Source organism: Rhinolophus sinicus, chromosome 12, assembly GCF_057876585.1.
Source record: "Rhinolophus sinicus isolate RSI-liver-muscle chromosome 12, RSI-T2T, whole genome shotgun sequence".
NCBI lineage: Eukaryota > Metazoa > Chordata > Mammalia > Chiroptera > Rhinolophidae > Rhinolophus > Rhinolophus sinicus.
In genome coordinates, this window is record NC_142512.1 from 23,243,438 (window position 1) to 23,744,391 (window position 500,954).

The window sequence follows — 500,954 nt, forward strand, 5'->3', positions numbered from 1 at the left end:
GGCAGAGTGGCCAATCCCTCTTGAAGTGCTCTCCCTGCTCCTCTGGAACCACCCACTCCCTAGCCCACTTCTCCAGTCCCAAAGATCTAAGTGTAACACAGCCAGCACCCAGCGGGTCCTGCAAATGATATCAGGAAGTATGTGTGTTGGGGTGGAGGCACTGACACTGACCTCAGGGGGACCAACAGGCCCCATGCTTCCCATTGTCTTTTGGGGCTTCATTCCACACAGGAGTCAGCCTCTCTTCTGTCCCCTGAAGGCTGTTTTCAAAATCACACCCTAAGCAGAGAGTTTTATTTACAAGGAAATCTTGGCAGGATCTTGACTTGTTAGTAGAGTAGAGATGGGGGAGGGTGGTGAGAAACAAAAATAGTTGAAATGATCACACTTTCTGAAACCAAGATGAAAATTGGTGTCTGTAGCAAACTCACCTAATTAGAACGAAGTTAATTTCCTTCTCTATGTTTAAGGGGAACAGTCATTGTCGGGTGAGATGGTCACAGGTTGGATCTAGGGCTGGAGTTATGTGCCTGCTTGATGGACATGACAGCATTAATTGCAACTTTCATTATTGGAAAAAAGCCTCAGTTTCTGAGCGGTAGCGAGAGGGGCAAAGGCCGTGAGTGAGTGGGTGGGTGGGCAGGTGATGAGAAGGAAGAGGGGTGGAAGGGACAGCCTTAGTATGGGCTGGGGACCGACTGGGAGACATCGCCAGGAATGAATCCTCCTGGGAGAACTTGGCACCTGTCCCAGCCGGCCACTGGCACAGAGCCTCTGCTTTGGGGAGACAGTTTCCCCTGGGAAACAGCGCCATTTTTTTTTCTTTAAAAGGTTGCTTTGCTCTAACTTCATTCCTACTTACTTTAGTTTTTTTACTTCCCCTCTCCCAGCTGGGGCTCTTCCCAGGGCTGACCTCAATCACCCCGGTCAAATGAAGCCAGGGCACCGTCTTATAGCTTTGGATGTAGGGAAGGCAAAATTTAGGGTTTGGGGTCTGGGACGCCCCTACCCGACGTATCCCATCCCCAAATGACTGGGCCTACCTGGACTGCCCAGAATCTGAGACCCAAGTGAAGAGAGATGGAAGGGTGATCGGGATCCTGTCCTCTCAGCATCCTGCCCCCAGCTCACTCCCAGTTAACCCCGACGTTGCCAACTTAGGGAAACCTCCTGCCTCCTTCACGCATCTGCTGCCTCCAACTGATCGTTAACCCGATGGGTCTTGGGAAGTGGGCACTGCACCCCCACCTCCACCCCCGGCCCCATGCGGAGAGACAAGCCCGGACCCGGGTTGGAATCGGGTGGTGATGGGGGCCAGGGACAGCGCAGCCCCATCCCCGCCCTGGGCCGTGCAGCCACTTGCCCGCCAACCCCGCCGCAGCCCTCCTCCCTCCCCTGGCCGCGGCGCTCTGACCGATTTGGCCCGGGTGGTGGCGTCCGGAGGGGGGGGCGTGCGGGGGATGGCGGTCCCCGGGAGCAGCCCCGCCCCCGCCTGCGCGCCGCCCGCTAGGAGTCCGCGGGGAGGAGGAGACTCCGGCGCGGAGCGGGGGCCGCGGGAAGCGGGAAGGGAGCGCGGGGAGCCGCGGGGCCGGGGCCGGCCCAAGGGCGCCCTCGCCTCAGAGCCCGGCGTGGGGGCTGGGACGGAGGCGGAGGCCCGCGGGCCGCGAGCGCGTAGAAGTTTGGCGGCGGAAAGGCCGGCGTCCCGGGGTCTCGCGGCGGCGCAGGGGTCGGAGCCATGGGGGCGGGCGCGGGCGGCGGGGCCGGCGCGGAGGCGGCACGGCGCGCACTGAGTCCCCCGAGCGGCGCGGCCGCCGCGGCGCAAAGTTAGCCGGGCGCTCCGGGACGAGCCCCGCAGCCGCTGGCTGGCGGTGGACCCCGCTTCGGCATGGGCGAACACCCCAGCCCGGGCCCCGCGGTGGCCGCCTGCGCCGAGGCTGAGCGCATCGAGGAGCTGGAACCCGAGGCCGATGAGCGGCCGCCGGCGGCCCCAGAGGACGTGAGTGCCCCCTCCCCCGCCCGGGCAAACTTTCTAGGGGGTCTTGGGGGGATAGCTACCCCCAACTCGCCCCCGTGGGGCAACTTGGAGGTTTCAAGGTGACGCGGGAGCGCCCGGGATTGGCCGGGTCCCCGCGGGCTGGAGAGGGCGGAGGGACCTGTCTCCCCTAAACGCGCGAGCGCCACCCCCTCTCGGGCTCTGGCGGCTTCCCTGCGGGACACAGCCCCCGTCACTTTGCTGGGAACCCATCAGCCTTTGGATCCCCCTCCCCGCGGCTGGTGCAGTGCCCGGGACACGGCGTTTTCCCGCAGAGGCGGCCGCGTCACAGCAGTGATTCCCCCTCCCCTCCCACTCGCGACCTGAGGGCTCTCTGAGCCCAGGGAAGGAGCGGGCGTCTCAGAGTCGCCTGAACCCGGCAGCGCTGACCCGTCTGGCGACCCCCTACTTGGCTCCCGGATTAGCTCTCGCCCAGCACCTGCCCTATCGCGACACTGATTGAAATTAAAGCTGGCTGCTGCTCCTGAACCCGGCGGGAGGAGGGAGAGGAGTGCTGGGAGAGGTTTTGCTCCTAGAAGGGGGCTGCGGAGTCCTGGACCTCGTCGGTGCCAGCGACGGTCCCCTGGCGAGGATGGGAAGTGGCCGCCCCACAGGGCTTCCCTGCCATCTGCTGCTCGAGACTCCCCTCCTTGGGTCCTGGGAGTCATCACCGCGGAGCGGGCACTGGGGAGTCCTGGGAACTGGAGTTTCTTAAGCTCCTGCCTTCCGAGGTTACCCTGCACAGAGGTGGAAAACTGGGCAGACGCTGGGCCCTGCCGCGTCGCTCTTAGCAGAGCGAGAGGAAATGGGAGTGAAGCTAGCGCCGACCCCTCCCCCCCCACACCCCTTACCAAACCTAAGCGGGATACTCTGAATGTGCCCCGGGGAGACTGAACACCTTCCCTTCCTTTGGCTCACGTAATCAAACCTCTCACTTGCCTCTGGTCCCAAAGCCCTGGTAGAACTTCGTGTTCTCACCACTTAGATTCAGTCTTGGAAGAGACTGGGTGGGTTTCAGTGCATTGGAGGAGCCCCTTCCTCCCAAACTGCAGGCAAAATGTTAGTGCTTGTGCAGGGGTGAGTTTTCCTGAGTAAGGGGTTTCTGGCTGCTAGCAAATTGAGACTGCTGCAGCAGGTCTGAGGGAATGAAACCTGGGCGTGCATTCCCAGGCCAGGGAGTAGATGTGGATATAAGCTTTACAGGTATTAGAAGTTATTGGAGGCCCTCGACAGAGTTGGACATCTTTGTTTAGTCATCTTTCAGAATCACCCTTGTTCTGCTCATCCCTCTTGCCCGCCTGTCTTGGAAAGAGGGACACTCCTGCCTCCTCCCTCACCTGAGTTCCCTCCCTTTACTCAGTGCAAACTCATTTGGGGAGCTCTTCCCAGGTGTTCCTTGGTCTCCTGTGGTGGGTCCCTGAACCTGGGGAGCGTCTGGGAGGCTATGTCAAAATATTAAGGGGCTGCAGAAACCTTGGTGATAAGTGTGTTTCTTTCTCTCCTCTTCTCTCCTGCATGGTCTCCCTCTCCACCAGCACTGGAAAGTCCTGTTTGATCAGGTACGTGAGCAGTTAAATCCCCCCACCCCTTCCTTCCAGCTCTCCCCGAAATGTCTCTCTCCCTGCTTGCGTGGGCTTCCCTAGCTCTGCACTCCTGAGATGGTGACGTTGGGTGGGGGTGTGGCTTAGTGCATCTCTGGGACTGAACGGCACTGCTCTTCACTGCTCTCCAGGTTTCAGGAGGAGCGGGTGGGCTCTACTGAGAAAGCCTTCCCTCCCTTTTACCCTCAGCTCCGCTTCCTAGAGCTGGGTTTATACTATGTGGAAATTGGACAATGCATATTGAAAGCCTGGGATGTTTGCTACATGCCAAGGGATTGCAATCAGGGCTGGAGAGGTGGGGGGAGGGCTTAGGTTAACTCCCTTCTCTGCCTCCACCATCATAAATCCATGGCCACCCCAAAGTCAAATCTGCATCCTTGGAGAGTGACTCACAATAGGGGTTCTTTTGAAAGTTGACTCTAATTTTGTGGCAGGAATGGAGGGGATTAGGGAAATTAGTAAGTGATTATTTGCCATGCCTAGAGTCTAGGTGTGGGGAACGAAGTTGGGAGTGCCAACTTTGGAATCTGGAGATGAACATTTGACCTTCATCAAAGAGAACAGGAAATGGTTCTCTTTGCTTGGTACTCATGTAGTGTGGTGCTGTGTATTTCTTTCTGTCTCTGTTCCACGATGCAGAAGGAGGAGAGGCAAGAGATGTCCCACGGTGGGGAAATAGTGAACATCGGGGTCCTGGGGTGACAATGATTGTGCCATGAGGTTTGTACAACTTTAATACACCAGTCTGGCCAGAGGGAATGTGTTTGGTCAGAGAGGGAGAGACAGCAGAAAAAGTAGCTTGGACCAGACCTTATCCTGTTGTAGGCAGGGGAAGCCTTTGAATGGTTTGTTATGGGATCCAAGCCATGCTTTGGAAAGATTCTCTTAATACGTGATAGTGGGATAGTGGTACAGACGAGAGATGCTAGCTAGGAGACTGCTGCAGTGCACGGACCTGAGCACCTTGGCGTAGAAGGTGACAGTAAGACTGGAAAGGAAGGGGGCATGGTGACGGGAGAATTGGAAGATCTCACTGGACCTGACTACCTGAGGTGAACCACATATATAACTTTGAGATTCTGAATCTAGGAGGGAAAAGGAGAAGTCAGGGTTGGGGGGAGGGGGTAGCAAAATGACAATTTAGGTTTCAAGCAAGTTCAATTTGAGGAGCTAGCTAAATGCAGATGGCCAAGTGGGACCAAAGACGTGGAACTGCAGCTTGAAAGACATGGCAGGCCTTGGGTGGGGATGTGGGGGTGTCACCCACTGTAAGACAAGGCCTGGGGTGGGTTTGGGGAAAACATCCAGCAGTTCCTGTCCCGATGGGGTGGTGCTTCTCTCCCTCTGCTCCTGAGCGCCACCCACTCTCCCTCCATCGAAGAGTACAGCAGCTGCTGGCCTGATGCCCTGAGGCAGGAGGGAGCCGCTTGCTGCCACTCACACCACGGCCAGCAAACTGCCAGCCCTTCGCACCTCTTGTCGGATTTAGAATCAGAACCTGGAACACAGTGTATCCTTCTTTTTTTCTCTGCTTGTGTCAGTCTCTCTCATTTGATTAACTTCCCTTGCGGGTCCCTGTGTGTGTGTTTACATTTTAAAATGAACTATTTGGCTGAATGGAGGAAAACTTTTAGCAGGAAGAATTTGGAACTCGAGGGAGCAGAGAGGATGTATAGCACCGAACAGCAGAGGGTGGGCTATGAAATCCAGTTTCTCCCACTGGAGGGAGGTCCTGAATGTCACAAAGACCATCTCCCTGCTTCTGAGAAGGCCCACTCAGAAACCATTCTGGACAAGCAAAATGAATTCTAGGAAAGAAACTCTCAAAACTTACTTTGGACAAACTATTCTTTCTCACAGTAAGTTTTGCCTATCTACTCTCTGTCCCTGGGGCAACATTAGAAGCCCATTTTTGTCATCTTCCTTCCTGTTGGTGCTTTGTATGGAAGCAGAGCTGCTCCAAAGCAGGGCTTGACCTCTGGCAGATATTCAGCCCCTCTGCAATTGTCCCCCAACTTTGTGAAGCCACCCCTGGACCATTCCCCTGATAGGGCTATGTGAAGAGTAGGAATGAAGCTGCACAAATGGACACACAACTTCAGAAAGATGCCAGATTATTCAGAAAGCTAAGTGTTTTATCCTTCTTGTCCCTTCCTCGGGGTCTGTTTAAAGGTAGGATTTGGTGATGGTGAACTTGGTGCATGTTGGAAAGCACATTTGGCTGCGGGTTGCAGGGCCTCCCTACCATCTCATACTGAATTAGACAGCCCTGCCGAGTCACACTGTGGTGAATGGTGTGGGACTCACACCACACCTGTCAGAGTCCCTGCAAGCTGATGCGACCCTGGAGTTCATTTTCCAGAGGTCAGTGGGGTGGGAGGCTCGCTCCAGTCAGTCCTCCTTGCCTCCAGGAGCAAGGGGACACCAGTGGTCACCTGGTTTTAAACTGGGATCTGCTGGGACCTTTTTCTAGGAGGAAGGGATAGAATTGGCCCAGTCCCTCCATGCTGTCTAGTTTTTCAGCACGTAGAGTAGTTTTGACCCAGTATGAAGCTAAGGACCCCGGGGACAAGAAGCCATGACCTTGCCTTTTGGTCTTATGTGGTCACCCCTCAACCAAATGGTCGGGATGCCTTTTGTGGGAGTTGAAGGTGAAGAAAACAGGTGTCCCCAGTCCCTTGGAAGTTTATCCAGCTGCCCCCCTGGCATTCTGGGCATTTGTCTGGTCTGCTCAGGCAGGTGTGTGGCATGGCTTCCCTCCTCACCCCTCCTTAGTCTTTCCCATGCATCCCAGAAGTTGCAGCAGGCAGGAAACCTGTCCCATGTATTTGTTTCCTATTTTAACTTCTGCTTGGGAATTGTCTCTTCATATCTTCGGGATCTTCATGGTTTTCCTAAATACTAGATTTTAAAGTTACCATAAATATTCGTCTATTGTTATATCATGGTATTTGTAGTGTGATAATACTATATAGTATCATATAGTATCATATAGTGTCATATAGTATTATCATACTGTAGTATAGTACGATATAGTAAAAGTGTCTTATTTTTCTATTGTTGAATCTGTTGGGCTTTCCCATCAGGATTCCTTCTGTTACTTCGGACCTGAGACAGTTTTCATCCCTTTTCAGATCTCATAAGTATACACTTCTACTTTCTATAGTTTTTCTATGATTAAAATAAAATCTCGTGCTTTACGCCCTCCATCCAGGTCTTATTCCTATCCAGTTACACCAGCATCACCTATGAAGAAACGCTTCCTTTATACGTTGTTTGAGAAATGGTATCATTTGGTAAATTTTTATGTGTGGTTGGGTGTATTTTAGGTTTCTGATCTGTTCCACTGATATTTACAATTTTGCTCAGGTAATGTACTTTTTAGTAATTGCTTTATACGCGTATTTGTTCCATAGCGTTCCTACAGGCTCCTCTTTTTAGGGTTATGCTTTGATAGTCTCACTCTCAGCCCCTTCCTGAACTCCAGGGAGGTGCCCTCACAGACCCAAGGTCAAATAGCCAGATGAATGGCAGATGTTGGCCCGGAGCCCAGTTAACCCATAAAGGGCTTCTGGGGCTGGAGAACCATTTCCAGGTTCACCCTCACAAATGCATTTAAGATCTGCAAATGTTTAATGAGTAAAAGCGTTTGGAGCAGAGTGGTTAATTCACACAGCACAATTGCTTTCAAGTTCAAACAAGCAAGAGGAAAAAGGAACTGATAATAACTTGATGTGTCTCCTTTTTTCCCTTCCCCTGGGGAGTATGCATTTCCCAGACCCCAAAAAGAGACCCCAACTTTGCTGATCTCCCAGAAGAAAAGTGGACAAGTCTTAATGGTTCCACTGAAATTATAAAGTGCGATAACCAGAACACTAGGCTGCTTAGGTGGGCTGCTGACGACAGAAGCCTGGATATAGAATCAGGCAGACCTGGATTCAAGCCTTACCGACTTTGTGATTGGGGGCAAGTGACATTAGCTCTCCGAGCCTCAATTTCCTCCTCTGTAAAATGGAAGTGATCCTCTTTAATTCCAGGGTGACTGTGGGAATTAAAAGGAAGTGGAAACTCTTCACAATGTCTGATAGCCAGTAGACAGACATTCACCAACTGTCTCTTGACTGGGAATCAGAGAAGCACAGGGCCACTTCTGAAATCCAGATCCCCACAGGAAAGGCAGCAGCCTCTCTAAACCAGCTCCTTCCCAGTCCAGGCCCCTGGGGAGAGCCACTTCTGAGCCCAGAGGGTTTTTCTGCTTGCTTTCCTCAGTGTCTCCCTTGCCCAACCCCCTTCCCTCCAGCCTGGTGGTCTTCCCTTTGCTTGACCCTGAAGCCCACCTCATTTTCAGTCCTTCTGCAAGCTGGCTTAAGGGGGTTCTAGTTGCTGGCAAAAGGTTCAGATGAGACTGCTGAATGGATTAGTGAGGGACCGCAGAAAAAAAACACCTGTCCCATAGTCAGGGTCACTGGGGGCTACCCCTGGAACACAATTAACTACAGAGAGGGGTTCCCAGAGAGGGACAAAGCCACTGCACCTTCAACCCCTTAGCAGGGCCCTTGAGGCTGTGGACTTCCCTACCCTTCTGCCCCAGTGACCCGTCACTCATGCTAAATTAACGCTTTTATTCCTGACCACTCACAGAAATGCACTGGATAGCGGTTGAACAGTGGGACCAAGGGATCTGAGATCGTATGCTGTCTGGCTGGCTGCCTGACACATAACAGGTACACACATGTGCAAGCAAACAACAAATCCAACTACAGCCCTGCATGAGTTGTCCTGGGTTCAAATCTCCTCTCCAGGAGCAGGCGCTGACTGTGGACCTGCCTCACTCATGTTGGCCCTCGGGGGCTGTTACCACCTCACGCACCATGGGTCATTAGAAGGTGGGTAGAAGCATCTTGTCCAAATCACTCATTTTGCAAGCGAAGAAACAGAGATCAGTGACCTTCTGAGGTCACATGGTGCAGTCGTGTCAGAGATGACTACGGCCCATCTCTGCTGAGTTCCTACCACCAGGCCCTGCAGACTTCTGTTCATTTACTTGTCACGCTGAGTGACTAAGGCAGTGGAGAGGATGCACATTCTGACTCAAGTCCCAGTTCTCCTCCTAGCTGTGTGGCAGTGGGCAAGCCAGGTAACCCCTCCGAGCCTCAGTTTTCGTTTTCTCATCTATAAGCTGCTTGGAATAATCCCCTCCCCTCGGGGTTGCTGTGAGACCTCACGAGATACGTGTGTGTATAGCACTTGGCATGGGATGTAGTGAGCACCTGATAAATATGGTTGTCGACACCCTGTTACTGGAATTTCAAGAAATTAATACTGATTTTAAAATAATCTCTGACATGGAGTAGTTAGGTCTTGAATCAGAGTGTCTAGACCTCCAATCTTGGGTTCTTTCCACCCTAGCAAGCTGACTTCTTCAGGACAGGAGCTAGACAACCCAGAGAGAAAGGAGAGAAGCTTTGGGAAGGAGGCTGCCTGGGGGAGTGCTGACGCCCAAGTGTTTCCCTGCTGCCCACTGGCTGGCGGCCTGCATGGCAGTGGGTGAAGGATGAGAAAGGTTGGGCCCAGGGCTCTCTCCAGTGTTAAGGAAATGAGTCACTGTGTATCTCCAGTTGTGAACCCCTGGTGGTAGCCCCCTCGCCCACTTGCCCCCCCATCAGCACTTTTGAAGTAAGATACAAGTTTAAGTTGGAAAATGTTTCTTTGAGAGTAAACATTTGAGTGTCTCCTGTGTGCACATACGTCCTTGTCTTATTTTAATCTCTCTGTAGCCCTGTGAGGTGAGTGGTACTTTCCCCCTTACAGAGGAGGAAACTGAGGCCCAAGGGGGCGGGGCTTGCCCAAAGACACAGCCAATGAGGACCTTCTGCAGAGGAAGGGCTGTGTTTGTGCACAAGGCAGAGGGCCACAAAAGGGGACAGAATGTGGTCACCCTTCGTCCTGCCCACCCTGCTCCTGGTCCGAGGTCTGCGTCCCACTCCCCCTTCTCCCTGGATTCTCTCCGTGCTCATTCTTTTGGTGGCTTCCAGGAGAAGCAGCAGGAGGACGTAGGTTTAGGCTGAAGGGGTAGGGATGGGCAGATGTGACATCCCATCCCCCCCTCCCGCCCCCCTCGCTCCTACTTCTCCCTCTCCCTGCCTGGGGCTCCCCTGGGACTCCTGCTTTGTGGCTGTGACTCGGCTTTAGTCCCCAGGCAGCTGTGATGGCTGGGCCTGGATGAGTCAGCACGGGCATTACGTCTGTTCCTGGGGACCCAAGGGGCCTGCCTCTGAATCACAGCCCTAGCTGCCCCCTCAGAGTCTGTGCACCGCCAAGGCCTTCTTGGGGGGCAGGGCTGTGAAAGAGCAGAAGCAGAATCTCTGTCAGGTGGAGGGGGCCAGGGCCTGGTGGAAAGAGGTGGCCCCCCACTCCTCAGTACCCACCTAATGCCAACTTCCTGCGTTTCAGGGGAAGCCTGAGAGCTCTTCTTCCCCTCACGGCCCGGGTATTGAGAGAGCTGGGTAGTTTTCTGGAAACATGCTGATTGTCCAGAGGCTCAGCTGGATTCAGGCCAGGATGCCTGATTCTTTGCTGAGGGGCGGGTGTTCTCGCTCCCTAATCAGCCTATGAATCTCAGATCCTGGGGTTTACTGTTTGACCTACAGGAGGGGGAATGCTCAGGAGCCTGGCTGGGGGCTTCTGAGAGAAGCCCCTTGAGAGAGATGAGCTGCCTCTGCAGACCCCTGCGGTGGTAGCTGAAGGAAGAGAAATAATAACGGAATCCTAGAATCACCCGAGCTTCACCAGCTGTCAGACGCCTGGCCAGTCCCAGGGGAACATCAGGGCCCCTCGTGCTCCATGTGGGGAGACCCAGGAGCAGGAGGGGTCAGACCTGTTTTATAGGAAGCAGTCCCTGTTCTTCCAGGGACACTTGAGGTCTTTGAAAATCCACTCCCAGCCCCAGCTTGGAACAGGCCGCATGGCACCCCATTCTACTCACCAGGAGTGGCTTCGGGCAGGTCCTTGATCTCTGTGTACCTCAGTTTCTGTATCTGTTAAATGGAACTGATCACACTTATTCTAGGATTGGTGTGAGAATAAAAGCGATAAAATATTGGCGAAAATCAGTATTTCAGAGGAGAAAAGTCAGGGGAATGGTGTGAAGTGGTTTTCTCTATGAGGTGAATTACCATCCTCATTTGTGAGGAAGGAGAACTGGAAGAGAAAGCTGGTACTCCCCTAACCTCGCCTCCTGACCCCGGCAGCTGCAGGCCTGGACCTAATTTATGGGGCTGTAAATATCCATGAATGGGCCACTATTCCCTGGTGGGCTCTGGCTGTTGGGTGGGGACAGCTCTGCTGAGCCATAACCCCCGGGCAGCCTCATTAATTCTTCTCTGCTGAGAAGCCGGGCAATGGTGCAAGGAGCCAGCAGATGAGCCGTGGTGACACCCCACAGGGGCAGCTGCCTGCACCTTCCCCCGTTCCAGCACACTTGCCCTGTGGTCATTTCCAGGGCTCATTCTGTCTTGGGGGACAGAAGAGCCAGGCTGAGGGTGGAAGCCTCCCTTTGATTCTAGGTCCCAACCTTTCAGACTGAGAGGCCTTCACCAGGTTGGCACCCCAGGTGCTGCCTTTGGGGTCCTTGAAAGTGCCCATAGCCCCTCACTGAGGTCCTGGGCCTCTCTAGATCAAGAATAGGGAAAGGGTCCTCCTGGGAGAGAGAAGGGAATGCAAATGCTGCGAGCTGGGACCAGACGTATAATTGTCCTGGGAGTGAAGTTTGTGCAAATCACACAGAATAGTTGTAAAATAGATGTGTTCCTTTTTTAATTTCTCTTCTGCTTCACTGCTGCTGGGTAAATTCTGAAGCGTCGGCCTGGCTCACTGGCCTGTGGGGGAGGGTGGGAAGGGAGAAGTGGTGCCGCTGTCCTGGGTGCTGAGCAGGCAATCCCTTTTGCAAGATTTGTTCTCTGAGAGCTCAGCCCAGTGGCCCATCAGGCCAGTCACTGACTGCTCAGCCTCTCCTGGGGCCTGCCATCCCCCTCCACCCTCTGACTGGAGCCTGGATCTGGCAGACTTCTAACTTTGCTGAAGGACTGCAGACAAAGCGTCAACTGCCTTGAAAGCCTGCGCCACTCATAAGATGGAGGCCAAAGGCTGGCTTGGAACCACCAACAACAGGGCCGGGCTTCACAAAAGGGAAACATGATTCTGCTATGGACTCATGCATTTTCCCCAAAGTGTGTTTCATGGAGTGTTGCCGTGGAAAAAAAAAATATACTATGATCAAAGATCCAGTAAGTTTGGGAAATGCTGGGCGGAAGAAAATCAGACAAGTTTCTCCGCTGCAAAACCTTATAGAGATCTTAATATGGTTTTCTGCATCATGCCCTTCCTAAAGGGTTTCCCAAACTTATGGGACCACAGAACCTTTATTTCATGTAGTATCTTGGGCCTGGTAAAGGAGAGGATTGAACTAGGGTCTCCCTAACTTTTTTTTTTTTTCAGCCACAGCACCTTAATGCTGTGAAAACACGCACTGGGAAATCCTGAGCCAGTTGTAGTTCATACAGCTGACCGGACAGAGAAAAGCAAGGCTGGACTAACCAGCCCCCATGGAGAAACCCCAAACTGTCCCCATCTGTTTTTTTCCTACGTCGTCCGTGTCTCACACTGTGTGCTCACCACCCAGAGCGCCTGTTCCCACCTGACCACTGACTCCTCCCACGTGGAACTAGTTTCTTTTGTTCTCTACACCCACTTCCCCATCCACACACTGAGCGTGATGCCTGCCACATAGTCAGTTCTTAGTAGATGTTTGTTGAATGAATGACAGGATTAAACTAGGGTCTCCCTAACTCTTTTTTAGCCACAGCACCCTAATGATGGGAGAGTGCAGCCTCTGGGCCCCTCCACCTGGATGTCCGTCCATCGGCACTAATTATCAGGCGTTCAAACTTGGCCAACCCAGCTCTCGATGCCCTGTTTTTCTACCCATGATAGTATCTGCTTCATAGGGTTGTTCTGAGGTTTAAAGGGCGGGACGATATAATTCATCATCCAAATTGGGACCATTTTGAGGGTGGATGGGGCACTAGTCATGTTCAGACAGTAGGTATAAACCAGGCAAAGCAGGACATAGGGTGATGTGAGGGTCCAGTAAAGCAGTGCCTGATACCTAGCAGGCATTCCACATGTACAGCTCTTACTGTACTGTTCAACCAGGGAGAAGGCAGAGGGCCAAAACATAAAACAACTCACGGGCTGCTCAGCAATCCCCGTCCCACCCCTGTGAACCCTGGTGGTCCCACAGCGCCTAGAACTCTGCAAAGTAGTGTGAAAACCATGGAGGTTCCTTTCAGCTCGACTGGACCATGGGTTATGATTCCCTGGCCTGCTGCCTGTCTCCCCAGTGTCACCAAGTGACAGCACAGACCACCCCCACCCCCCCCACGTGGAGCTGTCTGATCCTGATTCCGAATTTCCCATCACCCTTTGAGCAAGGATGCAGAATAGATGAGCTGCCCCCATGGGCCCTAAGCGTTGTGGGTTTCTCTTTCCCCATCCCCTGTTTGCATGTGGTGTGCTTATACGCTCAGGGGTGGAATGTACCCCCGTACACCTCCCTGAGAAGAGAGTTCCTACCATGTGACTGAGAGAAACTGAGTCAGTGTGCTTAGTGATCTGCACAAGATAGCACAGCATCTGGGGGCAGGGGTATCCCCCGACTCAGAGACGGGCGACGGAGCCCTAGGTGGCAACAATATAGAGAGACTTCGGTGGGTCCTTTTCCCAGCCTAGGTCATAAGTGTGTTTGTTAGGAAGGGGTCCAGGCCGGGACATGGGATATATGGCAAAGTGTGTGTGGGGCCCCTGGCTAGGGGAAACTGGCGACCTAGAGGATTAAGGGGCCAGAGGGCTGGGTGCTGTGAGGATTAAAGTCCCCTTGGAGCCTGCCCCCACAGAGCCTCTCGCTGCTTTTTGCATGGCCCAGGCAGGTGGGCAGGAGCTGCGGGAGGGGCGGCCCCTCACTGTGTGTCTTCCTCCTCCCTCTGCCGCCTGCATCCTCCACTCAGCCTGAATGTGGACTTGGCCTCCCCCTCCCTCCCCAGCGCCGGGCCCTATTCAGGAGGCAGCTGCAGGATGCTCCTGACCCCTGGCTCCCCGCTGGGCCCCTGCCTGTGGCCCATTCACAGCCTCAGGCCTCGGGCTGCCCCGCCACCCTTCTATCAGCCCGTCAGGCTGCCTCCAACCCACCCAGCCCAGACCTCATCCCAGAGCGCTCCATCGCTGAAAGCGGGTGAATCCAGGGCATGAGGCTCCTGTGCCTGGGAGCTTCCGGGCCTTCGGCGCATTATTAACAAGGAAATTGCATTGGTAGAGTGTTTCCCCCAAAGCTCCAAGCCACATAGCTCGTATGATCTCATCTCCCAGGGCTGCACTTGAAGGAAATGTGCTGTGACAGGGGTGCTCCCTGCTTTGCTGCGAGGGAGGCAGTTGGAGCTGGACACTGAGTCTGGGTGACCTGGGTCCTGGAGAGCCTTGCTCTGGGTTTGTTTTAACCCACCACAACCCAAGGGGACCCTACCCACTTGATAGATGAGGTGATTACGGCTCCACATGGTTACCCTATATTGCACAAACTGGTTAGTGGCAGAGACAAGATTGGGATTTTACCTTGCTCCTTCATTCGCTCTCAGCTTCCTTCCGGGGCACACGGACCTACCTCTCTCCCTCCTCTGCACACGTTCTCTCTTGGGCTCTCTCTCGGTTTCTTTCTCCCTTTGTCTCCCTCTCTGCGTCCCGCCTGCCCTGTGCCCCAGCCTACTGTCAGCCTCTGCTCTTGCCTTCATCGTCCCAGATGTGGGGGGTGGTGGTTGGAAGCTGTCCCGTGTGTGTTTGTGGAGGCCAGGCAGCCGGCCCCATCCCCGCCTCTCCCTCCCTACTGGTCACCCTCCTTGATTTCTGAGGCCTCATTATTAGGGTAGCGATGACCTGCTTTGTCTGGCTTGTCTGGTCCTGGCAAGAAAGGTAGAGTTTTGGCAGAGACGGGAGGCTCGGCCTGATTCCAGCTCATTCTCTGCAGTCTGGAGCCTGTAATGTGCTTGGGGCAGGGCTGGCAGGCCGCGGTGGGGGCTGGGGGCTGGGGGCTTGGGGAGCCACAGGGCAGCCCCTGTCACTAGGACAACAGCAGGGAGCCTTGGAGGGGGAGGGGGAAAGGGAGCAGGTGGTTCTTTGTCTGGAGCTGGAATGAGAGAGAGGGGCCCATGCCTGATCTCAGCCCCTCCACCCCACTACCCCTTCAAGCCTCTGAGGCTGCCCCTGAGAGAGGATTTATATCTCTGCTCCCAGCAAATAAATGCAAGGCCGTTGGGCATCTCCTCCTGGGCTGAGGTAGGAGAGACTCCATGCTGTGTAACAGACCACTGCTCCTCTGCAGCGCTTGTGGGGGTGGGAGAGCCAAGGGTGGATTTTCCCACGACTCTGGGCTGCTCTCCATCCCCCACCCCATCCCCCATCAGCCCACCAGGGACGACGGCCATGTGGGACCAGGCCTGGCCAGGGTCCAGACTAGTGAGTCCCCATGGCCTGTGCCAGCCTATGGGGATGGGATGGATCCCAGGCTGACATTGTCACTTTCCTGTCTGAGCAATAAGGAGGTGAGAACTATGCTGGTTTGAGGTTCCTTCCTGCTTTCAAAATCTCTGTTTTGAGTGGGCCTGTGAGACTCCCAGAGCCCACTCCTCTCCTGGGTCAACACTTGCCTCTTTGATCCTTAAACTTTTCTTCTGAGCATGAAGGCAGCCCTGGAGTCTGAGACTCAGTGGCAACCAGTGGTGGAAAAGAGTCCGTGCTAAGCTGTCTGTGTGGAACCCTGGCTGTGCCACCTGCTGGCTTATCACTTAACCTCTCTGTGCTCATTTTCCCATACCTCTATCTCCTTATCTGTGATATGGGGATAATAACAGGACCTACTTCAAAAGGTTGTTGTAGGAGGTAAGAGAAATTTTATACATAATGTATTTAGAACAGTATTGGCCTTATGAAAACACTCAGAAATATTAGGTATTTTTTTCCTTGACGATCTTTATGGAGCAGGGGTAGGTGAGTTTTCCGAAATGCTCTATCGTGTGGACCAGATGGGTGTCATCCCTGAAATCTGGTGTTTGGGGTTCAGGGTGGAAACACATGCAGATTTTTTTTTTTTTTTTTAAACATTACATGTACTTTTTTTTTTTTTTTTTTTTTTAGATTTTATTGGGGAAGGGGAACAGGACTTTTATTGGGGAACAATGGTCAAATTGTTGTCCTTTCAATCTTAGTTGTGGGGGGTTCTGTTCAGCTTCAAGTTGTTGTTCTTTCAGTCTTAGTTGTGGAGGGCGCAGCTCAGCTCCAGGTCCAGTTGCCGTTGCTAGTTGCAGGGGGCGCTGCCCACCATCCCTTGCGGGAGTCGAACCGGCAACCTTGTGGTTGAGAGGACAGGCTCCAACCAACTGAGCCATCCGGGAGCTCAGCGGCAGCTCAGCTCAAGGTGCCGTGTTCAATCTTAGTTGCAGGGGGGCAGAGCCCACCATCCCTTGCGGGACTCGAGGAATTGAACTGGCAACCTTGTGGTTGAGAGCCCACTGGCCCATGTGGGAATCGAACCGGCAGCCTTCGGAGTTAGGAGCACGGAGCTCTAACCGCCTGAGCCACCAGGCCGGCCCACATGCAGATTTTTAAGTAGGCCTCCTTTAGAGATGTCTTCTCTCATTGAGTTTTGGGGAGAATTGAAATAGTCCATGACTTATGACTCTTGGCTGTTTCTCTTGGATTGTCTGAGGGACGTCTTCCTAAGATAGTCTTCATTGCCCTTATCTATAAAAGGAGGAAACGTGGGTTTGGTCTTCTAGGGCTCTCTTGTCATGCACACATGGACATCACACTGTTTATCTTTCAAAATCTCAGCAACTTGAGGCAGTCGGTTGGATCAGCTGGTTAGAGCATAAGCTCTGAGCAGCGGAGTTGCTGGTTCGATTCCCACATGGGCCAGTGAGCTGCACCCTCCGCAACTAGATTGAAAGCAATGACTTGACCTGGAGCTGTTGGGTCCTGGAAAAACATACTGTTCCCCAATATTCCCCAATACAAATAAAAAGATCAGCAACTCACTGCAGCGTCTCCAGGATGCATGAACTCTTGTGGGGAAGCCTTTATGAGCAGGCAAGCTCTCAGTATCCACAAGACGTGATTAGTGTCATTTCCTAGCAGGGTATGTGCTGTGGGCGGACATTGGGTGGGTTCTGTGAGGAAAGAGGGGCTATGGAAGAGGGGCAGAAAGGTTATGGGCTTCTTCCGTGAGACGCATAAGATCCTTTTCTAACTGAACCAGTGAGACTTTCCTTGGAAAATAGCACCTGTCTGTTCATCCGAACATCCAGTATTTATTCACCCAACAAATCTTTATTGAACACCGAGCATGTTGGGCGCTGTGCTAAGCACCAGTGTTAAGTTGTGACGCCGCCTTCCAGGAACCAGCAGTCCCGTGAGGAGGCCAAAGTAGCCAATTGGAGAGCAGTGCGGGGTGGGGCTTGGAGGTCTGTCCAAGGTGCAGACCGTGTCTGAGGAGAGTCTTCCCAGAGCCAGGACGTCCGAGGAGATGGGAAGGGTGAGTCAGAGTCTCCCAGGGTAACCAAGGAAGAAAGGAATCCTAGGCAGAGGGACCCACATGTACAAAGCTTCAGAGGGTAAAAGGGCAGTGTCAACAGACAAAACTCAGAGCACAGTGCCTTTGGGGAGCCCCGCTCCACCCTGTGTGCTGGGGGGTGGGGTGTACATGGGTGTGGGCATGGAGGGGGCCAGCAGCCGGATGTGGAAGGACTCGCAAGGCTGTGTGGCCTGCTCCCTGGGCTTTGAGCATTCCCCACTGGGGTCCTGCCAGCCCAGACCCCCGATGTTGCATGCATCACCTTTTCATTCCCACTTTCCTCTTGTCCAGGGTCAGGAGTAAGGACGGAGAGGAGGGAGTTTAACCTCTCTGAGCCTCAGTTTCCTTATCCACACACCAGGCACCAGATGGTAGAAGTGGGTGAAGGTCTCCAGGGCCTTCTAAGATTGTCAGTGGTTGTCCATCCCCTATTTGGATGTTTCCCATGGGGGCCTTGGAAGCATCCCGGATGCTTGCCGCCTGGGCCTCTGTGGGCAGAGGGCTGGGGACAGGCGCTGGCCAGTGGCGATGGTGATGGGGCACCTGTGGCAGTGCTGAGTGAGGGGCAGAGCCCCGCTGACCCCCTGCCTGTCTGTGCTTCTCCTTCAGTTTGACCCAGGGAACACAGGCTACATCAGCACAGGCAAGTTCCGCAGCCTCCTGGAGAGCCACAGCTCCACGCTGGACCCGCACAAAAGGGACGTGCTCCTGGCTCTCGCTGACAGTCACGCGGATGGGCAGATCTGCTACCAGGATTTTGTCAACCTGGTGAGCACTTTGGGTCCCTCGCCGCTGGGAGGGCCCGTGTGGGGGTTGTGGCTTATAGGACCCTTGTGGACAAGGAAAGGGATCTGTTGGCCCACAGCACTGAAAGAGTCCAGGCTTCAGCCAATGAAAGCACATCACCAAGGACCCGTCTTCTCTTTGTCTCTCAGTGCTGCCCTCTGCAGTGTCAGCCCCTACAGAGAGAAGCCCCTGGCCTTTCCAGACCCTCCCATTGTGGCAGCAAAGTGGCTGCAGCTGTTCCAGCCCTCACACCTTCAGGCCTCGCCATGCAGAGGAAGAAAGAGACTCTTGTTGTGGTAGCTTCTGTGCAAGGCCTGGGGTTTCCTCCCTCCCATTGGCCTGGATTAGGTCAGTGGGATGTGTCGATTGACTCAAACTAATCAATGCCCACCCCTGGACCTGGGAGTGGGGTCAGTTCCACCAAAACAAAGGGCTGGGAGGTTATTGTTGGCAGGAGAGGAGCTGGGCAGTGGATATTGGGAGGGTCAGGCCCGAACTCACAGGAGCAGTGGGGCACATGGGTTACGGCCAGAGCTCGTCACCTGCTGGCAGATATCTGGGTTGTTGGACGGGCTGGAGATAGGAAGCCTGTAAGTCCTGCCCAGTGGCCTGGTGTCCTGGAGTGGATGCTTCCTCCTCGCTGAGGGTTACTGCTACGTTATTACTGGGCTACTGTGGCAGCCTTGGAATGGGGTTCACTGGAGTTAAGCAGGGAGCATTTTACCTACCATGGGATGGCTGGGATATCAATAGAAGCTGTATGAAGTAACAAGATGAATACAAGACTGGAAGTCTGCACTTGGTTTCCCTGTTGGTGAAATGGAGATAGACACCTCTCTCTTCTCGTCGCCTGTGGAGGAGGCGAGAGTGAAATGACTGGTGTGAAGTTCCCCGGACTCCTAGAATTCAAAGGCATCAGTGATGGGGAAGCCAGTACCACTTGTAGCGGTCATCGTTTCAACTGTGCTCTCTGATGTGGACGCCCAGACTTTGGAGTTGTTTTCATTGCCTCTTGGCTGAGGGCCTCCCTTTGCCCAGAGGTTAGCACGAGGGCACGGAGCAGCGGTCGGGCTTTAGGGGTAAAACATGCTACTGCTGTTCACAGTGGACCCAGGGAGCAGACCTCTGAGAGGGCAGGGGACAGAGCTGAGCTAAGCTGGGGAACGGTGCGGGTGGGGTGACAGCCAAGTATCATGTGATGGGTGATGGAGGGGAGCCCTGTGACTTGGAGCCTAGCAGTGCCACCAAAGACCAGGCCACAGGTTTGAGCCTACGTAGGCTCATCCACAGCCCCAGGACCAGGATGTTTGCTGCATATCCTGCTCAGTCTCAGGGCAAGGTGAGGGCATGGCTGCGCTCGTAGATGCTTCTCTCCAGCAAGGAGTCCGTGGGGTCCTCTGTGTGAACTCACAATAGCAAGTTACTTGTTACTGTCGGAATTTCTCTATTCAAGTTCTAAGCTGGAGCAGCCAGACCTAGCCTGGATTTGTGTGAGCAGGGCTGCCCTGGAGAACAGGACTAAGAAGGGGTCACTGGCAGGAAGCTCTGGGTGAGGGGCAGAGAGCTCAGGGCCTAGAGTCAGATGGACCTGGGTCCTGCTCCTAGCTTTGTCTTTGCCACTCACTGGTAAAGATCCTCTGAGCCTGGGTTTTCCCATTTGTAAAAAGAAGCCAACGGATACCCTCTTCAGGGCCATTGCATGGATTAAGCAAGATGAAGTATTTGAAAGCCTTTGTTGTCTCTAATGATTTTCCACCAGGTAAACTCTGCATCCTTTGTAAGCCCTTCCCCACCCCAACCCAGGATAAAACCAACCTCATCCAGAACCCGCCCTCACAGTACTTTGCCAAGTTTCTCTTATAGCACAGACTACATGTCATTACAGCTAAGTGGCCAGGGCTGTCATGTGTGGGTGTGCACGTTGTGCACTGTACAAGGATGCCTGGCAGAGGGATGACTGGGGACTAAAGCTGGCATGGGCTTTGTTCGCCAAGGCCTGGAATGGGCTCAGCCACCTGAAAGAAGAGGCTCCCTTCTCTAATTGGCACAAAAGTGCCAATTACGTGACCTCCAGAGTCAGGCTGCTCTGGACTTGAATCCTGATGCTGATTTGCTAACCTTGGGTCCTTGAGAAAACTACTTACCCTCTCCAAGCTCTGGTCCCCATCTTTATAATGTGAGGATAGTCCTGTGCAATTGTAAGCTCCGTGAGGCCTGAGACCGTGGTTACTACGGCGCGAGCACAGTTCTAGGCTCATCAAGGTGCTGGCGAATGGTGAGTGTGTGTGTGCTCGTGCTGAGTCCATCCCCACCACGGTCTTCAGGGCGCTGCCATGGGTGTGTTTGTATGCACATGCACACTCGAGGATTGGGAGAGAGGAGGATAGGGTGGCGACAAAATAACTTCACGACGTGATCCTGTCTGGGGCTTGCAGTGTGCATGCAGCCCCAAGCCCTGCCTGCATGTACAGAACTCCTGAGGCTCTAAGAAGAACCAGACCCAAGCTTTGGAAGCATGGAGGGGATGAGAATAGGGACTCTTTGGAAGGGGTTCATCCAGAAAGGCCTGCTGGAGCTTTAAGCCAGACTTGAAAGGTGAGAGACAGCAGAGCCCAGGAGGGGGCAAGGGCACTGCAGAGGGAGGCTCCATAGGCCTGGTCTGAACGCAGAGCCTCCCCGCTACCTTCCCCTGACAGGGCTTCACACCCCTGTGCCGCGGTCTGGCTTGCTTCACCTGGGCAGCCCTCTCCGGACTCCTGCCTTCAGGTTTAGCCTAATAACCACTGCGGGGCCCACAGTCCCAGGAATATGTGATCATCCCCACCCTGGCTTCCATGGAACAGCCACCCAGGCAGCACTGTGGACTCTGGGGTTGGGAGGACTATGTCTCTAGGACATCTCCCCATCGTAAGTGTCTAGAATGTGGTCGTGGAGGGCAGGTAGGAGGTGACGGAGGCCTTGGGAGGCTGCAAGTCAGCAAGGCTGCCTTTGGTGTGTGGAGCCAGGCTATCTGCTGGATGAGGCAGCCAGGGCTCTACTGAGGATGGGTGAGGCTCAGTCCTCACGCAGGGCTCTACGACCAGTCCCTGGGCTCACCAAGTGTTACACGTCCCTTGGAGGTACTCAGGTGTGGTAACCATCCACAGGCACAGCTTTGAGTTCTGGTTCTGTGGACCTCTGTACAAACTCGCCAATGGCCGCCCCTCTCTTCCCAAGCCAGTGTTTATGAGGACGCTAACTCCTACTCACCTTTCAGCTCCCACTCAGATACCCATTCCTCCCGGCAGCCCTCCCTGACTACCTTGGGACCCAGTATGGCTCCCTCTTATGTGTGTTACAGCAGCCTTCACTCCGAACTACTGGTTACTTATCTGTCTGGACCACCACTGTATCCCCTGTGTCTGGCCTGACACTTAGTAGTTGCTCAGGAAATTGTGGTGGGTGGAAGGAAGGAAGGTAAACTGAATGTGAACATAGGCTCAGGAGCCTTAACGGGCCTGAACTTGATGGGTTCTTAAAAGTCTCTGTGCTGTTTCCTCATGTAGTAGAAGGGGGATAGTCATAGCCCTGTGTAACAGGTAGACTAGTTGTATCAAATGAACCTACATGTCAAGTGTTTAGAACAAGCCCTGACACGGAAGAGCTCAATGCATATTGCTTCTCGTGAACTGCAGTAGAACAAAGGGAAAGATGGGATTAGGCTGGTTGGTCTAAGTATTGCACTGGCTGGGAAATGGGTCGGGGCTTCCCCGAGACGCCAGTTCTGACCCCGCCCCCCACCCTGTTTCCTGTGCAGATGAGCAACAAGCGGTCTAACAGCTTCCGCCAAGCCATCCTGCAGGGGAACCGCAGGCTGTGCAGCAAGGCCCTGCTGGAGGAGAAAGGGCTGAACCTCTCGCAGCGGCTGATCCGCCATGTGGCCTATGAGACCTTGCCCCGGGAGATTGACCGGAAGTGGTACTATGACAGTTACACCTGCTGCCCCCCACCTTGGTTCATGATCACTGTCACACTGCTGGAGGCAAGGACAAGGGTGGGGAAGGGGCTGTTCTGCCTTGGCGGAGTGTGGTGAGGGTGGGGCCAGGAGCATATCTGGGGTCATGTGGGAAAGGGCAGCGTTGTCTCCCCCCAAAGGCAATGGTGGAGGAGCTAATAGCAGTTGCCATTGCAAGTCAGGCCCCGTTACAGGGCATACAGTGTTATAACCCCTGGACCAGAAAGATTATTACTTCAAAGATTAATATTTCAAAGCGTATTACTTTAAGCAATATTCACTGCAGCAAAATCCCCATATAACCACCACCGCCAAAACAGCAGCAACAAACACAATGTAATAAGTTCATTGGTTTGGGGGATTTAGCCAGGCGAACTCATTAAAATCCGTTTATTTTAGTTCCTCCCCAAGTGAGTAACGTGGACCTGTCATTCACTCCCTTGAGACTCCATCCTCCACCGGTGAAGCAGGAATAACCAGGCCTGCCCTCCTTCTGCCATAGGCTTCCTTCTTGAGCGAGAGAATGGCTGGTAGTGCTCATGGAACACAAAAGCATCACGAAAATATATATGGGAGGGAACGTTCAAGAACAGGTCAATGTGGGCTTAACACCTTTGGAAAGGACATTCTCCCCTTAGGGAATCATCCAGACCTATTGTTCTAAAAGTCTGCTTATGCAACAGAATCCAAAGGGACCCCTTTCAGAATCTGTCCCTGTGTAAGGAACTCAATTCTTTGGGATGTTCAGCCCAAGAACCTGTGCCACACCATCACCACCACCACCACCACCACCATCACCACCACCACCACCACCACCATCACCACCACCACCACCATCACCACCATCACCACCACCCTCACCATCACCACCACCACCACCCTCACCATCACCACCACCACCCTCACCATCACCACCACCCTCACCATCACCACCACCACCCTCACCATCACCACCACCATCACCACCACCATCACCACCACCACCATCACCACCACCATCACCACCACCATCACCACTACCATCACCACCACCACCACCACGACCATCACCACCACCACCATCACCACCACCACCACCAATCTCAGCTCCTGAATAGAAGCTCAGCTTCCCTTTGGCATTTTATCATCTCTACCGTTTCTCTTCCAGAGCCATGGGCCTAATTACCACCCCTACATGTGTTCTTGTAAAGTTCCTAATCAAATGGCAGGATCGTTAAGTTTCATGGCATTCTTCTTCTTGTTTCCTAAGTCAGAATAGCTGGTCTGCGGGCCAGAGCTCCTCTGTTTGTTGTTATGGCTGCATCCAATATACGTTAAAGTTGCAATTTTTCTGAGATATTCTTGGACTCGGTCTCCAAATGCTTACTGTGTTGGTCTATTTATTAACTTCGATTTGAGGAACAATAATAACGAGCTGCCTTGGAAGCGGTAATGTTGCCAGGCCACCTGCATCCTGTTAGGTGGACAGAATGGCTCTCCAGAGAGGCCAGGGGAGTCCAGCTGCTGGGGGTGGGGGGGCCTAAGCCATTCCAGGCTCAGCCCAGGAGGTCTTAACTCGACACTAATTATAGCTGCATTCACAGAGTGCATGCTGGGCACACAGCGGGTCTTCGTGTATTTTCTCTCTTTTAAATCTCATGACCACCCTGGAAGTGTAGGCATTCATACCGCCATTTCCAGATGAGGAAATCAAGAACCAGAGAATTCAAATAATTTGTCTAAGGTCATCCAGAGGAGCCAGATTGGTTTTAGATTTCCGGAAACCTCACCTATATGAATTCAAAGCACCAATCTAGAAGAAAATGCTGACGCAACTCTTTCAAAGTCCTGTTCTAAAGCCCAAAGTTTTTGTTTTACATACAGTTCTAGTAACCTGGCTTTCTGATTCCATAACAGAGGGAAAATAGAAGGGACATGGAAGGAAGCTATTAGAAGTGACCCACTAGTAGCCAGCAATAAGAAGAATCTGGTTATAGTACCTGGTTAACAACCTGCTCACAACCTGGCAGTCTGGGAGAGGACAACACAAAATTTAAAAGCAGACTTGAGTCTTAAAGAAACACAAGAATTTGGGGCCATTTAGTATAGGAATGAAAACCCCATCAATTGCTGGAGAAGACATCACTCTTATAGCCCAGATCAGCACCTGAGGCGTCCTTAAAAGACTGTGCAGGGGGCGGCCGGATGGCTCAGTTGGTTAGAGCACGAGCTCTCAACGACAAGGTTGCCTGTTCAAGTCCCCGCATGGGATGGTGGGCTGTGCCCCCTGCAACTAAAGATTGAAAACGGTAACTGGACTTGGAGCTGAGCTGCACCCTCCACAACTAGATTGAAGGACAATGACTTGGAGCAACACACTGTTCCCCAATATTCCCCAATAAAATGAAAAGAAAAATACTGTGCATATATACTAAGTAAGAACACAGAGACATGAATGATGCATTTTAGGTAGTGTTCCAGAAAAAACACACAAAGTTAAATACTCTTTTAGGGCTTAAAGAAGTATGCTTCAGTTATCTGCAAAATCTGCTTATATGGAGTGTTGGTGAAGATGCAGAGAAATTGGGACCACTGTACATTGTTGGAGGGAATGTAAAATGGTACAGCCATTACGGGAAACAGTATGGCAGTTCCTCAGAAAATTAAATAGAATTACCATTTGATCTGGCAATTCCACTTCTGCATATATACCTAAAAGAATCAAAAGCATGGACTCAGTGAGATATTTGTACACCCATGTTCATAACAGCATTATTCACAGGAGCTAACGTGGAAGCAACCCAAGTGTCCATCAGTGGATGCGTGGATAAGCGATATGTGATTCATACATACCATGGAATATTATTCATCCTTTAAAAGGAAGGAGATTCTGACACGCGCTATAATATGGATGAACCTTGATGACATCATGCTAACTAAAATAAACCAGTCACCAAAAGATAAACACTATATGAGTCCACTCATATGAGGCACCTAAAGAACCCAAATTCATAGCGAATGGTGGTCGCCAGGGACTGGGAGAAAGGAGAATGGGAAACTCATGTTTCATGAGTACGGAGTTTCAGTTTTGCAAGATGAAAAGACTTCTGGGGGTGGATGCAGGTTGTCCAACATTGTGAATGTACTTAACGCCACTGAGCTGTACACTTAAAACTGATTGAGATGCTAAGTTTTATGTTATATGCATTTTACCACAATGAAAGGAAAATCAACTTATGTGGAATCGCCTCATCCCCCAAATGGGTGAGTGAATTATTACTGGAATCAAATTTGAAACTCCTCCAAACCTTTCCGGCTCAGCACCGGGGAAGTGTGGGCAGAGACGCACGTGACCATTTTGGGTGAACACCTAACACAAAATATTTGAACAGAAGTGGGGTAAGAGATCGTTAAAAGCTAGGCTGGGCGCTGACCATAGGGATGTCCCTCATTCTCTGAGAAGGAAGGATGACAACTTCCAGCAGGGATTCTGCATGTTAGCACAAGAGGGCTTCCTGGGCAGCTGTGCACTTAGTAACAGGTCATCCTTGTTCTGTGCGCTCATCCAGGTTGCCTTTTTCCTCTACAATGGAGTGTCGTTGGATCAATTTGTGCTTCAGGTAACCCACCCACGATACCTGAAGAACTCACTGGTTTACCACCCCCAGCTCCGAGCACAGGCTTGGCGTTACTTGACGTATATCTTCATGCATGCAGGGTGAGTACCTATCTTCTTTTGCTCTATCAAGAGTCCCTGTGGGAAAATAAGTGGCCCAGATAGCCTGGATTGGCATGTATTTTTTAGTTTATTTGAGCTACCTGGACACAAGATTTGAGGTAGCTCCTTGAAACTCATCTAATACCAAAATATAAGAGTTAATTAGTGAGCGCTCTAAAGGGGAAAATAGAGGAAGGAAAAATGATAAAATTCCGTGGTGAGATCAGCATAAACATACACAGCATGTAAGTCCATGTACTTGCTAGCAGTGGGTTATAAATTTGTTCTGAGATTCCCAGTGGCCAAAGCAAAGAGGGAAATGTGGTCAGCTACTAAATTCATTGTGCATAAACTGTGTGTGTGTGTGTGTGTGTGTGTGTGTGTGTGTGTGAGTGCCCCCTTAAGTGAAATAAAGGACAGAGCTATTGAAACTGCCTTCCTCCCAAGGTGCTCTCCATCTATGGTGAGTCTTCTTGAGGAATTCTGGCAATACTTACAGCTTCTGTTCACAGAGCCATGTGGTCCTTTTTAGGGCTGGAGTGCAATCAGTTCTTACCACATGATAAGGCTAGGTGACCATCCAGGTCCAAATCCCTTAAAAAGCACTGTCTTGGCTGGAGACCATTTTTACGCAGGAGAAGTGCTGAGTGGGGAAAGCAGAGTCCCTAGACACCAGACCTCTATGGTGTCTTTCACAGCCTCTCCAGAGAGAGAAGTGAGTTTACTCACCGTTAGTCTGGGAAAAGCCCTTGGGGGATGCCTGTCCCTGGAGATAGAAAAGGGAAGAGGATCCCTGTGGCCCCCGTGGCACCATCATTTTCCTTCCTTGGCAGAAAGGCCCACAGTGGCCAAGAGGGAGCCCGGCCGTGAGTCTCACTGCCTACTCAGCTTCTAAAGCAGCACGAACACCAACCCCTAATTGGCTGCATCTGCTGGCGGTGACTGTGGGGTGAGGAGACATTTTGATGGTGGCCGATGGATGTCTCCACTCTGAGCCAGAGGGCACTGTTGGCACAGGCTGTTCACCTCACCTTTTGTGTCCCAGGCTTTGCTCTCACAGGGCCAAGGAGCAGAGGGAGGGAGGTATGTCGAGTATCATTCTTTTCACAAGCCAAGAGCTGGAGACAACAGGATCCAGGGGGATTCCCTGCCCAGGCTGCCCAAGGGTTGGGACTACCTGCTATGTTGGCACGACTGCCCTCTCGCCTCCTCTGATCCCTTCAGGTGAGGAGGAGAATGGACAGAAGCTCCTTGTCCATTTTTTTGCCTCCAGGAGTGGACAGAGCACAGATGCTCTGAGCTGGGGTAGCCTTGGGCCTTTCTCCGGCCATTGCTTCTAATGGATGCCTGCCAGGCAGAGCCCTGGGAAGATTCTCCAGGCCTGTGATTTTGAGGGCGGGGTTCTTGGCTGCTGTAGACAGGACACAGGGACAGCTGGCCAGCACCTAGGGACAGCCCAGCAGGGGGACCTGTTACTCAGGCACACACGCTGGGCTGGTTGGTGAATTCAGAAGTCACTGTGGCAAAGAAGAAGGAGCTCAGGTTGGGAGGCAGGAGCTCTGGGTTCCCCTTACCCGGCCTCTTCTCTTCTAGCATCAGGTTCGAGGCTGTAAACCAAGGAGACAGGACCAGAAATTTCGGAGGTCTCTCTGACTCGGAGTCTGATGCTACCACCCAGTTCCTTTTCAATGAATTCTTCTGACATTTCTAATCTAGAATCCTGGCACAACTAATCTAGATGCTGGCACAGTCAGGGAGTGCTAGAAGATTCCCGGCATGGTGAGAATTTGGGACAGAGCCTCATCTGAGACCTGAGCTAGCTCACAGGTACCCTCCTAGGTAAACACGTGCCCATGTGCACTGCCCGTAGCAGAGCAGTTGGCCTCCAGGCCGGGTTCTGCAGACGAGGCCAGCATCCAGACCCCTTGGTACCTGCTGTTACCCTATAACTTAAGCATCCCCAGAGAGCTGTCCAGATGCTGTAGGCTCAGTTTATATGAGATAATGGATGGTAAAGTGCTTTGTAAACTAGAAAGCACACATTGATATAATAATAGTAATGTTACGACCGTTTCTCGTAACATTTGCACTCGGCTAGACACCATCTAGCAATGAGATCTGGTTGCAGGTATATGATAGGGTAAAAAGGAAGGCATTCACAGGGTAGGAATACCCAACCCTGAGAGTTTGGGGGTAGAACAGTTTCCTTCTTACCAGAAGGGAGAAGCCTCTCCTGTGAGATTTTAAGTGATAACTTTGAATGATTAAGTTCTAAGAGGTAGCGCTAGTGCTTGCACTTGTTTTGAAAACAGTTACTTTCTCTTTCCATCTCAGTAGCTCTTACAAACACAGTAGCCAGCCCGAGCGCCCTGGTGGCCTGGTGAATGGAGCAGGTTCTGCACATCCGACCCAGGCTGTGTGTGGTGCCAGCCTGGCCACTAAGCAGCTGTGTGACTCTAAGCTAGTCATTACCCATCTCTGATCTTTGGCTTTTCATGTGTCAACCTATGGAGTTGCTGGATCTCGACCAGGGTTAGCCCCTCTCCCTGTGGCAGGTGCAGACACTTCCAGGTACGACCCAGGCCCTGCACTTGTGTTCCTGTCTCAGGTGGCAGGGAAGGTGTGGAAGGAACACTCTTTCCAAGATGATCTGTCTGTATTGTAATTCCTGCCTCCCCCTTTGCACCCCCCCCCCCAAGATCTTCTCAAAGGCAGGGATAGGGTCTCATTCACTACTGGATCTCCAGCATCTTAGCATGCAGTGTTTGTTGAATGAATGAATGAATGAATGAATGAATGAATGAATGAATGAATGGAGTGTGGTCTCTCTGTACAGGATAGAACACCTGGGACTCAACGTGGTGCTGCAGCTCCTGGTGGGGGTACCCTTGGAGATGGTGCACGGAGCAACCCGCATTGGGCTGGTCTACGTGGCCGGTGTTGTGGCAGGTAGGCAGGTGGGCCCCGTGTCCTCAGGAGAAACCTCCCCAAAGAGGTTGGAAATGCCCGTGGGGTCGGGCAAGCCCCAGGCTTCCAGGAGACCCAGGACCTTCGTCACCAGGGCTCCTGACTACTATGGTTGTCCTCCAGTCAAATCTCCCTATCTCCCCTGGGAGGCTAGAAAGGGAACAGCCACCCAGAGAGGCAGACATGTGATGACAGAGGGGAGGAGAGCATACGGTTTAGAACAGGAAGACTGAGCAGACTTTCAGTCTTACACCACCGTGTTGGAGCTGTGTGAGCTTGGGGAAATTCCTTAACCTCTCTGGGCCTCATTAAGCTTTAAGGGGGAACTAATAAGATCTGAGGTGACAAATGGCGTAACAGCGTTATGTGAACTGTGCAGGGGCACAGTAAGATCCCTGTAGCGACATCCAAGTGTGGGCAAAGCCAGGTACATCCCTGGCCAGGCCAACACTTCTACCCAAAGGGAGATCTGACCTCTGCCAGGCTGGCCGCTGTCCCCTTCATTGGCCCACTGCTGACAGGAGAGAATCTGGCCTAAGAGGCAGCATTTGTGCCATCTAGAGGACTCTGGGTCCCCGGGCTGACTCGGCTCACATGGCAGGTGATCATGGCCTTGAGGACAGTGGCAGCGTGACTTTCCCCTTTCCCTCCCCAGTGGGAGGTGAAGTGGGTTGGGGTGAGCTGGGGAGAGCAGAGCAGATTTCTGCAGCAAAAGTCTGCATCAGCCGGGCTCCTGAACACAGGGATGTCCCTCGTGATGCTTCCAACTTTATGGCTGGATTTTTTTTTTTTTTTTGTAACGAGGTTTGCCACCTCAGCTCTTAACCTTGACAGCTGTGCCCAAGGGAGCTTTGTGTGTATGTTTAAATAAGATCTTAATCCTTTCTGAGTGGCATTAAAGTTGTCATCAGGAGAGTGGGGCAGCGTCAGCCTTGTAAACACTGGGCAGGCAGGGACCCTGGGAGTCACTGAGTGGCTTCAAGAATCAAGAGGAAGGGTCCCACCCCATCCAGGCGAGGCTGCTCTGCTAGTTTGTGAACCCTCCACCTGGGAGATTGGTGCAGCTCCGGCTTCCTCTGTTCCTCTCTGTGCTGAAGTTAAAAAAACTTGGCCCCCTCTGATAGCACCCACACCGGCTTCTCCCAGAATCCAGCACCTTCCACGTCCTTGAGCAAAAGTCTAAGGAGCATCTCTGAGTGTCAGACTTCCTCAGCCACCCACACAGCCCTGGGTCTTGACACCGGGAGATTTAGAGCCCCATTCTCCCCACCTGGATCCCGGAGACCCAGATGGTAAATGGAAGGAACAGGAGAGACACGCGGAACACTTGCAGTTAGCAGTCAATTAGATGGCAGTGCCAGTAACCCAGACGACAGAAAGAAGATTCCAAGTGACGCAGGCCTCGTCCGATCCAGATGACACACAGCAGGGACACAGTGCAGGCATCACTTCCCCGTGGTACCAGTGCAGAGCGGGATGGTGCCCAGACAGAAGTGGGGCTTGCCAGCTCCACACGAGGGTGAGGGGCTGTATCACAAAGCAAATGACGTGCCCTCTTCTGTCTCAGGCATTGATTCAGACCAGAGGGTACTCCGGTCACAACATATCTGGTCACAACACATCACGTTCGTTATCTCCAGGATTGAGTTGCCTGATCTCCCTGCACCCCTTCCTCCCTCTCAGCTCAGAATGGGGGCCTGTTCACAGACAGCCAGACCCTGACTGGATAGCCAGTCGTTACCAAGGGCCTGTCCTGTGCAGGCTGTATTTCACCCTCACACCAACCCTGTGAGGCAGGTGCCATTACTCCACCTGTTGTCGATACAGAAACCGAGGCTTAGAGAGCCCAAGTGACTTGCCTAAGAAGACACAGTCGGAAGTGGAGCTGGGCTCAAACCCAGGCTGTCTGACCTCAAAGGTTGTGCTCTAAACCACTGCCATGTTACGAGAACAAAAGGGCAGGCCTTTTCCTGTGTGCAGACTGTCAGAAACCAAGGGAGGTCTTAATAAACATGCGGCCCTGCTCTTTAATTGCTGCCCAATGACAATATTCCAAATCCAAGGCCATCACATTTTGTAACGATGACAGGTGACCTCTGCTGAGCATGTCGGGTACTTAGGGCATGTGATAAAGGGTTCCTGTGTGTTATCTGCTGTATTCATCCCAACCATCTTATGAGGTGGGTACTGGTACCCCCATTTTACAGGCAGTTCAGAGCAGTGAAATGGCTTGTTCAATTTGCTCAGCTAGGAAATACTTCCTCCGCCCTGTGCTTCTAACCAGTGCTTGAGGCCAATGTGCATTTTACTTCTGGCTAACAATTATATGGCTGCCCCACCAAGCTTTTATTATAGATTATAAACAAGGCAGGTGTGTATCCCCAGAGCCTAACACAGAGTTTAGCACATGTTAAGCAACAAATATTTGTAAATAAAAGAATACAGAAATAGTTACATTGTTCTGCTGATTTTGATTTTGATTTTGATTTGATGACCAAGAGAGATGTTAGAGAACACCTGCTTTAAATTTTCCAGGGTAAAATGATCATAGCTGTGCTTTATGGCAAAGTCAGCAAATTTTTTTTTTTTTTTTTTAAGATTTTTTATTGGGGAAGGGGAACAGGACTTTATTGGGGAACAGTGTGTACTTCCAGGACTTTTTTCCAAGTCAAGTTGTTGTCCTTTCAATCTTAGTTGTTGAGGGTGCTGGTTCAGCTTCAAGTTGTTGTCCTTTCAGTCTTAGTTGTGGAGGGCACAGCTCAGCTCCAGGTCCAGTTGCCGTCTCTAGTTGCAGGGGGCGCTGCCCACCATCCCTTGTGGGAGTCGAACCGGCAACCTTGTGGTTGAGAGCCCGCTGCCCCATGTGGGAATTGAACCGGCAGCCTTCGGAGTTAGGAGCATGGAGGTCTAACCGCCTGAGCCACTGGGCTGGCCCCAGCAAAGTCACCAATTTATCCACACGCTGCCATGGGCCCAGAATTTGGGGGGAACAATTTGTAGCCCTGACTCGAGTGACTCCTGTGGTGTGCTGCTGTGCAGAGGTGTGGTGTGTCACTTGCCATTCTGTCTCCCCCTGTGGCCTCCGTGGAATCCATACTGGCCTTGCTGAACTGTCATCCATTAGGTTCGGAGAGCTTATTAGAAATCCTGCTCGCCCAAGCTTGCTGCCCTGGGGTGGCCTTTATTGCTATACTGATAGGCACACATGCTGTGTTTGTATTTGATCTCTCCTAGACCCTCTAGGGCAGGGCCAATCTGCAGTCACTTGAGGAAAGTCTTCATGCCACAGAGGGAGGGCAGGTGGATCCAGATTGTTACCTTCAAGGTGCTAGAACCAGGGTCTGAGCCTCAGACCCAGCCCTGAGGCCAAGGCTCAGATTACCCTGGAGGTGCCCTCCAGTGGGTGGCAAACGGTGCTCCCCAGGCCCCACCCCCATTCAGCCAGAGGGCCTCTCTGTGTGTGCTCTGCTCCATGGGGTAGGGTCTGGGTAAGGTTTCCTTTCAAAAGAGGGTTTCACTGCTCAGAAGTTGGACAGCCTTAGACCTCCTCATTTCACAGATGTGAAAACTGAAGCCCAAAGAATTCAGGGGCTGTACCCAAGGTCACACAACTAGGCAGCCACACTCCCATTCCATGCTCCTGCCACAATCCCAGGCTGACCCCTTGCACTGGGGTTAGGACTCCAATCCACCGGTAGGGTGAGGGAAAGGTCAGTGTGTGGATGCTGGACCCGGGGGGCATCTCTGATGCCTCTGCCTCTGGTGGATCACTCTGGGGAGGCCGAGGGGCAGAATCTGGGCTCGTTTGTGGGGACTTGTGCTGAGGAAAGAGGCCAGCCCAGGGAGGCTGGGGTTCCTCTGTCCCAACGGTAATTAATGAGGAGCAAAGGGGCTTGGGCAGCCAGCCCACCGGGAGAGCGTGGGAACCCTTTGTCATGCAGATCCCGCTGCCTGTCTGTTTGCCACCCTGGGATTTTTTTGTTTTTTTCTCCCGTTATATATGGTTGACCCCGTGGCTCGGCAGTAAAAAAATAAAAAAAGAAAGAAGAAAAAAAAAAGGTTATCTGACAATAGATCAATACCTAATTAAAGCCGGAGGGAAGGCCTGAAAGGGGAGAAGAAAGATTTATAGTTGCCCTGGGAGGGCAGAAGGACTTGGGAGTTCTCAGTTGATAGTTTGTTCTTTCCTGGGAAATTACATCCCCCTTGAGACCAAGAATCTGTGGTGGGGATCTCTTCCTTGAAGGATCCCAGAGCTGAGGAGTGAGGAGAGAGGTGTGGCAGGTATGTGGGGAGAAGGCGGCTGATGTTACAGGGCCTCTCCATACCCAGGGTGTCGGGTGCTCTGGTTCCTGGGCCCAGCCATCTCCTTAGTAGGAGACCCTCCACCCCTATAGAACCTGCAGAATTTGGCCTTCTGCCTATCCCTCCTCTCAATCCAGGCAGCAGCTAATTGGCTCATGAGCCTGCAGGCATTTTCCAGTGGTGATTTCTGCACACTCACCCAGGCCAGCCATTTCTCATCCTCTGAGCCCATGGGCTCTACCTCCCAGTTATTTTTAGTCTCCCATGTCCTTCCCTGGAAGCCAAAGCATTGATCACACTTAAATGAGACCGGAACAATACATTTCCCATCTCCTCTCTGCGCAGCTTTCCTCCCAGGACAAAAAGTTTGTCATCCCCCCCAGACCAAGAGTCTATACCCTTCTTTCCCCCAGAGGGTATGACATCATCATCTCTCTCTCTTCCTGGGGACTTTGCAAGGACACTTTTCCTCCAAAGAAGCCCCCTTTGCTCGGGAGAGCCTGTTGGCCCTTTGTGACTTCACTCAGCTGGAGGAAGGTTTTGGAGATGATCTAAGCAGGTTTCTAGATGCTGTTGAGCAAAGAGAGTGACGGTAGAGGGTGGAGGTTGACCTCGGTACCAGTGTGGGGAGTCGCTGCTGTTCAGGCCAAGAGCACAGGCTTTGTGTCAAGCAGACCTGGACTCACATCCGGGGTCCAGCCGTCTCCATCAGGTGACTCTGGGCTCAGTCTCTTCATGTCTGCAATAATGCTACTAGCACCTTTCTGAAAGGGCGGTCTTGAGTGTTCAAGGGGAGAATGGATGTGAAATGCTTGGCCAGTGTCCCAGAAGTGGTAGCTGTTTCTGCAACAGTTTTTGTTACCGCTCCAGAACCCTGAGACAGCACATTGGGAGGCAGAGGTTGGCTTGAGAGGCAGATGCTCACTGAGTCTTTCCTCCACTGAGTCTTTGTTCCCCATCTGTAAAAGAAGTTTGAATCAAATGGTTCTTTGAGCCATAAATTAATCCTCTAGGAGGCTCCAAGGCAACATGGGATCAAGGAAGAGACTTTTGCTCTGGGGTCTTATCCCTGAGGCGGCAGCATCTGAGGGCCTAGGGCTGGGGTGGGGAACTGCCTCCAGCATTCTTGAATTCTCTGTCTGTCTGTCCCAGGATCCTTGGCGGTATCTGTGGCTGACATGACTGCGCCAGTTGTGGGCTCCTCTGGAGGGGTATATGCGCTTGTCTCTGCTCATCTGGCCAACATCGTGATGGTGAGTACCTCCTGCCCCAGAATGCCTTTCTTGGCCTGCCCTCTGCCATCACTGGGTCCCGGGGGTTAATCATCTGGGTTGGGTTTTGGATCCTCGTTCACGCTCCAGTCCAGGCAGACCTGGCTGGTAGCCAGGTCACAGGCACGCCTCACCCTCTGTAGGCCCATTGCAAATGGGGCCCCTGTATATAGGATTCGTGTTTTCTCCAGGCATGGCTTTTCCTGTGAATTGGCCCATGTCCCTATTCCACCCCTTTCTTACTCAGTGGCTTTAAAAGTGTTAAAATTCATGACCACTAGCATACATCATCATTGTAATCGTGGTTTGTCATAGATTGTTCAAAGTCAAGGGACCTTAAAGATCATCGCATCAAAATTCTCAAATTGGAAAGAAGGCTCTGAGAGGTTGCGTGATTTGTCCAAAGTCACAGTCAAGTTTGTGGCAAAATCGGGACTTGAATCCACATCTCCTGAAAACCGTTCAAGTGTTGTTTCTCCGTACCAGCCTGTCACAGTGGTGTGGTACCGCTGTTCCGTTTCTCACACCCTTCTTTGCCTTTTTCTGAAAGGCCATAGTGTTTAATGGTTACGAGTGTGGGTTATGAGTGAACCCCAGCCACTCACTTCCTAAAAAGTGACCTTGGGCGAGTGACTTAACTGCTTTGTGCCTCAGTTTACACGTCTGTGAAATAGGATGATACGTGATAAATGAGAGAAAGTGAAAGTAATCACTCAGTATAAGTGTTCACTTAATTTCCTGATTCTTGCAGGAGAGGCCCGGGTGGGTGCCACATAGAGACAGGGTCTTCAAGGCAAGAAATAGGAATCAATCTGATAGTCAGTCTCAAAGGAGGTGAGGGGAGACTGCTTCCTTGTTTTGGAAGCAGGCTGAGGTTTGGAGCCTGAAGGAGGAGTCTCTGGCAGTGCTTGGCTAACTCTGGCTAATACCCCTGCTGGCCTGGGAGCCTTCAGTCAGGGCCCAGGTCTTACTCATCTGTTTCCCTAGTGCCTGGCATAAGGCTGGGCACATGGTAGATGGTGCCCACGAAATTTTGGTAGATGAAGGAAGGAATGAATGAACAATATTCAGAAAAGGCCTGGCTTCTCTTTGGGGTCCTCTGGTACTCACCTCCCTCCTCCATCACTGTCTTCACCATGTGGCAGGAGCGTGAATACTCAGTGGCAACAGTTTTTTGGAGTTCCTAAATTCTCCCATTTCGTTTTTGTTATTGCCACTCTCACCGGCCCTGCTCCTCAACACCATCCCTTTTTCTTCGCCAAAGTCCCCTTTGTATGTTGAGAGAGAGAGCATGAGAGGGAGAGAGGAAAGAAAGGAAGAAAGAGGGGGAAAGAGACAGACACTGACTACACTTTATATCTGCCTGAATTTTGGCAACTTCCAGTGAGCGCTTGGAGAACTACAGCAGGTATGGGAAAACCTGTGTGAATGCGCAAGTCTGAGTGTGTGTTTGTGCCCGTGTGTTTACACACACATGGCTCGGTCTGCTGAGAACCAGGGAGCAGGGCTGCCTCACATGGCCCTCTTAAATGGGTCATTCTGTATTAGTGCCACCGCTTTCCCCAGACACAGCTCTTCCTCCGAGTTCCAGCTACTCCACTCTCCCCTCCCCCTGCCCCCATTCCTTTCTATAGGGGAGGGAAATGATAACCACCCACCCTCCTTTTCCCCACAAGATGTGTTTGTATGTGAGGGAATGAACACGCACAACCAGGAGAACATGGGAAAGAAGTAACAAACAGGAGTTCATAAAGATGCCCTGTTTCCCCCTCCTTCCCCACCACAGGGGAAACAGCCCTGATGCCCCAGGAGTTCCCATGGTGAGGGCAGGCCACCCCAAGAACTGTAGCGTGGGGCATGGTGTGGAGGAGGGAGATGTGAGAATGGTTTTGTTCCAGTTTACACTTCTCTCTGGCAAACGGCCCATGTCTGTGGCCGAGGAGATGAGCAGCCCCATCTGAGAGCCCATTGCCCTTCCAGAAGGACACAGCTTTCCCTGGCCAACTGGGAGCTTTGCAGTCCCCAGAGCTTGACATATGGTAGCCTTTTCCTAGAAAGCCGTGTGGTGCTTATTGGACAGTGAGAAAAACACCAACTCATTTTCTCATTTAAAAAAACAAAACACATTAGTTTCCTTTCATCAAGAGGTCACCTTTTACCCAAATTAGCTCCGTGCCCAGCAATTCAGAGATACCTTGGGTCAAACCCTATGAAATTGTCATTTGTGTGGGTAAGAAACATTTATTTAAACATTGGCAATTTCATGTGGTTCAACCTAATAGATATACTATTGATTTTAATTCTGAAATGAAGATTGGTCTCTATATGTATACACAATAAAACACCTTGTTAGTACAAAAAGGAAAAAAAGCAAGCACTTGACAGTCATGAAAATCTTGATAGTCGGGCTGGCCAGGTGGCTCAGGTGGTTGGAATGCCGTGAGGTCGCCAGTTCGATTCCCACATGAGCCAGTGAGCTGCGCCCTCTACAGCTAGGATTGTGAACAACAGCTTTCCCTGGAACTGGGCTCCTGTGAGCAGCCGGAGGTCGGTGTGGGCTACTGTGTGCTGCCATGAGACATGGGTTGCCAGTAGCGGCCCGCAGCTGGCAAGAGCTGCTGTGAGTGGCCGACCAACGACAAGACCAATGACCAGCAACCGACTGCCTCAGCACAAGGCTCGTAATACCAGCATGGGCCAGGGAGCTGTGTCCTACACAACTAGAGTGAGAAACTACAGCTTGAACCGGAGTGGGGGGGAGGGGGAGGGGGGAGGCGGAAGAAGGGGGGAAAAAGATTAAAAAAAAAAACTCTTGACAATCATGAAAATCTGGGTTTGAGTACTAGTGTCACCATTTTTTGTTTGTTTTTTTAATAAATTTTATTGGGGAATATTGGGGGACAGTGTGTTTCTTTTAAGTGGTGAAAGAGTAGTTTATTAGAAAAGACAGTACACTCCAAAGAAACAGGAGCAGATCTGAGCAGTAAAGAATGGCTCAAGGGATCATTATTAAAAGAAAAAGTACACTCCAAAGGGTTGGGAGCAGGCCCCGAGCAAAGGCAAGGCTCGAGAGGCCTGACAGTGTGTTTCTCCAGGGCCCATCAGCTCCAAGTCATTGTCCTTCAATCTAGTTGTGGAGGGTGCAGCTCAGCTCCAAGTCCATTCGCCGTTTTCAATCTTTAGTTGCAGGGGGCACAGCCCACCATCCCATGCAGGAATTGAACCGGCAACCTTGTTGTTGGGAGCTCACGCTCTAACCAACTGAGCCATCCAGCCACCCCCTAGCATCACCATTTTAACAGCTGTGAGTTCCTTATCCTAGGGCCTCAGTTCTCTCATCTATAATTTCTTCTTCACAAAATAGTTGTGAGAAACACATGAAAAAAAGTGGATGTGGAAATATTTTCTGTGTGGCAAATCACTATAGAGCTAGGAGGTCCTGTGTGTGTGTGTGTGTGTGTGTGTGTGTGTGTGTGTGTGTATTTTATCTTTATACATCCTGCCTTATCTCTGTACAGAGAATAACCAAAAAATGTGTCCTTTTTGCTCCAGCTACTACATAATAGAAAAATGTTTGATACTCGTGTTCTCAGGACTATCTGTTTAAATGAGAGATTTTGCTTAAATCAATGTGTGTCTTATTTTTCATAAAAACACTATGCGTTTCGAAAAGCTTGCAGTTTACATCAAGGGAGTAAATTCAGAAACTATTTCAACAAAAGATCTGGAGGGCAAAAGAGGCCTACAACCAACCAAGACTTCTTATTTTGAACACTGGAAATATAAAGATACACATCACTGAATGATTTATTCATTGTCGTTTGCTGGGACCCCTGGGCCTGATTTCCATTTTTAAATATACAAGATATTTACTCACACTTTGCTCCATCTGACAAGTGTTTTCCCAAAAATGTTTGAGATCTGAATTTTCATAAATTGAGCCATATTGTCAAAGCACAAGGAAAAAGTGTCTTTTAAAGACACAAAAGATTCCTGTTATAAGGTTCGCTTTATTAAGTAAAAACCCTTTTGTAGGACAAATAATCAGTCCCTAATTTATCTGTGTCTTGCTTTCCCGTTTCCTGTGTTGGGTTTTCTTAAAGTCATTTAACAAGAAACTGCTTCTACCCTGGCTATGGAATCTGTGTTGGAGAGCAAGCTCCCTGCCTGGGTTTCAGACTCTGAGCTCTTCACTGGCTGGGTGAGCAACGTGCCTAGGGAACTGGTTACAGCCTTGTTGGCCCCGGGTGAGTTACCGTCTCACTCGATGAGGCTCTGGGAGAGAATGAAATTAAAGGTCCTGCAAAAGGTTTGTATTCCCCAGGGGCCTGCAGGCTTTTCAACATTTATAGCAGCAGCAGTGCTGGCTGTGTGTGAGATTTTTTTCTTCTTTCCTGTTGTTTAACTGCACTCATTTTATTGGAGGGAATAATGGGTTGGGAAAATGAGGCAGCTGGTGGGAAGGGGTGACTTTCTAGTTTAACCCCTCAGCTGCTTGGGAGACTGGTCATTTATTGATATTTGCTCAGCTTTGGGGGGCAGCTGGGGCATCCAGAAGGGACAGAGCACAGACAGACTGAACATGACCCTATCCCAAAAGTGTGGGCAGACAGAGCCCTCACTGGGAATCCTGTCAATCTTGCCATTAACTCACTGTGACCTTGGACTAGCTTGCTTGGACCCTCAGTTTCTTCTTTCTTAAAGTGCAGGACAGAGAATGTGACTGGATCAGCTTGGCAAACTCTAGTGCCTTCAGGGTCCGGGCAGGTATTATAAACCAGGCTGGACTGGGAAGCACGGTGGCAAAACTGGAGGTCCCCAGCTCCATCCAAGGTCACTGAGACTCAGAAGTCTTAAAGCCGCTGTGCAGGGCAAAATCACTGTTTTTGCCTCAGATCTAGATACTAATATCAGACATTTATATGATGTTTACCATGTGCCAGACAGTGTTCTTGTGCTTTATACGTATTAATTCATTTGACTTTCACAAAAACCTGGTGAGGTAGTAACTGAGATAGGCATCTTGGTTATCTCAAATTTACAAATGAGGACATTGGAGAAAAAGCAGTTCTGAGCCACCCCACCAATGGTCTAAAAATAGGGATGATGCTTTCTAAGGTCCCAGACTGGGGCAAGAGGGGGCATGGACCCAGCTGACAGAGAGAGTAGCCAGTACAATCTGACTTTCTTTGCCCAATAGTATCGCTCAGAACTCAGTGAAAGAGACATCAGGTAAGATATTCAGGGTTTTTATGAGGAAAAGGGATGTTAGAAGTGTTTGGTATCACTTTTATTTTTAGTTGTGGTAAATTAACATAATTTATCATCTTAACCATTGTAAGGATACAATTCAGTAGTGCTAAGTGCATTCGCACCATTGTGTAACCATTACCACCACCCAGTCACATAACTCTCTTTTCATCTTGCAAAACTGAAGCTCTGTACCCCTGAAACACTAATTCTCCATTCCTCCCTCCCTGCAGCCCCTGGCAACCACCATGCTACTTTGTGTTTCTATGAATTTGACTACTCTAGGGACCTCACAGAAGTGGTATCATACAGTATTTGTCCTTTTGTGACTGGCTTATATCACTTAGCATGTCTTTAATGTTCATTGAAGTTTATAGTATGTATTAGAATGTCCTTCCTTTTTAAGACTGAATAATATTCCATTGTATGTATATACCACAGTTTCTGTCTCATTTTATCTGTCAAGGGAAATTTGGGTTGCTTCTTCTTTGGGGCTCTTGTGAGTAATACTGCTATGAACATGAGTGTCACTTCTAAGGGAACCCTGGGTGGACATCACAGGGAGGCAAAGTCTGGTAGGATAATAGGAAGAACTTGGCAGTGATTAGAGCCCCTTCACAGGGTTGCCCCAGGAGGTGATGAGCTCCCTGTTGCAGGAACTGAAGAGCCATTGTGTCAGTGGCTTGGCAGAGGGTGTCCCCTTTGGGAGGAGATGGTCCATCAGATGACCCCCAAGGACCCACCGACTCTAGGGTGTCGGCCGGGAGAGGAGCTGAAGGGCTGCCCACCATCGGGTAACGGCGCTGGCTTGGACTGGGTTGCCAGATCCAGTGGAGGGCACCAACTCCTGTTTTGTTCCCTGTCTCCTGGCGAGACTTCTCTGGGGGCAGATACCAGCGGGTGACAATGTTGTCCTGCCATCTGCTTCTTAGCACAGAGCATGTCAGGGAGCAAAGATTAGATGTCCTCATCTAAAGAGGTGCCGTGTGGCGCCCATCTCGCCTTTTGTGGAGAAGGGCTTTCGGGTCAGTGAGGAATAATGGGGGAAAGGCAAGCGATGGGCAATAAGCCCAATACTGCAGGATTTCTCCCCCTTTTTGGCAGCTTTCCTTGCTTGCGCCACTGACGCTTCCACAGACATTATTGTATGTGCCAGTACACAGGGACTCTGTAAAGTTCAACACATGTCCCCCAATGTCAAAGGGGTGTGAGACGTGCCCCCCCCAGTTGGGCCTGGGCCAGGCAGCAAAGGGAAAATGGATGGTGGGAGGGAGTGGAAGCCCCTGCCTGTACCCAGCTTGCCTCCTTCTCTGGGGCTGGTGTGTTCCAGGGAGAGTCCGGGCTCGTTTCTGTGTGTGCCCGTGCATTGGTGCAAATGGAGAAGTGCTTTGAATGCACTGCAGGAGTGCCCCTCAAAGGAACCCCATGGCGAAGTCTTTTGTAAAATGAAAAACCCCTTTGTGAGGTGAATAATTGTACTCTGTTCATCTGCTTTGGAGGTTCACAGTGTTCAGAGAGTCTCAGGGGAAAGAGGGATTTGTTTGAAGGCCATCTGGCCCACCCCCTTTCCAATGCTGGATTCTAGAGCATTCCCTCCAAGTGATGCAAAGCCCTGTTTGAACCCCTCAGTGATGGGAAACGCACCCTCCCCCAAGATGGATCATTCCATCTTTAGGCAGCTCTGCTTATTAGAAATGGAAACTTCTGTTGAGCTAAGGGGGGAAAAAATCTCTCTCTGAAATTTTCATCCATTGAGTCTTCTGTTTGCAAGTTACACTGAATGTACCTTATCTGTGTGTTGATTCACTTGATACCTGACAGCAGTGAACTTGACCCTTGCGTCTTCTCTTCATTCATTCCTCATATGCAGGCTTTAGAGTTTGTTTGTTTGTTTGTTTGTTTTTAATCATCCTGATGGTTCTGCTTTGACTTTTCTTGGTTTGCTGTCCTGCATCCCTTTGCAAGCATGGGACCCAGCCATTAATTCAACTCTCAGGTGTTGTCTGTGTGTAGAGAAGACAGGGACTCTCATCTCCCTAGATCTAGATTCTCCTCCTCTGTGCGTGCAGCTCAAGAGCTTTTTGACAGTAATAAACTAACCATGGCCTAAAGTCCCAAAGCCTTGCTGGTTGACCTGCGACTAAGCCACAACCCCCTCATTCAGGATTTAATGAAGATTATTTTTTTAAATGTCAGGTTTTCTTAAGCCAGATCCCTGTGCAGAGGAGTGATCTGATCTGGAACTAATGGAATTCTCTCCTTTTTTCCTAGAACTGGTCAGGCATGAAGTGCCAATTCAAGCTGCTGCGGATGGCTGTGGCCTTGGTCTGTAGTAAGTCCTGGTGGGGCAAGGGGGTTCTGCGTTGGGCCTGGAGGATGGAAGGATGGCACAGTCCCTGCCCTTCAGGGGCTTGTGGTCAAGAAAAAAAGGGCCGGCCTGGTGGCTTAGGTGGTTGGAGCGCGTGCTTGAACTGGAATGGGGGCGGGGGGAGGTGGAAGAAAGGGAAAGGAAAAAAAAAAGAGAGAGATAGTCCATAAAAAGAAAAAAAAGAGAAAGCCATGTCAATAACATGCAACAAAATAGGGATGTTAATGAGAGAAGTCTGGCCTACTCTGCTACTTCTCAACTTTTCTCAAACTTTTTATTGACACATAATATGCAGACAGAAAAATACACCCAGGGTAAGTGTCTAGCTCAATGACCAGCACCCCAAGAAAAATAATAACCTTTTGGGTGATTGAGTCATTCCTTTGAGAGCTCCTGTCGTAAGCTAGGGACCCTTTTCCCAGAAAAACACACCTATGCATATGGACACACACACACACACACACACACACACAACTGGTAGTTTTAGCAGGTTTTCCAACTATAATCCATGAACCCCTACAAACAGGGTGGTGCGGGCCCTAGTGGGGAGAAGTCAGTTCTACCTACAGAGGTCGTATTGAGTGTTCAAGACAGGCAGGTATTCACCATGCAGACAAGGGGCAGGAGGCCGTTTCCGGCAGAGACGCAGCATTAACCAGACAGGGGCCGGTGAAGGGTCCCAGCCGGCAAGTCAGTGAGCAGAACCAACCTGTGAGACCTGGGACTGTGCGTGGTTGTGATAAGAGGTAATAGGAGTCAGAGCCTGAAAGGCTTTCCATGCAAAGGGAAAGATTGGACTTCAGCCTGAATACACTAGGAGGCCACTGGGGGGCTTTAAACAAGAGAGTTACTGACAGATTTGAGTTTTAGGAGACCAGCCAGACTGCAATATGGAGAAGGAGCTGAGTGCTCAGAGATGAGACCAGAGGCCAAGAGGCTCATTCTGAGATAGCGATCATAGTCTGAACAGAAGCAATGGAGATAGGAAAAGGGCAGAGGGAATACACAGTCTCTCACCCAGTTCTCAGAATGCCGCTGTGAAGAGGGTATTAGTAGGCTTAATTTACAGGTATGTACTCAAGACTCAGAGAGGTAAGTTCCTTTCCCAGGGTCACCCGCCTAGAGGTGACAGAGCCAGAATTCAGAGCCAGCCTGTGCCATTTCGAATGTCGCACAGTTTAGCCAGGCAGGGTAGGAGCACCTTGGCTCTGTCCGCCTGGGTCGGCCACTGACTACGTGAGGAAGAGGAAGACTGAGCCAGAACAAGCATGGGCTGGAGGGGCCTGTGTGGGCTCCACTCTGAGCCACTTTGACGTCCCCTGCCTCATACATCATGGCTTTCAAGACTCTCTGGTCTCAGTTTCCTGGATGGGTTTGGAGGAGTTCTACTTCTAGAGAGGAACTTCCAGCCGTAAAGCCCAGAGACTCTTTGAGCCAGGGCAGTGGGGGTCGGTGGGGGCCAGTAGGGTGGGGTGCTAGGGTGACCATATCTTCCCTGTCTGCTCAGACTCTGAGTTTGTTTGCAAGGAAGGGAAGAGAAACATGAGTCTTGCTGTTTAAAAAAACAACTCTCAGCATCATAAAAATGAAAATGCGGTTTTGGAATGGGGGACCGTGTCTTTCAAACCTCCCTTGTGGAACACGGCCTGCTAAACAAAGGCAGGAAGATACCCCTGGGCCTGGGGAGGAATGGACACAGTGTTCACCCCTGGTGCTCCTTTTCCGCCATCTATCGGCCATCCTTGGAGTTGCAGGGCCGGCGACAGAAGGTTAGGCAATCCCCAGGGGAATGTACATCCCTGGAGTGGTTAGAATGGTGAGAGGGGCACTGTTAATTAAATGGTAACTGATCAAGGACAAAATTCCCCTCCAAGGGCTTTCTTTCAATCTGTTATGTTTGCCTTGGATGTAAAACAGCAATAAGAGCCCTTGCCCTCAGCATCCGTGGGAGGCAGGTAACAAAATGGCACACAGTTTCCCAGCATCTATCCTTTCCAGAGAGTACATTCCCATTGGATTGGCCAACCCAAGAAGTTCATGCAGGAAGGATGGATTGGAGAGCAGGATGTGGGCATTTTAGAATCTGTCAAGAGAGAAATTCCAGCAGTTTGTTGCAACTATTTATTTCCAGTCCTTCTTTTCCCATCTCCCCCTCCATCCCTACCTTCCAACCACAAGAGTAATCGTTCTGAGGGCTTCCTAAGTGTTTTGAAATAACACATAAAAACACTTTATAAACTGTAAAGTGCTACCACCTATTGCAGTTGTTATTAATGTTCCAGCAGGGTAGCCTGGTACATAAAGGCTGAGACTTCATACAGATGGGGAGACTGAGCCTCCAGGACCCGTGACAGCAGGGGTTCGAGGGCCTTTGGGCTGCTGCACAAGCCATCCCCTCTGCCTGGAATGTTCTTCTGAGGGTCTTCTCGTGATAGTCACATCTCAGCTCAAATGTCACCTCTTTACGGAGATCTTGCCTGACTCTCCAAACTAAAGAATCCTCCTTCTTACACCCACTGTTGATTTGAAATCACCTGTTTTTGTTTCCCATAGAATTTCTCATACTGAAATTATCTTATGTATGTAATTGTGTGCTGGTTTATTGCCAGATCCTGTAAGCTCTGGGAGAATAGAGGTTTGTCTTCTTCACGACTCTTACTCCAGCACATAGAAAAAACAGTGCTTGTCTCGTCGTGAATGAATTGATGGGCCAAGGGGGCACCTGGGTGGATGGATGGATGGGAGGATGGATGTGTGGGAGGATGGATGGATGGATGGATGGATGGATGGATGGATGGATGGATGGGAGGATGGATGGGTGGGAGGATGGATGGGTGGATGGATGGATGGATGGATGGATGGATGGATGGGAGGATGGATGGGAGGATGGATGGATGGATGGATGGATGGAGGGATGGATGGGAGGATGGATGGGAGGATGGATGGATGGGAGGATGGATGGATGGATGGATGGATGGATGGATGGATGGATGGATGGATGGGAGGATGGATGGATGGATGGATGGATGGATGGATGGATGGATGGATGGATGGGAGGATGGATGGATGGATGGGAGGATGGATGGGTGGATGGAGTGCAAGGCCTGTCCCTCAGCCCCTGCCCAGTGGCCCTCCTGTGACTTCTCTGTGCTTCTTCCCTTTGCAGTGAGCATGGAGTTTGGTCGGGCTGTGTGGCTCCGGTTCCACCCGTCGGCCTATCCCCCGTGCCCTCACCCGAGCTTCGTGGCGCACTTGGGTGGTGTCGCCGTGGGCATCACCCTGGGTGTGGTGGTGCTGAGGAACTATGAACAGAGGCTGCAGGACCAGTCGCTGTGGTGGATTTTTGTGGCCATGTACACCATCTTTGTGCTGTTTGCTGTCTTCTGGAATATCTTCGCCTATACCCTGCTGGACTTAAAGTTGCCACCACCCCCCTGAAGGGCTGGGGGACCAAGGTTGGGGAGGGGAGGGCAAAGCAGCATCAGGAAGGAGCATCTGTGTTCTTTTTCTCATCACCAGCTCAGTGAGGCCGCAGAGGACAGGACAAGCGACACTAGGCCGCTGTAATATTTGTGTTCAGAGTTGGACACGCACTGAAGGCTCTTTTCTGAGAAGCGTCTGCTGGAGAAGTTGGATGTGGCTACTGTTGTTTTCTGGACTGTTCTGAAGATAATAGGGCCAGGGCAAAGGCCTGGGGTGGGGTGACGGGCCGTCCTCTGGGCTGGGCTTCTTCCATGCGTTCAGTGGTCCCCTCCCCCATTACAGATCGGGCAGAAGCCTTATCCTCCACTCTGAGAGACCGTATGGGTGTAAGCAAGGCCTGAGGGGGTAGTAGCAGGCAGGCCCTCGTCCAGCCTAGAGATGACTGCAGGCCAGGAAATGCGCCCTCTCCAGCTGTAGGGTCTGGTGGACATGGTGACGTTGGCCTGAGGGAGCCCAAGGTGCCCTTCTGTGCCTGACGGTGAGCACTGGGTGTGGCCTCTAGTGCCTGGGTGGGTGGACAGAGGAGGGAGAGTGTGTAACTTCAGGCCTCACCCTTGCCCTGGGGGTACGCAGCAGGAGGAACCCCAGCAAGAGGGAACGAACTTCATCCCAAGTTCCACCCTGGGGAAGTCCCAGGACCAACTGTGCCGTCTCCCTCCCTCTCTCCCAGAACGCTGGCGTCTCACACCAGTGCCCCAACGTCCCTTCCCTTCCATTGCCCTGACCCTACATGATGCCTCTCCTTTGGTTGTGGAAACGATGTTCCGATGCGTGTACACTCGCACGGTTTGGTGGGCGGAGATGCCCGTGTGATGGGAAAGACCACCGGAGGTGCCAAGGATACTGCAGAGGAAGCCTGAGGGGCAGCGGGGTCTGTGGAGGTGTCTATGTGAGAGGAAGGGAGGGGCTGAGAGGTGGAGGGTGTGGTGCCTGAGGATCCTTGCTTTTAGCAAAGCTTGCCCCTTCTTTCCCACGCCCCCACCCCTATCCCTTCCAGGCCTCTGAGAATCACTGACCAGTGAAAGAATTGTCCCCAGTGGGGGGAGACCTCGCACCCTTCCAGGGCCTCTCAGGATCCTGAGGGTTTCCTCACCTTTGCCAAGTTCTGCTCTGGGGTGGCGTTCATATCTGAAAAGGTTCTGTTCTGTCTCCATTAGGAGGGAAAGGGTTTTGGGGGTGCAAGACAGGCTGGGGCAGGAATATTAAAGCCATGTTTCCTTTTGAGTCAGGAGGACAGGAGGTTGCAGCTAAAGGAATTCTAATTTAGGCGGTAAACTGCTTCTAAAGAGGAATTGTTGGGTGTTTGGAGGAGCATCAAAGGTGAGGGCAGCCCATAGAGTCAGCTGCTCGGAGCTAGGAGGGAACTGAACCCTATCAAATCCATCCCCACCCCCATTTCACAAGTGGGAATACGAAGCCAAGCGAATGACCCCCTACTAGGAGCTGGTGCACCCCGAGGGGAGAGTGTGGGGCCTTTGACAGAATGTCACTCCTTTTATAATGCTCTTGAACTCCGAACTACTGACAGCCCAGAAGGATGAAAAATCAAAGTCTGGGAGGCAAAGGGGCTGGGTTCGTGCAGGAACAAGGGCAGGAGTGTGGGGACCGCCTTCTGCCAGGCACGTGCTCATGAGAGCCGTTGTGTACTCCGAGGTCTGAAGTCAGCCAGGCCAGACATTTGGAGGTCTTGGGCCCCTGTGGCTTCCTATCCCCAGTGGTCACACATAAATGGGCAGTCTTCCTACCCAGGGCACCCCGCTCAGCCCCAGGCTATGCCAGGCCCTTCCCTGCCTTTGCCCATTGCTAAATAGTTTGTCCTGGCCCCACGTATGGCTCCCGAGGTCGTGCTGCACTGTGCCGGTCCTGTGCTGAGGACGGCCCACCTGAGGTGGCGTGGGCCCAGATCTTTGGCTGAGCTGCGTCGCCCTGAGACACCCTGTCTGTGCCCTTCCAGCCATTCTGTGTCCTCTTGAGAGAAAGGTGAAGCTGGAAGAGTCAGCTTCTCAGGAGAGGAGACTGAGTTGGAACTGGGGGCCAAGAAGACTTGGGGAAGGGTGAGGAAGGGGGCCTTGGCCATGCGCTGCAGCTGCTGCTGGACCCAAGTGGTGAGGTCCCTTCCTGGAGGAGCAGAGGCAGCTAGTACCTCTCCAGGTCCTGTTTGGCACCTGGGGCTTCTGGGTTGTGCGTGGAAGGAGCAGAGAGCCACCACTGTCTTTGTCTGGTGTGGCCTGGAGAGGGGCCTTCTTCTCAGGGGTAAGAAGACTGCGGACCAGAAGACTCTAGAAAGCCCTCAGAGAAGCATCCAGTTGCCTCAGGGCTTCAGATAGAAGCTGGTTACTGAGAACGACAGCCTGAGTTGGACATCCCACCTGCCGTCCTGATAACTGTCCTTCGAGGTCTGGAGCCTGCTCAGAGAGCCTCACCGATGCCGCCGGCCGCCAGCCCCAACTGCTCCATCAGTGGAGTATCCAAAGGCAACCCAAACGTTCTTTGGTCGGCCTGTCACCCACCTCCACTACCCTCCACCAACCATCCTTTCCAAGCTGGGATGACGACAGTCACTTCACACAACCCAGGTCTCCCACCCAGGGCCGGAGACAGCTGTCTGGTAAGAAAGGTTTCCTTTTTGGTGTCATGCTTTCTCCTCAGCAGGTCCCTTTTTTCCCTCGCTCCCAGTACCCTGCTGGCATCATGCCTCCTTCCTCACCCAGTATGGCCACCTGGCCAGTGTGCCGGAAAGTGAGGGTGCAGTGAATCTTCAGGCTGTGGACGGAGGTCAGATTTGCATCCACACGACACAAGAGTTGAAATCTAGGCATTCTGCACACAGCAGCCACAGACTTGCTCTCTCGTTAAACAGAAGAGGAATCACAGAAACGGGGGTGGGGGGGGGGGAAGAAAACAAACCTTCAAAGAAGAAATTTCCCTTCAATGACACCATTAATCATTCGTTTTTTAATTAGGAAAAGCTCCCTAATGAGGCACTTTTGCCTGCTAATAGGATTCTCAATTTCCATGAGAACTCTTCTTGCCCAGAAGATTAGGGGAATCAATTGCTCACAAAGCCCAGATCTTTCCCCAGTGTCCAATTTCGTTTGCGAATAATGCAGGTTCCCGAGCACAGCGCAAGCCCTTTCCTGGCATCATATTCGCGTTGCTCCCAGGGCTGGCTGGAAAGCGCCAGCACTCCTCTGCCTTAAAAAACAGCCCCCAACACTGAACTTCCTGCCCCCCCACACACACACATACAAGGACTTAAATGGAAAACAAAACACAAACTGCAATGTTTGTTTCTAAATATTTTTGTATTGTGTACATTCTGTATATTTTTGTTGTAACATATTATTTGAGCACAGATTCCATTAAAGATTTTTTTTTAAGGCCTTGGTTATTCAGAAAGTGACCTGAAGGGCTGGCCTGATTGGGGCCTGTTTCATCTCCATCTGGGTCAAGGTAGGGGGAGAGAGCGGGTAGCAGGAGTGGTGGGTCTATGATTTATACAATACAAATCGGGCATTGGTTCTTGGTGCCTGTGTCTCAGGTTTGGTGGTTCGTAACCTTTCTTGAGTTACTGAATGCTTTTGAGTGGTTGATGAAAGCTGTGATTTCTCTTCCTAGAAAAATGCACAGATAGACAGTTTTGTGTATGATGGGGGGAGGAATGGCTGTGAATAAGGAAACTGATGCATGGCTTCCGGGCCAGAACCTGTGAGCCTGCTGTCTGTCCCGCCTTCCCCTTCCATCCTTACTCTATACCCCGATGAGAAATGAACACTTGGACTACTATTCTTGGAGGAATCTTCTTTGAAATTTCCTAAGTACTTCCTTCTTTACCCTGATAGCCTAGTCTTTAGGCCTTTCTGGAGGCTGTCAACAGCCTATCCCCTGATCTTGAGGAACGATAGGAATGTTCTCCATGTAAAAGGGCGTGGTCAATTCATACACAGAAGGGGCGAACGAGAGGAGCATAAATGTGAAAGGTGAAATCTGGTGCTTGGTAAGGTTAGCGATCAAGTGCGCTTTGAGTAGAGGCAGCCTGAGAAAGTGAACTGTTTTCACCCGTTTTTCTAAACCAGTGGCAGGGTGTATAGTTTTGCCGTTCATAACTGTTAAATTTCATTTGAGGATTAAACTACCCTGTTAAATTCAGTATGGGAGTTGTTTCCTGTAATATTCTTTCATATCAGTTTCTGTGTATCATTTTTAAATATTTCTAAATGCTGCAGAAGTCATTCCAAAACAAACTTTAGAGAACAGTGCAGGCTAAAGGTCAAAGAACCCACTTCTCTTTGGAGCGCAAAGTGACTTCCCTTTAAGGAAAGTCGGGACCCTGTCTGAGACCAGTGTTCCCAGGTCAGTCCTGGGCTCCCACACCTGAGACATGTAAAGGCAGGCTCCCTGGACACCCCAAAACTGTTCAGTTAGCTTTGCCTTTGGCCTCCTATCACTTCTCTTTGCACTTTTCTGGTTCCTCCCTCCTACCAGATTCTCATTCTCCCGGTAACTTAATGTTTACCAATAATGTAATTAGGAAGAACATTTACTGCGTACCTACTGTGTGCTAGGTACTGGAGGAAGCATTTTCAATATCTTATTCTCATGTATTGTACAGCTACTTGGCGTGAAGTGTGTATAAATATTCCCATATTGACACCTGAGGGGAAGGCGTAGGGAAGTTCAGTAACTTGCTGGTCGTATGTCGCATGGCTGGATTCCTACCCAGGGCTGCCTGGTTGCAAAGTTCATGCTCTCAGCCCTCAGGTGTCTGTATAGGACGTCAAGGACTCTAACTCTGTAGACGTGTCAGGGAGTCTGTTTAAAGATCCTGTCTCCCTGTAGGAAGGCCATCCAGGAACAGTGATGAACCTTGGAACATTCACCCAGTGTTCACTTAACAGAATCTCCATTTTGTCCGCCCTCCTGGAAGTGGTTTACAAAAATCCACAGCTAGCCACTCATTACTGCTCCCTATCACCCGTGATTTCCAGAATCTAGCATTTATGCCAACTCAGAGTGATTTAAAGTTGGTGAGTCCCACTTAGGAAGTTTAGCAGTTACAGAACTGGAGCTGCCCTCTTAGACCCAAGTGGAAAGACTTGATTGAAGCCAGCAGTTTCCATTCCTGAGAAGACACAGGGTTAGGAAAGTGTAGTCCTAGTAACTGAATCTTATTTCCGAGAAGCCTGCAGGCTTTTCTGGCATCTGGTACAGTGATCCTCTGGTACAGGACAGGCATTCTGTCATGGTGAATAATGAATGAGAGTGAAAGGAAGTGACCTGGGTTATTGCGTGCTACAGGTGTAACTTTACTGGACAATGAATAAAACATTGTGATGGAAATTGCTCTTACACCCTGCCTGATGCCTCTTGTAAGATGCAAAAAGATGTATCCCCGCAGGTGATTTGATTTTCAACAAATTCTTTAATATAACAAGTATAATTTCCCCACAAACTTGTTGTGAATTAATTAAAATGTCAGGCCTGAGAATTGAGCTCATTAAATAAAAACGACTGCGTTGGTGAGAAGCTAAGTTGTATTATTATTATTATTATTACAAATATAATTACAGATAAACTGAAACCATTTTGATACATGACAAACATACATTCCCTCTGTGTGTATAGCACACAAATAATACATAAGTGCATTCCACACTGAACAAATTCTTTCCAAAACTTTAAAAGTTAATACATTTAGCGTATTAAGATTTGAATACAGTACATTTCTGGTCATGAGCTGTTTGAGTTTCTTCTCATGGTCAACAAGACATTCAATTCCATGTCACCGTTTTCCTTGTCTAAAGCAGTGATACAGTTTGTCACAGACTTTTAAAATAAGACTGTATTGTATACAACTATAATGTAGTGAGCCTACATTACAAAATATATATATAAAAGTACACATAAAGAATATGTAATTATCCCTTAACTATATCCATAAATGACTTAAAGTAGGTAATATATTTGCTTTCAAATGCCATTTACAACATGGACTCTTGAAAGACATGTTAATTTGAAAAAGAAAAATGTTTTCCAGACTCAAAATGTTGCTGTCCTAATGTTATTTATTTAAAAAATTAATTTCCAAGCAGGCCAACCAAGTACATTAGAAAAAGTCGATGCAAGGGTAGTGCCATAAAATTGCTTATTTCCCATAGTCATTCTGAATTTAATGCTATAAAAAATGCTACTTGGATTTTTTTTCCGACACTGCCTACAATCCAAGTTATTAAAGTTTAAAACCATATGAAAGCCTTTATGAAGATCCTAAATTGTATTTCTCATTAAAGGAAAAGAAATGGCTTACTGAATCATGTCCCTACACTTCTGTAGAAGAGAAGGCAGGCTGTTGTCAGTTATTTTGAAAATTAAAACTCAACACTTAATGTGAAGGTATATGAGGTTAGGAGAGGATTTTTATGGACTCGTGTGCCTCCAAGCATCCTGAGGGTGGTGAGAACATAAGACTTCTGATCTTCTAAACAAAATTCATTATCACATGGACTTATTAAAGAGCTATGCAGAACAAAGTACAATCATGTGTGTAGCTACAGTTGGTTTCCATGGGAGTTATAAATGGTTCTAGCTGCAGGCACTTTCAGCTGATTTCGGAGTAAAACATGAGGCTTGTAGAAAGTGCAAAAAACTGAAATCATGGGGCAGCCGGATGGCTTGGTTGGTTAGAGTGCGAGCTCTCAACAACAAGGTTGCTGGTTCAATTCCCCGCATGGGATGGTGGGCTGTGCCCCCTGCAACTAAAGATTGAAAACGGTGACTGGACTTGGAGCTGAGCTGCGCCCTCCACAACTAGATTGAAGGACAATGACTTGGAGCTGATGGGCCCCGGAGAAACACACTGTCCCCCAATATTCCCCAATAAAATTTATAGAAACAAAATAAAACAAAAACACACCTAAAATCAATGAGTAACTTCTATGAAGAATCTGTTAGTGTTCTTTATGTTACAGCTTGTAAAATGTATGTACTTTGTTTCATTTTTAACATTCTGTTTACAAACTCCAGCATTTTTATATAAAAGAAAAAAATACAGGCTCTGTGAACTAAAAATACTACCTGTGAACAAATGAATGACAAGAAGTGATGTGGGCCACTTCTCCAGTAGCTCTCCATCAGAGATGATGTTTTATCTTGAAGCAAGGGCATCTGTGTTTTAAAGCTCATTTCATTTGTTACACACTCATGATTTATCTGCATATTGACTTAAAAGCTGGCTTCATCATCCACGCCATTATCAACCAGACCAAAAAAAGTCTATCGAGCACCCACAGGATGCACAGATCTGTCTTTGAAACGGTGTCACGATGCTAATGTGTCCTAAGACGAGGAGTACACTTGTTTAAAGAAGCTATAATACATTTAGAAAGAAGTATTACGATTTTTCTGAGAAGAAAGATGGCTAAATACTACAGCAGACTCCTGAGAGAAGCCACTAAATCACCTCTGAAGTTTTTCAAGCAACAACTCCCTGAAGTCTAGAATTTATGGGACCAGCAATGTACTAAAATTCCACAACTCTAACATACAACTATCTAGGACTCAGAGAAGATGTTCCTCAGATTTTCATGTCTAAGTCAAATTTTAAGAGTACCAAATGAAAAAATCTGGAACGCATTTCAAATAATCGTAAACAGCAATCCTATGACAATTATAACTACTGCAATTTCAAACACCAATGCTGGAACACACAACTTCACAATAGTTATCTCAAAATCCATGATCAAAAACCTTGCGCAAGAGCTTCTTTCATAAATTCTTCAAGGACGGCTACCACATTTTTGGCTTCGGGCATTTCTTCATGTTCCACTTTAACAATCTTCAAAAGGGTATCTCCACTACCACAGTTCTTTAGGAACATGTAACATTTAAACAAAGCATAATGATTCATTTCTGCTTGTCGAATAAATCTCTTCAAATTATTTGTATCTTGTATTGCCTAGAAAAAGATTACCCAGTTAAATATGTGTTTAGTGAGACAATAAAACCTGAAAAATATGTCCTATCCAGCTGAAAACAATATATGTTGCTAAGATGTTTGCTTTTTATTTTAAATATTTGTCATTTTTATTGCTAATATACTTCACTCTTGGCAGAACAAAATCTCATATAAAGTAAAAATACTTTAAAAAATCTCCTAAATAAGGCGACAACACTTCATTTTGAACCCACAGACACTGAGCCACTTTTTTTGTGCTTTCCAATTAAGATATGTCACAAATTATAAGATTGATGTCCCTGAGATATAAGCAAGCATTCAACCCAATTAACTGGAAATGCAATAATATGTATGCAGAAGCCACTGAAAAACATAAAGTAAATGCCTTCTAAGGGTTCTAATTTTGAGAATGTCCTATTTAATAGACATCACAGCTGTAAAATAGATGTGTTAGTCTGTCACTAGTACTAATTAAAATTCAGAGTAAAATTACATGTGGCACTGGCACACAGACGGTTAATTACCTTTAGTTTAAAGTTCTCCAGTACTTGTCGAAAAAGAAAAGGGTTACCTCCTTCAGCACCATTCAAAAACGCCTGCATCCAATCCTCACAAAACCGGTTGCTTCCTGCAAAATATTTTAGAAAAATTAAATGAATAAAAATAAAATCCTACAAAGCACAAACATTCTTTTTCTATTTATTTATTTATTTAAAATTGAAGTATAATTGACATATAGCATTATATTAATTTCAGGTGTAAAACATAGTGATTTGCTATTTGTATACATTGTGATATTCTTTCTTTATAAAAACACTTACAATGAATTATTTATGACTTCTATAACAGTCTAAGAAAATAGTGTGCTCACCACCTGGCTAAGAAATACCAAAGTATTTGAGACCCCCATGTGCCGCTTCCCAATTGCATCCCCTTTCTTTCCCATTAGAAAGGATTATCATTCCCATGTATTTTTTAAAATTCTTGCTACATACTTGTTTTTTTAAATCTCTAAGCCTTATATAGTATTATTTTGCACGTTAAAACTTTATGTATTTTTCTTTAATGGCTGTTTCAGTAGTATGTTTGTGAGCTATACAGACACATGTAGCTCATTTGTTCATTTTCGTTGCTATATAGTATTTCATTGCCTGAACATAGCAGCATATCAATTTTCCTATTGATAGGCATTTAAGTTGCTTCCAATTCTTTGCTGTTTCAAACAATGCCTTTATGAATATTTTTTATTTGTCTCCTTGTATACATATACAAGAGTTTCTCTATATACTTAGGAGTGGAATTGTTAGGCATGATGTGATTTCCATGTTTCTAGAACTGCTATTGTTTTTGGTGAGTTTGGGATAAACATGTAAAACTGCACAAAGCAAGAAGGGTTAAGTTTGTACCATTTGTTCTCAGTGCAAAAACAGAGACTGCCAAGAGCCCCAGGACCCTCCCCAGAGGTTGTGGCTCACCTGCATTGTAGAACTGAGGCTGGGAGCTACTGCAGTCGATGACCACAGACTTACGCTGCTCCTCCGTCATGGCCATGCACAAGGATGTCATGGTGCCCTCGTGAAGAAGGCCTTGAAGACTAGCCACACTCAGAAACCTGCCACACACACAGTCCTTTTACACCAACAGTATCGAGGGATGGGAGGGAGAAAGCATTCTGCACTGGGGAGATTTTAAAAACATAAATTTCAGGTTTGCTGCAGGAAAATTCCTCTGCGAAACTGTTCTTTACCTGTTAATGTCTCTCTTTGTTTTTTCATCTGATTCTTTAACCTCAACAGGAGTATAACTCAGAGCCTACGAGAGAAAAATAAAGCCTGTTGATACACGTATTCCAGTTTTCCTTATTGAGCAGCTACACGTGATTCAACGTCACCTTCCTCCAAACCACAAGCCTGGTGGGTACCGCCCAGGAGCTAGCTCTCCAGAGAGTCTTGTTCAGCTGCTGCTCACGAGCAGTCAGAAACTTGGTTTTTCCCACCTGGTCTCATGGGGCCATCCAGTCTCAGCTGCACCTACCCACCACACATTGAAACGCAAAACCTGGCCGTTTACTCAAGCCTTCCCCAGTGTCTGGATATTTGAGTGAACTTTTCATTATTTACCTGGCCATTTTTATATAGTTAAAATCACTTTGGATTTTTGTTTTCCTTCTCAAATTATTTTGGAAATTACACCTCTCCCAAATCATTTCAAAAAGTAATTATTTAAAAATGTTTTATCCTATTAGGAAGACTTATTATTTGCAGTTCTACCTTAGTAATATAACTTTCTAGATCTGAGTAAATAGAGGGTGGTCTATCCTGATTGCAAGCATAGCTTGAATGAATATTCGGGGGTGGAGGGGAGGAAAGTCATGTTAAAGAAAATGAATATGTCTTTATAAAGAATCCAAACTCTGCCAAAGTGATTCTCGATTAAGGAAATGCTTTGTGGGCAAGACTTACGGCATGTAGCAGAAAGGTAAGCTTCTCCTGAAAGAGAAGAACTACCCGCTGGATTGGGCATACAACATCCTCAAACCAACTGCTCAGGTAAGACTTTATGTGGTTTTCCAGGCCTCTTTCCTAGATCAAGAAAGAACGTCACTTGCTTTAATATAAGCCTTAACCTTAGCAGGCTTAACACTTTCTCACGATACTCTTGACAGTGAAAAGAACTGGGGCCAGACACCTCCATTTTTTAAGCTAACACCACCAACTCAAAAAAACGAATTGTGATATCACTTCCCTGGGCTTGATGGGCAGCGCGGGGATTAATTTTACACTGAATTTCTTAAAAACACACTGAGGATTCATTATATAGAATGAAGAGACTGAATTAACAAGGTTCTATGCTACTTCACTGGGAGGAGTTGTGCATTTACAAGTCCATCTCCCCACAGTATACTGTATACTCACTGCAGATATTCTCTTAATAATCTTTGTCTCTCCAGCACCTGGGACAGTGTCGGAAACATCTATGTATAAGCTTATAAAATGCCTACTGAATGATTGAAGGAATGTAGACAACTCATTCACTCTCAGAATGTGACCAGGGAAAGATACTGGTTAACGCATCAAAGCACTCAAGCCTATTCGTCAGACATGCTGCCATGAGCACCTCTGGCTTTCGAGGCTGTGCTGCTCTCTGGGGACGAGTAGAACAGCTCCAGGATGGGAGAGCAGCTCTCCCTACACTCAACTCCCTGGCTCACTCCTATGCCACCCTTTCCTCTCCTGCAGTGCATAAGTGCATGATAAGTAAAAGGAATTATTATCACATGTAATGGGTAGTAAATTTGTAAGAGCTATGACTTTAACAACTGCTACAAGCTGAATGCATCGTTTTTAAAAGAGATGGACAAATGAATAGCTATGGATGTATCTAATTCATAAAAGATCAATTAATGAAAAATGGCAAATGTTTCTAAAAATCTTTGATGTTGAGTTCAAGGACGGTCATACCATTGCATAGCATTTCTTTGGTGCCAGAGGCTTCATGGACCATTAGTTCTGACTAATAAATCTTATGTGCCTAGAAATCAGGAAAAGGGCACCCTCTTCCTCACTTGGCATGCCACCATACACTTGAATTTAATGGACTGAATTTTTCATGGATACGAAACATCAGAAGCAGTCTTGTGAAACTTGTAGCACTTATAGGACTATGTTCCCTGCTTCCCTTAACAAGTACCTTTCAACTAGCCCACAAAGGAGCACGTTTTTAGAATTTAGGTGTCTTTGTGTCCACCTGTATGATTTGACAAGTATGGCAGTTACAGTATATTAATCATCTCAGTCTTTAAAAACTATTGAATGAATCATCTTACCTCACAGTTCATGTTATTTTTCAGCCCTTGAATGTACTTGTCCAATTCAAGCCTGAAAGTATGTTCTTAAGGAAGTCATAAAGGATGCATCAAGATAGTATCTTATCTCTCACTAGAAATATAAAATCTTGCAAATAATGCAAACTAAATTAAAATAAGCCAAGACAAACTGGTTGTATGAAGGTATGTAATTCAAGTAAATGCAGAAGGGGTAGGAAAGCTTTGTGAAGGTTGGTAGTAATATTCCTCCACTTGCCTTCTGGAAATTTCCTTCCTGATATCCTCAAAGACCAAAGAAAGGATATAGCTCAAGTCCTTTTTCAGACCCTCCTAAGAAACAGACCACATATTCTGAAGGATTCTGTTCAGAGTCCATTGTTGCCATTTCAGGAAGCAGTTTTTCTTGTTGGAAAAGGCAGTAATAACAACCGACCCGGTAACCTGGAATTCTAGAAAAGAAAGAAAAAGGTACATTGTATTATTTTGGTAAATCATGCACATAATTTTGTGGGCCGCTCCAAACCCTGGTCATCTTGATCTGGCAATACTGTTATATTGCCAACTAGGCCAGAACTTTCCAGACTTCTCTTTGGTTTACTTGTAACACCAGAGGAAAATGAACATATACCATGACGGGCTTTAGCTACAGCAATACCTAACAAACATCGAATTTCTTTGAATTTGGCTATGTGAAAAATTCATGCAAATTTCACTCGTGTTCAAAGTACACCCATGTTAAATAAATACAAGCATGTTCTCTCCCTCCCCCAAACTTTACAGGTCATTGAAGCTCTAGGCAGATGTGACATGTTTATCTTGTGGCCTCATCTTTGACCTGTGGCATCATATTCCTTAGTGGACTTGATGCCAACATCATGATCTGAAGTGAACAACAATCAAGGGGTGTAATGGAAAGACAGCTGGAACTCAACTGAGGATGCCTATATTTAAGCCTGAACTCCATCGATGTGACCAGCCTCGTGACCTGAACTCTGAGTTTATTTCCTCATGTGAAAATGTAAGTAAGAGTATCTGCTCTATCGCCCCTTTTGTAGGGAGAAGGGCATCAAAGTTCATGAAAGCACTTGACAAACTATAAAGTATCCAATTTTAGTTTTGGTAATTAATTAACTCTTTTCTTCCAAGTACAAGACTAAGTACACGTAGGAGGCAGAGTCTTGGCCATTCAATTCATTCCACTCCACAAACATTTATGTGGACGGCCCAGTGCTCGGGCAGGCAGAGAACAGAAAACAGAATCTTGCAGGTCTGGTGGGAGCTGATCTTTTGGAGTTTCTCATCACTTCTCATATTTAGGTCAGAAATAAAAACTTAGGACACAGCACATTTTATACTTACCTCAGCTCCACAGATGCAACATTACCCAGCCCTTCAAAGACTGCTCCCTTAGAAAGACGCTTAGCAATGAAACTGCGCAGCTCTGGCTCCACTTCAGATGGTAGATTAGTATCCGCCAAGGAGAGGCTTGACAAGTGAAAGACACACACTTCTTACCAGTGGCCTACTGCATTCACAACCCATAAATCAGATTATTACTAAAAGCCAGAGTCCCTTTAAGGACTTGAAAAACTTTCTGTCTGACTCCTGTTGGTGAGGCTTCTAGGAATGTATGTCACCAAGTATGAGCAAACTCATCAAACAGTTTAAAATTATACTCTTTCCAGCTCATTCTCTCTACTATTATGACTCTATTGGAATCCCCCAATCCACTGACCTTACCTTTTTTTCATAGTCCCTTAAGTTTCTCATCTCACTTCCCTTCTCATTACCTAGCTTAAATTCCATGGCTGGACGTTATAATCACACCCGACACAAATTCTCCTTTAACCCCTTTGTTGCTTTCACCTCACTGTACTTGCTTAGCAAAACTTCAGGCCTGATTAGTCCAGCTCTCTACCTGTTCTGCACCTGCATCTAAGCAGTTGAATCTGGTTGGACAAAAACTACATCCAGGGTTGGCCAGTTAGCTCAGTTGGTTAGAGTGTGGTGCTAATAACACCAAGGTTGCTGGTTTGATCCCCACATGGGCCACGGTGAGCTGCACCCTCCTTAAAAAATAAAACAAAACAAAACAAAACTACATCCACAATGTCTAATGTCATTTTAAATTAATGGTCACTAGCCTCAAGTGGGCCCTTACTGCTGACCAGATATCATTCCACTTCCTGGTTCACTCCCTCTTTTACTCTCCTAGGTCACTATTTCATGCCTCCACTTCTTTCCTCAATCCTCCAACTACCTACTATCCATGAATAAACACACTATCTTAGCAATTGTTTATGAGCTAAAAATAAAGATTTTAGTTTGGTTTAGATTATAACAAAGTCTCTAATTTGAATATGCAGGAAGAAAAAGTCTTCCACCACAAAACTTCCCAGTAGAGAATATTAACCTAATACTTCACAAGGTCTTTTGTTTTATATTAGGGAAAATTTCAAACATATAAAAAGTAGAGAGAATAGTATAATGAATGCACATGAACCCACTACCCAGTTGTGACAATCACCAGCTTATGGCGAATCTTGTTTCATCTGTACCCTCATGCCGTCTGCACCCTCCCACCTTCCAGATTTATTTTGAAGCAAGTCCTGGGCATCATATCATTTCATCCATAAATTTCTCAGTAGGTATCACTACTTTTCATCAAGTGTTAAAGTTCACTCATTCATTCATTTACTAAATATGTATTAAATGTCTACCCTGTGCCAGATACCACTCAAGGTACTAGGTAGGAGACATCAATGAACAAGAGACAACAATCTCTGCTGTCCTGGAGTCTACAGGCTAGTGTGCAGCAGAGGAGCTAGAAAAGGGCATTGTAATGGGGGAAAAAAGAAAGATTTTAAATTTTTTGGTACCCATATGATATTGAATATTTACTGGAGTTCCACTCAAGAAACTCAGAATGTCTTTGGCTAATCACTAGGGGCACTATCAGTATTTGGATTTGCCCCAGACTTCAATGAATGAACTAATGAGGAAATCAAGATGAGGTTCGTTCGAGATACTGTGTTTCCCCGAAAATAAGACCTAACGGGACAATCAGCTCTAAAGCGTCTTTTGGAGCAAAAATTAATATAAGACCCTGTCTTATATAAGAACCGGTTCTTATATAAGATCGGGTCTTATATAATATAGTATAAGACCGGGTCTTATATTAATTTTTGCTCCAAAAGACGCATTAGAGCTGATTGTCCCATTAGGTCTTATTTTCGGGGAAACACGGTAGGTGGGCTTGATGATTTGACCCAGGGAAAGCTGAGTGGAAATGGGTACGCATTGACATCTATAGGCCAGAAATGCACGGTAGACAAAAGCACAAGCATGGGTCATGGTCAAGCTGTTTTTACCTGAAATCATCACCAGATGGAGTTTCTGCATTTGAGCCACTTGGGCTTCCATCATCACCACTGTCCCCTCGCTGCAGGGCGAATCTGCACGCCACAAAAAGCAATAAAGCTATCAATGATGGGCTCTAATGCAAACGGAGTATATGGGGCCCCACCCGACAACAGAGTAGGGGCAAACAATCAACTAAAAATGCTGCCAGGCAGAAGTGCATGGATCCATTGCCTATCCTCATGACAAGGAAAACCCATAAAACAGTGCTTGATAAAAGCCCCTTCTCCAGGCCACCCAAGAGGTGGAGGAAAAGGAAATGAAATATTCAGAAAAGCCAAGGAAATTTCCTTAAAAACAAAACAAAACACAGACTTTAAAGGGCCAAGAGAGCCCCAGGGGAGTCTGCTGGACGGAGGAAATAGAGGCAGCAAGGATAGAGGATAACCAGAGGATAGGGTGGGGATGAGGATGTGGCGGGTAAATGGAAGAAAGTTGGGAGATAATGACAGGAAAGACAGGAGATGGAAATCGACGTCATTGAGCATGCGAGGCACTACGCTTAAAAAAAAAAAAATAAGCACACGGACGACAAGAAGGGGCTGAGAAAATGACAGGGGTAGAACGCAGAGCCTTGGAAAGCCCAGGCACAAGAGTCCCGGATGGGGGCCCAGAAGAACGGCGTGAGGCAGGGAGGGCCCTTAGGGCCAAACCCTCCTCCTCCGGGAAGTAGACGGCGTTTGAGAGCTGCCAGGCCGCCGGGCCAGGGATGCGATGCGGGACCGGGTCGGGGCCACAGGGACGGCCGGGCGCTGCACCTGCTTCCGCGGTAGCTGTAGAGACAGTAGTGGCTGCTGGGCGGCGGCTCGAATCTCCGCTCCTCGGCAGAGCCACCCTCTTCGCTGCTCTCTAGCTCCTTTTCATCTCCGTCCAGAGATTCCTGCAAGGAAGGGAGCATCGTGGCGGCCTCCAAGCGGCCCTGTGTCCCCGCCAAAGCGTTCCCCCGCCGCCGTACAGTCCTTGCTGGCCAGGCTCGTCCGGCTCCCGGCCCTCGCACACCTGCGTTCCGCTGGTTTCCCCCGGTTCTCAGGCCAGGAAGTTGGCCAGGAAGGGCTTTTCTCCCCGTAGGAGCTAGCGGGCATACTAAATTACCTTTGCGGGAAAACGTTTACCACTCCTCTTTTAACTCCTTTTACTCCTCTGTCTATCGTTTAAGACGCCTAAGACGCTTAGTTTGTGATCAAGATGGTATAACTAGCTAAGCACACGGAAAAGAATAAAGCTGCCCTCCTACCTCCTTTCAGGCGCGCAAACACACGCATACACACCAGTTTGATCACAGATTACAGAATTAAAACTGACGCCCCCTCCTTTAAAAAAAAGAGGTAAAAATATGGGAGAATTTTAAAAATTATTGAAGACGTCCTTTATAAACATATCAAAACATTTAGAAGTCATATGGGAAAAGATTAATCAGATTATGTAAGCACTAAACATTCCTGTGTGGCCCAAGTAAAAAACACAAATGACAAACTGGAAAAAATATTTTCAACATACATAATACATGTACGGTGCTGTTTGTCAATAAACAAACAAACAAAAAGACAATAGGCAGTTCACAGAAGAAATAAAAACGAAGAATACATAAATACGTATACTGCTCAACTTCAAATAAAATTTATGGTACATTGTACAATTTTTTTGCCTAGCAGATCAGTAGACATTTAAAAGTTTGATAATACCCTGTGTTGAGGTGTGTGAGGAAGTAGTCATTTTCTTAAACAGTTGGTAGGAATAAAATTAAGGCACATGCTTTGGAAAGAAATTTGAGAATATCTATGAGTATTTTAAATGCACATGACCTTTCACTATCAATGCAACACCAGGACATCATCATATAGATACACTCACGTAAGTGCAAAAATACATGAGTCCAAAGATATTCATTAAAGCATGGTTTGTAACGATGAAAATCTGAGTGTTGGTCAATAGGGGACTGATTACATAACTTATGGTACATGCGGTCATAGGCAGAATAATGTCCCTGAAAGATTTCATTGTCCTAATGTTTGAAACCTGAGAATGTGCTGCCGTTGCTAGTTGCAGGGGGCTCAGCCCACCATCCCTTGTGGGAGTCCAACCGGCAACCAACTGAGCCATCTGGGAGGCAGCTCAGCACAAGGTGCCGTGTTCAATCTTAGTTGCAGGAGGCGTTGCCCACCATCCCTTGTTGAACTGGCAACCTTGTGGTTCAGAGCCCACTAGCCCATGTGGGACTCGAACCGACAGCCTTCGGAGTAAGGAGCTTGGATCTCCAACTGCCTGCACCACCGGGCCAGCCCGACAGTTTTTTAATTTGCCCTTCTCTCTGCTTGGAATGCCCCATATATTTGCATGTCTTCTTCCTTCACATCATTCAGGTCTCTGCACACATGTCACCTCCTCAGATAGACCTTCTCAGACTATCATATACAAAACATATCCCCCACACACCTCCACTGCTGTCCCATCAGTCTATATCCTCTCTTTGTCACACTTACCACACCTGACACTATGTATTTTTTTATTGTCTGTCTCCCTCACTGGAATGTCGGCTTGTTCATTGCTATATCCTCTATCATAGCACATGGCTTACGGTGTTCAAAAGCTGTTTGCTGGATTAAGACTTTGTAACTCCTTGGGATCTTTTCCTTGCATATTTCACCTTACACCATATCAAAGACATTAAAGATACCCCTACATGCCATGTTAACTTTACATAGAATAATAACAGCTAATACTTACTGAGTATTTATTGTGTGTGAGGGTTCTTTTAAGTGCTTTACAAATACTCATTTAATTCTCACAACCCCATGGGTTAGATATTATTATCATCCCACTTTACAGATGAGTAAGCCAAGGCCAGTTACTTTTATCTATGGTAAAATAGGTAATAAATGGCAACAGGGCATTCAAACCCAAACACTCTGGCTCTCGAATTCTTAATACCACAAAATTGATTTGAGGATGACTTGTTGACCTAAAATTATGTTTTGTAGCCATTTAATTGAACAGTTAATTTCAGGTTGTTTTGTTTTTACTTATTTAGATCTTATTTAATTTCTTACAATAGTTTGGTGTTCAAAGTCTTGAACTTCTTTTGTTAAATTTATTCTCGTTTATTTTTTGATACTATTGTAAATGGAATTGCTTTCTTCATTTTCAGATTATTGATAATGTATAAAAGTACAATTGATTTTTGTATATTGATCTTGTATTGTAAATCTTGTTGAACACTTATTAGCTCCAGGTTTTGTTTTTCGTTTTTTATGGATCCCTTAGGATTTTCCAAATACAAGTGGATTAGTTTGCTAGGGCTGCCATAACAAAGTACCACAGATTGAGTGCTTTAAACAATAAAATTTATTACCTCACAATTCTAGAGGCTAGAAGTAAAAAAGTCAAGGTATCAATTGCAGGGTTGGTTCCTTCTGAGGGCTGTGGGGGAAGAATCTATTGTAGGTCTCTCTCCCTGAGTCATAGTGGTTTTCTTCCTATGTCTCTTTACATTGTCTTCCTTCTATGTATATCTCTGTGTCCGAATTTCCTGTCTAATAAAAATACCAGTCATTTTGGAACAGGGCCCACCCTAATGACCTCACCTTAGCTTGATTACCTCTGCAAAGACTATCTCCAAATAAGTTCATATTCTGATGTACTGGGGATTAGTACCTCAATTTAGTACTTTTTCTTTGTGTGTGGGGCAGACCCAGTAATCCAATTCTACCCATGACAAGATCATGCCATCTGTGAATAGATGGCTTTACTTCTTCCTTTCCAATCTGGATTCCTTTTCATCTCCTTATCTTGCCTAACCACCCTGGCTACACCACCGGTATAATGTTGAATAGAGTGACAAGAGGGGGCCGGCCCAGTGGCTCAGGCGGTTGGAGCTCCTTGCTCCTAACTCTGAAGGCTGCCGGTTTGATTCCCACATGGGCCAGTGGGCTCTCAACCACAAGGTTGCCAGTTCAGTTTCTCAAGTCCTGCAAGGGATGGTGGGCTGTGCCCCCTGCAACTAGCAACGGCAACTAGTTGGGACCTGGAGCTGAGCTGTGCCCTCCACAACTAAGACTGAAAGGACAACTTGAAGCTGAACCACACCCTCCACAACTAAGATTGAAAGGACAACAACTTGACTTGGAAAAAAAAAAAAAGTCCTGGAAGTACACACTGTTCCCCAATAAAGTCCTGTTCCCCTTAAAAAAAAAAAAAAGTTATGAGAGTAAACACCTTCTTTTTGCATTTGTTTGGTAGAGCGCTGGGCACTATCTAAAATTATCTTTCTGGCTTGCTTGTTTATTTAGAAAGAATGAATAAATGACCTCCTGCTACTATTACCCTACTTCAGACCAGTTTCTTCTCTCACCCAGATTACTGTCACATTCTCTATGACTGGCCTCAGCCTCCACCAGTCCACTGTTCAGTGTGGCCAAACAGCTTTTTCTAAAACTCAAATCGAATTCAGCTCCATAGTTACCAATTCCGTTACCTTGAGTAAATTACTTCAACTCTCTTAAGCCTCTTTCTCATTTATATTAACTAGGTGTTAATAATGGCACCTATATCACAGGCTTATAATGTAAAACTTACCACAATGCCTGGCACTCAGTAAGTACTCCACGGGTGTCTATTATTGTTTCCTTTTAATAGTAACAATTTACATTAATAGTTATTCCTATCTGCCAAACTCTGTTCTGAGTGCAGCCGCAGGAAGTGTAAGCGGCTTCCCCAAAGTCATTGAGGTAGGCAGTGGCACTGGTGGAAAATGACCCCAAGCACTGGACTCTTAACCACCAATACTACCTCTTAAACGTGCATTATTCTCTAATTGTCCTCTTAAAACTCCTGTGTTGTTTTGCAGACTTCAGCATGAAGTCCAACTCCTCAGACGGCTCCTGGGATCTCCAGAAGCCGCCTGTGCCAGCCTTCCCAGGTTTATCTCTTGCCGCCAGCCCCCTTACTACGAGCTCCAGCGCTACTTACTGGTGTTTTTCAGGCACTCAGCCTCAAAGACTTGCACTTTCTTGCTCCTATGGACCCCCCCCCCCGCCCCCATCACCGCGCTGATCACACACCCTTGTTTACTCATCTGTTACCAACCACCAACCTGTGTTACAAGGCAGATAGAGGCTACGATTTCTTTAACTTAGCATGGAGTAGGCAAATGTCCCAAGCTTACTACAGAAAGGATTCATCCGGGCAATGAAACAAAATTGAAAATTGGGCGCTGTCTCTATTATCCTTTACTTGTAGTCAGCCCTTAATTACGCTGGTAACGTTTTCTGTTTTTCGTTTTTTCCCCCCTTTAATTCGCAAGTTTCTCGGCATACTTAGGCAGCCTGCTGTTTTACTACGGAAACGTGGAGGAATCAGCAAACACAGTCAACCCAGAGCGGGAACCAATTAAACAGACAAGATGGCGGCCGCCCCTCAGCGCCCGCGAGCCTCCACCCACTCAAGAAGGAGGCCTGCGTCATGTGACCCTTCCCTATCTGGCACCGCCTCGGCCGCAGTGCCTGACGGGAGGCAGAGCAGCGAACGAGGGCGTCCGCCATTTTGTGTCTGTTTCCTGTGGAACGCGGTGGTGGCCGTTGGGTCCGAAGAGTGCGCGATTTTCGCCTCGTTTTTCCTGCTTATTAGCTCCTCCCTTTTAGTTTGTAGAGCGCAGTTATGGGTCGCAAGAAGAAGAAGCAGCTGAAACCGTGGTGCTGGTATCCTTTTGTCAGTTTGAAGTCGAGGCCGAGCTGGGGGCGCTTGTTGGTGACTGGGACTGAGGCCTGGCTTTGGCCTGTGGCGGAGGGTGTCTGGGATCTAGGCCTCGGGGTGGGGGTTTTGGTGGCTGGAGTCGGATTTGGGAAGTCTTCTCGGGAAATAGGGTCTCTAGGGCGAGAGGCTCTGGCAGTTGTGGGTCGTGGGACTCGGTGACTCAGGTTCTTGCTTTGGTGCGAGCGTTAACTCACTGGGAGGCGGCTTGGACTACTCCATCAAGGACAGTGTCCCCTAAGGATACTATTCTGCCATACTGTTGTTTTGGTGACGAGTCAACAAAGGGAAATTTTTCGAGTAAAACGCTGATTGACTCTATGGAGGATTAGGTGAGAGCATTCGGAGTCAGTCAAGCACTTTATCCTTTTTTTTTTAAATTTTAGAATCGGGTTAGTCAAAGCTTGTTAATTAACCCTGATTTGGAACCTTTTTTTTTTTTTTTCCCCTGCGCGCGTGTGGAGGGGGCGAACCAGCTTCCGCGTCTCACCCACAGGCGCCTTGACGTTCACGAAGCGTTCTCTTGCAGGGTGGAGTTTCTTGCATCTATTACCTAGCTTTGCAGGACTGAAAAAAATGCCTCTTAATGTAGCATCCGTTTAATTTTTTTTTCCGGAAGCGTTAATACATTTTACATTAAGTTGGTTTTATTTATTCTCTTGTTCCTAAAACCAGTTTGTTACAGAACTCCATTTATATAATAGTTGACAAAAGGTTAAGAATTTTGTAATGCATTTTTAGGAAATTCTTACTAGTGAGATAATTCTCAGTTTTATTAATGTAACTCATCTGTTGTTTAAATACATTCCTTGGCAACACAAGTTCATACGGAATTGCAAAAAACTGGATTGTTCATGCGAAATTCTGTGATTCTTATTCACTATGAACTTAAGATTCTAAAAAGTAGTATAAAAAATTCAAAACATTAGGTAAATCTTAATATTTCGATTATTTTTAATCTATCTAATGAATGCGTTCTGTCTTGAAATTCTGCCTTGACATAAAGTTGGGGATTTTTTAACATTAAACCCTTCCAGTCAGTAATGTGCATTTGTAAATGTTAAAATAGCGAGCAAAAGAAATGTTAATTTCACATAAATCTCTTAAACACAGAAATTTTACAAAACTATGCTGAGACTTACTGAATGTGTTTAGAGGTAGTGAAGAGAGATTATGGGCTTCCAGGGACTATGCTAAAATTACGTGGCAAGTTAATCCCTCATTGTTACAATATCAAAATCAAAGTTTCTGTAAAGAACCTTTTTGGTTTTAGCTGTTCCCATATTTTAATGTTACTCATAGTCTCTTATATGACAGTTTTTTAAAAAATGAGCAGTTTCATTATTGTGCTATTTTTGTACCTTAACGATATTGATCAGGTATTGTAATAGAGATTTTGATGACGAGAAGATCCTTATACAGCACCAAAAAGCAAAACATTTTAAATGTCATATATGTCATAAGAAATTGTACACAGGACCTGGCTTGGCTATACATTGCATGCAGGTAACGGTTTATCTTCTGTATTTATTTGTAATTTTTGCTCTTTTGTAGTTGGGGAACAGCATGGGAAGAAATTGTGAATATTTCTTTCACGATTGTAGGTTTTTTTTGTTTATTGAAAAGAGCAGATAAGATGGCCAGTCCGCTTAAAAAAAAAAAAAAGCTTGTTCTTTAGCCATCAAAAAGATAAACAATTGATTCTTCCTTACGTTTAAAGAGAATTTAGATCGGTATTTTAAAATTATTGGTACCTTTCATTCTAGGTTAGGTTGGTGACAATTAGGTTCAGATTATAAAATACCTCCTCAGTACTTGTGTTGGGAAACAAGGTTCGGTGATTTAAATTTTGTGGGCAATCTGACCAGTTCTAATCCTATAAGAATTAAGACATAATTAGCTGCCATTACTCATTATCATTGAAGGATTTGTTAAAATCTTTTGCTTGGGACCAGGCTTATTTCAGTTTATTCTGTGGACCCCTTTGGGAATGGTAGCATTATTTCATCTAATAATTTATTAGTTTCTTGGGTCCTTTTACTACTAGGTAGGGAGAGCTTTGTAATTTTTATTTTTAAAGCTCTAATAAGTGCCATTATGTCTTATTCAAGATTATTTCTTCTACTTTTGCGAGTTTTAGCGCTGCCTGAATTTTTGCCTAATTGGACCCTAGGGGGATGTGAGATGAGCAAATCTTTATTTATTGGAAACTACTGTTGGTAGGAAGCAGGGAGGTAAATTAAAACAAGCCGTTTCTTCCTCTAGTTTAAAAATAAATTTATATGGATCCTTTTCATTCCAGTTATGTCACTACAACAATAATATCCATTCAAAAATATTTGAGAGCCTACTACATGCGACCCATAACTTTCCACTGTGGTAGTCACTAAGTTACATATGGCTATTTAAAAGAAAATTAAAAATTCAATTCTTCAGTCACATTATAGTCACACTTCCAGTGCTCAGTAGCCACATGTGGCTGGTGAATGACTATTGTATTCGATAGTACAGATATAGAACATTACCATTTGTCACAGAAAGTTCCTATGAGACACTGAGTATACAGCCAAATGGTCACCATTGTCGAATTTAGATTTATATTGAGGAGGAAAATAACCTGTAAATATTGTGTCTTATTGTGATAAGTAATATTGAAAACTAAAAATAGGGAGGGCCATAAGATAGTTAGGAAAGGCCTGAATGAGAAGCTGACATCTGTAGCAGAGATCTGAAAGAAAGGGAGAGCTTCCAAGGAACAGCAAATAACAGGCCCTATAGCATTCTCCTATATTGAAGGAAACGAAAAGGGATGGCACTGTGCACTTTATATAGGGCTTGAAGGCTATTGTGGGCCATTTTCATTCTGAATGAAGTTTAGAATTAATGAGGGAGGTTTGAATAGAGATGTAACATGCTCTGGTACACAGTTTTGAAGGATCGTTCTGGCTGTAGGCTTGACTGTAGGGTACAGTGACACCATTTAGGAGATGAGTGTCCCAGGCAAAAGGTGGTGACAGAGATGAGAATTTGCTGATGGATTAGATGTGGAGTATGAGAGAAAGTGAGAAGTTAAGGATGATATGAAGGTTTTTTACCTGAGCAGTGAAAAATGAGGTAACCATATACTGAGGTGGGGAAAACTGCAGGAAGACTAGGCTTAGGCATGAGGATATCAAGATTGTTTTTATGTTGATTTTGAGTGTGGGTATGTTAGTTTTGAGAAGGTCTAATGAAGATCCAGTTGGAGATGTCACATTAGCAGATGGACCTCCAAGTCTGGAGTTCAGAGGGGTTGGAGCTGGGGATAGAAATTTGGAAGAATACAGTATATGGATGGCTATTTGAAGTGATGATACTAGATGTCTTCTCTTAGGGGGTGGAATATAGATAGAAAAGAGGTACAAGGACTCCATGTTGGGCTACTCCCAGTACTTACAGGTAAGAAGTTTGAAAGAAACCATTCAAGGAGATTGAAAAAATAGGAACACCCAAGATTGAAAAGTAGTACCATGGAAGCCAAATGAAGTGTTTCACCGTGAGTTGTTTAACTGAGTTTTCAGATGGTGGTGTAGGTCAAGAAGACTAAGATTGGATTAATCAAACGAGGTCATTGATCACTTGCCAAGAATGATGAGGGTGAAAGCTTGATTGGAGTACTTTCAAGAGAAAATGAGGGGCTGGCCTGGTGGCTCAGGCGGTTGGAGGTCCGTGCTCCTAGCTGAAGGCTGCTGGTTCGATTCCCACATGGGCCAGTGGGCTCTCAACCACAAGGTTGCCGGTTCAACTCCTCGAGTCCCGCAAGGGGTGGTGGGCTGCCATCCCTGAACTAACAACGGCAACTGGACCTGGACCTGGGCCCTCCACAAAGATTGAAAGGACAGCAACTTAACTTGGAAAAAGCCCTGGAAATACACACTCTTCCTCAATAAAGTCCTGTTCCCCTTCCCCAATAAAATCTTTAAAAAAAGAAAATGATAAAGTAGAGGCACTCTTTCCAGGACTTGTACTATAGAGAACAGACAAAGGGAGTGGAAGCTGGAAGGAGATTTTGCAGTTGAGAAACTTAGTAACATTTTTAATAGACTAAGTGCTTCTGTTTATATAGTCTTACTATCACAGCAACCTGTGAGATGGGCATGGCAGTTTAATCAGGCGCCCTCTAATTTTATAGATGATAAACCTAGGACATTAGTATTTAAATAGTTCACATCATGCTTGCTCCTGTCTTTTCAACCAAGCCCATACTAACTAACACTAGGCAAGATTCTAAGAAATCTAATTCTGACTGTACCATATGTTGGGAGGATTTTAAATAAATCATGTTTTTCCCCCCAACATCTTATTAATTGTTTTTGCTATTATCACTTACAAATGTAGTGGAGACTAGTTATTTATATGAAAGTAATTGTGTTTCTTTAAAGAACATGAGTTACTTTATTTGCATTTATCAAGAATAGTAACAGTCCAAAAAACTTAGAAGTCACTTGTTAAGTAGTTTTATTCATGGATCGTTTAATCACAGTAATCACAATAATGAATAGTTGTTAAAAATTAATCAGAAATTAAGGTAATTTCTGAATTTGTTTTGCCTGTCACTGTTTGAAATCTTTCATATACATCTCTAAAAAGAAAACACTTCTTTAATTACCTCTAACATGAAACTTTCTTGGGAGGATAGAAATGAATATTGCTTGGACAAATATATTCAAGTCATTAGGTTGAATCAGTGGTTCTCAAGCATGCATCAGAATCACTTGGAGGGCTTATTAAAATACAGGTTGCTGGCCCCACCACCCATTCAGTAGGACTAAGGTGGGGTCTGAGAATTTGCATTTCTGATAAGCTTGCAGATGCTGCTGCTAGTCTAAGTACTTGGATATCCTTTAGCCTAAGTTAATGCCTTTTATTAAAGAAACCAAAACTGACGGATTTTACCATATTGGCAGATGTTTGAGGGTTAGAAACATTTGAGCAAAATCCATACAGTGAAAAAAGTCCTAGATTCCTGATGTTTTACCATGACTTCTTTTTCTTTTGTGACCTACTAAATTCAGAGATGGATAATGACAAGCTCACTACTGTGGCAGTGCTAAATGCCCAGGTAACTCATTAGTTAGCGTAATGCTAATTGTCAGTGGCACTTTTGTAGTTCATAATTACAGGCTTGTCTCAACATCCATTCTTGGAAAATTTGCTTCTTCTAATTCTTAATGTAATAAGACTCATAAGCTTTACTTGATTCACACTTGAAACTTCTCTGATTTGAGTAGGACTATCAACCAGTTTATTGTTGATAATTCAAGCAAGCAAGATAATGTGATAAACTTGAAATAGTGTTTATTCTTGAGCCCTTACTATGTGTTTTTTATATATATACTATATATAATTGTAAAAACAACTAGAAGTTAGGTACCATATAAGTGCAGTAAACTGAGGCTTAGAGAAGTCTCAAGATTTGCCCAACCTTGCACAGTTGGCAGCAAAATAGAGGATTGGGTCCAGATAGTCTCACTACTATACTAAGTGGTCTTTATCTAAATAATTTGGAATTACTCTCGAAAAGACTTTTATGAGGTACTTTTGTCTGTTTGATGGGAGTTTTGTTTTTGTTTTGGATAGGTGCATAAAGAGACAATAGATGCTGTACCCAATGCAATACCTGGTAGAACAGACATAGAGTTGGAAATATATGGTATGGAAGGTATTCCAGAAAAAGATATGGATGAAAGAAGACGGCTTCTTGAACAGAAAACACAAGGTATGCTTTTTTTAAATACAGCTTCATTTGTGAGAGTATTACTACTACTTTCAAGTATAAATTTAATGGTAGGTTTATTCAGAATTACAATTTTAAGTTCTATTTTTTTCTTTTTGTCTTAATGTTTGGTACTGATTTGTATGTGTGTAATACCATTTGGATCATTCCAAATACTTTATTATAATACTTTTAGTCATAACTGAATACCAGGTGTTCAGGCCTTTGAAAATGAAGGTACTAGGCTTTGATTTATATAACCACTAATTGTAGAAAAATTTATTTGCAGCCATGTACTATATAGATGATAGGAGCTGTTATTAATCACCTATGAAATTTTTTTTTTTTTTTTTTTTTTTTTTTTTTTTTGGGAAAAACATTACCCCTTGTCATAGTTTACCTTTTGGGGAGAAATAGAAAGCTGTTTTCTAAAAATAAAATTGACAAAATTATTTTTACTTGTCATTGGATAGGGAAAGGAATTTAATATAGGTTGAAAACACATTTGAAGAGTAAAGAACAGTATCACTTGAAATATTTTTGAAAGAAAACAATAGAGCTAATTGCGCTGAAATGATTTTTTTACATATTGAATGTCTTACACTTAGTTTTTTTTTCTTTAACTGGGAAAAATTAATTAAAACTTTCTTAGCAGAGAGTCAAAAAAAGAAGCAACAAGATGATTCTGATGAATATGATGATGATGAGTCTGCAGCTTCAACTTCATTTCAGCCACAGCCTGTTCAACCCCAACAGGGTTATATCCCTCCAATGGCACAGCCAGGATTACCACCAGTTCCTGGAGCACCAGGAATGCCTCCAGGTAGCACATAGTGTTTCGTACAATTTAATATTCCTAGGACTTTGTTGATATGGTATAGAAGTATTACATTCTTCCTAACTTTTTAACATTAATTTGTGATTTTTTGTTGTTGAAATTTTGTTTCTAGGCATACCGCCGTTAATGCCAGGTGTTCCTCCTCTGATGCCAGGAATGCCACCAGTTATGCCAGGCATGCCACCTGGGTAAGAAAACTTTTAATTGGCTTGTGGGCTTGTGCCTAGTAATTACCTTTCAGCTTGGGTGTTATATGAAATAAATGTTTGCATATTCTTTTGCTTCTGAAAGGTATGGGCTCTATAAATATTAAAATTGTCTAATAAAGGGGTAAGGAATATAAATTTGCCTCTGAAGAGAATAGATTTTTGGGTTTTAGGTTGTATGTAGGCAGCCATCTGCTTCAATTGCATCTGATGTAATTAAAGCAGTTGGTTGTAGATTTGAGTTTCTGAGATTCAGAACAACTTTGTAGTTGTGACAAGAAGCAAACTGTAAATTATTTAAATATTTGTCTCATCATCAAGAACTGAAATAAATAGGTGCTCGTGCCCATCACTTTTACTTAAATATTGTTGGATGTGACAGGTAAACAATACACTTTCCCACTGTATTTTGAAAATCACAGTTAGATTTTGATTTTGTCATACATTTTCACAGATTGCATCATCAGAGAAAATACACCCAGTCATTTTGCGGTGAAAACATGTAAGCATCTCATTCATGATGTAATTCAGGAGGTATAATCATAATGTCATTTTCTTGTGTGTTTAATGGTATCTATTCAGTTGACTTCAGAAGTTTTCTAACCTTCCTCATTATAAAACTTCTAAAACTTGCAAGCTGATTGATGCAGGTCTCTGAAAGGAGGGAAATAAAACATCTTTGAGGAAATAGTAGTAAATCCATATATAAATAAAGCATTTTCCTAATGTGCAACTGTTTTCCCCTAAGTGCTAAAAGTAATGGGACTCAGTAAAAGGGTTGGTATTTGAGAAAGACTATATAGTCTTTTGCCAAATTGTATGCTTTATTATTATAGAAGGTAATTGAATTTTCTTCTAATAAAAACTATATAGAAGTTAACCTTCTGATAAAAGTCCTAAAATCAAAAATTCACAGACTTGTAATTTTTTAAGTGAATTGGATATTTGTATTTGCAGATGACTTCTTTAGGGAAAGGAACATAAAGAACGGGTTATGCTTTTAAGTCCTGGCTTAGTGTTAGCTATTCTAAGTAAAAATCAGGCAGTCTGAGTTTACTTTTGACTATCTTTAACATTGCTGGTAGTTTTTTGGTGCTCCTCCAAAAACTTACCTCTATGGTGTAATTTAGTATTTTCTTTTAGAAAAATCTGATGACTCTAAAATAGAGATTTTTATTTATAGTCTCTCTGGATATTTTCCAAGTGAGACAAAAAGTGATTTTGTTTTCCAATTGCACATATTTTAGATGAGGCCTCTTGTATATATTGAGGAGAGTATAATATTGTTCCTAATGGCTTTAAATGTATTAAAATGTTTTGTCAACAAAGACTGAGCTCCCCACCCCCAAATCTTACTAGTAAACTCAAGAGTTTGCTGGTTTTTAGAGGGTTTGTTTTAGTGTTGTATGTTCTTTCAGCTTGGTTTCAGTATTAGGGATCAAATTCAAGTCTTTTATCTATTGTTTCAGGATTTAGCCAAAATTTTTTCTAATCGTTTATACTGTTGATTAACTTTAGTTGTTTCTTAAAATTTGCTTTATAATAGAATGATGCCAATGGGTGGAATGATGCCACCTGGACCAGGAATACCACCTCTGATGCCTGGTATGCCACCAGGTATGAAATATTTTGACAATTTCCTTCTTAATATGGCTGCCATGTTTTATTCTTAAGTACTTTAGACAATACGTAGATTCGTGGGCACTGGTGCAGTGTTAATTTTAAATTTCTGTAATTTGGTGACTTTTTAAAATTACCATTAGAAGAGTTATGACATCCCGCCCCTTTTTTAGTCTTAAAATACGTAGTAAAAATGGGCTTCAAAACAGCCAAAATGAATGCATAAAGCCCATATCCTTAAGAGAATGGTTGTATTTGTTAGGAATATCTTAGACAAGTAATAGAGGAAACTCTAGCAAGTATTAGAGAACTCAAAGAAAGTAGACAGACATTTAACAATGTAGACATTTATTATCTCACTCAACAAAAATAAAAGTACCGTGTTTCCTCCAAAATAAGACCTAACCGGACAATCGTCTCTAATCAGTCTTTTGGAGCAAAAATTAATACAAGACTGGGAATATAATTATAATATAACATAATATAATATAAATAATACAATACTGGCTCTTATATTAACTTTTGCTCTAATAGATGCATTAAAGCTGATGGTCTGGCTAGGACTTCTTTTCAGGGAAACACGGTAGTAGATTTAATGGTTTTAGTGATATCAAGAATCCATGCTTTTTAAATTTTCTGCTTTATTAACCATAGCTTTTCTCCCTTCAGTTATGTCATTCAGTGGTAACAAGATGACTCAGGCAAGAACGGATGTCAACAGCAATGTGCTCTCCTTTTTCTTTTATTAGAGAACAAAGTAATTTCCCTGTATTATTGCCTAGAAATAGGTCTTATGGACCTTTAGCTGCAAAGGGGCCTGGGAAATGAAGTAACTTGACTTCTTAGACTATAATATGGAGAAAACGATTTGATCAGCCAAATAAGTGTGCCACAGAGGCCTTCAAGCCGCTCTCATTTGGTTGCCTTGCTTTTTTATACTTAATCCTTGCAAGTTTGGGTTGTAATCCATAGTAGATGTAGAAGTATTCAAGTGATAGTTAATATAAAAGGAACCAGAAAAATTAAGCAGCAGCAAAATTTTAATTACCAGTGCAGCCATTAATTTATAGGCAACAGTTCCACATACACAATGCTCTAAGATAATTTTGGGCGTTTAAAGTAATACTGAATAATCAATGTTCATTTGATAGTGCGCATTAGATGTTTTAAGTTATGTTGAGGAAGTTTAAAGAATGCACTAGTGATGCAATTTAGGAAAATTTAAAGTGTTTAAACGGATAACTTAATTTTCTGGGGAAAAATTTATGGATATGATATGTGATTTATCAAAGTTTTTACTGTAATTTGCATTAGAGTTCAGGGAGTATCTGTCAGATGATTGACATAATTCTCTTACATGTTTCAAAGGGTTTGCTGAATCAGTAATATCAGTAAGCAAATGCTGCTTTATCCAAAGATATCTAGTGGTATCTTTCACTTCCCAAAATTCTGAAGAGATGCAAAAGAATAGGAAGTTTGAGGCAAGGTTGTGCCAAGGGGCAAAATGCTTATTTCTTTGGATTTCATTGAGTTCGGCAGTCAGTTGTTAGTAACTTTGTTATATAGATATAAGCCTTTTTAATATGGTATATTTTAGCAGCGAAGTTTTAGGGAAATATTTTTTTCTGAACTAAAGGCTTTAACTACTTAGGTCCTCCATCCACCATTTCTTTTGTACAGGTATGCCCCCTCCTGTTCCACGTCCTGGAATTCCTCCAATGACTCAAGCACAGGCTGTTTCAGCACCAGGTATTCTTAATAGACCACCTGCACCAACAGCAACAGTTCCTGCTCCACAGCCTCCAGTTACTAAGCCTCTTTTCCCCAGTGCTGGACAGGTAAGATGAAATTCATGAAAAGGAATGCACTTACATTTAAAGGTAAAGTGCAGTTTTTGCACATCTATTTGAAATTGTCGTAGGCAATATTTTGTTTATTAAATTTTAGTACTTTATTTAACATAGTAATATGGCCTATTTTCTTCCATGTTTGCACACATTGATTTCCTGTACTAATAAAAGATCAGTTGGAGCCAGAGATAATGTATTGTTATTTTTTTCATGGCTGTGAACTCTGGTTATTCTAACTTTAGTTAGAAATGAAAGTTTAATTTTTGGGGACTTAAATATGTGATAATGTTTAGAGGTCTTCTTACCTATTGAACTATGAGTAGAATGAAAGCAAAGCCAGAGGAAAATCCTAAGACCTTAGCAAATCATTTGTTGGGCTCTCCTCTAGTCTAGACCAGTGACAAGCTACAATACTGCACACTTGCTGGAAGGGCATCATTTCATTGCTTTTGACCTAGTCACACTTAATTTCCTACTGCTTTTGTCTTCAGAACTCAGAATCGAAAAATGCTTCTGTTATATATAGCATGTCTATAATAGTTGTTATCCTGTTTTTTCAGTGTCATTCAGAATTAAGTAGATGTATGTAATTCATTCAGAATTTAGAAGATAAGGGTGTATGTTCTTTATTTCTCACTTTAAAATTATTCCTTAGATGTTTTTTCAATTTTTTTTTGGTTTTTAGTTGCTAAATTGAAAATCATTACTTTTTAAGTGCCCTTTAAGTGTATTAACTTAGGATTTTGAGGTGGGTGGGGATTTTGTTGAGATGTTAAATTTTTGGCAAAAATCTTTTGTAGCGTCATTGATAGCAAATTGGATTGAAGTGTTAGTGACCTTAATTCTCAGTTTAAGGTAGCATTTTTGAAATATCACAGTGCAAAACATTAGTTTTAGGAAAGAAACTGGTTAACTAGGTTTATTGGTGTAGAATTAAAAGGGTTTTTTTGAGGCTTATACTGTCACTTTGTTTATTGTAAATGCATTAACTGCCTGCCTCTTTAAATAAATCAGATTTGATTACATTATATTTTGCATTTACAAAAACGTAACCTATACTGAAAAAAAAGTCTACCACATGGCTTATTTTCACCCATTTGTTTGGAGACTTTTCATTGTTTCCTTTCTTTTATGCTACAGATGGGGACACCTGTAACAAGCTCAAGTACAGCTTCATCCAATTCAGAAAGTCTGTCTGCATCTTCTAAAGCTCTGTTTCCTAGCACAGCACAAGTACGCAGGGAGTTGCAGTTTAAAATTTTTAAAATGGCTTTATAACTTAACCCTTTGGACCCTATTTTCAAACTAAACCTTTCCCCAAAAAATATACTGTTTAATTTTTTTTAAAGATTGATGGTATATAAATCAATGATATTTGAAAAATTGAACTCAGAAAAAAATGTTCCCAAAACCTCTATGGTTCTAAAGGGTTAAAAGCATGTAAGCAGTAAATGCATTATAGTAGCCAATGGTTAGCCTGATGCATGATTAAGCTATTTTGATTTATGCCATTTAATCTAATGCATCACATGTAATGTAAGGAAATTTAGTACTCTGCATTTGGTTCTAAAGTTGTCCTAGTCTAAGCCTTTCAGATGTTTGGTATTACAAAAAGTAACACATTTGTTACTGGTAACTTTATACTTAAAAGATTCTTCTAAACCTTTTTGTCCTGAGAATCCAGCCATTGTTAATTGGGAGGGCATTGTGTTACTATATAAAGAATATCTCTGGAGGACATATTTTTAATGTGTCACCATTGATATTAATTATGGTATGCTTAGTAACTGAAAGTTATCCAAACATTTGTACGTATTCTGTAATTTTTGACTTTTTTTTTGAGCTGTTTGGTAGATTAAACAACTAATTCAGAATAGTAAAAGTAGAACATGTGCCATTCCTTTATACTGTATTTCATCAATCTGGAATACAAAGCTTTGTAAATTAAATAACTTGGTGAGGAGATAGATGACATCTGAGAAGGATACATATGCAGTCTTACTTGTTTTCTTGTTTCCCATTCTGTGTTTTGGATGTGGCTTTGACCCAGTCTCTTTTGATAGTTCTATGTGTTATCTTGAGTTTTGTGGAACATTTATCATGTTAACTTTGTTTTAATTTTATTTAAAGTTTGGTCCTTTATTGAATGTTGTTTTATTTTTACATTAAATTGGTAGTAGGTATACTACTCAATTTTGGGTTTTGAAGTTTCGTTGATGAAAGATTGTATTTTACAGGCTCAGGCAGCTGTCCAAGGACCTGTTGGTACAGATTTCAAGCCCTTAAATAGTACCCCTGCAACAACTACAGAACCCCCAAAGCCTACATTCCCTGCTTATACACAGTCTACAGCTTCAACCACTAGTACAACAAATAGCACTGCAGCTAAACCAGCAGCTTCAATAACAAGTAAGCCTGCTACTCTTACGACAACCAGTGCAACCAGTAAGTTGATCCATCCAGATGAGGATATATCGCTGGTGAGTTGTTTACAGTTTTTACTAAGCAAAGTTTGATTGAATGTCATTGTGGCAGGTTGTCCATTTGAAAAATGTTTATTTCTACATTAATGGTCTTATGATCTGATTTAATGCTTACTAAGTGGTTTTTACCATTCTGATTTTTAAGAACCACAAAATAAAGTGAATAATGCATGTTTTGATCTCAAATGCATTCCCTTTCCCCAGACTATTTCTAAAAGAAGACAGTAAGTTGGATTCATACTCGTAAAAATCATTTTAGACATAGATTTGTAAATTAATTGAAGAAAGTTCAATGAGGTAGAATCTGCAGACCCTTGAAGCCCATAGATCTTCTTCACTAGACACTTTCTTGCTGAAACAATTTATAATTTCTAGAAAGTTGTTACCTGTGCTTAACATACTATAAAAGTAGGTGAGGTTTTCTTAGGGCATCAAGATTTTAAGTCATTGAACTGATTTGTGGGACAAAAGTAATTGGTTTGGAAATAAGCCTACATTTAAAAAGAATTACTCTACAAGGTTTTAGATGCTTGCCTTTATTCTTAATGAATCTCTGCATTCAGGTGTTTACCATCGTGCTTATTTTTGTTCCTAGGAAGAGAGAAGGGCACAGTTACCTAAATATCAGCGTAATCTTCCTCGTCCAGGACAGGCTCCCATTGGTAATCCACCAGTTGGACCAATTGGAGGCATGATGCCACCACAGCCAGGCATCCCACAGCAACAAGGAATGAGACCCCCAATGCCACCTCATGGTATTCCTCTTTTTATGTTTATTGTATTTAGTGGATTTTTTTGTATGTGTAGTGTATACACATACAATAGATTTACCTGTAAAATAACATATTTTAAAAGTACAATGCATGGACCAACTCAATCTATTTGTGTTTTAAATGTGTTTTTTAGGTCAGTATGGTGGTCATCATCAAGGCATGCCAGGTTACCTTCCTGGTGGTATGCCACCGTATGGGCAGGGACCACCAATGGTGCCCCCTTACCAAGGTGGGCCTCCTCGACCTCCGATGGGAATGAGACCTCCTGTAATGTCGCAAGGTGGCCGTTACTGATCTCACTTCATCCAATCTAATAGGTTTGGAGATTAAACCTTTTCTCAACTTGTGCTGTTTATATAGCCAAGCTTCCGTCAATAAGGCTTCATTGTGACTTTAACAAACATTATCTTCCCACATACCAGGAACTATTGGACATTTATTTTACATGGGAAAAATTATTTGGAATAATAAAGCAGGAACTTTTCCTGAAGTTGCAATTTATACTGTATGGCTTCTTTTTCATGTTTCATCTAGGTTTTTAGAAGTGAAGTATAGTAAATTTGGTTCGTTATATTGTGAAGGCGCTGGAATTACATGAACATACCACCTTAATAAAGGCAAGTTCTGTAAGCTTACATTGCTATTTGTAAAGTTATGCCTTCACAGCACTTCAGATGCTGTTGGACTTCATGTCCCCAACCTAGCTTGGTGAGGGCTGTAACTATTTCCAAGTACCTGTACATTGGAAGTCTGAATGTGTAACAATATTTAATGTATTTAGAGTTCCTCATGTTGCAGGGTTTACGAAATCTGACCCACCAAGGTCATGTGACTTTTCTGTACTGTTAAACTTCATTGTAATAAAATGAGAGAAAAATTTATGCCTTTTTATTCATAACCCAGCTGTGGACCACTGCCTGAAAGGTTTGTACAAATGCATGCCACATTAGATGTCCACATAATAAAATTCATAGTTACCAATGCAGTTTTGATATATTACTGGATTCTGTCTTTGAATTGTAGGTGTTCCTAAGCTGCATGTTTTAAACTGGACAGTATATATAGAATTGTATGTTAGTGCTTCAGTTAACAGAAAAACTTAGGATATGTATAAGACATTACGTAATAGGTATCACATCTTTATATTGTATCACCTTTTTACCCTGTTGATGTCAGTACTCGTTAGATGTCATAGATATTTAAAATGTAAACCTTAATACTTCTCTTTCCTGCTGGTGATATTTAGAGCCTAGTGCCAGACCCATTCATTTCCTTCTTTGTGGACCTCAGAAGCTTTTCAGGTGCAAACTTCTAGAAGCTTAGGTACAAGCTTTTTATGCTATTAATAGATTGGTATTTTTTCTAAGTGTAACGTGAGAATATGTGCGGCTCTGTTAGAGTGGTTAGTAGATTTGAAATTTCTTACGTTCCTGAAAGATCTGTTATTAACCCTAAGTGGCTTTACTGCTAATCTTTTATCCTTGGAAATTTGAATGTTAACTATGTTCCTATGGAGAACTTTGCTGTAGAGATGACTGCTATTATTCAGTATCTTGTGTTAGAAGTCTCATAATAGCTTCTGTTGTCCTTTTTTGGCATCTTCTTTTTTGATCTTTTACAGGGTACTTTTATGCTTATTTAAGTATCAGACGACCTGTACAGAGTGTAATTATTAATATAACAAACTCGAAGTTAAGACTTCTAAGCAAACGGTAACATTCCTTTATAGTCTTTATGTGAAGGTGTAAATATTAGACATGAAATCTGAAGTTTTGTTTAAAAAAAGCATTAACCTTGTAGGAAAGTGTTGAAAAATGTTTTAATCTTCATAAAAAGAGTATTTAAGTGACACGTAAAAGTTACTCATTTAAACAAAACATTGCAATTGTTAAAGAGCAGAGTGCTACTTTAAACCTGATATTTTGCACCAGTGGTTTTATAGCTCCTGTGCTGTGGTACCATTGAGGCTCAGAAAATTGCATAGTTTGAAAAGGCAACATCCAGGTAGCACCAAGAAGGCATTTGAGCTTCCTCCTAGCAGTCAAGTCTCATATCCCACCCCTCACCAAAAGCCTACCTACTTAATTTTGGAATTAACATAGATTTGGCCGCACATTTGTCATACTGCCAAAGAACAACCTGTGTTGAAAATCTTTAAGGTAAAAATGGCATGTTTCAAAAATTATGCAAAGCTTTATTTGCATTTAAGGCAAAGAGAACGGATATTTTGTGTCAAGGTTTTTTGCTTTCTGAGGTCTGAAAGGAGAAAAGACTATTTTTAAGTAAGTGATTGAATTCTCTTTAAAAGTCAATTCAAAGTGTTACGCATGGCACTTAAACTTGAGCACACCATGTCCTGTGTTCTGTAGGTATATGGCCCAGGTGGTTCCCATTTGGTATATTTAAAGTGTAATTTGTGCATATATTAGCATAGTTAAGCTTCTAGAAAAGACGTTTTACCTAACTGCTTCTGAGGTCCATAGTGGTGAAATCATGAGTGGAACAAATTACGTTGAAATAATTAGCTCTTTGACTTATGCTTCCTTAAATAAGAGTTGAGTCGAAGTTAAACTTCATCTGCCCTTACAGAGGACAACTTTTGGGACTTGATATATTCAGGCAGGCATTGTCGTTGCCATAATTTAGGAAGTTATAAGATTGATGGGGCTGCCGTCCTTGGCTTTACCTTAATATCCACTCTTATATAAGCTTTTTTCAAAAAAAACAACAGTGACTTTAAAAATTTGTCTGGCACTAGTTTCTATTGTATGGATTTTACTACTATATGACAGTATCAAGACCAGCATGTGAGGAACAACTTTTGAGCGACTGCTGGAATTACCATTTTGATTTAAATACTGACTATTTTAGTAATATCTCACACATTTAGTATTAGGAATGGGGAAACTTCTATTCCACTGATCAAGTTATATATTGAACTTAGCTTAATTAAACAGGCATTTGGGAGGGAGATCCCCAACAAAAATAATGGGCTCAGTGGAATTATAGTGGACAGTAGTTTTTTTTTTTTTTTTTTTTTAATCTATTTTTTCTTTTGCTTGCTTGATCATTGGGATTTTTTTAAAAATGCATGTCTTAAATTAATTGGGTAATGTTTTTCTAAAATTAAAATTTTCTTCTTCCTATAGCCCTGCCATAGGACAGGCTGAGGCTGAGTCTCAGTGTTGCCCTGTTCAGTCTGAGGCAAGTGGGATTTATTTTATTCCTTATAGGGGCTTTCACAGCTTGATGGCTGTTGGATATTTATGTCCCCAAACTTGCAGCAAGTTTGGTGAAGGCCCCTAAATTTAATTAAACGTAGGATTTTTATACTCTTGGCAGAGAAGGCTCTATATTAATATTCACGTTTGACTGTGGTGTTAATAAAAAGTATTTGATAATATGTAATTTTATGTAATTTACTTTGTGTTATAACAGCCTCGTAAAGCTGTTGCTGCTATATTGAACTTTAGTAAATTGACAGAATTTGATGTTCTTAATTTGGAGGCATGAAATGTTTCATTTAAATTTTCCACTTTTCACTTTTAGGAAAACCTTACTGGTTATTTTATCTTTAAACTATTAAATTTAACCTCAAGGATAAGTTTAATTATTGGAAATGCCACTGGGTACTGAATTAATCCCAACGTTATGCGTTGAACATTGAGGTTGAAAGATCATCTGGAAATGCTTGTGATTTTTAATATTTTTGAAACCTCACCACATTAGAGCAAATGTTAATGTAGAGCCCTGTGAAAAGTGGGAAGGTGGTGTGTGTGTGTGTGTGTGTGTGTGAATGCTTATACACTACACATTTGAGATAATAAAAGAGTTTGAGTATTACAGACCTGTCAGTGTGGATAGATGCTAATTTTCAGGTAGCCAAACTGAACTCGTGTCACGTGGTAAAGTTAGTATATTGAACTATGGTTTTGAAACGATAATTTTGAGGTTCATTTTTAGCCTTACTGCACAATAATTTAAGCAATATGCATACATGAGAAGTATCCACGTTTGTTTTCAACTAAAGTTTCTTTTATTTGATGAGAACAATTGTGTTTATGTCTGTATGTTGTAGGGGGTAAAGAGGGAACTGGAAGAGGCCAAAACAGAAACCTGGATTACCTTTATTCCTTCCTGTGTTTAAGCCACCATTTTAACCAGATAGCATTTTCCTCTGGACAGTAACATACAGTACAACGTTTAGCATACCCAGATTGTGTTTCTATCTTGTTTTAATTCTTGGAAGCATAAAGAAAAACGCATTAAATGAATTCCAAATTTTCACCTGTTTAATTAAAACATACGCTTTTCTCTGTAACTGAATCATGGGGGGTAGATTTTAATGTCTGATACAAGAATTTTGTCACAACAAAAATATTCCATTGGAATATTTTATAACCTACTCAGTAATTATACCTTTTACGCTCCTTAGTCGGAGATGTCTTCTGTTGCACTCACAATCCACCAATGTACTGAAATATTCAAGAGTGAAGCTGTTGACAGAATTTGTTGGATGATACAGATATCTAAGATGTAGTTTCTTTGATATTTCTGTCTGTGACTCAAATATGATTTTAAGAATTACATAACTTTCAGGTGTCTATTAATGTCCATTGGTAAAACTTGGTAAATGAAAGGAAATGTTAAGTCACCTCTTCACTGAGATAAAATTTTGTTTGAGTAAATTAACACTTGTGTTGGTTAGAGGATAAAATAATTAAACAAGTACCCTAAAATTTTGTGTAAATCAGGTTTGTCTTTTTTAAAAGATGGTACTTACCTACCTAATATTGAATAACCTTTGTATCTTACTCCAAAATGAAACCATTTTCTCTTAACTTTTATGGAAAAGCCTTTAAACGGGGGGGTTCAGTTATTAGACTGTTCAGTATAAGACAGATTTTTGTAGGTAAATATTCCCCTAATTATACTTCTGCTTACTAACTCATGACTTGAATATTAGTAAAGTTTACTGCCTTTTTTTATCCCTTAGGTTTTTATTTTCTGTCATCTGAATCATTTTAATAAATAACTTGTTTTTCTAGCATAGAAACCATCTTAAGTTTTCTGTGTAATATTTCTTGGCAAAATAAGCAATTACTTTAATGATGTATATAGTGTTGTGAACATAGTGATACAATTCTGTAATGTTGAATTTTCAGAACTATACTTTTAATATTTTGGCTCTTAGGTATCCCCTATTATGCATCTAATTCAAAGTAATGCATAGGAAATGGAGAAAGCAGGACTTTAAGCTCCCTAATATTTTAAATATCGCCAACTTTTCCAAGTCTTCATGTTCTTAGCATTTTTGTTGGGAAATAACAGGTTTAAAAGTAGCATTTTTAAAAAACTAGATTTCTTCAGTGAGGGAGGGTCAGAAGAGAATTGCTTTTTATTAGCATTGTTTTTTCTGCTTTGGGCTGTGTACATTTTTCCATAATGATTTGGCCAAGAAAGGAAGATGTTTTCATTTTCTTCCCAATTCTGAAAAACGAATAGCTTGAAATTATGTTAGTTTGAAATTTTTGAATCATCTCTATAAACCTGTTCAATTACTATCATGTGTCCTCGGGAACATACCTGTATTAAGCAAGATGTAGAAGTCATATTAAGCCAGAAATTGGAGACCCAAAGGAGATCTTCATTGAAGCTAATTTGAACTATTTCCATTTGAAGCAAATCGAATACTCTTATAAATCAAGACTGGTTCGTGTTAGGTTCTTTAGGAGGCATGTAATCACCAGCTATATTATGAGAATATGTGTATGTTTTATTTTGATCAAATGACAGAGAAGATAACGTGAGTAAACTTTTAATGATTGATTATGTGGAACCCATCCATTCTCTATCCTGTAATGGCACAGCTTCAATAATGTGCTATGTATTTGGTCAGGGATTTGTGTAATGCTGTGTTTGTAAAATGAGAAATTCCTTTATTGGAATTCTCCAGGCCGTTTGGCATTTTTACTGTGTCTAGGGTTTTTAAAGTATTTATGCCTTCACCTTCAGTGAATTTTTGAGGAACTGGCAGTGAAATTCATTGATGCCCAACTTGGATAAAAATGAAGAATGGTGTGTGCTGCCCAGTGAACTACACAGACCAATAGCGATTATTTGGGAGAGGCCATTGTATAATTCTGTTAGACTTAAGAACCTTAAATGTAATGAAAGGTAACCGCATTCCTGCTCTTGCTTTGCATTTGTTACTAAGATTTCACCAAATCATTTATGATAACGTAGTTTGTGCTCAATATTCAGATACTTCAGCAATCAGAGATGAAAATAAATAAGATCTGCAGCAACCAGTGTCTAATGAAACAAGGCTGCTTAACTACCCAAGTGAACCAAGGGAGGGTTATTAAAGTTCTCTAAGTTTGAGTTAGAAATGGGGGGCATGTAGTTACTGAGCAAAGCCTTTTAGCTATTAGCTTGCTTTAGTGTACTTCCAGAAGAAGCAGTAGAATTTACTTTTCAGCCCATGTTTTTGAAATTGAAAATATAAGAGAGTGAAATCAGTTTTTTGAAAATCAAATTAGAAGCTATTAAAAATTGTTTGCCTCTGTAGGGTGTGTCTTCATATACTTAAAGTTAGAAATTATCACATTGAAGAGATTTTTTCCCTAGATATATGCTCCCCCTTTTTTAGAGTAAGCCAAATTTCCATGTAATACACATTGGAATTCATAGTTTATTAAAATTGAGCTCTGTCCAAGAGATATCCAGTGTTACTAACTCATTCTCATAAGGTCACTCGAACAGCTAATGTAATTTTTATGAGACTTAGGGAAAGGAATTTTACTGTATTAATGTCAGGCTCTGAGGAAATTTAATGCACATTGACTTTTTAAAGTATGGATTGAACTCCTCAGTTTAATGCAATTTGTGTTTTTGTTAACTAGCAGCAGAATTTCAGCATTTGCTACTTACTGGTAGAGAAGAAAAATCCCACAGCCCTGCCAGTACAGGTTAGTTTTATCTGTAAGTACCTGATGTTCCTATTTTTTTCAAACATATCCATATAACCCACTCAAGGAAGAAAGCTGTGCAGTTTCTTAAATGTGAGTATAACTATTAGGTCCATTGGACACTTTCAGACACTCAATACTTGGGCCAATTAGCTCTAGGTTTGTTAAATAAGTTGTAATAAAGGTGTGATACTCCTTTATTGTTTAGTTGTGGTTGGACCTAAATAGATATATTGTACATTAGAGGAAAAGACAGTGAAAGTTTCTGATGGCTATGTGCTCATTTTGGAATATGATATGGAGTGCAGGGCTTGGAGTCGAGGGCCTTTTACTTAAGCCACTTCTGTGGTGGTACTCAGTTACCTTTTAACTTCTTTACAGTATGAATCAACCTAAAAAAGTCAAGTTTCCTCATTTCTAACGGTGATAAATGGTGTACAATCATAAACTAGAAAATGTTTTTATATGCTTTTTTGTTTTTAGTACTTGTAAATAAGTACTAGTTTTGTTCCTCTTTTTTGTAGAACCTATTCTGTTGGTGCACCACCAACATTTGTTCATTCTACTTTGAGCTAAGAATAACAAATCTTTTTAATATTTAAATGAAAGCTGACTAACCATCAAGAAATCTAGATTGATTCTTTGTGTATTTCTTTTGAGGGGCAACAGGGTTGTAAGTGGGCTGTAAAAGATTTGTTAAAGTTCTTAACTATTTTTATTGGTTCTACCAGAGTTCATTGTTGTCTTGAACCATGCTTGAGAGATTTCCTTTAACCTTTAAATAATTGTACTATTATGTTGATAAAAATTTAATACCGAGGAGAGAAGAATAAAGTGTACAACAGAGTTTTATACAAGCCGAAACCATCCTTTCAATCTGTAGCATTGACTGGGATGCGTGGCTTCCTCCTTTACGACTTAAGTGTAATGATGTCTAATTTGGGACAGTCTATCCATACAACTAGCTCCTATTCAACTGGGATGGTGATTAGCCACTGAAAATGCGTTATCTTAATGTTATTTTATGAGTCGTGTTCAGTTAAATTTTTTTAAAACCTCAATTTATCAACATAAAATATATTTTATAAGATATCCATTTGTTTTTAATATAAAATTGCCTAAGGGCTTAAGTTTCATTGCCTTTCACAGTTTAATCTGTATAAGAAATGGCGTAGAAACAGTGGAAATGGTTTTCCTTAAAACCATCTCTTTAAAGCTGCCTTTCTGGTGAGTACTGTTTTATACTTTTATATATCACAATTTTTCCCTTTAAATTTAACTGAAACAGGACACTTGATCAAAGAGTGAGGAATCTGAATTTCTACACTCTAGATATTACCTGAATTGGGAATATTAAGAATAAGAAGGTGATTATTTTAGCTACTAACATTTCCCTCGTAATCTGGGCTGTTTTTCTGACCTCCACTTAACAAACTGTAACTGCAAAAACTTGCACAAATTCCTTTTGGTGAGATGGAAAGATTTTTACTCTAGCATTTATAATTTTTTTAAGCTTAAAATTTTTTTTTCAGTTGACAGCCAAAAGATATTTCTCTATGCTATTGGTTCACATGTTGTGTAGGTGTAAAATTAAAATACCAGGCAGGATTCCTGTCTGTTCTTGTTGAAGCTGTTGTTGCAGTGATTTATAAGCAATGAAACTGAGGGTGGGGTTGAAGGAGGCCTGGCCTAAAATATATTTATGTGGGCTAATTGCTTACAGGATTCTCTTTGAGGCTCGAAAATTGCCAGTGTAGTAAATTTATTTTTCATTTTTTTGTTGGTATTTTTCAATTATAGTTGACATTCAATATTATATTAGTTTCAGATGTACAGCATAGTGGTTATATAATTTACAAAGTGATTTCCCCCGATAAGTCTTCCAGTGCATTCTTAAATCGAACCTTGCATGAAAAACTTAGGTTTCTGGGACTTGTATACCCGTGAAAATTAGCTTCTCGGTATATTTTTAGTTACTTTATGCCCTGTTTAATACCTTCTCTAAGGGTAACACATGGGTTTTTCCCCTCCTCTTGTCTTGAGCTACATCCTAGCTGGTGTCAGTATACGCTAAGGATGTTTTCATATTTTATCTCCTGCTGATCTTTGTAAACCAAAAGGAACCGTCAGCTCTAATGCTTTTTAGTCTGAATAATGATAGTGTTCTAAAATCTGAAAATTGTTATCTGAGTATGTGATAATGGTGATGTATTCTTCTAGATAAGTACTAAACAAAGTATGGAATCCCAATTTATGTCTTTAAGATTTAAAGTGAAGTAAATTTCTAAGGAACTCTGTCCTTTCCTAGCAAGGATAAGCAGACATTGAAAATTTGGTAAGTATTTCACTTTAAATGCATGTGGTGGTAGTGCTGAGAGTAAAGTAGCCAAATTGCCATAGTTTTAAGATAACATTTAGATACGAACAAGAATTCTCGACTCTTCTTTGCGACCTAATAAATGTATGTGTGTCTAGCCGTTTTATAAATTTGTGTGTACAATGATTAAATTGAAATGTACCTTACTCCTTTGGCTTTTCTTTTTATTTTGTATGGTGCTTTAAATACTAATTTTATATTTCAAGCTTTTTTCAGGGTAAAACTAAGTGACTGGTAAAGAAAATATCTTCCAGAAGAATTATTTAAGTGTTTCTATTTAAAAACCCAGTGGTGTCTTTTCAGTTTACTTAAGTCTTCTGTTTTCCAGCTCCAGTTAAAACTGACAGTAGGCAACTGATCGCAAAAATGGGGGGAAAGGACCTTTGCTCTCTGTGGAATATTTGTAGGAATCATTGTATTACAGTAAAACGTCGTTAATCCAATACGTGATTTTCATGGAAAAGGTGATGAGATTTGGACTCTTCCCTCCTCTCTGGGATGTTGTATTAAGAAGATAATAAATGGAAGTTGAAGTGAAAACATTTAATTGCTACAGCAGGGAAGGTGATTTATTTCTGAATAATGTGTCCATTTCTTTCCAAAATAGTATAGCATTGTCTTGTGAAGCAGGACAAGATCCCAAAGGGTTGTAGGAAAGAGGGCGCCCTTCTCTCAATTTAGTCTCCAGGCTTAACTCCAGCATTGTACTGGTTAGGAGGGAAATGAAGCGCGAGTCATACAAGGGATCTGTCTGATGGTAAGGGGGACCCGAGCAAAACACAAGGGAGGATAAATGGCTAGACCGTGTGTATAAGTAAATGGTCTAGCTAAACAAAGAAAATGTGACTAATAGCTTAATTTTTAATGTAAGTAAATGAACTCACTAAAGGTTGTAATTAAATATTAGTTTTAGAATGAACATTAAAACTAGCAATACTTGCACTTTGTGAAGGCTTATTCTAAAACAAGATTTTCTTACACAAGTAATATTAGTGCACTTTGTCACTTAGATATATCACCTGGAAGCCGGTGCAGAAGAAAAATGAAATGCAACAACATAGTGCATACCTACATTGAATTTTAGTGTACTGGTAGGCTTTTGGGGGAAAGATGTTTCTTAGTGTGTGACGTCATAATAATAATTAGACTGGGACTCAAAAAAGGCACTTAAGTTTTTTGTTTCTCTGGTGGTGGTCCGGAGGTGTTGGTTAGGCTTTAAGAAAGCCAAAAACTACCATTTGAAAAATGGTGTTTTATTTTCATGGCCTTAACAATTTTCAGTTTGTGTGTTTTCAATTCAAAAGTGGAATTATTTTTGCTTTTGCGTTAAAAGCAAGCCTCTTTTTCCAAGATTATGGTTGACCATTAAGAAACATTTAAGTGCTTATTTACATAGATGAATAAAATTTTTCATATATTATTTATCATACTTGTCTGAGCCCATTTTATTAAGTTGTATCCTGAACAATTTATACTGAGAATGAATTACAATGATAATGCATCTGCTGTCCTGAACAGTTTTTGGTTTGCCTTGGGGAATATAAGAAGGCAGAGTTATTTTTATTAAATATGAAAATGTGTATTGGGAAAAAGTATTTAAGGGGTAAATGAAGATGTTTAGACTGCAGATATATGGGGTATATGTTAAAGTGTTAATTGAGGCTCAAGGTAGATGGAATCAGAAGAAGCATAGTGGTTTAGATTAAGCATATATGAGCTTGCAGTCATAGTCTCCATCATGTACTAGTTTTAATGACCTTCAGCAAGTTCATTCTTTAGAATGATGGTCATAAATTTGCTAGGCTTATGAGAAAAAGTTACTGTATGTAAAAGAAATTAGCCTTGTCAGGCCAGTGCTAATGGCAGGAGTGGGCTGGGAACAAGCAATTACTGAAAACTTACAAAGATTTTATTTAGTAAATGCATATGAATGCCTGTTATGTGCTTGGACACTGTCCTATGTACAGATAGACAGGAAGTGCATCTGAAAAAGGATCTTGAAGCGAAAGATTTAAGAAGCCAGTCCTTGCAGAAGGTCTTGTTGGGTAACAGTATTTTGGGCAGAAAGAATAATAGTAGGTGTAAAAAGTATGAGATGGGAAAGCTTAGCATCTTGGAGGAACAACAAAAGGAGGGTGGATTGGGAAAGGTGTGTGTGAGTTTGTTGTAAAAGTGCAGGATGGAAACAGATGGAGCAAAACACAGGACCATGGTTTGGATTTTATTCTAATGGGAGTCATTGAAGGACTGAGCTGGTAAGTAATAGTTGATGATTTTTTTAAAGCTCGTTCTAAGTTGTGTGTGGGTGGTAGGTTGGTGGGAAGTGTAGGGACTAGTTACAAGGCAAGAAGAACCTGGCTGAAAACGCAGGAGTAACATGTTATGAATTACTGACTGGGTGATCACTGGAGTAGATGATGCCAACCCTCTAACAGTAAAAGGCAAAAAGATTTGAAAGCTAAACTTTGTTTACACTTAATTTAGTCCTCACCTGATCTGTAAAACTTTCATTTAGGAAATGTTTACTGAGTAGTAAGATATTGAGAGGTTAAAAAAAAAAGCAAGTCGTAGAGTCTAAGAAGAAAATCCCCCACAATGGAAGTCAAGTTGGGAGAAAGGTAACCACCTGCGTTGTGTTGGGAAGGGTGGCATTTGAACTAGGTCTTGAAGGATTACTAGAATTTGGACACATTGAAAAAAGGATTAGAGAAAGGACTGGAAAACAACAGTATAGAGATAGAGGTATGTGAAGGAAAGTTGTAGAGAATGGGATAAGATAATTTTGAGACTAAGATGTACATACAGGTCCACACTTGCTCTAGGAATTGAAATGCCTTTGATTTTAAGCATAAACATTTAAGAGCTGTGGTTTTGCACTGCACGTCTCTTCAGAAGTACCCAGAAGCTACTTGCATTACAGAGGCTCACTACTGTCGTGATACAGAATAGTAGGATTCAGGAGCCATAATTGGCCCTGACTGCTACTGTGTTTCCCCGAAAATGAGACCTAGCCGGACCATCAGCTCTAATGCGTCATTTGGAGCAAAAATATAAGACCCCGTCTTATTTTACTATAAATAAAAAGTCATAGTAAAATAAGACGGGGTCTTCATTTTTACTCCAAAAGACGCATTAGAGTTGATGGTCCGGCTAGGTCTTATTTTCACGGAAACACGGTAGTGACTTGGTCAGGTTAAAACTAGAATTCCTTCTGTTCACTAGGACAAGCTTAAAATATTTTGGAAGACCTCTATACCTCTGACTTTATTTTCCTTAGTCACCTTCCTATAAATGTCTCAATTTTTTCTACCATTTTCTAAATTGTAAGACATTGCTCCCCTCCCTCAAAAACGTCTGTTATGCCCCCACAAGTCCTTTGTCATATAACTGAGTTCCCCTCTATTTGTATTCGTAGAACCTTCCTGAAACCTGGTTTTCACCAAAGGTAGTTTCTTATAGTTGTATTAAGTGAGTGTGCGGTTCATCCAGATTATTTGTACCTGGAGTTGGAGCCAAGACCAGTGAGTTGCTTATTACCTTAAAAAAAACCAAGGCGTTATATTTATAAACATTTGCTCCATTTGGCCTCGACATCTTTCACTCCAGTGCTTTAATCTACTGACTACTGGGAGTTCCCCTTCATTCAAGTCTGGTATATTACGTACTAGGTGCTAAATAAAATTTTTGGGTGTTCTCTAAAGAACATTGGTTATAGTGCCGTACTACTGAAGACAAGTCACACAACCTTGCACATTGGTGTCTAACGATGTATATAATCATACGTTGTAGATGTATACTGTAGACCATACATTTCATCCTTCGCTGGGTCCCTGATGCTGCAAAGCAATTCATAAGGGTAGTCACCTTTTCCATTTGTTGTTCCACATCTCTACAAATCTTTGTTCACTTCCATCATCACTCCCTGCCACAACACATGCACTTGTCTGGTAACTTGTTATTCATGAAGATAGTAAAAGCCAAGGCCATTTGACTTACATACCATAAATATAAACCTGTATTTACACTCATTGATTTAGACCAGGTGTTCTTTATAGCTCAGCTCTTTTACTATGCTCTGGAATCCCACCAACTCCTGCTTTTTTCATTTTTTCTTTTTTTCTTTTATAGTGCAAGTTCAGTTTTACAACAAAATTGAGAGGAGGTACAGAGATTTTTCACATACTCTGCTAAGTAGAATGGTAATTCCTCCCCCCCCACCCCCCCACTCCGGTTCAAGCCCGCTGACCTATGGCTGCTCACAGCAGCCCAGCTCCAGGGAGAGCGTTTGTTCACAATCTTAGCTGTAGAGGTTGCAGTTTACTGGCCCATGTGGGAATCGAACTGATGACCTCGGCATTAGGAGCACGGTGCTCCAACCACCTGAGCCACTGGGTCGGCCCTACTTTTTTTTTTAAACCATAGGGTTCACTCTCAGTGAATGTTCTGTGAGTTTGGATAAAAGTATAATGGCATAATCATCACCATACAGAGTGTTTCACCGCCCTAAGAATCCTCTTTGCTCTGCCTGAGGAGCCCCCACTCCCACTAGTGGGAACCACTGATTGTATTTTCTCCATAGTATTACCTTTTCCAATATGTCATAGTTGTGATCAGTATATAGCCTTTTCAGATCGTCTTTTTTCACTTGGTGATAGGCATTTAAGGTTCCTCCATGTCTTTCCATGGCTTGATAGCTCATTTCATTTTAGTACTGAAGAATATTTCATTGGACATACCAGTTTATCTGTTCATCTACTTAAGGACATCTTGGTTTCCAGGTTTTGGCGATTATGAATAGAGCTGCTGTAAACATCTGTGTGCAGGTTTTTGTGTGGATATAATTTTTCAACTCCTTTGGGTAAATGGTGAGGACTGCAATTGCTGGCTTGTATGGTAAAAATGAAGAAATTGCCAAACTATCTTCTAAAGTGGCTGTACCACTTTGCATTCCAACCAGTGATGTGTGAGAGTTCCTGTTGGTCCAATTCTTATCAGCATTTGGTGGTGTAGGATTTTGGTCATTTTAATAGGTGTGTACTGGTATCTTGTTTTAATTTGCATTTCCCTGAGAACATAACGTGGAGCATCTTTTCATATATTTAGATTTTATTTGCTAAAGTGTTGAGGTCATTGGCCCAGTTTTTAATTGGGTTGTTGAATTTTAAGAGTTTTTTTTGTATATTTTGGGTATACGAAGTCCTTTATTAAATGTGTCTTCTGCAAATGTTTTCTCCCTGTCTGTGGCTTGACTTCTAATTCTCTTGATAGTGTCTTTCACAGAGCAGTTTCTGCCTTAGTGGTCTCTAGATTATTCCTTTTGGTGTTGTATCTTTTCTTGTTTCTCATTCTTTTATTGACTCCTCTTTTCCCTCAGGATAACACTTGAACAGTTGGAAGTGGCATAAGGGGTAGGAATCAACAATGTTGCTTAGGTTTTACTTCTCCCTTTGGCTCAGAAGACCTTTCATAATCTGACCCCTATTTACCTTCCCAGTTTCATTTCTTGACATTCTCCCATGGTACTCAGCTCAAGCCCTCACTTCTCTCTGCCTAAACACCATATGCCCTTCCCTTACCTCTTTGACTTTGTAAACGTCCACTTCCTCAAACTTAACCAAATTTTAATATAGAGGTTATTTCGTTGTATGCATCCTTTAGTCTTCATGATAACCTTCAGACGAGTATGTGCTTTAGTTGCACCAGCTACTGAACTGTTACTGTTGCCTGTTTTTACTGGACTGCAACTTCCTTGGAGGCAGGCGTGTGTCTTGTCACTGCATTCCTAAAATCTAGCATGCTGCTGCATGGTACTTAAAGAGAGGCACTTAATAATTGTTGAATTCAACTAATAATTTGCCAGTAGTGGGTTGATTGATTTCTTCAAAACAGACTAAAGGTCCAGATAGACATGTGCCTCTATTTGAACTTTGTGCAGTTGAAGTCTGGCTCGGTCATTCTGTTCTTCTGAGCAGGTTCTTTAGCGGGTATTTATTGATTGACTAAAGAATAACCTTTTGCAATAGCAGAGGTCTCTTGCACAGAACTATTCTGAGAAACAATGTTGATGTGTGTTTTTCCAGGAAAAAACAAGAATTTTTGAGAAGTAACTTTTCCTATGAGATGTCTGCCAGAATAGAAAGCTCCTATTTGTATTCTGGAAGTTTAGCTCTCACGGTGAAAGATGAGCTGTAGTTTAGAATGGAGGTAGGCTAGACTAGGGATTGCAAACTGAAATTCCAGCAAGAACCAGAACAGTAAGCCGGTGAAGAGGGGTGAACTCATGGCCCTTCTAAATGAGGTTCATACCATGTGTAATGTTTGGTCAGAGGTGCCCGATTTCATTTTTCTGGAGAAGTTAGAAATCTTTTTCAAATTTGGCAAGAAGGTAGTTACGTTTAAAAAATTAAGGTGAAACACTACGGGGCCAAACATACCTGCAGGCCAATTCTGTGTGTTACGAGTGTGGGAATTCTTGGATGGAAGCTGATGTTTGTGGGAATTTATCTAGCAGCTGTCAATAGCAGGAAACCCAGATAGTCCCAGAGAGGAAGGTTTAATAATAGAAAAGCGGCAAATGATCTGTCAGTGTGATGTCTGGGGACAAGACTGGTGCATTTGAACCAGTAATTGGCCACTGGGATGCACCCGCAGGTTGTAGGTTAGAAGAAATACAGGCATTAGTGTTCAGCATCAGGATTTCAGCTCCTGGAAGGATTTTTGGGCAAATCAAAACCTCAAGAGGATTGAGATCACAAAAATAAAACTTCAGAACACAATGAACATGTTTGGGTGGGAGAGGGCATGTCTTGGAAATAGTCATAATAGGTGACTAAGTTTATTCTGGTGTTTAAAGAGGTTATTCTGCTCCTGGTTCATAGTGTCTGGAACATAGTGGGCCCTAAATGTTATAGTGAATAGGACCACCTCTATATTATCCTCAAAAACCGCTGTGATAACTTCCAGGATATTGACAAAGCATACCTCAGTCCTCTGTTTTTCATTCAGCAAATAGTGGAATCAAAAGGCAAAGGATTTAAGTCCAGTAGTTCATAATTACTAAGGGCATGTAATCTTTTACCTGGTTCCTAGACATTTGTTCATACTGTTCAAAGTTCATACCATTCCTTTTTTGAAAAGTAAATTTTTGTTTACAGTAATTGCATATCGCTTTTAAAAATTTAATGTGGATCAAAAATAAAAAGCAATAGTTCCCTGCCCCACCCCCAGTGATAGTCCCAAGGAAGAACTACTTTTTTTTTTCATTTTAAAAAATTTTATTTAAACAGCAAGATGCTTGACTTGAAGGTAAAACAATCTAGGCTTCATTTCTTTTAGAATAATTTATCTGTACTTAAAGACACATTGTCCTACATACAACAGCTTCGTTCAAAAAAGTTGTAAAATTGTCCTTGGTTTTACATTGATAAATGGAAAACATTAAAATTCTCCAATTGAACAAGGTATGCAAAGATTTATATGTTCTTTTTTATTTTTTTTGTTAAACAGAGCAAAATAACTTCCTGGAATATAAAAATAAGAGCTGAATGCACATGCCACTAATGGAGAAAGGGTATTTTCACAGAAGCAGTATCTTATCCCATCCCATGTCTATTTGATGTCGATCAAAACATGCCATTGGCCATTTAGTTTAAAAAAAAAAAAAAAAAAGCAAATGCTTGTGTACATATATCAGTTACTTGATGTACAATAAAGGAATGGGGAGGAGGACACTATGCTGTATAGAGAAAACTACTGTAGCAGTCAGGATGCAGTGGAACCAAATTGCAGTTTCCTAATTGAGAATGCCTTGGTCTGGAGGAACTGAGTTCTGGAGTACAGTAGCAGCTTCCCATTTTAGCAGACACCTCCTGTCTGCTGCTGGAACACATCAGTTACATCGTCACCATTTCCATCTGGGGGGGTATTGGCTGCCTGTCAAATCAGATATATCTGACCTGCCTCATTGACAAACCCTGTCTTTCACTATTGGCTTTCATTAGTTTACTAAGTGGTGTCTGTGTCTCAATCTTAAACTGTGCCACAGAACCATCCTGCCCCTTCAAATTGGTGTGATCGTTGTTCTCAGTCTTGACTCCTCTTTTGGGCTTTTCATCAGGCTAGGCAAGCGCTGGAGTCTCCTCAGCTGCTGCTTCACAAAAGAGGTACCAGGTCTACACTGAACAATCATAAAGAACTACTTTTAACAGTATTTCTTTGGGCTTCACCTCAGTATATTTAAATACCATGTATCTCCGAAAATAAGACCTAGCCATACAATCAGCTGTAATGCGCCTTTTGGAGCAAAAATTAATATAAGACCCAGTCTTTTTTTATATTAATTTTTGCTCCAAAAGACGCATTAGAGCTGATTGTCCAGATAGGTCTTATTTTTGGGGAAACACGGTATTTCTTTGAATAGTTTTCCTGTTTTATTTGTTAGGTTCTTTACTTCAGGGACATTAATTATTTATATGGTAGATGACTTTGCTCTTAATACTCATTATTTTTATAGTCCAGGACTTCCCCAAAGTCTGTGAACTAACATAAATTACAGTCTTGAAACAGTGATATTGGGGTAAGATAGCAGAAGCAAACCCAACCCAGTTCTCCAAGGAATAACGAAGATATAACCCCACTGAAGATAAGCTCACAATGTAAAATTACAAACATGAGAAAATCATCCAGGAGGAAGAGTTAGTAGACACTAGAAACTGCAGGGATAGACCCCTAAGAACATCAATAATGATTAAATACAGATTATAGACTTTGGTTGAAATGATTAAGAACATAAAAGAAGGAACACAAACAAGAAAACAAGACAATGCTTTGAAAAAAGGGCAGTGCTGCCGGCCCGGTAGCTCAGGTGATTAGACCTCCATGCTCCTAACTCCGAAGGCTGCTGGTTCGATTCCCACATGGGCCAGTGGGCTCTCAACCACAAGGTTGCCAGTTCAATTCCTTGAGTCCCACAAGGGATGGTGGGCAGTGCCCCCTGCAACTAAGATTGAACACAGCACCTTGAGCTGAGCTCCCGGATGGCTCAGTTGGTTGGAGCACGTCCTCAACTACAAGGTTGCCGGTTCGAGTCCTGCAGAGATGGTTGGCTGTGCCCCCTGCAACTAGAAACGGGAACTGGACCTGGAGATGAGCTGCACCCTCCACAACTAAGATTGAAAGACAAAAACGTGACCTGCAAAAAAAAGCCCTGGAAGTACACATTGTTCCCCAATAAAGTCCTGTTCCCCTTCCCCAATAAAATCTTTAGGAAAAAAAAAGGGCAGACTGAGACAAGCACCAAAACTTGTATAAATGGAAATATATATTTCAATTTGATTAAAATTAAAGTATAATATATGGATTAAATAGTAGATTTGAACCAGCTGATAAGATCAGTGAACTATTAAATATTTAAAAATTGCCTAGAAAGCACAGAGAGAGAGGAGATGGAAAAGATAAGAAATGTGAAAAGAATACATACAGTGCTGTCCAGTAGAAATACAATGTAAGATATATAATTTAAAATTTTCTAGTACCCACATGACAGAAAGTAAAAAACAGGTGAAAATAATCCAAACTATTTCAACATGTAATCAATATAAAAATTATGAATGAGATGTTTTACATTCTTTTTTTCATAGTGTCTTTAAAATCCTATGTGTATTTTGCTCTTGCACCGCAGCTCAGTTTGGATCAGCCACATTTCAGGTGCTCAGCCACATGTGGCTGGTGACTACTGTATTGGACAATGCAGGTCTGCATTTTACATCTGAAAGGATTTCCAGGAGAGGAGAGAGAGAGAGGAGGCCATATTTGAAGAGATAATGGCTGAGAAATTAAAGGAAAACATGAATCCTAAAGATTCAGAAAGCACAGTGAGTCCTCATCAGAATGTAAATTGTAACTTTATGTCTTTACCTTCAATGGAAAAACCAGTAATATTGGCTGTACATAGAATGTATCCATAAAAATAAAAGACAGACACACCTAGACTCTAGCTAGATGTTGTTGCCTCCTCTCACTTTTTTTTTATAAAAGAGAATATTAGGGAGCCATTAAAAACATTACACCACACTGAACCTTTCTTCTAAACATAATAAAGATTGGAAGATATTTGGAAATGGAACATGTCACATTATTCCAAGAATGGGGACTGGGGTATAGGAGGCCTCCTGGGAATGGAACTGGAAAGTAGAAAGTTGTTGGGAACTGAAGTGGCCTTCTCTGGAGGTGTTTAAATTCCCTTCCATGGTACTGCTGCTTCTCCCCACTCATCTCCTGAGTCCTTTCTGTCAGCTTGGCCCTGGGTGGTTCCAAGTGATAGATTTTGAATTCATTTCCCTTGGTTAACTGGCAGTCTCTCCAACCCCCAATTCCTGAGGTAGGAATTGACGGACCTGTGTCAGCCCCTTCACCAGCAGCCCAATCCAATCAGCAATGACTAAGGTGAACAGAGTCGCAGTGTGTAGGACATGGGCCTTTAGGGAAGCAGAAGGTTGTGGCAGGACAGATTCTAGCACTCACCATTCAACAAATATTCACTGAGTGTTTGCCATGTGTGCTAGCCACTCTTGTAGGAACTGGGACTATAACTATGGACAAGATTGACGAGGTCTCTGAAACCTTGTGGAGGGAGATGAGCTTTAAACAAGTGCAACAGTAAAATGTGTTAATGACTGTTAAGTCATAGAAAGGAAATAAACTGATCTGATGGTTACTGGATTGAAGGTATAGGAGATTACTTTTAATGGGATGGAATGGATGGAAATTATCTTTGAGCTGAAACACAAGGAGGGAATATCAAGGCTTTGACGTGGGAAAGAACTCGACATGTTTGAGAAAAGAAAAGAACAAAAAAATATAAAGGAGCCAGCCAAGCAGAGCCAGTAAGGGGCAAAGCGTTAAGAGTTGAGGTTGGAGAAGTAGGCAGGGACCAGGTTATGCAACACTTTGTGGACCCCCGGACCCTCACAAGAATGTCAGATACACGCAGAGGAGTGAAGAAGCTCAGCAGGAAGGAATGGAGAAGAATGGCACAACGGTAAGACTGAATGGGAGCTGTTGGTGACCTTGAGAATGTCACATTCCTGGGAATGATGTACATTTACAGTACTAAAGTTTAGAAACACTGGCTACCTCTCAATGCAGTCAATGAAAGGTGGCTATTAGGCAGTAGCTAGTGATCCCCATGATAAGTTACTTTTCAGTGTAACGTAATGAAGATGCTATAGGGAAAGAAAACTCTTATTCACCATGTCCCCATATTATCTCCTATCCTTGCAACAACCTTGAGAAGTAAGTTCTGCTATCCCTGTTTTCCAGACAAGATCAAAGAAATTTTAAAACACGATAAAATCAGCAGCTACTATGTGGCTGGTCTGGAATTTGCAAGCAAGAATGGGACCCCCAAACCTGTGGTCCTTTTATTGCATTTTTCTGCTTGATGATGCATTTTGAAAGATTACGAAAAAGGTACAACTTAACGTTTTGATATCACCCTCTTGGACTTAGTGTGAAAAAAGGGAATGATCAATGGTGACTGGTATAATAAACCAGCCCTGTATGCCTGTTGCATCTCCCAGGAGATCCCTGTGTGGCTCCAAATAGTAGGAGCAGTTTGAGCTCATATATGTGTGTGTGTGTATGTATGTACACACACACACACACACACACATATATATATACATATATATACGTATGTATATATATATATATACATATATATACATATGTATGTATATGCACACACACATATAGATAACCATTAATTCGTAATCTTAAATAGTGTTAGAGAAGATAGTGTGAAACTAGTAACCGAGGAACATTTTCAGGAGAATAACTAGAGGTAATAATTAGCCTTGGTGGCAGTGGTTGGAGAAGACAGAGGAATCAGTTTAGGTACCTAGGAAATTGAACAGATGATGATCCTGTAATAGACGTGTTGAAGGACCTGATGTGGGTACAAACTACATCCATTCTCGGGGGGATCTCCGTTCCCTTCCCCTGGATAACATCTCAGGCAAATCTAAGTTTTAGGTCATTTGTCATGATTAAAAGTCCAGTCTATTTCTACTTGCTGCTCATTTTTACTGTCAACCTAAAACTGTTCTTCAAAAAATATAATTTATTAACAAAATGTTCAGTCGAGCCTAATCAAAGTTTCAATTTCATATTTAATTTAAAGCTTCACCCCTTTCTAACTCTCAGTTGAAATGATGTGTTTTGCTTATACTTTCATTCCTTTCTTTCTCCTCCCTCTTTCCCTCTGCTGTGTCTGGGTCTCCTCCAGCATGCAGGGGTGGAGTGGGTTTGGGGAGGGCAGAGGAGGAGGAGGGACTAAAAGAAAAAGAGTTAAAAAGTCTTTTACATGGTGAATGCCATCAGAGGCAGGGACCAGGTGCTGGGTCTCTCATGTTGGGAGCATTTCTGGGCTTTCTGAAGTCCATCCTTCCAACTTCTAGTAAGGTCCTCACTCTGGCAGGTGGCTCTATTGAGAAGGTCCTTTGAAGATGATCCTGGATAATCTACCTTTGCATTTGGCCCATGCCAACCACAGTGGAGCCTGTCCCCTTGCTGCCCTTTCTCCTTGTCCTATTATGGAGTGTATCCACCAGCTTCCCTAATTCAGAATTCTGTGGGCTGAAAGTGGGTAATCACCTTGTCTGGTTCACCTCCAAACTTTCACCATGGTGTTTGCACAGAGGTGAGCTTGTAAGTTCCCACAGCCAGCAAGACGCACCGACTTGGGAGAAAGATCTGGCAGGCAACCCCAGTCTTTTGTAGTATTTCCTCTTTGTATGAGTGAATACTCCGTCCTCTCCTGTGATTTCTTCTAATGAATTCCTTTTGAATTTTTTTGTCTCCCTGGTGGAGGCTGGAAGTGAATGAAGGTTACAGGACTGGCCTAATCACTTTTGAGCAAGTTTTTTAGGGATGTAACTAGTAATTCTTCTTTAGAAGGTGGAGATACTTATGGCCTGTTGTTCTCAGCTTTGGAATTTCATAGCCCATTAGCATTCTGGTACAATATTAATTGCACATGAAATTGAGAAGGGAGGAATGCCTTTTTGAGCAAAGAAAAGTTCAGTTTTACACTGAGATTCAAAGAATCTCAGAGTTAAGAGAAATTTAGGAGTCATTTAGTACAATTCCTTATCAACGTCATGAATCCTGTTTACAATAACTAGATGAGATGTTATTCAGTTTCCGTTTGAACACGTCTGGGAACTAGGAACACATTCCCTAACTTTCAGATCTCAGCTCTGTTAATAACTATATGAGCTTCACCAAGCCACTTAAAACTCCGCTTCCTCATCTGTGAAAGGGGTGTAGATAATGTCTTCTTCACAGAACATTGTTGGGAAGATGAAAGGTGACAGATAAATAAATTGCCTAACTTAGATACAGAGCATTGCAATGTTTCCCTTTACAGGCCCCTTTAGGTGACAGCATATTCCATTTTTGGGTTGTCTTCACCCAGGAGATCTTCCTCATACTGAACTCAGTCCTCAATCCCTTTAAGCTCAATCCTCAGTGGTTGCATACAATGTCAAGACTTTCAGGTATCTGTGATTTTAGTTGAAACAACTGAAGATATTGGAAAGAAAAATCCAGTTTTTCTTTTTTGAACTGGAGAATTTGGGTAGCTGTTAGACTTCTGTATGACCCGCAAGAGGGATTTATTGAGTGCATGGGGCAAAGATGATATTTCACTTTCTAACATCACTTTTCTCTGACACTGATGGGTTTGATCAAAGGGTGGCTAGGATTCTGTAGGATTCTAGTCTGGAAAGTGTGTGTGTGTGTGTGTGTGTGTGTGTGTGTGTGTGTGTGTGTGTGGCACACGTGTCGTTAGACACTTGGATTCATTTGAATGATGCTATTCTTTGCCACATAGTGAGCACTTTGTAAGATCATTTATTGTCCTGAACGAATGGTTAAACGTAGAAGCTATAAAGAAAGCCCTCTGGCTGGTGTTCAAATACGCCTCTCAGCGAGGGGCGAGCGAGGGGACTTGGGATGGAGACCCTTTTTAGGGTGGTTGGGGACTAACCTTGGGCTCCTATTATTAGGCACCGCCTCTTTTACTCGCAGGAAGGCCGCTAGGGGGTGCTAGGGAGCTCGCCGCCCACTTGCGAGGCGCCTCAGCTCTCACCCTCGCCCGCTTCGCCCGGCAGAGAGACTACAACTCCCGTGGTGCTTTGGGAGTCAAGGAGCAATGGGGGAGGGACAGGAGGGCGGGTCTTCCGGGAGTGTGTTTCCGGCGTCGGCGGCCGCGGCGGGGGACGGTGTGAGAGCAGTAAGATGGCGGCGGCGGCGGTGGTGGAGTTCCAGAGAGCCCAGTCTTTACTGAGCACCGACCGGGAGGCCTCCATCGACATCCTCCATTCCATCGGTAAAGGTTGTCGCGCCCCCTCCCCGGCTCTGCCGGCCCAGCTCGGCCTGTGTCGGTCAGCGGCGGCGGAGCGGGGCCGGGTTAGCCGGCTCTGGTGCTGCTGACTCACTGTGTGTGTGAGGGGGGCCGGGCCGGGGGCACAGGCCGCCCGAAGCTCCCTGGAGCCCCTTGGGTGCCACCCAGGTGGGAAGCCCCGAGGCAGCCCCGGCGTCCACTCGCCAGCTGCTGACTCACGGTGGGCTCAGCGTGGGGTGGGACAGTGGGCCGAGCCGGGCCCCCCAGCACTCGCGAGCCTTGTCTGCCTCCCTGGCGGGTGCGAGCTGGCCCGGGACGGGGAGCAGTGCCGGCTGGAGTGCTTGTTGTGAACTGGTCTGAGAACCTCAGTTGACTGGCTCTGGAGAAACCCGTTCTGGACAGGCATTTCCCGCCGTTGTTATCGGCACAGCCTGCTCTGGGTGGGAGGGCGAGCTCTTGCTTTTCTCTTGGAGTTTCCTTCCGTGGGACGCCGGGAGCTGCTGTTTCTCCCAAGTCCCACAGCGGAAGGCTCCACTAAAGAGGGGGCCTCTCTCTGAATGTGGGCAATACCGAGGGGACAGACGCCTCAGACTGGCACTTGGTTTGAGGAGGTGGCCTAGACGTTCCTTTGCCCTCGTGTAGGGTGTAAGAGCGAGATGTCGGGGTGGGACCGCCCGGCTAGAGGAGGTGACTAATCGCCCTAGTCTCCCCTGTAAAGGTTGGAAGTGAGTCCCGGAGTTGGTTGTCAGCCGCGGAGTTCAGGGAACTTTTTGGGACCGACCCGCGCTGCACACTGCTGGGAAAATTAAAGAAAATTTTAACACTGTAGTATGACTTCCTTACTTTATACTTTGCACACAACAGGAAAACTGAAGTGGGAGCCCCAGCCAGAGTCTTCCGACAGCTTTCTGCTGAGATTTAAGTGTGAACAGAAATACGTTTATGATGACAGAAGGCTTTTAATGTTCAATCATAACGGGTTCAATTAGGGCATGGGCTAGTACTTGACTGCACATGTAGTAATGCGGTCTTTTTCATTGGATCAACAAGTAGCATGAAAATGCACGAGTGTGTTGGACCTCCAGCATTTTGGCTGTTGTGTTGACTTACTAGTCTTGGATTTTGGCAGTCCTGACTTGCACGGAGGAAGGACAATTGACAAGATCTTGATGTCCTTATCTTTGGGGGTAATAGAGAGGAGGTGGGCGTTAAGATGCATCTGTGAATTGGATGGTATTGGCAAATAAAGGGTGTTTCATTTTGAAGTTCTGATCTTAAGTCGGTTACAATTACAGAACCAGAGTCATCTCAATTACTGTTACATGTTTATATTCTGTGAATACACACTAACGTTTAGAACTACTTTGAGAAGCATGTATTTTATTTTTTTTCATGCCTGGTGCCTGATACTGTCTTTTATAAAATGGGAATTATGGTAAACATAATTAGAGTATTTCTTGCTTGCCCACTATACCAGGAGAGAGTTCCCTGAAAGCATCCCTGTTAGAGCAAGCTTGAGTCATGATGGTTGACAGCTCTACTTTTTCCGGACTCCATTATGGAGTATCAAAGTCTAGGTTTTTGTCAAGTCATGATGCTTTGTAAGAGAAGTGATAACTAGTGATGATCAGTAAAATCACCACTGCAGATTTAAGAGGCTATTCAGTGTGCCAGTGATAGAATAGTTATTCACAGTTGAAAGTGGGACAGATAGCACAGTTATTTTAACAGGTCCTGAATCCATTATAAATAGCAGTCTTTTCTAAGGATCATATGGGAGCTTTGATAGGGTTATTTTTCTTGAATGGCTTAATAGAATTGCTTATCCCTAATACACCCATTAGCTGAGGCTTTCCACAGGCCTGAAGTTTATTGAAAAGCTTTTGACTTTACAGTCATTAGTAACTTCGTCATTTGAGTTTAGTTTGTGGCAGCTAAATGCACAGGTATGTTTAATATTTTCACATTACAGTGCTCAGCCTGGGGCTTACCACCACAGGTATGAAGAACTTGTTTGAATTTTGCTTTCATGAAATGACTGCAGCAGAAACCTCAGTGTATGTGGGTAAGGGAAATTTTAATTGATAGCATGCAAAGGCACATTTAAAATCAAGAAGGAGAATCTATGATTTATATGGGTCATGTCCTAGATGATCAGTTTACTTTTTTAAGCTTTCTAGAATTTGTGTTTTGGTAACTGAGTTTGTAATTGCTCTTGTGAAGGTGAAATTTCCTTCAGGCTTCATTTTTTGTCAGAACTTTCAGAGGTTTGCATTTTCCTCTCCCAGTGAAGCGTGACATTCAGGAGAATGATGAGGAGGCCGTGCAGGTCAAAGAGCAGAGCATTCTGGAGCTGGGGTCTCTCCTGGCGAAGACTGGACAAGCTGCAGGTAAGTGCTACAGCTGGATTGCTTTCTCTTTTACCTGAAATGCTGGGGGAAGTTTCAGTGTTCTGTTGGAGTGAAGGAGCATAGGAATGCATCCATTCTCCATGTAGAATGCATAATGCATCTCCATAATGCATCGACAGTTCCCTTGTACTGCCAATTTGTTGAACTTCAGTTTTTTAGCAGGAAATTAAATGGCCTTTAAACTCAGCTCTTTCATGGAAGAGTTTTGTTCTGCAGGTGCAGGGAAATCTTGTTTCTGTTGGATGTAGTGATCTGTGATTTGTTTCTGGTTTAAATTTTTACTGCGTTGCCTTACGTACGGGCAGCAGCAGTCTTCAGTGATTTCATTGAGCAGTTCTGATGTTTTAAAAGTGGATAGTGACTTTATGCTCCGGGCGTGAAAATGAGTTGGGATTTTGCATCTAAGTAAGTGACTTGCTGTTTTTTTATTTCTGACACAAAATGAGTCAGACAGTAAATGGGAAGAGCCTTCCCAAGATTTCTCTATTGGTCACTAGGAATTTATGTATGTCATTGCCCTAACATTCTAGTAGTTGTAATTGAACCATTGACTTCCCAGGCTCCAGATGATGGTGGGTGTGTCCTTGGAATGAGAGTGTCCTGTTGACCAGGAAGGGCCTTTGATCAGTGGAAATAGTATTTAGAGAGAATCTTGCTTAAACTTAAAACGGAAGATTTTTTTTGTCAGCCTAAAGTGAACTTAGAGTTTATCTGATTAAAATAGATTAAGCTCTGCTAAATGACCTCATGAATTACTTTCCCCTAAATTATGTTATCCAAGAAAATGATAGGTATAAGCCAGCAAAACTTCTTGAACTTGAGAACCAAGGTCTTTGCCAATTAAGGATGACTAACTTATTAATTATTAGGCTCAATCACTAGAAAGTTGAGTAAAGATATATAAAATTATATGGGTCTTGTATTTTTTTAAAGTGTTTAAAATATCTGTAATAACAGTTTTGCAGTGCTTCCTATGAACTAGTTACTGTTTTAAGCACAAACATGGTTTAGCATATTGAACACTTGAAACAACTTAATAAGGTAGACACTATTATCCATTTACACCTGAGGAAACTGAGCACAGAAAAGTTGACTATTTTACCCAGAGCTAGTTCATGAGCGAGCCAGGATTTGAACCCAGGTAGTCCCACTTCAGAGCTCATGGCCTCATGGTATAATGGTTATTACTTTGCATAGTTACCTACTTAGGGATTGTCAGTGGTGAGTGGTGTTTTTACATTTTAGGCGGACTTCCTGCCTATTTAACATATTTATGAATTGCTTTTTCCTGTCCGTTAATGTGAGTTTGGGTGTTAGAAAATAATTTTGATAATTAGTCCACACAAAATATAACTAATAAGGTAATTTTCTTGAAAGAGTTAGAAGCCAGGTGAAGTGATTTAAGATTTTTCTGTTGAAACATCCAAAGGTCTTTTTTCCTCCCCTAGCGTGGGATAATTAGAAACAGCATGTAGTATGGTCAATACTTCAGAAATTTATCCAAAAATGTTACTGTTTTGCTTGAAGTTCCTTTCTCTTGCTTTACTCTTTCCTTATTCCTTGCCCTCACTCACTTCCTTGTGCTCCCTTCCTGAGCTAGACTGCTAAACCTTTTGGAATTGAACAGGTGAATCATAAGGACTTTTAAAAACTTGTTTTCTAAGAAAGAGTTTGATGAGTATAAGTATATACAATAGAAACCCTACAGAAGTCTTGGGGCCTATATTCATTTACCTTACTGAGCTATTAATAATTGATAGGTTTGTATTGTTTCCTTTGATTTGGGGTTTTCTGAGAACAGAAATTATTTCTGTTCCATTAATCTTCAATTTTTATGCGTTCACTATATGGCTAATATTGTGCTACCTAAAAAGTTCAAGATATCAGCTCGTTTTTAAACTAGATTGCTTTAGAAAGACTAAATAAAGTTTCACTTAAGTTTAAAAATAAAAAAAGTTTAAGACAAGGTCCCAGACTGACAGCAGCCATTGGGAATTAGTGAATAAGACAAGTCTGGTGCATAGTAGTGATTGAAAGTTGTGTTGTGCGTCATCAGATGTGATGCCTCAGTTCAGGGTCTGCAGGGGCACAGCCTGAGACTCCTGAAAGGGTTGAGTTCTGAGAGGCTCTAAAAAGGAAGTTCTGGTCATATCATTGTAAGTAACCTCAGTACAAATAGGAGGAAGACGTCAGTATGATTATGTGGTAATTAAAAAAATGAATCCAGTATGTAGGAAAATGGAGAGAAACAGAATATAACCAAGAATGAATAAGAAATAGAAGACTAAAATGAAAAATGAACTGAGTCTTTTTGCAACGAAGAGGTCATTTGTTTCTGTTAGGGTGAGAAGAGTAACACACTCAGTTCTTGGAGAAAATACTGTAATGCTAGTAGGTGCTGGAGAGAAGGCAGACTGCTCAGCTCATGTTTCGCGTCTGCCTTTTCCAGGAAGGAAAATAATTTTCAAAAAGAAAAAGAAATAACATCAGAAAGAGAGAATTAAAGCCAAGGCAGGTGAGAGAAGAGAGAGCAGAGAGTCTCTTTAAATAAGTTCAAGTCTCCAACCTCTGACAATTTCTGTCTTTTAATATCAAAAGAATCGTTCCAGCAGATATATTTATAGAGACACTGTTATTATTCTGAAAAAAATCATGGAGGATGGAGAGGTATAAGGAAACTGAGGATGGGCAAACATTGTTCCACTTTTTACGAAGGTAATGAAAACAGTAAATTCTAGACAGTATACACTGGTAATCATCAGTAAAGTTCTGGGACAGATTATTTGATAAGTAGGTTTCAATCACTTAGAACAGTTGGTTAATTAAGGAAATATTATTCCAGACTCAGCTTGGTTCTCTTTGGTTAGCCTTATCAGACTAGTGGAGAGATAACCTGTTTCCCCAAAAATAAGACGTAGCTGGACAATCAGCTCTAATGCGTCTTCTGGAGCAAAAATTAATATAAGACCCAATATTATAGTAAAATAAGACCGGGTCTTATATTTATTTTTGCTCCAGAAGACGCATTAGAGCTGATTGTCTGGCTAGGTCTTAATTTTCAGGGAAACACAGTATGCAGGACTCCACAGACATTGGCTAGCCAGCTGTTTTTGTAAATAAAGTTTTGTTGGAACATAGCCACACCCATTCATTTACGTCTTGTCTGACTGCTTTGCACTACGGTGGCTGAGTTGAGTACCTGCCACTGAGACCTTAGAGCCGAAGTCAAAAATACCTACTGCCTGGCCCTTCACAGAAAAGGTTACCCAACCCCTGGGTTAGGGGAGTGATAATGACTACGTATCTGATATAGGCAGGGTATTTGAACATTTGCCATAATGCTAATAACAGGTACAGGTTAGGAATTTATGATGATGAATCGATCATTTGTCAACCTGAAGAGATGTCTCTAGCATCATGTCATAGGGATCTGTCCTTGGTCTGGTCAGCACCTGGCATTATGGCTAAAGCAATTTCAGAAGGCGTGCTTATTTTTGTAGATGACTCAGTATAGTAGAGGATAGAATTAAGATGCAGCGTTATTGCCAAAACCAGTAAGGTTAAATTCAGTGTGGTAAGTATAAAGTGATACACTTAAAATATTTATCAAAACAGAGGAAGGTGGGGAAATTACCTGTCTCTGCAAAAAAGACCTTAATGGACTCAGTGTGAACAAAGAATGCTATTAGAAAAGGGAAAACTTGTTGTTTTGTTATGTGGTGGCCAGATCAAGAGAATTAAGCCCTGACTCTACTGGTTAGACCCTAGAGCATTGTTTTTAGTTCTGGGTACCACAAGTGGTGTGTTTGCAAACTAGAGTGTATTCAGAGGAGGGCAACTGAGGTAATAAGGAATCTGGAAACCATGATAGTGGAGGAACAGTTGAAATAGCTAAAGATGTTTAGCTTGGAGAAAGGGAAAAAGTTGGGGAGACATAAATGAGAGTGATCTTCAAATCTCTGAAGCCAAGCGGAAGGAGAGTATAGACTCAGGTTTCAAAAAGAACAATTGAGCTTGACCAGTACTGGAATAGTCTGCTTTTTGAACATTTCTGTCACTAGAAATTGTTTAGAATTGTTCAAGCATCGTAGGACATGCTGTGGGAGAAGGGACACTGTACTAGACTCCTTTTAAAAAGCTATGATTATGTAATATAATTGAAATTTGTATAAATGCAAAACGAATTTGAGGGGGAGAAATTATAGCCTGGAGTTGGCATGGAACACTCAATAGGACTTTAGCTGGACCTGAAAATATATCTCAGATTTACATAGGTCCAGAAAATAGGAAGAAATCCCAGATGGGAACTCAGCGTGAGTGAGGCATGAAAGCATGAGTGTGTATAGTCTATGCAAGGGTGAATGGAGCGGTGAATGGGAAACAAACTCAGTGGGGATCAAAGGTCAGTACTGGGGCGTGTAGGGAAACATGAACTTTTCCACTCTGTATAAAGTTCCTTTTGTACCTGACACAGTCCCATGCATCCTGTGACTTTTCAGGCAGATGAAGATTTCAGGGCCCTGAATTAGCATTCTCAGGAGGGTGAGGTTTGCTTGCCCTGAATTAGAGTTCTCAGGAGGGTGAGTCTACAATTGGAGATTATGAAAGAGGCAGTGGCTCTAAAGGAATTTTAACCTACATTCCAGAAGTACTTATTTGTTTAGTGGAAATATTCTCTGATTTTTAGAAACTCTTCTTTCTAAAGATGCTCCCTTAGGGTTACTGAGTACTGTCCTCTTTTCTGATATGAGGGGGAAAATGCATCTGTGGTAGACACCTTTTTTGGTCATAGTTTAAGACTTAGGTTTTGCAGATTAATGAGGAATTTTAAAAGGGTGTAGTATAATTTTAAGGGAAAAATATCTTAAGTTTCATGTGAAAAGTTTATTCAGAAAATGCCAAGGAGGTGATATTACTAAAAAGCTAAACTGGAGAGTACTTTGGGAAGGGAGGAAAAAGGGAACCTGGAAGAAAAAAATCTCTTGTCTGTTCAAGGAGAACTAAGGCAGACTTGAAAATTAAAAAGCAAACAAACAAAATCTTATAATCTGATCAAATTTGTTGGTTGTGGGGAAGTGATTTTGTCCAAGGTGGCAGAGGCATAGCATATTTTATATTGTAGAAAACTGCTCTCGGAGTATGAGTACTTTACTGTTTATCTTTCATTAAGGTGAGAGACATGAGCTTTTCCCGGGGCCCTCATAGTAATCCAGTGGCTAAATGGGGTATAAGATAGTACAAATTTGGTGTATGTTAACGTACTTTTGCTACTCTTCACCTGCTAAGAATGCTTTTATTTTCTACTAAGTTTCATTTAGACTGATTCCAGTGACATAAGTACTAAGTGTATGATCTTGGGTTATTTTTTAAATGGGTATTTGTTCCTAGTAATATTGATGTTTACATTTTCCTGTCTGAATTGCCTTCCATACAGAGCTTGGAGGACTCCTGAAGTATGTACGACCCTTCTTGAATTCCATCAGCAAGGCTAAAGCTGCTCGTCTTGTCCGATCTCTTCTCGATCTGTTTCTTGATATGGAAGCAGCTACAGGGCAGGAGGTAAGGTACTTTAATGACAGAAGGTGGACAATATGGAAAAAAAAAGTGTTTCAGTGAAAGAAATGCCTGCCTGCACTGGGGTACTAATGTGGAAGGGACAGCTGGGAAGACAGCTCAGGACTTATCATGTCAGTTTCTCTTTGTTACAGGGCATTTGATACTTTGGGTCTGTTCCATGCTTTGCTTTGTAAGTGGAGATTGTCAGTGGTCCCTGGAATCCTCATTACATCAGGGTCACAAACTGATTCTTGTCTTTGAGGTATTGTATTGCCACACCTTTGTAATGTTTTCTGTGTCTGTGGTACCTTTCAGTCTGTGTCACAAAGCTCCTATGAGCACTAATTAAATCTTGTGGCATCCCCTCTTGGCATGTTTTGTACTGCGTACAGGCCTTTATTGAGGGGTGAGCATCCATCTGTTTGTGTCTCATGTGCAGAAGTGACTCTGGTGTACCTGAATATGTCCTCTACAAGTTCAGACTAGACCCTGAGCTGCGGTGAAGAGTGCCTCTGTGGAATCACTGAGCCTCTTCCAACCTTTTCAGTGGTCGCTGTATTTTTAATGATAGCTGTGATTCAGGGGAAGGAGATACTACCAAAGTTAAAACTCATTTTGTAAAAAAGTAGGAGATTCAAGCAAGTTATATTGTGGTTGCTTGTAGGAAGAATAAAGTTGTCTTTCCTATAGATAACATTGATCAGTACTGTTGAGTGCCTGCTGTGTGTTAGGTACTGTTACAAGTACTAGGGATACATTTGTAACAACACACAGCCACCACTCTCATGAGGATTACATTTTAAAGAGGAAGGAAGGCAGTAAACAAATACATAAAATGTCAGATAGTATAAGGGCTAGGGTAGGAATTGCTGGTTGGTTATATGTCTAATTGTTTGCTAATTGTTTGCGTGGCCTCTGGTGTACAAGTAGGAGGTCTGAAAGGGCATAGTAGCATATTGAGTAAATAATGAGGAATTCAGAAACCTAGGACATAATGTATCCCACTTTGAAATCATATCCTTTATAAAATCTGGTTTCTTGCCGTAGTGATTCTTTGAGATGTGGTTTAAACACCATAAACTAACATTATTTGTAGAAAATTCACTTGTAGAGAAGTCTTCAAAATTCTTTTGTTTCTGACAGAGCTGTCTCATGATAGTAGGTCAAAAATAATTATTTAGATGGCTACCTTTTGAACAAAGGCATTAGAATTATTTTTTATGAATAATTTAAAAGAAAAAGTGATTTTTAAAGGGGTGTTAGTCTTATCTAATCCCAACATTCCCCTCCCTCCTTCTTCCGCCTCCCCCAAACTCTGGTTCAAGCCGCTGTTTCTCAGTCTAGTTGTGTAGGACACAGCTCCCTGGCCCATGCTGGTGTTATGGGCTTTGCGCTCCCCCCTGACTGGTCACCCACGGCTGCTCACGGCAGCTCTCGCCAGCTGCCGGCCACTCACGCTGGCCACCAGCCGCTCCTGGCAGCACACAGCAGCCCAGCTCCAGGGACAGCCATTGTTCACAATCTTAGCTGTAGAGGGCACAGCTCACTGGCCCATATGGGAATCGAACCTCCGCATTAGGAGCATGGCGCTCCACCTGAGTCACTGGGCCGGCCACAACTTTGTGTGTGTGTGTGTGTGTGTGTGTGTGTGCTTTGTTCTCATGAAAAAGTGGCACCATCTTTTGTTTGAAATAGGGTGCCTTAGAATGGGCTGACCAAATAAATGTGAGCTTGAAACAGACTAATAAATGTTACTTGGAACTTTTTAGGCAGAAAAATTAATTATCCAAGCTGCTCCTTTGTCTCTGGAGTTTGTCCCTTCCAATAACAGAGCTGTCTCAGGGGGTAGAACCACATTTGTTTAATGATCAATTCTCCTACTTCTTTGTGGAAGTCTATCCAAATCATCGTTTAGTGCTCTCCTGTCACTCACTGGCTGGTGGGCTTTACTGGCCTTCATCGTGTGGCTCTGTGTCTGGTTAGGTCCTCCCTTAACTGTGTGTGTACATTGCTGCTGTTCATTGCTCATAACATTTTTGTGAACTAGAACCCTTTCTTCCTTTTCCTATGGTGAAAGGAAACTGAAGCATTAAGTCATTTTAGTGCTAAGTATAGGCTGGTCTTTTTTTTTTGGATTGATTATCAGTTTAGCTTTTTTGTGTGTGGGAAACTTTTTTTTTAAATAATTGGGGATTATTGGGGAACAGTGTTTCTCCAAGGTCCATCAGCTCCAAGTTGTTGTCCTGCAGTCTAGTTGTGGAGGGCGCAGCTCAGCTCCAAGTCCAGTTGTCATTTTCAATCTTTAGTTGCAGGGGGCACAGCTCACCATCCCATGCGGGAATTGAACCAGCAACCTTGTTGTTGAGAGCTCACGCTCTAACCAACTGCGCCATCTGGTCGCCCCCTACGTGTTATATTTCTGATTATTTTGTCTTATAGGACAATTACTTGAACATTTGCCTTATTTTCTTTAATATAATCCTGTTCAGGTGAAGCCCTAAATAACTTGCAGCACCACATGCCTTTCCCATTCCTACTGTGTTTCCCCGGAAATAAGTCCGGGTCTTGTATTATTTTTTGCTCCAAAAGGCGCATTAGGGCTTATGTTCAGGGGATGTCATCCTGAAAAAGCATGCTAGGGCTTAGGTCTTATTTTCGGGGAGACATGGTTAGGTCTTATTTTCGGGGAGACATGGTAACACAGGCATACCTTGTTTCATGGCGCTTTGCTTTATTGTACTCCACAGATGTGGTTTTTACACATTGAAGGCAAACCCTGCACTTTCAAAAAGATTACGACTCTCTTCATTGCTATACTCGCTTTATAGCAGTGGTCTGGAACCAGACCTGCCGTGTCTGCGGTCTGCCTGTACACGGCTGTTCCTTACCCACCATACTCTTCTCCCTCTTACTTTATTTATAGCTATAATATTGGCCTTTTTTGACTTCAAGCTGTTTTAAGCTTGGGGCATTTTTGTACCTCTTGATTGCCCTCGGCCTGATCTTAATATGGTGTTTTTCTTCACATGATTTCAAGTCTTTATTTATATCTCTCTTCTTCAAAGACTTTCCTTGATCACATTATCTAAAATACCCTGTCTCTGCTTTACTTTTCCTCATACTGATTTCACTTGCTAACATCTGTCTCCTCAGAATACAATTTCCATGAGCATAGCTACTTTGTCCTATTCTCCGCTGCATCCTCTGCAGTAATAGTTTGGCCCAGAAGAGCTACATAACTAGTATTTGTTGGAGGAATATATGGATTATGCCTTCCCTATGGTAGATGCTCAGGAGATATTTTGTTGAATTAAGACTTAAGTTTATTGAATTGAGGTATAAGCATGGGATGTTGTTACTACATTTGTCTGGGTAACTCACGGTCTCTGACTTGGGGACATTGGATATAGTCTTCATCTTGGAAGATTCTTGGTTCTTTTAAAATTATTTGATTGGGTGATGGGAAAGGACAGAGGAGCAAGTCATAAGTGGCTCTCTGTCATAGGAGGCCTGTGGCAAAGTATGAAGTTTTAGGACACTGTTAAGAGAGCGAGGAGTTTTGTGTTGGGGAGTTTGGTACCGAGAGTATGGGGGAGGGGACTTTCCTTGCCTTTTTCTATTTGGGAACTAACCTTAAGTTCTTCAGCTTGTTGTATTCGGAAAGCTGATATGATTCCGGTTGGGATCGGGTCAGTTGCAGTACTAAGGTGTAGAGTGTAGAAAATGAAGGTAGTATGTGTGGGACGTGGGGGTGGGTGGGGGAGTGGGGGTGGGGTGGTTGGCAAGGGGAGGGGAGTGGAGAATTGGGGTGAGGAGAGGAGAAAGAAGATGGAACCAGATCCTTGCCAAATAGTGAACTGAATCATCAGAATTGACCTTACCTTCCAGAGATCTCGAGGCAGTTGCCTATGGGAAGCCATTTTTTGGTATCTTCTGTCTAACTGAAACTCAGAAGCACATTTTAAGAAACCTCGTATTGAAAATCCGGTTATTGAAACAATTATTTCAATGGGAAAAAGGAGTTTGTGCTAGAGAATTTTAGACTTAGAATAGTAGTTATTCTTTTCCCATAGGAATTTTAGTTAACAAAAAAAATAGTTAAAAATAGTTAAGTATGTTGATTAAAACTCACATATCTAATTTTTATCACATCAAGCTTTTGTACTCAAGTAAGCGCTTCCTCCAGAAGCGCGAGCATCTCTGTTCTTATCCCCTTAGCACTCCTCGTCAGCATTAACAAAGCACAGAGCCTCTCGGGCAGAATCGCTGTGTAGCACGGCAGTGGCCTTTAAAATGTTTCCTTAGAACTAAAGCACTGGTTTCACCAGGTACAGTCCTAGATAATGCATATCATGTGCCCTGTAATTAATAACAGGTATGTAGTTCATGTTGTAAAAAATCCGTGCTCTAGGAGAAATGTCTGTACTGACCTGAACTTACAAGGTTAGTTTGAGGTAGAGAGAACACTGGAGAGAGAGTCCAGTTCTGGTCCCAGAGCTGATATATGACCCTGGGCAAGTCACTTAACATCTCGACTGTCAGGGAAATGGGGACCAGTGAGATCTGGACAGATGAAATTCAGTGTTTCTTTACTAGGAATATACATCAGAGTGGCCAAGCCCTATTCCAGACTGCTGAATCAGGAGCCTTGGCATTCATTTTTTAGTTGTGTGAAAAAGCTCCCTGGGTAAATTTGTGATGGTATGCTTTTCTTAGTGCCTCCCAAGGTGCATAGGACTACAGACTCTTGTATTTTTGTTGCTAAAATAGTCAGCAAAATATTTTCAGTTCCATTTATGTCGTGAAAGAGATCTTACTTTCAATTTGGTTTTTCAGAACATACACAAAACTCTGAAATTATGATTGGCTTGCTTTTATTTTGATTTTTGTAGCATTTTTATGAGATCAGTTGTGTTTAGAGTTGGAGATTAAAGTAGCCAGCAGAGGGCTCCACTGAGTTGTAAAGGTTTCATTGAATCACTGTTGAATCCTCCAAACACCATTTAATGTCATCCATTTACATACTGAACTGCATTTAGGATCCAAAGGCAGAAGATGTGTCAGTTTGGATTATGTCCCTTTATTTTTCTCTCCTTACAACATGTCTCAAGAGAATTTTGGATTTCTATAAAAACCTGTTGAATTAGCAATTAGTTCCCAAAAAGCTCACTTTCTTTTTATCTTAGGCTCTGATTGGGAATCTTAATACAAAAGTGATATAAGACCTGCAGTACTTAATATGTACTTTGTCAAAGCTCATATGTCAAGGATACCTGATGGCAAGTAGACCATCTAGCACAGAACACTACTTTAAATCAGTTGTTTTGCACATGGCATCACTGCTTGGGTGGCAGGTAGAACTGGGGGTTCAGATTGCCTTTAAATCTTAAAGGCCCTTTTAAGTATTAGGTTGATTTTAATTTCTTTTTGCTCCCTTTAGTACAAGCTAAGTTTGCAGTATTGCACTTCTTAGAATCTGAACGGGAAGAGCTAGCTGGACAAGCAACTGTTAGGAACTATTTGTACTTGGGCTGAGAATTTCTCCCCTTTATTACTAATGTATTCATATTAACACGTTACTGTTACTATTTGCAACTGTTCAGGGAGAAATTTCTGCATTGAAAATTTCTCAGCCATCATAGAAATCTACATTCCAGGGCTACGTATGTTGGAAATTCTGGGTCCCTCCTGGGAAGGTAGAAGCGGAATCTCTACAATGAAGTTCTTTTCCAAAGGAACACAGTCTAAGCACAAAGATAATTTGTGTGTTAAAAACCTAGTTGGTTCTCCTTTACGATATAACCATTACACATTGAGATACTGTGGATCAAAGCATGTCCCCTGAGACATTAAATAGAGCAACATGGGTAATATATAAGAAGGGAATGAAAGCTAGTCTCCAAAGCAAGGTCTGTGGGAAGAATGAGGACATAATGTTGCATGCACTCTCTCTCCCTCTTGTAGGTCGAGTTGTGTTTAGAGTGCATCGAATGGGCCAAATCAGAGAAAAGAACTTTCTTACGCCAAGCTTTGGAGGTATGTGCCTGCATTAGTACTGATTTCAGGTCTCTAGGCATTAGACAGACTGAACGTAAGTATCATCATCCGAATCAAAAAGTATTTTGGGTGTATTATCCAGACACCCAAAGATTACTGGTAGTAGTCCCACTCATGAGAATTGCTCTGGTGGAAGTTTTGAGACAGACCTGCTGACTTGAGTCAAAGAAGAAGCAACAGGGTAAAGTTAACAGTCACTGGCCATCATAGGAGACAATACCATGGGCTAGATAACTTTTTTAGGCTGAATTTGGTGCTCTCATAAGGACTTGAATATTTAACAGTAACAGTTCTGTGACTGTTAATCTTTGATTTCTTTCTTTGGCTTTTTTCCCCCTTTTCATCAGTCAATGCCTTTTCTCTTTCCTAGGCAAGACTGGTGTCTTTGTACTTTGATACCAAGAGGTACCAGGAAGCATTGCATTTGGGTGAGTAAGCTGGGAGAGATTCATAAGTCATCCTAACTGGCTGGTGAATGTATTCTAGGACCTGACTACTCTTATTAGTTATGAAATAATAAATTATATTCTTCCTTCCTACTTCTGCAAAGGATTTAAGATGGCTTATATTTACTGACTCTCATGGAAAAATGCCATTTGGAAGTTCTAAGAAACTAACTAGAGTTAATCTTTTAAATTTAGAGAACAAAAGGGTCAAATTGCAAGTTTTACTGTCTATCACATTTACTGTATCTATTTATAATTATACTTAAAATCTGTTTTAAAGAAATTAAATTGAGTGCAAATATATATGGAAGTTGGAGTGGGCCAACTAAATTCTTTCTCCTTATGTGGCCTTTAAACACCCTGAAATCTATGCTTGCTGCTTTTTTGTTTAATTAATGGGTAGATCCTGGACTCTTTTTCCCAGATGGAAGAACATGGGCTTTTATAATCTATTAAGTTGAAAAAAATTGCTAATATCCCATTTTTATCCTGCAAAAATGGCAATTTCATATTGTTCAAACTAATAGTAGCATTTAAGAAAATAAGTTTTATTGAGATACAATTCACAGACCATAAAGTTTACCCTTTAAAAGTGTGCAATTCAGTGATTTTTAGCATGTTCACAAAGTTGTGCAGCCATCACCACTGTCTGATTTCTGAACAGTTTCATGACCCCAGAAAGAAACCTTATACCCATTAGTTATCACTTCCCATTAATCTCCACTCATCTTCTCTCTGCCCTTCTCCTCCCCTGCCGCAAACCCCCCAGGCAGTCACTTATCTACTTTCTGCCTTTGTAGATTTGCCTGTTCTGAACATTTCATATAAATGGAATCATATAATATATGGTCTCTTGTGATTGTCTTCTTTCACTTAGAATAATGTTTTCAAGGTTCATCCCTGTCATATCATATATCAATATTTCATTCCTTTTTATTGGTAAATAATATTCCGTTGTATGGCTATACCACATTTTATTTATCCATTCATTCAATGATAGCCATTTAGATTGTTTCCACTTTTTGGCTATCCTGAATACTGCTGTGAGCAGGTTTTATGTGGACATGTTTTACTTTTGGAATGCCTAAGACTGCAATTGCTGGGTGATATGGTAATTCTCTTTAGCTTTAAGTAACTACCAAACTGATTTCCAAAGTGGTGGCACCATTTTTACTAGCAATGTGTGAGGGTTTTGGTGTCTCCACCCTCACCAACACTTGTTAATATCGTCTGTCTTTTTTTACTTTAGCCATCTTATTGGGCATGAAATGGTATCACATGGTTTTGGTTTGCATTTCCCTAATGACTAATGATGTTGAGCATCTTTTCATGCACTTATTGGCCATTTGTATGTCTTTGGAGAAATGGCTGTTCAAATCCTTTGCTATTTTTTAATTGGGTTATTTGTCTTTTTACTGTTTATTCTGGATATAAATCCCTTACCAGATGTGTGATTTGCAAATATTTTTTACCATCCTATGAGTTGTTTTTTCAATTTCTTGATGGTGTCTTTTGAAGCACATTTTAATTTTGATTAAATCCCATATATCTATTTTGTTGCTTATGTTTTTTGGTATCATACCTAAGAAATCATTGCCTAATCCAAGATCACAAAGATTTACGCCTATGTTTCATAGGTTTAGGTCTTGCATTTGGTCTTTAAGTTAATTTTTATATATTATGCAAGTCTGAACTCTTTCCTTCCTCCACCAACCCTGGTGTTTCTTATGTAGTGTTGTGATTGCTGAACAGGAAGAGAGTGAGATCAAGTGCCTATCTGAACTGGATAACTAGTTACAGCATTTTCTGTGTGGAGATTTCCCCTGTATTTCAATCTTAGAAGTAACCTTGTAGGACTCTTGGCCTCTTGGCTCTAATGTTGTCCTTAGAATGCAGAAAGCTTCAGAGAGATCCTACTTTCTCTTTTGGAACATAGCCCATTAGCAGAAAATTCAGTTCTTGTAAATAGATAACTTCTTTTTGAGTTCAGGTAGATTTCTTTATTCTGGGTGTTCTTCTAAGGATGGAGAGGGAGATGTTATGGCATTAAGGTATTAAGATTATGAATAAGAAAAGGGTGTATGTTTTTTCCTTCTCCAGGTTCTCAGCTGTTGCGGGAGTTGAAAAAGATGGATGACAAAGCCCTTTTGGTGGAAGTACAGCTTTTAGAAAGCAAAACATACCATGCCCTGAGCAACTTGCCGAAAGCACGAGCTGCCTTAACCTCTGCTCGAACCACAGCAAATGCCATCTACTGCCCCCCTAAATTGCAGGCCACCTTGGATATGCAGTCAGGTAATACCTGTAGCTACTCATGGGATGTTTTCTTAAAACTTCTTATTTCACAGGTGGAAGGAATGGGGCTGGGGCTGGAAAATAAAATTGGCTAATTTGGCTTGAACTTCCTCAGAGAAACCAATCAGAAGGCTCCCTCTCTAACTAGCTGCCCCCCTCCTATTAACTTGCTAATAACTGCCTAAAATATATTAACAACATGCTTATCCTTGGTTGACCAGGCCACCTGATTTTTAGAGTCAAGACTAAAGAGGTCTTACTTAGGTTTAAAAAACTCCCTTCATTTCCATCTTAGTCGCTTTCCAGAATTGGTTAACCCAAGTCTGTTGTTACTTGGAGATCTTTGTGAAGCACGTTGGGCTTTTCCAAAAGGCCTCAGATTAGGGCTGAGGAAAGGCACCTCCCACCCTCCCATTTCAGCTTTCTGATGGAAAGTGTGATTGTTCGGGCTAGGAGGCATGGCCAATAGAATACGTTTTATTACAGTCAGCAACTTTTATTAGTTGTAATTTATTATCGTAATTGAAGGAGCACTAGAATTGGATGCAGAAGACTAGTTTAAGCCCTGGTGTTGTTACCTCTCTGTAGTCTTTGTTTCCATGTCTATACAAGAGATAATTAACCTGCCCTGCATGCCTTTCAGGTATTGTATCAAATGGCACGTTTTGTCATTTGGAGGTTAAGAAGAGTAGAAACCGACTTTATACATACAGACTTTATATGGAAATTTTGGTTCTGCCAATTTCTAAATGTCTGACTTTGGGCAAGTTACTTACCGTATTTTGCCATATATAATGGGCTCTTTTTTGTCCAAATTTGTGAGGGAAAAATAAGGATGCATGTTATACATGGGTAGTACTAATTCTGTATCTATATAAATATTTTTACTTTTATTTATGCTTCTGGGTTAAAAGTGTAACTCTAGAAATCAATAACAATATCCGTATGCAAAATAATAACCCTGGAATACGGTAATCTGTTTTGTTGAACTTATGATGAACTTGCAACGATGAAGAGTTCTTGGCCTTCTATGATGCATAAATACCATAAGTTTGTTACAAGTACATAAAATTTCTTGTACCTTGTATTTGTTCTTGTGTTTTGTAATTATTTGTTACATAAAATTTCTTGTACCGTAATATGTTAAAAAATAAATGCTAAAATTCCTTTATAATACAAAAAACAGGTACCTAAATGAGAACAAATAAAAATTTGAATTAGAAAATAAAAACGAAAGAATTTTTTCCCTGAAAGTTTGGTCCAAAAACGCGGGAGTGTATTATACGTGGCAAAATATGGTAATTTAGCTTTAGCTTTAGCTTTAGCTCATCTGTAAAATGGTGATAACAATTATACCTCTTCATAGGATTATGGTGGGGATTAAATGTGAAGCTTGTATCACAGCACCTAGCCTAGACCAACTCTTGGCACTTTCTTTAAGCCATTACTCTTTAATTATGCCCTTCCTTCAAGGTCAAGAGGTGAATTTGCATCTGATTTCTCAGAGAAAATAGAGGCCATTTTTATGCGAACCCTCTTTACTTCTCCTTCTTCTCCAGAATGTGTATCACTATCTGTTTTTACCCCTTATCACTCTTCTGCCTGTCCTCTTGGTCCATTCATTCTAAGTCTGTAGTCTTTTTTCTCCACTTGGTGCTTCTTAGTCTTTGAACTACACCAGCTAAAAAAAAGCACAGCCCTTTCTCCTTTTTAAGTTGCTATGTTCTCCTTTTCTCTCAAGCTTCTTAAAAAAATTGAAAGAGTAAGTATCTCTTTCTTGTCCCTCTTGACTCCTTGAAAGCAGTCAGTAACGACCTTATGACCTCTGGGGGGGGTGACCCTGTTGAACACTCTAGGCTTCTTGGACATTGCTGTCCTCTTGGTCTCCTCCCTTGACTAGTTATCCTTGGTTACCCTTTGCTATTTCCTTTTCCTTCTGAGTGCCTCTTTTTTCTTTTCAGTCTCCATGTGGCCTCTTCTTTATACCCTTAGTTGTAGGGGTTCTGTTGAACTAGTCTTCAGTTAAACAGAAGCCTTGAGGCTGATTCTATAATGTATTTGTAATTTTGGTGTGATCTTGGGATGTAGTAGGTGTAGCGGTTACCTGATCTGCCATCTGGGACCCTCTCCCTGACTGCCTTTTCTGTGTGTGTGTTCCTTGCTGTTGTTTGCTTAGTTCTTTTTGCTTCCTGTTTCCCTGTTTCCTGTCTAACCCCGTATTCTCCCATGGCTTTAGCTGCCACATAGCACTAATCTAGATCTCCAGTAACTTCACCTTCTCCCAAATTCCAGATCCAGATTTTCAACTGTGTAATGGACATACACACCTAAATGTCCCAGAGGTATCTCAATCTCAACATGTCAAAAAACAAAATTATTATCTAACCCCTCCCCCCTCAACCGTTCTTTTCTGCATTTCCTATTTTAGTTAATGGTATCATTATTGACTTAGTTGCTCAAGCTGATGGCTTTGGAGTAATTTGACTCCTTCCTCTCCTTTACCCCTCATCTCCAATCAGTTACCAGATCAGGTTGAGTTTGTCTCCAAATCTGTCCTTCCTTTTCCATCTCTACAATCATTGCTTTCATTAATGCCTAGACCACTGGAGTCTTTTACTGGTCTGACTGTCCCTAGTCACTTCCCATCCATTTTCCTTACTGGTCCTAAAGTCATTTTTCTGAAATACATATAACTGATCATATAACTCCTATGTTTAAAATTCTCCAATTGTTCCCCATTATCCCCGGGCTAAATTATACTTGAACATGATATTCAAAAGAAAGGCATCATTTCCTTTTCATCCTCATCTCTGGTTTTAATTCCTAGTCATCAAACGACTTCACATGTTCCTGATTCTGGGTGTTTATATATTTTGTCATCTCTGCTTGGAAATTCCCTTTTTCATCTTGTCCCCTTGGCAAACTCCAGATCCAGCTCAAATGTCTTGTCTATAAACCCTCTTAGTTGCTTTCAGACTTCCCTATTAAAGGTATATTATTGTGTACCTGTTATGGTACTAATCCCCTTGTTTCTGTTTTGGTGACCATCTTTCCCGCTGTGAGATTCTGAGCTCCGTGAGGGCCTCATTCATCCTTATTTTCTCTATAGTAGCTATATCAGCACTTGGCACGTGGTAGGCCCTTATTAGTATTTGTATTCAATGAGCGACAGTCTAGTTTTTCATTTTTGTCTTTTTAAACAGTAAACCTCACGCCAACCATGAAGCTCATAGTTCTAATGTGGCTCCTATTTACTAATGCGTTTGGGAAAACAATATACCGTATTTTGGTGTGTGTGTGGGGAGCTCATTTTACCTTTTTTTTTTTTTTTTTTAACCTTATTTTGGGTCTAGTCTGTTCTCTACGTCTGGACTGGGAGGTATTGAAAAATGGAGATTTGTCTCATCTAGTTTAGCAGTGTTAATAGTTTGTTGGGTATTCTTGAGGGAGCTTTCCTTGGCTGCAGAGAAGGGTGGGCTTCTGTAGTTATGAACAGTACGAGGAGGATCTGATTTGGGTAGGGTTAAAGTACTGGGGTATGGCACATATCACTTACTAAATGGTTATTAAGTCAGACGTTCCCAGTTAGCGTACCAGACACTGGTATGTGTCAGGTGGGTTAAGTGTGCTGAAACATTGATCCCTTGCGGTCATGTGTAAACAGTTACAGCCTTTCACTCCTTTCACAGTGTGCTGAATACTTTATATGTGTAAAATGTTGAGAAGCCCTGTGGTACACAAATGGATGGTGCTGAGGTCTATAACCTCATAAGGGGCTGAGGCAGAGTTAGAATTGATGCTACAGAATTGCAGAGCTTAGATGCCTCCCAAGCTAGAAAGAACGAATTTTCATGTTATCCCACGTGATAGCATAGGTTGGAAGTAATAGCAGGTTCAATTAAAGTTAGGCTCATTGCGAGCAACTCAACTTCTAAAAGGTAGAAAATTGGTTAGATGAACTATGTATGGTATATCAGCCTAAGGAAATACTGCTTAACTGTGCGTTTAAGTTCATGGATTTGGCTTTATGTGAAATCTATATACTGATTGCATCTAGGCAAAAGCACATCCATAAATGACAAATACCTGAAATGAGAATATAAGAAGTTGGATATTTTTTCTCCCACGAAAGCTGCTTACTTGACATTATACAAATGTCAAGCTTAGAAAAGCAATTTTAAAGAAATGGTTAATGTTATTATAAGTCATTCAGGCAGTGCAGGGATGTTTGGGTCAACTTCCTGACCTGTGAAGGTTATGTAATGGAGGATAAACATGGCCTTTTCTAGTGGCGCTAAAAGATAGTAGGATTGCAGTAGGGGTGAGAAGCATGGAGAAAGATGTAGGTTTTAGGGTCCCCTTTGAGTTGGGTTTTAACTCCTTGGGAATTTATATTGGCAAGATGACATTGAACTGGGAGGTCTAAGACCTGGGCTCTATTCTCAGCTTTGCCACTAGCTGGCAGTGACTTTGGGTAGGTCCTTTTTCCTTTCCTGACCTCATCAATAAGTAGATGGGGCTGGGGTAGATTTCTGAGGCCCTTCCCATCTCTGATCTTGTACGGTTTTATGATTTCATATGGCTCTTACTCTTTTCAATGCCCAGGTATTATCCATGCAGCAGAGGAAAAAGACTGGAAAACTGCATACTCATATTTCTATGAGGCGTTTGAGGGGTACGACTCCATCGATAGCCCCAAGGCCATCACATCTCTGAAGTACATGTTGCTCTGCAAAATCATGCTCAACACGTAAGTGCACATTAACTTTGGGATATGAGAACTCAAGCTCTTCAACTAAGTTTTTCTGCTTGGGCAAGGAGTTTGGCCAGTTATAGAAGCAGCAGCAGCCGCCCCTGGGCTGGTTGGGGTAGAGGGGGAGGTTCGAAGGTAATCCAGAGCACTTCTGCTTGCTAGCCTTCCAGAATCAGGGAGACGGATTTGAGAAGTCTCCTTCCCAGGCCCTTGGAGTGTTCTTCTCATCCTGCAATTATTCTGTCCAGAGGGTTGCTGAGCATAGGACAGAAGGCCAGGAAATAGCTTATAGACCAGCACCAGCCAATTGGGCCACCCAGAATGGGGGTGAGTTAAGAGGTTAGGAAGAGGTTTGGAAAAGGGGACAACAGCTTATACGACAGTTAGGTCTTTTTATAAAAAATAATATAGAATTTATCCAGTCTTTTGGGAATAAATGAGATATTCTCTGGGATTCTTCTTGGATCTTTGGGTTACGCAGGGGTTTTAATAAGATATATTCTATTGAAATTTAACTTACACTCACTCTGCCTGTTGGGTTTATTACTTTTGGTAGGTTCAGTGTGGCTTTCTTTTTAATGTTGGAGTTTTTCTACTCTTCAGTGCTGAGCTTTCTTCCAGAGTGTAGAAAGCCTGACTTCTGCACTGTGAGGGACATACGGATTTAGGGGTGGGGGCTGATTCTCAGTGGACTTCTGAGAAAAATATTGGCCTAAACCTGTACTTACAAGCATAATTTCCTGGAGCAGTTGACCACGTCTGTCTTTTTCTCCAGCCCAGAAGATGTCCAGGCTTTGGTGAGCGGAAAGCTTGCACTTCGGTATGCTGGGAGGCAGGTAGGGAAAACCTCGATTGCAGTTCTGACCTCTGCTCGCCCTGAAGCCAGCATGTTGTCAGACATGGTGTTTGGTGAGACCAGTGCTCTTCAGGTCTCCGTTCTACATTTCATTATTTTCCTCCTCTTTTTTCCTGTAAGACCATTCAGTGTATTTCCTGTACTGTTAAATTCTTGGCCTGAAAAGTCAGTGTTTGGTACTCTTACAGACATGAAGTGGTTTGAGGGATTTATAGAATTGAATTGTAGCATTTGCATTTAGTTAGTTTGTATTTAGCTTTGACCAGAACATTTATCTACCATGAGCCTGACTTGCAAATTTGACATGTGCAGAATATGAAATGTTGGATTCTCCGAGTCTGAAGCCTGGTATGGTCAGGTGCACGTGTGCTTTAGGGAGGATTGGATGACTTGGTGCAGAAACTAGGTTTTTATGACTCACCTGAGTGCTTCTCATAATAATAGTGTCCTTGCACTCACGCCCTGAGTTTGGGATGTGGAGAAGAGCCTTTGATGGTCAGTAGCCCTTCTTGTGCTACCTTTCGTGCCTGAGTAGCTATGAGTATGACCTGTGTGAGGATGACGTCTCAGATGTCTGCACCGTCTCTATTTGTACTTTGCTTGATTATCACCACTAAGGTAACAATAATCTTTGTAGATTCAAATGTGGTCGTTTGTAAACAATGGACACATTGGCTGTCTCACTGTGTCTTTAGAGGAATGGCCACAGCAGATGATTTCTTCCTTCTCTACAAATGGCTTTAATTGGCTTTTCATCAGAAAAAGTTTCAGATTAGCTACTAGTTTTTACCAAAAGAATACTGGTTATTACTATCGTGAAAGACTTAACTACCCTATCTAGAACTAGAGTTGAGATGGACTAAAAGAGGTCAAGTGTCCAGGACAAAGTCAGGTAACTAGTAATGGTGGAGCCAGACTTTGAACTTGGGTTATCTGGCTCTAAGTTCCAGGTTTTTCTCAGTATGAAACTTTCTATAGGATAGCTGTTAGAGACAGATTACACTAATGATTAGCTTTGCATCATTTTTAAAGTCTGTTGTATAAGGCACACCATCCTTATTTAAGTATTTAGGCTGGTACAAGAAGAGCTCCTTCTGGTTCTGTGTACCTTGATGACAGCTTTCAAGCAGGAGTCAGGCCGTTCTAGAAAGATGAATATTGTAGATTTCTTGCTGATTGGAGACTCGATAGCTTGGCCAAGTGCCTTTCATAACTAGGTTAGAAGTTGCCCTCAACCACTGATTGTACTTTCATCACTCTGGAGTTTAACGTTCAGTGTAATACGTAGAATTTTGATGCCTCAGCCCTAATGAAAGTACACCTTGGTATGTGCCCTGTACAAACCCAGCAGAAGGATAAAGCCCAGGTGTAATAAGGTCTGTGGGCAGGAAGGAGCCTGGGGGGTGTGGGGACAGTGAGTCTTGGAGGAGGAGGAAATAAATCACAGTTCTTTGGTCATTTTCCCTTTTTGCTTCTCATCTTTGGAGAATCCTGTCAGGGTCCTTTTTTTTGAAAACTCCTTTGCCTAGTATTTTTTTTTTAAAAGATTTTATTGGGGAAGGAGAACAGGACTTTATTGGGGAACAGTGTGTACTTCCAGGACTTTTTTTTTTTCCCCAAGTCAAGTTGTTGTCCTTTTAATCTTAGTTGTGGAGGGTGCCGTTCAACTTCAAGTTGTCCTTTCAGTCTTAGTTGTGGAGGGCACAGCTCAGCTCCAGGTCCAGTTGCCGTTGCTAGTGGCAGGGGGTGCAGCTCACCATCCCTTGTGGGAGTCGAACCGTCAACCTTGTGGTTGAGAGGACACGCTCCAACCAACTGAGCCATCCAGGAGGTCAGCGGCAGTTCAGCTCAAGGTGCCGTGTTCAATCTTAGTTGCAGGGGGCAGAGCCCACCATCCCTTGCGGGACTCGAGTAGTTGAACCGGCAACCTTGTGGTTGAGAGCCCACTGGCCCATGTGGGAATTGAACCGGCAGCCTTCGGAGTTAGGAACACGGAGCTCTAACCGCCTGAGCCACTGGGTCGGCCCCCGTTGCCTAGTATTTTTAATTCACTTCAGATTTCAAAGGGCACCTGAATAGCACACAGTAGTATTCTTTTAGCTTTTCTTCCCAAGCCTCTGAAGAACAGTGGCAGGGCAGATTTTCCCTTGTAGCCAGAAGTTGTTGAGATGTAGCATACTGCTTACGAGACTTGTTTGGTGGGATGTGGGTGTGCAGAATAGGTCATTTTCACTATTTTTCTCTTCATTCTTAGACAGAAGCATTAAAATGTGTGGCCCAGGCTAGCAAGAACAGATCACTGGCAGATTTTGAAAAGGTAAGCATGGTATTGGGTTGTAGGGAACAGGTGGAGGAGAGGGGCATTTAAGTACTTTTTTAAAAAAACAACAACTGTTTTTAAATAATTATAGTTTCACAAGAAGTTGCAAAGATAGTACAGAATGATCTCATGTACCATTCACCCAATTTTCTCCACTGGTAACATCTTAAAATAGTGCAATGTCAGAACCAGGAAATAGTTAAAGCACTTTTGTACAATGAAATTTGTTGTTGTGATACCTCAGTTACATACAGTACTCTTGCCGTTTCAAAAAGTTCTTTCTGTCGTCCTTTTTTCACTTTGATTTTCTGCAGCAAACCTATTACCTACATTTTACAGTTGAGGGAGCTGGGATTCAAAGAGGATGACTAATGTCACACAGCAAATGTGTGTCAGGGTTTAACTCCAGGCCTAGTGTTTGTTCCACACAGCACAGTCTTAGCTACTCCTTCAGCTCCTGACATGCCAGGTCTGCTTCTCTCTGTGGACGACAGAGAAGTCTTGATGTGTGCCTGCGCACTGCAAGGCGCTTCCTCAGGATGATGTCCTAGGCTTGTTTTGCCTCCTGTGCGTTTTATTCAGTGTTTGTGAAAGTTTGAAAAGGGAGAAAAACTTGTGTAAGCAACAGAGTGAGACATGTTTTCTTTTCTGAACCTTTCTCCCCTTAGTCTGAGTATAATGGCCAACTTACTAAAAACAAATCTAGATTCTGGAAGAAAAACTTAGTGTGGACAGAGAATAGACCATGTGGCTCTGACTGTCCCCAAGATTCATCTTCCTGGAGGTTTCTTGTCAATTTCAGTGCCTTAGTTGGTATGATTTCTTTGCTTCCCTTAATATTTTATAGCACAGCTGACATGAAGCTGAGAGCTATACTCTGCTCGTGTTCTTTGTAAAACTCCAAGAGCCAGCTGTGCAATTCAGCATTTAACCTCAGAATCTTTTTTTTCCCCCCATGGAGATCCTGCTTGTTCTGGGGAATACATGTTGAGAACTGCTTGTGTAGTTAACAAGCTTGAGCTGTCCATATGAAGCTTTTGGGTGGAAAACTGTTGCCAAGGTGGCTCCATCATTTAGTTCTTGATGTTCCTTTTCTCCTACCTTCTGTCATGTCTGTTCTTCTCCCCAAATACTCTAGAACTACAGTCAACCATGTAGTTACAAGGGCCAGCAGACCACGTAGGAAGCTAGGAGTAGTGTGACTTTCAGGTGCGTCTCTGCCAATCTCTGCGACTGGCTCTTTTGGCAGGCTCTGACAGATTACCGGGCAGAGCTCCGGGACGACCCAATCATCAACACACACTTGGCTAAGTTGTATGATAACTTACTGGAACAGAATCTGATCCGAGTCATTGAGCCTTTTTCCCGAGTACAGGTAAGAACGCTCCTGGGGACTCGAGCTCTTCTGTGGCAGGAGGGGGTTTCTGGCGAGGTGTCTTCACTGCAGCCCCTCCCTTCCCACACGCATCCACAATAGCAACTCGCTTCCAGGGCTGTGCCTGGTGGACAAGAAGCCACCAAGAGCTTGATTGAGATTTTTTTGACAAGGGAGCGAGAGTCGAGGAGAGAGATGCCGTAGGGTAGAGGCTGGTGAGAGTCCCCTACTTGTATTCAGCACAGTCTCCTCCTTGCTTTTATAGTCACTGCCCTCACTGCCCATGTGGTAAATGTGTTCTCTTCTGGGTGTGTGGGACAGGGATGTGTTTATTGTCTGTAGTGATGAAGGCAGATGGACAGCACAAGACACCTAAGCGTGGCCAAAGAGAGTCTGGCCATAGAGACAGCCAGCAGGATTTTAAGAGCTACAGCAGTCCCTACCCCCTCTCCCCATATTAGAGGCAAAGCAAAGCTTTCAGTGTTGGTGTCTCTCTATGTTTCCTTTTAGATTGAACACATATCTAGTCTCATCAAACTCTCCAAGGTAAGGAGCCCTGAGCTTGTCTTGGTAGGGATGAGGGAAACGGTGTATGGAGGGGCTGGCGTTTACACCCCGTGCGCCTGTTGGAAACTCTCCAGCTTCTTAGTGGGGAATGGGGGCCACGGGCTTGGAGCTGGAGTTGCATTGTTGATGTTTTGTTTTCAGTCCATTTGCCCTGAGACCCTTTTACACAAAGCTTTCATGTCAGTGTGATCTCTGCCTAGTGGATACCAGTCCTTTTAATCGTGTGCTTTGATTTTAGGCCGATGTGGAAAGGAAATTATCACAGATGATTCTTGACAAGAAGTTTCATGGTGAGTAATAGTCACACAGGCAAGGGGACTAGTGGTGGCGATGAAATGGTTGAAGAGACATCATGCTCTTGTTATCTTGCAAGAAGATAATTCCATTTGTTTCCTTGGTGGTTCCCTGGGATCCTTGGCCCTTGGATCCCTGGGATGAGAGTGTGTGATAACGTGCACAAATGGCACAGGGATACATGTGTTTCACCTCCTTTCTGGAGAAAGTGAGGCAACTAGGGCGTGGGTTGCTTCTCAGATGCTTTTGTGTCTAATCCCTTCTTTTATGTGGGTTGCCGTTGTGTTTCCTGCAGGGATCTTGGACCAGGGGGAGGGTGTCTTGATCATTTTCGATGAACCCCCAGTAGATAAAACTTACGAAGCTGCTCTGGAAACGATTCAGAACATGAGTAAAGTAGTGGATTCTCTCTACAACAAGGCCAAGAAACTGACATAGGTGAGTGCGGCTGCAGGGCCTGGCCCAGGCGGCACCGGCTTCTGCCTGTCGGGACGGAAAGCCTCCTGGTGGCCTCCCAGCTTCCCTGATTGACACTGCTCTGTCTTCTCTTACAGAGTTGGATGTGTAGCGGTCCTTTGGAGAGTATGTGTGGCGGGAGAGTGAAACCTTTGGGGAAAATGCTAGGAGATTCTTTTTTCTTTTTGTTCTACTTTTCGCTCGGAAAGTTTTTAAATCCTCATTTGGTGCATCTGTGTTCCAGCCGATAGGTGTGCCAGTTTTCATGTAATCTGTACTGGCCCAACGTGGGAGTGGGGACATTGCTTAAAAAAAAAAAGAAAAAGAAAAAAAAAGGTTATTCTAAATAAAAGGAACAAGGCTTACACTACCTAAAGCTGTGCTCTCTGCCTCCTGGGAGAGGGCCACCGAGCCAGGCGCTCCGCCAGCCACTGGGGCTCCTAACCCACCCGCTGGGCGTCACCTCTCCTCCTCTCCAGAATTGGGTGTTTGCCTGACCATCAAAGCGACGACTTTTTATTCTGTTTGTACTGAACCAAAACAAACAACTGTGTATAGACTGCTGTTTTCTTTTTTATTTGAAATGAGGCGTTTTCAGTGTTCTTTGCCCTGTCATACGGCCTGTCCACTCACCCTTCCCTCCAACAACGGCTCCAGCAGACTGGCCGAAGGTGCCGCCGCCGCCGCCGCCACCACCGCCGCTGCCACAGCACCTGCACGGCTCCGCTCCGACCTGTGAAGGAATGGGGACAAGGCCAGGAGCTAGTGTCCACCATGGCCACACGGGGAGCAGTGTGGGCCCTCGGGGCCTGCTGTGCATGCGGCTTTTTAACACAGTGAACTAGATTAGACGTCAGCGTTTTAATTGCCCCTCTCCTCTGCTCCTTCTCTCTCCCTGGTCTCCCGTGTCTCACCCAGGAGACCATCACATGTCTCTCCCTTCCTCCTTCCCCCCTCTGGGGGAGTCAGGCTTTCTGCAGTCCATTAGCTTCTCACTTTGTCCCACTCCTCCTCTCCTGCTGTCAGGCGGATTTATTCCTTTTTTAAACAGTGAACATTGGAAATGAGACGGGGGTGTGGTTTGGTGTTTTTTGTTTGTTTGTTTTTTAATTTTTGTTGTTGGGTTTTCGAACAACCTTCCCCTTCCAGGGAGCTTCTTTATTTACCTCTTAGAAATCAAACGGATGGGAGGTAGGGCACTGTGTTTCAGCATGCTTTGTTTTATGATGAGATTACGTAGCAAGGCTTTGTGCCACTGGGCAGGTAAGCTTCTGCACCTCTATTGTGCTCAGCTCTATTTCTTCTTCCTCTCATCTCTTCTTTGTCTTCTCTCTTTCCACCTCCTCTGCCTCCTTCCTGTTGGCCTCCTATTATCTTTCCCTTTCTCAGATTATCCTTCCAGGTTTTCGTAATAAATTTATATTTTGTAAAAGGATTTTGTTGTACCAGGTTTTGCATCCTCACTGAATCTGACTGGCTTTTATTTTCCTCTCCAAAATCAGGTTTTTGTTCTCGACATCTCTCCCCATCATGTCCAGTCACTGTTTTGGTTTTGGCACCATCAATATCAAATGTACAAACGGTTCTTGCTAACCAACACCAGGTATATCTGATGTTCAGATGAGTTCCAATAAAAACAATTTTTTTTTTCAAAAAGTGTTCTTTCTTGAGTGCTGGAGGGCTTCTAGATGGACCCAAACAGCTCTGTGTGGCCCTCTAGACTGGCTAGAGCTCTACTGTCTCATTTGCTTCCTGGGAGACCTTTAGATCGGGGGTAAAGTGGGGGGGGGGGGGGGTTGGGGAAGAAAGTTGGTCTGTGAGGCCTGAAATGGGATGTGGTGTTCAGGTATCGTCTGTATTTCCAAGGCAACACGGACGTGGGGTGTGTGTCCTCTGAGCCTACTTCCTCATCTGCACAATGTGAATGGCACTTCCTTGGTAATTGTGGTTTGATGGTTACATGAAGTCATGGAAATGCAAGTGCTTGGAGAGTCCTGACACAGCTGTGGTTTAGTGTCCACTTGGAATCTTCAAAAGCAGATTGTCAGGGTGGCCGGTTGGCTCAGTGGTTGGAGTGCGGCGCTCATAACACCGAGGTCGCCAGTTCGATTCCCACATGGGCCAGTGAGCTGTGCCCTCCACAACTAGATTGAAAACGATGACTTGACTTGGAGCTGATGGATCCTGGAAAAACTGTTCCTCAATGTTCCCCCCCAGAAAAACAAAAAAGCAGATTGTCATACTGTCAGACCCTGGGAATGGTTCTTCTGAGGGGCCCTGGGGCCACAAGGAGGAAGGGGTGAGCTCCAGCTGCCAACTCTACTTCAGTCTGAGAAACTCTGCTATTCTGTTTTTCGGTACCATATTTCTGTGTATGGTTTCCCTTGCAGGAAGAGATTTGATTCAATAAAGGACTTGACAAAAGATTCCAAAGGCTTCCAGAGCTGGAGCAGAGGGGTTTCTCAAGCCCAGGGCAGTCCTGAGGAGCTCAGTTGGGCTGCAGCCCTTTCCTTTGCTCCCTTCACAGGTCTGATGACTTCCTCTAGACCTCTGCTGTCCAGTGGGTAGCCATGAGCCACATGTGGCTGCTGAGCTCTTGAGATGTAGCTTTGAATAGGGATGCACTCACTGTACATGGAAACAAAAACCTGACTTTGAAGACTTAGTATTGAAAAAAGAATGTAGGGCCGGCCTGGTGGCTCAGGCGGTTGGAGCTCCGTGCTCCTAATGCCGAAGGCTGCCGGTTCGATTCCCACATGGGCCAGTGGGCTCTCAACCACAAGGTTGCCGGTTCGATTCCTCAAGTCTCGCAAGGGATGGTGGGCAGCGCCCCTGCAACTAGTAACGGCAACTGGACCTGGAGCTGAGCTGCGCTCTCCATAACTAAGACTGAAAGGACAACAACTTGAAGCTGAACCGCACCCTCCACAACTAAGATTGAAAGGACAACAACTTGACTTGGAAAAAAGTCCTGGAAGTACACACTGTTCCCCAATGAAGTCCTGGTCCCCTTTCCCAATAAAATCTTTAAAAAAAAGTAAAAATAGCTCAGCTTAAAAAGAATTTTTTTTAAACTTATTTAAGTGTGTTTCAATCTAGTTGTGGAGGGCGCAGCTCACAGTGGCCCATGTGGGGATGGAACTGGAACCTTGTTCAGAGTACCGTGCTCTAATCATCTGAGCTAATGGGCCGCCCCAGGTCAGCTTTTTTATAAATACTATGTGTTGAAATATTTTGAGCATTATTTGGTTAAATATTTAAATTCACCTTTGTTTTTGTTTTTTGTTTTTTTAAATATGGCTACTACTTAAATGAGCCGTGTGGCTTGCTTTTGTGGCTTACGTTCTGTGTTTTTGGACAGCGCTGCTCTAGACCTCCAGGACTGCTTCCCTTCCAGGCCTCAAATAAGCTGGGTCTAGACCCAGCTGAGAGGTTCAGGTGGCCTGGGCCCGGCCCCCTCACCTAAGGACCCTTTTGGGCACCAGCCTTCATGGGGCTAGGGCTTTCTTGCGCGTTAATGAGATTCTGATGGTGTTGGGAGCAGAGGCCCAGCTCGGCCGTAGTTCTGGAGCCCTGCTGCCTGCTAGTTACGTAATCTGTGCTGCCCAGAAGGGCCACTAGATGCTGCTCTGTGATCCCTGGAAGAACCAAGCACGACTTCCTCAGGAGCCAGGGCTCAGCCTGGCTTTATTTGGAACCCCTTCTGGAAGCTACTGGCTGGCCTTGGCCTTCCCCAGGTTTGTAGGGGCAGGGGGCATGCAGAGGGCAGGGACTCTCCCGCGATGCATGGCCATCCCAGCCCAGCGGTGCAGATGGCATGCAGGCCGGCCCTGCTGGCAGCTAGAGATAGACTATAGGATAAATAGGCTGATTGATGGGGGTGGGATTTGGAGATCTTCCCTGCAGTTCTTTGGAAAACAGCTCCGCATCCTTCAGCCAGGTCTGCCTTCTGGGTCCTTGATTCTGCCATTTCTGGCAGATTATTGCCCTTTCTTCTTGCTTCGCAGTTGGAGTGGTGATGAGAGCTTGGGGGTGGGAGGGTTAGGTGAACAGAGGAGCTATGTGGTACCTTGAAACAGAGCAGGAATGGCATGGGTGGACGGGTTCCGGACAGCCCCTTGTCAGTCACAACAGCAAGCGGGCTGGCAGTGCTAACTCATTCACGCTCTGCTACAAACATGCCTTTGACAAGTGTGAGGAGGTTGAGGTAATTCTGCCAAGAGCTCTTTGCAGGTGGTGGGGAAGGGCTGGTTGGACAAAGGCGAGAGAGGAAATGGAGTGGCGTGAAGTGGAGCTTGGTACTGTCCACTATGAATTGGAATAGCTACAACTGAAATTTGTAGATCTAGGTAACGGAGTGGGTCCCAATGGTTCCTGGGGGCTGGGTTACAGCCTTAGAAATCTAGGCATATTTGGGGAAGTGGAGAGCACTTAACCTTTGTTCAACGCCAGAGTCTGAAGGGGAACTTGGGACAGCAAAAGCAATGTAGACATGGGCCAACTCAGGAGCTGGGCCTCTCCACAAGGGGCTGGAGGATAAAAGATGGGGTTCAGCTGTTTTAGGACGAGAGTCTTTGGCCCAGGGAACCTGAAGGAGATTACTTCTTGCTACAGAGAGGGAGGGTTGAGAAAGCTCCATCTGAAGATCAGGTAGGGGTTGTACACTGAGGAACACTCACAAGGACCGGCATATCCTTCATCGTCTTAAGTTGACAGTTGCTGTGGATGTTTCTGAAGGGCTATGGAAGAAGTAGACTTCTGGGTACAGAGCAATGCATTTTGCACTGTATGGTCACCATACTTCCCTAAAGTTTTCAATTGCCACTGTTGAAGAAATCTCTGGGTAGTACATAAGCAAAATCTAGTATTTTCTGATGATAGCATTGTTCGGAATGGTACCAGATTTCTGTTCTGCTTAGGGCAGTAGGCAGAGCTGGCACAGATTGACAGCCTGGTATGCCAGAGTGGTCTGGTAGTCAGGGAAGTGGGCATTCTCCTCTGGATTGCTGCTTCCTCCTCACAAGATCCAGGGGTGAGAATTTGAATTAAGATAGGATTTGAGTCTCTTCCCAGGTTTGTGGTCAAATCTGAATCAATCTCCAGAACCAAACTAAAAGAACAACAAATGAAGAATGTCCTTTGTGAAGGATCTAGGTTCTTGTCTGTGAGAGGAGCAGTTCTTAATTAGAACCAGGATTTTACTCAGAATTTAATAATTTTGCTGGCACCGTTTTCAAATTACCGTGTTTCCCCGAAAATAAAATCCTATGTTACATAAGACCCGGTCTTATAGTAAAATAAGACTGGGTCTTACATTAATTTTGACTCCAAAAGACGCATTAAAGCTGATGGTTCAGCTAGGTCTTATTTTCGGGCAAACAGGGTATACACGTTTAGCATGAAAAACATTTAAATCAGCGGGTCAGCGGCTGGTTGGAGAAGCAGTTGCTTCAGTTGTACTTTTAAGAGATAAGAGGGCAAGTGGAAATTTCGAGGTCACATTTGTGATGAGCTTAGTATTCATTGGCTTATCTCGGGCTGCGGCTGGGCCAGGGGCCTCAGGGCCCTTCCTGTCTCTGGTGTGGTGTGGGGAAGCTACGCCTCTCTAGCCTGGGTTTCTGAGACCCACCCAGGCGTGCGCATTTACCTGGGATGGGGGAAAGGAGGTCCCGGAGGGGAGGGCACTAAAACCGATGGGGACAATCCACTCGGGATACGCGTGTCATTCAGGCAGCCTCAGTAAAAGCTTCGCCTCTCCCCATCTTCCTCCCCGAGCTCCCAAGCTTCTTTTCGGGTGGACGAGGATGTTAAATAGAAGGAAGGAGCTCAGTGTCCCGGCCTCGGTGGATGGCTTCTCGCACCACTCGAGAGGCAGCCTCAGTCCCGGCTGGCCGCGCGTCGCCAGGGCGGGGACACGGCCTAGAGCGCCCCCGCGGCCCACAGCTGCGGGCGCCGCGGCGGGAACAAAGGCAGCACGTGTCTGGGCGGGGCGGCGGGTGGGGTCGGTCCTCGGCCCCGCCCCGCTGCTCCCCACCGGCCGGAGCTTGGCTGCGCGGGGCGCCCCGGACTCTCACGCGGCCCGGCTGCTGCTGGCGCGGCGGCGCAGAGCTGGCGGCGAACTGTGCGAGGGGGAACGGCCCCGGGGACCGGGCGGTTCCACGAGTCCCCGCCGCCGCCCGAGTCCGGGTCCTCGCCGGGGCGGGGCGAGTAAAGACGCCTCAGGCTCGCGGCCACATCTCTGCCCGCACCGCGCGCGGCTCGTGCTGACAACCGCGGCGGCCCAGGCTCCCGGGTGACACCAGGTCCGCCCGCGCCGGCGCGTGGGCCGCGCGCGCTCCCGAGAGGGAGGCCGCTGAAGTGCGCGCCGGGGCGGGAGCGCGGCGGCGGTGAAGACGGCCGAGCGGGGGGCGGGGCCGCGACGCCTGCAGAACCTTGGACAGAAGCTCCCGACGCCGCCGCCGCGCACGAGCCCCACCGAGCGCCGCTGAGCGCGGGGACCGCGGCGCGCATTGCAGAGGGCGCGGAGCGCAGGAGCCGCCGTCTCCAGGTAAGCCTGCGCCTCGCGGCCCCCCGCTGCCCCGAGAAACCAGGGCCGGGGTCGGGGCCGCGCGCGGTGTCGAGGTGGGGGTCTCTTCCTGCGGCGGTACGGAGCGCAGCGGCGGGCTGGGGGTGCCGCAGTGGAGGCAGCCAGGCTGCGGCGCGGGCGGGGCCGCGGAGCCCGGGGAAGGCTCGGGCGCGGGACTGGGGGCCAGGCCCGCGGGGTCCGCCAAGGCCGGGGCCGAGAAGCGCGGCGCGAGCCCCGCCTGGTGCTGAGAACCATCTTGTTTTACACGCAGATCCAAAGGGGCAGCACGCGCCCCCAGGAGCGCCCTGTCTCCTCCCCTGGGCCACCGCGGGCTTGGTGAGCTGTTCTTTCCCTCCGGCCGGCAGGCTGGGCGCGCAGGGGCGCGGGCCCCCGCCCGGCGCGCAGCGGCACCATGGGCACGGTGCTGTCCCTGTCCCCCAGCTACCGCAAGGCCACGCTGTTTGAGGATGGCGCGGCCACCGTGGGCCACTACACGGCCGTGCAGAACAGTAAGAATGCCAAGGACAGGAACCTGAAGCGCCACTCCATTATCTCCGTGCTGCCGTGGAAGAGGATCGTGGCCGTGTCGGCCAAGAAGAAGAACTCCAAGAAGGTGCAGCCCAACAGCAGCTACCAGAACAACGTCACCCATCTCAACAATGAGAACCTGAAGAAGTCGCTGTCGTGCGCCAACCTGTCCACATTCGCCCAGCCCCCACCGGCCCAGCCGCCCGCCCCCGCTGCCAGCCAGCTCTCCGGTTCCCAAACCGGGGTCTCTTCCTCCGTCAAGAAGGCCCCGCACCCAGCCGTCACCTCCGCGGGGACGCCCAAGCGGGTCATCGTCCAGGCGTCTACCAGCGAGCTGCTACGCTGCCTGGGCGAGTTTCTCTGCCGTCGGTGCTACCGCCTGAAGCACCTGTCCCCTACGGACCCTGTGCTCTGGCTGCGCAGCGTGGACCGCTCGCTGCTTCTGCAGGGCTGGCAGGACCAGGGCTTCATCACGCCCGCCAATGTGGTCTTCCTCTACATGCTCTGCAGGGACGTGATCTCCTCTGAGGTGGGCTCCGACCACGAGCTCCAGGCGGTGCTGCTGACCTGCCTGTACCTCTCTTATTCCTACATGGGCAACGAGATCTCCTACCCGCTCAAGCCTTTCCTAGTGGAGAGCTGCAAGGAGGCCTTTTGGGACCGCTGCCTCTCTGTCATCAACCTCATGAGCTCCAAGATGCTGCAGATCAATGCCGACCCGCACTACTTCACACAGGTGTTCTCCGACCTGAAGAACGAGAGTGGCCAGGAGGACAAGAAGCGGCTCCTCCTAGGGCTGGATCGGTGAGCCCTGGAGCCTGCATAATGGTTTAAGGATTCAATTCATTTTTAAAAATTTATTAAACAAATCAGATTTTATGTACAGTATGTCTAGCAAAGCCACCAAGGGCCTCTCCTGGCCCACCTTCTCTCCTTGGGGTTTTCTTCAGCCCTGCCAAGAACTCTGGGCGTTTTTGAACTCCAGAACCTTCTGCAAAACCCAGAAGATGTACTCAGAGCCACCCAGGCCCCTGACCTCCTACTTTGGGGAATTCAAAGGACTGACCTGCTTCTGCCACCTGCGCCCTTGCTGGACCAGGGCAGGTGAGACTGTCTGCTGCTCCTTGCCTGGGAGCTGGAGAGGGGCCTCTGGCCAGGTGGCCCAAGGAAGAGCGAGCGCTTCTGGTTGGAGGCCCTGTTCTGGCTCCTGTTTTGGGTTGTCCGTTCTCCCAGAGGCTCCTGGAGCAGCCGCCTTGACTGAGCTCTGCCGTGGGTTGTGAGGCAAGATGCTGCTTCAGTTGAAGAGAAGCCGGCCTGATGCCCAGATTGCGTCCTGTTGTTTGGCCGTACACAACCCTGGTTTGCTCTCTTTTCTTTTTTAGGGAGAAGGGCTTTCCTGTAGTGAAGACACGGAACTTGTCCCCCAGCCCCCTTGTCCCCTGCTCCCAGCTGTGTTGGTCGTATTGGTTAATGAGCTGGTTTGACTCATGAAGTTCTTTTATTTTGGGTCCCAGCTGAAGGGGTTGGGGTGAAGCTGGGGACAGCTCCTTTACTGGGTGAATTTTTCATTTGGATAATGCAGCTCAGTCACCCTGTGGGGAAGGCCAGGACAGCTGCAGGTGCCCATTATCAACCACCTGCCTTCTGGGCAGGTCGGGGTGCCATGCCTGAGACTAAACCGGTGCCCACCAAAGGGCTAAGGCCTCTCGCTGGTGCACATGACGTTTGTTCTGCAGAGCTGGAGGGCGGGGGGTAGTCATGATGTACCCTCACCCCTACCCCTGTTAATTTAAAACTGTTCCCAAACAGTTCAGTGTCTTCTGAAGACGAAGCCTTGCCCGGCGAGGCCCAGGGAGACAGCTGGATCTTGGGGACAATTACAAGCCGGGAGTAGAACTCCTGATTGCTTTGGAGGCCTGCTGATTCTACAACTGATGGTTTGCAGCTGCTGGTTTGGGTTTCCAATTTAGTGGCTGTAAAAACACATGATGTGTACTTAATCAATTTTCTTCCTAAGTCTCCCAGATTGGTGGCTTGGGACTTGGGAAAGGACCAAGAGAAGGGAGCAGTCTTCCTCCATGGCCCATCACTCTGGCTTTGGGGAACAAAGACCAGTGTGAATGCCACAGGGAATTCTCTCTGCCCAATCCCCCAGGGAGTGTTGGAATGGGTGGCTGGGAGGGGGGAGGGAAGCCAGAGGGTCGTTTTACATAGGATTAGGTCCCTGGTGGCTGCCAGTTTCAGCACAAGCACTACTGAAATTCACATGAAAAGAAAGCTGTGAAATTGAGGTCCCAGTTTAAGAGCCCTGGAGCAGAGCTCGCTGGGCCCGAGGTATGCCCGGATATGAGGAAGAGGGCCTGGCTGGGCCGGGAGCATTTGCCCCAGCTGTGCCTCAAGGCCCACGTGCTGAGCCATTCCTGGGATGGCCAGATGATCTGATGCAGAGCTGGAAGGAACCTGTGGCTGCTGGCACAGACTTCACGAATGCAGCGCCTCTTCTCTGCTGGAGTTGTCACACAGCCTGTCTGTTCAGATCCTGCTGCCACGGGCGACCTGAGGTAGGAGGCCCTCAGGGGCAGCGGCACCGGAGGCATGGAAGAGGCTGGTTCCGGTGCCGAGTTTCAAGAGGGGTGTATGTTTGCAGTCACTCGGTTGGCTGGCTGAACTTGGCCTAAAACTGTGCAGTTACTTTGCATCCATAGGATTCCAGTTTTGTGTGTTTCCTTCTCTTTCTCCATATTTATTTTTTTAGTTTTTGGAGGAGGTGCAAATTTCAGGAGTGGTTGGGGACTAAGGAAGTAACTGGTTCCATCAATGTGAATGAAGCCTGTCCTGTTCTCCTCCCTCTTCTTGTACTGGCCATCAGTATTGTGTAAAGGAACTGATACACTTAAGTGTGAAAGCAATGAACCCATTTGACATGCTGCTATGAAGACTACTTTTAGGACAACAACAAAAACAAAAAAAAAAAGGAAAAAGGAAAAAACTAACCAACAACAAAAAACCCCCCTTATTCTTTAATTGTTGCTTTTACAGTGATATTGTGCATGCAAACCAGGAACATTTTGTGTCGTAAGAAAAATAATCTTAGAACAGATGGCTGTGAAAATTATACCCGTGCACAGAACAAGTCACAGGAATAATAGTTCAGGATTTGGTTTTACTCTTTCTTGTAAAGCTGAAGGGTTGATATATTCTTTCTATGCAGTTATTAGAATTTAGTTTTGTTCCAACAGTTGTTAAACTTGCAATGAAAAGAAAATGTGCCATTTTTTTCACTCGGAATTATTCATAGCTGTATATTTGAAACTGCTAATTATACAACGTGCGATGTATGTTGGTTTTTTAGTGCAATTTCTTCTGTAGCTATTCTTTGACCAAACTGTGGGTATTGTTAATATTAATTTATATTTGTCTCATTTTGTATGTATGTGTAGTGTGTTTGTAAGTATGTGTGGTTTATAATCTGACAAGGTCATGAAGCTCAGTTTGGCTGTAATTTAATTCCCCTTCCCTTATTTTTATTTATTTTTGTACCGTGCTGATTAAATAAAATGCACTGACCATCCATTACATAGATCTCTTTTGTGGGCACATCATTCATGAGCAGGCTGGGGTCCCCTTTTATAAATGATTCCTGCTCTCAACATAATTGGATTTGTGTTACGGGGAAGGGAAATGGGAGATGGGAGGAGGGCAGGAATAGGGGAGAGGGCTTAACGAGCACGTTGATGGTAAGGTGATTAAGAAAGAAGCACAGGTTAAGTCAACTCTGGTTTAGCTGCTGGGCGGGGCAGGCGTGGCTCCCTTGGCCTGGTGGCGCTGGGTGACTGGGACCTCTGGCCGGGGAGGATCAGGCCCAGGCATGCCCTGGTGAGGGCTGGCTGAGTGGTCTTGCAGGGGCAGCATGCCTTACACCTCATTTGTGGAGCATGGCTCTAAGGCTGCTGCGTCCATGTGTCCTGGGCCTGGCTGTGCTCAGCGCCACTGCCCAGAGGCTCTCAGGCCTGGTGTCCCTGTGGCCCACCCCTGCCAGTTTTGCTCTGCAGGTTTCTATGAGAGATATCCAGCCCTGGGGCTTCCAGATAAACAGCCACCCAACCCATAATGGTGCAAGGGTGGGGCCCCCTCTGGCTGTGCGGGCATACTTTGGAGATACTGCGGGTTTGGTTCTAGACCATTGAAATAAAGCAAGTCTCGCAATCAAGCGAGCCAGTCTTTTTGCTGGTGGAGGGTCTTGCCTTCAGTTTGTTAAAAATGCAACACCTGTGAGGCGCAATCAAACGAGGTATTGCCAGTGGTCTCTGCCCACTCAGGCCACCAGTCTAAGCTTCAGGACTAGGTGGTGGGGACTCAGTCCTCCCCAGGCCCTGCACCTGTGGTCTGGAGCTGTCCCTGGGCACGAGGAAGGCATTTCTGCTCAGGTTGCAACTTGAGAGCTATCAGCCCAGCGATGAGGGCCACTCGCTTTCTTCAGGGCATTTCCCTTGATCTGAGTCACAGAAGCCTCGCCGCACATTCTCTCCCACCCATGACCGGGTGGCATTCTGTGGCTGCTGGGCCCTTGCCTCGTCTGCAGCTCCCGCCACCATGAAGTTCCTGATTTTCTCTCGCCCACTCATTCTACTGCCATTCCCACTGTCCCCCAACCAAGCCAGCTTGGGGAGAGCCTGCCTGGCTGCCATTCATACCTCTCCCCAAGCTACAGCCATAGGAATCCCAGCCTTTCCTTTGATAACATACATGCTTCGATTTTAGGAAACTTGCGAACATTGAACTTTGAGTCTAGTGCACAGGCCTCACAATGGCGGAAGAAAGTGTTTGAACTCCACTGCCTTTCCCCCTTCAATCCTTCCTACAGCTTCCCAGCTTCCTTCTCGCTCACCATGTAATATTTTTGTTCAAAAGCCTCAGGTAAATTATCCTCTTTTACCTTATTTGTGCTTGATGCTCCCTTCCATCCTCTGGGATAACAGTTGACTTCACATAAGCCAGAATTTCACAATGATAGGTGCTTTCCAATTACAGATAAGCAGAACACTTTTAAAAATAAGATTTAATGCTTTATTGCTCTTGATGGTAAATCAAAATATGCTTTAGAAATAGTTAATTTAATGGAAAACAGGAATATATGCACCAACCCATAAAACTGCATTGAACTAAATCAAGAGAAACACTTCATTGCATACAATCACTGTGTCCTTCCTGCCTTCCCCTCGGCACCTGGAAGCGTTGCTGTCGCTGTCGCCTGACCTTCCTGATCCTCCTGCAGTTGCCACACGGGCTGCTCTTAGGACATCATGAAAAAGTGCTCTGACGCAGGCGGGCCTCACGTCCTCAGCCGGGAGGCCCTGGAGCTGGGCTGAGGGGCCATAAGCAAGGTGGAAAGGTGGGAGGAAGGACTCGACACCCTCCTCTTCCTCTCTAGCCTCTGAAAGGCACTCATTTGGCATGTTCCGTTTTGGTGTCTACAACATACGTTTGCATGTATCTAGTGTAAAGCGACGAGTTTGGGGGATAAGTGGAATGGAGAGGCGATGTTCCAGTTAAGATGGTTCCACTACTGTCAAGATGATTGGCAAAACTACGAGCGTTGCTAAACTGGGGTGGTGGCGCCCCTGCGCTGTGCAGGCAGCTATCTGACCAGGCTCCGGGAGTGAGAGTGGGTTTCCAAGGACAGGATGCTAATCGGGTTCTTCATTGCAAATAGCACACGGTGCAAATGTCTGCAGGCCCTGGGAGGCAGGGGTGGGGGTGCGTAGGCGACCAGGCTGCTGGGACATCTGGGCGTCAGCAAGGTGACCATGTCAGGTCATGGGTGAGGCACAAGAGGCTGCACTCAGGCACTGGGTGTGTTTTGTGGGGTCAGGGTGGCAGGACGGGACCATGCGGGGGAGGAGGTGGGGCGCAGAGGGCAGCATCTGTGGCAGTTAGTGAAGAAAACGTCAGCATGTCCCTGTTTTACACCCTGCCAGGCTCCTCCTGAGGCGTGGGCTCCCCCTCAGCCCCTTCACCACACAGGGTGCCCTGAGTCTCCTTGCAAGGCTCCTGGCAGGGGGGCCCAGGCTGCCCAGAGGTTCGCGGCGTCCCCCTCAGCGGAGGCACCACACGGTGGTCTCAGGAAGGCATCTGAAGGCGTGTGCTTTCTGCGGGGCAGAGACTGGCAAGATGGCGCTGTACTCCTGGCATGGGGCCCGTGTGCCCAGCAGACGGGGTCTGTGTGCGGTGGGGGTGGGCATCCTGGCCTGGCCTGCAGTGCCAGGACCCCACGCTGTTCTGTCCCTCTACTTCCCCGAATTCCTGTGTGCTCCGACCCTCCTCTCCCAGTCCTCGTTCTCCAAATGAGTATGAAACAGGTGTTGGAGGGGGGAAAACTCCAAGTGCCTGACTGCTCCCCCAGCCCCTGCAACTCCATTTTCTTATTAGTACTCCTGAAAAGAGTGTGGACACAGCAGACATCATATCTGATTTAGCAAAAATAAGTGTCAGGCAATCTTGGGTGCAGGCTGCATGGTTAAGCAAGGTGATCCTTGGAGCCCCCACTGCTCTCTCCTGGAGAGGGGGCGGGGCAGCGGGGCAGGCCCTGGGCAGGCTGCACTGCCAGCTGGGTGTGGCTGTTTTGTTGGCCACTGGCTCCTGGGCTGAGGGTCTGGCCCTACAGGTGAACCTGCTCACCTGGTGGCTTTGGCTGGCTGTGGGGGGAGGGGTCCCTCGAGGAGCTCTGAGAAGCTCCAAGTCAGGTCACAGGGCTGCAATCACCTCGAGGGCAGGGCAGAGGGGGCGGCAGGATGGGCTCACGGAGAGAGCAGGGCTACATCCCCAGCTCAGCTCCACCAACCGCCCTGGGGGGCACATCTTTGGTGGGGGAAACTGTCCTGGGCTTCCCCCCCACCACCCCTTGCAGGGCCAGCCGCTGGCCAGTGGGTCCAGGGACACTACCTCGACTTGGCCAGTCAAGGGAGGCGTCCTCCACTGAAGGCACCATCACATGGCCTTGAGGTGTGAGGTGGTCTGGATGTCAGGGCGCCGGGGTCTTTGGTTTGTTGAGCGGGGGCCGTGGGCAGTCGGGGCAGCGAAGACGGGGACCAAAGGAAGCCAGGAAGAAGCCCTCAGGAGAGGGGCCTGAGAGAAGGCAGAGAGGGGCTCCTCCCCGGCAGGACCCTTGCGAGCTGATTTCTATTGGGCGGCAGCAGGGATCAGCAATTAGATGGGGGCCTATGATGCTGAGTGGCAGCGCTCCGGGCTCCAGGCGGGCCCCACTGGGTGCGTCAGTTCCCGGGCACGCTGAGGATGAAGCCCGAGCGGTTCTTGGTGAAGTCGGGCTGTGGCTGGTTGAGCCTCGTCTCCACGGAAACGGTGCACTTCTTCCCATGCAGGCTGCACTGCACGGGGTTGGTGACGTTGACTTGCAGGTGACGTTTCTCACTGGAAAAACACCAGACAGACAGGCCGTCAGCGGCAGCCAGACGGGGGTGAATTTCCCGACCCCCCTGGGGCCCACCCTTGGCCAAGTTCCCGTGGGCCTCAGAGGGGCCCCAGGGCACATGGACACAGGAGGCGTCAGCGAAGGGCTTGAGACGCCCCCAGAAAGACAAGGGCAGGAAAGACTAGTGCTGAGCAGCTTCAAACCAGGGCCTCAGAGAGCAGAGGGGCTGAAGTTCTGGCCTTCGGCCGCTGCCCGGCTCTAGGGCACCCAGCATGTTGAGCTGGAGCAGAGGAGGGGGAGAGGCAGTGGAACCACACCCACCCCGTCTCTGGCCTGAGGCCCGAGTCACATGGGCTTAAGCTGTCAGCAGGGCGGCTTGTCATGAGGAGCCTGGGATCTGAGGCCTGAGTATTTTTCAGTTCTCTTTGATTGCAACAGGGAGCCCTGGGAGGTTCTGTGTCCAGGGATAAATGGAGACTCCCCACCCCATGCTCTCCCCGACAAGAGAAAGGTCTTCTAGGAGTCCCGGTTTGCCCCTGCCTGTCACAGGGTCCAGATGTTAGAACTGGGTCTGATTCCCTGCACAGGTGCTTTTCATCCAGGGGCCTGGGCTTTGCCACCGAGCACCAGAGCCACGTGTGCTGGCGGACCCCACTGCCCAGGGAGCTGGGGAGGGAGGTCAGTGCCGCGTGAAGACCTGGGTGGTGGGAGCTCACGGAGGCTCCCCCTGCCTGGGAGCCCATGTCGCCTGCTGCCTGACGGGAGCTCAGCCAGGGCTCTGAGTGGGGTCCACGCCGAGGACGCCTGAGGTGTGGGTGGTGGTGGGCTGTGAGCACCCGCTGAGCAGGGGTAGACTCTCCTTCAGTTCCTCATGTCACCCAGAATGCACTGTAGAAGCAGCTGATTTTAAGAACTGAGAAAGTTTTCGAAATAGGCTGGCACCTCAGGTGGCACAGTCCCACGCTGTGCCTTGTCAGCTTTTTTTGCGCTGGGAAGTGAGAGGAAAAAGGAGCAAGGCTCGGTGGCCCCGGGGCCTCCAGGTGGGACGGGCTGGCTCTGGTTCCAGTGCTGTGCCTGCCTGCATTTCTCTGGGGTGGCATTGGGACGTGGACAGGCTGGGCCCCCGTGAACACTCTGCTGGGATCTTGGACGAATGTTGCTCTTAGTGTTGGGGAAGGAATGCAGAGTGTGTGCACTGCAAGGGGCAGGCCAGGCGGAGGCCAGCACACAGCACACGCTGCACGCCTGCCCAGCCTGGACGCGATTCCCTGGGCCGCGCTGGGTGTGAGGCGCTTTCTAGGCACCAGGGGCCTGGGAAGCACAATCACTGACACCTTTTCCTCCTGCCCTGACTGAGGCAACCCATCCTGGCCACCAGCCAGCACTCATGCTGCAGGCACTGCCCGCCTCACGCTAGAGCACCTGCCCCAGGCGTTTCCCCAGGGTGCCAGTGTGCACACCCCACAATGGACCCCACAGTCTGGAAAGTCATGCAAGGGGTTCTCACGCCTGTTTCCTACCTGCTTTCTCATTCAACATATCGTAGAGGCAGCAAATGGACACAGGAGAAGACCCATGGTTATCACTTGTGGGCATTAGGTGTCTAATACTTAATGTCTTATCAGTTGCAGCTAAAACCTTGGCTTAGACAGCTATTTTTAACCAGATTTGGACATAAAAATAGCAGAGCCCATCAGAGGCAGTGACTCAGGCACTTCTCCATTCCTGTGGGATCCAGCCCTGCTGTGCCGGGTAGATGCATGGCCATGGCTGCTGGATCTGGGTGTGGGGCTCTCGTCCTGGCCTGAAGCAAGCAAAGGTCAGCACAGCAGCCCTACCTGCAGCTAGACTTGTCTCCAGGACTGGGCTTCCCACTGGCCGGATCCTGTACCTTCGCTGCTGATTCCCAAGCTTGGGCAGCTTCCCTGTCAGCCCAGCACCGCCCATGGGTCCCTCCACGCTGGACTTGCACACTATGGAAGAGGCCCTGGCAGAGACCTCCCCTTGCCCTGGCCTCCTGGTGGGCTGTGTCCTTCCTCAAGGCCACGGCCAGGGACAGGCTCTGCCTCCCACTTCCTGCGTCTGCCCTCCCCTATCTGTGGAGCCTGGTACAGTAGTACGCACATGGGGCATTGCAGAACCACCTGGGGACTCAAAGTCTTAGGGAAGGGTTCTACAAGGGCCACATTCCAAGTCAACTTGTAAAAACTAACAGAGAGAGAATAAGAATCGCTAGCCCACCCCATGTTCATCCACTCAGGACATGCTACTTTCAACACAGAGCTTCCGTCGGGGGACCCCTTCCCAGCCATGAGTTCAGCATCAGCAGAGTGGCCCGATTTCAACCTTCCTCTTTTTGAGCTCTGCATCTCTAGTATCTGTCCTATAATCTTAGTGCAGGGCTTGGGCTGGTGGGAAAACGAAGAGGAGCAAATGGCTATTATAGGACGGCACCCCAGGATCACAACGGTACAACTTTGCCTTGAAAACGGAGCCCCTGGGAGGGGGTGGGAGTTGCAGGATAAAAAAAACAACAGCAGACAACCACTGCGCCAGGTCGCTGGGCTCAAAGCATCTCTGCCACCCTTTCTGTGTCCCAGTCCATCAGCACTATGGAGTCAACACTGGCTGAGGGAGGAAGGACAGTCCCCTTCCTTAGGGAGCAGAGCTAAAGCAGAACTGTGCTCTGGGAGAGCCAACCTGATAAAGCACAGTAACCATCACTTATTCATTTTAAAAATTAAAAAAAAAAAGTTTTTTCTGATTATAGTTGACATACACGATCATATTAGTTCCAGGTGTACAACATAGTGATTAGACATTTATATAACTTACAAAATGATCCCCCTGATAAATCTAGTACCCCCTGACACCATCCATACTTATTACCATATTATTGACTATATTCCCTATGCTATACTTTACATCCCTGTGACTGTTTTTATAACGGCAATTTGTACTGATTTATTTCACTTAGCATAATGTCCTCCAGATCCATCCATGTTGTCACAAATGGCAAGATTTCATTCTTTTTTTTATGGCTGAGTAATACTCCATTGTGTGTGTGTAATACACACACACACACACACACACACACACACACACACACACACACAGATACAGATATATAGATATAGATGACCTGTCTTATTTATCCAGTCATCTATCCATGGACACTTCGGTTGCTTCCAAATCTTGGCTATCATAAATAATGCTGCAAGGAACATAGGGGTGCATATAGCTTTTCAAATTGTGATTTGGATTTCTTTGGATAAATACTCAGAAGTAGAATTGCTGGGTCATATGGTAGTTCTATTTTTAATTTTTTGAGGAACCTCCATAGTGTTTTCTATAGTGGCTGCACCAATTTACAATAATTGATGATAGCTATTCTGACAGGTGTGATGTGATATCTCATTGTGGTTTTAATTTGCATTTCCCTGATGATTAGCCATGCTGAGCATCTTTTTATATGTCTATTGGCCATCTGTATGTCCTCCTGGGAGAAATGTCTATTCAGGTCCTCTGCCCGTGTTATAATAGGATTTTTTTGGTAAGTTGTATGAGTTCCTTATGTATTTTGGATATTAACCCCTTATTGGATGTATTATTAGGGAATATATTTTTCTATTCAGTAGGTTGTCTTAATTTTTCTTGATGGTTTCCTTCGCTGTGCAAAAACTTTTTAGTTTGATGCAGTCCTATTTATTTTTTCTTTTATTTCCCTTGCCCGAGGAGACATATCCCCCCTGCCCTCACCAATTATTCCCCCCCAAATATTACTAAGAACAATGTCACAGAGTTTACTGCCTATGTTTTTTCTAGGAGTTTTATGGTTTTGGGTCTCATATTTATAAATATAATCTTTAATTCATTTTGAGTTTATTCTTGTATATGGTGTAAGAAAGTGGTCCAATTTCATTCTTTCACATGTATCTGTCCAGTTTTCCCAACACCACCTATGGAAGAAACCGTTTTTACCCCACTGTATATTCTTGCATTCTTTGTCATAGAGTAATTGACTACATAAGTCTGGGTTTATTTCTCGATTCTCGATTCTGTTCCATTGATCTATGTGTCTGTTTTTATGCCAATACCATATTTTTTTTTATTACTACAGCCATGTAGTGTAGTTTGATTATCAGGTACCGTGATACTTCCAACTTTGTTTTTCTTTTTCAAGATTGCTGTAGCTATTTGGGAGTCTTTTGTGGTTCCATAGAAATTTTTAATGATTATTTGTTCTAGATCTGTAAAAAATGCCATTGGTATTTTGATGGGGATTGCACTGAATCTATAGATTGATTTGGGTAGTATAGACATTTAAACTATATTAATTCTTTCCTATCCGTGAGCATGGTATATGCTTCCATTTATTTGTATCTTCAATTTCTTTCTTCAATGTCTTATAGTTTTCTGAGTACAGGTCTTTTACCTAGTGGTTAAACTTATTCCTAGGCATTTTATTCTTTTTGATGCAATTGTAAATGGAACTATTTTCTTAATTTCTCTTTCTGGTAGTTCATTATTGGTGTATAAAAATGCAACCATTTTTGAATATTAATTTTGTATCCTGCTCCTTTATTGAATTCATTTATTAGTTTTAATAGTTTATTTTGTGTGTGAGTGGATTCTTTAGGGTTCTACAAATGACATCTGCAAATGACAGTTTTACTTCTTCCTTTCCAATTCAGATGAGCTGTATTTATATTTCTTGTCTGATTGCTGTGGCTAGGACTTCCAATACTATGTTGAATAAATGTGGTGAAAGTGGGCATCCTTGTCTCGTTCCTGTTCTTAAGGAGAACATTTTTAGCTGTTCCCTGTTAAACATGAGGTTAGCTGTGGGCTTGTCATATATATGGCCTTTATTATATTATGTTCCCTCTATCCCCACTTTGCTGAGGTTTATTTTTTCAAAATTTTTGTCATAAATGGATGTTGGATTTTGTCAAATGCCTTTTCTGCATCTATTGATATGATTATAAGATTTTTATCCTTCATTTGTTTATGTGGTGTATCATATTAATTGATTTGTGGATGTATTTTTTTTTACAGTGAAAAAATTTTCATATTTAGAATTAGCCATCTGGACTAGATGATCCCCTTTTGTTGGCAACAGCCAAAGCATCATAGTCAGGAGCCAGTGGAACATACGCCTTGTTCTGTCCATCAGGCCTGACCAGGGTGCTGACCTTGGCCGCGTCAATGTCATGGAGCTTCTTCACAGCCTGTTTGCTCTGGTGCTTGTTGGCCTTGACATCCACAGTGAACACACGTGTATTGTTGTCTTCTACCTTCTTCATGGCCGACTCCGTAGTTAGGGGGAATGTGATGATGGCAAAGTGGTCAAGCACGTTTCTCCTGGGGGCGCCCTCCGAGGGCATGTGGGCGGCCTTCAGAGCCGCAGTGTCTTGGGCCTTCGGAAGGTGAGTGACGTGTGGATCTTCTTCCTCTTCTTCTTTTTCTTTTTTTTTGGTGGTTATGGACGCCTTTCGACAGTGCTTTCTTTGCCTTCAAAGCCTTGCTTTGGCTTGGCTTTGGCTTTGGCTTTGGGAGGAGCAGGGGCTTCCTTCTTTACTTTCAGTGCCATCTTCGTGAAAAGCTGATTTGCGGATATTGAACCAGCCTTGCATCTTGTGAATAAATCCCACTTCATCATGGTGTATGGTATTTTTAATGTATTGCTGAATTCAGTTTGCTAATCTTTTGTTGAGGATTTCTGCTTCTATGTTCATCAGGAATATTGACCTATAATTTTTTTCTTTTTGGTTTTCTTTTTTTTGCAGTGTCTCTGTCTGGTTTTAATATCAGGGTAATATTGGCCTTGCAACATGAGCTTGGGAGTCTTTCCTCCTCTTCAATTTTTTGGAGTAGTTTGTGAAGAATAGGCATTAGTTCTTTGAATGTTTGGTAAAATTCACCTGTGAAGCCATCTGGTTCAGGGCTTTTGTTTGTTGGGAGTTTTTTGATTATTGATTTGTTAGTAATTGGTTGGTCTGTTCAGATTTTCTGTTTCTTTCTGAGGAAGCCTTGAAAGGTTGTATGTTTCTAGGAATTTATCCATTTCTGCCAGGTTGTCTAATTTGTTGGCATATAATTAATTGTTTTTAGTATTTCTTTATAATCCTTTGTATTTCTGTGGTGTCTGTTGTTACTTCTCTTTCATTTCTGATTTTATTTATTTGGGCCCTCTCTCTTTTTTTCTTGATGAGTCTGGCTAAAAGTTTATTAATTTTATTTTTTTAAAGAACCAGCTCTTGGGTACATTGATCTTTTTTATTGTTTTAAACTCTATTTCACTTATTTCCACCCTCATCTTTATTTTGTCCTTCCTTTCACTTACTTTGAGTTTTGTTTGTTATTCTTTTTTTAGTTCCCTTAGATATAAGGTTAGATTGTTTATTTGAGATTCTTCTTGTTGCTTGAGGTAAACCTGTATTGCTATAAATTTCCCTCTGAGAAGTGCTTTGGCTGTGTCCCATAGATTTTTGAATCATTGTGTTTTCATTTTCGTTTGTCTGAAGGTATCTTTTGATTTTGTTGTAAACATTGTTTGATAACATGTTATTTAGCTTCCACATGTTTGTGTGTTTTTAGTTTACTTCTTGTCATTGATATCTAGTTTCATACCATTGCAATCAGAGAAGATGACTGATATGATTTCAATCTTAAATTTATCGAGACTTGTTGTGTGGCCTAACATATGGTCTATCCTGGAAAATGTTCCATGTGCACTTGAAAAGAATGTATATTCTGCTGCTTTCGGGTGAAATGTCCTAAAAATATCAATCAGTTCCATGTGATCTATAGTGTAATTTAAGTCACTATTTCCTTGTTGATTTTCTGTCTGGGTGATGTATCTGTTGATGTCAATGGGGTGTAAAAGTCCCCTACTATTACTGCATTAGTGTTAATCTATCCGTTTATGTCCATCAATATTTGCTTTATGTATTTAGGTGCTGTTACACTGGTTGCATAGATGTTTATGGGAGTTATATCCTTTTGTTGGATTGACCCTTTATCATTATGAAATGCCTGTCTTTGTCTCATGTTATAGCTTTTGTTTTAAAGTCTATTTTGTTTGATAAGTATTGCTACACCAGCTCTTTTTGGTTTCTATTTGCATGAAATAGCTTTTTCTATCCCTTTACTTTCAGCCTGTGTGTATTTTGATCTGAAGTGGGTCTCTTGTAGGCAGCATATGTAGGGGTCTTATTTTTAATTCAGTCAGCCACCCTATGTCTTCTGGTTGGAGCATTTAGTTCATTTACACTTAAAGTAATTATTGACAGGTATGTAGTTATTGCCATTTTATTAATTGTTTTCTGATTGTTTTTTGTAATTCTTCTCTGTTTCTTTCTTATTCTCTTGTTCTCTTGTATATTGATGAGCTTCTATTGTCGTGTTTGGATTCCTTTCTCTTTATTTCTTGTATATCTCTTGTAGGTTTTTGGTTTGTGGTTACCATGTGCTTCATATATACCAAGCTGTGTTTATTACAGTCTATTTTAAGTTGATGGTCACTTAAGTTTGAACACATTCTCAAATCATTACAATTTTTACTCACCTCCTCCATGTTTATGTTTTTGTCATTATTTTTTACTTCTTGTGTATGTGTGTCCTTAATTTATTGCTGTAATTACACATGGTCTTCCTACTTTTGCCTTTTAACCTTTGCACTAGTTTTATAGTTAGTTGATACACTGCTTTTATTAAGTGTTTGCCTTTGTCAACTAGAATTTTTTTCTTTCCTATATTTTCTTATTCATATTTTTGATCTTTTCTCCTCAAAGAAGTCCCTTTAACGTTTCCTGTAATACAGGTTTAGTAGTGATGAATTCCTTTAGCTCTTTCTTGTCTGTTAAGCTCTTTATCTCTCTGTAGATTCTAAATGATAGCTTTGTTGGGTAGAACAATCTTAGTTGTAGGTCTTAGCTTTTCATCACTTTGAATATTTCATGCCACTCCTTTCTGGCTTACGAAGTTTCTTTTGAAAAATCAACTGTCTTCTCAGAGCTCCCTTATACATAACTAACTGCTTTTCTCTTGTTACTTTTAAGATAATCTCTTTGTCTTTAACCTTTGGTATTTTAATTATGATGTGTCTTGGTGTTGGCCTCTTTGGGTTCATCTTGTTTGGGACTCTCTACACTTCATCAGGTTAGGGAAGTTCTCTGTCATTATTTCTTCAAATAGGGTTTCAATCCCTTGCTTGCTCTATTCTCCTCCTGGTGTCCCTGTGGTGTGAATGTTGGTACACTGATGTTCTCCCAGAGGTCCCTTAAAGTATTTTTTAAATTTCTTTTTTCTTTTTGCTGTTCTGATTTTTTTCCTGCTACCTTATCTTTCAGATTGCTGATTCAGTCCTCTGCTTCATATAATTTATTATTGATTCCCTCTCATGTATTCTTCATTTCAGTTATTATATTCTTCATTTCTGATTGGCTTTTTTATGATTTCTATCTCTTTGTTGAGATTCTCACTGAGTTCATCTATTCTTTCCCTAAGTTCATTAAGCATCCTTATAATCAGTGTTTTAAACTCTATATTTGATAGATTGCTTGTCTCCATTTAGTTTAGTTCTTTTTCTTGAATTTTGTCCTGTTCTTTCATTTGGGACATGTTTCTTTGTCTCCTCATTTTGGCTGACTCCGTGTTTTTTATTTTTTCTTCTTCTTCTGTGTATTAGGTAGATCTGCTATGTCTCCCCATCTTGGCAGAGTGGCCTTATATAGTAGGTGTCCTATGGGGCCCAGTGGCGTGTCTTCCTGTTCACCTGAGCCTGGTGCTCCAGGATTGTCCCTTGTGTGGGTTGTATGCGCCCTCCTGTTGCAGTTGAGCCTTGATTGCTATTGGCACATCAGTGGATGAGATTGATCCTTAGGCTGATTAGCTGTGAGGGCTGGCCGTGACTACAGTGGACAAGCTGTTGTGCAGGGGTGGACTCCACAGAGTGGGAGTCATTTTAGCGGGGCTGTGGTGCCAGCCAAGTCTGCCTTTCAGGTTTGTCATTTGTGGAGCTGGTTAGGTGGTACTCTGGTGTGGTCTGAGCTGGCCAGTGGGTGTGTTGGTTCTGGAGCACCTTGGGCTCTTTTGTAGACCAAGGTCAGCCACTCTTTGTGCCCGACTTGGGGTTGCCTGCTAGGATCAACAAAGTGATCTGAGGTTGGCTGCCACTTTTGCTGGGCTTGGTGGCACTTGAGAGAGGCTATGCTGTGAGTCGTGGCTGGTTGTCACTTGTGCTGGGTTTGTGGTTGCTTAGTTGAAACTATGTTCCAAGCCAACATTGGCTGCAGCTTATGTCAGCCTTGGGGCCACCTGATGGGAGTTACAGTGCAAGTTATTGCTTGTGCCAGGCTTGGGGCTGCTTAGCAAGAGGTAGAGCAAGCTGAGGCCAGGCACTGCTGTCTGGGGACCTATGAGAGATATTTTGGAATGTCCGCAGCACAAGCTGAGGCAGTCCACTTGTATGAAAGGCCACTGGAAGTGGCTCAATCCTGCAGTGTGAACTGGGTGGGTCAGGGTCTCAGGAAATCATCAAGGTGGGACAAACGGTATTAGCCAGGTTAATGGAAATTCAGATATGGCCTCCACCTGTGTCTATATGCTGAGTCGGGGGATGGCTCAACAAAGGAACAATGGCACCTGGCAGCACTTCTGTCCCTGGAGAGAAATGCCCTGACCCATGCCCCTCTAGCCCTTGCCCTGAAGCTAGTCAATTCAGTTAATCTCTGTATGTCTTTGGTGTTTTTCAAGCTGCCACCCCCTCCCTGGAGCCTAGAGTGAATGAATTTGTGAGCAAGTCTGTATGTGGCCCCTAAAGAGGAATGCCTGGGACTCCAGCAGTCCTTCATCTTACTCGGATGCAATCCCTTTTGCTTTTCACAGACAGATGTTATGGGGACTTTTGTTCCTGGCACTGATGCCCCAGGTTGGGTAGCCCAGTGTGGGGCTGGGACCCCCTCGCTCCTCAGGGGGGACCTCCACAGCTTATATGTTCCTCCTGATTCTTAATTGCTACACCTTTTTCATTAAACACCATGTGTGTGGGAGCTGCCTTTTCTGTATCTCTGCCCCTCTTAGCAGTCTCAATGTGGATGCTTCTTTATATCCATAGTTATAGGACTTTTGTTCAGGTAGTCTTCAGGTGTTTTTCAATAATGATTGTTCTATAATTTAATCGCAATTCTGATGTGGTTGTGGGCAGAGCTGAACACAGTGTTTACCTACTAAGCCATCTTGAAGTAACTATCATTTGGACTGTGAGGGTGACCAGAGGCTACCACGCGCCAAAATGAATTGAGAATCCAGAGGATATGGACATGATGGATGCAGATAAGTTCTGTTCCCCCTTTCCTTTCTCTGTCCCACCCCTCCTGCACCAGCCCTGCAGCTGTTCAGACCTCTTCCGGATGGTCCCACATGCTGTCCTAGGAGAGGTGGCTGTCCTCTCCTTCCCATGGGTGACGCTGGCTCTCTGGCATTCCACACTGCAGGCCCAGACCAGAGGGAGGAGGAGCCTGGCCTGGCAGGGGAGCAGGGGGAGATGGGGCAGGGCATCACTAGTGTGCAGAGCACATGTTGCCTGGCCTCGCCTCCATCTCCTCTCAGCCACATTTATGCAGACTGCCCCCTCTCCTAGACTACAGATACCGATGTGTCGCAAACATTTAATTCCAACTTCCCAACAACATCCCTCAACTGAATGAGAATTGATCAGAGAGATATGTTAGGGAAGAAAAGGCAGCATTCAATGGTGGTCCCCACACTTTCCCTGGATTTCTGCTAGGGGTCTTCTCAGTTAATTTGAGATCTCTCCTGATTCCTTTGAGGTCTGAATGCAAGAGCAGGGCCCTGAGGGCTGGAGGGTCTGGAGTCCTGTACAATCCTTGTCCATGTCACTCAAACCTCCACGAGTCTATCTTGTGCAACCATCAAATGTGCGCAACAAATAGGCTCTTTGTCTACCTTATGAGTGAAGGTAAATGGATGAATAACCATCCATCCATGCAGCCACCTGCTCTCCATCTACTTACTCCATGTCAGGCACTGTGCTACACACTGGAAATATTGAAAATGAGTGCATGGCCAAGGTGGGGGGTCTTCCCCCAGCCTCAGCAAGATGCCTGCCCACAGGGGACTTGCAGAGTGGTGAGTCTTCCACTCTGAAAGATGTGAAGCCCTGTATGTGGGGAGCATATACTGTGATTTCGCTTGACAGAAGGAACTTTCACTCCTTTCTCAGTTAAGTGCTAAGCACTTCCACAAGAGATGGTTCAGGAGTGCTATTACTGAATCAGTTCACGTTCTTTACACACTTTTAGCATAATTCATCATTCAGTATGAATGCTTCTGTTCCTTTCCTTGGCACAGCGCTGTATGGCTCTACCCTGATTCCCAGCCTGTCTTCATGGGGTTTTTGTGGGGTTTGGGCACAAATGGGTTTGACAGTAGCTACATGTGCTGAGTTTATAACAGAACACTGAGGGCAGGAAGAAGAACCAGCCTTCTTCTCTGAAGAGCTAGGCTAAGCAACTCACGACTGGTGTCATCCACACACTGCCATCGACAGACAACAAAGTAAGACAATGTGCGCTGAGTCTGGTGGTTCCTCAAGAAGTTAAACATAGAATGACCACTCAACCCAGCAATTCCACTCCTGGATAGACACCCCCCCAAAGAACTGAAAAACAGGTATTCGAACAAAAACTTGTACAGGAACGTTTACAGCAGCATTATTTGCAATAAATGAAAAGTAGAAACAATCTGAATGACTACCAACTGATGAATGGACAAACAGAATGTGATATGCCCATTCAACGAAATATTAGTATTATTCAGCCATAAAAAGGAGCAAAGCACTGCTGCCTGGGTGAACCTTGACAACACCACGCTCCATTTAAGAAGCTAGACACAAAGAGCCACATATGGCATAATCCCACTTATACGAGATGTCAGAATAGGCAAATCTATGAGACAGAAAACAGACTAGAGGAGTGGGGGCGTGGCGGGACCACTTCCAATTGTACGGGGTTTTCTTTGGGGTGATGAAAATCTTCTGGGGATGGTGCACAACTCTATGACTGTCTTGAATGTGATGAACAGTAAGCGGGTGTATTTTACCACAATAACTTTTTAAAAAGTGGACTGATTTAATGGAAAAATAAGAACTTGCCCTCAAACCACGTTTTCTTTCCCCATTTCAAGTTCAACCAATACTGGTTTTAAGACCAGCAAAGGGTTTCCTGTGCCTATTCTGGTGACAGAGCAGCAGCAGGGCCTGAGTAGTGGACAGTGAGCAGACACTGCAGGGTGGTCAAGTGACATCTCTTGCTGGAGATTCACCACACTGGACATCTTTATAGAGCCAGAGCACTGTCCTTACTTTTTAAAGGAAAGAAAGCAGATTTTATAGATGGGGGCAGGGTATCTCCCTTTGATGGTGCGCCAAGCCAAATGACAGCTGCCCATGGAGGCTAGCTGCAGGGGGAGGGGTGTTTTCCTCCCCATCTTCTGTTACAGGATTTAATGGCTCAGCAAACTGTGGAATTCAGGGACTTTCATCTTGTTTCATCTGTTCCAAGCCATCATTGCAGGCAAATGGCCTTTATCAAATTACTTTCCGTCATTTGTCATTTAGACTCCTGTCCTCTGCTCATTAGAAAAATCTGTGGGTAAATGTAAGCCTTGATCGATGTGTGCCAGCCGTGCATTTATAGGTCCTGCAGAAAACGGGGCAACTCAGGTCTCTCCAGGAGCTGAATCAGCCCAGAAATCAGCTGGGATTAGGAGACTGTCACCCACTGGCCTGCCCTGTGTCTACCAGGACTTGCGGGGAAGAGTGAGCCACTTTCTCCTCTTGATAGCATTCCCCACTGCAGTCACAATGATCCTCGGTCTGATAGATGTTCTTTAAAGGGAATGGAATGGAAGTGAGGTGAAGTGCAGTATCTTGGTGAGCATATTCTCTGGGAGTGTGGCAAGGAGTTCCTGAGAATGTGAGGCTAATGCAACGTTCTCTCACGTTTGGTCACACAGGATGTGGTGGGAGGAAGCTCGCCTTGCACGAAGCACAGGCAGGTGTAAACAGAGACTTTACAAAGTGGTCGTATATGTAGTCAAGGCAAGCCATTCCCCATCTGGGTGCCTCCAGGACGCAAATGCGTGTGCTCTGGCTTTTACTGAGGACAGTGGCTACTGATGGGGCACCTAGAGCTCATGTCTGCAGCTGTTCACAGTGCGTTTCACTTCCTTCCAGCGGCAAGTGCTTCTGCTCATGTCAAACCACAGAGGACAGGTCTTTCAAAATCCTGCTATAGGAAATGCTATTTCTGTTTTTGTCAGAGTCAAATGGATACTTTTACTTCGGTCACTTCTAAAGCAAGTGTAAGAATCCAGGGCCCATGTAGTCCTGAGAGTGGGGCTGTCATAGCTCCTGATCTAGTAAGTCTTTTTGGGGCTTGCAGTTGGTGAGGGATGGGGCAACACCATTTTTATTTAGAGAATAAAACTATCATCACTACATAGGTCTTATCAGGCAGCTCATCCCGAGGCTCAGTGGAGCCTGGCGTCTGCTTCCCCCACATCACTGAACTGATCTGGCTCCCAGGTCCAGGGCAGAATCCCCACTTACCCTACTTGTGGCCCTGACACTGCTCCTGGCCCTGCCCGGCCAGGCTGCCCTTCCACCACAGCTCTCTCCTCACTGACCACCATCACCCATCTCCTAACCTGCACCCCTTCTCTTGGCAGTTATTTACCGAGCACCTATGATGGGTTGGGCCCCACCCGGAGAAAGAGAACACAAAATGGGTGAGACGCAGGCCCTGAGCTCAAGGCACTTGCATTCTTAACAGGGAGGTGGGCAAATGTGAATACCCAGGGGTATGCCCAGGATGCACAGAGGAGGGCCACCGAAGCTTGGTGGCTGGGGTGGGCTTCCAGAGAGTGACGTCCAGACTGACACCTCAAGGAGTAGGAATCCTGCAAAAGTATTGTTTTTTTGTTTTCTCCTTAAAATACTGTTTTATTTTTAGTCCTTTTCACATTATACGTTATCCCACAGTCGTGTCACCCAGGCCTGTGGTTTCAGTTACCCAGTCCGCGTCCCTGTCCTAGATGACGTCCAAGCACATATTTTCTGTCACCTACTAGGCAAATCCCTTGAATGTTCCACAGACAGCTGAGTCTTCATGTGTCCAACACTGAGCTCACCCTCTTGGCCCCTTCCCTAAACTGCATTCCTTCTCCTGTCAAGCCTGTCTCAGTGAGAGGTGTCACCATCTACCCCGTCACGGAGCACAAAAGCCTGGATCAGCCTGAATCCCTCCTCTCCTTCCACGGCCCACACGGAGTCACCACATTCTACTCATTTCCCTTTCTCGGTCTCTCTCCACGGCCCCTGCCCAGAACCTCAGCCCTTTTTCTTTGTTTACTGAGGTAGCCTCCTGACTCCTCTGCCTTCGGTTTGTCCCATACCCTGCTTCAAATGTGTCCTCCACACTGTCATCAGGAAGATCTTTTAAAGACCCAAACATATCTTGTCACTTCCCTGCTAACATCCTTCGGTCATTCCCCAGAACTTTGGAGAGACTCCTGCCCCCCACCTCCACCCCCAGGCTGAGCTGGCTGTTTACCTGAGTCCCCTGTTCTCTTGTAGCTCTGAGCATGACGTGGTGCTGTGCTGGTCCCAGCAGCATGATCAGAGCTGACAAGCTTCCCTAACTGCTTTCAAGCATCCCGAAATGCGTACAGAATTTCACAGAAAAAATCTTTAAAATCAAAATGGAAGCTGGTGGAAAGAAAGGGTAGTCTCCGGGTGTCAGCAGGAAGGAGGGGATGGGAGGCCTTTGTGGAGAGAAGGTACAGGGGATGTCAAGCCCAGGTATGTACTGGCTTGAGCAGGAGTCATGCCTGGGCCACATGCAAGGGAACTAGAGAGAGGTCCTGCATGAGGTGGGTCCTCATAGGCTACCCAGTATAGGAAAAGGTCAACAGAAAAAGCCTGTGTGGCAAGGAATCACTGTGTGGGAAAACAAACACACACACAAACACACAAAATTTCAGTAAAAGTCTGAAACCTCAAGCTTTCCTCTCTCTTGACCTCTTGAAAAGCAAGTCTACTGCAGATCACTAAAGGCAAAGAGCAAACCTTTAGAATACCCAGAGAGAGAAGACTCACTACTTGCAAAGGAAGAAAAGGGCTTCTCATCAAATGTGAGAAAATTAGGAAAGCACAGACGCTTCAGAGGGTTTAGAAGGAAAGCAACCATCAACCTAGAATTCTATACCCAACCAATCATCTGAGCGTGAGGCCAAAACAAACACTTTCTCAGACAATAAGGGTTTAAGAATTGGGCAACCTCACCTCTCAGGTAAAGTATTTCTGAAGAATACGGCCTCAAGGAAGATGCTGACTCCAGAGGAAAAGAGTGGCATGTGAGACGTGCCAGGAGCAAATAAATAGGCAAACACACAATTAAATCTACATAAGCATTCACTGTAAGAAAACAAGAAAAATGACGAGCTTTGGGGGTTTAAACAACACTGAACTAAATCCTGCCTTACAGCATGAAAGATGGGATGGAGGTCCTAGGGAAGCGTTCGTGGTCCTTGTCTCGTCTGGGAGGGAGGTAGGGAGACTGATGAAGTTCAGACTTCACAGACAAGCATAAGTATGAAGAAAATTCATGGTAAACGAAAACAGGAATGCTAGAGTACAACTTTCAAAGAAGTAGAAGGAAGGGGAAAAAGAAAGTCTGCTTGATCTAATGGAAGGTAGAAAAGGGGAACAAAAGAAGCAAGGGAGAAACGTGGGAACAAGAAAACACAAACTAATGTGGCTGTGGAACTAGTGTGTGAACCCGTTAAAAAGGACTTCCCAGATTTAATTTAGAAATGCATTTATGTGCTATTTGCAAGAGAGCCGTCTAAACATAACAACAAAGAAAAGTTAGAAATAAGGAAGGGAGCAAGATATACAAGGCAAATATTAATCACAAGAAAGCTGGCAAAAAGCATTGCTGGGGAAAGAGCTCATTAGATAACTGTTTTCTTTATCAAAGAGTAGTTCACTAGGAAGACACTCTCCAGAAAATAAAAATTAAGTCATTTGTGTGAGATTGTATAAGATTTGCAAAGATACAGTAGTCTCCCCACCCATCTATGCTTTTGCTTTCTGCAGTTTCAATTACCCACGATCAACCATGATCTGAAAATATTAAGTGGAAAATTCCAGAAATAATTCATAAATTTTAAATTGTGCGCTGTTCTGAGCAGCAGAATGAAATCTCATGCCGTCCCACTCTGTCCTGCCTGAGATGTGAATCATCCCTTTGTCTAGTGTATATGAGGTGTCTGCTATCCGCCCGTTAGTCACTTAGTAGCCATCTTAGCTATCAGATCGGTTATCAGCGCGAGAGACCACATTCATGTAACTTGTATTAGAGTGTACTGTTATAATTGTTCTTTTATTATTACTTATCGTCGTTAATCTCTTACTTTGCCTACTTTACAAATTAAACTTCATCATAGGTATGTATGTATGTGTAGGAAATAACATAGTGAATGCTGATTTTGGTACTAGCTGCGGTTTCAGGCATCCACTGGGGGTCTTGGAATGTATCCCCCGCAGATCAGGGGAGGAACTATATATAATGACAAGTCTACAATCATAGTCAACAATCTTAATATACTTATAGATCGGGAGGCAATATTAAAAGAAGATAGATTTAAACCCAATTAATAAGCTGTGTGTGTATGTGTGTATTCACTATGCTCACAATGAGAGAATACACAGCAAAGCACACGTAGAACAGGTACTAGACCATAAAAGGAAGCTGAATGAACACCTAGGGATTCGCATTAGACAGAAATTAGACCATAATACAATAAAAATAGAAATCAAAAGACTGTAATACCAAAAAAGCATACAGTACTTACTAAGTGCTTTACAAATATCAATTATGAAATCCTCATGTCAGCACAAGGTAAGTTCCATTTTCAGAAGAGGCCCAAAGAGGCTAAGTACATGCCCACGTCACACAGTGGAGCCAGGATTTGAACCCAGGCGATCAGGCCAGAGTCCAAGTCTTAGCCTCTGTACATCTTGCCACTAAAAGAGTAATTCGAATATAATTGTTAGCTGCTTTCCCTATTTACTAGAGCATTTTTCTTCCCCTATGAAGAGCGCCTAGTGCAGTGTCTGATACAAAATAGGAGTTCCACAAATGTCTTTCGAAAAAATGAGAACTCACATTGACATAAGCTACCAACCAGAAGACCCAAGGTCAGCATCAAGCATCTTCAAAGCGGGGTTGTGGGAAGCAAGCTGGAACCACCCAGGGGGCGGGGATTGGACCCAAGGGAGGTTAGATGGGATGCGTGTGTCCTCCCAGCACCTTGCTCTGTGCCAGGGTCTGTTTATGTGGACAGTGCGATTCAGGTGTTTTAGGAGGCACCAAGGATGCTGATACTCAAAGGATACTTTTGGGGAACTGGAGCATCCTTTTGCAAAGTGAATCATTCCCTTGCTTTGTAAATTCAAACTTGCACGTTTGGTACTCCCTTCTCCCTGCTAACAACATTCGCAGGAAAATAAAAACATGTGGTGGGATGACAAACATTTGGACTGATGGATTTTGCAAACATACATGCAAGGTTAGAGAAGTTCCAGGAATTACATCAATGAACATGCTGTCATCTTTTTTTATTTTTTTTTTGAGGTGGGAGATGAGCAGATATCGGCTCTATGTGAAAATCTCAATAATATCCTAAGTAATGTGGACATATATTTTTGATGATCACATCTGTTTGCTGGCTATGGATGGTGCTACTTAGCAGTGGGCCTTGTGTGGTTGTAAAGGGGTCCTTGATTGGGGGAGCGGAGGTTGAAAATCATCATTCACCCACGAAGAACCTACCAGGACTAGGCACTGTATTGAAACATCGTACATGCATCACCTCCTGTAGTCCTTACCCAAACCTTAGGAGGTACTGTCATTACGCCCACACTCTAGACGAGGACACAGAAGCTTAGAAAGGTCAAGTAGTTCTTCAAAGCTAGAAAGTGGTGAGGTGAGGATCTGGGCCCAGGTGTCTGTTTCTTGAGTGACAGGTTGCACCCCTATTCCATTCAGTCCCCAAACGGAGAGGCTTTTCTAGCTGCTGTCATGATGCTAAGGTTTGGGCATTTGGACCCACAGCCATGACCCCCACTGTACACCCTTTTTCACTACTTGTATGTTTCTCTTCCCGGTCATTTGCTTCTTTCACTCTTTGGCCAGGAGAAGACACTGATCTTTCCAGGCATGGCTGACTCCAGGCTGACAAAGCATGGGGCCCTCTCCTGGTGCCTGGAGAATCCCTGTGCTTTCCCGACTATTCCTCGGTGCATGTCAGCATCTTGGCTTCCCGGTTAAGTCCCTGAGGAGGACTTGCTCTGTGGAGATGCCTGTTTCTGTTTTTGTCACTCTGGAGGTTCCTACTCTGTGTGTGCTGGCAGCCCTCTCTGGCAAGGTGGGCCAGGGCATGGCCTCCGCGTGCCAGAGGAGGCCTGGCTGCGCTCGCCCTGAGACCGCTCCGGCCCCTCCGCCAACATCAGAGACCAAGGTGGGGAGACCGTTCCATTTTGCTATATATATTTGGAATCTGGACTCTTCAAAGGCTGCATTCCTCTGTCCCTCCCAAAATGTCCAAATTAATGCTTTGTGCCAGGGATAATGAAACTGTTCAAAACCCAAACTAAAAGAACAAACCCATACCCACAGCTCCCTCAAATATGAGGGAAGAACAAAAACAGAAGCAAGAAAACCAAACCAAACAAAATCCCTACCACAAAACAAATGGGACAGCAGCTGTGAACAGAGCTGTGTCACAGGCCTGGGGTCTGGAGCCCCCTCAGGGGGGTGCCCGGGCTGTGTGCCATCCCCTCTAACAAGAGGGCACTGGACTCTGGAGGCTTCAGGGCCCCTGACAACTATCGGGAACCTTTCCTCCCCTCCCCTTTCTTTTCACACCTCTCCCTTCATCTCATCTCAGTGCTTTTGGCTCTAATGTCTTTGGGGTTTTGTTTTATCCGAAAATATCTGCTTGAGAGATTTCCCCCCCTTTGCTGTATTGAGTCTTCCTTTTTTTTCAACATCTTGACTGTTTCCTGCTTATGTTTCTACTTCTCCTATCTTGACACTTCTGCTAACAACACCTCCAAAGTTAGCTCCATCTGTGAACACTGGTGTTTATTTTCTATTCCCACTACTAATGAAGGTGCTAAATCAGACTAGATTGAACATGCAGCAGGACCCACATCTTCCTCTGAACAGATGATTTTTAGTGGTTTGTCAGGAACACCAGTCTATATTTGCCTATTCACCTCACCACTAATTACCAAGAAGCACTGACGCTTGTATTTGTGTGTGGCCACGGGTCATGCTACAGAGGAGCTACCAGCATCCCAGGCCCCACCGTGCGAGAATTGAACATGTACGCTGCTTGACAGCTGCACATAAACACACTGGGGACATATATCCTCACAAGAGAGTCATCAAAACAATGCATCAGTGAGTTTGCCTTTGGGTTCAGGGTTTTGGGAGGCATTTTGGAACAGAGTTGGGAGATAAGAAAAAGCAGTTTTGCCATGAGCTTAGGAGTTCCTCGCGTTGTCTTGAAACACGTTGTACATCAAATATCTGAGTCTACGGCTCTGGATTGCAAGATAAATAATAAAAAAGGTTCTGTTCTCAAGAAGCTCACTGTCAGGGGAGGGAGGCCAACTTGCTCACAAACAGCTGCTCGATGCGATGCGATGGTCAGTGCCATTGAAGGTCTAGAGTGTGCAGATGTGAGGGCTTTCTGTCTGCTCTTGGGCTGTGTGGCCCTTGGCTTTGAACATGCAGACACATCGTCTGAGTAAACTAGGCTCTCAGCACCCTGATCCAGGACGTGGCCTGACTTCTCTTCCTCACACGACTCCCCACAGACGTGGAGGAAGACAGAGCCAGGGGACGTGCTGAGTCCTAGTAGAACAGGCTCACACTGCACCCAGGAGGCTCACCCAGCTTAGCCGGCGTCTCTCCCTCCTTTCACAACGTCCCTCAAGCTCTAATTGTCCTGCTGCCTGCCTGGGTCTCCCCAGCCCGTCAGGGTCTCCCAAACCCTAGAGACAGGAAGCAGTGAGCTGTTCCTCGGAGGACTGACAAACAGAGACGACCTTGAAAGCTTGATCTGAGAGTGAAATTTAAGAGAAAGTGCAGGGAATGGCAAGCGTGGGGCTGGAGCTCGGGATTCAGGTGTGTTTGGGACAGTGTGGTGGGAGATGAGGCCAGGTGGGCTGGGACAGATGACAGGCAAGGAGTTTAGGCTTCATTCACTTTGCAGGCAGTGGGGACCCCCTTAAGGACTCCTGACCCGAGAAGACAGACAATACTTTATTTTCTTCAGTGGACTGATCACTGTGTGAAACGACTTGTCTGACTCTTGGCTTGTTTACTGTCTGCCTTCCTGTGGCTCCTGCCTTCTCCAAAGGTAAGCTCCATGGGAGTGGGACTTTGTCCATTTTGCTCTGCCTGACAACCTGGCATGTAGTAGGTGCTTAATAAAAGTGCGAATTCCTGAAATTGATGGAGAGGTGCTAGACGGATGGGGATATTTTAAGGCAGGAAGACCAGTTTAGGAAACTGTAAATCAAGGAAGAAAGGGCTGTGGTTGTGAAGAGGGCACAGGCAGGTCAAGTTTGAGGGGGGCGTCCGAGTGAGAACGTGGTGACTGACGGTATGTAGATGCTAAAACGGAGAGTCTGCCATGTCCCTAAGTTGTCAGCTTGGGTGACAGAGAAAGAGAGAGAATGAGTTGGGTTTTGGACCAGGCTGAGTTTCACTTCCTCTGGAAAATGATCCAAAGGATTTTACCCAAATGACGTGGATTCAAGAGTTCACAACTCGTGGCTCTCCCTCCACGTGGCCCAGGTCACGTGGATCATATACCGAAATTGTTTCGTAAGCAAACTTATTTTGTTAGCAAATCCTATTATCAAATCAGTATGTACAATATGGTTGTGGTGCTGTGCTCTATTAAGCACATATGCCTGGAATTTGAAACTGTACTGTTAAAATGGCAAGAACAGCCCCTGCCTGCACGACTGCCTTCATTAACCTGGCTGCCATTCTCATGCACCCGGAGCGCCCTAACGTTTCTAACTTTTTATTCAGTGTTATTCTTTTTTTTTTATACTCTTCCCGCCATTCTTTCTAGCATTCTTTCTTTCAAAATGTCCAAACATTTTAAGCACTATTCATTAGGAGCAATAGTGCAAATTATAAAGGAAAAGAAAGAAAGAAGAAAAGAAAGAAGGAAAGAAAGGTCTAATCCTTACTTTGCAAATAGAAGAGTCACATTCTCTAAAATTGTGGTGACCTAAAGGAATGTGGAAACCAGTCAATGTCCAACAACAATCAGCAAATTACGGTTTCCTGAACGCTTAGTTCTCGAGTCCCGATTTAGGGGCTGTTAGCACATCAAACTGCTTGCTTACCTGGAAAAAGTGATTTTTCTCAGATACTAATCAGTTTTTCAGAACTCTGGCTATAACACCCCCAGGAGTCAGAGATTCCAGCTGGCAGCAACAGCAGCGAAGAGATGGGAACCAGGGACTTTCAGGTTCTGTAAATTTCCAGGAATGTTGCTTAATCAAGAGAGGACACACGGGTGCATGGTGGAGAGAACACCCTGTTTAGAATCAGCTAGTCTAGGGTTCAAGTCCAGTTATCTGGCTCTGGGCGGTTACTTAATCCTTTGAAGCTCCGTTGCCTTCACTGGGATAATGAACAGTGGTAATGCTCTCTTCCGAAGGCTTTTGGTGAGTTAAAGTAGATACACACAGAGTGGCTAGTGCAGTGTCTGGCACCGTGGAAGTGCCCCATTAAAGTTTGTTAATGGAGTAAAGTGCTTTCATGAAGGAGGTTCTTATGCTGACGATGTTGGTTAAAGAAGTGGTAGAAGGACTGAAAGGACCCTAACCCTTGCGTCTCAAGGCCTCTTTGCTCGACCGCAGAGAGCCCCTTAAGAAATGACTCTGCCACCTCCTAGGGCCATATTGGTGAAAAGGCTTTGTTGATTCCAGAAGGCCCTTTTAACCTGTCCTTGGGTATTTTAAAACCCCATTTAAGCTGACAAAGGATGCTGCATTTTTTCTTGGGGACTGATGACAGTGTTCTTTTGATACATTTTCCGCCTCACTCTCACTAAACCTTGCTGTCCATCCAGGCAACTGTAACCCATGGTGAAGAATATTTGATGAGGGAGCAAGTAAGTGGGGATTTTTGTTCTTAGGGGAATTCAAAGAGGTTAAAACAGAAGGCACTACCTCATACAGCAACTCCAGAACACTGAGAAGGAAAGAAACAAATTGCCCACGTTCTCCCACCTGTTTGAGAACAGAAGGATTTGCACTGAGTTATGTTAGCTAAAAAATGTACCCTTGTCTCCTTGTGATACAGAGGCCTTCAGCACACGGATGCTTTCTGAAGGGGAATCTACCCCCCACGCCGACACACCCTTTCATACTGATAATAGCGGAGGCAAAGCAGGCCTTTATATCAATATGTTCTGCGTCCTTCTTAGCAGCTCTGCTTTTTCTATTCTGCATTTGCTATTTTAAGCGAGTACATAATGCATCAATTTTCTGACTCTTACTCAATGCCACTGCTCCAGAGAACTGAGAACTTGGTAATCTCGTCAGGCGGCACAGAACAATATTCTAACAGATGAAACATTCCATGCAGCCTTATTTGCCTTTTCCTGGGATGGGGCATCTATTTCTGGCCCTAAAATGAGAGAGGAACCAGTGGTGGTGGCCCAGGAATCCCACATCACAGAAACCATGCACCACGCCGCTGCTGCTGGAAGACACATCAAAGACCCCGTGGGGGCTCCAGTCCCTTCAACTGCTCTCTTATTTTTTATTTTAAGTTCCCAGAAATGGGTTGTTTGAATTCAGGCTGGAGCTTGCTGGCTGGAAGCGAGAGTGTGGGTTCTCTCAGGCTATACTTGTGCTTTTCCTGCCTGCCATGAAGAGGTCCTGTTCTATCTGTGATCGCTCAATTGATTTAAGAGCCCAAGAGGAAACTTTATTTCCCTGCCCCCACTCTCTTAAGAGATTTTGATGGGAAGTGTCCCCATGTGGCTTCATGACAAATTTGCCTTGACCTTGAGTGCAGATACACTTCTAGTAGAAAGTCAATTGCATCTGATATCGTGGTGGGCAGTTTTGGCAGATTTCCCTGCTGTGTGTGTTTACAGCTTTAGTGGCTTCTAATACAGACCTTATTTACTGCCTGCAGGGTTACTTGGGAGAGAGAGCAACACAATTGGCCGCTACACCCCTTGGCTCATAAATGGGTTAGTCACATTTTCCAAAGATTTCCTCTTTATACCTGGCTGGCATAGATGGGCTGGGCCACTTCCACCAATCCCTCCAGTTTCTGCTCGTTTTATCTCACATCAATTATAAAAGTGGAACAACAAATTAGACTGAGTACATAAGTGATTCTTGAAGAGTGAGTAATTCCGTAATAACTACACCACTGCTTTCTTTCTAAAGAACTAACTCATAGCATCCAATGATTCAACCATCCCGATGGGGACCTAGAATTACTGGCTCCACTTCATTAGCATGAAAACAATCAAACCAAATATACTCTTCCTCTGGGACTGGAAGTCAGACACCCTGAGTAATATTTAGGTCACTGCTGCCTGGGTAAGTCTGAAAAATGGTTCGTGCCCTGATTAGACAGTTACGTATTTGTTTTAAACGACTGTCATAGGAAAGGAGAAGACCCGCAGGCTTTTTAAGGCACAGAGAGGATCGATGAGTAGTGCCGAAACGATCTGAAGTGGGCTGAAGCAAGTAATCGCTTTGTCTAGCTTGAAGCATATTACCATCGGCTCTACAGCTGAAATCCAATGTCTGCGTTTGGTGACTACAAGTGTCCCCACATCCTCTTGTCTCCATATCTGGAGCCCATAGAGCAATGATTCTCAACCTTGATTGTACATCAAGATTATTAGAGAAGCAGCTGAGAAACAGTGGCCCCAGTAGTGGTCAGGCCCCACTTCTAGGGACTCTGAGTCGACTGGTCTGTGTGTGGGCTCTTGGACGCGGGTTTTTTAAAGCCCCAGTTGGTTTTCCTGTCTGTGCATGGCCTGCTGCAAAGCATCAGAGCATCACCTTCCCAGGAAGAGGCGCTGCCTTGCTTTGCCTCAGATAAGTGCTCCAATCATCAGCGTGGGAAGTGGCTTGGCAAATGATAGCGTTCCCTTTATATACAATTTAACTGATTAATCCAACTTTTTATGAAGATGAATGATAAATATATACGAGTGAATAGTTACATAAGAATTATTTGCAGCAACTTTTTAGAAGTATTTTGTACAGCAGGGGCTGAGCCCCTAGAGGGTCACTAAGCTCAGAGGAGGCCCGTGGAGATGGGAACCCCGTCTGGCCCCCTTGCTCACCCTTCAGACAGCACCCCCGCCCCATCACTCTGTAAGCACCCTCTTCTTGTCCACCTCTCATCTCTTTATTCAACAGAGATGTCGTGGGATCAGACCATGTGCTGGCCCTTGAAGATACAGAGGCATATAAGACAGGTCCTGCTTCTGCCCTCATGGAGCTTAAAGTCTGCTGTGGAGACTTAGGTAAACATGGGTTACACACTCATCACTGTTCAACCATAAGCCTGTGAAGAGCTCTGAACATAACACGTACAGAATGCCATGGAGTCACATGGTGGGGACCTAATCTAGTCTTTTTCTTTATACTCCTGGGACATTGGGGAACACTTTCTTGAGGAAGTGATATCAAATTTTAATATTACCTTTTATTTAAAAAAGTGAATAATAACTGCACATGGTATAATATTCACAGGTACCAGAGAATATACGTGTATAGGCAAAGTATGCTTTCCTTCCACCCTATCCTCTGGCTTCTCAGGTCCCTGCCCTACAAGCAACCACAGTTCTACCTACTGTGTATCAGTCCAGACACTGTTGTACGCGAACAGGGTTCTGTACAGCTAATACAGAGACACACACATATGTATGTAGCCTGTATATGCGTGTGCATGTATATTTATTAGGGGTGTGGCTTTAAAGCTAAAACCTCAGCCTTTAACCATCTTAAAGGAATAGCTTTCACTTCTGACGTAGAAATGATAGTGATGGGAACATGTTTGTTATGGAAGACGATCCTGGAGAGCCACTGGCTCATGACCGTGACAAGAGTGATCCTAAGTTTCTGGCTGTTAATCAGTGTTTCATCACTTAAATATGAGGTGTGACCTTCCGAACATAGAAGAGGTTCATTCTAAAACATACTGTTGTTGGACACAGTTGGTTTCCACAAAATTAAAAAAAAAAAATCTAATTAGATCATGGTGTACCTTTTTAATGGACACTCTAAAAGAGTGGCACAAATCTGTGTTCTTTTTGTGTGTTTTTTTTCCAGATGGGCATCATGTAGAATATGAGCCAATCTGACATTTTAAGCCAGTGCCCTTAGAGCTGCGATGTTGCCCCAGGACAAAGCTGGATAACAAGGGTTGTGGGTTATTCCTGGGGCCCTAGCACCCCCCATTAGCAGCTTACAGGGAATACTAACAGCAGCACATTTCGCTTTCACAGCAACCTCCCACCCCCAGTCAAAAGAGTTCAAGCCCTGGAAGCGCTGGGAACTCGGACCTGGGGGCAGCTCTCCCATCTAGACAAGGAACGCCTGTAGGGGACGAGTTGTCTGAGCCCAGAGGAGGTGAGTGTCCATGACTTACAGCCCCGCGTCACACTGCGGGGAGCAGCGGTGGGCAGGATGGGCGGCCCCTCCCACCAGGGGGACTCTGGCTGGGCCACAGCCGGAGAGACGCCGCGAGCTAAGGGGCGGACCCCAGGTGACGGAACAACAGTTCCCGTTCTCTTAATCCTTTTTGACAGACAGCTGTCAATAACAAGTGGGCGGGGCCGCTGTAAAGCTGCTGCCTGGGAGGAATCCTTACCCCTGCCCGGTGCCATCCAGCCAGCCTGGGTTCTGGGCACCCCCAGGGGTTCACGACCTTCAGCAGCTTGGAAAGGGCTGCTGCCCTGGGAACAAGGCAGGGGGGTGGGGGGCGCGTGGCGACAAAGGAAAGGAAAGGAAGGGGCGGGAGGGAGAACCAGGAGAGCGAGCGAGACAAAGAAAATCTGTACCCGCCCAGGGTGGGCTGTGGCGGGGGAGGCGGTGCCCCGGCAAAGGCTGCCGCTTTTAGCGCCACCGCTCTCGTGGTCGCCATGGCAACGCGCGCATTAGCGATTCCATCTGACATTAAAATGCCGCCGCCGCCGCCGCCACCGCCGCCGGCGGCCGGAGCGGGGGTGCTGCGGGCCGCGGGTGGGAAATGTGCGCTCAAACACACGCACGCCCATCGAGGGGGCCGGGCACGGCTGGCTCGGTTTAGATCGGAGTTTTATGCATCATTTATAGTGCCCCCCACTCCCAATCCGCCCTCCCTCCTTCCGGCCGTTTTTGTTTGTCTTTCCCGAGAAGGTGATGCTTTGGGGCTTCGATCGTCTGCCGGCATATTGATCGGCTCACGGGCTGCTGGAAGGGAAGGGGCTAGGGGTTCGGGTCAGCTGATTGGTTTACGATAAAAACATCAAGAAATGGACTATTTGGGGGGAAGTAGCAGGCTTTCCTTCTTTTTTAAATCAGGGATCCATATCAGCCAGAAGCAGTTAAACGGAAATGGAGGCGAAAGGGCTACTCCTGCAGACGTGTGAAAGAGGATTAGTGGAAACCCTGAGGACAGGCCCACGGGAACCACCCGGCGGCAGTCTGCCCCACGTGACCGTCTTCCTGCTTGGATTCCTGCTCTAGAAAAAGAAAATCAATCTGTCTTCCTTTTCTTCTCTCTCTCTCTCTCTCTCTCTTTTGTACTTGAAGCCCAACCTCATGGTATTATCTCTCTAACTGTATTTCAGCATAAACAGGGAGAAGCTCATGAAATTACACTCTCTGAGGGTGGCCGCCAGTCTAAATGATCTCTGTAACTGCTGAGCCCACAGCAGCACACACTCGGTGAGGGGAATGACCTGGCTGCTGTACACAAGTGAAGTCTGCAAGGACTTCCCAAGGTCAATCTCTTGAATGCAATAGGGACCAAGCCCAGAAACATCCTGTTAGCTTGGATGCCTTGCCATGAAGTCAAAGACCAAAGGGTGTGGTTGGGAAGTTTTTGAAAACTCAGCGAATAGTAAAATGTGGGCAGGAACATAACGCCTTTTTATCCCACAGGTGAAGTCTCCCCTTTATGACACATCTTGCCCTGGGTCAGGAACATCCTACTTCGTAAGATAATGAAGAGGCACATTGATGAATAATAGGCGTGTGACAGAGCGCCGTGGGCTGGCAGGAGCTGGCTCCCGCCTGCTCTGCTCTCAGATGTCTCGGAGAGCTGCGGGATTCCCAGGAGTCAGAGGGCACCACATCTGACTGGAGTGCCGTTTCCTGACCAGCTGAATTTGGTTTCTTTATCTAGACAGGCCTGTCTCCATTCTGAGGGTCCTAAGTGCTCCAGGATGATCTTGGTAGCCACTCTGGTCTGCCAGGGTAGGGAGGAAGGATGCTTTTCAATCGATCTTGCCACAATCAGTGACAGACGAACTACGAATAAAAATAATAGGCCAACTGCTAGGATTCTTGCATTCCGGAATTCTAACCTTCCCATATTCAAAGATGACTGGCAAAATTCATCTTCCTTGCAGGTGGACTGTCAGCCGGTAGATGAATAGGGAAAGGAAGGACCACTGATGCTGAGAACACTGGGCAGGGAATTTGCCCCTTGGTTGTAAAGACAACACACTTTCAATAGTTTTTTCCGAAAAGACCAAACCTCAGTTCTGGAAGCTGAGAATTCTAGAACTGGAATGGAGTTCTGCTTTAAGCAGGGAAACAGCTAAAACATTCTGGCTAGAAGCCTGTCTATTTATTTCCTAAAGACCTCTCCCTGAGGGACAGATGGCTGGTGCCTCCCTGTAGTGTGACTGCATTCTGACAGTGAAGTTCTCCTAAACCATGTCAACCAACCTACTCCTTAGAAACACACCTAAAATAGGGATGAGAAGGCCCAACGGTGAATATCATTTCTGTAGTCTAAAATGGTGTTCTGATAGTGAATATTAAAGCCGTCTTCCTTTAGATGCTAACTGTGTGTGATAAAGGCCCACAAATTCCCACACAATCATGAACACACTGAAAAGAACGCCGAGGAAGTGACAGTAAGAAGAATTTTCACTGCCTCATACAAGTTTCTCCTATGTTTAGTAACCAGAGCTTTAAGGAGCATTTAAATATAGATACTAGTGAAATTAATGACCGGTAATTTAAAGTGACTTGGGAAAACATTTGGTGAGATATGGTCCATGGAACATTAACCAGCCAACCTGGATTACACAAACTTAAGTTTCCCTGAGACACAACGAATATTCGTGTTCACGGATCTCACCCCACCTCACCATCCGGACTCCCATTTCCCCACTGCCAGTCTGATACTGTCTCCTGATCATGAGTGGGAACCCTTGAACTCAGGATTGAAAAGCCTTTAAACCAAAAAGATTCCCCGTCAGAATGAGAGAATTCTGTCCTAAACGACCCTAGTTTCTTGAAGGCCTTCTTAATTTTTAGATGTTGATTTAGGACGAGTTACAGCATGATAGTGCTTGGAGGGGATACTTGGTGAACGTATTAGGAAGGTGAGACATACTGTTTCCTACACAGGCAGCGGAGTCCTGACGGAATGGGACACAGAGCCAGTAAGATGCCATGCTGAGATGGGGAAGGAGGAGGGTGGGATGACCTGCTACAGAGGGGGTGTGGTTGGGACGCTAAGGGGCAGTATAAGGACCCTAGTGACAGGGAGCCCAAGGAGAAATCAGCAGGGACAGAGAAGCCAAGACTGATTTATGCTGCACTTTTGAGGAGGGCTGGCTCCACCTGTGTGTTCCACGGAGCCCCGTCACACTGCTTGTCCACGTCCTCACTGTCTCGTGTCCCCAAGCTTCTCAGTCAACAGTGCATGCTCACACCACTTCCCTTTGCTGCCAGCCACATGTCAGAAAAGGGACTCGCGCCACAGAGGAGGGAGGGCCCGAGGGCCTGCTAGTGGCCAGGAAGAGAAGGGAGGAAAAGAGATGGGAGGACAGGAGAGGAGAGGAGAGAGAAAAGAGTATTCAGCACAGGAGTGGACCTTCAGTTATAATCCGACCACTGCATTTTACAGTGCATTTTACAGGTAAGGAGCCAGGCCCAAAGAGGTTGTGAATTATGCAAGATCACTTAGGTAGTTAGTGGCAGAAGTGAAACTGTCACCTAGACTTCAGATTTCCGATGCAGGGTCCATTCATCTAGGTTATGAGAGGAAAGAAAAGGGAAGTACCAAATACCGCCAATAATGAAAGCGCAACATGCAAATGAAAAACAGAAAAACTCTCCACAGGAAACACAGAAGACTCTAAAAATCAGTCCAATTAGTCTTTGTGACAAAACAATGAACCTGAGACAGTTTCCCACGGAGAGTGCCACTTCTGGAGTAAGAATGGTTGGGGAAAATCCTGACTTCTCCACAGACTCTAAACCTCTCCAAGCCTCAGTTCCCTCAGTCATGAAATGTGGATAATAGTAGTATCACCCTCATACAGATTTTGTGAAGCTCAAAAAATCACGATCCATGGCAAAAACGCTTTGTCAGCAGTGTCTGGAGCTTAAGTGCTTAATAAGCATTTACTATTATTATGATTGCTACAGAGTTACTATAACCAGGGATAAATTAGTTCTTCTTACTAGAAGAATGCAGTAAAAAATACTCGATGCTTTTCTACGCATGGAAAAGCATGTCTATTTTCTTTGGGGGCTAAATGAGTATATATATCTTTCTGAATTTCCCACAATAAAAAAAGAAGCATCCTTTTTTCTTTTGTCTTTGATGGAGCATGCTTCCTTCTGATACCAATGTACTTTTTTCCTTTATTGGTGTGAAAGTCCCAGTCTCAGTTTCACAACTAAAAAAAAGGGTTGCTTCTTAGCAGAGTGTCACAAACTCTTGCCACACCAATGGGCTCGGGCATACGATGGAAACAATGAAGAAATTACTTATTTCTACATTTCATTACTTGGGTTATCCTTAGAAAATCAACTGGGCTTAGATTATAGCTGAGATTAGGAATTCTCAGTCTGAAAGATTTCAGGTGCCAACATGCTTTTTTCACCATCTGTAAAATGGGCATCATGAGTTTCAATCAATTAATATGAACGGGAAACTACAGACTCCGCCTCTAGATAATACTGGTCTGACCACTGATCCAATGGCCCGAAGACAAACCTCCCCTCTCTCTCTCCTTCTCCTTCCTGGTGTGGATTTCTGTGGCTATCTCATTTAGAGACTTGACTCCTGAAGAGTTTTACATTCCTGGATATTTTTAGCCTCATTTACTTTAACTGTTCAAGTGTAGTTACCACATGGCACACAGCTGTGGGAAGCAGCTGCTGGCGTTTGATTTCTAGTCAGTATTACTTGACATTTCTCGTCAGGTGATTTCTAAAATTCCTTGTATTTTTTTCAGGAGATCTCAAGAACTTTTTCCTCCCCCTTGGAGTCTAAGGTGTAACGTCAGAGGTGTGCATCTGAGAACCTGCTCCATCCAGTTTGGGGGTGAATCCAGAATCCTGCTAGAAAGGAAGCTTTCAACATTCGGGACCCAAATATCTCATCCCCAGAACTGTCAGGTTCTGATATCAGAACTACCAGGGACAGCTGGCTCTGATCCTGGAAGCTTCCTTAAGACCCTCCCCCCGTTTTCCAATTTGAGGAAGAGTGCTACTGTTTCCTGGAGTCTCCGGAGGAAAACAGAAAGGACAGGATGAGGCCGCTTGCTGGCCTGCTGGAAGCCTACCTTCAGTGACCACAGCTGAAATGTACAGGAGGTGGGTTACTCAGCCGGGGGAAAACGTGGACTAGCCCAGAGGCTTCTTCCTGCTCTCTCGCCCTCTTTTCTCTCCTCCACACTCGCTTACTTGCCTTTCTCTCTAGGTCATTCAGCTATGAGTCTCTTGGTTCACCCCCCCACCCCCACCCCACCCATCTCCCTGATGTTTTAGCCTTCAGGCCTTTTGCATGTACTGCTCCCACCTGGAAGACTCTTGGTCCAAGGTTGGGGTCTTGTTCACTGTTGTATCTCCACTTCCTTAGCCCAGTGTCTGGCCCAGCACATAGTAGGTGCTCTATGAATATTTGCTGAATAATGTTCCAGACTCACCAAGAACTCGTTCCATTTTTTTTTTTTTTGCCTCCTATATAGTTTTCAGACTGTATCAAACTCTGTGTTCCTCAAATCACCTCACTAAGCCTTCTATTTTATCACAGTATCTATTCCAGTCAAGTCCTTCATTACTTTTGAGTTTGAAAAATCTTCAATTGCACATAGAGGTGTGAAAATGTGACACTATAGACTCCTAGTCAGTGTCTGTGTCTAAGATAAACACACAAATGAAAAGTGAATAATTTGACTGGAGAACTGAAAAGAACCAGAGACGTTCATCTGTATCCTGGTCATTTTCCTTCATGACGTCTTCTTTTTTTTGTGGGCTGGTAAGTCTGGACCCTTATTTTCAAGGCATAATTATTCTTGACAAGGAGATAGCATTTCCAACCAACAAAAATCTTCCACTGACCATCTGGAACTGTTTTTCATTTCCTTTCAAGAGAATTCTTCTTACAGTAGAGAGGAAATTTTCAGTTACATGCAGTTTCCACTAATGTCCCCTTTCCCCACCCCCAACCTTCTGCTTTAAGCAGATAGGAGCCAGTGCCGGCAGCTGCCATTATCAGCAGTTACATACAGCACCACTGCTGGTTTCTCTACAACTATGTTCATAAGACTACTTTTCATACTACTTTTCACCATGGGTGTCTTTTCCTGGCCCTCACCATCAAGTGGTATCTTAAGTAGTGGCAAACATGGAGGCAGGCAAACACATGCCTCTTCTAACTGTAACACCGCGTTTGGCACAGGATTCAACTTTTTGCTTTAAAAAAGGCCACAGACACAAGGTCTACATCCAAACAGAGGGCTTCGGAATGACAGCGATGGCATCTGAAGTAGTGCTGGGTGCTGCCAAACCCATCCTGGGTGCTGGCAGGTGGCAGCTAGCCACAGTAGGGGGGGTCCACGTGGCTGTCCGAGGGGTGTGGGTGCACACGGAGACACATGCTAACGGTGTGTCTAGTCTGCTGAGATGCTGCCAGGCTCAGTGGACTATACTCCAAAGATCTGCTTGCTGGCCTCACTGATTTTACATTCCAGAGACAGCCTGACAGAACGGCAGAGGCAAGACACTGTCTGCACCAGTCAAAGCGAAGCAAAAGCAAAACAATTTGATTCTTAGGGCCACCAAGTTGGCCTGTTTGGGATCTACCGCACGTAAGCCTTGCACCTTTCCTGTCGCGCCAGACCAATGGTTTTGGGGAAGAAGGCAGCCTGATCAGAGAGTCTAACCTCCAGTGCCCTTTGGAGGGCTGGTGGCAGGACACCAAGACCCTTATGACCACCACAGGTGGCAGAGAGTAAGAAGGTGGCACCAGTTCAGTGCAGGTCTCCTCAGATTCCGGAAGTCCAAAGGGAGGGGAACTAACCCTGACGTAGAACTTGAGGGTATGTGTGTGGGAATTCTGGGGAGGGGTAGTGTGGAAGGCTGACAAATGGCCCCGGAAAAGTATCAGCGACAAAGGAATGATAAAAATGTGAATCCTTCTGGGCATCCTTTTCTGAGCTCCATCTTTCTCTTATCTTTCAACCAGAGATGATCTGCCTTCTTGTGAAACTCCACACAAGTTTATATCTGCTACCGATGGGGCCTACTCGATGATACGAATTCAGAAATTAAGAGATTATAGCAGATGGAACAGTGTAGTGCCAGCATCTCATGACGACCCATGGCCTTAAAAGAGGTGCCCGTAGTTGGGTATTTGGATCACTCTAAGAAGCATACATGGGGGGATATTAAAAGTTGATGAGACCCAGTGTTAGGTAGAATCTCACTAAAAAGTCAGTGTAGGTCTTAAGAGTGCATAGAGATGGGTATGACCATTTAGCCACAGCGGAGCTGAGGCTTCCACCCCCATTATTAGGAGTAAAACAATTTTATTTAGCTTTAGCTCCACTAAGGTTACATTGCCTGGTGGTTACAAAATGAATGAGCTATATCCTCTCTAAGAAGCCAGTCTTCATTACTGCACCGGCTTCCCTGGGTTTTCCAAGTCAATGGATTCAGCCAACAATTGGTGTCTTGCCTTTGGTCCTGTTCCTTGCTCTGCCAGAAGCACCTGACATGGCCTTAGGGACACCCTGTCACGTGGCTTCCACGTACAGCACGCTCTTCTCTTCCTGCTTTTTCACCATGCGTCTTGTCTCCTCCTCTTCCCTTTACCTCTATGGCTTCAGGTTATTTTTAATCTGCTGATAACTCCCAAATCCATGCCTCTAGTCCATGTGAACCCCAAACCTTCGATTCAAACGACTCCTGGACATCTATCTCTGCTTGGATGGGAGGCAGTTGGCTTTACTGCCCACCCACCCACCCACCCAACTGCTCAGGCCAGAAGCTGGTGTGTCCTCCTTGACTCCACCTTCCCTGTCTTACTCCACAGCGATCCAGCAGCAAGTCTGGTGGATTTTACCTTCTAAGTCTCTTCCGAATCCCTCTTCTCTCCCTTCATCCTTACCGCCACCTCGCTAGTCAGACTTCCATCCTATCTCACCTACGTCACTGTAACAGCTCCTCTTCGGTCTCCCAGCCTCCCGTCCACTCTTCAAGCTGCAACCAGAATGATCTCAGTAAAATATAAATATGTAAGTTACAAATGTGATCGCTTGCTTGAAGCCTTCCTTTAGGAAAAAGTCCGGATTCTTTCTGGTGTCTCTGTGATCTGCTTACCTGTCCAGCTCCCGTCCTTCTCCCTCCCTCCCTGCTTTCCTGGCTCCAGCCCCACTCCAACTGTTTTCAGTTCCTCCATGTGCTACGCTTTCTGGCTTCCACAACTGCGTTTCTGTTTGCTAAGCCACTCTGTTCCTCTTTACCCCTTCCCTAGTCAAAGTTTATCCTAAGGAAATAATCTAGAATGCTGACAAATATTTATCATAGAATGCTCATTACAGCACAAATTACAATGAAAAAAACTACCAAACTGCCCAAAAAACATAATTTGAAATGACTGCATAAAGTTTTGCATTAATAAGAAATTGCTCGTAGTATATTAAGTGGGAAAATCAAGTTATGAAGCTTACTTTCCATCACAACTTCACAGATACTAAAACAGTAGTTATTTCTGCATGGCAAAATTCTAGGTGATTTTAAGGTTTTTCTTTAGACTTTTTTGTTTTCCAACATTTCCCCATGAGCATTCAATAATTACTTTCCTAATTAGGGAAAAAAACTACGTATAGTTTTTTTTGTTTTTGTTTTTTAAAAGAAGACCATGCCTGAGCAAGGTAATATGAGGGCTGATGTAGACAGGGAAGATTCTGTTTCTCAGGAAGGACTGCTTTGTAGAAAAGTTTAAATCCTTAACTGGTATGATGGCAAGAAGTTTATCAGGGAGTCCTGTAACAATCTGTTGCAACGTTTGAAGTAAACAGCTGAAGAGGGTGGAGATAGTTACTGCTGATGCTCCATTAACACATGTTAGGGCTAATATTAATGCCTAATTTTGGGGATGTGTGTTTCCATTCCTGAATAAGTCCCACCCCCTACCCTTCCTCTTTACCCTCCTGTGGATATGGGCATATAGTCTGGTATTGTTAAACCAACTGGAAGTCCACCAGAAGAAATGGAATTGAACGAAGTCTGGTCAATGCTCAGAACCCCCAGCTGCTGTGTTTCAGTCAACAGGGAACAACAGGTGTCATCCTTGGCAATCTGTGTGCCCAACGATGAACAGAGAACGGGAAGTTAACACACAAATGTTCTGTTCTCCAGAAAAATGAAAATCATTCAGCTAAGTCCATGCAGCTGGATCCAGTGGCCATATGTGATACGTTAGTCCTTGCAAAGTAACAGGAGACATTTAGTGCGCGCCTGAGAATTTTACATGGGGGGGGGGGGCGGTTTCCTGCTGAATCAAGCATGTATGCTATTTCCATTAAAGGTTCTTTTCCGTCTTAATTAAATTGGGGGTTTTATCTAGAAGTAGCATTAGAAGAGAATGATATACTTTTGGGAAAACGAGAACAAACTTGTAGTTGACACAAAAATGTCACCTTAAAGCATACAATTGACAACACAGCATCTTTTGCTCATTGAAGTATAATGGCGGATTATGTGTTCACTTTATGACCCAGCACACAGCATTTGTTGCAAAGCATATGTTAAAATAATTAATCAAGCAAACAGTTTGAAAACATATTTTTTTGCAACAAATATTTCAATCTCTCTGAAGAGAAACAGTACCTTGCACTTATATAATATTTATATAAAATGCAGTAACATTTAGATCAGAAGCTTGAGGCTCTCCAAGTGTTTTCCCTGTAGAAATAAGACTGTAGCAACTTGAGGGGAGAAAGGCAAATTTCTTTCTTATGCTTAACTCTATTCCTAAGGAGAGTGTATGCAAAGTCAGGAGAGGCAGAACATGGTGAAAGGAGGGGAGCAGAGAAGAGTTACTTGACTTCCAGGCTACAGACTCCGTTATTTCCTAGGTCTAGAAGAAAGGTAACCAGCATGAAACCATCAGTCCTGTCTTGATGATGGAAAGCGAAAAAAGTCCTATTGTGTCACGTCATTTAAAACTCTAAAGGGATTTTTATTATTACAGCTGGATAAAGAGAGTGGGTTCTTATTGGTTTAGGTATTAAAATGAACCATAAATGTGGCTGTTTGGGTTAAATGAGTGATGAATCTTACGTGCTGGCTTAATTTCCCAGATTTTCAAATGGATAATTCTAAAGGCAATGTTAATTTATTTGTTTCTCAGAATTACATTTAAGTTGGAAAAAAACGATAGTATGAATAATAAAGTATTATTATGCAATATATATTTCATTTTAAAGTTTGAATTGTTTCTTGGAATCTGATCTGGGTTTCATCTGCAGAATTTTCCACTTGACACCCCTAAACACTGGCAATATTCCAGCAATTGTTACTGACTCCTTTAAGCTTCATTACCCAGGATTTCAGTTTGGTGGTTTGAAAAAAAGTCTCATGAATTGCATCCTTTCACAGTTAGAAATCGAAGGGTTCACACTTCTTGTCAGCAGGAAGTGGAGGTTGGGAAGAATTCTATTTTTGGAGTTGAAAGGCCACCTTTGACCCAGAAATGTGAGGTTGGATGAAAGACATTTCTCGGTTCTGTCTTACTTGATTTACCCAAGGAATGAAGAACCGTACAAGAGGAGTGCAACTTCAGCAGACTTGTTCCCTCCTAAGATAACCCATATTAACTACATCTCAAGAATTTTAGATTTTTCAGGTGTTTATTTTGGTCTTGTGTGACCCATGTAACAATCATTTAAATTTAGATTATTCAAAACCTTTCTAATTGAGATCTTGACTGTCATCCAAGATATGAGGCCCAGAATTTATTCTTCTAGATCAGGGGATGGGAAACTAAGGCCCATGGGTCAAATCTGGCTTATGGCATGACTTTTACATATAAAGTTTTATTGGAACACAGCTATAGCCATTCATTTACATATTGTTTAATGGATGCTTTTATGCTACAATGTAAGAGCTGAGTACTTATAACAGAGATCATAGGCTGGCCCTCAAAGCCTAAAATATTTACTATCTGGCTCTTTACAGAAAAAGTTTGTCGACCCCAGGTCCAGAAGGTCTATAGAAACACTGATGTTAAAGAGTCGGAGCTATGAATGCCAGTATCATAAATGTTTGATTTTTAGTGTCTAATTGATATGTATAATTGGCATGAGCTACACCAATGACAAACAACATATTAAAACTCCAATTATGAAGTGAACAGTTTGAACAGAGGGCTCCTCACTAAGCAGCACAGGGGTCCATAGAGAAAACAATCCATAGAGAAGGAAATGTAATCCTAGTATACTACTTGTCTCTGAAGGAAACAATGTTTATAAAATTACAGTAATATGCGAGTTATTGGTTTCCCTCTTTAGAGTCGGTCATCAACGTGTGAAACAATGTAAATATGAACACTTAAGGTATAGGTGTCAAAAGTTCAAGCAGTTATATCTTTATTCTAAAAAGTTATATCTTAATTCTACATAGTGGTGAGTTAAGAGACAGCGTCTGGAGTTGATGGAGCATGAATATTTTTGTATTTCACTAATTTTAAAGCTCACATGTTTTTCAACCTTTAATATCTTTGAAACTGGGATGCTCCTTACAGCTTGATGATACCTTAAAAGTATAGTTGGAGCTCTTGTGTTTCCTTAGTGGAATATAAAATCATGGTGCATCTTAAAATAGATGGCATCTTAGATTTGATGATGCAGTATTTTGAGTTGTAAAACCAATCAATAGTAAACCAACAATAATGAAAAAACTAACAATAATTGGGAGGGAGGGAGTGACCAAAGGCAGCTAAATAAACCATCATCTCTTGTAGTCAAAGGTCAATAGGTAATGTCTAAACACGATAAACTAAAAAAAACAGCAGCATAACATTTTAAGCCTTTCTGCTCTTGGATTTTTAAAATCAAATGGTATTAGTTTCTTGTGGCTGCTGTAACAAATTATCACAAACTCGGTGGCTTAAAACAACAGAAATTTATTCTCTCACAGTTCTGGAGGCCAGAAACTCTAGGATTCTTTGCCTTTTCCAGCTGCGGTGGCGACATCCCTCTAATTTCCTCCTCCATCCCATCTCTCTGTGTGTCAAATCTCCCTCTACCTTTTTCGTATAAGCACACTTGTGGTGGTACTTAGGAGTCGCCTGGATAATCCAGGATAATCTCCTAATTTCAAGACTCTTTATTTAATTACATCCACAAAGACCCTTTTTCCCTCCCAAATAAATAACATTCACTGGCTGTGGGATTAGGACATTGATATATCTTTGCGAGCCATTGTCAGTCTACCCATGCAATAGTTTAATTAAAAAAAAAACCACAAATCTTAAGTCATTCTACAACTTGAAGTCTTTCAGTGTCTACCCATAACTTCCAGGATCAAGTGCAAATGATGCACTGGTTAAAAATATAATCTCTACACCAAACCACAAGGAACAAAATAAAAATAGATAAAATGGACTTCAAAATGAAAAACTTTTGTGCTTCACAGGACACCATCAAGAAAGTGAAAAGATAACCTGCAGAATGGGAGAAAGTAATTTGCAAATCGTGTATCGGATAAGGAACTTGTATCCAGAATATACAAAGAACTCATAGAACTCAATAATAAAAAGACAACACAATTAAAAAACTGGCCAAGGATCTAAATAGACATTTCTTTGAAGACAAGCCAATTAACCCATGAAAAGAGGCTATACATCATTAGTCATTAGGGAAACGCAAATCAAAGCCACAGTGAGATACCACTCCATACCAAACTAGCATGGCTATAATAAAAAAGACAATAATAACAAGTATTGGCAAGGAACAGAGAATCTGGAACTCTCCTACATTGCTGGTGGAAATAGAAAATGGTGTGCCTGCTTTGGAGAATAATCTGGCAGTTCCTCAAAAAGTTGAACATGCACTTATCATCTGAGCCAAGAATTCCACTCCTAGGTATAGACTCAAGAACAATGAGAACAAGTCCACATAAAAACTTATACATGAATGTTCATTGCAGCATTATTCATAATGGCCTCCAAAGCAGAGACACAACCCAAATGTTCATCAACTGACAAATACTTAAACAAAATACAGACAATCCATATCATGGAATATTATTTGGCAATAAAAAGGAATGAAGTATGGATACATGCTACGACGTAGGAGAACCTTGAGCGCATTCAGCTAAGTGAAAGAAGCCAGTCACAGAGGACTACATATGACATGATTCTATGATATGAAATGTCCAGAGTAGATAAATCTATAGTGACAGAAAGGAGATTAGCAGTTGTGTAGGAGTTCATAGGATAGGGTGTGACTGCCCAAGGGCAGGGGATTTCTATTTAGAGTGGTGAAAAGGTTCTAAGTTGATGGCAGTGATGGTTGCACGACTCTGAATATACTGAAAACCATTGCTTGTATGCTTTACATGGGTGGGTTGTATGGAATGTGAATTATATCACAATAAAGCTCTTCACATGCAGATAGTCCAGTCTACAGAATCAAGGAGTGTGGGGTCCAGTTTCAGCTCCAAGAGGATGTGCGATGGATAAGCAAGAACACACATGTAAGAAGGCTCAGCCTAGTTCCTGGCACACACAGATACCCTACATGAGCACGCTGTTATTTATCTACCCGGCATTTGAAGCTTTACAGGGCTTGGCTCTTGCCTATCTTTGGCCACATTTCATCACTTTAACATTCTTTTCAGGGCAGTCTTTCTCCACAGCCCTGCTCCCCACCCCATACACAGCTTTACTTAATTCTTAGCATCCACTGAAACAGTTTCAACACATCCCGCTTTTACTGGAACCTGTTCTTTCTCCCCCGCCTTCAACCTGGCTACTTCCTCTTTTCATGCCCTTCTGTGTTCCTCAGCGGTATCTCCTCTGGGAACCTTCCCTGAAAGCTCTGAAGACTTCCCTGCCCTGCCCACCGGTCAGTTGTTCCTCCTGTGAAACCCCACAGCTGCCACGGCACGCTTCACCTACCGCGCTTACCATTCTCGATGGCAGTTGTCTGTTTGCCTCATGTGTGACTCGTCTTTATATGCTCAGTGCCTAGCAGAGTGACAAAGAATAAGCAATGCAAGTGCTAAATAACCACTGGGCCTACAGAGAATTCTTGCGGTGCCAGTGGTCTAGTAAAATCTCCCCTAGGGAAAAGAAAAGAAGCGATTTCCGCCGCCCCCCACCCCCCATCCAGACTAAAGAACTTTCCTGTTTCTCTGGGCCTGGGGAGCCTGGCAGGACTCCTTTGGGCCTTATCTTAACTGTGTGCATGTGCGGACCTGGCCCACTGCCGGCCTCCCACAGCGTGACCGGGAGGAGACACACACTGCTTGTCCTGTGGCACCGGTCAAGCCCTATCTCAGCTGTGGCCCAGTCAGCTTATTAACACTACTGATGCACATGTTCGGACATGTGTACTTAGTGGGAAGGGACATCTAAAGAGCAAAAGCGGAGTGATGTTTACACCTTGCAGCATATGGAAAACGCATCTGCAAACGCTGCAGGAGATAATGCTCAAAGAAGGCCAAGAGTCTGGGTACAGGGAGGAACGACGACTTTCGAAATATTCCCCACATCACGCGCACAGACAGCGCTCAATCCAGTGAGGCCTATATGAAACGCCCACTTTACAAGTGGCGAGTGTCCTAACCCAGAGGTCAGGTGGGATAAACTGGAGAGCCAGAAGCAGACGCAGTCAGTGATCTTTAGCTCCACTCCCATGGTTATAATCCATGATATGTTTATTTGCTTATCTGGTTAGAGTTATTGTAAATACGAGGGCGGCCACACTGCATAACTCCAGGGGTGCCCTTCATATGAGTATGGTCAAGGTGAGAGGCACCCCGTGAAGTGGTGAGCTGAGAGACTGCGCAACCATAAGAGGTGACCTTGCTAAATCTAATATGCATAGATAATCCTATGTATATTGAAGCAATAAAGGCTTGCTTGTTTTTCATATGACACTCACCTTTTTTTTTTTTTAAAAAAAACACCATTGTCTAAATTGTATACACGACTCAATGAAATATTTTTTTACTCTGCAACTTTTGTTTTTTTTTTTCAATATTCCAAAGTCATCCCTGTAAGTCTATAGACATAAACCTCATTTTCTAAGTTTTTTAACTCACACAAATAATTTTGCACAGATAGAATCACACTTTTTTGGGTTCAGTCTCCTTCTTCCTTTTCAGTGATATCTTTTAAAGATATATATATATATATATATATATATATATATATACATAAAACTTTATATATACACATACATATGTATGTGTATGTATGTGTATGTGTATATACATATATATATGTGTGTGTGTGTGTGTGTATGTATGTATGTATAAATTTTTTTAAGAAGGGCACAGCTCACAGTGGCCCATGTGGGGATCGAACCAGCAACCTTGGTGTTATTAGCACCAGGCTCTAACCAACTGAACTAACCAGCCACCCCTAAAGGTTTATATTTTAAAGATGTATTTTAAAGCTTATATCCAAACATGAGCAGGACGGAGCTGGTAAAAAGTTTCATTATTGGCCACATCTTGGGGCAATCCCCTTGGCAAATATCAGCAATCTTTTCTTGTCTTGTCCCCAGTGTATTTTATTGCTTAGGGTTAGAAAAACAAAGGCCAGTAGCTCTTAGGGACCCCAGGAAAACATGCCAGATGTCATTTCTGAACGTCAGTACATTCACATACAGAAACATGAGACGCAATTACATATTCTTCATGTGTGTCATACCAGCCAGGCCATTGCTTTTCCTTATCTTTATTACAACAGAAAAGGATCAACATTGGCACATTCTCTCTCTCTCTCTTTCTCTCTCTCTGTTATAGGTCCCATCAAGTTATCACCTCCTTTCTGATCTCTTCCCCCCAAACACCCATGGCTCTGAGTCTGCACCTGTCTTTAGGCAGCGTGGATAAGAACATAGGCCGAGGAGTCAGAGAGAAATGAGCTGAAATCCTGACTCTGCCACTTACTAGCCGCGGGTACTTCCGGGAAGTGACACAGCCTTTCCAGGTCTCAGTTTCCTCATTTGGAAAATGGGAGCAATACCCATCTCATGGGGTTATTAGAAGGTTAAAGGAGAAAAGCGTATGTAAAGCACATGGGTCCGTGGTAGTGCCCAGCACGTCATCAAAACCCAGGAGCACAATCTCTTTCTTTACTGGGCTTCCTTCTGAATGTGTCCCCATTACTAGATTGTAAACCCTTTGAGGGATTAACTATTTATTGAACTACAGGGGAAAGGGACCTAGGCGTAATGGAATACCACGCCACTTCCCACTAACAAGTCACTCTTGGAGAATTGTGACCACTCTCTTATTTTTCCCCTATCTGGCCCCTAATCCATCAGACTAATGCTACGCTACTCTGTCAGCCAGAGGGTAGATTTTCATTAACAAAGACAGCAAGGTGTGAAAGGTTAATTATTATACATTCTTATTGTGATACATTACCTCAGCTCAAATTTTGTATGCAACTGCCCATAGGAATGACACCCCTGATTTCTGAAGGGATCCAGATTTTTGTTGTTGTTGTGGTTCCCTAATAGGCGTCTCTGTGAAGTAGGTTGACATGCTTTCTTCCTTTGCTTCTGTTTGTACACTAAAAGAATCTGAGGTCTGTTTCTCTTTTCTTTGCTGTTTCCTAAAGGTTTTGGGATACTGGGAGTATGCGTCTGAAGCCCTGGGCTAGACTGCTGTGGTCATTATTTTCATTAGATGTGAACAGGGCAAGCTTATAATGGCGACTCATGTCGCCATTTTCCCCCACACTCCTAGAATAACAGGCACTGAGGCCTTCACATACCATGTGGCTGCAGGTTCAGTCATGGATTCCCTCCCCTTGATGCACCTGGCCCGGAGCCCCCAGGCTGTCCGTGTAAGAGCCTTGAGCACTTATCCATTCTGATACTGCACTGATAGAAGTGGCTGTCCCCCTGCGGATTTACGCACTTTGACGAGGGAACAGTGGCTCATCCACTCTCCAGTTTTCCTTTGGAATTCAGTAATGAACTCATTAAATCACCAACTTGTTGTGACAGGCAGTCATTCAGATCCTGATGCTATTGCCATGGAAACCATCCCTCTGCTCCGAGCTCTGTCTGTCTCTGCTGTGGAGCACTCAGGCTCCATAATTACTGTCATCCCCAAATAACACAGAGCCATCACAGCTCTGAGCAAGTCCAGAAGCAGGGGCCATACAGAGCCTCTATTCTGCTTGCAGACGAGTCCCCGTTGGTTTGTGCATTTTTAGCACATATTTCTGTTCTGTACCAGTTGTCTTTTTAATTCCTACATGCTGGCTCATTTCCAGAACCTTTCTTAGAGAAGCAGACAAAGGATTTTTTTTGGGGGGATAGCTGTCAGGGATACCGTTTAAAGAGAACCAAATGTTTCCCCAAATCTTTGTGTTTCCACATATGGAAAAATGAGTTCTCCTTGCCTTTTAGGAAACACCCTCAAAAAGGAACCCCAAATTCCATTACAGTTCATATCCTATAAAACCTAATGGTTTGTGGATAGATCCGTAATGCCCAAGTGCAAGTTCAAAGTGACGTTTGCTTAGTTGTGTTTGCATTATCTAGGCTATTGCTGAGCTCCATTACTGAAGGCTGACCAAGTCACAAAAAGGGAGAACTCATCCCAAGCAGCAACCAATTCTTTTCTGTGTATGTTATGGAGCCTGGTAACAGTGACTCTCAACATAATCATCACTTACTTAGTACCTGACAGCTACTGTACTAGGCATTTTACATTCTGTGTCATGATTTAAATTAATTTGCATGAAAATCCCACGAGGCTGGTATTTTTATCCCAATTTTACAGTTAAGGAATGTACAGCTCAAAGCAATTAGGTAAATTAAGTACATGCCACACTTTTCCATCCTGCATAGGTGTTACCACGTCACACCTCCTGTGTCCTTAGGCACAAAGGTGACTGCTGCTGCCTTAGACTCGTAGATGCTCAGAGGAAGAAAAGTCTCCCACGATTCTCTTTTCCAAACAACCAACTCCTAGGACATCCCAAGTGATTGTCTGGTCTCAGCCTGTGTATCTCCACAGTGATGGAGAATTTACTAAGAGCAGTCTGTATTTGAACAGCCCCGTCTGAAAGCTCCTTTTAGTCTGTTCCTAACATGAGGAAAGAGCAATCATTGTTGGAGTCTCTCCCGAGCCCTAAACTGAGGACATTTGGCTCTGGTCAAAAGTTTGTCCCCTAAAATATCCAGGTATGGATGGGATACTGAGAAAGGCGCCTAACAAGAAGGGGTTAGAGCGAGGGTAGGATCTATTTGAGTTCAATAAGAGGGTCTCAGCAGATCACTGACTCTATGATCATTTATCCGTGGAAAGAAAAGAAACCTGATCCCCAAGGCTAGTCGGAAGCTGCCATTTTGGATGAGACTCAAATGAGGGATGTCTGATTTTTTTATTCATCTCACTAAAATACACACACACAGACACACACAGACACACACACAGAGGGTGCCAAAAAAATGTATACACAATTTAAGGAAGGAAAAAACTGTATTAAAATTATGCTGATGGTAACCACTTTGAGTACCTGTTGTAATTGCAGAAGTCAAACGTGACTTGTATTCATCTTTTGTTATTGGTATATATTGAGTATTATAATTTTAATACAGTTTTTTTCCTTTCCTAAAATGTGTATACATTTTTTTGGCTATATATGTATATGTGTGTGTATATATATATGTGTATATATATATATATATATGTGTATATATATCCCCCATGCACATACACTCTCCACAAATGCATAACTGTTTGTTACGAATATAAACACCAACATTTAAAAACGGGCAGTGAGCAGTGATCCATGGGCCACCTTCTGAAATGTTAGCAGGGTCACACAGGAAAAACACAGCACTAACCTTCCAACTTTATGAAGCTCTGTGTGGTGGTGTTAAAGTAATTTCCTTTTGCTCATAGGAATCAGATACACTCTTGTAAATGCTCCTGACTTAGACTATGAACTATTTGGTGGCAAGATCTGTGATATATGCAGATACTATTATCTGTATGACTTGAAGCAAGTCTCTTTAACCCAAGTGCCTCACTTTCCTTATCTGTCAAACAAAGGATACTGTTAATGCCGTCATCTACCTTACGGTAGTACTGTGAAGTTAAAATGCAAAGAGCAAAACCCCTGTGAAAAGTATCAAATCGACAGAAGCATGCCTAACTCAGTATTCTGTGATAATACATACTTAAATATAAACAATTTAATTTAAAGCTCAATATTTATAATATGTTAGGTCAAGTCTCTTTACAATGACCAGGAGAGCAAAACTATGTTTAAAGCCATTAGCAGTGATTTAAGCAATATTCAATATAAAAAATTTTCAATAGTACAGAGTTGTGATTTTTTTTTTTTTTTTTTGGTGTTCACTGTCTCATGATCTAACCTGTTGCAAAAATTAAAGCAAAATTTTCCACAGTTAATCACAGAGGATTAGTAAGGCCGCTATTATACTGCATCATTAAAAAAGAGCAGATCACAAACTCAGAGTCCAGTGTTTTTCAGTCTTTATAGATTTGTTTTCTAAGTAATTAAAAATGGTACTTTTGAATATACTCTGCCTACTTCTATTAATAAAAAGTATTTGGGGGTAGCCTACAATAAAAAGAACAGAAATAATAAAAGTAAAGTAATTTAGAAATAATCTTTTCATTCAATTCACAGGCATTTCTTTTTAGTATCTGTGAAACAGAATTAATCTAGAATTACAAATGAGATTTTCTATAGTTTCTGACTCTGAAAATATTTTATTCACCGTAACTAAACATGGAGTTGCTGATATCTGGTAATACATGACTTCTGGGGATGGGGGTGTGTGCAATGGTCTAAACTGTAGGACTCACAATGAACATTCATATAATTAGGAAGTAGATTAAATCAATATGCAGCACATGCTCAGATCACGTGTCTTATTTCCATCTGCATGTCACAGCTAGTCTTATGTAGAATATGTTCAGAAAACCACACAAAAGGGAAATGAGTCACTTACTAAAAAACCAGAAAAGCTTAGGCTAACTGGCTAGACAGAGACTCCACCACGTCTTTTTCTGTCTCTGTTCCACTTCTATATCCTGAAAACACCACCTCTTCTGAATCATAAGAGAGAAATGCTTTTGGCAAATACATATTGGGCATATCCAGCCTTACTCTTGCTCTTTCTTCATGTGGCAGATACACACACACACACACACACACACACACACACACACACACACACACACACACCCATGTCCAGGAGGCACTGGAATGCATGTGTTTGTTTTTTTCTTCAGCAGTCTTACCTCCGTAATTATGTTTGACCTGGACTAACATTAAAATCCCTAAGAAAGCAGCAATCAGCAGAAGGTTCCATCTTCTCTTGGATGGTAGCCCATTATTCTTTCTCCCCCTCTCCTATATTCCCACTAGGAAAACCCTGGCACAGGAACTTGGTCTGCCTTGCTCACTTCCTGGTATCAAGCCTGGCACTTTATTGGTATTCAATACCTTGAGTGAGTTGAATAAACATGTTCAGGCTTTCCTCCCCTGGCTATCTGCTGTTTCCTCAGCCTATAAGCATGTTCAGGTGTCCCCCAATACATAAAAGTCCAACAACCTCACCCATTCTTTTCTCCCCACCAGCCACAAAACACTCCCAAATTAAACTATCGCCAATGCCAGTGCCCTTCAAACTACTGCTTTCTCTCATCACACCTTATAGTTAAGCCTCTTAAGAGAGTAGTTTCTATATATTGTCTTTACTTCTGTCCTGCTTATTCTTTAACCTCTGCAATCCATCCATCCATCCATCCATCCATCCATCCATCCATCCATCCATCCTCTCATCCATCCATCCCCTCCCTGCCTTCCTCCCAACCATCTGTCCTTCTGTCCATCTACCCTTTCCTCCCTCCTTTCCTTCGATCCATTCACCTGTTCTTCCATCCCCTTCCTTTCTCCCTGCTTCCTTTGCTTTTGGAAATATATGTATCAATAGATATCAAAGCCTGCTATGTGCTGGGCACTGGGAACACGGTATTGAAGGCAGTCTCTGTAGCGGAAGTGCTCTTGATCTGGTGGGATATAATGTGGAAAGTCTGAAAAGCATTGATAAATAGGTAACCACCATGCAAGGTGATACACTCACCTAGAGGTAAAAACTATAGTGTGGAGGGATCTTCGAGAATAAACAGTACAGTTTCAGGGAGGGATGGACAGGATTGTCTTTACAGAGGAGGTGACATCTGAGGCAGAAAGAGGAGCGGCTTACCCTGTGTGTGTGTGGGGGGGCGGGGGCACAGGTACTGTGGGCAGAGGAAGCAGTGTGTACAACTCTCAGCAGTTGTGAATGGATCTGGTATACGAGTATGAGAAAAACAGGAAGCAGTCTAGCAGTAGCTGAAAAGGGAGGTGGGTTGTGACAGCAAAGAGCCAGGTGTTGTGCTAGAAAGTTCCAATGCTGGAGATCACTCTCTATCCTTGAAACTCTTTTTCTCTTGGCACCACTGTATTCTGGTTCTCCTACTTCTTTGACGATTTCTTCTTAGTTCCGTTGCTTATTTTTCCTCTGCAACAGCTCTCCCCCACCCCTTGGATTTTAGTGTTCCCCAGAACTCCTGCTTGGCCATCTTTTTCTTCTCACTCTCCACACATGGATTGTTTCATTCACTCCTAACTGCTTCAACTTCCTTTAAGCAGCGGCTCCCAAATCTACATTCCCCAGTGCAGATCTCTGGGCTCCAGACCCCCATTCTCATTGTGTAGATTTCTCAACCTGAACTGACCTGTAGCCTTTCAAAATGAGTAAATCCTAAACTGTCTACATAATCTTCCATGCTTCTCCCTCCTTTCTGAGGCTCTGCCTCTGCCAGTCTTTGCAGTCTAGGCTAATGCAACTGTGATCCACCAGCCACACAACAGTCATCAGTTACTTTGCTCATCACCTAGAGCCAATCAGCTGCTGACCCTGCCAGCACCCCCTCTTAAACCTCTGTGATATATATATATATATATATATATATATATATATATATATATATATATATATATATATATATAGAGAGAGAGAGAGAGAGAGAGAGAGAGAGAGAGAGAGAGGTTATATCCTTTCCTTTAAATCTTCACCAGGGATTCTCAGCTGAGCCCAGAGTTCTCCTACTGCCTTCATCCCGGCCGAGAATCGTTGCTTTTCGTGAGAGATTTTCCTGATGGGCACAAGCTGTGCAATTGGGCTGTGTGGGGGCAGAAAAAGGCTGGAGTCATGGGCATGACTACATCCCTCTTGGCCAACTGCGGTTACTAGTTACTGGTCTCCCAGCTCCTTTCTCTCTAAAACCTCCTCCACAATTCTTTTTAATATAGAAATCATATTAAAGATGACAAATTATTCAATTTTATAAGACAAAACTACTTCAGAATGAGAAAGAAATATAAGTGAAAATGTATCCAATCTTTGGATGGGTAAGACTTTAAAATTTTTTTTTTTTTTAATTGGGGAATAGTGTGTTTTTTCGGGACCCATCAGCTCCAAGTCAAGTCGTTGTTTTCAATCTAGCTGTGGAGGGTGCAGCTCACAGTGGCACATGTGTGAATCAAACCGGCGACCTTGATGTTATGAGCACCGCCAACCGGCTGCCCCAGGATGCGTAAGACTTTTTAAAGCATTCATGCAAAGGCTAAAGGAAAAGGCAGATCTGACTACATCAAAATGCCAAATTTCTGTAGAAACAATAATGTAATCAAAAAAGATAGACTGGGAAAATATTTGCAACATATATGAGGGTTAATAGTTCTAATACATAAAGAGCTCTTACAAATTAGTAACCAAATGATGACAGCGCCAAAAGATAAAAGAGGCAAAGGATATGAACAATTTACAATATAAGGACAGATCACAAGTAGGTCATGGGAGAAAGAGTTCAATTTCATTTAAGAAACATAGATGAAAACAATGGGTATACAAAGTTTTTTTTTTCTGTCAAATTGACATTAAATTCAGTGCTGAATTTGGTACATGCGGGACATTCGTACTTGGCTGGTAGGAGTGTAAAATGGCACAGCTCTAGAAAGCCAGTCTAGAAATATGTATAAGAAGCCTTGAAAAACATACACGCTTTGACCATACAATTCCACTTCTAGGAATTCCTAAGAAAACAATCATGGATATAAATAAATATATCCCTCTAAGGACAATTATCACAGCATTGTTTATAATACTGAAAACTGGAGACATTTTAGATGCTCAACAATAAGGATGGACAATTAAACAATTAAAAAAGAAAACATTTTGGTTGACTTTTTACATGTAGTACCATACGGGCATTAAAGTTGTGCTGGGAAAGAATACTTAGTGACACAAGAAGACATTTTCAGAATGTTTGCTCTATATTTTTAAGTGAATAGCAATTATAAAATAGGAAGTATTTTAAAAAATCTCCTTTTTAGAAAACTATATATACCGGGGTGCCAAAAAAATGTATACGAGTGGACACTTTGGTCAACATTGCTCAAGCAGGAGTTTGCTGTAATCAGAAGTGTCTGGACGCTGATGGACATTGAGCACCTCTTGTAATTGCAGAAGTCAAACGCGACTTGTGTTCATTTTTCATCTTTTGTTATTGGTATATATTATTACAATTTTAATAGTTTTTTTCCTTTCTTAAAATATGTACACGTTTTTGGCACCCTTCTGTATCTATGCAAAGAAGATATAAATATGTTAACAATGGTTTGAAAGGGTGCTTACAGATTTTTTCAATGTGCTTGTGCACATTTTCCAAAATTTCCACATATAGAGTTACTTTTGTTATCAGAAAAAATATTTTCAACTAGAAACACAAAATTCCCCTCTGTTTTGGCTGCTTGTTGTCTACTGGACGAAACCCAAATCCCTTTGCCTGGTATGTGAGTCCTGCCACAATCTGCTCCCAGGGTTTCCGACCTGCTCTTTCTACTCTTCCTGACTAGAGTACCCAGTCCCGTCCACCAACAAGCCTTATTGTTCCAAACCTCTGCCTGCATTGTCATGCCCCTTCTTCCTTTACTCATGGCACTCACAGGCTTGGTTAATTCCTCCTTCTTCTAAATTCTTCTAAATGGTCTGGTCTGCAACTCCTGGTCTTCTTTCAGTTCCAAAGGCTCCTTTCTGCCTGAGGGCCTTTGCATAAACGATTCTCCTGCCTGGCTCAGGCTTCGCTCCTTTTCATCTTTCAAACTTTAAATGTCATCTCTTCATCTGGCCTTCTCCGACCACCCTATTCAAACTCAGTCACCTCCTTTACTTTGCCTCAGAACTCTGTTTCTTTCTCCTCAGCACTTATGACAACAGAGAACGATTTTTATTCATTTGTTTACTTGCTTTTTGTGTGTTTGACCCACTTGAACGGAAGCTCCAGGAGGCCAGGGGCTATGATCTGTCTAACCCAGGGCCTCACACATGGTAGATGCACATAGTCATTTACAGAAAGGACATACAATTGGAAGACCAACTGTTCTGTAAAGCCTTCCTCTCTGTTTCCACGGGACTCTGTACTCTCATCTCTACCAACCTTTCTCTACCTATATTTTTAACTCTAACACAGTTGTTTCTTTATAGCTGTTCCTTGAAATAGACTGTAGGTGCTCTGAGATGGAGACTGGGGACAGTGTCAATGCGTTCATCAAGTGTGTGCTCTGAATGGATGTATGAGGGGGCTCCTGAGGGGCTCCAAGGTGGGGGAAACCATTCTGGGCCTGAACAGTTTCGATAACTCATGCAGATGATGAAATGCTACCTACGGATTAACGTCAGCTCTTGTAAGTCCATTATTATTTGTCGTACCTTTATTTTTGAATTTTTATAAGAGTCTATTTGAGCCAAACTGATGACATATGCTGGGAAGCAACATCTCAAATGCTCTCCATAAGTGCATTATAAATTGGGCAGACATGGGGTTTGTGGCTTCAGAAAGTTTTAATTACATTTTAAAATGAATTTTAGCAACCAGTTACTTAGCAACTAATTCCTGAGCTTCAAATAGAAAAAAAGAACAACAACAAATCTAATATTAAGACCACAGAATTAAAAGAAGGGAAAGTAGGAACACTATAGTGTTTTGGGGTTTGCCAGAAAGTGAATTGTGCTAAATTCCTTAAACAAAGGAATTTATGGGCTCCTTGCAGAACCTGTAAATTGATGTTTGTTTCTTTTACAATATGCTCCCAGAAGACCTCAAATATTTTACAGACAAATAATGCAGGGAAATCACCCCAATTAAGGTAGCTTAAAAATGAAATGGTCCAATTTAACTATGATGAATGTAGTGATGGTTAGTGATATGTGGGACAAAATGTCAAATCTGAGGGTTTAGCAGTGCAGTTATTATTCAGCAAAATAATGTGAGTCTTTCACTCAGTAGCCTTAGCCTATCTTTGTAAAAAGTGGCCAAACTGGATAGGGCCTGAGATATACTCTGTTGCAATGAGTTAGGGGTCAGTAAAGGTTTTCTGTAAAGGGCCAGACAGTAAATAGTTCAGCTTTGTAGGCCTTACAATCTGTGTTGCAACTCCTTAGCTGTTGCAGTGTGGATATAAATGCATGGACACGGCTGTCTTCTCATAATACTTCATTTGTGGACAACAGATTTGAATTCTATATAATGTTCAGGTGTCACAAAATAGTACCTTTCTTTTGATATTTTCCCTTCCCAACCATTTAAAAATGCAAAAGCATTTTGGTGGTGGGCCAGACTGGGCCTGTGGGCCACAGTCTGCGGACCACTGGGCTAGTTTATGACAGCTTATCTGTACGGGCAGCTGTGGGACAGTGAAAAGAAACACTCTGAGAGGCAGAGCCCTGATCTCAAAAGAGTAAGTTCTAACACTTGAATTTAGTGCGGAGCATGACCAGACTAGAAAATAACGTTGGGCTCTAGGTGGTTAACATTCGTTTAAGATGGAGCAACAAGGGAAAAAGACTTGGCTCTCGGAAGTGAAGAGTGTTCTTTGAAGTTTGATTAAAAGCGTTTTACTTCACACTTTATGGAAGCACATTCTATGAGTGCTTTTTCACTGCAGGATAAACAGAAAATAGGTAATGTGCTGCTTTCATCAGATGCTTGCACCTGTGGTTTGAAACAGCAAACAAACCACTCTCCATTCAAGGGCTCATTGTCGGATAACACAACCTCTAACGGTTAAGAGTCCAGAAATGTCTGTCCTTTTCAAGAGAAAAAAAGCGTCCTCCGTAATTCCCACTGGTTTGGTTAGAGAATGAATTCCCAGGGAGATGAGAGGAAATAGAGATCATTTACAAGGTTCTTCTCTTCTGCTCTTCTCATTTTCTATTTTAAAATGTGCTTCCATTCTAAATCTCATTCCTTCCACTTTGAATAACACTGAAGCCTTACATCTGAGAGGCAGTAGAGCCCATGCTCATGGTACAAGACGCACTGGGGGATGGACTCTGGAGCCAGGATGCCTGGGCGCTTGTCCCTTACAAATTAGCTGCAATCGTAAGCAAGTTACCTAACCTTTCTGTGCCAGTATCTTCAGCCTTAAAACGAAGATAATAGAGATAATAGAATCCACCTTTCTAGAGTTGTTGTCAGGTTTATATGAGTTAGCATATGTACAGTGCCTAGTAAGGAGTAAAGACTAATAAGTGTTATCTATTTTTACTATTATCATCATGTGTTTACCAAGTACCTCACACACATACACACTTTTAATTTGATCCTCAGGCTGTTCGGATATTATTCCCTTTCTATATGAAATAACAAACTGAGGTTCAGTGGCCCAAGGCCATTCAGCTATGAATCTTCTTTTTATTATGAATCAAAGTGTCCTTCAAGAACTTCTAAATTACTGTGTGTGATATTGAATTTCCTGTCCTTTCCTGTTGGAGAAGTTCCTTAAAGAAAAGGTTGTTTCTTTATTTGTTTGTCTTGTTCCTTTGTTGCTTTCAGTTTTATATCCCACATATCAGTGAAATCATATGGTTCTCTACTTTTTCTGTGCGACTTATTTTGATTAGCATAATAATCTCGAGATCCATCCAGGTTGTTGCAAATGGCACTATTTCATCTTTTCTTATGGTGTATATATTGTGTATATTTTCTTATCGTGTATCTATATCACATCTTCTTTATCTAATCATCTATTGAAGGACACTTTGGTTGTTTCCATGTCTTGGCCACCAAAAATAAAGCTGCAATGAACATCGGAGCACATATATCTTTATGGATACACGTTTTCAGATTTTTTGAGTATATAATCAAGAATTACAAAACTATACACTTGAAACCTATGTAATTTTACTAACCATTGTCACCCCAATACCTTTTAATTAAAAAAAAACCTAAAAAAAATGTTTGTATAAAAATGTTTTTCTAAAAAAAATCACATATTTGTAATCCATATGCAATAGGGATCTCAATTGTTTGTCAGAAATTAATTTTTCTTCTATGCTTTATTATTACTTTAAAAAAATTACATTTCATTATTTCCACCCTGAATACTCTTTTTACTATCTTTTTTTCTCTTTTTACTGATTACCTATCATTGATTTCTTAAAATGTAAATAAATTATGCTGATCCCAAGCCACAGAACTTTAAGTGAAGCATTTCTTGATTTTTCAGCAGTCATTTTCTGTATTAATGCTGTGCTATTATAATGTGGTGAAAGAATAGTAATAGGAGACAGAATAGTTTATCTTATAGTAACTCTCATTCAACTGCAAAAGAGTATTTTGACAAACCGAATATGCCTGTGGTTAAAATATTAAACTATTTTGGGAAAAACTTAATCCCTTATTTGTGCATAAATATGCTACGGCCATGGCCAGTAATTATTTTTTCTTTTAATTTTTCCTTGATTATCAAGCAATATACTTACTTGTATGCTCATTGAAATAAAGTTAAAAAGCACAGAAAAGTTGAAAGAAGAACTAAAGCACCCAGAATTAACCATTTTGGGGTGCGTGCGTCTATTCAATTACAGTTGACTTTCAATATTATTTTATATTAGTTTCAGGTACACAGCATAGTGGTTAGACATTTATATAACTTATGAAGTGATCCCTCTGATGAGTCTAGTCATGACTATTTTGTAACTACCAATTTATATTTGTTAATCATTTCACCTTTTTCACCCGGCTCCCCAACCCCTCTCCCCTCTGGGAACCATCAGTTTGTTCTCCGCATCTATGAGTCTGTTTCTGTTTCGTTTGTTTGTTTATTTTGTTTTTCAAATCTTTTAAAAATGCAAAAGTGCGTGAGTTAGGTGGGGTAGGGGTCCCGGCTGAGTCAGCAGGGCAGAGCAGTGGAACTCATCAGGCCAATTAGATTCAGAATTGACCTGTGGGGGTGGGGTCAACATAGGGAAAGATGGCGCCTGCCTGCCGGCTGCACGGAAGGAGGACTCCTCACTGGGAAAATGCTGACTGTCCTCCAGTCCTCCTCCTGAGCCGCACACCTCAGTCTGCCTACCCGTATATCTCTGAGGCCCCCCGAGTCACTCTCCGCCGCTGGAACCCAAGGTGAGTGCCTCTGGTTTTTTTAGTGAGTGTTTGTATAAGGGCTGTTTAAGAGGAGGCTTGGGTTTCCTGCAGTTTTTCGTCCCAACCGGAAGGTCAGAATTTCCCACTGTTTTTCACAGCCAGATGTTGTGGGGGATCCTTTTTCCAGCACCAGTACTCTGGGCTGGGGAGCCTGGTGTGGGGGGCTGGGGCCCCTCACTCCTCCAGGGGGAATCTCCGCAGCTGAGATATCCCTCCTAATTCTCAACCGCCACAGGGAGGTTTGGCGTCTCTGCTCTTCCTACCAGTCTCGACGTGGCTTATTCTTCATATTTTTAGTTATAAGATTTCTGTTTGGCTAGACTTCAGATGGTTCTCCAGGTTGATTTTATATAATTTAGTTGTAATTTTAATGTGTTCATGGAAGGATGCAGGCATAGTATTTATCTACTCTGCCATCTTGGATCTCTCCTGGTATTTGTCTTTCTCTGTCTGACTTACTTCACTTAGCATAGTAATGCCCACCAGGCCCACCCATGTTGTCAGAAAAGGTAAGATTTCATTCTTTTTATGGCTGAGTAATATTCCATTGTGTACACTGTAAACATCTTTATCCAATCGTCTATTGATGAGCACTTAGGCTGCTTCCATATCTTGCCTATTATAAATAACGTTGCAATGAACATAGGGGTGCGTATATCTTTTCAAGTTAGTGTATTGGATTTCTTTGGATAAATACCCAGAAGTGGAATTGCTGGGTCATGAGGTAGTTCAATTTTTAATTTTCTGAGGAACCTCCATACTGTTTGCCATAGTGGCTGCACCAATTTGCAATCCCACTAGTGGTGCACAAGGATTCCCTTTTCTCCACATCCTCTCCAGTATTTGTTTGTTAATTTATTGATGATAGCCATTCTGACAGGTGTGAGGTGATAGCTCATTGTGGTTTTAATTTGCATTTCTCTGATGATTAATGATATTAAGCATCTTTTCATATGTCTATTGGCCATGTGTATGTCCTCTTTGGAGAAATGTCTATTCAGGTCCTCTGCCCATTTTTTAATTGGATTGTTTGTTTTTTGGTGTTGAGTTGTATGAGTTTTTAAATAAATTTTGGATATTAACCCCTTATCAGATGTATTATTGGTGAATATCTTCTCTCACTCAGTTGTTTGTCTTTTCGTTTTGTTGATGGTTGTCTTTGTTGTGCAAAAACTTTTTAGTTTGATGTAGTCTTATTGGCTTATTTTTTTCTTTTGTTTTCCTTGTCCGTGGAGACACATCCAAAAATTTTTTTGCTAAGAGCAGTGTCAGAGAGTTTACTGTTTATGTTTTCTTCTAGCAGTTTTATGGTTTCAGGTCTTACATTTAAGTCTTTAATCCATTTTGAGTTTATTCTTGTATTCTGAGGACAAATTTCTTAAAAGGTGATTGTTAGGACAAAAGATATGAGCATTAAAAAATTATGAGTGTTTATTTTTCCCTCTGACTCTAAATGTACAACATAATCCTCAAAGTAACTGTAACAGAGTGAAATACTTGGCCTTTCTGACTCCATCTTGCTTGAGTTTTACAAAAACAGACCTTTACCAGAAAGTGCCTCTCCTGAGGAGATAAAGGAAGTATGTATTGTGTATCAAAGATTTGCAGGAACCTCATGATTGAATAGACTCACATTAACTAGGGCCAATAGGCTAAGCACCTCCGACCCCTGCTGGTGCCCAGATGTCTTCAGTTGTCAATCACCTCTTGCCTCTCCCAGTTCCCCTTCCTTTGACATAAAAGAAGCCTGAACTCTACTTTCTTAAGATGCATTTGAGGATTTGGTCTCCCATCTTCTCGGATGGGCACGTGGACTTTCGACCAGTAACATAACCACTATTAACATTTTGGTATAATTCATTTCAGCCTTTTGAAGGGCAGGAATATTTGAAGAACCTTTGATAAATGCTTTCAAATGGTTTTCCAGATTTGTATCAATTACCTCTTTCAGCAGCAATATATCTGCATTGCAATATGCAGAATCTTACTGCGTTTTCACCAACATAGAATAGTATCATTAAACTACACTGAGTTGTAGGAAAAAAATAGTACCTTATCGTTTTGCTAACACATTTTTGGTTATTAATGAAGTTGAAATTTTGAGTAAATATTTTTCAAATGTTTACTAACTATTTATATATATATGTATGTGTGTGTATATATATATGTATATATATTTGGTGAATTGCCTTTTTTATTTGCTGTAATAGGTGTCTCTCTCGCTATAATATATTAGTGGAGGATGAGGTTAATCTAAGGCTCATATGTATGTGCCTCAGCCCGTGCATCTGAAACCAGTGGGAACCATTTCTAACTGAGTAATAAGAGCACAGTGAAGGTCTGCCTTATGCAGGAGGAGACAAAAAGTCAGGCAGCTCTTCCTCTTTCCTCCTCATCCCTACACTGTACACATGACATTCAATTTTAAACCGTTACGTATGGGTTTAAGATGAGCTACTAAGTATTTGACTTAATGTTTTCAGTTTTTTAAATCCTTTCTTGATTCTCTGATGCTTATTTTGGTTGACTATGCTTCTTGCTGGGCTAAAGGCTACGTGGGAATAAAAAAGTAGCAAGAGATGGTGAAATGTATCAACCACTGATTAAAATGTGCTTTGCTTAACTTTATCTGTAAGAATTTGGAAGTCAGTTTGCTGCCTCCAATCTGCCCACTGACGATTAGGAGCTCACTTGTAGAAGTACTTCCCATGACACAATACCAGCTTCCAATGGCCCGTGTGGAGTCCTTGCCACCACAGGTGTTGGAGCTCTTATGCGGAGGTTGTGAGCAGAGCCCAGGCACAAAAGCAGTGGATTATTACCCCTCTCCATTTTTTTCCTTCACCATTTGGTCAAAACTGGCTGGGAAGGGGGCTGTCAACTAGCACATAGATTTTTCTTACCTCGCTCTGAAGTTTTTAATTACACAACTCTGGATATGAAGCTGACATCAGCTTCCTTTAGTCACTTAGGAAAATCTCGGTCAGCATGTGGTCCCTTTCCTTTCTAAGCCCACGTCCTATGTGTAGCAATTATTGTTAAGTAGCTGTACAGTCAGTGCTATGGCGCAGTGTACACTCCCAGGTGAATTCCACACCCTCCCTTGCTCTAACCAGAGCCGCCGACCTACCTGCTTTCCTTCCTCCCCTCCTTTGATATTTAGTTAGTACTTCCTGTGCTAGGTACAGTGGATGACTCAAATACATACATGACGTATTCCCTGTTCTCAGTGAACTTGTAGTTCAATGTGGGAGACAGACTAAGCACATCGATAGCTACAAAACAAGAGGGAAAGTAACAGTGACTGCAGCGGTAACAAATAAAGAGCCTCAGAGGCCCTCTACGTAGTTCCACTTTCAACCCTCCCTTTAAGGCGTCATCGTAGCGTCAAAGCCATGCCATGTTCAAGGGGTAGAGTACAGACGTGAATCCCAACAAGGTTTGCCTGCATTATATTGTTCCAGAGGGTACTACCTGATCATTCTAGAGACAACATATGTCTCATTCTCACAATGAGATAAAATAGTCCATCACGTTTGATGATAGCTCTTCCTGCTTCATAATGTGTAGAACTAGAAATAATTTCATTATCTAGAAAATACTCTCATGTTCCCGGCCTTTCGGGAAAAACTGCTGAGGAGACAGTAGTTTCTGGTTGAGGATAAGGGGACACTAAGAAAGGGAAACAAATGGAAGGAGGAGCCAGAAGTTAATAAATTGAGATGCAAAGGAAGAAAGAAGAGGTGCGTTCAAGTCTTGGTCTAAGCATCCTGAGACAGGAACCTTGCTTACCTTGTTTATGGTAAACAAAGCAGGAGAACACTGCTCAGTGAGTAATATGTGCTCAAAAATACATGTTGAATGACTATACTGGGACAGAACTGACTCTGTAATAATCATGATGATGACAATAAAATTAGCCACCATCCGCTGAGCACCTACTATGTGCACACCTGTGCTAGGTGCTTAGATAGACTAACTCAAATACAACAACATGTGAGGCGGGCATTGTTATCCTTATGCGCTGACGAGGAATTACAAGGTTTAGAAAGGTTAAGTAAAACATCCAAAAATCTCTGGTCCAGAGATGGACTTAAACGCAGGCCAGTCTCAATCCAGAGCCTGTGTTCTCTCTGCCATGTCATGCTGCTTCTCAGCATGAACGTGTTAGTAACTCGGGCTCCACACCCTTCCAGATGACTTGGCCACTCCAGGGTCTCATGTTGTCATCGTGCTCAGTCATCACGTCCCAGCAGCCCCATAGAAAGGGTGCGAATGTGCACCAGAAGTGGGTGATCACAGAAGTACACCTACAAGGTGCATTTGCCGAAAGTGCGATGTGTAAAATGAGGCTGTGCCTGGTTGGTTCAGTGGTGCACATGAGGCCACTGTCCCAGGTTCAGTCTCCACATCTCATTAACTCAGCTCTGTGGCTTGAAGACACACCCCAGCCCAAGTCATCCATCTCAGAGATGCATCCAGAACAGACAGCTGAGAAGTGTGGGTGGCTTGGTAAAACCTGTTTGTAAGACTAGGAAAGCAATTCAAAAGGCATGCCAAAATAATGGTCAGTACCAGCTTCCTATGAAAAGATCATGCAACCTTCTAACCCAAACGTGGGTGATCCGAGCTACTTGACATTGTGAAGACCTTTTCTCCAAGAAAGTCTCAAGACCCTTTCCTCCCACCAACTAATTCTCAGAATCTCCTTTACATCTCTGTGATACTATTTTTTTTTTTTAAATTAGGTAAGTGGCTAGTATTATTTCTGAAAATTGCTAAGTACTTAAAAGACTGAGACACATTCAGAACATCTATGCAATGTTGATGCTGTTCAAATATTATAATTGGAGACAGAGATATTCTTATAACCAATACTTAGGCATGTTTGTGTTTAGAATGGGGCTAAGAATATCGTTAGTTTTCAGGGCACATGGTGTCTAATTCTACTTCTTCTCTCAGTAGAGAGATTCTCTCCACTTCTGGTCTCTTCCTTCTACAAACTGGCCTCGTCATGGCTGCTGTAATTATCTTTCCAGAACAGGGATCTGATTAGTTTACTTGCTTTATATAACCTACCAACCCCCTTTGCACAGTGTGTAAGTCAGGTGGCCATGCAATTTGTCATCTGTCTGGGGCCCTCTTGAGAGTTAAAGGAGCCAGCTCTACTAATTAGACAGGCACAAACCAGAGCGGTCCCTGTCAAGCTAAACGTACAGTCATCCCACACGGCAGGTGCCGGACAATCCTTCCTGACCCTTCCCCACCCTCATCCACCTCAGAGAGGTACCTGTACCTCCTGTGCTTTCACGCCTGTACCTTGGCCCTTCCCTGCTTCTCTGCTGGGTGAGTGAGTGCTCTAATTTCCAGACCAGCTCCAAGCGCAGTGCCACATGCTCTCCAAGACGGAGTTAAGGGGCCTCTATGATCCCACGCACCTTAAGTACAGTGTTTTCTGGATGATAAACATTTATTTTCTATGTATATTGCCTTTTCTAGACTGTGAGCTCTTAAAGTCGAGGGTTTAAATCCTCCTGTGTGGCCACCCCCAATGTGTAGAAGGGTGTTTCGTACGTCTGAACTGCCCAGTAAATGTTAGCTGATAATGAATAAATAAATTCCATGACTAGGGAATCTGATATCTTTTCAATAAATACATTGAGCTCTGTGTTGTAAATAAATGTTTATGACTTCAATGTTTTATTATGGAGCCAATGTTTTCGGACAGAGCCAGTCTTGAAAAGCGACAGCTGACGAGAGGGCCTTATAGAAGGGCAGCAAGTATATATTTTAGCTAGATATTTATGGTAAATGTACACATTGGAGGAAGAAGGTGGGGAAAAAAGGAGAATCAGAAATCACAACCACAAATGGGCGTAGAGGGTGGAGGGAAAAGGAAATAAAAACTGAAGAGTTTTCCCTCACTGTGTTATGACTGTCCTGGTATCGTAGAAACTTCAGTTGATTTCCAACTAGGTGAGCTTATGGAAAAATAATATTCTATGAGCAATTTGTTTTCTCAGTGGTGAAGACAGTACAAGCATATTTCACTTCTATTGTTCACTGGGGATGGTAGGGCTCTAGGCAATACTGATCCAGCAGCTAAGCAGTGACTAATCTCTGAAGTGTTCTGAGTTGTGCTGGGCCCAAACCCTCACGGGCTCCCTACACTTTAACTCCTGTGTGGGGCTCTCAGACATGCAGGACAAATCCTGTATTAGTATCTGCTACATAGAAGACACGACCTGAGATTCTTGGGTGGCTCTTCCCTATCTAACCTGTTTCTGATGATGGTGAATACCCAAGGTTAGTGAAAGGAAGTTTCCCAGACTGAGACTGAAAATGTCACCTCCCACTGGGTGAGCAATGGAGGACACGCCCAGTAGCGTGAATTCCCTGGCTCAGTAATGTTTTCCCTCTCCCAAAGCATTAATCTCGGAGTGATGAGAAATGATCTGTAAACTCTTACATCTTCCTAAATCGGAATTTCCAGTGACTTTGTAGAGTGAGGGAGTAAACCCAACCGTGTCATCCCACTATGATGGCTTTTCAACAGTTGCTGATTTTCAGTACCTATAATCCGAATATATTAGAGAGCCAGAAAATAAGATCCATGAATAATGGCGAGATAAAAGGTCAGAAGATTCTTCATGAAGGTATGACAAGGTGAGTCACTAAATGGTGAAAGCTGTTCTCACAACCCCTGAGAACTAGAAGACGCCATAGTACCGGGAATTTTGGTTTAGAAATGCACTCAAATTTCCTGGGCAGATGTTTAAGGTCATTAAATAAATCACCAGGGCAGCTATGGAATATATTCCTCTGGAGGTCTCTAAAAACAGAACCGTTATGGAGCAGTCAGAGATGAGCTGTGTATTAAAGCTGACCATTGCCTTGAACTGGCTAGAATCTTTAAGCTCTTCCCAACCCCACGGTCTCATGATGCTCCACAGAATCGCCAGTGAGAGATGAGCTGAACCCAGAACCAGCAGTGCCTCAAGAAATTATCTGACCTGCTCCCCGACAACAATAAGACCTCTATTTTAAGGTATCACTAAGGATGAAAAGCAGTAATACCTGGAGTCTTCCATCATTTAATCAGCCTCTGACAGTCAAAAACGTGTCCTTATATTTAGTCAAACTTGCTTGGTTGTGAGATGGGAAATGCGGTACCTTCCTCATATCAACCTCACATACCGTAAGCGAAGGTTATCATACTTTTTAAGGCTCTTCTAACAGTCTTCCTGCTTTCAAAGCTACTTTCAAAGCTACTGTTGTTCAAGTTCAAGAAAATAGAAAAGACTGGGTGAAATCCTAGTTTGATATGATTCCTCTGTGCTTAGATGGATTGTATAATGCCAAGTTTTGGGGTCTGAGGTACTACAGTAAATATTGAGGAGTTAGGGACGGCACCTGGATCGGATTTTAACACACTCACACCCTAATGGTGTCTATTAATGTTGTAACTAATCTTGCACGAATATGAGCCACCCCTCGCACACACCCCGTGCACAGGACTATTGTTGGGGAGGAGATAAGGGAAAGAAGTAAGGAGGGGGGTTAATCCCAGGCTATAGAAAGGGCTGGCTCCAGCAGGAAGGGGTCTGGTAGGAAGAAGGTGGGACAAAAGGAGAATCAGAAACCACAACAAATGCGCTTAGAGGATGGCAGGGGGGTTGGGGGGGGGGAAGTAAATAAAAACACAGCAGAAGAGAATATCCCCTGACTGAAAATAAATCAAAACATCACTTGGAAGAGGCCTAAACAGGGTCTGTCTCCCGTTCACACTAGAGTAAGTGAGAAGTGTCCACGGCTTGCTGGGCAGTTCAGCTAGGAGGGAGATGGGGGAGAGAGGAGAGTGGGCTGTGAAGGCAGGTAGGTGGGTAAAGAACATTTTGTTTATAGGTGAGGGGCCAGTGAATTGACCACAAACTTCTAGCTTAAATATATAACTGCAACCCTCTCTAAGGCCCTCTCCTCAGCTGTCACTTTTTAAGTGTCTATTCTTGTTGCTGCCATTCTTCTCCTCTGGACTGCTACCTGTGTCAAGCCCTTTTCCTGTCCTGGAACCCTCAATTTCATTAAGTTTGCCAAATGGCCTAGAAAAACTGTAAATTTTGGTAGAGGCTAGGATGGTTCTCAAGGTGGTAGAGGACAGGGGACAGAGTTTAAAGTTCGAATTAAATTCAATGAAATTAGAAATGTTGAAACTTCTACAGGTCAAGAAAGGAACTGACAATTAACCTCTTCTTTTGTCACATGGTAGCATACCCACCCCCACCCTTCTAGCACATTTTAAAATGGAAAATTCTTGGTATTATTTTGAATAAACGAGACTTTTAACACCCCCCTCCTCATCACTATTCAATTAATTTTGGGAAATCAAAAAGCATTTCCATTTCACATGCAGAAAATCTGATTTTGTTGAAGCAATTAAAAACATTACCCTTTTATTTAACAGAGTAACCCACGCAGAGGACCGAAAAAAGGTAAAAGCAACAGTCCCTTGACCCACAGCTCCCTTCTTTCATGCTTGTTTTAAATTGCTTCTATTTTCAGTTCTTTTGATGGTTAACTCCAATCACTAAACAATATGCTTCTACTGCTTTCTCCATGTACCGATTTTAGTTATTACGCACTGACTTCCTTTTATGACAGATCGGCATTTATATCACTCAACCTCCTCTCTCCTCATCTATAACTTAATATAGTTATACCACTTTTGATGATCTTTATTACATTATATAATATATGTGCCCTCGTTTTGTCCCACCAAAAAGAAACCACATGTCTGTATTGCCCACTGTACAAGATGAGGGTATCAGCATCCCTCACCTTGGGTATCTTCCTTTTACTATTTCTGCTTCCCTTCCACCTCCTGTTGGCTGTACTTTTACATCACCCAGGTTGCGACTACTTCTTTTGTAACATCTCCAACAATGAACTCTTGGTTTTACCTTCAAAAGGTGCTCCTATCCCAAGATTTCCATTCTTAGTCAACACGACCCCACCTACCAGGTCCTCCAGCCAGACTAAACCTCTCCTTCCCTTTTACTTCACATACGTCCTGTCAGTGGAAATAAAGCAGTGTTTTTACTGTAACCATGTAATTATTATTCACTACTTAAGTAATGTCCCAAATATGTTCTCTCGTGAATTTGTTTTTCCTCCTTGGAATTTACAATTACCTTTTCTCTTTCATGGTCTAGGTTTTAAAGGATAGAATAAAGCCTCTTGAGTTTCCCAGGTACCATTCATTGAGGCCCTCTATCTTCTTGCTCTGATCTGAACTGATCGTTCAGCAAATCTACACCACAGCTGCCAGTCAGACAAACGTTATTTCCCTTTTGATTGGGATCTACTATCTCTTGGTTCCCATGTCTTCCGCTTTCTTGTTTTGCTACCTCAATTTGCTGGAATATATCCTCAGAAAATTTCCTGTGAAAGGGTGTAAAAAGTCTCTGCTTGTCTGACCATGTTTCTTCCCTTGTTCGTTTTTTTTTCTTCTTTTCAACTTCACACTTTATTGATACTTTGGCTGGGTGAAGAATTATAGGTTGGCAATACTTTCCTCTCAGTGCTTTAGAGACAATTTTCCATTGTCTTTTAGCATCCAGTATAAGGAAAAAGAATTCACACACATGTACACTTTCAGGGATAATCTCTGTCCCAACTAAGACTTACCATTAATGATATTTATAGTAGAAAAGGAAACACAATTGTAGCAGGACTGGCAAAGACGACTCAGGTTGATGCGTACAAGAGGAAATTTTGTAAAAACTAACTTAAATGAACTGAATTAGGTTGAATTCTAGTATGTTGAATGAAGAAATTCAATTTTTTTCCTTCCAAATGTAGACAGTATTTCTACAAATGCTTCTCTTAATCAGGCTAAATACTTTTCTGCAAGTCTTTTTCCTAATAATTTTCTTAGCAAACCTCTTATTTACAGCACTCTTTAGTTCACCTTCAAGGTTCTCAGCACAATTGTAATTACTCTTCGTTATCTACTTGTAAACTCAGCGTGATAAGGACCAGTGTCTTGTTTACAGCTCTGTGCCTGGCATCTAACTTACCTACAGAAGGCCTGGCACTTTTGAGTTCAGGCTCACTATGCAGGCTGAGGAAATGAAAGCACAGGCATACAAGGTAAGGTCCAGGTGAAGCCCTCTGAAAGGCAGGAAGCATATCCCTGTTAAACTTTTCAGGCTCTTAGTCCTAACAGACAGTGGCTTTCAGAGATCATGAAGTGTGGAGGCAGAAAACTTGAGTTAGAATCTGATTCTGCTTTGCCACTTATTAGCTATGTGATTTGGGGTAAATGATTTGTATGTTCTGAATCCCAGTTTCTTTACCTGTAAACTGGGGATAAGACTGTCTACCTTGTAGTAGAGTGGCTTTGAAGATTAAAGCAGATAATTTATGTAAATAAATTGACATAATAAATAGTAGAATCTTAAGAAATAGTTATTAATAAAAGCAACAAAAGGTGGATACACAGAAATCAAACCTAAAGCACTCACTTTCATGAAAAAAGTCCAGAATGTATACACTGTTTTACATAATACTAAGCAGGATGAGAATATTCTTTAGTAAAACTGAAATAATTAACAAGTTTCTAAATCTGAGGCTCCTTTTGGCCCAGGCCAAGTGTCATACTGCCTGCAGTTCTGCCAACCACCATCTTTGACTGACCTTGTCTATATAGCTCAATCCATTAAAAAATTGTTATGCAGGAGCCTCACGCTAAAAGTCTTACATCCAATGTTTTTTGTATTCCTTTCACTTACTGATGAAAATTTTGAATTAATAAAATAGAAATTAATAAGGTTTCACGATAAGTTTTACATTGATAACAAATTTTGTTTGGTTAACATAAAATATCCATAATATACAAGGAAAGGGACTTTTTGGGTGACTTACGGTTATCTGTCTTATTATTTTATAGTCCTATTAGATACACTTGAGTTCTATGTCTGCTCAGGGGCTCCCTCTTTCCATCTTATGCCATAGCCTTCACTCACCATCCCCTCTGGGGTGGGCTTCTCCTAACTCGGTTTTCCCTCCATTATCTTTTAAGGATTACTGTTTATTTCCTTTGGCATTTGCCTGATGACTGCCTTTCAGAGAAATGAGAACTAGGCTGAGGGTCAGAAATACATTCATCATGTACGCTCTAGAATTGCAAGGATGATTCACTGCTCAGCTACCTCTGGTGGAAATCCATCCACAGTGTTCAGCATACCCACCACAAGGGAAAAGAAAATGGGACTTTTTAAAAGGTACATTCCTATTACGTTTATCATCAAGGGAGCATATTTTTGTTTTGGTTTGCGGTCAATCAATACCCTCATCTGCGACATGTGACAGCAGCAGAGGTGCAGGAACAAGGTGACAGGACCCTCAAAGCCACAAAAAGCCTTCCAGTTGATCCCTTTTATCTTCCAAAGGGAACCCACTAATAGAATCTGGGGGGAAAAAAGCAATAAATTTAGCTCATTGCTACGTAGATTTGGGGTGGGTCAGGGAGAAGGGAGAAGGAAGAAGCAGCATGTCAAAATATCTCCTTTCCCAACTGTGCAAGACCAAGAACACGGCAGAACTGACAAGCTTGCTACTCTGCCCTATTTGCTATTTAGGTTCCAAGAACTATAACCGATGGCAAGATTTTTAAACCATAAGGTTTCGTATTTAAAGGAACCTGGGTCTCCTGACCTTCTCTCCAGAATGGAAGCAACCAAGGATGGCACCTTTAGGAATCTTCAGTCCAGCAATCTGCCAAGGCTTTCTGAGGACAGCTGTGACTTTCTAACTCTAATCTTTTATAAAAGGAAGGAGATAAAGTGTTCTAAACAGTACAAAACTCTAAAGAAAATTCTGTAACACAGATCAGTAACACCTCCCACACTCAGAATATCAATACAACCTTAGTTGGACTCAATGAGTAGGTAGTTGATGTGCCTATGAAACATGCTTCTGTGAGCTGATATTCCTATTTTCTCAATCTGATAAACACCAGCTTTGATTTATTACTGCCTCTCTTTTAAAAAGGGTAAGTTATTTAGAACAGAGATAATGTGTGGTATCTAACAATTAATCAAGGTTTGTCAGGAGATGTTTACTCTTATACCTTTTCTTTTTGCCAAAGGTGTACTGCCAGGTCTGAGTTCTGCTCTTCTGAACTGATGGCTATCATTTAACTAACAATAATACTGAGTTTATTTGCCAAGGATTCATAGTCTAGTCACAAAACAGTCAACATGACTTAGCTTCCTCTAGTGACAGTAGAAAATAGAGCCTAAATAAGAATCCAAACAGATGGGAATTTTAAGATTTAGAAACAAGTTTCAAAGAAACCCTAGAATTAGGTAATAGAAAGCCTGGGTTTATAAAACATAAGAAATGGCTGGCAGAAATTGTATATAAGTAAGTAGCAAAATATGGCGTTGAAACCTCATATACGAGTATATAAAACAAGTTACTTGGCAAAAATATTTCCCTTTGTTAGTGGACCTAAATTCTTTTTTTTTTTTTTTTTTAACCCTAGGAGAAGTCCAATAAACTACCACCAAATACGAGTAACAGAGGCTCCCATGGGTAGTGAGTCTGAAGGGAAATGGGATATCAGAATCCCCATGTGTCTAAGGTTTGAAAACTACCCCGGTGTTCTCAGGTTCACCCACTCCTTCCCAATAACAGAACTGCTGCTTTCATCAGTTAGAATATAACTTCCGAACACTGCTTATTCGGGAATCAGCATCAGCTTGCTGAGTTTAGAACACATTTACAACTGGACAGTCAGGTTCTCACCTACAGCACAGACACCTAAAGCTGGTTTTCTTGAATTTGTACAATATAAAAAATTAAACTTGGGGGTGGCTGGTTGGCTCAGTTGATTAGAGCGCGGTGCACTTAACAACAAGGTTGCCGGTTTGATCCCCGCATGGGCCACTGTAAGCTGTGCCCTCCACAACTAGATTGAAACAACTACTTGACTTGGAGCTGATGGGTTCTGGAAAAACACATTTAAAATAAATAAAAGCTTAACAACAACAAAAAAGGAATGCGAGAAATTAAAAAAAAATTAAACGTGTGAGTTTAAAGCTATGGAATTTAGAAGAGAAAGAGATAAGCTAACTTTTAAAGATCAGAATATACTTCCATTCCATCTTTCTCCTCCTCTTCTTCCTCCTTTTTCTTGGCCATTTGGCTTTCACTCCTAACACGCTACTAATGGCACTTTCAAAGGCCACCAACTCACATGGACTTTTCCAGGTCTTCGTCTCCTTTTATGCTGAGGCATTGGACCGTGCTGTCCTCTTCTTTCCAAAAGATTATCTCCCCCAAGTCTCTGTCTCCTGTTTTGATCTCCCATCCATTAAACACAGAAATTGCCTAGGGTTCTAATCTGGTCTCTTTTTTCACTATTGATGTTTTCCTTGGTGACTTCCTCCTGCTTTGGCATAAATGCAAACTCACTTCATTGCCTTCAAGTTCCCTGATTATCTGGTCACACCTACACACCTTTCTAGTATTTCTTGCCATTCTCTTCACCCATCCTCTGACGTTGCCACACTAGACTGCTTGTCACTGTTCTCAGAACGTATTTTCAAATATTTCCTTTATGGCTTTGGTCATGCTGTTTTATTCTCCCCCAAATGCACTGCCCAGGTCACCTGAATATCCCTCCCTAGAGGGATCCTGTTCCCAAGCTTGTTCACAGCTTGATTGAGGCATCACTGACATGATAAACTCCACATATGCAAAGTATACAATTTGAAAAGTTTTGAGATGGGTATGTGCCTGTGAAAGCATCACCACACTCAAAATACTCATCACCCCCAAGAGTTTCCTTGTGCTCCTTTGTAACCCCTTCTTCTTGCCCCTCCCCACCTACCCTCCTTTCCCAGACAACCACTGATATGCCTCCTATTACTACAGATTAATCTGTATTTTCTACATTTTTATATACATGGAATCATAGAGTATGTACATTTTTCAGGTGGGCCTCTTTCACCAAGCATTCATACTGAAATAAAATTTGAAATTCAGCCATGTGGTAGTGTGTACCAATAGTCATTATTTTTATTGCTGAGTAGGAGTTCACTGGATGGATGAACCACGGTATGATTACCCATTCACCTGTTAATGGACATTAGGGACATAAACATTTGGGTTTGTTATGTGTTCTTTTCATGAATTGACCTGTATTACTTTCTTACAGTTATTTTTAAACAGATAATTATCTTTTAAAAAGACTGAAATAAAAAGGAAAGAATCTTACATACATACCCACACTATTTCTAATGCTAGTCATTCACTTGTGGAGAGCCATATTTCCATCTGGTATATTTTTATTCTGACCGAAGGACTTCCTTTAACATTTCTTGTACTGTGAGTCAACTGATAATGAATTGTTTCAGCTTCTGTACGTCTGAAAAGTCTTCACCTTAGTTTTTGAAAGCTATTATTGCTTGGTATAGAATTGGAGGTTGACAGTTTTTTCCTTTAGTACTTTAAAGATGTTGTTCCATTGTTTTCTCACTTTTATTGTTACTGATGAGAAATCTGTTACACCCTTATCTTTATTCTTTTGTATATAATGTATCTTTTTCCTCTGGCTGCATTTAAGGTTTTATTTTTATCATTGGTTTTGAGCAATTTGATTGTGATATGTCTTGGTGTCATTTTATTTGTGATTTTTTTGTGTCTAAGTTCTAGGATCTGTGGGTTTATGAAGTTTTCATCAAATTTGGGAAAATTTCAGCCCTTGTTTCTTCAGTCTCCCCCCACCCCCCATCTTTCCCTTTCATTTGGGAACTTCATTTATACATACATTAGACAGTTTGAAGTTGTCTCACACTTCACTGATGATCTGTTTCTTTTCCCAACAATTTCTCTTTTCTCTCTGTGCTCATTTGAGATAGTTTCTATTGCTATGTCTTCAAGTTCACTATTTTTTTTACTTCTACAATGTCTAATATGCTGTTAATCCCATCCAGTGTATTTTCATGCCAGATGTGTTTTTCGCATCTAGAAGTTTGATTTGGGTCTTCTGGAATATCTTCCCTATCTTTAACTGTTTGTTATGTACTACGATAATAATAAGTCTTTTTATGTCATTGTTGGTTATTTCTAACATCTCTGGTAGTTGTGGGTTGGCTTTGATTGATTTTTCTTTTCATAATGGATTATATTTTCCGGCTTCTCTGCAGGCCTGCTGATTTTTTGATTGAATGGTAGACACTGTAAATTTTACCTACTTGAGGGCTGGATAACTTTGTATTACTATAAATATTCTTGAGCTATTTATGGATTGCAGCTAAGTTACTTGGAAGTAATTTGATCCTTTTGGGTCTTGCTTTTATATTTGTTAGAGGAAATCAGAGCAGTGCTCAGTCTAGGGCCAGTTATTCCCCACTATGAAGCAAGACCTTCTGTGTACTATATTTAATGCCCTGTGAACGATGAGGTTTTCCAGTTTGGCTGTGGGAACAGGCACCTCTCCTCAATCTCTGTGAAGGCAGGCACTGTTATCTCTAATCTTGAGTTTTTGTGTGTGTGTGTGTCCTCAGGTAGTTTTCTTATATCATGTGCTGGTCAGTATTCAGCTGAACACTTAACAGGGACCCCTGGAGATCTCCAGAGTTCTCTGTGCAGCTCTCTCCTCTGGTACTATGCCCTGGAAATTTTATTAGCCTTGGTCTCCCAAGCCCTAGCTCCACTACGGCTTTCCCTCCCTGTGCCTTGGCCTGGATATTGTCTCAAGGGAGTACACTGGGGCAACTATAGGTCACCTCATTTGTTTGCTCTCCCATGGATCACTGTCCTTCACTGTCGGGTAGCCAATGTCTTCAAAACTATTGTTTCATACACTTTGTCTGTTTTTCAGTTGTATAAGGTAGGAGGGTAAATCTCATCCTTGTTACTCCATCTTGGCTAGAAGTGGATGTCTGCCACTTTTTAAACTTAGAGATCTCCTTTTAAGTCTCGTACAGACACCACTTCTCTTTGATGAAGTTTCCCCCAGAACATTTCCCCCATTTCTCACTCCCATCTAAAGCTATGCGCTGACCTTTGTGTTTTAAGCCACTCTCTTTGTACTTCTACAAGCTCATTATTAGTTACGCATTCATCTCCCTTGAGAGACCACAAGCTTCGTAATGGCAGAGTTTGGTCTCTGTATGCCTACGCCTAAAACGATGTCTGATATGTGACTGAGCTTCAAATATTCTTTCCCCTTATTTCTATGGTGCTAGTTAACCAACACTGATTTTTATGTTATTTTTACCACCTTAACCATTTGTAAGTGTACAGTTCAGTAACAGTAGTGTTAAGATTATTCAGTCACACTGTTGTAAAACAGATCTTCAGAACATTTTCATCATGCAAGTAGAAAAGTATATTTTAAAAAAATGAATGAACAAATTTGGTGAAGACTGTTAATCTTATAGATACACCATGGAAGAAAGGTTGACCTGCACAAGGGCTTACAGCTGGTGGTCGAGTTAGGACTAGAAGCTACACTGTTTCCTGTCAAATCCTCTTTTCTACTAGGTCTGTTAATTCAACGCATATGCTGAACAGAGAAGGCCAAGAATCACCATGCATCAAACAAGCCTCAGATGTGGAAAGCCAGCAGTTACTAATTCTAAGTGGCATGATTTAGGTAGGCTGGGCTTGGGGTTTTTCATTTGTCTTGGTTAGCAAGCAATATAATATCCTTTAACAAATTGTTCCTTGATATTTTTTTCTGACTGGGAGTTCTCTGAGTCACCTAATACTATAAGGCTGCTTTCCTATTCCATTTTCTCCTTATCTTCTCAAGTCATATTCTTTTCATTTTCTATAGCATCTCTAGGCCTGGTATTTCTCCCTACGACCAGGACATAATTCTCTGCTTCATTTAGTAATGATTCTATCTTACCAAGGATGGATGCATGGATCAAACTGACTTTTTTCCACTGTGAAATTTTATGTGAATTTACTGGTCACTAGTTGCTTTGTTTCTAGAAGAAAAGATATTCTAAAATAATCTTTTAACTTTTAAATTGTTTTTCTGGTTATTACATTAATAATGACAATTATGGAAAATTTGACATTCTATAATTTTTTTTGGACAAGTTAAAAAGAAGACCAAAAATAAAATATTAAATGCAAAAACCAGTTTTAAAAAACCCCATAAATGTCATGTTGATTATTTCTTTTGGTCTCAAATGTGAAGAAAAGGAGGCTTGGAACAGTTTTTCTATGTGTCAAAGAGTAGAAGCTAAAGGAAGTAATTGCTATTAAGAAAGGCTGGAAGGTGGGCTTTGAATTCAATAAAACAAACCTTTCCCCATTATATAGAGAAGCCTGGGATCTGCAGAGGGTCTGGCCAGGAACATTTGCCATGTGGAAATAACTACAAGAAAGTTAAGAATTTGTTTGCTGAGGCTATTTTAATGTTCTAAGCTCTGGGAAATACTATGCCCTTTGCCCTCTCAAAATTCAGGGAAGAAAATCGTTCCGATTTAATCTGAAAGAATGATCTCCTACTCTCTTCTCTAGAGGTAAGTTTCTTATCTGCACCCTAGCGCTTCCTGTAACAGAGAATCACACGTTAGTACTTGAGTCTTGGAGACAGAAGTGCCCTTAGAGGCTTCTGCCCCCATGTGTGCAAATGACATTTTGAATCCAAAGGCAGAACTTTTCATTTATTTCATTTTTTGGCTTATAGTCCGTTTTCTAGTCTGTTGATATTTTGAATCCTGATTTTTGTTATCTGAAATACAAGTCTTCACCCAACTCATTGTTCAAACGAAATCATTTAAAGGTTAGTTCTAATCAAGTTTTTTCTCACTGAGCTTATGTTGACTTTGTTGCCCCCCCCCCCCAAAAAAAAAAGTACTTATAAATTAGTTTATTTTAGAATCTTGCTGAACATTTATGTTAGGTTCAATGAGAATTGTAATTTTTGGATCTTTGTTTGCATTTGCAACACTAGGAAAACCATTACCAGCCTTCAGTGTTTTGGCACTTTTTCCATGCTCCATGGCTGCTCAAAGATCACTGCCAGTGGACGGGGGTTTGCAGCAAATGTCATCCCGTCTCAGGCCTGGAGGTTTGAACTAATAATAAAGCACTCAGTTGTCTTCTTTTTCCTAACTGGATTTTACATTCCCTACGGTTTGTTTTTGGTTTCTTTCCCTAAAACTTATTTCTTGATGGGTCAAATGAAAACACCTTCTATGTGTTCCCTGAACAATGATGTCTGTTTCATCCTTGTTACACCAGGCAGTGCACCTCCCGCATTTTTGTTATTATTCTCCCCAAGCCTCAGCTCATTTCTAACTTCAGTCTTCCTGACGATGTTTTTACAGGCAACTGCCATTTTTTTAAACATTGTTTTTGGTTACCACCCTCCTTCTATCTTTTTTCCTGGTTTTAAGAAAATGTGAGTGATTGCTCTAAGTTCAGCCACACTGGTTTCTTTAATTTCCTCCCTGGTTTGTTATATAAAACTACAGATTTCATGTGTAAGGGGAATGTTCCTTTTCTTGAGCATATCTTATTTTAAAGGGCTTAGTCATAGATGAACACTTCACGTTTTCTGTTTTTTTGAAAACCTGCTTGCTAAAGTCTAGAGTTTGACTACCCTTTGGCTTGCCTCATTGTCCTTCCAAAATCCAAATGAAAATCATTTTCTTCCAACAGACTGAACAATCTGTTATTTTCATTTCAATTGTGTATTAGATTTTTTTTTATTTCACCCCTGAGGGAAAAATTAAAATAATGCTAGGAAGAAAAATTTAAAACATAGAGACAAGGCTGTAGCTCTACAAGGAGAAAAAAAGGAATTACTATTTTCCATCTGTGGTTGGGAATCTGTGTATGTGGAGGGCCAACTTAAGTTATCCTCAGATATTCGACTGCATGGGTGGTTGGTGTTCTAACCCCCCCTGTTGTTCAAGGGTCAACTGTACACCTGTTTGACAATGTAAACATGAATATAGCAATTAAAATTTCTAAGTCACCTGTGTCTTCAATTTTGATGCTCAGAGACAAGAAAAAAACTACAAGCCACAACTGGCAGGATCTGAAGCATTTGTTTTAAAAGCTCAGTTACAAAATGAGCAGTTAAATTGAATAAAATACAAACTTACAATATCAATTCATAAAGGAATATCTCTAATACCTACAGAGGAGTTGAACACCTCAATATTTACAAAATTGAGACACTTCACTGTGCTAATGAGCCTCCAGTAACACTTTCGAGGCAGGTTGAATAGGTATCTTAGGAGAAATGCTAAATGTTGGCAATGAAGTATCGACTATAAGTTTTACTAAGAACCAACAACATTCTCCACGTGATTCATTAGTAGGTACCAGTGTATCAAAACTGTTGATTTTTGTAGGACTTCAGTGCATTAGGGTAGGGCTCTCTTGGATGCAAGGACAGAAACCCAGTTCCTACTAGCTTAATCTAGGGGAACTTGCTATGAACTAGGACAGTTCACTGATGAAAAGTAATTGGCTAAATTTACCAGTTTTGCACATTTAACAAAATTGGTTTTTGTTGATCCAGTTTTTATTGGATGGATTCGCAGGGCTGACAAGGTTCTTGGGCCTTGCAACTCTCCCTTACCCTTAAGCTTGTCCCTTCTGCTCCCCTCACACTCCCCTCTCTGCGGGATTGGTAGCTCAGATGCAGGGGCCACATACTGTCCTCCCTTCACTTCCGTCCTCTGCTGGTCCAGCAACTGCAAGCTGCAACAGCCAAGCCAGAAACAAAGGAACTATTCCTTAAACTGTTATCAAAATTGATCAACTGACTTTGTGGCAATTCTCAAAAGCTATTAATTGTCACTTCATCTAACTGAATTGTTGTAAACTTTATAAAGAGTCAAGAAACAAATTTTTAGTAAATTGGTAAGTTTCATAAATTAGATGAATTAATTATTTGGCAAATTTGATGGACAAATACTAAATATTAAAGGAAAATAACTGAAGGAGGATTTAAAATTTTAGTATAACCTAAATTTTTCATAGGACATGCTAAAATCTGTGGATTTTGACCATTGCTTTGTAGGTTAGGACCTAGTTTGAAAAAGTGGGTAGTGCCAATTTCTAGGAAAAGCTTGGGTCTGGATGACCTGAAATTCAGGCGGACTGTCTGTGATAGTCCAACCATAACATCTGGCACTGCTATTTGGGAATAGTTGGATGGACTTTGGAGTCCCTTAAGAGCACAATGCTTGTATAAAAGACATGGAAGTATCTAACAAAAGGACACCCTTCACATTTTAGGAATTGTTATTGTGAATAACTACAGCCATATGCTGCGTAACGACTTTTGATCGACAACTGACTGCATATACTATGGTGTTATTCCACATAACACAGGTGTGTAGGAGGCTGGACCATCTAGGTGCGTAAGTGCACTCTATGATGCTCACACAATGATGAAATCGCTTAACGACACATTTCTCAGAATGTATCTCTGTCGCTAAGCAGCACATGACTATATATTTTGGGTGTTCAAAATAAACAGCAGGGAAGTTACAAAAGAATTTTGTTATAGTTCTTACCCCTTGGAGAACTTTTGAATTCTGGTTTTATTAGAGTTGCACTTGCCTGTCTAACCCCTACCTTGCTAGCTCTTTCTCTACTCAATTCATTCTTTTTGGCATGTAGGGGACATGGATGGATTATATATTACCTAGTGTCCTCAAGTTCCCATTTCCCTTAAGTGGACGATTATTTTTCATTCCTGAGCACCTCCAGGCTGTAAGATATCTGTCATTAGGCTTTGTCTCATCGGGCAGTTGTATATTTTTATACGCAATTTCTCCCCATAACCTATATGATCAAGTTCAAATTCATTGGCATGGGACTTTATAAGCTCCTACGTATATAAGCTATTTCTCTCCACCAAGCTTTTGCATATTCTGTTTTCCTTCTCTGGGGAAAATATCATCCCATTCCCAACTGATAACATCCCAGACCCTTGAAGAGCCAGCTGGATGGTCACCTGTTCTATCAGGGCTTTTCTGACTCTGAGAAGCAAAGGGGGCCAGTGCTTTCACGGCCTAGGCCTCTGCCCACGGCCCCATCGCAGCACGTATCAGGCAGTACAGTGCACATGCCACCTTCCCCATGAGATTAGGAGCTGCTGGAGGGAGAGGACCAAATGCTGCATCTTTGTATCCCTCCCACCACCCATAGCTGGACCTGCAGTGGGTGCTCAGAGAATGCAGACTGAATGATGGTGTGAAAATATAAGTGTTTGTTTCCAATAAAATATGTGGTTAAGTATGTTAGGCTTATATAAAATCCTGACTCCCGAACAGCTGATGTTACCATAGGCAGAAAGAATAGGGCCGCAGGGAGAGAGGGGGAGGAAGGGAAGGAGGAAGTGCAGCAAAACAAAGGAGGGCGGAGGTGAGCTCATCCTTAAGATAAAGTATCCCAACCTGACCAACCAGAACTAGCTTTCCGTGGCCTAGAGCAGATCCAGGACGCCATCTTGTCCCTCAAGGTGAACTTTAGCTAATTATAATCTTATTAGCATTGCAGTTCGGGGAAAATCTCCACCCCCTGTGCTGCCACGACAGGTCTGACAAGCGTCAAATAAGGACACAAATCCCTCCTCCTGATGGGAAGGAGTGGTCAGCAAGGACCTGCCTAGGGACACCTCTAACGCCACCCCTAAAGCTTAATTATTTCACACCCTCATTTTAGAAGTCATAAGTTCCTAAGCCTCTTTGTTTTTTTGGGGCAGTTGCTCTTCTCGCAGGCCTGCCCACTCTCCCTTTTTGAGAGCGTATAGTCCTTCTCTAATAAATTTGGTGCGTCCTTGAATTCTTTTCCTGTGACATACCAAGCACCCGTTTTCTGGCAACAATAAGACTTGACATAAACCCACTAAGAACACTAAAAAAAAAAAAATCCCATTAAATTAAAGAATTATTTCTGACAATTTAGAAAAAAAAAATCCGACACATAGCACCAACCAGTGTATTGTTCACTAATCATTTGGTAAATTTACGAATACCTCACAGGAAGATCTCTAGTTTAACATATATTGCAATGTTTAGTGCTATGGGCCTTTACCAAAACACAATTACTCTAAAAGTACACTATCTCCCCACAGAGATGCTGAAAAGGTGATCAGTTTTCCAGGACTTTTGGATTTTCTCTTTCAACATGAAAGGCAACGACAGATATATCATAAAGCAAATAAGTATCTTTGATCTGCACAAAAACCCCAGAAAATCTCCATCATAAGGATGACTGCATGTCCTCTCAGGAGCTTTACCCAAGGGCAGCTGCTTCTCAAGGCAGACGGGCCCAGTGCAGAGCTAGAGAAACGGAAAGCCCGTAGATGGCTCACAGGCTAGCTACAGCAGATGTTACCCACACTGCTGTTTGACTGGGGTCCTGGCTGGTGCACTGAAAAGCTTTTAGGATCTCTCTCTGTGTTCATTTGTGTGTGCATATATATATATGTACATATATATGTGTATATATATATATGCGCGCGCACGCACACCGGGGGTGCCAAAAAAATGTATACAAGTGGACACTTTGGTCAGGTTGCTCAAACAGTAGTTCACCGTCATCAGAAGTGTTTGGACGCTGATGGTAACCACTTTGAACACCTCTTGTAATTGCAGAAGTCAAGCGTGACTTGTATTCATCTTTTGTTATTGGTATACATTGAGCATTACAATTAATATAGTTTTTTCCTTTTAAAAATGTACATACATTGTTTTGGCACCATATATATATATTTTTTATTCTGTGGATGCCTGTTGTTTGCAGGTGGGGTTTCCTATCTGGAAATGTGCAGGCAGGTCCTAACTGCAAACTTCTTAGGGTCATTGAAAGCCATTGCTTAGAACGGGTGATGGCTCTTTCTGGGACAAGGAGAGGTGGTAAACAGAATACTGGTCTAGTGCGGTTTGTCAATTCTCATCTCATTTCCACCTCTCCTTGACCCCTTTTCTTTGAACCTCAGCCAACATCTTACCCCATCTCTCTTCACTGGGGCAGGAGGGAATGCTTATTTTGTACTGTATTTGGTAATAACAATTGTATAAACATGAAGCTTTAAGGGTTTGGTTTTTTTTAAATGCTGCTTTTGTTACAATGGCTTCAGCAAAATGGCTGTTTTGTTGTGAAAACACCCATGCTCATCTGGTCATTTTCTGTGTCAGCTCATGAAACTGGTGGGGATCACTTGGGTAGTAAGGGAATAGATTCCTGGAGAATTACAAGACCTGGGAAGGGACCCAGCAATGGGAACAAGCACCTCTGGGTAATTCCAATACTGACGCAGCCACATGTTAGGGAGCCCTTATCCAGAAAGACTGTCACTGCTTTTTTCATGGCTATATGCTGTTTCATTGAACGGAAATACCGTAATATATTTAACCTGTATATTTTGATGGACTTTCATACGGTTTCTATGTTTTCATAATTAGTAACGACGCTCTCCCATTCGTCTTTTTCTGCGCGGCATCACTTTCTGCTTCTTTTGGGAAATGCTGGCCTCACACACACTTCATCTCCAAACACTCCCACCCAGCTCTGCCTTGCCCTCTTCCAAAAAATGCTCTTCCCCTGGTCTTATCGGAGACTTCCATAGACTGAGAAGATTCGCTTCTCTGGCCAGAGTGACTGCCATCGGCGTAGGCATCTTAGCCACACGGTGACAATTACTGGGTTAGTGGGGACACTTCCTGGGGATTTTTGGACAGTAGCCCAGAAAACACGGCCTTTAACTCCTCACTGGGGGCAAAGCTAGAAAAGGAGATTCTGGGAGTTCTTAGCAGACATTGCCAGCGGCGTGGGAGAAGCCACCGTAGGGGAGTGAAGGTGGCAAGCACAGAGAGGTAGAGACGAAAGGGGGAGAGTGTGACAGACTTGACTCCCTGACCACAGCTGTTCCAATAGCAGGACTTTCCGACGCTTGTCTGTCTGTTAAACACAAATGAGAGTTTACTTGGGCATATAATTCTTGGGCCCTAACCCTTTCCCCTAAAAAGATGAAAGATGTTGGTCCACTGGATTCTGGCATTTACTACTGTAGAACAGAGATGGAGGCAATCCTAATTTTTGTCCCTTTGTAAGGGAATCTTACCCCTCCTGTCTCTATTCTGTATGCTTAAATACTTAACACATATATTTTGTCAATATTTGAAATTAAAAAAAGTCATTACAGTAAAAACGAAAAGTAGGTACTTTAGATCTTCAAAATGATTTCACCATAAGATTTTCTTCTAGTATGTTTTAAACTACCGTAATTTTTGGATACAAGATACCTTTTCTGTAAGATGTATCCTTATTTTGTGTATTGCTAAGAAAGATGTTGTCCGTTATCATTGTAAGAATCCATCAATTTTAAGTCACATCCCAATTTCAGATGTTAGAATTTGAAAAACTGTACTTCTTAGAATCAACGAAATAGTCTTACTTTTGCTCAGTTTGTTTCTTTTTCAAGTACATCTGTTATTTGAATGCACACTTTTTGTTCTCTGTCCCATATGTCTATCAACTTCTTTGTCATTGTCCCCTTCCTCTGCATGCCAAGACACATTCCGAAACTTTTCTTTCATAGCAGTTCTATTGTCTGCAATACCAACTGTGCCATTTCCACATTCTAATGTTGACTTATGTTCTCTAATAGCTCTTCTTACGTCATTCAAATAACTGAACATTTTTGTTTCTTAGCCAGCCCCTTCTTCATCTCAGTCTGTCGTGTGAGCTTTGCTCTGTTTATGTAGAATCTGTGCTTTCTTGAATTTTATTCAGGATAGCTTCTCTAATGTGAATTTTCTGTTATAATCCTTTTAGAAATCGGCTTTTCTTTTTAAGTCTATAGTCTGCATCTTTCTCACTGCTTCTGTGTTTCTTCATAGGCCTCATAACTAAGGAGACATCTATTCAGTCCTGTTCTCCCACAAAAGGTACATATAGATTCTTCTGGGTCCCTTCTTACAGCTCACCTGTTTGAAGTTAGAATCCATTTCTCAGCTTTTAAGCTGGAGCGCTGGCTCATGTGCACAGCCTCTAGTTGTGGCTTTGAAGTCTTTTACTTACTATGAAGCTGCTGATCTGAGCAGAAGTCCCTAGATCTCGCTTTCTTGTCAGCTTACTGACAAGGGGAGTCTGAAATTATTTCTAGTCCTTCAGTTGTTAAAAAAAAAGTAAGTGAAAAGCTGCCACTCCCAGCATACAACGTACTCATTGCTCTTCCAGCCCATAGCTCTTTGGGTGGCTGATTTAATATCTTATAATACTTCTGTCCCTAGATGTATTACATTGCTTAGAGCTGTAAGCCTGGAATCAGTACAAGAAAAGAGGTATTCATACAGGGAAGGAAATTGTAAGCGTTCTTCCTTGCTTTCAGACAGAAGGAGGACTAAGTTGCCATCTTCTGGTGGGTTAGATGCACATAACCAGCGGGGAAGGGCTAGAAGTATCCTTTGGCCAGTGGACCCCATCGGCCCACCTCAGTTTTCAACGCTGATCTGCTGGGAGGCTTCTGAGTGCCCGGCACTGATCTGAGCAGGGAAACTGCAGTGAACAGTCCCTGCTAACATGGGGTTTATATTCTAGTTGGAATATATAGGATAAAGAAATAAACCAGTAAAGATCCAACGTGAGATGGAGATGAGAGCCATGGGGGGAAAAATCAAGTAGGGGAGGGGGGCAGGGAGTGCTGGGGTGGGTGACCAGGGAAGGCCTGACGAAGTGACATGTAAGCACAGGTGAAGGACGTCCCTCTTGTGGGCCGCTGGTTGAGTAACATTTCCAGTTTCCAGCACTATGGAAAGTTGGCATCTCTTTCTGTGTTTTCACGTATCCCTCTATTGGAAGGCAGAGGAGGGTGAACTGCTGTCACCAAGACTCAGATGGCTTCCATGATTATAATTATAAACGGCCTAAATACTCCATTAAGGAGATGGACCCATAATTTAATTAACCACACTTTCTATAGTTGGCTACCTACATTATTTTCAACTATCTTTCTTTATTTGTCTTTTATGTTTTTAGCTGGAATGTAAACTACTATGATTAGTAGCCAGCCATTCAAAGAAAGCAGTTTGGGAGTACAGATCAAGGGCCATCAAAACATGTATTCAGGGTCAGGGACAGAGGAGCAGGAGACCCATATGGCAGTAGCAGGCAGGCGGAGAGCAGTGGTAATGCTGGGCAGGGAGGGCCAGGAGCAGAGGCTTTTGGGAGGTGGCCTCAGTCCTCTGCTTCCTTCATCTCGGTCAGGAGGCCCCATCTTCCCTGACCCCTGTATTCCCCAGGCTGCAACCAATGACCTGCTTATCGGTCTACGTCTAGCCATGCTTTTAAGTGCGAGTTAAAAAGAACATAAGCAAAATACAGCAGAGAAACAGGTCAAGTGTTGAGTTAAATTCAGGAACAGTGCTCCTTTAATTAAGCAGATATTAAAGAGACTGCATATGGAAAACAAGAAGCAGATGGCACTGACTCCTGGCTTTCATCCACAGAAAGAGAACAGGAAAAATAAGAAGTTTCTATGCCCAAGATGGAGGTTATACTGAGGTTTCCAGCATCCAGACAGGCAAATGCCTGGACAGCTGCTTAGGGCAGATGGGTCCTTTGATAGCTTAATATCGCAGCGTTTCTGGTGACTTTGTAGTTACAGCAGCCAACGTGAGACCATCTGTTTACTAGTGGGTGGAAAAGCTCACCACCAGCAGGTAGTCACTACTGAGAATGAGATACAACCCAAAAGTCAAGTCAGCCATTTTCATAACCTCTGCAAAGCAACCTGGCCTGGTAAACCACTGGCACAACCATCACAGGAAAGGGAACCTCACTTTAGGTTCACGTCATGTACACTGTGGGACCTTACAGAACCGTGGTATTCCAAAAGATTTTACTCGGGTTTATTTCAAGGTGTTCAAATGCCAGGAGATGGAGCATTCACTTAGGAAGCGCTTTCGTTCTTTTCGACCTTTCTGAACAGGAAAGGAAAATAACCCTGAGTTCTGAACCATCTATAATATGTGGAAACACTAGTTGCCGTTTGTTTATTATTAAAATGAAAAAAAAAAAAATCAAATACGTAACACATATTTGTTGCAAAAGGTTTATAAGGAAAAATAAATAATTCTCCCTCCTATGTCTTTCTCCTAGTACCCCATCTCCACTCTCCCTGTCGGGAGATAAACACTGTTATCTTCCTGCATATCTTTCAGAAATAGTAAATAATATACAAAATCATATATATACATGTGTGTGTGTGTATGCATACTTATAAACACACACACACACACACACACACACACACACACACACACATTTTTCCAGCTTTTTTATTGGCTGTATTTAAAAAGGAACAAAGGCATATTAAAAGCTCTGAGAAGTACTGCAGTAAAGAAACCTGTTTAATGTCATTAGCATATTCTAAACCCATTGCACTTTGGGTCCCCCTCCCTTCCTCCTTTGGTGTAGTTTTTGATCTGTGGAATATATTCAGGACTCGCTGATGTGGCTGTACCAGGTATTTCTGCGTGGCGTCTGTTCTGACTGGTCTGTGCTTGAGCTGTTCTTTTTTTCAATGTAAAGTTTATTTACATATTTTTAATCTGCCCTTCCTTATTTTCTTTGTTCCTTATTTTCATATTGCCTGTGCTCAGTTCTCTTGCTCTTTTCTTTCTGGTTTATTATTTGCTTTGAGTAGGAGCAGCCGTTTGCTGAATTCAGTTCAGTCCCTGAAGAGGTGAGGTTATCGGATAGGGTTGTCCTACAGCTTCAATTCAGGTTGTGACCTTACCTCATCCGCTCTCCACACGGCAGCATCCTCTGCCTGAGGCCATTTCTTCCCTCAGCTGAGTACAGCCTTCCTCTTCACCCTCCACACACTGAGGTCAGCAGGACTTAGAAGTTTCCTTAGGCCACCGGCTCCCTGGGTGGTAACCCTGTAACCATTTCTGCTCAACTGATTTTGACCAGCAGCTGCAGGTGTGCCTCTTATTCATTCCTACTCCTCCCTTACTGAAGATTTAGTCATTTTGTTTGTATATTTATTTATTGGGAATAAGTATTAAGTTTTATCATATAGTATTTTTCTTCTATTAAGAACTATCAAATATGAATAGATTAATAGACCTTCCTAATGAACAGCCATCCTTGAATTCTTTGGGTATAGCCTCACTGGTCACGATGAATTATTCTTTTAAGACAGTCTAGATCCAATTTTTGGGCATTTTATTTAGGATTAAAAAACAATCTCTGCACTAAAGTGGGATTGGACTATACTTTTCTTGTGCCATCCTTACTTGTTTTGGATATTGTGTTGTGTTGGCCTAATAAAATGAGATATACTCTTTTTCAAAATTTTTATTTCTCCCTCTTCTCTCTGAAACTTGGCTGGGATTTGGTAATAAACTTTATGTCCTAATCCTTTTTCTTTATAAACTTTTTTAAGACAATGATTCCGGTTCAAATCTAGTCTATCAATAGTATGTTTTGTTACTTTGAGCACTTTCCTACCAACTTCTAAGTAGAGAACTTCTCTGAACCTGAATGTATATTAAGGAAATTATCTGTAAGATAAGAATTGGTCTGGACTTAAATCCCTATCATCTTTGGATCGCCATGGTTAACCCAGAGATAAATGGCTATGTGCCACATCATTTTGCTTGTAAAACACAATCTGTTTCTCGAAATCACACCAATGATATGATACTTGACAATAAAGGAAAACAGCTAGAAAAAAAAATCAAATTAACCTTTCCTCAAGAAGTCAATAACAAGCTGATGACTATAACTCTACCTTAAAATTCCACGCACGCCTGAATTTTCTGAGGGCAGGCAGGAAGGATTTTATCTCTTATTTATACTTGACCTCTTAATCCACAGGACAGGAACTTCAAGAAGAAACTATAAAAGAAATCTAGCAACCTGACAGCCTTCTTCTCTTTCTTCCATTTATAAATTTTAAAGACATTTAACATTCTTACACATATTCAAGACAGGAGGGAATGCAACTAGAAACATATCTCAGAATGCATACGAGTGTGGGGAAGGAAAGTAACCAATAGATTTGAGGACCAGATTCACATTTTCCACCTCTTGTAGAGGCATTTAAAGGGGTTGGTACCTGTTAAACAAGACTCTGATTGAGAAAAAAATAACCTTCAGTTTCCCAGGCAAAACTATTCCTTAGTACAGACACCCAAATTAAAATCCCTTTAATTGTCCACACTTTGCCATAACTAAATATTAGGCGGAAAATAAACCTGCTCATTGGAGTTACAGACTTGACGGTAGAGAGGCCTTCTCCATGTCTTCCCTTTCCATTGTAAACTCTTCGATTTCTCTCAGCTTTATAATTATTTGGCAGATGAAAGGGACTTTCAAAGGCCCATATGTTTATTATTATTTTTGGGTAATTCCTTAGTTAGATTCTTATTTTTTTCCCAACAGGTGAACATTAAACATCATTTTATTTATAGCATTTAAAAGCATTTAACTATATAAGACATTTAAAGATCTATTTTGATCTAGAAAACAAGGTTTAATAACATAAAATAAATGGTCTGTGCAGCCTGCTTCTAAAATTTGCTCTATACATTTATCCGCAAAAATGAGCACAGTATAATCAGACATGTGGACATCCGATTATAAATATGCCTTTGTTTAGAGAGAGAAAAGCCATGTCTACACTTAAAAAACAACAACACTACTAATAAGGAATACTCGATTACTTCTGGCAACTTAGGAAATGTCTTTTAGGAAGACAGGGAACTGGACACTGAGCTCATTTCTCAGTCCCTGCGTTTTGAGGGGTGCTTTTCTCCCGGCGTCAGGTTGGTGGGGACGCAGAGACAGTATGTCATAAGGGGAAGAATATCTGACTTTGGAGTCACAGAAACACCCTATCCCAAATACTCCATGACCTCCGATGGGAAGAGAAACTCCATCTCTAAAACAACTCCAATAAATAACCAGACAAAATCACTCCCCTGCTTAAAATGGTCAATTCACTGGTCCCCATCACCCTTGGAATCTGCTGCCTGTTTATATTTCTCATATCACTGTTCACAACACACACATGTATCATCTAGGTTGATACCACGAAGGTCTCAGAATATGCCACATTCCATCACAATGCCACGTTTTTGTAGAGGTCACTGCCTTTCTCAGGAATTCCTTTAGTTTTCATGGACCTCCATGTCATCCTAAACCTGCCCCCTGATTGGTTTATATTCATAGTACACACATTCACTGATTATATTTGCGGTAAATGAGAAGCTGTGACAAAAATTAGTTTTTCTATCTTTTGGATTAAATTACATTTGGATTGGCCGTGAAGAAATCACCATTAGGGAAATGTCTTGTTGGTTCAGCTGGAGGCTAGAAAAGTGGAGGATCATCCCTAACCTTGAAACTAAGCCTGGATGCTAATTTTGCCTTCTGTGAAACAGATGATTTAAGCTGTCCTTATGAAGGAAAAGAACTCAATACACTAAAATTGACACAAGTTCCGTGAGAATTCTGATTAACAATTTCATAGGTTTGACACGTGTCTTAGTTACAAAAATCAACCTTTACCTCTTGAAATGATTCACCAGGACTCCCACAAGTTCACCAATTCGACTCTCATGAGTTGGCTGTTTGCTGAAGAGGCAGACAATGAGGTCCTTGTTGTCTTTTGTATGGAACACTACAAGTTGGTCCTTGCCGTTGGAGACGCTCAGACCAGTCAACTGCACAGAGACACATTATGGAAAACTGTTAGGTTGGTTCTCAGAAGAATACATTTAAAAATACATTTTGTCATTGAACAACAAATTGTTTTCTCAGTAACCATGATGACTTTTATTTTTACGAAATTTCACGGAACAAGCAGATGGAAGGAAATGAAGGGTAAAAATTAATGAAATTGAAAACGGAAAAACAATAGAGAAAAATCAATGAAAGAGCTGATTTTTTCGAAAGATCCACAAAACAGCTAAATCTCTAGTCAGAAAAAATAAGAGAGGAGATCTAACTACCAATATGAGGAACGGAAGAGGGGATATTACTACAGAACACATAAACATTAAATGGATAATAAGAGAATATTTTCAGCAAGTCTATGTACATGAATTCAACACCTTAGACAAAACCAAATAATTTCTTGAAAAACACAAACTACCTAAACTCACCCAAAAAGGAACAGATAACCTGAATATTGCTATATCTGTTTTAAAAATTAAATTTGTAGTTAAAAACCTTTCAAAAAAGAAAACTCCAGGCTCAGATGATTTCACTGGTGAATACTACTAAACGTTTAAAGAATAAACAACACCAATTCTCCATTTCTCTTCTTAAAAGCAGAAGAGAAGGGAAGGAAACACTTTGTAACTCATCTACAAGTATGAGGCCTGCATTATCCTGATACCAAAAATAAACAAAGGCAGTATTAAGAAAACTACAAACCAATACCCAATATCCTTCATGAACATGGATGTAAGAACGTCCAACAAAGTATTAGCAGATTGAATCCAACAATATATAAAAGCAATAATACACCACGATCAAGTGATGTTTATCAAAGAAATGCAAAGCTAGTTCATTATTTAAAAATCAATTAATGTAATCCATCATAGCAACAGAATAAAAGAGTCACATAAGCCTATCAATTGATGCAGAAAAAGCACTTCACAAAATTCAACATGCATTCATGATAAAAATTTCCCAGCAAACCAGGATCAGAAGAGGATTCAACCTGATAAATGACATCTACAAAAACACCCTAGCTAACGTCATACTTAGTGGTGAAAGACTGAACATTTTCCTCAAAGAGCAGGAGAAATGCAAGGATTTCCACTGACACTACATCACACTAGAAGCCCTACCCAGTGCAATAAGGCAGGTTTAAAGACATTTAAAAGGCACACAGATTGAAAGGGAAGAAACAAATGTCTCTATATTCAGATTACATGATTGCCTACATAGAAAATCCCAAGAGATCTACAAAATAGCTCCCAGAACTAATAAGTTTGTTTAACAAGCTCATCAGATACAAGGCCAACGTAAAAAAATATTTCTATATACTAGCAATGAACAATTGGAAACAGAAATTTAAAAACAAAACCATCCACAACAACTCCAAAACCAAAAATACTTAGACATAAACCTAACAAAATGGGTATAGGACCTATACACTGAAAACTACAGCATGTTGAAGAAAGAAATGAAATTAAAATGCTGATGAAAATTATAAAAGAAAAATCTAAGTTAATGGAGAGAAATAATGTGTTCATGGATTGGAAAACTCAAAAATGTTAAGATGTCAATTTCTCCCAAATTGATCTATAGATTTAATGCAATCCCAACCAAAATCCCAGTAGGATTTTTTTGTACATGTCAACAAGTTGATTTAAAATGTGTATGGAAAGGCAAAGGAACTAGAATAGCCAAAACAATTGGAAAAATAATAAAGTCGGAGGATTCACAGTAGCTGATTTTCTCCCTTATTATAAAGCTACAGTAATCAAGACAATGCACTTGTTGAAGGGATTGTTAAAGGGATAAAAACATAGATTAGTGGAACAGAATGGTGAGTTGGAAATAGACCCACACAAACATGGCCAAGTGATTTTTCAACTTAAAAAGGTGCATAAGGCAATTCAATGGAGAAAGGTTATTTTGGACATTTGGATAACTAGAAACATTTAGACATTCATATGTAAAACTTTTAGAAGAAAACATAGGAGAAAAATTTCTGTGGGCTTGGATTGGGCAAAGATTTCTTAGAAATAATACCAAAAGCATAATCCATAAAAGAAAAAAAAAGGTTAAACTGAACTTCAAACTGAAACCTTTTCACTGAGAAAGACACTGGTAGGCAAATGAAAAGACTAGGCAACAGACTGGGAGAAAATATTTTCAAAGATATATCTAATAAAGGACTAGTGTCCAGAATATATAAAGTACTGTTAGAACTAAACAAGAAAGCAAACAATTCAACTTAAAAATGGGCAAAATATTTAAAGTCAGTTCAAAGAAGACATGTGGGTGGTAAATAAGCGCATGAAAAGATGCTCGACATCCCTAGCCATGAGGGAAACGCAAATTAGAACTACAATGGGATACCACCACAACCTATCAGAATGGCCAAAACCAGAACAACAAAGAAGGAATAATACAAAATGCTAGTGAGGATGCGGAACAACTGGAACTCTCACACATTAAGGTGGGAATGTAAAAGGGTATAATCACCAGGAAAACAGTTTGGCAGTTATTCCAAAAGTTAAACATAGAATTATCATGTGACCCAGCAATCCCACTCCTAGGCATTTATCCTAAAGACATAAAACTTTATGTTCACACAGAAACTTATACACGAATGTTTACAGCAGCTCCACTCATAATTGCCCCAAATTGTAAATAACTGAAATAGGTGAATGGAGAAACTGTGATATATCTATACAATGGAATGTTATGCAGCAATAAAAAGGAATGAACTAATGATACAAATTATTGATCTGCAACAACATGGACACATTTCAAAGGCATTAAACTGAGTGAGGTGAGTCTCACAAGGTCACACACTGCATGACTCCTTTTACGCGATATTGGCTAGAAGACAACAGGTCAGTGGTTGTCAGGGTTTGGGGGTGTGGGGGTGGTTACGCATGTCCATGCATGTGTTAAGACCCACAGATCTGTACACCATCACCACTACCAAAAGCCGTTCTTATTTAGTAAATGTAAAGATGAAAGATATAGCGCCTTGATTGTTTTGATTCTTAGGAATTCTATTTTGGTTAGTAAAGCAGAAGCCGGATTTCTCAATTCGGTGGTTTGTTCCTCTACTGCAGAAAATACCAAAGTGCCACCTCCTGGCCGCCACAGGTGCTGTCAGTTTAGTCTGGTAATCAGCACTGACAGGGTATCCAACCGGGGACAATGCAGAGTGCCAGGCAGCCTGGGACGGGGCTGGAAGTACCACAGATGCTGAAGGAATAATCCCTGTGCAAGGGGCAATTGTAATCCAGTGGAAGAGGCAGACATCAAAGACCATTAACAGTTCACCCATTTGAAAGGCCACTCAGTTCCATGCCCACGTTTTGAGGTAAGGAAATTGAGGCTCAGTGAGGTTAGCTGATTTGCAGACCTGGGAACTGGACCTCAGGCCTGCAGACCGATCCAGACCCACGTTCTTTACCACAGCAAGCTTTTCCAAATATCGTGTACACATGAACAGAAGCTGCATAAATACGTGTTCCTAAATATGAAGTGAGTGTATTTTCAGAGCAGGTGAGTTCTGAGGTTGGTTTTAAAGAATGCCAGCCCAGTGCTTAATGGGGAGAAGAGAAAATATTCAAGGAATTCGAAATCAGTTCACAAACCCATGGAGATCATGGGCTTTCTAAGGCCACTGGTAAAGAGACTGTATCAATCTTTCTGCCAGTTAGATGTATCCTATTCAGCCAATTTTTAGATGATTAAATTAAAAGTATCATTTTTTTCAGTTTAAAAAACATTTTGTGTCTGTGATGCTTCACTCTCATTTGATTATTTTATATACAAAACACAAAATTGAATTTCTGTAGCACTTCACAGGAGAGCTTGATTAAAGCCTAATAAGATGAGAATTCTAACAGCATAACTGCCAGCGTATTCCAGAAGCAGTAGCTGTAGGGGTTCAGAAACAGAGTCAGCAGAAACAGATCTGAATACGAAAATCATCCGGATGGAGGATCCCTTGCTAGATGGGGTCTGGGCCCGAGGAGAGGAGCCTGTGACTTTTCTCAGCCACATTCCCACCTCAGGTTGTGGGCTTCTCTTCCTGCCTTTCCCTAGTCCACCCTGTCTGGGTGGCTTTATGCTGCTGCTGTGCCTAGGAATTCTTCCTGTGTATGCTCAGGCCTATGGGCACCCCGAGTCCCAGAAGGAAAGAGGAAAAACAGCACCCAAACCTTCTGCTACACAAATAATGAAAGGTTAAACCCCTGCTGTCACCAAGGCAGGACAGACAGCATCCAGAATGCCTCCGTTGGCTCTGGGAGATAGGACGTAAGTGGGGGAAAGCAGTGGAATACGGGAGGATGTGTGTTAATCCCAATTCAGCCACGTGATCCCGAGTGAGTCATTTAGTTTCTTGGGGGCATCTGCCCCCTTTATTTTGGCAAAATAAAGATCATACAAGATGCCTGGTCTACCTTATAACATTGTGGTAAGGATCAAATAGTAGCAACTCAGGGTATAAAAAGATAAAGAAGCAAAACCCCTCTGCCTTCAAGGGCTTTGACACTAAGAGAAGTTACCTGGAAACCTCTACAGCGGTACCATGCAAAGGCAAGGTATTGTGTGGAAACACATCAGTGAGTGAAGCGTGCACCATCTCCGTTATCTCTGGGCAGCCACAACACAAAAAAGTTTTCTGAACAGAAGTGAAACTCCTGATCCAGTCTTCCCCCTATTAGTTACCTTTTTATTTCTCATAATCTGTGGGATCCATGCTATGATAAATCTAAGGCTTCTCGGGTCTTGAAGGTTTCAATAGGAAAGATACAGTCTCTGATTCAACCCATCTCACATCTCCCAGAGCCTCCTCAGTAAGAAGGACCAAAAGAGTAAACACAGCTAGACAAGTAAAAGATCCAGCAGTTCCAGAAGGAGGTTATGAGGAATCAGAGCAGGTGTCCTCCTTTGCAATGGAGTAAGTGCAAGACAGCAGAGAGAACTAGAAAAGAAAACCTCGATCTTGTATTCTCATTTGCGAAATAAGAGCAAAAAGGACCAGTATTACAAAATGAAGTCATTCTGAAAGATAAATATGATAAATCAAAAACACAAATATATACATCGCTACCATTCAGCTTATCAATAGGTAATCTTTGTATATCATCTGTGTGCTTGTCCAACTAGAATTCTCTCCACGCAGTCAGGCCTGATGGCTTTCACTTTTTCTTGGCAACTGCAAAGTTTTGTATTTGTATCGTTTTTATTTTACAATTCTATATGGTACTTAAAAGAGTATTTCTCTTCATAGTAAGCTGGTAAATACTCAAATATATTTATTGTTATATCATCACTATAATGTTGGTTTTTAATTTTTTCCTAACCACTCAGTAATCTTTGGCAGCAAAGCACTGTGGATAAAGGAGAGAAGAAACTTCCTCCATTCTGTAAAAGAATTACAGGACCAAAAACAAGTATCATGACTGAGCACAGAGATTTTGGCCTGGATCTTTCAATACAATTTTTAAATAATAGAGACTAAGTATGGTAATACTCTTACTATTTTTACAAGTAGCAGGTAAAAAGGAATTAATTGGAAATTAAAAGATATAACCCTATTCCCACCAAAATACTCTATACAACTTGACTTGTCAAATAGGAGTTTAAAAATTGAAGTGTAATTTACATACAATAAAATTCACAAATTGTTAAGTGTATAGGTGGCTGATTTTTGACATCTAAATCAATTTCCATCATGCCAGAGAGTTTCCTTGATTCTTCTTTTTAATGTCTTAGTTCTATATTTATAAGTCAAACTGGCTTATTTAACCCTTGAGCGAAAAACATTAGCTCATTTCTTAAACCTAGAAACTCAGGCATCTACTGTAAGAACAAATTCACAAAATACTGAGTTTTCTCCTTACGCTTTCTCTGTTTTCATGGGTTGTGCCTTTAGGATCATGAGAATTTTACAAAGAAAATAGTTACTCTTTGAAGGTGTCCAACGAGCCAGATGCTAAAATGGTGACAATAAAGGAATTGTTTAAATTCTTTTTAATAATAGGTTTATTCAAAATAGCATGAAATAGGTGGTTTGGAATTTAAACTATTTTTGGTTGCCTATATATTCTTCTTATCATTAAGATTCCTCGTGATAGAATTTAACTTCATTTGGTTTCTCTCCATCGACAAATTCTTGGTTTCCAATTTCCAGATTTCAATAATTAAAAATTACTTATGTTGAGATTATAAACCCATTGTTATTGGATGAGATTCAGTCTCACTTTGTAGGACAAGAACCAATGCCAAGTATATGTCTATAGTTGCAAAACTGCATCTTGAGGTACAATATCAGGGGACAAGGTGAATACTCCCCCAAAGTCCATTGTAACTACATGCCACTTTGCTTGCTGTCATTTTTGCTTCATATGCCTCTCCACTACCCTCTCTGCATCTTTACGTCTCTGCCTTTCTGTGTGCATGCACATTGTTTGTCAGTGACAATTGTGGGGCCTCAAAATGCTAGCTGTAAACTCCAGAATCCCAAACAATAATTTCAAGAAGCTGTAGGTTTCTGGAGACTGTGTGCCTCACAAGAAAAGGCTCTGACATTTTATGACAAAAGACTCGAATAATGTAATAGGCCATGAGCCCTTGAGCTCTTGTTACTTTAAAAAAGAGTTAATGTTTTAAATGATGGTCAACTCCTTTAAAACCATCAAGGACTAACTAGGGAGAACGTATGCCTTTTTTCTAGTGCTTCACGTCTAGTTTCACCTGGGACCTCTTTTTTCCAGACTCACTCCCATAAGCATCTCCTCTATAGACTTTCTGATGGGAGGATCTCTTCTCTTCTGTGGGTCGTACTCTCCACATACACCTCGAAGGGACTTCATTAATATGGGTGCTTCCCCTCTGATCAAAGGGGGGATGTGCTTACCACACAAAGAGCTTTCATGGATTGTAGTGGTTACTTAATTTCTTCAGGTATCTGCTTGCATTTTGATATACACACGTGGCCTTTTGGATTTACTATTCTCTACTTTAGTTCTTTGGTTTGACTGTGGAGTTATAATATTTATGCTCTTTTGAGTTCCATTAACAAATGGATTTGGTTGCTCAATGATGGAGAACATTCTGTTCATTCTGTTTTCCATTTAGAAACTTGGAAGACAGATGCTCTGACTTTTTGCAGGACGCTTGGTCATTTTATATCTCGCTTTGTTTCTCCCCATCTCTCTTTTCTCTCTTTCCCTCCCTTCTTTCTCTTTCTCTCCCTCGTTGGCAGAACTAGCTATAAATCAGAAATCTCAATTGTGCAGGTTTGTCAGGGAAATAACACACAGTTTAGTATAACTGAGAGCTTATCCCTTTACAAACAACCGTCACTTGAAAGCAACAAAGTGCTTGTGCCTGAGCCGCTGTGCAAGAGGGCTGGCTGTCCTGAGGTCACCATGCAGTGAGGAACCCAAGCCTGTCAGAGAGCTCAGGTGTTGTGCTCCCGTCAGCACTCCTGATTCAGGCCACGCCCACCCAGCCCTAGTGCCAGACAGGTGAGTGATGAGGGTGCCAATGATTTCAACCCTCAGCTGTTGAGTAACACAGCCTTTGAGTCTTCCCAGCTGAAGCCCTAGATATTATGGCACAAAGGCAACCTGGCCCCACTGTGCCCTTTCCAAATTCCCGACCCATGGAATCCATGAACATAATAAAATGGTGGTGGTTTTAGTCCGGTAAGTTTGGGGTGGTTTGTTACACAGCAATAGAACTGGAATAAAGATTTGGAAGGAGTGAGGTGCTATGGTAACACAATCCTAAAACAGTTGGCACTGGCTTTGGGAAGTGGGTGGAAGCGGGAAGAGCCCTGAGGAGAGTGCTAGTGGGATGTTGGTGGGCTAGGAGGCAGTCAGCGAGGGCCTGAAGGAAAGCAAGGAGAATATCATCTCAAGCTTGAGGAAAGGGTCCCTTGTTATGGAGTGGCAAGAAAACTTGACAACACAGTTGCCTGTGGGAAGGTAGAGAATAGAAAATGTTCACAAATTCAAGGATCTAGATAAGCATTTCTAGACAGAATACCAATGAAGTGCCACCTGGCTTCTCCTTGCTGTCTATGAAAAAACGTGAGGAGAGAGACGATCTTAATAAAGAACTGTTCAGCTTTCACGCAAAATTTAGAGGAAATCTAAAGAAGGCTGTACCTGCTGGGTTTGAAAATGAAACTGTTTCGTATTTCCAGCTCCTCCAGATGGCAAATGATTCTCAAATGAAGAAATAGTTCTAAGGTTATGATCAAATCCAGAGTGGGATTGTAAAGTCCTTTATCAAAACCTCGGAGAGATCTAAGGCAGTGCTTCAAAGGAACTTCCAGGCAGACTAACGGCTCTCCGAAGATCTGGAGGACGCCTTACAAATTTTCTCTATTAAACGGCAGGGCTCTTAAGAGTCTTAAGGGCCTTGTCCCACAGTGCGTCACAAGGAACCCCAGGTTCAGGGCAGTTTATCTTGCAGAGATTGTGGGTGGGTGTGTTGTCTAATGGAGTAAACTGTATATAAATCAATGTACAATAAGTCTACCAAGGTTTCAAAGGAACTGTATCGGGTTAGACAGAAAGGAACAGAGACATCAGAAAAGGTGATGAGGCTTTTGGACTCCCAGCCTTTGGGGGCAGGAAGCAGACTCAGGCTAGTTAGCTGCAAAACAGATGACCAGTGACTTATGTGGCTCCCATCCCCCGTCTCTTGGAATGGAGAGTATCTACTGGGGTATCCCATCCCGTTATCACCACTGTATGCTGGGTGTGTGGGGCATGCAACATGCACTTAAAGTGTCCTTTTAAAGACCTGACGTTCACAGGTCTTCAGAGTGAAGGAACTAGTTGGGGACTTCACCTGGATTGACTTACGTGATAAGATCCAGGATCTCAACCCCGAACCTGATGCCATAGAGACTCTGGGGCATCATGGGAAGGGATGAATGCATTCTGCATGTCAGAGTAATGTAAATAATATTTGACCAAGGGGCAGACTGTGGAAGATTTAAAACATTTTCTCTAACCCTTTGACACAACCTTCCATTGAGAGATGGGGGGAGGGGTCTATGTCTCCTCCCCTTGAATCTGGGCTGACTATAGACCTGCTTTTACCTACTAAAATGCAACAGAGGTGAATCTGCATGACTTCCGAGGTTAGGTATAAAAAGAGATGTGGCTACTGCCCTGGTCACTCATGCTCAGAGCCTTCCATAAGAAGTCTCACTGCCCTAAGGCCACCATGTTGGAAGAAGGCCAAGCATCTCTGAAAGGCCTTGAAAAGCTCTCCAGTCAGCAGTCCCACTCCTGAAGCCCAGGTACCAGTCATCTGAGTGAATGAGCCTTCAAGTGATTCCAGCTCCCAGCCTGAGTCAGCCCCAACCTTCTAGTCTTCCAGCCGAGGCCTCAGATATTGTAGAGCACAGACAAGCCCTTTCTGAATTCCTGACCTGAAGAACCCACGACCGTAATCAAATGGTTGTGGTTGTAAGGTTGGGTTAGATTGTTATGCAGCAATAGTGGCCAGAAAACAGAGAAATCTTACTTTCGTAAATGTATCATGGAAGGAATGCATAACTTGGGATAACTGAGAGCTTCTTCTTTTAGAAACAAATATCACTTGCAACAAAAATTTAAAAATTTTACCGTCTGGGAAAAACATTTAAGAAAACACGATACTTAGAAATGTTTCCCAGCTTCGTTCAACGTAATGAAATTATTCTTTTCCTTTCGTAAGGATTCAGAGCTTTTATGGTGAACATTAATTTGTAAATGTGCTTTAAAACAGACGCCTCTTCAGGCTGCCGGAGTTCATATGACTGTACTTGGACCACCGGCTCCTAAACCACACCAGTACGTGTAAACCACACGACATTCTGATGGTGAAAGAAAACGCATTATATAAAACATGGGCCACGAGCAGTCACAAAAAAATTGTCTTAAAGCCGGGATAATCGACTTTGTACACAAGGAACTCGTTATGAGCCTCGGTTCTATCCATCACTATTATTCAAGTCAGGGAAGATCATTGTAATCAACTGACTAAAGGGCTAAGTTTATATAATGAGGGACAAGGGCTTTCAATTCTGATTTTAACAGGTCGGTGAAAGTTAATGCAGTAAAAACTCTTTCATAAGTTTCCAATACTGATCCATCTAACTGCACCGAATCAGTAGCATCTCCATATTGAACTTCAATTTCTTCCAAATAGTCTACATCCTGACAAGGATAAAAGGCACCATCAAGAAGACAATTTACAACCCACATAATGTTCTTATCACAAATGAACTTAGTACTTTACAGAATTAAATACAAATGTCTTTGGGGAGTGTCATACAGGAAGCTGGGCCTGCCATCGCTTCCTGTGCTAATTCAAATGCTTGAATCGTTTTCCCCTTTTGTTGCGAGTACCCGATGTGCGGCCCTCAAATTTGGCTTTTTCATGTTTAGCTTACGTTTGTCAAATGCCTTGCTAGAAAGGTGGTTAGAACCCACTAGTTCATGGGTATCAGCCCAATGGCTATTTGTTTTCTTTTAACTAAAAATCTCAGGCCTATTGAAGGTCTCTCTCCTAGAATACGTGGCAGTTTGAATTCCTGGGTTTGTCTCGCAACTTAGAATTCAGGAGTCTCATGGGGCGGCTGGGTGGCTCAGTTGGTTACAGTGTGAGCTCTGAACAACAGGGTTGACGGTTCAACTTCTACATGGGCCAGTGAGCTACGCCCTTCACAACTAGATGGAAGACAACTGAGCTGCTGCTGAGCTTCCTGCGCCGAGCTCTTAACAAGGTTGCTGGTTCAATTCCCGCATGGGATGGTGGGCTGCGCCCCCTGCGGCTAAAGACTGACAACAACGACTGGACTTGGAGCTGAGCTGCGCCCTCCACAACTAGATTGAAGGACAATGACTTGGAGCTGATGGGCCCTAGAGAAACACACTGTTCCCCAATATTCCCCACTAAAATTTATTAAAAAAAAGAATTCAGGAATCTCATGAGAAGTTGAATTTTAATTCCATAAAGACTGCTGTGAGGAAATAGGTCAAGAAATCACTTCAACAAATGTTTAGTACCAGGTCATCTAGTAGAATTGAACCAAATCTCCTGAGTCTTCCTGTGCTTTCTGTTTTCATATATTGCAACTATCAATATAAAAGTTAAAGACTGCTTGTAAAAGACTGACTTCGTTTTAATTACAGCTTCAGATTTGTTGTGTGGGCTTGGGAAACAGATAATCAGATTCGTCACAAGGGTATTTGAAGCAAGACAAATGGCCCAAGAGGGCCCTCCTGTAGAAAGAGCATGCAAAATTTAGTGCACATTCTTCATCAGGTCTATTTTGACTATGCAGAAGGTGTGGAAATCCCCCCGCCCCCCTATGTTCTATTTATCCCCTATGGTTTATTTAGGCCAATGACTATAACGCTGGCTGCATATCAGAATCACTGGGGTTATCTGATTTATTTGGTCTGGGATCGGGCTGGGCCTCTATACTTTTAAAAAGCTCCCCAAGTGATTCTAATCTCACACAACCATTGATTTAGGTAAAACTATTAAATAACTGGGTCCTAGGCAGTCAAATTATTATTTTACAAACCTAATTGTTTTACTAATTGAATCAAGTTTTATACTACCCAGTTTAAATTTATTTTTTCTCTCTCTTAAAATACCAACTTAATTAAGAGGCTTTCCTAACTGGTCTTTTAATTGAAATTTTTTAACCATACAAATTAATGACCCTCTCAATGCAAAAAGATTATTCACTCAATTTTAGGTTTACTTCCTTTATCCTGTTTGTCGACAAGTTGACTACGTGTCCACTAGCGCCCCCTCTATTTTAGGGATGATGAGTGATTCTCGATTGTATCCTGGTCATTGTGGGTATTGTATTATCAGACTCTGTATCTACTTTAAATCTCCTATATTAGCAGGCTTTTGCTACAAATGGATCAGTAGTGAGAGGGGCCCCAACGCTTTTCTGCCGGATGGGAGTGGACGGCCAGGCTCCACTTGGCCGTGACACCGCCAAGTGTACGGAGAGTATAAGAGGCCCCTCAACTACCAGGAGCGGGTGGAAACGTAGGCTCCTCACTCACTGGGCCTTCCCAGACACTAGGGGGCCTCCCCTGACACTATGGGAGGAGCAGAGAAGGGGCACCTCCCTTCCCCTGGGTGCAGGAGGGAAGTGCGGGTTCCGTTTTGGGGCTCTTGGACATCACTCCAGCAGGGACTGGGAGGGCTGGCCCTTTACTGCCAGGCAAAGGTAGCGGTCTAGGCTTTCCACTAGGCCTTTGGTGATTGGAGTTGGGGGGCCTGTCATTTTTTCCTCCTGGTGTTCTTCTGGAGAAGAGTATTTATTGTCAAAAACGTTTCTGTGTTGCTAGGCTGTCTATTTCCTGGTCCTCTGGCAAGAGAGGGAAAGCTCTTCTTGTCTGTGCCCCCTGGCATTTCTGTGTATGGGGCTTTCCATCACCCAGTCCAGGATGTACATAGGAAGCAAAAAGAAAACCCTGGGAGCTCACTGCCATGTTGCTTGAGTCCTAAGGGCCCTCGCTAGTCCACCTTCTCTCCACCTTTCAGTCTTATCCAATACAGTGAGTTTGTTTTGTACTATAGTGTCCAGGGTCCTTCGCTGTATTTAGGGAGAAGGATAGGGAGAAATGCATCTATTCCATCTTGTCCAGCAATGGAAATTCCAACTCTCTCTTCCAGATTACGCCTGCAAACGAAATAGAAAATGCAGCTTTCTCCTTCGGGAGTTCAGAGTGCAGCTGAGGAGCCAGGAGACACACGTTATAGGAGTGGGTGACATGAGCTTGTGTGGGGAAAAGGGGCTGCACGTTTCCCTCTTTAATATACTGATGACTCCAATGTGAACATCAAGTCTAGACCTTTCTCTGGAGCTCCGGATGAGTATTTCTGCCTGTCTGGGACAAGCACAGATGCTACATAATGGTCCCCTGGAGGGGCTATGGGGACCACATATCTGACCTGGCCAAAATGAAACTCAATGCTCTCCTTCTCAGGGCCCTATTTCAATGAAGGACCACCAGTCACACGACATCCCAAGCCCCAGAAAGGAATCCTCTTCAATTCCCCCCAGTTGTCCATTCTCGACTGGGAGGCAGCACAAATCTGGGCTCTGCCTGGGCTCAAATCTGGGCATTGCCTCTTTATGTCCTTGGGTAAGGCTTATCAGTGCTCCATGCATCGGTGACGTCTCTTTAACAGGGTTAATGATACTACCTACCTCGTAGGGAAGATGAAAAAATTATCTAAATTAATATTAGGGCGATGCAAACGTAATTGCGGTTTAAAAGGTTAAAAATAACTGCAAAAACCGCAATTACTTTCACACCAACCTAATACATGTAGAAAATTAAACTAGTGCCGGCACATAGAAAATATACATACTCTATATATTTTAAAGTTAGTGTTAAGAATAACTCAGAAACCTCTTACAGCTTAGTCTCTTCTATCTCTGGTGCCACTATTTCTATTGAGATTATTCCAAGAGTCCCTGAAATGGTATTTACTTCACCAACCTCTTCCCATTTCAGTCCATACTTTTTAATGCTGTCAGAATTAGCTTCCTAAAGAACAAACCTCATCATGCTACTTAAAATCTGTTGCTCTGAATTGCCAGCAGCAGTAGTGCACACATTCCTTTAAGAATCTGAAAAAAGCTACAGGTGCCCAGTGCAGAAAAACGCATAAGCATTTGCATGAACATATGAGCCCCTGAAACTCTTCCTGGGAGACCATTGCCAATAGCTGGGAAACCATTTCCGCCCCTCTTCCACAATTCATGCTTATCTTTGTTTTCGCACTTAATAAGTTGTACGGTGATGTTCTCTGTCTACATTTACCTCACCCACTAAATAATAAGCAGAGGTGCTGTCTTTCTCATCTTTACCTCCCTAATACCCAGCATGCTGTCATAGTCCCATAGTAGATAATCAAAATGTATTGAATGTGTGGAAAACAAAGAGAGTAAAAGGTGCAGAAGAACTCAAAGTGTTCTCTTTGCTCAGGAAACGCTGATGGTTCCCAGGTGTGCCTCTCTATCAAAGCCAACCCTTCCTCATCGCCTTACAAGCCCTATTCTTTTTTTTTTTTTTAATAAAAACTGGCAGATTTATTCTGAAGGGGCCATTTTTAAGAAGGAAGGTGGAGAGGGGCATTGTTTATTGGGGTGACGATTGTTAGTAAAGTTACATAGGTTTCAGGTGTACTATTCTGTAATACATTATCTATATCTCACATTATGTGTTCACCACCCAGAGTCAATTCTCCTTCCATCACCATATATTTGATCCCCTTTACCCTCATCTACCACCTCCCTCCCCCCTTACTCTCTGGTAACTACTAAACTGTCTGTGTCTATGAGTTTTTGTTTCTTCATTTGTTTTTCTTTTTCTTTTGTTGTTTTCAGTTTTTGATATCCCACATATCAGTGAAATCATATGGTTCTTGACTTTTTCTGACTTATTTTGCTCAGCATAATAATCTCAAGATCTATCTATGTTGTCGCAAATGGCATTTTTTCATCTTTTCGTATGGCAGAATAGTATTCCATTGTGTATATATACCACAACTTCTTTATCCAATCATCTATCGAAGGACACTTTGGTTGTTTTCATGTCTTGGCCACTGTAAATAAAGTACAAGCCCTATTCTTACTGGTCACCTTACAAGCAATTTCCCCTCTCTCTCCTTACGCTCTCTGGATGTTCTTATCCACTCTTATAGTTTTGGCTACTACACATCAATGGCTTCCAAATGTATGTCTTCATTCTGGATTGTTCTCCAGACAAAAATGTTCTCCATTTTTTGTTCTTCAAACACCTCAATGAAATTTATTTAAGAATGAACTTATTTCCACACTTTCCTACCACATCCCCACTTTTTTCCACTCCATGTCCCATCTTGGTGAATAAGCAGCACTGCCATCCACCCAAGGTGTCCAAGACAGAAGCTTATGCGTCTAGACCATTTTCTCTCCCCAGTGCCTATGGCCTCTTATTTCTACCACTGAAACAGTTCTTGCATCAGCCCCCTTCACCCTTCCCAGCCATCCTTGCATGAATTCAGGTTCTTACAAGTTCTTAATAGGATTAGAGCAGGAGCCTCTTGACAGCTTTCCTTGCCCCCAATTTTGACCCCTCCAACTCAGTCATCAACTCCCATTTATTGAGCACCTACTACACGGCAGTAACGAGAGTCCACAACCCTTTATTCACAGAGTCTATGTTCTAATGGAATTTATGGGGGAGCCTGAGTGTAAACAACTATATAATGGGACAGTAGTGACATGGTCTAGGAAGAGGAATAAAGGCATAGAGAGGGAGAGAATCGATCATTCTAGACAACCCCTATGAAGTTATTTTGGGCAGAGACCTGAATGAAGTTAGGGAGCCATGCAGTTATGTATCTGGGAGAACACTCCAGGCAGAATGAAAAGCAAGAGGAAAGAATAAACAGGGAGGACCCCAAGGGCTGACTTCATCCTACTCCTCGGGTTTCTACAGGCACAGGATTGTCAATTTGCAAGGGGGCGAAGAGCAGCTTACAATTATGGGACAAGAATGAGGCCCCGGACTTGACATGCATCATTTCAGGCTTATTTACCTGCATCCCATTTCAGGCTTCAATACTCCACAGAGGTGGGTGCTGTTGTGAAAACAGGGCATAAATTCAACAACAACCCATATGCTTCCACGTATCCTAATAACTGTGTTTGCCAGACTCTACTGGGAGGGGATTTCTCTATTGTCCATTAACATTTCTAGTGGAATGGTCTTAAAATGCAATGTGAGACATTTTTACAACTCAACAAGCTGTGTGAAATGGTAGTAAGGGATGGAGCAGGGCAGTAAGGGACGACACTGGAGGTGTCGTCCTAAGGAGCAAAATGACTGTTCCATCCACAGAAACCCAAGATGTAATTGAGCAAAGTCAAGAGACAGAATCCTGAACTTGTCAACGTTCTTTACCCCCTGGGTAAAGAACGTGCCATGGCACATTGTAAAGATGTCTTTATTTAGATATGATTCTAATAAAATGAAATATGTTTTATGTCTGTTATATTAGAAAATCAGATTCTCCCTGTATGTAGTGCTCTGCAACTTCATCGTAATAATTCAGGGTAAAGAAAAAGTTTGCTCTGGATCTTAACCAATGACAAAGAAACAAGCTCGTTTATTTAGGACCAGTGTAGCCCATCTCCCCGTGATGTGGGGAGGGTCAAATGAGACAATGTATGGGGATGTCCATTACAAGGGATAAAGTCATCAAATATAAGGTGATTTTATCATAGCTTATATTACTCTCCTTTAAGGAAAAACTTCCGATAAGACAATCCTCAAACATGAAACCATAAAGAAGATTTAATCAATACCATAAAGAAGATTTAATTTTTGACACAGATCACAAGATCATGAAGCTTTCTAGAAAACTCTGTCCCTCCCTCTGTTTTTGTCTCTCTTGCCTGTGTGTGCGTGCACAGAGTTGAGAAAAAAATCGAATGGCAGAATTGAATTTGGGGGCAAGTCCAACTTTCGACACACACTTCTAAGAAATATTAATAGTTAGAACAAAAGTGAATAAACTTGGAGAACAGAATAGCTAGATTAGTGGCTCTGCTCATGGCTGCACACGACACTCACCTGGGGAGCTTCCAAACATGCTGATGCTTAGGTCTACCTGCCAAGATCCGATTTCATTGGTCTGGGGCGTGGCCTGGGTATCCGAATTTTTTTTAAAAATGCCCCAGGCTATGCGCAGCCAAGGTTCAGAACCTCTCAGTGAGATGCTACGAAGATTTTTGACTTGGGCTTTAAAAGTGGAAACTAAATAAAATCAATGTCAAATCTCCAAAGAGTCAGGTTAAGCAATGAAAGCACCACACTTTTTTTCCGGCCTGCCTGAGACTGTAGTATATTTTCCGACATGTTTCTTCTTGGAAAAGATAGGATGGCAATGAAGAGAGAAACAGCTGTGCAAATAGAAGAAGTACAATGTGACAGCTCTCTTTCGAGGTGCGGTTTTGTTTTTTCTTCTCTCGAATAGAAACGAAGCGAAGGTTTTCTTGCTCTTTCCTGTATGCCAATGGGCCATACCTTGAGAGCCCTTGACACACATGCAGAACTCGGCCAGTCCAGAAGCTCCAGTCCTGATTGTGTAGTTTCCTGAGGGATCCCCAGGGCCTACAAGTCACTTATCCTCAAAAGGTTAAGATGAAATATTTTAGAAAGCAATTATTGTTGCAAGAAAGACTTATGTAAATAAACAAGGGGAAATGGGAGCCAGAAAGAGAGAGAGTGCACGGTAGGTACCTAAGCCAGAAGATGCCTAGTCTTATCGCTCCCTTGGGGCTTTAGCGTCTGAAAAATCTCTCCTGAAATCCTGCACTAGTGGCCAACTTCTCTGAGAACTGGTTTCTTCATGGATAAAGTGATACTTAACTTCCCGCATAGGAATCCTATAAAGATGGAGATACAGTATATTTAAATCATCTAATGCCTGGCATCGGGCATGCGACATGTTAGTTCTGTTATTTCTTTCCTTAAAACAGGATGTTCGTTATACGTGTTGTCATAAAAGGGAGGAAACGGTAGGAAGACACCTTTGGGATTGTGATGCCACGGGCTCCAGGGTCAAACAGAAGCCAGCTCCTGTCCCTGTGAGCTCTGTGACCTTGGGGAGATTGCTATGCCTTTCTGAGCAATAGTTTCCTCTTGGGAGAATGGGATAGTAATGTTCAGCTACACAGCTGCCACAGGCCTGTGCTGGGAGGCCTTGTGGGCAGAGACAGTGGGGCGTACTATTCCATCGCTAATGCCTAGAGAATGCACAGCGCGCAGTAGGTGCTCAAACATGTTTACTGCATGAAAGAGAGCTCTGATAAGACAGTTGCGTAAAAGGGAGCCTACTATTGCCTTGGCTTAGTGACATGTATTTCTGCAAATGCAGAGATCTTTTTATGTATACGCCTCCATTTAGGGCTTTGTTTTAGAAGGATCTTGTTTTTAGCAATCTGACCTCTGGATAAAACACCGGTAGGACGGTAGTGTACTAAATTTCTTATACTTTAGTTTTTAAAAGGCTTTGTGTTTGTTTAATGAGATAGCTTTTTAAAGGAGTCATAAATTGGCTCTAATGATTGTTGCTTTCAGACACTGGTTTGGGACATCTTTCATGTTTGTAATTGAATTTCCAAGTATAGTACTTATGAAAATGGACTCTACCTCCTGCCAGAGAGCACTGACTTCTGACATTATAAATTGGTTAGTACTGTTTAACATAAGCTGTGGTCTCTAACTGGTATGACAAAAGGCATTCACTTTGAAACACATGTCAGGAAAACAATCAATAGGGTAGCTCTGAAATTCTGACTTGTTTCTCTCTTATTGAGAAAAAAAATGAGAGGACATGGCTAGATGCCACATTTCTTAGAAAAATTTTAAAACCACGTGGCTCACTCAAATCCAACAATAAATTAATTACGGGTTAAAAAAACGTATAAAGAGAGTAGAAAGATTGTTTCATTGCCAAAGCCATCAGAGGAAGTAGAGAGTCCTGAAAAATTAAACTGAAACCTTAACATCTGGATCTTTAAAAATTCTTCTTTACAGAGAGATCACTTTTTTCTAAGAATAGGGGTTTCCAAATATCTTATATTGCCGAGCAACTCTCTTTGTTATAACAGGCAAAAATATAAACGTTTGCACAAGATGTTCAAAATAATACAGCTTCTGGGACCTCTACTGAGAATTAATTAGGAAGGTAAATTTATTACCTAAATAAATAAATAAACCTGAGTGCCACTCGGCGCCTGACATTAAGGGGTTATATACTTTCCATTAAAGAGGACTAATAAATATCGTTTAAAGGCTCAAGGGAGGGCTGGGAGAGGGAAGAAGGCTGGCGCACACCAGCTCAGGCGGTGCCAGATGTCAGCTGACTGCCTCCATTGAGATTACCATGGAAACACCTTCTCCTGGGACACTGCCATGAGGGTAGGGTGCTTTAGAAAGGATGATGGGGAGCAGAGCTGGCGCCAATGGATTTCAGTAGGGTTCACCCCTGTACATATTACAAGGACAATCCGTCTTCCACATGAAACAGTATCTTTCTAGCAAGTCACGTCAGATAAAGTAATAAAGCATGAAGCCTGGCATAATTACAATCCATTTACCTCTACAAAACCGGCACATCAGTTCAGATAATTGTCTCTTTTCTCTCCCTTGCTTGCTTTGAATTCTCCACAGAAAACGGAGGTATTTGTGTAATTAATTGGCTGCTTCCTTAGCCATCAAGCCCATACTGATAAAAAGGGACTATATCAAACAGCATTAATAGGCAGACTCAAACATTTTCCAAACCAACCTATCAGGCATAACTCACCGACAATAGGGTAAAGAAGAGTTCTAGCTGAGGTCAGGTTCAATGTTTCAGTTTATTCAGTCTCACTCGAAACCGGTGAACAGATTTTATGTTTATGCAAATTACGCTCAATCTTGGCAGCCAGCTCCGAGAGCGCCGGCTGGGGTGAGCCACATGAACTTGAATGGCAGAAGTGCACGGGTTCCAGCAAGGTGTGTCAGCCATGGGGTGCAAGCTTTCCCACCAATTTATAGTGATCTCTAGGATGATATTGTGAGCTAAAGAGGTTGTAATCAAAGTTCTGAATACAACATTACTAATTATGTGGATTGCTTCTCGCCTTTGTTCTCCATAGCAAGCCTCAGCGACCACAAGTCTCTCAGCTTCGTGAAAACATTCCAATTCTGACCTCACCCTGTAAAAATGTTAACCTTGCTTGACAACTGTATTGGAATTAATGCTTTAATTTGATATTACCACTTACAGATAGAGTGTAGAGAGTGACTCCAGGGGGATGATACGAATTTGACAGTAACACAGATTCCAGCGGGCTGTAGCCCTAACCTGACTGCATAGTAGTGGCACACAGAAAGCCACTCTGTGGCTAACAAAGGGGTCACCTGTAACTTGAATGATTGCCGTTGACAATTATTTGACCATGCCATTTGCGAGAACAATGAATGTTTACTGAAAATACTCTCAAATACCTGTGATGATTTCCTGTTTTTATCTTTCCTGTGACAAGTGACTCTGGAATCATTGTTACACGATAAGTTGATTGAATAATTTTTGCTAATGGGAGGAAACAAAGGTGCCAAGTTTATCTTTTAATTATATTTTGCTTAGGCTTATATAAAGATCAGTCTTTATCTCCTGAGCACAAACCAATTACAGACAGAGTGGAGAGATGACACCCATAGTTAAAGATTAACTGAGACCCCAGTGTGTGCTGAGTTACATAGCTTAGGGTAATAGAAAAATAAACGATACCACTACACACCTGCCAGAATGGCTAAAATGTAAAAAAATCCCTGAATACCAAATACTGGTGAGGACGTGGAGCAACAGGAACTCTCATTCATTGCTGGTGGGAATGCAAAATGGTACAGCCATTTTGGAAGACAGTTTGGCAGTTTCTTATAAAGCCAAACAGTCTTATCACGATGTAGCAATTTTGCTCATAGATATTCATCTAAATGATTTGAAAATTTGTGTCCACTTAAAAATCTGCATGCGAGTGTTTATAGCAGCTTTATTCATAATTGCCCAAAATTGGAAGCAACCGAGATGTCCTTCAGTAGGCGAATGGATAAACAAACTGTGGTCCATCCACACAATGGGTATTATTTAGTGATACAAAGAAATGAGCTATCAAGTCATAGAAACACATGGAAGAACCTCAAATACCTACTGCTAAGTGAAAGAAGACAGTCTGAAAAGGCTACAACTGTAGGATTTCCATTTTATGACATTTTAGAAAAGGCACAATTATAGAGAGAGTAAAATGACCAGTGGTTTGCAGGAGAGAAATAATAGTTGTAGAAATACATGTAGAAATGCAAGCGGCTTTCCCTCCTTGGCTGGCTGAGGATCGATGGCCATTATAAACAACACAGTAACTATTTGGACCAGGAAGTTCATGACCAGCCAACCACTTCAGCAGAAACAAATGGTCATTGAAGTCCTTCACCCTGGAAAGGCAATAGTACCTAAGACAGAAATTTGGGAAAAACTAGCCAGAGTGTACAAGACCACACGAGATGTCATCTTTGCATTTGGATTCAGAACCCATTTTGGTGGTGACAACTGGCTTCAGCATGACTTATGGTTCCTTGGATTACACAAAGAAAAATGATCCCAAACATAGACTTGTAAGACATAGCCTGTCTAAGAAGAAAACCGACCTCAGGAAAACAGTGAAAGGGACACACAAACAGAATGGAGAGAGGCAGGGGGACTTCAAAGGCCCCTGTTGGTGCTGGTAAAAAGGAGTCAAGATTCTGTAGTGACTTTATCTGGGGTGATTGTGCAGATTTTTCACGAGAGGAGAAATAAACTTTAAAGGCTTAAAAAAACATATTAAGAGCAAAATACTGGAAGAATTTGGTTATGAAAAAAGACCGGAAAAAGAAACTAAAAATAACAGGCATTGTTAGTGATGGGCAACTTATTAACAGGTAAATATTCGATGGTGATACTTATCTTAATTTTTATGCCAAATTCTAGTTGTTCACAGGAAAACATAGGTGGCTTATTCTACAAGCAGTTAGAAATTTAGGTAACAGTGGGGTAACATAATACCAGCTTGGCAACAATGAAACCTTTTCCAAGGCTGATCCACAAGGCAGAGTGAGCCGTATGTGTGCCATTTTCGTTGAGATGCGAGGCATAATCTTAAGTATGTGGAAGTGTACTATTCAAATAAAATTAACATCTCCTGATTTAACTGCCGGTTTATAGGAAATACAGGGACTAGGAGAATAAGTTAAATGAACAACAAGGGAAACAATCAGACAAATCCAGACAATACCAGTCTTGGATTCTTTAAAAAGTCAATGACATGCACAGTAAGTGTTGGTGAGGAGGTGGTGAAACCAGAACTCTTATACTACAGCAAATATATAATGGAGCAGCCACTTTAGAACAGTTTGGATTTTGTTTTTTAAAAAATAGGTGTCAGATCAAATATATGGTGATGGAAGGAGAACTGACTCTGGGTGGTGAACACACAATGGGATTTATAGATGATGTAATACAGAATTGTACGCCTGAAACCTATGTAATTTTACTAACAATTGTCACCCCAATAAATTAAAAAAAAAAATAGGTGTCAAAGACATTCTTGGAACATTTGAGGAAATTTGAATGTGTGCTGGATATTAAATGAGATTATGGAAATATTAATTTTCTTAGGTATGAAAAAAAGTAGTGTGGTTATAAAGGAGCATGTTCTCCTTTTTAGGGGAATGTACACAGGAGCATTTTAGTGGCAAAGTGTCCCGAGGGAGAGATAAAACAAATATGGCAGAAAATAAACACTGAATGCAGGTGGAGGGCATATGGGTGTTCCCTGTACTACTCTTTCCATTCTGTAAACATTTGAAAATGTTGTAATAAAAACTCAGAGGGACAGAAGTAGCAGTGACCTCTGAGGGAGTAGGAAGTTTTCAGGGAAGGAAAGACACCTTATCAAAGATGTCCTTTATTCCGTTCCTTCCTTGTTAATTGAAAGTAGAAAATATATCCTTTTAAAGTTCACACCCAGTTAGAGCTTTTGATAAGTGAGAAAGAGTTAGTGTCTGTTTCTACAACATAAAATCTAGAATAAGTCGTCAATTAAAAATTTTTTAAAGTCTGGCATAGAGGAGACCAAGGAGTATGATTGTAGCTCATTTAGAATAACAACATGACGCGAAAAGACCTTTTTAAACAGGAGCAGCAAACTGGAGGCCTGTGGGCTGTAGGTGGCCCCCACTCAAGTTTTGTTTGGCTCGCACGGCATTTAACAATCAGGAGATTTTACATGAAATGCGGACGGCAGCTTTTTCTAGGTGAGCCCAAAGATTTGGCATACTGGACTCAGACATGGCGATAACTGATGAGAGTGGAGTGGTCGCTGCCCCAGGACGGGATGTGTGCTTCATTCATTTCCAAACCTGTCTGATCCCTAAAGGAATGTGACTTTTTGACTATGAAAATGGGTAAACAGTAAGTTGTCCCTTCTGGTAAGATTTGCTTTACCAAAATCCTCATCTCTCCTTCCCTTCATATGGATGTGGCTAATGAGAACATTACGTTGGGAGGAGGTGCAATTGAAAGGAGGGGATTTGGAAATTTATTAATTTTAGAGTTCATAAAATCTTTGTCCAACAGTAATTAAAATGGTAATTGGCACATGGATAGCCAATAGACCAAAATAGAGTAGAGAAACTGAACATACGGACACTCTCATTAATGACAAAGGCAACAGTGAAGAGCGGTGGCGGGGAAGGTGGTCTTATCAATAAATGGTGCTGGGCCAACTGTTTACCCATATGGGGGAAAATGGACCCTGGGCTGTAGCCTCACATACACACCAATCACTATTCCAATGGAATACTGATACTAATAAATGATTACAACAGCAAAGATATATTAAGCTCTAGTTCAGACACTCATTTCCAAAGAAAAATAGAACTAGGACTATTTTGTTTATTGACACAAGGTACTAATAATATTGCTTTGCCCGTCTGAATGATGATGAGAGTAGACAATGAGGCAATGGTAGAGGAGAGGAAGGCGATCTCTAAGTCACACAATAAAAAAAGGTTAACTTAAGAGTTTTTCCTTCTTTTTTACTGTAAATTTAGTTTTCTTCAAATGTTGTTTTTAATTCTGCAATGTGTATTGCTTTTAAGTTAACAGAAACTGGCCAGAACAATACAACAGAAAATAATCTGATGAAGTCTTATATTTAAAAAATAATTTAGAAAGAAAGCCAGTGCAGTAGAATGTTGACTGTAAGACAATAGCTTTATGTGGCATTATATAAATTAAAAAATATATATGAAACAAAGATTGTCCTACAAGCAATAAATGAACTTAAAGTTCATGGACTTTTCTTCCCTATAGAACACACACACACACACACACACACACACACTGTCACACATGCACGCACACATATGTACCATAAATTACTACATATATGGCACAATTTAAGTCCTGTTTGAGAAAGACTGGGATTCTGGCAATTGGAATGGGGTAGGTGGGACAAGTCTAAGGACCCAAAGATGCCCTATGAACCTGGCCTATCTGAAGCCCTTCTCTCCCACTGATCCGTTCCCACTGGGAAAATCTAATGACCCATCCCCAATTCAGCATGATTTGTGACTAAGGTACAAATGTGACTTGGACTTAGGGACAATAGTAAAAAATTGTACAGGGAAGAGATCAATTATATCCAGAATGAATTATAATAATTATCCATGCTATACTAGGAAAAGTCAGGAAAAACTCTGCATAGATTTGCAAGTGCTTGACAAAGAACTAAAATACCCATCTGGATCATGCAGAATTGGTTGCTATGGTGAGGCCTCATCTGAGACATTGTTCAATATGTTACTGCAGGACGAAGCTCTAATGGTTTGTTGGGTTGGCTGATTTTGATGTGAGCCCAGCGCTGGCCCATGTTGTCCAGCAAGAAAAGCGACTGACAGTAAGAAGACACACAAAGAGAAGTGGCAGAAACTGAGACTGGCAGAAACTTGTCTGAGGGCCCCTGAGGATAACATGGTCCCGCAGAGCTGCCTCAAAACCTGAATGGTAGTGTGTCCTGGGTTTCCATGAGGCTCCCTTCCTTTACTATCACGTGTCTCCTTCTCAAAAACAAAGCAAAATAGTACTTAAGATAGTATGTGGTCACAGTCTGTCCCTTGGAGCCAATGCAGAAGGAGAGAATGAAAAGTAGAGAATGAGAGAAGTGTGGGACCCTTAGCTATATGGTTTTACTGATTCCTCTTCTTCCTGAAAACTTTCCAATTGGATTCTGAGACACAGTGTTTTCAGAGTTCTTTTCTTTCCTAGAATAATTCATAGCCTGATGGAACTGAAGGGAAATTAGAGCCTCATGAAGCACATTAAAAGAGAGATGAGAAAATGGAGGACCACAGGGAGAATAGAGTTCCTTTTTATTCCATTTCCTTCCTTCTGCTATTCTCTTTTCCCCACCATTTAATGTATGGATATAGATATTTTTTAATAATCTGCCCCCTTTTTCCCTCTAGACTCATAATTTCAGCTTCTACATGGATTCCCTCTTAAAAGTTTTTATCGTAAGTGAATTCTTTCCCCTCTATAATATTAGACTTCCAATTATCTATGGGATATATATTTGTAAGTTTCATCAATACCTAAAACTCAACATGGTTAAAGTTGAAATCATTTTCCTAATCCCCTTCCAGCGTCTTCATCACTATTATTAGCATTTTCATTTTTTAAAGATTCCTTGTCTTACACTTTGTTTTCAATTTCAAAATAGTTCAATCATACAAAAAGGGTGTAAGGAATAAAATAACAAATACATCCCTATTATCCCGATTTAATATTCTGCCATATTTGCTTCACACTCTAAAACATTTGTATGGATACAGTTGGAAGTCCCCTATCCCGGTCATCTCGTTCCCTCCTACGAGGTCGCCACTCCTCAGAAGTTAGTTCTTCCCAGAAGCACACCAGGAGACAAAGGCTGGTGAGCATACAGCATTGATTTGGGAGGTGCAGGGGCACTGGTGAGAGAGTGGGGAGGTGGTTCAGGGAAGGGAAGGCAGCCAGTAAGGCCGGTGAAGCCAGGCACCACTATGGGCAGCTGCAGCTAACTCCTGCAGGGACATTCTAGGCGATGGTATAAAACACACCTCAGAATTATCTTGGCTAATGAGTGGTGGTGTTGGCGTATTGACCCCCCCCCCACGCATTAGTCATTAAGTGTTGGGGAGGGCAGGGGTGGGCATTTCAAGCCCTCTGTGTGAGAGGGCAAAGTGAATTGGTTCTGGCTGCCGGAGCGTAGCCTTTTGACAAAGATGTTGGCTGATGGAACACAGGCTGGAAGGCACAAAAGTAAGGGAAGACAGGGGATGTAGGCAGAGTACTGACAGCATCTGCGGCAGCGTGTACCCATCCTACTGACATTGTATTACCGTTACTACAATTGTTAGACGCTGTTCATTTGTATGATCTCATTCTAGAAAACTGATAACATTAATAATATGTGATGAAAGGGAACAGTGACTATAAATACGTGTCTACACCAGGCAACATAAAAAAGGAAGTCAGTTTGGGAAAATAACTTCAGTGCAAAGAGTTGTTTAACTATTTATTGAATTTATATCTTGGGCTTGATTGAGCTCCCATTAACAGAAAGTAAAGAGAGAAAACACATACTATGATTTATTTTTGTTTGGCTCCACACTTCGTTAGACTTTGACAAAATTTGAGTTCTTCCCCTTATCTTCCTCCACCTCCTACTTTAAGATTGCAAAGTTATGAGGCTTAAACTGTACTTGATATCTAAGATTACATGTCTTTGCTAAGAATGTTTCGACATAGCATTTTCTTCTTAGCGGCAATCCATTAGCCTCTACTGAAAGGGAGGGAGAAAGGTGTGTGTGTGTGTGTGTGTGTGTGTGTGTGTGTGTGTGTGTGTGTGTGTGTGTGTGTGTGTGTGTGTGTTGGGGGGAATGTATAATGGAGCCAGATCTCAACCCCACAATCAGGGCTATAAGCCTGCAGTGATGTTCTAAATCATTTAGCAAAGCCAGGGGTAATCTGCCTTCTTTGTACCTCACATCCAACAGAACAGAATTCCTGATTTAACAAAGTAAAACTACGAAACAATATGCTTCCTATTTCCTTTTGCAGAGACCAAAAGGATTTAAAATAATCTTGAATCACAGTCCTCACAGATTCCATTATTGGAGAAACACAGACCTCCCTCTTTAAGAACTAGCAGACAGAGAAAAATCACCTCACACATACAAAGATCCAGTAGTCCAGTGGGGTCTTTGTGAAGAATCAGAACAGTCACTTGTAAAGCAGACTCCATAAAGCAGGAAAAAAATAAAAATAAAAATCTCACACTGAGATTCAAGAAGACTGAGATAATTTCTTATTTCAAATAAGGAATGATTACAGAATTTGAAGATGACATGGAGACAATGAACAACTGAGTAGGTTTATATCAGAGGAAAAATATATTGGTGAAAAGAACTTCTGGAAACAGCATACGTTTTACATTTAAAAGAGAGGTAATGTTTTTATAAAGTAATTATCTACTGTTTCTCTACCAGATTCCATTTCCAGAAACAAGCCTTATGAAAATAAATAAGAAAATATATTACGAGTCACAACATTTAAGCAGTGAATAGGATGAGGAATAGAGAAAGATCACATAGAATGTAGTCTTTACCCTTAAAAAAAAAAAAAGCCTTGTTAATCTATTGGAAACTTTGGACCCTTCTAGAAAATTGTACATTTGTATAAAACATAAGACTGGCATAAAATTTCCGGAATTCATGGGCTTCCTAAAGCCCCAAAGGTTTAGTTCATTAGTGGTCCGTGAACACCCAGGTGGCTAGTCCTTTATTCAGAGAGAAGCAGAGAATACTCACGTTGTACAGAGGGATGGTCTTCATCACCTTGTACTGCTTCGTGGGATCCATTTTATACAGGTGACGATCAGTGACAAAAATTGCTCGGTCTTCCACCTTACTAAATCGATTGACCTGTAAGAAAACAAGCCGATAAACTACGTCATCTCATGAAGAATGAAATCAAATTATCTGCCAGGAAAACATCTAGCGCAGAAGCGGCTGGTTGTTGAGACACATTCTTTAACAGATGTATGGCCACTCCACTGGATGCAACAGAGATCTAAAAGGAGTAGCAGTTTCCAGATTTGTGGAATCTTACAATTTAAATTTCACGATTTTACAATTTAACAGGGAAACAAGAAAAACACAAAAGAATTAAAGGACTGAAAACATGTAACCCAGACACTAAAGAAAATGGAAAGATAACCCCCAAATTTTTAATAGGTCAGAATTTCTGCAAATCATATATCTGATACAGGACTTGTATCTAGAATATGTAACAACTAGAATATATATTGTATCTAGAATATATAGCTCAATAGTAAAAATACAAAAAAAAAACAAAACCCTATTAAAAAATGGATAAAGAATTTAAATAGACATTTCTCCAGAGAAGATATACAAATATCCAATAAGCACATAAAAAGATGTTTGACACCATTAGCCACCAGGGAAATGTAAATCAGAACTACAATGAGATACCACTTCATACCCAAACAGATAACAATAATTAAAAAAAACCCAGATAATAACAAATGCTGGCCAGGATGCGGAGAAATGGGAGCCCTCATCACTACTGGTGGGAATACAACATAATGCATGCAGTCACTTTGGAAAACAGTCTGGCAGTTCCTCAACCAGATAAACATAAAATTACCATATGATCCAAAAATTTCACTCCTAGGTATATATAGCCATGGGAATTGAAAACATAATCGCACAAAAACTTGTGCCTGAATGTTCACAGCAGCATTAATCATAATAGGTTAAAAGTAGAAATAACCCAAATGTCCATCAACTAATGAAGTGATTAATAAAATGTGATATATCCATACAATGAAATATAATTTGACAATAAAAAGAATGAAGTAGTGATATACGCTATAACATGGATCACCCTTGAAAACATTATGTTAAGTAAAAGAAGCCAGTCACAAAGGACCACATATTATATGATTGCATTTATATGAAATGTCTGGAATAAGCAAATCTATAGAAACAGAAAGTAGATTACCAGTTATATAGGGCTGGAGAGATGAGAGGCTTTGGGGAATGACAGCTAATGGGTGTGGTTTTCTTTGCGGATAATGAAAATGCTCAAAAATTGATTGTGGTGATTGATATACAACTCTGAATATATTAAAAACTATTGAATTGTATACTTTAAAATGGTAAATTGTATGGGGATGTGAATTATATCTCAATAAAGCTGTAAAAAAATGTAACCCCTATTTGAAACCCTCATTTTGTCCCTTTCCTAATGCCCTGGGAAGGTGTATTTCAGATTAAATTCCCTCAACTAGAGGGACAGTGTGTCATTAAATCTACATGTTCAAAAATGGACAGTGTCTTCAACTTGCCAATGGCACAAATAATTGTCTCATACGTATTACTACCCATAAGAAGAATGGGCCAGGTGAGAAGGCAGTGAGTGCCCCACACAGAAAGGATGCAAGCAGAAGCTAAGTGGACATCTGCTGTGGGTGTGCTGGGAATAGGAAGTCTAGGGATCTCCAAGGTCCCTTTCCACTCAGATTCTATGATTCCTTTACCTGACTCTCAAGTTTTCCCACCTGCCACTTATTTTGCTTTATGTCAAGGGCTCTGCTCTTGTCTGACAGGTTTTTCTCGTATTATGTTCTCTTTATGATTTTCTACTCCTTCCTTTTCATCTATGTATATGTCAAGATATTGCTCAAGTTAGATCATTATAAAACCTCTTTAATTTCTATAGTAAAAAGAAAATGATTGCTCTTTTCTCTGAACTTCTATTTCACAGTTGTAGAATCAGTATATAGAATATATGTAAAATTAAGAAAGAACCAAAAAGAAAAATTAACATTGAAACCAAAGGGCACAGGTTTTCTTTCTTTCTTTTTTTAGGTTTTTTATTTTTTATTTTTAGGTTTTTCTTTTAAAGCAGGATATTTGAGAATATGAAGAGGACTGGCTTAAGAGCTTTTGCTAACATAAAACACTGGATACGTCTTTACTCTTTGTCTGAAAAGAAAGATAGGAAAGAAGGTTGACTGGTGCTTATAAAGACCAAGGCAATCAAGTCACATCTATGGTTAGTCTGTATCTTCTCATTACGAGGTTGAGCTACTCTCTACATCTCTCTACTAAAAGGGCAAATATTTCATTTAATAATTGGAAAGCCTTAATAATTTCAAGGACAGTTGACTTGTAATTTTTAGACCATGGATGTTATTTTAAAAATACACTTGTTAAAATAATTATGTAGAACGCTGTGTTTTAAAAGTTGCAGGTGAAGCTCTGTTTTGCAAAAGAGGTTGGTTTTACTTATCAATTTTGTGATAATTAATCTAATGACTATAACCTTACTAATCTAGGTCTAATTAACTCAGCGAATATAAAAGGTTATACAGATTGTCTTACTATTGGAAGTATATATAAAAAAAGCTGGTTTCCTTGTAAAATCACTGCAAATAAGTTATCAACATAGTTATAAATAAGATAACAAATTCACTTCAAAACAAAGTAAAAATCTTACATACAACTATATAATTTCTTTTCTGATGGTTAAGAAATAGCAAAACTAATCTGTGGCAAAAGCAATCAGAACAGTGGTTATCTCTGGTGGTGGTGGGACTTGGCTGGGAAGGGGCATGAGGGAGCTTTTTAGGGTGATGGGAACATTCTGTATCTTGATAGGGTTGTAATTTACATCTGTCGATGTACTTGTCAAAATTCAACGAACTATATACTTCAGATTTGTGTATTTACCTGTATATAAATTATACCTCAATAAAACGCATCGATAAAAACAAAAACAATGTAGAATCTCAAATATCCATGACAGATTTCTATTGCCTTATTTCATGAACAGTAATTCTGTCTTCCAGGCTGACTGGCAGCTCCTTGAGGGTTGTAAGCATATGGTATCTTTCATCTCGTCCCTGCCAGCCTCCAGTACAGAAGTGGGCCACCTATGGCAGTCACTACAGACTTGCTCACCAGTTGGTTCTGAGCACTTTTAATCCCACAGAATAATTTCAAGAACTCTACTTCCCCACATGAGCCAATCAGTGTTGATGATAGGAACTGCCAGACTGGCAAACAGATGGAGATGGCTGCAGTACCCTGGGGAGGTTGCACAATGTATGAGAAAAAAAAATCCCCAAGTGGCAAATAGAAGCACGGGGCTAAGTAGCTTAAGTCCCCATGGCCCAGTTTGGTCCTGGAAAAACTTTATTTCTGCACTGAAGAAAAAGGACCTGTGGACCTCTTGCTTGTTTATTTCTGAGGCTGCAAGCCCCTTTATGAGAATAAGCTATTTCTTTCATAAAAAAGCTCTCTAGCATAGCATGCACTATATAAGCACATGGATTGCTAATTTGGAATTATTTATTCTCCTGGTTGGAATTGTTGAGCCTTATTAGTACATTTTCTTTTCTCATACAGTGTCTTTCCCATGAGTTAATTTAATTTTTCCCTTCAGAATGTAAGTTTCAAGACCAGCCATCATTATAAGACTATACACACAGAACACCGACAGGCCAGGCAAACTGTCCTGAGTGAAACATACCTGGAGAAACATATCTGTGCCTGTATTTGCAGCTTTGTATTACTGGTAGTAGCTACCCTTATCAAATCTTTAGACCCTCAATTTCATTGAGAAAAACGTCTTTCTATAATCAGAAATCTAAAATGGGACTGAATTTGTTTTTCTATACATTTCTTAATCCTGCACATGACTCCGATTAATTAAAAAAAAATTATACTGGTTAACATTTACTCAAATTAAGTAATTTGATAAATGGTTTTCCCCCAAAATTTACAATGTGCATTTTCAAGCTCTTTATAAGCTGCTGATGATATACAAAGGAATGCCATGAAGCCATTGGTTATAATAAGACTGTGAGACTAGCAGATTGTGTTGAGACAGATTAGAAATTTGTAAGTGAAAATAATTTCACACAATGTATAAAGAAAATAAAACTAGGTAATGGGATTGAGAGGAAATGTACGTGTGTGTGATTTTGTAGAATGCTAATTAGAGAAAATGATCACATTTGCAGGTAAATCTTTTTTCTAACAGACTGAATTAACAACGGGATATTTTATAACTATGTCGTTAATTACCTGCTGATTAGCATGTTTTAACTTTAGATTTGGGTAATATTTAAATCAAAGTACCGAGCCCTAAAAATTACTGAACTTCAATGTCATGTTTCTCAGTGACTAGGAAAAAAAGGAAAGCAAAACAAAACAACAAGTCCTGAAAACCCTCCACTAAGTAGACCAGAAGGCACAGTTGTGATATATAAATCCCCCGTTCCTACTTCCAAGATCTTATTTTCAAGATGCAAACGAAGAAGTCAGAGATTAATTTGAAAACATCATTAGCGTTGGTGGGACATACAGCTGAGTAAATGAGGTCAGGTGGGCGGGGCATAGCACTATATATTGCAATGGGAAGGATACAGCAAACTAAAACTCAAGTTTTAGTTTGAATGTTAGTCAGCCTTCTCCCTTTTGCCTCATAGTTTTAGAAACCAGTCAATTCTCTAAGTGTTTCCTTATAACCAATGTATATTTTTCAGTCTTCAACTTGACAAAAATGGTATCTGTAATTAAGAGTAAAATAGAGTTTATGTGGTGAAATAATGACGACTCTGGGTAGTAATTATTCGCTTTGCATGGCAACAGTTTTTGCCACACAAGTGAATGGGCCCTTGTCAGGAGACTTGAAATAAGTGATTGTAGGGCTTCTACATCAGCATTTTCTAAGTTGTTTTGCACAACCTGGGCCTGATGTGATACTTTGTGAGAGAAAGGGGTCCAAGTCAAGTTGGTCTGAGGAACAATGTAAACCACAGCGTCCCTGGGATATTTATAACCCACAAATATATTAAAGGCTCTGAGAATTCGGCACTTAAAGAGCATGCTTAACTGTTTAACCCAGCATTTCCCCAATAAACGGAATTATGGAACCCTTTCTGAAAACAAATTAATATTCAACACAACACTGGTTTGTGAAACCTATGGTGGAGAACACTAACCATCATTTGTATCCATCTTAGACTGGAGAACAGAGAACATCTAAGATGAAATCTGAATAATAAGTCAATAGGGTTCCTCATCTTTTGTGAATTCATATTGAGAAATATATGAGCGTGTTGCAAAAGAATATGAAAAAATGTTTTTGCGTAATTTCACAAGGTCATGCAATAGTCAAAAACAATAGGCCACAGTGGTAGAGTATTGTCCTTTTTAATGACATGTCCATTAGTTAATCTAGAAACCAACAAAAATAAGCCTCAAAGCAGCAGTTTTATTGAAACTCTGTTTAGAAATATTACGTTCTTTTTTCCTGCAAAAATGTAATTTCTAAAGAGAACAGGTCATAAATCTTAACCTTCTGTTTTGGCAACTCAAATCATCCTGAAAACACGCATCAAGTGAGTAAGAAGGACATCACGTAACAAAGAAAAGCTTTATGTTGCATAACTCAGCTAAAGCAAAATGGAAAGAAAAACTTTTCATATACCTATGTAAATTTGTAAATTCAAACTTAATCATAATAATTATGGCATAGGGACACTAATTTTCTTCCACTTAAATTCATAACGTAATAGAAAAACTGAACTATAGACTCAGGATTAGATCAGATCTCATTTTATTTCTTCTATTACCCAAGCTAAAATCCTCAATGAAAGAAAAAAAATCACTATCCTCTTGCTTTTGCCTGAATACTTCTAGTGATCGGTATATAGGTTTAGTCAGAACCACAGGGAGCCAGAGATAAAGTTTCCCTGGAGAGTCAGCCTGGGAGAAAACACATTATGAGTGAGAACAGCTATCTGCAGAAGTGTCTCACCTTAAAGGACATTTTATAACTGTAGTTAATAGAAAGTGGCTGCTTCATAAAGAAAGTATAAAAAAGAGTGTTTTATTGAAATCGCGTCAAATTTATTTTGGTACATCCTTGGGATTCAAAAGCTTCTAAAGAGGACATTATCTAATCTATAGTGTGAAGAAATATTATTTTGCATTGAATTCAGAAATAAAGGAGCATGCCTACAGAAATTTTCAGTTTTTACCCAGCAGGACCCAGGGGGAGAGACGCTGTTAGACATTAAATTGCCATCACTGGAAAGAGAGAATCAGAGACCTCAGGCTTTTCCATACACAGTAGAATGTTAACTGTGAAAACCACCCAACTCTCTTTGCTCAGTTGTTCTGGTTACTAATACGACTTCCCAGATAGCTTGACACTAGAAGGGAAGTATCCTAAATAGTAGACACGAGGAATCACTGAAACGGTACCTTCCTTCGTTAAATTCACACACTGGCATTAGGGCTTATACTTTTTTGTGTGGGTCTGTGACTCTGGTTGGGAAAAAGTCATTTCTTTTTTTTTTTTTTTTTTTTAAAGATTTTATTGGGGAAGGGGAACAGGACTTTATTGGGGAACAATGGTCAAATTGTTGTCCTTTCAATCTTAGTTGTGGAGGGTTCTGTTCAGCTTCAAGTTGTTGTTCTTTCAGTCTTAGTTGTGGAGGGCGCAGCTCAGCTCCAGGTCCAGTTGCCGTTGCTAGTTGCAGGGGGCACAGCCCACCATCCCTTGCGGGAGTCGAACCGGCAACCTTGTGGTTGAGAGGACGCCCTCCAACCAACTGAGCCATCCGGGAGCTCAGCGGCAGCTCAGCTCAAGGTGCCATGTTCAATCTTAGTTGCAGGAGGCGCTGCCCACCATCCCTTGCGGGAGTCGAGGAATTGAACTGGCAATCTTGTGGTTGAGAGCCCACGCTCCAACCAACAACTGAGCCATCCGGGAGGCAGCTCAGCTCAAGGTGCCGTGTTCAATCTTAGTTGCAGGGGGCAGAGCCCACCATCCCTTGCGGGACTTGAGGAATTGAACTGGCAACCTTGTGGTTGAGAGCCCACTGGCCCATGTGGGAATCGAACCGGCAGCCTTTGGAGTTAGGAGCAGGGAGCTCTCACCGCCTGAGCCACCGGGCAGGCCCCGGGAAAAAGTCATTTCTTGATTGGCTGATCAACTCTAGGTGCACTTTTATAAAATAGTGTTTCTGGATCTAGGAGTTCAGAATTAGACTCTGGTCTTTGGTTGCTGGCAGTATTAGACTCCACCATACTGCCAGCAAGCTTTGCTTGATGACCTTGATTTCACTCTCAGTTGAAAACTGGCTGCTCTCTCTTTTGTTAAAAAGTTTATATTATGTTGAATTGATCTCTTCTTCCTTAAAATGTCTGAGCAGTAAGTTACATTTTTTATGAACTACATGGATAAAGTTTAATCTCCTTCTTCTGTTATACTATTTGGTCAGTCTGGCTAAAGGTTTGTCAGTTTTCTTGATCTTTAAATCAATTTGTGGTTTTGTCTATTTTTTCTATTTTTTTATTCTCCATTTTATTGATTTCTGCTCTAATCTTTATTATTTCCTTCTGCTTGCTTTGGGTTTAGTTTGCTCTTCTTTTCCAGTGTCTTAAGGTAGAAGATTAGGTAATTAATATGAGATCTTTCATCTTTTTATTGTAGGCATTCCATTTCCCTCTAAGACATCTTTAGCTGTATCCCGTACGTTTTGGTATGTTGTGTCTTCATTTCCTAATGTTCTGATTTTCCTGGGAATTCTTTTTGACCATTGGTTATTCAGGAGTGCGTCAGTTAAATTCTACCTATTTGTGCATCCCCGAAATTTCTTTCTGTTATTGATTTCTAATTTGACTCCATTTTTGTCAGAGAATATACTTCGTATGGTTTCAATCCTTTTAAGTTTATTGTTTTATGACGATAGTGTTTTCCTAAAATCTTGCAAACGCTGGTCATTATCAGCATTTTAAAGTTTCCCCAATTCATAGTTGAAAAACAATGTTTCATTATTTTGATCAGAATTACACTGCAATTATGTACTTTTTGAAAATTTGAAACAAAATAGCTCTGAAAAATCACCTAAACCAGGACCTCTGCTGTGAGATAATTCTTTGATAGTTTCTTAATTCCTCTTTTGGATACTGGCATATTTATATCACTATCTTTTCTGGGGTCACTCTAGGCAATGCTTTTCTTAAATTCACCATTTCATCAATATTTTAAAATTTATTTTTGTAATTTAAAAAAATGCCCTTTTATAATTATTTAAATTTCCTCTCTCTCTACTTTTCTAAACAAGTATTTTTAGGTTTTAAAAAAACAACTATGTCCCTTGCCTTCCACCCTCCATCTTTCACTCTTCCATTTGCCAACTGCAATCATCTCCAGGTAAGTAACAGTCCACACACATCCTGCTTCAGATAAGCAAATATATTCGTAGCACATAACCTTTCCCCCCCACCTTCCAAATCGCACTATGTCCATCTCTCTTTTTCAAACTATGTTTTTCCTCCCCCCCCCTTGTTTTTTAAAATAGTAATAAAACATGTATAAAAAGTACTAAATGACCATTAAATACTAGGAAGACCAGTAGGTGCTATGAAAGACACACGTGCAGTAAAATACAAATCCTTGACCTCACGGAGGTCCTTCCCTCTCCTGTTTTAAAAAGAAATGGTTATCAAAAATGTCCACTTCCCTTATAAAGGCTTTCTAGCAGCCTAACTTGAAACTCGTAGTCACCTCAGCCCTCCCACCAATGCCTCACCACAGACGGGAATAGCTCACTGATGACGTAGCTAGTTATGTACCTATTGTCATGTTTTATTGAGGTCACATCTCAGGAAGGTTCATCTGAACCAGTCTTTTCTTTCCAAGGAGGTCTGTTTCACGGCCGCCTTACCTTACGGACATGACAGGAAAAGAGGACGTTCATGTATTTGTCCTTCCGTTTCAGCTCATTAGCAACAGGGACAAAAGTGCCTGAGGTCTGAGGTGTATCTGGCTTCTGAAAGAAAAAGGAAATATGATGAGGTGAATATGCTTAGCATTTCAGACGAAAAGGTGATCTTTTAGTATCCTGCTTTATTACTATGCTCATGTAGTTCCATACACGTATTTTTTATCTCCCCATCCCAGATGGTAAGCTACTAAATGGTTGTTTTAATACCAAAGGTCCTATAAAAATTTTAAAATAAGGAATGGGAGAGAGGATGAAATATAGCTTTGGGGATAATTGCAATAAAGGTGGTGGGTCGAAAATGGTTGCTGAATTATGCAAGGGAAAGTTTAAATGGTCAAAGCCAGGTTATAGAGGAACCTAACACATATAGATACAGGACAGAGAACTCTTTTGAAAGTGGGGTAAAAAGGAAGTATCGTACACTAGAAGCAATAAAATCTTTTAGTTTAGTATCTCTCATAGAAATTTAGTTTCTGAAGGTACCAGTCATTCTATAAATTCTTGGAGAAAAATTCTTCTCTTTCTTTGTTACGGGAGCAGGAGGAATTCCACTTTGTTCTCCTGGACTTACCGAAGCAAGATAGTTGCCCTCCCAGGCCCTTTGGAGCCCAAGGTCGGCCCTTTGACCCTTCAACATTTCCATGGCTGCAACCTTTGCCCTGACCTGGGGCAGATCTGAGGCGGGTATGCTCTTGATGAGCTGAGATGCTCTCCATCTATAAGTAAATAAACAAAATGCACCAGACTTCAGAAACACAATACCACTCATTCTCAAAAATCAACTGAGGCTACCATTAAACAGAATTAAACCAAACTACTTGCACGCTACCCTAAAATAAGTAAAATGCTTCCAAAATATCCACAGAACTTATTTAAAATACACATAGTTTTACGTGGACGGGGACATTGTAAAACTTGCTTTGTTGTGTGCGTGTTTTGAAAGCAACTAGAACTTAGTGATACGTGGACTCTCATAACACATGTAGTGAGGGCACAGCAACTTGGGATTCACCATTATGCATTCACGTTTTCTAGGCCCTTATCCAGACTCCAGACGCTGTTCTAGGCAGTGGAGGCACAGGGCTAAACAAACAGATGAAGGCCCTTTCATCTGTGAGGGGCTTATACTCGTATTTATACACAAACAGGCAGTGAGTCAATATACAGTACGTATGATGTCGTAGATGCTGTGGAGGAAAGTAAGGCAAGGCCAGGAGGCCAGCAGTGCAACAGAGGGAAGGGACAGAGAGCAGGGGCTATTTATAAAGGGCGGTGTGGGAGGCACCATTGCTAAGGATATCTGAGCAGAGACCACAGGAAGTGAAGGAGCCAGCTGTATGCCTATTTGAGCAAGAGTGGTCCAGGAAGAGGACACAGCATGTGCAAAGGTGCTAAAGGGTGAGCTTGTTTGGTGTGTGAGAGCGCCGGCAAGGAGTCCTGGGGTGCCAGGGCAGAACGAGCATGGAGGGAGAATAACAGGAGGGGGGGGTCAGAGGGAGAGCCAGCGCCCGTGCCCACGGAGCCATGGGGGCCATGACCAGGACTTTGGCCTTTGCTCTGAATGAGATGAGAAGCCATTGAGAGTTCTGAACAAAGAAGGGATAGGACCTGCCTCCTGCTTTACAGGATCATTCTGACTGCTGCATGAAGAAAGGCTGAAGGGAGGCAGGGCTGGGTATAGGACGACCAGTTAGGAGGCTATTTCCGTACTGCACGTGGTGAGGGACGGTGGCTTGGATCTGGGAGGTTGTGGTGGAGGCAGACACAGGTGTTGGGTCTGGACATGTTCTGAAGGAAGCACCAATAGGACTTGCTGATGGATTAGGTGTGAGGGCAAGAGAGCAAGAGAACTAGAGAGGGTTGAAAATACTCCAAGGTATTTTGGTCTAAGCGACTAAAAGCATAATCGAAACAACCTCTTCCTGATTGAGAAAAACAAGCGGAAGGTCTTTTACACTCTTAGCAGCATCCTAGTTCTACACGGTACTTATCCCTCTTGCCGGGCACAGGAGCCTGAAGCAGGGAGGTTGGAAGCGCACTGAGAATTTCCTTACAGCAGATGAAATGATCAAGGCCAGTGGTTCTCATAGTTCCCACAGAACACTCGGGTAAGATTCAACTACAATCAAACAGTGCTGCTCTTTTCCCAATTTACATACAGAAAATGTTAGAGAGATTGGTTTCACCTAAGATTTTCCTGAGGGGTATTCTTGTTTCCAGACGGCGCCTGGAGCCTAAGTGTTTTTCTCTCTCTGTCTCGCAAATTCCCACTGAAATAACCGAATAAATCTAAAAATAAGGAAAACTCTCCACCACCACCAGAAAATGGGAGTGATGGCAATAAACTGGAAGGTGTGAAGACTCTCTGGAAGCTATGAAGCAGATGGGATGCAGCTCACGGAGACGCGGCTCCCCGCTGAGCAACCTGCTCAGCAGACGGGGAGGAGCCACCCTCCAAGGTGGCCCCAAGCGTCCTGGGGCCTGAAGCAGCAGGGGCTGGCAGCGAGGGCAGGAGGTGAAGGAGCTCTGTGAGGGAGCTGTGCCGGTTCCCTGCACACAGAATAGCAGGCCATGGTGAGATGAGCACATCTGCCATAGTAAACAGGGTCAGAGAGAATAGGTTGCCAAAGCAACGACCACGGGAAAAGTAAAGGCTTGACCTAATGGTGAAATTGTCTTCTCTAGTTTCTATGGGCAGACAACACTCCAGTGGGACCAACTCTCCTAAGACCATTCCCAAAGAGGCTGGAAGAGCGACAGGCTGGGAGCAGCTTGTGGTCAAAGTCAAGGACACTAGTGACAGGCAGGTCCTATAACACGAAGTAGTTTGAGAAGCAACTGCCCCAATTAGCCCTTGAGCCCCAGATTTCATTCTCCGTGGAGAGAGGGCCTTGCTCTGTTTGTTGGTCTGTTTTCAGCCTGTGTGTTTGGTCAGCCTATCCCTTCCTCCCTGCCCAGTGGCCCAGGACAAGGTCTGTACCTGACTGACTTCAAAGGCATTCTGGGGAGCCCAGGACCTGACCTACACAACCACGGAGAGAGTCACCCACGCTGCTCATCCTCTCGAGCAAGCCGCCATAGATAAGTGTGTGGAGCTGACAACGACCACTGCAGCCATAAATATCACCGGTCGCAACACCATGAAAAGGGGGAAAAGCCAGGCACAAACAGGGCTCCTAGCCCTCCCCGAGAGAAAAAGAACGAGAATGAGGGCCAGGAGTCAGCTTAAACATGATCAGACACACACGGAGAGCTGAGAAAAAACCCCAAGCCCCACAATCACGGAAGAATCCTGTAACACACCTCTCAGTAATCCAGATCGAAAAATTCAAGAATAAATTAAATAGGGTATAGGGACGAGATCAGGGGTGGGTCAACTACAGCCTGTGCCGAGTCTGGCCTATGGCCTGGTTTTGTACTGTTCTCGATCTCACAATAGTTTTTACGTGTTTAACAAAAACAAAACCAAGTAAAATATGTGACAAAGACCACATGTAGCCCACAAAGCCTGAAATATTTACTGTGTGGCCCTTTGCAGAAAAAACTTGCATTTGGACTTTCCATGAACACAACTGGAAAGATTGATTGAGAGAGAGAGAGAGAGAGACCGTGTGTGTGTGAGAGAGACCGTGTGTGTGTGTGTGTGTGTATGGTCAACACAGCAGACATATTAATTTTAAAATGCTCATTGATTATATAAGCCCTTAGATGGCTGGGACTGTCTTTTGCATCTTTCTTGCTTGTCACCATATCCCTAGAACCTAGGTCAGTGCCTGTGACACAGTGGGTGTTGAGTAAATATTTGCTGAATGAATAAACTAAATTTACAAAAATTAATCAATTCTAGGCCATGCCTAAAACCTCAAAATCTAAAAAAGAAGCCTGCAGGCTACAGTGCAACATATTGATAATCAAAATCAATTAATTCTTTGCAGCCCTTAAAAATACTACACAGATTCTTCAAGATTTAATTTTCAGTCAAGTCATATAACCATACATAGAATCCTGCTGGTGTAAAAAATTGAGCCAAAAAAAAACCCCAAAGGATATGTGACTCGATGTACACGCACTCATAGTATGAGCAAACATTTCTAAAGGGCTCATTATGTGCCAGGCACTATCTGAAATGCTTTATATATATTTACTCATATCCTTTCAATAACCCTATGAGCAGGTACTATGATTATGGTCCTTTTACAGATAAGGAAACTGGAACACAGAGCGGTTAACTAATTTGCCCAAGGCTGCACAGCAGGGGCAGAGCTAGAATATGAACCCAGGCTCTCTTTTGATATCTGCCACCGATTTACATTCAGTATCTTCGTGATTTCATAGTGTCCTAGTGGAATACCATGATGCCAAACGACCACATCTGAGGATCATTAGCTGAGTTTACGTGATGAGGTAGCTGCATCTAAGACACAGCTAAATACAGAGGGTGCCAAAAAGTGTACACACATTTTAAAAAAGGAAAAAACTGTATTCAAATTGTAATACTCAATATATATACTACCAACAAAAGAGGAATATAAATCATGTGTATACATTTTTTTGGCACCCCTGGTATATCTGGTGCTCACTGGCAACAAATAATGAGGAGAAAGGAGCTATGAATAACTATAAACTCAGATTCAGGGCAGTTTAGAAAAAAATGGACATCAGCTGTAAAGGGATCAGATTTTACATGAGGGTTAATTGTACGTATGTATGTATGTCTTACATTTATTTAACAAAATAGCTTCCTCTAAAACAGTTGTTTTCTCCCTTGCGCTTTAAAATCACCAAGGAAACTTTAAAAAAAATCTCTGCTTGGGCCCCACTGCGCAGCTCCATTAAACAGGACATTCTGGAGGTGTGACTTGGGCAGCGGTCGGCATTATAAACTCGTGAATATAAGGTGAAGCAGGATAGACAACCACTGCTCTGACAGGAGGAACAGACTTTCTAATTTGAGTTATGTGTGGTGATTTTAATAAATAGTTATTTTTTGCTACTAAAAGAAAGTAGAGTCTGCATGCCAATAGCTTATCTTAAATATACTATGGCTTGATCCAGGGGTTGTGGCAGGAAAAATAAATGGACAGTTCCATTATTTGGAGAGGGAAACAGATGCCCTTGGAAAGCCAAATCTATAAAACTGGAGACATGAGGTAAAAGGAAATGTTATAACAGCAAATAGAAACTCATGGTCTCAGATTTGGGACTTTATATCGTATATTAAGTGTGTGGCCATAAACGGATGCAGCACATACCAACAGGTTCTTACCTGTTAAAAATTGCTTGTAGGGCCTCCTCAAAACGGTGAAGAACTCTAGGAGGGGTTGGCCACTTCACGTGCTTCCCGTAGTCTCTCATGGTCTTGATACCATGGAAGCGTCTGGCCACCTCATGGATGTATGACTTCACTTTGTAACGCCGGTAGTATCTGATAATTGTCAGAGCTGCCTTGGTCCTCTTGTACCGCATGCGGGCCAGGGTGCCCCGCCACACCTTCACAATAGAGGAAAGAAAAGAAAAACGTTGCTAACTGTCTGAGTAGTAGATAACTTTGAAGTCATAGACGCTTCTCTACTTAGAAACTCAGCGGGGGAACGTGGCATGTATCAGCCAGAGCCAAACCATGTCAATTCTGCCTGCCACCAACAGATGGCGCCAGGAGTCAGATCGGTCATTGTTTTAGTTGTCTAGCGTTCATTCTCTACACTGGAATGTGTGCTGAGTTTGAAGCAGAGTCCTGTTTTAACTTTACGGTCAGGAAAAGAGAAAGCCAAAATACAAGTATCTGTGGGTTAATATTTTGAGAATGTTAAGGAAACAAGATGAGTCAGAACCAAAAGCCATCAACATCTATAGTTCTCTTAATGAAACCTAGTTTTACACAGATTATATACATTGGCCACTAGTGTAATATCACATTGGATTTACAAACTAATTTATACACAGCTTGTGCAGCCCCTCTCCCAGGTGCTATGTAAATTCACAAGAATTTAGATGTATTCCTGCGGAAAGGGTAAAACAAATGACTAATACCATATGAATTTTTGTTAAATTTTTTTCTGTGCTCAGAATTCAGTTAGATAATACATAAATGTCTCAGTGTCAGCTTTATCCAAGCAAGGGGAAGTCAGAGGTATTTATATATTTTTTCAGGATTATTTGTCCAGGTTCCCATACTTCTCAATCTCTCAAGTAAAAGAAATTTGATGTAATCTTCAATTCATCATTGGCTCTTCCCCTATATATACTCTCCACCACTAACCTAACTCTTTCTTTTACTGTATTTCCAGTATAAATCCTTTTCTTCTCCTTTCTGCTACTATAGTCTCTAACACCCCAAACTACTCTAATTGCTTTCCTCAACAGACTCCTTCCTTGTCCACACTGCCATCATGCTCCAGTTGATATTCACTGCTGCTCCTTAAACGACCGTTCCAATTCTTAGATTGATGCTATGACTTCCTCCCAGCTCTGGCCTCTCAAGACCCAGATTTGCAATCTCTAGTTCAAAGCCCACCATATGACTTCTCCAGATTCCCTCAGGTTTCTTTTATTTCTTCTTAAATCCCCACCTGTGCCCACCAGTTTCTCTCAGAACAACTCATGCAAGGCCTCTTTTATTCAGTTGTCTTAGGCCTTCATGAAGACTCCTAAACTGGCACCACGTTTTTAGTGTTCTCCTTTTTCAGTCTGCTGCACAATACAGATAGATTTGTTTGCACACTACATGTGAGGAGGTCATCAGAGGACCCCAAAGAGGAACTAAGAGGTCAGAAAAAACCATGATACAGGATGGAAACATAACATAGGAGCAATTTGTGATGGGGACCTAGAGTTCACATATAAACAGAATATTTAAAGACAACGAGGCAATGAAAACTAAGTCATCACTGCATGTGGCATCAGTACAGAAACCCTTTTTAGTCAAAATGGCTCTCTTCCTTGTAGCCGAATCATACAGATGGCTTTGTCCCGCCTCCACCCAAGTGCTAAAATAAAGGTCCCTTCTTTAGTATCTTGAAAAACCAAAAGAATACAATTACAGGGTGGAAGTCTGTGATTCAATTTCTTAAAGAAAACACATTTTTAAAGTTTCATACTGTTTATTGCCTTTTTTTTTTTTTTTTTTTTTAAGGAAGGAAATTAAGACTCCCTGGAGCCACGTTTATATAGGAAACCAATCTTTAATTTTCATTGTGTTTTACAGAGCTTTTTATTAACACGTTTTTGGTTAGATTCTCCAGTAATTTGGGAAAAAAAACATTTTATAAGTAAGTGCTTTTTAAGGCATAGGTTTTTATTTCACAGCCTTTACAATTTCATCTGTGTTCTTGGTTTATTTGGGTTTTGTATAGTTGAAAAATCAAATAGTAAAAAATGCTGTAGGAAAGATGGCAGCCCCTTCCCCCAACCAACTAATCTCCACCTCCCCCACCTCATAGTCTCATTCCATGCAAACTATCTCAACTGCTTCTTTTGGTATTTGCAAATAATATACATATACTGCTCTTTCTTGGTTGATCCTGTTAGGCAGCATCCAAATTACAGAAGTTGGTGATGTAGCTCTTTCACCATTACTTTTACCTTTCCTTTATCAGCCCAATAATAATTACATTTAAAATTTTAAAGTTGATAGTGTTTACATTGTTACATGTTACACGAACTTTATTATATATTGCACTACTAACTTATATAACATATGCATATATACTATATTACTTATTACATATAATTTTGGTTTATCACTGTGCTGAGGCGTATACGACTACCCTTCCATTACTTGGTCATGCAAATTTGTTTTTACTTATAGTTAATAACTATCTCATTTTAAAAGTCTGCTTTATTTTCAATATACCTACTGCTAATTTTTGCCAAATGCTCTAACAGACCCATCGAATGATTAGCAATAATTTTTCAACTGTCAAGCACATCAACTGAATTTTTTTCTTTGATATTCCGTGTCCTTATGCTTTTTAGGCCCACGGCACAGTTCCTATGCTGGGACTTTTAAAACTACTCTTCCGCGTTGGATCTCTGATTCCTGGACTTATGTCTTTCTTTTTCTCGGTTTTCCTCCCTCCAGTAGATTCCAAGAAATGGTGCATAGCCGGTAAATTTCCATTCTCTTTAATTTCCTTGAGAGTACAAAGCAGTTGCCTAAAATGTCAGTGTCTTGGGGTAAATGGCACGCTGAGAAGGACTGGCTCATTTCATTAAAGCGTTTCCAGGTCACACTGACATGTGACTAAGGGAAAAAATCTGCACGTACAAAAAAAGAAAGTAGCAGTGAAGACAAAGATTTCAAATAGTCACAACCAATGCAAAAGAGCAGAGCGGCTGAGAACAGGCTCTGGACTCAGCTGCGTGTGTTCAAATCCTGGCCCCGCTTTTACCAGCTGAGTAAACTTGGGCAAGCTTCTTAACTCCACATGCCTTAGCTTTCTTATCTATAAAATGGGGATGATAATGGTGCTTATTTTGTAGTGCTGTTCTGAGGATTAAAGGAGTTAATATACACGAAAAACTTAAAATAGTGCCTGTGGGTAGTTGGAACTCAATATGCATTGGTGGTTATAACTATTTGAAATCTTTGTGTTTAGTAGGCTGTGATACTTTTTTTTTTCGGTACGTGCAGGTTTTTCGACTTAGTCACATGTCAGTATGACCTGGAAACTCTTTAATGAATGTGAGCATTCCTTCTCAGCATGCCATTTACCCTAAATAGTGTTTGGGTATTATTCTTGCACTGGTACTATGGACTGAATGCCCATGAGTTATATCACTTAGCCAGTCTTTCAACTGCCCAAGAGGAGGGGAGAGAAAGCTGGGCCTTTGGGTAGGGGCCACTGAGTTCCTTCCTTAATACAAATGAAATAAATGCATCAGAAGTTTGCTTCACTGTCTGGGGCGTATCGCAGGCTTTGGGCTTGGTTGGGGACAAATATTCTTTTTTTCCCCCATGTTCTAAGGAGCTGTTCCTTGGTTCAACTGTAATAATTATTCCTAGCAGATCCTTCCCCAATTCCTCACTCACATATTGATATATCAGAGGCAGGAAAGATGGCAGACCTTCTGGACTCTTGCCTGAGGGACGTCTTGCTGAGGGAAGAAAGGGTCCCCAATGGAGGTGTGGGTTATTCCAAGCCTCCCCTCTGGCATACCTTTATACTTAATGCCAGAACCTTCAAAAGCAGTGAGACTTCTCAGAATTCCCTCCTTGTACTTTTCCACATTGCAGTTCTCTCTTTGAAGAGCATATTGATTTTTTTAGCACCTTCTTTCAATTTGGTCCAGTTTTTCTTTTTCTGGACAACACTTCCCAGTTTATGGTATGAAGTTGAGATCTTTTCTTGGTTTCAGGACTGATGGCATGTTCTTTGTTATTTTTACTTTTTTTGTTTTGTTGTTAATTTCAGCAAATTTGGGGGCAAGGAAGTGTGTGCTGTTACATCAACTTTATCAAAAGTCCCTTAGACTTTATTTTTTAACATCAGAGAAAAAGTAGCATTGAAAAACTACAGAGGAAAATGATTCTCTGCAAAACATGATTCATGTATTTTTCCTTATAATCTAAGCATATTTGATTTAAACAGATATGCTCCCATAGAAGTTTGTATATCTGTGTGTGTGGGAGGGTTGTTGTTGATTTTCCCATCAGGATCTGCAGGTTGGAATTTAAGGTATAAAAACAGATTTTTCCATTTCCCTCTTTGTTTAAAGCAGCTTAAACTGTTGGGTTTTTCAAGTGCCATACAGAGCTTACCTCTGTAGAGGATTCTGCCTGATGATGGAGCGTCAAAAAGCAGAAAACTAAATGTTATATTCAATTAGCAAATATTTGCATATGCCGAGAGGTTCAGCAGAAAAACAACAACAAGGGAGCCCAAGGGGGCCCTCATTAAAACAATATTAACACTAAAAGTGGAACCAACCAGACATTATATGCTTTAGGATACGATGCAAGAGAGTGGAAGCTGAAACCTGAAAGCGATGTAACAGACCTGGGAGGGGAAGTTAAGCAGAAGAGGTGAGGCAGAGGGCAGACTGACAAAGGAGAGGGCAGCAAGCCATTTCTTAGGTAGAAAAGAGGACAGAGGCAAACAGGCCGACTCAGAGGGAATAACTGAGGTATAAAGATTGAACATTAGAGCAACACTGCACCTCTCCTTGCTATTCGATTTTAGATCCAATTCCTCTCTTCAATACTTTTACCCCCTACAGTTCATTCTCAACACAGCAGCCGGAGTGATCCTTTTAAGTCCAAATTCGGATCACATCACTTCTCCGCTTAAAACTGCCACAGCGTTCCATTTCTCTCAGAGGTCCCTTGTGTGGCCTCGAGGCCCACACGATCTGGTCCTGTTACCTCCCGACCCCACCTCGCCAGTCTCTCCCTTCAGTCCAGCCACACTGGGCCCCCTGCTGTACCCTGCACAGGCCCGGAAGCCCGGCGCCCTCTTTTCTCAGGACCTTGCGCTAATTGTCTTTCTGGAATGATCTTCCCCCAGACATCACATGGCCTCACGCTCTCTGAGTCTTTGCTCGGTTGTCACCTTCCCAATGAGATCAGCCCTACTTACTACTCCAACTTGTCTCTCCCCTCCTGGTACTCTCCAGTCTCCTTACCCTGTCCTATGTTTGCTCTTGCCTCCAGCACTTAACACCTTCCAACCTGTCATGTAATTTACATATTATTGTATTGTTTATACTCTCCCCCCACTGCAATGTTAGGCCAGGGTTCTTCGCCTCTTTTGCTCACTGGTGAATCTCCACGGCCTAGAACAATGCCAAGGACATAGCGGTCACTCAACAGTATTTACGGAATAAATGAACGTTTTCAACTCCATCTTCCCAGTCCAATATGGAATCTTGCACTTTGGCTGTTACATTTTCCAGTTTCAAGAGCTCATTCTTGTTCTCCATGTGTTCCTTTTAAAAACATGTTTTGCAAAAGTACCATGTCATCTTTCCTCTCTGAGTATATGAATCAGGGTTACTGTAGACGCCGTTCACTGCATCGTGTCTGTCACCTCCAAATTCCCTCTTCTGTCTGTCTTGGCCCCGGCCTTTTGTGTGAGAAGCCTTCCTCAAATGCCTGGGGATGCTTGGCCGTCCATTCACTGGAGAGTGAAATGCCACTTGGAAGCTCTGTGTCGGTGCGATGTGCATGGTAAACTTTGCTATAGGGTGATTAGATGGGGACCAACCATCTGTGGGGGGCCCTTGAACGACCATATCTTAAACTGTTTCTCTTTGCTGCTAGAATTCTGAGTGAAAGGGGATGGGAAGAATCTTTAGTGTTTAGATGCTTACTTCATTTCCTTTGTTTCAGTAGGGTTCCTGGCCCCTCTCTTCCACTGTGCCTGGTGTGTCCAAGCCTAGATCTTGTCTGTTTCAATTTCTCCAGCGTAAACTTGTCTTTCATCAGAAACACCTGGCTTTGTGAGGCTTGGGAGGAGACCTGGGTGTCTAATTGGTCTTCATAGAGCTTTTTCAACCAATCTGTTCCTTCAGCTCCACTCCTCGCCTCTGCCTAGAGGGACCTGGTCCCTCCCACTCCTGCATCTTTCTAGAGCTCTATGGTTTGGTGAACTGGCTTGCGTGTCTGCCTTCTTCTCCACAGGCACTTAGAGTTCAGCTTTCTCCCCCTCCTTGGGGGAGCAACCACACATTCACTTACTTCCAAAATTATGTTGATGCCTCTTGTCTGCTATTGTTTCCACTATGGTTCTATTTGTCCTTGTGGGTTTCTCCAATTTTTATCCCTTACTGCTCATTTAGAGATTTTGAGAGGGCGTGGATAGAAACACAATCTGTCATGCTTAACCAGAGGTTTTATAATGCCATCTTAATTCTACCATGTTTTCCTCTGGTGCATACTTCCTCAGTGGTCAAGCATGTCAAAGCAACATCTGGCAGTCATTAAAGTACAAGATATACTTTGCAAAAGATGTAGGATTCTGGGTTATATATACTCTGTTAATAAGTAGATCAATTGCATATCTTCAGTTTAGTCTCCAAAATATACACAGGCCAGCTTTCCTTTTCCCCCGAGTTCTCCATGCCTTGCCCCGCCCGCCTTTTTCTTTTCTAGTCTTTCTAGATGTTGGGCTCTTTCTGCCTGTGCTCTGAATTGGATATTCTCTTGGTTTCCACAACGAGAATCTGTCAAAATTTTAGCTTCTCAGGACCTCTATACCTAGAGACAACTTTTGGGAGATGCATCTTTCTTTTATTTCTAACCTTAAGTTCCCCGTATAGTTGTTCTGGCCGAATTCTCACAGTTTATGGTTGTTAAGAGTTGTGGTAGAAGAGAATTTAGGTACCAGGTTGAACTCTGAGCAAATTGTAAAATACGCAAAATCTATCTTTGGTGTCCACGTTCTCCATCAAGTTAGAATATGACAGCTGCATCCTAGTTGGGATACTTCATGATTCATTGATGAAGGCTTGGCCCATTCTAGGAGTTATTTTAAAGAAAGATTCAAAGACAGAAAAATCTTCCTGAATTATGCCTCTTCAACTCAAATATCAACCATGAGGGACAAAACGAATCAAGAGCTGAGGTGGTATTTTTAAAATGCTGGTGATTTTTTTTTTTAAATAGCTGTTTAAATATGTACCAAGAAGAAAACAAGACCCAGCGGATATATTTTGTAGGTTCTTAGCATAATTCTTGATACAAAACTCCTTAGTTTTACAGATAAATTAATAGCATTTTGAGATGACCTAGGGGAAAATTAAGAAGTAATGAAGTAACCAAATCTTTAGTCAGTGAACAAATGTGAAACCATTAAAATAAAGACAGAGACAGAAAAAAAAAAATAGCACATGTGAGCTTGTTCATTATAAGCTGTCCTGGTGAATTTAACTACGTGTGTGTGGGGTGGTGTATGCCTGGCGGAGTGTAATTTAGCAATGACCACTCCTGAGCAACTTTACCTTGGTCTGGTAGACTAACCTGTCAAGTTAGTTGACTTGTGAACCTTCATTTAGGACTCAAACATTTTATCTATGGCCTTGTCCAGATCCATTAGCCTAACATTTCTTTTGTGCATATAATTGTTGCCTATTAATGATTTCTTTACGAAGATGCCATGATTTGACAACCCCCTTGTAAAATTATAACTTCAAGAAGCAATTGAACCTCTTGGTCAATCACTGTCAGAAGCCCCCAGCTCAACATGAACTCTATCAAAACCTAAATTGCAATTGTTTTGAAGACAAATGAAAATAAAGTTACTCCAGCCAACAGGTTAAGTCAATCTAATGGGCCTTTCAGGATTCAAACTTCTTCAGAAGTAAACACTCTGTGGAGCTGTACTAAAGTGGTAGCTTTTTTCTGGTTTGGTTTGCTTTCTTAATAAAGGAGGAAGAAAACTGATAATTCATCTTCAAAATCTCTGAAGTCAAGGCTTTCTCAAAACTGCTTTTTGATGTAGAACTACAGCGTTCTAGTCAAGTATTTGGGCATCTGAGCAGATCCAATGAGGCATCTGGGGAAGTTTCGGCTTTGTCTGAAAACGCCTACCACCTTCTCTCAACCCCCAGACCCCTCTCCATTTAATGCCAAGGTGGCTCACCACCTGGTCAGGGGACAGTTGGGCTTTTTCCTTGTGTGACAAATGTGCTGACTTTCCTTACTTTATGTCTAGCATCTAAAACATGCAGAAACCCTTTAAAAAAATAACCCAGTACACCTTTGCTTCGGATGATTGCAAATGATCTCAATTTTGAATGGTTTCTTAGACCACTCAAAAACTCAGATAATAACTGATATTTGAAAGGATGAGCCACGGGTACAGCCTAACGTTCATTTCTATGGCGTTCCAAAGTGAATTCTGGGAGATAGGGCCTTTGCAATGCACCCTGAAAAAGGGGTTTCATTTTAGTAAGTTTGGGAAAGCTGTATACTGCAGTTCCTTTTTGGAGACTCCTGATGTATATTAGCATACGAAAAGTTCTGATAAATTCTATGTAAATAAACCAATTTTAACTTTGTTCAACAGAATTTTAAAAACCACATTTGACTGTAGAATCCTTTGTACACAGATTACTCATTCATTTTGTGTGAGTGGGGGTCAAGATATGTCATCCGAAAATATGCCAATTTTTGGCGTAAGCATTATTTTGAGCGTTTGTTCATTCTACAAGGATTTCCCAAATTCCTACGGTACGTGAGGTTTCTGTAGGGACTACGGAGGAAAACGGGACATCTACGGTGTCCTAAGAAAACCCAAAATGTCCGATAACTGGGAAACAACTACAACTAATCCCTTACAAAATAAAACCCGGTTAAATGCCACAACCAGGTAAAACTCCATGTAACAATGCTCGAATTCCTCTGCCACAGAGTTAGGCTGTTTCAAGGGAGTCCAGCCTGCCCAGAGGGACAGCTCCCCGGGCCGCGCTGTGTGCGGGTGGAGTGGAATGAGACCTGCCCAGGAGCAGAGGCCAGCATTCCCCACGGACGACTGGGGCAATCAGGCAGTCAAACTTGGCAGGCTTCAAGTTCTTCCCCTGTAAAGCAAGGATGTATACTAGGTGATTCGTTAGAGCACGCACTGGTGTGCTCTGACAAATTCTATCATAACAGCTACTGAGAATGAACAAACATTTAAACCTGTCATTTCAAAGGTTCTTCCTGATCCAAAAAGTGCACATGGAACAGACAAGTGCTATCTTTGATTTTTCATCTGATTACTGTTATTAGCCCTAAGGGAAGGGAGAGAAAACATTGTTTCACTGTTATGTGCCAGGCTTTGTACTAGACACTTGACATATTTAAAAATAGGTATTTAAAAAGTAGTTATTCTCGACATATTATCTGTATAGTGCTGACTACATGCAATGTAATCTTACTAATAATTTACCATAAAAGAGGCAGGGAATACAATGGACATAATCTTCGTTAAGTCACACACTACTGTAGTTTTTGCTGGCAAATGCTTGCCTTTGGGAAACAATCATTTTTCAGACCTATGAACCCTGACTGTACAGAGGAGTGCAATTGATGGGCGCAGATCTTGCTGGTAGCCTGGCCCTGGCTGTAGGCGAGGGAAGGTGGGACCAGCAGGGTTTTGTTTAAAACCAGTGTTCCTCAACATCTCCCTGCATCTCAACATCCATCAGTTACCTGTGCTATGATGCTGATACTGGGTAAAGATGCTCCCTGCTGGGGGATTTCAGAATCTTGGGGAAAGGAAATAATCTGAAAAAGTTCCCCTGGATTATTTAGGGTGAACATGAAATATGCTCCCTCTTTTCACTTTCCTGTCTTAGATTGTAAGTGATGGGCGAATGGCAGGATAAGAAAGGTACAGTTATTCTTAAGGACAGATACTTTTTCGACAGTTCAAGTTTACACAGCCCAAGTTGAACATAATATGATTAAATAACATTACTGGTCATAAGTCAATTACAAAAAAAGAAAAGAATACACCTGTATTGTTTGGATGCATGGTTTATCATAGTAATAGATGATACATGTGATCAGAGTAGTAAGTAGCTCATGCTAGAATAACATGGTGGAACAGAAAGAAATGTTACTGTCTAGAGAAAAATCTGGATACAATAAAATGTTAGGTTTGCTCAGTGATGTGTAGATTTCGTATTTGCACACATAGCTATAACTACCTTTACTATTTAAAATCCTATTAGAAGCATAACCTTGTACTTATAAATCTGAAAAAATCCTACTACCTAATCTATTTCTTCCCCAAGAAATGTTTTATAACAATCTTTGAAAATTGAGGATTTCTAGTTATATACCAATCAAGTAAGAATAGATTTGAAATGGATGTCAATAGGAATATTATTCAAGTTTCAACTACCTTGATAGAAGTTATGTCATTTGTAATTCTTTTTTGTAAATTATGCATTTATTTTTTTAAACCTTTTCTTAATTTTGTGCCTTTTTAAAATTGATTTGTATGAGCTCATTATAAGTTAAGAAAATCGTCCTTTTGTCATTGTTTTAAATATTTTTCTCCAGTATGCCAGTGATTGTTCAATATTTTTTATAGTGTAGAGCCATACAGAAGTTGTTTTAAAAAATTTATGTAGTCAAGTGTATTCATTTTTCTTTTATGGTTACATACATATCTCATACAAACCTGAGATCATATAATAATCATAAAGAGCTCAGCAATGCTTTTTATTCACTACATCAGGCACATTTCCCATGAGATCAAATATCTTTCTTATAATGTGATTCTGAATGGCCTCACAGTACTCAGAATACGTGCATATAATTCAGTTAACCAACTGCCTACTGTGAGATATTTTTAGTATTTTCTATTTTGTTGCAATTATAAATAGTTTAGTAGTATCACTGTATACAAATGCACACATGATTTATGGCAAAGTTCTAGAGACAGAATTGCTGTTGAGAACCATTTATGTTTTCAACTACCACATATTAAAGGACCCATTTCCAAACTCTACCAAGTGAATAGTTAAAAAGAAGGAACGAAATTGATAGGGTAATATATTGTTGCTATGATTAAATTGCTTTATCAATGTTATCCAACTTTTAAAAATTCACTAGCTATTTGAGTTTTTTCTTTTCTGAATTCTCTCTTCATTCCTTTTTTATTCATCGCATGTTCATATTTTTACATAATGATTTGTAAGGTTTTTTCATATACAAAATTAACCTTTTATTACATTTACAAAGATTTCTTAGCATTTTGCCTTTTGCCATCTCCTGGCCATGGTTATTGGTTCATGTCTATAAAACATGAGAAGAGTTTTGCTAGATGTTTCTGAGAAATAAAATGTTCTCATTATTCTGAGATAATGTCAAAGGATTTCTAGAAGTGACTCTTTGAAAAAAGGGGAAACGTGGCTTCTGAAATTGTTAGCAGCCAGCATGCAACCACAAGGGGGAGCCACACTTGGGAGGAAGATGATCCAAGAGAAGGACTAATAGGCTTCCAGCTGCATGAAATAATTCCCAGTCACATTCTATGCCAGTTTAAGTTGCGTTTTTCTCCCTCCCTCCCTCCCTTCCTTCCTTCTTTCCTTCTTCCCCTCCCCTCCCCTCCTCTCCTCTTTTCTCTCTTTCTTTCTTCTGCAACTGAATACATTGCAATACAATTGTATTTTTCTTAGGTACAGAAGTTTTAAATATTTATTCAGGGACACCTATCAATCCTTTATGAATTCTTTCGCTGTTGCTTAGCAAGGCCTTCTGTAAAATCAAATACATGCCCGTAAAATGAACTTGTTTTGTTAAAATGTAAGTAATCTCTGTAGGGGGCAAGGGGGACTCAGTCACTCAATCACAGGTAGGAGAGAGCCTTAATTTTACAATCACTTCACCAATGGCAGGAGATTGTGTTCATTCCAGTAGATTACCCATATTTAAAGATGTGTGACACGCCCACTAAAGCTCTGGATTTTTTGAAATACAAATGAGTTATCAGATACAACCCATGAATATGACAGGAGAAATGTTCTATTTGGCTCAAACTCACATGAGTGGACCGAATCTAAGTGAGCTAGCTCCTACCTGGGCAGGCATTATAAAGAGTTAATACTGGAAGTCTTTATGAGGATGTATCCTCTAAAAAAGTGGTATAAAAAGCCACTTGCAAGTAAGGGTAAAAGACACACACACACACACACACACACACACACACACACAATTACCTGATTGCAAAAGGCATATGCTATAGTGAAAAGAGTATAACTACAGGCTTTAATATACCAGTCATAATAAATCAGCAGTTTCATGCCAAGTCAGAGCGAGCATAGCTTAAATTTAGAGAAAACGTCAGACTGCTTTTCCAGTCAACACTGCGTTATAGTGCCTACACAGTTCTCTCTGTATGTGAAACTTGGAAATATTTTAAAATCATCAAAATCTACCCCCCCTTTTCCCCCCATTCATCTCAAATGGTTTATGATCAATACTTTATGGAACTCTCCCATAGCTAGCTGCCCTCCAGTGTCCTTCTAGAAAACCCAAACCCAAATTCCAGTTAAAAACTTGCAGACACAAACCCTGCTGCACTGAACCTTGAAGACCTGGACGTGCACTGGTGACAAAGAGTGACAGAAGCACCGACACTGTTGTCATGTTGCTTAAAACGCCTTCCAAATGTCCAAGCCCTTTCTTGTTGCAGCCTCTCTGCTTATGTATTTCCCTCTGCGAATCTTCTCCCCCTGGAATTTTCCTAGGGTCAGACCCTTTTCATTCTTTAGGTCTTGGCTTACCATCAGAGAGGTCTTCCCTGACCAGCCTACCTAAAATACATTTCACTTGTCCTCTCAATGACAGCCCCAATCACTCCTTCCTCTCCTTCATAACTGTTACACAATTTGTATCGTTGACTTAGTTTTTGTTTCACTCGACTAGAATGTATGCCCCATAAGGATAAACAACTATTTCTATGATAGTCATCACTGTGTTTCCAAAGAGTGCCTACCAATAAATGCATTTGTTGAATGAATGAATATTTATTGGCTTAAATAAACTAGGTATCTTTAAGTTTAAAAGAAGACTTTTACTTATGTGTTAAAAAAGGTCCCTCGGACTGTTTCACATCCAAGAAGGGCTCAGTAATCTTAGGGTTTAAGAGCTCACTTAAATAGACAGCTCATCCTGTTACAACTATGATAATGAACCAAGCAAATTATGAAACATTCAAGAAGAAATACATGGTAGCTGTCAAACAGCTCTCAAGTCTTAATGTAATTTCAAAATCAATGTTGATGTAGAGTTTTAGAGCAGTCTTGCACGAATAAGCATCAATTTGAAAAAATAGTGAGAGGTGGGTATTAGACTTATCGGGGGATCACTTCATAAGTTATATAAATGTCTCACCACTATGCTCTACACCTGAAACTAATATAATATGGACTGTCAACTGTACTTGAAAAAAATTTTTTTAAATGTTGCCAATTTGCCAATGAGTAACAGGATGCATAAAAAATTCTGGTTTTTAGTGACTGTTCCTTTTACATTAAAAGAATTTCACTAAAAACATAAAATCTTCATCTTAAATAAGTTGGTTCTGTTATGCTCTAAAAATGTGGATATCCTAAATTAAGTTCCTACTTTTCTGTTCATTCTACTTATAGAATTTTTCATGAAAAAAATTTGCCCTTTTGCCTTATTTTCCTTTTTTTTGACAAAAGTCAACACCTAAGTGTTACTGCATCTTATCAAGTGACTAAAGAAAATGGGACATAGTACATCCTATTCACTCTCGACATCGACCAGACTGAAAAAGAGCCCATAATTCTACTATGTATTATTCCTTCTTTCACTGGGCCTGTGAAAATAATATAACTCCTCCATTACTGGAATGAGAAGAAAGAAGAAAAAAACTAGACCGGGAAATTCTATCAAATTCAAATATACCAATCTTACATACTGGTTCTCAAATTAACAAAAATCAGATTCCAATTAATGTATAAGAAACCAACTCTTGGTTAAATTACTTAGATGAACTAGCTATTCACACTCATAGGGCAAAGACAACATAAGATACTACAATTTACATAGCTTTGGCTTGAACTCAGCAGCTGATGGGTACGCTCCAGTTCACATCTCTTCTTGAGATACAATCCAACAGATACTCTTTTTTTTCCCCCTGCAAAGGGCAGAAAACCCTTGCTTCTTTTTCATACCTTCATGGAATCTACTGAGCTCACTATATTATGGGATAAGGAGCTAGGTAGCCCAAAAGAGTCTCAGAGTTTCCACGTCTGTAGAGGTTTATCCCCTAAACAGAAATCATGGAACAAGTTTTCTAGGATCATCACATTCAGGAATGTATTTATTGGACCAGACTAAGGTCACAACAGACATAGCTCCTTGACTTAACCATCAGAAAGAACTATAGAAAACCATCTCCTTCTCAGTTGGGAATAACTCTTGTGCCTCCTAATTACTCCATTTGCTTGGTATCATGAAGATACCTCATTTAAGTGCCCATAAATAGTTCTTGAGTATTAAATATCTTCGCTTTCATATATAACATAACTACTATGAAACTTGACAAATCCCAAAGCACCTAGTATTGAGTCGTGATAATTATACTATGGACAAAATGCGACCTAGTACCACTGTGTACAGGGCATTTTGCTGGCGGCCCTGGGTGGGATACGAACAGTGATAAGGGCACTACCTCCTCAACAATTTATAATCTCAACAATTGAGGAGATAAGACAAATGTGTGAAATTAATAGATGATGGAAAGGCTACAGAAATTACAAGAGTCAACAGGAATTTTGAGCTGAAAACTTCTGATAAATCATCTAGCTGTGAGGTTCTCTGCCCTGCCTCTCCCACAGTATGCCGTATGAAGGACAGCCGCTCACATGTGCCACGCCCCCCCGGAGTTGTACAATCCATGACATGGGCCTTTCTTGCCCACTCAAGAAAGGATACATTTTATAGAAACAACCTGGAAATTAGCTCCCACTTATAAAATACTAATTATCTCCAACCACTTAGTATTAGTAACTAATTATTCCTAATATATCTCATAGCCAACCCTACCATTTTGGGAATAAATGAAGTGAGCACCTTCATTTACACAAACCTTACACAAACAGAAAACGAATAGCTGCTGGCTCCTGCCTCCCAGTGAAGTTACTGTCTCAGAGAGCCACATGCAACGGACAAATGGGTTCTGGTGAAGGAAGTAAAGTTGACTCTATTTAGAATGGGGTGTCCCGGGGGGCTTTCGTGAGGAGGTGGACTCTAATCGGAAGACCGCTAAGGGTAGGGCACACACAGGTAGAGGTGGTTTGGGCGTGTGGTAACAAGCACGATGACACAGCACAGGGCTATAATGGACAGCGCGGTTGGTTGGAGCCAGACTCTGGAAGAGTCTGGTCTTAATTTTGTAGGTGACTGAAGAGTTTCTGAACAGATGAACATCATGAAAAGTACGACAGTGAGATGCAGAGGAGGGTCAAGGAGGGAACCTGGGAGGTGACAAAAAAGTGGTTTGGGGCAGAGAACCACAATCGTCACCAGGTTCTGCTGGTTTCCGCACTGGACACCCCTTTACAGTGCATACAGTACGACTTCAGTTTTCAAGGTAGGTGTGTGTGTGTGTGTGTGTGTGTGTGTGTAAGAGAGTTGGACAAAGACTGGAAGGATACATTCCGAAATGTTAATAGCAGCTACCTTTTGGTGGGGAGGTGATGGGTGATGCTATTTTTTTTCGTTATTTATATTTCATAATGAACACATATTACTTCATAATAAAAACCGTTCCCTAAAAATGTTAGATGGAAATAATATTACGGCTTCGTGTTGTTCCTGTTTATCATCCATTTAAGGCACAAGAAGTTTGTACATGAAGTACTTTGTAAAACTGCCCTTAAATTATAAATGCTTTGATTGTATTTTTAGTAGCCCAAGGTTATTAGGCACCAACATATTTTCTCTGAGTGTCTGGTTTCTTTGAGTATTTGTATCCATACAAACACAATAAAATCACCTCAGGACAGCTGACTAGTAAATACCTTATTTTGAAATTAAATTTTCTTAAAAATACACTCTCTCCTTGTAGTGTTAAATTTGAATAGACAGCCATGTTTGGCAACATTAAGACTTCCTGACAAAACCACTAAACAAAAATAGTCCTACATTTTCTTTAGTTATGAAGAAAGTCCCCCCAGAGTATGACTCATTGGTTCCTCCTCAGTACATATATTGTGTGCGGTTTAAAAGGAATTGTACCAAACATCCTGTTTTCTAACATACTGAGGGCACCAAAAAATATATATACACATTTTAAGAAAGGATAAATTGTATTAAAATTGTAATACTCAATATATACCGATAACAAAAGATAAATATAAGTCACGTGTATACATTTTTTTGGGCACCCCCGGTATTTTCACTTAACATTTATCATGAACACTTTTTATGTTATTCAATATTTTTTACATTGCCATTGTTAAGGGCTGCTTAGTTTTCTGTTGTATGGGTGTACCATAATTTATATAACTGATTTCTTAATATCTTCTCCATTATTTTCCACTTTCATGAGACATGTTGAAAAGAACTACATTTTAAAATAAATTGTTAAGAATTTCCTCAGTATAAATTTCTAGAAGTATAATTGCTACATTGGAGGCAAACCCAATTTTTAAATTTTTTGGAAACAGACTGTTAAACAGCTCTCCTGAAAGTTCTCACCATTTTCTCTTAGGCCAGTAGTACACATATCCTCAGCAACGCTGTTTATGATTTAAAAAAAACAACCCCAAGACCCTGAGTAGTTGATGGGTGAAAATACGGGTGCTGGCCATTTTTTAGTTCATATTTTTGCTCACTTCCCTAGTGAGGTATTTATTTCATTTCTTTGGAAGGGCCTTTTGTATATTAAAGGTATTTATATTCTGTACTTGTTGAAATAAAAACAGTACAGCTACTATATGTCTCCCAATTAAGAGAAACTGAATGCTCTCTCTATATATACAATAAAGAATGATACATTTCCCAGAACATGTTAAATATTTCATAAACTTTATTTTTTTTTTGGCTAGCGAAACTTGACAGTTCAAGCAGAATGTATTTAAATGTGCCATGCAACGAATATGAGCAATTTCCTGATATGCTGAGATTTCTTGGTAGTAGTTATATACATTTGCTACAGTAAGAAAAAGAATAAAACAAACCCCAACACTGTAGCCCTCATACTTAAACCATGTATATTGTATTATGTAGCTAATTTGGTAAACACGATGTAGTCTGTCATTCATAAAAGTATCTTGGCTTAATGAAATATGTGGCAAAATCACATATTTTAGAAAAGCCTTTTAAACAAGTAAGTTTTAAAAATTACCTTTTTTTGGTGATATTTTACATTAAAATATCAGTGTTGTCACTGTAGTGAATCGCCATTACAATAAAATACTTTCATCGTTGTCTTTAATATTTGTTACCCAATTATTTCCAAAAAGATTGGAGGGAAGTTACATAAAAGATACACGGACATTGGAACCACCCAAGTAGGAACAAAACAACTAGGCAATGGGAGCAGGGCTGTAGGTGGGAAGGGAGACAGTGACACTTGAAATTCCAAACAAGAATAGTTCCTGGAGTGGTCAGGCATCTACACCATCCATGATGAAGTGGTCTCCCTAATAAGACAAGTGTCCATCGGATACCCTACCAAATCTTTACAACATTATTGATTATAATCCCCAAATTGTCTTTCATATCTACTGAATGTCAACTATAATTTAATATATATGTAGTTACAGGATGTGGAGCACAGCATAGGGAATTGAGTCAATGGAATTACAACAGCTATATATGATGTCAGAGGGGTAGTATTGTAATTGGCGGAAGGGGGTTATCACTGTGTGAGGGGTGTAAATGTCTAACTATTACATTGTTTTGTACACCTGAAACTAAAAAAGAAAAAAAAAAAGAGTAGTTCCCAGATTTGAGTACAAATCTGAGCCCCAAGCTACCTGGCAGCTACAGCAAATGGGAAACTTAATGAGTTACAGGGATTTAATTATTTAATAAGGTTGGTAATTAAATACTCCCTGCACCCAAATATGCTCTTTTTATTTTTGAACACTAATTTTTTATTGAGGAGGAAGACAAATGAATTGCTCAGCAGTGATTCAATGGTATTTTGTCTGACTTGGCTGTGCACACCTTCAGCTACCTGTGCAATGCCGTCTTCCTCCAGACAAGCTTTCGGTTGTCCACCTGTCTGTAAGCTCTTTCATGTGAGTCTGGGATAGCAATCCTCCCTGGATTGTTCAGAAGTTTCTAATTTAATGCAAACATGTATTCGTGGAATCACTTCCCCTTCACTAATTAATTCCTTACAAAGAGTAATCTCTTGAGCTTCCAGTAATTAAAAAAGAAAAGTGCAATGAAAATGTAGCCATGGATTTTTTTCCTTGTGTTTTTTCCCCTACCACCACCTATAGGGGCCAGAAAGTGTTGCCATGGAGACAACAGCTGCTGGGTTATGAGTGACAGGTCTCAAGAGAGAAATGTCTTGGAACGGGAACATCTCAAGTTCAAAAAAAAAAAAAGAAAAGTGGTGAGGGAGAAACCAACGCAGGCTCTTTTACTAAACATGGTGGGGGAGCTCAGTTGAAAAATGTATTTAAGCTAGCAAAAAATAAAAGTACGATTTCCCCCTTTCTTTCATCTAACATAGGAAATGTTTTCCTTCCAAAGGGGAACAGATTTCTTTTAAGCACATCTCAAGCGCATGTACATATTTTGGCATAATTACATTTTAAAATTGGGATTCACACTGATGCACCAAATTGGTTGCCTTAGTAATGAGATATCACCCGGGCAACGGATTTGCTGCTCTTTCAGGAGAGCAGATCATCTGCTTCCAACTTACAGGGGCGTGAGCTGGGGAAGGGGTGGCAGTAGTTTTTTATTGACAGTATCTGAGAGGGGATAAATAGGAAACAAATTATTTTTGACATGTCAACATTATTTTCCAAATATACTTTTATCATTTTTATTCATCAGTTGGGTAGGAGGAAAGAAAGGGAGGAGGGAGAGGGAGAGGGGGAGGAAGGAGAACGAGAGAGAAGAAAGAATGCTCTGTTGTTCCAATGTTAAATTTTTGCTGAGGCATTTTAATAGTTGTAAAAGGGCTTTGCATTTGTCAATATGTAAATGCTAAATGGCATCAGTTATATTATATTGTATATTATATATCAACAGATTTATAAATCTGCTTATATTATAAATCAACAGAAAATTTCTTCACCAAAAATCAGTGACTTGTACATAGTAATGTTATTATGTTACTATAATAGCACTGCTATTGTAGGGGCAAGGCTTCAGTGTTCAATAATCGTTTACTAAATGCCTTGTAGATGATAAACACTTTGGTTTCCTCACTAAGAACATACATCCTTTCCCATACCAATTTTCATTACCATGATTTACCAGTAAGTATTCAGTACACTTTCTCTCTGGAAGATTCTGGTACCTGGTTTGTTTTTCTTGTCCTGTACTCTGCTTTCATCTTGATCAGCTTTACCATGCTGGTTATTAATAAACCAGCGATGTCCTAACTGCCAGATGAAGCGGGCACTTTGCAGCTCTCATTCTGTTGGATGTTTCTAAGTTTACTACTGGTGTTCATTCCTTCTTACTTGAAATTTGCTACTCCCTTTGCTTCCCTGACTTATATATCCAACTGCTTGCTCGCCATCTTGACCTGAATTGCTCATGGGCACCTTGAACACATCATGTCCCAAACTGTTAATTTCCTCCAAGCATGTACCCTCTTGGGTTCTATACCCTCTATCTCTATCTCAGTTAGTGACACCAGCTAGTCAGGAACCGAGGGTGGAAACCAAGGAATCAAGAATTCCTGCTTCTCATCAGTTTCCCACCTAAACATCTATCATGATCTGCTACTTTTACCTCCTAAATATTTCTCAAGTTTCTTCCCATCTCAACTACCACGGCTTTGATTTAAACCTCCATGAGCTTTCCCAAGATTACAGCGAGAGCCTCTTAATTGACCATCTTGCCTCCAAATCTTGTTGACTTCTAATCTCCCTTTGACACAGAGCTATTTAAAAATTGAAAACTGACCACATCGCTTCTCGCTCTTAAATCTTTCAATGGGACTTCCACTGAATGTGATAGGAATGTGGCCTAACAGATAACCTGATAGCCCTGCTGCCCGAGAAATGTAACAAACACCCCAATGCAGAGCTGAGCTCGCAAGGAAGAGAACGACTTACTTAGGCGCCATATAAGATCGGTCAAAATTTAGAATTCTGACAATTCAAATGGTTCATAAGGATGTGGAACAATAAAAACTCTCATATATTTCAAGATAAGTGTAAGTTGTGGTGTAATTATTTTGGAAAGCAACTGAGCAATTTCAGTAAACTTAAAAATGTGTCGACTCTACAACCTAGCACTCGCAATCTACGGAATATTCCCTAGAGTAGCAGTTCTCAAGGTGTGGCCTGGGGAACCCTGAGCATTGCTGAGACCCTTTCAGGGGATCCTCAAGGAAACTAACTTCATAACAATACCAGCAAGTTATTTGCCTTTGTAATTCTCATCCTCTCACGAGTCTACAGTGGAGTTTTCCTGAGGCTATATCACAAGTGATGACATTACTCTAATGGAATGTGTGCTTATATATTCTTGAATTTTCTAGCCTTTTCAAAGGTGAGCTCTTGGGGAGTCCTCAAAATTTGAGAATAGCTGCCCCATAGAGACTTATTTTTACTTGTAGACAAGGAAACATGTATGAAAATGTTCATTGTAGCATTACATGGAATGACAAAATAATGAAAAACTAAGTAACTATTATTAGGAAAATAAATAATTACTTTTCTTAACAATGGAAGAGCATAAAGAAGTAAAAGTAAATAGACTAGAGCTACCCTTAAGGACATTTTAAAAATGCTGAGAAAATTTAAGAACATGCCGATTGGAAAAAATCAAGCTACAGAAGACTTTGTACAGTACAGTGTGGAAACAGAGTATTACGCGCCATGACAAAAAAGAAAAAAGTAGAATCAAATTGGAGGCCGACAGAGCTTGACCAGCAGTTATTAATGAGGAATCATGACAGAACAGCAGCTTGTTGACCCAGGTGCTTTGAGAAGACAAGTCCTAAGCTAGCTCTTTACATCTTGTTAGATAAATAAGGGAAAGGTTAGTAAATATTTATATACTTGTTATAAAATTCAAGTGAAATCTAAATTTGACTGTCATCATATGTGACACTGCTGCCGTGTCTATTTGCTTCCTAATTATCTATATGGCTGTTTTCTAAGGAGGGCAAAGAACTTTCCTGTAACATTGAAAGGGCTGTTTTCGTAATTCCAAGGACTAGAATTATTCTGTTTATTAGGGGAAATGACATTTGTTTGAATATGTTTGTAGAAAACTGTGTGCCCTATATTTGTCACAGGAAGTTTGTTTTACCCACTAACCTCAGTGACAACCCACTATGACATCAATGATCCATCTCTAATGTACTCGGCCTGTACAAATGGTTTATGAAATACTGATTAAGATCTATCCTCCCTGTAAATGTGTTTTCAAGTGAAACGTGAATCGAACAGAGTGGTTCTCAAGCTTTTTGGCACCTCTTCTTCTAGAAAGCCTTCTCTCCGAGCTCAAGAACAGGTGCCTCTTTTCTGAGCCCACCTGGCAGTCATTACCTCACCCAAGAGCATCACAATTCCTCCATCTCACTGACCTGAGTGCTTAACACATCTCTCTCCTGACTGGGTGGTCAGCTTCTTTTGGGTGGAACCATGTCTTGTTCATTTTTATGTCCCTATTCAGTAATGAGCGAACAGATTCGTGTTTACTCCTCATTTAAAAATGCATGTGAGCGCCCTTCTCCTGCACACCCGGAGGGCAGGGGGGTGGAACGAGCACTCGCTCTGCGTTTCTTACAGCATAGCACACTGACCTACAGTCAATGCCATCATTTGATCAAAGGCACGTTTTTCTTTATTTCTTTCAACACTTAGTCAAGGTCGAGCAACATATTTTTGACCATAAATATTCCCTGTGAATGAAGCAATGAGGGGACTGGCACTGGGAGCAACCTCCCTTATCACACAGCAATGCCACCCCCACCCCGCCCTCCTGTAATTCAGCTTATGCTTTGTAGGTAGTCATGCAAACAAACACCTTTCCTAACCTACTCATGGCTCTAAGTCTTTTTTTTTTTAACCAAAACAAATAAAAATCTCTTCTCCTGGTGAGTGTAGTCTCAGTAAAAAGTAAAGTAATTAATCACTTTTCATATGGTATATGCTTGTATGTCAAGAGCTCATTGATACATTCAACATCAGTGTTTCAATTTAGTAAAAATATATCTTAGTTCTCATACTCAGCAGTAAATGACTCAGACAGCATTAGCGCAAATGACCAAGGCCGTTTAATAAAGGAATTTGGCCAGCTCTCATTCTTCTTTTCCTCTCAGCATGATGCCATCATCACCTTTGTGGCTGGTTTTATAAACTCGTCTTCAATAATGTGAGTCATACCTGTTTTTCCTTTAAGGAGTGCATTTTGAAGGTTGCCACTGGGGTATAAGTGGAGAGTGGTTAAAAGAGTGTGTTCAGAAGCCCAGACTACCGGGTTCAAATCCCAGTTCTGCATTCTGGGTTTCCTCCAGCAAGTTACTCAGCTACTCTGTGCCTTAGTTCCCTTTTCCTATTAAATGAAAATAGTAACAGATACTCATACACTGGGTTCTTGTGCATGCTTTAGTTAGTATAGGTAGAGTGTCACTCAGTAAAGATTAGCTACTATATTAGTTGTGTGTGTGTGTGTGGGGGGGTTTACTTTATGGGCAAAAGTAATTGATTTTATGAGATATAATTATTTTGCTTTTAGTCTGAGAAATAGAACACTTGACTGGTTTCACAAAGAAGTCAGTGAGCTTTGTCTGAAAATGATGTGAAAGCCCTACGGCTTCATGCCACTACTTGACCAAGTTTCACAATTAATAATACATCAGGAAATAGAGGCAAATGAATACCTAAACCCATAAAATCCAATTTTCAGATAATTATTCATACTTTTTCTTTGGATGGTTCACAAAATTATCATACTCAGGTCTATATTAACCTTTGAGACTACTTATAATTAATAGTGATATTATTCTCAGTTTTAGAATTCAGTTTTAGAATGTTTATTAAATGTTCATGTCTTAATGAGCCTCCTTTAACCCTTCTTGGGATTGGGTCTATAACATAACTCAAAAATAAGAACATAAAATGCAAATTTAACAAATAAATACAAGAACATAAGAAATGAAAAGAAACATATGAGATTACTTTGTTCAACTCTACTCAATTCAATGTGAGAACCTGGATGATTTTCTACAAAAACATAATGATCGAAGGTGATCCTACAAAAGATACAAAATAAAAACAGACCGATTATCTAAAGAACTAGAGATAGTTGTTGAAGCATTATGCTCCAACAAGACCCCTTTTGGATGTCTTCACAAGGAAACTAAACCTGAACAGATTAACTCCAAATGCTATTTAGATTGTTACAAAATGTGGAAAAAGAAGGAAAAGTGTCCATGTTATCTTGCTGAGGCAAATATAATATTGCTACCAAACTGATTAGTAGAATTCTCTGTATTGATAGCTCAAAAGAAAAAAAAAAATGACATGAGCATCTTGATACCTACTAAGGAGAAATCTGACTTAGTTCAACATCTCTTCTTGATTTTAAAAATAGTCTTCACACAACCGGAATAGATGGGCAGCCCTTAACATGCTCAAATGTATCTATCTCAATCAGTATCATGCACAAAAAGAAACCACTAGACGCATTCCCATTAAATTCAGGAACATTTCAAGGATGTCTAATGTCACCACTGCAGGAAATTTCACCAGGAGGCTTTGCAACAGTGCGATCCCCTCCCCATAATACGACTGCCAGTTTGAGGGCTATGTCCCAGTACATGAACAGAAAGACATTTTCCCATGAACTCTCTCAAAAGAACACTGGATCTTACATGCTTTTGTTATTTCCTTTACCAGACGCAATACACGGTAAGCTTAAAAACACTGCTGATGTAGTGATAAAAATTAGGTAGCCCTATTTTGGTATAATATCCTCACAATATCAGTTTGCTAGTGGAATGCCAACTATTTATGATTTTGAATTAAAAGACAAAAGATCACTAACTCCCTACAATTCCATTTTCAATTAGAAACCTAAATTTACCCACCTAAAATTAGAAACATCATATGTAATTGTAGCCCACATTTTGTGTATTTTATTTCACTAGCATGAGGTCTTTTCCTCCTTCCTCTGCTTAACATCACTTCTTCTTCTCTTTCCTGTCTTTCCCACACTTTCTTCTCCACGCACTCCTTTGTTTTCCCCTATCCTGCTTCTGAGATTATACCAATTTGGCTATGACCTAATAATCAAACCACCACTATCCTCTAGGAAGCCGCCAGACAAGCAAAAATAAAATTCTGGGAGTCAACTGACCCCAGGAGGCCAATGGATCTGAACGTTTATAGCATGAAGCTTCTATTATTTCCAATCTAAACATGGCTGTAATTTCACATAACTACAATAGAAAACTGCCAACTGACTTTAAATTCAAGCCTGACTGTGGACCCCATACCTCACTATGTCATAGGTATTATAAGCCGTGAGCTACTTTTAGGGCTGAGATAGAAACCGAAACACTCATTGCATGGTGTGGAGCAGGTCAGAGGCTAGCATGATTTAAATTTCCAAAGGGCTAGCAGCTCTTGCTGCTGTGGAATTCATGACCTGCTACTGTGGTCTCAGGATACCCACAAATTCCTTGCAGGAAAATGATTTGACCCTTAAGATATTCTTTTGAGAAAGAATGCCTTAGGTTTAGTAGTCTTCAGTATGTGACACAGAAAGGGCCTTCACCTCTTTGCTACACTGCGGCATAATGTAAAGAATAATTCCATGCTTAGAGCTTGGGTCAATGTTCTGCAATCTGAAATGATCCAAGTATATGACATGGTGATCAATTAAGATTTCTGTCTGTAATCAATTACAGATGCCCTTTAAGAAAAAACTAATTCCCCCCAAAGGAAGACACAATTCACAAATTCACTATTTGTCTTATTGGTGGGTCAAGAAAGCCACTCTTCAAATCCATCAACCTATTCCCAATTTGTCGTTTATAGCAACAAAAAAGATAAACTTCCCCAATACTTTTCCATCTCCCTTTGAGAATCCATCTTTAATATCAGCTTATATGACACTGTTGTTCTTGACCTATGATTTCCTACAATGAGAACATAAATTTAAAACTATACATGCACCAAATAAGGGAGGGGTTCCATACTCCATTCCTCTTCCAAGACAACAGAATATTTTAAACTAAACAGGTACAGAATATTAGAGAATCATGACTCTTTCTGATGCTTTTGTGCAATATTTTCATTAAAAATCAGTTAACTGTTAACTGCTAATTAAAGGGTAAAACTAGTCTTCTTTCAAGATTTCCCCAACCATGCAGCAAAAACGTGTCCAGTGTTCTGGGAATTAATGCATATGACACACAGAAGATGAATGATGAGAAATCCAAAACCAGGAAGGTCCAGGCTGAAGAGACAAAAAGCTAAAGCAACACAATCACCTGGGAGAGGTTTGCCTCACACACACTTAATAACAAGCATTACACACCTCAGCTCAGCCTCATGATCTGCGGCTGAACTGACTTGACTGGTCTCTCAGCATCTCCTTGCTCAAAGCTGTAAGTCTGAAAACTTGAAATCGTTTCTTCACTGCTGTCTAGAAATACCGCCTTATTTAATTTGTCACTCAAATGCGAGGTGAGGAACAGATACATGAACTCATATGCAGAAGGTATGTGGATAAGTGAAGCAATTGTGTATTATGGAAGGAAGAGGAGAATGACCTTAGCTACATCAATTCACTTCTTTTAATTTAATGATACACAGATGCGTAGACCACAAACTGGGGCTCTTTGTAAAATGCTTTTTTCAACGTCCAGGCAAAACATGCAGGCTTTCGGTTATTCAGAAGGTGTGTTTATAAGAATGAAAATATCCAGAGCTTCGGTGAGACAAGCTCTCTCACGTATTAGTTGGTGGGAGCATAAATCAGTACAATCTTCCTGGAAGCCATTTGATAATGACTATAGAAAATCTTAAAAGTGCCTACCTTGTAAGCCAACACTTTCGTATCTTTGACTATGAGTGAAGATGTGTTTATTGGTCTTTGGATTGCCTCTTCTGTTATTTGTTTTTCATATTCTTGGCCTATTTTTCTATTGGGTTGTCTTTTCCTTATGAATCTGTGGGGGCTACCTGTAGTTAGTATGTATTAACTTCATGGATTGTAATTATTTTTCCTGAGCTATCCTTTGTTATTTGACTCAGTTCATAGTATACTCTTCAGCGTAAAATTTTCTACTTAATATCATGCAATGTGTCTATTTTTTTCTTTATAGCTTTTGGGTTTCTTCAAAAAATTTATAGGTCTGGGATTTATTTTTGTGCACGGTATGATATGGAGGTCAAACACTGTTCTCCAGTTGCTCTATTTCTGTTTAATAAAAGATTCTTCTTTTTTCCCCACCAAATTGAAATTCTATTAAATCTCCATATATACTTGACTCTATTTCAGGACTCACTATTTTATCCCACAGTCAATTCCTGTGCCAATATCACACTGTATTGATTGTAGTGCATCATAATAGGTTTTAACATGTGAGAACCTTGCTTTCTACTTTCATAACTTTTCTTAACAAAGATTTAAGGGCAAGTGGGAAGAGGCAGAATCAGGATGTTGACTAAAACCAGGACCTCCACAACTGATTGTTCTTAAAGGAATAAACAGAACTGTGGCCAAAAAGAAAAAAAAATGAGGGAAAAGAGTTCACTTCCATTGTGTGCAGAAATATGAATTGTTAATATCCATTACAATCACAAATACATATACCTTTCAATCAATAATTTTGCTTCTAGGAATCCAGTGCCTAGACATGAAGGCACCAGAAAGGAAGGCTGTGTGTATAAGGAAGTCTATTACAATTATGGGACAATTGTAGGGGAGTGTGTGTCCAGAACCGAGTTAACCTGGCAGGCCTGAGACTACTATCCTGCGTGCAAGGGTTTGGCGCTTGGCTGGTGTCTGGGAACTTGGCTGATAAGCAGTTTCCCCACACTGATATAAAACTTCCCCTAAATGAGAGTGGTTCAATGTGCTTAAACTGCTTGTACAATCAATGTGGTTTACGCTCAACACCTGATTTCCTTCTGGGAGTCTGGAATTTGGGTACGTGCTCGGCAGAGAGAGCCTCCATGACCAGCCCCCAATAAAGACTTTGGGCACTGAGTCTCTAATGAGTTTCCCTGGTAGATGATACTTGGTACGTGCTGTCACAACTCATTGCTGGAGAAATTAAGTGTGTCTTTTGTACGGATCCATTGGGAGAGAACTCTTGGAAGCGTGCTCCAGGTTTCCCCTGGATTTCACCCCATAGGCATTTTCCCTTCGCTGATTTTGCTTTGCATCATTTTGCTGTAATAACTTTTCCTCTTGTGAGTCCTGTAAGTCCTTATAGTGAATCAATGAACTGGAGGAGGCCTCGAGGACCCTTGACACAGCAGATAAGAGGAGATGTGGGCGGAGAAGGTAAGGGCAGGGAAAAGAGTAATAAAATAGTTTAGCAAAAGAGAAAGGTGGGCATAAAAATTACCACGTGGACTGTCATCTCGTTTATAGCATAGCATATATGCTTGTACATACGCACAGAAAGCTATCAGCAAGGATGGTCACTGCATTGTTGATGTGTTACCTCTGCATGGTGGGATTTTAGGTGATTTTCCCCGGTTTCCCTTATAATTTTCGGTATGGTTTGAACCTGTTTTTACACTGAGCATACTTGAATTACATAATCAGGAAAAAGATAAAGCTATTTTGTTATTTTAAAAAGGAAATAAAAATAGATTGTTGGCAATTCTTGTGTAAAATACCATCCCTGATGTGGCCTCTCCTCACTTCCCATAAAATTCCTATAAGGATACAGAAAAAGTAAAACACACATCCCGTGGAAAGTTAGGTGACTGATAGCATATGCCCAAAAGCTGACAAAAATTTCCACTCATTTTAATGGCCTGTGGAGTTGTCTACAGAACATAATCAGTAGATCGCATATATCACATTCCACCACGGTCTGCCTGAGAGTTGGGAGGAAGATTCTTATTTCCTACTCCATTGCCTTATGGTTAAGAAACGCAAGCTCTACTACATCACAGAGAACACTGGACAGCGTTCTCCACGACGTGGGTGATAGTTTTTGAAGCAGCCATCCCTTTTCTTTTAGAATCTCTCTTTTCTAGGTAGAAACTGTAATTTCTCATGAGATAAAAAGCAGAGGTGTAGAGAGCATTGGGAAAGGAAGAGCCCTGTTAGGAGTGTATACCTGGAATTATAACTTTTTATGTAAGCACTGGGCCATGGGGCTGGGACGGGTTACAGTCGGTCCTATCTATGGCCGGCAGAGCTGCAACAGACTATATACCATGTTTCCCCGAAAATAAGACCTAGCCGGACCATCAGCTCTAATGCATCTTTTGGAACAAAAATTAATATAAGACCCAGTATTATATTATATTACATTATATTATATTATATTTATTATATTATATATTATATAAGACCGGGTCTTATATTAATTTTTGCTCTAAAAGATGCATTAGAGCTGATGGTCCGGCTAGGTCTTATTTTTGGGGAAACACAGCAGTCTGTGGGACACTGACAACTGTGAGAAAAAACAAACTGCCCCTGTAGATTTAAGAAGAGGATTCTATCCTTCACCAAGAGGACAGAGAGTTCAGACTAGGGTGACTCTACAGTTTATTATCCATACTGGGACACTTGTGAGAGTGAAAGGGGTACTACTAATAGTTACAACAGATAACACTCCTAAACCAGGACTGTCCCAAGCAAACTGAGAAGTATCATCACGCTGGTTCAGGCCAAACCCTGAGCCTGAGTCCATCTCTTGCATAGGTATAAAGAAAAAAGTATCAGATCTGCAAAACAACAAAAACACCACTGATAAGTCCTGAAGGACATATTTATGAAAGTAATGTACTATGGCAGACAGAAAACAGAGATCCTGTAAATTTACAAGCAATCTCAAGAAAGAAAACACAACTGAGTAAAAGCAATATAAAAAAAAACAATTAATAGAAGGAAACTGTTTTAGGATGAAACAGAATTTAGTATTTCACTCCAAGAGTTTTTCTGAGTTCTAGGCAAAATAAATGAAAGAAACCAACACCTAGAAACATCTTGGCAACTGGGAAGAGAAAACTTTCATTATTTGCATATGACAGAATCATTGACCCAGAACAATGAACAGAATCAACAAACATGAATCAAGAAAGGTTTCATTCGAGCTAGCTACAGATACCCCAACACAAGCCAATATTATTTATCTGCACCAACACTGCCATGTAGAAAATATAATAAAAAATTCACAGCAGTAACAAAAACAATGAAAATCTTTAGGAATTAACCATGAATTCATAAGGTGTCTCTAAGTCTAAAGGTCAAAGAAATGATTTATATAAGCCTATTCTATACTCTTATGATGGTTTAATATTATAAAAATGTTAATCCTTTAAGTTAATCTATAAATTCAATGCAGTGCTGATAAAAAGTATTGTTGAATTTAATGAACACAATAAACACACATTAAAATTTATATTGCAGAATAAAGGTCCCTGTATAGGTTAATCAACCTCAATAACAAAGAGAAGATGGCATTATCCTACCATAAACTGTCCTACCATATAAGAGACACTACAGTAAAAACTGTGGGATTAGTGTAAAACCAGGCAGACATAAAATGGAACAGAATAGAGCACACAGAAACAAAATATGTATATTTAATATATAATAAAAACCAATGGGAAAAGGACACGTTGTTTAGTAGATGGTATTGAGGAAACATGCTCACCACATAGAAAATGAAACTGGATTCCTATATAAAACCACATACATCGGTGGATTATAAATGGATTGAAGACTTCAACGTGAAAGGTAAAGCTAGACGATTCATAGAAGAAAATACAGGACAGTACCTCTGTGAACTAGAGACAAGGAAAGCCCTCTTAAACAAAATTCCAAAGCACAAAACATAAGGGAAAATACTGAAGAATTGGATTATGTGAAAATTAAGGATTCTCTTCAACAAAGCATAGTATAAAATTCATTAGGATGCATGGAGAATATATTTATAAGGTCTAAAGTGAATAAGAGATTAACATCTAAAATGTTTAAGGCAATGATAACCAACTCCAGTAGAAAAATGGACAAAGGCTATGAATGCGAAGTTCACGGAAAACCAAAAAGCAAACAAGCATTTAATGAAATGCTCAGATTTAATAGTAATCAGAGAAATAAAAAGTAAAACAGCAATGAGATAACATTATACCTATTAGTCTGGCAAAATGCATAGGTAGCTGGATGATACTGGTAAGACTGGGCACACAATTACCCCCATACACAGCTGGTGGTGGTGCCCACTGGCGGTCCTTTTGGAGAGGCACCTGGCACTCCTTATACCAATTAGGCCTATATATACCCAATGACCCGCCACTTTCCTCTTGGTATATATCCCAAGGACATTCTCACGGAGGCACATGATTTCTTTTTATATACGTAATGAAATAATTTTTGCATTAAAATGGTTCATATGGAAGGTATGGAAATGGGTGTGGGGGATAAAAAGAAATACAGGAGCGAGTGAATGAAGTGAGGAGGGAGCCCTGTACAGACCAATGGCAGGTACTGTGAGCTAACGAGCATCAGTAAGTCAACACCGCACACTTCAGTCAAGTGCAGGAGGTGGGTAATGATGGGCGAGGGAGGTTGTTGCAAACATGTCGGTAAAACTTTTGAATTACACGATAAAAACGTCCTTTCTGGAGTTAAGGTGAGGGAAACAACTCTGTTAACTACAAGAGACAAGAACATCTCTCTAAATACCAGAAGATACACTGTCTTTAGAGTTTTGAGGATAGAATAATTTTGAGCTCAGACAGCCATATGTGAAGGCAACAGAACATATTCTAAGATACGCATAGATACATAAACTGTACCACTGTGAACATTTCTAGAATCAAGGAAAACGTTCAACAAAATTTTAAGAACATAAAAGCAAAGAGCTTTATCCTTCTCGATAAAATACAAAATTACCTTTTGTAGAAAGAGGACAATCCTTGCGAGCATCTGGGCACGGAGTTCTTCCAAGGTAAAGAGTGTTCGGGGTGTCCTAATGAAAATTTTGGTCTTCCCATAAGCTACGTCGTCGTGAAAACCACAATGTTCAATCAGTTTCTTGACAGCCTCTTTGTCTGAAGGGAGGTCATGGTTGGGCCAGGTGAATTCAGAGATCATCTTATATCTGGGTGAAAAAAGAACGGGGCACAGAGTAAGTAAGAAAAACCATATGGTCTCAATAGATGTGGAAAAACTACTGCATACAATTCAAGATGCTTCAGAGACAGAAAGAAGGAAAGAAAAAAACTCCTTAACAAACTAGAAATAGAAGTGAACTTCATAGCCTGATAAGAGATGTGAAAAAAGCCTTCAGTAAGACACAACATTCCTTTATGATAACATCTCTTACTAAACTAGGGATAGAAGGGTACTTCCTTCACTTAATAAATGCTATTTACCTTAACCTCACAGCAACTATCATTCATAAAGGGGCATTCACTTTACATACAGAAACAAGGCTAGGATGCCCTCCATCACCAGTTTCCCAGCCTGCCTAGTGAGACTAACAAACAAACTGGTTAGTGACTGGGGAAAGAACAAAACTAATCTTACTTATGAACAATATACTCGCTTCAAAGGAAATCACGGAGATTGTCGGATAAACTATTATCACTAAAAGAAAACGAAGCAGGGTCCTGCATATAAGACGAATACACAAAAATCAATCGTGCTTCCACATGGCTCCTTGCCATGTGGACCTCACATAGGGCAGTTCACTACACACCAGCTTCACGAGTGTGAGCATGAGGAGGCCGGAGTCACCGAGTCACAGCCTTTTGGAGCCGAATCTCACAAGTGATATACCATCACTTCTGCCATATTCCATTTTGCTAGAAGTAAATCACCGGGCCCAGGCCACATGCATGGGAAAGGGATTACACAGGGTGAACCCCAGGAGGTGGGGATCACTGGGACCAGCTTAGAAGACAGCCTGCGACAGTGCTTCCCCGCCCCGCCCTTGCCCGGTGCAAAGCTGCTTAATACAAGTAGTCCATCTTAGTGATGCTGTTTATACACTGCATCTGAATGTTGAGTCACAGCGAAAAACGCTTTCCTCACATGCAGGGTACAGCGTAATTCACCTGTGTGTTCCTCTATTACTTGTATGTTTTTATTTTGTTACACTGAGAGGTCTGATCCATGTGGCGCTTATTTTGGTGAGGTATGGATCCGATGCTACCTTTCGACAAAAGGCTAATTCCAACACTACTTACTAAACGTCAGTTTTTCGGCCTACGATTTAATATATGATTTTTATCATACACTAAATCTGTATGTGCACTTCAGTTCGTGTCTATGCTTCCTGGTCTGTTTCATTGTACTGTCTGTCCATCTGTGCGTCAGTGTCACATGGTTTTATAACAATTATTGACGTTGTATTTCAATATCTGGTGGTCCCTTCTTATCCTTTTCTGTTTTATAGGTCTTTCTAGGTATTCCTGCATGTTTATTTTTCCACATAAACTTCAGAATGAATTTACATAGATCAAAGGAAAAACAAACACAAAACAGACAAATAAATCCTTGCAGGTATTTCTATTGGGTTCCCACGTTAAATTCATTAAATTTAGCTGTGATGTGGACTTGTCCTATCCAATAACAAGGACTATCTATTTTTTCAAGTCTCCTTTTGTGACATTCAGGAATCTTTATGTTTTCCTCATAGGGTTTTACACCTTCCTGGTTAAGATAATATACATCTAAGCGGCATGTGATGCCTTCTTGACATTTCTCTCTTTTCCTAGCTTCCGTCTTAGCTCCCATGACAGCATGCTCTCCCTGGCTGCCTTTAGTCTCTCTGGATATTTTTTCTCAATTTTATTTCTAGCCACCGCTCGTCCATTACTAAACTCCCAAATGTTGCAGTCCCCCCTGGCTCGTATTAGGCCCTCTATTCTCTATGTACACCCTTTCCCACATCACCTCATTTACTCCATCTGCTTTCTTTTTCAATTCATGAATTTGCTATCTGCAGCCCACTTCTCAGCTCTGAGCTTCAGACTCATATATCCAATGCCTACATCGATCTGGAAGGCATCTTAAACTTCTCTTTCAGCCTTTCCCACGTCAGTGCCCTCAGTTACTAAAGCCAGAAGCCTGGGAATCATATTTGATCCCTTCTCTTCTCTAGCATTCATTCTAATCCATCATCGAGCCCTATTGTCTTTACCTCCAAAATGTATTTAAAATTCAACTATTCTCAACTTTCCTGCCACAATCCTAATCCAAGCTAGCGTCACATTTACTGCAACAGATTCCTGAATGCTTTTCCATTTCCTCTCCAATCCATTCTACATATTCGACTGTCAGAGCAGTTTTCTAAAAAGGCTTACATCATTTTTATTTTTTACTGCTCTCCTCCTCCATCACTATAGCCTTCTTTAGGGTCCTGTCATGTGTGTTGCCTCTTTCTTGCTTTAAAGCCTTTGCATATGCTGTTCCCATTGCCTGCAATGCTTTTACGTGTAAATCTATTCACTCAAAAGCTGGCTCCTTTAGTTTTTTTCTTGGTCCTCTTTCATCAATCATCAACCCTCACACCCATTATTCTTCTCTAAGGCAGCCAGTTGGTTTTTTTCTCACACCATTCAACACAGTTTGTAATCATATTGATTTGTGGGTTTATCTGTTTAATGTCAGTCTCCCTCGCTAGTCTGTGGGTTCCATGAAGGCAAGGGCTTTGTTCTGTTCCCCACTATATATCATGTTGCCTGCTACATAATAAGGAAATGAGATATCTGTGGAATGTAAGAAAAAAATTAAGGGAAACACATTTAAATGCCTACTTAGTAGCCACATAGAGACAGAAATAGAAACCAAATGCAAGAGTTCTAATATGAAGAGAGGTAGTATTACACAAGGCCGTGTGAAAAACGAAACAAAATAGGAAAGCTTCCAAATTCGTTTTAGAACAACAATAAGAGTCAACATTTGGGCCATAATATGGTAGTAACAGTGTGTGTTTGAAGTTTAGGCATATTGCAGAAACTGGAAGCAATCCGACTGTCACGCTGCTCAGCTAACACCTCAGGGTAAGGGTGTCCTTCCTTTCTTCCTGATGGTAAGAGGCAGGACCCAGTTCTCCAGCAAACTGGCAACCTGACCTTGCTAATTAAAAAGCTGAACTCATCTGCTTTCTGACAACTAGTTTTACCTCCCTGAAATACTTCAGCAGTTTTTAAGGTTCTTAGTACATTTAAAAATCCTTCTCTCTCTCCCCTCCGCCCTCTCTCATAAAAGAATGAAAATAAAGAAAAGTGACCAGTAAAAATTAAGGTTTAATTAGCTTACACAAAAAATCTGCAGAATCTCAAAGCGAAAATTTAGTGTGGTGAATATGACTTTTTCTCCCTCCATTACTGGAAACAGTGCAATGTCCTGCATACCTTCTATTCCCCGCCATGTCCCGCTGTTAATTAGTCAGTCAGTATGACAATGCAAGTGTCAATTTCTCTATGTGAACAAACTCTAAATTTTATGTAAAGCAGAAGGTCACACGCAGCCTGCAGAGTAGAAATAGGCGATTTTTCCTGGATGTACACCATCTTATCCAGCACTCTTCCTAGATGATTTTAGAGAAAAGCTAATCTCAACTTAAATAATGGGCAATTAGATCGACTTCAGCCCTTCCACTCTGCTGTCTTTTAAAGGGAAACTTTAAACATTGATTGTGATTATTAACATCTTTCAATTTTCTCAACTTCTTATTTTCTATTAGTTGTGCTTTCCCACTGTTGCTGTTTTACTGTTTTCTCTTAGATAGACTGGCTTTATTCCATTGGATTTGAAAGCCACGCATTCAGTGATGCGGCAATGTGCTGTTGGAGACTGCAGGCTCAGAAGCCAATGGCCTGAGTTTAAATATGGCTCCATGACTACTTGGCGCTGTGTACTACTTGGAGCGAGTGTCCATCTGGGCCTTTGCTTCCTGGGTCTTGGCCATTATGCCTAAGACGAGCCGTTTCCCTTGCAGCTGCTGAGGTAGTTACTTGTCCTGGCCATGATGGCAGCCTCTTGGTGCTGCAGCTGTGGTACATTCACTCCAGCACAGCAGCTAGAATGGCTTCCTGAAAGGCAGCGCACGCTGTGCGAGGCAGGCTTTCCTTAAAACTGTGACCTTGGCTCACTCCTGGGTCTACCTATCTGCTTCGTATTGTATTTAGGAGTGATTCATATTTTCAAGGTTTACTGAGAATCCCCTTTTGGTTCCACAGTGGGGCTGTGCATTTACTTGGTTTTTAAATACACATGTTTTATATTAGTTGAGGGTGTTCTGGAGTGGGAATGGGAAATGGAAGCTTGCACCACTAAGACTGCCATATTTAAAATCCATAGGTTCATTTTAATCTGTTCTCTTTTGTTTTATAATGAGTATTAGAAAACATAATCCAATCCTTATGGCATGTCTTCCGTGTCAAAAAGCACACCAAAACATTTGGAGTTGAAAGTAAAGTAAGTCCAGAGAGGTTAAAAATAGGTAAAGATATGCCTTTAGAAAATTCTTTGTCCCCCCCCCCCAAAGCCCCGAAATCAAGCTTGTTTATTGTTTTACTTTAACTACTCTTCATGGCTTCCACTTTGTCTCATTATAATACAATTTTAGTTCGATAAATATATATTTTAGATACATATATTTTTAGTTTAGCCTGATCCTGTATTTACCCACCCCCAGCCTGCTTATTCTAATATTTAACTTCTGTTGATTTTCCATAGATGACAACATAAAAACACACTCTGTTATTAATTGGTTGAATGCTAAGAGCAATAACAACAGTCCAGCAATCTTGCTATTAGTGTATTTGATCAAGTTTGAATTCAAGACTCAGAGTGAACACATCTCTACTCATGAAAACATTTCTACTATGTAGCCTCAATAAAAAAAGAAAAACCAAATTTAAAGAACAGTGTGATTTCAATAAAGAAAACAGTGTTTTGAACATAACCTTTTGATCAATATAACCTTAAATTTCAATTTTCCAGGTTATTATGCTACAAAGTTTTAGTCATTCCAAGAGTCCCCATTTAGAGCAGTGCCTTTCACTTCTGCTCACAAGTAGCTGAACACTGGTGGAGAGAAAGCAATGATGCTGGGTGAGGTCTCATCAGACATCTCTACCCTCACATCTCAAATGGGCACTCAGATCTTCCTGGCAGCAATCTCACTATACAAACCCATTTTTCCCACTCTCCAAAATGAGTATTCTCACTGCTCCCCCAAACTCCTACACCACCTCTCCTAATCCTCCCTCTCAGAGTATGGCTGCGCCTCATACTTGATTGAGGAAACAGAAGCAATCAAATAGGACCATCTTCATCTTTGCCATCAGCTCACCTCTGAGGATTCCTGCAGCTGTATTCACACTCTCTGCCTTTGTCCTGTTGCCACGGGTGGAGTGTCCCTGCTCCTATCCGAAGCTGACAAACCTTCCCCTTGTGCTTGGGAGTCCATCCCTCGCCTTCTCAAGGATGTTATTGTTACAATTCCCTCGCTCCCTCCTGCATCACGGGTGTCTCGCTCTGTTCTGAATCATCCCCACCTGCATACAAACCATCTCCGGGATCTCCTGACCTCACATCCCGCCCCAGCTACTGCTTCCATTTTCCCCTGCTCTGACTCGCAGCACACATTCTTGAGCTGTCTACAGGCATTCAGTTCCTCACTTCACTTTCCCATCCTGCCAAAACCGGGCTCTGCCCAGCCCTTTCTCCTTTGATCTATATGTTGCCAAATCTAATGGTTAAGCTCCTGCTTTTATCTCACTTGATTGCACAGCAACATTTGATATGGTAACTGCACTTTTCTTCTTGGGATGCCTTCTTCTTTTGACTTCTGTGACTTGACTCTTTTCTGTTATTTCTTCTACTTCGTTGGTTGTTCCTTTTCTTCTCTTTGCTGCTTCCTTCATGTCAGACCACAAACCTGTATGTGGGCATGGACCTCCTCTTCTTCTCTACCTGGTTCCAAGACTTCATATATAGTATATACTCATATATACGCTAATCACACACAAAAAAAGTCTCTATATCCAGCCTGGACTTCCTGGAGTTCCAGATATGTATACCTAATAGCTTACTTAATAATATTTCTATCTAGATGTTTAGAAGGCATTTCACACCTAACAAAATCAAGAGACAAATCTTGATTCCATCTCTGTCCCTGTCCCATGCCCTCCTCCCTCAAACTTCTCTTACCCAGTCTTTCTTAGCTCAGCAAATGGTATCATGCTTACTTACCTGGGTGCTCAAACTAAAATCTACTTGTCATCCTTCGTTCTTTTCTAGTCCCCTCTCATCTACCCAATCCATGAACAACTCTTGTCACGTTTCCTTCCAAACATATCCCAAATCTGTCTACTCTTCTTGCCATCTACAGCAATCCCTTGTTCAAAGCACTATCATTAAGCCTGGACTCTCCTAGACTCCTGCAAAGACATCCCTGAACGTCTCCTTGCTTTCTAGTCATACAACAGCCGCAGTGGTATCTTAAAACATCCATAAGATTGTGTCCCTCCCTGCTTATGATCCACCAATTGAGCCCAAATTGAAACAATTTAGTCTGGATTACAAAGTTCAACATGCTCTGGCTCCCGTGCATCTCTCTGATCTCATCGCGTACCATTTCCCTGTCACTCAGCATCTTCCAACCCTACTGAACTACATACATCTGGTAGCTAAAACACCACACTTATTACCGCAAATGAGCCTTTTCCCTGCTATTCCCTCCCTCTGCCTCACCTGCTCTTTTCTCTGACCTCTGACCTCTGTATGGCTGATTACTTCCTGTCATTGTTATCTCCTTAGAGATTCTTCTGACCATCTAATACCTTATGTATTTATTTATTCATATTTCTGTGGAATCTGTATTATAGAACATAGGAAATGTTCAATAAATATTTAAAAATAAAGGCACAGATGGAATTAAAACATTATTTTTATAAGTCCAGCTGTCAACTATCATTATCATTATTAATAACAACAATAGCAAAGATATCTTACATTAACTGAGTGATTAATATATACCAGGTACTATTCTGAGTCCTTTTTATATATTATCTCATTTAATCCTCCAGTAACCCCACAAAGTAGTTACTATTATTATCCCCATTTACACATGAGAAAACTGAGGCATGGAAAGGTTATGTGATTTGCCCAAGGGTATAAAACTACGAAATGGCAAAGTCAGGATTCCAACCAGGTAGACTAATTTTGGGGCCTCCACAATGAACTATTCAGTATTTTGTTATTAGTATACAGTTGACCCTTGAACAACATGGGTGTGAACTGCACCGGTCCACTTATATGCAAGTTTTTTTCAATAAATACTGTAAATGTCTTTTCTCTTCCTTATGATTTTCTTAATAACATTTTCTTTTCTTTAGCTGACTTTATTGTAAGAATACAGTATATAAAACATATAACATACAAAATATGTATTAATCAATTGTTTATGTTATTGGTAAGGCTTCTGGTCAACAGCAGGCTATTGTTAGTAGTTAAGTTTTTGGAGAGTCCAAAGTTATATGCAAATTTTCAACTGGGGGGGGTCTGGGGCCCCTAACCTCTGCACTGTCCTAGGTTCAACTGTAATTAATAATAATATCAGTAATGACAAGCAGCATTCATCGAACATCTATTATGTGCCAGGCATCTAGGCTTTTTATTTAGGTTAATTTAGTCCTCATAACAACAGCCTTATGAAGTAGGTGTTACCATACTCAGTTTACAGAAGCAGAAACAGCATCAAAGAAATTAAATTTCTGGCCCAAGATGATAGTCAGTGAGTGGCACAGTCAGGATTCCAACCCAGATGTCAACTCCAGATCCTTGTTCTTCCTACTACACTACGATGCCCACATTTCCTCACCAACACTACACGTTTCTTCCCATGGTCCATAAACCACGAACTCAAGGAGACTCCTTCTGTTGATTCTGGGACAGTCTTTCATATTGGCGGTTTCCTCATTCTTTTGTTCATTCAACAAATATTTGGCTTGTCTAACAGGCACTGATGCCTTGTCAGACATGGGGAGGACTCTGTAATTCTCAGCGTGCTATCGGGTTTCTTTGTTTAGTCTATTCTCACCTGTGAAGAAACTTCTCATAGGTCTGGCGGAAAGCAAATCCCGCCCGTCGCACCCTCACGTTTTCCAGGAGTCCAAGATACTCGACTTGGTGCCGGCAGCGTTCATCGTCAAATATCTGTGGGGATTTCTTCTCGTTGGGTTTGATGCAACGTACGTAATATGGTTCCTAAAGACATAAGTCAGCAAATGATACGTGTCACTGGAGAAAAATCTCAGACTAAGGACACTAACACCTAATTAGTGTCGTGTCAAATTAAGCCCTGTGCCTTTAATTTCTCGGGCATGTACTTGCGAATAAAGTAGTTATTCTTTCTTTCCCTCCAGTTCAACGTTGGAAGAGCCCATGCATTCAGCTAAAATGTTGTTTTATTCTATTTTAGGAAAGGGGATAAAAGTGGGGAGTCAAAAAAAAGAGAGAGAGAGAGAGGTGAACCTTGAGTTTTTGTGTATTTACGGAAACATGGTTAAAAAGTAACAGAAGGAATAATTTAATAGAAAGAGGCAGGAGCTGTAGGAAAGATGAACTGCGGTGAAGAATATAAAATATTAAGCACAGCCCTGGTACATAGTAACTGCTCAATTAAATGTTGGCCATCATCATCATCATGTTTGTGCTTTTGAAAAAGAGATTAAGATACATGAGTTTGGTACTTAAAGTTTATGAGTATATTAGTAGAGAAGTTACAAAACCACCTGTATGTGCCAGTGACTCTAAAATGAGCCTAGCAAAAACTTCCTTCCCTGGGTGCCAGTTACGTTTTGTACCGTGCATTAGATCATAACTCCTTTTGAAAATACAACTGTGTTTGGCATAGACCATGGTACATTGAACAAATTATTACTGGATGAATCAATGAGGTCAATGTATCCTATTTATCAGTGTAAAGAGTTATTTTCTCTGCTCTGAATCTATTATTTGTCAGACACACAGACGTGTGTTAGTTAGGTGATGGAATCCTCTGGAGTTAAATTGGGCAGTTTTGAGCTGCACTGAGGGCAGGAGGTAAAGTAGTAAATAATTCAAGAAGTAGGAGAGATTTGAAGAACGTGAATTTACTTGCATTTTGAATAGAGTAACAGTGTTCAACATCTAAACAGGAAGCTCCAAGTATATATTTATCATGCTGCCTTCCATGATGAAAAGCAAGGCTGTTTTCTTCCTTTTCCTAAGCCCTGCTTGATTAGTTTCCAAGTTGCTGTTGTAGGAGGTTATCACAAATTTAATAACGCAAATTTATTCTCAAACAACGCAAATTTATTCTCGTGTAGTTCTAGAGGTCAGCATTCTGAAATGGATCTCACTGGGCTAAAAATCAAGGTGTCAGCAGAGCTGTTATTTTTCTGGAACCCATTTTCTTGTTTCCCAACTTCTAGAGGCTGCCCACATTCCTTGGCTTGGGGCCTCCATCTATCTTCAAAGCCCACCAATGGCCAGCTGAGTCCTTCTCAAGATTCCACCTCTCTGGTTCTGACTCTTCTGCCTCCCTCTTTTCCTTTGAAGGACTCGTATTTACATTGGGCCTACCTGAATAAGGCAGGATTTATTTTAAGTCCAGTTGATTGGCAACCTTAACTCCATCTGCAATCTTATTTCCTCCTGCCATGTAACATAATATATTTACAGATTCTGGGGATTAGGATGAAGATATCCTTGCCCCTCCCTACCCCCCCATTGTCTCAGTACCTTTGGAATTTCCTCAGTGATAATATCTGTTATGCTAATGAGTTGACTCAAGCCCAGGCCCCTGGGTAGCTTCAGGATAAAGGCTAGTCACCAGAAAAACCTTCCACAGGATTGGTTCCACAGGAACTTTTAGCTGCCTGACCTCTGGGGATGGGAGGGGGTTTGGAGAGTGAATCAATCATGCTTATGTAGTGAGGCGCTGATATAATAAAAAAGCTCAGGATGCCAAGACTCTGAGGAGCTTCCTGGTTGGTGAACATATGGATGTACTGGGAAGGTGACACACCCTTGACTCCATAGGGACAGAAGCTCCTGCTCTCGGGCTGTCCAGACCTTGTCACTTTGTATTGCTTCATCTGGCTGTTCTGGGTAGTCAGTGTCAGAATCGAATTGAATTGTAGGACAATCAGTTGGTGTCAGAGATCCCGTGTTAGAATGCAGGGACCATTATTCGGCCCAGCACACTGTCGACATTTTTCATCTCCTCTGTGGTAGACTGAAAACCACGACGACACTATTTTACACCATCTCCCATGGAGAGGTGGAGTTTCCACCCCGCATCTTGAATCTGGGCTGTCCTTGTGACTTGCTTTAGCCAGCACAGTGTGGCAGAAGTGATACTGGGTTATTTGTGGAGTCCCAGCCTTGAGAGGCTTTGTCTTCTTGGAACACTTCTTCCATCATGTGAAGAAGCCCAGGCCCAAAAGCTATGTGAAGAAAGAGGCCACATTATCACAGCCGTTCAGTATCCAGTCATGCCCTGTGAGCGAGCCTCTGTAGACCATCAATCCCCAGCTGAGGACAGCCACTTAGTAAGCCCAGGTGAAACCAGCAGAACTGGCCAGTTGACCCACCGAATCATGAGAAATAATAATGTTGTTTTAAGCACACACACACAAAAAAATCTCTGTAACACATGAAGCATCCTTTTCCCATTCATAATATTGTTTTTTATTAGTTTTATTAACGGTCTATCTTTTGATTCTTTTTTTGATCTACTGGTTTAAACTTTTGCTATTTAAAAATTACTTTTTACTTCTTTCTTTCTAGGTTTTCTTTTGGAGTTCCTTTCCTGGCTTCTTGAGTTGAAAACTCATTTACTTTCAGTCTTGCTTTTTTTTTTTCAAATAAAGGCATAATAAGTGGGCCACTTTAGCAATAGTCTATAGTTTTTGATCAATTCTTTGTCATGAAGTTCCAGATATTTTGTAATTTCCCATTATGATTTCTTCAACCTGTGAGTTATTTAAGAGAGTCGTTTTTAAAGTTTCCAAGCATGTTTAAAAGTGTTTTTTTTAATTCTGATTTTTATTTTACTTGTTGAGGATGAGAATGTAGCTGCATATACATTTCTTAAAGTGGTTAAGACTTCCTTTGTGATCTAGCATGTGGTCAGTTCTTGTAAATATTCCATGTATTCTTGAAAGGAATATATATTTCCTAATTCCTGGGTACAGAGCTCTTTGAATCTATGAAATAAAAGTTTAAATTTGGTTTTCAAAGTTTCTGCTTTCTTACTAAGGTTTCTGTCTGCTTGATCTATCAGTTTCTGGTAGAGATGGTTTAAAATTTCCCATTAGGACTGTGGCCTTGTCAATTTTTCCTTTAAAAATTTTCAGGTTCTTTTTTTGCTTTATAGAGTTCATGTATAATCATGGCTACGTTGTTAGTTCAAAATATCTTTGTTGTCTTGGGTATTTTCATTGTATTATTATTAGTCTCTTTATCTGTATTAATACTTCTTTTTCTTAAATTCTATGTTCTCTCACATTAGTATTGCTTTTAATCATTTTTTTTGGGGAGGGGCTTAGTATGTCTTTAGCTACCTCCTTGTTTATAATCTTTCTGCATAGTATTAGTTAGATATCTCCTGTAAGCAGCATATATGTCGATTTTCCACCTATCTAGTCTGTTTAGTCCATTTACACTTATGGTGAGCACCAATTATTTAGATTTTTTTTCTATCACATTAATTTGTATTTCCTAAATGTAATTAACATTTTTCCTTTGTTTCTGCCCCACCCATCTTCCTGCCTTCTATTGGACTGATAAATTGTCTCTATTCTTTTGCTTATCCTTGCTTTCTCCCTCACTCGCCCACCTCCATAAATACACAGATTGGAAAATTGCAGGAGAGACTAACTACTAGGCTTGTTGCCCACCTCATATTCAGTATCTCTTTCCTACTTTAAGCAGAATACTTATTTCTAGCTGAGTACACTGCTAAACAGAATAAAAATGTACTTCCCAGCTTCCCTGGCAGCTAGCTATAGCAAATGATACGTAGCAGAACTGCTGTGTGAGACTTCCAGGAAGTCTCTTTAAAAGGGAAGCAACTCCAGCTGCCATCTTAGACCAGGAGAACGGACGCCAGGCACGAGGATGGCGAGGATGCTAGAGCAGGAAGACAGAAGGAACCTCACAGCTGTTATACCAGTCCTGCGATACGTTCTTTTGTACTTCATTTACAGGAGAGAAATAAATGTCTCTCTTGTTTAAGCTACTAATTCGGGGAGATGGGGAGGGTCTCTTTTATTAGCAGCTGAACGCCACCCCTGATACAGAAATTATACATGGTTCTAGAATTTTTATTTTTAAAAAATGCACATTTAGCTACCAATTTTTATAAAAGTGATTCTTTTCTAGTTAATGAATCTATTTTATAAAGAATATATTTATAAATAATATACTTTATAAATATTTTATAAAATTTTGTGTTCAACTCTATTTCTTGTGTCACATGCCTGCCTTCTAGGTTCACTTTCCTTCTTGCCGTATGAGGTAGGTTGATATTGACATGCAGAGAGAAGTTGAGAGACAAGAGGTACAGTTCTAATGAATTCTAGTTTTCAATTATAGTGTCTTTACCCCACCTTTTCTGGAGGTTTGATTATATAAACCAACAAATTGTGCTTATCTGTTACTTGAGGCCAAAGAATCCTGATGAAAAGAAATAGAAAGATACTGAACAGACGTGTTGGTGTGGCATTTGCCTAATTTCTCCACAGTGAAGGAACCAGAAATGGTATAGATTTAAATTCTTAAAGAGGAAGTTGATTAAAAAAAAAAAGATAATAATGAAGAAGAAAATACACAGGAAAAGCACCACAAGAGAAAGATAAAAATGAAGGAACTAAAAATAATGAGTCCCGGAATGCTGCCTAATTTATCAAACTTGTCAGCAGCAGCAGTTAAGAGTAGAAATCTGTTCCTTAAGTCAAAACAAAACAAAACAGACTAAAGTTATCCATCAGTATTGGAACTCAAAGGAATAATAAAAAGCAAAAATAATTGTCAATAATGCACCTTCATATTTCAACTATTTAAAAGAGCCTAAGAACAATACTTAAATCCCAACCTTCCTCTTAAAACTCCAGCTGGTCATTTTGTATTCAGATATGATATATGGATGGTGTATTACAATTTAGTTAAATATTTTTTTTTTTAAGCCAGGCTTTGTCTTCATTACAAGGCTGAAGTTCATTTTTGTCAGGCACATGTTATACTTTACAGATATATATATATATATATATATATATATATATATATATATATATATATATATATATAATTTTTTTTTCTTAAAGTGTATTGCAGGCCAGTTTTCATGCCATATATATTTTACATATGTAATATATATATTAAAGACATCACTAAGACTTTCCCCTTGACAACAACAGTAGGATAAAAAGCCCAAATTTAAGAAAAGTATTTCATCTGTTTTATTCAGTCATGTTAACAACAACAAAAAAGGCATTAATATTTTTACCTACATTTTCACTTTTATTTAATATAATTACTTTAAAAAAGGAGTATTATATCCAAACATTCATTTTAAGTATATATTCTTCAATTTGATTTACTAGAATTACCAAAAAGAAAGGAATAAAAATTCTATTATAACATTCACTTTAAATATATTCTTCAATTTGATTTACTATAATCACCTAAAAAGCAAGTCATACATACTTGTACATTCTCTATAACATATACCAAGAGGGAAATCTATGAAGTCACATGGATATTTGGAAAATAAAATAATTACCTTTGATGCAAGGTTGTCTACTAAAGCAATCATAGAATTCTTAAATAAGGTGGCGGCAGTCAGAGGTCGCTTGGTCACCTCTGTAATGCTCAGTTTGCCTTCGGGCCACATATTCTTCAGCACAGGATTTGAACTGAGAAGCACAGAAGGAGCAATTCAAACATTACATTCAAATAAGCTGCACAAGAATTGCTAAGGCATCCTGCTGAATTGGAGCCTGGGAGGCACAATTGGACGGCAGACTGAACTCACAGGCCTAACTGGAAAAATGATGCCATCCAGAAAATTACGCCGAAAGTGTCAGGACAGGTACCACACCACCGATGGAGACGATGTATTCAAACTATCATACATTTAAAAAATTCTTTGAACTTTTTTAAAGTCACATCTATATTGTTATGATCTACGACCCTCAAACGGTTAACATAGCTCTTACAGTAAATACATGAAACAAAATGGTTTTGGTGGTAGTGATAAGAATGAAGACAAACCGTTAGTAGGAAAACGATCCTCAGTGTCATAGCAAAAAACATGAAAGTATCTTCTGATTGAAACAAATATTCATACAGAACAGGTAATACTACCAAAAAAGCCAGGTCTTTCTAAAAATACAGACAGGAACATAAAATACCCACACTGTCTTCTAGTAAATCCATTGACTGTAGCTGAATTTATGAAACACATTTATAGGTAACATTGGCAGTTACAATATTTTATTGACATGACAAGACTTACAATCTATTTCTTAAAGTGTACTTTTCAGGCCAGTTTTCATGCTAAAAATTATATATTCATCATGTGGTTCTGTGGTGATGTTTAAAAAAAGTATGGTGGTCTCAACTCTGATTTTCTTCTAGTTTCATTTTGAATGCTTTTGGTTTTAAAGTAATTAGAACTTGAAATATTGCTTGCTTCCTGGAAAGTAAGCATCTCTTGTCAGACTTTTTTTTTTTTTTTTTTTTTCACCTTGTGGGGCTGAGAAAAGACTTAACATGGACGTGTTTTGCTAATTGTGTTTACTACTGCCATCATTTTGCCCACTTTACTTACCCTGATATAAAATTGAGAAAATTGAGTTGGTTTCCCAAATACCTGGTAAATTTCTGTATATACGGCACAGATGCAATATAATAGCTGCAAAATGCCGGAATAGGTGACAAAAGAGCAAAGAAGATAAATGGTGAGGTGCAGAATGACTGGGTCTGTGAATGAAGGCAGAGCCACACCCCTCACCCTCACCACTGCTAGCAATCAGTGCCAACTCCTATCAAAAGTGGCTATAAAATGATGCAGTGATCTGTGGCTTATGGACCCAGTTTCATTACTTTATAGCCTTACTCCACAATTTTCCAATGATACACATATCAATAAAAATAAACACATAAATGTATATTGTTTTTCCTTAACTTTTCCATTCTGATATAGCAGAGAGAGAATTTAAGGCAATGGCCCTCAACCTTTAGTGTACATAATGCCTGGAGGCCTTCCTAATACCTACTGAATAACATTTCTGGAAAGTAAAGCATTGTACCTGTACTTTGAACATTCTGATATGTGCCAAAGTCTGAAGATCACCGGCTTTGGGTCTATGCATTTTCTACCCCAAATACCACCTTACTCACTGTTCGCCATATTTACAGACTATTCCCGTACTACATACACTAATGGAGTGTGTGTGTGTGTGTGTGTGTGTGTGGGGGGGTGCGGGGGGGTTGAAAATGAAGGAAATAAGATGATGATGACGATTCTATTAAACAGTGGAATGGATGAATAATGAATCAAAACAGACACATACAATTATTTTAAATAGAAAGAACTTTGAGGCCAGTAAGTCATGAACGTAAGTTTAACAAAATAGTTTTCAAACATTCAAAGAACTTTTCTTAAAAGGGAAGCTTATTTATCCAGAAACCCAGTCTGTATAATAGGTAAAGCAGAACTGCTCTGGCTAACACCAGAGTAGTCGCAACAAAAGTCTGTACCTGGCACGCCAGCTGCTTGCTCCCCTCCTCCTTCATGTACATACACGCACGCACGCACGCACACACGTGTACACACATGTGCATACGCACACACACATGCACACATGCAAACACACGTACACACACAACACCTACACTCAACATACACACGTGCACGCACACACACATACACACACACACACATGCACACAAACATCCAGGTCTACTCTCCAGGTCTACAGAACTAGAGATCCAAGGATTCCTCTTTATTTACAGAGAAAGAAAGGATTGAAATTTGGGGGGGCTATTAAGCCACGGAAGCACTGGAAAGTGTCCAGAGGCAAAGACAGCCCATCCAAGCACCATCTAGGAGGGTAGTTCTAGCCAAAATAATTTCAAGACTTGCCATCCGCTTGGCAAGGCCTTTGCTATTATGGAAATATATCCAATAAGTTGCAGTCAACAGGCTTTTAATCTTTTTACACCTTTGGCAAGACCATCCCTATTGTGAAATGGATTCATCTTAGTCTGATGCCTTTAATTGTTGGATTTAGCTAAGTTCCTTTGTTCCGATTCCATGCTTACCAAGCTATTAAGTATTCTGGATTCTATGGGTAATATTTTTCACTGTCAATTAATAAACTAGAGTTCTCACTGCTATTGACTTCCCAAGTAGGTTTTTCCAACAGGAAAAAAAATAGCTTGTCACGCCAATGCAAGTATTCCATTCCATGTGACTGTTACAGATCTTTCTCTGGAAATAAATCCACGAGACTATAAGATCCACAAGAGCAGGGAATTTAATTTTTTTTTCACAGCGTATCCAAGAGCATAGCAGAATGTGTGGCTCAGAGGTGCTCAATACATCTGTGATGATTTACTGACAAACTGACTGAGTAGACTTGATAAATGAGGGACTACAGTTCTCTAATCCAAAAGAAGAAGCTGGCTCAGAATCTTTCCTTCTTCGTGGGCCTTCTTTCCAAAGTATCCATTCGGAGTTTGAACTTGGCTATCCTTTGCCACAGCTTTTTCACATTTTCTTGGATTGTGAGAAGATTCTGCCCACTCAGGATCTGTCATCACGGACACTAGATATCACTCTGATATTAGAGCGGTCTGTGAGTTGGAGGTAAAAACACTACAGTGGGCATCTGAGTATGCAAAGCTTTTGGCTGGGCCACAGGTCATCTGACAGCTTCCCATCACCACTGCCTACCTGGGAACGATGGAGTACACTGGTACGGGTACCAGAAGGATGGCAGCAGTGCACAGAGAAACCAAGGCAACCCAAGGGAACACAACAAAAATCATTTGGTAGATGGTCCCTGCCCTATGTTTACAGATGTCTTAACCACAAAGTTAACATATTCTTTCATTCATTAAGTATGATTAAATAGAACTAGAAAATGTGCTGGAAAAATCTTAAAATGATCACATAAAAATAATCATAGGCATATATACTGAATAATACATATGTCAAACAGCTTAATATAAAGATAAAATTTAATCCTACCTGTTATACATGAGGCGCTTGAAATCTTGAAATAAAGTATCTTTATTTTTGTCGATAAAACCAATGACAGAATAGCTAATAGAGAAAAAAAAAGGAAAATATGTATTACTCACCAGGCAAGAGCCACATTGAAGCTTTTCTAGAAGTCTACAAGCCCTTCCACTGTTAATTACACAATCAATCTATTATAAAGCTGATTCTGTCTGCCATGTTCTGTGTTAAGGGATATTAAATTTACCTACTAAATAGAGGGGCTGTGGTTTCTACTCCTTGAAAGGAAAGCAAACATCAGTATCATCGTTATGATTAAGACCATTTTCTACTGGTTTACCGCTTACCTCAAGAAGATGTTGTTTAGACTATAGACAGCTGTATTTATCATCCAGCCTTCCTAAGAGAAAAGCAAGACAGCACCATACAGGAACTAACAGTCTCATCCGTAGGGAGGTCAAGTGTGACTTGCCTAAGGTTCGCTCAGTGTGTTCAGGGTGGGATAAAAGAATCCAGGAAGAACTGCAAAGGATGCTAAGAGCTGGAGAAGCAGAGCAAAAAGAAGAAGGCCGATCACACAGGGCAGCAGGTTAAAGGATGGGGTGGGATGGAAGCAGGCACATGCGTGGCGTCCTGGGGAGAAAAGGAGGAGGCAGCATTCATGATTTGGGGGAAGGCAGAGGAGTAAGGTCTGGCAAGTCCAGCTAAGCTTGCAGGTGAGAAAGGTGGGAACGGAAGCTGTTCTGAGCAGTGACCTGCACGGACTCTGGGAGGAGTAAACTCAGGGCTGGGTTAGAAAAGCAATTCATGGAGGGTTCCAGGCGATTAGGCCTGAGGCTCGGAGGTTGAGCCAAGGGTAACCCTCAACGCAGCGGTTCCTCACAACTCTGCTTTCCTGCCTGTCTCTCTTCTCCTCCTTGACGAGCACATCCATACAGACAGTTCTCAGAGCTCTAACCCCCACCCCTCGCCGATGTTTCAGCCTGACATATTTCATTCTGCAAGTGAGTCCCTTCAGGTTATGCGGGTCCTTTAAAGTCACCAGGCCCAAAATGATTTCCTTGCCCCCCCCCCCCCACCCTGGGTCTAGTTCCTACATCGTCAAGTCACTTTTGACTGAACCCTTGAAGTCACCTGACTCAATCGATTATCTAACCCATAACATTCAAACTTCAAAGTCTTTATTTTTGGCCTTTGAGACTCTTTATGATTGGTTCTCAACCTATTTTTCCAGGCATTTCTACTTCTCTATGCTACAAAAAGGATACACTCCCCAAATGGGCTTAGTTGCTATTTCCTAAATATTTTTAGCACCCTTCCCACCTCTTCCTATAAAAATAATTCTTAGCATCCAAGGACTACAGCCAAGCACCCAAGGCAGCATGAGCCTTCCCAGCTTTATCACACCCAGCTAGAAGTATTATTACCTTATTCTGGATTCTGACAACTCACATGGCAATTATTTTAGACCATCTTTTATCGTGTCACTGTGCTCGTATGTGGGTGTGTATATATGTATTTATTTATACACGTACATATTTATGTGACATAATACACATACTTATGTGTATAAATAAATACACGTCAACCCACATAGGTATGTATGCATCTTCCATGGAAAGCTCTTTGTGACCAGGGATTATACTTTATAAAATATTGTGTACACAGAAGACACCCAGTAAAAAAATCTAGAAAAGGACTGAAGGGCTTAAGGAAATAAGGGAAAGTCTGAGGCACTGAGTGTCAGTCAAAGAGGGCAGCTAGCATCCTGGACTGGGAGTTGGGAGACCTAGTTATTGTCTCAGCTCTTTCATAAACTTGCTGTGTGACCTTGGCTAAGAATTCAATGTAAGTTTCTTCATCTGTAAAACCAAAGGGCTGGCTTGGGTGGTCTCTAAGTCCTCTGTCTGGCTCTGCTTTTACACCATTCTGAGCTGGAGGAAAGCACCCAGTAAGTGAGGCCTAGGTCTTCAATGGGAAATGTCTGTAAGGGGCTGCATTTTCTCTCTTCAGTATCCTGAAACGTGGGAACAGGACTGGAGAAAGTAGAAAATGGGGCCATACCAGCGCTAATGGCTAGTTTGACGGTGTGTGTGTGTGATAATTTTGAGCCATATTAGTTTATGATTCTGGAGTTTTAATTTACATCAGAAACAGCTATTAAAATTTCTTCAAATGTCTTTTCAGCATTTATAGAGATCATCATTTGATTTTTATTGTTGTTTCATCTCTTCCTATAATGAGTTATATGAATATGAACAGAATTCCTAATGCAAAAATAAGGAGAAAGAACAAGAGGGCATTTTAAACAATAAGATAAGGAGCAGTGCTCAGTGGACAGTCAAAGCATAGTAAGTACAGTGGCCTGAAACATGCCCCCCTGGGAAATATCCACGTCTAATTCCCCAGAACCTGTGAATATGACCGTACATGGTAAAGGATGTGATTACGTTAAGGGTCATGAGAGGAGAAGCTTAGCCTGTATTACCCAGGTGAGCCCTAAATGCCATCACAGGTGTAGTTTTAGGATAGAGGCAGGTGAGATTTAACACAGACACACCGAGGAGGAGGAGGCAGTGTGACCACGGAGGCAGAGAGGGGAGTGATGGGGCCACAAGCCAAGGAATGCCTGTGGCCACCTTGGAAGAGGGCTCTCCTCTAGAGCCTTTAGACTACGGCCCTGCTGACACCTAGATTTCAAACTTCTGGCTTTCCAAAAGCCAGAAAATTAAATTTCTTTTGTTTTCACAAAATTTCTTTTGTGAAAATTAAATTTCTTTTGTTTTAAGCCATCAATTTGCAGTAATTTGTTATAGCGGCCTTAGGGAACTAAAACACTATGGTAGTTATGTATTTTTTTTTACTTATATTTTCTCATCTACTTTTATTATAATCAGAAAATGTGGCTCATGTGAATTTTACTTTTCAAATAATATCTGAAAAATAGTATGGCAAAACTGGATTTTGCTCAGAGTTACCCGACCGTTTGTAGCTCATCACACAGAGCAATGACTCTCATTTTCCAGGCCTGTCTACCTGTAGTCTCTTCTGCTTGGAATTCCCTCTCTTCTCCCTCTTCTCTTCTTAATTCTTTCCCCTGACTAAGCCTCTTTTACTTTTAGGACTCTGCTTGGGTAGCACTTCCTCCACTCCTCACTCTGCATTAATCATGCCTCCTCAAGTGTTTCCATAACATCTCACGCACCTCTAGTTTAACCCTTTCCATTCTTCATTACAGTGACTTATCATGTCTCTTCTTGGATCCTCCACTAAACTGTTAGCTTCTTCAGGGAAAGGCCCATTTTATCTATTCTTCTATCCCAGTTCTTAACATACTTCCATGATTTATTTACCCATCAGTTGTTTATGACTGACGGCCAACGATTCCAGGAACTGTGCATGGTTACATAGTGTATACTCAATAAACGTTTCAAAAGCAAGGCATGAATGAAGCTATGCCAGCTTTTTTTTTTTTTTAAGTGAAAAGATTAAAATATAGTGGTATATAAAATGACTGAACATACAAATGGATAGGGAAAAAATGTATATTTTTTCCTGGTTATATGTTTTTTGAAGTGAGGTTGCATGCAAATCACATTAGGGACCAAAGTACGATACTCACATGACATCACCTGCGTAATGTCGAATTCGAAAATCTCGATCAAACTCCAGGATTTTATCTGAGGCACAGAGCTGAGAAAGCAAGAAGGAGATGCTTTTGAAAACAGGTAGTTTCACTTTCCTAAAAATATCTTCCCACTTCACATAAGATGATCCTGTTGTTACAAACCATGATGTTACTATGAGTGAAATCACACTGTGTGGTGCTTGATTAAAATATTTTGCTTATGTGGTAAAGACTGAGAGCTTTTTCACCAGAAATCCACACCCTACCACTGTCGCAGTTGAATATTACCAAATGACCAAGTTCTGGACAAGAGAAGGGGAGTGGAAGTGTGGTGAGGCTGTTGTAGGCCAAAGCTGGTAAGAAGTGGGTGGTCCTTTGTCATTTCTTTTCTCCTCCCACTAGTTGGAAGCAGAGAAGGATGGTGCCTGTGGGATGGAAGAACCAGGAAATGGAAGAAGTCTGGGTCCCTGAGAGAGAAACAGACTTGTATTATCTATGACACTTAAATCCTGGCTGCTCTCTTAACACAGCCCAGCCTACCCTGACTGATACAGTTTCTTTTTCTTCCACAATCCACTTAAGGAGGAACATACTGAGGGTTTGCTGTCTGCTAGGCAAATACATCTCATTCAATCCTCACAGCTGATATTTAAAATAAGTATTATGAGCTCTCTCTTACACACATGGTCACCAAGGCTTAAAGAAGTTAGGTAATTGGCCCAAGGTTGCATAGCTAGTAAGTGGTAGCTCTGCGAAGGATTCTTGGCTCTGAATGCAACACTGGTGCTTCCTACGTACACAACAGCCTGACTCACCTGTGTTTTGCTAAGCTGGGACCCCCAGGTCAGGCCTGTCATTTCACAGAAGATCAACCTTCTGCTGCTCTTTCTCTCTGAAGAGGAATACTTTATGGAAAGGCAGTTTTTATATAGCCCTGGTAGACTCCATAACGTTCTGCAATTTTTCTTGTTACAGTAGCGCACCTATACTTCCTGTCTGCCCTGTGAAGGTTCACTTGATATCCTGTAAGTTCTAAGGCAGATGTCAGAATGAATAAAGTACTGAGAACAGTTACATACAAAAACCACTTAGGTTGTAGTGCTAGATAACAAACAGCCCGAACCAGGATGGTGGGTTCTATGCCAATAACGTGATTGTTAGAGGAATAATTAGCCTATTAATCCAAGTGAATAATTACAAGAAATTAGAGTTAGACTTCTGAGGTTCAAATCTTGGCTCTAACGTATACTTGTTTTGTTTCCTTTAATAATTACTTATCTCAGAGAATTGTTTTGAAGGTTAAACGAACTATCGAGACCTAAGTGTATAACATACAAAGGTTCTCCAAAATATTCCATTCCTCTTTGCTTCTCCCTGTCTTATTAACCACTTTTACAAAATCCTTTTATTTCTAAAACCCCCGAGGGAAAAGGACCCAAGAGAAATCTACACTAATTGAATATTCTCACATTTGGATACTGCAAAATCTCAACTGATCTAAGCAAAGGTTTCAGACTTTTCTTTACAAATATAAGGTATATATTTATCATTTAATTTTATATATTAATAATATTTTAAATAGTAATTTTATGGTTTATTGGATCATTTGCCTGCTTCTTCATGATAACTTTAATGCACAAGAAACAATGTAGCACCTAAATAAATAACTGTCACAAGTCAGAAACCTCTTATTTAACATGCCAAGAACTCTAGCTAATCAGTAACCAGTAGGATATGATAAGACCTGGTTTAACATACAGGATAATATTAACAGCATTATTTAAGAGAGAGAGTCTGTGGGGGCAGAGCCCCAGAAAGTAGTTTCCAGGCTCTCAGCCTCACATAGAAAGGTGTTGGCTCAGGTAGTAAATGGCCAACTGTGATTGCATGGCCATCAGCTGTGGCTAGTTGGCCGTCAGCTGTAACCAGTGAGCCATTGGCCACTAATATAACTGCTGTGGCTACGCTAGCAGAAAGAGAGGAGAAGAGAGAGAAGAATGGGGGCTAGCAAGAAGATGGTGGCTGGGCTGGCAAGTGTGGATGGCGGTTTGCGGACAGTGTGGATCCAGCCTCCAGTGAGAGTATAGTGCTGCCAGAGAGAATATGGTGGTGTGGCTCCCCTGCCTATGGCTCCGTGGGTGTTCCTTTCTGGCCTCACCATATCCTGCATTCTTATGTGGGGAGCGGGAGCAGAGACCCCGCAGGCCTCCCTGCACGACAAATGGCGCAGCGAGCAGGGTCTCCCGCATGACAGAGTCATAGTGAGGAAAATATCCAGACAGCTTGGTTATTTCATTTCTTTCCTTCATTAGGTAAAAATCCCAGAAAAGAATGTACTTTAAAATTCCCTCATCTTAATGCTTGTCTATGTGCTGCTGCCGGAGGAAGGAGCCGCCTGGTCTGAGAGTCGGGGAAACCTGGGCTCCCACATTTAAAAAACAAAAAGAAAGAAACAAATTCCCATCTCCACAGATTCATTATTGCCCGGCATTTCCTATCAAATCAGTAGCAACTGCTTTACAGGACTATGTACAGTTATAATCTTAAGAATAAGATTATATTTCAAAAAAGTTGGTTGACAAATGTAATTCAGGTGTTTCAGTGGCCAAGGTGAACGTATCAAAGTGAGGCAACTTCTCAGGTGAGGGTCATAGTTGCTTATTTAAATAAAGTGGAACTTTGCATGTTTTGATTTACATGTCAATATTCTGTTAAGATTTATTTTGTATGGTTGTGATGGATTCAATTCACATTTGACAGACACTGATTGTCTGTCACCTGGTAGGCACAATGCTAAGTGAGTCTCCAAAATCTGAATGGTGATTATAAAGGACATTTATAACCTATTCCTCGAAGAAAGGACATTGGCCCATATAATCATGCCATCTCGAAAAGCATCATTCTAAATTATTTTGGTTGCTATCTTTGCTCACTGCTCTGCCCCCAGCACCTAGGATTGTACCTGCAAAACGAGAGGCACTTAGTAAGTATTTGTGTTGTAAGTGGGGAAGGACTGAAGCAATACCAGTCTCACCGGAACCCTGAGGTCAAAGATCAGACTGCAGACGCCAAAAGCCAACGTGTGGTAGGTCGACAAGTCAATCCTCACTAACAGACCAAGGAGACTATTTCGGAAAGAAACTGTCCTAACATAAGTATCAGCCAGGAACCAGTATCTTGATGATTTGTGCTTTATCTACTTAATTGTGGAAGCTTAGTGTTCGGATTACATTAATTTCAAAGGGGACAAAGTTAGAGCATAGATTTACTCATGCTAAAAATATGGCAGTGCCTCATAGATTTAGATGGAATGACAGAGGAACAGAAATGTTTGCCCCTTTCCTCATGGAAGTGAAGGAGCATGGAGGCTGTTTTTCCTTGAGCATATGGGTGCCAGATAAAACTGTATTTGTAGGGAACGACGGTGTGCCCCTCCCAGGGCAAATACTAATGGCATATGGTCAGCGAGGCACAACACAAAGGTCGGAGAGCCACACGTGCCACCAGCTGTTCAGACATGTGATCTGTTGGTAACATTTTTAGAATGTGAAAAATGGGGAGTCAAAAGGCTACCCATGCACTTAAGGAAGGAGTTTCCTTGTAACAACTAGAATTGCAGCTCGAATTTCTGGTTTTAAGAAAGTCATCTAGGCAGAAGAATGATGGCAAAGCACACATACTGCATTTTGTAACTGAGGATTACAGTAAAACGCCAAGGACAAAAGCTATGTTCAGTGCCAGAATTATCAGATGCAGGAGCAAAATTCTAGTGCGTGAACAAGGGTTCTGTACCTATTGGTTATAAATGACATCATGCTTTCTAAAGAATCTTGTTCATTTCTCCTGTTTCTAGCAAATTGAGTAGTCTGGAGCTCCCTCTCCTGGATATTAGGCTTTTTATCCATCTCGTCATCCTATACACCAGAGAGTCCCAATTTAGCCGCCACAATAAATAAATCACTGAATGGATGGTTATGGCCTTTCTTTCTTATTCGAGTGGACATGCTTGGAAACCAACATTTAAAGTCACGCGATGCTGTCCAAACAACAAGGAACGTCTTACAGATCAAAATGAGAGGGAGAGCCCATGAAACGTCTTACCTTTCGGCTGGAAAAGTGACCGTGTTTGCCCAATTTACTGTTCAGTGCTTCGAGGAACATTTCATCAGTGACCTTGCCGACGTTCATGCAGGCGTCATCCAGGATCGCAATGATGCCTTTGTGCTGCTGCTCCACAAGGTCCACGATGATCTGGTTGTTGAAGTAATCGATCTGCGGGACACAGCACAGAAGCCAGCGGCTCCCAAGGGGCCCGAGACCCGGGCCCACAAAACACCAAGGCCTCCCTCTGCATCAGGAGTTCAAGTAAAGCTACCTTGATGTACAAGATGGGAACAAATCCATGAGGTCTAATCCTATTATAAAAGGGGCACACCTTCTGTCAGAGGTTTCCATTCGAATTTCTTCCTTGCCTTTGTAACCTGTACTTTGTTTCGTTGGCGCACAGTTCAAGGCAAAAGTTATAAAGCAGATAATGTGTCTGCCATCATTAACTCTTGTTTCAATTCGGGCTCCATGTCCTGTACCTAACTCTACTCCTTCACACTTTCCATCCCCCCCCCCCCATCGCTTGCCATTCATTAATCACAAGACCCAGCTAGTACCACTTAAGGGATTATGCAGAGCTTGCATTTTTAATTAACTATGTGGGCCTCGACTAAGACCCAAAAGGGCATCTCTTTCAGTTTCCCCAAAGTCAAAACGCACACACGGGTCTGACAGAGTTTTGATGTGTTGCAGGGTAGACCATAAAAAATTTAATTCTGAGATGTGAGAATCTATAAAAGAGGAGAATAAGCTTTTCATTTACTTCCGTGAGCTGAATAAAGTAACTTCCGGCTTTTTAGCATCTTCAATCTACACAAGGTTTATGCAAAAAGTCCTCTTCTACACCTGTTTCTCCTGATACCCTGCAGCACACACATCGCCAGCAGCAGAAAGCACACACGCTGACTCAGGCAGGCTGTCCCTCACTTGGAGATGGGCAGCTTATTATCATCCATTTCAATCTTGTGTGTTGCTATGTCCCATCTTACCTAGGAGGGACCTGAACTGCAAGGGGCCCCCATGACCTTCTGTAAGACCTACACATTCATAACAGACTATTAAAGTGTCTCATGTTCCACGCTATTTGAAATCAAGGACTCATGCCAGTTACTGGTCTGTAGCTTTCAGCCCCAAGTTTTCTTCTGTATTCCATGGCCTGAAAGTCTCAAACCGGGTGGCTTTTACTTTCTTTTTTATACTTTTCGGGTTTGTGTAAATCAGTGGATCTCAACAGAGGGTGACTTTGTCCCACAGGGAACATCTGGCAATGTCTGCAGACATTTTTGATGTTTACGAGTAAAGGAGTCTTACTGGCATCCAGTGGGAAGAGGCCAGGGATGCTGCTAAACATCCCACGGTGCCCAGGACGGGCTCAAAACAAAGATCGATCTGGTCCAAAATGTCAGTAGTCCAGAGATGGAGAAGCCCTAGTCTAAATGTTTCCTTTTACTGTGAGTATTTATTACATTTCTAATTAGGGAGAAAAGTTATTTCCATCTTTGGAAAATATATCCTTAAAATACTAAAAAAAAAAAAAAAAAAAAAAAAAAAAAGAAAAAGAAAAAGCAGGAACTCTATATTAATGAATAGCTGAAATAGTAAACTTTGGAATTAAAAGACTAAGTCTTTTGTCCCAGGAACAAAAGAAGTAAGTTCCCTAAAATTCCAATTGTATAAACAAAAAGTGACTAATCTTTGTGGAAGCATCTAGTAAGTAACTTATAGTTTCTAAGTTTCATGTTGATTCAAATATTGCTTAAAGTAGTAGTCTCCAACCAGTTTCTTCCGGCAACCTGGCATCCCCAGGAGGTTTCTCAGGGGGCACGGGGCAAGCAGAGTGGTTCAGGGGCAAAGGGCTCTGGGTCTCCCATTCCCACTCCAAATCAAGCAGCTTTGTGCCTGAGAGTCAAGTTCTCAATGGCTAAACAAACACCAAAAGCTTTTAAAACTGAATCAGTTAGACAACCAGACATATGAGCCTCCTGATGAAAGTTCACATACCGCCTATGAACTAGACCGGCAGAAAACCACTGATTCTGAAACCAGTCGAGATTCCACATCTAACAACCAAGGAAATATAAAGAACAGAGATTGTATTAGGTGATATCTCAGGAATCCAACTGGCAAAATCCAGATTGTGGACTACTCTACGGGACAAATGACTTGTTCTCTTCAACAAAAGATAGTTAAGGAAGAGAGAGAGAGAGAGAGAGAGAGAGAGAGAGAGATAAATATATGAGAGATCTATCAACCAATTACAATGTAGGAACCTAATTTGGATCCAAATTCAAACAGATTGTAAAGACAAAACAAAAACTATAAGACAACTGAGGAAATGTGAAATGTGAACACTGACTGGGTATCTGATGATATTAAGGAATTACTGTTAATTTTTTACGTGTGATAATGGTATTGTAATTATGGTTTTTGTGAAAGTCTTTATCTTTTAGAGAAACATATTGAAATTTTTACAGATGAAACAAATCTCATTATTATCACATCACAGTGTGAGATTTCCTTCAAAATAATCTAGGGGTGGGTTGGTGGGTATAGATGACACGACTGGCAATCCATTGATATCTGTAAAAGCCGGGTGATGGGTACAGTGGAAGTCTGGGATTTTTAAAAGAAATATTTGGCCAGAATAGCCATTCTAATTTGGGGGAGCTGGCATATGGTCAGTAACTGTTAGCGCGGAGTTAGCCTCCGTTCCCTCTAGGACACATATTTCTTGGTTTATTTCGCTAAGAATTTTTGTAGTTTAGAGCTTTTTCAGATGTTTGGAATAGCCTACTGCAATTTTTGACTTTTCCCTTTATCAGCTATCAGTGGAATTTGATACTCTGATAGTTAAAGGATATTTTTGACCCGTATCTCTGAATCACATCTGAATAACAAGTTTTGTGATTAAGTTTGCTATAAAAATCTAAGCCTCAGTTCTAATTGTGTATTAGATTACATGACAGATTCACTCTAAGAAAAGCTGCATATAAACTTAATTGAATTGAATTACATCTTAAATGTGCTGTAACAGTTCACTCTTCAAATCAAAATTATAGGTAATCTTATTATAAAGTAATAGCACATTTTGGTTTTATACTAATATATGTGAGCAAAATGTTTTAACAGTACACTAATGTTTAACACACGGTGAAAAGCAAAGATGCATTTGAGGCAGGAAAGCTAGTAATTATACTACTGTCTCCTTTTTCTGAATGAGAGGAGATAGAAAGTACGAAGGTGAGAAGGAATATAGAGTAATTTAAGTACAGTCTTTCAAATAGTTTTTCACTGCTATTATGCTGAATATCAAAAAACAAACATTGACTTCATTTTTATTTTCTATGCTATTTGGCAAGAGAATAAACAGAGTTTCATAAACACAGAAACCTATGGGAACTCAGAAGTTTTTGCATTTTTCAAGTCTCTTCTCAAAATTGTTTCGAAATATAAATTTAAAAGAAAAATTATGAGGTCTCATTTCTATCATGAGCAGGAGGTCTAATTGTCATGCTTTCTAGCTGTGATCTCTGGGTTTGTACCATGGGTCAGTCACACTTCCTGACCCTATATTACCAGACTAGTTTGACTTTGACAAATATTAAAGGTCACAAACAGCCATGAGAAGGGAGGTGATAACTGAAGTGTGATGCACAGGAAAGTAACTGGAAATAAAAGTTAACATAGTATTTTCATGCAAGGATTTCAGAGAACAGGAATCCCATTAAGTAAAGACAATAAAATGTCATGTAGTTTACAAAGCAGAGAAGGAGAAAAAAGAGAATGAGGACAAAAAGGAAGAAAAGGAGGAAGAAGAAACTAAATTTGGAAGCAAAGTTCAGCCGATTTAAGGCAAAAGTTGCTGCTCTGAATAACATAAACGATGCTAAACTCCTTTTTAATTAAATTTATTGGGGTGATATTTGTTAATAAGATAATATAAGTTTCAAGTATACAATTCTGTAATACATCGTCTGTATATTTATTGCATTGTGTGCTCATCACCTAAAGTCTAGTCTCCTTCCGTCACCATATATTTGACTGCTAATGTCTTAATAGATGGGAACCAGAAAACCCAGGTGGTACCAGCCATAAAGTGAAAGTGTTAAGTTTACTGATTGTAATCACTCAGTATTTTCTGGGCACCAACAAGGGAGTCTATCAAATTAGAGAAATCCCACCTAGCAACCCTGAAAATGAACTGTATTTACATATCCCAAAAAAGGAAAGCTAAAGTTTCGGTGTTTTGCGTACCCCAGAAGATTTTAAAAAAATACCTAAAACGATAAGATTTGACGTTATCACTAATCTGTGAAACACATCAAGGCGTTTTGCACAGACATCCACTCACGTGCTTCCAGGGGATCCCTTCCCGCTGATATTCCTCTTGTTCTTGCTTCAGAACCAGCTGAATAAAGAGCTGCTGCAATTTCTCATTGCAGTAATTGATGCAGAATTGCTCAAAGCTGCAAGAAAACAGCAGTACATTCGGTTGAAGCGAACCAAAAAGCAAACGACAGTGTTTACCGTAACTATCCTGTTTACCTGTTGTTGTCAAAGATTTCAAAGCCATAGATATCCAAGACACCAATGACAGTGTTTTTCCCATGGATTGTGGTGTCATAGTTCTTGACCTCAATAATGTTATTGATACAGGTCACGATCCAACAAAAGAGGCGCTCATATATTGCCTGTGAGGAAAACAACACCGTAAATTCTTGCCCATTGGGAATGAGTCCTCCGTTCAGATTTGTGTTAACGTTTGAAATGCCTATCCTCCTTCTTATCCTTGTTTAGGATATCTGTTATTACCCGAAGCAAAACAATAAGAAATGTAGACTTAAAAAAACACACAACACGATGGATGCGAAACTAAAGTACATAGTTTGGATTTTTAACATTATTGGTCACTACCCGTGTTGTATTCCAACAACATTCCCTAAGCTTGTTTCTGTGCCCAGCTATCACAATAATTTGTCTACTCCCTTGTGTAAGTCGCTTCTTTGCTTTGTTGTTACCCTCATCAACTAGAAAAAGTGGGACACCAATGAGTTAATAACTATGTTCCACTAAAGCTCTATAAATTTAAGAAGTATAAATACTGATTTGCGATGCTAAATAAAGATCTGAGCCAAAGGCCACAGTGTGAAATTCCTTGAGAATCAAAGACATGTTCCAATGCACACGCATACACACACCGAGTCACACGTAGGTACTACACACTAACACACAGTCACATCCCGATGCCAACGTGCTCTGCCAATGTCACATCTTCAGCAAGCCTTGACCGTCTCCCTCCAGCCACCCACCTGGCTTTACTGATACACATCCACACACACTGCCTCCACTCTTCACCTCACCTTTACTCTTCAATCCACTCCTCTTTAATGAGCTGCCACTACTCCACTAAAAGGGCTCCTCAAGGACCCCGAGCACCTCTATAGAGACACCTCCTTGTACCACTAGATGGACCTCTTACTCAGATACTCAGCACCGCTCAGCTTAGTGTCCCACTCTCTTCATAAAACCTCCTCCTCCCCGGGACTCAGGGTGCCACACTTGCTGAATTTTCTTTTTATTCCACTGGCTGCTCCTTCTTGGTAACCTGTGGTAGGCCCTCCTCTACCTGACCTCTGAAAGCTGGAATTCCTCGTACGTCGTCCTCTTCTTTTTACTCTCTAACACCTCCTAAGTTGTCCCACCCAATACTGAACAGTAGAACATAACACTCCTCCCAAACGTGTTACCCCACGCAGACCTCTCCTCTGAGCTTCCGGTGCCTGCCTGCCTACCTGACCACACTCATAGATGTCTCACAGACCTCTCGGACGTACGCCCTGTCAGGACTCTTGATCTTCCCACCCCCCAAAACTGTTCCTATCCTACTTTTAACCATGAATAAACAGCAAGAGAAACTCAGGAATTTATTTATTCTTTCAACAAACATTTGCCAAGTACTTACTATGTGTGGTTTGTTGGAGATACAGTACTAAGCAAACATAAACATGGTCTCAGTCTCTATGGAGCTTAGGGAGTAAGGTGAAGGCAAACTCACACACACACACACACACACACACACACACACACACACTAAAGGTGAGGTGCATGGGATCTGAGGAGAATTTAACCTGATCAGTGTTCGGAGAGGCCAGGGAAGGCTTTTCTGAGAAAGTGGGCTCAGATCAGGATGAGTAAGAGTTAACTAGGTGAGAGAGGAGAGAAGAGCAATCCCGGCAGAGGAAACAGCATGTGCAGGGCCCTGTGGCTGGAAGGAGAAAGGGATAAGGAAAACTGGTAAGGCCGGAGGGAAGACTAACGGCTGGAGTGAAGAAGGGAGGCTGGAATGTGGTATGAAATGAGGCAGAACAGGCAGGTCGGGGCCAGACCGCGTTAAGGAATGTCCCTGATTCCACCATTTCCCAGACAAACAGGCCCCGTGGATTTTATTTTCCAAACACATCTGGTCTCAACTCATCCTCTTCTCCCCATTGTCACTGCTACCTTCCTAGCCCGAGCTGCCATTGTCTTCCTCCTGCATCATGCAAATAGTCCTTTGACTGGTCTCTTTGCTTCCACTCTTGCCCTACTCCCCTCCCTGCCTACCATCCCTCAATAACATTCTCCATACTGAGGCCAAAGTGATTATTTTAAAAATTCAGACTTGATCTCACTGTCCCACCTTCAAATCTTCCATTCTCTACTGCACTTGGATAAATTCAAATTCTACCCGAGACTACAAAGCAAGCCTGAGACTTACAAGAGACAAATATGGAATAGACAGCAACCTACACAACCAGCAAAAAGAAAAGAAAATGTTAGACTTAAAAAAAAAATAGAACATTTGCCACACAGAAAACAGACAAAGGATTAAAGTTATTAGCGCTTACAAATTGACAATAAAACGATGACAGCCTCAAAGAAATATGGACGAAGAAATATACCTGGGCAATTCTCAGAACAGATTTAAATACCTTATATGACAAGATGTTCAAATATACTAGTAATGAAAATTAAAGTAACAATGAGCTATTACAATGTACCCATAAAGTCAGTAAATTTAAAGTTTAAAAATCAGTGTGCTTTTCGACCTGGCAGGCTCATTCCTGGGAGTCCATCGGCTGAAATAAAAGCACATGTGTGGAGAGAGAGATACTCTGGGCCAATGTGCAGCAATGTTTGGAGGGGCCAAAAAAAAAAGAAGCAAGGTCAATGACTTAGGAGGAGGCTGGTTAATAAATTATGGAACCATCACCACACAATGGTCCACAGACATTGCACAGAACGGATCAGAACGCCTTCGGTGGGCCTGAAGCAGGCTTGCACGAAGCATTACTGAGTGAAACAAAATGGAGGGCCCCTGAGAAGTAAACAGCATTCGCCTGCCAGTCCGTCAGCTTCGCTTTCCTCAGAACATTTTCTGGCAGTGGTGTTCACTTCCCAATTTGTAAAATGAGATGATCAAAATTCCAGTCATGGTGGGTTATTGCGACTGTGATGGACAAAAAGTTATCATTATGGTTTTTCAAAGCCTTCACCTACTTTCAAGGAACATCTGAGCACATCCTCAGAGAAGCTTATTACAACTGCAACTGAGAGCAACACCCGGCCCAGAAAATGCCAATTAAAATCCCACCTTAGCGAAGGCATCTCTGCCGTAGGTGGCTTCTTGTTCTGTGTGCTGCTTGTCAATGACGTCGCGCCCTGTTGCCACGGTCCGGTAAAGAAGGGCTTTCTCAACCATGTCTGCCTTGGTGGACAGCAGTTCTGCTATGATGGATACAACCTTGCCATTTTCAATAAGAGGCGTGTCACCATCCACGACAAATTTTAAATTTCCCTATTCCAAAAGCGGAAAAACAAGACACATCATTTCCAATGAAATTCTGATATAATGTGTCGGGGATATCTGTGCAATTTAAGATCTAATTCAAAGGGACTTTGTAGCACCTATTTTCCTAAATACATTACATATCTCAACATATAAAAACCTAGTGCTTCAGTCATTTTTTTCCTCCTCTTCTCCAGATACCCATCTCTCTTTTAATTTTCAGTATATGTTTTTGATGGGTAGAAGTTTTATATTTTTATGTAGTCAAACCTATACATCTTTTGCTTATGAATCTTTCTTTGGTGTCATACTTAGATCACCTGGATTCCAAAGATTTTTATGAATATTTAATATTTTCTTCTAATACTTATACAGTTTTTTCTTACATTTAAGATTTTAATCCACCCAGAATTTACATTTGTCTTTGGTGTAAAGTAAGAATCTAATTTTTTTTTTCCTGATTGTTAGTTAGTGGCTTCGACACCATTTATTGAATAGCTTAGCTTTTCCTCCTGATTTGAAATGGCACCTCTATTATATATTAAATTCCCCAAAATTTTTGAGTCTGTTTATATTTTACTCACTTCATAAGCAAAAAAGACTTACTAACCATCTACCAAGTGTACTGCACATCAGCTAATCTGTTGATTAATCTGGTGCTGAGTTTTGCAACAATTGTTAAGGTACTGTGGCTTTGACTATCATTTCAAATCTTGTAGAATTAGTTATGTCTCCTCTCCTCCTTTTCCCCTACCCTACTACTCTTCTTTAATACATTTTATTTGATCGTCCTACATGTTTATTGTTCCAGGTAAATTCTAGAATCATTATGTCAACTTAGAAACAAAATTCCTGTTTGGATTCTGAAGGATATGGTTATACTATATTGATAAACTGGTTCAAAGAATGAAGCAACATATAAAATTGATGTCTTCTTAGGCAGGAACATGTATGTAAAATGTCACTTATATTGCTATACATGTAATGTTTTTATATAGTTCCCACACATTTCTGATTAAATCTTGCTACATTAAAGTGTAAGGTAACTTATTCCAGATTTGACCTTATACTGTCACTCGTTTATTGTAAGGTTACGTGTTCAGTTATATTTTAAAATCACTAATTATATAAATAGTAATGAAAGAAGGCCGACACATGGTTCTTTTCGTCTTCTGAGTGTGGTGTGGTAGAAAATAACTGGACCATGACGTGGTCACCTTGGTCTACACACTTGGCTGCCATGAACTGGCTGTGCCTTTGAGCCAGTCATGCCACCCATGGAGGGCTCATTTCCCAATTTATAAAATGCAATGATCAAAATTCCAGTTCTAATAACCTACGATTCCAATGTGTCAAATGTTGTTGGAAATTTATTCTGTTCAAAAGAGTTTTAGCTTAGACTGCTGTTGTCACATCACTGCTGACTTCTTTGATCCTTGAAATTAACCAGTTGTAAGTCTGACAAACCAGTAAGAAGACAATGAAGTAAAACCTATCATTGCTTGGAAAATGCTTCATAATATTATAAAAGGTTGGAGAAAACTACTGATAGAGTAATTTCTTCCAACTTGGAGAGAATTTTTCTCTACATAAATTACTTTTAAAATCTACAGGGGAAAAAAGAAAATCCAAAATCTTCTGAAAGAACATCCTGTGTCCACAGGGAGGCAACAGATTCTCACAGGCATCCCTACTCACCAAGTGAAGAATAGCAGCCAAAATTTTATACACTGTCTGAATCTCCTCAGGTTTGAAGCCGATCACTTTCATGGCATCAGCTACTATTTTGAATTCTGCAGCGTCATTGATAGACGGCTGGGAATGAAAATGGAAAACTTAAGTCACAGACATTTCATCTGAGCGTTATAATCCAACGATTACAAAACTAAATTCAAGTTTAGCCAAGGTCTTGGTGCTGTTGTCGTATGTCAATGAGCATCCAGAGAAAATAAAAATGATTTCCAAGACAGAAACATCATTCAGCACACACAATGCCCACTGCCGTCCCCCCAAATAAGTGCCACCTATTTTCTGGAACCTTCAGTGAGGAAGCAAGTCATGAGCTGGCTCAGAAAAGCTGATTGCCACTCTGTGATAAATGAAGGAAACAGTATGGGAGGTGAGATCACAAAGGGAAATACTGACTATAGGAGTCTCTAAGACACATGCCTGGCTTTTGGTTCCATAGTTAGTCTTGTATAGGTTGGAAAGAAGACTCCCTCTCTTGGATGGTCAGGCTTTGGATCTCACAGGTTGAGGAAAAGCAAGCCCCTAAAGCAAAGCGACCTGCCTCAATCACTCAGCAAGCTAATAGTCTGGGACTATAACTTCACTTTTTCACATATATTCGGCACATCAGACCTTCTAACCAGTTCAGAGGGGTTTGCTACAGATTGAGTGTTCATGTCCTCCCCAAATTTGTATGTTGAAATCTTAACCCCCAACATGAAGGTGTTAGGAGGTGAGTGAGCCTGTGTGAGGTCATGAGGTCATGAGGGTGGAACCCCAGAGATCCCTCGTCCCTTCAGCCCTGTGAGGACACAGTGAGAAGGCACATCCATAAATCAGGAAGTGGGCCCTCCCCAGATGCCCTGGTCTTGGACTTCCCAGCCTCCAGAACTGTGAGAAATAATTGTTTGTTGTGTATAAGCCTCCCAGTTTATGGTATTTTTGTTGTAACAGCCCAACTGGACTAAGACAGGGTTCAAAGGTGATCACCTGTCTTGAGGAGCTGTAGCCATCAGGTTGGAAATAACAAGTGTGTCAACAGAAATTCACAATGAAGCAATGGTAACTGCCTAGCTTGGAAGTTCTCCCAAAGCAGCAGCTGCAGAGGGCCTGACTGATCCTTTCCTTGGTGACTTTCTCACCTGCTGAGGAAGGGCACAGGAAGGAGTCCTCTGCCTGATGAGCAAGTGTAGGTTCCTCTAGTATCCGGGATACAACCAGGCAACCTCCTCCACCTACCAGTTCTCTGACCTTGGGCAAGACACTTAACCTCCCTGAGTCTCAATTTCCTCGTGGGTAAAATGGGCATCACAATACAGCCCTTACAGGACTGTTATGAGAATTGAATGAGAATTTATATAAAGCACCTCCTTAGTTTTTAGCATATAAAATGCACTCAACAAATCATCAGATATTACTATTATTATAAGCTATAATCGTGTTGAAATTGCAAAGAAACTAGACCAAAAAAATCTAAATACCCTACTGTGGGGAACTGTTGGCTGTTTACCTAATAGCCACCCCCCGCCCCCCATTTCTTTCTTGCTGATAGAACCCTGATTTGTTCACTCTTCTCCAAGTGCGTGAATACTTCGGGATTGGTCTCCCCAGCCTCAGGAAGTAAATCTTCATTGGTCTAAACTAATCACAATTATCTTATTTCCCTTACCAAGTGACAAGTCAGCCATGGGCATGCGATGCCGTTCTAATCCATAAGACAGGAGGTTGCCCTGGTTTATAAAGGGACATAAGCCAGGCGCAATTCCTCTGCCTGTGCCTGCTGGAACTGCTGCTGCCATTTTGGGATTATGAGGAGAATCAGCCTAAGCAGACGAGCCACATCCAGGGAGGATGGCAGAGTTGTAAATTGCAGAAACAAACAAATAACATCTGGGTCTCTATCAACACTGTTAAGGTATTGAATTCACCAACTCTGGAACTGCTCCATTTCAGAGCTTCTTATTAGGTGAGATAATTAAGTTCCTTATTGTTTTTGGAGACTTTTAATTCAGTCTTATCTTACCTGCAATCCAAAATATCTAAATTGTACATGACTCCTATACTTTAGGATAGTTAAGTAAAACTATGATACACAGAGTGCAATACTTTATAGTCATTAAAATCATCTGATTAATTTACATTTGTTAACATGGAAAGATATTAATAATTATAATAAAAGAGGGTTTATTTAATCAGGATTTATTATACGACTCCATGTATAAGTATATACACATAAACTGTTACCAATAATTATCTCTGGATGGTAAGCTTTAGTGTATTTTTGTTTCCTTTTGGTTGATATTTTTTTCAGGTTTAGACTATGATCATGTAATACTTCTTTGTTTTTATTAGAGAGGAAGGAAAGAAGGGGAGAAGGAATAGGAATGGAAAATTTTCATGAAAAAGGGAACGTAAGCTAAATTTAGCTTAGAGAGAAGGCTAAGTGTTCATTTAACTCCGGCTTTCTATGGGGGCTCTACATGACCTGGCCAAAAGTAATTTGGTCAATAAGATCATTTGATAAAAAGGAATATTTCCAGTCATTGGCTTTTCAAGTGTTGATTTTGCCATCCTATATACAGCTCTAGTACCTCTGGCCTATTCCCAGAAGGCTGGAGTGTTGCCCTGTAGTGTTTCGTTGGTTTTCAATTAATTTTCAGCCAAACATCCTGCTCTTAGATGATTTGTAAAAGTAAACAATTCATGCAACTTAAATGTCAAACAGTGGAAAATTAATTGTAAAGCCATAAATATCACTTATTTCTCTGTATGGCAATAAAAATACAGGTAACCAATGATGCAGGTACAATTAGCTTAAGATGAATAATAAAAACTTAAACATAAACAGAACCTCGCCCACATCTTAGAAGCTTTCCTTTTATAAATTCTTGTATTTTCCCCCCAACTATAACAACAATGCATTTTTAATTATACAAGAAATTTAAATTATGGAAAAGCAGAACACAAATATCTATACACTTATCCATCCAGATTAAACAATTAAAACCTTGGTCTCTTTCCCTCTATATCTTATTTTATGTATTTATACACAGTATCTTTCCCCCACCAAAATAGGATAATGCTGTAATTGTTTTATAACCTATCATTAACAAACTAGTATATTATTAGGATTAGCTGAAAAATGACTCACAGAAAACGAATTAGAAATAAAAGAACAAAAAGTGCCTGCATATGTGTGTGCAATGGCTTGCATGCCAGGGAAGGGGAAAAAATGGAAAAATTTGAAAGCTGAACACAAATGCGCCAAAGGTCACGAAACTATTTCTAGGATACATCAAAATCAGTGTTTCAAAAAATAGTGAATGGAGAACTTTGACAGTAATTTCAACCAAAATGCTTTTAAATTTTCTTTTGTCTTAACAACTTGCCTTTGGCCAAATCATATGGTACCTTCTTTTGAGGTGGATTTCCCAGTCATATCAATATTTTTATAATGTTAAAAGAAAAGGAAGAGGATTCAAAATTAAAAGAAAACACGAAATCACAAGACAGAAACTTCTTTCCTGTCAGATGGTGATAAAATATAGTAATGGGTTATTAAGCAAAGTTGTTAAGTCAATAATGTAGTGAATCTCTGTCCCTGACAGTTTTAATAATGGAATAAAAGAGTTATTCATTTGCCTAAAGGCAGCAGGCTGGACTAGATCATTATTTAATGTCCCCTCTGATTCTTTGTCTGATTCTATATCTGGGCAATCTCAAAGCGGAAACTCTCACCTTTAATTGAGCTCCTACATGTATATAGTTGTAGGAAGAGAGGGATTTCTGGAGATGTAGAGAGCGTAGCATCTGTTCTGAACCTCCTTGAAGAAGCTGAAAAATAATTTAAAATAAGTTGGCAAAATACTTACTGAACCAGATATACCAGACAGTTTAACAATGGCAATCTATAATAGCTTTTATTCATTTTCTGGGCTTAATTCACTTAGGTCCTCCTGTTTCTGGTTTTGAAGAATTTCTTTCTTTCTTTTTTCTTTTTCTTTTTTTTAACCTTGAAGATAAATGGCTTCCATAGCTATCAGTCATGAAGAATGCTTTACAATCAGGAATAAAATTGCCTAAAACGTCTTAGAGCTTTCACGACGTAGCTGGCATAAAAGGTTCTTGTTTCCTATGGTCGTTTGTAAAACAGGAGCTTATGCTTCGTGCTGGTCACTTGGTTAGCAGCCTTATTATCCAGACAGGATAGAGCTATGTTTCAGAATTCAGAATCAGTCAATATTGCCACGGAAGTAAGAGGTATCAGCAGACAGTCATATGCTGGTTACAGTGGGAAAAAATAGCTTTTCCTCATCAATCTCTGTGTCTCAGGAAAGGAAGACAATTGGATAACTGTAGTGTTGGACAAAGACAAACTTTAATGCTTTCATTCAAGTGGGAAAAAACACTGGGAAAAAGTTATGGGTTCTTGAAATAGATAGACCTCTCATATTTGGTAGAAAAATCGTTTATTGAAGACATGGCAAATTGTCAACAAAAACACAAATACAATATAGGTAACTCTTTTATACAGAACATGTGTTTGGAAGGCATTATGTTTAAATTATATTAAACTGTATGCTTTATTTAAAAGGTATAATTATCATATTTAAAAAATTGATCTTTTAAATAATATACACCAGAACTTATACATAAAAATGACTACTGTCTATTAAAGCAGTTATCTAGAAGAAACTGAACTCAGCTGAACCTGTCACCATTCAATCACCTTTCAGAGATAGTTTACATGTGGAAATCAATCTTACTGATTTATAGTTGTATTTTATTAAAAAGAAAATCTAAGACAGTATTGTTTAATCTGGTCATCTACTTTATTTATTAGTATTGGTTTATATTATATCGGGCTCTAAAAAATTATAATAATGTATCAAAATAGTTCTCTGAGTAAATCGATTTGCCAACAGGAGGGCTATTTTAAAAGTTTGTCTTAGTCTCTAAAAGCATTCCCAAAAGAGCTACTCAAAATTTTTTTTTCTAAACAATCACAGTTTTGATGGGATAAAGAAAACAATTCCCTTGAATTAATAAATCCAGTTGTGGTTTTTTTCCTAAGTAATCATATTGCTTTATAATCTCCATGAGCAAAATAAACTGAGCTTGTGTTCCCATCTCTGGAGCTCCCAAATAAGAGAACACCAGCTTCGATTCCAAGTGAAACAAAATCAATTTAACATATTCAGGATTTCCCATTTCAAGAGCTTTTACAAGTTGTTAAAACTGCTACCTACAATGCAAAGAAAGGTAGGTAATGTCCAACCAAGGCAGCCACCTGGTTGATTAACCACCTGCCAGCTCTTTCTAACAGTCATGCTCATCAAATCTCTGAAGAGGCTTGTGGGGTAGGGTGTGTGCATGTGTGCACACGAGTGTAACATGTCACGGGAGCCAAGGGAGGCACAAGACGGGAAAGTCTCCACATAAAAACATTCATTTCCTATACAACTGAGCAAATGATCAATTATCTGCATAACAGTAGATTACTAACCTGATAGAAAGAATGAAAACTTCTTTCTCCTGGCTGTTGCACAATCACTCGAGACTAAGGAAAAACACATTAAAACCGTTAATCTGAGGATGCACCCCTAAAACAAAACAGAAGTCACTTTCTCAGGGAATCCTGTATCAACAGGGCATTTGAAGGTTCTAAAGACCCCAAGGATAGTACCCACTGAAAACTAGGTTTCCTCTATGCGGTTTTCGGTGCAGTTTTTGATTATTCTTTTTACTGCTTAAAACCGAGTTCCCTCAACTTTCTGAAAATAAAGCTATTTTGATTTTTTTTTAACCTTGACCCTAAAGATGGAATGTCTTGGGGGGAAAGAAACTGGAAGTGAGGAGAAGAGGAAGGACCAGTTAGGGAGGAATAGCCTCAACATTCTGTTCCCCAGGGCCTGCTGGCATTTCCCAGAGCAGTGCCTTATATCCTGTGACAAAATTTGCTGAGCAACATCAGTCTATAGAGACCCCTGCCTTAGATGCCGCCCAAAAGACTGCTATTAAGAGGCTGCTATTATGACAATGTGTGTTCAGTCACAGGAATCATTTGATTAAATATGCACATAAAGCGAAGTCATGAAACATTTTAGAAAAAACACAAATAATACCTGGCATTGCCTGTCCTTTTTACCCTGACTGAGAAAGACATTTTATTTTAACTGACTGATTAAAAACATTATTCCTTTGATTAAAAACATTACTCCTTTAATAGCCTGACTTCAATTTAACAACAAAAGCAAAAAATTATACTGCATTATCCTGTCATAAAAGATGCTATGAACAAAGGGAAACTAGAAGTAAATGAGATTTGAAATTAATTTAAATAAAAACACATGGGAGTATCACATCAATATGTTGCACACCTTAAACTTACACGATGTGATGTGTCAATTATATCTCAATTTAAAAAAGAGTTGCATGGGCATGATTATTTGAAAAGAGTGTTATTTCCGAGGGTGGGTATGATAGCTCTTCTGTAACGCATTTAAAAAAACAAACATATGGGAGGTAATGGTGTGTAAAAAGGGTAGAACCGATTCGTCCTAGATTGGTTTTTGGTTAAACCTTACCCAGAAGTTGGCACATATTCATATACCATTCCTACCCCCTCCCACACACATACCTGAATCTTAAGTCCGTAACTTTTTTCAACTTGATATTATAAGTGTTAATAAGAGAACACAATGAGGACTAGGAAGGGCGTGGGGAGAATAGGACTGGAAGCTATTTTGAAGCAATTAAAGAAATTCTATAAACACAATTAGGTTTATAAAAAACATTCAGCACTTGAAAACATCACCCACAGAAATCATGCACATTTTACCTTCTCCAATAAGTAGTTACTGATATGTCCACCAATAGGGTCCCCCTTGAAATCAAAATTGATGTCCATGTATTTCCCAAACCTGCTGGAGTTGTCGTTGCGGTTGGTTTTGGCATTTCCGAAAGCTTCCAGGACACAGTTGGACTTAAGCAACATGTTCTTCACTCTTGAACACAGGTAAATGAAAGTCGTTAGAAAAAGTTTTAAAGGCTTGGCCTTTAAGAAAACTAGATTTTATTTAAAGGTATGCAAATGTTTTTCCAGAGATGTTAACTGCAATATTTGCAATATCAAATGAAAAAAACACAAACAACCTAAATGTCCAGCAATAGGCATGGATAAAAATAAATTTCTCTTTTCCAGTATAATATGTACTGACATAGAAAGATGCCCAGAATATACTGAGTGAGAAATTAAGTTGCAAAATAAGACGTATGTAGGATCTTTGCGTGTATGCATGTGCATGTGTGCGCATGTGTGGGCGTGTATGTTTGTGCACGCACATGGAAGTGTGTGCGCTCAGGCACATATGTTAGTAAATGCTTCAAAATCTGGAGGGAACAGCACACTTCCCTGCGGTTACCTAGGTTGGTGGGGAAGGTAAGGTGGGTGTTCAGGGAACTTTCACTTTCAACATAATGCTGTAATTTTCAGTTTTTCTTTTAAATGAACATGTTTTATTTACATAAAGAAAAATCTTAAAAAGTATGTTCTAAAAAGAAAGAATGAATGATACAGAAAATGATGCAATTCTTAGAACTACTTGCTTGTAAAGCCTAGAATTGCGAAATTTTTTTTCCACTGTAAGAATAATGCTTTAATGTCTAAAACAATCTTTAAATTCATAATCATCACTGATGCTCAAAACACCCTTATGGAGTGGGCAAACCAAGCAGTCTTGTCCCCACCTAGCGATGAAAAAGAGAGACTAGAAAGGGCAATTTGCTGTTGAAGGTCATACTTAAGGGGCAGAACCTGGACAATCTCCTGTACACAACTGAAAATGGCAAAACAAGAAGTCCTGTGTTCGTAAATGATGGGCTTTCTCTTCTATCATGATTTTTTTTAAACATTTTTTTTATTAGTTTCAGGTGCACAAAGTAATAGTTAGACATTTATCATTTATATCCCTCACACAGTGACAGTCCCCTCCCCCAATCCACTACCGCTCTGACATCGCACACAGCCATTACATTTCCACTGTCTCTACTCCTAATGCTGTACGCTGCTTCTTGTAACTATATATATATATACATATATATATATATATAAAATTGTAGTTGACATAGAATTGTGAAATTGATTGCACTTAGTTATACATCATAAATGTGGTCTTTCTTAGTTTAGAAATTGCTCATCATTTTGTTTGACATTATATGGAATATCTCCTTTATACTAGTTACTTAATTCATTCTTTATTCTACCACTGCTAACTTTCTATAGAGTCCCTCCCAATGGATACGTCTGAACCTCATCCTACTCTTTATATCTTTGCTTTTATTTCACTGACAAAATTCCTCTTACATGGGCATACCTGCAGAAATAACTCTGGCCACTGAATAACCTGACGTAGCAGATCCACTGTTCTTTCCACGACTATTGTAAGTGACCCTACAACTTTACCTCCTCTTGAATGAAAGTATACTTTTAAAATGTGGGGGGAAACTGCTTGCTTACAGTAAATAAAGAAAACAGTCTATAAAACTAAGGTAAGATATGCTTGCGAAAGACTGGTTAATGTGCATATGCCTTACTCCACTAGACCAACTGGGTTTAGAAATAAAATGAATTTAGTTCTCAGACAGTTACTCTCCTGAGCTTCTGAGGAAATTTTAAAAACTTACTCATATCCTCGTCCTTGTCTTATTAGATTGCAAAGTCAAAATCAGAAGTGGGGATGTGTCACAATTAAGAAAAATACCTCCTTTGACCTGACCACCCAGCCCAATTAGGATGAAAAGAAGAAGGCCCACGTAGGGTAGTGCAGTCTAAATTCTCTTCTTTCGCATCAACCCAGCATCCTTTCTTTCTAGTCATAAAACTGAAGATTGAAATGTGTGTATGGAGTGTTACTTCAGTAAATGAACACTGAGCTTCAAAGTAGCAACTCTGGAAAACCCTTTATTTCTCTTCAAAAAGACCACACCACATAAGAAAGTCTTTCTTTCTCTCTTTTTTCTTTTCTTTCTTTCTCTCTCTCTCTCTCTCTTTCTTCCTTTCTCTCCCCCCCCCCCCCGTCTCTCTTTCATTCTTTCTTCCCTCCTCTCCCCACCCCTCCCCTCCTCCCTCCCTTCTTTCTCTTTTTTCCCTCCCTCCCTCCCACCCTCCCTTCCTTCTTTCTTCCATCCTTCTTTTCTTTCTTTCAAAAACCTATCCATTCATTCCTTGCACATTTATTAAGCAAATAATATTTGCCAAACACTGTGCTAAACGCTGGGCCCCAGACAGAGCACACACGCTTTAGTACTCACCTTACTGTGAGGTGTGAGTGGCCTGGTATGGCTGAACCCCTTTTAGAAAATGAGTCATACTTAGAACTTCTAATACTAGGAGTTCTAGTTGTGATATGAAGGGAAGCCATGCATCTGCTCCCCAGAGGCCCCTTTCACTCTAGAGGAACCCAGGGTTCCTCAGAACACAGTTTGAAAAAGATGCTGGTGCTATAGAAAGAGCAAGGAACCTGTGAGAGTTTGAACCATCAGACCTACTAATGTAAATGGTAACATCTTTGCTGACCACAGATAACACTCAAGGCAGCAGTTATAAACTAGAATGGGGACACTTTGCTCTGTTTCACAATAATTTTATTTCGTTTTATATTTAGGGAAAGCTTACCATAGTAGTAAGCTTTTTTCTACTAAAAACAAAGATACAATTAGAGTGATATAAATAAAAGTGGAGACTGCATGCAGTAAGAGTCAAAGTAATTTAATCATCAATAAATGGTTGATACATATCAGAGTTTAGGCCTAATCAATTAAGTCTGTATAGAAAGTAAAACTCTAATTAGAATTTCCCCCTCATTATTAGAGTGCCCTTACCTTTCAATCTCTGCTCTCTGACTGGGATTGGTGATGGCTGCAATATATTGCATAATGTACTTGCTGGCTTCGGTTTTACCAGCTCCACTTTCCCCTGGGGAAAAATTGTGCAAGGCTTAACATTATAACTTAAACCAAGAGTAAGCTAATTTTTAATAGAGTAATTCAAAACTGTGATGTCAGTTGTTTATTTAAGAATCCCTTATGTTTCATTGGTTGCCTTTTTTGAGTTATTTCATCCTGTCTTGATATGGTAGTGGTTCTAACAGATCTGAAAACGGTGAGAAAAAAAAAAACTATTGTAGAAGTACCATAACAAATAGATTACAAATCAAAATTTACTTAGTAAAAGATATCGAGATAAGACATAATAAACTCCTTAGACTCAAGTCTTCATACGTGGCAGGGACTCTGAAGTCTGGCAGAAAAGAAAGAAACTAGTGATGAAAACAGTGGCCACGTCTAAATATATGTTAATATAACCTTATTTTCTATGGCAGAATTTCTTTTCATCTTAACAAGGACAACATAATTCTTTCAGAAAAGGAAAGTTAGAGCAATTTTGGTGAAAAAACAAAACAAGTAGCAAGCTTGACACATGGCGTCACAGAAAATGACTGCTGGTCTAAGGGGACAAGAAGCGATCAATTTAGAATTACCTATTCCAATTTTTAAATGTTTATGCCTTCTGACCCCAAAATGCCACTTGTAGAAATTTATACTACGGAAATAATAAAAATACTACTATAATAATAATCATCAAGTCTTAAGAGTATTTCTGTAGACTACATGTCAAAGTTAAAATCTGAAAACAATACGCCTATCAGTAGAGGATTGGGTAAATCAATTATGATTCAACTGCTCAGCGGACTACTCCACAATTGTTAGAGAATGCACTGCTTCCATAGGTCCCTAACAGAAAGATGTCCCTTATATGTTGTTAAATGAAAAACAAATTCCATAATAGCAGTTATAACATAATTACAATACAATTATACACTTCTAATAATTATATATGCAGGTGTGACTATATGTTTTTGCACATGCAGAGAAAATATATAAAAGGATAAACACTTTATTGTTTATAGCTGTTGCGGCTGGAATTTTGGGAGCAACAGGGTGTTCAAGGGGAAGGGACGTTTTGCTTTTATTTTATGCACTTATAAAATTGTGTGCTTTTTTGTTTTTCCTTCTACCATCAGGAACTACTGCTTTTGTAATTTGTTTTCATGAAATGGAGTCCTAGGATATAATTCTCTAATTTCAACACGAAGTTACTTAACTCTTCAGACCCTTCCTATTCTCATCTACAAAGCAGAAACACAACTGCTTTCCATGCCACTCAGAGCTATTTTGATAACCAGAATGGAATAAAGATCATGAAAGCGTTTTTAAAAGTATAAAGCTCCTAATGCAAATGTGAGGTATTAGCATCAAAAGAAATTTCTGCTGTTTGGGAGAGGCCACCCTGGGTCAGTGGGCAGATATTTTTCCTGTCCCCACTTCATTCCACAAGATTCCTTGAAGAGCTCAGCTCTCCAGAGAGAGTTCAGCTCCACTTCTTTGGCACACGAGTCTGTCTCCGTCCTTGTCGGGCCCCCTAAGCTATGAGAACCTATTTCCAGTCCCAGGCCAGTACGTGACCTCCACACTAGCTTCCATTCACCAACCTGACCTTGAATTCATTCATCATTTTGGGGACTTCTGGATTTCATTTTCTTGGTTGTACTCCGTTATTATTTAAAATAATTTTTGTCATATTTTATCCAGTACGTTTATGTGTTTGAGATGGGAAGAAGAATTTTCCATGTCAGCTTAGTCTACAAAATTGACCAGAAGTCCATCCGAACGTAATATGTATTTGTAAACGAACCAAGAGTAGAAGGCAGTCAGAAATGATATAAGTGGGGATTGAATGTTCGTTACTTTTTTCCTTCTAAAAATTGCTTAAGTTTCTAACTTCAAAAGAGATCTAATCAAACGTTTGGATCCTTGAACAGCTAATAAATATATTCTGACCTTGGAAGTACAGGGGACGCCCTCTAGATACCTGAGATCACAATACAAGTGTCTTTCGCTCGCCGCTTCATAGCTTTGTAGGCAGCGTCAGCAATAGCAAACAGGTGAGGCGGTCTCTCGTACAGCTCACGGCCTTTGTACTGCTCAATGGTGTCTCTACCGTAGATGCTCAGCGACTTGTAAGGATTCACCGAAACGACGACCTCACCGATGAACGTGTAGATGCGCCCCTTTTCAAATCTGTACAGAAGCAGAAGAAAAGGAAGACGTAGCTGTGGTCACACAGAAATGCTATTTCTTTCCTATGAGTCTCTTATCGCCAAGAGAAAATGCAAATATCCCAGGAACAATATCTGACCTGACGTTTCATTGGTTCTGAGTTTACGTTTAGAGACCATGTTTGAGGCTGTGCTAAGATGCTGTTGCTAGAAGGGGCCAGTAGGGGTTCAAAGCCAAGAAAGAAGAAAGAATTTAATGTTTTAGAGGCTGGGGATTTCCTATTTCCAAAATAGAGAAAGGTAAGGAGATGAATGAAAAAAAAAGTTAAAGAAAACCTCAGAGCTCTAGGAAGAGAAGAAATTGTAGTTAAAACAGGTCTTGAAATCTACTTAGTCAGATTTTCAATTATACAAAAACAAAGGTCCAAATACATTTATTTCTTTTCCCTCTTGAAACCCCACCAAAATGTCAGTAAAGGAATAAAAACAGTAAAACTCACAACAGAGAGGATGGTAGAGGAGACACTGCTGGCATAAGTCAAATTCATTTTTTAAATGACTGCCTAAAATTCCACGGTGTAGATATATCATTATTTATTGAACCATCCCCCTTCCTTCCTGCTATTTTGAATAATACCATAGAAAATACTCTCGACACACATTCGTACAAATCAGTGCTTTTGTTTCTGTGTGATAGATTCTCAGGAATGGGATAGCTGGTTGAAAGGTACATGGACTTTTTAAAAGTATTTATAATATGATTCCATCGTTTTACCATAAAAGGCTAAAAAGTCACCCAATACATGATTTGTATATACAACCGTGCACAGATGTATTTTATAAATGATTACATAACCATGGGAAAATATGGACGACTACATGTTATGTTTTATGTATCCGTTTATACATACAGTAGGGTGAGGAGGAGAGGAAGGTCATGTGAGCAGTTGGAAAGAAGCCATAGGAACAAAGAAAAAAAGGGTAAAAACAAAACAACCTCAGCATATATGATACGACTGCAACTGCACAAAATGGTGTCTATATTTACAAAGAAAAAAAATTTAAATTTAGAAAACCCATATATATCTTCACTATTTACATGTTAACCCACACATCTAAACGAACCAGAGCTAGGTCAACACCCAAACGGACAAGTGGTTGCCACCAACACACTCCACCTGCCAAGAGACAAAGGCAGACATATAGGTCACTTCCAAGAGCTGAATGAAGGGAGTGTTGAGATGAGCAAAATGCTGGTCCAGCAGCTGTTTCCCTAAGTACTCTTGTTGCAGGGCCAGTGCGGCAGGGAAATAAGGGAAGTAAACAGAGCATTTGGGACCACAAGGCAAAAACAAATCTGAAACTTTCTTCACCCTGAAACGAAGGCTATGGGCTAGAACTAGGAGTGGAAACAAACAGCTGTTGATCATGTAACAATAAATGTAAACCATGATTTTTATCAAGTAGTTAGTGTATGTTTAAATAAGAGTTGTTAACTGGGGCCGGCCCAGGTGGCTCAGGCGGTTAGAGCTCCGTGCTCCTAACTCCAAAGGCTGCCGGTTCGATTCCCACAAGGGCCAGTGGGCTCTCAATCACAAGGTTGCCAGTTCAATTCCTCGACTCCTGCAAGGGATGGTGGGCAGCGCTCCCTGCAACTAAGAAACTAAGATTGAACACAGCACCTTGAGCTGAGCTGCCCCTGAGCTCCCAGGTGGCTCAGTTGTTGGTTGGAGTGCGTCCTCTCAACCACAAGGTTGCCGGTTCGACTCCCGCAAGGGATGGTGAGCTGTGCCCCCTGCAACTAGCAACGGCAACTGGACTGGGAGCTGAACTGCTCCCTCCACAACTAAGACTGAAAGGACAACTTGAAGCTGAACGGCACCCTCCACAACTAAGATTGAAAGGACAACAACTTGAGTTGGAAAAAAGCCCTGGAAGTACACACTGTTCCCCAATAAAGTCCTGTTCCCCTTCCCCAATAAAATCTTAAAAAAAAAGAGTGGTTAACATTGTTCTGCTGTGGTTTTCCTCTACAGAAAGTGTCATAGGGTAGCTAAAGGCCCCGACGCTGGAGTCCTTTACATCTGATTCTGGATGCTCACATTGCAGACGTAATAGCAGTGAGATCTTGCGAAAGCTACTTAACCTCCATGTGCTTCGGCTCCTTCATCCGTAGGATGGTGATAATTATACCTCTCTCTCCCCCTGGCATTGTGTAAGTACTTTTAAAAAGGCAATTAATTTTATGCTCCCAATTATGTTCTGCAGGAAGATTTTTAATAAATGCTTTTATTTTATTAACACTGCTACTTAAATCAGAGCAATCCCTACACACGAGGAATTAATTCAAAGATCATAATCCGATTCCCTGCCTCGGTTGTCAATCAACTAGCAAGTATACACAAGCAAAATGTCTATATAACTCATGTTCAAAGACCCACAAAAGTAATAAAAAGCTGAGGTTCACGACCCAAGCCTTATCTGGCTTAACCTGCAAATTTGCATAAATGCTCACCAGCTGTCTTCGAGGATAAGAATTAAAGGAACATGATTCTTTAGTTTCAAAAACAGGGTCCAAGCAGAAAAGAAAAAAACAATAAATAAAGGAGAAGGGACATTAGAAAAAAATTACCTCATGAATTTGGAACTCTGTGACTAAGAGGCACAGCAAACAACCTATGAGATTAGAATGTTGTTCTAAGATTCCAGGTCTGTCTAATCACGTACTTTCTCTGAAATTCCACTTTATTTCAAATAGCATATTTTGTTTACCCAAACTTCTAGGCATCATGTTTGTAAGACACAACGGAAATACATGTACAAAATTATCCAATGCATAACTCAACTTGGAGACAGTGGCAAGGCTCAACAAAATACAGTATTAAATACAAGTATTCAGCAATTTACGGAACGTTAGAATCTTATCTCATTTGAAACTCTTAAGTTTGGTTACCAAAGATGGAACTTTTGATTTGGTTAGGGCATAAACTCGCCGCTAGATGGTGCCCTTATACACTTTAACACCAAACCACGGTTTCATTTTGCTTTGGAAAGCCTTAGGGTTTGTAGTTAGCACTGAGAGGTAATGTAGCGACCAGCTGCGTTTGCCTCCAGGAGGAATTGCTGTAATTATCCTAGACAACCAATGGGATGATACCATCTCTTACAAGAGACCAAGGAAGGCATTTCTGTGAGCTCTGTGTGCAAACCTTTTATGACGAACTTTTATGATGCATTCTCCAAATATTTGTTCAGTATCTACTTTGGGCCAGACACTGGGCCTGACGCTGGGCATGAAAAGAAGAAAAAAGAACAGGGAAGTCTTATAAATAAATAATCACAATACAGTACGATCGGTAAGACAATATTAAAAGCACGCACTGTGGTGGCCGATTATCACAACAAACCCCTTCAAAGGAAGAATGCTCAAGAGTAATACACAAGCTCCACAGCAGAGCACACAGGTCTTTTGTGTTCTGGCCTCTGCTTTTCACTGGACCCTCCTCACCACCCACACACTTCCCCCCACCCATCCCCGCCCCATCACTCTTGCCTTCATATCAATGAGCTATTTACAGTTCCCAAGAGCACCCTGACTTCGTAGTTTGCCCATGGGGTTCATTCTGCCTAGAATACCCTTTCCCCACCCAGTCTCTTCTTCCTCCATCAGCTTGGCAGGTTCTCACTCCTTCAAAAGCCTAAGCATCAGCTCCTCTAGGAAACCATTCTTGAGACCCTACGTCTAACATCAGTATTATGGTATTTGTTCTGTTCAGATGTTTTCTATAGAGCTTCCCAAATAGTTAAAATATAGCTGAACTGTAATTGATTTTTAAAATGTAATTTCTTTAAGAAGTCACAAATATTTATTGAATGGGCCAGATATGTTCACGGGCTTCTGAATGAAACAAAGAGGTTCTACAAAGGTTTTGAATTAACGAGTAGCAATGGAGAAACTATAAAAATGCCTTTAGAGGACAACAGGCTTTTCTACAGGCATTCTGAAACATTTATTAAAAATCAACAACTGACGACTCTCTTTCCAGTAATACAGAGCGTGCTGACAGTCCATAGTGTGATCTGGCACCAGAGAAACACAAAATACCTGCACTGGACACGCCTAATCGACCTCTCATAAGAAGCAAGGAGCTGGGTGACTGTGTGTATGACACTTGAAAACATTATGGGAAAACTAACAAATATTTCAGGTGGGCTGGCAGCTCCTAATTTACTGGACAGGGTGGGGAAGGTAAAGGATGAGCTTAGGGGTTCACACTCCCGGCTTCAGGTGCCATAAAGTGACCCGAAAGCTTCTGTGTGTGCCCTGAAGGAGAGCCTCGCCCAGCTCCTGCAGCCCAGGGCTGAGAACCCTGACAAATGCAGTGCCTCCTGATCGCAGGCAGGCAGAAGGACAAAACAATCACTTTTGTGGTGTCTGCCAGAAATATATAAGCTAAACCTAATCAGGAGGAAACGTAAGGCAAACCGAAATTGAAGGACATTCTACAAAATAACCGGAAAATTTCACAGTCAAGAAAACAGGGACAGGCAGAGTAATACTCCAGATTATAAGAAATCAAAGAGACGTAACGAAATGGAAGGCACGGTCCAAGGAAGTTTCTTGTCACAGAATATTCTTGCGATTTTTCTGTACATTTGAGATTATATCAAAATTAAACGTTACTAATAAAAAAATCCAAATTCCAAGCTTGTTTGTATAATTGGTTTACATTTTTATTAATTTCAAATAGGCAACACAGACTCTTAGTCATAGATTCAAAAGATATAAATAAATGAATAGATAGTGACAACTGTTTTTCTCATCTTTCTACAGTTTCCCTCATCAGTTAACCACGACATCTGGTTTCCTGTGTATTCTTCTAGAAATAGTTTATGCATACATACACATATGCATACATACAGTTTTTTACATGAATGACTTTTTTCTCTAATTAAAATCTGTATTGGGATAGTTTCATGGAAGTAGAGAATAACTTTACTTTTAATGCCTGCATAGTATTTAATTTCATGGGTGAACACACAATAATACACAACCAGTCATTTAGGCTGTTACCAATGTTTTGTTACGATGAACAATGCAACTATAAATATAATGGTGTATATATTTCTTTGTGCATATGTGTATGTATACCTGTAGAACGCATTTCTAGAATTAAAGTTGCTGGTTCAAAGGATATGTGTAATTTAAACTTATGAATTGTTGCGAAATTATTCTCCAAAGAGGTTACAGCAATTTATACATCCACCTACAATGTATGAGAGTTTCTGTTTCCTGGGTGTGGATTTTTTAACCAACAATGCTGGCCCATTTTGAAAGGACAGCCTATACTGCAGTTTTATTTTCAAAGTACACAAAACTTTGACCCCTTTTTGTACTGATGTACCAAACTTTTGCAATGGTCATTAGCTCACTGCCAACTTTCAATAAGGTTCAGTTCACCTTCCCCAGTTCTGAGATGAGAATCTCTCCCAAGGGTGAAGGCATCTTGTTTCTACTGCTTCTGGCAAAATCACAGTCTCCCTGTGACGGAGTCAAGTTGTGTTATCCCTTTTGTTAGGCTGTACGTTCCTGAGATGGGCAGGGACTATGTATTAGAAAGACTGAGTTTTATTTAGAGTCACACAGCCCTGGAGCCCTGGGTTTGAATCCTAGCTCTGCTAGTTACTGACTGTGTGTATTCATAAACATCTGAGTAAATAATAAGTGCCATGTGCCAGGCACTGTGCCAAGAGCCTGAGTTACAGAGGAGAACAGGCGTGGTATTATTGTACTCAAAGGTTTACATAAACAGACAATGCCATGTAGCTTAAATTTCACATATTTTATGATAGAGGGCTTAAAATTTACATATTTTCACTTATCAATCCTCTCTTGCTCCCCTTCTTTCTCCTCTCTCTCTCTCTTTCTCTCTCTCTCTCTCTCTCACACACACACACACCCCATCACACTGTTTCAGAAAAGATTTAAGTCACTAGATAGAAAGGGTGTGATGGAAGCTTACAGAAAGGATACGTAACCCAGCTTTAGAAGTGGGAGGGTTCAAAGATGACACCCTAAAAATTAAGTTACTTGCTATCTGAACTATTTATGTGGTGATACGATCTCCAGATAGGTAGCTCTAGGTGTTCCTGGCTTACACTGCCTTCAGAGCATCCGGAAGAGGATGTTGCATTTTGACTTTTATTAACACACTGAAGCCTTGGAAGAGAACGCTTGCGAAGCACCATCAGAGGCCATCAGTGTAGCATACGGGTATCGCTGGGCCCTTCACAGCAGAGGAGAGTGTGCCCTGCAACCTGACTGCAGTTCAGCACTATCTAGCTCTATGATTATGGGTGAGTTAGTTAACCTCTCTGTGCCCCACTTTCTTCATCTGAAAAGTAGGACAAAGCTAGTATCTACCTCACAGGATTATTATAAGAAATGCGATACTCCACTCACTGGAGTACTTGGCACACTGTTGGTACGTGGCAAGAGTGCAATACTGTGAGGTCCCACTTGTACTATGAGCAATACTGCAAGCTGTCTGAATGGCAGGAAGCGTCTTTCCTCCACTCAGGTCCCATGGTCCAGTGCGTTGCATCTGTGATCTGCTGTGTTTATCCTCACAGCAAGGGTCGCTTTTGTTAGCGTAATGAATCATGATCCAGCTTGGCATCATGTCCGGATAGCATTCTTCTAGTAGATCCTAAGGATCCTCTAAAGCCAAAAATCTCTCCCTAAAAATGTTTAGGCTTTCCACAGGACATAAGAAACTAGTTAGGGCCACTGGCAGTGGTGTGGACTTCCTGAGTTCACCATCTCTTGGTTTTCTTCTCCAGAGTAACATCTCTTCACATGAGCGGCACAAAAGGTACGTAACCAGAGAGTGTGGTCAGGAGATGCCTGGCTGACTTTATTTTACCTTTTTTCTTTGTTCGTTTTTTTGCAATGGAAAAAAAAAAAAATTGTTTTTGACAAATACATGTTAAGATAGGGATCGCTTTTTCCAAACACATTTCTATTGTTTAGTAGGGCATGCCTTGTAGAGCAATATTAACTGTAAATGTTCTTACGGCTGGCTTTCATTTTATTTGCATTCATTTGTTCATTCATTCAAGCAATAGTTATTAGGGCCCACGTTCCAAGCCCTGTGCTGGGAGCCCTGGGTAGAGGAAAGAACAGGCAGAGCGTTCTCCACCCTAATGCAGGGTAATGAGAAGGACAGACACTCAACAGGGGCTCCAGGAAGAGTCGCCCGAATGTTCACTGCACTGGTGGAGGGAGGGAACAAGTATTTGAGGAATCCAGGGCAAAACAGTGTGACTGCACCACAGCAGAGGCAGCAAGGAGAGCAGGACGCAAAGGGTAGGAGGGGGGAGGCTAGGAGGTGCAAAGGGCCTTGCGGGGTTGTGGAGCTTTATTACAAGGGCAGAGTTTGAAGTCTTGATCACATTCACTTTTTTTTGCAAGCCCCCTCTGACGGCAGGGTGGGAAGGATTGAGTGCCTGGTACAGAGCAGTGAGGCTACCACATTAGCCCCGGGAAGGGATGACTGGGGATTTAGCTGGGATGGAGCAGTGGGCAGGCTTTAAGAGTAGAAGCAGGATTAGACAGGACAATTCACTGGATGTGAGTCAAGGGAGGTGTCAAGGTTTCTCACGTGAGCAACGGGAGCAGGCCACAAAACTGTTTACTAACAGGGACAGTCGAGGAAGGGACAGTAGAGGAAGTGCAACATTTTTAGGAGGCGGCCATGATTCAGACAGGCTATATTGAGCCTGAGATACCTGGGAAATATCCAAGTAAAGATGTCTCTTGCTTTTCTTTTTCCTCATAATCTAATTAAACCCGATCCCTGGACACAAAAGGAACAACACAGACGATGGCAAGCACAGAGAAGGCAACCTGAAATCCTTACCTGTCATGGTGGGCAAATGCTGCAAGGAGACCATATGCTCCTCTGCCCAAGTGAAAAGCAAGAAAAAAATTTAGAGGAGATATAGCTGGGTTCTATTTAATTTTTTTTTTTTTTTACTAACTAAGTTTGATCATGTTAAGTTACTCCGTGATTCTTCTTTCCTGGTGTAAGAAAACAGTAGAAACAAACACAACACTTCCCCCCATAAAGACTATCTACTAGGGCCCCAGGCAAATTGGTTAACAAAAGTGTAGCTATGCAAAGGCTAGCTCTCAGTACACTGCTGAAATCTCTTGACTATGAAAGACACTTTTACCAATTATCACAATTCATTCACTTGGGAAAAAGGAAACATTTTATTGTATGTATCAATGAAAACAAGATAAGTTTCAAGGGTATAAAAAAATCTGTTGGCTATGGCATAGCAAATCATACCCACAGATACAGCGGCTGGGCTGACATCTGTAAATAGACTGTTTTTCAGTATGTGTGGTTTTGTCTGCTCGGGTGTCTGAAAAGGGCTCAAATTTCAAGTCTGTCACTGTAAAGAAGAGATTGGTCACAGGGCTTTCAGTCAACCAGTCACTTTACAATAGATGAGTGAGTTTCTACTACTGGCTGGTGTCAGGACATTTCTGTACTGGGTATAGAGTCACTGTTAGGTTAGAGCACCTGTAACTTTAACACATTGTGGAGAATGAATCCTGAAATTACTCCATTTTGATCTCGCGAGGAAAGCTATTTTTCATGAGACTATAAGCTTACCAAATACACATGATGGAACGCAAATCGTTTTGGTCATTTGTCAACTTACAGCTTTTAATTAGTATTTAGTTATTTAATTGATTGATTGATTTTGCTGAAATCCTAATAGAGGAAATACAGAGATTGGTGAACTGGACCACAGTTAAATCAATGAAAGTGACTGTAAGAGTCCTTAGAAACTACAGACTCTCAGACCAACAGATGGACGTTTAAATAGTCACATGCATTTAAAATTAGTAACAAACAAACCACAATGAAGATGCTGCATATTTTACAACGTCAGCATATGCATAAATCACCACAGCATTATTTATTGATGAAATACTGAATGCCTAATGATGACAGGCATGATTGTCTAGACCAAAACATAAGAATGAAACTTCCCTATTAATAACATGACACTATATTTTCTCTTCCAACGAACAGTAAATGCAATTTCTCTGACAGAGGGCTCAACTCATATATGTATTCCTTTTGATTCATTTCATGTAAAAATGATTTCCTATTACAGTAACCACTGGCTACTTGGCTTGCCCAGGGAAGCAGTTAACTGCATTTTGTCCTAACCAAGGAATGAGCCTATTTATAAATCAACACTGCTCAGGAGAATGCAGGGTACCTGGCTGGACCAGTCAGAAGACCTTTGGTAGTTATGCACATTATGTGAATTGATAACAATTATGCATTTTAAATTATACTAATTAGCCACTTAAACTACAGCACTGAACACTTAAAAACAAACAAATAAATAAAGATGTCTGAGGACTGTAACGAAATAGATAAATTTAGGATTTGCCCCCTCCCTCACGTTTATCCTGGTAGGAGGCCTCTTTTCCTTATACCTAGGTAGTCCACTCCCTGGGGCTCTGTTGATGACAGGTAACCTAACAAGTGTGGTGTACCCTGTCATTTTTAAATAACTATTCCTAATTCAGTAAATGACAGAAAACCTAATCTGTCTGTGACTTCACTTTTAAAAACTGTAGTTCTTTATCCTAATTTTCATAACACGTGAAGGCTTTGATATATTTTAAGCAAGGTTTTCCCAGGTGTCATTGAGTCTTAGGGTGCCCAGATAGGCAGTTAATGGGAACAAGCTGAGTAGTAGTTGTGGCAGGAGACACTGAAGAGAAATGTTAAGTAGTCAAGTGAATGGATTATTTCCATTTCAGTTACTGTAACATACATGTTTTAAATTCAATAAACAAAAGTCACACTAAACTAATATTTATTGTGCACCTACAGTGCCAAAAACTACATCAGATGTCTTTCAAGTATGTTGCTAATTATAAGTTTATTAAATATTAATAGAAAATCTTCCAAAATTTACTCTGGTGACAACACATGCCCAGTTACAGGTAAGAAGGAAATTACCATACATTTAAGCCAATCAATCACCTAACCATCATCTCTGCTTGGAGAAATCTGAATTACAAAGCAAAGCTTTCACTGGCTTGGGAGCAAGATCTATTTCTACTATAGAATGGATTGTGTAAGTGTACGGAAAACTGGAAAGTTTCCCAGATGCTCCTAAGTTACATGTTTGGTTATTTCCTGTTGGTGTGAACTAATAGCCACCACAAAACTGAGCAGAGAATTTTAAAACCAGCAAAAATATTTATTGAATGAATAAATAAATGAGTGAATGGCCAGAAACTTGGTCAGCTGGCTCTCCTTGGCTTTCCTTGTCAGAAGTCTGTAATATCCATTAAGGCCACATTTCCTCATGTAAAGCTTTCTTTTTTTTTCTCTTCCGCATTGTCCTTACACTTCTTATATTTTGCATTTCTTTTGGCTTAGGTTTTTGTTTAACAATCTTCCTGGTATCTAAGGTAGAGTGAGGGGTTAACTTCCTTTCCCTTATCAGCAGTGTAGAATTTATGTCACTTAAGTGGCCTTGCTTTTGGCTTTTGGACTGTGGACAACAGCACGGGGGGAAGAAGGGAGGTCACACTGGCACACTTAGTAATGCAACATTGAGGGTGTCTGCAGGCATTTAGAACTTTCACAATGCTAATCTGGTAATGCTGTCACTCCTTTGATGCCAACACCCCTAAAGGGAAATTAAGAATGTCAGATGGCATCCGCAAGTGACATATCAAAAGCTGCTAAGGAAAGCGTGGAGAAACGAAATGGAGTCACTCGAGTCAAGCTGCTAAATTACCAAAATCAAATACATAGAGGCATGAGGAAAAGATTCTATTCTTGTTTTAACTAGCCTGGGAACTTCAACTTTTGGACTTTTCGGTTGTGCATCAATGCCTGGAGACATATATAACCCTATAGATAACCCTCTGAAGAATTTAGGAAAGAATGTTCATGGGAACAACTTGGGAAAGAATGTTCACATGCCCAGACCACCTGACACTCATTACCCAGACCACTGGACATGTGGAAGATTACCACCTTGGACCAATCCAGAGGCTAAACGTGGAGGATTGATTCATCTCAAGAATGTATGTTTTACTATAAGAACTCAACTTTTCTCTTTTCTTTGGAACACCTGGTAGTGTTTCCAATTTGCAAATCCTAAGACCCTTGAATAAAACTTGCCATTTTTAATTTTAGCAAAGTCTCCTAACTCTTGTGTGCTCAGTTGACACTGCTCACTGGAGCCCCTCAATCATGGCTGTTCATTGTGTGATAGAGTTTTTATTATGGTAAGGAGAGGGCAGCTGAATTTTGAGTGATATAAAGAGGAACTAAAAGACAAAAGACATCAAGTATTAACGCTCTGTAAAGAGTTCTCACCTTTACATATTTGAGATGTTACATTTTACAGCTTTATTCCTACATTGTAATCAAGTTTTCTAAGAAACTAGGAGCCACACTTCTTTTTATTATTACTTATTCCTAGTACACTGCTGTGGGAATCAAGGGAATTTTTACTAAGGGAGGAGGGACCTGGAACTATTAAGGGATGAAAACAATCTCAAAGTGTTAAACGGGCCAATATTCAATTATGAAAATCAACACATTCCAAAGACGAATGTGATCATGTACCGCTCTGCTTTATCCAGTCTGTCCTTCTCCACTTGTGAAAATAACCAAGTGTTGTCTATACTCAGGAATACCAGACATCAGGAAGTGAACTAAGAGAGTAAGAATGTGGTGGCAAAGAAAAGAGTCAAAAACTAAAAACAGATCAAATACATCAGGAAATGGAAAAAACAAATAATTTCCCCTATTTTTTCAGTTCCTAAAGCAGAAATTAAATCATTTTTATTGCTAGATGAAACTGAGAAAGGAATTTATGTAAGTAGATTGACTGCCAATTTAGACAATACTATACTATTTATTTGTTGTTTGAGTGTCACCCTAACCATGACTGAATTCTGAGCTTCATAGACCAGTAAGAAAAGCTTCAGCTGCCCTCAGAAAGTAGCTGTCCTCTAGTTCAACCTTGCTCATTTAGGCAGTAAACAGTTTCTCTACATGTCTGTTAATATTACATTTCAAAAAAGTAAAAGAAAAGCTATGCCTACGTATAAGTAGCATTATTTCCGAATCTTAAATTAAGTTCCATTGTCCTCTGTGAATAAGAATTGAAACTAAACTATGTAACTGAAAAACTAAAACGAGTAATATTCTCATTTTATAACTTCAGGAAATACTCTGTCTCAAGTTTTTGCTTATAATTCATCTAAGTTTAAAAAGTCAAGGGTTTGGCCAGCATGGCCAGTATATTTGGCAGAGTCAGGGCTGAGGATTCAGCTGGCTCAGTCCGTGTGTGCGTGTGTGTGTGTGTGTGTGTGTGTGTGTGTGTGTGTGTGTGTGTGGTGAGAGCCAGGGTAAGGACTCCACCGGTGCAGTGGGGTGTCCAGCAGGGTAGGGGTTGAGGAGGTGGCCCACATGGTGGCAAAATTAGTTACGTACAAGGGGACTGAAAAATAAAAAAACATGTTGAGGATGAAGGGAGCCATATTTCCCACTACTGCAGAAGGAAATTACAAACATGGAAGGGAGAATGCTAAAAGAAACCCCATGGTGTTGGACTGAAATGGAGGTATCAGTATGAGCTCAGGATATTTAACATAAATAGACAAAGAAATAGAAACACCTGTGTGTGTGCACGTATGCAAGCGCACACACCGATCTTCCTCACCCCACCCAACTCTGTTTGCTGACAAAGTCTAACAGCAATGGCACACCAGTAGCAACAACCACACCTACTACCCAGATTTTAGTTTCCTACATGCCCCACCAAGCCAAAAAAAAAACACACAAAAAAACAAATAAACAAACAAAAACGTTTTGGGGAAATGGCTGATTTCATCACTGGGACAGGGAAAACACAAGATAAGCCTGGCATCTAACTGACCCAGAAAATAAGGAAGTGCTCAAAGAATGAAAAGGACATGTCAAAAGGATGCTGCAGCCAACTGAACGGGGCTTCTAGTCTCCAAATCTGGGACAAGTAGTTTTGCTTGTTTGGCAAGACAGGAGCATGAATTTCGTTGCTGACTAGCCTTTGTGCTTTGTCAGGGTGTGTGGACTATGTCTTTTATCCCCTAAACTTTCAGGAGATGCATACCATTCATTCGACCAAAGTGTGGGGCTAAGCTGGCACAAATTCATCACAAATGAACAAACAGCTCAGACCTGTGTTCTGTTGACAATATGGTCGCTCGTTTAAAAACTCTAATATGTGGATGCCTACACATCAGCAAATATGTACATGCTTTGCTAATAAGATCCTTCTTTGCATATAGCGAGGCAATGCATTTATTTAGGATTTGAGCGCTTTCTTACGTCAGGGCACTAACAACTGGATGCAGAGAGAAATCGTTTTGGTTGTTAACGCGTACAAAAAATATTTTTCTAAGGTTCATTCTTAACATGAACTAGAAAAAAAACTATTTTTTTTCCGGAAACTAATATGTAAGACATGGTATCAATTAAGTTGACTTTACATGTTCTTTTTCTTCAAATGCTGACTAAAAGATTAATCACTTAGGGAAGAAAAAATTTTTCTCACTGTTGACAATTTGTGGTTGAGAGTTAGCCTGGACTTTTAACTATAAGTTTCATATTGAAATAATTTCAAACTTACAAGTTGAAAGAAAGGCATTAAATATCCTTCGCGCAGATGATTCCACAATTGTTAACATGTTTTCGTATTTGTCTTATTCTCACGTGTGTAGATGTATATGCACAAATATACACACAATACTTATTTATACAGAATATAATAATCTATTTCTGAGATCAACAAACTTATTTCCCCCACAGAATTATATACTGTTTTGTTCTACAAGTGATACATAACTCAAATTAGGAAAGCTAAGCAATGGTGCTAGTGAGGCTGAAGGTTTGTTTAGGCACGGTTTTAGATTTGGTGGGTGAATCAAGCTGTTACACACTAGTCCAGTAAACAAACTAAGCTGTCTATGGAAGCCAGGCCAGCAAGACAGGCAAGTGAAGCACAAAGGAAATAAGTGCCTAGGACATGGTGGGGTCAGACAAACGTGTGACCTATATAAAGGGAGCAGCTGGTTTAAAATATCTAATAGCTGGTTCTTATTTTGAAATGTGGACCACGTTGTGCCAGAAATTCTGATTTTTCAAGATAAGCTAGAAATAGTGGAGTTTTAAGGGATATAATCTTATTATTAAATGGGACTAAAACGCTTAAAAATAATAAAACTGGTTTAGGCAAAAAAAGAAAAAATTCATCTGTAACTTGTACGCAGTTCACCACACTACCAGCTGATATAAGAATAATTACTCTTTAATTTCTGGTGATGACGAATAGAAAGTTCTAATACCATAAATAGGAAATAGTGTGTAAAACAATGACAAAAATGACCCTATCTTAGGATCCTGTAGTTAATTCTCTTGCAAAGGAAGTGATGCAACACAAACGACACACAGCGTACATAAAACAGGAAGCTTGAGCTGGCCAGGACTGGTCCTATACTACAAAGCAACATCTGCATAACAGAGCTGTTTTACAGGAACCTTACTGAGTATTCCCTTATAAAGAATCTGGTTCAAACACAGTAATTACCAAGAAATTTGTAATGATTCAAAAGAACAAAGACGTTTGTTTTTACTTTTTTTAAAAAAAGAACACAAACAAGGAAGTTCCATTTGCATTCGAAGGTTGACCTTAAGATTTATGCAGTGAAATCAGTATTTATGTATTCCTAATTAGCATGACTAATGTTTAAGTTTACTTTGGCTTATAGAACAATTCATCAATTAGTTAATCAAGATACTACAATTACTCATAAAATAAAATTGATCCATTTTGTAATTTTAAACATCTATCATCCTTTAAGAAACATTTCAAGTCCCACTGCCTGTGCTCCATAAGTCTCTCTCTTTGGCGCCTCTATCTAGCCTAAAGGATCTCTCTCTCTCCGCTGGACATTGAGGACGTTAACCTCTCTACAACTTATTTGTCAATGAATCGGACGCTGCACTGGGGCATTCCTTCTATTACCCTTTTAAGCTACTGAATTTTTAATTGCTATTTAATATTTCAAGTGTTTCCACATTTCTTTATATTCTCCCTTAGTTCCTAAAACAGTGCTACTCCAACTGCTCCAGTCTGCAAATTGTTTGTTGCTTGGTCTGTGATAAGTATGGAAATAGAGAATGTTCAGGAACTTTCATGGCAATTTGACATAGTTAACAGCCAAGAGCAAGAGCAGTGAACTCATTTCGTTCAACAAAGTTTACACCATGCGGTATGCTGTTAAACTCTCAGGGTGAGGTCATGTGTGATACAAAGAGGCTATTAGTCACACAATAGGACCACAATGGAAGATACTTAATGACAGTTTATCAATTCTAGCTCAATAGTACATAAGAACTGCAGAAAGTGTAAGCATTTATTTTTATTACTTGTTATGTTTACAATCATTTAAATTTTAACAAGGCCTGCTTTTTATTTATAGTTTAGTATGCTTAGCTCCACCAGGAAAGTAAAGTTTGTATTATTTATTTTTAATGCAATTTAACTTAATGCCTAAACCTTCACCAAACAAGCTTCACAGAATTTTTTTTACTATTAATTTTTTTTATTGGGGAATATTGGGGAACAGTGTGTGTCTCCAGGGCCCATCAGCTCCAAGTCAAGTCGTTGTCCTTCAGTCTAATTGTGGAGGGTGCAGCCCACTGGCCCATGTGGGAATCGAACCAGCAGCCCTGTTGTTCAGAGCTCGTGCTCCAACCAACCGAGACACCTGGCGGCCCCTTCAGATTTTTTGTCTGGAAACGACACAACTTTTCTGAACAGAGCAGTTGTCGTGAACAAAATTATGATGATGAAAGCAGGTCCAGAGAAATAAAGACCCAAATAATTTATACTAGGTTTCACCTGGAGGTATGATTCCCTCGTATATTGAGTCTGGTTTTGGAGCTAAAACTGATGATGAGGTGTGTTATTGGCAGAGATGATTAATGAAAACAAGAAAAACATCAAAATGAGACAGGATTTACACATAAAATATAAAGAAATAACCTCAAAACCAAAATAATTCTTTGAAAGAAAAAATTAAAATGAAGTACTAAGTTAAAAAGCTAACATTTACAGGACAGTCGAACCCTGGCTGAAAGGACATCAAGGTCAGAGTTGGGCTGCTTAAAAGACTCCTCGGACCTGATCCTGGAAGAACTATTTCAGAGGCTGCATGCTCTCTCCTGGGGTTTTAGAGAATCTCCCACAGGCCATAAGAGCTGAAGCCATCCTTCTCTGCAAGGTTACAGGCAACACTTTGAGGATTAGAGGAGAGATAGAAGAGCATGATTACAAAAGTAATCTTAAACCACCACACCTAAGCGGTTATGCTGGTTTTTTTTTTTTTTCAATTAGAGTTTAAATGTGTTTTTTTTTAATGTGTATTTAACATAGATCCCATTTGTAAATGAGAATGTCTGGCTTTGTAGAAAGAGTGCATTAACCTGTAAAAGTGAACCTTCGTATGTGAATGCCTAAAGAGATTAATACACTTTTTAGATATTTCTCTCAGGAGTAAGGATTACGTCATCTGTTACTGTAGTTTTATAGCTCACTGGGTGTTTGGCTTTCCAAGGTGATACTAGTCAGTTCCTTGCTTGTTCACTATGAATGAATTACTTATTTCTTTGCCTGCCCTTTAGTTCCAGCGTATTCAGGAAAGGAGTGGTGCAGAGTAAATGGGGAATGGCATTTCCCATTTTATAACCCTGGCAACATGTAAGGCATAACTAAATAACATAAGGAAGTACAAAAATTGGTGGATTCTGGTATTTTCCCTACTCTATACATATTACACACATGCATAGTAGAGCTATAAATTAATTTAATTTAAGGGAAATTATCAGTTGTACAATTCGGATTTCTCAGCACTGAATTTTTTTCATGAAGGATTTCATGGCGTCAATTTAAACCAGATTGAAAAAAAATACAAAAATTAATATAAATTAATTCTACTGTCTTAATTATTAATAGGTGGTAAGGAGTAAACTAGAGAGTTTAAGGTAAACATTTTATTGTTAGGCTGAAAATATAAAAAATAGTGGAAAAAATATTCAAACAGGGTAGCCTTAGTCCCACTCTCCACAGGTCCCTGGTGTTCATAACTTCTTATACATCCTTTCAGAAAACTTTATGTGCCTATATTCCATGCATACATATTTATTTTAAAAATAAAATTGTATGTATTCATCCATCCATCCATCCATCCATCCATCCATCCATCCACATACATATATACACCATATAATCTGATCTACACGTTGCTTTTTGCAATACCTGAAATAATATGGCAATGATGGTTTATACCCCAAACACTCCATCGGTTCTCCCACATTTCAACCTCTTCTTGCAGTGAGGCAGGGCCATGTGATTAGTCCTGGCCAATGGGCTGTGGGCCATGCACAGTGAAAAGCTGGCGTGCACCCAGCCTCGGGGACTGAGGAGGCTGTGTGTGTGACATGGCAGAGCCACAAGACCAAAGCCACCTGAGTGTTCAGGGGCTGCCCCGAGAGTCTCTCAGATCTGCAGACTGTACAAGAGTCAGAAATAAACCTTTGTTCCATCAAGCCACTGAGACGTGGGGGATGTTTGTGACAGCAGCATAACCTACCCTATCCTCATTCAGTGATCTTTTCATATTCGCATATTTACATATCTCATTTTTCTAAACAACACTACAGATACAGTATAACTGATGGAGCAGCCCCTGGCGAACTTTCAGGTTGTTCCTAGTTTTGTTGTTGTGATTATCGATGCCACCATTGTTAATACAATGCTATCATGAACATTATTTTGCAAGCAATTTTGCTAATACATATACCAATGTTTCTGTGGGAAACATTTCTGAAAGAATTGTTGGGCATAGAATAGCACATTACATTTTTTAAAAAATAAGTAATACATCAATGATCAAAATTCAAAAGGCACACAAAGGAATGCAATGATAGTCTCTCACACACCCTATCCCACAACTTCCAGTGCCTTCCTGACTGTAACCAATGCTATCAATTTCCTACGTAGCATGAGATTTTAAACATATCTGCAAAATTTTATACCTCCTATGTATAGATGTAAGTAAAAAAAAATATATATATACATATATATGTATATATACACACACAGATGGTGCCAAAAAAATGTATACACATTTTAAGAAAGCAAAAAATAGTATTAAAATTGTAATACTCAATATATACTGATAACAAAAGATGAATACAAGTCATGTGTATACATATTTAGGACATATATATGTGTGTGTATATATACGTGTACACATACATACACATACACATTTAGGGTGGATTCTAAGAAATCTTTCTAAATTGCCTCTCAGTGGGAGTGCCTCCTACCTCACACATTCCTAGGGCTGTTCTTAAAATAAGATGCGTTTACACTGTGTTTCTATGCTCAGCGATAATAACAACTGTTAGTATTTCAGCAAGCCTTTTGCATTATCTTCAAGAAGGGGTCCAACTATAATTGTCAGGTGAACTAACAATAATTTTCATCCTGAGGTGAGGAGAGCCAGCCTAAAAGGACAAGTCAAAATGTTGAGGGAATAGGAAGGACTTGCATCCTTGAGGACACTGAGGCAACTGGATTATCCAACCTCGGATCCACCCTACCTCTAGACTTCTTGTTATCAGAGAGAAATAATTTCCCTTGTTGTTTACGCTACTTTTATTTGGGTTTTCCGTTACTTGTAGCCAAAGCATCCTGATACAGAGAACAGGTGATAAGCTTAGTTTTGAATATGAGTTTGAGTTTACTGTGGGACATCCAAGTAGTAACAAGATCAAAGAAGAGAGAGGACGAGTGCAGAGGTTCAAGAATCAGTACAGATGTGATGGTGTCACATAAGAGTAGCTGAAGTCACCAAGTGCGATTGTGATTAATGATAGTGACAATTATTCAGTGCTTTTTATGTACTAGGCACCATTCCACAAGTATGAAGAGAATTATCTCTTTTATCCTTACAACTCTGTTTCTATTTCCATTTCCCATATGGCAGGAATGAAGACGAGAGAGGTTTAGTAACGAGCCAAAGGTACAAAGGTTAAGGGTGGTAGTGCCACAGTTGAAACTCAGCGGGATGGCAATAAACACTCGTATGCTCTTTATGCTGTATTACCTTACGCTTAACTCTCAGGTAGAGAAAAACAGTCGGGTCATAAAGAACAATATTCAGGGAAGTATAGCCAAAGCATAAAATTTCTACAGGGAAAAAAAAAAAAGGAGCAGCTTCAAGTGGAAGAAAAGAATGAAGCCTAACAGTAACAAACTCTGAAAGTGAGGGAGCTGGAGGGACAACTAGAGGACCAGGTCAGGGGAGAGGTCCTGGCCCGGAGACAGCCTGCAGAACTGCAATTCTGCACAGGACAAGGGAGAGGAATGCAGAAGTGCAGGAGGAGGCTGGACGCCAACTTAGGAGTAGCACGCTGTAATGCATTTAGCGTTCTTGTCTTAACAAGATACTAAGTCACCAACAGAAAGGAAAATGATATTTATTAAGTACCCACAAAATGCCAAGCCCTAGGCGAGGTAGGAACTTCTTATGTATATTATATCATTTAATCTTCACAATAACCTTAGCCATCACTGTGACATTATCTTTTCACGAACAACTTCACCAGGCAAATGTAATTTATAAGCACGGAGGCATTCACATCCATCAGCAAATCCTATTAGTTCAACCTTCAAAATTTATCCAGAATTCAATCACTTCTCCTATAAATGGTCTTTTTCAGCACTGATGATTCCCCAATATTTGGAAAGATATTCTGGCACTGACTTCTGTCTTCCTTAGTACAGCCTCAAATAATCACTGCGTAGACAAATCTCAAAGTCTGGATTCTTACACATACTATATTACTCATTTATCCAAGAAGTGTTTATTTTGCGAGGCAATGTGCTAAGGGCTTATATACAATGGTGATTGATATAATCATGGTTGGAGATCCTTCACACAGCCTAGCAGGCGATACAGACAAGTAAACATGAAAAGACAGCACAACAGCTGATGTAGTACAGGAAGTGAAGGGTTATCAGAGTACAAATAAAGGGCAGTTAACCCAGACCTCAAGGATCTGAGAAGGTGATCCAAGTAGTAACATCTAAGTTGAGACCTAAAGGATGGGTAAGAATGATTACGCCTTACTCTTTTAAACATGCGTTATTCTTTCTTAAGCTTCTCAGCATAAGCAAAGGCCGAGAAGCTGAAGAAAGAGTAAGGCACGTTTAAAGAAAAGAAGCTCAGGGAGGCGAGAGCACAGAGCACAGAAGGATAGGAAGAACATAGGGGAGAGAACTGATCATTGATGATGCAGGGCCTTGAAAGTCATGTTAAGAAGTTTAGGCGTTCTCCAAAGCCAGGGAGAGTCACTGAAGGATTTCAAAGCGGAGGCATGAAGTGTTGAGTTTTGCATTTTAGAAAGCGAATTCTGGCTACAGCACGGAAGTACGAAGACTAGGGAGACGAGTTAGGAAGACAGTTGCATCCACGAGACCCTTAACAGAGATCTAAACTCAAAAAGTGGCGGTCAGATTCAAAAGATATTCAGGAGACTGAACTGACCTCCTCTGGAGACTGACAAGATGGGGCTAGAGATGGTGAGGAGAGAGATAACTCAAGAACAAGTAGATTTCTGGCTTGGGCATTTGGTGGAAGGTTGAACACAGAGTAATTTCTGAAGGTAGCAACACTTTTTTTAAAAAGAGTCTCAGTAAGCCACATAAAAAATACTTTTTTTTGTGTGTGTTCATGTTTTAAATTTATTTCTTCTCTTTTTCCCAGTGCTCTTATAAATAAGAGTACATGCTCTCTGGATTTGTAAACACAGAATGTGACCTAACAAAATGGTGTGGGAGGAAGAAGGATAAACAAAGGGCCTACTTAATCAGAGTAGCCATTAGTTGGCTGTTTCAGGAAGAGCCAAGTAATTTGGAATAATGAAAGCAAGACAAGGAATTACCAACTATTTTAAATGAAATCATTGTTTCTTCTAAGTGTGACACATTACAAATTAAGACATAAGTTAATCATTCTTCAAAATTTAAATATTTACTCTGGAATTACTATATTAACTCTTAAATGTTACCTTGGGGTAATGCTAGTTGCACTAACAAACTCCAAACTTTCAGTGGCTGAACACGGTAAGTGTTATTTGTTACTCACACATTAGTCCAAGACAAATGTTTCTGGGGGCGGGAGTGGGCCTTTGTTCGAGGCAGTCATTTACTGACCAGTTTGACAGAAACTCTTCCATCTTCAACACACGACTTCCAGGTCATCTTGGGCCTGATAACTAGCCAGCAAAAGGGGGCTGAGAATGGAGAATCACATGTGGGAAGCTTTTATGAGCTAGACCTCAAAAATTCCACTGGCAAGTACTCAGTCACACGACACATATAACTTCAGGGGAGGGTGTGCCCAAAATGGAGAGGAAACAGGTTTTGGTGAATAGTTAGCACTGTCTGGTATAGATGGGAAATTCTAAGGACAAGATATATAACTTATTCATCTTAACTGTGTCTCAAAGAAAAGAGAAATTCAAGTACTCAAATATAATTCTGTTGAAAAACCACCTTATGAACAAAAAACTTATGAGATCCGTATTACGCATAAACTACTGCTAAAAGATTAATTGTAGACTACATAATCTGAAGGAATGCGTAATAGAAAAAAATAGAGGATTTCTAAAATCTTGATTTTTAGAAGTTGTTCATTTCAACCTGGATGTTCCTTATTGACCAAGATACCAAAAATATCATGAAGGAAGAAGAAACCGTTCCAAACTTGTGGTTCAATAAGAACCATGTATACTACTTCTAAAGTACTACAAAATCCAAGTTAATAGATACTAACGACTTAAATGTTTTAAATTTTCATTTGTTAGCTCTTACTCTCATAATTTTTATATAGTTATAAAGTATAGTTATGTAGTAGAGTTATTATTTTAGGAAGTTCAGGCTTAGGGAAACAAATGAAATCCACATATGGAGGTTTTCCCCAGGAAACCACCTCTATATTTGTAATTTGTGTCTCTGAAGGGAAATCTATAAACCAAGAGAAAGTTCCTAATTTATTAATCAGGATAATACTAGGTTATGCTGTAATAACAAATAAGCCCCCGAAATCTCAATGACTAACACAACAAAGGTTTATTACTTGCTCACGTAAGTTAAAAATCCTGGTCAGGCAGTCCTCCATCTTGTAGATTTGCCAACTAAAACATGTGACTACAAGGTCCACGCACGGCAAAGGAGAAAGAAATGAAGAAAGCCCATCGGCTCTGAACTACCACAGCCCGAAGTGACACCTATCACTTTTGCTCAGAGTTCACTGGCCAGTACTAGTCATGTGGTCCCAACTTGATGGCAAGCTAGGCGAGGAAATGTAGAGAAATACATGGTTATTCAGTGATTACTCTCTCGGTCCAACTTGTATAGACCATAAGCCCCAGTTCTTAGATACACTGCCTACTGCAAATTTAAAAGTTGTCTTCTGGCATGCAACTAACGTCTGATAAGTTTGCTTCCTAGTGCCAATGAATCTGATCATCGAAATGATCACATTTCTGGGCTTGCAAACCTAAACACATCTTTGACCCGTGCTGAGCCAGTAGCAATGAACAGGATAGGAAGGCCCATGTGAAGCAGCAGTTGATGCCTCTCAATAGCTCTCAGCTACAACACCCTAAACAAGGACTCTATCCGTGTATCAACAGATCTTTATCAAGGATGTCTATGTGTCTAATGTGATGCTTGACACCAAGGATACAGTAGTGAAAAAGATACATTTGGTTCCTGGCCCTGACAGAACTTCCAGTCAAGTGAGGGACACCTTTTTTTGTTTTTTTGTGGTTTTTTTTTATTTACCAATAACCATATTATTACAATCCAGATAAACTGGAGATATAACGGAGAAGAGCAGGATGCTCACGTAGCATTTACCTCGAGACTTAAGTGGTTTAGGGAAGGTTTCTCTGAGACAAAAGCTGGGCCCCAAAAAGGTAAGAAAGGGTTAGACAGGTGAAGGGGGGGCGGTTAGGGGTGTTTCAGACCAAGGGAACAGGACAGGGCGTGGTGAGAAGGATCAGAGACTTAGTCTGATATTAATTATTGCCTCTGGTCTTTAGCTTTGAAGTAGTTTTAGTATTTCTTGTGGTTTCTCCCCACTTGCCTGCTGAAGCACTATTAAAACTGAATTTTAAAGAATTCAATTTCATTCTAACCAATCAAGTTTGCAACAGACTGCAATTCTTTAACAATATCTTCAAATACTAGGGGATGGGAAAAAAATGGAGTACAATTTTTCTTTGAAAATACTTATACTATTTACTTGCAATCAGTGAGCCATGAGTTAATTCACTGTTTTATATATAATTTTTTATTTAAAAAGTGGTCTAAATCTATTAGAGCGATGATCAAGGCAATTGTAGATACCGCAGAAAATTCCTGGATGTAACATTAAGTTTAAAATTCAGTATCAAAAGCCTGATCCATCTTTATCATAAAAATAGGATTTAGTCTTTCTTCTCCAAATATAATATAGTCCCTTTTGGGGGGATTTTTAAAAATAATTTTAAAACCAGTATTTATAACCCCAAAAAGGAAAGACAAATGGCAAGACAAACCACATCACAGAAACTTTTTGATTAGGAAAAATTATCATAGTTCATCTATGTAACTTAGATAACTAACTATTTGTGCCTCAGTTTTCTATTTAATGAGGTACTAGTCTACAATAATCTCTAAATTCCCTTCCAGGTTACCTATTATGAATCTAAATGCATGTCGTATTTTTTGAACCCCCAAATGCCAGCCTGTAAAATTTATGAATAATTTTGTCTAAAATAATCATTTAATAATAAATTGTACATTGTTGTATTTTTTAAGTTTATATGATATGTGTACATATGAACATATATCATCTATACCTATATAATTGGCACAATTTATATAATAATTGGTAATAAATTACAAACCAAGACTTTGACTGTGCATGGAAATACCTAGGAAACTTGAAAAATCAATTATGGCCCACAACAAATCATACCATCTATGAGAACAAAAATATCTGAAAATTAGTCATCTGGATAGTGAAGCAGAAGAGAATTTTGAGTTATTATTGAAAGTTAAATATTGATATATTGTTATAAATAAAATAAAAGTCGTATTCATCTGCTAACTACCTCATAGCAATGTTATAAGAATACATAAAAAAATCTATAAACTTTTTGCAGTCCTAATAGATATAGGGACCAAAGCTTCTTTATTCTGAGAAACAGGCAAACAACAGCCATATTATTTAATGGTTTAGGAACAAAACAACTTGGAACAAGCATGTATTTTCACCTCTCTTCATTATAGTCATAAAATATACGTACATTTTATACATTTTGAAGCTAATATTTTACACTCATAAAATAACTACAGTTTTAAAAATTGGTTTTGTCAGCTAAGCACAGGAGGTAAGCATGTTCAAGGAAACAGATCCTTCCTAGCTCTAAAAGCCTATAAAGTTATAACTTATTTTCAGTTTGAAAACTTAAAAAAATTAACCAAAATTAAAGAGGATTCAAGTAAGAGACTGATGTTATCTCTTCTTTGCTGTTTCTCTAAAACATTTTCAAGCAGTATAATAATAGCCAATATTTATCATTACTATGCCAGGCACTGGGTTAAGTGCTTTATATATATGAGCACATTTAATCCTCACAAAATCCAATGTATCACATACTTCTTATATGCCAGACAAAGAAATCAAGACTTTAGGAGGTAGTAAGTTCTTGCCCGAGGTCACTCAAGTATTAAACAGAAGAGCTGGGACTCACCCAAGCAGTCGACTTCTACAGCCAGTGCTCTGAACCGTTCCCTCATCCTGCAAATACTCTGTAAACGATTATTATTTATGCTAATGCTCAAACTGTGGATCACTGCTGCCCCCGCAGTCTGTGACCTTCTTCCCCGGCACCACCAAGTTGTGGTTCCATGTGAGAGCCTTTGTTTGGAAGGAAGGCTTGGCTAAATATCCACCAGTCGTTCCAGCTCAGTGGAAAGATTTATAATTGGTGGATATCACACATGTATGGAGGCAGATGCTAGATGGATGTATTCAAGACCCTTCCAGCTTGAGGATCAAAAAGTGGGACTCATTCGTTTCCAGCCTTCTTTTCAAGAAGATATGTTGAAAGAAAGACCTTGTTGAAGGAAAGAAATATAAAATAAAAACTTCACTCTTCCCTAGCCTGTGTTTTAGAGGCCCTGGAAGCGTTGTAACATACGCTTTGTAGTCAGAAAGACCTGGGTTCAAATCCTAGTTCCATCACTTGCACTGTCTTTGATCTCGGGTAAGGAGTTTATCTCTCTTAGCCTGTTCTCTCAGCTGTAAAGTGAGGGTATTATACCACATAAGGTTGTTATGAGCACTAAATGAGACAGAGTATGCAGTATGATACAGAGGTGGGAGGGTGGTTTGGTTTCCTTTATTTCTGAAAGAAGTTGTGGTCGGGGGATAAGATAAAATTTTAAATCTTTTCCAGTTATAAAATCTTGCAAAGTTCTGCCTCATTTTCAGTTCAAAAAGTTTAAAAGATTAACCAAAATAAAAAAGAATGCTACTAGAGAGGTTGATGTTACCTCTTCCTTGCTTTTTCCTTAGACTAGAATATTTAAAAAAATAGGATATGCCTAGGAAGTGTTCACCACACAAAAAAGGGACTTAGCAGTCCTTGAGAAGTCACTACAGCTGGTTATTCACTTTACTCTGAAAGCACTGGCTGTTGATATAATCACACAACAGGAAAACTTCATAATGTTGGCTAAAAGTAATCTGAAATGACACAGCAAAAATTCCCCATCGTGTAAAGGTTGGCTTCAGCATTGATTTTGTCTGGCTAATTTGGCTGCAGGACGTGAGTGCTAATGCCAGCGTGGTTATGTCCAGGGAAGTGAGGAGACAAGCAGGGATCTCAGAGGAATCCTGGGATAGAAACTGCTGGGCCTGCAACTGAGGGGCTGTTTCAGGGCTTCTGTTTCTCTTTTCTCCTTTAGTCCCTTCTCCTCTCTTTATGGAACAGCTCCCGCTGCTTTGATGAGTTTCTGTTCTTTCATAAATATGACTTTCTATGGCTCTGACTTGCCATCCCCCCCATCCTCCTTCTCTACATGAGGTGCTTTTCACCTTGATTTTGTGTATATTTACATATGCATATGTACTTTTCTGCAGGGAATTGTCCATATTATTATCAGATTCCTCAAGGGGGCAATGACCCCCAAAAGGAGTAAGGACCACTGTTCTATCTCATAACACTCCAGCTTTAGTGTCTACTGGTAACTATCTTAGTCTTTCAGTTTTGTAATTCCAAATTCCTGAAAAAAAATAAAATAAAATAACGGCTACCATTTATGGAGCTTTGAGTATGAGCCAGACACTGTTGTAAAGACTTTATGTGGATTAACTGTTTTTATTTTTCAAAACAACATTATATAGTATCTAATATTTTATAGAAAGGAAACTAGGGCATAGTGAACCTCGAGTATGCCCTTAAGGTTCCAATTAGAAACTGGCTGTGCTTGAATTTGAACCTGGATATTACACAGTGCTTAAAATGGGTTGAGTTACACTTTCTGAATCAAGCCACAGGTTGTTGGTAAGACCATAGCCGGCCATCTTTGGATCGAATCCTATCCCAGCTGTGGCGGGGTGAGGGTGAAGGGGGCCAGGGACGTCAGATGGCTCACAACACAGCCTCTGCTCAGCGAAGCCACAGCAGAGTTGTTTCTCTTAAAATGAGTGCAGGTGGTGGGCAAGCATACTTCATCATTAATATGCGTAGCATGACCATTACTTTCATTATTCGTTTTCTAGGCATATTTCAAAATCAACAAACCAACTAAAACTTATCTTTAAAAATTACAAACAAGTAAGAGTCAGACTGTGGTAGTCTCTACATAAGGGGTAGCCAGGAGCCTGTCAGCTGAAGAGAAGTCACATTAAATTACCCACATACATATAAATACACACAGACACAGACACATCTCTGATTGACATGGGGCTTTTCCCCATGGATCCAGGGAGATCAAGTCCTGGCTTAGAATTGAACCTCTACGAACAGATCTAAACTCCAACTACTATGTTAATGGATTCCTCCAACCCTAAGCCCACACTAACAACCCGTCAGGGAAAAACTCCTCTTACTTATGAACAAACATTATTTCTTTTAAAAGAAACTGAGAAAACTGGAGGGGGGGAGGAGAAAATGAATATGAATCTGGGAAATAAAAAGAGAATATATATACCAAAATAATATTGCCAGACTGGGTAAAACCCCATCTAAAACTATTAATTTTAAAGTGATCTTTGAGGCAGGCAGAATTGTGTCCCACTCTTACCACCTCCCTCCCTCCTCCACCCCCCACTCCACCGCCCCCTGAAATATCCAAATCCTAATCTCTGTGAATCTGTCACCTTACAATGGCAAAGGAGAATTAAGGTTGCTGACAGAATTAAGGTTGCTAACCACCTAAATTTAAAATAGGGAGATTATCCCAGATTACCTGGGTATATATCCATGTACTCACAAGGGTCCTTAAAAATGAAAGAGGGAGTCACAAGAAAAGACAGCGTTAAACAGAGATGTGACTATGAAAGTTCAGCGTTATGCGATGTGAGGACTTGACCTGCCATTGCTGGCTTTGAAGGTAGAGGAAGGGGACCCTGAGCTGAGGAATGCAGGCTGCCTCCAGAAGCGGAAAAGTGAGAAAATGGGATTTCCCCCTAGAGTCTCCAGAAAGGAACCCAGCCCAACAGACACCTTGATCGCAACCCAGTGATACCCTCGTCAGACTTCCAATGTCCAGAACTGTAAGAGAATAAATGTGTGTTTATTATTACCACTAAGTTTGTGGTAATTTGTTACAGGCAATTTTTTTTAACCCTTTATGAAACAAGAGCTTAAAACAAAGATAAAACAACTCAAGAAAGAAATGGTACAACAACTAAAGGTAAAAGAAAAAAATTTTAACTAGTGGAGCTCAGAAAGGAAAGGAAGAGTAAAATTGTTATAAAAAAAGGTCACACTGGAAGCAACAAAAAGGTGCAAAAACCCTGCCAAAAACACAACTGGAAGATAAGCTTGAGAAAATAAAATGGAAAGCAAAAGGATTAGAGAGATAATAATAGCTATAGGGAGAACATATAGAGATGAAAAGAAATTTCAATGCACAATTTGCAAAATTCAAGAAGTCATCTTAAATGGTCATACTGAAGGGCTATATACGTTTTAAGATAAACCGATAGAGATGAATTAACACCAAGACATATCCTAAGGAAGCTACTGTGCTTCAGAGATACAACCCCGCCAAAATAACCCTAATTCCATGATCATTAAGAAAAAGAAAACAAAAAAATCAGGTCACAGACTCAGACTTTCAGGAATATTCAACCTCACACAACAATTACACCACGGATTACAAAGAAAAGAAAGTACAACTGGAGAATTTTATACCCAAACTATCACTTTAGTATAAAGGCATCCGGCAGTGATTTGAAAAGGTGCAAGAATGGAAATGATAAATCTCCCATGAGCCCATTCTGAAGACATCTATGGATGAATAACATCAACCAAGGGATGAAGGGGAGAAGCTGTAGCAAAAGGATTGCGAGGGCAACTCCTAGACAGCATTTGCTCTCATTAAAGGACTGAATAAAAATATTATAAAAAAGTGACAATGTATACTAGAAAAAATAACATAATTAACAAAATTCAGAAGGTGAAGGAGGTAAAAAAGGAGAAGGTCATTTAAAAGTCCTGATTTCCTCATTTTCCATAATGGGGGTCAGTATATACTGTTTACAGTCTAAGTTATGAATGAATAAATATGTGTTATTATGTAAAGGTATAAAAGTAAACTTTTTGCCCAACACAGCTAATCGTGTACCCGATATCCTTTTACCTTCTTCTTTACTAACAGAACCCCAATTAGGTTCAGGGAGGCACTGTGCCCAGTTAAAAATGCTCCCTTTCCCAGCTAGGGGTGACAGCCAGGGTGTGACATAGTTCTGGCCGATATGATGTAAGCTGAAGGTTTCTAGGAAAGGTTTGTTTCCCCAATACAGTCATCCCTTTTCCTTTTCCTCCTTTTTCCTTCCTGTCTAGAATGCAGAGGAGAGGTTGGAGGTGGAGCAACCATCCTAGGATGCTAAGGCGAGCAGGAGCCCCAAAGTCACAAGCCAAGGACAGCCAAGTGCAAGGGCACATAGGGCCAGGGGCACTGATGACACGAAAGCAGCCCGACCGCGGACCTCTGCATGGTTCACTCTATGAGGACAATATCCCCTATTTGGTTAAGACACTGATGTTGGAGTCTATTCCATAAAAAAAAAAAAAAAAAAACCCAAATATAATCCTACCTGAAATATCACTAGAAAAATTAATAATAGTAACACAACTAATCAAAAATCGAGTGATGAAAGGGAGGGGGATCTGGAAGGTTGTAGTTGTAAAGGTAACTACTGGGGGAAAAAGCGTGAAAAACTAATTTTAAATGTTCAAATTATCAGAAGGGAAATATACATAAAATAAAGCAATTCAGACACGGAACACAAAGAAGCTAATGAAAAAGCATTAAAGGCAAAAAACAAACAAACAAACAAACAAAAAAAAGAAACAAAAACCCCCACAAAGTAAGACAGCACTAAGACTAACCATACCTGTCATATCAGTCAACTGTCGTTTAAAATCATTTAAAGCAAGACTCTGAACGACCACAAAGTAAAAATCAAACGGTATGCCGAACAAAAGAGATTTGTTTGGAACAAAGGAACTCTGGAAGGTGGTACCCAGTCTCCCAAAATTGAACTTATAAACTTAATGCAACCACACTCGAAATCTCAAAGAACTTTTCATTTTGGAGCTTGAGAAGCTGGTGGTCAAGTTCAACTTCAGCAAAGTAAAGAACACTAAAGCGATTTTTGTCCTTTCACGCAGCAAAACGCAGCATGAAGGGTCTGCTATCACAGTGACAGTACCAGCAGTCACAGTAATGCTAACTGTTCTTCCAGTGCTCGGCACGTGCCAGCCACTGCCCTAAGCGCGTTACGTGCATGACCTCACTGAAGCCTCACAACCCTGCAAAGTAGCCAGTATGTACCCCACTTTACAGATGACAAAGTTGGGATTTAGGAAAATTGCATCATTGTCTGATGTCACACAGCTAATAAGTGATGGCTCGGTTTAGCCAGGGGCCTCTTCCTGAGCTGGTGTTGTGATCTACCTCACTACACGAAACCGCCTCTCGGCAAGACAGATGATAACAAAACAGAATATAAAGGACTCCGATTCACATGAAAAGCATGTAATAAAGATGGTATTTCTAAATAATAAGAAAAGGACAGATTATTCAACCTATTGCTTCGGAACAAGTTAACCTCTACGCTGAGACAAGTAAAATTAGATCTCTACTCTTATATCTACACAAAAATCCCAAATACACTCACAATTTAACGTAATAAATAAATATATAAAAGTAAGTGAATATTTTCATAATCTTGGATTTGGAAGGGTCTTTATATAATCATGATACCAGGCCAAGAGGCCATAAAGGAAAAAATGGACAGATCTGACTAAATAAAAATTTTAAACTTTTATTTGGCAAAAGCTACTACACACAAAGTTAAAAGAAAAAATGAAAAATATTTCCAACTTACATAGTAGAGAGGAGTAATATTTACAAAGTTATGAAACTCAAGAATATGACAAATACTCTAATAAAAATAGGCACTTTGGAGCATACAAATGGCTAATACACCTAGGAAAAGATATTCAACCTTACAATCCAGGAATGTACAATACAATACTGCCATACTATTTTTCACCCATTGGATTAGTAAAAGCTGCTTATAATTGCAAAGTCTAGTGTTATAGGGATAAGGTGTTTGGTAAACAGGCCTAAGCATTTGAGAGAGCAATTTGGTAAAATGTATCATAGAGACTTAAAATGATGAGTACAGTTGTCCCTCAGCAGCCTCGGGGGATTGGTTCCAGGACCTCCTCGGATATCAAAATCCAAGGATGCTTTAGTCCTTTATATAAAAATGGCATAGAGCAATGCATATGTTGGCCCTCTGCATCCATGGATTCCCAGCTGTGGATTAAAAATACTGTTTCTGATCTGCGGTTGGTTGAGTCCAGATCCACGGATAAGGAGGGCTAACTGTATCTGAATAAGCAAATGGCTCAGCGATCACATTTCTAGGCATCTATTCTAGAGAAATACTAGCCCAAGTGTGCCAAAGTGCATATACAAGGATGTTTACGGCAGTATACTCGTAATGCCAAAACATCACACACAACAGCAATATCTACGAATAGGAAAATGATTATATCCAAACAAAGACATATTATGCAGCCATTGGAAAGAGTGAGACAGCATTCAATATACTGACTTGGAAAGAGGTTAAGGACATAGTGTAGTAAATGGAAAAGAAACCGTACTACCATGTTTCCCCAAAAATAAGACCTAGCCGAACCATCAGCTCTAATGCATCTTTTGGAGCAAAAATTAATATAAGACCCGGTCTTATTTTAATATAAGACCGGATATAATATGATATAATATAATATAATATAATATAATATAATATAATATAATATAAATATAATATAATATAAATATAAATATAATCCCAGGTCTTATATTAATTTTTGCTCCAAAAGACGCATTAGAGCTGATGGTTCGGCTAGATCTTATTTTCGGGGAAACACGATATAGAACATTATTATGGCATGGACCCTTTTATTTTTAATTTGAAACTATACGTGCATATACATATGTATGTGTGTATATACACCATCCCTCTCCCTCTCCTCTTCTTCCTCCCTTACTCTCTCCCTCCTCTTATATATGCAACTGTTGGTTGTCCAAATGCCTGCATGTCCTGGAATGAGATACACTAAACTTTCAGTATTTACTTTGGGGAGTAGGATGGTACAGGGGAGAGGAGGGAGGAAATTTCACATTTTACTTCATTTACTTTGGATTGTTTGACTGTTACTAGCATGTTTTTCTTTAGTAATTAAAAAAATAAGGACAAAAGAGTAAACCAAATTAAAAGTAACTAAGATGTAAAAAAAAATAATTCGATTAGAAGGTTTTAGCCAAAGAACAGCATATGTTTATTATCTCAGCTGTGGCTTATTTGAAAATTGTGACACCAGAAATACTTGCTGAGCTTATTCAGCTTTGTGTGGAACATTTTCACACCCAGATGAAGCATTACTAAAACAGAAATGTCCATACTATGTTACTTTATAACACAGGTTATTTCTTATTTCAGGATGAACTTTAAGGTAACATACTCATATTCAGAGTTTTGAAACACTGTTGGTATTTTTAACTACCTGAGCATGGTGGAAATTAATTGCTGCTTCCTTCACAGAATACTACTATATTATTAAAACTACAGTAATCAAAACGGTATGATATTGGCGTAAAAACAGACACAGAGATCAATGGAACAGAATACAGAGCCCAAAAATAAACCCATGCATATATGGTCAATTAATTTATAACAAAGGAGCCAAGAATATACAATGGGGAGGGACAGTCTCTTCAATAAATCGTTCTGGGAAAATTGAACAGCCACATTTAAAAGAAAGAAACTAGACCAGTACCTTACACCACACACAAAAATCAACTCAAAATGGATTCAAGATTTGAATGTAAGACCTGAAACCATAAAACTAGAAGAAAACACATGGAATAAGCTCTTTGACTTTGGTAGTGGTAATAATTTTTACATTTGACACCAAAACAAAAATTTGTTAAAGCAGAAATACACAAGTGGGAGTACACCAAACTAAAAAGCTTCTGAACAGCAAAGGAAACCATCAACAAAATGAAAAGGCAACCTACGGAATGGGAGAATTTTTACAAATCATATATCTCTGAAGCAGATAATATCCAAATATATAAAAAAACACAAATCAATAGCAAAGAAAATCTGATTTTAAAATGGGCACTGGAACTGAATAGACATTTTCCCAAAGAAGACTTACAAATGGCCAACAGGTACATGAAAAGGTGCTTGATACCACTAATCATCAGGGAAATACAAATCAAAACCACAATGAGATATCACCTCACACCTGTTAGAGTGGCTGTCATCAAAAATACAAGAGATTCTAAACCTTGGCAAGGATGTGGAAAAACAGGAACCCTTGTGCATTGTTGGTGGGAATATGAATTGGTGCAGCCACTATGGAAAAAAAAGCATGGAGGTTCCTCAAAAAATTAAAAATAGAACTACCATATGATCCAGCAATTCCACTTCTGGGTACATATCCAAAGGAAATGAAATCACTATTTCAAAGAGATAGCTGGGACGTCTGGATGGCTCAGTTGGTTAGAGCGCGAGCTCTCAACAACGGTTGCCGGTTCAATTCCCACATGGGATCGTGGGCTGTGCCCCCTGCAGCTAAAGATTGAAAACTGTGACTGCTCTTGGAGCTGAGCTGCGCCCTCCACAACTAGATTGAAGGACAACGACTTGGAGCTGATGGGCCCTGGAGAAACACACTGTTCCCCAATATTCCCCATTAAAAAAAAAATAAGAAAAAGAGATATCTGCACTCCCATGTTCACTGCAGCATTATTTACAACAGCCAAGACATGGAAACAACCTAAGCGCCCATTGATGAATGAATGGATAAAGTGTGTGTGTGTGCACACATTATTCAGCCATAAAAAAGAAGGAAATCTTGCCATTTGTGACAACGTGGATGGAATTTGAGAACACTGTAAAATCAGAGAAAAGGTCGAGTAGTGTATGATCTCACTACATGTAAAATCTAAAATCACTGAACTCATAGAAACAGAGAACAGACTGATGGTTGCCAGAGGTGGGGGGGTAAGGGATGGGAGAAACAGGTGAAGGTGGTCAAAAGGTACAAACTTCCAGTTATATGATAAATGTTTATCTGGGGATATAATGTACAGTATGGTGACTATAGTTAACAATATTATATATTTGAAAGTTGCTAATAGAGTACTTATTAAAAGTTGTCATCATGAGAAAAAACAATTTGTAACTTCGTGAGGTGAAGGATGTTAACTAAACTTACTGTGGTAATAATTTTGCAATATATAGATACATATATCAAATTATTATTTTGTATGCTTTAATCTAATATAATGTATGTCAATTACATCTTACTAAAACTGGGGAATTTTTTCCCCAAAATATATTACTTTATAACACAAGTTATTTCTTATTTCAGGATGAATTTTAAGTAACGTGCTCATATTCATAGAGTTTTGAAACGCTAATGGTATTTTTAATTGCCTGGGATGATGAAAGTTAACTGCTGCTTCCATAACACAATACTCATTTTACAAATGGGAGATGATGTTAAAATGCTATAACACTTTAATTACTACTTTACCCTGGGAGTCCACTACTCTAGGGAGAATGTATTTCCCAAAGGACTTTGGGGCATTTTAGAGATCTTGATGGTACAGTCTCGTCCCCGGTTCAAATTTCAGTTAGCTTGTCCCCTCCCATCTACTCCCGAAACACTGTTATTCTGCTTTCACAGAACTTATTATACTCTATTGGACTTGCCTGTTAACTTGTCTGTAATCAACAGCCCCAATCTTTACCCATTTAGCACAGAGCCTGGCACATGGGAAGTCAATAAAAGTTGGCTGACATAACTGAATAAATGCTTTTAGATATATGTGGAAAAAATGTATAAGGATACATTACTTACAGCAGCCAATGAGAACGATTCTTTGCTTGACCAAACTTTAGCCAGGTTCCTGAACCTTCTCCTATGCCCATGTGTGCACTTCCTGATAAAATCCAATTTTAGCAAGAACCTTTCTAAGTCAGTTTAACAAGAGCTCCCCCCACACCCTCAATATCTGATGACTCTCCAAATCTGCTCAGGTTCCTCACCCCCTACTTCCCACCCCCTCCGGTGATATCTGATCACCTGGCCTGTCTTCAGCAAGAATCCTGTTAGGTTGGTTTAGCCAGAACCTTCTTTACCCCTAGGGTTTCCTTTTAGTAATTTTCCATCCACTGACCACCACCCTGCTCCCTGGCTCTAGTTCCCGTTTGCCTATGCTGGATTATTCGGAGCTGAGCCACTTTCTCCCCAATTACAAAGTCCCACTGCGGTGGTCTCCATACCTATCAAAACAGCCCAACCTTTAATGAAGTCTTCCTAATTGTGCTTTAACAAGTGTCACTGAATATTTTTTTCTTTAACACCAGTTTATTGCCTTGGAAAGAACAGCAACCTAAATATTTAGTGACAAATGAGACTTGAAAAGTTATCTGTAGAAAAACTGCATCCCTTCAGTAACTTCTATTTATTATTATTAAAATCTAAAGATCAAACAAAACTTGTTACTTAATAAAACTAAACATAATGTAATCTATTAATATGTAGGTGACACTACACACCAAAGTCCTGATTTACAACACGATGGACACTAGATTGTCCACACTTTTGTGATGGTAGGAAATTTCTATTTGAACAGAAGACAGCTTGTACTAATAGTAAACTAATTTGATGGACATAAAATTGTCTTGAGAAAACACAAGAAAGTGCAATATTTAGTTATGCATTTTTCATGCTGTTTCATGATTCCCTGCTAAATTCTGATACAACCACAGTTGGAAAGGTATATATTTTTTCCTCCCCCCCCCCCTTTTTTTAAGGAGGGCGCAGCTCACAGTGGTGGGGATGGAACTGGCAACCTTGGTGTCAGTAGCACCACGCTCTAACCAACTGAGCTAACCAGCCACCCAGTATATATTTTTTAAATGTTTAAAAAATTTCTATATACATTTATTAAGAAGCATAGAAATGTAAAATGCTATAGCTGATTGTGAAAGAGGGTATGGCTGTTCCTCAAAACAATTAAACACAGAATTACCATATGACCCAGCAATTCTACCTCCAGGTACACACCCAAAAGAATTGAAAGCAGGGACTCAAATAGATACTTGTATACCAGTGTTCATAGCAGCTTTATTCATAATAGCCAAAAGGTGGAAACAACCCACATGTCCATCGATGGATGAATGGATAAACAAAATGTGGTCTATCCATACAATGGAATATTATTCAACCTTAAGAAGAAATGAAATTCTGACACATGCTGCAGCATGGATAAACCTTGAAAACATTATGCTGAGTGAAATAAGCCAGTCACAAAAGACAAATATTGCATGTATGATACCACCTATATGAGTTACCTAGAATAGTCAAATTTATACAAACAAAGTAGGACAATGGTTACCAGAGACAGGGGGTAAGGGGTGGCAAGTAGGGTTGGGGGGAGTTAGTGTTTAATGGGTGCAGAGTTTCAGTATGGGAAGATGGAAAAGTTCCAGAGATGAATGGTGGTGACGGCTGCGCAATAATGTGGATGTACTTTATGTTACTGAAATGTATATTCAAAAAGGATTAAAACAGCCACTTTTATCTTATATTTATTGTACCACAATAAACATTTAGCAGGAAGCATTTCATTATTTTTAAAAAACAAAAGTTTTTACTTACTTCTCTATCTTTCCAACCTCTAATCTATTCAACTAACAAATACCAAAAAAAAAAAAAAAAAGTAGAAAAAAAGACATCATTAACTTTAAAGACAAACTCTCGAGAATCTACAGCCCACAAAACAGATGGTCGGTGACTATGTACACAAGGAATTGTTTTATATGCCAAAGCAATGAGGAAAAAGTGAGCTTAAAAAAAAACAACAAAACCCTCTCATTTAAGTAGACAAGCATTTTCAGAAATCTGGTTTGCAGGTAAAATGTGACACCTATTTGTACTTATTAACAACATGTTCACTAAGGAAAACGGGAGAGCATTAAAAAGCATCCGGAAATAACTCTTACCAAGTCAGAACCACACTACTTCCGAAAATGATCATTAACCACTAAATACCAGGCAAACAACAAAACACTGCATATGAGAGAGACTAAAAACACACCACCAAACACAAGTGAAGGCCTCCGTGGACTGAGCTGACATGGAAGCCAGTCATACAAATGGCGGGCATTATTTTCCAGAAAGTCTCTGGGTAAGAGGTACCTGTTTCATGTAAGGAAATCAGACTCTGTTTTCATTCTTCCATATTATCAGAAGGAGAAGACAGGAGCCAGGTGCGTATGTGGTCAAGGCAATCAGAGGTTGAGTAAGCTCTCGGCAGTGATATGCTGTGTTCCCATGTTCTCTTTCATGTTGTATTCGAGGGCAGGACAGGGGTGGAGAAGGGGTGTGGGGAGAAGGAGGGAGGGAATACACACTATAAGCCACTGGGAGGAAAAAAATCAACTGCTTCACATTATTTCAAAGAATGAAAAGGGTATAAGAGCTAAAGTTTGAGTTCTTGCTTTGTGCTAAGAGGCAAGGTGCCACTCACTGTCTATGCATTTTTCTTGTGTAAACTTCACCACGACCCCATGGGGTTGCATTCTGTATTATCGGTTCTGTTGATTCTGCCTTATTTTATTCCTGTTTCACTGCGGTGGAAACTGAGGCACATACAAGTTGGGTAAACTTGCCTGAAGCCCCACTATTCATAAGTGACAGTCGGGATAAACACCTTGGGTCTGACGCCAACGCCCGGGACACCCAGAGCTGCCCCACCTCCGTCCCACACAGGCGGGAGAAAGTAAGTTAGGAACAAAAATGGAAATGCTAGAAAGAAAATACGCTCTGGCAGATGCCAAAATAAACTGCAGAACATTTTCTTTTAAGATGAGATCTTGAAATAGTAGCAAACAAGAGTCGACTAACGGGGAGGAGGTGAGCAGGCATTGGAACAGGGAAACTAGATATAGGAAGGGCTTTTTTTTTTTAAGATTTTTTTTTTTTTTATTCCGGAAGGGGAACAGGACTTTATTGGGGAACAGTGTGTACTTCCAGGACTTTTTTCCAAGTCAAGTTGTTGTCCTTTCCGTCTTAGTTGTGGAGGGCGAAGCTCAGCTCCAGGTCCAGTTGCTGTTACTAGTTGCAGGGGGCGCAGCCCACCATCCTCTGCGGGAGTCCAACCGGCAACTTTGTGATTGAGAGGACACGCTTCAATCAACTGAGCCATGCGGTAGCTCAGTGGCAGCTCAGCTCAAGGTGCCATGTTCAATCTTAGTTGCAGGGGGCGCTGCCCACCATCCCTTGTTCAACCAGCAACCTTGTGGTTGAGAGCCCATTTGCCTATGTGGGAATTGAACCGGCAGCCTTCGGAGTTAGGAGTATGGAGCTCCAACCACCTGCGCCACCGGGCCAGAGGAAGGGCATTTTTGAGTAAGGTCTTCTCGGGGAACTTTTTTCCCCATTTGCGAAGCAGGGAAGAGGGGAGCAGGTATTTATCAGAACATCAGACATACCCATTCTCAAACGAATGGATAAAATCACATACCCAAATCCAAAGTTATTTTTTCCACTTTGAATTTTATATACACCTCTGCGTGAATCCTAGAAACATGAGCTTTGTGGTTATTCCTGAGGTAATACCCAAGTTCTATCACTGGCTGGGAGTGGGAACTTGAGTCTCCTGTTGTTTTTTGAACAAATAAGGAAATGGGGAGAGAGACAGAGACACGGACACAATGGCATACATGCCTTGTAGGCGGGTAGTGAAAAGTGCCTGGCACGAGGCCTATTGTAAAAGGTCTCTCCATCCCCCTCACCATTAATCAAATACACATTTCTCCCATGAATAAAAGAGTTGACCTAATAGGTTTAGTCATTTTAACTAAGGTAGCATCCATTTTTTCTCAGGTAACTGAAGCTTAGCCCTAGAGTCATATCTAAAGTTAGAGGGGAAAAGTGCTCCAAGGAAAGGCCTGAGATGGTGTCCTATGAATAAAGTGAATTGTTTATAGTGTCTATTTCAACTTGCATGAAATCAATGTTACTTTTTCACCTCAAATGTGGTCTGAATAACGGGGGTGAACAGAGAAAGTATTAACAATTTAAATCAAGATATCCATCATTAAAGGAAAATCCCCAATCATTGAAAAATGGCATTTATCACAATATAATTATCATTAAATACTAAAAATGTATTAACAGCGTAGGACAGTAGCAGCTGCTGTCTCTGGATTAAGGTGGGGATGACTGAAAACATGACTTTAAAATACAGGAGCACGAAGCTGCTAAAAATAACGCTACAGAGATATTATCTATTGACCTAAAAATGTTTTAAAAAACAGTAAATGAAAGATAGCTTGGTCCCTATTTATGGTATGAATCCATTTTTATTTTTAAACATGACATAGGTATTTAGCTTACCTATATATCTATATGTAAGAAAAAGTCTGGGTAGATACATACAAAATATTAAGAACAGTTATCACTAAACGGAAGAATTTGTGTTTTCTGTTTCCTAATACTCACATTCTAATTTTTCTACAACATATTTAAAAGGTTTTAAAATATACATGAGATACATGAGTACAAAAAAAAACACAAAAAACAAGGAAAGCGGAGGTTTTTATAAATATATTACTGCCTTGTGATCAATAGAAGAAATACTGTCACAGACTAAAAGGAAAATAGAATTCAGCACAGGATACTAAGCAGCAATTTTGCTGGTGTGCTAATCTAATCAGAAAACGCTTTCAAAATTCTGCTGAGAAAGAGAATAACATTTTTTCAAAGCACGTAATATTCACTTGGAGGAAAAAGAAATAGCTTTTTGATATTTTTTGCTGTGTTAGATCATGCTGAGTTCTGACTGCAGGAAACCTGTGAAAAGTACCCTCCTCTACTAATAATACCCAGATAAATCCTCACAGAAGGAATTTATTGCACTTTTGTTCTAACTAATTTGTGAATACTGCTTAGGAGAACCCATGCTGAGAGAGCATTAAAGGCTTTCAGATAATGAAATAGTCATCCCCTTAAAACATATTTTTGAAGACGAATGTGATCATCAGACTTCCACTAATTTGTTTTTAAAATGAAAGTCTGGGATCAATTACAAAGTAACATATGCTCAAATCTAAATAAACACGGCGAAAACAACATAATTAATTATTGATGCAATGCAGTAATGATTGTGTGCAGTAAAAATACTGTATTGCATTTATTACCTCAATTTGTGCCCCCGAGAATCTGATTACCTTTCTACACATTTAAAATAACTATATATTGCAGTATTTGTACTTAGGTTTACATATTCTTCTTAAACAAATATTTAGATAAGTTCACACTGACCTGCTGCTTTCTTTTTCTGCAATCTGAATTGCCTGACCAGGTTAACTAGGCACACAGGTGTTTTCATGACACATAGTAAGTGCAAGACGCCTTTCACCACCTCCTGACTTTTTCTAGGCCAGGCAATGCAGTGGCACAGACTGTGTGACCCTTGGCTCAGCCACTTACTAGATGTGTGATTTGGGGTAATGGCCTCTCTAAGCTTCTGCAGCAGTGTGTATACATGGGGGTTCCTATCTTCTACGTGGGGTTACAAGCATTCATTAGATGAATGTATACAAGGCACTCAGTACAGTACCTGGGGGGGAAGGAAGTTCTCAGAAAAGTGATACCGACTTAGGTCAAACCCTGTGTCGTGCGGGGCGGCCTGTGGGGTCTCTGGTCCCGCTCCCCATACAAGAACGCAGGATATGGTGAGGCCAAAAAGGAACACCCACGGAGCCATAGGTAGGGGAGTCATACCACTACGGTCTCACTGGAGGCTGGGTTCACTGGACGTGTGACCTGCTGTCCGTTTTGTCTGCAACCCACCGACGACTCTCTTTCACTCTCCTCCACTCTCCTCGGCTCTCCTTCGTAGCCACAGCAGTTATATTAGTGGCTAATGGCTCAATGGCTACAGCTGACGGCCAATCAGCCACAGCTGATGGCCATCTACTACCCGAGCCAGCACCCCTCCACGTGAGGCCGAGAGCCTGTAAACTACTTTCTGGGGCTCTGCCCCCACACCCTGGCTCTACCACTCATTAGCTGTGTGAACTTGAGTAAGCCACGCCTCTCTTTGCCTCAGTTTCCCCAAGTGCAAAATGGAGATAGAGTACTTACCGCAGTAGGGCTGTTGTTCAGAGTTAACACATGTTAACTGTGCTTGATACATAGTTGATACTTCATCAACGAGGTGGAGCTGAGTGGGCTCCCCCGCTGCTGCCCCCCAGTTCTGGATTCTATCTTCCTCTATCAGAGTACCAGGTTGTGTCCCATTGTCGTCCAGACTATCTTTAGTTCCTTTACGTCTAACATCTACTAAATGAAATGCCTGAAACATAGTAGGTGCTCCATAAATGTTTCTTAGAGGAATGAATAAAGTTCCACCCTTTCACCAACTCCAACTCTATACTTTTCTTTTTCTGGTAACTGCCCCAACCCCAGACATGGCCAAATGCTTTCCGCAACACACAAACTTCATAAATGCTAATTAATTGTTTATGTCGACTATTAAAAAAGGAAAAGATTTCACTAACTAATAAACAAATCCCCATTTCATACCATTGTATCAAGATGGCCCCTTTTCATAATTTGTTACTAAAATAAAGAATATTCAGGGTCTTGAAAGTAATGGTACAGTAAATGGAGTATCAGTGGTTATATATTATGAAGTGTTTAGCTCTAAAAAATGCTTAAATATAAATCAGGGATTAAGTCCGGTGTACTCGGCATTATTTCCTAATTATATTTTGTATTTGTTAAAATTAACTCACAGTCTGTTGAACACACAGTAATGAGAAGAACAGGACAAGCTAAGACAGAAATGAATGTTTAAAGGCAGCTGCATTAAAACTGTCACTTTCACCAATTTTATTGACGTGAAAAAGGCATGTTTTACGCTGAAGTAAAATTAAAAAGTGAATGCAAATAATAGAAGTTATACATGATTTAAGAATCCACTGTCCCTTAAAATGCAAATAATGTGAAAACAAGTTAGCAGCTTAATTCATCCGATCTATAAAATATTTTTGTGCCAAAACGTAACCTGAAATCATTCCAAGGGACCTTTACAAGCAGCGTTGTGTATAGCATTCCCCTGAGTCTTGGGTGTTCAAATCATAAACTACACCCACAGAGACAAGTTCCCTCGGAACTGAATTTCTATCTCCGGCCTGCACTTCTCCCCTGAACTCCAGAATAGTATATATTCAACTACCCACTAGCATCTCCACTTAGATGTCTGTTGGGCATTCCAAACATATAATGTTCAAATTTAGCTCCTGATATTGCCTCCAAGCCCACCCCACCTCTATACCCCACATCTGGTATCTTCAAACTACCGTGTTTCCCCGAAAATAAGACCTAGCAGGACAATCAACTCTAATGCGTCTTTTGGAGCAAAAATTAATATAAGATCTGGTATTATACTATATTAATTATATTATACTATATAAGGCCTGATCATATTATGTTATGTTATGTTATGTTGTTATGTTATGTTATGTTATGTTATGTTATGTTATGTTATGTTATGTTATGTTACGTTACATTATATTATATAAGACCCAGTCTCATATTATAGTAAAATAAGACCAGGTCTTATACTAATTTTTGCTCCAAAAGACGCATTAGAGCTGACTGTCCAGCTGGGTCTTATTTGCGGGGAAACGGTATATCCAGAATCTGACTTTTCACCCTGTGTGCTGCTGCCTTCCTGGACCTGGCTACCATCATCTCTCTCACCTGGATTACTGCACAGCCTCCCATATGAGTTTCCTGCTTCTGCCCCTGCTTCCTCTTGAGCTGCGACTCTGTTGCTATGTAAGTCAGGTCACGTCATTCCTCTGCTCAAACCCTCCAAGTCTTTCCAACTCAGAAAAATGCCAAATCTTTCCATCAGCCCTCCTGCTGCCAATCCACCCACAGCTCTGACGGCATCTTGCTTTCTACTCCCCCTCACTCACTTTGTTCCAGCTTCACTGGCCTTTCCATTGTTCCTCTAAACACACCAAGCTAAATTCCCACCTGACAGGTCTTTCCATCTGCATTTCCTTGCACTTAGAATTCTCTCCTTCTAACTTAATTAGCAGCTGCATATAACTGCACAGCTCACTTCCCCACTTCCTGCACGTGTCACCTTCTCAGTGACGTGTTTCCTGACCACAAAGTCCTAAAGCACACATCCCTCTCTCCACTCCGTGCCCGTCCTCCACAACACTCACCACCATCTAATGCACCACACATTTTGCTTTTTTATTTTGATTGTCTCCTCTCACTAGAATAAAAACTCCATGAAGGCATAGATCTTTATCTTTTCTGTTTGCTTTTACGTTTTCTCCAGCGCCAGGAGTGGTGCCTAGTGTGCAGTAGGCACTCGATAAGGATTTGTTGGATGAACAAATGGGTCAACTTCTCCAAAACTTAGGAATATTTGATATCATGTTTAACCTGACCAATATTAAGTATAAAAGACAGGAGTCCAAGAATTGCCACCAAAGCAGGAGGACCCTTTGGGAGGGATGGCCCAATTGTTCACTCCTTCAATGTCCCAGTCATTGGGAAAACAGCAGTGAGAGGGCAGATGTGACACCTGCCCTCACGGAGCTGACAGTCAAGCAAAGGTGTCCACAGCCCTGTCCCCCAACCATCATCAGAAGGTGCCCGCGGGTAAGGATCGGCAGGCCCCTAGTCTCCCCAGGTTAAACCCGTGAATCATGCTCAATTCTTTCTTCTCCCTTACCTTCTACACCAATGAACCAATATGTCACCAAGACCTACAGAGTGGACCTCAGAAACATGTCACAGGTAGTCAAACCCTGTACCTCCATTATCAATTCCCCAGCCTCCTATCTGCCCCTGGAGAACTACGGGAATTCCCTAACTAGCATCTTGCCACCAGTCTCTCCCCATCGAGTTTGTCTTACACACTGTGGCTGGAGTCACCTCCCCCCACCCCAAACAAACACTATCCCCTTTCCTAAATTTCTTTAGTATCTTCCCATTTCCTATAAAAGGACATACATGGTCCTGGAAAATCTGGTCCCAAATATACCTTGACAGGTTCATTAAAACACAGCTCTGATGTTTTGTTTTTTTGTGTGTTTTTGGCCCAGGTACCATTCCCTCCCTGCCTGGCTGCTTGGCAAACATGGATTAATCCATCACTCATTTCTAACTAAAATGTTACCTCCTCTAGGTCCCTGCAGAAGAGAATGTTTCCTCTTCTGGGATCTCATAACATTCTGTTCATACTTCTATCATAGCATTGAGTTTAACCATGGAGCAAAGTGTTCAGATATGCATTTCAGAAAGACCACTTTGGCTGTAAGAGGAGGAAAAATAGTTTACTGGGGGAAGACAAGAGAACAGCCAAGGAGCCTACTTTGCGTACCAGGAGTAAGAGGAAGTCCTGACTCAGCACTCTTCTTTTTCATACTATCACAGATTTATTTTTCCAGATTACTCCTAAAATGATTTAACCAAACTTCCTCCTTTACACCCGATGCTAATCCAAGTGTGACTTTATTTGAAATTACATTAAATGTTTAAATTAAGTTACAAAGAATTACAACTTTATAGATCATTTTCTCTACGGTTTTTAAATACTTACACCTAAGCCATATCTCCTTTCAGCATATATTTTTGCAAATATAATGTATGGTTGTGAGCAGAACAGAAACAGGAGGAAAAAAGGCAGGGTAGGAGTGTCTTAATCTTGACCCAAAATACAGGAAAAAACCAAAGGGGAAGCAAAAGCCAAAACGACTATGGCTGGCACCAAAAGGAAGTCCGAGCTGCGGGAGAGAGACAGATAGGTGATCAGTTCTTAAATTCAGTGTGAAACAGGTATGCCTAGGTCTTCATGAAGAAAGAGCCTTATTTTTCCAAAAGCCAAGGAGTGAATAAAGAAAAAAACTTCAACCAGAATTAAAGCTGAAGTCTTCACAAAGTAAGTGGAAGCCATCGTAGGGGGCGTCTAAGAACCAAAGGAACGCAAAAGACGCAAGAAGAGGCTCTATGTGCTTTAAACACACAGAAAATTTTCTGTATGTTAACCTGTATTGGGGTTCCAGAGATCTGTACCTACGTCCAAATTCAACAAACTGGGCCAAGCTAACAGATTGTTAACTGTGTGTGGCTTCACTTACTCAGTCTTAATATATAGTCTGGATTCTCTCACACCAAAGCAAAGTGAAGCAGGGAACCTGGAGATTCTATGCCCGACAGCAGATTGGGGTAAAGGGCTACCTCCAGAGAAAGAGAGAGAACGAAGCAAAAGCTGGGGAAGGTGGCTCACCCTCTAAGAAAGAAACACATCCTCCTGGTACTCTTCAGTAGTGAATAAACAAGAATGGACACGTAACTCTGCCAGTGGACAAAACAAATGGCTTGTATCATTATGCCCGTATTTATCCTCAGGATTTTTTAAGGCATTTTCTTCAGAAGACATTATTCTGAAAATGGTTTTGAGTCTTATTTTCCAGGGTGAATACTGAGATATGTAATTCAAGTGAAAATCTGAGAAACTGAAAGATTTCATGGTCTGACAAAACTATTAGACAGATAATGCCAAAAAGACATAGTTCTCATCCACTTGCCTTTCCAGGGCTCCCATTCAAAGTTGCCTCCTTTAAGAAAGAAAGAGATTCACACAAACGACTTTGTTCCGATTACAATCTTCTTAATCTTATCTGGGCAGAGCATAACTCCTTCATTCAGGAGTTGTTTACCACACTGAGGCACTGGGGCCATAATGTGATAAGGCAGGAGTGCTTCCTTCTCTCCTGGGGCTCACGGTACAACAGGGTATACAGGCAAATAATGAGCTAATTAGAGGACAGGGCCAAGGTGTTACTGGAGCACCTGGGAGAGGCATCTGGGGAGTTTGGGAAGGCAGCCGAGAGGAACTGACGTTTATGGGGGCATCACACAGGACCTGCAGGCTGGATCCAAGCTAGGAACTGGAACCAGATACTGGAACAGGGCGACTCCACCTGAGTGTGGGCGACAGGTGTGCTCTCCCAGAACACCGCAGAATACAGCTCCCTAACCTGTGATCAGATGACAAATGTGCCCGCTGGCCATAAATGCAGCCTTATCCATTTCCCTCAATGGGCAGTATTGACATTGTCATTTTCTATGTGGGTCATGACATGCAAAAGACTGGGAATCACTGCTTATAAAGAACTCAGGGAACGCTGTTTTTGCTGCTCTGCTAGACTTCATTCACATTCTCTTTTACCTCAGTCTTCTTTCACTATTATTTTTTCCTACTCCTCAATCCTCATGCAGGACTTGACTCTCAACAATTCCACAATATATACATTCTGAATTTCAGTCGCCAAGAGAGAGAAGAAGGATTTCATTTCCAGTATCAAATCCTGGTGAAGAACTGTGATTGGTCCAGTTTGAGTAAGCAGTCCACTCCCGGACCAATCAACAGTGGCCAGAAAGGCGTATCTTGCATTTAAATTGGGGCTCCCAGAGTTACCACTTGACAGGATTGGAGGGACAGATGTTAGCAGATAAAATGACAGGTGTCCACGACAAGATGTGACTGCTGAAGGGAAGGATCCAGGTCAGAGGGTAAGGATGAAGATTCCAAAGAGCGACATGATCACTGAGAGATCGGTTTCCCTGTGAGGATGAGAAGAGCTAGGACCCACAGTAGGGTAGGTGGCACTGGCCTAACAGAGGAGGATGAGGAGGAAAGAAGGAAAGAAGGCGTGAAGACACCGAGTTGAAATGTGCAGGCAGGAATGGTGATTCTCTGAGAAGTATTTCTCTGAGAAGCAGGAAGGTGACGCAGGAGAGAGGGGCCAGGTCGACCTACGAGAGTAGTGGAAAGAATCTGAAAGAGCCGCCACGCGAAATAAGAGAGCTGCTTACGGAAGCACAGGAGGAATGCCCAGCAGTTTTAGGATCCGAGGTTGGCAACTATGCACATTTATCAATACCTATCTGTACGGTAGCCAGGTCTCAGCAGCTAGGACCCAGCCAGTCTCAGCAGCCCCAATCTTGGATCTATAGAGGCAAATAAAAAAGAGCGATTTGATAGGCCCAGGGCTGGGTTTTTGCCAGGGGAGGGTCGCTGAGGAACCCTGGGACAATACAGTTTAAGGTTGGAAAGTAGACAGAGATGCAATGGTTCATAATCCTGGGATAAGCAAGAGGAGCTTGACAACAAGAAGTCAGATGACATTTGGGGAGCCAGCCAAGAGCACAGGGGCTGGGAAGAGCAATGAGTTGAGCTGGCTGCAAGGTCTGCGAGACAGTTAACCCCGCAGTGTCCCCATGGACAGGGGCCGCTGAGGCACACGGGACTGAGGGTTGCTCTGATATTATTCTTGGGCAGACCTAGCCAGTTATTCCTCAAGTCTTTACAGTTATATACTTTAAACTTCTATATAGTTATATATACTTTAAAGTATATAACTCTCCTCCCCTCCCCACTCCTCTTCTCCCCTCCCTTCCCCTTCTCTTTTCTCTCCCTCCCTCCTTCCTTTGCCTCCCTCTCTTTCTCCCTCCCTCACTCCCTCTCCTTCTTTCTCTAAACTACCTGCATTCTTTCTCAGGTCAAGTGATCTACTCCAATCAGAGAAAACTGCATGCCATTTCTAAGATGTTGCTGGCATGCAACCTTCCACCCATGGTATTTCATATGTCTTCTCCCCACTCTCATTCAGAATGCACTTCCCATTCGAGGTGTCCAGACCATAAAATCTTACCAAGTTCAAAACCCAGGTAAGGATCCAGTTTCTTCTAGGAAGCTCTCCAAGGTTCTACCTCACCCAAATCAGTTTCTTTTTCTTCCTTCCTTCCTTCCTTCCTTCCTTCCTTCCTTCCTTCCTTCCTTCCTTCCTTCCTTCCTTCCTTCCTTTCTCTCTCTCTCTCTCTCTCTCTCTCTCTCTCTCTCTCTCTCTCTTTCTTTTTTTTAAATTAGTTTCATGTGTACAAAACATTGTAATAGTTAGACATTTATCATTTATGTCCCTCACAAAGTGATAATCCCCCTCCCCCAATCTATCACTCCTCTGACATCGCACACAGCCATGACATTTCCACTGCCTCCACTCCCAGTGCTGTACTCCACCTCCTGTAACTACATATATATGCATAAAACTACATATTTATATATATAAAATTATAGTTGACATTCATTATTGTTCAGCTTCAGCTTCAGGTGTACAGTGCAGTGATTAGGCACCTACATCATCCCTGAAGTGGTCTCCCTAATAAGTCAAGTGTCAAATCACTTTTTTTCAATACATAGTTTTTTTATTCCACACAGTTATATTGTCTTTTGTTTTATTTCTAATTCTTTAAGGACGGGAATGCTTCATAAATTCAGTTTTTAATCCAAAACGTGTGTGTGTGTGTGTGTGTGTGTGTGTGTGTGTGTGTAGTTGGAGCCTAAGAAATACTTTTTTTCTTTTTCCTTACCATTTACAAATCTTTCACACACATTCCACTGGACCCTCACAACAACCCTGGCAGGCACCACTGATATTCTTCTCATTTAATAGATGAGGAAAGTGAATCTCAGAGCAGTTAACTAATGTGCCCAAGGTTCTACAGTTAGTAAATAATTTGTATTAGTGTCATCTTTGGCCTAAAAGTTCAGCACCCAACCTCCTGCCCTATCTACTTCACAGGGATAAGGAAGATAAAATGAATTCAAGGCTAGAAAAAATACTCTGAGGGGGGAATAAAAGCACTATGTAATTATATCTGCAAACTATAATTTTCCACGATGTATGGCTCATTCCCCTTCTCAACCCAATTTGTGTGTAAACTCAGAATTTTATATTGCCCCTGTTCTGTGCTCAACTAAGCAACTAAATAATACAGGGGAACAGTGTGTTTAGAGTTTAAAGTTATATAAACTACAATCAGGGTAACTGCTATCACAGCAAACTGAAAATCAACACAGGAAGACCAATGTGCAGGTAGGACCCATTGAAGCACAGAACAAACAAGGCAACATTATCAGATAGGGTGTGACTGCACAGAGGAAAATGTGGTATCAGGGTTCACTGGCACACACACGGTTATCTAAGGCAAAGTGGTGGCAAAGAATTACTTGTCCCACATGATATAACAAGCCAGATTCACGGGAACCCAGATACGCAGAAGCATCTCAAGTCACACAGATCTCTCCGGCTGCCCACGGAAAGCATAAACAGTGTCGTCTTCATTTTAAAGCATCACTGTACCTGTGCTCATATCCTGAACTAAATAAACCAAGGAACAGCTCCATGCTAACCTTCCTTGGTGAAATACAACCAGTAATACCATTCCTAATAAACACAAATGTCTTTTACGTTAGTGAAGTACGTGGCTGTGTTTAGATTATTTTTCTCAGGGTTCACTTTGGATTCTCCTGCTTTTAAGACCCAGAGAAAGTTACATTGAGCTTTTAGTGGTGATTCTAAGTCTATGTGTTTATAGCGGTTAAAGTGTAAAAGAGGAACTAAACACATTAAAAGAGTTCTACTGCATCTGTTCGGAAAAGGTGATAGACTAGACAAACTAGTCAAGCCCTACAAAGACATTTTTCAGCGTCTTTTCAACTGAGAAGAATACTATTCAGCATGCTTCTCCTCCTGAGGTGGTATATACTGAGCACGCTTTGTGTTCAGTTTTTTATTTTCTTCTGTAATAGCTTCATATTTCTCTTTCATTTCTGCCAATTCTCGGCAAAGCAGCTCTATTTCTGGATTTCCTGGGGTAGCAGTTCCTAAGTGATGCTTTAGGAAACCCAAAGCACTGTTAGGTTTCTCTGGTTATTCATACAAGGCTGCCAATACCTTGGTGAGCAAGTCCAGGGCCCCCAACTTCTCCAAGTACCTCCGGGACTGCTCGTGCTTCGCGTTGGTAGCTTTGAAATGGGCTGTAGTGACAGCGGCAGGGGCGTGGCTGGCGCTGGAGACCGTGGCTGGTGGGCTCCAGAAATACTCTTGATTTAAAGTACTCAGCCAGCCAAGGAAGTAATCAACCATCTTCTATTCTAAAGCTCATATACCACACTGAGTAGCTATAAAAAACAAACTCCTGTGACTAAGGAGAAAATGGAGAAGTGTGTTTATATGAAATGTATTCAAAGCTCCACGCTAACCTGCCAAATTAGTAATGGAATGTTGAATGAATCAAACGGAATACTTAGCACTGACTACTAGCCTTATGTTTCTTAGTCACTAACTCGTGTTTTCTATGTGGTAGGCCAAGGAAATCCAAAGTCACCAACTTTTCTATCCCCCTATCTTTTAGAGGAATAGAAGAGAATATGGAAGAAGTAGTTTACAGATACAGGAATCAAGACTGAAGAAAAGGCAGTGGGGAAACTTCATCAAGGTGTTACAGGCAAAATGTGGGCTCTACAATTCCCTGAGGACATGTGCACATACACTCATCTACGTAGCTAAATTTCAAGCTAGGATTAACACGAAGAAAATCCATTAACAATGATAAAACTTCTTGTCCCCAAATGAATATGGCAATACCCATTTTGAAGACATTCTCATGCTCTGTTGAACGAATGCCACTTTGCTACAGAGCAATCGAGCAATAAATATAAAAATGTTAAATGTATATATATATATATATACTTTGACCCCTATTTTACTTCTAGGAATCTATACTAAGAAAAAAACAGGCCCGCATGCGTGCACACACACACACACACACACACATTCATTAGCACAATATCTTTATTAGCAAAAAGCTGAAATCAGCTCACCATTAAACTGATTAAATACTCTATTGTATGGAATACAATAAATAATATATGTAAATGTATAAAACATACACTAAGTGAAAAAAGCAAGTTTAAGAAGAGCATATATAGTGTGATCTGATTTACAAAAATGCAATTTAAAGTAACATTAATATGTACATATACATGTATATGTACATGTATATAAAGATAGATGAAATATGTACCAAACAATAATGCCATGGGGGATATGAATTCTGGCAGTTTCTTTGTACATTCTGTATTTATGCAGTGCTTAAATTTTTAATTTTGTTTAACTTTGTATTATGTTTGTAACTGGGACCCCACAGATATTTTAAAGTAGATGCATACCTACTGACATGCAAAAATATCAATAATACATGTTTAAGGGGAAAAAGTAGGCCAACGCAGCAAGTTCCCACATTTGTGTTTTTAAAAAAGTTACACATATACTAGAAAAAGAAATCTGGAAGGTACACCAAAACACTGACAATAGCAATTCTAGGTGGTGAGATTTTGTATGATTTTTACTTTCTTCTTTGTAACTTTGTCTTGATTCCATTTAAAAAAAAAAGGACCATGTATTACTTCTATAAATAAAGTTTCCATTTAAAAATCTATCTTCAGTGTTCACTTTCAAACCTTTTTAAGAGCGAATAACAGGTGCGACAACAGTTCAATAATAAATTACTTTAATTCTACTTCCTCTCCCTATTTACGCAATCGACTCTAGGTTTATTCCCCACTGAAAGAAATAATCAGCAGAACAGGAGAAATAATAGGGCTGAGATAACCAACAGAAAGTGGTTGCTTCCAGCTTTGCTCTGAAACAAGAAACAAACAAACAAACAAACAAACAAAACAGGGCTACCATAATATCGACAATGTCATTTTATATTTTCAGTTCATGATTTTCAAAGAGCTTTTGTATCTACCATGTTATTTGGTTCTCAAGTCTCTCGAAAAGGCAGGGCAAGTATAATCCTCACTTTTCAGATAAGCAGCCTGATGCAGGAGAGGTCGAGGGGCTGCCCTGGGTCTCTGACTGGTGAATGACGAAGTGCAGCCTGTGCAACGCGGCCTGGGAGGCACTAACCACATGTGGCTATTTCAATTTTATATTCATTAAAATGATATGAAATTTACAATTCAGCTCCTCAGTTGCACTCGTCACCTTTCAAGGGCTTAACAGCCCTATGTGATTAGTGGCTACTGCACGGTAAGTGGCAGATAGAGAGACTATTTCCATTACCACAGAAAAGGATACTATTCCCATTCCAATAACATTTTCCACTCATGTGGTGGTTTTCTACACCCTTGCTCTGCCCTCTTGAAAGAAAAGAATACGTTATTTGATGGTCTTACTCTACAAGACATGACTCTCTGAAAAATGATAGAAAAACAACACGAAACTATGCTGAATGAGGGTAACTGAAAGGTGGCTGGTGTAGAGAGTACTGAACAGCAGGAGAGGGCTACTAACCTGACGGGTGGCACAGTGAACTATGGGGGTTGCCTACCTAACACCTGCTCACCTCCTCTCTTTTTGGAATAGAATGAAAATTTTATTTAGGTACCTGCACAGCTTTTGTGCTTCAGGGTTCACAAACTGGCCTGCAATGCAACTTGGGCTTTAATAAAACAAGATGAGAAGTCAGCTGATATAGTAACACCCTCACATAGACTTTGAGCTTCACCTCTGAAAAGCTGAATTAGCAGAATACCTACTTCAACATCACCGCAGGCATTACCCAAAAAGTGCATGTACATAATGTGACCACACACATTACTGGTATAGTTATAGCTCATCAGTGCAATACATCAGCAATATGGACAAAGCATGTCATTCAGACTTATTAATATAGGTCATTTATAGGTAAGTATCTAGATATATGTGTATCTTGGTGTGAAAAACCTAATTTTGTGCTTTATGTGTTGAAACTCTATCATCTGAAATAGAAATATGCTCTTGCAAAAGAAAATTATAATAATTAGTGAGAGTTAGAAAAGCTGTTAATTTAATGTACAAAAACTATAAAAATTTTCAAATCATTAAATAAAAAGGGAAACAGACTGACAATATAAATATTAAGAAAGCACATTCCCAGGTAAACTTTGGGAAGAACATTATATCCTTTTGCAGACAAACATTTACAAAAATTTCAATAATCAAGACAGAATACAGAGATTAGGTGTTAGCATAATTCTCGTCTCGGTGGAATCATAACATTAAACAAAATAACAATTTTAAAACCGTACTGAATTTCTTAGTTATTTGATTCCATTTAGGCCATGAGTCTGTTAAGAGAGATCTCAACTTGGGAATTCTTCCTAACTTGTGGGAATGAATTGGAAGCAGAATTTCAACTCTGCTACACGTCATAGAATGAAACATCAGTACAGAAAAGTGCCATGTGATTTTCTATGGAACAAACATGATGGAGATTATGAGCTTTTAAAATCATAAGCATATGCTGCTTTGTTCATATACTCCGGAGAATAATGATAGCCCAGTAAAAAGAAAGTGAATTGCTGGGCTTAAGCAAAACGATGGTGGCCACTTGTCCTCGTCCCTCAGCTAACGATAAGCTGCAGGATACACTTTGGAACTGTTTCATCAGAACTTATACAAAACGTTTCAATGGGATGAAATAATAGCAGCTACCACATGTTAAAAAGACACGCTTGAAGAAAAAAAAGCTTAATGCTGTACTCAGCACACAACAGTACCTATTATAGCAAGACTGGGTAAGAACCAATGGTTGCTTGTACAGAAATCCATCTGCTGAAAGAGGTACTAACTGATAAGCCATGAAGTATAAGTATTTCCTACATGACACCTGCTATATAAACTCTCCTGTCATTCTGTTTCAGAGGATATGCATGTGACAAAAACATGCAACGAAAAATGTGTCTTCCTCCATTTCACTCAAAATAGTTAATTCATTTAACATCAAATGAGATTAAAGAGGTATGATACAAATCCTGGACCAGGAAAAGAATTGCTATAAACGACATTACTGGAGGCAATTGGCAAAATCTAAATATGGACTTTGGTACAAGACTATTATGTAATCCAGTGTAAAATTTCCTGCTTCTGATATCTATTGTGGTATGTCAGAGGCTCTCCTTGAAGTATTAGGGGTAAAGCGGCTTGATGGCTGCAATTTACTCTCACATATTAGATAAAGCAAATGTCAACCTACTGGTGAATTCTGGGTGAAAAGGATATGGGAATTCCTGCAACTTTTCAGAAGTTTTAAATTATGTCAAAGCAAAATGTTACCAAAAAAAGTTAATTCATCTCTCTTTTTATATTTAAGAAAACAAGTAGTTCTGTGGTAGTCAAGTCTCAGAGTGATCAAGGAAACAGAATATTCTGGATGTTGCAGAGGCCTTTAGCTGGCTTGAAGAATCACCACACTGTCATGAGCTCTGTGACACTCATGCTCAATCTAGAATTGACTCACTCCTTTGTAGTAGCGCACAAAGCGTAGCATCAAACAGTGACTAGTTTCCAGCTTGAGCTACTGGCACAGTTGCTCTCTCACCAGTCTCCCTCACCCTTACTGTAAAGACATGTAGCTGGGCTCATTCAACACAGAAATCTCAAATCTCACATTTTTTTCCTTAAAATATATACTTTAAAGGCAATAGCGCTGTAATAAAGAGGCTCCTAGATGGCCATTTCAAAGACAAGGCCAAGTTCCCTAACATTCCTATACACCAAAGTTATAGAAACATAAACTATAAAGTAAGGGGGAAAATACATTGTTAGAAATAAACATTATGTAGAAAGATGTATGTATACATTTGGAACAAGCAGTCCCTTAAAAATTAAGTGTGCTCATCTTACAGCTGGAAAAACATGCTGGAAGCCTCAACTGTGGAGTTTCATGTACTTTCTACAGTTTAAAACAAAACACAGAAGGAAATACACTTTACTATCATGACATGTCATCCACAAATTATATGTCTAACCCTTCAGCTTATTTTAGAAACTCTCCTCACTAATTTGCCTGTGTTTTTGAATAGCAAGTAATATGTTTTCAATCATGAAAGGTTACAGGGAAATTTTTGTGGTAAAAATGGGCCTTCCACTGGCATAAGAAGCGCCAGTCTTACTGCAGTCCTTTGGGAAATAATATATTTTTTTTCATCATTGTCGAACAGCTTTCAAACCAATTTAATAGCTACTGTTCCCAAGAACGGTTGTTTACATCCATTGAAAACGGATGTCTCTCAAAACCATGTAAGAGAAAAAATAATAGTAAGTTGGATAAAGAAATTATTGCTTTATAATATTTTAAGAGTGAATCAAACCACGTGAACTTTTCTCATAAAAATAATGATAATCATCCACTGGTGTTTAAATGGACAATTGTCCATCCCCTCGCACATCACACAATTAGACCCGGACTATTTTATTGCTCTTTTACTGTCTGTATCGCTGTGCAGCCATTTTACTTTGAAACAAAAGTGTATTAATGTTAATTTTTTAAAAGTATTCTTCCAGTAAAATGTCTGGACAGTACAAAAACGAAATGGCTTTTGTACACGCTCTATGCCTTCTCTTTCACTGTGTCCCTAACCTTCCATGGGCCAAATCATTACTGAACCTCCAACAACACAGGAATGCTGCCATTTTTTTTTCCTTTCCCCTAACGCAACCTGTCTACCCCGCTTTTTATTTGTTTAAGCTCTATCATACAAAGAGATACCAACTTTTCTTTTAGTAACGTTTTCTCCTTTATGACTGACTTTCCTAACCCACGCACTTGTGAATTCTAAAGGAACACAGCCGTGCCAAGGTCTGGGCAGAGCCTGATCAGAATGTCATGGGATCTGTTTCTTTTTTCTCCTTTATGAGGGAATGAACTTCCCTGTAATGACTTTAAAGTTGTTTAAATATACTTGTAAGGAAAAGGTTCTTTTTCAGATGATCAACTGATTGCTTTGCTTTTCCCCTGTACCTGGGCTACGCATGCAAAGTATTGCCAGAGATAGCTTCCAGATTGACAGATGGGAAACTCGACAGACTTGTGGTTTTCAACCTCAGGAGAACCTTCAACATTGCCTGCTTATCCTCATAGTTTGTGCTTAGACAGCTGCTTTAACCATCACTCGCACGAAACCTCTTCACCCTCACTCACCTCAATCCCTTTCTACCAACTCTCTCCCCTCTTGCCTTCTATTTCACAGAGAAAAAGAAAGTCTATTAGACAGAAACTCCTCCAACTTCCTACCAGCTCACCTACCGTATACCCACTCCCTTCCTGAGTACCCTTCCTCCTGTCCCAGAAAAAGAGGTGGGCCTAGAGCTCTGAACCCCATCCTCTCTCATTTCCTCGAGCATCTCCAATTCCCACAAGTATGCCTACATCTTGCTCACTCATCTTTAAAAACAAACAACATAACACCTTCTATCAAAGCTGCAGACCCTCTACCTAGTAACCCTCTCTTTCCTGCCTTTCACAGCTGTGACTTTCAAATAAACCACACCTACCTCATCCATTTCTCAGCTCACTGTAACCTGGCTAACACTCTACCATTAACCAACTCCTCTAGTCACCAACCCAATGGATTCGTCCATCCTTTGCTCATGAGACCTCTCTACAGCACTTACTACTACTGAGGCTTCCTTCCAGAAATCCTCTCCTCTATTAATTTCTCTCATACCATTACTTCCTGGTTTATCTATTTCTTTTACTGACTCTTTCTTCAATAAAACACTTAAACGTTAAAGCTGTCTGTCAGTGGGAATAGAAATTTCACAACTATTTTGAAAAACACTTAATAAAATGTAAAGCTTTACATAAATTCGTATCTTTTAACCGAGTTATTCTCCCTCTAGGAATCCATGCTAAGAAAACATTGTAATTGTAAATAATAAACGGATACATAATCCTTGCACAGAAATGTTAAATGCAATCTTATTTGTAATTTTAATAAGATGACACTGTGCTTGAACTAGTGTTAAGTGGAAAAAATATGATGTGAAATTATCTATACAGTAGTATCTCAATTGTGCAAAAAGTATATTCATAGGAAAAAGTCTGGAAGGAACTATTCCAAATGTCACCAGTGATTTTCTTAGGAAATGAGAATTAAATTATGGGTAAATCTTTCTTCTTTATATATTTCTGCAGTTTCCAAGTTTTCCACAAGGATCATTTATATCAGGGGTGTCAAAACTGCAGCCTGCAGGCCAACGGCGGTCCGCAATCCATTGTTAATTGGCCCGCAGCAAATTCCAAAAATGTATTTAGTTTACTTAAATAAACCAGGTGAGGCAATACGTACTTCACCTCGAGTGAGTGGCCCGGCTATTTGTGTATTTTACCGCATATGGCCCTTGGTGAAAAACATTGAAAAAAGTTTGGACACCCCTGATTTATATATTGAGATGGAAATAAAACCCCTGTATGAGAAATTCAATATGGAAGCCAAGACTCTTTCTTGTTTGCCTTCACTCCTCACTGTACACATTCTCCAACAGGTAACCTCACGTACTCAAGGAACATCAAATAGCATCATGTACAAATGGCTCTGATACCTACGAGTGTGTCCCTAGTACACATCCCTCTTCTAAGCTTCAGAACTGTGCTTCCCTGTGGCTTCTAGATAATCCTGCACGATGGCTCATAAGAACCATAGCCTCAATGTGTTGTCTTCCTTTCTATCCCACACTCCAAACCTCCTCTAGTCCTGGTAAACGGCACCACCAGTCCCAAAGTCCTGCTTTGGGTCACTAGGTCAGTCAGACTAGACTCTTGCCCCATTGATATCCAATGGAACACCAAGGCCACTCAGGTCTACCTCTTCAACAGATACGAAAACCAGCCCCCTTCTCCCCACTTCCTCACTAGTCTCACTTGCATGCTTTCAATAATTTCCTAACTGGTCTTCCAACCTCCAGCTTCAGCCATGTGATAACATACCCCCTTCATCCCCTAGTCAGTTTTCTAGTGTAAAGTGGATCCACTTAAAATCCTTCAATGGACCCCTATCACCACACGATAAAGTAAAAACTCCTGGGCATGGGACTGTGTGAACTTATGTTCCCCATGTCTACTTGGCAACTTTCTGGTCATTGTTAGCTCCAATGTCTCCTCTGGAAAGCTTCCCTTTACATCCCTCCCGATAGTGAGATGTGTCCTCTTCTGAGTTCCTGTAGCACACCCACCATACCTTATGACAGCGTGGCTCAATCACACTGCTGTAACTAGTTCCACGTCTGTCTTTCCCTCTAGATTTAGGCTAACGGTGGGCATGGATTGGACTCTACTCCTCTTTGTATTTCTAAAACACAGTATATAGTTGGTGAATAAGTGAATGTGCTAAATGCTTACATGAATGAATAATTTAGTTCACAAACAAAAAAGTACAGGACAGAGGAACAATTTACGGATTTTTTTTTCATACAACTGAACCAACGCTCTAGAAATCAATATATACAAGATGGCACATTTACCCAGTAAATTATTGAAACAAGTCATAAATTCAACATTATGAAGTGTGGCATCGGTCTTAAGTTTACTAATTATCTTGCTGCAAGGATATTGAAAGTATGCAAGTTTTTTATTTAATTCCTAAGAATATTCCCCCAGCTTTTTCCCCCTCTTTGTTAGGCACACCTATGAAAGTCACCTTTCATAGCTAGTGATTTCAAAGGTAGGCAGAAATTATCTTAGTTTCCTAAAAACAGAAAATAGTCAAATACTCTTTTTACTAGCAATGTCAACAACTGGAATCACACTGAAATCAGTCCCAACTAAAGAAAAACCTCCTCCTCACTTAATGCAGTGTTACTTTTCCATTCGTTCCAAATGCATGAACTAGGTAACCCCTGGGAATTTCAGTTTATTAATCAGAATTATCATGAAGCTCTAATTCATAATGGGGTTATGAAGAGAAAAAAATGGATCCTGACAGAGTAGAAACTAATGAAAATTTATGAAACTCTGAAAAACAGATCTCTTCCTTGCTTAGCTATTTAAAATTCCTCATAAGTGAGTCACTGTCCTTCCAAAAAAAAAAAGAAAAAAAGAAAAAAAAGAGCAAAATTCCACCTGAAATAAACCTGAATGTGAAGAAGCTTGCACATCTAAAGAAATCAACTTCAGTTGGTTCTGGCCTAAAGGAGGAAATCATTGATGAAGCCCCTCGCAAACCACAAAGTATCCAAAAAATAATTCTTGCTTTACTTTGGGATATACCAGGTACTTCGTGCAGTAGCGACAGATTTAATTTTATTTGACAAACTAACATCGGAATTAGTTTGCACTTCCCACACACAAACCAAGCGAGCTAGGTAAGCAGAGCCTGGGATGAAAAACACCCTATAGAGGTACAACTCCTGAAGGTCTCCGAGGCTCTAAATGACATCAGAAAGTAATCTGAAGAGAAGTAATAAACACAGGGTAAAGGTGGGAGAGGCACGATAAAAGTCTGTAACCACAGCTGCAGGACACATGAACTGCAGGCAGGGAGTTGGGGTGCTTTGCTGGGGAGGAAGGCACCGGCTGAAGCCACACGCTATATGGAGCCTTGGACTGTGGTCCCTGCGAGACGCCAACGTGTGACATATACATGTGTGGGCACATGTGTGTGAATGTCACTGAACACACATACACCTATCTCACATATGGCAGCGCCCTTCCAGTCTCAGCAGATGCACTGAAGGAATGACCTACCTTCAGCAGATGTTAACAGAATTGTTGGCGAATCCTCATTGGCTGCAATGAGGTTTATGATGCCGTTCCGAAGGTCAAAGGGCATCTACCAACTCTGAATTGCTTGCTGATTTTTGTACTGTTTCCTCAACCACTTCCTGGAAGGCTCCTCATTGTCTTTTTTTTTATTTTAAAACACCTTTTATGGAAGCATATAATACCTACACATTAAAAAGTACACAAATCCTAAGTGCACAGCTTGATGAATTCCCAAAGTGAACACACCTGTGTGACACTCCCATGTCAAGATCATTACCAGCGGCCCCAGAAGCCCCCCCTTGGCCCCTCCCTAATCGCTGCTCCCTCTCTCGTCTCCAAAAGTAACCACGATCCTCACTTCTAACACCACGGATCAGTGTTCCTTGTTTTTGGATTGATATAGACGGAAGCGTAGAGATTGTTTTGTATTTTCCTTCTTTTGCTCAAAGTTATGATTGTGAGATTAATTCATGCTGACACATGTAGCTGTAGTTCATTCCCCTTTGTTATCTAGTGATTCTATTGTATGAACACCACAATTTATTTTTCCATCCGACTACAGATGGAAACTTGTGCTCTTCTCAAGTTTTGGCTTACTCCTTATTGCATTTTCACATCTAACGTAACATTTTCCCTTTATTTCTATGCTGCAGGACTAGCATTACCATTATTATTATTATTTTTCTTGCATGCTTTCTAACATTCATTCAAAAAATTTTCATCAGCTATTACAGATCAAAACGGTTCTTCAGAACCCAAACCAAATAGCAGAAAAAGAGGCCATGACCACACGGTGCAAAACAGATCCAGCTCCGAAAAGTGTGGCATGGACAGACTTCTTTGCATGAGGCTAAGGCACGGACACTCACTGGCCCAGGTCACGGTCGCCTGCAGGACTAGCTTTCATGACCTGAGAGTGTGTTCATTCTCATTCCCTTGTTCTCCTTTCACCCCCATTTTTTTAAGGAAGATATTCCAGAACAAAAAGCATTAAAAGGAGGGCAATGAATTGAGTAGCTTCAAATAGAATACATCTCAGTTCCCATCATTCAGAATGCGCATACAGATGCTACCCATGGATGATGTTTTTTGGAAATGATGTGGGCCATGCAGCTATGCTTTGGTCAGCGCGGCCACCTTGTATGGGCATGCAAAGACTTCTGGTCTACGGTCAGGGAGAGACACAGGCAATTTAGACAATAAGCATGGATGTCTCCATTCCTCCCCATCCCTCCACCCCCACTGTTTCTCCAGATTCCAGGGCACCCAACCTCCCTTAAGGGTGTCACGTTTGCATTAGACCCTCTCTTCTCTCAAACTTCTCTCTCCTGCCACCTTCCCCTCATCATTCACTCTTACCCAATGCTCCAGGCTTCAAATAACAGAAAACTAAAAACCCCTCTACAATCTTCTGCAGCTATGGCTTTCCCTCCTTTCCCTCAGAGCAAACTTCTAGAAAGTCTTACCACCACTCACTGTTCCCAGTTCTCCCTTCATTCCTCGCCCCCCCTCACTTCCACCACTACAGCTGTTTCCCACCTCTGCCCCTCAGCGGAAACCACTCTAGCTAAAGTCACCCATGCCCTCCCGGATGCAGCATCTAACCAACACCTCTTCATCCTCGTCTTCCTCGACCTCTCTGCCGTGTTCAGCTTCGCCAGGCATATCTCCTGTGTTCTTCCAAACTCCCTGGATGCTCCTCTTCCGGATGCCGTGAGAGTGCTTCCTTGCACTGTCCCTTCAATATCGCTGTTCCTGGGCTCTTTTCTCAGACTTTATGCTCTTTTCCAATGTCTGCATCTCACAGGCATGTCCCCTGGGCACCTCAATCTCAACGTGAGAGAAGGTACTGAGAGACATTCTCCTCTTTCCAACACACTACACCCTTAGTCAGTACCCCAATCTATATCATTGTCCTCTCCCCTCACCCCCAAGTGTAAGACGCAGCAGGGGTAGAGGACAGGGCATGGGCTTGGAAGTCATGCCGATCTGGTTTCAAATTCAAACTGGCTCTTCATGAGCTATGTGACTTTAAGTAATTTTCTCTCTCTGAATACATGTTTCACATCCATATAACGAGTACGACACCTGTCTTGTAAGACTGAATAGATGAAGAGAGACGAATGAATGGATGAATTTGATTAATTAAAAACCATGGAACACAGGGCCGGATGGCTGGTAGCTGTCCCCATCCTTAGTTTCCTCCCCATGTTGCCTTTTATGGAAGCTAGTCCTAGCTCCCTAACTATACTGACTTGAAAGCAGGGCTCTCCTATGTGAAACCTCCAAACCTGCCAGACTAGTCTCATTGTCCCTGAACACATCCTGCCCATTTACAGAGGTAGCTCAGCGTGGAATGTTCTCCCCTGCCAGTCTTACTTCATGCATACCTAAGTCTTACTCATCTCCAACGCCCAGCCCGTCCTATACCTCTGTGAAGGCCCTGCTTAATCTCCAAAGCTCACAGCAACACCTTCCTGGTCTGAACTGCAGGGTATTGGTACCAGTGACCAATGTGTATTATGTCCTGCTTTATGGGGGTCATGTACTTTATCAATGCCCTTTTTACCCAAGTACATCATAAACTTCTTACAGGGAGCTACACAGTCCCTAGTATACACAGTCGCTAGCAAACAGTTTTACATAATGTCTGTTGATGGATATGAGGTCAATCTCCTCTGTTTTGTAACCAGTGAAGGTATAAACATCATTTAATAAATTCAACTATTACTTTAAAACATGTACCCAGACACCCAGAATCTTAGCCTTTGGGACTCAGAGGCCATGAATGCCAATCATCCATGTAGATATGACATCCTTTTACAGCAATCTCGGGGAGTGAACTTCCAACTTCTGCTGCAACAAATCCCCATCATCAGAGACTCACTACCTCCTTTGGGAACCCATTTGATATCTAGGTAGCAATTGCTTTTTTTTTTTTTAAAGCAATCTCAAACTTACAAAAAAAGTTGCAAGTACCTTCTTTCTTCACTACTTGAGTGTAACTGCCGCCCAACCACCCATTTGGGTGTATTTCCTGCAAACATTGCCATTCTCCTCAAGTCAGGAAATTAACATATGTGATCTGACCTGTCCCATTACTGATACTGTTTTCTTTTGATCCCTTATTAAGGTAGTTAGTGTCTGCCTGGCTTCTCTACGGCAACAATACTCCTCTGTTTTTCTTTGATATTAATTTATGGGCATTTTGTATGCAGATATTAAGTAAATCTCTCACTCACCTAATTTCAAGTTATTCATTTACTAGTTTATGTCTTAGTTTATGTAAGTTTGGACTCATGGTTTCCTGTTTCAATCTGATGCTCAAACCGACCCAGATGTAGCTAGGAGGTGCCCCTTCTAGCTGGTTTCTGTATTTGCTATACATTTTCCTCCATTCTTTGTAGACTTCCTTGCTTTCCTGCACAGCAAGATGCCCCTAACTCATCTTGGGTTTTTTTTTTTTTTGTTTAAAAGCAGGAAGGCATGTCACTCCTCTTTTTATTTACAAAAATGGAATTATAGAACCTATTTCATCAAATGTATCACAAATAATGGCATACTTTCAGGCCAATATATATATATATATATATATACACAGCCTTTTTTCCCAATTTGATTTATAACATTCCATAATGTGCTCAGGATAGAAGTGCGTGGAAGCTCAGACCTCGGCCTATATAGCTTTTGATCTGGCTGTTTGTCTCCATCCTTTATAATATTCTTTATAATAAAATGCTAAGCATAAGTAAATGTTTTTATCTGTGAGCCACTCTATCAAATTAATCAAACCTGGAACAGGGGTCATGGGAAGCTCCAATTTATAGCTGGCTGATCAGAAGCACAGGTGACAACCTGGCCTTGTGACTAGTGCCTGAAGTAGGGGGCAGTCTTGTGAGACTGCACTCTTAGCCTGTGGGATCTGACACTGTCTCCATGTAGATAATACCAGAATTGTGCACATTAAATGTGTAATAAACACGGTTGGTGTCCACTGAGAATTGCTCGGTGGCATTGGAAAACACACCAGAGTTATCCTAGCCTATGTCTTGTCTCTTCAATCATTCTTCCCCCCCCCCCAAATAGCTCATATATTTATTTTATTTTATTGTTTTTATTAGTTTCAGGTGTACAAAACAATGTCATAGTTGGACATTTACACCCCTCACAAAGTGATAACCCCCTACCCCCAATCTATACTATCCCTCTGATATCGTATATAGCTGTTACAATTCCATTGACTCTGTTCCCTATGCTGTACCCCACATCCTGTAACTATATATACATTAAATTATAGTTGACCTTTAGTCATTCTTAAGTGACAGTTTAAAGTACCTTCATCACACTGAGAATTCTTTTCTGAATGAGCACCATTCTGTCTACAAAGGTTGTTAAAATACATATATTTTAAGAAAAACATATTTTTAAGAAAAGTAGAATACACATGTACATATATTATATATATGTGTGTATATATATATACACACATACATATATATATATACACACACACACATATATATATAACTCAAATATACTGCCTCTAAAATTCATCTCTCCCTAAAAGAATCAGATTTTGCTCAGGAATTGACTCCCTTTCTTCCACATAGCCATGTGCTTCAGGAAAAGGGAACTCTATCCTCAGCTCTTGACTATTCTACATCAATCAAGATAACCACATTCCTCCGAATCAGTGATGCGTTTAGTAATCTGCATGTGAGCAAATGCTGACCAATGAAACGTGAGGAAGTCATCTGGGGGCTTCCTAAGAAAGAAGCACAAGACAAGAAAGCAGATGGTTCCCTCTTTCCTCTGGAGGTTACTGTGTCTGGATGGAACGCATAGAACTGCTGTGCCTGTCTTCCACCAGCCTGAGGATGAAACCAGCACGAGAAGGGCAGGGCTGAGATAATCATCACAGATGAGTGGAGCCAGAACCCTTACCGAGTGGAGCCAGAACCCTTACCGATTGGCAGAGCCTCTTCTGTCACTAGACTTCTGCTGGTGTGAGATAATATGTTTCCTTTTTGTTTGGTCAGGTTGTCTTCTAGTTGCAGCCAACGGCATTCTAACTTGATACAGGGTGGTGCGGGAACTATTCACCCCTTCAGGAGAGGTGGGATGAGCCTGAGCAGAACTTCCAAGTCCCTGTATTTCTTGATAAGGCCCCTGTCAATGTCGATACATAATACAGACTACTAAAACCCGCCTCTTTGGTACTCCTACAATGTTATTTTGTATTTATATTACTGCCCTTCAGTAGAGAACTAGAGATTTACTTATTATTTACATTGTTAGCTTTTCCATTGTTTCAACCTGTTCACAGATCTTTTTAAGCAAGTTCGTTTTAAGTGGGGGAATAATAAAGGAAGTTAAAGAATTGCTATTTGATTGCAAAGCGATACAGCTAAGAAAAGCGGAAAAGTAGAATAAATACAGAGCTAGGATACAGGAGATTTTTGCTCCAGTAATAGCTGTGCCACTAGACTGGCAAAGAATCCTGGATAAACCACAGACTTTCTGTGTCCCTAACTTCATGTACTACCTCCTACATCAGAGAGACAACCTCAAGGTTCCTTTCCAGCATTAAGATTCAATGACTCAGAGGCTTCATCAGGGAATTCATGGCTCACGATTCTTCTTTTATTGCTTGAACACAAAATCAGAAAGAGAGACCCTGAAAATCAGTTGTAGCCGATTAATCGTTATGGAGACTGACTTATTTCAAATCAGCAAAACACGGCTCTCGGGCTGCCGACTCCAAGAAGCAGCTTCGTCGCACAACAGACCAAGACAAGACTGTATTGGTGTTTACTGTCGTGAAAGGAAAAGTGTAGAGAACAATCGCCAACTCCACTCCCCAACGTGACAAAAACAAACACTCCGACCTGGGGAATTCTGGCAGCTACACGAAAGGAAGCCCAGATACTAAAAAGTATGTGATCACCCTAAAGTGATTGCAAGATGTGTGAGGATGTGTAAAGCCCTTCAATCATTTCCCAGTGCACTTCAAGTCTGAACTCTTTATTCCCCAGCACCCTTTGCAAAGTGTGGTCCCTGACTAGCACTCCATCATCACCTGTGCCCACTCTGCCCGGAGACTCGAGCCTCACTGGATGCCCTTCAGTTTCTGAACTGCACCAAGCATCCACCTGTCTGTCTATCAATATCTCCCTCTTTCCTCCCTCTTTTGCAATTCATCCTGCCGGGTCTATACCTCCCTCCCCTAGCTGACTGCTGCACCCCACACTTGCCTCCCCCCGCCCCCCACAGACTCCTTATCTTTCTGATCTTGGGTAAAGCCAGCTTCCTCCTAAAATGCCTTCTCTGCAGCATGCACACACGCTGCACACACACCACGGCCATTTCCCGTAGGAGGAACCCCGCTGTTCCCTTCATAGCATTTATTACTACTTGTAATTATTGTTTTGTCGTTTACCAGTTTTGTACGTCTCTCCAGCTGGTTAATCAGCTCTATGGGAACAGGAACCATGTCTGTCTGGGTTGTCCCTGCACATCCAGAAAATAATGAAGACGTGGTTGCCAGCATACTTTCAAAGACAACTTAATGACATGGAAAGATGCTTAAAACATGATGTTAGATGAGAAAGCTGTTTACAAAATTATATCTTGTATAAGCAGGAGGAGTCCAAATTTTAAAATATACACATTTACATATGTACAAAAGATTATAAGGAAACATATCAAGGTATTAACAAGGATGATATGATACCTTTTTGTATGAAGAATCTGGTGACAGAAATAAATACCGGGGTGCCAAAAAAAATGTATACAAGTGGACACTTTGGTCAACGTTGCTCAAGTAGTAGTTCGCCGTCATCAGAAGTGTCTGGACGCTGATGGTAACCACTTTGAGCACCTCTTGTAATTGCAGAAGTCAAACGTGACTTGTATTCATCTTTTGCTGGCAGTATATACTGAGTATTACAATTTTGATAGTTTTCTTCCTTTCTTAAAATGTGTACACACTTTTTGGCCCCCTCTGTACACAGTATGCTAACAGTACACAACCACAACCAAATGGTAAAAGAACAGAAAACATGTTGAAAGGATGAAGCATAAAGTGTGACTGTCAAATAATTAAATTGATTTAATAATCATAACAGAAAGAACGAAGAACACTGATTATTTGGATAAGTTATGATACGTTCGTTAATACACCAGTCAGCTCCCATTACAGTCACACCCCATTTAGTTTTAACAGAACATAACTGTGGAGTGAAAAACCATTAGCCTAGGATGGTGTTTCCTACCCTGGACATTAATGAGGCTTTAATAAATCAGAATCTCTAGGAGGCAGAGTCCAGGGAATCTGTGTATTTTAAAAGCTGGGTAATTCTGACACAAAGCCAAATGGGAGAACCACCAGCTGAAGATAAATCAAGAAGTTAAAGGGAGGTTTCTTTTCAGAAAAGGTTTCAGATGAAGCAGGAACCTAAGAGGCAGGGATGCAAACAGTAATAGCGCCTGCCACTAGCTGCTGCCCACCGCAAATCAACAAGCAATCCTAACGTGACACCGGTGGACAAATGCACTCAGCATGGTTTGGTTTGTTCAACCACACTCATAACGGAAACACCAAGGGCAGCCATACATTTTAGAGTAGCACCTTAGCTACTCAGAACTCAGCCTCGGCCTACACGCCTTCCCAGCCATACACACCAAATAACTGAAAACACCTCTGAGCAGAGATTAAAAATAAAACAACAGACGTCTAAAAACTCATGTCCTACAACTGACATACCCAAGACAACCTCTCGGTCTTCATCAGAACACATGAACTCTTTCTTTGTGCTTTTCCTATCTGCTCGTCCCAGAGCAGATTTGTAAATCAAGAGGGGAGAGAGAATTTACAGGGAAGCACTGAAAAAAACTAGAGAAACTTAACATATATACTCTGAAATGTTAAATTGTTCAATCAGTTTGGCATGGGACAGAGTATTACGTATATCTCTGTAAATCCGTAGGGCATGAAAACAACTATTCATAACTATGGCCATGATGATCTGAGTCATTAAGAAAAAAATTAAATCATATCCTTTATATTCTGTTGAAGGAGCAAAAATGAAAGCGCATTAACATCTGAGTACCCTGGATGTGTTACGAACAATAAACAACCCACCTACTACCTCATTTAACAAAATAACCTTGTCACGTAGGGACCAGTCCCACTTTCAGACTGGGTAATAAAGGTTCAAAGAACTGAAGTAAATTGCTTAAATTATACAGTATGTAGCTGAGCCATGTTTAAGTCTGGATAACTGAAATATTGCCTTTGCTCGTTATTTCAGACTGCACCACCAGTTTTTAAATCATTTTGGTTGGAACTATTTCTGTGTGTGTGTGTGTGTGTGTGTGTGTGTGTGTGTGTGTTTGCAAGGGTAAAAGCCATCTGGAAAACAATCTCCTAGGCCACTGGTTTTCAAATTGCGTTTTCAATGTGATAGCATTTTTTTCTGAAACAAAAAATTCCTTGGAATCCCAATATGCCCCAGCACAGCTGCTCTGTTGAAAGCAGTGGAGAGTCGAGGGCCTGACGCCCTGCTCCATCCACCTCTACCTGGAATCCAAGACTGCTTCTCAGGCACCACCATGGCTGGGACACCACAGAATGCAGATAAAAAATGGCACCCATCTAAATGAGCTTAGTCACTGGATTTGCTGTATGAAAGCAGGAACTCAGAGATAGTCAACAAAGGATACAAAGCCATAGAAAAGTATCACGATGCTGGTAACTATGTAGCCAACTTGCCAAGGTAAGCAACAATGTAAGAGCGAGACAGATTATGTACCACTAAGGTATGCTTTTCCCCTTGTACATTAGGCTTCATGCGTCTAAGATCTACAAGTCTTTTAAAGGAAAAAAAAAAAAAATCCCCACCATTTCACACAGAACCCAAAGATATTTTAATGTTTTTATTTGTTTGTTTTGTTTTTTAAAGAGTAATAGTAGTTTCATTTTCCTACTTTCCCACAGCCTGGAGTTACAGGAAAAAAAAAAAAATCAGATTATATAAGGATATAAAATACAGTAAATACATAGCTCAGGCAGGAATCAGTGAGGCAGAAATATTACGCAGTCATTTATTCTTTCACTGACAGAAGTGAAAACATTTTGCCTGGAAAGAAGCCTTCAGACATAAAGAAGACTTCGCCCTGCCCCTGGGGACCTGGAGACAGGAGGTAGAACACAAATGTGAACGGACAGGACAGGTTGAATGCAATGAGAAACTCTCCATAGTTTCCTGACATTTAAACTCCTGTAGGCATGGGTGACTTTTGAGCTTGTTGTTGTTGTTTTTCCTAATGTCTTCTTAAGTACAGGAACATAGGCTAGGAAGGGAGAAGCCAGCCAACTCAACTTCATGACTGTGGACAGTTCTTATAATACACATAAAATGACCAAGACGTCTGTAAAAGCCCAAAATGAAATGACCAATTTAGGGTTAGCCGAAATAAATGTAAGTTTTTTAATGGAGCTTAACCTTCTTTTTGAATGGACTATAACATTTTTCTTGACTTTACATTGAACACAAAGCAGCAGTAAGAGAGCCATTTGGGATCACCCTGACCCTGCTACAGAAGGTCCTCTATTGTACAAGTTACTCAAAGCAGACTTTGTGGTCAGAGGGGGAAAAGATTGTTTGAGTTTCTCTTGGTGTTTGCGTCATTGTTTTCGATGAAGCCATTTTTTTTACCTATTTGCTTCTAGCGCTTACGTGACCCTTGTGTATACATCTACACATACATGATAATTTTACCCGAGTCCTAGTAATATGACTGTGGGAATGGAGAGAAGGAATGAAGCAAAGTTGTGCCTATTCCTTGATCTGTGTTTTTTTTTTTTTTCATCTACTAGCTTTTTTTAGAACCCTGAATTGGCTCATGACACTTTTGGGAAAAAGCTACGGTCAGCAATAAACAATCTTCTTATTAAAGCAGAAAGCTTTACTAGAGTTGATGCTTTAATCTCATTAATGTGAAATTCAGTAACTTCTCCCACGCGAGCAGGTGTACCTGGAAATATAAATCAGGATATCTTCAAGGGGTGAGGCTGGGATGAGGAGGAGACTGGAAGGTGGGCAAAGATCGAGAAGGAATAGTCAATGATCTTGAATCCCTTCTCCATCAATTGAAGTCACTTCTCAGAACCCTTTGCTTTAAAATGGCCTACGTTCCAAAAGCAGACCATTTCTATTTCACCAAAAAGTTGTGAAAGCCATGACTAGATTCACAGGCTGGCTCACGAATGTCTCTTTAACCCCCACAATGGAATGACCATAGTATTTCACCACTTCAGTCTCGGTGCCGAGGCTTAGAAGGTCTGTAATTAGGCATAAGATAAAGAAAAAATTTTTCTATTTCATTTTCTAGGCCCACATCCAAGCCACAGACAAAATTTTGTCATTGAAGTTTTTCTCCGGCCCTCTCCCTCTCTGTCATCAGGGCCTGCCTCCCCAAGAATGAACTGAAGCTTGTACTATACCTTGCCTATCCCTTCCCACCAGAGTTCAGTTCTCCATCCCAGGTCTGCCTTATCCTCGAACAGTTAAGTGTTGCAAAATTATTTCTCAAAAACGAAGTTCTCAGTGTCTCGTAACTGAGCTCACCTAGGGATGAAAAAGAATGGACGGAGCGAATTTATATTAATGTGCCTGGGCTGCCTTAGACATATTTGACTTTTCCAGAGGATTCTTATCAACCTAACTCAATCTCTCGGGAGAATTGAGGGCAGCAAAAGACAGGGATGAAAAAAAAGTGCAGACAATGTGGAGGAAATATTTTTGAGCAAAGGAAGCTGGGTCGCAGCACGGCCTGCCCGCTCGCGCGGAGAGAGGGTGGAGACACAAGAAAAGAAGGTTAGGGTGACACAGGTCATCAGGCCACAGGGGCCACGAGAAAGGGCTGTTTCCAAACGAGAGATAGTCTTCTTCCAACGAGGGTCTGCAGGGGGTCTGCGTCTTCCAGAGAGCATTTTCTACCCACTCCCAATCCCATTCGCTCTTTTGCTGAATTCCCTCAGAACTCGAGTAGATAACATACATACAGCTCTTCATTATGTTGTCATCAGTTCGCTTCTTTAAAAATATAACATGTTGATTCCTTCTCTCTAGGAGCCCCTTAAAATAACTGATTGTCTGCACTCTTCATTCTGGCTCAGTCGTATTCTATTTCACGTTGATCCATTTATTAAGGCATCTTTCCCTCCCAATTAAGCTCGCCTGACCCCCAAGAGGGGCTTCTTAAACAGTAACCCTTGCCAAAGCGCTCGACGCGGTAATAAGCACACAGCAAGAGTTCAAGTAAGTAGTTGCTAGCTTTGAAGCCAGGGGACTATATTAAAAATATGCAAGGTCTATAGTTCACAAAGGAAACAAGTTACATATTAAAACAAACAAAAAGACTTTAGATTTTAGGTTCCTCACCCAGCTATAGTGCTTAGGGACTTCGGGCACCAATGTTGCCAAACTTCACGAAAACAGAGAACAGTGACATGCAGAATAAAATATTTTGGAAATTCTAAATACGAATAGATTTCCTTTTCCAAAGAGTTTAAAACAATTTTCAGAAATTCAACAGCGGTACCCTGGAGGGAGCAGGATTATGAGTATATTTAGGGTGACGGTGGAGGAGGGAACTGGGAATAGCAAGGCTCCTTGGTCCACAGAGCTCAGCGGTCCTGAGTACCTGCTGTGCTGTGGGTATGACACTGGGTGTTCTATAGGCGCTGTCATTTAATCTTCACAGTAACACCTCATCTTTACAGAGGAAGAAACCACGGCCCAGGGAGGCAAACTAACATGCCCAAGGCCACACAGGTGGTAGTAAGTACACAGAAACAGGATAAGGTCCAGATCTGTCTATCTCCAAAGCTCTTGCTCTGTCCACGACGTAACCCCAACCCTTTCTAGGACATTCTTCATCTTTGCCCCCCAAACCAAACCAAATCTGTCTTCGTGAGGAAGAAAGAGGTGAAAACAGCTAGCTCTTCAGCAGCTACAGGGTCAAGGCAGAAAGGTGAGGCCACTTGGGAAGGATTCAGGGAAACAGTTAACACTCGTGGGATGGGAATTATGTACCAAGCACTGACCAGGCACTTTTTACACATCATGTGATTTTATCCCCATAACCCTGAAAAGGAAACTGAGGCTTAGGCAAGTTAACTTAGGCAAGTCTAAGTCTTAATGCTAAAAAAAAAAAAAAAAAAAAGTGAAGCTGGGATTTGAACTTGGTGAATCAGGTCTCCAATATTGTGCTCTTTCCACTGCTGCCTGTTGCAAGGATGCTTTCCCTTCACTTCTTCCCTGAAATGCCAAAAGCTAACGTTTGGGAAAACTGTTCTATTAAGAGATCGGGCCAATAATTACATAGCAGTTGAACTGAAAGGAGGCTGCTTCCCACAGGAAATAAAACTGTCATCTCAACCAAGGAATTTAATAAGACAAAAAGAGCGAAGCTTAGAATGTATATTTTAAAATGCTATTACCCTCTGAACCCACGGAGGGATCCAGTTGACATTTTTATAGGCCATGTCAGCGAGGCTCATCAACAGCTCATCTACTCCGCGGGGTTGGAGCCACCACAGACAGCAGAGCTGCCCACTGGATCGACTCAGCAGTGGCTGGGCAATGACAGAATCCAGTCCCAACAGCAACAAAGCAATGGATGCCAGAGAAGGACCATAAACTGGGGCCAGGCCTTGAGAGAGTGGGTCCTTTTTGCTGCACTGGCTCAGACTTAGGTGAGAATGTCAACAAACAGCTCTCCACCTTAGGATAATTCACAATGAAGACAACTTACCCAGGGGTCACTAAATAAACACATTTCTATCTATACTAGAGTCACCACTTTCGTTTCCAAGTGAAGCAGAAAGCCAAAACTCATCTCTTTAATGTAGAAGGAGAACCCTTCAGAAATCTGCAACGAAAAGCACCAGTAGCGGCTCCTAAGTGCTGGATTCCACCCACATCTGGCTCTATTTGGGAGCTAAATTCAGCAGAATTCTCCAGGGTCAACAAATGACCCCGAATAAAAATAGTCTTGGAAATCTGTCACGGAGTAGGAAAGGAAACAAGACGGCAGGGTGATTCACTCCAAATGGCAACTCCCAAACCCAAATTCTCCTTTTCGTCCCAATGTGAGGCCAATGTGCAGAGCAGGCACAGAGCACACTGTCCTTTTCCGAAGGCCTCTGAACGTGGTTGCCCAAGAATGTCACATGGAAGCCAAAGAGATTTAGTGTGCCATTCACCTCGCCTGTAAGTCTAACGAGAGCGCCTTCTAACTAGAACTCTGAACCAATCCCAGATTTACACTTCCTTGCAGACCACCCAGAGTAGCTACGGTTTTGCCCCTGGCAAGCAAGAGGGACCCTCTGCCCCACCAAATGTTTGAAAAGACCCAAGAGCAGCAGAGACAGAGGACAGAGGTTGTGTAACGAGTGTGCGTCTGCTCATCACCACCTTCCGCCAGATCTACAACCCACCCCTCCGACCCCCCATACAGTTAAGCAGTATTAAAATAAGGACAATATTTTTCAGAGGATCGCATCCTTTTTAAAATTAAGGATTCCGCTGGTTGAAGAACAATCAGCCAGTATCTGACTGTTTAGTTAACTCATTTTAAGATGTACTGAATGCACAGGCGTCAAATTCTGTAGCAGGATAGGAAACACCAAAGGACCAGAGGTGCACCAGCATCACAGCCACTCACCTGCACTGTCCCCTTCCAAAGCCCTGTATCTAATTTTGCATTCATAATTTATCTTTGTTTTCTTAAAGATGGTTCCCTCCCCCTGCCCCCAACTGTCATGAGTTTCAAAGGACCACAAAACCTGGATCCACCTCTGGACAGGCTCTCAGTCTTTGAAAGATCTCACACATGGATGGGGAGGCAGGTATGCAGATAACAACAATATGATAAATTCTAACAGTATGACCAGGTGTCCATGTCTCCTGGGAGTACAGGTGAGAGTACAATTAACCCTGACTTGGAAGATTGGGAAAGACGTCTCTGAACTATAGTGGCAAAGGATGAATAAGAGAGTGACAGGCAGGGAATGAGGGCAGGGACGAGGGAAGAAGGAGAGCATTCCAATAGAGTGAGAACAGCGTAGGCCTGTGGTTCTCAAACCGGGACAATTCTGGCCCCTCCCTCAGGGAATATTTGGCAATATCTGGAGACATTCTGGTTGTCATAAATGGGAGGGGAGTGGTGCTACCGGCTTCTGGGGGGTAAAGGCCAGGAATGCTGCTAAACATCTTACAATGCACAGGACAGTCCCCACAATAAAGCATTATCCAGAACAAGAGGTCAACAGCCCCCAGGTTGAGAAACCCTGAACTAAGCAAAGGTATAAAATTCATGATGTGTTAGGTTAAAAGTGAAAAGTTGCCCGCAGCTTTGGCAAACACAATGCTTCAAATGGCTGCTTTTATGGAAGAGAAAAGCCAGTCAGACAAGAGGGGAGGAAAAATGAATTTCCAAGGAGCCAAGACATAAGATTGAGCCGATCCCTTATGCTCAAAACAGACTCCACTCACAACAAAGCTAGGAAACTGGACCCCTGGAAGCCTAAGGTGTTATTTCGTTGTCCCATAAAATGAAAAGCATGTCTGACAGGGATGCTGTCCCCGGCTCGCGTCCTCTCCAGAGCAGCAGCCGGCATTCTTCCTTTCACGTGGATGCTAAGTGAGGAGAAGAAGCAGTGAGGGCCAGATGTTTCATGCAGCTCACGCTGGCAGGACTCTCTCACTTCAGAGATCTGCAAAGCTCATGTGAATGTTGGAAGAACTTGATCAAGCACAGGAATGGCCCGAGCAAGAAAAGGAACCAGGGGGCTCCAGGTCCCAAAACGGAAGTGGCTACAAAGGAAGCAGAATACGGTGGGGCTGCTGTGGTCAGGACTTCAAGTGGTCATTGGGGTTATTGGCAAGAGCCAGGCCTGACCATGAAGGCGGGAGGTGCCTGTGCAGGAATCTTACTCCTGGGCGCAGACCCGAAAATGGAGTGAGGAAATTAACCACCACAGCCCAAACCACCAGCGCCTCCACCTCCATGGAAAGTAAAAACAAACAGATAGAATAAATCTCCCCTAGCAAGAGACTCATAGGAGAGAAAGAAGGCAGCCCTTAAGAATCTAGCCGTTCGGGATATAAGGGTAAAAAATAAAAACTGAAATTTCTCAGATATAGGGGCACTAATGCACACTAATCCATATCACCCCTTTAATCTTGTCTCATCCAGACTCACATGCACAGAAACACACCCAATTTAAAAACACAGTAAGGAGAAAGTTACGTCAATTGCACCAGATGTCTAAAAATCAAGCTTTCGCTCCCAGAGGTGAAAAGAAAGCCAGCATAGTAGCAAAATATGAAGATTAATTCTAAATGGACAATGTCATAAAAACTTCAAAAAAATAACTGAAACATCCCTTTTTCTCTCTCTACAAGTATATATACATATATATATATACATACATATACACATATATATATATATATATACATATATATTCATGAGCATTATGCTGGGTGCTGGTGTCAGAAAAATTAAAATCAAGTTTGGATGACAGAGACCCCCGAAACGACTGTAGCCTTAAATGCCATACTGTACGTCACAGACCACAAATGCAGGAAGAGGAATGTGCAGAAGAGCCAGGTGGAGAGCGGAGGAAAGGACATTCCAGATGGAGTGAGAGGAGCAGCCCCAGCCTGGGGAAGGCAGGAATGTTCGGGCACAGGCACACACACCCTGAGAGATGCAATACACTCACATTTCACCTATATACCACCATAAATACACAGCCGGCACGGCTCAAACACCCACGTGCCAGGAGATGAAAACACTCCAACAGCACATAAGAGCACCTGACTCTGCAGTGAGTTTCTGGTCACTTTCTCCAAAGTAAAACAAATGTCCCAGGGTGACAACAGCATGAGCCCAGTAGCTCATGCAGCTAAGCACTAACATAGTCTGGAGGGATCGCAGGGGGACAGAATATTCAAACTACCAGGCAGAGGACTGCTTTCCACCTGGGTCTTCCGGGCTTACAGCTGGAGAGGAGGGCAAGCGCACTGTTACCCTTTGCGGGGGCAGTGTTTACGGCTACCGGGAACAAAGTACTCCCACCTTGTAAGTAAAACATGAACAATCACTGAACCTATACAATGGGAACTGCAGCCAATTCTAAGAATTGTCAAGGACTCACACAGATGAGACACATATGTGTACCTACGCATGTCTGAACATTCAGAATCTTGACTGACTTGGTGACTGGGTATAAAGGTTGACCTAGAAACCTGGGCATTAGCCAAGGGTTCTGCTAATGAGAGCTGGTGATTCCTCCCACAACTTCCCCTCCAGACAACTTAATTTATTCACTATCACCCAAACAGAGTCAGCTTTCAGGCCTCCACACCTCTGCCCCCACCACTCTATCCACTTGGAATGTTCTCCATCTAGACAAATCCTACCCAAACTTTACAACTCACCGCAACTCCTCTCCGCCTCTATATGGTGTACTAAATCAGCCCAAGGTATCCCTCCCTCCTCTGAACTTCCAGAACAACTACTGTGTTTCCCTGAAAATACGACCTAGACTGACAATCAGCTCTAATGTGTTTTTTGGAACAAAAGTTAATATAAGACCCGGTCTTATTTTACTATATGACCTGGTCTTATAGTAAAATATGTATATACACACACACACATATATATATATTTTTTATTAATGTTAGCCAAAATAAGACCAGGTCTTATAACAATATAATATAATATAATATAATATAATGTAATATAATATAATACCGGGTCTTATATTAATTTTTGCTCCAAAAGACGCATTAGAGCTGATTGTCCGGCTAGGTCTTATTTTCGGGGAAACAGGGTAGTTTGTACAATTATTTGGCAAAGAACCACCTCAGCTCCATAAGGCTTAATTAACTCTTGTTGTTTTCTTGACCTATTACTTAAATCAATAGGAATTTTCACCTTTGTCCCTGTCTTCACTGACATGACCCTTCTCTGAGTGTGTAAGGAGCACATTTGCAGTTCTTTAGATCCTCCCATGTTACCTCCTAGAGATCCATGCACAACATAAAATTAAATTGCAAAGTTCTCTTCTGTGCACATAGGAGTTAAGCTTGGCTCACATTAATAATCTTTCTTAAGATTCAAACCTCCCTGGTAGAGACTGCAACCAATGATAAGTGAAAGCAAAAGAGAATGCAAGCGCTGAAAAACCTTGAAGGTGATCATTATTTTACAAATGAGGAAACTCAGACACGCCGACTGACATGTGTTTGTGATAGGTATGTGTAGAAAATCAGGTCTATGCCCCTGCTCCATCCTCTGGGACAAGAAGACTGGCCAAGAACACATGAAGACTCTACAGGGTTTTCAATTTCAAAGGGTAAAAGAGGTTTTCAAATTTAAATTAAGGCTAACAGGGGTAAACTCATATCGAGAAGTGGGGTTAGTTAAGCACCCAAAACTAGGTTCTGATTTTCACTTTATAAGCTCATGGCATGACATTTAGCTGTGAACCTTACAAGAAGTAGGTCTAGAACGTCCAGGAAACACACACACACACACCAAAACTCAGTTCTATTTTGAAACTCCATTTACTGTAATGTTTTTAAAAAGTAAAACTACTTTAAAGCGGTTTACATATTACTCTATCAAGAGAGAAATAATCGCATGTAGAAGACTTTCTTTAAAAATTGGTCTGGGAAGCCCATTTTGGGGCGTTGAGTTGTGACTACATTTTCAAGGATGTCAATAGCACAAGGTCTCCATCCATAACTCCTTGGAAAAAAAAAACTGAAACCATGGATGCCTTGTCAAATTCAGACAGTTTATCTTGGCACTGGCAAGCCGAGCAGTCTCTTCGATGTCTGGAAACGTGTCTAATTACGTTTAGAGAGTAACTAAAAAATAGCCTGTGTCCCGGAACAGACAGCTCAGGGATCACTCCTTAGTATCCTGAATGACGTGATGGAGACACGCCAGGAGAGGGGGGAAAAAGAAGAGAAAAAGAAAAGAAGCAAGTGTGAAACCGGGATGAGACCCTAGTTTCTCTCCAAAATAACCCTGTAGTCTTCCCAGGATTTCGAGGCTGCCACTACTCTCCCTAAGTTATTTTCCTTTACTTTTGTTTCCATGAGGTCACCTAGCCCGCCCACATCACTTACCTGGGGTAGCACCCTAGCCTGCCCGGCCCCAATCGCTGCCTCCAGCTCCGCACACCCCAGCTCCGCACACCCCTTCTATGCCCCCCACCCCGCGTCGGGACTGCACCCACCGACACCCCCTCTCAGGAAGGCGCAGCCCTTGAACTCGGCACGCCTGTGACACTCCAAAGCGGCCGCGCCCCGGGGCGTCCTTTCTCAACAGCCCGGGATACCCGGTTCCGGCCGCACTCCATCCCTCGGGCTCGGCGCGCCCCTGACACCCCCAATCCGGCCGCACCGCAGGGGCGCCCCCTTTCGGGAAAGCGCAGGCTCGCGCCACTGAGCACGGCCGCTCCGCCCTCACCTGAGCCGGAGGTTGGCCATGAACTCGGGCATGGAGACGGTGTCCATCAGCACGAAGTCCGCCTTGCCGAACTCCAGGCTCTCCTGCTCCGCCATGGTGCCGGCGTACGGGCTCAGGTGGGCGCAGAAGAGCTCAGGTGGGCGCGATCGGGCCGCGGGGTCCGGTCCGGGGACGCGCGGGGAGCTCGGGCGGGGCCGGGGCGGGGCCGCGGCGCGGGACAGGGGGCTGCCAGGCAGGGGGCTCCGCGCGCCGCTTGGCCGGTCTGGGCGGGACGGAGGCCGCCCCGCTGCTCCTCGGCGCGCTCTCAGTCGGCGCGGCGCACCCGGCAGTTTCCGCTTCTCCCGCGGCGGCTGCCTGGCGCTGTGGGGGACGGGACACTGAGACGGAGACGGCGGCGGCTGGTCCCGCCTCTGGCCTGGGTCTGGCCACAGCTCTGCGGCCTCCCGCCGCGCTCCGCCCCGGTCTGTCGGGCTCCGCCCTGTCCCGCCGGGCCGGCTGAGTCCCCCGCCCCGCGGTGGCGCAGGCCTCCGCCTCCTCACCTGGGCGGCGCGCACGCGCGGGGCGGGCGGCGGGGACGCGCGGCGGACCGTGCTCAGCGGCGTGGCGGCAGCGCCTCCTGGGGACCGGTGCTGGGACCTGGGGAGGGCGGTGCCAAGGACCGAGGACGTAGGAGGGTGGGTGGAATCAAGTTTCCAGATTGCCGCCTCCCGCCAGTGCTTGGTAAATGCCAACAAAGTTATAAAAGTAGCTTGTGGAGCTTTTCGCGAGGATAATTCATTATGATTTTATCACCCTGCCGCGAAGCCCACTCTTGCTCCTCTGCTCACGTCCTCTCCATCCTTGAAATAATGGTTCACGCTCAGACTGAGATAATAGCTAACATATTGGGGAGAAAAAAATGACCCGAGCTGTCTTAAGTGCCTTAGAGAATAACTTGCCACACTGCTAAGAAGTGGGAAAGCTTCAGTTTCATTCAGGTCATTTGACTTACAAGCTCTACCTTTTAGCTACACGGCAGACTGCTTTCCTTCTCCAATGTTCCGTGATCCATTTTTCTCTTCCACTCGTCTGTGCATGTCATCTGACATTCACGCATATTGTTAAGTTTTTAATATATGTATGTATCACCTCCCTGGGATTATTGTAGGTTTCCTGAACAGGGGGACATGTCCTAAACTTCCCCATGTCTCCCTTGGCACCCACCGAGTAGCTATTGTACTGCCTTGCACATGGGCATATGAAATTTACAATGGCTCAATGCAATGGAATGAGTTTAAGTGGTCTCCAACACATGGATACATTGGTTGAGCTTGGAAAATTCTTTTGGAACTTAGACCGCATTTTCCCAATGAAAATGTATTATAAATGGCTTTCTAAGGCAGCTCCTCTTCAGCGCTGTTTCCTTTTGTACCATCTTTTATTCCAAAATCTACTAGGAAATCTAGATGGGCTCCATCTCTGTGGCTGAATTTGAGATGAGTAAACCAGCCCTAGGGACCCTGCTCAAGGCCTGCTTCAACTGCCAACAACCCACCCTGGCCAAGAGCGAGAGGAAGGCAGCTTGAGCACCGCCCAAGGGAGCACTTCTGCCATCAAAAAACTGCCCCAACCCCTGGCATAGGCAGAGCTGCAGTCTGACTACCATTAGCAGCTCTCCTTGTTCCGAAGACTCCTCTCTGGATCTCAGTGTCCTCATTTGTAGAATAAGACCTCTGGGCTAGATACTTTCCAACGTAGGACTGTCCTTTGCTTGGGTCATTTATGGGGGCTGGTCAGTGGCTAAGCAGGTGATTACATAGAGTGTGGTACATTCCTAAAACGTTCGTATTGGTATGTGTTGACACAAGTAGAACTCAAATTTTGTGCAATTTGGAACAACCAGGAACCACGCTCAATGACCCATTAGTAAATGGATATATGTGTATTTCCTGGGATTGTTAGAAGATTGTATAGTGGTTATGATCTATAGTGGTATACAGCTATGGTTTTTCAAATGGCCAAAACAAGGGACCTCTTGTTTTAATCAATATCTTGTACAGGAGCCCAATGTATATAATATATACACATCATATGCAAAGGGTAATTCATGAATTTATTTTAATAGCCCAAATTAGTATAAAATCAGGCCTGAGACCAATGAGGTTCTTTTCATGAACCGGGATCTGTCCAATGGGGCTCTCCATCCCCTTAAACCAGCCTCAGGATTCCAGTTTACTTTTGTGTGTTGTTTTGGTTTTACAGTTTCAAGAAAATGCTGATTTACATGGCTAAGCAGAAATTTGTTACTCCTACAATTTTACATCCAGCCTTTGTAAAGACCAACACACAGCTACAATCTTATTAATCAACGACACATTTACAGGAAGTTCCAATATATGCAGAGCAGATTAGCGCATTATTAATCTCCATTGTGATAAAATGTGAATATAAACACATTTGGATATGTATGTGTTATATACCAAAAACCAAAAAGTAAAAGTTTACATCACCAGTTATGAGACCCACTGATATCACGAGTGATGTGATGAGTGATGTGAGCTCCTAAAAAAGACGTAACATCCCTCACCTCCTAAAAATGCATCGACTAAATCTAACTGTGAAGAAGCATCGAATAAACCCACATTATGGGCCATTCTATAAAACAACCAATCAGCACTCTTCAAAAATATCAATGGCATGAAAGACAAAGAAAAGCTGAGGCACCAGGCCAGGTTAAATGACCCCAAAGAGATAACACAGCTAAAGGCAATGTGTGACCTGGACTGGATCTCAAACTAGAAAAATGTAAAGGACATTATTGGGACAATTGGTGAAATTTGAATATAGACTCTATGTTACATAGTAGTATAGCTAGTATCACAGTTTTCCTGAATTTGACAATTGTACTGTGGTCCTATTAGAGAATGTCCTTGTTCTTAGGAGATACCTTCTAAAAGACTTCTCAAATTTTTTGGCAAAGATAATATGATATAATAATAATAATAATAATTTGGATATATATAGGTAGATAGATATAAATGAATAAAGCAAATAGAACAAAATGTTAATTGTTAAAATGTTAATTGGGAGCCTTTTTTTTATTGGTTTTAGGTACACAAAACAATGTAATAGTTAGACATTTATCATTTATATCCCTCTCACAGGGACAACCCTCTGACATTGCACAGAGCCATTATATTTCCACTGTCTCTATTCCTAATGCTGTACTCCGCTTCTTGTAACTATATATATAGTTATAGTTATAGTTATAGTTGACATTCATTATTGTTCAGCTTCAGCTTCAGGTGTACAGGGCAGTGATCAGGCATCTACATCATCCCTGAGGTGGTCTCCCTAATGAGACAAGTGTCCATAGGATATAATTGGAAGCTGTTTAAAAGTACTATTCTTGTAACTTTTCTGTAAATTTGAGTTTATTTCAAAATGTAAAGTTAAAAGTCATATAGCGATTTAAAACTGTTCAAAAATTTTAAAAATTTATTTTTAAGAAATCAAATAACACTTTTTAGAAAGTCACATCAGACGTTTGCACACCTGCCAGAACCGAAAAAAACCAGCACATACTTTGAAAACTCTGCTACAGAATATCTGTTAGCTCTGGTTGCCGTAGATGTGGTCGGAGCTTGTACACACTGAACAGACAGTTTTAAAAACAAAATAATTAAAAGTCGACCCTAGTCATTCAATAGGACCATGTGCCCCAGAGAGAGTACTTCCTGTTCTCTGCTTGAAATTCTCTTCCCTGTCGTCACTCCTCACCTCTATGGCCCAGCTCCTCCCTTAGATCTCAGCCTCAATATCATTTCCTCTAAGGAGGCTTCCGTGGTCTCCTACGTCGGGCTTGGCTGACCCTCCTCTGTGCTCCCACAGATCCTGGACGTGTCATCTCTGTTACAGCACTGAATGCACTTGAGCCTATAGTCCACCTCTCTTATTAGCCTCTAAGGGCCATGAGGGCTGGAAACTGTGTCTGTTCCGTTCTTGGATATAACTCTGGCACCCAGTAGCCCAGTGCGTAGGGCGTGAAGCTCTGAAGAAACACTTGCTCGATACATGAATATGGAATGGTCTGTGACTCTATGGCTTATGTAATGTGAGGTTGTAAATCTACCCCCTTGGTAGAGTTTCTGCATTAAAATCAGTCTTTGTGCGGCATTTATCGCATTCTCATCTCCTGCCCCTGGAAGCTGCTCTCAGGGCTGTGTTCACTTCTCCCCTGGGGCCAAGCCTACACACTCTATGTTCACACTGAACAAAAGCTGTTGTTCTGAAAACTCTTCTGTAGTTGACAGCTGCTGTAGACGATCTGCTCTAGGTTATCCATGAAAATCAACTCCGGATTTTCCACAGCAAATATTTGCTCCCATTCTACTTTCCCAGAATGCTTCTGGGCTGCCCCACCCTCCCTTTCTTTACCAGGTGCTCTGCATCCGTGAAGACAACTCATTTCAGCAGGAGTCCTGCAAGACACAAGCAGAAAGGCTAGGAATAACAGTCACACAGCATACTCAAAGGGTATTTTATGAATTTATTTTCTAAATCCCAGTCATTCTAGAGCAGAAGTAGAAAGGCAAATGTATGTCGCAAAATAACTTCATAATGCACTCATAGCCACACAGAGATGCTATGGAACTCTCTGCCTTAGATATTATTCAAAACATGCTTCTTCCTCTTTCATGCATAAGGCTGGATTGAACTCAGAATGATACATCAAAGACAGCATATATGCTCTCTACGGTTTCTGAAAGCCTAAATTTTTTAACATAGAAACAGACCCAACGGTTGCTTGCCTGGTGTCATTGACAACTTGCCCACCTGTAGACCCCTCCCCCCACTTCCTCACCCCTGCCTTTCACTGTATAGACATCTCACAGGACAAAGGAACGGGAGTTTACATAGCAGAGGTCACTGTCATAAACCACCCCGATTTCAGCCCAGAAAGGGACTGAAATCTTTCATCTTCTCACCTCTAGCGATTTTAAAGACAGAGGATGAGCCAGCCAGTTACTGCAGACCTGGTTCTGGGTTCCAGGAATTTCTTTCCCCACTGACTCTGTGGCCCAGCTGTGCTTAGCTGTGACGGTGTTGGGTTGGGGACAAGTATCTTTCTTTAGCTCTTTGGAATGGCTGATAAAGCAGACCAAGCTCCTTGTAACGCACTCCAGCTAAGCACAGAGGAAGTCTGGAGATACCAGCTCAAGAGCTGGAGGTGATGGAGGACAAAACGGAGAAGGAAGGGGCTGCCACTGCCAGGGTCTTGGGGCAGCAGGGGGACAGTAGCAAGACACTGGTGCTCAAATTTTAGGTTTCATCATCCTTCTATGAAAACGTGTGGACTTTCTCTCCCAAGGCAAACGTATTTAAGCACATACACAAAACAGTTTGCACCTGGTGCCCTCTCCGACACCCCTGCCCAAAATAACCTGTCTATGGATCCCGAGGTAAGAACCCCTGAGCTAAGGGAAGCGTCCCGTCATATAGGTCCTCAACATTGGGGAATGGAGAAGAACTTAAGCAAGTCATCACTGGCAGTGAGTCACTCGACAGGGACTGTCCCAGGAGCACATCCTCCTCTGTGGTTAGAGGATGCACAGATTTAAGGCCACAGAAAAGACAGTCGGGTGGTGGAGGCGGGCACAGCCTGGGACTGCCTCCAGAATTTGTTCTGCCGAGGACAACGAGTTTCTGAGTATAAACATTTCACTGGAATGTATCGTTTTGCTCATTATGTCGTGCTGATCACACTGAGTTGGAGTTGGCTGTGTAGACATGTCCCTCAACTTTCTAGGGCAGGTGCCATGCACTATCCCATCCTTTTATTTTGAGCCCTCAAGCTGCGACTTGGTGTCCCTTAGGGATTTCTTGAATAAAACAGGTGAATTAATTAGTGGGTTAATTTAGTAGTAGATGTGTGTACATAGATGTCGTAGTAGTATATTTCAAGGAGCATGTGGCATTTCTCTAAGCCCAAAGCTAGGAAACCACTAAGTCTCAAACTATTTTGGCCATTGGAAGTAGTCCTAGAGCTAGGAAATTTGGGAATGTGATAGGGAAAACAAAAAGGCACATCCATAGTCAGTGCGTGGATTGGTAATGTCTTGAGGCAGAAGGTCGCAAACTTGAAAGTGTATAGGAGTCACTTGGATCAGTACAGGCAGCTTTATTTGCGAAACAAGGAAATAAACGCTTACTTCCTTAAAAAGAAACAAAAGAAGAATCACTTAGGAACTTGTTAGCAATCGTAGACCTAGTGGATCAAGATTTGCGTTTTGACAAGTTCCCTAAGTGAGGCTGCTGCTGCCAGTTTGCAGACCAGACTTTGAATAGTAAGAGTCTAAATGCTCAAATAATCAAACAAACACCCCTCTACAGGTGGGGAAACAGAGTCCCAGGAAGAGCAGCTGACTGACTAGGCCAGCGTGAGGCACTGGCAGAGCTGAGACCAGACTTAAAACTTCTGATCTGGGTAGCGGGTTGTTTGTACTACCCTACGTGGACATCCATTTGTGAGACGTTGCTCATGAGAAAGAGTAAAGAGAAGTAGGGAGGACAGCACCCTGATTTCCTCTGAGTAACCCCAGTGCTACTCTACCCCATTCCTAAGTGGGGGGGCTGATGTCCTCCTTTTCCACATGCCCTTTTTCTTCCAAAAGCTCAGGGTAGTGGTTACAGATATTGTGGGGTTGGGAAAAATTCCACTTGCTTTCTTCCCTCCACCTTGACAAAGTAGTGAGTAGTTAGTATTATACTAATCACTCACCAATAACATTTGGTTAGTGTCTATGAACTGACATTCCAGGAAGAATGTGACATCATACCTTGAGTACTCATACCTTGAGTATCAAGGTATGATGTCACATTCTAATTTGCTTCTCAAATCCCCTCTCCTCCTGCCATTCACCCAGAGTTTCTCAGCTGGGGAGCTGCAGCATCGCCCATCTCCTAGAGTTAAGATCTTGAAATAAGTTGACATTAAAATGCACAGTGTGACCCTCTGACTTTTTCCAATCCATTGGATTAATTCTTCAGACTATCTAGAGGTAGAAATAATATGAGCAGTACTTCCATCCAAATTCTGACAACCTAACCCTAAAGAAATGATACAGGGGGAAAGTTTCAATGATTTAAAAGTTGACTCCACCGAACCTCAGAGGTCATGTAATCCAATATCCCACCCAACGCCTGAATCCCATCTATAATATGCTAAGATGCGTAGACCTGCCTGGGCCATTTGACTCATTAGGCCTCCCCAGCCCCCTGCAGACATCTCCACATAAAAACAGATTCCAACTCCTTTTCACTCAGTCTTCCTCCTGAATCACTGCCCAGACTCACTCCATGTCCTGTATGCCAACCAGCTTCCAACGGTCCCATCTTCTGCTCTTGTTACTCATTATTCCTGTTTAGGAGCTTGGTTTATCCTTTAGATCTGATATTCCACCAAGACAGGACCCGGTGGAAGGGAACTGTAATCCAGGAGGGGAGCCACGGTCATAGCCCGTTAAAGAAGAGCCTCCTGTTTTTCTTGAGTTGATCTGCCTTTTGGAATTTCTATCACAGAATCCTAACTCTCTTTTCTCTGATCTCTTTGAACTCCGCCTTCTCCATTTCTAAGGTCTGTGTCTGACTGTGCTTATCTCTTAGCCATGTCACAATCTCTTTCTCCTAGTGTTCCCATTCTTTCCAAGTCTCTCATTAGCTCTTCTGTTCTGAATAGGATTCGGTTCAAGGCAGCATTTTCTCCAGAGTCGGGAGGTAGTGCTGGTGCAGAGGCACCAAAACTTCAGGTATCTGTACCAGAGGCTTAGGAACGGGGTTGAGGATCTTCATGTTAATTAGCAGCCCAGGAGATTCTGCTGCAGGTGGGCAGGGGGCCTAACCTGGAGAAATATTGATGGGAATTGTGGTATCAGACACACCAGAGTGTAATCCCTAGCTCTGCAACTTACTGCTTGTGTGACCTTGAACAAATTGGCTCATCTGTATAAACCACAGTTTCCTTATGTTTATTAAAGAGATGATAAAACGCTTCTCTGAGTATTAGAACCATGAAATGACGACTATAAAGGACTTCACATAATTCAAGGAAGGCAGTAAGCCCTCCGTAAATACGTGCTAGCATTGCTATTTGTGAAATTGCTTCCTTTGTCTCCAGGATAGGGAAATGAGTGGCAGGTAATAATTGATTGCCTGTCCTTTTTAGCAGACTAAGATTTCTAATATCGGCCTGTGAGTCTTCTGATCACAGTCTATGATTTTCTTCGGTGTGACTTTCGTGATTCCTGCTGGGAATTTATTACCAGTTCCATATATGGCCATGGATTTGCACTTAGGAAGGGATCAAAACTTGCAGAATATTTTTGAATGAGTGAGTGCCATCTGGTCAGGATGTCTGTGCTACACTCCCAACCACAACACCGCATCTGTTCTTCTTCCCCTTTCCCAAAAGCTCTCCTCTTGATGTTATAATCCCGGTACAGTTCCCTCCTGGCCTGACCATTGCACCGTCCCTCGGAGACTTGATGATACCTGCCCATTTGTATTTACTTCTTTGCATTAGAACTTCTAATTCACTTCATCCTATACTATACATTTAAATAGAGCAGTAAGGAGAGATGGAGTGGGGTGGTGGGTGGGACATGGCTTTGTCACCCGGGTCATAGGGAACCACTTTTTCCTTTCATAGAAGCGTTCGGTTTAGTTTCAGTTGTTGTTGTTATCCAAGGATCAATTCAGAAGAATTAATGGGGCCTGCACTAAGGATAAGTTACAATCAAAGTTCTCCATCAGTAAATACACACATGTACATAGCAACTGTGCAGAGTGTGTATGTGTAACGACAAGGATGGCGGGCTCTGGTGTTCAGCTTTGGAAGGTGGCGGAGTGTGGGGTGGAGTGTGAGAAGCAAAGGCTCAGGGGCGGGTTCTGCCACGTCTGCCCTGTCAGTGACCCGGGCAAGTCACGTATGCCCTGTGAAACTTAGTTTTCTCTTCTGCAAAGTTAGCGTAATATTAATATCTTACCTCACAATGTTGCTATGATAATTAAATGAGGTAAAGTATGTTAAGCATTTAGCGTGGGGTCTGGGACATAGTTAGGCCTCAATGAATGTAAGCTGACAGTACTGCTATCCACCAGTCCCCCTCACCTCCCGGGCTTTGGTGGGCTCATAACCAGATGGGGGGAGCAAAGGGTATCTGCTCTGGGCTGGTTCTTCTTTTCTTTTGACACCCTGGCTCTCTGGTAACATCTTATCTGTTGGTTTCTGTCAGACTGGTCACTTCCTGGTTGCTGAACTGATATACTAATTACAGGGAGTGCACAGCCTCTCTATCTACGATTTCTCAACATTCAGTCTAAGGTACAATGACTTCCTGGCTTTTCTATGCATGTTTTTATCACCTGAGTTACTGATTGCGATTGCATAACCAGGTATGGACTTGCCTTTCAGGAGATACATTTCTTTCCCAACGCAAATACAAACACACAGGGCATAAGCATAATGTCCCTGAAGAGCTGTCCCAACCCCAATTCATGTGTCGTTGCTTCGGGAAGGTTTTATAGACCAGTGAATCCCAAATCTGGCTGGTCATTAGATTTCACCTGGGATGCTTTAGGAAAATGCAGCTTCCAGGATTCCACTCCCCATCCTTCTGAATTGAAAATTTTGTGGCTAAGAACCACTGTAATAAGAACACCTGGAATTAGACACCTAAAAAGAAGAACTTCCAAGATGAGTGTTGCCTGAAACACTGATGGCCATTACCTCAGAATGGCCACTTCCTCTTTCACCTGGGATAGAGCAGAAGAAAGCTTAAGATTTTAAGATTCCTGCGTCATGCACTTTTCAGAAATTAAACACAATCCTGCTTTCGACTCTACACCTGATGTCTCTTAAGGATTCTGAGACCATCCATCTGTGGCAGGTGCATTCACTCATCACTCATTTTATTAGGAAGGACTGCCTTCCAGCTCTTCTTATAAAACCTCTTCGGAGCATACACTTGTCTGCAACTAGCGCTCGGAGCTGGAAGTGTAAGGATTAAGGCTTCCACATGTACTTCATTTGCTTACGTGGCCTGAGATTCCCTAAGAAGATGAAAACTTACATCCCCACCAGAAAGAAGTATGGTTGGGCCAGCTCAGCCTTTGGGATGAAGAGGAGGAAGAAGAAGGAGGCCTATTTTGGTTACATGGGGAAAATCCTAAAGCAGGTAAGTTGGGACTCTCTTTGTAGAAGTTTAGAATGACCAAGATAGTTATCATGCTAATGGCCTTGGGTGAGTTCTTGATTTCAACTTATTCTGACACGAGAGTCCTTCTTCACACATTTGAGTTCCTAAAGAGTTGTGTGCAAACACCTTCTGTTAACTGGATCTGCTGACGGCTGCTATCTTCTCCCCTTGGCTTTCTTTTTGTTGGCAGCAGCTCTGAACACCTGAGCTCTTAGTGTCTCTCTTTCTTGTATCTGTTGACAGGCAATCTGTAAACTGATTCTTAAATGCCCTCCCCTTTTCTTATAGATGGGGAATTCACCACTGAGTCTATTTTTGCACTTGGAAGAGTTGCATGTATGAGGTTTTCATGTAATGGTCCTTTGTGCTTAGCATGTACCTAAAGTGAGAAGACACCTTTGTGCCTTCTTCCTGCCCACCCACTCTCACCCCGTAGCATACATGTTATAGAAAACAAAATTGGGAAAGTCTTCCCGTGCACAAGAAGCGATGGGGAAGAGAGTAAGGAGATTCTGTGAAAGATGTGTTAAGGCTTGATTTTGGATTTTACTTCTTTATGACCATGAAACAAGGCTGAGTGTTCGTGTGTGTAATTGTACCAAAGCGCCCTCTATTCCCGTAGCATCACTGGAGTCTGTTGCTTATCCTGGGAAAAGGGAAAAAGGGATGAAGGAAAGACAAGAGGAGAGAAGATATGTAATGTAGAGCAGGGTTTCTCAATCACAGCATAGGACAGGATGGGGCTGGGTACTTCTTTGCTGTGGGGGACCGTCCTATGCATTGTAGGATGTTACCCAGCACCTCTGGCCTCTACCCACTCAACGCCGGTAGCACCCTCCCTCCCAGTTGTAACAACCAAAAATGTCCACAGACATTGCCCAATATCCCCCGGAGGGCAAACTCATCCCCAGTTGAGAACCAGGGCTGGAGATCCCACATTTGGCTGGAAGGGCCTTCTGTGGGCATGCTTACACTAAGCAGTCCTCTAATCTTTAGTCTTAACTTGACCTGTCCTCAGCTGCGCGGGTCTGGCAGGCCACGCTGCTGCTTCAAGTTTCCAAATGGTTGGGTCTGTGCCTGGGGTTTGCCTCTCAGGCCGCTGTGAGAATAAAACAAGACGTTGGTTGGGTACATGCATGTAGTGTCAAGCCAGTTCTGCTGTGGGAGTTCAGGTGTGGTCTCTAGTGTAAACGGGCTCACCGTCCTGGAGGGGAAATGAAGGAAATACTTGTGCATTATTAGAACCAGGGGAATCTTTTCGAATCCCGCTGCAAGCCTTTCCTTTCATGGAAAAGAAACAGGCCCAGTGTGAGACTCTGACCTGCTTACCTGCCGTCTCACGTCCAGACGGAGTTAGGGTTAGAGCCCTGGGTGGGTGACTGTCAGGGCAGCGTGTTTTTTGAGTACTCCAGCTGCCTCTCTCACTTGAGACGAGAATGCTAATGACATAGCAGCTGTGATAACGGGTCTGAGAACACGGCGCTCTGATCCTGGGTGGCAGGAGGGACTCAGTAAGGGTGTGTGGAATGTAGATAAGCAGGAGGAGCCTTCAAGGAAAGAGAGGATTTGAACGTTGGGGTTGGGTGTGGGCATGGTAGGTAGAGGTGACAGATACACAGTGGCGTGGAGACCGGAAAACACAGGGACACATCCATCCAAGGAAGAGCAAGTTTTCTCAGCTTGGCTGGAGATCATGTTGGCACAAGGCAGTAAAGCTGGAAACTGAGAAGGGTTAAAGTAAAAGGCTTACTGACATGCAGTACAGAGTGTGACAGTACACCCTAAACTAAAGGTATATTGCCTATTCTCAGAAGGTGTTGGATGTTAACTCTGATTCTGTTAGAAGATACTGAGGCACAAAAGTTGAAGCGATGAGAATTCGTCTGTATTATCCAGACAAGGGCTATCTTTCTCACCAGCTACATTCCCCGCCCCCCAGCCCCCAACAGTTGATAGACACAATGGGCTCATTTCTTTCATCACATCCCTACCATTGTCCCTTCGGATGGTTCTTGTGGTTCCAGGGGTGCATGAATCCATGGAAACTGTAGGTGCTGGGTTACACCCAAAATTACTCACTATGGAAGCCTTCACTTCCCTGTCTCACCCTTGTGTCATTTCTCCCCCAGACCCACCCAGACTTCAGTGGATGTTCCTGGGTCTTGGATGCACTGGGCTCTCTGGAGGATTGGCGACTGGAGTGGGTTAGCCTGGAGGCGGTTAGGCTGTCCTTCTACAACCACAGAAGGGCCGTCACCAGCAGGGAGATCCTTGAAGCAGTCAAGCAGAGATCCTCTCGGAAGAGCTTTTGAATAAATGAAGTGGTTCTGAGTGGCCCTGTTGTTGAGACGATTGCACTTGTCAAGAAAAATAAAATATGTCAGTGGGCTGTGTTGGAAAACAAGGTCTCTGAGAACTGCCTGCTGCACCAGGAGTCTTGATGAATCCACCTGGACGCTGGGTCCTGGATTTTTAGCCTCTGACTTAATTTGTGGGAAAAAAAATAATAATAAATAAAAGGTATTTTCTCTTGTTGTGTGTGTGTGTGAAGCTTCTCGTCTGTGGCTTTTATATTTTTCTTAGGAATGCTTCTTCCCTGCTTTGAGCCTAACTGTTGTCTTTTTAGGGGACACAATTCAATCTATGACACGGTCTACTCACCATCTCTCCCCCCTTCAGCCCAACGGTGGAGGCTGCTGCACTGGAATAAACTGATGATTTTTTTAAAAAAATTTAAGCACCCCTACCTTATTTATAGGAACTGAAAAATAAAGTCAGAAGGGTTCCATTTGCTCTTGGAGTATAAGTCTCATGATGTTGGTTATCTATGTAGCATTTAGTGTAATAGCTTGTATGTAATACATGTCTGTCAAATGGATATGCTGCTCCCCACGGTGGAAAAAACAATGATAATAGTATTATAAAAATGCAATCACTTAGGGGCAGAAAGAATAAACAGGATGATGCCTGGGAAAGCCTGGTCACGTGAAGGAAGAGAAGGTGCTAAGCATGGGAGTGTGGGCTCAGGGAACGACAGTCTGAACAAAGGTCCTGAGGCAGCCAGGAACGCTTTTAGCTTGTTAGAGACCAACATAAGTCAGGGCAGCTCGGTTTTAACAAGCAAGGGAGAAGTACAGTAGAGGATGAGGTTGGAGAAGAAGCCTGGGGCCAAGTCATGCAGGGCTTGGTTTCCATTCCCAGGACGGTAGGAAGCCGCTGAAGGAGTCTGACTCGGGAATTGACATCTTTTTTAGTTGTTTTCATTGACATGTAGCCTACAGTAAAGTGTACAAACCTTAAGTATGTCTCCAAGTTTTACATGACGATACAGAACATGTCCGTCACTCTTGGCTGTTCTGTCGAGAACAGATTGAAGAGAGTGTGGACAGGGGAAGATTAGTTAGAAGTATTTTGCATCAGCTTAGTGAAGAGATGCAGTTCAGTGGCCCGCGGGAGTGTGGGTAGCAGTCAAGATGGAAAGAAATGAACAGAATCTAAATGAATTTGAGACAGAATCATTAGTAGTATTTGCTAATGGAATGAATATGTGGAGTGAAGGGAAAAGTGAGGATTCCCAGATTTTGAGCTTGAGCAGTGCAGTGGATGCTAATGAGGTTTTACATTAAAGTAAAACCCCCACTAGTGTCAGTTCCAGAGATCGAGAAGACTAAGGAAAGGAGGGCAGGGGTTGGGGGAGAAGATTCAATTCTGGACATGAGAAGTCCATTATGGACGTGTTAAGTTTTAAACACCTGTGAGTTATGCGAATGGAGATAGGTCTAATAGGTAGATCTGGACCACAGATACACATTTGGGCATCATTAGCATAAAGAGGTGATATGCAAATCAGCAGGAATGGGTGGGGTTACCTAGGAAGATGGGGTAAAAAGGAAAACAGAGGATGATCCAAAACCAAGACCAAAGAAATTCTAATATTTAGAATTAGATAGTGGAGAACCAACAGAGAAACTAAGGAGTAGAAATCTGAGAAATTAGGAGGGGGTGGTGTGAAAGTCAAGAGGGGAGAATGTGGTCTGGTCGGCTGGGCACAATCTTAAGGAGAACGGTACAAGGAGATATAATGTCCATTGCATTTGATGACATGGAGACCATAGTGACCTTGAGAAGTCATTTCGCTGGAGCAGGGTGGGTATCTGACAGATTTGAGCAGGTTGAAGAGTGAGTGGGAAGTAGTGAGTGGAGACAGCTTTTTGGGTGGTGTTGAAGGAGCAATTTAGGACTGAAAGGTAACAGAGACACAGGCCGGTAGCCGGAAAGTCATAAAGAGAGAGATTTTGAAGATGAAAGATAGTAGAGCTTAACTGTTTGCTGATGGAAATTCTCCAGGATAGAGAGAGAGATTAATTCGGAAGAAGGTAGAAAAATGGAAAGGATCCAAGACCTTGAGAATGTGAACGGGGATTGGACTCAAGAGTAGACGTGAAAGAGAAGATGTGTATGAGAGACGTGGGTGAGTTTAGAGATACGGTGATGAAAAGATGAGGAAGTTAGTACCTATTTCTTTTTTTCTTTTTGAATGAAACCAGTGAAAGTGAAGGAGGGGCATGGGAAGTTTAAAGATAAGATATGAAGTCATTGTCTAAGGGAATCAGAGGGTGAGACTTGGACGCCTATGGACAGATTGCTTTCTAGGAATGAGCACCTGTTTAAGATCTGTAATCATGCATCGAAAGTAAAGCCAGTATTTCTGTGTAACCTTCTCTGGCCCATTTATCTGCTCCAGTGCCACGTGGAGAGCGCAGAGCTTGAGTTCAGCTGAGCGCGTTAGGAAGGAGAGAGGGGCGAGGGAACTACTCCATGCTGGACCGTGCACTCGAGGCCAGTCAGGAGGGCGGGAGATGTGAGTGAGCACGTCGTGATGTTCATAGAAGACATGGATGATGTCAGGCCGGTTAAGTGAGTCTCAGAGAAGATGTTTTCTCTCTCCAGCACCCTTTAGCTTTAGCTAAGCCATAAGGGCACTTGCCCAAGAAGCGGCGGTGACACCCAGTGACCATTCTTTGAAGTGTACCCTGAAGCAACCTTGTATGAAATAATCCGGGGCTGTTCTGCTCCACTGGGGAGGCACTCAGCTGGCCTCAATGCTCTCCACAGCTTGTTGCACAGGATTCTGTACCACTGGCCCTGCAGTCTCTGTGGCGATGAAGAGGCTCAGGTGAGTAACTAGAAACGGGTACTGAAGGCTATCTGGGAGCTGTCAGTTCAGACCTGAGCTCTGCTAGTTTCCTGCTTTCCTGGGGATCCAGGACAAGCATCCTAGCATGGCTTTGGGCATTCCCAAAGCCCGGCTAGGGTTTAGACACAAGCCTCTTCCAGCCCACAGTTGTCCTGGGGAACTATCATCCCCGTTGACTAAAGAGCTGAGTGAGATTTCCACCTCCTCCCAAGAGGTGAATGTCAGGGTGTGAAGATCCTAATGTCTCTGGCTCCACCTGGGTGCTTCCTGACCCAAGCACTGGGATCTGGCTTAGTCTAGAGGGAAACCTGGGTTCCTCCCTGAGTCCCGTCACCCATCATAGGTACTGAGCTTGACTCGTGGGCCAAGGAGTCAGGTGTCCCTTAGTTAAGGGCTGTCCCACCCACAGGAAAATACAAAGAGACCGAGATAGGATACCTACCCCCCTTTGCAATGTCCAAAGGTGCTTTTACTGTTCTCATTACCTTTTACCATGACCTATTGTTTATCTTTCACTTTCAGTGGTTAGCAAATCAGGTTTTATATTAAAGTACAAGAGGATAAAGTGAGGGTGCGTCACGGAGGCAGAATCTTGGAGTGAGGCAGGTGAGGAAGATGGCTTCCAAGGTGGTCAGGAAATGGAAGACTGTCTGACTTACTTCTAACCTTCTTCTCCTCTCTTTTCTCACAATCCCCCGTTTGAACTCGACTTTGAAATTAGGAGGAGCCTGGTGTAGTGGAAAGAGTCTGCACTGAAGTTGTAGTCAGGTCATCACTTGACCACCCGTTCCTGCTTATTTGTATATCACCTCTTTCCACCTTTGCAAAGTGGTGATGGTAACGCTCAGTGCATACGGCTGCGGTGAGAGTCAAATTAATGTATGTGAAAATTAATAATGTACATGAAAGTGTTTCTTATGGTGCTTTGGTTTAAGGCATTATGAAGGTAGATTTCACAAATGTTAAGAAGAAGAAAAAAGCTTTAAGGGCAAGGAAATTCCATTAGGAGCAGGAACTCCCAGTCACTGGGGGATCCATCAGAGGCAAGGTGATGGCTGATGTCCCTTCCAAGACTGAGAAAGCAAGATGGAGGAGGGTGTAAGGAGAAGCAAAGAGGTGGGATTTGGAGTCAGGCAGACTTAGCTTCACACCCAGCCCTCCCAGTAACGAGCTGGGGCTCCTCGGACAGGTCATTGAACCTCCCAGATTTCAGTGTCCCGTGTGTGAAGTGGAGATAATTCCCACCTCCTGGAGCTGGTGGGACAATCAGATGAGATGCCACCTATGGAGCACCTGGAACAGAGTAGACACTCAGTGAATGGCATCTTGAGAACCCATTCATTCAGGTCATTCAAAACCAAATGTTGGGGGCATATGTTATGGGCCAGGCACCGTGCGAGGTGCTGGGTGACACTACACAGCTTTCAGACACAGAATTCTAGTTCACATCACGGCTTTACCACTTACTAGCTGGAGAAACGTATTTCACTTCTTTATGCCCCAGTTTCTTCACGTGTAAAGTGAGGGAAAGAATGCTTATGTTAAGGGATGATTGTAATAGCTGTGAACCCCGTGGAAAGTACTTAACTCACTACGGGCACATAAAAAGTCTAAAAAGTGGCAGCAATTGTGATGAATACAATTATGCTGAAACTCTACAAGGTGGGGATGCTGATTTAATTTAACGCGGGAGACCCAAATGACTTCTCCTTATTGATAGTATTAAATCCATTCTTGAACCAACTTCACCTGCATTGAATAAAATATGGGATATTATTTTTCCCTTATACTCACCTGCCCATTACTCCCGAAATACTGAAAGCAAGAGAGAGTTCCATTGACACAATAGAGGTGGTAAAATACTGTTAATAGAATGGGCAAGAGAGGGAGGCTGTGAGGTCTGTCTTCAGAGCTTTCAGTAAAGTCGTTTGCTACCCTTTTCCTCCCATAGCTCAGGTGCATATGCCCTAATGTCCCCTGGGAAAATCCCTGTTTATTGTCCTTATGTCCACCAGACCAGTTGCCTTGACTTGGAGGAAAAGCAAACTTGGCCTTTGTCCCCACTGGGAATCCTGGCCCATCCCTGAGCTGCTACCTGCAGCCCTCCTCCAGCCTTCTCCTTCCTCGTTCAGGCCAGCAGAGGCAATCCTGAGAGTTTGCTGGCTTTTGCTCCTGCCAGGGGGACCAGCTTCGTGGTGGTCTCTGTCCCTGCCCACAGCTCACAGAAGGCCTGACCTGCCTGTACACAAACCCCTCCCCACCTGACCTCTCTCCTTGGAAAACTGTTCACTAGCCCATAAAAGGGGCTGGACACTTAAAGCAAGCATGGACTCACAGTCAAATTGGGGATTTAAAACTGTGACTCTTTAATTCAGGTCAACCTTCCTTTCTTTCCAACGCACGTGCCTTGCTCTCTGTGAGTGTTTCTGCGGGCTTTACTCTCTTTTCTGAAGCCTCCCAGTGGCTGCCACACTCTAGCAGGTTTCTGGATGCTGGGAATGGGTCTAGACGTCCTATCCCCACTGTAGAATGAGGGTGACAAAAAGCTTTATTTTCACTTCTTCCACAAGTGTTTATTGAGTACCTACTAAGTGCCAGGCTGTGTTCTAGATTCTGGGGGTCAACAGAGAACTGTCTTCATGGAACTTACATTCAAGAAGGGGAGAAGCAATAAACAAATATTTAGTGCACTGTCTGGTAGTGATAAGTGCTGGTAAAAAACACACACTTGGGGGCCAGGGGGACATGGATGACAGGCGGTGCTACCTGACACAGGGTGATCAGGGAAGACGTCTCTGTGGAGATGACTCTTAAGCAGACACCTGAGCTAAGGGAGGGAGTGAGTCATGAGAGTAACGGTGGTAAGGATTCCAGGCAGAGGGCACAGCAGTGCCCTGAGGTAGGGTAAGTTGGGCATATTTGAGGAATGTCAAGGAGGCCCCATTTTTCTCTTTCATACTCTGATGAACACTTTTTAAAAAAGTTGTGATGAAATATATATAATGTAAACTTTACCATTTTAGCCATTTTAAAGACTACAGCTCACCTGCATTACGTACATTCACACTGTTGTGCAGCCATCACCACCATCCATCTCCAGCACTTTTTTCATCTTCCCAAACCAAAACTCTGTACCTATTAAACAATAGCTCCCCATTGCCCTCCCCGCCCCCCTCCCAGCCCCGGCAGCCACTATACTACTTTCTATGTGATGAGTACTTTAAATGCACCATCCCATTTAATCCTCAAAACAGCTGGAAGCCATAGGTTTTACTGCCACGCCCATTCTACAGATGGGGAAACTGACTATAAGTGAACCGTCTGAGATCACACAGCTACTGTGTGGAGGACGCAGACCTCCACTGGCAGTTTCCCTGGCTCAAGCTCCTACTCATAACCACCTCCCCGGTGGGGGTGAAATATGCCACTCCGCTGCCCCTCTGACTGCCCAGAGGTGGGCTGGGAGGGTTTATTGAGGGGTATAGGCAGTGTGAGAAGATTTTCTTGCCGGGGCTGGAGGGGTTTGTTGCACCTGACTGGTTCTAACTGTTTGGAAGGAAGGGGTTGCTGCCCAGAGACGTGGATTGAGGGGCAGCTTGCAGTTTCCTGGTGTGCGTGGTATGGGCTTTGGTGCCAGGAAGCCTTGAGTCTACTCCCTGCCCTACCACTTACAAGATGAAAGAGCTTGGGGAACTTGCCTTAGCCCTCCGAGTCTGTTTCCTCCCTTACAAACATGGTCATGCTGACTTTTCAGGGTTGGTGAGAAGATCAAATGAGATAAGGCATGTAAGATGCCTAATCAGTGTCTGGTACATAGTAGGTGCTCAACAAAGGTTCACTCCTTGCCTAGGCAGAGCATGGGCTTTACCCACTGGCCAGGAACCTGCCTCTTCCCTCTTTAGCACAGTCAGCACTACTTCTGACCTGCTGGTTTCTCCTCTGTAATCATGGGGTTCCGCCCTTCATCTGGGGACCTTTGCTACACAGTTTGATGTTCAGACAGACTGGGGAGAGGCCATAGGTAGGGGTGTTTGAATTTGGCAGAGCAGTCAAGCAACCATCTCTCTTACCTTTGCTGGAGGTGGGGGGAGGGAAACCCCTTAACACAAAGATATTGGATAATGGCTGTGCCTCACCTGTGGAAGCAGACAGGGTGAGGTCCTACCCAGGACTATGAACCTGGAATAAGGGATAAAGCTGAGAGGAGAGCCACAAGCACTTCAGGGCAGTGGCACCCGGCCCCTGGAGCCCCTGTGGTCCCCATCCATTTCCTAATCTGCGTCTTCAGTCTCCCGATGATTCTGTGGGCACCCCATTGCCCTTTCAACAAGTCGCCTTTCCACGTGGAACAATCTATCAGTTTCCACTGCTTGTAAGTAAGAACATTGAGTGTCATACAAGGTCTTCTCAGATCAATCCAGAGAGATTTCAGGGACGTTGGGATAGCAGGAGTTGCAGAACTACAGGAGACAGCTGGCTGGGGAGGCACTGGCCCACCCTCTGTCCCCCCTGCAGCTGGGTAGTCGGTGGTTAATTGGAGCATTTACCCAGTTAGATCCAGTCAGCAATGAGCTTTGTTTTTCTTTCTTTTAGTTAGTTAGTTAGTTAGTTTGTTTGTTTTGGTAAGTCCTTTCCACTTGTGTTATAAACTCCCCAAGGTTAAAACTTTCTTTTACATCTCTCCCATAGAGTCATAAATGTCTAAACCACCCAAGGCAAAACTAGCGGGCTCCGTTCTTCTCAAAGTTTCTCCAAGAAATGGAGACAATTTATTGTGCCCAGTGTCCCCTTCTGATGTTTGCTGCTTTGCTGTGGGCCCATTTCCCTTACAGATTATAGTTTCTCCATGAAAGCACTTTAGAGGGTAACAAAATCATCGCTCAGCCTTCTCCGACCTGAGTGACCATGGTGGGAACCCACAGCTGCCCACACGGACAGGCATTCAGCAAAAAGAGTGAGGTGTGAGTGCGTGTGCTGTGTTGTAAGCAGTGGGGAAGGAGGGGAGCCAGGACAGCAAGACAGAGACAGCATCCTCCCCTCTCCCACTGACTGTGCTACCAACGGAATGTGGGTTGCATTTTCAGAGATCTTATGAATTTTACAGAGAAGCTAGAAATCTAGAGGTACAAGTGAAACGCCTGATCTTTTAAAAGGTTAGCAACTAACTCTATTTTTAAAAAACTGTAAGCCAAAAAAACCCCAAACACCTCTGTGGTCTGGACGTGGCCTTGGGGGCTACCAGTTTGCAGGCCTGCATTAAGCTGCCCGGAGCTAGTCTGCGTCCTTTGTACTTGTCACCAACACTGACCTTAGACGGATTACGTGGCCCCCTGCCCTGGGCCCCAGGCTTTAGCTGGCCCCCCTCTGGACCTGCCTCTTCCTCACAGGGCTAGGAGTTCAAGGACCGTCTAGAGCACATGTCTGCTTCTAGACCATTTTCCTGGTATGCTGGACTCAAAATCTCTGCCCAAGAAGCCCCCAGCCTGCTTCCAGGGCCCACGTGGACCTCCATCCTTCCAAGTCAGCCTGTACAGCCTGGCGTGGGCATCTTTAGGGATGGCTGTGTCCCCATGAATGCACAAGAGTCCCCCTTGGGTATGGCACGGAGTCAAGTGTGAACAGAGAGGGTAGGACTGTCAGCCAAAGACCTGCATTTCTACTCTTGCCCCTGGCTGGGCAGTTATTAGGGGTGGGCCCGCCTGCCCAGCCGGGTTAAGACTACGATAAGAGCTATCACTGATTCACAGCCACCCTGGGCCAGACACTCTGAGATGCACAGCCTGCAGCATGCCATTTGACCCTTATGTCAGCTCTGAGGATGCTTCCAAGTCGTAGCCTCATTTTACAGATTAAGAAACCAAGGCACAGAGCAGTGAAATAAGTTGCCCACAACTAGAGAGTGGCAGAGCCAGGATTTAAACCGTACAGTGTGTAGCAGAACAGAACGCTCAATGACCAGTCACACCGTGGAAACTGCTCATGCTTCCCACCCCCCACTGGATGGCCAGCATCGGTGGGGGCTGGGGAACAGCAGGGACCCTTCGCACCTCCCTCCACTCTGCCAGCCCGGCCCTGGACTCCGCGGGGGCGCAGGACCGCCTGTTGGGTCTGGAGTGACTGCCTCCCAGCTGCCTAGAACTCCCGCGGCCCCAACCCCCGGCTCGCCTGGGGGCCTGGCGGTGACGGCGGCGCCTGGCAGCTGGGGATTTGGATGCTCGGCTGGCGTCTCCCCCACTCGCTCCACCGCCAGGGGTTTGGCCGCGCCGGGGGACTTATCTTGATTCCTTTGGACAGCCCAGCTCCTTCCCAGCATGCCCCGCTCTCTGGAGCCGCCCGAGAGTCCCGCTCCCGGACTTTACTATCGGCGGGGGGCCGGCGGCGGGAGCACCCGGGAATGCGTCCTGCAGCCGCAGCCTGAGGTGGGTGAGCCCCGCCGCCTCGGAGCTGCGAGAGAGGGGCCCCAGGCGAGCCACCCAGCCCAGCCCCATGGGGAGGGGACGCGCCGGGCCCGGGCGGGCAGGGTTGGGGGGTGGGGTGGGGGGGCGGGGATCGGGGCGCTAGCTCCGCAGCCGCCTTAGGGGAGGGGGGCCCCGTCCCCGCTGTGGCTTTGTTGGGGCCGTGGTACCAGGGCAGGCGCAGCCCTGGCACCCACAAGTTGGGGAAAGTTGGAGCTGCGTGCCTGGGAGCCCTGCGCGGCGCGCACGGGGGCGATGGGGGACCCTCCCTCGGTCCTGGGTGTTGGGGTGGGTATTCTGGGTGGCCCGGCAGGGGGAAGGAGGTAGGCTTGGGTCTGTTTTATCCTTGCGGATGGGAGGGAGAGAGGGAGAAAAAGACAGAGAGAGACCTACCCAAGCTTATACAAAGACACACAGAGAGAGAAACTCATCCTGAAACACACAGAGAATATACAAAAAGGAAAAAACAGAAAGAAATACGCATACAGACAGATTACGGAGAAAGACAGCAAAAACTCAGAGAAAGCCCATACACACTCAGAGAAACACACTCAGATGCAGAGAGAGGAAACAAAGCGGTGGTCTTGGAGGCCATGGAATGGGGGCGGAGAGAGGGAATACTGGGAAGGGGAGAGACTGAGGGAGGGGAAAGAAAGGTGGGGGAGTGGAGAGGAAAACGGGGGGGGGGGGGGGGAATGAGAGACAGAAGTGGGAGGACGAAAGAAAAACGGCTAAAGGAGATAGCCCTTTAGGAGGGCCAGTATAAACGCACAACTAGGGAAACTGAGGCAGATCCTGAGAATTTGCCCTGCCCCCTACACAGAGATACAGAGATGAAAGAGACCCCAGCCTGCTCTTGTGGGCAAGTGAGTTTCACATGGGACAGCAGCTGTGTGAGACCTCTGAGAAAGGCTTCCTTGGTGCTATGAGCCCGCCAAGTCCCCACGTTATCCACTTGGCAAACTCCTACTCATCCTTCAAAACCCAGCTCAAGCATCTGCCCCATGAAGAATGCTTTCCCAGAAAATGCCATGCAAGCTCAGTATTCTCCTTTCTGTGTACTTCTGCATGTGGCACAGACACATGGAGTTGAGGAGCTGGGGAAGAGGTAGACAGACAGACAAACAGCAAACAGCTGTCGGTGTGTCTACCTTTTCCCCAGCTCCTCAAGGTCTGGGGCCCGTATCTTAATTATCTCCAATCTCCAGAATCCATCCTGGTTTTTGGTGCATAGTAGATGATAAGTAATTACATATTGATGGACACTGGGAGGATTTGGACTCTCTAAGACATGGAACATAGAATTAAATACAAATAAAGGAGATACACTGAGCTGTGGTCATTCCTGTAATAAAGGAAAAGGCAAATTTGGGTCCTGACATAAAATACATTTTAATTCTCTTCAGGCAGGTGACTTGGGGGACGACCCTTTTTTTTGTAGGTGGAGAAATTAAAGCCCAGAGAGGGGAGGAGACTTCCTCAAAGGGACACAAGTGGGAGACCTGCAGTGAAACAACATTGTGAATACATACTTCTCTGAGATGCCCTTGTGTCTCCTGCTTATGAGTTTCGTTCTTTTTTATTTATTTATTTCACCATTAAAAATGACATTTTATTTTTTTATTTGTCAACTTCAGTTGACATTCAATATTATTTTATATTTGTTTCAGGTATACAGCATAGTGGTTAGACATTTATATAATTTATGAAGTGATCCCCTGATAAGTCCAGTATCTACCTGGTACCATCCATAGTTATTACCATATAATTGACTATATTCTCTATGCTGTACTTGACATCCCTGTGACTATTCTGTAGCTATCATCTTGTACTTAATACCTTCACCTTTTCACCCAGCCCTATGAGTTTAAAATAGGTGTGAAAGAACCTCCTGAATGAAGACATGCAACAGGCAACAGACACTGTAATAACCAGTTGTAAGTTTCCAACACGGAAACTGACACAATGTTCCCCAGAAGTTTTAGAGTTCTCTTTCCTCCTAAGAAAGGAAAGGGGAGGTGAATGTCCGTCTCCGTTTAAGTGACTGGCTTTCTGCTTCCTGACTACATAAACTTGGATAAATTATTCACCCTCCCCGCACCTCAGTCTTCTGAACTGAAAGACAGGGATACTAGGCCGGCCTGGTGGCTCAGGCGGTTGGAGCTCCGTGCTCCTAACTCCGAAGGCTGCCAGTTCGATTCCCACATGGGCTAGTGGGCTCTCAACCACAAGGTTGCCGGTTCAATTCCTTGAGTCCCACAAGGGATGGTGGGCTCCGCCCCCTGCAACTAAGATTGAACATGGCACCTTGAGCTGAGCTGCCTCCCGGATGGCTCAGTAGGTTGGAGCGTGAGCTCTCAACCACAAGGTTGCCAGTTCGACTCCTCGACTCCCGCAAGGGATGGTGGGCTGCGCCCCCTGCAACTAGCAACAGCAACTGGACCTGGAGCTGAGCTGTGCCCTCCACAACTAAGACTGAAAGGACAACAACTTGACTTGGAAAAAAGTCCTGGAAGTATATACTGTTCCCCAATAAAGTCCTGTTCCCCTTCCCCAATAAAATCTTTGAGGAAAAAAAAAAAGATGGGGTTACTAATACTACCTATCTCATAGGCTCGTTAGATGAGTTAACGCACAAAGTGACTGACACGGAGGAGATGCTCAGTGACTACAATCCCGCCCTGGTCCTTCTGAGATCTGTATTCCTTTATGCCCTTGGTGTAGATGTGAAGACAACAAAAGAAAATGATTCTTTTTGTCCCAGGACAAAAGTCCACCTTGGTCCAACTGAGGAGCAAACGATTTTAATAAAGGAAAAGATAACTTTGGGGCTGCCATAAAATGCATCTCGATCCTGTCTAGGCCTTTGTGTCTCTGCAGGTGATTTGGGGCAACCTAATTCCCTGCTCCAGACCCCCTTCCCCTTTTCTCCCCGCAGCAGGTAAGGCCCCATTGCTCCCCTCTCTTTTGTTGCTTCTAAACCTGGCTCGCTCTGCCCTTGTGTCTTTCAATCTTCAGCCCACACGGGATGTGACGGGACCGAGGGAGCCACCGGAAGCATGGAGACCGTGGTGATTGTTGCCATCGGCGTGCTCGCCACTATCTTTCTGGCCTCGTTCGCAGCCTTGGTTGTGGTTTGCAGGCAGCGTTACTGCCGTCCTCGAGACCTGCTGCAGCGCTATGATTCCAAGTGAGTGGGCCCGGAGATGGGAAGGAGGGCCCCCAACAAAAGACAAAGAAGTGTGCTGCTGGGCAACTCGGGCTCAGCTTTTTGTCTCTAAAATGGTACCTGAAGCCTGTCCTTCCCAATGAAGACCTCAGAGCTTAAGAATGTTCCTGAAGCCCACCCCCCACAACATCCTGAGCTACTCTAACTCTGAACTAATGAGAAAGTGAACAAATGTGTTCCCCAAGCAGAAAGGGGTAGCCGTCCCTCCCCAACCGTCTATCTCATTTAGCATTTGGACGAACCAAATCCCTTTCCAGCCAAAAAACTCATAGGAACAGAAATCTGCTGCTTACACTCCAGCCACACACCTAAGCAACAGACACTCGGTGTCATGAAAGCCCAACACAGGGCTGTCTCTTCCCTGTAGATTTCTTCATGATGCACTTCATGTGAAATGTATTTTGTAAGCGAGAGTCTATTTTCAGTTTAGGGATGTGTTCGTTGATAGTCCCCCTTTAAGGGACCATGGCCTCTAATCCTTCATTTCTCTTATCCTTCTGTCTGACTCTTATCAGCATCTCTGTGAGCGAGTGGTTGATAATTAGTAAAGGCCCATTTTTGTGGCTCAGAAAAGCTCCGCTATTGAAAAGAATGTTATGGCCGCCTCCTGTTGTAAAGTAGCAGGGGGTGTCTCTGTCACACTTCTCCAGTATAACTAGGAGAGGTTGGGGTTATGAGGTGAATTAAGGAGGTTCCCAAGTGTGATTCTACAGGCTGAGTTGGGGGTACAGGTAGATTTGGGTAATAGGAACTTCAGATTCTCTGTAAAAGGAAGGCTGGAAGGGAAAATGAGTTCCAAGAGGCTATTATTTTGTCCTGAAGGAGCAGCCCTTTCTAACACACCTTTGTAATGATTGTGGTTGCAGCCCTACTCTTCTCCTCAGTGGCTCGTCTCATTCTGTGTCACTTCTCTGTTGTTTTAGTGCTCCAGCCTGCTTCTTTGGCTCACTGTCTAGCCCTGTGCCCTGCTCGTAACTGCTGGGTTAGGTTTGGATCCAGGATAAGTGGTCCCTGCTTTATTCACTGCCTTCATCCTTTTGGGGGGTATGCGGGTCTCCATGAGGAGAGGGTCAGCAGCAGTCATCTATTGTGAAACCACTTCCCTGGGCTTTTCCTTCCAGGCCCATCGTGGACCTCATCGGAGCCATGGAGACCCAGTCTGAGCCCTCTGAGTTAGAACTGGATGATGTTGTCATCACCAACCCCCACATCGAGGCCATTCTGGAGAATGAAGACTGGATTGAAGACGCCTCGTAAGGCTTTGGGGACGTTTTGCTTTCCTGCAGCCCCCTGGGTGGGCACACAGGGCTTCTGGGGCCTTTTCTGGCTTCCTTTGCCAGAGCACTTGACTGGGCATCCACCAGCACGGTGTTGCTTTCTGCTCTTTCCCCTGCCTCCCGAAGGAAGAGAGCAGAAAATGACATGACCGTGTGTGTCCTGGGCCCCGCTTTTGTAGACCCGGAGGCTAAGGCCCATAGATGTGTCCAAAAGTTGTTCTAAGTCACTGTGCTGTGCTTAGTTATCTTTGCGGTGCCCACGAATTTTTCCCTCAGGCTCCAGAGATGGTGCCTCTGTCTTCAGTATCCTCAGGGACCTCTCTATCTCCCAGGAGCATCTGCGTGTGGAGAAGCATATGCCATTCCATTCCCTCAGCATCTAGTTGTTCATTCACCAGGCAGATATTCCCGGGGCATCATGTGCAGGGTATCAGGCCGGGCACTGCAGATAGGAAACTGGTGGTGGGGACAGAATTCGACTAAATGCGCTCATCTCAGAAACAGTAGGGGGTCTTTGTGCACAGTGCAGTGGGCCCACGGAAGATGCCATGTCTAGAGGTGCCTAGGGTGGGGAAGTGGGGGTGACTTTCAGGAAGGATATTACGGAGCAGGTGCCTTTTGAGTTGGGTCTTGAAACATGAGTTCACCAAGCTGAGCATAAAAGGAAGACGGCACAGGACGGAAGGGATGGTATCAGAAGCTCAGAGCATGACCTGATCTGTGGAGAGCACTGCTAACTGGAAGAGTCGATTGGGTGGGGACAGGGAGGGGAAAGGAAAGGGAAGAAGATGCTTCCTCCTTGAGCATCGTCTAAAAGGAGACTTGTTCGTTTTACCACTGAGGCATTCCTGCTCTCAGGCGGTGTCCAGGAGTGTCGGGGCTGGGTGAGGAGTGGAGGTGGTGGCTGGAGGGAGGTGGGCCTGTAAAAATAAGCATTGACAAGTTCTTCTTGTCTCCCCAGGGGTCTCATGTCCCACTGCATAGCCATCTTGAAGGTAATACTCTTTGATGTCCCCAAGATAAAATGGGGGTGGTCACCAAAGGAGTCTTAGGAAGGGCCCGGAACCCTTCCAAGGGGCCTTTTTTTAAACGTGCCTGAAACTTTGAGTTTCTTCCGTTTACCTCCACTCCCTACCTGGATGGTCTGTTATACTTCAGAATTCTCAAGGCCCTTTCAAAGGCTTTATTTCAGCCTTTGAAGAGACTGTAGCTGCTGAGGGGGACATGGGGCTTCCTACCTCCTCCCTGGGCACTTTCTTTCATTAACAGAGAGCTCAGCCCGCTACAGCTAGTTGGGTGCTGTATCTGGCCTTCTCCAATTACTAGAAAGTCTTTCCTTAACCCTCTTTGGCTGCAACGGTAGTCAGCCAAATGGGACAATCAGTGTTAAAAAATCCAAACCGTGAGTACTTTAACTTGAAGACAGATTTTTCTTTTTCTTTTAACGCCTGCAGCTTCTAGGACTAGGTGGAAAATTGCATCCAATTTGCATTTTGGGTAATTCTTATAGTTTCAGCAATTTTTTTTTTCCAATTCTTGCCGGATACTATTCTACCTAATAGAATTATATAGTAATATTGAAATATTTGGCCAATTGCAAATATTGTTGGTTTCTTCATTTCAGTAACCTAGGAAACCACACCTTTATCTCTTTGCCTAGTAATTATTCAAGAATTCAAAAAAGACAGCTTTATCTTTTCTTCGGTGTTATTCAGCACAAGATATTCCAAAGTCTTTCATCCTACCTCTTCTTTAGCTTTCTCTCAAGGGACAAAGAAATGCCTAGTAGGAAATCATTGTCACAGAGTCCAGGCTTATTACCTTATTCTAAGACCCTCTTTGGGGATAGACATGGTTGTAGATAGAGACAGGTATACTGTCTAGAGCAATAACGGCTTATTACATCTCCCTGCCCCCTGCCAGGATGTATCCTGGCACTGGGTTTTTCCCCCTGCCCTTGCCTGTTAGAGAAGGAAGAGACGTGGCATCTGAGGTAGGGGATGAAATCAGCTGGAAAGAAGTTTATTGGATTGGAATCAGTGGTCCATCCTGGGAGTCTCAGCTCAAAGGAGAGGCTCTTACCTTCCCATCAAGACCTAAGACTCTTCTGCTTGGCCACCTGCCCTTGAGTCCCTGTGGTGGGGGCTCCTAGGAAGGAAACTGGGCTCTCTCCTAGGTGGGCTTTTGGGTTTCTTTCTGCCTTCTCTTTTCCAGCCCTAAGTATAGAGCAGGTAATGGACATTCTTTGCCAGGGACAGAGGCACATCCACGTTCCAACATGAGAGGTGTGGGAGAGGGGAACACAGCTTTGGGGGTGGTCAGCACTGGGGGTGGATGATGAGAAAGGCCACATGTCTTAGCCTTGCCTTTTGCTTTTTTTTCTCCCCAAAGCTGTTTCATCATCATCTTGACAAATATGCTAATATATTACCCTAGAAAGTTATTGAAATAAGTGCCACTTTTGGAGGATGTGCTTAAAGGGAACAGTTATCCTTTGTCCAGCCATGTTTTTGAGGGCACCCCCTTGGAGATGGAAGACTAAATCAAGAGGGGAAGGAATAGAAGGAAAAAGTATGTTTTTCCCCGTAAGCAAGATAGTGAAATTAGAGCACATGATTTTTCCTAGTCAGACTCTCTTAGCTTAGACTTCTCTGAGCCACAACCCCGCCCCTGATCTGAGGCTTCTGCTTCTCCCTCCTCACCCAGGCATGTTCTCAGCGTTTGCCTCTTCCACCTCATTTCCTCTCATCTCTGTACTTTTCAGTTCAATTTATCCTTTAGGGTAGGGAGCCTAGCTGTGGGATGGGACCCAAGGTGGGGGTCACATTTGTCTTTTGGGGGGTGGCAGCAGCCCTTGGGGGAGCTAGGTCACCTCTCATCATCTCTCTCCTCCCTACTGCCTTAGATCTGTCACACGCTGACAGAAAAACTTGTTGCCATGACAATGGGCTCAGGGGCCAAGATGAAGACTTCAGCCAGTGTCAGTGACATCATCGTGGTGGCCAAGCGGATCAGCCCGAGGTGAGCAGGGAGGGCCATGAGGTGCCCATACTCTGTGGGGCGGAGGGACGGCCAGAAGCGGAGGTGGCGGGCAGGGCCAGGCTCTTCTAAGAAACGACACAGGCAACTTCAGTTATTTCTGTCCTAAGCACTTACAGAGCATTCAGGAGGGTTTAGCAATTGGGAGACCTTCAAGCTAAGATGTTCTTACACAGTTCCCCCCATCGCTAGCATCCCCCCTCCAGTAAATGTTTTGGGAAATCCCAGCATATGACTAGTGCTGACTCTTCCATTCCACAGATCCCACTGCTGCTGCTCCTTCTTTCTCGGTCCCATACCAGCTGGGGCTGCTTTGCTTCCTTTTGCCACTCCTTTCTCCCAGGCGCTGGGCCAGTAAGCATATTTCCTGCTGGTGCCCACACCCTCATCTGCAATGACCTCCTGGCCATGTCCTGTCCCCCACCCATTTCTGTGTTGGAGACTAGTTTGGGAGCGACTGTCTCCCACTGCCCCATCCACGGCCCAGCAAGCAGCCTCCAGGAATAGGTGTGTGTGTGTGTGTGTGTGTGTGTGTGTGTGTGTGTTTGGGGGGTGGGGGAAGCCATACATCATTCAGATCTCCCAAATTCCAGGCATCTGCAAAATCCCATGTGGGAGGCAACCAGCAGATTGGTCAACAGCTACACCCCCTCATGTGGGCTAAATTTGGTGAAGAAAAATAAAGCCCTTTTCTTAGAGAGAAAGACTGTGCTAAGTTTGTGCTGCCATCTGGTGGCTGGTATGTGATGTGCCTGAGTGGGGTGTCCCAGTCCAGGATGTTTTTTTTAATCAGCCACAGGGCCTTACTGCAGAGAGGGTGCCTCCATATCTCTGGGGTGAATGGTGGCACCCCCTTTGAGTTCCAGGGGCCCTCACTTTCCTGGTTGCCATAGTCTCAGGTAAATCATGAGGAACCAGCCCTCAGAGGGAATTTGGAAGAGTTGGTGCCCTTGAACTCTGTCCAGGGAGTACAGTGAGCTTAGAAAGTGGGAGAAGCTCAGCCCAGAACAGCTCTTGGCTTTCTCTGGAGCTGTCCCCAGGTGGGTGTAGCTACATGACTTCTGTCAGCCTAGGTCGGCCTCTGGCCTGACAGACCCTCCAACCCAGGCTCTGGACAAGCACCAGACCTTCCTCTGGCCACTCTTTATTGGTAGAGACTCTGTCTGCTTTGCTCATACCTGTTGGCGCTTCGTCATGCTTCCTGTGACCCCCAGGGGGGCGCACAAATTCCTCTGATACCAGGTTACAAGGCAGCATTGCCGGGAGGGCTCAGAGGAGGAAAGAGACTGAGATCCTGAGGCTGAGTGAAGTCCTGGGTGAGCAGGATTAGCAGGGGTGCTAGAGTGAGGGGCGGGCGTTGTCCAGCGGGCGGGCCTGACGTGGTGCTCGCTGGCCCATCCTACAGCGTACGTATCACCACGTTCCCTGACATACTCGCAATTCACTCCAGGTCCTTGCTTTGTCCTTTTGCCCTTACGCTTCTTTTTCCTTCTGGCCATTTTTGTCCCTATTGTTTTTCTTGCTCCATTTATTCCACAGAGTGTGTTGATAGGATATTAGTTTCAAGGAGAGTGGCTTCAGCTCCGGGGCACTGTGAGAAAAGGTCCAGCTAAGACAGGCTGAGAGTGACCGTTTCTCTGGGTTTCCTCTCCAGCCCCTCAGCCCTGAGACAAGAACATTTAAGGACATCTATGTTCAAGTGCATTTAGAAATCAAACACATCATTATTTTTGATTCCTGACTATCAAGTGGTCCAAGAGCAAAAATTGGGAGCAAGACCTTGTACCATGCAAATCAGAATGAATCGTTGCTCCTTTCTGAACTAGATTAAAAAAATAATAAATAACCACAAACTACACTATGGGTTAAAAGAAATACAGTGGAGTAGTTTGAACTCAAACTTGCAGGTTTTTTTTTTTTTTTTTAAGTGTTCTATGTAATTACCTTTAACCATTTTTTTTTAAAACACAAAAGTAATAAATACTTGTAAAAATTAAAAAATTGCAGAAACCAATTGTCTGGAAAGAAGGACTCCCCTCTTTCCACTGCCTCCCAATTCCTGTAGGTAACCACTATTGAATAGTGAGTATTCCCCCAGGCTTCTCCCCCCTGCATTTCATAGCTTTTGTTTATTTATTTTTACGCAAATGGGACGGATCAAACTTTATATATTGTTTAGCAGTTTGCCTTTTTACTTTAGTAGTATATCTGGAACATCATCTCAGATGTTTGAATGTGTACTTTTTAAACTATTGGAGCTAGAACCAAACCAGAAAACAAAATATTCCCTACGCTGAACCTAAGTCTTTCTAAGTCTTTGTTGGAAATGTAAAAGCAGTTAGAGAAAGAACCAAAGACTAGGGCTTGAATATCAAAAGAGAAGAGTTGGGCTAAAAAAAAAAAAGGTAGAAAGGAAGGAAGGAGTAAAGGCGAGAAGGAGAGCAACATACTGAGAACCCTTTGCCTCCCCTCAGAGTGGACGATGTTGTGAAATCCATGTACCCGCCGCTGGACCCGAAACTCCTGGACGCACGGTGAGGGAGTGGTGTGGTCATTCTTCTCTCCAAGCTGGAAGCTCACCATTTGATCAGATCAGCGAGGTCAGCTGTTTGGGCTTTTGAGGAGAGGGCTGTTTTGCTGGATTCCTGGGCTATCTTAGGCCTTGAGTACCCTTCATTGCAGTGTGAATGGTCAGCCAACGAGTGAGCCGAGCCTGGCTGGGTGACAGAGGCCAGCCAGTCTTATTCCTGAAACCCAGGAGAAGGATGAGCTAGCTTAGATTTTGAATTTTTATGATTACACATCTGGCCGTGCCAAGTCCTATCTGCACCTTCCCTCCCCTCCATTGCTCTCTCTGCTCTATGGACCCCGGAAGCAGACATGCCTTAGCTGGCAGCTACCCAGTGGGTCAGGGGGGCAGTTGGAGAGCAGGGCAATGAGAATGGAAGTGACAAGTCAACTATAGCTGTGCTCGCCTTCCACAGGACATCCCCAGGAACCCCTCACTATGATCCTCCCCTAATACTCTGCGTATTTAAAGGCTATCTAAAGGCTCTGCGCCTTTATGAAATTGTTGTTTTCCTGTACCGGAGGTAAACCCATGTTTAAAAACCAGATTCCTGGTCTCTCAGATGTATTTGACTATTTCGTAGACCCGTTGTGTGATGATTGCCAGCTAGGCCGTGGGTCCCGTGCTTCAGTGGGTTTCTCTGCCCCACTCCTGTGGCTGCACAGCTGTGTCCGTGGGTTAGAAGTCTGTAATACATTCCCAAATGCATCCTGCACACTTACTGTGTAAAAGGTATTATTCTATAGTGAATCTTTTCATGCTGATTTCAAAAAACCCCTCCTCCTCATTTGGGTTTTCAATTAAACTTTTTCTTTTGGAGTAAGGTGAACCAGCTGGGGGCCTTATTGATTCAGAATCAATAAAGAATGCTCAAGGTAGGGGTATGTATATCCTACATTTAAGTGGGCAGCAGTTGGATGTGCTCATCTAATTGATTAGATCCAAACTGTGCCACAGAGCACTCTTCTGAGAGACGTTAGTAGGTATGCTGCAGAAAGTGGGCTGCACAGTCTTAAATTAGCTAGCGAGACACCACATATTATATTCTCTCCTTAGAGCTTTTTATCATGCACATCAAAGGCTCTGAGAAGGGCTTCCGTTAACCTTGTTTAAATTAGCCATTCCCAAATTTATTTGAGCATGGAACCATCTTTAAATTACATACTCACCACCTTCCTAGGGAAGGGACTCCAGTTTGGAGAATATTCGCCTAGAGTCTATCCATTTGGACTTTGGCACCAAGTCCCTTATTTCCTAGGAAACCTGATCCTGTTGTTGTTTTCTAGGACAACTGCCTTGCTCCTGTCTGTCAGTCACCTGGTGCTGGTGACCAGGAATGCCTGCCACCTGACTGGGGGCCTGGATTGGATTGACCAGTCCCTGTCCGCTGCTGAGGAGCACTTGGAAGTCCTTCGAGAAGCAGCCCTGGCTTCTGAGCCGGATAAAGGCCTCCCAGGCCCTGAAGGTTTCCTGCAGGAGCAGTCGGCCATTTAATGCTTGCTGACCACGCGGGCCAGCCTGCGGCTGTCTGTGGGAGGTTCAGCTGAGCCTTCCCCCTTTCCCAGTAGTTAGTTGTTCTCCATGGTACGAGAGTCCAGCTGTGTGTACATACTAAAGCAGGAGAAGCCCTGTCATTCGATGCCCCTGTTGCAGTTGCAAATGGTGGCTGGTGAGTGGCAGTCTAATACCACAGTTAGGGGAGACGGCATTCACCATCTGTGCGGCAGACCTTTGCAGACTGGTGGACCGTAAGCTTTATTTAGCTCCTCTAGTGCTTTCAAGAAAATTGAGCCACCATCTAAGACTCAGGAGGTTTTACACTACAATCAGAATTTCTGGCTTCTCTGAAACAATCAGAAGGTGAGGCAACTCTGATCTGCATTTTCAAAAGAGGGCAATCAATTGGAACCAAGTAGGAATTGCCTCCTTTGACAAGACTTGTACGCTCTCACCTGGCCTGTTTCATTTATTTGTATTATCTGTCTGGTCCCTGAGGTATCTGAATCCCCCTTCCTCCCCTTCACAGGTGTGGGTTTGAAGGTAGGCACTGCAGTTTATTCCCTTTTCATCATTATGCCTGCAATTTTACCTAGCTACCACTAGGTGGATAGTAAACGTATACTTAGGTTTCTCTCACGTGTGTGGTTATTGAGTCAAATTCAAATGCATGTGGGACGTATTTGTTTGAGAACTGAGGATGGAAGGAGAGAGTCTAGGTTTCCTGAGGATGCCTTGTGTGTATGACTCAGAAGGAAATATTTAAAGACCGCTGAGTTCAGGCAGAGGTGAAGATACCACCGTAAAGTACTTTCCACATCAGCAATGACACCCATGAAGGATGTGTTCCCCTTTCTTTCGACATTGGTTCGTTTTGCAAATATTGAAAGATGAGAGGCATTTTTATGACTTGGGGCCTTTGTGGCACCTAGAATCACAATGGCATAATCCAGACACGCATCCAAATTGCATAATTTCCATCATAGGTGTAGGAACGCCTGAAGTACTTCACTTCTTCCCATGTTCTCAGAGCCAACTTGGATCTTGCGACAGGGCCCTGACTTGGGGCTGCCTTGGCTCATATCTGATATTGTTAAGCATGTTTGAAGCTCTGTATCTGTTCTCATTTCATTTTCTCTGCCCTGACTCAAGTCAGGAAATCCCTCAGCCTGAATCTAGTGAACCAGGAACCCATATTCCCAAGTCTAAGATTGGGGCCTTGCTCTCCATTGAGATGTGTCACTGGGCATATTTTATTTTCTCCTGGGAAGTGGGATGCTTCTAATCGGTACAATGGACACCAATTTCCCCCTGGGGAGATGAAATCAGGAGAGAGAAGCTGGAGCCCAACTCTCGTGGACTGAAGGATGGATTCCTGATTACAGGGGACACCTTATTGGATTGTCCACTTCTATCAATCCTACCATATGCTCAGTAGTTAACTTTCCCGTCCTGTTGATCGCCTGTGAGTGGGAAATGTCCACACAGTCCCCTGCGTTTTAATCTGGACCAGAGCCCTAAGCCACAGAGAAGCAACCCTGAGTTGACCTCTCAGATACCATCCGCCAGGTGGGTTGGGGGTGGAAATGTTTCCCCTGAAGTGACTGTCACTGACCTTCTCTGAGCCCTGGCAAGTCCTGGCAACTTGCATCCTGAAGCCCTGAGATGTTGCCCTTACAGTTGCAAGGACAGCTTGCCGAAGACATGGAAGTGTCGGCTAGATGGCAGGATGTCTGCTGCTGCTGCTGTTGTGTAGTTTTTCTTCTTCTCTAGGGTAGAACAAATTAGATGTCTCTGGATAAGATTGGTGTTGGTGGCTGATGGTTGAGGTGGAAGCACCATCTTTTGGCAGGAGGCAGCCCTTCGCCTCTAGGCTCTTTGGGAGGTGGCTGAAGTTACCTCCTCCCTTGGGAGGAGTTGGTTGACAAGCACCCAGGACCCAGCCAGGAATGGTTTCCCAGGAGATGGACATATCCCCAGTCCCTAGGTCACTGGTGTCGGGGCGTATGGTGATAGATCTTTTCTTCCATGATCCTTACCCCTCCTACCCTGGAGAAGGAGCATCAGACTCCAATTCTGAATGAAGAAGGAGTTAGGGATAGGAATTGAGTGTGAGACGAGCAAGATCTTTGAAGTCAGATAGAATTAGGTTCCGGTGTGGCCTCAGTCATTTACTGTGTGAGCTCGAACAAATTACTTAACCTCTCAGGTCCTTAGCTCTCTCACCTGTAAAATCAAGGCCACTGCCCCATTGGGTTGGTTTGTGAATCCAATGAAATGGTGTCTGTGAAATCGTGTGCCTGGTACTGATTCACCAGCATTACCCCTTTTTCCCCAAGGCCCCCCCGTGCCCTGATGCAGTTGACCCAGGTGGTATCACCTCAGTTACCGTGGCTCTGCCCACACAGGGGCTTCTGCTCATGAGCTTTGGACCTGAGTAGCCAAGAATCTGGAATCACTGCAGTAGGGAGACTGGTCCAGCCTTGTCCCTCCCCCACCCCAAGTATGTTCAGGACAGAAGACAATCAAAGCTCTTAGCTCCTTATCAGTGTTTTCAGGGCTGACTGCTCAAGCCCACATTCCTTCGGGGCAGGGCCCAGGGAGCCTCCACCAGCCTGTGAAACCTCCCAGATGGAACACATGTTCCTGGCATCCAGCTTATCCTGGTGTGTACCCTAACCTGTCTCACTCCAGGAGCCCCTCCTTAGAGTCTGGGGGCCCATGTGAGCCTGATTGTTAGAAAATGACTTGCCGTTCAAAGCCCCTGAAGTTGCTTTGTGACTTTGAACGTTTTGGGCAAGTGTCAAGTGGAGAATTCCCATCTACTTCCTCCCCTTTCTCTATCCTCCTCTCCCCTCCTTCTCAACTCCTCCCTCCCCGTACCCCTCCCTTCCGCAAATATGTACTGTTTGCTTACTCTGGGGGGAAGTGTTGTGCAAGGTGCTGGGGATATGGAACAAAAGGCACAAGCCCTGTCCTCACCAAGCAAAAGAGACAAGTGAGCATCTGATTGAACCGCAGCTGGGGCCAGCCCAGTGAGGGGGGTACACAGTGGTGGGCCTTGGGGGCACAGAGCAGGGGTGGGGTGGGTGGTCCGAGGTCATCAGGGAAGACACCTGGGAGAAGCTGATGCCTGAGTCGAGACTTGAAGATGGTTGGAGAGGTGTTCTGGGCAGACCAGACAAGATGGGAAAGGTCAAGGGCTAAAAGAGCATGGCTCCTTTGGGAAATGCAGGTGACTGGGGAGGGCTGGAGTGTAGGGTGTGAGGGCTGGACAGGTTGGCAGGGCATCAGATCATGGAGGACCTCGTAGGTTATATGAGGGAGTTGGAGCTTTATCCTGAGCATAATGGGGGTCATAGAAAGGCTTGTACCAGGGCAGTGACTTGGTCAGAAATGCAATTTGGAGACTCAGCTACTTCATACCCTATGATGTTAGGCTCCAGAATCCATACATGTGCCCATTGTCACTGAGAACCTTTCCTCCCTAAGTCTGAGAGGCCCAGGACTCAGTCCTAGTACAAAGTCAGGGTGGGCACCTGGGCGGGAAGGAAGAGAGGGGCTAAGCATCAGAACAGACAGAGCCGGGGGAAGTCACGTGGCTGTGCTGGGCTTCCTCTGCCTCACGGCGTCTCTGTACCAGAAATGCTGATGAGCGGAGCTTTGAGGATTTGAGGCATGACTAGTCCATTCTATTTCATTCCATCTGTGCTTTTATCACTCCCATTCTACACATAAGGAAACCAAAACCTAGAAAGATGAACAACTTTCCTGGCGTTACTAAGAATCAGAACATCGGGTGGTGGGTGGGGAAATCCACAATGGGAAGGAAACAACAGGTGTGAGAGTCATTCCACTCTCTTCTAGTTCTAATATTTTTTCATTAAAAAAATAGTGGTCCTGATCCATAAATTAATTTCATAGCCAATAGTCAGTTACAACCCATAGGATGCTAGAACATGGGCACTAAAATGAGGGTTGGGGCATGGGTGAGGTAGTCTCTCTCCATCCAAATTGACTTCATTTGTTCCATTTTAAGTAAAATGTGCATTTACCAGAATAGTGGCAAAAATTTATGGTGCGAAAATGGAATAATTAATTTATTACATGATTGATTAGTTCCAGAGTCATCTGTTGCATATCTACACTGGGTTAAGCCCTGGGATATTGGAATGAATAAAAATATAATGCCTCTCTTGAGGCACTTCTAACTTGAGGTGGAAAGAAACCCACCAAGAGTCATTTGCAATACAATGTGGTAAGTGCTAAGTAAGGGAATTTGTGTGTATGGAGAATGGAGAACAGAGAACTCGGAACAGAGGCATCCAACCCAGCTCGGTAGAGTTTCCTGAAAGTGGTGATGTCTCAGAAGCATCAAGGCGGTGTAGGAGTGAGCCGGGAGAAGACTGAGTGGCACAGGAAAAGGGCGAGGTGAAGGAAGACAGGACCCAGGAGGGCATTGTGCAGTGTGACACGCCTTGCTGTGCTCAGGGAATTACCGCTGCAAGTGTCACATGGGCGTGGATATGGGGTGGGAGAGGCAAGAAGGAAGGCCAGGCCGAGACCCCGGACCTTTCCTCTAGGTGGTAGGGAGCTATTGAAAGTTGAAAAGGCTCTTATTTTTTCTTGGAAAACTGTCAAATGATCTCTGCACCCTCCCCAGCCTTTCGGGTGGTCCTAATTGTCTGGGGGAAGAATGGTTTAGCGTTATGTTCGTTTGCATTTCCCTGATCCCTGGGGCAGTTAAACATGTTTTTGTACGTTAATTAGCAATTTGTACTTATTCATGTTTCTTCCTCCTTTTTTTAACCTAGGATTTTAATATTTTTCTTATCGATTTATACGAGCTCTTTATATATTAAGGCTAGCAAGCCTTTGTTATATTTATTGCATATTTTTTCTCCAGCCTTGTCATTTGCTGTTTAGTTTTGTTTAGAACGTTTCTGGTATTTGGAAGTTTTAATTTGGGTGTAGTCAAATGTATTGATTTTCTTTCTTAGTGATTTCTTCCATTGCTTTTATGCTTAGAAAATCCTCTCTCGTCCAGAGATCAAATATCATGAAATGTTTGAAGCAGCAGAGTGCCATGGGTGGGTGGGTAACAATAATATTCACAGGTTAGATATAGTGGCAGAAAACACACACACAAAAAGCCACAACCAGAGTAGAAGAAATCAAACCTTCCTTCATCCACCCCAAACCCAGTCTAAGGTTAAAGGTGGAAACAGTTAGGGATCCAAGAGATGGACAAAGAAGACCGGGCGAGGCAGGTGAGTGTTGAAAGACTAGTAGGAGATGGTCCGGCAGACAGAGTGAGAGGCAGTGCTTGGGTGTGGGGGATGGGAAGCTACCGACCTCAAGGGAGGTTGTGAAGGAGCCCAGTATGCTGGGTTAGGATCTTAGATGAGAAGAAGCAGTGATGGGAGAGAGGATTGGAAAGAGAATCCGGAAACCCAAGTAGGCCTCATAAATCACGTGAAGACCTTTATTCTGAGAGCAATGGTGAACCATTGAAGAAATAGCCCAAATAATTCTTGGCATCTCACGGAACTGGTCTCTGCATAGAGTTTCCCTTGAAGAGGCACAGTCTAGCAGAAGTAACAAGAAACGAAGACCAAAAATAAAATCCCACTGACAATGGCACCGGTCTGCCCTCTCTTAGAGAATAGCCTCTCTTCATCTGGACCATTATGTCTGGTCTTCTCTCATCTTTCTCTTTCCCACTCTTCCTTGGTTCTGAGGAAGAGCCTGGGCTTTGGAGGGAGACAGACCAGGGTTTGGATCCTGACTCTGCCACTCCCTGAACCTCTCCTTCCCCACCTGTTTGCCTCCCATTTTCCCCCTGCTATTTCCATTGGACCTCTGTTTTGTGCCAGGCTTGTCTACATGCTGGGGACACAGGGCAGAGATCAACTACACAATTTCTGCCCTCATGGGATTACAGACTAGAGAGGGAAGACAGATATTAAGCAAATGACCGTTTAAATAGATGTTAAATTAAAAAGAAGTTTTAAAAGTATTTTAAGAAGAGAGATAGAACCTTATGAAAAGTTATTAGGAGGACTTGTCTATCAAGATGTTAAGGAAGACTTCCATTAAAATGGGTCTATTATCTGGAGGATAAGTAGGAGTTCAGAGGTGGAAGAGTGGGGACACAAGGGGTAGTCCGTGCAAAGGGCCTGTGGCAGGAGGCCAAGAACAAGGCCAGTGTGACTGGAGAACAGACAGGGAGGAAGATGAAGGTGATGATGAGACAGGAGGTCAAATCATGCCAGACCTTGTAGGCTGTGTTAAGGACTTTGGCTTTGAGCTGAAGAATGATTTGAATCCATTCAAATGGTTTATTTAAAACTGGTGGGTTGGAGTGGGTTGGAGGTAGAGACACAATCAGATTTGTATTTTGAAAAGATCCTTTTGGCTTCTATGTGGAGAACCAATCAGAGGGGGTCAGAATAGAAGGGGAAGCCCCAGTGCTACTGCGTAAGTCTAGGCAAGGGAAGATAATCCCTTGGCTTGGGCAGGGAGAGGGAGATGGAAAGTTAGCAGAGTGGATACTTTTGAGAGACATTTAGAAAGTAAAATAAATAAGACTTGGGGTAGACTGGGGATGGTACAGTGATGTACGATAACGGGGTGTCAAGAAAGACTTCTAGGTTTCAGGTTTGCGTACGTACGTGGAGATGACAGTTTAGGGATAGAGGTCACTGGTGCAGGAAACACCAGAAAAAGAGGATGTTAGGGGACTTGAAGAGTTTAAAGTGCGTTTGAAGTATCTGTGTTGAGTTAGCTCTAATGGTTGAAGTTCAGAGTAGACTGGGCTGCAGATTTTTCATGGATCATTTTTATTAGGCTAATGGCTATGGGTGTGATGCTAGGGAAAGAGTATGGAGTGAAAATACAAGAGGGTCATAAGGAGCTCTGTCATTTAATGTGGTCTCGGGCCAGTCTAAGGCTCTCGTAGAGTTATTTTGATGGTTAAATGAAATACCATATGTCCAGTGCCTGGCACGTAGTAGGCAGTCAGCAAATGCTAGATGCTTCTCTTCTTTTAACTACTTACCTCTTTTATTTCATTCCTCTCTATTTTCTGGCTCTCTGTATTGCAGCCAGAGACTTAAACCCAATTCTTCCAACTTGAGATGGCCCCAGGGTACCTAGTGTAAATACCAGGCAAGCACTACTCTCCTCCGCGTCCCAGCCCTCGAGAGCCTAACTTTTGAGGGCTTTCTGAAACTGAACTCAGGCTACTTTGGGCCAATGACAAACACTTGGAGAGCTAATTTTCTTAGCACGCATGGCAACATCTACCTTAGAATGATAATCATGCCACCTCGCATTTCTAGAACATTTTGTATTTTTTCAGAGAATTTTCACAATGATTATCTCAGTTGTTCATCACGGGATTTTTTTTTCATTATGAAATGCATTTGCATATTTTATTTACCTCTAATCTTTTCCCCACTGCGAAAACAGCAGCATTCTGAGCAAATATGCATATGGATGACTTAGGAATTCACTCCACTCTTATTAAGCTTGCTTTCTCTTGTGTTCCCATTTTATTTTTAAATCATGAATTTTATCTTCCTGGCCATCTTCTTACCCCCTCCCCCCCCATGTTTCAGTGATTCTCAGGATCACAATTCTGTTCTTGCTCTCCCTTTTTGGCACTTGCCCTCTTCATCTTCTCTCATCAACACCGAGGGTGCTGGTCCCCAAAGTCCATTGATTGCTCCGGCACATTCAGAAACTCACGTTTTTGACTCCTCTTCACCTCATTTCTCTCTGCAGAAGGTGCTGCATTGAAGCTTCACATTAGCTTTAACTAGACATTTGGTATGCAAGGCAACCTTGCCATCCTGCAGACTTACCCAGGTTCTTCCTTGGTCCCTGGCGTCTGTAGGAGTCTCTCTTCAGTCTCAAATCACTCCTTCCTCCCATCCCCTCAGCATGCTGCTTCCCTGATTTTCCTTTTTTATATTCTCCATCTTCACCTTCCGCTGTCTGTGTTCATCCTTGCAGGAAATGTATCAAGCACCTAATATGAACCAGAAACTTCTGGGCTCTGGGGATTCAAACAGCCACGACCTCGTTCTGACCTTGAAGTACCCACAGTCTGCCACAGTGGGTCTCAAACCTGATGGCACATGTGAATCATCATCTGAGGAGTTAAAAACAAAAAGAAGAAGAAGAAGAATGCTGAAGGCCTCGTTCTGGAGATTCTGATTTATTTGGTCTTGGGTGGGACCCAGGCATTGTTAGTTTTCCAAAAGAGATTCTAATGTGCAGCGGGGGATGAGAACCACTGATTCATGGGTCTAATGCAGGAGGCCTATGTGTAAACAAATAATTTTCATAGAATGTGAAGGCAGAAGTAAGCATGGCATTCTGGAGGGGGAAGAAAAGCCCCTCATTCAGCTCAGCGGAGGACTCAGGGCCGCACCCCATCCATTCTAGAGAACCTTTCCTCAGAGCACCCCCATCCTTCCATTTCCAGTAAGACCCAAGAAACGAATGCCTCTCTTAAAGTAGCTCGGCCTTTTGTCTTTTTAAAGAACAGAAGAGCAGTTCTGAGCCTGGGCCTGGGGGTTTAAGTGGAACTGGATCCAGATCCCAGTTCTGCCACGGACTAACTGTGTCACCGCAGGCAAATTGCCTAACCATTCTTATATCTTACTGTTCTTGTCAATCACGTGTGTGTGCATCTGTGTGAATTGAGGGAGCTAATGCCTAGCCCACTGCCTTACACCCAGTAGGTGCTCAAAAAATTGTAGGGGTGTACACTCTGAAGTACCCTACATGCACTGATGGTGCTGTGATTCCTCTTCCAGCAGCAAGTACTCAAAGGACCGTCCACGTTTGCCCTACTCGTCTCCTCCTGCTGGAGAGGGACGCACTTTACTTGGTCCACCTTGTGCAGTTTCCAAAGGCTAATAGCTGAACCTCAGCCCCACGTACACTCTCCTCTCCAGGTTCTTTCTTTTTACTCCCCCCCTTGCTTGGAGTTTTCTTCACCTCCAAAGTTCCTGCCAACATTTCTCCTGGTCCATGGACCTGGTCTAAAGCTTATTGTGGATCTGAACGTGGTGACTCCCCCACACTGTCCTGTGTTGGCCCCGCTGTGATTTCTCTTAGGAGGGCCGGATGGTTCGCTAGCATCCAGTGTGGCCCCCCAGCCTTGACTGCTCGTGTGCCAGCCTTAGCACAGAAGGCTAGATGTTACTTGCGGTGCGATGTAGCCACAGCAGTGGGCCCCAGCTCGTCAGAGCTGCCCACTGCTCTTTCTACATGTACTGTTGTTTCCTTGGCTAGCCCTGTCCTTTCTTTCCCTGGGACAGCAGTCCGAGGTTGGCTCAGTCTTGAGGTCCTTTAGAAAACTCGATAGCCAGACCTTAGGCCCCTGTCTGGGGACACTGTCTGGGTTTTATAGCTTGGCCAGGTGTGGAATTATGTTAGCCGAGAAACCGTATTCTCCCTCCACGGCCTGACCCCTACTCTCTCTGAGCCGTCCTGTGCTCCTGAAACAGAACTCTAAATGCTGCTCTGTTGTTGATACGTTCTCACTGGGCACCACCTTTCTCTGTCTCTTCTTCCAGCCACACAGCAGCCTCCAATCTTCTTGTGTTTCTGAGGAATGTCCCCTATTCTTACCTCCTACTCTTGCCTGCTGCTCTGTCTTTCTCTCCTGATCACCAAAATCCTGTTTATACCGACTTCTCACCTTGGTTCTTTGAATTTTTTGTTTTTAGTGATTTCTGTTCCAATCCATTACCTTCACCATTTCTCTCTCTGCTCTTCATCATTCACTTCTACAAGTGGAATTTCGCTCGTTACCACTTCTGGCTTTATTCTTTCCTATGAGAGGTTTTCTCAGATTGTCTTTCCAGATGACCCAGCCCCCCCATTTGGCTTGCGAAAGGTGAACCTGAACCAGACTTCCTTTGCCTTGATCATTGTTGTTGCTGGACTGGTAATTTCCTGCTGCCCTGATGGGACTTCGTGTGCCCCCATGCCGTCTCCCCAGGAGAACACATCCAACACCCACCTTGCTGGAGCATATGGGCTCCTTAAAATATGCCCGGGACATCCGTAAGGGTAATGACTATTATTCCTGTTTTGAAATCAGGAAAGCGAGCCTTAGCATGGAGGAAACTGAGACCTAAGAAGGGGAACTGACTGTCCAAGCTCAAAGGAAGAACTGGGAAGAGAATGCATGCCAAGGAATTCCCAGTTCATTGCTCACCCAGGGCTCCACCCTGCAAGTGACACTTGTCAGTCAGCTCGTGTACCGGTGAGCTCTGGATCCTGCTCTCAGGAACTTACTTACCTCAAACCTCTTTTGGCGTAAGCCTAAGACCTGACCCGCTGGTCTGGCAGGTTAACGTCCCAGAATGGCAGATGCATCATCACGTTTCTATTTATTTATTTATTTATTTATTTTTTAAATTTTATTTTATTAAATTTATTGGGGTGACAATTGTTAGTAAAATTACATAGATTTCAGGTGTACAATTCTGTATTACATCACGTTTCTATTTATTTTTAAGGTGTCAGCCACAGGGTCTCTGGGAACAAGATTCAGCAGCGTTGTCCCTAGTACACTGGATACAAGGCAGGCTATCTCTTTCCAGTGGTTTTCTGGTTCAGACTTGCCCTTAGTCAAATGGATGAGAAGTCCAGCTATGAGGCCAAACTCCATCATTCCTCTCAACTTCAACCCTGTGCTTTCTGCACAGGTTGCATTAAGTGGGGTGTGTGTGTGTGTGTGTGTGTGTGTGTGTGTGTGTGTATTATGCATGTTCGAGGGTAGGGGTTTCCTGTTGCTTAAGCCAAGACTAAAACGAGGAGGTCTATGTTGTTGGGCAAGAGGCACCGTTTCTCCTCTTTCTTACCTTTCTTTAGAGATTCCACTCCAACTTTCTCTTCCCGTGAGGGCGGTGTGTTAGCGTATGTGTAGTATCGCTCTCCGTGTGCTTCTTTGCTCTTGCTCAGGAAGAGGAATGTCTAGACTGGCTGCACAGAGGCTGATAGTCACCGAACCATCCTTCAGGAGTGTGTAGGGCTGCTGTGACTTAGAATCAGGAACCAGATCAGCCACTTCCTCTCTGACTTTCCACCTTCCCCAGGGAACCCTCCTCTTACTGTCTCGGTGTGGAGCACATTTAGCCCAGGCTCAGGGCAACGTTCTAGAAGGCTTGCATCCCTGTCTGTATCGTGGAACTGAGCTGCCTCGGGAGGCCTGCTCACACCTCTGCAGGCAAGCTTTGGGAAGCTTGTGGGCATGTGTTCTAATATCTAGATTTATGAGTTAGGGAGTCCCACTTATACCCTTGGCCTTGATCTGAATTATCCAACACAAATGATAGGAAAGTCTGTGGTTTGAGAGCTGGAATGTACCAGAGTAGATGAACAAACTTGCTATTTGGCTTATGATCTTTGTGTACCCATGTCATTAATTTGATTTCATTGGAGCTTAGAGTAGAGGAGGGGAGCATGGTACCTGGGGCCCCGAACTTTCTCGTCATGTGAAAGTTGTGATAACAAGTCATAAAAGCTAGATGTCCAGCCAAGATGGCAGGGTAGGTAAGTGCTGTGCTCGCCTCCTCTCACAACCACATCAAAATCCCAACTAAACTGCAGAACAACCATCACTGAGAGTAGCCTGACGTCTAGCTGAACTGAAGTCCTACAACTAAGGACATACAGAAGCTACCTGGAGACTGGTGGGAGGGACAGAGATGTGGAACAGGCTGGTCGCACTGCCACGTGTGACCGTTAAAATTTGGAAGGGACATCTTGGCTGCAGAGGTTTCCCCCAGAGGAACGACAGGTCCCAGGCCCACACCAGGCTCCCTAGCCCAGGGTTCCAGTGCTGGGGACAGAAGCCAAACAAACAAAACAGAAGCAAACTCATAGATACAGAGAACATTTTGATGGTTGCCAGTTGGGATGGGGGTTTGGGGGGGTATGTAAAAGAGGAAGGGATTTAGAAGTACAAACTGGTTGTTACACAGTAGTCATGGGGATGTAGGGTATAGCATAAGGAATATAGTCAATAATATTGTAATAACTATGTGTGGTGTCAGATGGGTACTAGATTTATCGGGGTGGTAGATGGGAGGGGGTTGGAGGCAGAATGAAAAAGGTGAAGGGATTAAGAAATACAGATTGGTAATTACAAAGCAGTCATGGGGATGTAAAGTACAGCATAGGGAATACAGTCAATGATATGGCAATAACTATATATAGTGCCAGGTGGGTACTAGACAGTTCAGGGGGATCACTTTGTAAATTTATAAATGTCTAACCACTTAACCACTATGCTGTACACCTGAAATTAATATAAAAAAATATTGAATGCCAACTGTAATTGAAAAATTAAAAAGGGAGAGAAAAAGGGGAAGGGGAAAAAGAGGTCCAAATTTCCAGGTATAAAACAAATAAGTGGGCCGGCCCGGTGGCTCAGGCGGTTAGAGCTCCGTGCTCCTAACTCCGAAGGCTGCTGGTTCGATTCCCACATGGGCTAGTGGGCTCTCAACCACAAGGTTGCCAGTTCAATTCCTCGAGTCCCGCAAGGGATGGTGGCTCCGCCCCCTGCAACTAAAATTGAACACAGCACCTTGAGCTGAGCTGCCTCCCAGATGGCTCAGTTGGTTGGAGCGCGTCCTCTCAACCACAAGGTTGCCAGTTCGATTCCTCGAGTCCCGCAAGGGATGGTGGGCTGTGCCCCCTGCTACTAGCAACGGCAACTGGACCTGGAGCTGAGCTGCGCCCTCCACAACTAAGATTGAAAGGACAACAACTTGACTAGGAAAAAAAAAAAAGTCCTGGAAATACACACTCTTCCCCAATAAAGTCCTGTTCCCAATAAAGTCCTGTTCCCCTTTCCCAATAAAAAAAAATCTTAAAACACACACACACACACACACACACACACACACACACACACACACCCAAATAAGTCATGGGGATGTAATGTACAGCAGGGGGAATATAGTCAATAATATTGTGATAGCATAGTACAGTACAGTATCAGATGGTTGCTGGACTTACGGCGATCACTTCTTTAGGTATAAAAATGTTGAATATTGTATACCTCTGAAACTAACACAATAGTATATGTTAGCTATATTTTAATAAAAATCTTTAAAAAGTCATAAAAGCACAAATAGTATGGAAAAGGTCAAAGGTAAACTCAGTTAGTTCAGAAGCACAAGATATGCTTAGGATTAAAATAGAAAGAGAAAAGTCAGCTCACCAGCTATGGGACTCTTTTATCAGAGCTCTGGGGAAAGCGAAAGCTGAGAGAACCTTAAGATACAAGGAACCTCGCACGGACTGGGTTCCTACTGCATGTTGGAAGCTGTTTTAACACCTTACGTGCATTATTTCGTTTCATCTTCACAGCAAAAGAACAACCTTATGAGATGGATATGACTATTCCCACCAACCCAAGGCTCAGAGAGGTCGAGGCACAGGCTGAAGGTCATGGAATGACTTCATGGAAGATTTGGGATGAAAACCCAGGCCTCCAAGTCCCATTTTTCTGGTGCTTGCCTCCATATCATGATTTGCACAGTTTTATTAAGGCTGAATCTGCACATTGTCCCTGGGAGGGGTTGGCATTAGGGAGGACACCCTGTCCCTTAGGCCTCCTGTTGGCTGCAGCGCCCTGGCCAGATGGACCCTTGGGTGTGACCCTGTGTCGCTGTCCCTTTCTTAAGTACACAGAGGAGAAAGTTTTCCTGATTGGGGATAAAGTTCAGAAGGTGGGGCTGGGTGCTGCAGCACTGGCGCGTTGCCAGCTGGGAGTAGCACACTAGAACACCGGGAACATGGCGTGATAAAGGTTAGGATCGAGCCAGGACCCAAGTCTGTGTACTTCCCTCTGGATGTTAGGCTGCCTCCTTTTTCACGCTCCTAGTGCCATGGAGAGCTTGCACTTGGGAGTTAGGATGTGTCAGTTTTCCCTTCCCTTCTAGGTAAAACTCGAGATTCATGTCTTATAGTCTTTCCATTCTTAGGAGTTTATCTGAGGCCTATTCAAGCAAAAGATGTGCCCAGTGAGGCCCTCTCTATGCTGAGGATGTGCGTAAGCACTGGGGTGGGAGACAGCCTTGTGACTCCTGCTCCTCCTTTAAGACTTACCTCAGCCGTCACTTCCTCCCAGGTTTGCACTGGGCTGTTCCTTCCACCTGGAATGTCCTCCTTGCTCCTCAGTTCTTACTCTACCTCTCACCTATTGCCTAATATGATAGCAGCTAACACTTATACACTAATCCGACATGCCAGGCACTGTTTCAAGTATTTTATGTTTATTCATTCCTTTTATCTTCTCAGCAACCCTATAACATGGGTGTCATTATTATTCACATTTTGCAGATGAGTACAATGAGGCACAGAGAGGTTGAGTAACTTGTCTAAGGTGACACTGTTAGTAAGTGGAAGCCTGGGATTGCATTTGGGTCTATTTCCAAATACAGAAACTGGCAGCTTGGTAGAGGGAAGGAGCACGGATTGGGTTCAAATGCTGGTCTCACTACTTCAAGCCTGGGAGCCTGGGAGGTGGTTTAGCCTATCGGAGCCTCAATTTTCTCATCTCGAAAAGGGTGTATACATCCAACATCATATAGTGGCTTCTGAGGTTTAAAAGAGATAAACAGTGAAAGTGTCGCTCATTCATGAATAAGGAATAAATACCAGTTCCTGTCCACATTGGAGTGAATGAATTACATAAATATAAAACTTCAGCGTAGAATAGGGTGTCAGGTCTGGAGAGCTTAGCTATGACTTAGGGCAATGCATTGACGGAAGGGTGAGCAGGTGACATCACCTGCTCAAGGTGACACAGTACGTGGGTGACTGTAACAGTTTGCAAGTTGCCTTCTGTAATATCTGTTCCCCGCTTCTTCCTTAGTAACAGAATCCCTGTTTTTTCTTAGCTAAGTTCGGGCTTCTCAAAAAAGAAAGGCATTTCCTAGCTTTCCTTGGAGTAAGTGTCGGCATTTGACTATGTTCTGGCCCATGGGATGTCAGTGAAAGTCATGGGATGCTTTTTTTAAAAGAGAGGAATCTGGTCCTCCTTCTACCTTCCTTCTATCTTGCTGCTTAGAAGGCAGATCTGATAACTGGCGCTTCAGCTGTCGTCTTGGTATAGGAGAATAAGTCACAGCCTAGGAATGACAGAGCCTTCATTTTCCCCTGAGTTATCTACTTCTGGATTTATTTCACACGAGACAGAAATAAACTTCTGTCTTGTTTAAGCCGCTCTTCTTTGGGTTTCCTGTTACTTTCAGTCTCATCTAATCCTAATTGACAGCGTTAAATACGGACTAGAACTAAGGTCAATAAATATTTGCTGAATTGACAGTGAGTCCCCAAGAGAAGCCTGGCTTGTCTATTTTTCCTCTCTGCAGGTCTTGGTGAAAGAACCTGGAGTTTTCACAAAACATCTTGAAGTCCTGAAATGCCTTCTTGTGCCTGTGGGTGTGGGCAGGCTTGCCTCTGGAAGGTGGATTGTGGCTGGAACTTGGTTCTCAGGGATGGCGGTCTGGGCGCTGTCAACCTTCCTTCCCAAGCCACAGGGGAACCAACCCACGCTCAGAGCCATTCTTTGGTTCTGAACGCGGGTCTCTGTATCAGGTTGCTCTCTGAGTTCTAAGCCAGTGAGCTGAAGAAACCTGAGAAAGTGCAGAGGATCAGTGAGGTGGACTGATTAGCTCTTCTGCTATTCTTGCTTCCGCTACTGGCATGTTTTGAAATTGATGACTTATTGTTTTTCTTCAAAAACGTGTCCCTCCCTTTGCTTTCTCCCCTTTTTAAATTAATTTTTCATCGTGAAATATTTCAAAGATGAGAGAAGAATAGAAAGGAGCATAATGAATACCTATGTACCCACCATCAAGCTTCATCCAATCTTAACATTATGTCATATATGCACCAGATCTCATTTAAAGACGTAAAGCATTGCTGATATGACTGAAGCTCCCCGTGTATTTCACTCCCCTCCCCACTCTTCTCCCTCCTCCTCAGAGGTAACTATTACCATGACTCCAGTGGTTATCATTCCTTATGTGTGTGTGTACGCTTTTACTACATATTTATGTATCCATTAATACAATATGGCATTATTCAGTAGGGTTTTACATTTTAAATATAAATTGTAGCATACTCCACTTATCATTGGGTAGCCCACTGAATAATTCTACCGCAGTGTATTTCTTCACCTTCCTGTTAATGAATATTTAGGTTATTTCCTTTTTTTCTTTCTTATTACCCAGGCAGTGGTGTGATGAACTCCGGTACTTACCTCCTGGGGGCACACGTGAGAAAGGTTCATTAGAGCCGGTGTTAGCAATTATGGCCCATACGTCAAATCTGGCCACCACCTGTCTTTATATGAGGCTGCAAATTATAATGGTCTTACATTTTTTCTTTTTTTTCGTTTTTAATTTAAATGTTAAAAATTGCAGGAAGACCTACATAGCATAAAATTGAACACTTCAACTGTTTCAAGTGTATAGTTTACTGGCATTGAGTACATTCACGTAGCGGTGTAACCATCACTGCCATCCATCTCCAGAACTTTCTCATCTTCCCACACTGAAACTCTGTGCCCATTAAACAATAACTCCTTATTCCCCTCTCCACCATTCTACTTTCTGTCTCACCTGATGTGGAATTTTAATATATAATACAGAGAAGAGGGAAGCTGCTCTGATTGCATCAGGGGTGGTGCGATGGGCGGAAGCCTGCCTGGTCAACTTCCTTCTATGGCCCTGCAGTGCCTTGTGGGACGTCTCTGCAGAGTCCCCCACGCTTCATGGACTATCCTTTGCTAATCACTCCTCCCTCAGGAGATGCCGTGGAGCACTCCCTCCTGCAGGACCCAGGCATCTCAAGCCTGGCTTAAGCAGGAGCAGATGCTCTGTGACGGATGGGTTTCTGCATGTGGTCCAGAAAGGGCGCCCCCTGGAGAGGAGGTGTAAAGTGGTGCCTCAGGCCCTGCCTGACTGCAAAGCCAGCCGCCAAGACAAAAACGCCCGTGGTTTTTCCCGTGGCTCATCTCCCACGGCCTGCATTGCTGCAACTCCTTCGCCTTCCCTGCCTCTGACCCAGGTGCAGGAGAGCCCTGTGCTGTGAACAGCTGGCTCTCAGGTCATCAGTCTTCTGTCAGGGGCACGGTGACTTATAATTATTGTTTTTCCACCACTGTCTCAGCAGCGCCTTATGGGCAGGCAGCCTGATTGCTGTTTTCAGGACTGAGACACAGGCCAGCCCCATCCTGTGTGGCCTCTCTACTTCTTTGCTCCCCCATTGGCTGCAGGAGAAGCCCATGCAGTAACTTAAGCTGCTCAGGTGATAGGCCAGATTTCACCCCACTTCGGGCTCGCAGGATTGCGCTATACAGGTCTTTATCCCATGCCTCTGGCCAGACCAGGAAGTGAGGTCCATCTACCTCTGCCTCTCCCCATGAAGCAGTGGGGACAAGCCCAGAAGGCTCCTGTTGCCAGGCCCACTGGCTTTGGCAGCAGCACATTGACTCCTTGCAAGCACTGCCCCTGGAGCTGAATCAGGAGATCTAGCGCCATGTTTGCTACTTCCTACTATTAGTTTTCTCCTCCACTATTCTTGCCCTTTACAGCTTGACAGCGTCTGTACTTTTGTTTTTGGTACCCACTTCAAATTAGTGGTTTAAGAAAAGCTAGCCTGGGCCGTCCCCAGAGAGGCAGTGTCTTCCTCTCATGCCTATAGGGTAGGAGGGTGGAGGCAAGGACAGGGTGAATGAATTTGATGTCAGTAGGGGATTTGTTTTGCACTCATTTGTTCCACAAGTATTTGTTCAGCACCTGTTATGGACCAGCCTCTGATTTAGGTGCTGAGAAGATAGTGAGAAACAAAATAGGGCCACTTACCTGTTCTCTTCCCCACCCACTGGCTGGTGAAGTCTTGCCCCAGATGGACGGATTTTCCAGGTTGACTTCCATACATGTGGCTTTGGCTGGATGTTTATCTCAGCCAGAACAGCTGTCCTGACATTTGCTGCTTTCCCCTTGAGCTTGCTTCACCTTTCAAGCTTAGCACCTAGAGTCTTCAGGGCCGCCTTCTCCAGAGGCCAGCCTGGGAGCTGATATTCTTCCCCTCTCAAATCCTGTCCTGATGTCTAACCTGACTTGTTTTCAACCCCTTGTCCTAGACGCAAAAGAAGTGGCTGCTTTTTAGTTCCAAGAGTTGAATTCTTTTGATAATATAATCAGACAAAATTTCTGGAATAACTCAATTGCCTTTGTATAAATTGGCTTCGTTTGATGAGGAAATTGAGTGTTAACTAAAGCCACCTTCTCTGGAGAAAGGAAGGCTTAATCTGGAGAAGAGCAAGTTTCCACTTCTTACTTAGACTGTTTAAGGAACCAGAACTGGGTCGCTGTTGTTTGCCCCGCTTTCTCATGCGGGAACCACTGTCCCCTTCTGTATCCTCTGTCTCCCTGTCTGTCTGTCTCTTTGACCAAGCCTGACTCTCTCCATGCTCCCAGCAGTAGGAACACACACGTGGGACGTCACAGAGCTGCCTGATCATCCCATGACCTCTGTGCATGTTTGCAGGACTCTGTTTTAAGCAGCGTGGGTTCTGAGCTCCTTTGCAGACCCCCACCCCCACACCCCCAAGATGCTGGTGATCTGATTCTAGCCAGTGGAGCAGCTGAGGCTCTTGCTTATTCCTCAGGAGTTGCATCTCTTTGTATTTTGAGTGATTGGTTTTAGACATTTAGCCTTAGGACTTGGCATTTCAGAATGTCAGGTCTCTGCATAGTTTAACTTATCTACATCCTAGTTGACCTTTAATCAATAAAAGATGGTCTTGGCTTCACCATGGGGCAGATCCTGATTTACAAGACTGCTTTCTTTACCGAGGCTCAGGGGTAGAATGATGCCTTTCCACTTTGATCAGTCAAGAGCAGTCATCTCAACTTGCTCTGACTCAAGAGTCCTTGGGGGTGCGGTGGAGGGAGGGAGAAGATACGGGGGTTTAAAAAACACAAGTGCATATGCTCCATCCATCAGATCTTCACCTTAGCCAAACGTCCTATGTGAGTTTTTCTGTATGTAAAATAGATGTGTGTGTGTGTGTGTATAAACATCTTTCTCAGGGAACCGTAAGGAGATTTGACACTGTTTGTGATTTCTCATGGAAATCTTAAACAAGAAGGCAACTGTGCCTAGGCAGGCAGCACATGTTAGCCCCATCTGGGGCTCTTAGCACATACTAGCAACGAGAACTAACACTTATTAAACACTTACTGGATGTTTTCTCTCACTTGAAAGGCTCCTAATTCGTTTGTATTTTTATCCTGCATATTGACAAGTAGGTCACCCCGGAGGGCATGGCAGCGGAAGGGTTTGCACTCAGGCCAGACTTGGGCATCAAAGCTCTGTAACTCCCAGCCCGTGCTGCCAGAGCTGTTGAAATGATTCTTCCAGTGGAAACTTTTTTTTCCTTCCCTTTCTGACAGAAACATTTCTCCTTAAGATGGGTCAGAGGCCCATATACAAGCCCGTGGATCTGCAAAGCCCACATTCTTTCCACTTCACTAGGCTGCCTGCAAAGCCCGGGATCCATAGCTGTCTCTCAGAATGTTCGGGAAAAATGTCATTCTCTTGTCTCAAAAGTACCTCTGCCTTGGTGGCTGTTGAATGAGGACACTTTTCACTAAATCACAGTTCCTTTGAAACTTTCCCCCCTGCTGACCCATGGTGATTGTTTTCCAAAAAAAAAAAAAAAAAGACGAATGTTTATTAAGCACTGACTATGTGTAACGTTATTTCCAGTGTAGGAACGGTGAAGTAGGAATAATGATTCCCATATGATATATAGTTGAAGAAGTGGAGGCAAGGGTACTCTCTTTTTTGTGTATGGAGGCTCAAAATCCAGTAAGAAAAATCAACAGGCTGGTGACTAGGAAGCTTAGCTAGAGGACGGTAGTGTTAGGAGGGCCATAGAGCATCAAAGCAAACTACAATGCTTCATTTTACAGGTCAGGAAACTGCATGTAGTCCCAGAGATGAGATGGGTCGTAATATTATTTTATATTAGTCACTATCACAAAGAAGATAGGAGCCGAGAGGAAACCAGACAGAAACTCCTTATACTGTGTGTTAGGGTGTTTCGACCTTGGCGCTACTGACAGTTAAGATGGAATAATTCTTTGTTTTAGGAGGCCGTCCTGTGCATGATAGGGTGTTTATCAGCATCCCTGACTTCTACTCACCAAATGCCAGTAGCAGTCCTCTCCCCAGTGGTGGTAACCAAAACTATCTTCAGACATTGCTAAGTGTTCTCTAGGGGACAAAATCACCCCCAGGAGCATTGAACAGCGTGACTCTCCCTTGCAGTTTGGGAGGGAAATTGTTTTTGCGTGCACAGGAGAGAAAGCCTTTCCTCCCATCCCCCCAGCCCTCTTGGGAGAGCTTTGCTGGAGTCCCAGACCTCAGCCTGGAGAGAACAGCTCTCAGGGAAGGTGCCAGAGGGAACACAGCATGAAAGCCAGACCTAGGAGGTACACAGCAGTGCCCTCACTTCACAGATGAAGACTGAGGCATTCAGAGGGTTGAACACACTCCCCATAGAGCCAAGTATGATTCCTCTTACACTCATCAGAGGGAGCCCCATACAGTACCCAGTTTGTGCTCTGGGCCATGAACAGTGCCAGAGGCCTTGTCCTATGTACTCATTGTTAATTATAAGACAAATGCACTGGAAAGTTAGATCTGGTCCCTGCCCTGAAACTTACTTGCTGTGGGCCCTGGAGCAGTTTGCTCTCTTTTGGGGGAGCTGTGTCTCCTCATTCATAAAATGAGGACGTTGGACTGGACCAGTGCTGAGCCATCTTCCCACTGTCCCCATCCGCCTCCTCACATCCCCAACCTTGAGAATCAAACAGGGCAAATAAAGCCTGTAAAAAAAAAAAAATGTTTACCGGTCATATTTATTTCAATTTAAAAATGAGAGTAGCTTTATTGAGTCTTATGGAGGAAAATGTATATTCCTTTTTTTTATTTTTTTTATTAGTTTCAGGTATACGGAACAATGTAATAGACATTTATAATTTACATCCCTCACACAGTGATAACCCCCTCCCCCCCATCCACTACCCCTCTGACATCGCACACAGCCATTACATTTCCACTGTCTCTATTCCTAATGCTGTACTCCGCTTCTTGTAACTATATATAGTATATTCTTTTTTTTTAATGTGCATTTTTTTATTGTTACCTTCAGGTGTACAAAACAACGTCGTGATTAGACATTTACACGCCTCACAAAGTGATAACCTCAACAAGTCTATTACCCATCTGACACGGTACATGGTTATTATAATGCCATTGACTATATTCCCTATGTTGTACTTTACATCCTGTGACTATATATTTTGACACTATAGGTGACAGTCAATATTATTTTATATTAGTTTTAGGTGCACAGCATAGTGGTGAGGAATTTATACAATCTATGAAGTGATCCCCCCGTAAGTCTAGTGCCCATCTGACACTATACATAGATTTTACCACATTATTGGCTATATTCTTCATACGGTATTTCACCTCCCCATGACTCTTTTGTAACTATCAATTTGTACTTCCAAATCCTTTCACCTTTCTCACCCATCCCTCAACCCCCTCCCATCTAGAAAATGTATATTCTTAAAACTCCGAACGACCTGTTCCAGTAACAGGAATGATATTCATAAAAATGACTTTAGCCACTAAAATGTTAATAACTGAGCCTTTTTGAGGAGAAACAACAAGGACGTACGTAGGTTTCTAACTTTATCTCCTAAAATTATACTGTGAGCCATACGGCAAAATGAGATAGGCCACAGCTTAAGTATCACTGGGCATAGTCTGAACAATCTCTTAGGTCTGATGCAGTGTTTGTAATTTTGTGTACAAGGAAAGTGTCCCGTTGTGGCAAGTCACCAGGCTCCACCAAAGCTGAATGTTGTCCAGAGGCTCCCACAGAATATGGTGGAGGGACTTTGGGATAAGACCAAAGTCGGTTCTTTAAGAGAGTAGCCAGAGAATCACATTTGCGGAACCTTCCGAGAAGCAGAATCACAGTTTTGGAAGTGTCCAAGGGCTTTACAGTCAGAGCCCTTGGGTTTTAGAATCAGACTTGGTTTCAAATCACTGCTTCAGTAACCTGGTTAAGTTACTTCTTTTAGCTTCTTTATCTGTGAAACTTGAGATGATAATACCCACCTCTCAGGTTTGTATTAGGAGTAAGCAAAGCAAGTGGGGGTTGGGAGAGTGTCTGAAGATGAAACCAGAAAGATAGGGCCTGATCGTGAAGAGTTTATGTACGGTGCTAAAGAGTTTGAACTTGACTCTGAGAACAAGGGAGCCCGTGAAAGCCTCTAGGCAAAAGTGACATGATAGAACTTGTGTGCTGGAAAGATAACTGGTGGCACTGTAGACAATGAAATGGAGAAACCTGAGACTTTGGTGGTTGTGACAGAGCTAGAACGTATGGGGAGGATATTTTGAAAGTAGACTTGATAGAATATGGTGGGTATTGAGATGGGAGAGAGAGGGTACAGTCAGAAACGGCAACTTGCCTATGTATCGCTGTTAAAATGCTTTCCCGTAAGCCTTCTTACCTGATTCTCACAATTACTTTATGAGCTACATATAATTACATTCTCATTTTATATGTAAGGACTGATTGGGAGGTGAAGCCAAAGGATATGCAGTTAGTAAGTGGGAAAAGCAGAACATTAAACGCAGGTCTTCTGCCTCTATCTCTTCCCTCCCCCCTTTCTTCTGCCTCTTCCCCCCACTCCAGTTCAAGCTGTTGTTTCTCAGTCTAGTTGACTAGGACACTGCTCCCTGCCCTATGCTGGTATTATGAGCTTTACACTCCCCCCCCCTCTCCCCCCCCCCCAGCAGTCGGTTGCCGCTCGTAGTTGCTCTTGCCAGCTGCTGGCTGCAGGCTGCTCATGGCAGCACACAGCAGCCCACACCAACCTCCTGCTGCACAGGGCAGCCCAGCTCCAGGGAGAGCTGTTGTTCACAATCTTAGCTGTAGAGGGCGCAGCTCACTGGCCCATATGGGAATTGAACCCGTGACCTCGGCGTTAGGAGCACAGCACTCCAACCACCTGAGCCACCGGGCCAACGGGCCAGCCCATGGCTCTATCTCTTTAGATCACACTTGACTCTCAAGATTCAGTGTGTAGTCACCACACAGGGAGAGACGGTCTCGGTCCAGGGTAGGATGTATGCTGGGCCCTCAGGTTGTGCAATCTTTCTGGTTGCTAGGAGTCGCTGGTAATTAGAGTCTCCAGGTTGCTAGGGAACCTGGGTTGCTAAGAGTCTGAGTTTATTATAAGTCTTGGGTTGTTAGAAGCCCCAGGTTATTCAGTTTTTCAATCTATTAAAGGCTTCATGCTTCTCAAAGGCCCCAAGTTATTAGAGACCTCAGTTATTAGGGGCCCGGGAGCTCCTAGGGCACCAGGATCTTGAAGTCCTCAGGTTGTTAGCCCACCCTGGTTGCTAGGAGTCTCAGGATTTCGGAGGCCTTGGATTTGTAGAGGCCCAAAGCTTTTGAAGGTGTCCGTTTACTGGTAGGCTTGGTTTTCAGCCTCTCCAGCTTGTGAGGGTTTCCAACTTGCTCAGAGGACGTGGACTCAGGTTTTTAGGTCCACGGCTTCCCAAAGTCGTGGGTCAGGCCTGCACTTTCCCCCTTCCATTCAGCCTCTTTCTGTGTGGTCAGATAGTGTAACAGAAGCTTGATGTTTTTCTCAGGAGTTTCATCGCAGGTGACCTTGTTCAGCTCCCAGAGCTGCGTTGACCTGAGTCATTCTACTCAGGGTTCTAACCACTTAGGCAGTGGTTTGAAGGCATTTAGAGTAGAAACAAGTTACAGCTCTAAATAAACAAGCTGGTGAAGCACATCTGGGTTATGTTTACGGTCTAATCACTCACCCTCTAGCCAGTCAGTTTTAAGTAACCTTAAATTAGACTTTGAGAAAAATTCCAGAGTAGACTGCCCTTTATTTCTGATTATTAGTCAGAACCATACACTTAGCCTGTGCATGTTTCCTTTTAAAGAAGGTTTTTATTTTCAAATAATTGTAGGTTCACAGAAAGGTGCAAACATAGAGGGGGATCCCACGTACCCTTCCTCTGGTTTCCCCAGTGGTCACATCTTACATAACTGTAATACATCAAAATCAGCATCAACATTGTTACAGTGTGTGTGTGTGTAGTTTTATGCTGTTTTATAACACGTGTAGATTTGTGTACCCGCCTCTCGCCAAGATACAGAACTGTTTAGTCCCCAACCAAATCTGCCTTGTGCTATCCCTTTAGTGTCACATTCATCTCCCTCCCTCCCCAATCAGTGTGATTTTAGCACTCCATCGCCTTAACCACTTGGATACCTCGTCCCACCCAATCATCGTGTTTTTAAACGTATGCACCTCACCTTTATTCAGTGCCTTCTGTGCATCTTACCATTAATAGATCAAGGGAATACACAGATAAATACACCGTACTCCTTCTTTTGGAAGAGCCCATAGACAGGGCTACAGTCATGTATACCATAAATTATAGTGTCCCCTGGTAGTTCTGTGACTGGGAAAAACTCAAGGTGCTGGGACAACAAGAAAGATTAGAGGATTCAGGAGGTAGAGAGTGTTGGATTAATACTTTCTGTAAAAGTTGCAATGCTAGGTTGATTTTGAAGGATGAAATGGAGTTCTTTGGGGCCCAAGGAGGAGAGATTTTAGGCAGGTAAGTTTGGGAAAGAGTTGGTATTTCAGAACTGCGGAAGCCCAGGGGTGACGTGCAGGAGGAAAGGTGCTGGGTGGTGAGGCTGGAGGGGCGGGGCGAGGACAGACTATGGAGGAATATTTGGCTGCTGAAATGAATTGGCTGAACTTGTCCTTCAAGTGGTAGAGAGCCACTGAAAGGCTTAAAAATGGGGAATGTTGTATTCAGCTCTGTCCTTTGGATGTGGAGAGACCAGTTAGGAAATGAGTGCAGTCCCAGATAAATTACGCCGACAGCACCAAACAGAGTGGTGGCAATATACATGGAAGCACCATTTTTGACCTCTGAAGGACATCAGAATGGGGAGGGCAGACTGTGACAGGAGTGAGCGATCACTTTTTCCAAGATAGATGTTTTTCCTTTTTGTTTAAGTTGTGTCGGTTTCCCTGAGAGCAAATCCCTGGGATTCAAGTCCAAGAAGATGAATGCTAGTAGAGTAATTCCCTGCTTATCCAGAGATCTTGTGATTTCAGCAAGGGCCCACATAGCACAAACGTGGATAAGGAAAGGCCTCTGACTGCTTAAAACAAGCTCATGCTTTTCTTTTGCAATATCTTTCAGGCCCTTTCCCTCAAAGCCTTTTTTTTTTTTTGACATTTCAAGTGCAGTTCTCAAGTTTGGTTACTTGGTTTCATCTCCCCCAATATACCAATCATTAAAAACTGCCTTTTATGGAGTGTCTGCTTGGTGCCAGGCTTTGTGTAAGATGCTTTGCCCATGATCTCATGAATCCCCTCAATAACGCCCGAGTGGCAGTTCCTTTCCTTTTCCAAGTGAGCACATGGAAGCTCAGCAAGGCTAACTACCCACCAATGTCACAGAGCTGGTGAGTGTGTGACGTCAGGACTCCAGCCCAGGTCTGGCTGCGCTCAGCCAGCTGCTCTGTACTGTAGAAGCACAAATCCTAAGAAAGGAGGGAAGAATGTCAGCCTGTAGCAGCACCCGCGCAAAGCAGGGAATAAGGTGGATTGAGGAATCGGATGACTGTTAAATGATTTTCTACCAACTTCACACAAGGAGTGTATCAGGGTTCTCCAGAGAAACAGAATTAAAAGGACATGTGTACACACACACACACACACACACACACACACACACACAGAAGTATAAATAGTTTGGCTAGAAGAGTGGATATATATATATAAATTTATGATAAGGCTTGGGCAATTATGTAGATGGCCAAGTCTCCAAATCAGCAGGGCGAATTGGTAAGCTGGAGACCCAAGACAATCAATGTTGTAGTTCTAGTCCAAAGGCTGGCAGGCTGGAGACCCAGGAAGAGCTGATGTTTTAGTCTGAGTCCACAGGCAGGAAAAAAGCTGATGTCTCAGCATGAACATGGTCAGGCAGGAGGAATTCCCTTTTAGTCAGGGAGGGTCAGACTTTTTGTTCTATTCAGGCCTTCAACCGATTGGACGAGGCCCACCCATGTTAGCAAGGGTGATCTGCTTTACTCAATCTATTGATTTAAATGTTTTGGGTTTTGTGTTTTTTAAAGATTTTATTGGGGAAGGGGAACAGAACTTTATTGGGGAACAGTGTGTACTTCCAGGACTTTTTCCAAGTCAAGGTATTGTCCTTTCAATCTTAGTTGTGGAGGGTACAGCTCAGCTCCAGGTCTAGTTGCCGTTGTTAGTTCCAGGGGGCACAGCCCACCATCCCTTGGGGGAGTCGAACCGGCAACCTTGTGGGTGAGAGGATGCGCTCCAACCAACTGAGCCATCTGGCACTGGCCCATGTGGGAATCGAACCAGCAGCCTTTGGCGTTAGGAGCTTGGAGCTCCAACCGCCTGAGCCACCAGGCCAGCCCCTGATTTAAATGTTAATCTCATCTAATGCACAGATGACAATACTTTATTATAATCATCAAACTTGTTAAGAGATTAGAATTTATAATCATCAAACTTGTTAAGAGATTAGTCCAACCACTAAAAATAATTCTATAACATGAGAGAGGTGGTACTTATCCCTACGATGGCAATCATATCACAATATATAAATGTATCAAATTAACATGTTGTCCACCTTAAATTTACACATTATATGTCAAGTATATTTCAATTAAAAACGTTAATCTTATCCAGAAACACCCTCACAGAAACTCCCAGAATGTTTGACCAACTATCCAGGCACCCTGTGGCCCAGTCAAGTTGACACGTACAATTAACTATCAGTGGGAGGAAGACAGAATAATGAAGGAGACACAAAACTAAAAGAATATGCTGGTGTGAGACTATTTAGTGAGGGATGACTGACTTCACATGCCTCAGACCTCCTGACAGCAATGCCTTGCAATTACAGCCACAGCACATGATCAATGACGAAAATCACAGGGACACAACGTTATCGAGAAGAGGTTAATTCTGTTTTCAATGTACTATGTTTGGAAGGGATCAGGGGAGCAGGTCTTCCTCTAGGAGCTCCAGGCTCTCCCTACTTGCAGCCAGAGAAGGACTCATTTTTGCATTGTCCATAGTGACCCTAGCACATTCTCTGGGACCAGACTCAGTGCTCTCCTGATGGAGTCCTCTGGGCTAACGCTTTCCTGAATCAACCAGCCAGGGTGATTTTCATTCATTCCCTTATTATTTTTTTTTATTGGGGAATGTTGGGGAGCAGTGTGTCTTTCTAGGGCCCATCAGCTCCAAGTCAAGTTGTTGTCCTTCAATCTCGTTTTGGAGGGCGTAGGTCAGCTCCAAGTCCAGTCACCATTCCCAATCTTTAGTTGCAGGGGGTGAAGCCCACCATCCCATGTGGGAATTGAACTGGCAACCTTGTTGTTAAGAGCTCACGCTCTAACCAACTGAGCCATCCAGCCGCCCCTCGGGCAGCTCAGTGGCAGCTCATTGTCTTCAATCTAGTTGTGGAGGGCACAGCTCACTGTCCAATGTAGGAATCGAACTGGCAACCCTGTTGTTAAGAGCTTGTGCGCTAACCAACTGAGCCATCTGGCCCCCCATTCCCTTATTTCTTTACATAGCATTTTTTTTTATATTGTTCTTGACAATGTGAAAATAGACATGACAGACACATCAGGCATCTCCTAGTCTGGTGAGAGCGATAAAGGAGATACTGATATAGTGTGATAGATCCTGAGATTACAGATTAGCATTGGACGCTGTGCAAGGGTGCAGGGGATTCCTAACTCAGCCCAAAGAGCCCAGGGGAGGAAGTCAAGCTTCAGTGATGCCTTAAGGAGGACTAGAACTTAGCCAGAGAGTTGGAGCAGAAAGGGTGTGTTTGACATATATAAAAGCATATAAAATGTGCTGTTTTACAAAACATGGGCACACATTTAGGCAACTATCAAGTTTGGTTAGAAGAGTTGTTCTCAGCCCTGGTAGCACTTTGGAATCACCTGGAAGCGTTGAAAAAAAAAAACACACTGATGTCTGGGTCCTACCTCCAGAGATTTTGATGTAATTTGCTGGGGGTGGGGTGGGGGCAGGCACAGGCATCAGTATTTTTTTTTTCTAAAGTGCCGCCAGGACTTCAGAAATGTATTATAATACCAGAAATGTAAGAGATGCTGCTGGAGGAGCTCTGCTGGGAAGTAGTCAAGAATCCAAGCTCGCCTTGGGGAAACAAGGAAGAGTCGTGCAGAGCTCAGCTGATCCCCAAGACCGGCCGATCCCCAACTGGGCCATGTCTGCCCTCATAACTGTTCCTTTTGAGCTGCTGTTTCTTATTCCCCATTTAAAAGTGAGAGTCAGGGGGGAAATAATAAAACATGCAATAAAATAAAAGAAGCTGAAAGATTACTCAATAAAAAGAAGCGATAAAATGGTAAAAGCAGGCCGATGCAGTAAAAACCCCAAAACTCAGACAGACAGAATCACCACCAAGGGCCAGACAATAAAAACAATAGCTAAAATGCACTGATCTAAGTGGTAAGCGTCTTCATGCATTGAGACAGCGAGGGAGGATTATTTCCATTGTACAGAGGAGCAAAACGAGTCTAGGGGACATTAAGTACCATGGTTCCAGTGGGCAGAACAGCTTCACGACTCTCATGAGGAAATGGAGGTTAACTTGTCAAGACTAAATAGCCAGTCAAGGGTAGAGCAAGACCTTGAACTCAGAGTTTTCTAACTCGAGTACAGAGCTCGTTCCCTTGAACAAAAGTTCAAGCCTGGCTACATACTCGAGTCATCTGGGGAGCTTTTAAGAAATATTGATGCTGCATAAACATTTTTCCAAAGAAGGCATGTAAATGGCTAACAGGTATATGAAAAAAAGTGCTTGGCATCGCTAATCATCAGGGAAATGCAAATCAAAACCAGAGTGAAATGTCACCTCACTCCTGCTGGGATGGCCATTTTATAGGTATATATATATATATATATATAGATATGATCTCCAAAAGACAATAAGAGTTGGTGAGGACGTGGAGAAATTGGAACACTAGCACAGTGTTGGTGGGAATGCAACATGGTGCAGCCACCATGGAAAACTGAGTGGAGATTCCTCAAAACATCAAATACAGAACTACCATATAATCCAGCAATCCCACTTCTGGATATTTATCCAAAATAATGAAAACCAGCATCTCGAGGCGATATTAGCCTTCCCCGGTTCGTTGCAGCGCCCTTCACGAGAGCCAAGATGTAGAAACAGCCTCATGTTCATTGGCAGATGAATGGATAAAGAAACTATATACTCGTATTTTATGCACACAACGGCATATGAGTCGGCTTTTAAAACGAAAGACTTCTGCAATATGCACCAACGAGGATGACCCTTGAGGACACTATGTGAAGTGAAATAAGCTGGTCACAGAACGACAAATACAGTATGATTCCATTCATGTGAGGTATTTAAAATAGTCAAGTCCATAGAATCAAAGACTGGAATGGTGGTTGCCAGGGGCTGGAGGCGGGAAGGAACTGGGGAGTTACTCATCCAAGAGCATAAACTTTCAGTTAAGCAAGTTGAATACGCTATGGAGATCTGCTGTACGATGTACCTATAGTCAATGATACTGTATTGTACACTTTAAAATTTGTTGAGGGTAGAGCTCATGTTAAGTGTGTGTACCACAACAAAATTTTAAAAAACATGAAAAGAAAGAAAAGAAATGCTGATGTGATGCTGCACCAACCCTCAGTCCTAACCTGGTCAGTCTGGGGTGCGGCGCAATGCCATGGAGCCACCCAACACGCTAGGGCTGTGCTCTGCTCTTAGTAGTAATTGTGCCTATGGACTAAGCACTGTACTTTAAGTACTAAGCACGGAGCATCTATAAAGGTGTTTCAGGTATTGGCATTCCCACTGGAGAACTGAGGAAACAGAAGTTAAGCCACTTTTTCTGGGTCACCCAGCTCGTCGTCACCAGCACCTATGTTCGTGCCCACGTCAGCCTGACTCCAAAGGCCGGGCTCTACCTGCCACGCCACATGGCTCCCAAGCAGAGGCCTCTGTGGAGCATAGACACGGGTGTCACATGCCCTTCCATTTCACGTCTCTGTCTCTCAAGCTATAGGGTTGACAGCATCGTCTTTGTTCCAGGCTTGTTCTCAATGAACACTCATCATCCAGATGGAGAAAGGGGTTATTTTGTGGCATTAAAGAAGAAATTGCTGCCAGTCAACGGAGTTCGATAGTGAGATGGGCTGCCTGGGAAGGCCGTGGGCACCCGCCATCATCACTGGGTGACCACCTGAAGGATCTGTTGGAAAGAGAAGAGTCATCCTTCAAAGTATTGTGTGTGTGTGTGTGTGTGTGTGTGTAGACTTGGGCAAGAGGAGTTGGACTTAGATACTCCTACTATGTCTCCAGGCCTTGAAATTGAGGGGTTCAAGAGGGCTAGTCAAAGCTCAGTGGGTGAGAGATGGTTCTAGAAGATGAGCTCACAGAACTGGGGAGTTCCAGAAGGCCCTCTGCAATCATTCTCTTAAAGCTTGGTGCCTGGAGACCCGGCAGTATCGTGGAGGGTGTCCTGAGCTGAAGCAGCGTTCTGGGTCCCTTCTGCCACTGCCACTATAACCGCTGTGTCAGCTTTGGTGGGAACAACGCCTGATCAGTGAGCCCCCTTCCCCATTTTCCTATAGCTGTTAAGGTCCCTGGGCTCGGTTGGACAGTGAGGGGCATGGAAAAACAAAGGTGGTGATCAAAGATCGGGGTGCATCTTGGGCTGGGAGAGCGATGAGTTCAGAGAGAGAGAGAGAGAGAGAGAGAGAGAGAGAGAGAGAGAGAGAGAGAGAGAGAGGCCCATGCTGGCAGGTTTCTGGTCTCTGAATCACCAGACCTGACTCCTTATACCTCTAGACCTACTGTGAAATGCTCAGGATAAATTGCTTTTAAGTTACTTTGCTACACAAAAAATCAAAACCAGTCTCTGTATAGCAGTCAATTCGGTTTCTTCATCTATAAATTGGGGATATTAATCCCCCTTGAACTGTTGAGCAGACTCAAGGAGATTAAGTTGGAAAACATCCAGAAAAGGCCTGACACCACGTCTGCCAGGTTTTAAAAACCCAGCACAGTTAATTGTCTTCATCCCTTTCTTTTCCCCACATGTTGACGGGAAGGGCTCACGCTCTCGGGGTCATGACCTGGGTATAATTTTGGTTAAGAAGCATCCACGGAATAGCCAGTCATCTGCTTGACTCTTAGGAGATGAAGACACATAAGACAGCCATTGTTCTTGGGACGTTACCTTGTGGTGGGAAAGACTAACATACTATATTACAGTCTCGAGTGGCAGAGGGACAGCACAGGGTGCTGTGGGAGTGTTGGGAGAGCTATCAGGAGAACCTTGCTGGAGAACTTATCTCTGACGGGGCCGTTGAAGTATGAGTAAGAGTTACCCACGTAAAGAAACGGAGGGAGTTTCTGTTCTAGATGGTAGGATTGCCGAGTGTACAATATGGCATTCCTGGGACTTAAAAGGGAAGTGAGGGAGGGGTTAGCAGGGCTGGGTCCTGAGGGGCCCTGCGGATCGTGCTCGGGAGTAGTGATGAAGGGGGCTAGCGAAGGGAGTCACAAGCTTTTTGTTTTGGAACTTCATTCTGGTAAATGCGTATAGAGTCGTTGGGAGGAAGGGCCAGGACTGGACACGAGGAGAGCATCAGCATACCACGACGGTGGTGTGACCTGAGGGGAAGATGATGCTCGGGCAGGGAAAGGAAAATAACAGCCCTTTGGGATGAGTTGGTTGGGATGGTTGCAGGACGCAGTGATGAAGAGAATGAGTGAAGAATAACATCCATATTTCTAGTTTGGATAAAACATTATGAGTGTAAAACCGAGAATATTTTAAACCGAGAAGGGGAAGATGTAAAGAAGCAGATTTCAGTGGGACTATTAGTTCTGTGTTCGGCACACTTAGTTGGAGATGACGGAGGTCTCCCGGTGGAGATAGCCTGGAGGCAGCTGCATATGAGGTCTCCTGCTGCGGGAAGATGTAATATAAAGTCATCAGCCTGCCGGTGGAGTTAAGAGCAGGGCTGTCCCGGGCATATCCTGCCGTAGAAGGGAAGAGGGCTGAGGGTAGGAATGCCTGGAAAGCATGGCAGCATTTAAGACCTGGGCAGAAGTGGATTCCACAGCGGAGAAAGAGAAGAAATAGCCTGAGAGGGAGGAGAGAACCTGGGAGAGGGGAGCATCATGGAAGCAAAGAGAGGCAAGAGTTTAGACAAGGTGGAGTGGTCCACAGGATGGAGAGCTCCTGTGAGAGCACTGACAAGGATCCATTGGACCAAGCAGAACAGTTTCAGCGAGTGGTAATGGGGAAGCTAGTACATTTCACTGGGTTTGAAAACAAACAGGAGGTGAGAAAATGGTAAACAAGTGAGGGGCGCTTTAAGGGAGGAGGGGCTTTTGCAAGGTGATGGTTTAGAAGGGGCTGTGGGCATGAAGGCATGTTTCAGTATTGCCTTGGGAATCTGTGTGTGTGTGTGGGAAAGAGCATCCTCCATTTGAGAGGGCTGCAGGTGGCAGTTTTCTGGGGGACCTTGTTTCAGTTCAGACCAGGGGAGGGAGGCTTAGTGCTAGAAGAGTTTCCTTGGCAATTGGGTCTAGGGACTAATTTACACGGATGACACTGCTTGGTCCATCTCCTCTGGGAACATCCACTCATGGCCACATCCCCACAGGGCTACAGATTCACATAAACTTTGGTCTTTGTCCAAAGTTTGCCCCTTCCTAGCTGTGAAATCTTCGGCCTCAGGATTCAGTAATGCCTGGCATGAAGAATGGAGCTTAAAATATGTTTGTTTTCTCCTCCATTTCCCCTCCTCTTCTCTCAGCTGCTGGGGCAGGGTGGTATGAAGCAAGATTGGAAGGGAGAGGGGCTGGCCACAGAGAACCCTCTCCTGGACCTCAGGGGTATGGCTGATGCATCAGCGGGGCTGCAAGGGAGCTGGCTGGCAGTGTTGGTGCCTTCTCCCTATTGCCCTGGCCTTGTTTTCCTTCTTCTTCCAAAGGGGGAGCTGTCTGAGAGGACCACCAGGGCTGTTGAGCGGCCTGCCATCTCAAAGCCCAGCTCGGAGCCAGTGTGCTGAGGGCTTCACCTCTGCCGCCTGCATGCAAGCCAGGAGCGGGGCTCCCAGAAGGCGGCTGTGCCCACCTACAACCATGTTGGTGGCCTTTGCCTCTCTGCTCAGCTGCCTGCTCACCACCGGCGAGGCCAAGGCCTACAGTCGCTGCGAGCTGGCCAGAGTGCTACAGGATTTCGGCCTGGATGGATACCGGGGCTATAGCCTGGCTGACTGTGAGAACCCCTCTCCCTGGTGGACTTCACCCCCTTCTCATCACTGCTGCCTCCCTCCCTCTGCTTCTCCCTCCTCCTTTTCACCCAAGGGCTGTGGCCTCAGGAGCTTTCTGAGCCTCAGTTCTCATTTGGAAAACAAGGATTATATGAGACGGCCGATAGAAAACCCCCAGCACCGAGTCAAATACACAGTAGGCAGGCAACAGACAGCCAAATCAGAATCGTCCCTTCATTTTCACTGTGGCTCAAGTCAGGAGCCAAAGGAACAGAATAGCTTAGTACTCTAATTTTAATCTTGGCATGAGGACCAGACATTCCCATTGAAGTTTAGTGCAAGCTGAGCAAATCAGTTAACTTCTGAAAATGATGGCCGTTTCAGGAAGTTGCAAGCACAGCCACACCTGGACTTATTTTCTTCTCTAGTTTTAGGCCCCTATACAGGTCCCACCGGTGTCTCCCTCAGCTCGCCTCTGAAGATGTAGCTCTTGTTCCTTCATTCCACAAACACTTCTTGGGCCCCATTATGTGTGGAACAGAGACAACGGGAAGGTTGCTGACCTAGGGGTGGGAGGCCTGAGGTCCAGCCTTGACTCTTGCTATTTGGTAGCTGTAAATGACCGCAAGTCACTTTGAGCTGCTGAGCCTTGATGTGTTTATTTGCCAAGAGGGTGGGAGGGCGTCTGCCCTGATGTCCTCTAAGCAGGAGCTGAGGCTTGAAGGAGCTAACGTGTGGGAACTGCACGCTGCATGCTCTGGTCTGGGTGACCCCTAAGCCCGTGTCTCCACCCTATGCAGGGGTCTGTCTTGCCTATTTCACAAGTGGCTTCAACACAGCCGCTGTGGATCACGAAGCGGATGGAAGCACCAACAACGGCATCTTCCAGATTAGCAGTCGGAAGTGGTGCAGAGATCGTAACCCAAATGTCCCCAACCGGTGCCAGATGTACTGCTCCGGTAGGCGGGGCCTGAGTCTAGTGCTGGCTGGGGACAGGCCTCTGCACCAGCCTTTGCTCTTCGTGGTTTTGTTTGCTCCTTTTACCTTTATCTTTGAATGGGGAGTCCCCCACATCCTGCTGGTCCTACGAAGGAGAGCAGGATGGGGCAAGTGATGAGGGTGGACCTTGTATAAATCTCATTTGGGGTCCCAGATGGGAGACTGTCCTGAGTGCTAGAGCAATGGGGGGGGGGGGGTTGCTTCTGATAGGAGATGAAAGTGATAAAGTAATGCCTGTGTTTTCAAAGGGGTCAAGAGACAGTGTTGGGTTTAGGATGGAGGAGTGTGTGTGTGTGTGTGTGTGTGTGTGTGTGTGTGAAAGAGAGACAGAGACGGGGGGGGGGAGAGAGAGAGAGAGAGAGAGAGAGAGAGAGAGAGACTTTCGTGTATATTCAGCTCAGCCCCCTGCTCCCTCACTGTTTCTCTGCTTCCCACCCCAGATTTGCTGAATCCTAACCTCAAGGACACTATTATCTGTGCCATGAAGATCGCTCAACAGCCTCAGGGGCTTAGCAGCTGGTGAGTAGCTTTGGGCTGGAGCCCCCCGCCAGGTGATGTGAGCAGGACTGGTGGATGGCAGCAGGAAACTAACCTTTCTGAGTGCCTGCTTTCTCCCAGGCACCATTCCAAAGCTTCACAGTCTAATCGCACAACTTTGGGTGGTAGGGGTTACTACCACGGAGGTATTTATGGATAACACACTGAGTTTCAGGGAGGATAGCAATTCCCTGGAGGTCACGGAGCCGAGCCGGGCTCTTCCAAACTTCCTCTGCCTATGAGTCCACTAGATCTGGGCCTAATAAACCTTTTCCGTTTGTGTTTTTAACTGTGGCATCTTTATCAAAACTAACTTTTATATGAAGGCCCCCGATGTACAGCAGGTCAAATACTAAATTCCCAGCTTGAAGCAGGGTGGGCGCTCCAATCCTCACCCTGTCAGCCTTCTCTTTCCCCACCCCCGTCCCACAAGAGGGGAAGCCACCCTTCTAGGCAAGGGAGTTGGATGTGCATCGATGGGGCGTTAGACTAGATCTTTGGTTCACTGAGGGACCTCCGTGGCAGCGGCACAGCAGTTTCTCAGCCTCTTCTGACGAGAGTTCCACTTAGTCTCCAAGCTCCCTTTACTCACATTTCTGGATGAGAGAGCAGCAGGGGGAGAATGTGGGGAAGGTGAAACACCTGGCTGGCCGGTGCAACCAGAACCATGGACAGATGTGATACTCACAAGGCTGGCAAAGGAATTTGAAAGGCACAGAATGTCTAGGGAGAGATTCGAGGCAGGGGGACCAGTGGGGGGGCTTTGCAGGAGTCTAGGGAGATATGAGGTCCAGATAGAACAGTTGCACAGATGATGGACAGGAGAGGGTTGGGTGTAAGTGTGTGTGGAGGAGGGCTGGGGACAGGTGATAGGTGAGGGAGAGGAGGAGGAGAAAATGATTGTGAACAGAGACAAGGTCCGAGATGGGCCTTGACAATGGCCACAGCTTTGGAGACATGTTGGTTTGAGAACAGTTGAAGCCCTCAGAACTGAATCAGGGGTGAGGCAGGCTCAGCAGGACATATTGCACAAGTATAAGATCAGGACGGGTGAATGTAAGCTCAGGCAGGAATCCAAGAGTTTAAGGCCTTGGGGGCACCAGCTGGCGTGGAAGAAACAGGTCCTTTGGGGTTAAATCAAAGAACAACTCTCTTTTGTACACTGGGAGTACATTTGTGGCAGGTAGAACCCCTTAGCGGTGATAGAGACTAATAGGAATTGATCCCAGAAGGTGGAAAGCGTGCCGTTTATTCCTTCCACATGCACGCATTGAGAACTCGCCTGTGCCAGGCTCGGTGCTGGGTACTGAGCTTCAGACATGGCGGAGACCCAAGTCTTTGCCCTCAAGGGTCTCACAGTCTAACGGAAGCACGAAGAGGTCAGTCTCTCACTCTTGGTTGCGAGAGCACTAGAGGTCCTTAGGGGCACGCCTGGTCACTGACACTGACATCATGGAGGACACTAGTTATGAAAGTTTGGGACCCCAGGACCCCAGGATCTTGCTTCTCTTCCTCAAGATGCCAAAGGGATGCTGGAACAAGGTAAAGGGCCTGGAAGAGTCTACAAATTATAGTTACAACAAGTGAAAGACCCAGGAGAATTGGATGTGTGTGCAGCTCTGTCATTTACTAGCTGTAAATCTTGATCAAGTAATGTTGTGTCTCAGTCTCAGTTTTTCCCTTGGAATATAGGGCACGTAATAGCTGCCCAGTCTACCTGATAGGGCTGCTGGGATGGGGCAGAGAAATGGGTGATGGATGTGGCAGGGCTTTGAAAACTGTAAAGGGCTGTCCACATGGAAGGGGGCATCACTGTCAGCAGAAGCATCAGTGTAGGAAAAGAACATTGGACTGAGTCTCTGGACCCCAGGACCCCAGGCCTTTGCCACTGACTTCTGAGTGGACAGGGGGCTTGAGCAAATTACTATGTGTCGCCATTGGTTAAATAAGGAGGCTAGATAGATGACTTTTTAAGGGCCACTATTTTTTTTTTTTTTTTTTTAACTTCTAGTGGGTTCTTTGTTAGTTAACACAGTCTACGTTTCTCTCTTTTCCTCGTTAGCCCTTTTCTTCACCTCACTTCTGGTTTAGAAGCCCCACCTCCGTCCTGTTCTTCTCTGAGCAGAGACTGAGGGCTGCTGTTGATTTGGTCTCTCCTCTTCCCCACCCCCCATCCTCAGGGAGGCCTGGAGGCAGCACTGCCAGGGCAAGGACCTCAGAGACTGGGTGGACGGCTGTGACCTCTAGGACCCTCTCGGGACGGACCAGGCCATGCACAGCAAGCTGCGAAATGTGGTTTGGTTCCTGATGCAGGACTGGGAAGACAAGCCAACTAATAAAGCATACATATAAGTGTGGTTCTCACTTCTATGTAAGTGTGGTTCTAGCGCTGTGTTTCCAGGTGGCGTGTTAGGGCCAGAGCATCTCAGGGCTTCTTCCCCTAGGCACCTGGGCTGGGCTTCAGGTGGACTACAAAAAGCTTACCATGGAAGTCTTGCCTGTATTCTTGGAGGCCGGGGGAGGAGCAGGGGGTGAGGTCAGTGCCTCTCTTAACCACACCTGGCAGAGTTTCCTGGGCCCTTTACCTGGATCTAGGTTTGTTGGAGTTAGTAAAACAAACAAAAAAACCAACAACGATAACCAAAACAGGATGCCCGAGTTATTTGAATTTTGGATACACAACAGATACATTTTATTATAAGTATGTCCCAAATATCGTACGGGCCATATTTATATGAAAAAATGCTTTGTTGTGTACTTGAAATTCAAACGTAGCTAGGTGTCCTATATTTTATCTGGCAAACCTACTTGGGTCTGGTGTTGTATACCTCCGGCTTGTTTGGGAGGGTACTTGAAACACTTATTTTCTGAGGCTCTGGTCCCCGAGGGTGGCCAGGGTGCGTGCCTTGGCCCACTAGCTGACAACGGCTAGCACACTGGCGGCGGGCAAAGGAGTGGTGCAATGACTGGTGGCTACCACCAGGGGCTTCAGCTAGGGCTCTAACCCTGCTCTCCAGTGCCCTCTAGTGGGTGCCACTGAGAGTGATGACACATCCTGGGTATGGAAGCCGTCACTCATGTTGTTGCATGCTGGCTAGGAGGCTGGAGCGTGGGGTGGATGGCCCAGGTAGCTTTCCGTCAGCGAACTGCAGTTCTCTGTCTTCCTCAATATGCGGGAATCTCAGAAGGAGGCAGCACTGTCTCCCATTAACCTAGAGCTCAGTGTCTCCAGCCCCTGGGGATGAGCTATGTCTGAAGAAGGCAGGTGGGCGGAGTCTCGGGATCACTGTAGAGGTGGTGGCAAGACCAGCAACTGAAGTGATGTCTGAGAGGCGGAGCCCTGAGTTCAGATTGCAGATTTTTCTGGAAAGGGCTCAGGGAACCCTCCACGTACTGAACTGTCCGTTGAGGCATGGCTGGCTGGTGATGCCCAGGGAGAAGAGTGGCCTACGATGCCGACCACCCCTCCACACCAACTTGCCGTTTCCAAATGCCACTGGTCAGCCA

At 42.6% G+C, this 500,954-nt stretch overlaps 9 protein-coding genes, 1 long non-coding RNA gene and 3 pseudogenes across 45 annotated transcripts; 8 read left to right on the forward strand and 5 right to left on the reverse strand.

Moving 5' to 3' along the window:
- The first annotated feature begins 1,578 nt into the window (after positions 1 to 1,578).
- Positions 1,579 to 48,809, forward strand: RHBDL3 (rhomboid like 3). 4 transcript variants are annotated; one of them, XM_019750723.3, is made up of 9 exons: positions 1,579 to 1,996; positions 3,568 to 3,591; positions 17,918 to 18,076; positions 21,891 to 22,115; positions 25,637 to 25,785; positions 28,622 to 28,734; positions 34,210 to 34,310; positions 41,850 to 41,910; positions 45,113 to 48,809. In XM_019750723.3, exons 1-9 carry the CDS (start codon positions 1,886 to 1,888, stop codon positions 45,382 to 45,384), a joined length of 1,215 nt encoding a protein of 404 aa, XP_019606282.1. In that variant the 5' UTR covers positions 1,579 to 1,885; the 3' UTR covers positions 45,385 to 48,809. The 4 variants fall into 4 exon arrangements, with proteins under 4 accessions (XP_019606282.1, XP_074176097.1, XP_074176098.1 ...); XM_074319996.2 differs by lacking the exon at positions 17,918 to 18,076; XM_074319997.2 differs by lacking the exons at positions 1,579 to 1,996; positions 3,568 to 3,591 and adding an exon at positions 8,226 to 8,357.
- Positions 48,810 to 50,945: 2,136 nt separating this feature from the next.
- Positions 50,946 to 61,647, reverse strand: C12H17orf75 (chromosome 12 C17orf75 homolog). The gene is made up of 10 exons (XM_019750732.3): positions 61,388 to 61,647; positions 60,581 to 60,664; positions 58,569 to 58,694; positions 57,515 to 57,658; positions 57,210 to 57,267; positions 55,846 to 55,965; positions 55,131 to 55,195; positions 54,859 to 54,995; positions 53,908 to 54,011; positions 50,946 to 53,383 (listed from the first exon to the last, which is right to left on the reverse strand). The coding sequence occupies exons 1-10, from the start codon at positions 61,525 to 61,527 to the stop codon at positions 53,168 to 53,170; spliced, it is 1,194 nt and encodes a 397-aa protein (XP_019606291.2). The 5' UTR covers positions 61,528 to 61,647; the 3' UTR covers positions 50,946 to 53,167.
- A 4,487-nt stretch (positions 61,648 to 66,134) lies between these two features.
- ZNF207 (zinc finger protein 207) lies at positions 66,135 to 90,672 on the forward strand. 29 transcript variants are annotated; one of them, XR_012492168.2, is made up of 15 exons: positions 66,135 to 66,322; positions 67,754 to 67,880; positions 71,994 to 72,132; positions 72,785 to 72,952; positions 73,080 to 73,155; positions 73,628 to 73,675; positions 74,720 to 74,790; positions 76,474 to 76,631; positions 77,784 to 77,876; positions 78,881 to 79,123; positions 79,722 to 79,881; positions 80,033 to 80,216; positions 80,434 to 80,516; positions 83,049 to 83,103; positions 86,805 to 90,672. XR_012492168.2 is itself a non-coding variant. In XM_019750698.3 (13 exons), the coding sequence occupies exons 1-12, from the start codon at positions 66,282 to 66,284 to the stop codon at positions 80,191 to 80,193; spliced, it is 1,488 nt and encodes a 495-aa protein (XP_019606257.1). In that variant the 5' UTR covers positions 66,140 to 66,281; the 3' UTR covers positions 80,194 to 80,216; positions 83,049 to 90,672. The 29 variants fall into 29 exon arrangements, 7 of the variants coding, with proteins under 7 accessions (XP_088658198.1, XP_019606257.1, XP_019606255.1 ...); XR_012492163.2 differs by having other exon boundaries at positions 66,140 to 66,322; positions 72,782 to 72,952; positions 80,033 to 80,516; ... (1 more) ...; positions 88,020 to 88,097; positions 89,135 to 90,672; XR_012492161.2 differs by having other exon boundaries at positions 66,140 to 66,322; positions 72,782 to 72,952; positions 80,033 to 80,516; positions 86,805 to 86,870; positions 88,020 to 90,672.
- Positions 90,673 to 97,101: 6,429 nt separating this feature from the next.
- Positions 97,102 to 97,493, reverse strand: LOC109457638 (small ubiquitin-related modifier 2 pseudogene; annotated as a pseudogene).
- A 5,988-nt stretch (positions 97,494 to 103,481) lies between these two features.
- Positions 103,482 to 132,696, forward strand: PSMD11 (proteasome 26S subunit, non-ATPase 11). The gene is made up of 14 exons (XM_088802073.1): positions 103,482 to 103,639; positions 105,943 to 106,044; positions 111,500 to 111,624; positions 117,586 to 117,657; positions 118,049 to 118,106; positions 120,225 to 120,419; positions 125,025 to 125,169; positions 125,948 to 126,008; positions 128,283 to 128,345; positions 129,598 to 129,723; positions 130,234 to 130,269; positions 130,529 to 130,580; positions 130,880 to 131,022; positions 131,139 to 132,696. Exons 1-13 carry the CDS (start codon positions 103,549 to 103,551, stop codon positions 131,020 to 131,022), a joined length of 1,269 nt encoding a protein of 422 aa, XP_088658199.1. The 5' UTR covers positions 103,482 to 103,548; the 3' UTR covers positions 131,139 to 132,696.
- Positions 132,697 to 134,715: 2,019 nt separating this feature from the next.
- Positions 134,716 to 141,709, forward strand: CDK5R1 (cyclin dependent kinase 5 regulatory subunit 1). Its single transcript, XM_074320000.2, has 2 exons — positions 134,716 to 137,587; positions 137,877 to 141,709. The coding sequence occupies exon 2, from the start codon at positions 138,018 to 138,020 to the stop codon at positions 138,939 to 138,941; it is 924 nt and encodes a 307-aa protein (XP_074176101.1). The 5' UTR covers positions 134,716 to 137,587; positions 137,877 to 138,017; the 3' UTR covers positions 138,942 to 141,709.
- Positions 141,710 to 143,186: 1,477 nt separating this feature from the next.
- MYO1D (myosin ID) lies at positions 143,187 to 429,010 on the reverse strand. Its single transcript, XM_019732584.3, has 22 exons — positions 428,878 to 429,010; positions 350,572 to 350,780; positions 348,522 to 348,615; positions 345,481 to 345,646; positions 344,146 to 344,199; positions 342,378 to 342,473; positions 338,610 to 338,726; positions 336,717 to 336,920; positions 333,629 to 333,774; positions 333,435 to 333,549; positions 329,078 to 329,248; positions 324,971 to 325,041; positions 321,358 to 321,432; positions 317,881 to 318,013; positions 312,151 to 312,317; positions 303,984 to 304,191; positions 272,529 to 272,752; positions 267,834 to 267,978; positions 267,203 to 267,307; positions 258,237 to 258,350; positions 230,554 to 230,708; positions 143,187 to 145,561 (listed from the first exon to the last, which is right to left on the reverse strand). The coding sequence occupies exons 1-22, from the start codon at positions 428,970 to 428,972 to the stop codon at positions 145,405 to 145,407; spliced, it is 3,021 nt and encodes a 1,006-aa protein (XP_019588143.1). The 5' UTR covers positions 428,973 to 429,010; the 3' UTR covers positions 143,187 to 145,404.
- LOC141568887 (large ribosomal subunit protein uL23 pseudogene) lies at positions 145,568 to 165,501 on the reverse strand (annotated as a pseudogene). The gene has a single exon (XR_016022856.1). The product of XR_016022856.1 is annotated as a large ribosomal subunit protein uL23 pseudogene (transcript).
- Positions 168,376 to 181,665, forward strand: LOC148756489 (uncharacterized). Its single transcript, XR_016022857.1, has 4 exons — positions 168,376 to 169,533; positions 170,149 to 170,255; positions 171,240 to 171,363; positions 176,202 to 181,665. It is a non-coding gene; the product is annotated as an uncharacterized LOC148756489 (long non-coding RNA).
- Positions 400,452 to 400,868, reverse strand: LOC148756490 (c-Myc-binding protein pseudogene; annotated as a pseudogene).
- H2BN1 (H2B.N variant histone 1) lies at positions 428,856 to 441,648 on the forward strand. 4 transcript variants are annotated; one of them, XM_088802075.1, is made up of 4 exons: positions 428,862 to 428,993; positions 438,150 to 438,238; positions 438,329 to 439,091; positions 441,242 to 441,648. In XM_088802075.1, the coding sequence occupies exons 3-4, from the start codon at positions 438,933 to 438,935 to the stop codon at positions 441,422 to 441,424; spliced, it is 342 nt and encodes a 113-aa protein (XP_088658201.1). In that variant the 5' UTR covers positions 428,862 to 428,993; positions 438,150 to 438,238; positions 438,329 to 438,932; the 3' UTR covers positions 441,425 to 441,648. The 4 variants fall into 4 exon arrangements, 2 of the variants coding, with proteins under 2 accessions (XP_088658201.1, XP_088658200.1); XM_088802074.1 differs by having other exon boundaries at positions 428,884 to 429,013; XR_012492177.2 differs by lacking the exons at positions 438,150 to 438,238; positions 438,329 to 439,091 and having other exon boundaries at positions 428,856 to 428,993; positions 441,242 to 441,379.
- Positions 441,649 to 450,439: 8,791 nt separating this feature from the next.
- On the forward strand, positions 450,440 to 463,009 carry TMEM98 (transmembrane protein 98). Its single transcript, XM_019732585.3, has 7 exons — positions 450,440 to 450,728; positions 453,783 to 453,954; positions 455,115 to 455,246; positions 456,232 to 456,265; positions 458,176 to 458,291; positions 460,784 to 460,843; positions 462,165 to 463,009. The coding sequence occupies exons 2-7, from the start codon at positions 453,824 to 453,826 to the stop codon at positions 462,370 to 462,372; spliced, it is 681 nt and encodes a 226-aa protein (XP_019588144.1). The 5' UTR covers positions 450,440 to 450,728; positions 453,783 to 453,823; the 3' UTR covers positions 462,373 to 463,009.
- A 32,583-nt stretch (positions 463,010 to 495,592) lies between these two features.
- Positions 495,593 to 500,086, forward strand: SPACA3 (sperm acrosome associated 3). The gene is made up of 4 exons (XM_019732480.3): positions 495,593 to 495,916; positions 496,712 to 496,870; positions 497,351 to 497,429; positions 499,628 to 500,086. The coding sequence occupies exons 1-4, from the start codon at positions 495,730 to 495,732 to the stop codon at positions 499,692 to 499,694; spliced, it is 492 nt and encodes a 163-aa protein (XP_019588039.2). The 5' UTR covers positions 495,593 to 495,729; the 3' UTR covers positions 499,695 to 500,086.
- Positions 500,087 to 500,954: the final 868 nt, after the last annotated feature.

Excerpts from the sequence above, each read along its gene's own strand:
- RHBDL3 (XM_019750723.3), top strand. The coding sequence starts at position 1,886 with ATGGGCGAACACCCCAGCCCGGGCCCCGCGGTGGCCGCCTGCGCCGAG. Across the intron at positions 3,592-17,917 it reads GGAAAGTCCTGTTTGATCAG|TTTGACCCAGGGAACACAGG; the intron begins GTACGTGAGCAG and ends CTTCTCCTTCAG. Across the intron at positions 25,786-28,621 it reads TATATCTTCATGCATGCAGG|GATAGAACACCTGGGACTCA; the intron begins GTGAGTACCTAT and ends CTCTCTGTACAG.
- C12H17orf75 (XM_019750732.3), bottom strand. The coding sequence starts at position 61,527 with ATGCTCCCTTCCTTGCAGGAATCTCTGGACGGAGATGAAAAGGAGCTA. Across the intron at positions 58,695-60,580 it reads CCATCTGGTGATGATTTCAG|CCTCTCCTTGGCGGATACTA; the intron begins GTAAAAACAGCT and ends TCACTTGTCAAG. Across the intron at positions 57,268-57,514 it reads TCTGAAAAAGGACTTGAGCT|TTTCAGGCTTGAATTGGACA; the intron begins ATATCCTTTCTT and ends TTAAGAACATAC.
- ZNF207 (XM_019750698.3), top strand. The coding sequence starts at position 66,282 with ATGGGTCGCAAGAAGAAGAAGCAGCTGAAACCGTGGTGCTG. Across the intron at positions 72,953-73,079 it reads AGCACCAGGAATGCCTCCAG|GCATACCGCCGTTAATGCCA; the intron begins GTAGCACATAGT and ends TTTTGTTTCTAG. Across the intron at positions 73,676-74,719 it reads TCATTTTGCGGTGAAAACAT|AATGATGCCAATGGGTGGAA; the intron begins GTAAGCATCTCA and ends GCTTTATAATAG.
- PSMD11 (XM_088802073.1), top strand. The coding sequence starts at position 103,549 with ATGGCGGCGGCGGCGGTGGTGGAGTTCCAGAGAGCCCAGTCTTTACTG. Across the intron at positions 126,009-128,282 it reads TTCGGTATGCTGGGAGGCAG|ACAGAAGCATTAAAATGTGT; the intron begins GTAGGGAAAACC and ends CTTCATTCTTAG. Across the intron at positions 129,724-130,233 it reads AGCCTTTTTCCCGAGTACAG|ATTGAACACATATCTAGTCT; the intron begins GTAAGAACGCTC and ends GTTTCCTTTTAG.
- CDK5R1 (XM_074320000.2), top strand. The coding sequence starts at position 138,018 with ATGGGCACGGTGCTGTCCCTGTCCCCCAGCTACCGCAAGGCCACGCTG.
- MYO1D (XM_019732584.3), bottom strand. The coding sequence starts at position 428,972 with ATGGCGGAGCAGGAGAGCCTGGAGTTCGGCAAGGCGGACTTCGTGCTG. Across the intron at positions 321,433-324,970 it reads CATTACGCAGGTGATGTCAT|CTATTCTGTCATTGGTTTTA; the intron begins GTGAGTATCGTA and ends TTTCTCTATTAG. Across the intron at positions 230,709-258,236 it reads AGACCATCCCTCTGTACAAC|TTGACTGGTCTGAGCGTCTC; the intron begins GTGAGTATTCTC and ends GTCTCTGTGCAG.
- H2BN1 (XM_088802075.1), top strand. The coding sequence starts at position 438,933 with ATGTACTTCATTTGCTTACGTGGCCTGAGATTCCCTAAGAAGATGAAA. Across the intron at positions 439,092-441,241 it reads TGGGGAAAATCCTAAAGCAG|ACCCACCCAGACTTCAGTGG; the intron begins GTAAGTTGGGAC and ends TTTCTCCCCCAG.
- TMEM98 (XM_019732585.3), top strand. The coding sequence starts at position 453,824 with ATGGAGACCGTGGTGATTGTTGCCATCGGCGTGCTCGCCACTATCTTT. Across the intron at positions 455,247-456,231 it reads GACTGGATTGAAGACGCCTC|GGGTCTCATGTCCCACTGCA; the intron begins GTAAGGCTTTGG and ends TTGTCTCCCCAG. Across the intron at positions 456,266-458,175 it reads ACTGCATAGCCATCTTGAAG|ATCTGTCACACGCTGACAGA; the intron begins GTAATACTCTTT and ends CTACTGCCTTAG.
- SPACA3 (XM_019732480.3), top strand. The coding sequence starts at position 495,730 with ATGCAAGCCAGGAGCGGGGCTCCCAGAAGGCGGCTGTGCCCACCTACA. Across the intron at positions 496,871-497,350 it reads GTGCCAGATGTACTGCTCCG|ATTTGCTGAATCCTAACCTC; the intron begins GTAGGCGGGGCC and ends TTCCCACCCCAG. Across the intron at positions 497,430-499,627 it reads CCTCAGGGGCTTAGCAGCTG|GGAGGCCTGGAGGCAGCACT; the intron begins GTGAGTAGCTTT and ends CCCCATCCTCAG.